The sequence below is a fragment of the Myotis yumanensis genome, unplaced genomic scaffold (assembly GCF_028538775.1).
Source record: "Myotis yumanensis isolate MYYU_CA2020_CCGP unplaced genomic scaffold, mMyoYum1.0.hap1 SCAF_1, whole genome shotgun sequence".
In the NCBI taxonomy this organism is placed as follows: domain Eukaryota; kingdom Metazoa; phylum Chordata; class Mammalia; order Chiroptera; family Vespertilionidae; genus Myotis; species Myotis yumanensis.
Window position 1 is genome coordinate 116,212,921 of NW_027223752.1, and position 576,716 is coordinate 116,789,636.

A 576,716-nucleotide genomic window follows, 5' to 3' on the forward strand; every position below is an offset into this window, starting at 1 on the left:
TAAAATAATAATAATTTTAAAGTAATAATAATAATGAATAAAATAAAATATAGAATAGGGAAAGAAAAACAAAAAGGAAAGAGAAAATAATTAAAATAAAATTAAAATATAAAAGAAAAGAGAGAGAGAAAAAATAGAATAAAAAGAGAGTAATAAGAGATATGAAAAAAAGAGAAGAAAAAGAAAAAAGCAAAAACCTTTGAATCTATTTGTGGAGCTTGCTGGATTTTGCTCCAATGTTGTTGAATCTGACCCCTTAGTGTGTTGGTCCTGGGCCTCCTGGGAGGTTATCTGGTGTGAGCCAACATGCATCACTGTTCCTGCCTGGTCCTAGGTAACTTGACTGAAGTCAGCAGGGTGGAGCCCTAAATAGTCTGGCAGGCAGGGCCTCCATAGCCCAAAGGCTGGGTCTGCCTTGTGTCTCACACATTGAATGTCTCTGTTCTGAGCTGCTCTCCCTTCCCTTATGGAACTGGGCTCTGTGGGGGTATCCAGGTCCTGGCCAGGATGATTTAAACAGACTCAGACCCATAGCTTGAAGTGGGGGACAGGGGCACTTCCTCTCATTCCATCATCCCATACACCAAAAGGTGGCAGGTTTGATTCCCAGTCAGGGCACATACCCAGGTTGTGAGTTTGATCCCTGGTCGGGCACATTTGGGAGACAAAAAGTCGATGTTTCTCTCTCACACATCAATGTTTCTCTCTCTCCCTTCCTCTCTCTAAAATCATTTAAGAAAAAAATTTTTGAAGTTAACATTTACTGAGACTTACTATGTGGCAGGAACTGTTTTAAGTGCTTCACAAATATAAACTAATCTAGTCCTTTAAAGAAGCCCCATGAATTACTATTAGCCCCATTTTATCAATAAGGAAAGCCAAATACAGAGTGGTGAAACAATGTGCCCAATTTTGTACAGCTAGTAGGTGGCAAGGATTGGAATGCAGGCAGATTGGTTCTAAAGTCCTTGAACTTAGCCATCAAGCCCCGTTGATTCTGTACAGTTGAAAGATGTTGCTGGAGAATAGGCAGGGGACAGATAATGAAAGTCCTGGTAAACCTGGCCTAGGAGTCCCCATAGGTCCACAGAGCAATTTTCATTCCTCTGCTTTACATACTGCATTCTGTTTGAACATTTCCGTTAGGTCCAGGGTCTGCTCCTAAGACGGCTATAGGCAATGGCAATTACAGGGTTCTAAGTTAGAGGTGATGTGGTCTGCTTTATCTTTTACAAAGATTGTGTTGATAATGGTGTTCAGAATGAATTGGTGGGATCTGGGACTAGAGGCAGGGCCGCTGCCATGGTCTGGGAAAGATGAAGAGGTATGATGGGAAGCCAGTAGTGGGATGCATGTTAGATATACTTAGGAGGGGCACTTGTCTGGATGTGGAGGAAGAAAAGAGGGGGCCCAGGTGACTGGGACCTGTGCACACTTAATTCAAGTGCACACATGTTTGCATGCACACACTACGATTAGAGGAACATTATGAACATGCAACTCAGATTCACAAATGTATTTCCCCACCTGGTGAGAACATCACAGCCATGTCTGCAAGACTCCCTTTCCCCTCTTACCCTTGGTGAGAATCCCATTCTCAAATAGGATATTGTTTGACCTATCTATTATAGATAGACTTATAATAGATATAGCAATCTAAGTGGCTCTCAGCCTACAGTATCCCACCCCTCCACAGGAGAGGCTTAAAAATGTGCAATTTCATTTGTTTCATGACCTGGACCTACCACTGACTTTTAATGCCCAAGGACAAGTTGCTAAACATCAAGCAATAAAAAATATCTTGCGCCAAATACCAACAGCACTACCTCTGAGAAATAAGGGAAGAACTTTGTTGTCAAAGAGACCTAGGTTTGAAACTCAGCTCCTCCCCTTGCCAGATGGGGCAAGTTTTTGAGCTTCAGTTTCTTCATCTGTAAGATGGGAATCCATTACCTGCTTCTTAGGGTTCTTTGGAGGATTCTGCAAGGCAGCACAGTGCCTACCATATAGGGAGTTCTGGATAAAAATAGTTCCCTTTTCTCGTTTAGCATCACAGTCCTTTTCTCAGCTTCCTTTTACGAGTCATGAACTAGTGTGCTAATTTCCAAGAAGCAACTTTTGCCTCTGCTCTTCTCAGGATCCTGAGTGTAGAGCAGGCCTGGGCAGTCCACTGTATCCGTAAGTGACTGACAGTAAAATGTCCCTTGAAATAACTCATGAATAGCTTGTGGAATTTGAGTTGTTAGAACTTCCAGCTCAGAAAGAGCTGTTTCCATCACTAATGGCTGTCAGCCCATTATATTTATAGAGACAGGGGCAGCATAGATGAATGGACAGTTCAAGCCCACAAATCGGGGTGAAATTATGGAAAGGCCAGTGGCTGAGTTTCCTTGCTTCAGAAATCAGAAAGCTAATCTTCCTACAAGGACATTGGTAAGCCCCGGGGTTGTCTGAGGTTTTTAACCAGTCTCCTGAGATGGTAATGAGATAGTTATTGATTATCTCCCTATTGTGTGCCAAGCACTGAGTTGGACGCTTAATTTTAACTACCACTAAATATTCATAAACAATTTTCAATGCAATTCTTGTATGACTTATTTATAGACCAGAGGCCTGGTAGCACCAGTGGGGTCCCTCGGCCTGGCCTGTGGGATTGGGCTGAAACCGGCTCTCTGACATCCCCTGAGGGTCCTGGATTGTGAGAGGGCACAGGCCAGGCCAAGGGACCTCACCAGTGCATAATTGGGGCCGGGCAGGGACACGAAGGTTGGCCAGCCAGGGAGGGACCATGGGAGGGCTCCAGGGCATGTCCGGCCCATCTTACTCAGTCCCAATCGGACGAACCCCAGAAGCAAGCTAACCTACCAGTTGGAGTGTCTGCTCCCTGGTGGTTAGTGCATATCATAGCTAGTGGTTGAGTGGCCTTAGCATATCATTAGCATACTAGAGGCCCGGTGCACAGGTCCCTCAGCCCGGCCTGTGCCCTCTCGCAGTCTGGGACCCCTCGGGGTATGACCACCTGCTGGCTTAGGCCTGCTCCCCAGGGGATTGGGCCTAAACTGGCAATCAGACATCCCTCTGGCAGCCTGGCAGCCATTGGGGGATGTCCACTTGCTAGCGGGGAGCAGACCTAAGCTGCAGTCGGACATCCTTAGCGCTGCGGAGGAGGCAGGAGAGGCTCCCACCACCACTGCTGTACTGGCAGCCATCAGCCTGACTTGTGGCTGAGCAGAGCTCCTCCATGTGGGAGCTCACTGACTACCAGAGGGAAGCTCCTGCATTGAGCGTCTACCCCCTGGTGGTCAGTGAGTGTCATAGTGACCAGTCATTCCCAGTCTTTCTGCTGTTAGGGTCAGTTTGCATATTACCCTTTTACTATATAGGATAGAGGCCTGGTGCATGGGTGGGGGCCGGCTGGTTTGCCCTGAAGGGTGTCCCGGATCAGGGTGGGGGTCACGCTTGGGTGCCTGGCCAGCCTGGGTGAGGGGCTGATGGGTGTTTGCAGGCTGGTCACACCCCCTTTAGGGTGGGGGTCCCCACTGGGGTGCCTGGCCAGTCTGGGTGAGGGGCTGAGGGCTGTTTTCAGGCTGGCCGGCAACTGAAGCTCCCAGCCTCTTCTTTTTTTATTTATTTTTTTATTCTGGGATTTATTTACCTTCTATAATTGAAACTTTGTTGCCGTCACTGGAGCTGAGAGCCGAGAGGCTCCTGCTCGCTCCAGCTCTGTGGCCATGGCCTGCAGAAAGCAGGTATCTGGGGTTTGTTTAGCTTCTATAATTGAAACTTTGTTGCTTTCGGAGCTCAGAGCCGGGCCACGGTAGGTGGAGAACCTTGGCTTCCTCCATCACTGGAGCAAGCAAGCCTCCTGCTTGCTTCAGCTGTGTGGCTGCCAGCCGCCATCTTGGTTGGGTTAATTTGCATATCGTGCTGATTAGCCAATGGGAGGTGTAGCAAAGGTATGGTCAATTACCATGCTTGTCTATTATTAGATAGGATTACACTTCGATTGGTTGAATGAACGACCAGACACTTAGCATATTAGGCTTTTATTATATAGGATGTGAATGTCCAAGTGTGGCGAGGCGAAGTAGCTTGCCCAAAATGACACAGCTATAAATGATCCAGCTCATCTTGACATTGGTTTGTCTGGACTCTAATGCCATCTCTCTTCACTAAATACAACGGAGGATCAGGGAGACTTCTGCTAAGTTTTCTTTGTTCCCCTTAGTCCATATTGCACTTGGTGTTTGACAATGACAGTTCTGACTTCCCTTGAAGCTGTGTGTCTAGTGGTGGGGATCCCTCTCTCCTGGTACAGTGATAAGCTAGGTGCAAATGAGGTTTCCTGGCTGCGAGGTGCCCAGCACTGGTGGCTGAAGGTAGACCTGACAGTTATATGTGAGACTATGAGTGATGGTGACTCCTAAGTAATAACTGCAATTGTGGTTGAGGTCACTGATGCAGCGCAATGTCCACTGACTCCCTGATTAGTTGGGTGACCACTCAGATTTATTGATAATTGTTCCATTCTGCTCATTAAATATTTTAAATACCATCCCTAGTTGTATTATCAGGTTAAGACTGATTTTAGAAGCCTGGCCTCATCCTATGTATTACTATGGAAAAGGCTAGTGAAAGAGGTTTGTTACTTTTTCCTGCATATGTAATGTTATTATTATGAGTACAAAAGAGCTCACAATAACATATTTATGTTATATATATATATATATATATATATATATATATATATATATATTAGAGGCTCGGTGCACAAAAATTTGTGCACTGGGGGGGGGGGGGGGGTCCCCTAGCCCAGCCTGTGCCCTCTCGCAGTCTGGGACCCTTCGGGAGATAACGACCTGCTGGCTTAGGCCTGCTCCCGGGTGGCAGAGGGCACTCCCAATCCCTAAGTGCAGCCCCTGGTCGGGCTCAGAGCAGGGCCGATTGGGGAGTTGGGGCGCCGCCCCCTGTCATGCACAGAGCAGGGTGGATTGGGAGGTTGCGATGCCACCCTCTGTCACGCTCAGGGTAGGGCTGATTAGGGGGTTGGGGCACCGCCCCCTGTCACACTCAAGGCAGGGTCGATGGGGAAGTTGCAGCGCCACCTCCTGTCACTCACAGAGCAGGGCCAATCAGGGGGTTGGGGCACTGCCCCCTGTCATGCACAGAGCAGGGCCCATCAGGGGGTTGGGGAGCTCCTCCCTGTCACGCACAGAGCAGGGCCCATCAGGGGGTTGAGGAGCTCCCCCCTGTCACTCACAGAGTAGGGCCAATAGGGGAGTTGGGGCACCGCCCCCTGTCACACACAGAGCAGGGCGGATCAAGGGGTTAAGACGCTGCACCCTGTCACACTCAGGGCAGGGCCAATGGGGAGGTTATGGCTCTACCCTGTCACACACAGAGCAAGGACCGTGGAGGGGGGTTGGGGCGCCGCCCTCTATCACCCACAGAGCAGGGCCGATCAGGGGGTTGGGGCACCGTCACTGTCACACTCAGGACAGGGCCAATGGGGAGGTTATGGCTCTATCCTGTCACACACAGAGCAGGGCCCTTGCTGGAGGGGGGGAGGGTTGGGGCGCCGCACCCTGTCACACACAGAGCAGGGCCCATCAGGGGGTTGGTGCGCCGCAACCTGTCAAACACAGAGCAGCAGGGTGATCAGGGGATTGGGGAGCTTCCCCCTATCAGGCACAGAGCAGGGCTGATCAGGGGGTTGGGGCGCCTTCCCCTGTCACACACAGAGCCGCAGGGCGATCAAGGGGTTTGGGCGCTGCTCCCTGTCACACTGATCCCGGTGCTGGGAGCCTCGCTGCTCCGCTGATCCCAGTGCCAGAAGGCATATTACCCTTTTACTATATAGGATAGAGGCGTGGTGCACAGGTGGGGGCCAGCTGGTTTGCCCTGAAGGGTGTCCTGGATCAGGGTGGGGGTCCCCACTGGGGTGCCTGGCCAGTCTGGCTAAGGGGCTGAGGGCCGTTTTCAGGCTGGCGGGTGACTGAAGCTCCCAACTGCCCCTTTCTCTCTCTTTTTTTTTTTTTTTCTATTCTGGGCCAGCTTTAGCTCTGAGGCCTTGCTGCTGAAAGCAGCTTTCTGGCCTTTACCTTCTGTATTTGATACAATGTTGCAGTTCGGCTGGCTGAAGCCCGGCTGACTGAAAGCCGGTTTCTGGGGTTTTGTTTAGCTTCTATATTTGTTACAATGTTTCTTAGAGTTGCAGCTGAGAGGCTGGCAAGTCAGGTGGGGAACGTTGGAGTCTGCAGTCACTGGAGCAAGCAAGCCTCCCTGTTCGCTTCAGTGCATGGCTGCCGACCGCCATCTTGGCTGGCAGTTAATTTGCATAAGGATATGCTGATTAGCCAATGGGAAGGGTAGCGGTCGTAGGCTAATTACCGTGTTTCTCTTTTATTAGTATATATATATATATATATATATATATATATATATATATAAAAGGCTAAGTGACCATCCGACCATCTGACCAGCTGGTACCTATGATGCACACTGACCACCAGGGCAGGTGCTCAACACAGGAGCTGCTGAGCTGCAGTGACTTGGCAGCGGCAGTTCTCTAGTGACACACCCCAGAACCAGAGAGGAGGGAGCCCGATTCCTTGCAGGGCCACGCGATTGTACCTTCGGCAGTGGGTTATGTTGTTCCTGGGGCACTGTCAGCTCTGAATCTGCTTTACTGCACATTTCTGTTTGCGTTCCACACCCTGTATGACAGCAACTTTGCAGAGTGCCCTCTTGCACTCTGGGACCCCTCGGGATATGTCAGAGAGCCAGTTTTGGCCCGATCCCCGCAGGCCAGGCTGAGGGACCCCACCTGCTGGAGGGACCCTGTTCACTCTGCAGACGCCCTTCAAGCCACCATGCCACCCCAGGGGCGACCAGCAGTGGAGGGACAATGGGAGGTTGGCTCCAGGGTGTGTCTGGCCCATCTCGCCCAGTCCCGTCCCACAGGCCACCACCTGGGACCACCTGCATTAGTACCTGCACCAGAGCCAGCGCTGCAAGCCAGAAGACCCGAACGAGCAGAGCATGAGTTTTCTTTCTTTTTCTTTTCTTTTCCCCACTCACTCCACAGACGGCCTTTGAGACACAGCGCTGCCCCAGGAATTCTAATTAATTTCCTTTCAATGTGCACAAATCTGTGCACTGGGCCACTAGTATATAAATAAATGTATTTTACATGTATACAATAGTGTATAATACATTCATTTATACATTTACGTTTATGGTTTCTAAACTTCCCAAGGAAACACAAATTCATCATAAAAATTAGGAATATATTTAAATACATTATTTGTTAGCTGCCTAGCCAGCATTATAGCAATACCCAGGCATTTTTTCAGGCATCTACCTTCCCCACTGTAGCCCATGGTGGGCCCTGCTTATTCCAAGATAATCAGAATAGTGATTCTGAGATGGAGAAGTGACACAATATGCCCAAGGAGACTCAAGTGTCAGTTGTCTAAGACATGATATGAGAAAGAAATTGCCTCTTATTCTGAATGAGTGATCAGGAGAGCACTCTTCTTTCAGGTTCAGCATGATGAGTAGACACAAAGCCTGGATCTTCTGTAGCCATTTTAGCACCATGAAGGAAGCCAGGCTTGAGGTAAAACTGGAGTCTTGGAAAGCAGAGCAGAGAGAGAAAAGGACATGATCCCTCTGAACCAAAATCAGCCTTCACACCACCTATGACTTTTTCACTTATGTGAGCCAATAAATCCCCTTTATTTTTCAAGACAGTTTAAATTGGGTGTTCTGTTTCTTGCAACTGAAAGCAAAGTTGGTTGGCTACTGTTAACTGCCATAGAAACCTAAAAGGGAAAAATAGCAAGCTCATGTCAGCCTACTATTAAATCAAGATACATTGAGAAGACTATAGGGCCAGCATTGCAATGTTTAACATGACCCTTCAGCTAAAAGACAGATTGTGCTGAAAATTAGGCCAAGATTTATTGCAAATGAAGATGAATTCACAGCCCTAACAAGTCTGTGCTAAAATCAGTGCCCTGGTAAGGTGAGATCAGGACCCTGATACATGCAGAGATATCTGAGTAGATGCCTTTGAGAACCAGAAATCCTCTGAGCCAGCAAGGGTGCTCCCCCCCACACACTACCAATACTTGCTAGGAGTACAGCCTCCCATTACCTCCCCTAGGCTAATAACTGGGGTCAGGCCTCAGCATAGCTTCAGTGAGAAAGTATTATTATTATTATTATTTTAACATATTTTATTGATTTTTTACAGAGAGGAAGGGAGAGGGATAGAGAGTTAGAAACATCTATGAGAGAGAAACATCAATCAGCTGCCTCCTGCATACTCCCCACTGGGTATGTGCCTGCAACCAAGGTACATGCCCTTGACCGGAATCAAACCTGGGACCCTTCAGTCCGCAGGCAGATGCTCTATCCACTGAGCCAAATCAGTCAGGGCAAGAAAGTATTATTATTACTAGAGGCCCATTGCATGAAGAGATTCGTGCAATATGCCTTCCTTCCCCTGGCTGCCGGCACCCGGGACCCAGGACTTTGGTCCGGCCGCAGTGGAGAAGCCAAGCCTCTTCAGTCTTCAGTCTTCAGTCTTCAGTCTTCAGTTTTCAGTCTTCACTCTGCGCCTACGTATGCAAATTAACCACCATCTTTGTTGGGTTAATTTGCATAGTCGCTCTGATTGGCTGGTGGGTGTAGTGAAGTGATACCAATTTGCATGTTTCTCTTTTATTAGTGTAGATTGCTATGGAATAAAAGGAATTATCCCCCAAAGGATGTGTAGGACATGGCAAATATATGGAGGGAAAAACATATGTGGGAATGGATCTCAAGATATCTGGACAAAAGAGTCTGTAATGGAAGATTTAATGATATAGAAATAATTCCATGACTTCAAATTTAATATCCTGGCAAGAATGCCTAGAGCTGGTCCTAATATGCTGTGGCTCCTTGAAGCTTGGAACCAATGATGGTTTATAGCAGTGGTTCTCAACATTCTGGCCCTTTAAATACAGTTCTTCATGTTGTGACGCAACCATAAAATTATTTTCGTTGCTACTTCATAACTGTAATGTTGCTACTGTTATGAATCATAATGTAAATATCTGATATGCAGGATGGTCTTAGAAGACCCCTGTGAAAGGGTCATTTGACCGCCAAAGGGGTCGCAACCCACAGGTTGAGAACTGCTGGTTTATAGGAAATAAGGTGAAGATACCTTAGTAGACTATTTTTTTTAATATTTTTATTGATTTTTTACAGAGAGGAAGGGAGAGAGAGATAGAGAGTTAGAAACGTCGATGAGAGAGAAACATCGACCAGCTGCCTCCTGCACATCTCCCACTGGGGTCGTGCCCGCAACCCAGGTACATGCCCTTGACCGGAATCGAACCTGGGACCCTTCAGTCCGCAGGCCGACGCTCTATCCACTGAGCCAAACCAGTTTCGGCACCTTAGTAGACTATTAAGGAGAAAGTAAAAAACCTCAGAGAAAAAAGCACCTTAGAATGGATTCATTATGTAATACCAGAGAGCTCTCCAGCTGACTATGCTCCCTGGAAAGGCCCAGCAAACACTTCCTTCATTAAAGTAATGAGGAATATGCTAGTGAGAGGGGTTGGTGATATATGTCTTCTGTAGGTCAGGGTTGATGGATGGTAAGAGATACTGCTGATGAACTGGGGTTCCTAGTATCAATAAAATGATAGAATTATGGAATAGAGAGGCCAGGAGACAGTACTTAACTTTTAGAGGCAATGTGGGTATAATTACCACAATCAACAGCAAGGCCAGATGGAAATCAAGGGCCTTGATCCATGGGAATCAGGGCAATGTCTAAGACAACAATGTTTCTATGGCGAGATAATGGACAACCAAAGAAGATGTTGCTCAACTACCATGATTAAAATAGGTACAGAAAATGTAAGCAGAAGGTTGATTGCAAAGGGAAAATATCATAATTTCTCACCTGTTTTCCAAACCTGGGCCATTTTTTAGAGCACTTGCTTGAAGGGGGTAGATCCCCATTGAGGAACCCTGCAATGTCACATCAAGTGTATGTAGCAGATATTCTCCCAATCCTTCCTCCAAAGGGATCTACAGACATTTATCACAGTAATTGTACACTGAATGCAAAGGAATATCCAGATCTTTGAAGGCTATTAGATATAAGATCTGAGCATATGAACCCAAATATGCCATCATGGTCCCCATGCTTAGGGATGGCTTAGATGGAGGTCAGGTGTTCAATGGAGCCCTGGTCCAATTCCATTTTCTTGGTTTCTGAATACATAATTGAGATGGATTTTACACTTAGCCGCCGGATCCCTAGCTTGTGGGGTAAGAGTTATTATGGTATGAAAGATCAAAGAGAAGCCCCTTAACTACTGCTCCCCAACCAAGAGACTAAGTTAGAAGTAATACTCCGTCCTGGGTGGACTAGCAGAAATTAGTGCCACTCTAAAGGACCTCAAAATCAAATGGGCCAAAGCAAGTGATGGTGAGTTACCATAAACTTAAACAAGTGGTGGGCTCAGTCTTGGCTATTGTGCCAGATACAATATCTTTACTGAAAGACCACACAGCCTATGGCAGTTGGCATGCATCTATTGAGCTGGTGAATGTGTTATTTTTCATCTCCATCAGGAAAGGGTATCAACAGAGGTTTGTATTTATCTAAGACAGAGATCAGTATACTCTCATGGTCTTGGCACAAAACTAGATTAGCTCTCCTACTCTCTTTCACAGAATATTCCAGAGGGACCTTGATTATCTTGGCATTACACAAAACTTCATGCTGGTCCACTATGTTGCTGAAACCACATTAATCAGAGCTGGTAAGTGGGAGTGATAAGAAGCTCTTGTAAGACACCTGAGTGTCAGAGGTTGGGAGATAAATCCTACAAAAATCTATATATATATATAAAAGCCTAAGCGACCATTCAACCGTTCGACCATTTGACTGGTAGCTATGATGTGCAATGATCACCAGGGGGCAAACGCTCTGACCGGTAGGTTAGGTTGCTGCTGGGGCCCTGTTGGCCCCTAATCTTGTTCACTAGCACCAGATTCCCTTTTAAGGTGCACGAATCCATGCACCGGGCCACTAGTTTAAGGATAACACATCTATGAAGTCCAATAGTCTAAGGAATGTTGAAATGTCCTCCCAAAGTAAAGGAGAAACTCTTGCCTCTCGTACCTCCTGATATTAAAAAAAGAGAACACAGTGCTTGGAAGGCCTTTTTGAATTTTTCAGAGACAGCTCATGACATGTGTGGGAGTATTGTTCCATCCCATTTATCAGGAGGCTGCTGGTTTTGAGTGGGGCCTAGAGCAGTGATGGCGAACCTATGACACGCATGTCAGAGGTGACACGTGAACTCATTTTTTTGGTTGATTTTTCTTTGTTAAATGGCACTTAAATATATAAAATAAATATCAAAAATATAAATCTTTGTTTTACTATGGTTGCAAATATCAAAAAAATTCTATATGTGACACGGCACCAGAGTTAAGTTAGGGTTTTTCAAAATGCTGACACACGGAGCTCAAAAGGTTCACCATCACTGGCCTAGAGTAAGACAGTGCTCTTTAGCAGGTCCAGGCTACAGCAAAAGCTCCTGGGATTATGTAACTCAGCAGAGTCAATTGGGGCTAGAGGTATCTGGGGTAGATAAGGGTACTATGTTGGTTGGTGTCTGGCAATTTCTGTTAGAAGAGTAGCAGCACAAACCCTTAAGGTTTTGGAGAAAGGCAATGCTATCTGCAGCAGAGAGATAGCCATCATTCAAACAACAGCTCCTAGCAGGTCATTGATCCCTGGCAGGGACTGAATGTATGACCAGGAAGCATCAGGTGACTGTGTAACTGGATCTAACGTTCATAAATCAGATCTTGTCATATCCAAATTATAAACTTGAGAGGCACAGCAACAATCAATCGTATGGTGGAATTGAGCTCAAATAGAGGGTTCAATAATTTACATTATTAGGTGTTCCAAATCTCCATGCCACCTCCCTCTGTTGTACTAATACCTCTCCCTCAGCTCAGACCTAACACCTCATGCAGAGTTTTGTAAGATCAGCTAATGTAGGCAGGAAAAAACTGGATCTGGTTCATGAAAGAAATGTCTCAATTTGTTGCTGTGAGCCTAGATGGACTGCTGACCCATACTCAAGTCCATAAAACCTCCTAAAAGACAGAGCTCTATGCAATACACCTGGTTATCAATTTTTATGAAAGGAAAAGTGACCTAAGTGTATTAATATTCCATTGCATGACTATACCACCTTTTGTTCATCCATTCATGAGTTGATGAACATTTAGTTTGTTTATATATTTTTTGGTGATTATAAACAATGCTTTTATGAACACTTGTGTACAAATTTTTGTTTGAACATGTGTTTTTCAATTCTCTTAGGTGCAATTGCTGGGTCATAATAATTCTATGTTTAACTTTTTGGGGAACTGCCAAACTTTTCAACAGTAGCTACACCATTTTACATTCTTACCACTCAGTTTCTCCACATCCTCACCAACACTTGTATTTTCTGTTTGTTGTTTTATTATACTTATCCTAGTGGGAGTAGAGTAGCATGTCATTGTGGTTTTGATTTTAATGCCCCTAATATCTAATAAAAGATTTTCTTTTCTTTCTTATAAGCTTGACCATAAATTTTAAAAATAATATTTTTTGCTAGAGGCCCAGTGCACGAAATTCATGCACTTGGGGTGGGAGTCCCTCAGCCTGGCCTGCGCCCTCTCGCAGTCCGGGAGCTCTGGAGGGCTGTCCGACTGATGGCTTAGGCCCATTAAGCCATCAGTCAGATGTCCTTAGCATTGCCACAGAGGAGGGAGAGGCTCCCACCACTGCCGCTGTGCTCGCCAGCCATGAGCCCGGCTTCTGGCTGCGCAGTGCTCCCCCTGTGGGAGCACACTGACCACCAAGGTGCAGCTCCTGCGTTGAGTGTCTGCCCCCTGGTAGTCAGTGCGCATCATAGTGACTGGTCATTCCACCATTCGGTCATTTGCATATTAGCCTTTTATTATATAGGATATTTTATATCTCAGTGTTTGTAGTAGATATGCCCTTTTCCTGCCACAACACAGAGCCTTTCTCTGCAGTCAAGAATTATTATTAGAGTTAAAAAAAAAAAAAGATTAGAGTTAAGCAAAGAGATTTGCATAGCTGGAGGGGGGCAGTATATTTTAGATGAGCTAGAATTGTATTAGGAGAGGATTTCATGTAAAAAGTTTTGATATATGGAATAACTGGTGTAGAAATGAGATGGCTATTGGGAAGGCAAGAATTTGTTGAGATATGGCCTTTCCAGTAACAACAGAAGGATCATCATGAGAGCATTAGAGGCCTAGTGCATAAAATTTGTGCACTGGAGTGTGGGAGGTCCCTCAGCCTGGCCTGTGCCCTCTCACAGTCTGGGAGCCCCACTATCGCTGTCCCAAAGAGTAGACCCTGGCCACCCAGCCAGGGCTTCGTGATGGATTGCCCCTGCAGAGGGAGGCCCTGCCCACCTGCCGCAGTACCACGTGGGGTAGCCTGGGCCTCCCTCTTTGGGGCAATCATGGAGTCCCCTGATTGATTGATTGCCCTGCCGGCTGGTGGCCTGGGCCTTACTCTGCAAGGTGACCATGGGGCGATGGCTAGGCCCTCGACAAATCGCATCGCACCCGCCTTGGCTGGCCTGGTGCCAGTGGGTGTCATAGCGTGGTCATCCGGAAGGTTGTCCGGACCTAGACAGTCATTCTGCTGTTTGGTCATTTGGTTGACTTGCATATTATGCTTTTATTATTATAGATATGTTTGGAGACATATGGAAGCTACTCAAGCCTGGCTTCTCCTATGTCCAGAACCTTCTCATGTTTCAAAATATGGGATTAATACTATATCCAAGTGACTATGCCATTGGGTTGTCAGTATGACAACATAGCTGACAACTTCATTCATTCATTAATTTGTTTGTTCAAGAACTAGTTATTGAGAGTCCCAGCAATGATGATGACAACAACAACAACAACAACAAAAATCACAGACATTCCAGAAAACTGGGATCTTAAGCCAGCCAAAGGAATGACATTTCAATTTTTCATTTTTATTTTTTAATTATTATTTTGTTAGCTTTTTTTGTTGTTTTTTTTTTTGCTTTTTCCTTTGTTCTCCTTTTTTTTGTTTGTTCCTTTATTTCCTACTTCTTTTCACATTATTTTTTCAACCACGTGAGCAGCAGACATGTGAGCGGTACGCTCTTGTCCAGGGAGAATCAGCTCCGTGAGCAGCCTGCCTCAAGCCTAAGAGCAGCAGCCTCATGTGGCCTGCCACTGTCCAAGAAGCAGCAGCTGTGTGAGCGGCCCTCTTCCCCGTCTGAGGAGGAGCAACCACGCAAGCAGTCCGACCTGTCCGAGGAGCAGCAGCCGCACGAGCAGTCTTCCTACGTCCGAGGAGCGGCTGCCCTGTGGAGCCTGCCCCCATTCGAGGAGCAGCAGCTGCGCACACCCTGCACTAGTCCGAGGAGCAGCAGCTGCACAAGCATCTTGCCCTCATCCAAGCAGCAGCAGCCGCACGAGCAGCCTGCCGAATCCGAAGAGCAGCAGTTCTGCTAGCGGCCCGGCCCCATTCGAGGAGCAGCAGCAGCCCACCCTGGTCCAAGGAGCAGCAGCCACACAAGCAAACTGCCCAGGTCCGAGGACCGGCAGCCCTGCGCAGCATGCACCGGTCAGAGGAGCAGAGCCACAACAGCATGCACCTGTCCGACGAGCAGCAGCCGGGTGAGTGGTATGTCCCCGTCCAAGGAGGAGCAGCCACGCGTCCAAAAGAGCAGCAGCCTCGCAAGCAGCCCACCCCTGTCCAAGGAGCAACAGACTTGCAATCAACCTGTCCAAGTCCTAGGAGCAGTAGCCCCACAAGCAGCCTACCACATCAGAGGAACAACAGCAGCGTGCAGCCAGCGCCCATCCAAGGATCAGCAGCCTCGTGATCAGCACACCCTCTGTCTGAGGAACAGCAGCTGTGTGTGAAGCCTCCCCCCACCAGCCAGAGGAGCCACCACAGCTGTGAACAGCACCCACCAGAGGAGCTGCTACCAACTGAGGAGCAGCTGCTACCACAACTGCCTGAGGAGCAACCACAGCCCGAGGAGCCACTGCCACCCAAGGAGCAGCCCCTGAACGACTCAACATCTAGATATGTCGGTGAGATCAAACATGGGTAGACAAAGAAACCCCCAAAGGAAAGAAAAGGAGGACTCGCCAGAAAAGCAGCTAAGTGAAACAGAGGCATTCAGCATGACAGAAAAAGAATTCAGATTAAGGGTCCTAGAATGCATAAAACTGATGGAGGAAAAAATCAACAACTTATGTAAGAATCAAAAAGAAACAGATGAAAAAATCAACAAATTATGTAAGAACCAAGAAGAAATGAAGAGTGATATGGCTGCAATAAAAAACACCATTGAAAGTTTCAACAGTAGACTAGGAGAAGCAGAGGACCGAATTAGCGAATTAGAAGACAGGGAAGCAAAACACACCCAAACTGAACTGCAAATGGAGAAAAAAATTAAAAGACAGGAGGAGAGCCTAAGGGAGCTTTGGGACAACATGAAACGAAACAACATAAGAATAATAGGGGTGCCAGAACAACAGAAAGAGGAACAAGGGTTAGAAAACCTATTTGAAGAAATAATATCAGAAAACTTCCCAGAGGTGGGGAAGAAAAAAATCACACAAGCACAGAGAGTCCCAAACAAGGTGAACCCGAAAAGACCCACACCAAGACACATCATAATTACCATGGCAAATGTTCAGGACAAAGAGAGAATCTTAAAGGCTGCAAAGAGAGACGGAAAATTACATACAAGGGATCTCCCATTAGATTGTCAAATGATTTCTCAACAGAAACACAACAGGCCAGAAAAGAATGGACAGAAATTTACAAAGTGATGCAAAGCAAAGGAATGAATCCAAGAATACTCTATCCAGCAAGGTTATCCTTCAAAATTGAAGGGGAAATAAGAAGCTTCACAGACAAAAAAAGGCTAAGGGAGTTTATCACCATCAAGCCAGCAATGCAAGAAATGCTAAAGGGACTGGTGTAAAAAGAAGAAATAAAAAGCTCAGAAAGAAAGCCACAAAACACAGAAATGGCTACAAACAAGTACCTTTCAATAATAACTTTAAACGTAAATGGACTAAATGCTCCAATCAAAAGACATCGAGTGGCTGAATGGATAAAAAACCATGACCCATATATTTGCTGTCTACAAGTGACCCACCTCATTAGAAGGGACTCACACAGACTGAAAGTGAAGGGATGGAAAAATATCTTTCAGGCAAATGGAAATGAAAAAAAAGGCTGGGGTAGCAATACTTATATCGGACAAAATAGACCTCAAAGTGAAGGCCATAACAAGAGATAAGGAAGGCCACTTCATAATACTAAAGGGATCAATACAACAAGAGGATATAACCCTGATAAACATATATGCACCCAATGCAGGAGCACCCAAATACATAAAAAAACTCCTGGAAGATATCAAGGGAGAGATCGACAACAATACAATCGTAGTAGGGGACTTTAATACAGCACTGACATCACTGGATAAATCCTCTAGACAAAAAATTGGCAAAGAAACAGCAATCCTAAATGACTCACTAGATCAGATAGACTTAATTGACATCTTCAGAACATTTCACCCCAAAGCCATGGGATATATGTTCTTCTCAAGTGCTCATGGGACATTTTCAAAAATACACCACATACTGGGTCACAAACAAAGTCTCCCCAAATTCAAGAAGATTGAAATCATACCAAGCATCTTCTCAGACCACAATGGCAGAATATTAGAAATAAACTACAATAAAAACAACTCAAAATACTCAAACACTTGGAAGCTGAATAGCATGTTATTAAATATTGATTGGATTACCAATGAGATCAAAGAAGAAATTAAAAACATCCTGGAAACTAATGACAATGAAAACGCAACAATCCAAAACCTATGGGACACAATGAAAGCAGTCCTGAGAGGGAAGTTTATAACTCTACAGGCCTATCTCAAAAAACAAGAAGAAATTGTAAATCATCTAACTCTACATCTCAAAGAATTAGAAAGAGAGCAACAAGAAAAGCCCAGAGTGAGCAGAAGGAAGGAGATAATAAAGATCAGAGCAGAAATAAATGACATAGAGACCAAAAAAACAATACATAAAATCAATGAAACCAAGAGCTGGTTCTTTGAAAGGATAAACAAGATTGATGAACCTCTAGTAAGGCTCACCAAGAAGCAAAGAGAGAGGACCCAAATAAACAAAATCAGAAATGATAGAGGCAAAATAACAACAGACCCCACAGAAATACAAATGATTGTTAAACAATACTATGGACAACTCTACTCCAACAAATTAGACAACCTGGAGGAAATGGACATATTCCTAGAAAAATACAACATTCCAAAACTCAATCAGGAAGAATCTAAAAATCTCAACAGGTCAATAACTATGGAAGAAATTGAAGCAGTCATCAAAAAACTTCCAGCAAACAAAAGCCCAGGACCAGACGGCTTCACAGGGGAGTTTTACCAAACATTCAAGGAAAAATTAAAACCTATCCTCCTCAGACTACTACAAAAAATCCAAGAGGAAGGAACACTTCCAAGCTCATTCTATGAAGCCAGCATCACCCTAATACCAAAACCAGGTAAAGACAACACAATGAAAGAGAATTACAGGCCAATATCCCTCATGAACATAGATGCCAAAATCCTCAACAAAATCTTAGCAAATTGGATCCAGCAGTACATCAGAAAGATCATACACCATGACCAAGTAGGATTTATCCCGAGGATGCAAGGATGGTACACTATCCGAAAATCAATAAACGTGATACATCACATAAACAAATTGAAAGAAAAAAACCACATAGTCATATCAATTGATGCAGAAAAAAACATTTGACAAAATCCAACACCCATTTTTGATAAAAACTCTCAGCAAGGTGGAATAGAAGGATCATACCTCAACATAATAAAAGCCATATATGACAGGCCCACAGCCAACATCATACTCAATAGACAAAAACTAACACCATTTCCCCTAAGAACAGGAACAAGACAGGGATGCCCACTCTCACCACTCCTGTTCGACATAGTACTGAAAGTATTAGCCATTGCAATTAGACAAGAAGAAGCAATAAAAGGCATCAAATTGGAAAAGGAGAAGTAAAACTGTCCTTATTTGCAGATGACATGATATTATACATAAAAAACCCTAAAGACTCCATCAAAAAACTATTAGACTTAATAAATGAATTCGGGCCCTACCCAGTTTGGCTCACTGGATAGAGCATCAGCCTGCGGACTCAAGGGTCCCAGGTTTGATTCTGGTCAAGGGCATGTACCTTGGTTGTGGGCACATCCCCAGTGGGGTGTGTGCAGGAGGCAGCTGATCGATGTTTCTCTCTCATTGATGTTTCTAACTCTCTATCCCTCTCCCTTCCTCTCTGTAAAAAATCAATAAAATATATTTTTAAATAAATAAATAAATGAATGAATGAATTCGGCAATGTAGCAGGATACAAAATTAACGCCAAGATATCTATGGCATTTCTATACACCAATAGTGAACTTACAGAAAGAGAGATTAAAAAAACAATCCCATTCACCATTGCACCAAAAAAATTAAGCTACCTAGGAATAAACTTAACTAAGGAGGTAAAAGACCTCTACTTAGAAAAGTACAGGACTTTGAAAAAAGAGATAGAGGAAGAAATAAACAGATGGAAGAACATACCATGTTCTTGGATTGGTAGAATCAACATCATCAAAATGTCCATGCTACCCAAAGCAATCTATAAATTCAACGCACTTCCCATTAAAATACCAACGGCATATTTCACAGACCTAGAATGAACTCTCCAAAAAGTCATCTGGAATAAAAAGACCCCGAATAGCTGCAGCCATCCTGAGAAAGAAGAACAAAGTAGGTGGGATCTCAATACCAGATATCAAGCTGTATTACAAAGCCACTGTTCTCAAAACTGCCTGCTACTGGCACAAGAACAGACATATAGATCAATGGAATAGAATAAAGAGTCCAGAAATCGACCCGAACCAATATGCTGAATTAATATTTGACAAAGGAGGCAAGAACATACAATGGAGTCAAGACAGTCTCTTCAATAAATGGTGTTGGGAAAATTGGACAGATACAGGCAGAAAAATGAAACTAGACCACCAACTTACACCATACACAAAAATAAACTCAAAATGGATAAAGGACTTAAATGTAAGATGGGAAACCATAAAAATACTAGAGGAATCCAAAGGCAACAAAATCTCAGACATATGCCGAAGCAATTTCTTCACCGATACAGCTCCTAGGGCATTGGAAACTAAAGAGAAAATAAATGGGACTACATCAAAATAGAAAGCTTCTGCACAGGAAAAGAAACCATCAACAAAACAACAAGAAAGCCCACTGCATGGGAGAACATATTTGCCAATGTTATCTCTGATAAGGGTTTAATCTCCAACATTTATAGGGAACTCATACAACTTAACAAAAGGAAGATAAACAATCCAATAAAAAAAAATGGGCAAAGGACCTAAATAGACACTTTTCAAAAGAGGACATTCAGAAAGCCAAGAGACATATGAAAACATGCTCAAAGTCACTAATCATCTGAGAAATGCAAATCAAAACAACAATGAGGTACCATCTCATACCTGTCAGAATGGCTGTCATCAACAAATCAACAAAGGACAAGTGCTGGAGAGAATGTGGAGAAAAAGGAACACTCGTGCACTGCTGGTGGGAATGCAGACTGGTGCAGCCACTATGGAAGACAGTATGGAGTTTCCTCAAAAAACTAAAAATGGAACTCCCATTTGACCCCATGATCCCACTTCTAGGAGTATATCCCAAGAAAACAGAAACACCAATCAGAAAGGTTATATGCACCCATATGTTCATAGCAGCACAATTCACCATAGCTAAGATCTGGAAACAGCCTAAGTGCCCATCAGTAGATGAATGGATTAGAAAACTGTGGTACATCTACACGATGGAATACTATGCTGCTGTAAAAAAGAAGGAATTCTTACCATTTGCAACAGCATGGATGGAACTGGAGAGCATTATGCTAAGTGAAATAAGCCAGTCAATGAAGGAAAAATACCACATGATCTCACTCACTCATGGATAATAAAGACCATTATAAACTTATGAACAAAAATAGATACAGAGGCAGAGCAGCCTCGAACAGACTGTCAAACTACAGCGGAAGGCCGGGGAGGGTTGGGGGGCAGGAGGGGAGGGTAAGAGATCAACCGAAGGACTTGTATGCATGCATATAAGCATAACCAATGGACATAAGACACTGGTGGTTAGGGGAGGCCAGGGGATTGTCAAGGGTGGGGGAAAAAAGGAGACATTTGTAATACTTTAAGCAAAAAAACAATTAAAAAAAACAACTAGTTATTGAGAATCAAGGGCCAGCACTGTGAACAGTGACAGCCATTGTTCTAGGCACAGGATATATAGTGGTCAATAAGACAGAGCAGTTCCCTGAGTCTTATGTTCTGGCAATACACAGAGCCAGATAGCCTCTGAGTGTTCCTGGACCTGCTTCTCTCCCTCTTGCATAAAGTTTCTACCCCTCATAGAGGGCAGCCACTTCTTCAAAGTAGCCCTCATGGCACCCCGAAAATGCAATTAGAATGATCCAGATAGAGACTATCAAGTGTGCACAAAGACACTATCTGGACTTAATTAGAGGTTGGATGCTATTGACCCATTATTATTTTTTTTTAATAATTTTTATTTCTTAAAGTATTACAAAGAGTATTACATATGTCTCCTTTTTTCCCCCCCTTGACATTCCCCCGGCCCCTACCCCCCGCCCCCCCCGGCCCCGTGTCTTGTGTCCATTGGTTAATCTTATATGCATGCATATAAGTCCTTCAGTTGGTCTCTTAATCCCCCCCCCCCTCAACCCTCCCCAGGCTTCCCACTGTAGTTTAACATTCTGTTCAATGTTGCTCTGCTTCTGTATCTACCCCTGTTCATCAGTCCATACTGGTCCCCTTTATTTGTCCCAACCTCACTGGAGTAGTCTCAACCTCACCAGGGCCGTCTGAGCCTCACCAGGGCCGTTTCAACCTCACCGGGGCCGTCCCTACCTCACGGGGGCCGTTTCAACCTCACCGGGGTCGTCCCTACCACACCGGGGCCGTTTCAACCTGACCGGGGTTGTCCCTACCACACCGGGGCCGTTTCGACCTGACCAGGGTCGTCCCTACCTCACGGGGGCCGTTTCAACCTCACCGGGGTCGTCCCTACCTCACGGGGGCAGTTTCAACCTCACCGGGGTCGTCCCTACCACACCGGGGCCGTTTCGACCTGACTGGGGTCGTCCCTACCTCACGGGGGCTGTTTCAACCTCACCGGGGTCGTCCCTACCACACCGGGGCCGTTTCGACCTGACCAGGGTCGTCCCTACCACACCGGGGCCGTTTCAACCTCACCGGGGTCGTCCCTACCTCACGGGGGCCGTTTCAACCTGACCGGGGTTGTCCCTACCACACCGGGGCCGTTTCGACCTGACCAGGGTCGTCCCTACCTCACGGGGGCCGTTTCAACCTCACCGGGGTCGTCCCTACCTCACGGGGGCAGTTTCAACCTCACCGGGGTCGTCCCTACCACACCGGGGCCGTTTCGACCTGACTGGGGTCGTCCCTACCTCACGGGGGCTGTTTCAACCTCACCGGGGTCGTCCCTACCACACCGGGGCCGTTTCGACCTGACCAGGGTCGTCCCTACCACACCGGGGCCGTTTCAACCTCACCGGGGTCGTCCCTACCTCACGGGGGCCGTTTCAACCTGACCGGGGTTGTCCCTACCACACCGGGGCCGTTTCGACCTGACCAGGGTCGTCCCTACCTCACGGGGGCCGTTTCAACCTCACCGGTTTTGACCCATTATTCAATCAACTGAAAGGCCCTCTAACCTGAAAATTTGGAAATGTAAATAAAGGCAGACACAGTTGGAGAGATTTTTAATATCTAAGTGTCCAAAGGCCAGACTACAGCTCACTCCACAGTTCATACTCTCCAAGCCTTTCGTCAGTAATTACTATAAAAAGCTTTCAGATACCTTGAGCATAATCACAGTTCCAGGAAAACAAATTAGATAGCACATTAATTACATTGGTTGCTGAAATATGGGAGACCAGGGAGACAAAATGCAGAAGGGTTGGGACCTATGGGACAGCCAGGATGGAACAGTGTACTTCAACTTGTCAAAAAAATGAAACCAGGATGTCTTGGAGAATAGTCATCTGGAACTCAGATGGTCATGGAGAGGAACACTGCTGACAGAGAGCCTGATGATCAGAGGGGCATTCAGCAAAGCCATTAAGTCAGCGGTTCTCAACCTGTGGGTCGCGACCCCTTTTGGGGGGTCGAACAAGCCTTTCACAGGGGTCGCCTAAGACCATTGGAAAACACATATTGAATATATAATTACATATTGTTTTTGTGATTAATCACTATGCTTTAATTATGTTCAATTTGTAACAATGAAAATACATCCTGCATATCAGATATTTACATTATGATTCATAACAGTAGCAAAATTACAGTTATGAAGTAGCAACGAAAATAATTTTATGGTTAGGGGTCACCACAACATGAGGAACTGTATTAAAGGGTCGCGGCACTAGGAAGGTTGAGAACCACTGCATTAAGTGCAGTGCTCTGGGCTGGGCCCCATGGAGGAGGTGTGACGTTGCCTTGCAGGAGCCTCTGCTGTGATGAGGGAGAGCAGTGGTCAAAACCCATATCAGAAAGGCCAGAGAGACACACTGACGGATTTTCTAAGGTCAAAATGATCACTGTTCCCCAGAGTAGGTCAGAGTTTCCCCACATCACTGCCATTGCCCATGCTGTAATATCTCCATTTTTTCTACTTATCAATTCCTGTTTATTGTTCAAGACTTAGTTAAAATGTGATTTTTTTATTTTTTTAAGCCCAGCAGGAGTAGCTCAGTTGGTTGAGTATTTTCCTGTGCACTGAAATATCGTTGATTTGATCCCCGGTCAGGGCACGTGAGGAGGGCAACTGATCGATGTTTCTCTCTCTCTCTCTCTCTCTCTCTCTCTCTCTCTCTCTCTCTCCCTTACTCTCAGATGAGGATTTTTTTTAATGTAATTTTTTAGACCAGATAGCCCATTGATCTCTCCCTTCCCAAGCATTGGTGACTTGGGTGAAGAATGGGACCTTTATTCAGCTCCACTCATCCCATCTAACTCTCAGATCTATCTCCCTCAATAGCCCTTCTAGCTGGTCATTCAATACATGACCACTCAAGCTTCATTCAACAAATGACCAGTCAGTATTGCTTGAGCTCTTTCTTTGAGTCAGGCCCTGTGCCAGTCACTGGGAATATACTGCCTAGTGGACAAGTTTGATATGGGTCCTGCCCTCTAAGAGCTTATACTCTGTATCTTTTAGTAGTTCTCTTCTTGACTGAGAGGTAATAAAACATAAAAATCACAAGAACTGGTCACACCAGCCAGGGCTTTTAGGTCCAGAAGGGCCATCTAGTGAATGTGGAGTAGAGCAGGGAAATAAGAGGAACTCAGTCCTAAAGAGCAACTCTTCAGTCCCAGCTCCTAGCACTGCCTAGTGATGGCGAACCTTTTGAGCTCGGCGTGTCAGCATTTTGAAAAACCCTAACTTAACTCTGGTGCCGTGTCACATATGAAATTTTTTGATAATTGCAACCATAGTAAAACAAAGACTTATATTTTTGATATTTATTTTATATATTTAAATGCCATTTAACAAAGAAAAATCAACCAAAAACAATGAGTTTGCTTGTCACCTCTGACACGCGTGTCATAGGTTGGCCATCACTGGCCTAGACCATCAGCATGGAGCTGGAACCCTGGGGATGGAATGAGACTTTTTCACCTGCCCTAGTGATGACGCAGTCCACTAGAAATTCTCTTTTCTCAGCTGTGTTGCTTAACCCTTTCTGAACTGAACTACTGATATCTGGGCTGAGAGAAATGTAAAATAGATTGATTAGAGCAGGGGTCCTCAAACTTTTTAAACAGGGGGCCAGTTCACTGTCCCTCAGACCGTTGGAGGGCCGGACTATAGTTAAAAGAAAAACTATGAACAAATTCCTATGCATACTGCACATATCTTATTTTGAAGGAAAAAAAAACAAAATGGGAACAAATACAATATTTGTATTTGCATGTGGCCCACGGACCATAGTTTGAGGACCCCTGGATTAGAGTCTCTACCTGGGAAGCAGGAGGTGTAGGTTCTATTTCTGGTTCTGATGATTACCAATGAATGGCCTTGGGTGAGTCATTTAAAGTTCTCAGATTCAGTGGTCTCATCAGAAAATGTGGATGAAAAACATCTGATCTACTTGATGGAGAGGGTCTCTTGGAGTCCTTCCAAAGCATATATATATATATATATATATATATATATATATATGTAATTCACCTTTTAATTCTGAAATATAATACCCAGGAAAGCACATAAAACATGAATGTAGAATTTAATTATTATGTACTGACCACCCAGGTAATCAACACAGGTAAAAAAAAACAAAACTGTTTCTAGCACCAGTGAAACACCTCTAATGTTACCTTTCTAATTGCAACCCTTTCTCCCCAAGAGGTATACACTTAGAATAATCCAGATACTTACAGTAATCACATTCTACCTAACTATGCAAGACTAGGTGAGGTAGTTTAGTTTTGCTAGTTTTTAAATGTCATATGCATGGAATCATGTAGTGTTTATTCCTTTGTATCTGGATTCCTTTGACCAAAATTGTATTTGTGAGATTCAACTATGTGGTTGAATATACCTGGGTTTATTTTGTTGCTATGTAATATTCCATTATATAAATATTCTACAGTTTATCCATTCTACTGTTGATGGACATTTGGATTGTTTCCAGTTTGAGGCTTTTGTAGGAAATACTGCTAGGAACATTCTTGTCCGTGTACATTCTTGTACAGGAATTTTTGAGTCATAGGATACTCATATCTTTAACTTATTAAAAAATGCCAGTTTTCCAAAAGGGAGTGTCAATTTATACTCTCATCAACATTGTAAGAGAGTTCCTTGCACTGTACCCAAGCCAATGCTCAGTACAGTCTCTAAAAAATATTTTTACCCATCTGATGGATATATAATAGAATCTCATTGTGGCTTTAATTTGCATTTCCTTGATTACTAATAAGATTAAGTCCATTTTCTTAAGTATAGTCACTATTTAGGATTCCTTTATTGTGATGTGCCCTTTTGAGTACTTTACCATTTTTCAGGCTTTGTTGTCTTTTTAAAAATTGATTTTATGTGTTCTTTATTGTCTCTTATGTGTGTGGAAAATATCTCCCCTCATTCTGTGGCTTGCTTTTTCATGTTCTTAATAATGTGTTTGATTAACAAAGGTCTTTAATATAGAACAAGATTCTCTTTTATGGCTAGTACTTTCTGTGTGTCTTATGAAATTTTTTCCTATCTAAGGTCATGAAGGTATTCGCCTATATTATTTTTTAAAGGCTTTATTTTTTTTAGAAATTAAATCTATGTCGAATTTTCCAATTCATCCAAAATTTATTTTTGAGGTAGGTAATTGAGTCTCTTTCTCTTGCTGCTTTTAAGATTCTCTCTTTGGACTACTGGAACCAAGATGGCGGCATAGGTAAACACCGGAGACTGCTGCCGCAAACAACCACTTCAAAAATACAACTAAAAGATGGAACAGACATAACCCAGAACCCCAGGAAGGCTGGCCGAGGAGAGACTCTTCAACTAGAAGGAAAGAGAACAGCAAACCGAGGCTCAGAGGAGGCGCAGTGTGGAAAATACAAAGGTACCGAGGTGCGCGCGCAAAGCGGGCTGGTGGCTGAGGGCGCAGTTGTCATTTTCGGTCGGGAGTGAGTTTCAGACTTTGGGCTCCAGATCCAGACGAGTCTCTAGGGACTCAGACTCAGACGGGAGAAGCGGGATTGTCTGGCATCAGTTGGAACCTGAGGGCAGCTTTCTCTCCGAGGTTTGCAGCGGCTGCCGGGGTTCTGAGAAGCAGAGCCTCTGGGAAGGGACTGAGAGCAGCCATAACTGCTCCCTCCGCCCGCCCTGTTGAGCCCGCCCCGCCCAAGCCCTGCGCAGAGCCATTTGCCGGATCGCCTCAGGCAAAGGCTAGATTGGCACCTCCCCAGAGGACAGAAGTTTTCCACACAGCTGATTCTCACAGCCAGTCAGCCTGGTGGTCAAATCCCTCAGTATTAACTAAAAAAATCAAGGCTTAACTAGAACAAGACTGCGCACAAAGACCACAAGGGGGTACACCAAGAAAGCAGAAAAAATGCGGAGACAAAAAAACATGACAGAAATGGAGGATATGGAGCTAAAAAACGCAATTTTGAGGGCTTGCAATAAACTTGTGGAGAGCCTCACAAAAACTAATGAGACCCTCGATGCTACGATAAAGAAACTAGAAATTAAGCATACACGGACTGAAATAAAGAATATTATACCCAATAGCAGACCAGAGGAGCGCAAGAATCAAGCCAAAGATTTGAAATTCGAAGAAGCAAAAAACACCCAACCGGAAAAGCAAAATGAAAAAAGAATACGAAAATACGAAGATAGTGTAAGGAGCCTCTGGGACAGCTTCAAGCGCACTAATGTCAGAATTATTGGGGTGCCAGAAGATGAGAGAGAGCAAGATATTGAAAACCTATTTGAAGAAATAATGGCAGAAAACTTCCCCCACCTGGTGAAAGAAATGGACTTACAGGTCCAAGAAGCGCAGAGAACCCCAAACAAAAGGAATCCAAAGAGGACCACACCAAGACACATCATCATTAAAATGCCAAGAGCAAAAGACACAGAGAGAATCTTAAAAGCAGCAAGAGAAAGAGACTCAATTACCTACAAGGGAATACCCATACGACTGTCAGCTGATTTCTCAACAGAAACTTTGCAGGCCAGAAGGGAATGGCAAGAAATATTCAAAGTGCTGAATACCAAGAACCTACAACCAAGAGTACTTTATCCAGCAAAGCTATCATTCAGAATTGAAGGTCAGATAAAGAGCTTCACAGATAAGGAAAAGCTAAAGGAGTTCATCACCACTAAACCAGTATTATATGAAATGCTGAAAGGTATCCTTTAAGAAGAGGAAGAAGAAAAAGGTAAAGATACAAATTGTGAACAACAAACATGCATCTATCAACAAGTGAATCTAAGAATCAAGTGAATAAATAATCTGATGTACAGAATGAACTGGTGATTATAATGAATCAGGGACATAGAAAGGGAATGGACAGACTATTCTTGGGGGGGAAAGGGGAATGGGAGATGCGGGAAGAGACTGGACAAAAATCGTGCACCTATGGATGAGGACAGTGGGTGAGGAGTGAGGGCGGAGGGTGGGGCGGGAACTGGGAGGAGGGGAGTTATGGGGGGGAGGGAAGAGGAACAAATGTAATCTGAACAATAAAGATTTAATAAAAAAAAAAAAACAACAAAATTTATTTTTGAGAATGATGTGGGGATAGGGGTCAAATTCCCCCCCTCCCACATGGGTACCTGCTTGTATGATAACCTCTTATAGGAAGGACTATTTTTCTCCGGTGCTCTGCAATGTTATTTTTGTCATATATCAAGTATCTATGCATGTACAATCTATTTCTGAGTTATCTATTGGTTCATTTTTTAATCTTCACACCAATACTACATTGTCTTAATTGCTGTAACTTCATAGTAAATTTTTATAGATGCTATAAGTTCTCCTATCTTGTCCTTTTATAAGAATGTCTTGGATAATCTTTACATTTTATATTTTCATATAAATTTTAGAATCAGCTCATCATGTTTCATGAAAGAATCTTGTGAATTTAATTGAGATTGCACTGAATCTACTTATCACTTTAGGGAGAATTTATGTTTATGTTATGTTTCCAATCCACGAACATTTATTTAGGCCTTTCTTAAATCTCTCAAAATTTTATAGTTATCTTCATTGAGGTCTTACAGTAAATCATCCACAACAGCTACTGGCCTCAAAACTATCTGAGTGTTCCTCTCTGGTGCCACTATTCCCCCAAGATCTCCCTGTCCACAGCTTCACTCTCCCCTCAAGCCTAAGCCAATCCAACAGGGACAAAAACTCTTCCTTCAACTTTACCTTCCCAAGAAATTTACCTATTCACCATTTCTCTTTTAAACTATTGCAAATGCTGTAGCTCACCTCTACACTGACTCAACAATGAGTACAATTTTCTGATGCTCCCTGGTGGTGACACACAGTTGCTGGCAGGTGGCCTTGATGTGGTGGTAGTATTAGCTATGGAAACTTCCCTTGAGTCCTCTCTTTCTTATCACAGTGGCTTGTACATCCCTATAGTGATGCTCCAGCATCAGAAACATCAGTTTCTCAGTCTTTACATATAGTGACCTCAAAAATTCTACAAGTATACACTTCCTGTCCAAGGTCTGTGGATGCCTTCAGAAGACATTGAGGCCAAGGAGGCTGGGTTATACACTGATGAAAGGCACCCCTTTACTTCTCTCAGTGCAATGTGCATATGGATGATCTGCAATGACAGGCTGACATATTGTCTGTGACTTCTTTCAGTCTTAGATTCTGCATCTGTAACATTGGGATTACCTAACCTGGCAGATACTGTAGCTTAGCTGACTCACTACCCATTTCAAGCATTTTATTTTCTGCTTTACTCTACTACAGAGACTGGCAAGTGAAATACTTATATTCCAGTCTCTTTTTCAGATGAAGGTAGCCATGATTAGCTCTAGTAATGAGATATAGACAGAAAACTCCAGGGAGGCTTTCCCTTCAGAATAAATGGCAGTGCCTGACAAGAAGGAGGCTATGCTTTTTACCATTTTCTTTTTGCCTCCTCCTGTTCCCCTCCTTTCTGCACAAAACTTGAATGGGATCCTGGAGGTGCAGCGTCTACTCTACTTCTAGGACAAAAACACTAATGGTGGTGGGACAGTAAACAGAAGAAACCTAGTTTTTCATAATGGCCTTGACCAGCCATATAGTCCTGAATTTTCTAACCCAAACACCTACCTTTGTGGGGAAAAATAAGCCCCTTCCCTAAGTGGTAGAATTTTCCAATGCGCATGGCAAAAAGCCTTCCACATTTGTGTCACAGGGTTGTGATAAAGGGAGTGTATGTAAAGCCCATAGTACCTTGTACTTGGTGGTTTCTCAACAAATAGAAGCTATTATTATAGACTGCTGGGTGTGAGTCTGTGTCTGTTCTAGACAGAATAGGACAGTGATGGCGAACCTATGACATGCGTGTCAGAGGTGACAAGCAAACTCATTTTTTTTGGTTGATTTTTCTTTGTTAAATGGCATTTAAATATATAAAATAAATATCAAAAATATAAGTCTTTGTTTTACTATGGTTGCAAATGTCAAAAAATTTCTATATGTGACACGGCACCAGAGTTAAGTTAGGGTTTTTCAAAATGCTGACATGCCGAGCTCAAAAGGTTCGCCATCACTGGACTAGGAACTTCCTAAAGACAAGGCCCAATAAAATGGACTGGGTCTACAGTGGTCAGTACAGATTGAGTTTAACTGAACTGAAATGTTAGGGGATCTTGCAGAGGATAGATGCATCAATTAGTTCAGTACAATAAATGGAAATGTAAGTGTGCTATGCAGAAAGAGATTTAATTCAACAAATTGGATATGTTTTGGGAAGAGATTTGTGACATGGAAGTCAGGGTTCTACCACAGGGCTATTGAATAAATGAACACCCACTGGAATTATCAGGAACCCGCTGCTGCTGCCACCTCTACAGACACCACAATTGGACATTTATACTGCGATTGAATGTTTACACAACAATTGGACTTTTCGGGGGCGGGGGGATAACTTTACTTTTATTGTTGACACTATTACAGATTTCCCAATCACCACCACCACCACCCCCGGCTCGCTTTGCCCACCTCCACTCAGCCCTGCTCCCTCTTCCCTCTGGCCGTCACCACACTGTTGTCTGTGTCTATGGATTATGTATATATGTTGTTAGGCCCCTTCACCTTCTTTCATCCAGTCCTCCTTTCCCCCTTCCCCTCCCCTCTGACTGCTGTCAGTCTGTCCCATGTATCCATGCCTCTGTTTCTATTGTTCATTTTGTTCAATAGATTCCACATATAAGTGAGATCATATGTTATTTGTCTTTCACTTAGCATAATAATATCCAGGTCCCTCCGTGTTGTCACAAAAAGTAAGATTTCCTTTTTTTTTTTTTTTTTTTTGCAGTGGCATAGTATTCCATTGTGTAAATGTACTACAGCTTTTTAGCCACTTATCTCTGATGGGCACTTGGGCTGTTTCCAGATCTACGCTATTGTACATAATGCTGCTATGAACATAGGGGTGCATATATTCTTTCTGATGGGTATTTTGAGATTCTTAAGACATATTCCCAGAAATGGGATCACTGGGTCAAAGGGCACTTCCATTTTTAATATTTTGAGGAAACTCCATACTGTTTTCTACAGTGGCTGCACCAGTCTGCATTCCCACCCAATGGTGCACAAGGGTTCCCTTTTCTTTATACCCTTGCCAAAGCTTGTTGTTTGTTAATTTATTGATGGCATTCATTATTCATTATGGCAGGTGTGAGGTGATACCTCATTGTGGTTTTAATTTGTAAGTCATTTGTCCATATTTTAATTAGATTGTGTCTTCCTTTTGTTGAGTTTTATAAGTTCTTTATATATTTTGGGGATTGACTCCTTATCAGATCTATCATTGGTGAATATAATCACCCACGTAGTGGATTGCCTTTTCACTTTGTTGATGGCTTCTTTTGCTATACTTAAGCTATTTGGTTTGATGAAGATCCATTTGTTTATTTTTTCTTTATTTCCCTTGCCCTAGGAGACATGTTGGCAATAATATTGCTATGAGAAATGTCTGAGATTTTATTGTTGCCTATGTTTTCTTCTGATATTTGTATGTTTTCATGACTTACATTTAAATCTTTTAACCATTTTAAGTTTATTATTGTGTATGGTGTAAGTTGGTGGTCTAGTTTCTTTTTTTTTTTTTTTTTTTGCATGTACCTGTCCAATTTTCCCAGCACCATTTATTGAAGAAAATGTCTTTGCTCCACTGTAAGTTCTTGCCTTCTTTGTGAAATATTAATTGACCATATAGGTGTGAGTTGATTTCTGGGCTCTCTGTTCTGTCCCATTGATCTATATGCCTATTCTTATGCCGGGACCAGGCCTTTTTTAATCCTCACCCAATGATATGTTTTTATCAATTTTTTTTTGAGAGGGAGGGAGAGAGAGAGAGAGGAGGGAGAAACATTGATCAGTTGCCTCCAATATGGGAGCAAACCAGGCATTGAACCTGCAACTAGGTATGTGCCCTGACTGGGAATTGAACCGCACCTTTTAGTGTACTGGATGATGTTCCAACCAGCTGAGCCACCCAGCCAAGGAATACCAAGCTGTTTTGATTATAATGGCCTTGTAGTATAGTTTTATATAAAACTATAGGTTTTATGATACCGCCAACTTTGTTCTTCTTTCTCAAGATTGTTGAGGCTATTTGACGTCTTTTTTGGTTCCATATAAATTTTGGAATATTTGTTCTAGATCTGTGAAATATGTCAATGGTATTTTATTAGGAATTATATATTGAATCTATAGATTGCTTTGGGTGGTATGGACATTTTAATGATGTTGATTCTTCTAATCCATAAATATGGTACATGCTTCCACTCATTTATCTCTTCCTCATTTCCTTTTTTCAATGTTCTACAGTTTTCCAAGTACAGGTTTTTTGAATCCTTGGTTAAATTGATTCCTAGGTACCTTATTTTTTGTTGTTGTTGCAATAGCATGTGGGATTTTTTTTTTTAGTTTCTCTTTCTGATAGCTCATTTTGGTGTAGAGAAATTCCACCAAATTCATTAATATTAATTTTGTATCCTGCAACTTTTCTGAATTTGTTTATTAGATCTCATACCTTTTTGGTGGAGTCTTTAGGGTTTTCTGTGTTCAATATCATGTCATCTGCACATGACAGTTTTACCTTCCCAATTTGGATGCCTTTTATTTCTTCTTTTTGTCTGATTGCTATAGTTAGAACTTTCAATACTATGCTGAATAAGAGTGGTGAAAGCAGACATCCCTGTCTTGTTCCTGATTTTAAGGGAAATAATTTTTTAGTTTTTGCCCATTGAGTATGATGTTGGCTGTGGGTTTGTCATAAAGTATGTTCCCTCTATCCCCACTTTGCAGAGAGGTTTTATTATAAATAGGTGCTGAATTTTATCAAGTGCTTTTGCTGCATTTGTTGATATGATTATGTGGTTTTATACTTAATTTTGTTTATGTGGTGCATTACGTTTATTGATTTGCAGATATTGTACCAACCTTGCATCGCCGGAATAAATCCCACTTTATCATGGTGTATGATCTTTTTAATGTATTGCTCCATCTTATTTGCTAATATTTTGTTGAGGATTTTAGCATCTATCTTCAATAGGGATATTGGCCTGTAATTTTCTTTCTTTGTAGTGTCTTTATCTGGTTTTGAAATTAGGATAATGCTGGCCTCATACTTGAGAGTTTTCCTTCCTCTTGAATTTATTGGACTAGTTTGTGAAGGATAGGTGTTAATTCTTTTTGGAAAGTTTGGTAAAATTCACTTGTGAAGCCATCCAGTCCACGGCTTTTGTTTATTGAGAATTTTTTTTTATTACTGCTTCAATTTCACTAGTTGTAATCTGTCTAGCTAGATTCGCTGATTCTTCCTGATTCAGTTTTGTAAGATTGTATGCTTCTAGGAATGTTTCCAATTCTTCCAGATTGTCCAATTTGTTGGCATATAGTTGCCCATAATATTTTCTTACAATCATTTGCATTTCTTTGGTGTCAGTTGTTATTTCTCCACTTTCTATTCTGATTTTATTTATTTGGTTCCCCTCACTTTTTTTCTGGACGAGAGGTGAAAGGTTTGTCAATCCTGTTTATCTTTTGAAAGAATAAGCTCTTGGTTTTATTGGTCTTTTATATTTTTAATTATTTATTTATTATTTTAATAAATCTTTATTGTTGAAAGTATTACATATGACCCCATCTCCCCCCCATTGACCCCTCCAGCCCACTCACCCCCATCCCAGGCCCTCACCACCCCACTGTCTGTGTCCATGGGACATGCATATATGCATACAAGGTTCTTGGTAGATTACCTGTCACCCACACACCCATCCCCCGTCTTCCCTCCAAGATTCCGCACTCTGTTCCATGCTACCTTGTCTCTGAATCCACTCCATTCATGAGTTTACTTTGTTACTTGGATTCTACACATGAGTGAGATCATGTGATACTTGTCTTTCTCTGACTGACTTATTTCACTTAGCATAATACTCTCCAGGTCCCTCCATGCTGTCTCAAAGGGTAAAAGATTCTTATTTTTTACTGCTGCATATGTCGCCATTAACCTCTAAATACTCTCAGCCTTGCTTAATACGGCAGCAATAAGATAGCCTCCCCCTCACTTCTTATTTTCAAATACAATTTGAATGCATTTATTGGTGAAAGTTACTTTGAATCCAGGAGCTTAGCCACAAACAAGTCTGAGAAACAGTGTTTGGCTTTTCCACCTCTTTAGCTAGAAGACGGTAGAATGGAAGTTGAGAGGCCAATCTTCTGCAGCAGGGACATGGACAAGAGAGGGAATGGCTAATAGATGAGGACAGAGGAAAATATGTGATCCAGGCTTTTCTTGCAATTTAGTTGGAGGCAGGTAGCAAGGAAAGGAGACCAACCACAATATTTTCTGATCACTGGTGGTTTTGCAAGAATAAATTCTGGCAGGCAAGCCGATAACTCCTGAGGAAAGAATAAAGCAGACTATAAGTTCACATGCATCTCATTCTCATAGTGAAATAGAAGCAAATATGAATGAGCTGGAGGAAGAGCACCTTTGTGAATTGACATGCTCCTGTCACTTTTCTTTTGTCTGGCTCCAGCACACTTTAGAGAGTATGCATAAGAGAAATCAGAGAAGGGGTTGGAGGCTGGAGCTGCCGTGCCCTGGTCTCTCATCCAAGGCTTGGTCAGGAAACACCATCTGTTTGGGCCTTGGCTGAAAAGTCTGTGAGGTCCTCTACTCACCGCATATCTCTCCCACCAGCACCCAGAGTCCCATTACAGCTTCTGCATCTTTGTGTGCCAGGTGCTGTGCAATTGTTTTGCATATGGGTTTTATTCAACAGTTAGCAAACACTCATTTAACAAATATTGAAAAGGTAGAATGTCATTTGTGTAGTAGGTTCTGGTCTAGATGAACAAAGGAAACAAAAAGATCTGCCTTAATAGTATATATAAATGAGAGCCATGACCCTCAAATGCAGGAACTTTCACATTAATTTATTTTGTAGGTTGGTCAGTCCCTGACCACCCCAACCCTTTAACATATAAAGAAGCACCCACCACGTCTACCCCAGTGCTTTGGCGTCCTTTCCCACTATTGGGCCATGCTTGGATCCCAAGGGCTACCTGGGTCCTGGTCCTTAGCCCCATATGGTAAACATGGTTTTTCTTGCATTTTCCCCTTCGTTGCTATTCTTGATGGATACTGACTTGCCCATCATCATGATCTATCTACCGACGAGTCCAACCTTCCAAGGTCAGATAGATATTCTTTTATACTTTCCTCTAAAGGTTTTTAAGTTTTGCCTTTCATAATGAAGTCTTTAATCCATCTGGAATTTAATTTTGTTTGGTATGAGCTACTGTTCTAATATTTTACATGTGGTTAACCAATGTATTCCTCACCAGTTACTTCTGATTCAAAAATGCCACCTCTATCATATATCGAATATCTATGTAGATATAGACATATTGGTGGGCTCTCTGTTATGTAAGATTTTCAATTTGTCAGTATTTATTCCAATAACACACTCTCTTAGCTAAAATAGTTTTATATTAAATCTTATTATCAGAATAGCTTGGCTGTTTTTGATTCTTCACAATTCCATATTGTCAGAAACAGCAAGAGCTCTAGGTGTGCTCTGGCTGTCTCTGATACTTGGTGTAGTCGGCAGGAAGGATTCAGAAGATGTGCAGGTTCCAGCAGGAGCGAGTGCTCCCAGCGCCGGGTATCACGGCAGGACTTCGGGGTTAAGTGCCCTCTCGGAGATCATGTTGACTCCCCACGCCCTGAGGACTTGGAACCAGATTCCCAGAGAAAGCTTAGGAGAGGCTGAGTTTCCGACAGCCAGGCGAAGGAAAGGCGGAGCTGAGCCCGCAGCAGATGGAATGATTTAGAGCAGCCACAGCTGCAACCGCTTGCCAGGAGCAGGAGGGGAGGGAGCCGGACGAAGGCTCTGCGCAGCTCCCGAGAGGTCACTCAGCAGGGCGTGACAGCCGGCGGCTGAGGCCTGACGCCCCAGCCACCACCTAGCGACCCAGAGATCGCACAGTCAAGCGGGACTTTCGCCCTGAGTACGAGAACGCTGGAGAGGCCGGCGGAAGTAAGAGGCGGGGACACCCAGGTGGCGGGAACCGGCGGGAGGGGCTGGAGGCCCCAGCCACAGCTGTGAGTAAGAGGAGGGGCCAGACGCCCAGCGCTGCGGGAGCCCGAGGGAGGGGTCGAGGTCCCTGCGGGGAAAGAGGACAGGCGGGACTGCAGGGGCCTGACACCGGAGCTGCAACCGGAGCACTTTGCAGTGAGCAAACTTGTTTCTCCCTGGAGCTCCGGCTGTATTCGGCTGGCTGCTTAGAGCCCAGCGGCAGTGAGAGCCCGGACGGTGAGCCCTGTAACCAGCAGTTGCAGGGGTGGAGCAACGGACTGAGATGCCAGTTGGGGGCTCAGGAGGACCTGAGGCCTCATGTTGAACTTGCTGATGCCGATTGCAGTTTGCTCTGTTATAGCCGGACAGAGGTGCGAGCCCAGTTGTATAGGGGTTAAGCTGCCCTGTGGGGCAGGTGACTGGACAGTGTTGTGGCTAGAGGAGCCGGGAATCATCTGGCCACGCAGCCCTGCAGATCTCCCGTGTGACCAGTGAAGAAGAGGCCAACGGCACCTAGCAGATGCCTGTGGCTTGCAGAGAACTGCATGATGGACTTGGCTGATGCCTTCCTCTTCATGGATATGACTCCAGAGAGTTTGGCTTTTGTATGGGAAGGTCGACAGTGGACTTTAGTCGCCCTCCGTCAGAGATGTTTGTATAGCTCTACCATGTGTCATGGTTTGTTGGCATGAGATTTGGCTGCCTGGGGCGGCCATGGTGCCAATGTCATTGTGTTAATAATGTTGTATTAACCTCTCATTCTCTTGCAGATTTGAACGCAGCTGCCTGTAGTTTGTGACAGACCTATGTTGGTCTTTTGGGGGTATCAGTGAGTGTCCATTCCCCACTTCCTAGTGCTGTTGTTACAGCCAGTGTGTCTGCTGTCCTGGAAGGGGGCGACATGGGAATGAACCCCAAAAGTAGAGGGTACCTAGTTGCCAAAAAGGGCAGTCACCCGAGGGAGTGGAGGAGGGTACCCATCAGGTTTGGGTCCCAGTTATGGAAGGAAACTGGGAGCCAATACTCTCTTGTTGAGAGACAGTTGGCAGCCGTGTGTGCTGCCTTGCAGGCCTGTGTGACCACGTTAGGGTGGCACAAACCCGCTTTGGTAAAGTAAGTAGAGGGGAGCCTATTTAGAACAGAGGGAAGCAGTGAGTACCAGCCCTCTGCCACAGGAGTTAGAGACCCTGTGAGGTCCTATGACATGTGAGACTCTGTGAGGGGATAAAGCTCTGGTGAAAGAGCTACTCCCTAGTCCGTTCTGGGAGGGCATGATACCCCTCCTGGAGACCATGTGTAGTTTAAGGATGGGTCAAGTAGGGGGAACCCTACTACAGGGACAGCTGTGACTGTCCATTTAAGTACAGACGAACTGTGGCTCTGTTCAGCAATTGGGCAGAGTAGCCCTTTGGCCATTAGAAGGACAGCTGGGCTATCTTTGCAGAATTAACCATGTGATTACCACAATGGCATAGGCAATAGGCCATCACTCATGTGAGGACAGGAAATGTAAGCTCTACCAAGAGGTGGACCCAACCAGCCTAAAGGATTAGGCTAGACAAGTATATACAGAAGTATCCTCAGAGGTTGCACATGCGGGTAAAAGCAACAAAGGAACTCTTGTGACCAAGGCCTTCCCTAAGGCAGAGGGGGGAGGAACAGGCAGTATAGACTTAGCCATGGTCAGTTACTAGGGAAGGACCCTGAATAACCCTTCCATTCCCTTGGAGAAGCAGGTACGACTATAAGTTATAGTTGTACCTTTGAGCCAGCCCTGGCAATGTAACAATACCCTACAAGAGAAAGGGAAGTACAAACCAGGTGGTGTGGAACCCATGAGTTTGCTATTAGGGCTGGAGTACTGGTCACAGCATGTTACAGTTTGTGTTGAACTCTGTGTTCAGGGAGGTGGCAAGTGGTCAGAGTGCCCCTAGAAAACCATCGACATAAGGGGTGGAGTGTGGGAACCACACCAGAGTTGCCAGACAGCCAAGGCCACTCAGAGTGTAAAAGGCCTTGTTGTTAATATGCTGAAACGGCCAAGGCCACTCTGAACATAGCTGCAAGACCACAGCGATCTCATGGTACAAGGTGCCCTTCTATAACCCAAATGATTGATGTCACTGTTGGCAACTAGCCTCTTTTGTTTAAGTAGAATTAAAGTATATTGCTAAGGCTAGAGAGCTCAGACGGAGCTGAGAGCTGATACTGCTACAATGTAAGGTAGATCTAGCTACCATGTTAACCAGCCAGTGTGCTGGGCAGAGGAGTGTGCTAGAGAGGCGGTAGGCACAGAGGATGTAGCTACTGGAGACAGGGGAAGCTGCCGCGCCTCGCCGCAGGAAAGGCTGAAGAAGCTGCTGAGGCAGAAAGCTCAGGTGCTGCTATTATGTGAGATGGTGAGTCTAGGGGGCAGTGTGCGGCTGCTCAGATAATAGCTGTGGATACAGAGACTGCTACTACTGTGTGGGAAAGATATGTATTTACCAGCTGGTGTGCGGCTGTCTATATGGGATAGGTGTGAAGGACTGTTTTGTCTGATGGCTATATGGCCACTGGCTCCTACAATAAAGACTCATTCTTATATGCCCACAACTTCTCATCATTTTCCATCTAAGACCCAGTGTCCAAGAAGGTCTAGCCCTGGCAGATGGGCCGGGACCCAACAATTAGTACCATGGGCAGGGTTTGAGAAGGAACCTGCCCTGGTACTTGGCGTAGTTGAGGAAAATTTAGAAAAATATATGGACTCAGAGCAACTCAGAGCAGCAGAGCATGTGCAGAGCTCTAGCTGTCTCTGACACATATAAATGCTAAGGTCCGATTGGTCAGTTTCACAAAAAACCCTATTGAGATTTTGTCTGAAACTGTATTGATTATACATATTAATTTGGGTATAACTGACTCCTTCCCAATTTTGGGTTTTCCCAAATATAAGTATGATATATCTATCTACTTATCTACATTTATTGAGGTCTGTGTTAAAATCTTTCCATAGTGTTTTATAATTTTCTCCATTAAAGGCCTTGAATCTTTTGGTGAGACCAGGGGTGGGCAAACTTTTTGACTCGGGGGCCACAATGGGTTCTTAAACTGGACCGGAGGGCCGGAACAAAAGCATGGATGGAGTGTTTGTGTGAACTAATATAAATTCAAAGTAAACATCATTACATAAAAGGGTACGGTCTTTTTTTTTTTTTAGTTTTATTCATTTCAAACGGGCCGGATCCAGCCCACGGGCCGTAGTTTGCCCACGGCTGGGTTAGACTTATTCTTAGTTAAATTATTAGTTTTGCTTTGTTTTCTTGTTTTGTTCGTATTTTTAAATTATATTTATAAGTATTTAATGTTGCTGTATATGAATGAAATTGCTATTTGACTGTTTTCACCTTCCCTACTCTTAATTCTAATAATTTTACTACAGAGTCTCTTGAAATTTTCTATGCAAATAATATTCTGCAAATAATGATGGTTTTCCTTCTTTATTTTCAATACATTTTTAACAGCTCTGTACTAATTGACTGTGCTTTATTATAGAAATGTTTTCTTTTTCTCTCCAACACCTTTTATTTTTCTTCTGTGCTGGCTAGGACCTTTATTACATTATAGAAAATAAGTAATATCAGTGGGTATTCTTGTCTTATTCCTGACTTTATTTTTTGTTGTTGTTAATCCTCACCCAAGGATATTTCTTCCATTGTTTTTCAGAGAGAGTGGTAGAAAGGAAGGGAGGGAGGGAGGGAGGAGAGTGAAGAGAGAGAGAGAGATCATTGGTTGCTTCCCTTCCACATGCACCCCAAACTGGGGCAAGGAGCGAACCTGCAATCCAGGTATGTGGACTTGACCAGGAATAGAACCTGTGACCCTTCAGTGCATGGGCTGACACTCTAACCACTGAGCAACACCAGCCAGGGCTTACTCCTGATTTTAAAGGAAATGGTTCTGACTCATTTGCTTTAGGTTTTTTATTAAAATCCTTTAACAGATTGAGGAAACTTTCTCCTATTATTGTGCTAAGAGGTGTTTTGTTTTGTTTAACTACCATAAAGGGTCAGAAGAGCTCTCAGGAATTCTTCTGCTACTCCAGGCACATTTGGTCTTCTCCTCATCTCCAGTCTTCCTGGTGAAACCTGAGCCTAAAAAGACCCTCTTTGTGGAAGGGAGGGTTGAAACAGTCCATACCATCAGCTGGTTACATGCTGGAATCCTGGAAAGTTTTAATTAGTCTGGAGCTGTTTGGTACTAAAGGTTCTTGTATTTGGACAGCCTTTATGGGTGTCTTTGCTGCCTTTCTCCTTCACTCTTGAGGAGAAACACATGGCCCCCCTCCCAGGAGACAGGAAACATCTCTGCACCTTCTCCTCTACCCCACTATCCTTTTTCACTTCATTTTATTATTGTTAAACTTTGTATTATAAAAAAATTCAAATATATAACAAGTAGAGAAAATGGAAAAATTAACCTTCATATCATCATCCAGTTTCAATTATTAATACTTTGATAATCTTTTTTATCTATCTCCATGATACTTTGTACAGCAGCATTATAAAGCAAATCCTAGACATCATTTCATTTCATCCATAAATACTTCAGTGTAACCAGGTGACTTTTACAAATTACTATACCTTTATCACACCTAACAAAATTAATAATAATCTCCCAATATCTTCTAATAAAATAATACAGTATTACTTTCAGACCTAAGCATAACCCTGCTCTTTAGAGGTTCCCATGTGTTTCAAATACAAAGAAAATAAATTTATTACAGAATGCATGGGCACCTCTTTAACTCTGGATTCCACACTGAGGCCTGGCAATCGGCCCACAGATCGAACATCACTCTCATGATCAAGACGATTCCCTCAGGGAGTTGTTTCTCCACCCTCTGGTCCTAGGGACACTAGGTACAAGTGTCTGCATTCACGTGCTCAGGAGGCATTTGAGCTCTGCTGCTCCTAAGGTTGGACATGGGTCCACTGCCTAGAGTCCACAGGATTCTAGCAGCAGAAGCACTTATAATAGAGAAAAGACAAATTAATTAACTTGTCAAATCCTTCCTCTTAGAGAGCATGACTACAGTAGGACCTTGCATAATGAAGTGTCTGTCCCAGTAGTGACAAGATACCATTTTTTGCTTCTCTTCCTATTCCAGTTCATGGTTTTGGAGGCACTCATGAATTAGCACAATATTTGCAATAGTTGTTGTATATGGCGACTGAAGAATACTTTGCAAAATTAGACAATTCATGTTATTTGTAAATTTTCATATGCTAGATCTAGAATCTCTGAGGTATAATGCTGATTCTTAACTTCAGCAACTAGAAAGACAATGAATGCTAAAATTATGAATATGTTAAATAAAGATATTTAGAATAGCCCTGCCTGGGTGGCTCAGTTGGTTAGAGCACCAAAAGGTTGTAGTTTGATTCCTAGTCAGAGCACATACGTAAGTTGCAGGTTCAATCCCTGGTCGGGGTGCTTACTAGAGGCAACTGATGGATGTTTCTCTCTCTCTCTCTCTCTCTCTCAAATAAATTACAAAAAACAAACATATCCTTGGGTGAGGATTTTAAAAAATACTTAGAATGAAACTAACTTTTAAAAAATAATAATTTCAGCTTTAGTTAAATAATTTGGATTTAAAATTTTGATATTCACTAATTATTATATGTATTTTGCCGTTTAAGTCAATAGATAATTTGAGAATTGTCTCAACCAAGGGTTGCAAACTCTTTTGTAAATATCCATATTTTAAATGTTTGATATTTTATAAGCTATATATAACATAGTCTCTGTCCCATCGTATTCTTCTGGTTTTGTTGTTGTTGTTTGCTTGCTTTTACAATGCTTTGAAAATGTAAAAGTCAACTATAATGAGATACCACTTCAAAGCTACTAAGATGGCTAAAATAAGAAAGACAGACAATGATAAGTATTGACAAAAATGTGGAGAAACCATCACTCATTGCTGGTGGGAATGTAAAAGGTACAACCTCTTGGGAAAACAATTTGGCAGTTCCTCAAAAATGACCCAGCATTTCTAATCTTGGCTGGATACATAAGAGAATTGAAAACATGTCCACATGAAAACTTGTACACTAATATTCATAGCTATCTATACTAATAAAAGCCTAGATGGTCCTCACGCCCTTGCGCGATGCCCCCACATCGTTACAAGATGGCCACTACAAGATGGCCGGCAGGGGAGGGAAGTTGGGGGCAACTGGGCCAGCAGGAGAGGGCAGTTGGGGGCAATCGGGCCAGCAGGAGAGGGCAGTTGGGGGCAATCGGGCCAGCAGGGGAGCAGTTAGGCGTCAATCAGGCCAGCAGGGGAGCGGTTAGGGAGCAATCAGGCTGGCAGGCAGAAGTGATTAGGGGCAATCAGGCAGGCAGGCAGGCGAGTGGTTAGGAGCCAGCAGTTCAGATTGTGAGATCGGGCCCAAACTGGCAGTTGGACATCCCTCAAGGGGTCCCAGATTAGAGAAGATGCAGGCTGGGCTGCGGGACACCCCCTCCATGCACGAATTTCGTGCACCTGGCCTCTAGTTCTATATAATAAAAGGCTAATATGCAAAGTGTCCCCTCGGGAGTTCAACCAACTGGGAGTTAGACCACTCGCTATGATGTGCACTGACCACCAGGGGGCGGTGCAGAACAAAGGAAGGCCCTGGCAGGCAGCTGGCAGCCCCGAAGGAAGGCCCTGATCGGCCCTGATTGTTGGCCAGGACTAGGGACCCTACCTGTGCACAGGCCTCTAGTAGTATTCATATAGCCAAATAGTGGAAATAATTCAAATGTCTATCAGCTGATGAATGGATAAACAAAATACAGTATATTGTGGCATAATAAAAAATACATTTGGTCTTAGTTCCCAGTTCCTGGCATAGAGCTCCTAAACTCTTGGAATGTCCTGGGTGATAAGAATGTCTTTTGTGGTTCATGAGAGCCCCTTTAGACCACACCTGGGTTTAGGCTAATGAGGTGGCTTCTGGATGGGAGCTGGTCACCATAAAGACCAAACATGTGATTAGAGGGTGGAAATATTCAAGGAGGAGAGAGGAACTGGAGACTGAGTTATAAATACTCTTGAACAAGAAGGTTCAGAGAGCTTCTGGGTTGGTGAATACAGACACATCTCATTTTATTGAGCTTTGCTTTATTGCACTTCAGAGATACTATGTTTTTAAATTGAAGGTAATGCCCTCCACCAGTAAAGAATTACAATTCACTTTATTGCAATACTCACTTTATTGCAGTGGTCTGGAACCGAGTCCACAATGTATCCGAGGTATGCCTGTGCTGGGAATATGGTGTAGCTAGAGAAGACATGAAGGCTCCATGCATCACGCTATATCTTGCCCTGTGCATCTTTTTCATTTAGCTATTCATTTATATTTTTTATAATAAACCAGTAACTCTAAGTAAAGCATTTCCCTGAGTTCTTTGAATTTTTCTAGTGAATTGTCAAACCTGAGGGGGGTGTTGAAGCTCCTGAATTTTTAGTCAGATAGGCAGAAGTGTTAGTAGCCTGGCACCCCATATGTGGCTGGCATTCAAAGAGGGGGCAGTCTTGTGGTACTGAGACTTTAACCTGTGGAGTCTGTATAACTCCAGGTAGTTAGTGTCACAATTGAATTGAGTTGTTGTACACCTAGTTGGTGTCTGAGAATTGGTTGTCGGTGTGGAAAAATTACCTGTATTTTGTATCAGACACAATTTGGTATCAGAGTGATAGCAGAAAACACCACACATATATTGATACAATGGTATATTATTCATATATGCTACATATATGATACATGATTCAACATGGATGAACCTTGAAAATATCATGCTAAGTAATAGAATTCAGATAGGACAGGACACACATTGTATGATTTCATATACATGACATGTTCAGAACAGGCAAATTCAGAGACAGAAAGTAGATTACTGGTTGCCAGGCACGGGGGCGGTGGGTGGATGGGGAGTGACTACTAATGTTACAGATTTCTATAGGGGGAATTAAATAGTGGTGATGGTTGGCTCAGCTGGTGTTCTCAGTGGTTGAGCATCGACCCATGAACAGAGATCACTGGTGAGATTCCCAGTCAAGGCACATGCCTGAGTTGCAGGCTCAATCCCCAGTGGGGGGTGTGAAGCAGCTAATCAATAATGTTTCTCTCTCATAAATGTTTCTATCTCTCTCTCCCTCTCCCTTCCTCTCTAAAATTAATAAAAACATATTTAAAAAAGTAGTGGTGATGATTGTACTATTCTGTGAATATACTGAGAACCACTGAATTGTACACTCTAAAAAGGTAAAGTTTATGACATGTGAATTATATCTCAACAAAGCTGTTATTTTTTATATAATTTTTTCTTTATTGATTAAGGTATTACATATGTGTCCTTATCCCCCCTTTGCCCCCCACACCCCCCACTCATGCCCTCACCCCCCTGTTGTCCATGTCCATTTGTATGCATACAAATCCTTTGGTTGATCTCTCCCCCTTACCCCCACCCTCCCCTACCTTTCCTCTGAGGTTTGACAGTCTGATCGATGCTTCTCTGTCTCTGGATCTGTTTTTGTTCATCACTTTATGTTGTTCATTATATTCCATAAATGAGTGAGATCATGTGATATTTATCTTTTTTTTTTTTTTTTTTTTTTTTTTAAATATATTTTATTGATTTTTTACAGAGAGGAAGGGAGAGAGACAGAGAGTCAGAAACATCGATGAGAGAGAAACATCGATCAGCTGCCTCCTGCACATCTCCCACCGGGGATGTGCCCACAACCAAGGTACATGCCCTTGACCGGAATCGAACCTGGAACCCTTCAGTTCGCAGGCCGACGCTCTATCCACTGAGCCAAACCGGTTTCGGCGATATTTATCTTTCTCTGGCTTATTTCGCTTAGCATAATGCTCTCCAGTTCCATTCATGCTGTTGCAAATGGTAAGACTCCTTCTTTTTTACCGCAGCATAGTATTCCAGTTTTTTAATCCACTCATCTGCTAATGGGAACTTAGGCTGTTTCCACATTTTAAAGCTGTTATTTTAAAATGTAAAAACCATTTTTAGCTCAAAGGTCATACAAAAACTAGCCAAGGGCTGGATTTGCCTACAGATTGAAGTTGACAGACTCTTATTTTAAATTATAAAACTTTTTTTGAAACATATGGGAAAATAATTTAAAATAAAAAAATGGGTTCTGATCTAATATCTAGTTTATTTTCAAATTTTCTTGATTTTTCTCAGAATGTCTTTAACACATTCATGTCCTCTCTTGTGTCTCCCTCTAGCGCTGGTAGTGGGTCCTTCTCTACTGTTTCATCTGGTTCCATAGCAATGGGAAGAGAGGTCCTGGATCAAATATGTGAAACACGAGCAGGCCATTCACATTGTGAAGATTCAGGAGCTTACATCCTGCAAGTTTTATGTAATGATATAATTAAGGTGACAATGGTGAACTGTGAAATGGTGGTCCTGAGTGGCAATGGAGGGCAGGATGTGTTAAGAGAGATGTTTGAGAAGAGCCCCCTTTTTGCTAACAGCTTGCTATTTTCTTTCTTCAATTAGCTTGGAAAATGAGGCTCCACCAGGGTCTGAGCAAGTAGGAGTCCCCAGTAATATTTAAAGTTCTAGTTTGTGATTTTATGGAACTGCTAAAAAGGTCAAGAACATTTTTTTAAATGTCAATGGCCTGAGGGTCCAATCACCTAGGGGAGGATATTCTTGGAAAAGCAGCTTGTAAGTCTGACAGAATGGTGTGGAAGGAGCTCAGTGAGTAGGGTGCAGAGGGGCAGCCCCGGGCTTCTCAGAGAGCGGGTCCTGGGCAGAGCAGCAGGGGGAGGATGAGCTCCTGCAGAAGTTGTTGCCCACTCACTGCCCCCTCCACCCTCTATAGTGCCTACTGGAGCCTGAGGAGCCTGGTGCAAGCTGCAAAGTGAGGGTGCACCTTCCTCCTAAACTCCAGAATGTGAAGTCTCCAGGGCCTTCTCTGCAGATTCCTGAGACTGACCTAAGGAAGGCCATGTGTTCAAACCCCTGAGAAAGTGTTTTCACAGTCTCCTGGAGAATATATTAAAATGCAGATTCCTGAGCCACATATAAATTCAAAGATTTTACAGTGAATGGTATTACTATTTTATAATAGGGAAGGAAGCTGTTTTCATGGGAATTAGGCAGCTTGTTAAAATGCATATTCCTAGGCTCCCAGGTCCATTGAATCAATACCTAGAGGAAGGTGGTGTATGGAGGAGGGATGAGACAAGAATGTGCACTTTCAATGACATCACCAGGTAATTTTGAGGCTGTTCCTCTCAGGGCCTGTAAGAATCAGGGTGTTTTCCTGGAGAATAGTTCCTGAACTTTGAATCTCTCCTTTTTAAAACTGTGTCTGTTGTAGTACCCAGGTGGACAGCAGGGTGCTCGGGCTTTGAAATAAGACAGATGTGGAATTGAATGATGGCTCTGTCACATTCTGAATGACCTTGGGCAAGTTACTTAACCCTGGGACTTCCATTCCCTCATCTTGACAACAGGGATACTAATGCCCACTCCCGGGAGTCGTGGAAAGGATTCAATGAAATACTGAACACAGAGAGGTTAGCCCAGTGCTGATACATGGTAAGTGCTCTGTAAATGCAGGCTCAGTTACTATTATTAGGCATCTGGGAGGCTTCAGGTAGGGCTTCTGGTCCTACCCAAGTGTGTGGGTACATGTGTGTTTGAGAGTGTGCTTGCACATGTGTGCCCATGTCTTTGCTCCTCCTTGTTGCACCCCACTCTCATCACTATGACACCTACCAGCCAGGAACTCAGGGATGCTGGCCCAAAAGGGGGTGAATTTGGGCTGTGTTTGTCAATATTCCATACCTGATCGTAGCTAGCTCCTCAGAAGGGACAGCCTGTGCTGATACACAAGGCTGATTTAAGCACAGATGCAGACCATGGCCCCATGTTCAGGCTTTTCCCCTGTGGCCTAAAACATTTAGAAGCTAGAGCTTCCTCAGGACAGATGTGGCCAGGGTCCCATGCAAGGTCTCCCTCCCCTGCTCCACTTTGTTCTCAGGACAAGCTCTGAGGAATCAGTCACTTTTCCTGAGGCCAATGGCAGGCCTGAGATCTTTCACCAGAGTGTTGGCATTCTCCCAGGAAACAGAGGATTTCCCAGGGTTGGCCTGAAGAGATGGATGTAGGCTTAGCTGGGGATGGGGCCTGAGGTTCTCTCCTTCAGCCTGCACCCAGAGCCTGGGGTGGGAAGAGAATCGCCACCACCTTCTCCCACCTGCCACAAATAGGTCCTGCTCAGATAGAGTGATCTTGCTGTTTGAAAAGGGAGCTGAGGAGACTCTATACCTTGGTGTGGCTTTTTACAGGCTGTCACTTACTGAGTGCCTACTATGTGCCAATAACTTAATTCATCATTTATTTTAACCTGTACCATAATTCTGTTGGTTAGGTACTATTATCTTCTCCATTTTTTAAAGAGATGTTGTTTAAGACCCAACAGGTAGTTAATGGTGGCATTTAGTCCAAACTTAGGTATATCTAACTTCAAATCCTGGCTCCTATCTTTGAGCTCTATTCTAACAGCTGAGTAAAAGTGACCAGGATGAGAGGATGCTGGGACAAGACGGCAGGTGTGGGCTACAAGGGCCATTATCTGGGGTGACAGGTTAGAGGAGTCCATGAGTGAGGATAACACGTCAGGAGCTATGGATAAGGGAAGAAAGTACATCCAGCTGTCCATGGTCCTAGCAAACCAGAGTGGGTGAAAGTAATATTCACTAAGCTGCTGTAACAGGATCTGCAAAAATTCTACAGTCCTTATAGTGAGACAGTAGATAAAGTAGATACCTACTGATTTGTCTCTCCGTCCCTCCTCTCAATTTCTGAGGAGAGATTTCCTTCTAGTAAATTGCTCCTTCCACCTTTCCACCCATAGGGTTCCCATGGGAGAAGCCATATTGTTACTCTAGCCTCAGGCCTTGGCTAAGTGTTCTAGGGGCAGACCTCAACCCAAGGTGAGCCAATCAGACTTCCCTGGGATTTTTTGAACTGGTGCTGATATAAAAGCCTATTTCTCTCCAGGAGCTGAGGTTGGGAGGGGTGAAGCTTGGGAGGTGTAGAAAGGTATATCTAAAGAGATACTTCAGCCTGAGTTGGGGGAGGGTAGCTGAAGGCTCTATGCCTTTTCTCAGCCCATGTCTACCCCAACTCACATCCCCATGACCTTGTCATTCAATCCACTTCTCAAAGTTTTGTGAGCTGCAGAGTAAGACAGGTAGCATTTCTTCCTTCCTGGATCCAACAGTTAAAGACCCACAAAGTGAGATCTAGACCTGTGTGGTCCAATAAGGTAGCCATATGTGGCCATTCAAATAAAAATGAATTAAAGTTAAAGGAAATTTAAAACTTAGTGTCTCAGTCAGTCATACTTGTCACATTTCACATGCTCAATAGCCATGTGTGGCTAGTAGCTACTGCCTTAGGCAGTACAAATATAGAATGTTCCTACCACTGCAGAAAGTTATATTGGAGAGACAGAGTCAGAACAAAGACATAGGTAACCATAGCCTGGAGTCTGGCTGCCTTGGTTCAAATCTATACTCTACCATTCACTAGCTGAGGGTTAGCGTAAGTTCCTTAACTTCTCGGAGCTTCAGATTCTTTCTCTCTAAAATGGGGATGATAATAATGTCTGCCTCCTAGAGTTGTCATGGTCATTACTTCAGCACGGTACTCTGCACACATGGTCAGATGAGCTGGATATCTTCAGTTTGGCCCTGTAGATCCATTGTCCACACTTCTCCACCCTACTCTGTGCCTAGAATCTGATCTTTATGGACTGCATCAATGGGTTTCCTTGCCCTCTGGCCTCTGGTTGGATTTGGCCATTGAGGACACCACAGAGACTAGGGGCAGGAAGAAAGAGGTCATGGTATTTGTTCTGTGATATTCTGCCTGCCAGGCCACTGAAGGTGGGCTCTGCTCCTCTATGAAGGGCCACAGCTTTTATTAGGTGGCCCTCTCTGGAGCGCTCCTTACTTCAGTTCCAGAGGTAGAAGCTGCTTCCCACTATTTCTCTATGGGGGCTGCACTTTCTCTTGTTGGTGTCCCTGTGTAGATACTCTTTATTAAGCTTCCTCCATGGCCTAGTGTGAATATGCCTTCCCTGTCGTGAGGGACCTCTGAGTGATACAGAAGCCCCTGTCTAGGTTGGCCTCCTGTTAGTCCTAGGGAGAGGAGAAAGAGGAAGAGAGGGGAGGATGATCATCAGTAGTCCTCTATCTCCATCTCTGTCTCTGCCTCTGAACCTCTCCAGAAGAGTTTGACTTTCAGGAACTTTCCAAATGAAGAAGGATGGAAGAAATGGCTCAGGGTGAACTGATGAGAGAGGTGGAAACACAGCGCAGAGAGACAAGGAAGCTTTGGCCTCAAAACAAGACAGATTTTAGGTTGAAAGCAGAATCTAGTTTCCTTGCCTGGCAGTGCAAGGGCCTGCTGGGAGGGATCCTGGAGCTCAGGCCTGTACCATGGGTTGCACACCATCTCTCCACATTCCCTCAAACAGAATAGCAGGACCTTTCCTTCTTAGGGCCTCCCGCTGGAGCCTGACACTGCTGACTGAGGCCCCCTCTGTCTGAGCAGCCTGCAGTGCTTATCTATCCCCTTAGCCTCCAAGGTGTGACTCTTATCAGGTGCCTGGGTCCCTGGAGCTGAGTGCTTACAGGCAGGCAGGAGATAGAGTGGTGTGAGAATGCTGGGGGTTGCCCCTGGAAAGGCTCTAAGTGGAGTGTGTGGAGTGTCTGCTCCCCATTGCAAGCTCCCCGACCAGACCCTGGGTTCTCAAAGCTGGGTGCTCTTTCTTTATTGTAATTGCCTGTTTCCTGTCTTGCCAAGACAGTGTTCACCATTATGGTACGAGTACCTCGCAACTTGCTTGGCATGTAGTAGGTATGCAGCATCTAGTAGGTGCCCAACTAATATTTATTTATAAGAGAAACTTCCCCACCCCCCAGGTCTCCAGCCACACTGGCATGCAGGACTGGGAGTCAAGATAGCCGATCCTGTTTTAATTCCACCATCCTAGTGGAATTTGTACACTCCTTTCTCTTTCTGGGCCTCAGTTTTCTTATGTGAAACTTGGGCTTTGTTGGACTTGATAATCTGTGGTTTCAGTGCCAAGGACCAAGTTTTTATTTATTTTTAAATATTTTTTATTGATTTAAGAGAGGAAGGGAGAGGCTAGAGAGAGATAGAAACATCAATGATTAGAGAATCATTGATCGGCTGCCTCCTGCACACCCCACACTGGGGATCGAGCCCACAACCAGGGCATGTTCCCTGACCGGGAATCCAAACGTGACCTCCTGGTTCATAGGTTGACACTCAACCACTGAGCCACCCGGCTGAGCACAAGTTTTTAACATATCATGATTAGCCCTGGCTGGTGTGGTTCAGTTGGCTGGAGCATCATCCCGTACACCAAAAGGTAGCAGGCCTAATTCCCGATCAGTGCAAACATCCAGGTTGAGGGTTTGATCATAGGTCAGAGTGCATATGGAAGGCAACTCTCACATCGATGTTTCTCTCTCTCTCCCTCAAATCAATAAAAACATATCCTTGGTTGGAGATTAAAAATAAATAAATAAAAAGTAAAGCATCATGATTAATACATAAAAATAATTAATACTTAGCATTTTTGTATTACAGTCAAACCTTGGCATTTTAGCCTTTCTTTTTTCTATTGACCAAGCACCAAAGATATTTTTATCTACATGTCTCTAGTCTACAAAGGGTCTATCTCTTCATCTACCCATGTAAGGCCTCTATGTCCACAAATTAGGTCATTGATTGATTCACTCCCTCAGTCATTTGTTCATTCAACAAATATTTATAGAACACTTATCAGATATAAGTCAGAGATGAATCCTGTGCTTCTTTCACTATCTTTGGTGGAAGCTCAGAGAGAGCTAGTAGGTACAAGAGATGGCATGGAATCTTCAAAAGGGCATGGAGGTAGGGCAGGGGAGGCCCTGTCCCTCATCACTTGCCCCACTTTACTCCTGCTGCTGTTCAGCAAAGGTGCCTCTCCTGGGAGGGATGGCCCTGCTGTGCTGAGTAAGGAAGTCTGGCTGCCTAATGAGCTTCCCATGGAGCAGGTGCTGACATCTTATTCAGGGATCAAAAGCTCACAGGTAAATGTTAGGTCTGATCAAATAATTGAATTGATACCCCTCCCCTGGGAACTGACCTTTAGGCCACTTCACAATGGACATTCCCTTTCACTTAGACCACATTCCACTTGCTAAGACCATTATCTCTCCCCTGCGGACCTTCCTAGGATCTAGACATGCACAGAGAATTCTCCACCCAGAAAAAGCCCTCCTAGAGTCCTTTAAAACCTCTGACTCCCCATCCCTGGGTGCTGGTACCATTTTGGGGCTCAACCCATCTGATATCCAGATGACCTAATAAACTTATAATCCCTTACCACTTTGGCCTTGTACATTCCTCCTTTGGTGACCCTAACAGTAAATACCTGTACTCGCCACCTCCCACAACCACATCAAAATTACAACTAAAATACAGAACAACCATCATTCAGAAGCACCTGAAAGCTGACTGAATGGAAGACCTACAACCAGAGAAGTAAAGAAGAAAGCACATTGAAACTGGTAGAAGGGGTGTAGGCACAGAACGAGCTGAACCATCACCTACATGTGCCATTTTATTAATCAGGAGGGAGATCGTCTCTGCAGAGGTTGCTGTGAGGAGCAAGGGATCTCAGCCCCACACCAGACCCCCAGCCCAGGGTTCCAGAGCTGGGAAGAGAAGTCCCCATAACTACAGACTGTAAAAAACCAGCAGGGATGGGGACTGAGTGACACAGAGGCCACTGGAGACCCAGGAGTTCCTTTTAGAGGACTGGTGCATGAACTGAACTTACAAGGTTCAGCTTCCTCTGAGCCCCAGTGCCAGGGCGAGGCTTTGGAGGACCCACACATATACGAGGAGGAACCTCGATTGTCTGGCATTGAGACAGGAACTCAGGGAAGCTTTCTCCCAGACAGAGGTGTTCACAGTGGTCATTGTTCCTGTGCTGGCAGCTGTATCTGTTTGCTCTGCTTGGTGATTCCTGAAGACCCTGCTCCATCTAATTTCAGCCCCACTCAACCTGTTTGCAGCAGCTTTTGCATATAAATAGCCTATCCTTGCTCAGGTTTCAGACTCTGCTAAACTCTCTCAAACAATCTTCAGCTGGAGCACTGTGCCCAAAACCTATCACTAAAAGGCCCAAGACACTACACTAGCACAAGCCTGCCTTGCTTCACAGCTGGGCTTTGCCTGGGCACCTCCAAGCCCAATACAAATAGTGCCTGCTGAGTAGCTCCAGGCAGTGGCTGACTTTGCACTTCCCTGGAGGCCCTAGAGCCAGTGCACCCTCTGAACAGCTTCAGACCATAGCAGATTATAACTCTACACATCCACAAGCAACACACTCAAGGGGCAGACTCAGTGAGCATCAAAGCCCCACTGAAGCAAATACTGTTCAATAGGGGTGTTTCTTGAACAGCAGCTCTCCCACTGTAGTTGCAGCTGGTCCTCAAAGCCAGTTGGCCTGTAGGTCAACTTCTCCCAGTGACACCAACAGCAATCAAGGTTCAACTACAAAACTGTGTACACAGCCCACACAGAGACACACCTAGAGTGCCCAGCTCAGGCGACTGGGGAGGCTGAGCCCCTGGGTGCTACAGAATACCTACTACACAAGGCCACTATACCAACTCCAGGAGACATAGAAGCTCTACCTAATACATAGAAACAAACACAAGGAAGCAGCCAAAATTCAGAGACAAAGAAACATGTCACAAATGAAAAAAAAAAAAAAGGAAGCAAGCAAACTACTGGATACAGAGTTCAAAACCATGATTATAAGGTTATTCAAGGACCTTCATGAGACTTTAAAGGATCTTAGTGAGAAATTCAAAGACATGAAAAAGGACCAGTCAGAAATTAAGCATACACTAACTGAAATAAAGAATAATTTACAGGGATTCAACAGTAGAGTAGAGGAGTCCAAGAATCAAATAAACAATGTGGAATATGAGGAAGCAAAAAACACCCAATTAGAAGAGCAAAAAGAATCCAAAAATATAAAGATAGTGTAAGGAGCTTCTAGGACAACTTCAAGCATACCAACATTCGCATTATTGGGGAGCCAGAAGAAGAGAGAGAGTAAGATATTGAAAATCTATTTGAAGAAATAATGACAGGAAACTTCCCCTACCTGGTGAAAGAAATAGACTTATATGTCCAGGAAGTGCAGAGAGTCCAAAGAAGAGGAACCCAAAGAGGCCCACATCAAGACAGATCATAATTAAAATGCCAACGGCTAAAGACAAAGAGAGAATCTTAAAAGCATCAAGAGAAAAGCAGTTAGTTACCTACAAGGGAGTGCCCATCCGACTGTCTGCTAATTTCTCAACAGAAACTTTGCAGACCATGGCAAGAAATACTCAAAGTGATGAATAGCAAGGACCTACAACTAAGATTACTCTACCCAGCAAAGCTCTCATTTGGAATTAAAGGTCAGATAAAGAGCTTCACAAACAAGGAAAAGCTAAAGGAATTAATCACCACCAAACCAGTATTACATGAAATGTTGAAGGGTATTTTTTAAGAAGAGGAAGAAGAAGAAGAATTTAGCAATGCACCTTGCCTAGTGCTACTCTGAGGTCACCCATGGGACATATCCAGGCAGAGCTTACATTCCCAATCTGGGCTCCACAGACAGCCCACCATCCTTGAGCTGGAACCTTCAATCCAGGTGACATAAATGGAACTTCCCCTTCTCTTGTCCCTGCAGACAACTATCTGGAGCCCGTATGGATCCAAAACCAAAGGGAGAGGCAAGGCTTTAGGAAGACTAAAATATCCAAGGGATTCTTGGAAGGAATGGACTGCTGTCTGCAGGGACAAGAGAAGGGGAAGTTCCATTTATGTCACCTGGATTGAAGGTTCCAGCTCAGGGATGGTGGGCTGTCTGTGGAGCCCCAGATAGGGAATGTAAGCTCTGCCTGGATGTGGCCCATGGGTGACCTCAGAGCAGCACTAGGCAAGTGCATTGCTAAATTTGGCCAGGTCGCTTTCCCTTTGGAAAGAGAAACTATTGTGTGCAGCTGGAGAGAGCATATCCAGCCTCATGCAGTGGCCTCAGCTGGGGTCCCATGGCTACTTGGCAAGTCTTTAAAAAATAACTTATTAAAAAATGCAATGAAGCACCTCATAGAAAATAAAGGTAAGTAAAAAGAAAAATCAACTTTATTTCAACATTCCACCACCCAGAAACAGTCACTGTTAGCTAATATCTGGCTATTCTTATATCTGGCTATCCAGAGACATATTACATATTCTTTTTAAAAATCAGATTGGCATGTTTATACTAGTTTTTAATTAATACGTCCTGAATATTTTTTCATGTCATCAAATTTATTTATTCTGTTTTCCAATATTATTTTGAATGGTTACATACTATTTTATGAAATAAACTTGCTTTATTAAGTTGGGGTATAAATAAGATAAATTCCATATTAACCACTCAAGCCAATCCAAATGAACAAAAAATATACTATTTCTGTCTTGGGTTCTTCTTCCACCCTGAATTGTCCAAGAACATCAAGGAGTTTCTCAAAAGGGCTGGTTCATCCAAAGCCAGGAGACAAGAGCACTGGAGCTTCCGATTAGCTGTGGCTACTGTAGCCACCCAAGGTGTCCCTGTAGATAGAACCTGGTTCTACACAGTCTTAGCATCTTTGTTCATCAACACAGTGATGTCTTCACTGGTCCAGATGTCTAAGCAATTTCTATGGTAGTTCTCCAGTGGAAGAAGACCCCAACGTGCCAAAGTGCCTAGGATGGGGGAGGCTTCCAGCCCCAGATACACACCAGCCAGAATCCTGCCAGCTTAGGGCTTGGCACTGAATTTGGACAATCTGTCTGGGTACCTCCCACCAGTGGACCTCATTCAGAACCATCTCAATCCATCAGAGAGAATGTAACCATGACCCCCCCCAAAAGAGGGGGGTCAAGTGTTTCCAATCCTTTCCTTTTGGAGGCTCTTTGTCCCATACAGATTTGCCCACCTCCCTCTCAGCAACCATTCTTGAGAAGTTAAATTAGTTCCCTCAGACTCCTTCCCCATAAACTCAGCTTTTTGCGAGTTTATCATGAGTTCTTTTATTTGTCTTTCATATCAAGAACTGTCCTTCCTTCTCTTCCAGGCTAACACTGTCTTCCATGACTTGTTTTTTTTTTTATTTTTTTATTAAATCTTTATTGTTCAGATTATTACATTAGTTACTCTTTTTTCCCACCATAACTCCCCTCCACCCAGTTCCAACCCCACCCTCTGCCCTCACTCCCCACCCACTGTCCTCATCCACAGGTGCACGATTGTTGTCTAATCTCTTCACTCACCCCCACACCCCTTTCTCCCCCCCCCCCCCAAGAATAGTCAGTCCATTCCCTTTCTATGTCCCTGATTCTATTACAATCACCAGTTCATCAGATTATTTATTCATTTGATTTTTAGATTCACTTGTTGATAGATGTGTATTTGTTGTTCATAATTTGTATCTTTACCTTTTTCTTCTTCTTCCTCTTCTTACAGGATACCTTTCAGCATTTCATATAATACTGGTTTGGTGGTGATGAACTCCTTTAGCTTTTTCTTATCTGTGAAGCTCTTTATCTGGCCTTCACTTCTGAATGATAGCTTTGCTGGATAAAGTAGTCTTGGTTGTAGGTTCTTGGTATTCATCACTTTGAATATTTCTTGCCATTCCCTTCTGGCCTGCAAAGTTTCTGTTGAGAAATCAGCTGACAGTCGTATGGGTACTCCCTTGTAGGTAACTGATTTTCTTTCTCTTGCTGCTTTTAGGATTCTCTCTTTGTCTTTTGCTCTTGGCATTTTAATTATGATGTGTCTTGGTGTGGTCCTCTTTGGATTCCTTTTGTTTGGGGTTCTCTGCGCTTCCTGGACTTGGAAGTCTATTCCTTTCACCAGGTAGGGGAAGTTTTCTGTCATTATTTCTTCAAGTAGGTTTTCAATATCTTGCTCTCTCTCATCTTCTGGCACCCCTATAATTCGGATGTTGGTACGCTTGAAGCTGTCCCAGAGGCTCCTTACACTATCTTCATATTTTCGGATTCTTTTTTCATTTTGCTTTTCCGGTTGGGTGTTTTTTGCTTCGTCGTATTTCAAATCTTTGACTTGATCCTTGCGACCCTCTGGTCTGCTGTTGGGAGTCTGTATAATATTCTTTATTTCAGTCAGTGTATGCTTAATTTCTAGTTGGTCCTTTATCACAACATCGAGGGTCTCATTAGATTTCTTGAGGATCTCACTACATTTATCGGCAGTCTTACCAGTCTTTTCGAGGGCTTCTAAACAGTTCTTTAAAGACCTTAAAAGTGTGGTTTTGAACTCTATATCCAACAGTTTGCTTTCCTCCAATTCTGTCGTTTGTGTCCTGTTTCTTTGTCTTGGCATTTTTTTATGCTTCGCTGTGTCGATAGAGTGCCTTTCTGTGCTAAGTGTCCCAATTACCTAAGGTAGACGCTCTTGGTGCACCCCCTTGTGGGCTTTGTGCACAGTCTTGTTGTGGTTAAGCCTTGATTGTTGTAGTTATCACTGTGAGGAATTGACCTCCAGGTCAATTGGCTGTGAGAATCAGCTGTGTCTGCGGTGGGAGAACTTCTGTGCTGGAGACACCCCTCTGGGGCTAGACTTGCTTCGATGGGGCTTTGGTGCTCACTGAGTCTGCCTCCTGAGTGTGTCTTTTATGTTTCCACGGAGCTTAAAGCTGGATGGTCCCACTCTGACCTCTGGGCTTCCTGGCTCCTGGATCTCTAGGGAGGTGCTAATCTAGCCTTTGCCTGAGGCTATCCAGCAAAAGCCTCCCTGCAGGGCTTGGGCGGGGCGGGTCCCACGGGATCAACAGGGCGGGGTTAGCAATTATGGCTGCTCTCAGTCTTGCCCTCAGAGGCTCTGCTTCTCAGTGTCCCAGTAGTCGCTGCAAGCCCCACGGAGAGAAAGCTGCCCTAGGGTTCTGAGCGATGCCAGACAGTCCCGCCTCTCCCGCACGAGCCCGGGTCCCCAGAGACCCACCCGGAACTGGAGCCCAGAGCCCGAGACTCCCTCCCGACCGAAAACAACCGCGCCCTCAGCCTCCAGCCCGCTCCACATGCACTCCGAACCCTAGCATTTCACTTCAGCACTGCGCCTCCTCTGAGCCTCGGTATGCTTTTCTCTTTCCTCCTAGTTGTAGAACATCCACTCAGCCAGCTTTCCTGTGGTTCTGGATGATGTCCGTTCCGTCTTTTAGTTGTATTTTTGAAGTGGTTGTTCGAGGCAGCAAACTCCCGTGTTTACCTATGCCGCCATCTTGGTTTCTCTCCTTCCATGACTTGTTGATATTTCTTCCTTCCCCTCTTATATCTTCTCACTTTAGTAATAATCCCCTCTATATCCTGCATCTTCAATCCCTCTATTTTTGTTAAGTGCTTTTCCTCCCGCAACAGACAAATCTCTCAAGTCTAGAAAACAAACATGCAAATAAACCTCCTTCAATCTTAATTTCCCTCCAGCTATGACCCAACTCTCTTCTTACCTTCTGGCTAAACTTATAAAAAGAACATTCTATTCTCACTGTCTTGACTCCTCACTCCACACAACATGAATACCTTGGCCATCACCCACTGAGACCACTATCTCAGAGATCACCAATTGGAGTCACCACGTGTCCCAGTTTGCCAAGAATAATTATAGTTTATCCCTCTTGTCCCAGAGTCTTCTTCAAGGGTCCCAGTTTAAACATTACTACTAACCTGTCACAACCAACACAGTCCATAGCTCTATCACAGTCATCCTCCACAAACCCCCAGCAATACTGTTCTCCCTGGATGGCCATTGCTGAGCTTTCTTCTTCTGACTTACTTGACACCTCTCTGCTGGTTTTACCTATCTCTTCTGTATACTCTCTCATCCACATCCACTACATCCACTTTTTCATTAAGGATTTTGCAAGGTTCTGTTTCTCTCATTTAGCATTTACTCTCCTCCAGAATTTCACCCACACCCCTGGATTTAGCTCACCACCCCATCTTCACCCTCAATTCAGTGAAAATCTGAAGACTTTTGGAAATCATGGTGCCTTAAATGTAGGTTTACAAAATACCCTCCCAAAACTTGACAGAAAAGAAAAGAAAAGAAACAAACAAAAATGAGAGAAAAGGCACCAGGGCTGAAACCATGGCAGGATTCTCCTCAGATGCAACAGATTTAAATATAGGCAGACCATCTTCTTGGAGGGGAAGGCACCATGATATAAAAGTATCTATCTCTCCTAAATTAATTTATAAATTCAACATGATCCTAAACAAAACACCAACATGATTTTTAACACAATAAAATGATTTTGTAGTTAATCTGGGGAGAAATAACTAGGATAATTCTGAAAGAGATAAGCAGTAAGAAAGAGAGTTTCTTTTGTCTTTTTAAAAACAGGTTATAGTACATTTGCAGTAATTTGGGGGAGAGAAGTAGATTACGAACAGGAATGGGGAAGCAAATCAAACAGATATAGAATGGAGATATATTTGCATATATATATATATAAATGTGGTGTATGTGAAAAGAGGCATTTCTAATTAATAGGGGAAAGATGTAATATATATCTGTATATGCAAATATATTTATAGACATGGAAACGTAAGTAAATATTTCTTGGGGTGAGAAAGAGCTCTTTAAGTGTGATATCTAGGTTAGAAATCATAAAAGTAAAGGTTGATGTACTTCACTGCATAAAAACGAAAATTTCTGCATGGCAAATACTCCACAACAAAATCGCAGTAACAAACAGGGGGAGTAAGGGATGAGTATGTGTAGCAATAAATGATAGAAAAAGGAATACTCTCTCTAATATAAAAAGTGCTCCTTCAACTCCATTAAGAAAAAGATAAAAACTGAATAAAAATGGGGGAAAGGGATGAAAAGGGTTTGGAAATCATTATTTGCTTAACCAACCAACTTGTGTAAGACAGGAAGGGAGTAGTCAGCTAGAAGAGCAACCTAACACAAATGTTATCAGAACCTTCGAGCCTGGGACTATAAATAAAATTCCATTAACATCCATTTTCCCAAGTTCCTGCTGTTTCTCTTCTTGCACCTCTAAGACCTCTGCCCTCTTCCTCCTCTGCCACAGTATTTCGGGAGTTCCAGAAATGGAGCCCACATATGCTGAAGCCTCACCCCACTGCAATCTCCATATGGCAATTCTTCCTCTCCTGTCCTACTGCTGTCTCTACTGCCAGCAAAGCCACTTCGACAGTGGCCGGTGTGTGACTACTGCTCCCAAATGGTGCCTCTTCCAGTGTTCCCCAAGCCACCATTCCCTGGAACCAGAGGTCACTGGGCCCCAAGTATTGGTGAGGAGGTGATCCTATGTACTGCCCAGTGTCCGACCTCCCTGCTGTGAGAAATGGCTCACCTGTCCAAATTTCAAATGACGAACTAGGAAACAGAAGCATGGCGAAAATGAGACTTTTACTAACACTCTTGAGAGAGGGCACCCATTTTACAGGATCACATGGAGAGCAAGGAGCATAGCCTATTTATTTAGACCCTCCTCCAGTTCCTCATTGGCTGAGTACTATTTGATCACTTATTTCCTAATAGGTCACCTAGGTCTTGCTGTCTCCCATTGGGTCATTTAAAAAAAATGGGTGGGGGCCTTCTCTAGATACCTCCACCTCCCTTTGTCTAGGTCTAGGAGAATCTTCCTAGGACATGTGCTATCAGCCACATGTACAGCTCTCATCCCCCCTCCTCCCGCCCCTGCTCCCACATCCTGTTTTCTCTGGGGAAATTCAGCAGCAGCTGCCTGGCCACATGCTGTTTCTTTTCTATGAAGATAAATCAGAGGCATGTTTCTTACACTACTAACACTTGGGATTAACCCAACTCAAGAGGAAGACAGAAGAAGAACACAAGGGACTGTATTAGTTTCCTATTGCTGCTGTAACAAATTACCACAAAACTGTTGGCTTAACACAATACATATTTATTCTCATACAGTTCTGAGGACAGAAGTCTGAAATCAGTCTCACTGGACTGAAATCAAGGTGTTGGCAGACTGTGCTCCTTCCCGAGACTCTAGGGAAGAATCGGTTTCCTTGCCTTTTCCAGCCAATAGTGCTGCGTTCTTCGTGTTTCTTGGCTCATGGCCTCTTCACCCATCCTCAAAGCCAGCAGCATGGCCTCAAGCTTCGTTGGTCACACTGCCTTCCTGTCCTGGGTCAAATCTCCTTCTGCCTCCCTCTTATAAGGACACTAATGATTCCCTTTAAGGCCTACTCTAATATTCCACATTTATCTCCCCATTTCTAAGATCCTTAATCACATCTGCAAATATCTTTTGTCATGTGAAATAAACATTCACAGGTTCCAGGGATTACGATTTCTTTTTGCAGATAATGACTCAGACTGCCCCAGGGGCTGATGCCTTTTCATTATCTTCCAGACTGCTCTCTCTCTCCTTTCTTCCTAGCCTCCAACCACCTTCCCAGTTTAGGCAAATAGCTTCCATTCATATTTATAGATGCAAGTAAATGCTGATATTGGTGAGGGCTATTATCCATACCAGTAGTGTCAGAGCCCCAGCCTGACAAACCAAGTGTTGCAAAATGGGGGTTAGGCCACCAATCCTGGGGGCACAGGAATAGTCGGTGGCAGGTTGGTGCTACCTAACTAAGCCTCTGAGCGGGTCAAAGCAGCCCCACCAGCTGATCACTGAGACAGTCACCAACTGACTGGAGCTCCTCTTCTACTGTCTCAGGGCTAACTTTGTCTGTCTTCCTACCAAGTGCTGATAGCAGCAGCATCTTCACATTCATTACCCTGTCCCTCTTCTATCATCACCACTGCTGCTCCTTTACCAATATGCTGGGCTCAGTCAAGGCTGGAGAGAGATGAACACTGGCCATAGGTTCAGGCTGATATCCAAGAGTCAACCTGGGAAGATAGCCACAAGTAGAAAGCCTATCCAAGTGCATGAGAATAGAGTGCCAGAGCAAGGGGTCACTGGTGAGAGGGAAGACTGAGGAAGTAATGGTGGCCAGCCTATAAAGCAGCTTATTTGCCAGGTTAGGGGGTTTGGGCTTTATCCTAAGATCAATGGAAGTCACTGAAAAGTCTTAAGCAGATATGGCCCGATTTACATTTTGGAAAACCACGCTGGCAGCACGATGGATAATGGATTCTAGGAAGGTAAAGCTGGAGGCAGAAGGGCCAGTTAGGAGGCTGTTGCCATAGCCTAGGCGAGAAATAATCTGGAGTTGTGTCAGTAGACATGGCCTAAAGTAGACATATTTGAGAGATATTTTTGAAGGAGAAATAGCAAAACTTTTGAAATGATTGGATGTGAGAGGTGGGGTGGGAGAAGGAGTCAGGAGTGATGCCCATATTTCTGGCTTCAGCCACTGGAAGGATGTTGGTGTCATTCATCAAGTGGGAAAAACAGGGGGGTTTTGGAGAAGAGCATGTGGTGTGTGAGGTGTTTGTAAGAGGCCACTGAATAACCAGGCCTGGAGCCCAGGGGAGAGGTCTGACTGAGGCATGGATGGGAAACGAAGCCAAGGGCCTGGGTGAGAGTGGCCAGGGAGAAAGATCACATGAGAGAAAATAGGCATACAACAGAATTAGGAATAATGCCAGTAGGTGAGGAGGCCCTCTTCCTCACACCAAGGAAACTGAGGACTGGCCAGAGATATAGAATGAAAATTAGAAGAGTGTGTGTCCCTAAAATCAAGGGAAGAGGGTGTTTCAAGAAGAGGGAAGAGGTCAGCAGTATCACATTGTGCTGTGCCAGCATAGGCAAGGGTTCAGTGAGCCTGAAGCAGGGAGAGGGGGCGGCAAAGGATTAAAGAAAAGACAAAGAGAATATAGCTGGGGCTCGGTGGATCTCCTGTGCCTGGATGAGGTCACAGAGAAGGATCCAGCCAGCAAGCTGAGGCTTTATTTTATAGTCAGAGAAAAACAAGGTAGTGGTCAAATAGTTACAATGTTCTTGTGAGTTTCACTTGTTTTGGCAGCACTTCCTGCACCTCCCACAGCCCATTAGCTACCCAGGAAGGATCTAGGGGGGGCCATAAAGTCAAGCTTAATTATGCTAAGAGGGCTCTGCCCTCTAAACTGGGACTTGTGGCTCTGCCACAGGTCAATCCGAGGCTTAACTCTAGAGCCGCTCCCTACATCACATGATTCTCAGAGGCCAAGGAAGGAAAGGAATGAAAGGTGGATTTGGTCTTGCTAAAGACATGATGGGAGTGAAGCCTGATAACTGGGCTAAGGAATGAGTGGGGAAAGGAAGGCAAGTGCCAGACTTTCAAAAAGATTAGATGTGATAGGAAACACAGAAAGGAGGGGGTTCAAGGAGGAACCCAAGCAGTGGGCTCAAGGAAGAATTTTTTTGGATAAGAGCTTGTTCTCCCCTGGAAGAGCAGGGGTAAAGGGAAGGTGGGGTGGGGAGAGTGGCAGCTGGAGTCAGACTAAGCCCAAATACGAGCTTGTAGAGATGGAGCAGTGCTAAGTGGTGGCCATGGGAGTGGGTGGCTGAAGTTAAGAAGGTTTCTGAAACCAGTCAGGGCCGAGGTTCATATAAAGCCCTCTCTAGGACTCACATGGAGAGGAAGCCAGGTGGGTACAATCTGTGTGACAGCCATGAGATGATGACTGTGGGAGTCTCAGAGGAGTATGGGGGGGAGGAGTTTTATGGGTGGTAGAGAGGCAATGGTCTGAGAGAAGCTATAGGGTGTAGCCACCTCACTTCCTAACTATGGGGGAGTCTGGAAGAATGAGGAGCCATCCCTCAAGAACAGCAGAAGAGGGGACCTTCTGTGAAGATCCTGGCAGAGAATCTCCCTTCTAAATGTGACTCAAGAAGGGTGATAAGGCCGAAACCGGTTTGGCTCAGTGGATAGAGCGTCGGCCTGCGGACTGAGGGGTCCCGGGTTCGATTCCGGTCAGGGGCATGTACCTGGGTTGCGGGCACATCCCCAGTGGGGGATGTGCAGGAGGCGGCTGATCGATGTTTCTCTCTCATCGATGTTTCTGACTCTCTATCTCTCCCTTCCTCTCTGTAAAAAATCAATAAAATATATTTAAAAAAAAAAAAAAAAAGAAGGGTGATAAGACAAGGCAGTGAGGCCATCAGAATAGGCTCAGGGCAAGCACAGTGAGAGAGGAAGACAGGATTGCTTGGCCAGAACTGTTTATAATCCATGTTGGTCAGTGAGAGTCTGACCAAAAGGTGCAATGACAACCATGGCTATTGAAATTGTTATAGCTATTCTGTGCTCTCCTTGGGCAGAAAATCATGCCCTGCTCATCCCAATTCCCAGTACCCAGCCTGGTGCCCTGGGTAGGGGACAGAGAGAAGATGAGTTCCAAAAATTCCAGTGGGCTGAAGGAATGCTTCCCAGTAGGTGCCAGCCATTCCAGTATAAGGACCTTTTTTTAATGAAAAAATTTCTGAGACTTCAAAATATATCTGACTTGATAGTTGCTGTGATTGAAAAAGCTGCTGATAGTGCGTAAAGGTCAGAGACTGCGTCAGATGTAACTGCCTACGAACTGTGGGAGCTTGGGCAAGTTAGTCAACCTCTTTAGCCTCAATTTAGTAATTTGTAAAATGGGGATAATACCACTTACCTGCCAGGTAAGCTAATGTGAGCTAATCCGTGCTAGGCATTTGGCATGGCGCTGGTACAGAGATAGCTTTCCACAAATGTTAACTATCATGACTATGAATTCAGTTATACTTCAAAACAAATTGGTGTTTTATTCAGCTCACTAGCACCCACACATGAGGGAAATGGTTGTTTGTGTATATGGAAGGGGTGTTCCTTAGTCAGTCAGCAGGCTGTGCTTGGGGAGACTGGAGATTCAGGGACCTTTGCAATACCTAGGAGTCTCACAGGGACTGTTGGTCAGTCCGTGTTTGCATTTCCCTCCTCTGCCACCTGAACTCTCCTCAATGCAGGTATTTTCGAGGAAACGGAGGCTCAGGAACTCTCCATGGACAGACAGAAACTCATGGCAGAGCGGGTGGGAAACAGCCTCACTGACCTTGCTCTCGCTCTCTTCCTGTGGCAGCTTCAGCCTGCTGGCGGTTCCACAGATGCCTGGGCCTGGCTGGGCCTGTGTTTGCTGTGTTGCTGCTGTCACCGCCAACTGCGCTGTGGACTGTGGGAGTGCGGGCCTGGCCTCAGGAGCTGTTGTCCCAACTCTGATTGTGGTTCCAGACTTAGTCACATTTCTGTCCCAATCTCTGTCACAACCTCTGTGACAACCCCTGTACAGCCCCTTCATTTTCCCTATCATAGCCCCTATCACAACATCTGTCACAGTTCTATCAGTCTCTATTCCAGCCTCTATCACAGTCCCTGTCACAGACCCTGTCACAGTCTCTATCACAGCCTCTATCACAGACCCTGTCACAGCCTCCTTTTGTACACTCTGTCACAGCGTCTGTCACAGCCTCTCCCTGCCTCTGCCTCTGCAGAGTGGCCTGTGGGACACAGCTCTCATTACACAGCGGAACTGTCTCTCTCTGGAAGGCATCCAGCAGAAGGCTCATGTAATAGCAGGTTATCCTGATGTGCAGGGCTTGTGAGAGGGAGGCTGTGCCATGGGACTTTACAAACGAAACCAGACAATGGATCCTGGCTGTGCTCACTCCATGTGCACCCTAAGGTCAGTGGTCCAGACCCTCACCTCTGGCAGGATGACTGGATGGTTTTGTGGCATTTCTTTGATCTCCTTGACCCCACTGTGAGCTTCCAAGAGCAGGAACTGTGTCTTGTTTTGTTGCTCACTTACTGCAGAGCTGAGCACAGGGCTGGGCTCCCAGAGTACAACCTGATGGTTGTCCCCAAAGTCCTGACTTGTCTTAAATCAGTTCCAGTCACTCCCCTTTGCCTCCAGAACCATCCCACCAGGGCTGCAGTCTCCTAGCCAGCTCACCCACCCCAGTGCACGCACTCCCCTCTGCCTGTCTTTGGCTACACTGTGCCCACTGCCTGGCGTGCCCTACCTCTCTTTCTCCACTTTTCCAAATCACACTTGCCTTCTTCAAAGGCCAATTCAAACATGATCATCTCCCCTGCTTCTCTCTTCTATGCTCTTCCTGCCCCTTCCTTTGCTCTCCAGCCACTTGCCCATATCACATGACACTTGTCCCTGGCTTTTTTTACGTGAGTTTCTGTTTCTTATTCTTGCTGCAGCCTGAGGTGCCTGGAGATTAGAGGCTGGATCTTATGCCATCATCTAGTAGGTACTACACAAATTGACTAAATAAATAAAGGGGTGAATGACTGAATAAATAGAGGAATGATGTGAAATTGGGGGAAGAAGAAAATGTAGAGAAGGGGGAAAGAGGATGAGGGCACAGCAGGGAGAATAGCACGCATGAGCCAGGCTCAGAAGAGGGCCCACAGTGTGTGTGGGGGGGAGGCTGTGAGCCAAATCCACTCCTGGGCCACTTCCTGGGAAAGCCCATCTGCCCTGCTCTCCTCACTAGCCTCCCTCCACCCCTGCCCTTGCCCATTTGCCAAGCCTCTTCACCTCTCCCAGGCCATCCTATCTCTCCCTTCCCCTCACTAACACCTCCAGCCTAGGCTGTAGAAACCACCCTTGGGGCCCCTGTCTAAACTCACTTCAGCCCTGATATATGGTAAATTCCAAACTGGGCAGAGGAGTCTCTGGTACTTACTCCTTGGCAGCTCTGCTCAGCCAGCACCTCGGGGGCCTCCCTCTACCCTAAGTGCCTCACTCGCTAGCCTGACTCCAAGTCCAGGTGGCTCAGACGTCCTGGAGCCCCAGCAGGACACAGAGACATAGTCCAGACCGTGCTGAGCTGTCAGCACATCTTTCTTCTGCCTCCCCGGGAGGAGAGGGGCATGATGTCCCAGTCAGTGCCTTGGCAGAGTCCTGGGGGAACAGCCGAGTGCAGGATGGGGAGTGTGGAGAGATCAAGGGCAATGGAGCCAGGGCTGGCCTGGAGATGAAAGGGCTTTGGTCTCTGCTGGGCTCCCAGCACTCACAGGTGGGGTCCTGCAAAGAGGCAGGTGGTAGAGAAAGGATAATACAGGAGCTCACACTCCCAGATCCCAAAGAAACCAGGCAGAATTGAGAAAAAAGCAGGTGGCAAGCCCAACTAGAAACTGGGATTTCTTTCACTGGTGCCCTAATGCCATTGGGGGTGGGCATGTGGTTCCCAGTGGTTTTTGCAGCCAGTCTGGGAATAAGGGTGTTGGGAGAAGGGGATCAGAAGGACTCAATACCCTCCTTTCATGGAGACAGCAGACTTTATTCGAGGGCCAGCTTAGGGCAACAGCTTAGTGGGTCCCTAAGGTGGATCCTTACCCTAGCCCTATCTCTGGCAATATCTTATTTACCCCACTGAGAGAATGCAGCAGGCCTCACTCCTGCCAGGTTGCTCCACTCACTGTTTTCCCCATAAAACACACACACACACACACACACACACACACACTACTGCTTAGAAAACCTACTTCACTTTACACTTCTTCCAGGAAGCCTACCTTGATCATACTCAGGCACACCATTGCTCTGAGCTTCTAAAGCTTACTTTGGCTCTTGATTACAACTCTCTGGAATGGTCTTGTGCTGTTTTAATCAGACTGGGAAGTCCCCAAACAAGGGCATCTCTCTGCCTCCATCCACGTGTGGCTGTGTTCAAGGAAGAACATTCAAGGGCTTTGGTCAAGACTGGGTAGTTGATTTGTTCTCTCCATATATCCACACCCAATAGGGTTTGCTCCTGTGCGCCACTTCCTTCCTCCTCTAGTTTCTCCACCAGGAAACCTTGGGACAAAAAACCTGAGGGACTGTAGCAGCTGACAGTGTTCCTTCTCAGGGGCCCATCACCAGGTCAGGACTCCACAGAGCAAACCTGCCTCTGAGTAGAGCAGAAGGTGCCCTAGGAGACCATATCTACACTAAACAGAAGGACAAAGTTGTACCTGTGTATTGTGGGGGTCTAAACACAGGGTAAAGAGTGTGACCTCTGAGTCAGCTCCCTCTGATCCCATCTAGGCAAGTGCCCATCCCAGAGAGAAGAAAGTCTGCCACCTGGAGACCTGGCCAGGGTGGAGAATTCACAGAAAGCAATTCTGTATAGCAAGACAGCCCTTTTGTCCCAATATCAATTTTTAAGATGAACATATGACTTAAGTCAGGCTTGAAATATCTTCCCCTCCACTGGCCAATGCAGGTTTCACTCAATCTTCTATCATCCAGTGTTTGTTGAGAACTTACTGCAAGTGAGATGCCCAGCTTGGTGCATTCATTTTCTCATGTTCTCATTCTTCACAATAAATTATGAAGTACACATCATCGAACCAAGTTTATACCTGAGGAAGACTGAGGCATACACAGACAGTACATAAGAGAGAAATATTTAATTGTAGAGCTTCTGTTTGCCTGTCTCATGTTCTATTGTTTACAACAGGGGCTCCCAAACTTTTGGAATTCACAGACCAATAACATCTCAAAAATGGTTTTTGGGATACACCTGAAAATCCACGGTCAGGACACATACAAGAAACAACCAATGAATGCATAAATAAGTGGGACAACATATCAATGCCTCTCTCTCTCTCTCAAGTAAATAAGTAAGTCATTTTGGGGAACAAATACAGAACCCTACGCAAACTTCTTATTTAGCCAAGGGTCTAAAGAATGCCATCTCCTAGCATTATGACTTCAGGAAAAGGTGCTTTAACACAGAAAATGCAGCAAGGTTATAATGCTAAAATAAAGACAGCCTTCTAAGAAAGGACAGTTAACAATCTTACCCTAAAATATCCTACATTGTTCTTCTCCCTTGTTAAATTTCAAGGAGAACTAGTCCAAACCTTGGCATTACATGGTGTGGGAGCCACTGCCCTATACCACAGAGCTGCATCTTTAAGCAAGAACAATGCCCTTGGCCCACAGCAAAAATATTTCTAGAATTTCAGGTCTTCTGAATCTCGCTTCCAGAGAAGAAAGTCCATCCTCCCCAGCACTTCTCTCTTAGATCCAGATCTTTTCTGGGTTTGCATTCCAAGAATATGCAGACCCTTTGCAGCTCTGCAGGAAGCACCTCTGTCTCCTGGAGGTACTCAGTTCCCCACCAAAGCTGAGAGCCTCAGGTCTTCACCCTATCTCAGTCCAGAGGCAGGGCCTTCCCTTTGCTGGGGTCCCCATGTCCTGTCTATTGTGTTACCGGACACCAGGCTTTTCAGCAGCACTAGAAAGGAGAGGACATGAGACCTGCGTGGAGCAATGGGGAAAACACAGAATAGGATGGCTCCATTCTCTACCTTCTTTCTGCTTTCGCCATGCCAGACTCTGAACCACCTCTCCCTCCCTCACCAGTGCCTACTCCCATCCCACCTGGGTGAGTCAGCCTGGCCTGAAGAGTCTTTGGATGAAGTTCCAGCTCCATCATTTTCTTGCTGTGGGACATTTGGCAAGTTACTTAATCTCTCCATGCTTTGGTGCTCTTGCTTGCAAATGGGAGTAAGAATGTTAGGTTGACAGAAAGGAAAGTGGAGAAGTTACCGATGACATCACAGAAATACAAAGGATTATAAGAAAATACTATGAACAACTACATGCCACCAAGCTGGACAATGTGAATGAAATGGACAAATTCCTAGAAAAATACAATTTCCCAAAACTGAATCAGGAGGAATCAGAAAACCTGAATAGGCCAATAACAACTGATGAAATAGAAGCAGTAATCAAAAATTTCCCAGCAAACAAAAGCCCAGTCCGGACGGCTTCACAGGAGAGTTTTATCAAACACTCAAAGAAGAACTAACACCTATACTCCTCAAACTATTTCAGAAAATCCAAGAGAAAGAAACACTTCCAAACTCTTTTTATGAGGCCAGCATTATCCTAATTCCAAAAATCTGATAAAGACACTACAAAGAAAGAGAATTACAGGCCAATATCCCTGTGCATAGGTTCTAAAATCCTCAACAAAATATTAGTAAATCGCATCCAGCAATATATTAAAAAGATCATACACCATGACCAAGTGGGATTTATTCCAGGGATGAAAGGCTGGTATAATATTCACAAATCAATAAATGTGGTACATCACATAAACAAATTGAAAGACAAAAATCACATGATGATATCAATAGATGCAGAAAAAGCATTTGACAAAATCCAACACCCATTTTTGATAAAAACTCTCAGCAAAGTCGGAATAGAGGGAGCATATCTCAACCTGATATTGGCCATAGATGACCAACCTATAGCCAACATCATACTCAATGGGCAAAAACTAAAACCATTTCCCCTAAGAACAGGAACAAGACAGGGATGTCTGCTTTCAGCACTCTTATTCAACATAGTACTGGAAGTCCTAGCCACAGTGATCAGACAAGAAGAAAAAATAAAAGGCATCCAAATTGGAAAAGAGGAAGTACACCTCTTATTATTCACAGATGACCTGATATTGTACATAGAAAACCCTAAAGACTCCACCAAAAAACTACTAGATTTAATAAATGAATTTAGCAATGTAGCAAGATACAAAATCAACACCCAAAAATTGATGGCTTTTTTATACACCAATAATGAATTCTCAGAAGAAGAAACTAAACGAACAATCCCATTTACCATTGCAACAGAAAAGTAAGATAATTAGGAATAAACTTAACCAAGGAGGCAAAAGACCTATACACAGAAACAGGACATTGAAAAAAGAAATAGAAGATATAAACAAGTGGAAGAATATATTGTATTCATGGATTGGTAGAATCAACATCATTAAAATGTCCATATTACCCAAGGCAATCTACAGATTCAATGCAATCCCTATTAAAAATACAAACGGCATATTTCACAGAGCTAGAACAAATACTCCAAAAATTTATATTGGAATAAAAGAAGACCCCAAATAGCTGCAGCAATCTTGAGAAAGAAAAACAAAGTTGGAGGAATCACAATACTAGATTTCAAGTTATACTACAAAGTCACCATAACCAAAACAGCCTGGTACTGGTACAAGCATATAGATCAATGGGACAGAACAGAGACCCCAGAAATTGACCCAAGCCATTATGCTCAATTAATATTTGACAAAGGAGGCAAGAGCATATAATGGAGTCAAGACAGCCTCTTCAATAAATGGTGTTGGGAAAACTGGACAGATACATGCAAAAAACCAACTCACACCATACACAAAAACAGACTCAAAATGGATAAAAGACTTAAATGTAAGTCTTGAAACCATAAAAATCTTAGAAGAAATCATAGGCAGCAAAATCTCAGACATATCTTGTAGCAATATGTTTATAGATACATCTTCTATGGCAAAGGAAACTAAGAAGAAAATAAACAAATGGGATTACATCAAAATAAAAAGCTTCTGCACAGCAAAAGAAGCCTGCAACACCCTGACTGGTTTGGCTCAGTGGATAGAGTGTCGGCCCGTGGACTGAGGGGTCCTAGGTTCGGTTCCAGTTGGGGGCATGTGCCTTGGTTGTGGGCACATCCCCAGTAGGGGGTGTGCAGGAGGCAGCTGATCGATGTTTCTGGCTCTCTGTCCCTCTCCCTTCCTCTCTGTAAAAAATCAATAATATATATATATATAAAAGAAAAACCATCAACAAAATGAAATGAGAGCCCACTGTGTGGGAGAACATATTTGGCAATGATACATCTGATAAAGGGTTAATCTCCAAAATATATAAGGAACTCATACAACTTAACAAAAGGAAGACAAACAATCCAATTAAAAAATGGGTAAAAGGACCTAAACAGACACTTCTCCAAAGAGGACATACAGAAGGACAAAAGACATATGAAAAAATGCTCAAAGTCACTAATCATCTGAGAGATGCAAATCAAAATGACAATGAGGTACCATTGTCAGAATGGCTACTATCAACAAATCAACAAAAGACAAGTGCAGGTGAGGATGTGGAGAAAGGGAAGCCTGGTACACTGCTGGTGGGAATGCAGACTGGTGCAGCCATTATGGAAAACAGTATGCAGTTTCCTCAAAAAATTAAATATGGAACTGCCATTTGACCCAGTGATCCCACTTCTAGGAATATATCCTAAGAAAGCCAAAGCACCAATCAGAAAGAATGTATGCACCCTATCTTCGTTGCAGCACAATTTACAATAGCTAAGACCTGGAAATAGCCCAAGTGCCCATCAGTAGATGAGTGGATTAAAAAACGGTGGTACATATATAGCATGAAATACTATGCAGCAGTAAAAAAGAAAGAATCTCTTACCCTTTGAGATAGCATGGAGGGACCTAGAGAGTATCATGCTAAGTGAAATAATTCAGTCAGAGAAACAAATATCACATGATCACACTCATTTGTGTAATCTATGTAACAAAATAAACTGATGAACAGAGTGGATCCAGAGACATGGAAGCATGGAACAGAGTGTAGAATCTCAGAGGGAAGGCGGGGAATGGTGGGTGGGTGGGGGTTAATCAGCCAAAACCTTGTATGTATATAAGCATAACCCGTGGACACAGACAATAGGGTGCTGAAGGCCTGGGGCGGGGGATGGGTGGGTAGTGGAGGCAGGCTGGAGGGGGTCAATGGAGGGAAAAAGGGGACATATGTAACACTTTCAACAGTAAGGAATTTTTTTTTTTTTTTAAAAGAATGTTAGGTAGAGCCATGAAAAATTATAAAAATGTGGCTATATTTGGCCCACACAATTTCATGTAGTTTAACAAATGAAGTGCTGGATACACGTCTCTCTCCAAATTCGTCTCTCTCTTCTTCTAGGAAGCCTCCCTAGGTACCTCAAATTCAGCAAGGTCCCCCTTCTCAAATCTCTCATAGGGTGAGGCATGCTTTAGTACCCACTTCTTTCCTGTCTTGAGTTTTCTCCTCTTTCCTGAATGTAGATAAGTCTAGATTCCCCACAACTTAAAGCCCATCAGGGTAAGACCTCCTTCCCTGTTCCCAGACTGCTGGCATGCCACTGCTGTCCTCAATTAGGGTTTTCACACCGAGGCAAGGAGAGGCCAGGTTTCATCAGGGGTTACTGCGTCCCTATTCTATCTAGTGGTCATTTCTGTACCCAAGGGTGGTCCTGAATGGGTGGTGCTGACCAAACTGAGGGTAGGTGAGGTGCTAGAGGAGGAGGAGTTAAAGGGCCCTGACCCTTGGTCAACCTGTGGCAGCAGAACCTTGATCATATCCTCTGTCTCCTTCGAGGATCCCCTTCAATGGCATTAGCTAACTTCCAGGGTCCCTCTACTCATGCATAGAGTTGACATTTATTGATCTGCTCTCTGTCCACCCTTGTGTTAGTGCTGAGGTCCCTGAGATGAGTCGGAACCTTTCTATCCTCGTGGAGCTCAGTCCTGAAGGGGACACAGAGTGCACGGTATAATAAATGCTCAGGTTGACAGGAGCTCATGGGCCATGGGGGCCCAAAGTGAGGACATGACCAAGACTTCGGTGTCCAGAAGAGGGTTCTTCAAGAAGGGAATGCCCCTACCATGGGTCACTGGGAAGCCTGTTTGGGATGACTTTCTAAAGTTAGGGTAGGGCAGACTAGCTCCCTCCTGGACACAGAAGCCCACAGAAGTGAGTTAAATGGAAGTATCTTCATGTGCCTGGCATACCAGGGCAGGCAGGGCTCACAGCTGGTTAAGAACACTCCTTCTCAAGGAGACCCAAGGACGTGTAGGGATTAGGCCTCCCAGCATCTGTGCAGGGAACTGTCAGCTCAGAGCTGCTCAAAAGTTGAAATGCCAGATAGTGGTGATATCATCACCCTAGTCACTCCCTCCCTCTATGGGAGGTCCTGTAATCCAGTGGGTAGAGCAGAAAAGCTCCTGTCAGGCTACCCACTCCCCTCCATCTTGCTTCCAAATTTTCTTCTCTGAATGGGGTGGAAAGATGGTCACAAATGGGCTATGGATGAGAATTAAAAAATCCTTTGAAGAAAAACTTCATGTTATTCTTCAGAGAGATGGCAGAGCTAGGGGATCTTACTGCTTACCTCCTATCTTGCTGAGGGTCCACTTCAGCATTAACCCAATTCCAATCTTCCCTGGCCAACTCCTTCCTTCTAATGCCCCATCTCCATTTCTGAGCTAATTCTGGGATGTTTCCCTGAGAGGAGCTGAGAAACCCCTGGGCCATGTTGGTGGCCCCCAGGTCAGGGAAAGGGGGTCTGGCAGCCCAACTTGTGTGGACGGGAGGGGGTCAGGCTCCGTCAGGGTGTTGGAGAGTAGAGCTGTATTATTTCTCTGGCTGAGCTGGTGGGATTGGTCCATCAGCCTGGAGACTGTACAAGGACAGAGAGGGCTGCCCGCTGGCCTGAGGCTTGGGGAGGAGAGCAGACTCAAAGGGAGTGGGGGTCTGTGTTCTGCTGCTTGTGGGTAGGAGGAGGAACACCCCTAGCTTTGGTTCACAGAGGGGTGTCACAGTCTGGATGAGAACCCAGGGAGAAGGAGGTGCAAAGCTAGTTCCAGAGCACTAGCAGCCTCTGGCCCCGGAAACCCGCATCGGAACCACTCTGGGAGAGGTGCGTGCGGGTATCCAACTCTGAGGCCGTGGTTACTTGCAGGCGCATTTCCTCGAAGTCTTACCTCGAAGAGCTGGGTCTCACCCGCGCGCCTTGTGGGTGGGTCCCGGAGTTTCCCCCACGCGCTCCTTGCCGGGCTGCTGCACGGCTCCGCAGGGGAAAGACCAGCGGAGGTACCACCAGCCCCCCCCCACCCCCCCCGCCTCCTCCCCCTCCCCCCCTCCCCCCCCTCCCCCCTCCCCCCCCGCCTCTCACAAGAATAACCTGGGAACAGCCTCCACGCAGCGCATTTCCCAGAAACCCCTCTCCAGGCGCTTTCCGGGAAGGCCCTGGACTCCGAATTCCGACCACAGGCCTGCTTCCCCCGAGGAGGGTCTCAGACAGCACTGAGAAGCAAAGCCGCCCAGGAAAGGTGAACCCAAAGCTCAGAGGAGAGACGGGGGAAACCCCGCCCCTCAATCCTGGGGTAGGGGGATTGGCAACTACTTCCACAACCATAGACTTGGGGTGCGCTCCCAGCCCTTGGCCGAGGAACATATTAAGGGTTTTGAATTAAGGACGTCTCTCACCCCAGGCCCTAAGGTAGGGCGAGGGTGCACCTAGCGCCCCCAGCCAGACCCGCCCCTGGTCCCCGCCCACCTCCCAGCCTCCTGCCTCAGTCGCTGCCCCTTTAAGGAGCCCAGGTAGGCCGGCCCGGCCGCAGGAGCCGCTCCTATGGCAACCCGCGAGCTGCGGCGGCTTCATGAATATTCTGGGGCGCGGGAGCGGAGCGTTGCTGGAGGGCGCTCAGGGGGAGGCGGCCGCTGATGTAAGCTGGGTGCACAGCTGGGCTCCGCTTGGTTGCGGCGGGAGCCCTGGGATGGGCTGGCCGGGCTCGACCAGAGGAGGCGAGGCAAGCTCGCGCATGGCTGGCCATAAAACCCGGGCGGCGGGGCCGACGAATAGCCCGCCCGCCCGCGGGACACACGCCCCGGAGGCGCGCAGGTCGTGCGCTCTGCGCTCCTGAGCGGTTTTCCAGACGCCGCGGCCAGGCACCGCTTCTCCCCGCGCCCATTGTTCCCCGCGGGGCGGGGCGCCTGGAGCCGAGCCGCGCGCCGCGCCCCAGAACGCAGGAGGGAGGAAGGGAGGGAGTTCGGGGTTCCCGCGCCCGGCCCGTGAGGAGGCGCGGCGCGGCGCGCGAGCCCAGGGACCAGAAGCCGGACTGGGAGCCTCCCCGCGGCACGCAGCCTGCTCGAGCATGGGCGCCTGAGGCAGCCCGGCGCCGGCGGCGAAGGACGCGTCCCCGCGGGCGGACTGACCGGCAGGCGGACCTGGACTGTCCACCGCGCCGGTGCCCCCAGCCGGGCCCCCGGCCCTGGCGCCATGGACAAGCTACCGCCGTCCATGCGCAAGCGACTCTACAGCCTTCCGCAGCAGGTGGGGGCCAAGGCGTGGATTATGGACGAGGAAGAGGACGCCGAGGAGGAGAGTGCTGGGGACCTCCAGGATCCCAGCCGCAGGAGCATCCGGCTGCGGCCGCTGCCCTCGCCCTCGGTGGCCTCAGGCGGCACGGAGTCCCGAGGCGCGGTCCTCGGGGCGGCGGACGGCGAGGGGCCCGCCCGTGGTACGGGCAAGTCCAGTACGAACGGTGACTGTAGGCGCATCTGCGGGAGCCTGGCCTCGCTGGGCAGCAGGGGCGGCGGCGGAGCGGGTGGAGGCAGCAGTCACGGGCACCTGCATGACTCCGCGGAGGAGAGGCGGCTCATTGCTGAGGGCGACGCGTCCCCCGGCGAGGACAGGACGCCTTCGGGCCTGGCGGGCGAGCCTGAGCGCCCCTGCTCCTCGGCGAAGCCCTCAGCCTCTTCGCCGCCACTCCAGCAGTCGCCGCAGTCAGCCTCCACCTCCTGCGAGCAGCCCTCGGTGGACACAGCTATCAAAGTGGAGGGAGGCGCGGCCGCTGGCGACCAGATCCTCCCCGAGGCTGAGGTGCGCCTGGGCCAGGCCGGCTTCATGCAGCGCCAGTTCGGGGCCATGCTCCAGCCCGGGGTCAACAAATTCTCCCTGAGGATGTTTGGCAGCCAGAAAGCTGTGGAGCGGGAGCAGGAGAGAGTTAAGTCAGCCGGGTTTTGGATTATCCACCCCTACAGCGACTTCAGGTAAGGGGGCCCATGGTGCTCCAGGCTGTCGCAGGCATGCTCCTTCTCTCGGCCCTACCTCTCAGCCAGAGTTAACTTACTTTCCTTTCTCACACTGGAAGCTCCAAGAGAAGTGAGGCACCTCTAGGCTCCCAGACATCCCCAGACCTCCTTCCTGCACAGTGCAGGGAACTTTCCTCTGTGTTCTGGGCTGCAGACCTTGGCCGCATTAGAGGCTGGCTGAAAAGGTGTTCCGAGCCTGGCCTAGCCCTGCCACCTTAAGCTATACATTTCTTCTGGGCCACGGAGTCAGTGACCATCCTAGAGACAGTCTATTCAGCCTGAAGAACAGGGCCATGAAGGGAGACAGACCTCTTGGCAGCTGGGCCAGCTCCTTGGGTGCTGACCCCCAAGCTGTTAATATCTGCCTCTGTTGCCCTGGGGAGCTATAGCTGGAAAGGGAGAGCTGGACCTCTGGAGGACAGAGGTCACTGGGGCCTCGTGCCCAGGATGAAAGTTCTCTGCATCCACCTTAACTCTGGGCCCAGTCCCTCATGCCAAGTGGTAGGCCAGCAGTAGATACCCAGGGTAGCTGGTATCCAGACTGGCAGGACAGGATGACCTTGCTCACAGTGGTCAGTGAAGATGCCCTATACCCTGACTGATGAGCAGCTGTCATGTGACCCCAAGTTTATCCAGTGTAACGTCCTCCTTCCAGTGGCCCAAGTTCCAGCAACTGCTAGGTCTTTCATGGGTCAGCTGTGAGTCCCCAAACAAACGGTGTGACTGCCAGTCAAGGAGAGGGACCCTGCCTCCTCCGCCATTACCTGCGTCAGATACCCCTGCACAGCAGGTACCACTCCGGGCCTGTGCAAAAAGAGAGATTGGTGATTGTCTCTGAGGTTGAGATCAGGGGTTCCCCTACCTCAATCAAGGTCTTGGGTCCCCCAGTGCTCCCCTGGGCTTTCTTGATACACAGGATTAAAGTGAGGGTCTGAAAAAACAGCCACCCTTTTGAGCTGGGTTTAATTCATTCTCTCTCTGAGCCCTGTCCTGTATTGAGCTCTCTTACCTGCCTATCCTGCTTGTCTCCACTATAAATGAGCATTTTGTCAACTCAGAGCCCTCTTTGCAAACTCTAGGGAACTAGGTTTGTTATGAGAACAAAGCCATTTCCATCCAATGCGAGAGATTTTTCATGCTGGGAATGACCAGTCAGGTAACACTTAAAATAGGTGATGACCAGAGGGCCTCTCCCCTTTTTTTTCTTTTCTAAAATTTTTATTTATTTATTTGTTTTTTGAAGGACTACTCTTCCTAACCTAATGTCCAAAGTTCCCATCCCAGAAGATCTTCACATTGTGTGAACAAATGTGGGCCCTCCCATCAGGAACTGTGGCTGATTCCCAGTGCCAGCTTCCTAGAGTGTGGCCTCCCCTCTGGTCAGCACTGGGACTTGAGGACTCCAGCCTGAGCCAGGGAGGAGTAGGCAATCCTCTGGGTGTCCTGGGTTTCTCCTCTTCCCTCTGAACTCCCTGGTGGTGGTGGGAGGTAAGCTGGGCCAGTATCAACCAGTTGAGATTGTTGAGGGGCCCTCCTTTCCCTTGCTCAGCTCCCCACCCTCTTTGTTGTCTGAAAGCCTCTGTTCAGGGTTCTCATCACCATCCTAGGGTTGGGGACTGTGAGGGACCAACCCCAGGCACACCTGACCTTCATCAGCAATAGGCATTGATTGAACATTTGGGCATTGGGCTGTGCCTTCCCAATCTCTCCTTACCCTGCATGGTGTAGAACTAGGACTGGGTTGACTGCATCAATGGGAACCTCCCCGCCTTCCTGATCTTCCTCTATCCATCTTAGCATGTCTATCTGCAGTCCCTGCTGCAGAATCTTCCACTATCTGCAGGCCACCTGGGACATGGTGGAGGGGGAGGTAGATGGGGTTAGAGAGGGGTGGATGCAGCAAGATTGAAAAATGGGCAACGTAAAAAGTCAGACTGGGCTTTGAATTTGGATTTGTCCAATAAGCAACAGGGACCAGTAGCTGGAAGCACACATCCTCTGTGTGCAGCCTAGTAGTTGTCTGCTGCTGGGTGGGGTGTGAGGAAAGAAATCCAAGAAAGACCGTCTGTGTGAGCTTCTGGAGGAGAGTGGTCAGGCCTCTCCTGTCTCCAGGCCAGAGCAGCTGATGTCGTTTCAGCAGGTCCAAGAGGCAAAGACCTAGCTAAGTCTTTAAGCTTAGAAACTGCAACACTCAACCCAACCTCACCCACTGCCCCTAACCCAGCGCCCAAGCCTCAGTCCCTCAAGTTGCAGCCACTAATGGCGCTAATCCCATTGCCTAGCTCAGGCTTTATAGGAGCTTCTGCAAGCATTGCCCGGGCCAGTTGAGGATTTATTCATCATTTTGATGGGCAGAATGCATTGATCCAGCAGCATTGGTTTAATAAAGAATCGCTAGCAAACCATGATAGATTGAGTTTGTGGTTTGGAGTTCAGAGCTTACTGTCATGGATTGCTTCCGACATCTCCTATTCCTGGGAGAAGAAGGTTGGTACCTTTTCTAAGGGCTGGAGAATGGGCTGTGCTCTGAGGGACCCACATATTTATTGGCCATGTTCAATGATAGGCTTTTGTTGTCTACCTCTGCTTCTCCTCACCCCCCGCCCCCACCTCCACACACCATGCCCTGGCTACTCCCATGGCACCTCCAGGCTCCTAAGGCTTGTCTAGCCTCCCCTTCCCTCCTCTTCTACTACTCACTTGCCTTTTGAAACTTATATTTAAAGTTTGGTAAGGGAAGAGGCCAGGACACACAGCCCCTCAGGGCATTGTCCCCAGGCTCCCACACAAGGTAGGTTGGGCTCTTGGGTCCTGGACAGGTCCTTCCTTCTACATGAGCCATGTCCTGGAAGTTGGGCTTGGCAGTGGGAACCTAGAATAAATAAAACATAGCATCTATATAATCTTGCTTTTTCCAAGAGGAGAGAAAAGGATTGGGAACCCCATGTGAAGATGTACCTGGTTTTATTCCCAGAAGTTGATCAGGCTTTCAAGGGTCAGGCTTTGAGGGGATGGAGGGAGGGGTGGGGGATTGTAGGCCTGGGGGTGTGTACTGATGTCTGAGCAGGAGTCTGGGAATGTGTGGGTGGACATGGGGCTGGCAGGGAAGTCCTATGTGGGATGACAGTTCTGGGGCTACTTCTGTGCTCCAAGCTCTATCTTGGCCTTGAAAATGGAGGCAGGCAAGCTTGGCCCTTCTCATCCCTCTGCCCCTTCCCTCTGCTAGCCTGAGCCTTCTGAAGCTGTGAGGAAGGGAAGGGGAAGGGAAGAGAAGAGAGGGTCCTAGAGGGTCCTTTTCTTGAGGCAGAAACAACTGGGCCCCAAAATCATGGAAGCTGGGCCAATGGCCTCCTGTGCTGATAACTGGCCCTAGGCACTGCCATTGCCCACCTCACATCAGCTCCTCATCCCTGTCTGCTATGGGGCCCTGCTCAGGTTATGAGCCTTGTCTGAGCCTCAGTTTTCACCTAGGAAAATGGGAATCCCATTGCCTATTATCATGTCAGACACAAATTGTACAACTGTGGTCACCCGTAGAGGTGAGAGCTCCAGCGCGCTGTCAGAGAGCAGTGATGCTGTGGTGAACCGCACAGCCCCTATCCACACTGCTTCCTTTCCTTACTCCTGCGCAGACTAGACGGGCCTCTCTCCTTGGCTCAAGCGAGTTGTTCTGAACCCAAATCAGAGGCCTAACAGAATCTGTTGGGAATCACAGTCTCTATCCAGAAAGATAAATGTACTCCAGACACACAATATCACACTCAATTTCTGGACCCCTAAGTTGAAGACCATCTAGGTTGTGAACCTCACTCTATCTAGGCCATCCCAGAAGAGAGTCCTGGCCTGGTAGGAGCAGGTGCTAGCTTCCTAAAGCTGGCTTTCCCGGTGCCCTCTGTAATCTGAGGCTTGGGCCTCCCATTGGCAGCAATGCCTGAAGAAGAAAAGGTGCTCCGCTTGGGGACTAGTTTCTGTTCTGTTTCCTCAGCCCCACACCTATACCTCTCCCTTTCAACCATGGGAAGGACTGTTCAGGTAGGAGTTAGTGAGGCAGAAGGCAGCAGCTTTGGCTCTGGGGCTGGGGGGTTCTGCGGCCCCTCCTGGAGTAGACCTTCCTGGGGCCATTGCCCAGAAATGCAGCTTCTGCTATCAGTGTAGAAAGCCAGGCTGAAAGTGCTGCAAGCCGTGGTGCTAGTGGAAGGGAAGGGCACCTTGGGACAGAGTGGAATTCCAAGGTGAGCTGCCTGGGTGGTGCTGTTGGCTGGCACAGTGGGCATCGGGATTCTCTCGTGATGAGGATATGCTCCACCTGATGAGACTGGGGCTAGTGGAGGGTATGCTCAGGCTGAAGTCTCCCTGGATGCTGATAATGCACAGAAACCCCATGGGGCAGGACCCTTACATTGCTGGGTGGGAGGCCTGGACTCCAGGTTCTCCCTGTTGCAAGGCTTCAGGCCCTGGTTTGGTTTCTACGTAATTAGGCAGGGGCCTCGCCCCTGTCTAGCCATGCCCCATTTGCTCCCTTAGCTGTTGCGAGCCACTGCAGGTGGCCTGCCCCCCCCCGCCCCAAACAATTTTAGGCTGTCTGCCTGTCCATCTTCTCTCCTCTCCCATGCTTTAGGACCCCAGGTCTTCTGGGATGCCCTCTCAGGTCACTGCATCCACCATCATTCCTCTCCCTCCATGGCATTTGAATGGAGCTTGTGTTTATTATAATGCCGTGCTTCTCACACTGTCATGTCATCCAACTCACCTGGGGATCTGGTTAAAATACAGATTCTGACTCCTTAGGTCTGGGGCGGGGGCTGAGATTCTGCATTTCTGATAAACACCCAGGTGATGGGATGCTGCTGGTGCTCAGAACGTGCTTGTAGTACTGAAGTTCAGACCCTGTGCTTGTTCTGTGCTTAGCCTGGGCTCCCTGACTGAGTTCCCTGAGGGCACTGTCTTCTCCCTTTGACCTCCAGTGCCCAGTACAGCAGGGTGAATTCTGTGAACTGGCTGAGCAGACCTCAGCCACAGAGGTAGGCTGCCAACCTGGGGTGTTGGATTCACAGCCTTCCTCCATTCCTGCATGGCTGCTTGGACCCTGCTGGCCTTGGATGCTAGCTGTCGGGATGGAGTGAACAAGGGGAGGCAAGTGGTCAGAGGGCCCTCATTCATCCATCCTGTCTCATTTGGCAGCTTCTTTCCCATTCTAAGGGCCAGAAGGGTGGGCCTGGCTGGAGGAGGAGGGGCAGGGAGTGCAGTGACTACTGTGCTGCAGTGAGATTCCCCGAAAGGAATAGATGTTGTCAGTGAGAGTCGAGAGGTTCTGGGAGAGGAGAGCCAGTGTTAGGTGGCTCCGACTGGATGGCTGGGAGGACAGAAGCATCCTCTAAGAGCAGTTGCCTTGGCTCCTTAAGGTGTGGTGGGGGATTGTCTGAATCTTAATGCCATCCTCCCCTGCCCCAGACATGCCTAGCAGATTCCCCTGTGGGCTGGGCTCATCTGTTACTTCTCTCTGCCCTCTCCTATCCTAGAAGAAGGTCTACCCAGTCTACATACAGATGATGGGGCTGACAAGTGTCATAACAACCTGAGTGGCCTGTGCAATTGCCACTCTCTGCAGCAGAAAATTCATCCCCAGTCCCTGGGGGGTTTGCCATAAAACTGAGGAAGCAGCCAGCTCCAGCACACACACCCCTTGGCTCAAGGGCTCTTACAAAGCTGCTACTGCCAGTTGCTAATTAATAGAAGGGCTACTGAGGCTGGCCAGGCCATCTTGCTTGAGCCCAGGGGATGTTGAAGAATCCACATTTCCCAGCCAGAGCAGGCCATGGGGAGGGCAGGAGCATTGCTTTGGCTTTGGAGAGGATGTTCTCTGCCAGCCAGGCTTTACTGAGAAAGCATTGTCAGGGACCTGGAAATCTGTGATTCCAAAGCCAAGGAGGCCACTCAGAAACACTCTCTATCAGCTCCTGTCCAGAATGGGGGAGGGAGGCAGCACAGAGAGGTGGTGAGCTCCCCATCACTGTGGGTGCTCAAGATGAGACAGAAGTACTGAGGCCAGAGGTTGTTAAGCAGCATTTATCCCATGGACCAACCACAGTGCCCAGATGTGTTCTGTTTGGTCATAACAAATCTGAGACAATGTTTTAAAATGGAAAGATGTAACATAAAAATTTTGCTTTGGGGTTTCTCTTGAAAAATTGGAAACCCTGGCAGCTTTGGGCCCACATTCTCACCCCATAGTAGGGAGCTGGAGCAGACTAGAGGCTGCCCTCTTTAAATTGACTTCTGCTCTCCAACTGCCCACAGCCTACCTGTCCCACACCCAACAGTGTCACTCATACACATTTAGCTGCCTGATCCCTGTAGGCATCTGAGTTTACAATCCTAGACTCAAACCAATAGAGACTAAGGGCAGGTGGGTTCACAGATCAGTAACCACCATTTATGAACCATCTACCATTTGCCAGACTGTGCTAATAGTTTTATTCCTCATATTTCATTTACTTTCCATAGCATCCAGCAAAATAGGTCCTATTGTCCCCAATTTACAGGTAAGAAAACAGGCTTTGGCCGAAACCGGTTTGGCTCAGTGGATAGAGCGTCGGCTTGCGGACTGAAAGGTCCCAGGTTCGATTCCGGTCAAGGGCATGTACCTGGGTTGCGGGCACATCCCCAGTGGGAGATGTGCAGGAGGCAGCTGATCGATGTTTCTCTCTCATCGATGTTTCTAACTCTCTATCTCTCTCCCTTCCTCTCTGTAAAAAATCAATAAAATATTTAAAAAAAAAAAAAAAAAAGAAAACAGGCTTTGATTGGGGGAAAAAAATATTTGCCCCAAATCATGTAGCTAGAAAGAACCAGAACTGGCATTTGATCCTGGCCTCTAGGACTCTAAACTCATATTTATGCCTCCTTTCTCTTCCTTTTTTTTTTTGTTAGCTTTAAAAAGTTAAATTACTAAGGTAGTTCAATAAAACATTCTCCTGAGAATAAAAACAATGCAGATAATGTTTGACCACACACATCATCTGTGTGGAGGGGCTGTGAGGAGCTGGGGTTCAGCTGGAACAGGAAATGTAACAGGTCTCAGAATACCAGCTACCGGCCTTCTATAATAGAAGTGTCAACCAAATTTACGATCAACAATGACAGATGGAAACACACATGTGTCATTGGCATCAGCAAGAGCTTTATATGTATTGCGCGTGCATGAGTCAACTTAGCCTTTTATAATATAGAATAAACTTGCTTAATTAGACCTGCTTTCTGATTTAGCTAAACTTTTTTTCCAGCCCAGTGAAGCACCCCAACTTCTCTTTAAGGTAATTGTCAGCAACACAGCAGTAAATATCAACATGAAGCAGACTATTATCATAGATCACGCAGGGAGAACAAAGGGTAAAATATTTAACTGCAGCAGTGTTTGACTATATTCTGCACAGTGAGAAAACCTGAAGTCATTTTCAAGGTCCGCCATTTCTTCTTTTCAGTTGGGTCAAGTTTCTAAGCTTTCTAAATCTCCGTTTTCCGGCTAATGAAAAGAAAATAGGATTCCATCAAGTCTCCTATCTGCCTACTCCAGGACTTCTGTGAGGATCAAATGAGATGAGGCACAGGAAAATGCTTCACAGACATTTGGTTACAGTGTGAAATGTTTCCACCTGGCTATAAAGCAAGTTGTGTTCCTGGGCTGAAGAAACTGCAAGGAGGCTAGTCAATAGGGAGAGGAAGCCAGGCGTTGCTACGTGACATCATTACCCAGCACTCACAGCCACCATTTCTGGGCTGGGCTGTGGGCCGCATTTTGCGCCATGGCAGCGTTGGCTGCAGTTTGGTGGGCTGATGCTCCAGGGTGGTGGCGGGGCCTGTGTCCCACTTAGGGGAAAGCCGAGTGTGCTTTGTGGGCACCAGGTCCACGGTGCTGTTTCTCTGTACATGGCCAGTGTGCATCATGGCAGCACCTGTGTTGAGCGTCTTCCCCCTGGTGGTCAGTGTGTATCATAGTGACCGGTTGGCTGGGCAGAGGGACACTTAGCATATTAGCCTTTTAGATAGATAGATAGATAGATAGATAGATAGGGAGCACAGAACTAGAGAGGGCAAGCAACCAGCCTGAGGTCACTGATAAGACTATGTCAGAGATGAAACCAGAACCCAAGTGAGTTATATAACATCTGGCTGCAAGGGTCTTACAGCCCCACAGTCTCTTCTGAGGGTGTCCCCAGCCAGGGAAAGCTTTTACTTAATGCTCTTGTCATTGGAGCTTTAAAAAAAAAAAAAAATCTCCCTAGCCCCATGCCTAAAGTTTGGGGTGAGAGGTATTTTCAGGGTCTCTTCTTAATTTAAGCTCATCCAATGAGAAGGGAGTCTTTCTTTATCTGAAGATGCAGCATCTGGAGGCTGAGACATGCCTGTCCTAACCCCTCACTCTGGGGCTGTGGTTCCCAGGGATGCTGGGGTAAGATGCTTGCACATTCACTGGATGTGGCCAAAATCTCAAAGGTCTCCACTCCTGTCAGAACCTGCCAGGGGAGGAGCGAGATTTTGGAACCAAACCCAGTGACATTGATGCACCTATTCCATGGTAGGAATGATTGGGGTTCAAATGGGAAGGGGTCAAATAGATAATGGTATATATCTATGTTCTCTCCACCAGAGAAATAGGTGTTCACATGGTCTATTTATTACATCCTTCAGAGAAATGAGGAAGTGGAGTCAGTCTGGTTTAGAGCTCAATTTCTGTACACAGTTGGGGCTCAGTGTGTGAATAGGGTCAGGGCTCAGTGTGTGAATAGGTTCTGGGGTCTGCATGTGAGCAGGGTCGGGGCTCAGCATGTGAGCATGTTGGGGACCAGTGTGTGAGCAAATCGGGGTTCAGTTTGTAAGCAGGGTTAAGGCTCAATATGAGGCCACAGTTTGGGCTCAGACTGATCAGGATTAGAGCTCAGTCTATGTTCAGGATCAGAGTTCAGACTGGGACCAAGATAAGGCCTTGGTCTGAGGTCAGGAACTGGAATCCTTGAACAAAGCCTCTGAGCCAACCCAGTTCGTCCCTGAGACACCAGGTCTTGGGGCAATGTGGGCATGTTGCCAACCCCTCCCTTGTGCTCTCACCTTTAGGAAGCCCTCCCTTCCTTTAAGCTCCCTGAGCTCCTACACCTCTTAGTATCTGAGCCAGCTAATTGGCCAAATAGCTAATTGCTCCTTTCTGGGAGGTAAAGTATCTAATCTAATAAAAGACAAACATGCAAATTGACCGTACCTTCACTATGCCTTAAGCCATGCCCACCAGCCAATCAGAGCGACTATATGCAAATTAACCCAACCAAGATGGCAGCCGGCAGCCACGGAGCTGAAGCGAGCAGGAGGCTTGATTTCTCCAGTGATGGAGGAAGCCAAGCTTTCTGGCCGGCTCTGAGCTCCACTGAAGGCAACAAAGTTTCAATTATAGAAGGTAAATAAACCCCAGATACCTGCTTTCAGCCGGCCGTGACCACAGAGCTGGAGCGAGCAGGAGCCAGCTCTGAGCTCCACTCAAAGCTACAAAGTTTCAATTATAGAAGGTAAATAAATCCCAGAATTAAAAAAAAAAGAAAAAAAGGAGAAACTGGGAGCTTCTGTCGCCAGGAGGCTTGGCCAGCCTGAAAACGGCCCTCAGCCCCTCACCCAGACTGGCTAGGCACTCCAGTGGGGACCCCCAACCCTAAAGGGGGTGTGGCCAGCCTGAAAACAGCCATCAGCCCCTCACCCAGGCTGGCCAAACCTCCATGGGGTGAGGGTCCCCACTGGCGGGGGGGCTTGACCAGCCTGCAAACAGCCATCAGCCCCTCACCCAGGCTGGCCAGGCACCCCAGTGGGGACCCCCACACTGAAAGGGGTGTGACCAGCCTGCAAACACCCATCAGCCCCTCATCCAGGCTGGCCAGGCACCCAAGCGGGACCCCCACCCTGATCCGGGACACCCTTCAGGGCAAACCAGCCAGCCCCAACCCATGCACCAGGCCTCTATCCTATATAATAAAAGGGTAATATGCAAACTGACCCTAACAGCAGAAAGACTGGGAATGACTGGTCACTATGACACACACTGACCACCAGGGGGCAGACGCTCAATGCATGAGCTGCCCCCTGGTGGTCAGTGCACTCCCACAGGGGGAGCTCTGCTCAGCCACAAGCCAGGCTGACAGCTGCCAGTACAGCGGTGGTGGTAGGAGCCTCTCCCGCCTCCTCAGCAGTGTTAAGGATGTCCGACTGCAGGTTAGACCTGCTCCCCACTGGCAAGTGGACATCCCCCGAGGGCTGCTGGGCTGCCAGAGGGATGTCTGACTGCCAGCTTAGGCCCAATTCCCCAGGGAGCGGGCCTAAACCAGCAGGTGGTCATCCCCTGAGGGGTCCCAGACTTCGAGAGGGCACAGGCCAGGCTGAGGGACCCCCCTGAGAGCACAAATTTTTGTGCACTGGGCCTCTAGTAAATTATAAATAAAGAACAGTACCACTTCTGCTGGACACCAGAACCACCAAATCTCACATGTGACCACTCCTACCCTGCTTTGCTCTCTAATTGTTGGGGGGCTAGTGTCTGTCTTTTCAGCCAGGCAGCCAGCTCGTGGCTCCTGCAGAGCAGTGCTCAGGGTTGGGAAGACAGATGTGCTGGCTTGATAAAGAGACACCCTGCACCTCACTACACCCCCGGCTTTGGGCTCCCACAAATTGCAGAGTAAGCAGCAGGACCTCCAGGTCTGCTCCGAGCAGCTGTGGGGTCTGATAATTGGCTGCTGCTGATTTTGTGTCTGTCTAAGCATTTACCTGTGTGGGTGGACATGTTATGTCTGCATGAACAAGGCTTTCAGAAGTTAATACATAACACGGGGTTGGCTAATACATTGTCTTCTGGGCTTGAGGAGGGGCAAGCCAAGGTGGGGGGTGTGCCCTCAGAGACCATATATTCCATTCTAAGACTGTTTTCACCCATTATGGAGGATGAGGGTTACTATCCACCTAGCTAAGAGGACATAAGATTCAGCTCCTCTTAGGGTCCCTGGGTCTGGTTTAGGGGAGGACAGAGAAAATGTAAACTGGTATGGATTGATGGTCAGGGAAGACTTCCTGGAGGAAGCAGATTGGAGCTGGATCTGAAGAGAGGCATTCTGCACAATTTCTTGGCAGCTGGTATCTAAAGCTTGAGGTAAGGGGTTGCCTGGCTGGAATGGGTGTTGGCAGGCACTGAGAGCAGGCTACTTAGAATCTGCCTCTTTGGACCTGTGAGGACTTTGACCCCACTACCCCAGATAGTGCTCTGATGCTGTCTCTGCGTGTGTGTGTTTGCATGTATGTTCGAGTGCCCTTGCAGCCCAAGGGAGCTCCTCAGGGCCCTAGCCCCAGCTGCACAACTGGAGGAGATCCCCTTCCTCTGATGTATTAGGGCCCGGAAGGCAGGGCTTGCTGCTGTAATAACATTACTGAGCATGTGGCCTGGAACCCAGAAGTAATTACCCTGCAGTTCCCCATCACAGGCTGGAATAGCCCCTGTCAATAATTAATATGAGTTCCCAACCTCTCACCACCAAAGCTAGTTCCCGGCTCTCCCACTTACAATTTGTCAGAGGGTATGGTTACTGTTCCCTTCCCCAGGGACAGGAAAGACCCTCAGGCCCACAGGTCTTGTCCATGCCATTGGCACCTTTTAGAAGAAACTTGATCCAGCAGGAGAGACTGTGCAGCTTGGGCCTGTCTTGGTACAGCACCAGGGCTGGTCCATCCTGGAGCCCTGGGTCCTCTTGTTCTGAGCTTTCCCTGCATGTGACTGTCCACACCTTCCACGCTGAGTTTACCCTCCAGACCCTGATCCTGTTCTGCTGTGTGACCTCAGCAAAGTCCTTTCCTCTCTGTATTCAGGGTCAGTCTGCGGCTGAGAAGAGAGCAAAGCTAATTGGCCAAATAGGTGTTGAACCCGTAATCCTGACCCCATTAGTAAAAATTGAGCCAGTGGGGCAGAGGCAGCTGCCCACAAGCAGAACTGATGAGAAATGCAGCCAGGCCAGCCAGATGTGCTCCCAGGGTAGGTGGGGATTCCTTACCTATGGAATTCCTCAGCCTCTTTCTGCTGAGACTCTGCCCTTGTCCTGGGGGATGGAGCCAGGGTCTCCCTGGCATGTTGTGTGGTATTGGTGTGCTCTGATGAGTCCCCCCCTTACCCCCTTAGTTCAGGGCCCCTGTGGGAGTAGAGATCAGGTTTTCTTTTATTTGTTCCCTGGGCAAAGGCCCCAAACCATCTCTTCCTAGCCACCTCTCCTCAGGGGCAGCGTATCTTCCTGAAAGCTCAGACCTGGCCTCAAAGAGTTCAAATCACACTGGACAAACTATGATTGAGGAGTCCCAAGGGGCAGGCCAGCAGAACCATCAACTTTGGAATTGGCAGGGGAAGGAACTTGACAAGCCTTTCATCCTGTTCCACAGGCTCTGGGCAGTCATCATCCAGCTGCGTTGCTCTGCACCTTCTGGAGACAGAGCCGAAGGGTGTGAATAGAGGCCAGGTGAAAACTTGGCCTGTCCAGTTTTGTGGACTGAGCTGATGCCTCACCTCCCAGGGCCTTGATTTTCTCATCCAAAATGGGACCAGAGACAGTTGGGTTTTAGTTTTAGCAAGACCCTCAAAGCTTCAGTGGGCAACCACAAAGTTACCAGGGAGCTTTATGCAATTACAGATACCTGAGCCTCCTTGGGTGAGGCCCGGGGACGTATGATTTTGGAGCACCCAGGTGATTCTTCCTCTGTTACCCACGAAGCCTCTTCCACATGTATGGTCTGCAATTCCCTGATGGCACCATGTTTGCTGTAGCCCTGCAGTGTTCCCGGGAGTCTGCGGGTGATACTGGCACCCAAGCCCATTCATGTTGGGCCTGTCTCTAGGAAGTCGATCCCCTGCCTCCTTGCAGGTTGTTAGGGATCAGAATCATGAGACTCTGGGGCTGGTGGGACCCCAGGAAACATGCTCTCATCAGACTATGTTTCCTGGAAGGAAGGCAGCGGAGTCCTGACCGGCTCACATTCTCAGAGCCCAGGCACCCCAAGAGACTTCCATCCCAGCAAGAAGGGGGCCATGTACATCCTCCCAGTGTCAATATTTAGCTGCCTTCTATGGGGCAGCTCCCCACCCCCAACAAAATGATGTCCCCACCCCCCAGTGCTACTTGGTTTTAGAAAGTTCTGCCCCTATTCCGCCGCCTTTCCTCCTTCACACTGGCACGTCTGTCTGCAGCAGCAGGTGAGCTCTCCTACCTAGTTTCCCCTGAGATTGCTCTCACATGCTCCTCCAGAGCAGTATTCTATTTTTATTCTATTCTCCTGAGTGGGGAGAGCCATGTTGAGTCTTCTTTGTTTCCTATAAGCTGGGATGGGAAGTTCTCCAGTTGCTAGTCCCCTTCCCTGTTGTCCCTAGAGCAGTGGTTCTCAACCTTCTGGCCTTTAAATATAGTTCCTCATGTTGTGACCCAACCATAAAATTATTTTCATTGCTACTTCATAACTGTAATGTTGCTACTGTTATGAATCATAATGTAAATATCTGATATGCAGAATGGTCTTAGGCGACCCCTGTGAAAGGGTCGTTAAACCGCCAAAGGGGTTGCGACCCACAGGTTGAGAACCGCTGCCCTAGAGGGTCATGTCAGCTGAGTAAAGCTCAGAAAGGTTAGGTTGCTAGCCTGAGGGAACACTGCATCTGGGCAGCTTGGGGTGCTGTAGAACAGAACCCTGCTGTACCGATTGGTGTGTCTGGCACAGATTTAGGGTCTCCAGAGGGGGTCTTGGCATTCCTTTGCCCAGCCTTGCATTCAGCTGTGCCATGGAGAAGGTGCAGTGACAACTCCTTCCCCAAAGAACTCTTCCTCTGCAACCTTCATGGTTTCTCATGTTCCCAGAAGAGTCCTGACTACTCAGTCTGGCATTCAAGATGCCCCCGTCTTCTCTTCACACCTGTGTTAGGTTGGGGCAGGGGTGTCACAGTTCTCCAGGATGTACACTCCTCTCTCGGCAGGCTTTCATCTGGCCAGCTACCTTTGGCTCGTCTCTTCAGCCTCCACACTGCAGATGGTCATGGGGAAACTGAACATTGTTGAACCAATGGGGAAACTGAGGAAGATTTTGTGAGAGGCAGGGACTTGTTTGAGAGCACACAGCAAATTAGAGATGGGGATGGGGTAGAATCCAAGATTCTCAGACCCCTCCCTCGCCTGGATTCCTTCTGCTTTGTAGCATAGACCTCTTCCTGTAAACACAACGCTGACTTCCCTGCTCATTGGACACACTCAGACCCCTCCTCTTTGGGGCTTGAGTATCCAGCAGGCCATGCTGCCACCTGCTCCTCTCTGTCCACATTCTCAAGCCTAGCTTAATTTCTCCTCTGCTCTCTCCAGCCTATAGAGCTCCAGAGCCTGACAAATCCTCACTCCCCTCCCCTGAGATGGTTTATGGCCCCATCTGCCCACAGAGTTGGCCTGGATCTTCAGATCCCCTGTGGAGTGAGTGGGTCTGTCCATCCTCCAGACCAAGGACTCCTGTAGGTAGAACCAGTCCACACACTTCAGGATCCCCATAGCCCTCAGGCCAGGTCACAAGAACAATGATGATGATGACAGCCAGCATGCACTGAGTATTTACACTGTGTAGCATATTTTAAGCATTATCTAATTGAATCCTAAGAGGTGGGATTAATGTTTTTATTTTGCATGAGAAAACAGGCTCAGGAGGTTAAGTAATTTGTCCCAGGCCACCCAGCCAGGTATTCAAACACCAGAATGCCTAACGACCATACCATTTGTTGTAGCCTGGCTACTCAGTGTGGTCTCTGGAACACAGCATCAGCGTCACCTGGGAGCCTATTAGCAGTCACCCCACACCTAGTGAACTGAGTATGCATCTCAGGAAGAGCCCAGGTGATTTGTGGGCTATGTCATTGTGGGAGGGGGAGGTTCAGTCCCTTATAGCCCTCACACAATTCACCTGTCTTCAGGGAGTTGCCAAGACTAGCCCTCACACTATGATGAGGCGCTGCGACCTCAGCTCAGGGTGGAGAGGGACATGAAGAGGCAGAAGTAAAGGGACATCTTCGTTTGGGTTTACAAAAACAAATTTGTGTTCCTTCCATAATTGATAGTCCTAGAATAATTAGAAAATAAAGATACCAAAACCAAACAGCCCACCAATAAACCAAGCACTAGATGCCCTTGACTCTGAATCTGTTTTGGAGGCAGCGCCAGGCCCAGGGAGCAACTATCTGGGAGCCCTGTGATTCTGAGTCAGAGATTTTGAGGTGGGTTAAAAATAGAGCCCTAGTGGCCAGGAGAGGGTGGGAGGAAGAGAGCAATTCATCTACTGTAGTGGGGGAGACCCCAGGGTTAGGGAGAAGCAGTGGGCGAAGTTGGGCTAGAGCTGGGGGGAGGGGAGCCAAGGGGTAGAGGGTATATTCTTCTCAGAGGCCAGAGCTGAGGGTCCAGCCTGGCAAGGTTGTGAGAGGCAGGTTTCTAGTCAGGTTGGGGAGAAGGCTAAAATGCCAGCCCCAGGGGCCCAGGCAAGGAGAACTCCCGAATACCCCACTTCCCCCACCCCCAAGCAGCCAGCAGCTCCTTTATGGAGGGAGGTGGGCAGCAGCTCTGCCTCAGAGAGCAATAAACAAGAGACTGGACAGGTAGGGGGCTGGGAGGGGTTGGTCCATGCTTTTTGTTTTTAATCCTCACCTGAGGATATTTTTTTCCATTGCTTTTTAGAGAGAGTAGGAGGGAGGAAGGGAAGGGAGAGAGGGAAACATCCATTTGAAAGAGACACATCGACTGGTTGCCTCCTGCACATGTCCAAGACCAGGGGTGGGGAATGAACCAACAACTGAGGTACCTTTCCTTGACCAAGAATCAAACCCAAGACCCTTTAGTGCCGATGCTCTAACCACTTACCAACACCAGCCAGGGCAGTCCATGCTTTTAAACAATTTTTATGTTTTGAGGGAGGGAAGGTGAGGAAAGTGCCCACGTGTGTGCGTCCTCACATGGTCTCCTTTGCCTGTCACATCTGCCCTTCAAGTGGCCTCCTCTCTCTTCCATCACTGGCCTCCCCTGAAAGCTCAGCTCTCCTGATCTTCCTGTCACCTGCACCTTCTCACGTCTGCACGGCCATTAGGGGACACTTCACAGAATGGGACACTGGTCATTGCTTAAATATGGATTTATTTTTCTAACTATAAAGATAATATTTGCCCATATTTTAGAAAAATATAGAATTTAAAGATTATAGAAAGGTATGATGGAAAAAACTCAAATCACCCATAATCCCACCACTTAGCAATAATCAGTGTTAACATTTTAGCATATTCTTTTTTATTTTTACTTTTGGCAGTCTCCTTTCCCCACTGGCAACAGCCTTTAATCCACCCATCCATTTAATAAATTTACTGGACCCCACCCCTGGACCCCAGCTATGTATTCACATATCAGACAAGGAAGGGAAATTACTTCTGCTTTTGGGGAGCACACACACATCCTGGGTCTGCAAGGTAGGGAAGAGAGAAGGAATCCAGGAGAAAGGTTGAACTGCTTCCTTCCTTGCCCTTCACCTCTCCCCACTGCCCCCACTTCCTGGTCTCTGTGCTAGGCCTCTTTGGAAGAAGGGACACAGGCCCTGGAGCCTGCAGCAGTCTAGAAGATCCAAAGCCAGATCTCAGGCTGTGCAGAGGCTCACTTGGTGAAAGTTTGGAGAGTCTTAGAAGAGGTAGCTCTTCTGCTGACAAAAGACATTTTCTCCCAGCTGACAGGATTCCCAGTGGATATCATTTGTGTCAAAATGAATGCAAGTGGATGTGCAAGAAAATATGCATGTGTGACAATGGATGCGTGTATGAGGGCAAAAATTCACAGGAGTGCATATGAACAAAAATGTAATCCTGGGTGTGTTTGTGCATGTGCATATAGGTTGGGGCACAAGTAGGTTTACAGTGGTTTGCCTGGAAAATAAGAATAATTAATACAATTAAGTAAAACTAATAAATAATAATATAAAAATAAACTCTGTATAAACCTACTTGTCTGCCACCCTATATGTATATGTGTGCAGCTATGTAGACATGTGTATATGCATGCATGTGTGCGTGTGAGCATATGTGCTCAAAGGCAAGCATGGGCATGTGGGGACAAGAGGAGGCTGACAGAGTTCATCCTGTTCTGGGACCTCCACTTCTAATCCCATCCAGGGAAACCTCCAGGAAGGAGAGGGTCTTTGGTCCTCTTATCTTCTCTTCCCTCAGCTGCCTTGAGGCCATGCCCTTCCTCTGAGACCAAACCATGAAATGCTCCAGGTGTCAGTGTAGAAAGCTATCTGGCTTTTTGTGGTCCTTCCTTCCTTCTGCACATGGGACCTGTTCCTCCAAAGCTGGCCTATAGGCCACGTCCTCCTGCTGAGAGGCCAGCTGCTTGCCTGGGTGGACCTGTTGGCCCAGGTAGGAAGTAAGGTACAGGATTGAGGGAAGATGGGCCTGGGGCCCTGGGACTAAACCTGGGGCAGGGCCTCTTTCTGACCAAGACTTCCTACCAGCTTAGAGAACACTACAATAGGAGAGGGTCATCTGGCTTTGGAGGGATCAAGGCCTCTAATTCAGACGTGTGCCAACTCCAACATGTTTGAGGGTGGTTGTCCACTGCTTCTCTGCCAGAGTCCAACACCCACCACCATGGATGCATTCCCTGGAGTGTGGGATTTATTCATGAATGGTTTTAGGGGCAGTGTGGTGCTAGGGGAGTATGGGCATCTGGCTCGAGGCTTTGAAAATATTATCATTCATCCTTTGTGGACCTTAGTTTTCCTTTCTACAGGACCTTAGTTTTCCCTTCTACAGGACCTTAGTTTTCTCTTCTCTTAGTTTTGCGGAGGATGCCAGTGAGGAAGCTCTTGCCAAACTTCCGCTGGCTAGACCAGCACAGTGGGGCTGGCAGGCGGGCCGGGAGCTGTCCGTGGTTCTGAATATCATTTTTGCTCTGGCTAGGGCGGCTCTGTTTTCAGACTGCAACTGGGCCTTACTGATTGCTAATGACAGATTCTTGAAAGGTGTGCTACTTGCCCTAGCCAGTTTGGCTCAGTGGATAGAGTGTCAGCCTTCAGACTGAAGGGTCCCAGGTTCGATTCCCGTCAAGGGCACTTACCTTGGTTGCAGGCTGGGCACATGCAGGAGGCAACCAATTGATGTGTCTCTCTCACATCAAAGTTTCTCTCTGTCTCTCCCCTCCCTTCCACTCTCTCTAAAAATCAATGGAAAATTTCTTCAGGTGAGAATTAACAAAAAGTAAAAAAGAAAGGTGTGCTACCTTGCCCACCCTGGGAAGTATCTCATAAGGCTCCAGCATCAGGAGGATGGATCCTCTTGCAACTTCTTTGCAACTCTCTCTTCTCCATTGTCTCTAGAGCAGGGACAGCAGGGGCAGGGACAGCAGGGTGGCCACCTCTCCAGTATGATGCCAAGGTGTGAGAAAGGCTTGTCTGCCTTCCTGAATCCCACTGAGGTTGCTAAAATCCCAAGAGGTCAGACTCTGGAGTCCCACAGACCTCTCTGCTCCTCATTAGTTGTGTTGTCTGGGAAGATGACTACTTCTCTCTGAACTTCAGTGTCATCATCTGTAAAATACAGATAAAGCAGCCACCTTCGTGCTGTTGTGAGGTTTCAGTGAAGTAATGCATGGAAAGCCCAAAGAAAGCACTCAATAAGTGTGAAGTGTTTGGGGATCTTCAGGAATATAGGCTTTCCAGTCACCAAGGAGTCCCTACTGGAAATCCCCAGGGACACTAAGGCATCACTTAAGATGCCTCTGGTCACTAGGATTGGAGAAGAAGAGGTGCCAGGAAGCGGAGGATGCCAGTGGGGAAGCTGTTGCCTAACTTCCCCTGGCTAGACCAGCACAGTGGGGCTGGCAGACGGGCTGGAAGCTGTCTGTGGTTCTGAATATCATTTTTGCTCTGGCTAGGCTCTGCTTTCAGAAATCTGTGCCACCATCCAACAAAGAGTAAGGAAGGTTCGTCTGTGAGGCCAAAGGCAGCTCCCAAAGTCCCACTTCACACCTTCTCCAGAAGCACTTTCTGGCCTCACCCTTCTTGGGCACCAGGAGCCCACCTTTTCAGATGCCTGGGCTGCTGCTGGGATGGTTTCTTACATCATGGTTTTCTATCTAAGCCTTGTCCTCTGACTGGACCATGAGCTCCCTGAGATCAGGGCATCTGTCTACCGAGGTGAATAAGTGCTGTCGTCTTATTGTTAAGGGAATATTATAATCATTGGCATCCACTGCTGACTCTTATAGGACCTTTGAGTCACCCTCCACCCCTACCCCCAGGAGATGCTTTGCTGTGGCTTTCCCCTAGAAGACTAAATCTTCCTCCTCCCTCACCTCTTTTCTCTGATTTTTTTTTACTTTTGAATTACTTATTTACTCATTTAATAATATATTTATGCACAGGTCAGAGCATATTACAAACATTAATTTTTATAATGATTCTGCCAGTAAGGTACTGTTATACCCATTCAGCAGATGAGGAAACTAAGGCATTGAGAGATTAAGTGACTTGCTAGTAAATGATGGAACCAGAAATCAAACCCAAGTTAGCTGGCTCTGAGAGCCTGTGCTTCTTTTCCCCACCACATTACACTGCCTTTTGCGTAGCCCTGAGATGCTCCAGCACAGTGGTTTGTGGGGAGAAGTGCTCCAGTATTCCACCCCAGCCCAGATCAGGCACCAGAAATATCCCTTAGCATCTGGAAACTCACGATTGAGATAATTAGTCAGAATGCAAGGAAATGGGTGTTTTGTGTCATTTAATTTAATTTTATGAAGACCACTAAATGCAAACATTTTTTGTTGATTACTGCCTCAAATTTGGTCTGTAATTGAGAGAACTAGAGCTGGGAGAGTGTAGAAACCCACTGGAATGGCAGGCCTGACCGAGTCAGCATTTGCAGCCGCTTGTGCCTGCTCTGTTAATTTTAGAAACTCTTCCAGCCTGGGTGTATTATTAGCTTTATGTACAGAGGACCACAGGAACCTCAGTGCTTCTCTGTGCCACAGTATTTTTTGTTTGTTTTGCTGTGTTTTTCCCAAGAGATTAAATGAAAAGGGGTGATGGCCATGTGTATGCAGGAGTGTTTACACACTGTGTAAATGGGGATACATGTGTGTAGCATTTAATAAGTGTCTGCAGCTGTCTTTGGATGATGTGCATGAGGCTGGGTAGAGAGTGTATACAGCTAAGAACACCACTTAGACACTGAAACCATTCTCCTAGGGCCCCTGAGTCATTAGCAGGGTGTGCTGTGTTCTGTGTCCTGGTGTGATGGCTGGGGTAGGCTCTCAGGTCTTAGGTTGGGTTCTCCCAGATGGCATAGGCAGGTCAGGCTAGAAAAAGGCTGGTGGGTTTGGGGCAGAGAAGGAGCTGAAGTTGACCTCTTGCCATTAGTCTTAGAATGAGAAGCACTAGCCAAGTGAGTCTCTGACTAGAGGTCCTATCTTGAGACCCTGAAGGGCTTGGCTTTCAAAGGAGCTGTCAGAGGCGGTCTCTCCGGAAGCTGCCCTTCCCTGAGCTGTGAGATGTAGGACAGCTGTCTGCCCACCTTCTGTGAAGCAGGCCTTGCCCTCTCCTTGACTCATAGCACCGTTTTGAGTCTGGTAAAGGAAACAGTTTGCTGTGAAGTAATTTTTTTTCAAACCTAGAACTCTTCATGCAGGGTTGTGGTGGAATCCTCTGAAGACTTGGGGAAAGCTTGCATGCTTGTCTCTCACATCCTCCTGGCTTCCTTGCAGTAGAAGATTAAATTTTTTAAAATATATTTTCATTGATTCCAGAAAGGAAGGGAGAGGGAAAGATAGAAAGATCAATGATGAGAGAGAATCATTGATCAGCTGCCTCCTGCACACCCCCCTACTGGGGATTGAGTCTGCAACCCGGGCATGTACCCTTGATGGGAATTGAACCTGGGACCCTTCAGTCCACAGGCTGACACTCTATCCACTGAGCCAAATCAGCTAGCCACCCCCCGCTCCCAGGTCTTCACTACCCTATCCTATTGCCTGTGTCCATGGGCTATGCATATAAGTTCTTTGGTACCTCTTCTCGTTCCCCCCACCCCACATTGAGGTATGTGCTCTTATTTCTTTATTAATTAATTAATAAAGATTAATATCTTTATCTGTTATTGTGTAACTGCCTAAATTAGTAACAGAAGAAAACAGCCCTGCAGTGCAAGTGCTTTGTCTTAAGGCCAGTCCTGGGTGGCTGGTACTTGGGCCGGGTCCCAGGATGATTGGTCATACCTTCTAGACCAACGGTCACCAGCCGGTGGTCCACGGATCACTGGTGGTCCGTGAGGTCTGAAAGGTTGGCGACCGCTGCCCAGTCAGTGCCTGTCTGTGCTGTCTGCACACTCCAGAGGGGCCCCTGCCGGGCCAGGTGGGAGGCCTGAGAGTGGCTCTTACCTCCTCACATTGCTTAACCTCTCAGAGGCTTTGCCTCCCTCTCTCAGGAAGCAGTTAGAGTTGCTTTGAGGGCTTATCAGAAATGATGCCAGTAAGCCCCGTCTGGTCTCACTCCACTGCATTGAGTGGTAACTCATTGGTATCTGAAATTGCCCCATTAACACTTCCTGTTTTTGAAGATATAACTATCCTCCCCAATCCCATGTTAGAATGAAAACATCTGATGGCCTGGCATTTTCTGATGCTACGATATAGGTTAAAGGGTGCTCCCAGAAGCCAGATCAGAATTTTAGGACTGAGTGTTGAGGCTCTACCCCTCACTGCACATTGGGGAAACTGAGGCCCAGAACAGGGAGGGCATGTGCCTGATGTCACACAGCATCGGTGACAAAGCTGGGACTGGAGCCTGGGCCTTCCCTGCTCTTTGGTCACGGTCTGGGGCATGTTTGTCTGCTAGCCTGTCTCAGCATCAGCTGCCCCTCAGGGAGGATGGAGCAGCCTGGCCTGAGCCCAGGGTAGTTCTGGGTGAATTGTTCCTACCACTAAAACAGCCCTGCACTTCGCTCTGATACTGTTGTTTGCTTTGCTTTTCAGCCTCTTACTGGGGAAAGGGGATGCAGGTAGGAGGCCTGTCGTCAGGGAGCTCCTGGAGGGGCCGGCAGAAGGTATCTTTAGTGAAAGAAGAGCCTCTTTCCCTGCCAGTGTCCACGTCTTGCCCTGGCTCCCATAGTCTACCTCCCGCAGTGCCGTGGAACCTCCCAAGACTTCTCTCCTGTACTTGATCTCCCTCAGAATTTCTCTCTCAGTCTGTGACTCATTCTCTTCCTCCTTCTGGCAACTGACCCCTTTGTCTCTGGGCAGATTCTACTGGGACCTGACCATGTTGCTGCTGATGGTGGGGAACCTGATCATCATCCCTGTGGGCATCACCTTCTTCAAGGATGAGAACACCACACCCTGGATTGTCTTCAATGTGGTGTCAGACACATTCTTCCTCATCGACTTGGTCCTCAACTTCCGCACAGGTATTGTGGTGGAAGACAACACAGAGATCATCCTGGACCCACAGCGGATTAAGATGAAGTACCTCAAAAGCTGGTTTGTGGTGGATTTCATTTCCTCCATCCCTGTGGACTACATCTTCCTCATTGTGGAGACACGCATCGACTCAGAGGTCTACAAGACAGCCCGGGCCCTGCGCATCGTCCGCTTTACCAAGATCCTCAGCCTCCTGCGCCTCCTGCGTCTCTCCCGCCTCATTAGATACATTCACCAGTGGGAAGAGGTGAGTGCTCAGACTCAGATCTCTTGAGGGAAGGGTGTTTTCCCCTAGGGGGACTGAGGGGCCAGAAGGTAATCTCAAGATAGTTGGATGTGGGCTGTCAGATTATAGCAGACACACCTGCTGCAGGGGGACAAATACTAGTAATTTCTTGAATATCGTGTGCTAGATACTGGGCAAATCACTTTATAGGCAGTATCCCATTTAAGTCTTTAACATCCATAGAGGGTACCATATAGGTACACGCAGGTACCATGTTTTAATGAGGAAACTGAGAGACAGAAATACTAAGGGATTTATTAAGGTTAAAGAATCAGTAACTAGTGAACCTAGACTCCAGAGCATGCACTGGTAACCACTGCACTATATTGTAAAGGTTTCAAACTCATAATCCTATAGGGGCCAGACAGGGAATGTAAATGGTGAAACGGGCGAGTTGGAAGGCATTAGGGAATGTAGTACACTGGGGAAAACTGGAGAATGTCTTCTGTCTAGCTCTAGCCACTTGTTGCCAAGTGGGAATGGCCTTGGGTTGCTAGATCTACAGATTTATCATGAGAAGCAGGAATCTGGATTTTTGTGCAGATTTTGTTGGCAACTATTTTAGGTTGGGTCCTTCTGGAGCAGACCCAGAGATAAGGATTTGCATGAAAGTGATTTTTTAGGGGGAAGTGTTTCCAGGAAGATATAGTAAGGGATTAGGGAAGAGAGAAAGGGAAAGGAAGGAAGGAAGCTAAGCAAGGGTACATACCATGGAGGGTTACTTGGACCCCAACCCATGGGGACCTTTTAGGATAGTGTATACCATGCCTCAGATGTGTTAGAATTTTGTTGTTGTTATTAATCCTCACCCAAGAATATTTGTTTCATTGGTTTTGTTATTGTTAATCTTCACCCAAGGATATTTTTCCATTGACTTTTAGAGAGAGTGGAAGGGAGGGGGAGAGAGAGAAACATCAATGTGAGAGAGACACATTGATTGGTTGCCTCCTGCATGTGCCCCCAACCAGGGCTGGGGATCGAGCCTGCAATCAAGGTACATGCCCTTGACGAGAATTGAACCTGGGACCCTTCAGTCTGTGGGCTGACACTCTACCCATTGAGCAAAACCAGCTGGGGCTCCATTGATTTTTTTTTTTTTTAGAGAAAGTGGAAGGGGGAGGGAGGGAGGGTGGAAGGGAGGGAGAGAGAAAGAGAGCAAGAGAGAGGTGAGAGGCATATCTATCAACTGCCTCCCTGTATGTGCCCTGACCAGGAATGTCAGGGGCTGGGGATCGAACCTGCAACCCAAGCACGTGCCTTTGATTGGGAATCAAACCCACAACCCTTCAGTGTGCAGGCCAATGCTCTAGCCATGGAGAAACACCAGCCAGGGCAGAGGTGTTAGAATTTTTATATCCCCTTACCTGCCAACCATTGGTTCAGAGGCCTTCCCACCCTCAGTGCTAGCAGCAAGCAAAGTAGTTTCCAGCAGCCTGTCTCTAAAGCAGGAGCGGGGACCGTCCGGCCCATGGGCTGTATAAAGACCGCAAAATCAATTGATCTGACCCTGCCAAGGCATTAGTGGTGAGTTAATTAAATGTTTGACTAATTAAATATAGCAGGCTACTTTTTTTAAGCAGGCTAATTTTTAAGTTGATAATTTTGTATGGCCTGGGAATGATGTTATAAATATCCAAATGGTCCTTGGCAGAAAAAATGGTTCCCCATCCCTGCTCTAGAGAATGAAAGCACCAGGAGTCTAGAGTTGTGTATGCACAAAAAATGTGTAAAGGATCCTTAGGCCTCAGGGCGGAGCACAGACTACAGAAACTAAATAATAAATTGTAAGAAAAAACGGGTAAGCCAACACCATTCTGAACAAAATTGACTACTCTATGAGCTGAATGCAGTTGTCTGGGATGGAGGAAAGAGAGGGGACTACCAGCTGGGGTTTGAAATAACAATGACCTTGCCAGGTGCTTCGTTCTGTGTCTGCCACCACCCAAGTTGCATCTCTTGGCAGCAGTGGCAGGCAGGCCAGCCTGGAGGTACTGGGGTTGGGGAGAAGTGCTTTTTGGGACATCCCACTTTGGGGTCCTGAAGCTTCTGCAGACATGTGTTTCCTGCCTCAGCTCTCTGCTGCTGTTGCTCTCCTGTTCTCCAGGACTCTGCTCGACTAGGATATTTCCCAGGTACAGGATATGAAGTTCCCAGGCACAGGACAGGAAGCAATTACCCCAGCCAGGAGCACCCATGCTGATGGTTGGGCACTGGCAGATTGAAGTCAGAGGTGTCATGAGCACCTGTGCCACAGAAGTGCCTACACCAGTCTATCGGAATCACTCCATGCAAAAATTCTCTTTTGCTTCAAAAATTTGCATTCTTTCTACTGACAGAGAAGCGGCAATGACTTGCCCACGGTCATGCAGCAGATGCCTGGCAGAGCTAGATGAGAACCCACTTAGTGTTTTTGGTTCCCAGCAATATGCAGTCCCTGCCTGGTGCAGTGCAATGCTTGAGGGCTTTGGAACTAGAATGACACAGTGGAGACTTGAGTTAAAATGCTGGCTCCACACTGCCTACCTGTGTGACCTTGGTGCCATCTTGCCTCTTTGATCCTCAGTCTCTTATCTGCAAAGTGGGTATAAGTAGTACCTTCCTCTTTGGCTTATTGTGAGGATTAAATGAAATGATGTTTGTAAAACCCTTTATGTGAAGCCTGGTGCCAAGAATCATTTAATAAAGGCTCTCGCCCTGGCTGGTTAGGTCATTTGGTTAGAGCATCGTCCCATACACCAAAAAGGTTGTGGGTCTGATTCCTGATCAGGGCACATACTAGGTGGTAGGTTTAATCTTCGGTCCAGATGCCTGTGGCAGGCAGCCGATTGATGTTTCTCTCTCTCAAATCAATAAAAACATATCCTCACCTGAGGATTAACATAATAATAATAATAAAATAAAGGCTCTCCCCTACCAGTTATCTTAGTACTTCTCCAAGGCATTTCTTTTTCTCAAATACTTTTTATCCATTATTTCAGCTGGTTAGTCAAACAGGGCAGTGTTTATTACCCTGATTTGTCAAGTGAGGAAATTGAGGATCAGAGGGTCAGCTGCCCCACTAGCAGGGTTGTTGACCTAGACCTCCTGACCAGGTTCATGTGGCTCCTGTTTTCTCAGGTGACCTGAAAGGAGCTTGACTTTGATTCTATTGTTCCCTTTGTTAGGGACAGCTTTCCACTGGGATTAGGAAAGTAGGCAGCAGAGCAAGTTGAAGGGTGTGGGTGGAGGATTTCCATGTGACAGGTTGGGTCTGAAATAGCTGGGGGACATCTAGGTGCAGAGGGAGGTTGGCATGTGGGTCTGAGCTCAGGACTGAGAAGGGCCAGTGGCTATGGTGATGGTGTTGGGTGGTAGGGCCACTCTGAGAGGCTGCAGAGGAAGGTTGGAGGTGTAGTTACTGGAACACCCTGAGAGGCTTGTCTCGGTTTCTGTCCCAAGTAGAAACGCAGGACCATATTGGCTCACTCAGTCCCTGAGAAACCCCAACCTCTGTTTATCTTGGACTCACTGCTAGACCTTCATCGAATGCAGAGAAGTGGCTGCTCTTTCCTTCTCTGGCATCAGCTCATGACTCCAGGCCCCAGCCCCTGGTGGCTAGCCTTGTTCCCCCTAGGCCCAGGCCATGGGGTTGTGGTATTTGGGGGAGTAGGCAGAGCTGCCTGTGGCTGGGCAGGGTGGGCCCTGAGACAGGAGATAAGTGCGTCTTCCACACTGTACATCCTAGGAGCTCAGGGCAGGGCTTCTGTCCCCATTGCCCCTTGAGCCTGACTGCCCTCTGGGTGATCCAGAACTAGTCCAGCAGGCTCTGGCCCTGGAGTTTCCCTAGGGTAGTCAGAGGTCCTAAAAGACCTCAGATTCGGGCTCTAAACTGGACATCACTACCCAGTCTCGTGGGCAGGAAAGGAGATCCCTGGAGACCAGATGGATGGCTCCCGACCCCTCCACACAGCACCCTTATTTTGCCTACCAGCTGGGGAGTAAATTGCTTTGCGTGGTTTCTGCCAGGCACACTGCCCAGCCAAGAACTACCACTAGACCCCTGGGATTGGATTGGGGTTTCCAAGCTAGTCCCAGGAACCCTATATCCGATCCTTAATGGCCTGCTCCAGCCCCTGGGTTTCTCTTAGTCTCAGCTTGGCTGGAAGCAGTAGTAGGGTAACCTTTGAGGCCCCCACTTTGCATGAGACCTGGGGAGGGAGGTATTTAATAGGGAAAACCCTGCCCTATCTCTTCCAACTCCCTATGTGAATCTCTTTTCTTCTTTGGACCTCAGTTTCCCAACTGTCAGTTATATTCTGATGTTCTCAAAGGCTGGGGCTTAGTCCCTACGCCAGCCTCCCTTGGTGAGATCACCTTAGCTGATCCTGAGGACATTGTTATGACTTCAGGGGGGACCGGGGAATGAGCCTCCCATGGTGAGGGAAAAGCTTGCCTGAGGCCCCCTGGTGAAGCTCTGGAGATGTTAGACTCCTGACCCCCAGCTTTAGTTGCCTCCCCTAGCCCAGCCCAGCCCCCCAGTCAGAGAGTTCCTGAGCATTAGTGACAGGTGTTGGGAGTCAGGGTACGTGGAAGGTCTTGGCAGGTGTAGGCTGCCATCTCGGAAGATGACACCTCCTGCTTCCATCCCAGGCGATCTAGGTCAGCATCCTCCCTCCCAGCCAAGCCTCTTCCTCTCTCTGAGGTGTGAGCTTGTTATAGGCACCGAGGCTATTGTTAGAAACCCTGGTCTCTGCCCCTTTGAATGTTAGTCTAAAGGGCCCAGGACCCCAGTAACCCACCCCAGAAGCCTCTTCCTTCCTTTGGCAACTTAGAGCAGTGGGAGAAGGGCTGGAGGCAGGAGGCCAGGCTCTGGTAGCTGTGTGACCCCCTAATGAGCCTCCTCCCCGTGTGGGCCTTGATTTCTCCATCTCTCTCAGAATCGAGGGTTTGGGATGACACAGAGGGGTAGCCCTGGCCCTCTCTATGGGCCCCGGGAGGGACTCAGCATGACACCGCTGTGCCTGGGATATACTTGGAGTAGCCACTCCCTCAGACCTGGATTGCTGTCCTCCATGTGGCTGCTTGTTCCTGAGACACCAGGAGAAGTTTGTTCTTTCCTGCAGAGAAAACAAGCCCCAGGGAGGGAACTCACCCAGGCCCTCAGAGGAGGCATGGTGGAAACTGCAGTTTTCAGTCTCTCCCCTAGACTGAGAAATCAACTCTTTGTTTTGAGGGCTGGGAAAGAGAGGGGAGGAAAGGAAACATGTGCTGAGTACCTCCTGTGTGCCAGCTGTGGGCATTATCTCCCCTGACCCCAAGACAGCCCAGGAGCTGGCAGTTATCGACACAGATGAGGAAACTGAGGCTCAGAGCAGAGAAGGCATTTGCCCCAAGTGGAGTCGTCACTCTGCCTTTGTACTGTGGTCGAGACACTGCAGAGGGAGTGGGAGTGGAGCTTCCCCCAAGTGCCATCTGGGGCATAGACAGTGGGCTTCCCAGGCTGCTCACCCAGCAAGGTTTGCGGGGACCTAGAAATGAAGGTACTCAACCCCCATAGTCAGAACCAATATCATAAAAGACTGTAATAAGGTATAAAGAGCAAGACAAATATTTGCACAGTGCAGCAGTCTTGCAGGTGGCCTGTGGCCCCAGCCCACAGTGTTTGGCAACCTCTCCCAGCAACAACCAGCCTTGCTCTCAGCAACCACACCTGGGGTCTCACTATCTGGGGTACTCTCCTAGCCTGAATGGATGCCCCCCACCAACTCTTTGCAGGAACCTCAGACTTTTCCATGTTGGTGTCTTTGGCTGTGTAGTGTCTGATAGCTATCCACAGTACACCTCCCTGCCACCCAAACGCCCATCATCTCCCCTCCTAACCTTCCACCTCCCAGCATCTACATCCTCCTTGAGCCCAATACCAGGCGCCACTCCAACATGCCCTCTGTTGGGTAAACTAGTCTGTGACTTCCGGCAGAAAAGGGCACCTTCTTTCTTCCAGCAAAGGCAAAGACAGATTCCCTGTGAGCTGTACCTGCACAGAGCGGGGCCTTTTTAAATGTCACTGTCTACACTGTGACGGCCCTGATCCCCATCATCCCTTCATCACCTTCACACTGAGCACTTCTCAGTTCCCGAGACCCTACCACGTGCTTTACCATATTCATTACTGAGATCACAATAGAGGCAAAATTAGACAAGGACCTGATCTTGGAAGTTAATTAGTTACAAAGAAAAGAAAAACATAGGTAATACAAAAAGAAAAGAAGACAGTGCATAAAAACCTGCCAACCTTGAGACACAGAGTATTAAGAGTGGTTCACAAAAAAAAAAAAAACAAAAAAAAAACAAAAAAAAACAAAAACAAAACAAAAAAAACCCACACAGTTACTGTGGGCAGTAGCCATCTGAGACACTTACTAAAAGTGATCCAAGACTTCCTTTAGCTTCTTTAGCTCCTATCCAATTCAGACTCTTCTAGAAAAATATCACAGAGTGGGGGTCTTAAACAACCAAATATCACAGTGTGGGGGGTCTTTCTCACAGTTCTGGAAGCTGGAAGGATGAGATCAGGGTGCCAGCATGGTTGGGTTCTGGTGAGAGCCTGCTTTTGGTTTGTAGATCATCTCTGTCATGTATCCTCCTTGAGAGCACTAATCCCATTCATGGGGGCTCCAACCTCATGGTCAAATCACCTCTCAAAGGCCCCTCAGATTGGGGATTAGGGCTTCATCATAAAAATTTTGGGGTGACAAACATTCAGTCCAGCTCAGAAATGAAGAAAATCTAATCTAATAAAAAAGAAACATGCAAATTGACCGTACCTTTGCTATGCCCCAAGCCACTCCCACCAGCCAATCAGAGCGACTATATGCAAGTTAACCCAACCAAGAAGGCGGCCGGCAGCCACGGAGCTGGAGCAAGCAGGAGGCTTGGTTGCCCCGGCAATAGAGGAAGCCAAGCTTCCCGCCTGCCCTGTCCAGCTATGGCCTCTGCTAAAGGCAACAAAGTTTCAATTATAGAAGCTAAAAAAATCCCAGATACCTGCTTCCAGCCAGCCTCCACTGGGAGCTTGGGTGGCTGGGGGCCGTGGCCAGACTGCAAACAGCCATCAGCCCCTCACCCAGGCTGGCCACACCCTCAAGGGGTGAGGGTCCCTGCTGGGGGACTTGACCAGCCTGCAAACAGCCCTCAGCCCCTCACCCAGGCTGGCCAGGCACCCCAGCAGGGACCCCCACCCTGAAGGGGCTGTGGCCAGCCAGCAAACAGCCATCAGCCACTCACCCAGGCTGGTCAGGCACCCCAGTAGGACACCCCCTCCCTGAAGGGGGTGTGGCCAACCTGAAAAGGGCCCTCAGCCCCTCACCCAGGCTGGCCAGACACTCCAGCAGGGACTCCCCACCCTGAAGGGGGTGTGGCCAGTCTGAAAACGGCCTCAGCCCCTTACCCAGGGTGGCCAGGCACCCCAGCGGGACCCCCACCCTGATCCGGGACACCCTTCAGGGCAAACCAGCCAGCCCCCACCCATGCACCAGGCATATAATAAAAGGGTAATATGCAAACTGACCCTAACAGCAGAAAGACTGGGAATGATTGGTCACTATGACACACACTGACCACCAGGGGGCAGACGCTCAATGCAGGAGCTGCCCCCTAGTGGTCAGTGCGCTCCCACAGGGGGAGCTCTGCTCAACCACAAGCCAGGCTGATGGCTGCCAGCACAGCAGTGATGGTGGGAGCCTCTCCTGCCTCCTCAGCAGCGCTAAGGATGTCCAACTGCAGCTTAGGTCTGCTCCCCGCTGGCAAGTGGACATCCCCTGAGGGCTCCTGGGCTGCCAGAGGGATGTCTGACTGCCAGCTTAGGCCCAATTCCCCCGGGGAGCGGGCCTAAGCCAGCAGGTGGACATCCCCCGAGGTGTCCCAGACTGTGAGAGGGCACAGGCCGGGCTGAGGGACCCCCCCCCGAGTGCACAAATTTTTGTGCACCAGGCCTCTAGTCAATAAAAATGATCCTACCTATGTATGTGTCCAGGGTACAGAGCACTTTCTTAGCCACATCAATTTCTCCAGCAACCCTGAGAAGTGGTGGGCAGATAGCTAGCTTCTCTTAGTTGAGGGGAGGCTGAAGTGTGGTAGGAAGTGAGGGCAGGTGCTGGTCATCTCTGAGGCTGGATGATCCCATGTCACTGGCCCTCGTCATGGTTGGTCCCATGTCACTTGGGGGAGCTGGTGACATTCTGGTCAACCAAGAATTTGAAAGGCTAACAACTTGCCCAAGGTGATAGAACTATTGTGTTCATCTGAGTGCTAAAGAGGCGGAAGTGGAGATTTCCCACAGAGCCAGAGCTCGGTGCTAGTACTCAGGAACTGCTGTGAGATTGAGATGAGAGGCAGAGGGAGCCTCTGGGGTTTAGGATCCAAGCCTGGGGCATGGCCAGCAGCAGAGGGTTGGCCAGAGACACCAATGTCTTACTTGGGTATATTCTGCATCCCAGACACAGGCAGGCCCCAGTCCCTACTGAGCCCTGGTTGCCATCCAAAACTGTCCTGCCTGGTCTCTAGTGTTCACCACTCCTTACACTGAGATGTGTCATCTTAGCCAGGACCTGGCCCACTGACAATGTTGGGGCTAGTTCCTGTGCCCCGGTGGGGCTAGGCTGCAGGGCACAGAGCACTGGGTTGATTGGGGCCAGACGCCGAGGAGTCCCACCTGGCCCTGGATCCAGCTTGCTGTAAATCTGGCCACATATCCCAGTCACTTTGGGTTTAAATTGTTTTATCTGCAAAATAACCACCTTTTTTGTCACTAGGCCAATCTGACAATCTGCAGGCAGCCCTAGTTCAGATCTGCCTCTACTGCCACTGCCACTATAACCGTGAGCAAGTCCTTTGCTTCTCTGAGCCTTGATGTAAAATGTAGTAAATTAACAATATGTTCAGCAAAGTTTGTTGTGAGTTTAAGTGAGATGATGTCTGTGATGCTATTGTCCCTTTGTCCCTGGGCCATGGAGGGTGATGGGACAAGTTGGGAGGTTCCATTCTCCATGAGCCTTTCCAAGGTCCATTTCATCCTGAAGACTTCACAGCATATCTGCGTCCAGAGTCCTGCTACTAATGGGGCCACAGAAGGGTGTGCCCTTTGGTTGTTCAAAACCTAGACCCCAGGTTAAACCCACATTTCAGAAGGAGAAACTGAGGTCACTAGTAAAAGAATATCCTGCCACCAGCTACAAGGCTGCAGTTAGAAGATCACTAGACAGGGGTAGAAATATCTAGGGTTTGTTTCTTTGAGCCTCAGCTTCCCTATCTTGAAATGGGCTTAAACTAGTTCTTAAATTTATAGGCATTTGAAAAGTCAGTAATTTTGTCTCAAAGTCCCTCTCTAGGAAGGTTGCTCTGCCTGAGAATAGTATGGAGGGACCAGAACTAAGAGTGAGGTCATACTCCAAAGTCTGTAAGGCTAGAGGCAAGGCAGAACTTCTAGAGAACTCCCTCTAGACTTCCTGTCCATCTCTCCATCTCCTCACTGGTACTTCCTGCTGAAACTGGACCAAGAGGCAGCACTGAGAGGAGGGAGGTGGGGTGTGGATACTGGGATGTGCCCACCTGTGACCCTGCCCAGCCATAGTTCAACCTCTCCTTTGTAGTCACAGGGGTAGAGATGGACAGGTGGCAGGGGGCTGGGGTTGAGAGTGCTGTACTTTATTAACCTGTATAGGAGAGCGTTACTACTAATAACTATTAACTAATCACAAAGATTAATTATTAATAACGGTTCTCAATTTATTGAACACTTCTACACCTAATACTAAGCATTTTATATGTATAATTTAATTCTTTAGACAACCCACACAGTTAAGAATTTTTATCGCCATTTTCTAGATGAGGAAACATGATCAAAAAGGTTCAGAGATTTTCTGAGGGTTGCACAGCAGGAAATTGGATAGGAAGAGGGCCTGGGATCAAAGTCTGTGTGAACTTGGAGCCTGTGTATCCCAGCTGTTTCCTTGCAGTTCCATGGCTGCCTGAGGCAGAACCCACTGGCCCTGGGGGAGTCCTAAGAGTCTGGTGACTGATTTAGGGAAATACCATGGCCCTGTCCTGACTACAGGCTGTGGTCCCCTGAGGAGCGTCAGGCTGGCTGGCTCTTCTCCCTGTTGTTTCATGGCCTAGACAAGCTGATAAAGTGATTTCTCTACCCACTTCAGGGCTATATGGGGCTCCAGGTGCCCCACTTCTCTCCAGGTCTGGGAACCCCAGACACCCTTTCTTCTCCTCCCAGGCTGTTTGGTTTGACCCATAGGCAAATCCCCAGGGTAGGAGAAGCCGCTTTGAAAGGTGAGAGACACTGGATGGCTGGACTTCCCATGGGAGCCCCGCCCCCCGCCCCCCACCACACACACACACACACACACACACACACACCTGCACAGATCCCTCTGGGGCCCTGCAGTCTGCAATCTGCTTCTTTCAGGGCCTGGCCTTTCCACTCTAGCCATAGCCTGACCTGAACTGAACTGGGCACCCTACCATGTGTGTGCAGAGCAGTGCCACTCGAAGCAGCAGGATCTAACTGGGTGGGGTGTTCCTCTCTTCTGGTCACTCACCTGGTCACTTACCTCTGCGGACAGATCTTCCACATGACCTACGACCTGGCCAGTGCCGTGGTGCGCATCGTGAACCTCATCGGCATGATGCTTCTGCTGTGCCACTGGGATGGCTGCCTGCAGTTCCTGGTCCCCATGCTGCAGGACTTCCCTGACGACTGCTGGGTGTCCATCAACAACATGGTGGTGAGCGCCCAGCTGGGCCCTGGTGAGGACAGAGGGGGCTGATGAGGCACTGACGGGCAGAGCAGGTTCACAACTTGAAACTCCTGAGTTCCAACATGTAAGACCCTGAGGTGCCAGCCTAGCACCCACGGCACATGGCTTTACCCAGTACAGGTCTGTCACAGAGCTCCTGGACGCACGCTGCTACCTTTGCCTTCTCACAGCCTCATTGCAGCTGGGAGCCTGGCTATTTGGAGCTGATTTCACCCAGGGAGACTAAGACCTGGGCTCCTCAGGTTCTGTCAGGTGTGGCAGAGCTGGGCTGGTGGCTCCTGCCCTCCTGCCTTTTTGCCAGAGGCAGACTGTTACCAATTGGGGTTACCGACTGGGACCTCAGTTCTTTTCGTCGACGCAAAAAAGATTTTAAGGTCAACGAAAATGAAAGTAAAGCAAAATGGGGTTTATTGAAGATACATTCTAAACTAGGAGTGGGCCACTGAGAGAGAGAGAGAGAGAGAGAGAGAGAGAGAGAGAGAGAGAGAGAGAAGGGAGATGGATAAAATGGCTGGGCTGCACTGGGAAGTCAGAGAATAGGGGGCCTTGGAGACAGGTTTAGGGGTTAGCCCGGGATGAGCTGCAGCTGCCCATTCCTCCCCTGGTTGCAAGTCTCGTGGGGTCCTTTAGAGGTTGGGAGGCATGTGCCTGTGGGGGAAGGGAAGGAGAAAGGGAATGGCATGGGCCTGCTCCTTGAAGGTAGAGCACAAGCGCAAGAGATAATGGCCCCCAACTCCTGGGTTTAAAAGAAGGATTTTCTGGGTGGAGACTTTCATTTGCATTCAGGCATGATTGACAGAAACTACCTTTTTTCTGGGCATGCCCTTACCCATAATACATACAGAAAAACCCATGGGGGCAAGGTCAAAATTGAAATACAAATTTTATTATAATTAATCCAGGACCCTGGTGAGGTTGTATTGTCTTGTCGTTTTCTCTGAGCATGTGCCAAGAACCAGCTGGCTCCAAATCTGCCTGGGTGGTCTGCTGGCTTCTGGGCCACCCATAGAGAGGCTGTCTGAAGGCAATGCTGGTCCGGCTCCTGATCAGGACCCCAGGGCAGGCCCCACCCCAGCCACTCAAATCTAACTTCCTACTTCACAGATCCACCTTTAAAAGCCACGTCCAAGCAAAGAGAACCCTGTGAGGGACACTGTTGGTAGCAGGCATAGACTCCCAGATCACACACAGTGGCTATTTTCTGCTCCAGCTTCAGAACTGGACTGTCCCCCTATTCCTGACATTCCCTCATCCCCACCCCACGTACACACATACATCCTGATCATAGGTGGTGTCCTGAGTGGGGAGGACAGACCAGATTGAGCCTGATCCCTTCCAAACCTGTGGGTGGTTGAGAGAAGTTGAAATTGAGGCTAGGGAAGCCATGGGGCAGAGTCCCCATCCCCCCATGGACAGGGTGGGCTCCAGGAGGGATGGAGGGCCCCCTGGACCTGTGAGCCTCTTTCTGTGTCCGGGAACCCCATGCTTACAGGTCCAGGGGGACCTGTCGGTTTGGTTTGGTCTGTAGGCAGATCGCCAGGCCCCCTGAGTAGGAGAAGCTGGCTTTGAAAGAGGTGAAAGAGACCCAGAGCATCTTTCAGTATCAAATAGGCCTTTAGAAAACAGCCTTTTGATGAGCTAAGTGTAAATAAATCAGCTATATGGATTGAATTTCTGAGTTCCTAGGGGCTGAACAATAAGGCTGGAATTTCTGACTGAAGGCAGATGGGGGTCCCTCCTGTTCCCCCAGTGCCCAGGCCCCCCTCCACCCCTGGAGATCAGCACCCCCCCCCCCCCCCCCCCGCCAGCCAGACCTCCCACCCAGGTTTGGACTGAGCACCATACCAGCTCAGCTCTGTCCAGTATGGTCTCAGTGACCTTGAACATGGCGTGCAGCTCCTGTGCCTGCCTTCAGGTGCTGAGAACAGCCTGGTGACCCCAGAAGTGCTTGAGGCTCCGGCCAGGGGTTCTGTGGGTCATGCAGTAGGGTGGGTTCCACATCATTGCCAACATATTCATTGTGTGAGCAGAGAGGCATTGGGGAGGTGGCCGGCACTGGGGTTCATCTGGGGCCCCCTCATCTGGGACAGTTTCCTCCATGTGAGGGTGACAAGTCCACACGTGCACGAAGTTCAGGAGATGCCTCTTCTGAGCCCAGTGTTCCCACACTGAGGCTTCCTTGAGACACCAACTAACTTTGGAGACAAAAATAGCCAATTGCCTCCCTCCTTCTCTCCCTCCTCCCACCCCAAGCATTGTCTGTTCCAGGTAACCCACCTTTTGTGGGGGGAGGATAACTGGTGGCCACAGTCCTGGACAGATGCAGGCAGGGTTCATGCAGGAAGGAGTCCGCTCAGCAGCACTTTAGATTTTGCTCACCCAAAATGAGGACAGTGTTTTGGGCTCAATTGAGAGTCTGTCCCCCTAGGGGAAGCATATCTGCTTTTATAATTGAGGTCAGTGGGGAAATGGGCTTTACTTGGGAGTAGTTTGGGGTAAGGGGATGGAGCTATTTTAGTAAGCAGAGGACAGCAGGGTGGCTCAGCCTGAAGTCTTTTGCTGCCCAAGAGGCCCAGGCTGCTCTGTGGGGGCTGAGAGGTCCGATGGGGGCTACACCGCTCCTGTCCATTTGCTGGGCTTCCCATCTAATCCTGGTCCCCCACTGCAGGAGAAAGGCCTGAGTGAGGAGTTCACTCGGTCACTTAGGTTACCATTGTGGGCCTCCCTGCCCTTCTCCAAGGCTTTCAGCCACTGGCAAGGTGGGAGCCCTGGGCTCAGCAGCTGGAAAAGAGTTGAGGGATGGGAGGTGGTGGGGACTTTTCTAGGTCCTGGTGAGGCCTGCTCTCTCAGTGGTGTGAGCCTTCACTACCACTCCACCCTGTGTCTGTGCACCTATCTACAGAACAGCTCCTGGGGAAAGCAGTATTCCTATGCCCTGTTCAAGGCCATGAGCCACATGCTGTGCATCGGATATGGACGGCAGGCGCCTGTGGGCATGTCAGACGTGTGGCTCACCATGCTCAGCATGATTGTGGGCGCCACCTGCTACGCCATGTTCATCGGCCACGCCACTGCCCTCATCCAGTCCCTGGACTCCTCCCGACGCCAGTACCAGGAGAAGGTAGGGCAGAAAACTGTGTCCAGTTTGGGCTATCTCAGGGCAGCCAGCTGGTCCCTAGGGAGCACTGGCTCCAGCCAGTGGGTCCCCACCAGATCCTCAGTGGGTGCCCAGCCTGCCACCATCATCTGGCTTCAGCTGCTGTCTTTTCTGTTGCAGTCTCTTTTTCTTTCTTTTTTATATTTTTCTAAAATATACAGAAATTCCGCATTGTTTACAAGCACTGAATCCGTATCTCAGACCAGTGACTGTGAGTGTGCAGTGCCCTCTGTGTGGGTCCACATCTTGTGCAGAGCCCTGGGCATTCATTCCATGTGACAGTTATCACTGCTCCTGGGTTTACACTTGTTTACCGTGACCGCACACTCTCGGTTTTCCTCCTCCTCACAGGCCAGTCCTCCTTGTTCTCCTTGGCTTCTTGTCTTTTCAGTCTTTATACATTGTGTCCCTGGTGGTTTGGGCTCAATTCTCTGCTTTTCTGTCTCTCCTGTCTTCGTGGGTGCTACTGGTTTACCACCCCACCCGCATGCTCCATGTCCGTCTCTATGCAGCAGGCTCCAAATGATGTAATCAGTCCCCACCTCTTTCCTCACCCTGCACTGTCTACTTGATGCCTCCCCGGACACCTCCACCTCATCGCATCTAAAATGAGAACAGTTTCCCTTGCCTTCTCTGCTCCAAACCTCTATTCTTGCCCATCCTGTTAATGGACACAGTAGCACAGATGCCCAGGCCAGAAATTAGGAGCCATCCTTGGTGTCTCTTAGTCATTAATGCCTCCCTTCATTCCCATCACCCAGCTGGCGTCCGCCTGGGTCACGCAGCACTTCCTAAGCAAGTGGCTGTGCTGGAGTAAAAGGCTGCCTGGGTTCTAAGCCCAGCTTCCCCATTGACAAGCTCTCCACTGAACATGTGCATGTAGCATCACATCTCTAGGTCCCATTTGCTTGTCTGTAAAATGGGGACAATACCAAGGGTTATGTCATGGCGTTTGTGAGGAGTGACCCTACAGAGTAAGCCATTCAGTATTTATTAGCCAAGTGGGCTCCCCCTACCCCTTCTACTTTATTCTCCAGATGGCAGATGGCATTGGCATTTAAAACATAAATCTGCTCATATCACTGCTTAGAGCTTTCTGTTACTCCAAGATGCAGAGTAAGTGTGTTTTCTCAGCCTGGCATGCAAGCGCTCCCCGCCTTCTCATGCTCAGAACACGCCATGGGCTCCATAGCCCTCTACGTGCCAGCCTTGCCAGCCTCCCTGCATGTGCCTCCCTGCCTCGGGGCCTGGCACAGACTCAAGCTGGAACTCTCCTCTCTCTTTTCACCTGACCCTTTCTCCACATCTCAGCCTAAATGTCACCTGCTTGGTGAAGCCTTCCATGCCCCAATCAGCCTCCACCCATCATGTGACCCAGTGACACCCTCAAATTCTCCTTCATCACACTTCGCACTTCTGTCGTTATTTAATTAATTATATGTAGCCAATTGTTTAATATCCATCTTCCCTATCCAGGCCATGGCTCCATGAGGGTAGGCCAGTCCCCATGGATCCCCAGTGTCCAGCACATAGTAGGGCTCAGTATATATTTATGAACTGCCTGCTTGTCTGCCTCAGGTGCTGTCCCCTGTTGGGGTGACTGAGAGATGGCAGCCCAGGTCCCATGACACTTAGAGGAAAGCCCGAGAGAGCCTGAAGAGCCCGAGCAGGGTGGGAAGGTCATTTTGGGAAGGCAGAGGAAGGAGGAAGTAGAAGAGAATGCTAGGCCAGTGATCATGATGAACATGAGCAAAGGTGTGTAGATGGGTGGTAAAGAAATCAACCTGATTAGAACAAAAGGTTCTGGGTTAGGAGTGAGGGGGCAAGAGAGGGGGAGGAGAGTGGAGTCAGGTTATCAAGGCTAGTGCTTCAAGGGCCAGGTGAGAGGTCAGTGTAGCCCAGCATCAGGTCCCAGCCTGTGAGCAAGGTCAGGGCCCAGCCTATGAGCAGGGTCGGGGCCCAGCGTGTGAGCAGGGTTGAGGCTCAGTGTGTGAGCAGAATGAAGGCTCAGTCTGGGACCACCATTAGGGATAGTTTAAAAAAAGCACCAGGGTCTACTGTCCAGCAGAGTCAAGCTGCTTGTGGCTTTTCATTTGAGAGTTGCCTTCATTTCATCCTTTAGCTAATAGCTCTTTAATGTATAATTCACCCATAAATCTCTCTTAAACATATTACCTCCCCCTCTGTCCTCACTACTCTCTCTCACCTGGACCACTTTAACAACCTTCTAACTTTTGTCCTGCCTCCAGACCCTGCCTCCCACCCCAATTGCTTCTCTATGTAAGGGGAATTCTAAAAAAATACAGCTCTTTTCTGGCTGCCCCTATCCCCACAGCCAGCCAGAAAGTCACTGTTTCCTATAGCTGGCACACCTTAGAGCAGACAGAGGCCAGGTTGGCTGGAAGAATGTTAAGAAAGGTCATCTCCCAGCCCCCAGGTGCCCGTCAGCATCTCTGCAGCAGCACTATGTCCCGACCTCTTTGGAGAACTGATATACGAGAGCAGGCTGCCTATTATGACTATTCCTTGGGAACAGGGACTTCTCTTGCATTCCATTGTGGGAAAAATCTGTTCTTGCCCAATCAGTGCCTCTGGTCCCTAGCCATGCTTCTGAGGATCCCCACTTCCCACCCACAATCCAGGTGGGTTGGAGCAGCCCCACAGGATGGGTAGGTTCAACAATCTCTATTCCAAACACGTTTAAGGTCCCTGCTGTACCAGGCCCCTCCCCTGGGCTGTAGTTGCTCTTCAACAAAGTGACTTAGTCTCAGTCCCAGCCATGTTGGGATACATGACGTGCCACATGTGGGCTGGCTTCAGTCTTCAGCCCTTGTAACCCATTGCAGCCCAGTCCTGCTGATGTTACCACTGGTGGGAAAGAGCTCCTTCCCAAATCAGTGAGGCCTCTCTGGTCCACAGTGTAACACAGAGGGACCAATATTTCGAGGAAACTTCATTGACTTCCAGGTCAGTTGGCCTCTTGTAACTGGGCTTTGGACAGTCCTTGTCCCTGGCCATCTCCATAGTGTTGAACACGTTGAAGACCGGTCACTGGGATGGAGCTCCTCCTCCACCCCAGCTGCTGGCGGTCAGGGCCATTGTTTGGGGCACAGTGTGACCACACCCACACTGAGGACCTCAAGCTTAAGGAGCCAAGGTCATCCAACTGCGCCCACAGCATCAGTGCAACTCTGGCCAGCAGCAGGGCTGAGGTCAGGTGGTGCCAGCCAAGGCAGTGGGGCTGGCCGGCCAAGAGGTGACAGCCTCTCTCTCTGTCCCTGGACTTAGTACAAGCAGGTGGAGCAGTACATGTCCTTCCACAAGCTCCCGCCCGACACTCGGCAGCGCATCCATGACTACTACGAGCACCGCTACCAGGGCAAGATGTTCGACGAGGAGAGCATCCTGGGCGAGCTCAGCGAGCCGCTGCGGGAGGTGAGCTGGGTGGCGGCAAGGCAGAAAGGGATCTATGCCTTTCTGCCTGGTGACTCTGCTCATCTCCTCCCTCTTTTCCAATCCATTCTTTCTGGGGAGCAGGAGATCATCAACTTTAACTGCCGGAAGCTGGTGGCCTCCATGCCACTGTTCGCCAACGCAGACCCCAACTTCGTGACATCCATGCTGACTAAGCTGCGCTTCGAGGTCTTCCAGCCGGGCGACTACATCATCCGAGAAGGCACCATCGGCAAGAAGATGTACTTTATCCAGCACGGCGTGGTCAGCGTGCTCACCAAGGGCAACAAGGAGACCAAGCTGGCAGATGGCTCCTACTTTGGAGGTGAGTGGCCAGGAGACCCTGGGGACACAGGGGAATGGGCTGGAGAGACCGAGAAAAGCATTTCAGGCCCTTCATGGCCACTGCCTGGAGGTAGGTGTCTGTGAGCCCAGCATAGGGGGATAATCCCAGAGATGGAAAAGGTGGCCTGGAGTGGGGGACTGATGAATGTATCTGTCAAGCATCTGTACTAGGTAGTGGGGACCCAGGTCAGGGTTGGGTGGAGGCCCTTAGGAGGCCACCCTGACTCCTGCTGTCCCAGCAGAGATCTGCCTGCTGACACGGGGCAGGCGCACAGCCAGCGTGCGGGCCGACACCTACTGCCGCCTGTACTCGCTGAGTGTGGACAACTTCAATGAGGTGCTGGAGGAGTACCCCATGATGCGGCGGGCCTTCGAGACCGTGGCGCTGGACCGCCTGGACCGCATTGGTGAGGGGACTGGGCGAGAGGGCGGAAGGGAGGTGGACCGGGCTCCCCCTCTCCTCTGCCCTGAGCCCCTGCTCTCCTTCTGTGGCCCAGGCAAGAAGAACTCCATCCTCCTCCACAAAGTCCAGCATGACCTCAACTCAGGAGTCTTCAACTACCAGGAGAATGAGATCATCCAGCAGATTGTGCAGCACGACCGCGAGATGGCTCACTGTGCGCATCGCGTTCAGGCTGCCACCTCCGCCACCCCGACGGCCACGCCTGTCATCTGGACCCCGCTGATCCAGGCACCACTGCAAGCTGCTGCCGCCACCACTTCTGTGGCCATAGCCCTCACCCACCACCCACGGCTGCCCGCTGCCATCTTCCGCCCTCCCCCAGGCCCCAAGCTCAGCAGCCTTGGGCCCGGGCAGACACCCAGGCATCTGAAGCGGCTGCAGTCTCTCATCCCTTCTGCACTGGGCTCTGCCTCACCCACCAGCAGCCCATCCCAGTTGGATACACCATCTTCCTCCTCCTTCCACATCCAACAGTTGGCTGGATTCTCCGCCCCTGCCGGACTGAGTCCTCTCCTGTCTTCGTCCAGCTCTTCGCCACTTCCCGGGGTCTGTGGCTCTTCTCCTGCTCCCACACTATCCGCCAACACAGCTTCCACCACCATAGCCGGATTTGGCCTCTTCCACAAAGCACTGGGCGGCTCCCTGTCCTCATCTGACTCACCCCTGCTCACCCCACTACAGCCAGGCACCCACTCCCCACAGGCTAACCAGCCACTACCTTCACTACCAGGGGCCCAGGGCAGCCTGGGACTCCTGGAACATTTCCTGCCACCCCCACCTTCATCCAGGTCCCCATCCTCTAGTCCAGGGCAGCTTGGCCAGCCTCCTGGGGAGTTGTCCCCAGGTCTGGCTGCTGGCCCACCAAGTACGCCAGAGACACCTCCACGGCAGCCTGAGCAGCCATCGATGGCAGGGGCCTCTGGGGAGGCTTCTCCTATAGCCTTTACCCCCCGAAGAGGTCTCAGCCCCCCTGGCCACAGCCCAGGCCCCGCAAGAACTTTTCCAAATGCTCCACCCCGGGCCTCTGGCTCCCATGGTTCCTTGCTCCTGCCACCTGTATCCAGCCCCCCACCACTCCAGGTTCCCCAGCGCTGGGGCACACCACCTCTCACCCCAGGCCGCCTCACCCAGGACCTCAAGCTCATCTCAGCCTCTCAGCCGGCCCTACCCCAGGATGGGGCACAGACCCTCCACAGAGCCTCCCCACACTCTTCTGGGGAGTCTGTGGCTGCCTTCCCGCTCTTCTCCAGAGCTGGGGGTTGCAGTGGGGGCCTTGGTCCCCCTGGGAGGCCCTATGGTGCCGCCTCAGGCCAGCATGTCACTCTGCCTCAGAAGACATCCTCAGGTTCTTTGCCACCCCCTCTTTGTTTGTTTGGGGCAAGAGCCGCCTCTTCTGGGGGCCCCCCTCTGACTGCTGCTTCCCAGAGGGAACCTGGGGCCAGGGCTGAGCCAGTGCGATCCAAACTGCCATCCAATCTATGAGCTGGGGCCCCTTCCTCTCTTTTCTCTCTTCTTTCTTCCTTCAGGTTTAACTGTGATTTAGGAGATATACCAATAACAGTAATAATTATCATTTTAAAAAACTCACACCAGAAAAACAAGACAGCAGAAAATAACCAGGTATTCTTAGAGCTATAGATTTTTGGTCACTTGCTTTTATAGACTATTTTAATACTCAGCAGTAGTGGGAGGGTTAGGCAAGGCTCAAATGCAAAAGCCAGAGCAAGGTTGGGGGGTGGGGGCTACCCATGTTTGGGGTTCCTAGAGCAGACCTGTCATTGTATTTGTTTTAAGGCACCAGCCACCACCAGCCCCTCAGCAGTGAACTTGGTGCCTCACTCTGCGGGGAGTCTTCTAGGGGCTGCCCTTGGTGGTTTTCCTGGGGAGCCTCAGTCTCCTGAGTCCTTGGAACAAAGTGGGGCCAGGGTCCTGAGAATTTTGCATTTTTTTACTGCAAACCTAGCAAGATCTGTATGTGTCTGTAATATGTGTATATGTATAAGCTATGTAGCGCTCTGTAGAGCCATGTAGATAGCCACTCACATGTGTGCAATCTAGTTTAACCCAATGTTGCCGGGACACCCAGGTCACCTTACATCCAGCAGCCCACTGTAGTCCATAGGCTGGGAATCAGAAGGTCTGGGGGGAGTATTCTTTCCAGTCCTCAGGGAAGAGGACCCCAAGACCTCTCAGCAGGCCCCCTGTCTCCCCATCTCTGGTTTCCTATCCAATCCGAGCCTGACCTCTCACCACATGGAAGCAGAGGACTCTGAACTGTGCCTCCTGTAGGTCCTCAAGCACATCCTGTCCTCTCTGTGGCCCTCAGTTCCCTGTCGGGACAGTGGGAGGTGAGGGTACTTCTGGTTGAGTCTGCTCTGTGCCAAGCACTGGTTCAGCACTTTACACACATTAACTCCTTCCATTTCACAAAGACCATGAGGTAGGTACTTTGATTCTCCCTATTTCACAGATGAGAAAACTGAATTTGGGGTACTTTTTCAAGAATCATGTAGCTAAGAGTGACAGACCTGGGACTGATTTGAGATTCTAATTCATGCCTGCTTGAGGCCAAAGCCTAGGTTCCTTCCATTAAAAACTGTTGAGAGAGGCTAAGTTAGTCTTCAAACGTGGTGCAGTGGGAGAAACCAGATTATAGAGTCAACCAGACCTGGTTTGAATTCCAGCCCTGCCTTAGCTGTGTGATCTTGGGCAAATTATCTGACCTTCCTGAGTCTGTTACCTCAAATGTAAAACGGGAATAATTATGGTGCCATCTTACAAGTACATATGAGGACAGGATGAGAAAAGCACTATATGTGAAATGCCCAGCCCGTACCTGGCACATGCCATAGGTGCTCAGTAAGTCATGTTTCTTCTGCCTCCCCTCATCCAGCCCATTGCTCCAGCAAGCTGTGGTGAGAGCCCAGGGAGCTTTGGCTGAGGGCTCCAGGACTTAAGATCTCAGGGTATAGGAGGCGGCGGAGCTTCCCGAAGGGCCAGTGGCAGGCTTGAGCCAGGCCTTGAGATGTGGGAAGAGTTAGGAAGTGAGAAAGGGAGGGGAGGGGAAGGGAGGGCAGTGAGGAAGTAGAAAGGCAGGTGGGATGGAGTGCTCAGTGGGGATATGATGAAGGTAGATGTACAGTGTGGAGCTGGGGGCTTTGGGAGGAGATCCTGAAGCCAAGTGGTCAGAGGGAAGACCATGGATGCCAGGCTAAGGGGATTGGCCCTGATTCTGCAGGCAACTAGGAGCCAGAAGCAGGTTCAGAGTGAGAGTCATTGTGAACTAGGAGCTCAGATTATAGAAGCTCCTTAGGCACAATCCTCCCTTTCAACAAGATTCTACCAGAGCTAAGCTCAGTGGTCTGCCTCCTTCCTATAGGGTAGGAGCAGGTTTGCTACCAAGACCTGAATAGTAAGGAGGACTGATCCATGCTCCAAGAGCTCTCCTCCATGCTCCCAGCTAAATGCTGACAAGATCAGGCTTTGTCCTGGGCTGTGGGACAGGCCAGTATCTCCAGTGATGGGCCACAGGCAGTGGGAGGCTGTTTTCCAGGACAGGAGGAGGTGAGGATTCTGGGTCTTAGGGAGAGACAAGGAGCCGCCTGGCCTTGGTCATTACTGGGCAGGAGAAGTCCCCTCAGACCCAGGGAGTTCTCAGAGCTGGAAAAATTTAAACAGGCCTCAATCCGAGTTCTGCACACACCCACGTCCCCTGAGGAAGGCTTACTTAATCTAAACCCACAGTAGTCCTGGAGGTAGTGGCCAGGGTGGGGGGTAGGAAAGGGACAGGAGTGAGGGTGGAGGGTTCAGTGGCATGCGGAGTGAGGACACGCCCTTGTTATCAGAGCAGGCCTCACCGCCCTACACACGCACACACATTTTATAAAAGCTGACCCCGTGCAGCCACTCTAGAGGCTGGGGAAGCCAAGTCCAATCAGTTGGCCCTTCTATCCCCACAAGCAATTTTCAAATCTTCCACTTTTAAAACAGAAAACGGTAAATGTGCCGTGTTGTATATTTTATTTAAATAAAAAAATCCAATAGATGCTGCCTTCTTTTAGGGGCCAGGGATTGAGGGGGAATGAAGTTATTGGGGAATGAATACTGGGGGCTCAGGAGCAAGGCTGTGGAGGGCAGTGGACAGGTCCCCTAGAGCAGTGGTCACAAGCTGGTGGTCCATGAGGTTCAAAAGATTGGCGACCGCTGCCCTAGAGCACTTGTGGACGCTGGAGGCAGCTGTGCTCTGTGTGTGGGCTGGTGAGAGTAAGGAGGAGGATGAGAGAGTGTGTGTGCATCATTTGTCAGTGGAGGGGGAGACCCTGACTGAGATCCTTCCCACCCCAGCTGCCAGAGTCCCTGGGACGCCCTGATGCCCCCTGAAGGAGGAAGGGGGCAGTAATGTGCACATGAGCTCCAGCTGGTTCCAAACAGGGATATACCATCTTAGCCTGGTCAGCTGGACCCTCAGAAGCTGAGGGCGGTTGGGGACAAAAGGTGACCGAGCTGGGGGTTTCATGACCAGGACAGAGGGTTGCCTTTCAGAGTGGCCAAGAATGAGCCACAGCCTTTGGGCTCTGTGTGGGTCAGGGAACCTGAGGGCATCCTCTGGATTCAGGCCTTGTTAGGAAGTGCTGCCCACTCCCCACTGCCCTGGGGAGGATGCTAGGCCTGGCCCCCAGACCCTTGTAAAACCCTTAGATGACAGCCTCTACCACCCCTGGCTGCAGAAGGTCCCTGTAAGCCCTGGGACCTTGCCCAGTAGGGGAGAAGCAGTGATCTGCCATCGGAAAAGCCAAGTCCCTGGGGGCTCCTGGCTGCTCAGGGAGTGCCGTGGTGCCCCATCCGCATGGCAGAAAGGAAAGTCCTCAGAAAGGGCAGGGAACCCGCTTCCCATTACTGATGGCTGAGTGGATGCTGTTTCCATGGTAACTGACCTGAAAGTCCTGTTGCTAAGGAAGCAGCTCAGCAGGCCCAGCATCCCCATGACAACTGCCCCCTGTGGCCCAGGCAGTGGTGCTTCCTGAGGACTGTGGGGAGGGCAAGGGCTGGGCATAGGCCCGGCCTTTGGGGATCTGGGGAGGCCCTTGCACACAGACAGCGACTGTGCTAAGCACAGGGTGAGAGGAATTGCAGCGGGTCCAGCCCAACCTGAGGAGTGGACGCTCACCCCTCAGATTGGGCTGGACCCGCCGCAAGGACACTCACCCCCACCCACCACCCGTCTACCCTGCTTGGATCCACCCCAGGCATCTGCACAGGGCCAAGCTTCTGGGGCCCGGAGGCAGGGCAACACTAGCCACGTCTTCTCTGTTTCCTTCCCGAAAGGACACTTAGTAAGTAGTTACCATGTGCTCTGCTCTTTGAGCTATCCCATTATCTCCCTCCCTCCTCACAATAACACTGACAGGTAAGAATTAGCCTCAAGTTCAGTGAGCCAAAGGGCACTGAGGCTCAAAGAAGGTGAGGAGCTTGTCTAGACCAGTCCGCTAGAATGTGAAGGAGCCAAGATGCACACCCAGGTCCTGGGGACCAACCCTGTCCCTCCCCACTGGTGGCACAGGGGTCAGGTGGTAGGAGCTGTCCGTCTGATGCAGGCAGGCCAGAAAGGGTGTATTCGCCATAGAGAACTTAAAAACTAGAATAAAAGCGACTAAATGTCAGTTTGCTTTCTCTTTCCCCATTACATCTAGCAGCAGCTCTGAACAAGTCAGCAGACAGCATCCTGCCTCCCCGCTCCCCATGCCACTGCAGCCATGCTTCAGGCCCAGTGACCACCTGAGGGGCTCAGCTGCCAGCATGGGGGGCGGGGGGGACGGGAAGGTCTGAGGCCCTTCTTTCTTCCTTGGTGGGGCTAAACCAGATTGGGAACTTTAAAAGAGCATTTTAAAAGTTTAATGAAATGCCTCCCTGGACTTCGTGTGTTTTTCCAGCTGCTGCTCCTCGTCATCACAGCCAAACTTCTGAGGGTTGCCTCCACTGCTGACCTTATTTCCCTCCGGAGTCACTGCTCCGCCACCGCAGTCTGGCTCCCGCCTTATCTCCATGGAAGGGCTCCAGACAGGTCATCAGTGGCTCCTTGTAGTGGTGCCCTCCCAGCAGTGTGTGACCCTGCTGCCAGGCCCTCCGTAGTTCTCGAGATGCCCTGGCTCCTTGCTGCCACCTTTCTGTTCAGCCTCAGCTTGAAGGGCTCTTCTTTCTCCCAAAGGACAGTGCTCCTGGGCCTCTGACCTCGGCCCCCATCTTCTCACTGCACACGCACTTTCTGGAAACTGCACCGGTGCCTATGGCTTCCCTGGCCTGGAGGAGAGGGCCTCCCACCTTTCCCCTCAATTCAGGCCCCACATCCCCTACGCTGCAGCCCAGGTGCCTGCTGCTGCAGCCACATGATTTCTCATCCTTTTCTGACCCACTGTAGCCCTTTTATTCTTTCTTGAGTTTGAAGCTTCCAATGCACTGTGTCGTCTCCAGCTCCCACCCTATGCTGGCTCCACCCCAGGCACGTGCACGGGGCTGGACAACACCAGTCAACCCCTTATGATTTTGCTTCTTCAATTTTCTTTTTCTTAAGGGTGGAATATTTTGTATATACAGGAGAAAATATAAATAAACATAATAAATATGTACTGCTCCTTAACTTACAATGGGGTTATAGTCTGATAAATCCATCGTAAATTGAAAATATTGTAAATGGAAAATGTATTTAATCCACCTAACCTACATCGTAGCTTAGCCTCGCCTACCTTAAAAGGCTCAGAACACTTACATTATATTGGTGCTGTGGGGCCAAGCATCAAGGACAATATCATGCTGCATATCACTAGCTAAGAAAAAGATCAAAATTCAACATTTGAAGTAGGGTTTCTACTGAATGTGTATCACTTTCGCACCATCATCAAATTGAAAAATCATTAGTCAAACCATTGTAGGTAGTGGATTGTACATAAATAAGATATTAAAATATGATAAACATCCATGTGTCAATCCCTCAGCTTAAGAAATTGAACACAGGAAATACTTTTAAACATTTGTGCCAGTCCTCTAACGTATCACTCTCCCTCTCTCCAAGAAAAACCACTCATCTGAACTTTATTTTTAAAGTTGACATCCAATATTATTTTATTTTAGTTTCAGGTGTACAGCATAGTGGTTAGACATTTATATAATTTATGAAGTGATCCCCCCAATAATTCTAGTATCCACCTAACACCATACATAGTTATTATAATAGAATTGACTATATTCCCTATGCTGTACTTTACATCTTTGTAACTATTCTATAACTACCAATTTGTATTTCTTAATCCCTTCACTTTTTTTCGCTCAGCCCCTTTCCATTTGGCAACCATTAGTTTGTTCTCTGTATCTGTAAGTCTGTTTCTGTTTTGTTTGTTAGTTTATTTTGTTCTTTAGATTCCACATTAAGTGAAATCATATGGAATTTGTTTTTCTCTGTCTGACTTATTTCACTAAGCATAATACCCTCTAGGTGCACCCATGTTGTCACAAGTGGTTAAGACTTTATTCTTTCTACGGCAGAGTAATATTCCATTGTATATATGTACCACAACTTTATCCAATTGTCTATTGATGGGCACTTGGGTTGCTTCCATATCTTGGATATTGTAAATAATGCTTCAATGAACATATATCTTTTCAAATTAGTGTTTGGGATTTCTTCGGATAAATACCCAGAAGTGGAATTGCTGCATCATAAAAGTTTCACTTTTAATCTTTTGAGGACCCTCCATATTGTTTTCCATAGTGGGCATCCATTTGAGTCCAACCAAGAGTACACTAGGGTTCCCTTTCTCCACATTCTTGCCAACACCTGTTGTTTGTTGATGTATTAATGACTAGAGGCCTGGTGCACAAAATTCATGCAGAGGTGGGGTCCCTAGGCCTGGCTGACAATCAGGGCCAATTAGGTTCCCTGCCTCCCCACCTTTCCGCCTCCCTACCTCCTCCTCCCCTCGTCACCCATGCACCACCACCGTGAGGTTTCCTGCCTCCCTGCCTCCCCACTCTTCTTTTCCTCACTACCCGCGTCCACCACCACCCACCCCCAGTTCCCTGTCCCAGCCCAAGGCCTGGCTGAGGGGAGGGACCAGGAGGGTGGCCAGCAGGCCCCATTGGCAATCAGGGCCTGCTAGCTGGGGGCAGCTCCTGCATTGAGCGTCTGGCCCCTTGTGGTCAGTGTGCATCATAGCAACCAGTCATTCTGGTTGTTCTGGTCGTTCTGTCCTAACAGTCACTTAGGCTTTTATATATATAGACTAGAGGCCCGGTGCACAAAAATTCGTGCACTCGGCGGGGGGAGGGGGGGTCCCTCAGCCCAGCCTGTGTCCTCTCACAGTCTGGGACCCCTCGGGGGATGACCATCTGCTGGCTGAGGCCTGCTCCCCAGGGGATTGGGCCTAAGCTGGCAATCAGACATCCCTCTGGCAGCCCAGCAGCCCTCGGGGGATGTCCACTTGCCAGCGGGGAGCAGACCTAAGCTGCAGTCAGACATCCTTAGCACTGCTGAGGAGGCAGGAGAGGCTCCCACTACCACCGCTGTACTGGCAGCCATCAGCCTGGCTTGTGGCTGAGCAGAGCTCCTCCATGTGGGAGCTCACTGACCACCAGAGGGCAGCTTCTGCATTGAGCGTCTGCCCCCTGGTGGTCAGTGTGTGTCATAGTGACCAGTCATTCCCAGTCTTTCTGTTGTTAGGGTCAGTTTGCATACTACCCTTTTACTATATAGGATAGAGGCCTGGTGCACGGGGAGGGGCCAGCTGGTTTGCCCTGAAGGGTGTCCCGGATCAGGGTGGGGGTCCCGCTTGGGTGCCTAGCCAGCCTGGATGATGGGCTGATGGCTGTTTTCAGGCTGCCTGCACCCCCTTTAGGGTGGGGGTCCCCACTGGGGTGCCTGGCCAGCCTGGATGAGGGGCTGATGGCTGTTTTCAGTCTGGCCACACCCCCTTCAGGGTGGGGGTCTCCACTGGGGTGCCTGGCCAGTCTGGGTGAGGGGCTGAGGGCCGTTTTCAGGCTGGCCGACGACTGAAGCTCCCAGCCTCTCCTTTTTTTCTTTTTTTTTTTAATTCTGGGATTTATTTACCTTCTATAATTGAAACTTTGTTGCTGTCACTGGAGCTGAGGCCACGGCCTGCTGAAAGCAGGTATCTGGGGTTTGTTTAGCTTCTATAATTGAAACTTTGTTGCTTTCGGAGCTCAGAGCCGGGACGCGGCAGGCAGGGAACCTTGGCTTCCTCCATCACTGGAGCAAGCAAGCCTCCTGCTCGCTTCAGCTGCGTGGCTGCCAGCCGCCATCTTTGTTGGTGGTTAATTTGCATATCGCCCTGATTAGCCAATGGGAAGCATAGCAAAGGTACTGTCAATTACCCTTTTTGTCTTTTATTAGATAGGATACTTTGCAAAGATTTTCTCTTGATTTATGTCTTGTTTGTTCATTTACTTAACCGGGTCTTTAAATGGACAAACATTTCTGATTTTAATGATGTTCAACTTATCAAATTTTTCTTTTATGATTCATGCCTTTTAACAAGAGAGTGAAAATGATATGCTGGAAAATATTTACTTAACACAAAAGAAGGTAGTAACAGAAAAACAGAGGGACAAAAATAAAGGCATATCTATATCTATATCTATATCTATCTATATATCTATATCTATCTATCTATCTCTATCTCTATATCTATATCTATCTATCTATCTATATATATATAAAAAATAGAGGAATATGCAAATTATCCGGGACACTGTCACATCATGACCGTTCACAAGGTGGGCAGGACTCCGGGTCTCACGTGATTTCATCCCACCCAGGCAGACTCCCCCATGGTCCTGCAGCCAAATCCCAATGCCAACCCGGGGTTTACTAAATTTTACTAGAGCTGCTCCCCACATCCCCAACCCCTGCCCCAGGACCATTGCTGCCTGCAGCAGGGTGCCCGGGCAGCCTCCTGACAGGTGGGTGGCCAGGGAGAGCCGAGTGGGGCGGTGGCTGCAGGGAGCCACAGAAGGGCAGGGTAGCTGGATCCAAGTTCCCAGGGGTCTGAGGAAAGCTCCTGACAGGAGCCCAGACTGCAAAGAAAGAAGAGAAAGTGACCACAGGGAGCTCTTCCAATCTCCCTGCATGGACACCCTACCCCAGCCCCCACACCCTTGCGGGGACAGATGGACACCCTACCCCAGCCCCCGCACCCCTAGGAGGATTGGGAGGCTGACCTGATGGAGAGAAGACCAAGCCTCAGGGGTAGCCACAGCCCGCACCTCTGACTCCCTATCTCTTCCCCCACCACCCCCGCCAGGGGTGCCCACACCAATAGCATGTTAGCGATGACCCGTCAGCACACCCGAGGCACCCGGGGCCCACGGCCTGCTGCTGCCGGGGCCCCTCTGCTGGGGCCCCTCTGCTGGGGCCAGGCATGCCTCTCCTCCCCACAACTCCAGACCCAGGTGGAGGCAGGCCTGAGCGGCCTCCCAGGGTCAGACCCATCCCCACTGACAGCAGTGGTGCTGTCTCCGCAGCAGAAGGGCACTGAACCTCACCAGGGGTGTGGATAAACCCACCCTCCTAGCCCACCTGGCCCCACCCCGGCACGGCCCCCACCCTGCTCCAGGAGATTGGAGCCCTGAGCACATACAGCTGTGAAATGGCTACGTACAATTTAAAGACTGGCGCCAAGTGGGGAGGTTTGACAGTTACTCTGCCTTCGGCTTCACCACCCCCCTAGCACCCCTCTACTGCCCCCCCCGCCCCCGCCAGCGCCTCCAGGGATGACCACTGCTATTGGGCTGCTGGCCAGAGCCCACCCCTCTGAGGCCTGCGGAACACTCTGCAAAGCTTCGATAGCTACAGTCCCAGGAAACAATCATGCCCTCTTCCCCTAATCAGCACCTACTACCTGCGAGGGTACCCATGGGCTTAAAAATAACAATCCCTTCCCATTTAGACATCACTTACTTGATGAAACATTTCTAGGTTTATTAGCTCAGAATCTCTTCATGACAACCCAGTGAGGTAGGCAGAGAAAAGATTACAGTTCCCATGGTATATGTGTATGTAGTCAGAAATGAAGCTCAGAGAGGAAAAGTTTCAAGTCCAGTGGTTCCCACACGCCCCACAGGGGGGCAATTTGATTTTAATTGGGGGTAATTCGAGAATGAGTTAACAGTGAATTTTTTGCATTTCTTATGGTTCTAGGGGGCCTCATCTACAGTGTATCCTATCTAATAATAGACAAACATGGTAACTGATCATACCTTCACTACACCTCCCATTGGCTAATCAGCACGATATGCAAATTAACTGCCAACAAAGATGGCGGCTAATTTGTATACTGCGGGCAGGGCGGGACAGTGCAGCCGCCAGCGGGAGCCGCTATCCTGGGCCACAGGCCGGCCCCAGAAACCCCAGAAGCTGCCCAGAAGCCGGTGATTGGGGGGAGATGGGGGTCCCCTGCCCAGGCCTGACGCCTCTGGCAGAGGCCTCAGGCCTGGGCAAGGGGCCGATCTGGCGATCAGAGGGTGATGGGGGTCGATTCCTCTGGCCGAGTCGTCAGGCCTGGGCGAGGGTGGAGCCGGTGATCGGGGGGGGAGATGGGGGTCCCCTGCCCAGGCCTGAAGCCTGGGCCAGAGGTGTCAGGCTTGGGTGGGGGGCGGAACCAGTGATGGGAGGGAGATGGGGGGGAGGTGGGGGGCGGAACCAGTGATGGGAGGGAGATGGGGGGGAGGTGGGGTTCCCCTGCCCAGGCCTGAAGCCTGGGCCAGAGGCATCAGGCCTGGGAGAGGGGCAGAGCCGGCAATCGGAGGGATCTGGGGGTCCCCTGCCCAGGCCTGACACCTCTGGCCGAGGCATCAGGCCTGGGCAAGGGGCCGATCCGGTGATCGAAGGGTGATGGGGATGGACGCCTCTGGCCAAGGCGTCAGGCCTGGGCGAGGGTGGAGCCGGTGATTGGGGGGAGATGGGGGTTCCCTGCCCAGGCCTGACGCCTGGGCCAGAGGAGTCAGGCCTTGGGGGGGCAGGGTGGCAAGCCGGCGATTGGTGTGAATTACAGAGGAAACACCTTTTCTGACCGCTCATTGGCTAAGCTCCCTGTATGCCACTGGTAATATTCTTAGTAACTTGGGTAATAAGAATCCAAAAAGGTGATCTAGGGTTTTTCACCACACTCCTGGCGAAAAAAACAAAAGTCCACTGCTGGAGGGCTAAGAAATGTCATATCCTGCCCTAGCTGGTTTGGCTCAGTGGATAATGCCTTGGCCTGCCGATGGCAGGGTCTGAGTTCAATTCTGACCAAGGGCATGTACCTAGGTTGCAGGCTCCTCCCTGGCCGGGGCCCAGGTCAGGGCTCATGCAGGAGACAACCAATCAAAGTGTTCCTCTCACTTTGATGTTTCTCTCTGTCTTTCCCTTTCTCTTCCACATTCTCTAAAAATCAATGGAAACATATCCTCAGGTGAGGATAAAAAATAATAAAAAAATTATTATTATATGAAAGACACATCTTGAAAATGCCTAAAGAAAGTTGTCATTTTTTCATGGTGAAGAGACTGGAGTCCGTGTTGATGAAAACACCTTGGTGGCTGCGGTGACTGGCAGTGGCTGCAGCAGCGGGGTGATGGGGCCGGTGCCTTTCCCTGATCAGCCCGGCCACCTCCCACCAAGGGAGGCCAGACTGCGGCTTAGGCCCTATCCCCAAGGGGATCAGGGAGTGGGCCTAAGCCATCACTAGGACATCCCCTGAGGGCTCCCAGTATGTGAGAGGGGGCAGGCTGGGCTGAGGGACACTCCCCCAAGTGCACGAATTTCGTGCACCGGGCCCCTAGTCCTATATAATAAAAGGCTAATATGCAAATGACCGAATGGTGGAATGACCAGTCACCATGATGCACACTGACCACCAGGGGGCAGACACTCAACCCCAGGAGCTGCCCCCTGGTGGTCAGTGTGCTCCCACAGGGGGAGCACCGCTCAGCCAGAAGCCTGACTCATGGCTGTCAAGCACAGCGGCAGTGGAGGGAGCCTCTCTCGCCTCCGTGGCAATGCTAAGGATGTCCGACTGATGGCTTAGGCCCACTAAGCCATCATCCCCCCAGGGCTCCCAGACTGCGATAGGGCATAGGCCAGGCTGAGGGACCCCCCCCCCCCCCCCACCGAAGTGCACAAATTTCATGCACTGGGCCTCTAGTAGAAAATAAATAGCAAAATGCCACATGTAAATCTTACCTTATCAGTAATTAAAATGCAAATAGATTAAACAGTTCAATTAATTGACAGAAGTTGATAGAATGAACTATATAAATAAAATAAATATAAAATATAAATAGTATAAAACTATACATAAAAATTATAAAGTTCTAATATATAAATATATAATATATAGTGAAATATATTAGAAATACATTATGTATTAATGTAATAATATATAAAATAATATAATATTTGTTGATATACAATATATTAAATATATTTTATATATAATATATATTATAATATAATAATACTAGAGCCCGGTGCATAAAATTTGTGCACTGGGGGAGGGTGTCCCTCAGCCCAACCTGCACCCTCTCCAATCTGGGACCCTTCTGACCGATTGGGCCTAAACCAGCAGTCGGACATCCCTCTCACAATCCAGGACTGTTGGCTCCCAATCTCTCACCTGCCTGCCAGCCTGATCACCCCCTAACCACTCCCCTGCCAGCCTGATCGACACCTAACTGCTCCCCTGCTGACCCGATTTCCCCCAACTGCCCTCCCCTGCAGGCCTGGTCACCCCCAACTGCCCTCCCCTGCCAGCCCAGTCACCCCTAACTGCCTTCCCCTGCTGGCCTGGTCGCCCCTAACTGCCCTCCCTTGCAGGCCTGGTCACCCCCAACTGCCATCCCCTGCTGGCCTGGTGCCCCCAACTGCCCTCCCCTGCAGGCAATCTTGTGGTGGCCATCTTGTGGTCACAAGGGGGTGGCCATCTTGTGCAAGGGTGTGATAGTCAATTTGCATATTACCTCTTAATTATATAGGATAATAAAAGGTCAATCCATCAAGAAGATTTAACAATTATAAACATATATACCTCTAACAACAGAGCCCCCAAGTTAATAAAGCCAACCTGGCATAAGGGAAGGGAGAAATGAACAATTCAACAATAATAGTTGTAGACTTTAGTGCTCCACTTTTAATAATGGATAGAACAACTTGATAGAGAATCAGCAATGGATAGAAAATTCGAACAACCATACAATCTAACGAGCATCTAACTGGCATCTAGAACACTCCACCTAATAACAGCAAAATACATATTCTTCTCAAGTCCACATGTAACATGAGACCATGTGTTAGGCCACAAAACAAGTCTCAATAAATTTAAAAAGATTGAAATCCTACAAAGTACGATCTCTGACCACCATCTAATAAAATTAATAATCAATAACAAAAGAAAATGTAGAAAATGTACAAATATGTGGACATTAACAACTTTAAAAAAACAAATGGGTCAAAGAAGAAATCACAAGGACTATTAGAAAGTAAATTGAGATGAATGGAAACAAAAACACAAGATACTATAATGAATTTATGGGGTGCAGTAAAAGTGTTCAGAGGGAAATACATAGCAATATATTCCTATATTTATGAAAAGATCTTAAATCAGTAACCTATACATTCTCCTTAAAAAACTAGGAAAACAAAAGCAAACTAAGAAAGGCTAGCAGAAAGAAGAAAATAATAAAGATTAGAGCAGAGATAAATGGAATAGAGAATAAAAAACAATTATGATAATCAGAAAAGATCAACAAAATTGACAAATTTTGATAATTTACAATTGACCCTTTTGGAGACCATAGGTGATTTGAGTTCATTTCCAAAAGCGATGTAATAAGAATGCGTGCTCTCTCTTCAAATAATGTGGATGTATACAGAATTAGAGTGCTGTGAAAGTTAGCCCAGAGAGCATTTTCCCTTTTGGTAATTATGATTCTGGAATAGATTTATTATTCTGAAACTTCCTAAGTTACAAAATTTTTTATTTCTGTGAGTAAACTTGAAATTGCAGTTTCTTTGATATGGCAACCTTTAACAAAGATCTGAATAAAGTTTTTATTGGCAAATGTTGCAATTTTTCCTCATTTGGGAAATCTAATTAGCTTTCATTCTATATAAAAGAAAATAGACTTATAACTTGCACTTCCCAAAAATCTCAACTACACTACTAAAAATGAAGGAGACACACACACACACACACACACACACACACAATGAGAGAAAGAGAAGCTCAAAATACTAACCTCAGGAATGAAAGAGGGATATTCCTACCAACCTTAAAGAAATAAAAAGGAATGTAAGGGAACACTATGAACAGTAGCATGCCAACAAGTTAGACAACCTAGATAAAATGAACACATTCTTAGGAACACACAAACTACCAAACTTGAATCAAGAAGAAATAGAAGAAAAACCAAGATGGCAGCATAGGTAAACACCAGAGATTGCTGCCTCGCACAACCACTTCAAAAATACAACTAAAAGACGGAACGGACATCATCCAGAACCACAGGAAGGCTGGCTGAGTGGAAATTCTACAACTAGAAGGAAAGAGAAAAGCATACCAAGACTCAGAGGAGGTGCGGTGCGGAAGTAAAATACAGAGGTACAGAGGCGCATGCCGAGAGGGCTGGCGGCTGAGGACATGGTTGTCTTTTTCAATCGGGAGGGAGTCTCAAGCTCTGAGCTCCAGTTCTGGGTGAATCTCTGAGGACCCAGACTCATACGGGAGAAACTGGACTGTCTGGCATTGGTCAAAACTTGAGGGCAGCTTTCTCTCGGGGGTGCTTGCAGTGATTGCTGGGACACTGAGAAGCAGGGCCTCTGAGGGCAGGACTGAGAGCAGCCATAACTGCTCCCTCCGCCCTGTTGATCCCCTGGGACCCCGCCCCCGCCCAAGCTGTGCACGGAGGCTTTTGCATATGAAAAGCCTGGCCCTTTGCAAACTGGTAATTACCTAACAAACTGCAGCTGGCCCAAGGCCCCAGGGCAACTTGCATTGCTTCACAGCTGGCTCCTGCTGGATAGCCTCAGGCAGAGGCTAGATTAGCACCTCCTTAGAGATCCAGGAGTCAGTGTGCCCGGTGGTCAGAGTGGGACCATCCAGATTGCAGCTCCTCGGATCCATAAAGGACACACTCAGGGGGCAGACTCAGTGAGCACCAAAGCCCCATTGAAGCAATTCTTGCCCCGGAGGGGTGTCTCCAGAACAGAAGTTCTCCCACTGCAGACACAGCTGATTCTCACAGCCAATTGGCCTGGAGGTCAATCCCTCTCAGTGATACCTACAACAATCAAGGCTTAACTACAACAAGACTGTGCACAAAGCCCACAAAGGGGTGCACCAAGAGCGTCTACCTCAGGTAATTGGGGAGGCTGAGCCACTGGGCCCTATAGGACACCTAGCACAGAAAGCCACTCTATCGACACAGCGAAGCATAAAAAAAATGCGGAGACAAAGAAACAGGACACAAATGACAGAAATGGAGGGAAGCAAACTACTGGATATAGAGTTCAAAACCACACTTTTAAGGTTTTTCAGGAATTTTCTAGAAACCGCTGATAAACTTTATGAGACCCTCAAGAAATCTAGTGAGACCCTCGAGGTTGTGATAAAGGACCAACTAGAAAGTAAGCATACACTGACTGAAATAAAGAATATTATACAGACTCCCAACAGCAGACTAGAGGATCACAAGAAGCAAGTCAAAGATTTGAAATACGAAGAAGCAAAAAACACCACACCGGAAAAGCAAAATGAAAAAAGAATCCAAAAATACGAAGATAGTGTAAGGAGCCTCTGGGACAGTTTCAAGCACACCAACATCAGAATTATAGGGGTGCCAGAAGAAGAGAGAGAGCAAGATATTGAAAACCTATTTGAAGAAATAATGACAGAAAACTTCCCCTACCTGGTGAAAGAAATAGACTTACAAATCCAGGAAGCAAAGAGAACCCCAAACAAAAGGAATCCAAAGAGGACCACATCAAGACACATCATAATTAAAATGCCAAGAGCAAAAGACAAAGAGAGAATCTTAAAATCAGTAAGAGAAAGACAGTCAGTTACCTACAAGGGAGTACCCATACGACTGTCAGCTGATTTCTCAACAGAAACTATGCAGGCCAGAAGGGAGTGGCAAGAAATATTCAAAGTGATGAATACCAAGAACCTACAACCAAGATTACTTTACCCAGCAAGGCTATCATTCAGAATTGAAGGTCAGAGAAAGAGCTTCACAGATAAGAAAAAGCTAAAGGAGTTCATCACCACTAAACCAGTATTATATGAAATGCTGAAAGGTATCCTTTAAGAAGAGGAAGAAGAAGAAAAAGGTAAAGATACAAACTATGAACAACAAATACACATCTATCAACAAGTAAATCTAAAAATCAAGTAAATAAATAATCTGATGAACAGAACAAACTGGTGATTATAATAGAACCAGGGGCATAGAAAGGGAGTGGACTGACTACTCTTGGGGGGCAAAGGGGTGTGGGGGATGCGGGAAGAAACTGAACAAAAATCGTGCACCTATGGATGAGGACAGTGGCGGGGGGGGGGGGAGGGGTAAGGGCGGAGGGTGGGGTGGGAAACGGGTGGAGGGGAGCTATGGGGGGAAAAGGAGGAACAACTGTAATAATCTGAACAATAAAGATTTAATTTAAAAAAAGAAGAAATAGAAAATCTGAATAGGCATATAACAAGCAGAGATATTAAATTAGTAATAAAACTCCCCATAAAGAAAAGCCCAGGACGACCTCACTGGTGAATTCTATCCCACATTTAAAAAACAACACCAATCTTTCACAAACTCCGAAGAGGAGGGAACACTTTTCTTATTCTATGAGGCCAGTATTACACTAATACAGAAACCAGAGCTATAATAAAAAATAAAAAAAAGAAAACTACAGACCAATATTCCTTATGATTATAGACACAACAATCTTCAACAAATTCTGAAAGGAGCTGAGGATTTTTTCCTTAATTTTCTAGCAGAGAAGTGCCTGTCAGGCTGCCCTTCGGTGTCCTTCCCTGACAGGTTGATTTCCCCTGGGCCACCCTCTCACAAGTTTGCCTTGCAGCACAGGGTGGCTCCTCTCCCCGCGTTCAGGTTTCTGGTATTAGGCTTTTCCCAAGGAAAGTGCCCGCCTCCCTTTTGGTTTACCACTTGGATTCAGCTTTCTGGTCCTCTGTTGGGGAATTCCCTTGCTACCTTTTGATCAAATACTTTAAAAGCATTTCTGTTGTAATTTGACCAGTATCTGAATTGCCCCTGTTTTTCAGAGGGACTGCAAACAATGCTAAAAGAAACCCCATTTCCTTTCTCTGGTGTACTCCCGCCATTCTCAAGGTCATTACTCTGCGACCCCCAGACTCTGCAGTCAGTGTTGGAAGTCCCTTCCTTGCTTTGACCAATCACTGTGTCAGGTGTCTTTGCATTTCCTGCTGGGTGGTAATTTCTGTCAAGTGTCTGAATGTATCAGCAGGGGCTGTTACTCATTGTGCACCCTCAGTGCCTGGCACACAGTAGGCCCTTAGAAATATTTATGAAACCATGAATGACTCCCAGCTTCTTGGGTGAGGAAGACCTTTTCTGTCCAGCCCCAAATATTCCTTCTCACACTCCACCTGCCCACACCAAGATTTCTTTGGTTTCAGTTCCAACAAGTTTTTCCCTTCTGTGTGTGAGTCTCTAGAATGTTCACCAGCTGGTTCTCCTGTCATTTCTGAGGCAGCTTTGCTTATGGGAGCCTGATCCATCATTTTGTCTTCAGGAATGGATCCCAGCTCCTTCTTTCAGAAAGCTCCCTAGAATTCAGTGAGACCTGGGTTTTGAGTTTATGAAAGGAAGCCACCTTATTTTTAACTCTCTAAGCCTGAACCCCACGTGTGGTACCTGGCCAATCAAATCCAGCTTCGCTGGGCACAGAATTGCCCTTGTAGTGACCCAGGGCTTTGGGGAGGATAGTGCCAGCTCAATGCATCCTCCAGATCCTCCGCAGTGGCCTCCTGAGGCCCGGGGGCTTCATCCAATCACAGGAAGCTGAGCACAGTTTCAGAGGCCCTAGGCTCAGTGTGATGTAGGATGGTTCTCTTGAAGGTGCTGTGTTGATGGTCACATGAAGTGGGCAGCTTCTCGGCTTTGCAGTGGCTTCTTCTCTCTCCTGATAGATAGCTTCATATAAATTCCTAGACTCAGCTCAGTCTTATCACCTCTGCAAAACCTTCCTGAGTATATGCTCTCAGAAATAATTCAGACTTTGTTAAATTCCCCTAGCACTGGGCCATCTTCCTCACCAGGCAAGGTCATTAGTGAACACCTACAGTGACAGGCACTGGGTGGAGAATCCCAAAACAAGCGGGATTGTTTTCCTTCAGGAGTTACATGTATTGGAAGAGACAGAAATATGAACAAGAACAATCAGGAGACTGGATGGATAGGCTATATCTTTAAACATGAGTAGAAATTTATCAGGCAAACAAAGCCAGTAGTGAGGGCAGGAGGAAGAGAGCGCTGAGGCAAAGGGAATAGTAAGAGCTTAAATATCATGACTTATTCTGTCAGTGTAAATTGCTCTGTATTGTTAGGGCCAAGTTTGGGTGAAAGGATTAAGTGGAAAATAGAAGCAAAGAGGCACACAGGGCCACATGGGACTCCATTCTGCGGGGCAGGTGACAGGGTGAGGGTGGGCCGGGGCTGGGGTTAGGGAACTATCGCACAATATTGAGCAGGGTAGAGAGAGTTCAGATTGGAGTTAGAAAAATCTCTTCCACAGTTGTGTGAGGCTAAGGCTGGTCAGGGGCAGGGTTCAATGAGGAATTGGCCCAATGACAAAGAGAAGCCACTTTGGGAGACACTTGAAAGAGCTGCAGGATTTGCTGAGCCATGTGCTGCGGTATTGAGGAAAGAGTTTAGAATGGCTCTCAAATTGCCCTTTTGGGGGACTAGTCCACAGAAGGTAGAACTATTAACAAACTAGCATGCGTACCTACACAGGACACTGAGATGCTGGGTGCGGACATGTGAAATGATTGCAGCCCAGACACCAGCTGAGGTCTGACTCTTAAAATCCAGATAAGATTTTAAGAATTCCAATCTGATTGGAATTCACATTTTTTTTGACCTGTGAAAAGTCTCACCCTCTTCCCTCTGTCCCCTGGATTTTCTGTGAATTTTCAGGTTTAGATTCTTTTGGTCACTTCTGGCTCTGAGTAAACCGGCTCCATTCATGGTCACCCTCATCATGCCAGATCCTGCTCCATCCAGATGCCCCTCTCTTTGTTGGGGGAAACCAGTCTCACTCAAGACTTCCTACACGTGGCAGACATCAGAGAATTGCAAAGAGCAAACAGTGTTGACATTACCTCTCATCTTCTCATTTTGAAAAGCCCTTTGGGGCACCTCAAGGACAGCCATTTCACATCAGGGGACATTCCCACCTAGCATCTCATGCTCTCACCATCTTGTTGATTATACCTGCTGCCAGTGTTCAGTTCAAATTCCTTATTCTCTAGTGCAGCAAGAGCTCCTTCCAACCCTGTCTGAGCTCAGTTCTAAGCCATCTTTTCATTTCTGGACTCATCAAATTCCTAGTTGACTAAAAGAGCATTTTGAGATGAACATCATTCATTCTGCTTAGCGAGTAATCAGATTTTTAAATATCATTTTTTCAACATTAGATACTTTTAAAGATTATTATTATTATATTATCTTCCTTCAATTACTGTCTTCCACCTCTGACCTTAGCCCTCCTGGTAGCTGGAGACTCAAAGTGAAGAGCTGGGCAACTGCTGTCTGGGCCTTTGTCTGTGTGGGTAGGGCTGGCCCTTCATGGCTCCTGCTTTTCCACAACCTGCCCCTACCTTTTCCCCATCAATCTAAGGGTTGTTCTCCAGTCTCTCTGCTCATGAGACCACACCCCTGGCAGGAAGGTGGCTGAAACTGGGAGGGGCTTTTGGCTGGAAAAAGAGGGCATTTCTTCTCATAGAGAGCCTTGTTCATAATGTTCATCCTAGCCCAGTGGTTGGCAAACCGCGGCTCATGAGCCACATGCGGCTCTTTGGCCCCTTGAGTGTGGACCTTCCACAAAACACCACGTGCGGGTGCGCACATACAGTGTGATTGAAACTTCGGGGCCCATGCACAGAAGTCGTTTTTCAGCCTGGGCGAAACAAGTATACAAGACGAGTGGATGGGAGAGCTGGAAGGGGTTGACCTCAGTGAACGTACCTCAATCAGATTGAGGACGTTTTTAGCAAAGGCCAGCTTAGGAGTACCCTAATTAAGTTAATAACAATGTACCTACCTATAGAGTTTAAGTTTAAAAAATCTGGCTCTCAAAAGAAATTTCAATCGTTGTACTGTTGGTATTTGGCTCTGCTGACTAATGAGTCTGCCGACTGCTGGCCTAGACCAATCTGGAGGACATTCTTGCCTTGGTTCCCAACACCCAGTTGGTCATTGTTACACCACGATCACTTCTTACCCTCTGACAGGCAGACTGGTCTTTGTATCGTCCAAGTTCATCCCAGGATACCAAACGGCCATGGCTGCTGGAATGGGAGGATCCTGACAACAGTGTCACTAGGGACCTACTGGGATGCCTCCAAGAGGAGCTGGGGTGCATCCAATATGCTCCCCAATATGTGTGGGGAGCTTTCCAATATGCTCCAGGCCAGGTCTTCCTGTCTGTCCATCCAGGAGACAATATTTGCTGTTGTCAAAAATTGGTGCTGGCATCAGGCATTGCGAGGGGAGTGAGAAATGTGTCCCCACTACTTTCACAGTCCAGTGTAAAAAGACTGACAGATGTATCAGTGTATAGTAAAATGCACCAAGAGTTCCACCTATGGATGTGGAGGAGGCAGCACTGGGGTCTCTAGTTAAAAAAGTAGCAGCAGTGGAGCGAATTCCAGGAAAAGTTTCCCAAGCAGCTTTCCATGATTGGGGTGTTGGGTGCACAGCACGTGAGTCTGGGCCTGCGGCTGCGGCAGGCTAGCACAGCTTTAGCACTGGGGGCTGCCACTCTACCCCGAAGCCAGCGGGGCACCGCTAATGGGAATGATGGGATGCGGGTTTCATAAAGTACACTGGGCAGCAGAGCAGATGAACTTCCGAGGGCCGTGGGAACAGTTAGTAACAGGACACTGGGCTCCATGTCCAGCCCTCACTGTACTGCAGTTCATGGAGGGCAGGCCTATGGCTGTGTGTTCATCACCATTCTGAGCCCAGACCTTCGTGCTCCATGATATCTTAGTGCTATGGACTGAATGCTTGTATCTCAAATTTATGTTAAATCGTAATCCCCAATGTGATGGTGTATGATGGTGGGGCTTTATGGAGGTGATGAGGTCATGAGAGTGAAGCTTCATGAAATGGGATTAGTGCCCTTATAACAGACTCCAGAGAGCTCTTCCTTCCACCACCTGAGGACACAGTGAGAAGACATTTATGACTCTGTGAACCAGGAAGCAGACACCTGCAAAATTCTGGTACCGAGCTTCCCCGACTCCAGGACTGTGAGAAATAGATGTTTGCTGCTTAAGACCTCGTCAATGTATTTTTGTTATAGCAGCCCAAGCTAAGGCATGGAGCAAATGCAGTCAGGTGAGGCAGCCTGGGAAGGCAGGGACTCCTTGTAGATACCTGCTCTAGGCATCACACACCCAAGAGAGGAGGGTTGGGAGTGGGAAGGCCCAGGCCTAGCGTGGGTGCTCTGTCCTGTGCCAACAGCATCAGCTATTGCCCAGGGCACTGCCACAGCAGGGATTAGGCCCACATATCCTTCAGCAGTGGCTGCACTTTTCTGCTGGGCTGACAGGAGTCACCTGTGGTTCCTCAGGCTGCTCAGTCCCTGCAGGGCAGCAGTGAGGAGTTGGGATAGGACTCATCTTCGGGGCTAATGGGCAACCTCTGCCTGCAGCCTCCTGGCTCTCTGGCCACACCTCCATGGTGCCCTGAGAACTCCTGCCTTTATAGTTGTGAGGGAAATGGTGAAGTCAACTTGAGGCTGGGAAACAGGGGACCCTGAGTTCTGTTTTCTTAAGGAAAAAGGAAAATAACGCGTTGACCAGAGTTTGAATGGTTTAAAAAAGTGTATTGGAATTCCAATACTAAATAAAAACATGAAATTGTTTTTTTAAAAAGCCAGAGTTTACAGCATCAACTACAGAAAAGGCCAAACAAGTGTGTACAGCAAGTAGTCCCAGCAGCCCTTGAGAGCCCCCGCAGGCAACAAGGCGCAGACACATCTGTTCCAGATGCTCCTGAAGGAAGCTGCTGAGCAGCTGCTCACCTAGGACATTATAACACATACAATGGCTTCGTTTAAAAAACCACAGAAAATGTAAGAAAATGTATTAAATTGTGAAAAGGTGCAATTCAGAATAGCTTTCCTTTTTCTTAATTCTAAAAAATCCCCAACTTTGAGCAGTTACTTTATTTAAAAATAGTCCCCCCCACCCCCGCCCCTCCCCGCCCCAGCTCTGTGGCAGTGTCCAGGTACCAAGGTCCTGAGGTAACAGGTCTTAAGATTCATGGGAGGAAATGCCCTGAACACCGAGCATATGTATCTTTGGGCGAAGGTGAGACAGTTCCTGGGGAACCAGCCGCCTGGTGCCGGAGTGCTCTTTTCAGGGTCAGTTAAGTGCACTGGCTTCGCAGAACCCTGCCTGGTAGCACCGTCTGTGAGCAGGGGCGCGGCAGCAGGAGTTCCAGCACTACACTTTTCATTGCCCCAAAATAATAAATACAAAGAGTTCATCGTCTAGAGCAGCGGTCGCCAACCTTTCGGACCTCACGGACCACCGGTTGGTGACCGCTGTTCTATACTGCCTTCCACATTCTCTTCTGGGGATTTGCTGGGGAATAGGGGAAAATGCCTGAAGGGCTGTCCTGTATTTTTTCATAAGATATTCTTAATATTAAAAACATCTCAGCTCCTTACCCTTTTAAGAAAAAGAAAATAAGAATTATTTGCAAAGGCAAAGGCTTCTGTGTGTGGCCAGGCCATGCAGTGAACCTCAGAAACCTCCTGCCGCCCATTCTAACTAGGGGCTTAGCTGAGCTGCTAGATGGAGGAGGGGCAGCTGCCTCCTGTGCCCCTCACCACTGTCCCTGTCTGCTGCTACTTGAAGAACCACGTTCAGAAAGAAGTGGGAGCCTCAGGGGTAAAGCAGCCCCTGCAACATGGAAGGGAGAGCTGGGCTGGCTAAGGACAGGAACTGGAGAGAAGCAAGGAGTCTTAAGTGGAAACAAAGTTCCTTCCTTAACCCTCAACTTTCCCAGTGGGAACAGATGACAAAAGCAGGAAAAAGGCTCACCCTGTTCTCTGACCACCCAGGAGCGGGGCTGCCCTGTCTACAACACCCCTGGCAAGTGGGAGTACAGTACCTGACTGCTCGGCATGGCACTCTCATCAGGATCTGACCAAGACACAGGGCAGCTAAATCCTCGAACCTACCTATTGCACAGAAGAATTTTTTAACTAGGTCCACATGAAACTCCAGTTGCAATTTAGTGACAATAGAGATGGACACGCCAGGAAAGGACAATAATATAGATGCTTCCATTCTCCGCAGGCTTCTTGAAGAAAGTACAATAGAAACACTCACAGGAACTCAGCAGCCCCTCCACTTCCTATTCCGCCCCCCCACCCCCGTCACCCCAATACTGAAACTGCACAGAAGCAACAAACAAGTTCTTTCAATGTTACATATCATTCAAATAGATCTGTAATCTCACAGTGATGAGAGGAGAAAGTCAGGCCTTTAATAATTATAATTAAAAAAATAATAAAAAAGCTTACAAACAGCAATGCAACATTTCCTCCCCCCTCAAAGTGATGGGTTAACAGCTGGTAGAGGATGCAATGACTCATAATTAAAAAATAAAAAACAAAAAAACAAGTCAACCCCTGGAACAACCCACGCTGCTGATGACTTTCCATACATAATTCAGACAAGTTAAATGTCAACCACTTGTGGAGAACACCACGACTTCCTTGGTTTGATAGTGTTTTTCTTCTGAAGGTAAAATAGGACGCAAATAAAACTGTACATAAATGCCAATGTCTACACTCTGTAAAGGCGATGCAGTCATAGCACGAAGACACAGCCTGACCACAAAGTGAAAGGGCGGCTGTGTTTCTTGCCTCTTCCCTAGATATAAAACTCTGGCCCATGGTGCCCGGTCCTGCAGTGTGCCAGCAGGTAAAGGGAAGCTGCCTCGACATGGGCTTCTTCCGGGCCGACCAGAAGCAGCCCCACGAGGCACAGGCTTGTCTGTGTGTTCATGCTGTGTTCTCAAGTGCTGTCTCTCATCCTCTGTATAATTCCTTGTTTCTAAGCTGAGTCCCAAGACTTCTAGACTCAGTTCTGGAGTCATACCCTGGTGAAGGACGTCATGCTGTCGTGATGGCGTTAAGGTCCTTCATTAGTCCTTCCAGGTGGGCCATCTCTTTGGTCAGCTCATCTGGTTCATAGCTCTACGGAAAAGAGAACACTGTTACTGGGTGTGACCCGAGCCCAGAGAGAGCCTTAGAGTCTGCAAAGTGTCCTGAGAGACTAGATGATGGAAACCCCGCTGGCCCAGAGGGGCCAGACTGAAGGAGGTGCCAAGGCCACTGAGCCCCCAAGCCAGCAACCACTCATTTCTTCACAATGCAAAATGCCTCTCCTCCGACATACTCTGTCCAGGGTCACAAGATGCTCAAGTCTGTCTAGGTCTCTGTCACAATCAGTATGCCCCATAATCTCTGGGCTCCAAGCTTTCCTCTTTAAAGAGTCCTGTACTTGGAAATGTGGAGTCAGACGTACTTATTAGAACGTAAGAGGGAAAAATCAAGGAGAGGTCCTGTTGATTTTTAAAAAATATATATTTTCATTGATTTCAGAGAGGAAGGGGGAGAGAGACAGAAACATCAATGATGAGAATCATTGATCGGCTGCCTCCTGCACGCCCCCTACTGGGGATGAGCCCACAACCTGGGCATGTGCCCTTGACTGGAATCGAACCTGGGAACCTTCAGTCCACAGGCCGATGCTCTATTCACTGAGCCAAACCAGCTGGGGCGGCCCTGTTGATTTTTGGTGTGAAAGCATCCACTTAGGCACCTTCCCCTCCAGCATCCTGCTCATAAAAGGTCAGGAAGTGTGGGACTGAAGGATGAAAGAAGCTGTGGGTGACTCAAACCAAGAAAAGAGGATGAGAGAGAGGGAGAGAGAGAAGACGAAAAGGAGGGTGGCAGTGGGTGGGGGAGAAAAAAAATCACTAGCTGGGCTGGTGTGATAAGCTAATCCAAGATACATCAGAGTAAGTATAAGAGAAAGCAGATCGAAGCTTCCACACAGTTCCTGGCTCATAGAGATGCTCCGTCAAGCGTGTCTATGGAGTGAATGAGTGAACTGGCTTCATTCTCTGGGCCAGCACAGCATCAGCAGGACCTGCACACTCAGGTCCTGGGACATGCTCCTGGATATCTGGCTGGGCTGATGGCCCCATGAACTTACACTTTCGGGGTCTTCCAGCATCCTTGTGGTCTCCTGCACTTCGGGGGCACTGGGAACCACCACGGGCATAGGAGGCCTGCTCCTTCCTAAGGTCCCAATGGAGGCCGTCTTCATCGAGTGAATGTGATGGTTCAGAGCTGAGGGGAAAGGGCACTGTCAGGTGTGTAGTTAAGCTTGCTCCACCCAGACCTCGTGAAGGGATATACCCAGTGAGGGATACACCCAAACCCAGTGCAGCAATCCAGCACTGAGAAGGACCTGGAACAAGATGGAAGGAGGGAGAAAGCAGGGTATCCAAGAGGCCAGAACAAATATTCCATTTGGCTTTAGAAAACTAACCTCCTAGTCTAGTGGGCCTCAAATATAGTGATCCACGGACCCCTTGCAGAATATATGGTAGATTAAACTCTTTTGATAATAATACTATGGTATTTTTTGCCCTTACACTGATGGTACAAAAGCAACAGGGTGTAAAACTGCTAGAGCCCAAGCACAGGTGAAGGCAGTGGCCCCAAACTGTAAAGTCACTCACTGATACACACTTGAAGTTTAAAAAGCAGTTTAACATCATTCTTTATGAAACAGTAAAAATTATTTTATTAAATATGGACCTTGATTACACAGCTTTTAAATATTCTATATGACAAAGTGGACAGTATGCACACAGGGTTGCTGCTGTACACCGAGGTGGGAGGGCTGTTCCCACCAGACACCCTGGGCAGCCGGGGTTGCGAGCTGTACTATCACTTGTATCATGGACTTGAGCATTTGGCAGACATTTTCTAGAAAGTGAATGAAGTAAGCCAGTCACTTCAAGAAAAACAATCGACAGTATTTAAATTTCAGGTAAAATTAGAGTATTTAAAACCCTGCATCTAGAAATAAGAGTTTGGATCCAAGATGGCGGCCGACGGGACGACAGGCAGCAAGATAGTGTGAGTGAGAGAGCGAAAGGAGAGTGTGTGGACGTGCGGGGCGTGTCTGTATTTGTGAGCGAGGGACAGCTCTGTTCCACAGGACTGTTGGGGACTGGTGGACCAGGCTCCCCTGGCCAGGCAGCCTCTACTATTGCGGAAATCTCGCCCGGAGCAGCCGGCTCTGCCGCAGTGACCACACCATGTTGAAGTGGAGAGCAGCTGTGATTGGAAGCCCAGCCTTACCTTCAACTGGGGAGACCTCGGATACCTCCCGTCACCCTACAGCCACAACACCCAGGGACCAGCTGCCTCAGCTGCGAAGCCACAAACACCGAGACTCTAGCCTCGCCGGCTGCGGGCGCCTAAAAAGTTTATCCAGGGGGAGACAAAGTGGCATCGAATACACGAATGGGCCCTGTACCTTCTCACAGAGCAGACAGAAGGAACAGCAGAATCGAATAACACCCACTTAGAATTGGCAAATTAAACACAGCTGGTGAGGCAATCTGGGGATGGAAAGATCAGAGATCGCCTAGAGCAGTGGTTCTCAACCTTGGCTGCACATTAGAATCACCTGGGAATCTTTTTAAAATCCTGATTTCTGGGCCTCCTCCAGAAATTCTGTTTTATTACTAATGTTGTGACCCCACCCCAAAACAAAGAAACAGAATTTCCAGAGGATGAGGCCAAGAAATTAGGATTTTAAAAAGATTCCCAGGTGATTCTAATGTGCAGCTAAGGTTGAGAACCACTGGCCTAGAGAGCGGTGTGATCTGGGGGATCCAGGCTGGAGGGAGAAACGTGCACAGGGGGGCACTAGAGTCTCAGAGGGAGACTGCCCCCCACCAAATTCGCGGCCCTTGGGGTCAGTGTAGCCCTCGAATGTGGAAGGGGGTCCACAGGGCTGCTGGCAGAGGGGGACTCTAGATATAAGCCCACAGCCGAGGGAAACTGTGCCCAGAAAGGCAGCCTGAAGTTCTATATTGGCCACACAGTGACAGGTGAAAAAGACAGGAGTTGGCACAGTTCCTTTGCCTTTTTTTTTTTTTTTTTTTAACCTCCTTGCTTTTGCATGCTAAGCCCAGTACACAGGGTCTTCCAATAAAAAACACTCACTGAGACTGCAGGGGAAAGTTGTTTCTGTGGAAACTGGGGATCAGAATAAGGAGAGACGAGCAGGAAACCGGCTCTGGGTCAATTGTCCCTCCAACCCAGTATTAAGTGCGTCAGGGAAAGAAGAGTGTAAACACTGGGTAGAGGAGCCATTTAGTCCTGGAAACTAATACAGAAACACCACCACCCAGGGGTTGTGTCAGAAACTGACTCTTGTGTAAATACAACTGAAGGCAGGCTGAGAAACGAAGTGAGCAGAGAGATCCCACCTGCTTGAAAACAAGGTTGTGGCTTATGACACAGAGGAGCTGTGGATCACAGGGAACTTCAACACTGTGCTGACTACCTGTCAGGAAACAGACGTGCCAGGCAGAACAGTAGAGGAAGTGAATGACCTTCACTACTTCACTTTTTTATTTTTTATATTTTACTTAAGAAACTAAAATTTTTTTCTCATTTTATTTTTATTATATTTTTATTTTTAATTATTATTACTACTACTATTACTTTACCTTTTTAAAAAAGTTTTATTTTTTCTTTATTTTATTTTGGGATTAGTGTTCTACATTCTATTATTCTTTTTCTTTTAGCATTATTTTACTCCATCTCAATTATTCCTTTATGCCAACACTCTTCCTTATGGTTCCCCTTTTACGCCCTATTTCTCTTACCCTGTTCCTGGTTTAGTTTTTCTCTATACTTTCTTTTTATTCCCTGTTAAAAATTGATCTTACTCATATATCTAATTTCCTCTCCCCTGCTCCAAGTCCATGCACACTTCTCTTTTCTCTTTCTTCACTAGCCAAATATTTTTCCTTTTTCTTTCTTTCTGTCTTGTTGCTGGCTTGATTGTTAGGTGGTTTTTTTTTCAATTTTTTTCTTTTTCTTTTGCTTTCTGTTTTTCCTCTCCTTGCTTGTTCTCTTCTTCTACTAATAGCTTAATTAATTCCAATCTCAACTCAGGCTTCTCTACTCTCTATTCTCTTTTTCCAATAATAGATGAATACATAGACAGATTAAAGGAGAAGAATTTTATATATATATGTGTATATATATATATATGTGTGTGTGTATATATATATATATATATATCCTATCTAATAAAAGAGTAATATGCAAATAATCCATCACTTCAACACACAAGATGGCCGCCCCCATGTGGACACAAGATGGCCGCCATAAGATGGCTGGTAGGGGAGGGCAGTTGTGGGCGATCAGGCCAGCAGGGGAGGGCAGTTAGGGGTGATTGGGCTGGCAGAGGAGGGAAGTTAGGGGCGACCAGGCCTGCAGGGGAGGACAGTTAGGGGCAACTGGGCCAGCAGGAGAGGGCAGTTGGGGGTGACCAGGCCAGCAGGGGAGGGCAGTTGGGGGAGACCAGACCAGCAGGGGAGTGGTTAGGGGGTGATCAGGCTGGCAGGCAGAAGCAGTTAGGGGCAATCAGGCAGGCAAGTGGTTGGGAGCCAGCAGTCCTGGATTGTGAGAGGGATCCCAGACTGGAGAGGGTGCAGGCTGGGCTGAGGGACACCCCCTCCCCATGCATGAATTTCATGCACCGGGCCTCTAGTATATATATAAATTTTCTTTTACATATATATTTTTAATGTATATATATATATTTCTTTTCTCTTTTTTTTGTACTAGTATTTTGTTTTTTACTTTTCTTCTTATACACTCATTCTCTTTCTACCTCCTCTATACTGAATTGTGGCCATTTTCCCATTCATTCAATTCCTTGACCTAACCTTTTAGAAATAAGCTCTGCCTCCTCAGATTCAGCTGGATATTTGTTGATTTGGTGTTTGTTGTTTGCATTTTTGGATTAGTTGTTGTTTGCATTCATCTCAGGGTGTTTGTTGTTTGCATTTTTTGGATTTACTACTGTTGTTGTTTTTTGAGTTTTCTCCCCAAATACATATATTTTTCCCCCTTCTTTTTTTTCTCTTTCTTTTATCTCTTACATTTTTTCCTTTCCTCAGTATCATTTTTGCACTTTTTTCTCTCTCCTAATTCTCTTTTCTCTCTCCTAATTCTCTTTTCTCTGGTGGTCACCTTTGTTTGGGGTTATTGGTATCGTGAATACATTTGTGTTTGGTGCCCTGTGCATTGTGTCTTGTTGTTTTGTATTTTGTGCCTTTAAGTCAATGCAGGAGAGAGAGAACTACATAACCAGACCCCCTGAGAAGAGTGAACATGGGGCAACAAAGGACCAGCCCCCATACAAAAGAAAAGGAGGAATCACTGGAGAAGGAAGTAAAAGAAATGGAGGCAAGCAATATGTTAGAGAAAGAATTCAGAGCAGTGGTCATAAGGACGCTGAAAAGGATGGAAGACAAACTCAACAATACGTGTAAGAACCAAGAGGAAATCAAGAAGAACCAAAAAGAAATGAAAAATGACATTGCTGCAATAAGAACACAATAGAAAGCATCAAGAGTAGACCAGAAGAAGCAGAGGACCACATCAGTGAGCTAGAAGACAAGGTGGGAAAAAATACCCAAGCAGAGCCGCAACTGGAAAAAATAACTAAAAAACAGGAGGAGAGCCTAAGGGAACTTTGGGACAACATGAAATGAAACAACATCCGCATAACAGGGGTTCCAGAAGAAGAGGAACCTGAGCAAGGAATAGAAATCCTGTTTGAAGAAATAATGACAGAAAACTTCCCTGATATTGGGAAGAAAAAACTCACACAAGCCCAAGAAGCTCACAGAGTCCCAAACAAGATGAACCCAAAAAGACGGACATCAAGACACATTAAAATTAAGTTGGCAAAAACCAACGACAAAGTAAGAATCTTAAAGGCTGCCAGAGACAAACAGAAAGTTACCTACAAGGGATATCCCATCAGGCTATTGACTGATTTCTCAACAGAAACACATCAGGCCAGAAGGGAATGGAATGAAATATACAAAGTCATACAAAGCAAGGGTCTGAATCCAAGAATACTGTACCCAGCAAGGCTATCAATCAAAATTGACGGTGAAATCAGAAGCTTCACAGACAAAAAGGACTTAGGGGGTTTATTACCACCAAACCAGCAATGCAAGAAATGCTGAAGGGTCTGCCGTAAAAAGAAGAAATAGGAAGGGAAGAGGGAACACAGGCGTAAAGAATAAAAATGGCGACAAACAACTACCTATCAATAACTTTAAATGTAAATGGATTAAATGCCTGAATCAAAAGACATAGGGTGGCTGAGTGGATAAGAAAACATGGCCCATATATCTGCTTTCTACAGGAGACCCACCTCAGAACAAAGAACTCATACGGACTTATGGTTAAGGGATGGAAAAAGGTTTTTCAGGCAAATGGAAATGAAAAAAAAAGCTGGGGTAGCAATACTTATATCTGACAAATGAGACCTCAAAGTGAAGGCCATAATAAGAGATAAGGAAGGCCACTTCATAATACTAAAGGGAACAATTGAACAAGAAGATATAACTCTGGTAAACATATATGCACCCAATACAGGAGCATCCAAATACATAAAAAAAAACTTCTGGAGGATATCAAGGGAGTGATTGACAGCAATATAGTCATAGTAAGGGACTTTAGTACCCCACTAACAACACTGGATAAATCCTCTAAACAAAAAATCAGCAAAGAAACATCAATCCTAAATGACTCACTAGATCAGATGGAATTGACATCTTCAGAACATTTCATCCCAAAGCCACAGAATATACATTCTTCTCAAGTGCACAAGGCATTTTCAAAGAAAAACCACATATTGGGACACAGGCAAAGTCTCTTCAAATTCAAGAAGATAGAAATCATATCAAGCATCTTCTCAGATCACAATGACATAAAAATAGAAATCAACTACAATAAAAACAATGAAAAAAAAAATCAAACACCTGGAGGCTAAATGATTGGGTTACCAAAGAGATCAAAGAAGAAATAAAAAAACATCATGGCAACAAATGACAATGAAAACACAACAATCCAAAATCTATGGGACACAGTGAAAGCAGTCTTGAGAGGGAAGTTCATAGCTCTACAGGCCTACCTCAAAAAACAAGAAAAAATGGTAATAAATTATCTAACCCTACAACTCAAAGAGTTAGAAAGAGAGCAACAAGAAAAGCCCAGCATAAGCAGAAGGAAGGAAATAATAAAGATCAGAGTAGAAATAAATGACATAGAGACCAAAAAAACAATACAAAAGATTAACAAAACCAAGAGCTGGTTCTTTGAAAGGATAAACAAGATTGATGAACCTCTAGCTAGGCTCTCCAAGAAGCAAAGAGAGAGGACCCAAATAAACAAAATCAGAAATTAAAGAGGTAAAGTAACAACCGATCCCAGAAATAAAACCTTGCATCTATCTGCCACCGTGAGTTTTTGATTTTTTTGTTAATGCTCGCCAAAGGATATTTTTTCCCTTGATTTTTAGAGAGAGTGGAAGGGGGGGGGGAGAGAGAGAGAGAGAGAGAGAGAGAAACGTCAATGTGCGAGACACATTGGTTGGTTGCCTCCCACACGTGCCCCAACCAGGGCCTGGGATCGAACCTGCAACCCTTTGGGTGTGTGAGCTGACACTCTAATCACCGACCAGATCTGCCACCATGAATTTGAGAGCTTCCCAATATTTACAGACTTTGGTGATATTAATGAATGTATTTTTAGATATTATATAATAAGATACATCAAGATTTGGAAGCTCTGTATAAGTTAGTAAACCAACATTTTCCAAATGACTAATGTGTGTGGTATGTTCAATATCATGCATTCAAAGTACAAGACAGATGGATTTTAATGGAGCAGAGATGATTTCTGATTCCACATTACACATAAAACTGTAAGAAACTACAACTTGCTGAGTTTTGCTGTAATATCAAAAAAGAATATCTGCAGTTATATGAAAAAAAAAGTTATAAAAATATTCTTCCCTTTTCTGACCATATATTTGTGAGGCCAGATTTTCTTCTTATACTTCAAACAAAACAACATATTGCAACAGACTGAATGCAGAAGCAGGTAGGAGAATGAAACTGTCTTCTATTATGTCAGACATTAAAGAGATTTGCAAAAATATAACACAATGTCACTCCTAACTATATTTTTCTTTTCAAAAGTTATTTTTCATTAACATATGCTATTTCTCTTAATATGATAGATGTATTGCTATTTTTATTGTTTTTCAATCCTCATCCAAGGATGTTTTATTGATTCTGGAGAGAGGAAGGGAGAAGGATATATGTGTGTGGCTTGAGAGAGAGAGTGAGAGAAACATTGATTGGTTGTGTCCCCTATGTCCATATGTGCCCTGACCAGCAACTGAGCCACAGGGCCAGGGCAGATGTATTGCTATTTTAAAATTAATAAAATAGTTTTAAAATTTCTGTTTTAAGAGTGCGACATCTCAGAGGGAAGGCGGGGGAGGGTGGGTGGGTGGCAATCAACCAAAGAACTTGTATGCATATATGCATAACCCATGGACACACACAGGTGCTGAAGGCCTGGGGCGGGGGTGGGGGGGTGGGCTGGAGGGGGTTAATGGGGGCAAAAGGGGGACATGTGTAATACTTTCAACAATAAAGAATTATTTTAAAAAATTCTGTTTTAATTTATAATACAGTAAATGTTGAGGAAAAGCTCTTTTGTGGCTTTGGCAGCCTTTAAGAGTATAAAGGGGTCCTAAGACTAAAAAGCTTGGAAACCACTGACTTATTCTGAAACAAACCCTTGTAATTGATAATAATATGGAAGAGGAGGGGAAAAGCATGCCTTTGAGGTCAGAGGACTTTGAGTTGGCTATGTGAACTCAGGGAATTCATTTCCTAAGGTTCTTACTTGTTTCCAATCCTTGGCCTCCCGCCCCTCCTCTGGCTTGTAGGGACTCTGTGGAGGGAGGCAATTCTGGGAGGCTGAGCAGATAATTATCTGCTGCGCACAGTCATGCCATTGGGTATGACCACCAAGGATCCTGCACCCAAAACAACCTATAAAAAGTCAGCCTTCACTCCCCGGCCAGTTAGTCTCTGGTTCTGTGATGAATTGAATGTCAGTAAAAAAATTTTAACAAGGATGGGGTCAAGGATAGGTAACCAGGCATAACTCCAAGTCTCCCACTCCCAGACATCGGCGTGTCAAGGTCCTGATTAGACCCTTGTAACTGTAAATCAAGGACGTTTGTGGTTTCTGGGGATAAAAGCTTGCGGAGCACAAAGCTCGGGGCTGTTACAGGAGAAAGCCTGTGGCAGTCACTGGCCAGTTCAATAAATCCTCGCTTGCTGTTTAAGACCTAATTGGAGTCGGTGGTCTTATTCTCGTGAATGTTGTCCACAGCATTTGGAGGCTGCAGCGAGATACCCGGCAGGGGTGAGAGGGACCCCCTATTTAGGGCAGGAGGCTCTCACCCGGTGGCAGGGGTGAGAGGGACCCCCTATCTAGGGCAGGAGGCTCTCCCCCATCCATCACCGGGCAAGCGGCGAGGACTTATTGAAAAATCCTGCAGGAGGTAAGGAAGGACAGGAGGCGCCTGGGGTGAGATCTCACAGGGAAGTCAAGGGGAGGGCTGGATGCAGCACTACCTCCTGACTCCAGCCGGTGGCCACGACGGTGGCCACGGCATCTGGCAAGTGTGACTTTCGGTTGCACAGGACTTGTCTGTCTGGTGTTTGTTGTCTAAATGGGACAGTTGTCGTCTGCTTCTGTGTGCTCCCCGCTGCAATGTTTTCTTAAGAATTTTCAGGACTTCAAGAAGAGAGCCGGAGACTACGGATATGATGTTAATGCTTTTGATTTACAGCGATTCTGTGAACGGGAGTGGCCCACTTTCCAGGTGGGGTGGCCAGATGCAGGGTCTTTTGATCTGACCACTGCCTACTGGGTGCATCATGTCATATACAGCCGCCCAGGGCATCCTGATCAAATTTCTTATATTCAGGTTTGGGTTGACGTATTGTCCGAGAAACCCCGATGGATGAGGGCATGCCTCCTGAGGGGAAAATCGGGACAGAGACAGACAATTCTTTTGGCCGGGCCCCAGAAGGGAAAGGCTCCCCTGGTCCTTCAGGGAGAGCAGGAAGAACCCATTAGCCGGCCGCCCCCCTATGCTCCCCCGGCGCCGGATCCTGGTGAGCCCCGGCCTCAGGCCCAGGCCACACCACCAGCTCTTGACCCGGAGCCCCTGCCTCCCCTGATGCCAACTGTCTTCCCTCCGGACCCACCGACGGGAGGGGCTTTGTCATCCTCCAACCCCTTCAGTCCATCGCATACTAGACAGGGAATGGAATATGGAGCTTCCGGGGGTGTTGGGCCGGCGGCCCCAGCGCCTCTCCTGCCCTTGAGGCAGGCTGGGCCACTGGACCTGGGCCCAGACGGGAAGCCTTTCATGATTTATGTCCCTTTCTCAACTAGTGATTTGTATAATTGAAAGAATCAAAATTCCTCTTTTTCTCAGAACCCTCAGGGTCTGATCTCTCTGCTGGAGTCAGTCTTTTTTTACCCACGTGGGATGGCTGCCAGCAGTTACTGCAGACCCTCTTCACCTCAGAGGAGAGAGAGGGTGAAGGCGCAGGGAGGGAGGATTACTATAGCAGTGGTCTGCTTTTCTCCGAAACTCCCACTGTTTAAAGGGAGACAAACAACTGGACTGGGAGACAGGGGGATTGGTCGGAAAGATCAAAAGAGGAAAAATCTGTGGGGGAAAGCAACGGGCCCTGGGCTGAAAGATAGGGGCGGGGTGTCGGCAGTTATTTTACTGGCTACAGACCGCTCTGCAGGCATAGGGGTTTCGTCTGTAGCTTACCAGCAGATGCCTTATCAACTGACTTCAAGGTTGCAAGTTTTCTATAAGCACAATTAATCTTTCTCTGCCCTAGTTTATTACATTAAAAACAACTAAACTCCCAGGAGCAAAGCGGAAGAGAAACGGAGCTGAAGTCTGCAGCCGCCCTGGTGATTTAGAACTGGTTGCTAGGCAGACTCAGCCCCTGAGAGCCAGGACAAAGAAGGGGGGCTGGATGCCCAAGCTGCCTGCAGTGGCCCTGAAAAAAGCAGCAGCAGCAGCAGCAGCAGCAGCGAGAAAGTGGGGGACAGCAGAAATTTACCTGACACTAGAGCTGCCCCGCTGCTGCCCAGTGAGTAATGAGTGTTTTACAACAAGCAATACAAGACTTGGGCCTTTGGCTTGCAGGCTACAGCAGTTAAGCCAGAAGCAGTGACTGGTACTAGCTTTCCTACAGCCCCAGGAATAGAGCAGCAAGCCTGGGATCTATGAAAGCTGCAGATAGAGCTAGCGGAAGCTCCCTGTTTGCAAATGTACTGAAAGGGTTCAGTACCTGTTGCTGCTGGAAGAGAAGGGGCTGATATCCCCTTCCAGTGCACTCCCTTGGAAGAGGCCTGGTCGCTGCTCTGCCATAAAGGGGACTGGTGGGAAGACAAGGAAAGCAGGGCCCTGTAACTAATAAACAGGGTTAACAAAAGGGCAAAGAAAAGGGCACTCTCCCTGGACCTGGGAGCCATCAGGAGACTTTGAAATTCTCCAAGAGAGGAGGAGTCTGACTCAGAGACTGGCCGAAACCTCGTTGGGTGAAGAGGACTAGAGGTTGCATATTGAACTTGTAAACTGCAGTTTGCTAGGCAGAGGTCCAAGCCCAGTTGTATAGGGGTTAAGCTGTCTGTGTACAGCAAAACAACTTTCTCCTGTGCCAGAATAGATTTTAAGGGAATTGGACAGACTGTGTTTGTGGCTAGAAAGAAGAACTGGCCGCAATGCACAGCCCTGACAGTAGCCCGCAGAAAACTGTATAATATACTTAGATAATGCCTGCATCTTCACGGACATGGCTCCAGAGAGACAAGGACAATTTTGCCTTATATAGGAAGGTCAAGAGTAGACTTTAGTCATCTCCCTAAGATGTTTGTATAGCCCTACCATATGTCATGTTTAGTAGCAGAAGATTTAGCTGCCTGAGGCGGCCATGGTGCCAATATTATGTTTCATTGTATTAATATGTTGTATTAACCTTTGATTCTCTTACAGGTTTGAATGTAGCTGTAGCTGCCAGCAGTTGCTGTAGACCAGTGATGGTCTACAGTCCTTGGTAGTCTTTGGGAGTAACTGGCAAGTGTCCAGTTTCCCACACTGAGGGCCATTGTTATGGCTATGTGTTAGCTGTCCTAAAAGGAGGCTATGTGGGGTGAACCCCAAAAGTAGAGGGTGCCTAGCTGCCGGGAAGGCAGGTGCCCAACTGGGCAAAGAAGAATACCCATTAGGTTTTGGTATCTATTCAGAGACAGTTAGCAACCTGTATACTGTCTTGCAGGCCTGTGTGACCATGCCTATGTCTGGGGTGGCACAAAACCTCAACTATAGGAAACTGGGGAAGGCCTGTTTGGAACAGAAGGAAGTAGTAAAGTGGTGAGTACTAGCCCTCTGTTACAGGAATTACAGACCCTGTGAGGTCCTGTGACATGTAAGACCCTGTAAAGAAATAAAACTCCTTTAGTACGTTCTGAGAGAACAAGTCAAGTAAGGGGAACCCTACTACAGGGACAGCTGTGACTGTCTATTTGAATATAGACACATTGTAAATTTCTTCTTGCCATTTAAAGACAGTTATACTACTCTGAAAAGTCCATAAAAAGGGACTGGCAAGGAAAATTAGAAAATCTTGGAGCAGGTCAGTATGCTTTTCTCCTTATATAATTCCTCCGAAATTTGGCAATGCTTAATAAATCATGGCAATACATTTCTTTGCATAGATTCAATAAGACTGGTTCCTAATAGTGGTTTTATTAACCGAAAACTTTGACTGGAGTATCATGTTTTAAAGAGACTGTCTAGACTCTAAAGACTCGAAGCCAATAAGAGTGCCACAGGAAAAGCCTGGTATCCTGCTTGGGAGCCCTGAAGATGGCTGGTGCTGGAGCATCAGGCCCATGCCCTACCATCACTGGCGGTTGGTCAGAGTAGAAGGGGAGCAATAAGGACGCCTCTGCATCTCTGTGGAACCCCCACGCACTCTGGGCCGCGATGAGTAGGATGGCTACTGAGATGGGCCTTAAAGCCTAGGGCGTGGGCCCAGGTGGAGTTGCTACAGGTGAGGGATTCACCTAACTTAGCAGATACTGCAGGCAGGCCTGATGGCAGCTGGATGGCTTGGCTTCCTGGCCCTACGGGGCACATTAAGATTCAATCATGAAATTTCAGCAAAGGTAATCAGTTATCATTCTTGTTGTGTTTATGCAAACATCAGGCCAAATTGAATACAGTAGATAAATTAATATTAATTTGGCTTTTTGATAGCCATAGAGGAATTTTAAGAAGAAAAATCCTATTTCAATAGAGGTTGTTAAAACTAAAATGGTTTCTTTCCCTTCCACCGTTTGACCTGTGTAGCCTCTTCGGGGAGAATTGGAACCTGCCCCAGGACAGACCCAGGCTCATGAATTTGGACCCAGCTGGGTTGCAGCTAGGGATCCCCGGGGGAATGGCTACACACAGGGCCACAACCACCTATGGCTGCGGGACCCGAGGGACTGAGCAACTATGGCATACTCCCCTATGTGTCTGCCCGCGCCAGCCCCGGATTCCCTTTCTGAAGTGTGGGGACCATGAGGATTATTATTGTGGACAGTGGGGCTGTGAAACCTATGCCAAATGGCCCCCAAAGCTTCCGGACAGGGACATATGGTTCACCCGGCAGGTGCGGCCAGGGGCCCCGGAAAGGAACTGTACTGTTGGAAACTGCAACCCCACTGTCATCAAACCAGTGGCATATTGGGCCAGAGACTGGACCGGGGGAAAGACATGGGGATTGAGGCTATATGTCTCTGGGCCAGACCCTGGGATACTATTTACTATCCAGCGACGGGAAATACCCCGCCCAACCCAATCGGCCCCCTGGCCCCTCAGTGACCTGAGGTCAGGAGACCAAGCCCGGCCCCATGCGTGACGAGCCCGCCACCACCATCATCAAAGACTGAGGCAAGTCATCGGGATACAGTAACCTGGCCTCCACCTCGGGGAGCTCTGCTGAGACCAGACATTTTTGTGCTGCTGGAAGCCTCGTTCCAACTTCTGAACAAAAGTGCGCCCGACCTTACTGCAGACTGCTGGTTGTGCCTCAACCCCAAGCCCCCCTATTACGTAGGGATCGGAGCTTCAGCTCCATTTGGGGCAAGTGCGGCCCACGTCCGCAACATGTCCACGGATGCAGAAACCCCGGGACTATGTGCATGGGGAAAGGGAGGAGGGGATTAACTTTAGGAGATATTACTGGAGCTGGGCTGTGTGTCACATCCGCCAATTACTCCTTCCCCGATTCCCCCTATGCAGAAAATTGTAACCAGACACTCCGACTTCCGGAGAGACCAGGGTCCAGGACCCCCTGGTACCTGGTGGCCCCAAATGGTACCTGGTGGGCATGCATTACCGGAATCACCCCCTGCATACTCTCCCTAAACCTCCAGACTGGGCCCAAGCCAGGGCTCTGTGTCCTAACTCATATCCTGCCGCAAGTGTATTATTACTCAGGGGAAGGAGGAAGGGAGCACTTCCTCATAGAGCCTCGGCGGATTAAGAGAGCCCCGGTGTTGGTTCCCCTACTCGTAGGACTCGGAATTGCAGGATCCACAGTGGCAGGGACAGCCACCCTAGTGACAGGACATCAAAATTACAAAGAACTGGGTAATCAAATTGACCAAGACCTGAGTACCCTAGAAAAATCCATAGGACAGTTGGAGGAATCAGTAGAGTCCTTAGCTGAAGTAGTCTTACAGAACAGGAGGGGACTCGACCTACTTTTCCTGAAACAAGGGGGACTGTGCCTAGCATTAGGGGAGGCATGCTGCTTCTACACTAACCACTCCGGGGTAATCAGAGAAAGTTTAAGTTGGTTAAGGAAACAGCTGATGGAGAGAGAAGAGGCCCGTAAGGCAGAGGGGAACTGGTATGAGAATATGTTCTCCTGGTCCCCCTGGCTCACAACCCTCCTATCCGCTGTGGCAGGGCCCCTCCTCCTCCTAATAGGTCTCATTTTCGGACCCTGCCTGCTCAGGTGTCTCCTCAATTGTATCCAAGACCGAATCCAAGCTGTCAAACTCATGGTCCTGCATACCCAGTACTCTCAGCTAGTGGATACTAGCAACGAATCCAGGGTCTGAATTCGTCTCTTAAGACCAGTAGGGAGTGTGATGAATTGAATGTCAGTAAAAAAATTTTAACAAGGATGGGGTCAAGGATAGGTAACCAGGCATACCTCCAAGTCTCCCACTCCCAGACATCGGCGCGTCAAGGTCCTGATTAGACCCTTGTAACTGTAAATCAAGGACGTTTGTGGTTTCTGGGGATAGAAGCTCGAGGAGCACAAAGTTCGGGGCTGTTACAGGAGAAAGCCTGTGGCAGTCACTGGCCAGTTCAATAAATCCTCGCTTGCTGTTTAAGACCTAATTGGAGTCGGTGGTCTTATTCTCGCAAATGTTGTCCACAACAGTTCCCACAGGGGAAAGCCCACACCCTCCCTGAGAGGGGAGAAGCTTGAAGGGTACTTGCTTTATTATTCTTTAAAGAAGAGGCGGTTTTTGCCATAAGCCAGAGCTAAAGGGTCCCTCCAGTGCTGTTGTCTTCACTCACCTTGTTGGGACAGTAATGGTGTGCTTGGCAGCGCGGGATCATAGGTGGGTGGACCCGGGGGTGGGATGGCTGGCACAGCAAAGCTCTTCAATGGGTGGGAAGGGCGAACGTGGGCGGTAGGAAGACTTTGGCCTGAATCTTCCTCTTGGGAGCTGGCCAAGTAAGAGGAGCTTGTAGCACCTTCAGGATCCTGGTGATCAGTACAGCATGTCTGAGACGAGGAGGCTGGCATGGTGTCAGTGCTGGGGGTATTTCGAATGGATTCTATAGCAGGAAAGTCTAGATGTTAGCATTTTTAAAACCCATTAAACATATGTACATCCCCGAGTTCTGGCTGTTCCTAAGGGCCCCTGAAAGCAGCTCAGTAAGCACTGAGGTCCCTGGATGAGCACCTCTGCCAAGGCTAAAGAAGAATGGACTAATCTAAGAGTTCCAAACAATTCTGTCAACCAGTTACTGGAATTTTTTCAGCTAAACAGGTAAGTGGTCATAATTTTACATATTTAAAGTTCTGTTTGGTACTTACTATGGAGCACATAAAAAGGTTTGTGAGCCCTGCAGGTATGGCTCAATGACTGAGTGTTGACCCATGAACCAGGAGGTCATGGTTCAATTCCCGGGTTATGGACTTGATCCCCAGTAGGGGGTGTGCAGGAGGCAGCTGATCGAAGTCTCTCTCTTTCATCATTGATGTTTCTATCCCTCTCTCCTTCTCCCTTCCTCTCTCTGAAACCAAAACATATTTTAAAAAAAGGTTCATGAGAGTACTAGCTATTAAGACATAATTATAAAAGAAAATTTAAAGTTTCATTGATTGATAGTTTCAATGACTTTCATAGATAACATGTTTAGTCACTAAGGCTGGCTGGTTACTGGACTAGTACCAGCTCTGCCTGCAAGGCCGGGTGGTTACCATAGGAGAGGCATTGCCACAGGCCCTGCCTGCCCTTAGGGGACTAGGCACAGCCTCACCAGAGCAACAGTCCCACAGCTCAAATGAGACCTGGACAACCAACTAGTCCAGAGGTCTACACGTAGCTTTAGGATTGTGCATATGAAGGGCGATGGGGCGAGAGAAAGAAATAGGGTCAGGTCAGCCTGGAGAAGGGGAAGACTTGGGAAGAACATGGTAACAATCTCAAAATATGTAAAAAAGGGTCATTGTTCTGGAAGGCAGTGTGGTGGGGTGGAAAAAGCACTGGCTTTGGATCAGATAGACCTGGACTCTAATCTTGGCATACTAGCTGGGTGAACTTGGCAGTCACCGAATCTGAGTCTGAGTTTCTTCACCTATAAAACAGGAAGAATAACATAAGATTCACTGGAGATTAATTGAGAAGCCTTATGAAAAGTGCTAAACAGAAGGCTTGAACAAGGTTCTTTTCTTTGTAAATTGCTGAGTGATTACTCTGAGCCAGGGACTATGAGAAGTGCTTTGCATTTGTTAGCTCATTCAATCCTCAGAGTAACTCAGAAGGCACTGGGAGGTTAGGCCTCGCCCTAGGACAGAGTGAGAACAGGTAAAGCAGGAATCTGAATCCCTGGCTGGACTCACAAGCCCACCTTCTGATCCACCACACACTACTGCCCTTCCATGTCCAATGCCACCCTCCCCTGACCCTGCAGGAGTGGCAGCAGCACCAAGGCCCAGAGAGACCATATGAGGAGAACAATGGGAGCTGGTGCAAACTACCATTTGTACTCAAGGGAGGGGCCTGGAGGACACCAGCGCTGGATGCGGCTGCTTCAGGCAGCCTGAAGGAGGTCCTCCCCTGACTCTTAGAGTTCTCACCCTTAAAAAAGAAAATAACCCTTTTAAGCAGCAATGCATGAGCAACCTGCAGAATCCAACCTATTTCCCTGCCGTTGTTGCTGAGGGAGCAATGATTTTGTTCCCTTGGGCTCTCAGGAGACAGGCCATGCCAGTCATGAGTGCTACCCCTTAGCTTAAAGGTCTTGGTCCCAGGGATGAGGGACTCAACACCCTCCTCAAGTGCTGAAAGCCTGGTCATGACAACCTTACCAGGCTGAGGATTTTACCTTTTGTGCTTGCTTAAGCCAGCCACCCCCACAGCTGGGAGCTGCTGGTCTGCTTGCTAGGTGTGACCTGGGCCTGGAGGGAGCTGGTGAGGGTCAGGCACTAGGAGAGAGAGCAGGCTTCAGCTGGGACCATGTCAGCCTGCACTGGCAGATATTTTAGGTCACTCTGGGCACACACACCTGCCTTGGCCACCTCAACTGCCTTAATTTGATAAGCTTCTGAAGGCCAGAGAGGTGGTGGGAAATGTGAAAAGGTAACAGAGGGTTGCCTACACGAGTCTGTGCTGTTCTTCACTGTACAGCTCCAGAGGGCACCAGGCACCCTGTATTCTCTGAGAATACAGTGGGCGCACCCTGAGATTGTGCATATAAAATAAGGAAAACTATGCTGTAACACAAGTTCCTGCTGGCGAGGGGCCGACTCCAGAGTTGTTTAAGACACACAAAGTTCACACTGCCCATCGACTGGGACAAGTGCAAAGTGCTCTTCCCATGTCAAGTAGTGGTGACATAATAAATGTTCCAGGACAAGACACAGCAAGTGCTCACTAGCGGGAGGACTGCCCTGGCCAGGGTCTAGTCATGCCGAGCCCACACACACAGGGCTGGCGGCGGCGCAGTACTGAGTTCCAGAGCTCAGGAAAGCATAGCAGTAAGAGAACTTGATCACTTCTAGATTACTTGCTCTACACCAAGCATGTCAAACTCAAAGGCTAACACGGGCCATATAAACAAGGTTTAAGTTTATGTGGGCCGCAAAAAAACAAAAGTTTCAATTTTCATAGAAACGTAGGTTTATTTCGATAGAGACATGCTGAATACAAAGGGTGGAAATAAATGAATATTCGTTAACATGAAATAATAGAACATTTTAATAAAAATTAATATTTTTTCTTGAACATTAACTTACCAGACTCTGAATAACTGCACAAATTAATAAGCATAATGCAAATAAATCTATTTTTCTTGTTCTACGAAAGCAAAATATTTCCTGTTGCGCACACCAAACAAGTCAGTACAAGACTAATGGCATGGCAATTGGCTACTAAAATATTTGCTGCTAGTATTAGTGGAGGGAAATGAATGCAACACGATTACAGTAATCGGTCATTAGCGAACGTTGTAGTTCATTATAAATAATTATGTATAGCAGAATATTGTAAAAATTAAGTATGAAATTTTTTCTTACATACCGTTATATTAGCTGGGCCACAAAAATATTCATTGTGGGCCAAGTGCGGCCCGTGGGCTGCGAGTTTGACATGCTTGCTCTACATCTTCAGTGACTCTACCACTGGTTTCACCTTTATTTATCCCCCCTGGCCACTGAAAAATAACCCTTTCATAATGCAAATCATTACTTTTCCGCTCTTCACTGCTGCCTAAGTCCATAAGAATGGAACTTCCACCAACTGAACCACCACTAGGATGAGGGCTGGGTGGGAGTTGCCAGGCTTCTTGCCAATCCCCAACCCCCAACCCCACCACACACAGCCTAGTGTGTGAGATTCATCTGCCTTAACAGGGTCAGGATACAAAATGGCTTTCCAAGAGCAGGTTTAGAGGGTGGCTTTCTGGTTGCTGTTGTATCAGAGACCACATCTGTGAGGCAGATTTCGGTTCTCCATACAGCCTCCAGTGCACTTTCCCTAAAGGCAGAATCCCAAACTCAGATTTGGGGGACATAGTAGGAAGGCCAATTTTAGACATGAGTTCCAGCAGCACTCTCCAAGCCAAGAGAAGGTTTGGGAGGAGATAACTTTGGGAGTTACTGGACATCCCTTAATAAAGCCTTGATCTTCATTTGATGTTTTGGGTATGATTATAATTGATCAAAATATAAAGGAGAGGGGATGCTACTGGCAAGCCTAACTTCTAGCATGAAGTTTTGAGGTTCTCTTAAAATGGAATTCACTTGAAATTCTCTTTTTTTTCCAGAACCACCAACATTTAGTTCTACTAATAACATCATAACTATTAACAAATAAGTTTCAAATGATATAAAGAGTATGCTTCATATATGAGCCATTACTAGATTTGTACCTTAAAACTGAGAGGGTGAAAATTAATTTTCAATTAATGATGAATAATCATATCTATTCCATTTACCGTCCCCTCACTTTCACTATTTCCTCCATAAAACTGTTTTGATGATGCTTCTTAAGGTTTCCAAACTGGGAAATGTTTTTCTGGCAATGTGTTTCTTTAAACACACTGCAGACTGTTAGGCTAATTTCCTATCAGTGCAGGCCTTTCTCATTTCAGTAACCCGCTAGGCCACCTGATGGTTATGATATGCACCAGCCCCATGTGGCTGCAGCCTCAGCACCCTCAGATGCTGTTCTTACTCTGCTCCCTGGCAGAAGCATGTAACCTCCTGTGAGTAACACCTACGGCTGCCCTACGAACCCTCCCAACATTAAGGCGACTGAGAGGCAACGTCGACCTCCAATGTCTGAAAATCATACAGAATGAACCTTCTTTCAAATTGGAGGGTTAAAAAAAATTAACTGAAAATAGAACTCAATTAAAATACAAGTTGTTGGAAGAAGACATGATTACATAATTAGAGTTATTGTGTTTTTACTAAAATGACTCACACTGAGCACTTAAAACATTGGGAAAAAGTTGGGTCAATTTTACAGAAACAAATTTGAGTCAGGAACAGCAATGTTATGATAAATATATAACACTGAGAAAACCTCTAAATCCTTCTAAGCGGGCAAGTCCTTCCCCACTGCAGCTTGCCAACTCATGGAAAGATTTCACCTGGGACGCAGTCCTCGTCTCTCACCTGTGGAACTGGCCCTGTCTGAAAGGGACATGGATGTGCCAATGGGCCATGGGCTGCTTGGGTGGTAGAGATGACTGCGAGCTGGAGAAGCGAGGCTGCTGGAGTGGAAATGATGGTGAGGGTTATCGAGGGAATGGATGGGATGGGCACTAATCATAGCTGTGAATGAACACAAGACAGAGAAATGCTTAACATGCTTGCACAGACACACACAAATCACAGTTCAAGAGCAAAGTCATCCCTTCTCCCTCCCATACAGTGCAACCATTCCCTTGGTTTTTTGGTGGCAGCAGGCTAAATATGGACAATCAGCCATGGATTTTACACTTGTTTTAAAAAAATTCAACACACCCATGTACATACGTTTGTCTGCCTGTCTATCTATCTACACGCAGAAAAAGAAGTCTGAGGAATATATACTAAAATGTTAATGGTGAGCTCTGGCCTGTGTTGCTTAGTGGTTAGAGTGTCAGCCTGTGCACCCAAGGGTTGTGGGTTTGACTCCCATTCAAGGGCATGTACTTGGGTTGTGGGTTCGCTCCTCACACCCGGCTGGGACAAGTGGGGGAGGCAATCAATTGATGTGTTTCTCTCACATCGATGTTGCACTCTCACTCTCTTTCTTCTTCCCCCCTTCCACTCTCTCTGAAAAAGCAATGGAAAAAATATCCTCAGGTGAGGACTAACAATGACAACAAAATAATAATAAAATGTTAATGGTGATTATCTTGTGGGGAAGAGTGATCAGGATTAAAAAATTTTTCTATTGCTTTATATTTCTAATTCTTCAATAAACATAGATTATATGAGGTATTAAAAATACCTATTTGAATATGTCACGTAATGTAAATCCATAAGCAAAGAAATGATGGTTTAGGTTTCTATGCTTTTTTCTCATGCTAGAAAGATGTAAGTCCTTATCTTTTGCATATATTCCTAATTCATTGCCTTTTCTTACTTGTTGAATGAAGCATGCAATAGGTACTTAGGCTGCATGAATGAGTAGCTGTTTAGTCAGTTTTCATATCTTAAAAGGAATGCGAATGGAACTGATTCTTATGGTCCACTCCAGTACTCAGCCTAGGACACTCTCTTACAACTTCCAGCCTGGAAGCTCAGCCACATCTGTTCACATTTTAAAATATACATGATCTTTCCTAATTGCCTTTTTTCTTCCCATACTGGCTAAGGAATTCAATTTGCTGCATTTAGCTAACAAATCCAAAGTTCCACACAGATATTTCATATACAACATTCTATGAAGACAAAGTTCTTACTTAATGAGGCTACATTATCAGTCCTAGAGGTGGAAATAAACAAAACCAGAAGTCCAGTTTGCAACTAACTTTCCTTAGGTACTCCATAGAGTAGTTGTAGAAACAATGTTTAAGATCAAGATAACCAGCTCAAAAGCCCCAAATAGGCAAATAGGTAGGGGTGACTAGAAACACAGGAGATCTTTTGTTTCCTAAGCAAGGGCTTCATGAACTTTGTGATAAAACTCAATTACAGCCTTTGGAGTCTATGAAAATGTCTGTCACCAAGGATCTGTCTGGATCTTTGTGGGGCCACTCAACATTACCCTGGAAGGAAATCCCAGTCAATAAAACAGATGCCTTTCTCCTCCAGCTATCTCCTGTCCTGGCCACTTGCAAACAAGCAGGTGGCACAACTGACCAGCGACCCTGGATTCTTACTGCCCCCTCAAGGCCTGGGGAACCAGAGGCTCAGGTGGTCCTTTGGAATAAAACACAACTTGGAAAAGCGGACAGTTTGAGAGTCAGCATCTCCTCTAAGGGAGGGAAGACCAATTCACAAGCGGGAGCTTCAGAATCAGTGTTTTCCCGATCAAGGCTAGGAAGAGGTGAATAAGCCTCCTGATTTTTAGCTATCTGAAAATATTCTGGATAGAGAGGACTCTCACAACAGAAAAACAAAACTGACCTTCTCTTTCTAAAGGCATTTCCAGTCTTTCCAAATGAAGTAAGTAACAAATAAAGTAACTGAAAGTGCCTGCCTACAAGAGGTAGCCATCATTATCTGTTGGCTGAATAAGGACCCAATGCTGCTGGGCAAGGCCTTCCTAGAAGTGCTCAGTCATTTAAAGCCAGAGCAGGTGGCTGGTGGGTGAAGACTCCAGGGCTGTGGCTGTGTAGGGAAAAGGGGATCTCAAAACCTGAAGATCAAAGTATTCTAGGTACCTGGCATCAGATTCTAAAAGATTCCACTCACCCACTCAACTATTTGAGGCACAAATTAAATATTTTATGCCTACTTTTCCACTACGAAAAGAAAAAAAGGAGAAAAAGGAATGATGTCAACTGGGACAGCATATCTTTTCTCCTTAATGTATTTAAAAGTATCAAATCTACGAATAAGAATAGTAAAACTTCACAAGTTTTAAAAATAAGCCAGTCAGGTAAGACCTAAAGTCTTATACAAAACAAACACATAAGCAGTAAAGCTACCATCTTCTTATAATCAAAAGCAACTGGAATAGATTAATTTATTCTGTTGGGACATTTGCATTTTTAAACCTGGGGCCCTGCTGTAAGAGGGAAACCATGGTTTTCCCCTGCACACTTCTAAGTGCAGGTCCTTCTTTCATCATGGACCGTAAGCAAAAAGTATATTGCGCAGAAATGACCTATTCGTGAACTGGCCTTTACTTTCTCAAAGCTGGTTTTTAGCACCTAGTGCCTAGTGTTTGTGCATAGTGAGTGAGTGAGAGAGAGTGTGCGCGCATACAGACATTCACATGTTCTACCAGTTCTCAAGTACAGGGTGCCATGGTGCACCTGTGTGCATGTATGGTATTTGGGATTATTTAAATCTCTGACACCACTGACAAAGAGATGGATGAGAGTTCTAAAATGAGACATCTTTTAAGAAATAAATTAAAAATCAAAAGCTCATTTGGGTCAAAACTGAAAAGTGATCTTTCAGGATTTGACACTTTCAGTATTTGAATTTAGGTATCTGACAGTGTTGAGGTTTACTAGCCTACTGTCCAGGTTAGAGCAAATACTTCCATATATCAAGTAGTTTGTAAAATTGATATTGATAGGCAGGTAGCTTTTATTCTAGGATGGAACAGGGGGCTCCACTGGAAGCACCACTGTGCCAGCTAGTCTTAAAAAGCTTAGTTTGAAAAACATTGGTTTATCCCATTGCTTTTTGGCTTTTAATCATGATATTTAACTTATTTTGAATTTCAAATATTATTATAGGAGGTTGAGGAACTTTTAAGCTTATCAAAGTGAGGCATAGGTCAAGTAAGGTTGAAAATATTGCTTTACAAACTCCATACTGTTTTCTGGCCAGAGTGACTCAGTTGGTTGAGCGTTGTCCTGTGCACTGGTCAAGGTACAAGCCTAAGTTGTGGGTTTGATTCCAAGTTGGGCATGTGTGGAAGACAACTGATTGATGTTTCTCTCTCTCTATGTATGTCCTGGGTGAGGATTTAAAACAAACAAAACAAACATCACCTCCATACAGTTAACCTCAAACTTCCTCTAAAGTACCGGTCTAATAATTTAAAAAATTCCATAGGTGCCTATTAACCCTGAATGTGTGCCAGAAGCCTAAAAAGCCTGGACAGATGCTTCCCCATTTCTCCTGTAGAAATGCTCTGCACTTTTTAAAATATATGTTTTTATTGACTTCAGAGAATGGAAGGGAGAGGGAGAGAGAGATGGAAACATCAATGATGAGAAAGAATCATTGATGGGCTGCCTTCCTACACACCCCCTACTGGAGATCGAGCCCACAACCAGGGCATATGCCCTGACCAGGAATCAAACTGTGACCTTCTGGTTCATGGGTCGATGTTCAACCACTGAGCCACACCAGCCAGGTAAGCTCTGCACTTTTAGGGAGATTAGTTACTTCCCTATTCCTGGGAGACTGGGAAATTGGCTTTGTAGAGTCTTTTCCCTATAATTAAAGGAGCTAGTCTCAATAATATTAATTGTAAAATATGGCAACTCTTTGATGCTTCTTCTCTCAAGTTGCCAAAGCGGTTTTGTGTCAGGATCGAGTGAAGTCAAAGAGATCATTCAAAATTGGTCCCCAACATGACTGACTAGACTGACAATACTAGAGAAAGACACACTTTTAACTTACGCTGGGGTGGCTGGGAGTCAAAGGGCATCATCATTTTTGGTCTCATTCCTCGCCTTCCAGCCAGTGTAGACATGCTGTCCTCAGATTCATGCCCTAGGCATCAAATATGAAGGGTGGTTATAAGCATGTGCCCTAGGCCACTTTCAGAAGTAAAACATATCTAGTGGGGAATACACAAACAAGAAAATGGGGACAAGGTGTTTCTGCAGGAAGTGAAATAAAGAGGAAAGTGATCATTAGTGCATTACAGGAGTCCCTTTTGAGAGTCAATACAGTTGACACAATGCTGCCTACCATGCTTCACTGTGGTGTCTGTAAGAGCACACAGACCAAGAGCATTCTGAATACCACAATGACAGCTGGACTCCGACTGAAGGACAGAATGAAATGCATAGACATGGGCTAGGTTGTCTCAAATGCTTGAGTATCAAGCTGGTGAAGCCCAATGAGAAACCTAAAAGATCTAAAAGGTATAGAACCTGTCCCTCACAACAAGCTAGGTATCCTTCATCAGATGTTGACCAAATCCATAATACACACTTCTTTAAATCTCAGCTGTATAGAAACCACCAAGTTTTAAGGCAACTTGATAAAATGGGAAATGATTTAAATGAAAATAGTCCCTTAACATTTTGGGAAAACCTGCACCTCTGTACGAATTCCGCCTTTGATGGATGTTGCTGTCCATGGAATTGTCAACTGGTGTGATATCTTGAGAGTTACGAGGAATTGGAGTATCGGTCATGATGGGGTTCGGGTCTGGAGACTTATCAATTGGTTTCAGCTCCAGTCTCTCATGATGGATCCAGAGGTCTGGGGGTTTGACATCTTTGGCGTTCCCTTTGTACTTGTGGGAGCCGTTCACTGACTTACAAGCAGCTCGTTTTCTAGGCACAAAATTAAAAGAATTTTTTTTCAAGTAACTCTTTTAAGCATATTTGTCAAATGGTTTAAATGATTAAAACGGCATTTCTGTGAGACGCTTCAAGGAAAGGCAGAACTAAAAACACACAAAAAGAAAACCAGAGGCAAGAAGTTTCCTTCTGGGAGCAGTAAATGGATCTCCCCTTTGTCTACGTGTATTTGGATATATGTACAAGGCATATTTGCATATTGCCTTGTAAATTTTTTTTTTTTTAAGTATCAAGAGATTGGACAGCATTTTAAAATCAAATAATCTCTAAAGAAGAAGGTTCCTCCAGTCAACAGAGAAAGGACAAGATTCACCAAAAATATAACAATGAAGTAAAAATAGTATCTATAGCTTATAAAGGAGGAACAACATTTTACTTTATTTTATATTTTCACTTATTTTCCAAATTAAGTTTATTGGGGTAACATTGGTTAATAACATTATATAAGTTCCAGGTGTACATCTTTGTAATATGACATCTGTATACTCTATTGTGCACTCACCACCCAAAGTCCAGTGTTTCCATCACCATATATTTGATCCCTTTTATCCTTTTCTTCCTCCCCCACCACACTCCCCCTCTGGTAACCATCATTATGTTGTCTCTATGAGTTTGCTTGTTTTCTTTGAACAACATTTTAGTTAACCCAAAGTAGGACTAACAACTGGGTAAAGTCAAGAGTGTAGGTGACAGTGTCTACTTCTTTGTGCCTTAGTTTTTCTTCCATTACGCCACTCACTCACACATTCAGTAAGCATTTATTAGGAACCCACTGTATGTCAGACTCTGTGCCGGACTGCTGTGCTCTCAGAACTTGTGGTCAAGTGAGGAAGGCAGACACTGGACGATTATGTTAAAATGCTCTGAGTTTAATGAAATGCCAAGCATTACAGTAACCTCTTAATAGTTGAACATAAGGTGGACAGGAAAAACCAGGAAAGAGAAGTAAAATTTAAGCTAAGACCCAAAGGGGGCAAGACAGATGGTGCATTCCAGTGGGTGAAATCAGCATATGTCCAAGCCCTGAAGCGGAGAACAACAGCCTCGTATAACCGGAGAAGGACTGCACCAAGTCCCAAGTGGTGGAGGCAGTGACCCACGGGGATGCTGGGAAGGCAGTCAGGGGTCAGAGCATGCCAAGAATAATGAGAAACCACTAAATAGTTTTAAGCAGGAGAGTAAGCATATCAATTTTGAGTTAAAAATTTACACCCACTGTGGTGTGAAGAGGGATTTAAGGAGTAGGAGACAGAATAGGAGACCAGCTAGGATGTGCTGCAATAACCTCAGCCACAACTGATAGTGGCTGGGGACAGTAGGAATGGAGTCAGAAATGACAAGACTTGGTGAATAAACGGATGTGAGGTGGGGCAGCAGAACAGAAGCAAGAGGAATAAAGGATGATGCCAAAGTTTCTGGCTTAAACCATTTACTAACACTGAGAATAATGGGGGAGAAACAAGTTTGACAGAAAAGATTATAAATTCTGTTTTGGATCTTCCAGTGCCTGAGACATTCAAGAGGAAATGCAGAAGAGGCAACTTTGGTTAAGCTGCAGGGGCAGAATTCAGATTGGAAAGAATTAAAGCATGACTAGGCAGTGAAAGAACAAATGAGTATAGATAAGTATTCAAGAAGTTTTGTGGTGGAGGAAAAAACAGGGATTTGTAAGCAGCCAGTGGTAAGCACCACGTGTAGAGGAAGGGTTATAATTGTAATTATTTCTTAACATGGTAGAAGTGGGAGCACACTTAAATGCTGAAGAGACAGAGCCAATAGAGTTAGAGGTTAGCTGTGCTGGAGAGAGGGCAATAGCAAGTACAAGGTCTTAAAAGATAGAAGACACTAAGACCCACAGGATAAATGGAGAACTGGGTTCAGACAGGAGGAAGGACACTTAGGAAGGGGGAGAAAATAATTATTCCCAACAGAAAGGTTCTAGATGTGATGGTGGTATGCCAAGGTACTTCTCTGTTGAGACTGAGGGGCCATAGAGGAATGTGCTGAGAAACAATGAGGGCTACACTCTCCATGCTCTTCAGCTTAGATGTTCTACCAGTGATTCTATAAACAGCTACAATTGAAAGGGAGGCACTTCAGGTATTAAAGAGGAACAAAGCAGTAAGAAAAGCTCACGTAGTTTTCAATGGTCAATGGAACTCTCCAACACAGCTAACCTCTAACTCTATTGGCTCTGTCCCTTCAGCACTGGGAAGCAGGCCATTGGGGAAGGAGGGGAAATGTCCTGTGAAGACTTGGTACAATTCTTTTTTAATTCTTTATTGTTTAAAGTATTACATATGTCTCCTTCCCCCCGCCCCACTGACCTATCCCTGGCCATTCCCACCCCCCAGCACATGCCCTCACCCCCCTAGTATCTGTGGGAACCCAAATCTGAAGGACTTACAGATTCAAATACAAGATTACAGAGCATATCACCAACCCATTTTCCTACCTCTCAATCTGAAGACGAAGTACTTTATTTTTTATTTACTTTAAATTTTAAGTTCTTCAAAGCACTAAGGGATTGTCATTTTGTTTTTTAGATTCTTTTAAATAAAGATCTCAAGATCTCTAAAACTAGCTATAAAATTCAGTTCATAAAGATAGAGAAATGTGAGATAGATAAATGATAGATGAATGAAGAAACTTGCAGAAAAGTTCTAGAATAGAAAAAAATGTAACCTTTGAGGCTTTTTTTTAATATCAAAGTTTTATTTTTTCGTATAGATGCATATTTATTTTATTTTAATGATTATTTTTTAAATCCTTTGAGGCTTTTAAGAGAAAGTTTTCTATAATCAAAAGTAGATAGGGAGAGCTGAAAGAATCAATGATCAGGAAGCTTATACATGAATCTCCATTCTCTTGGGAAAGTGATGCAATGCAAGCTACAGAAAGCTATTTTATTGGGGCAAAAGCAACATTAAAAACATCAGACAGCCTACAGAAGATGACCTACAACATGACCAGCAGCAGTTACAAGGTAGCTGTACTTGTCCTGTGTGGTGACAACAGATGCATCATTATTAAATACATGCATCCTGGCCTTGGGCAGACCAAGTCTGATGAATAATCCCACAGACATGAATGTGTGTGTGTGTGTGTGTGTGTGTGTGTGTGTATGTATGTTCAGGAGCAATACCTTAATCTTATAATCTTTTAGGACACTGCAACTAAAGTCATTTATTTTATTACTCACACTGTTTTTGCTATTGGGGTAACTCAGGAGTCTATGTTTTTATGCTGTCTCACTGCCAGATAGGAGTTGAATGTGATTTAGGGTCAAGGACTCTCTCAAGTTCAGGAGTGCAGGCTGTTATTAAGCACTACATTACTGAATAACCATGTTATTTGCTCTACACAAGCCTCAAAATCCCAGCGGAGTGCAGAGCTAGCAGCCACCTGTCCTCTCTGGGAATGTGATATGGTGATTATAAACGATCCTTTCTTATCCATTAAGGCAGCCCCCCACCTTGGTACCAACCTCAACTTCTACATGTAGGTTGAACTTAGATTTAGAATAAGAGGCCTGTGGTTTTCTTCCATCTCAGTTGGTATTTCTGCTATAAAATAGCCCATAAGAATGTGCAGAGACTCCTGTGCGTCTGGCTCACTGAATGCGTATTAGACATACTTCAGCAGGGCTCCCAGCAAGGCTGGACTGTCCACTTTCCTCTCCTGATCTCTCTACTTGGCTCTGTGACTCAAGAGGTTGAGTGGCATGAACTATATCTACTTGGCAATCCTGCCCCTGGTGTCCAGTTGGGTTTGTCCAGTAGAAGGCACAGGCAAGACACAGGCAAGGGTCAGAGGTGTTTTTTTCCCCTGCCCCCTCCCTGTTGGGCTAGAGATTGTCAGTGTCTCCATTTCCACCAGCACACACAGCTCCTGTCGAAAGCCTTCTCCCACAACTTCAGGTTTCTGAAAACAGCTTGCTCTACCTCAAAAAGAACTCTTACCCTTTCACGCCTGAGATAGTCATTGTCACCACCTAAGGTGGTAGCCTCTCACTGCTGCTGGCCCTTGAACCTTGCTGGTGGTTAGCACTTACAAAGTCCTAACCCCACCTAGGACTATGTAAATGACCCCTTCATTATACTCTTCTTCACCCCTTTTGAGTGCATCACCTATTTCCTGCCAAGACCCTGACAATACACATTTATGAGAGGAGCCAGTCTGTGTTTTAAGAATATTTACAATATCACTTTCCAAGTATTTTATGTTTATACTCTCTGTGCAATTCCAAATACAGAAGTCACATAAAGCAAAAGAATAGAACCAATCTGTGGGCTACATTTGGGGCTCCTTACTTTTTCTGGTGAGAGGTGGTGCGCCTGGTGCAAAAGATAGCAATGATCACAACCACCACGATGGTAATGACCCCAACAGAGATGATGACGACCAGGAGCATATTACTGTCCAGAGGAGAGGTGGGGCTTCCATGGGGGCTGTTACTGCCTGGAGAGAGAAAAACGGCACATTAGTATTAGAGGATTCTAGAAATGTATACAATCAGGCTGTAGAACCTTCATGTGAGTAGAGATACTTTATGTGAACTTCTTTCTAATGCTCACCACTGCACCTTGTGTAAAAGTGTCCCATGAACATGGCTAGCTTCTCTAGATTATGAAATCCAGAAAGCTGAGTTTTTGCCCTATGAAATTTCTCAGCACAGTGCCTTGCACAAAGCTGTTCAAGAAAAGCTTCTGAAATTATACTGAACATTATACTTGGACAAATAAAGGGTCTGCCCCCCTGTGTCTTATGTTACACATAAATTCATCTAATAAAGCACCATTTATAAATCATTTAGTTTTCTGACTTTCAAAACTACTTTAAAAATGTACATTCATAGAAAGCAAAAGTTTTTTTCTAAAATATGTCTAAGATCACAAAAAATTGCTTGAAAATTAAAGTCTCTCTTTTTATAAATACAGTTTATGCAGAGTTAATCTCTTACTCCATTTCAGGAAAACGTAGGTCTGCATGTATGCACTAATTTGACAAATATTTAATGAGTGCTTGCTATGCGCCAGGCATTGTTCTAAGTACTAAGGATGAGGATGCAATGGTGAGCAACAAAAATGTGAATGTTGGGGTGGAGCCAAACAGTAAGTCACAAATTATGAATAGTGAGTGCTATGAAAAAAATCAAATGGGGGATATAACACAGTGACTGGGTGGCTATTTTATATTGAGTGGTTGGAAAAAGCTTCTCTGAGAAGATGGCATTTGAGCTGAGATTTGAATAAAATGTAAGATCCCACCATATAAAGACCTGGATGAAGAACACTCATAGAGAGGGAACAGCCTAGTGGAAGGATCCTAAGGCAGGAATGAGCTTGGCATGGTAAAGGAAGAGAAACGTCTCTTTCCTTAAGCAAAGAGAGATTTGTAATGTTAGAGGAAAGGAAGTGAGAAAAAACAAAAAGAATGAGGCTGGAGAGGTGTACAGAGACCTATGTAGAACCTTGAGGAATTTAGATTTTCTTCCTCTTCATTATATAATAATTGTTGCTTTGCTTACAGGATGAGTTCTAAGCTTTTTTCGAGGTCTTCTGTAACCCAGCTTTTTTCTAAATTATTTTCCATTTTCTGAAACATTTCTTCGCTTCCCACCTCATTATAAAAGTTATGCATGCTCATATTATAAAACATGGGTAATCCATACAGATCTAACCACCATGGATATTTGATGTCTTTCCTTCTAGTTTCTCTCTCTCTTATCTTTCTAACCATCAGAGCTGTACAAGAATGGGATGAGCTGCTTTGCCAAGTGATGAGTGTTCAGTCAATAGAAGTACTTAAAGTCATTCTACCAGGCTGGTATGTTGTGGGATAAATTCCTACCATGAAGGTATGGCCTGGGAAGCTGTTTTTAGAAAAAGCTCTCAAAGTGATTTTCATATACAACCTGGTTTATAAACTTATGAGCTAATCCAAACTATACTTATTGTGGGAATTCCTTCCATAGCGTTAGGTTAACTGACTTTCCAAGTTTTGATTCTATGATGTTATAGGCTACATCTAAGCATAATGCAAAATCTGGGCTGATTTAGGAGAGCTTAAGAGCTTATTCTTCTACATGTAGTTCAATCATTTTTATCCTTCATTTCTGAGAAAAAGGTTAGCAGACAGACAACTCAAATTGTATACACTGACCTTTAATAAAATAACATTTTTATATTTGGGGAAGACTACACAACTAGGTAGGGGCCCATAAATTAGACCATATTTGGGTTTACATGAAACTTTTATTAACAGCAGTGCAGAGCTACTGGGTGGGGTATGCAGGCAGGCTCTGAAAGGAGAGGCTGGGGAGCTCTGAGGGGTTCGGAGGAAAGCAGAGGCAGGGGTAGTTCTCTGTATTCAACAGAGATGGATTCTCATTTATGACTTCATTTGACCTCTAACTTTGAGCTGGCCAAAATCTCCCTTCTAAGATAGAGTAAGAGTGAGCTCCCAAAGGGAGCATCAACCTTTCTACCAGGGATGTTATGACAGGCCATTTTTTAAGCTTCACCTAAATCAGTGGTCGGCAAACTGTGGCTCGCGAGCCACATGCGGCTCTTTGGCCCCTTGAGTGTGGCTCTTCCACAAAATACTAACTTCTGCACATGGGCCACGAAGTTTCAATTGCACTATACATGTGCGCCTGCATGTGGTACTTTGTGGAAGAGCCACACTCAAGGGGCCAAAAAGCCGCATGTGGCTCGCGAGCCGCAGTTTGCCGACCACTGACCTAAATTATTGCAACAGCTTTCTAACCACCTTTTCTGACTTTATGCTCTTACCCTCAACTAATTCTTTACTGTCTACTAATAGAAGATACTCAATACTGGTAAATGGAAGTCATAGTTTACCAGTATCAGACATCTTACATATGTTATTTATAGGACGAAACTCACATTTCTCAGCACTGGCATTTAAGCTTTTGACAGGCTGGCTCTAACTAACCTTCTCTAACCTGAGAATCTTATTTTGCCTCTGCGAAGTGTGATCCCAGGGTAGAGCAGGTTGTTTTATATTGCCAGGTCTTCACAGAACATGCTGCTTTTGATTCCTGGAATGGTTAACACCCTCCTTGACCATTTAACAATCTCCTATGCATCCTTTAAAATCTGGGTCAGATATCACCTTTTCTACAAAGCTTCCCCTTTCTCTATTAGGTAGTTTGTTACTCACTCCTTTTGCTCCCATAGCCTATTATATAGAACCTGAACCTTTAAAAAAATATGTGAATGAACAAATGCATAAATGAAAGAAAAGACAAAGAAATAATTACTTTTTTCACAACCTTGAATAATATATTGTGGAGAGCACATAAATGTAACATATACATCCCAAGAGAAAAAAGTCACAAAGTCCTAGAACCCAGAGACTAAGAATTTCTTGAAGCATGCAAGTTTGTTTGGTTCTCCTAATCAGGCTCATTTCACTGAAACCTGGGCAGTACCATTTTTTAAAAAATCCCCACCCAAGGATATGTCTACTGATTTTAGAGAGAGAGAGAAAGGGGGAGGGATAGACAGGGAAGGAGGGAGGAAGGGGGGAGAGAGAGGAAGGGAGGGAGGGAGGGAGAGAGGGGGGAGAGAGAGAGAGAGAGAGAGAGAAACAAACATCGATATGAGAAACACTGATTAGTTGCTACCATATGCATCCTAATGGGGATCAAACCCACAACCTAGCTATGTGCCTTGACTGGGAATTGAACCTGCAACCTTTTGGTGTATGGGATGATGCTCCAAATAACTGAGCCACCGGGCCAGGGCAGGGCAGTACCACATTTTATTTAAATAGATAGCTAGAGATTAAGAGATCATTTTATTTCCACAGTCAGAGTAGGAGTTTCCAGGGGACAGGCCTTTGTCTTCCCTGTGTCTCTGGCAGGGTTGAGGAGACAGCAAGGCTTACTTCTAGCAGCTGCATGTATGGATTTTCACCAATAGCAGATTCCCACATCTGGAATAGAACCTGTGCTTTATAGGCTGCATGTGGTAGCTGAAAGGGCACAATGAGATGTCAGAAGACCTGGGTTGTGGTTCTCGGACTTCCATAATTAGTGGGTGGATCCAGGCAGATTGTTTCTCTATTCTGTCTCTTAATGTTTAAAATGGGAATGATACCTCCTTGTCCCGCTTGAAAATGATTTCATGTCTGAAAGTAACTTACAAAAAGCATCCAAAAATATGAAGATAGTGTAAGGAACTGTATAGAGCCTCTGGGACAACTTCAAGTGTACCAACATCCGAATTATAGGGGTGCCAGAAGAAGAGAGAGAGCAAGATATTAAAAACCTATTTGAAGAAATAATGACAGAAAACTTCCCCTACCTGGTCAAAGAAATAGATTTACAAGTCCAGGAAGCAAAGAGAACCCCAAACAAAAGGAATCCAAAGAGGACCACACCAAGACACATCATAATTAAAATGCCAAGAGCAAAAGACAAAGAGAGAATCTTAAAAGCAGCAAGAGAAAAACAGTTAGTTACCTACAAGGGAGTACCCATACAACTGTCAGCTGATTTCTCAATAGAAACTATGTTGGCCAGAAGGGAGTGGCAAGAAATATTCAAAGTGATGAATACCAAGAACCTACAACCAAGATTACTTTACCCAGCAAGGCTATCATTCAGAATTGAAGGTCAGATAAAGAGCTTCACAGATAAGAAAAAGCTAAAGGAGTTCATCACCACCAAACCAGTATTATATGAAATGCTGAAAGGTATCCTTTAAGAAGAGGAAGAAAAAGAAAAAGATAAAGATAAAAATTATGAACAACAAATACGTATCTATCAACAAGTGAATCTAAAAATCCAGTGAATAAATAATCTGATGAACAGAATAAACTGGTGAATATAATAGAACCAGGGGCATAGAAAGGGAGTGGACTGACAATTCTCAGGGGGAAAGGGGTGTGGGGGGTACGGGAAGAGACTGAAAAAAAATCGTACACCTGTGGATGAGGACAGTGGGGGGGGGGGGGGAATAAGGGCAGAGGGTGGGGTGGGAACTGGGTGGAGGGGAGCTATGGGGGGAAAAAAGAGGAACAACTGTAATAATCTGAACAATAAAGATCTAATTAAAAAAATAATGTATGAAAGTAACTTACAAATGGTGAAGTTCTGTAGAAGAGTAGGTGCCATCATTAAGTAATTAGAAGGCACCAGCTCTTAGGATGGCTAGGAGAGTAGGAAAACTTTTTTAGAATTCCCAAACTAAAAACACTATAGTAAGTAGTTTGGGGAGAAATGAATGATTCAGAGGCATTCCTTTGGCTTGGGTGATGGCTAATTCCACTAGAGTTTATTTTTGAAAACAAAATTCTAATTTTTCTCTAGAGGCAGTAGGCAAAAGGAAGTTTTGTTTGTTCAGAATTAGCCTCATTTTAAGTTGAATATGTGGAGAAACAATTTTATTTATAGACCCTATAATGAGTGGGTTGCAGTAATTCAGCAAATATTTGCCAGATAAGTGCCTAAAGCTAACTCTATTAAATAAAAGAAAATAGGCAACATGCTACAATCACCACACACACGCTACATAGGCCATTTCAAGATATCAAGCAGAACTGCGCCCACAGTAGGCAACAGGGCCACAGGAGGGGCTTTACCGCTCATGGGAGTTTTGTAGTCAGATCCTAGGTCTGGCAGCCGGCTTCCTTTTCCTGCAGACCCTGAGGCTGAAGGAGAGAAAAAAAAATCATGTCAGTAGTGACCCAACCCACAGGTGTTACAAGTCCACTTCACAGCTAATGAGCATTTTCTATATAAAAACTATTTTCAGTCTACTTTGTTCATGAGAAAATGAAGTAGCACATGAACACCTGGGGAAATATAGTCTATTTGTGCAAAGCAAACTAAGGTCTAACTTTCTATGCAATGAGGCATCTGAAAGGCTGACACCCTTTCCTCGGCTATATCTAGTGTGTAATTACACTGCCATTCGCTGTTCACAAGTTGGGAACATACCCCACTTCTCCAGTCCAGGAAACCGTTTCTGAAAGATGACTTAGAGCACTGATGCTAAAGGAGCTTCTCTTGGAAAAGGAACCAAGAAGACCAGTTTGATTAGCTTCTGCAATAAAGAACTAGACTCTTCCAAGGGCCTGCCTATGCTGATCTGGCCTACCAGGGATTAGATTCTTTTCTCAAATTATAAAGTTGCCTCTCTCTAAGCAGGAGCAGGAGGGCAAGTGGAAGTTCAAATTGAGGTCTCAGTGAACTAAATATACAAAGATGGAAAAACAAAGTCTTCGCTCTGGTTGTTCACAAAGGACAGTGTCTCCTAACCCAGCATCAGGGAACACAGTGAGGCTGAGAAAACACAAATATCAGTGCTGCCTGACATGTAGTAAATATTCAATAAATATTAACTACTATTATTACAAGCATAATAAATCTTTAGGGAAGAATATAATCTTACTCTTCACAGAGGCAGAAAGCATGAAGCTTCAGAAAAAACTTATTTAAAAAAAAGAAAAAACTTATAAAGGAGTAATTTGTATAAATTAAGATTGGCAAGAAATTAATAAACTAGATGTGTTTCTGTAAAACATTAGAGCTAAAGTCAAGTACTTCTACAAATTATCAGGCTTGGAGGAAATGAAAGAAATTAAAATGTGACGGTTTCTGTGCATAGTTCATTTAACAGAGTACATCTAGAGGCAAAAAAACAATGTTTTCTATGTTTCTTAAAGTTCAAAACCCCAAAAGGTAACAGAAATTCTTGGGTATCCAAAAGGGCATATTCTAGAAGTTAACTCACTGTCTCTTTTCATTTGCTCATACTTATCATTCTATCCCGTTACTTCTGTTGCCATCATTCCTCCCAAATGGTACATACCACACATCAAGATTTCAGCCGTTCTTTTCACTATGATTAAGTCGAGTTGGTGGAATGACCTAGCACTTGTAAGGCTCTTCAGGTTTAAGTGTCCTTATTTGTCGGGTAAGCCCACATTTAAGCTAAACCATCCAAAGTATCATATTATGTAACTAACTGCCAAAGAACACACTTTGCCAATAAGCTGGTTGGTTTAATTTCTATATATCCCAATATTTTTTTTCTTTTAAATTTAACCTATGAACAAGAAATTCCAAGGATTAACCAAAAAACCAAAGTAAACATGGGCAAAGAATTTTAAATACCAGAGGTGTGGTGCAGCTCAGAACTGTATTCTGGCTTATGGAGTGAAGCCAGGAAAGAAGAAGCACATTTATATTCTGTGCATATACAGTATGGTTATTTTTCTTTTCTCACACTTAAGTCAAAGTTTCTACCATTATTAGGGTGCCTCCCCACCCCCACCTCCAGAAAAAAGCATGTTTGCAGTTTCTACAAAGTACAACAAAAGACTCATAGAATGCAAACATATTTCCAAAGCCCTAAAACTGGAAATCTCAAGTTCTGACTCTTCCTTGCCATTAACCAAGATCCAAAGACTGTATTTCTAACAACTAATCTTTTTTTAATAATAACTATTCTTAAACTATGAAAGCAATCATAAAATTTACTTTTATTGCTCTTTCTTAGTATAGAAAACAGACACCAACTTTAGCTGAATTCGCAGAGACGAAATCACAAAGCACAGTTATCCTCCACCACAGCAACTATGGTGAAAAGGCCCTGCTGACATAATTTCAAGAATGGTGACAATGTGGCTCATGCTTCCTAAGTTTCCATTTAAAATTGTTTATATCCTCTTTTAAAGTAAGCAGATATATTTAAGGGAAGAAATGGAAAAGGAGCTCTTAATCAAGCTTATGATAAGAGAATAAATAGCACAAATTTTGCCATGGATAATCATAGTTTAGTAGGGTAAACTTACAGATAGTTTGTGGGAGGAGGAAAATAGGGTATTGCTGAATTTGATTACAACTTTTCATTTAGAGATACAAATAAAATAATAAATGTTACAAATTGGTATGCTTGCTGTTATCCTGGCCGAATTTAAATATCTTTGTGCTAATTGGACCCACACTTAAGGCCAATCTCCTACAGCTGCAGAACTCAGTTTTTTGAGTCAGGATTTTTCCCCTACCAGTCTATTTTAGCTCCCAGCTTTTCAGATACCCCAAGTGCCTCAAACATGGACTCAACTCCACTTTGGCCAATAAATACATGGTTTTTTTAAACACATGGTACTGATTTTCAAGAAAAAAAAACAAAAACAACAAAAAGCTAATAATAGGTCACAAAAGAGAGGAAAGGAAAGAGAGGCCGTCTACTCATTTACCTTGGTCATTAGGCATTTTATCAGAGGAGTCCGCTAACAGGCCAAGCACAGGGGAAGAAAAAACAAGAGCAAGAATCACAAGCTTTGAAGATGGGACAGGCAGAATTTTTAAAGGAAAAAAAAAAATCCCACAAACTTCCAAACAAATTGAGTCTTTTTTTTAAGTACCAGCAGAAGAGAAACCAATATATAGTTTCCATATTTCCAGAGACTCAGTCCCCGACTACATTTTATTCCTAAACTCACTTGGTTCAATACTTCATCTTCACTGTCTTATCTAGAATTTCTTTAAAGGGTCCCCTTTCTCCCTACAAAGGTCTACATTGAGCCTTTCAGATTGGGAGCCTGCATGTATTGAAAGAGAATCATCCATCACAATAACACGGTATTGCTCTGTACAGGAAAAGAGAATCACACCTGATCTGACTGTAAACAGCTCTACATCACTGCCTCGAATAGACTGGAGTCAGAGGTCCCTTCTGTGTGATCTGGCCAGGCAAGTGATCTAGGAAGCACCCCTCTGGTGGTCAGTGGTGAGTGAGGGATCAGTCTGAGATAAATACACACACTGTGGCTCATCATAAGGACTGCTTATATCATCCATAGTCTGTACATGCTTAAGTGACATGTGCAAGCACAGTCCCACTAAAGAGACACATTATAAAACACTCTGTGGGGAGCCTTACCTTTAGGTGTTCTGAACTGGACAGCATCAGACATGGGCCCCATGCCCTTTGAGTTCCGAGCCTGGATTTTGAAGTAGTATGGCGTGTCAAGTGTTAGCTCTTGTATTTGGTGAGTCAACCTGTTGCCCACAACAGGCTCAATAACCCAATCGTGTATCTCTGCATTCACATCTGTGCTGTAATATATGATGTAACCTGTCCAAAGTAGTTAATGGGAAAAGAAATCTTATTTCTGCTTCTTCTTTTGCAATCAGTAAGTCAATAAAGATATATGTTAGAGCACAAACAAGTAGAGAACAAGTTACTGATTAAACAGCAATGGTAAAATGCATTAAAAATGCTACACTAAACATAATGTACAGAAAACCACAATTTACACAGTGCCAAGTTGTGAGTTATTATCTATATCAGCAGCTGAAGTAATAAAATGAATAAAAGATAGAAAATACACGGTTAAATACCCTCAGAAACTAAGAAATCATATAAGGAAAATAATCCAATCTCTTCAACATGTTAATTTTTAAATAATGTACCTAGGTCTACAATTAAAATAATGTGGTTTTGAAAAGCAATAGTGGCCTAAAATGCTGTTTTAGTTCTCACCGATGTGATTTCCTAGGAGAAAAACTCCTGGGAGATGGGCAGCAACCTTTGTTAATTTCTCCCAGATTTGCGGGGGAAGTCACCCCAAACGTCACCTGACAACTTCCACCAGAGGGCACTCAATCTCCATGGCTGAGGCAGAGAGACCCACAACCACAAACCTACCACCCATCCAGTGCATTATTCCTGGGCTTTAAAGGCAAAGTACAATGCAATCAATGCAAGTCAAGTCATGCTTGATTCTTTTATGAAAGAAGCAAATTCAAAAACCTAAAAAAGTGACAAAAAAAGCCCAGGAATTTATGGAAAGGAGTTTCTATAGAAACCTGAAGCAGAACAATGCTTTCAGTTTTCTTAGGCCGCCCTATTCATACCAAAGAACTTCAGAAGGCAAACTTCTGTTCCTCACACCATATATCCTTGGGCAGAGGTCCCAAGGGGAATATTTAACAGCTAAATCCCTTTCCTCCTTGACAAGGCTGAAAAGGGCACAATGTTTATTGTGGAAGGGTCTCCTCCTCTGGAAGCCCAAGGAAATATTCCAGATCCCTCCAAAGGCCTAGGCCAATTCAAACTAACTCTAGTTGTAAAAGCACAGGAACTAAAGTAAAGTAGCAGGTCTGGAGGGGGGAAAAGGAATTAAAAGTCTAATGGGCTTTAGGGTAAAAGAGATGAATCCCTGTTTATTGGGAATAACCCTATAGAATTAGGCAGGGTTTTTAAAGCAGGTCATGTAGTCAGAGACAGAGAAGAACAGCTTTTCTGAAGAAAATAAGTATGTCCTAAGGTATCACTACATCCAAAGACTGTCTGTCTAGCATAACCCATGCCCATCAGACTTTCAAAGTGAGTTAGAACAATTAGCTGGTGACTTATTTTTATGTTCCTGTGGACAAATAGCAGCATCCCCTTGCTCCACTTTTTGTGACCATCATGACTCATAGCACCTTGTAAATGACCAAGCCAGCCTTCAGACTCCCACTTCTCCCAACACAGAACTCCCCTGGAGTGTTCTGCCCAGCAGTAACAGGGACAGATACACATTCAAAGCATCTTACCTGTAATTTTGCCATTGGCTTCAGAGGGAGGTTGCCAATTTACAATTATGGTCCTAGGTTTTCCCTCTTTACTTACAACTGTCACATCCTTGGGTGGAGAAGTAGGAACTACAAAATAACAATACTTTTAATAATTCCTGTCCATTTCAATTTTATTCACCATTTCCTCAACCCTTTCCATTTATAAGTCACAATCAAGGGTATAAAGCAAAAAAGATAAAGCCTCCTGACTTCAAAGAACTTATAGTCTATCTATAAATAGCTCCAATAAAAAGAATATGGAAAATATCAGAGAGAATACCACATTATAACGATAAGAATTGGCATCTTGGCTGGGGCCAGGGCTATATGTCGTAAGTAGATAGGGAAATAAAAAAGGCAAGTACCTAATATATGCCAGGCATTTTAAAAGTGATTTTTCACTTCATGTTTATGGCAACTTGAAAGGTAGTTACCATTATCCCATCAAAATAATGTCTTAGCACATCAAGACACTGAAAATGAGAAAAATTATGTAATTTTCCCAAGATGATGTTCTTCTCTAATCTGGATTATTTTGTTAGGATATTTTTAAATGTAAAATAATTTTCTCTCTCACCTATAGTTGCCTCTCCAAACCAAATGTTTGAAAACCCAAAATTCCTTCAAAGAACACATGATTTATAAACTGATGTTTATTATTTGAAGTTTGCAAATATTTGAGCTTATTGCTCTGAAATATAAAGCTCTTTATGTAACAGAAAAAAACAATAAAATAAAAATGACTGCATTTCTTGTTTCTATGTTATGGCTGAAAACTTAATGTACTAGTAGGGAAATAAGCAAATTAAGAACATCCTTAAATTTTCTCTTCCTAGTATAAAAATGAAAGAAAGCCTGGTGAAATGCAAACATCCTAAGGAAATACATAATGTCATTTATTATCTAATGGGTTGGAATTAAAGCAAAAAGATATTCTTTTAAAACTGGCCAAGAAAGCAAACTCAAGTCCATGTAAGCTTTTGTGCACTGTATTTCTAGCTCTCCAAATGTACAACCCACTCACTGTTCAGAAGACAAAAACATTAGGGATAAGCCTTCTGGGGAGATACTACACCTCCATTTTTTCATTATTTATATACAGGAGAGTAAAAAAATAGGAGGCTGGAATAGATAGAGACTACCAATAGTTACACATGACTTTATGCTGGGAAAGTATAAGGAGCAGAAGTGTAGGCCTACAGGTAAGCAAAAAGCAAACAGAATCTCAAACCTGGAGGGCTTGCTTTCCCCTTAATTTGCTTTTTTGTCTTTTCTCTTTCATGTTTACTTACAGACAAAAACCCTAAGGATATTCCAGAGAGAGATTTTACAAAGACACTAATTGGTTTGCAAGAGAGCTACTGGTAAGTGCTAGACTCCACAAGCAGCACTGCAGCTGCTTGGTGACGGGCAGGCTGCTTCATCTTTTCTTTCTCAAGTTTACCTGGAAAGCAGGACTAATGACAAGAACTCCTCCCATTCGCACAGTGCTTTATAACAGCCTGTGCTTTCCCATCTGCTCCTTGTTCACCCTAACAAGAACCCTGTAAAGTAGGAAAGGCAGAGGTTCTATCACCCCTCTTTTATAGGTGGAAGAAACAGATTTAGAGAGGCTGAATGACTCGCTTATGATCACACTCAGTAGATGGCTGACCTGGGATTGAACTCAAGTCTCTTGATTCCTAAAATTTAATATGCTTTGTATTATATTATCCTGTTACTGTTCTTGTACAATGATTAAAAAACCATAATTCATTAGCTGAAAAATCAAACATTGAACTCCAGCTGTAGTTGCTCACTGAATTCGGTAAATACATTCACATACTCAATTCTTTCCTCGGTTAATAAAAGGAGGTGATAAGTCTCATGATTTGAAATGTGGCACAACATTAGCAGGAACTTCCACTGACTTTCGTATCTTGCAGAGAAGAAATGCCATATGACCTAAGGTTCTGACAACACATACCTAATTCAAACGTAGTCCCATGGGCTGTCATACTCCATGTGCTTGATCTTCGACCTTTGGTCACCATCACAGAGAATTCATAGAGTGTATTTGCTTTTAAACCAGTCACCAAGTAACTCAAAGTTGTTGCATTTGCATTCTGGAAATATATGATTCAAGAACTTTAGATTGAGGAAATATCCATAGTTAGCTTTTCTTACCCAGACCATATGTGCTAGTACCTTATACTTGGTGTTTGCTGGGATGTTGGTTTTCCATCGGACTGTGTAGTACCGAGAGTCTGTAATCTTCTGGTGTTTGGGCAGTGAATTGTCCGCCCACGTAATCCTTATGGTATCATGACTCAGAATGGAAGCCTGGACTCCCACTGGTGGCATCATGGGAGTGGGATCTGGCACTGGAGTGTATGGAGCATTAATAACAAATAAATCAACCTCAGAAGTGTCTGGGCAAAAAGTAATTAAAAAGGGAAGTGGCATTTAACAGAAACAAAAATAAAAGGGAAATGCAGGGTAATATAATGGAATGAAAGGTGAGAAATGAAGAAAGAGAAAGATAATCCAGAGTTAATAAATAACCACCATTCATTTAAAAGAATATTTCCACTTGTGTTCTTTCAGGAAAATGTCTAGAAAAATACTAATTAATCATACATTCTCTACTGTATTCTGTAGGTGTATTAAAATTAGATAACCCAGTGATTGTATCAACATATTCATACTTGGATTTTCTTTAAATTACTTGAAAATTCTACTTTTGTCCAAACAAAATCATAAAAAGATAAAAATTGCTTTTAAAATTAAGGGTATAATTTCTAAGCAAGTAACACAAAGTTCATACTCTGATTTGATATTCTAGTGACTGGCTGAGTTTTTGGGATATGGCTTATCAATGCATATCACCAGACATGTAAAGGTGCTACTCTCAAAACCTGAGTCCTGAATGTCAGCCTGGCTGTGGTAATCAGGGTATCTGATAACCACACAGGGTTCAGTTTAGATCTGCTGATGTCCTGCTACACTTTTTCCAGTAGAGTCAGAGAACAATTGAATGATGAATCCCAATAAGTTATGGAAAATGCCATTGTTATGGATCCAACTGACACTGTCTTTATAACTTTAGAAACCAGAGTACTTATCTGACAGAAAGGAAAGTCTACTATTCTCACGTGCTCAACAAAACAGAGGCCAGAGAGTGACGTCAGAGGAATGGCAGCATAAGAGCACGTCTTTTCCTCTCTCCCTGACATTCCAACAAGTTAACCATCTATAATTCAACAAAAAAGTCCCTGATCAACATAGATGCACACTTGAGAGACCCGCACATTGAAACACCTAAAGGTGGGCATTCGGGGATAAATGGGGAGATGAGAAGGGAGGAAAGTACAGACATAGACTACAGAGGCAGCCCTTCAGCTCAGGGGGGCAGCCCAGCAGGGCAATCTGCAAGCTGCAACTGGCGAGGAGGGAGCTACCAGTGGCCAGAGCTAATAGGGTCCGAGTTGTGCGTGCATTTCTGCAAGCCGCCAGGAGACAGAACAGTGACTGAGTTAGCAGACACGGGCCCAACAGAGCACGGACTAATAAGAACCCCTCCCATCTGCACAGTGCTTTGTAACAGCCTGTGCTTTCCCATCTGCTCCTTGTTTCACCTTAACAATAACCCTGTAAAGTAGGAGCATGTCTACTGCCCTCTGCTTCTTATACTTTCCCAGCATGAGGGTTGCATGGGCCAGACAAACAGAGGTCAGGGGTCACCATTACAGTGAGGGCAAAACAAACCCCATCCCCAAGCAGCACAGCTGTACTGTCCCCAAGCTGCAGAGCTCAAATCTGGGAGATCACAGAGGTAAAATCTTTCGATTCAGCGCCATCTATTGGAAGATAGTAGGAAGACCTTCTAGGAGACAAATGCACAAACAAAGGAGGGCAGCAAATACCATGAAGAACCACTGAACAACGATGACCAGAAAGAAAATGAAAAATCCCCAGAAAGTAGGCTGTAACACATGGAATTATGTGACATAAATCAGCAGTTGCCAACTTCACGGGCCACCAGTGGTCTGTGGACCACCGGTTGGTGACTGCTGATATAAATGACAGAGATTTCAAGATTGCAGCTTTAAAAATACTCAACCAAATGCAAGAAAATACTGACAGGCAATTCAGTGCACTCAGAAAACAAACGAGTGAACAAAATGAGTATTTCTCCAAAGAAATTGAAACTTTCTATCAGAAATCAAATCTATCAGAATTTCTGGAAATGAAGCAGGCAATTAAGGAGATTGAGTAAACTATTGAGCACAGAAAACAGAGCCAACCAATTAGAGAAAAGAACTAGTAATATTCAAGACAGGAATCAAGAAATGCTGTAGAAGGAAGAAGAGAGAGATCTGAGAATAAAGAAAAACGAAAAAGCTCTACAAGACCTCTTGGATTCCATTGGAAAAAGTAACATCAGAATCATAGGCATGTGGAGGAGGAAGAAAGGGAGCAGGGAATGGAGAATCTATTAAAACAAATAGTGGACGAGAACCTCCCAAATCTATGGAAAGAACTAGATCCTTGAATCCAAGAAGCAAAAAGAACACCTAGTTACCTCAATCCAAAGAGGCCCTCTCCAAGGTACTTGGTAGTGAAGCTGTCAAAAACTAACGACAAAGAAAAAATTCTCAAAGCAGCCAAGGAAAAGAAGGAAGTGACCTACAAAGGAAAACCCATTAGAATCTCATCTGACTTCTCAGCAGAAACTCTGTAAGACAGAATAGAGTAGAACCAAATATTCAAAAGTCTGAAAGAGAGAAATTACCTGCCACAAATAATATATCCAGCAAAATTATCCTTTAAATATGAAAGAGAAATAAGGATGTTCCAAGACATACAGAAGCTGAGGAATTTTATCACCAGAAAACCTCCATTGCAAGAAATACTCAAGTGAGTTATTCTATCTGAAACAAAGAACATAAGGTCACAACACTACAAGTAAGATAATAAAAAAACTTACAGCATAAATAGGGATAATTTGTGACAACAAAAACATACAAGAGGAAGGGAGAAAGGTCTGAACTGGCAAAGGAAGATAAAGATCAGATGCTCTCAAAAGGGAAAAAACTATGGTATATAAGCAACTTCATTTTTTATAAACCTAATGTCAACCACACACAAAAATCCCCCAAACAGGACATAAACTTAAAAAAGAGAAAACAAGAGAAAAGATGAATGAAATACCACCAAACAAAAACAAAAAGATAGAAGCATAAATTAAAAGAACCAATGGAGGCACAGAACTACCAGAAAACAAAAGATAAAATAGCTATAAGAAATCTTCAAACAACAATAATTACCCTAAATGTTAATGGTCTGAATTTACCAGTAAAGAGGCACAGAGTAACAGAGTGGATCAAAACCCAAAACCCAACCATATGCTGCCCTCAAGAGACACATCTAAGCAGCATAGACAAAGGTAGATTCAAAGTAAAGGGTGGAAAATGATTCTCCAAGCAAATAACATCTACAAAAAAGCAGGTGTAGCCATACTTATATCTGACAAAACAGATTTCAAGATAATAAGAGAAAAAGATGGACACTTTATAATGATAAAGGGAACACTACATCAAGAAAACATAACACTTCTTAATATGTATGCACCCAACCAGGAAGCACCGAGATATATAAACAGCTACTCACAGACTATTCCACTGTAAACTTTAGATAGATCAACCAATCAAAAAATCAATAAAGAAATATTGGCCTTAAATGAAACACTAGACCAAATGGACATAATTGACTTTTATAGGACATTTCATCACAGAACACCAGATATACATTCTTAGCATAATACTCTCCAGGTCCATCCATGCTGTTGCAAATAATGAGTTCTTTCTTTTTTACAGCTGTGTAGTATTTGATGTTAAGTGACATAAGCCAGTCAGAGAAATATAAGTATCACATGATCTCACTCATATGTGGAATCTAATGAACAAAATAAATGATGAACAAAATAGATCCAGAGACATAGAAACATGGAACAGACTGTCGAAGCTCAGAAGAAAGGCGGGGGCAGGTCGGTGGGTGGGAAGAGATCAACTAAAGAATAAGTATGCATTTATGCCTAACCCATGGACATAGACAATAGGGTGTGAAGGCCTCAGGTGGGGAGTGGGAGCAGGCTGGAAGAAGTCAATGAGGGAAAAAAGGGGACATATATAATACTGTCAACAATAAAGATTTAAAAAAAAGATTACACATTCTTCTCCAGGGCACATGGAACATTCTCAACGATAGGTCATATGTTGGGTCACAGAACTAGCATCAACAAATTAAAAAAGGTCGAAATTATACCAAGCATATTTTCTGACTATGATGCCTTGCAATTAGAAATCAACTGCAAAAAGAAGTAAAGAAACCCACAAATACATGGAGATTAAACAACTTACTACTAAAAAACGACTGGGTTAAAGAAGTAAAAGATGAGATCAAAAGATATACAGATACAAATGAGAATGGTAAGACAACATATCAAAACCTCTGGGATGCAGTGAAAGCAGTAATAAGAGGGAAGTTTATATCGAGAAATCCCAAGTAAACAACCCAACATCACATCTTAAAGTACTAGAAAAAAAAAAAAAGAACAAAAGCAACCCAAAGATAGCAGAAAAAAGGAAATAATAAAAATTAGAGCAGAATTAAATGGAGAAAAGACTATACAAAAAAACAAGAAAACAAAGAGCTGATTCTTTGAAAAAGTTAAAATTGAAAACCCCCCAGCTAGACTCACTAAGGAAAAAAAGGGAAAAGACCTATATAAACAAAATCAGAAATCAGAGAGAAGTCATCACAGATCAATGGAACAGAATAGAGAGGGAGAGCCCAGCTATGAAACTACACGTATATGGGCAGATAATTTTCAACAAAGCAGCCAGAAATGCACACTGAGTAAAGATTGTCTCTTCAATAAATGGTCTAGGAAAACTGGAAAGCCACATGCAAACGAGTGAAACTGGATTACAGTGTGTCCCCATGTACAAAAATTAATTCAAACAAAATGGATCAAAGACCTAAACGTAAGACCCGAAACAATAAGTTACATAGAAGAAAACAGAGGTACCAAACTTATGGACCTGGGTCGTAGAGAATATTTTAAGAACTCGACCTCAAAGACAAGGGAAGTAAAGTAAAAAACAAATGAATGGGACTATATAAAACTAGAAAGCTTATGCACAGCAAAAGAAATGGACAACAAAACCAAGAGGCAGCCAACCAGACAGGAGATGATATTTGCAAACAGTAGCGCCAACGAAAGTTTAATTTCCAAAATATATAAAGAACTCATAAAACTCAACACCAAACAATCCAATCAAAAAGTGGGCGGAGGACCTGAAAATACACCTCTTCCAAGAAGACATACAAACAGCCAATAGATATATGAAAAGATGTTCAACCTCACTGGCAATTAGGAAAATGCAAATCAAAACTACAATGAGATATCACCTTACACCTGTTAGAAGAGCCATTATCAACAAGACAAACAATAACAAGTGTTGGAGAGGTTGTGGAAAAAAGGGAACCCTCATCCACTGCTGGTGGGAATGTAGACTAGTACAACCACTTTGGAAAGCAGTCTGGCGATTCCTCAAAAAGTTAAGAATAGAGCTACCATATGACCCAGCAATCCCTCTCCTGGGCATATACCCAAAAAACTCTAAATCAGGTATTCGCAAAGATATATGCACCCCTATGTTGATTGCAGCATTATTCATGGTGGCCAAGACATGGAAACAACCAAAGTGTCTTGCAATAGAGGATTGGATAAAGAAGATATGGTAAATATACACCATGGAATACTACTCAGCCATAAAAAATAATGAAATAGCCCCATTTGCAACAACATGGATGGACCTTGAGAACATAATGCTAAGTGAAATAAGTCAGTCAGAAAAAGCTAAGAACCATAGTGATTTCACTCATACATAAGATATAAAACTGAAATTTATGAACACAAACAGCAGTGTGGTGGTTGTCAGAGAGAAGGCAGTGAGGGGGAAAGAGGGTCCTAATACATGGTGACAGGAGAAGATCTGACTTTGGGTGATGGGCACATGGTGCAATATACAGATCTTATAACATAGAAATCCACACATGAAACCTATCCAATATAATAAAAGCCTAGGTGGTGTCGTGTGACGTCGTCACAAGATGTCCGCCGTGACGTTGTCACAAGATGGTCACCACAAGATGGCCAGCAGGGGAGGGCAGTTGGTGGCGAGATCAGGCCTGCAGGGGAGGGCAGTTGGAGGCGACCAGACTGGCAGGGGAGGGCAGACTGGCAGGGGAGGGCAGTTGAGGGCGATCAGGCCGGCAGGGGAATGGTTAGGGGGAAATCAGGCTGGCATGCAGAAGCAGTTAGGGACAATCAGGTAGGTAGGCAGGCGAGTGGTAAGGAGCCAGCAGTCCTGGATTATGAGAGGGATGTCCGACTGCCGGTTTAGGCCTGATCCCTAAACCGGCAGTCGGACATCCCCCAAGTGGCCCCAGATCAGAGAGCGCGTGCAGGCTGGGCTGAGGGACACCCGCCTCCGTGCAGGAATTTCATGCACCAGGCCTCTAGTATGTTCATGTTGGCCAATGTCACCCCAATCAATTTAATAAATAAATACATACATACATACATTCAGAGGCCAGAACAAGCACAAAGGCACCGAGTTACACAAGCCCAGGTCAATATAGCAGGATCTGTTTGGGCTTTCCCAACTCTTCGGTCAGTTTTTCTAAGTATACACACACTGATTTATTTAAGTTAAGGTTTTAAAATGGGCTTCCCACATGGTTATCGTGATTAGCCCTTCCTATTAACTCAAAATTTGAAAAGGCCTGGGCCTTGTTTATAAATAATTGCCAAGCTAAAGTAATAGTCTCCATCTGTGCATTTCCTACACAATGAGGACTAAAAATAACAGAAGAACAGCATGCATCATAAACAAGGGCTTTGTTCAAAGATTAGAGCACATACCACCAGTTACAGAAAATGTACTGGATGTGCAAATATCATTAAGACTTCTTCGAGAAAATTTTTTATTTGTAATAACTCTTGCAAAAAATAGCTAGGTTATCTGTGTTAGGAACATTTCCCTGTGTATTTCTAAACAGAAGTAATATATTTTTAAGTCATAAGGAAATAATTTCAAATTTCCTTTTTTTCTATTGTAGGCTTAGTTAAGAAAGTAGTAAATAACTTATTTAATATATTTTTTAATCTTGCTTTTTACCCTTTATGAAAAGTTATTTTTAAAGAAGTTATAAATTATAAGTGCACAGGACAGAAGACAGGACAGACGACCACCCATGTAGTCATGATGTTGGTCTTTTTAAGTAAAAGCACAAAAAAAAGGGAGACAGAAATGGGCTTTTTAAAAAGAATAATGCCACATTTGTAATATTATGCAAATTATCCAGAAGACATAGCAGGCAAAACAGATTCACAATTCTGGGAAACAAATGAAAAAGAGTACTTCTGTAAGTGACAAATTCTTTGATTTTTCAGTACCCATTAGAAAAATTTACAACTCTAATGTATTACTTTGATAAAACTTTCTCATTCAGATCTAAATTAGATGTTTTATATAACTATAGAAACTTTACATTATATGGATAATCCTTTAAAGATATTTTAATTAAATTACAAAAATAAATATTTGGTCTCTTTAGTAATAAATATATAGTTGATCAAATGGATAGTGCATTTGACTTTATACTCTTTATATAAAGCTTATGAAAAGCACATACAAAAATACTTCCCCAACCAACTCGGGTGTCTAAAAAAGAAAATGTTGAAAATGTATCAATCATATACATTTACTGCTACCATCAGTAGCCTATATCATTCCTCCAGAGATATGGCGATATTTTTGTTTTTTTACTCATTTCAGTTATAAGTCACATAACCTGAAGATGAAAAATCACTTTTAATTCTCTCACAATTATGCTTTTGAGATCCCAACACATCAAAAACATGTTTTACATATCTACATAGAATTATTTACATGACAGGATTGTTAATAGTGTCTAAAAAGTAAAACAGGAATTAACAGAATATTCCATATCGAAAGCCCATATTCCTTTTTGAAGCCTGTACCCTAAATTGCCATATTCTTTTCCTTCCACTGATACCGAGGGGTAGGCTTCATGCCAAGATTCTACTTAAGCTGATGGAAAAAAAAGCCAAAGACCAGGGATGGACAGGATACCTTACCTGTATGAGGTCTGGTCACAGCACTCTCATATAGAGGGATGCCTTCACCCACATTGTTAAATGCTTTCAAGGTAATCACATAATGAGAGCTGGGATCTGAAGGAAAGAAACGTCAAAACACTTAAAATTCTCACTACAGAGTTTTAAAAGTTCATGGGTGACTGTACATGATTTTAACACATTTCGTACCGCTCAGGAGTTTTCTCGTGTTTCACGCCCATAGAAAAAGGAGCGAATCTAGATACTTATGTAAATTTTGTTTGGTCCCTCTTCATAGAGGAAAATGTTTTACGCAGTACCATACGTTAAAAAAGTACTAGGGCTAAAACCGGTTTGGCTCAGTGGATAGAGCGTCGGCCTGCGGATTGAAAGGTCCCAGGTTCGATTCCGGTTAAGGGCATGTACCTGAGTTGCAGGCACTTCCCCAGTGGGAGTGTGCAGGAGGCAGCTGATCGATGTTTTTCTCTCATCGATGTTTCTAACTCTCTATCTCTCTCCCTTCCTCTCTGTAAAAAAATCAATAAAATATATTTTAAAAAAAAAGTACTAGGAACTTTAATTGTTTAATTGATTTTGCAAATAAAAATTTTATAATTATTGAAAAACAACACCTAAAGTGCATTATGATGATTTAAATAACGTGCAGTTTGCCCAAAAATGTGCGGTCCCTGGCGTATGTCTTAAGAGATTTCTATGCGGTACGCAATGTGTTAACTGCAGAGGAAATCAGGAGGGAAGATTTAAGAAATTTTTATGCGAGATTATTTTGAGGTGTGGGGAGATGTAAGATGGCTGTATACACAGTACAGCAGTCCCCAGAGGAGACATGTTCCAAGACCCCCAGTGTATGTCTGAAACCAAGTATAGTATCAAACCCTATATATACTATGTTTTTTCCTATGCATACATACTTATGATAAAATTTAATTTATAAATTAGGCACAGTAAGAGATTAACAACAATAACAATAAAATAGAATAATTGTAACAATGTACTGTAATAAATGTTATGTAAATGTGGTTCCTCTCTCTGTCTCTGATAACCAATCTGATGACTGAGACTGAGACGGCTAAGTGACTAACAAGCAGGTGGCATACTCAGCATGGTTATGTCCGGGAGGGAGACAGAGCGGGATGGCTTGAGATTTCATCACACTAGTAAAAATGATGTGCAATTTAAAACTGATTATAAATTGTTTACTTCTGGAATTCTTCATTTAGTATTTTTAGGCCTTGGTTGTCCGTGGATAATCAAAACCACAGAAACTGAAAGAGTGGATAAGGGGAAACTTATCCATTGTTGCAGGGTAGAAAAACTGTCTGGAGTTATTACCAGAAGTGAGGTTGGCTGTGCTTAAATTCTCTCTTGAGTTAGTACCAGGAGTGAGTGTAGCTGTGCCTGAATTATCTCTTGCCCTCAACTAATGGATGGTTTAGTGATGTTATTATATAGTGTGGGGCTTGGATTAGGATGAGTATATAGGACTTCCATGTGTTGAAAGCCCATAGATAAAGTTTGAAATTAAACAAACCCCTTTCCTTCTCAGAAAGGGGACAGCAACTACAATAGCCAAGGTAGAGAAGTAGGAGAAAAACTGTTAACTCAGAAACTGCTGAATGTCTTTAACTCTTGGGAGCGGGGACTCCAAATCTGGGAACTGCCTAACCTCATCTAGCCCTCATGTAGACTTCTTGGCAGAATAAGATATGGCCCAGGACGATGACTGGCTTGGAGATGATGCTGCAGAAAATGTGACTGAAAGAAACACTTCCAGGTGACCATGTAAAATGCTGCTAATTAGACTCTATGAAAAGAGTGGGTATTAAATAGTTAGAATATCATTCATTTTCCTATTTGCTGAGGTAAATTAGGATGACTCTACTTCATAACATTCCTGATCCAGGCAAAATTTAGGATGGGTAACTTCAAAAGTCCAGTCAGAAATGAAAATTTGAGCCTTGGCCTGTGTAACTCAGTGGTTAGGGCATCAGCCTGCGTACCAAAGGGCAAGTATTTGGGTTTAAAGGCACTTGGTATCCCAATGGCAGAAAGAATTGACAACAAATGGAATCAACAAGACTCAGTACTTGATTGGTGAGAAAAGATGACATGGTAGATGATAAAGTCCTTCACAGAGATTGGGGACAGAGACAGAGCAACCATGGTATAAATTTTCAAGCCCACATTCTATTCCCACTCTTCACTCTCTCCCTATGTGCTTTCACTCATTTCCTTAGCTTGGGTTAGCATGTATGTGCCATCAAATGAAAAATCATATTTCTAGGCCAGACCTTTCTTCTGATCACCAAACCTTTAGGTTAAACTTTCTGGCATCTCCACTTGGATGTCTCAAATCTCTCTCCCCCCCCACTTCAGATCTATCCCTGTGTTTCTACTTCATAAATAGCACTTCTATGCTCCCTGCTGCTCAAGTCAGAAACCTGGGAGTTATTAAGACATCTCTCTCCTGCCTCCCCTGCTATGCAAATAATCAAGTCTTGATTATACCCACTTGCCTCTCCACCACTGCCTTAATCTGCATGCTCCATCTCTCAGTTCACTGAACACTTTGTGCCTAACATTGGGCCTTAACATGTGCAGCTGTTCTCTATGCTAGGGACACAGGCCCCCTTTCTTCTTTACTTAGACAATGCCTACTCATTTTAAAGGACTCATCCCTTTAAAACTGGATTAGCCTCTCTAGTTACACCCCATTTCTCTTCCTCGGCAATTTAAACAATTTCCATTATTTAAAAATTATATTATTTCTAATAATTGGGATCATGTTTGGTTGATTCTCTGCTCAATCTTTAACACAGTGTCTGGGATACTGTAGGTATTCATTAAATATTTGCTGATTAATCCAAAGATTTGTGGGAAAAGACACTAACTTTAATTTTGATTGTTATGATAGAATATGGGCTATATCCCAGTGCAGATACCCAGTAAGGAGATGTTTATATGAACCTGAAACTCAGGTGAGAGTTCTAGTTTGCTTAATAAATGAATTCCTAAATGTACTTTATTCTTTCTTCTTTTGATCAACATTATATGCATCTTAGATCTATCAGTGTTGAGTTATACAGCTCAAGCTCATTTTACTTTATGCCAAATTAAATCCTGAAATCAGGTAGTATGGGTCTTCTAAACTTAATTCTTCATTTTATTGTTTAAATAATGTTTGTATTTATTTCAGAGAGAGAAGAAGGGAGAGGGAGAGAGAAATATTGATCAGTTGCTTCCTGCATGCTCCCTACTGGGGATCAGGCCTGCAACCAGTGCCATGTGCCCTGATTGGGAATCGAACTAGTGACCTCGGGGTACACAGGACAACGTTCAAGCAACTGAGCCACACCAGCAAGGGCTTATTCTTCAGTTTCAAAACATGTTTGACTATTCCAGTAATTTTGATCTTTCATATAAATTTTAGAATAAGTTTACCAATTTCTACAAAAAAGTGTATTGGGATTTTATGTAGGATTGCATTAGGGAGAATGCAATTTTAATGCAAATTTCCAACTGTTTACTGTTAGAGTATGGAAATACGACTATTTTTGTACCTTGTGACCTTGCTAAACTTACTTATAGTTTTAGTAGCCAAGATTTTCTATGAGTCAGTAGAGTGCTCAAATATTGATTTCTAAATACCATTTTCCATAAAAGAAACTAGGGTTCCTTGGAGAAATGGCTGATTCAAGGGCTAAGGCTAGGAAATACCAGGGTCTGAAACATCTTGTCAGATGGACAGAGGAACCAGTTATAGGAGATTCCCACTGGCCATTCTTTCACTGTGAAAGAGGAGGAAAGCTTTTCCTTACTAAAGAATGCTAATACATGTAGAAGAAATAATGGCATTAGGAAATCACCACTTGTGAAACAACATAGTGATAACTATTACTAAAGATACTAAAACTAGTAAGTGAAAGTTTGATGAGAAATAAAATATTTACAAAGACTCATGGTATCTCTCCCCTACAAGGTACTTAGTAATTATGAAGAGAAAAATAAAAACTTTATAGTAGAGAAATGAGGCAGGTACCATTTAAACCAAGTGATTAAAGTGATGTTAAAGTGATAGGCTCTTCTGTGCCTCCTAAGATGAAGCACTGACAAGATCACACTGTGTCTGTGCTCTGCCTCCCAGAAGAACGTCAGTTGAATGTATGAGGAAATATTAGACAAGTCTAAACTGAGGGACATTCGACAAAATATAATGGTCTATACTTTTCAAAAATGTCATAGTCATTAAAGTAAAAAAATACTGAGGAACTGTTCTATATCAAAGAAAACTAACGAGACACAATAACGAAATGCAACATGTGATCCTGGACAACATGTGATGCCTTCTTTTATTATAAAGGACATTAATGAGACAACTGGTAAAATATCAATAAAGTCTATAGATATTGTGTCAGTGTTAATTTGCTGATTTTGATCATTGTACTGTGGTTATGTTAGCAAATGTCCTCATTTTTACGAAATGCACATTAAAGTATTAGTTGGTAGAGAGGCATCATGTCTCAACTTACTCTCAAATGATTCAGAGGGAAAACAAGTATATATAGGAAGATACAGACTGATAAAGCATATGTGGAAAAATGTTAACCTTTGGGGAGCTGAGTGAAGGATTAACAGGAATTCTTTGTACTATTTTTCTAAGTTTTCTATAAAAATAAAATTATTACACAATAAAAAGGTAAAAAGAAAGCATTCACAAGTACAATTACTTCCTTTACTGAGCATACACACCCAGATTTTCGATGGTGTAATAGCGCTGTTTATAGTCCACTTTGATGGTCTGGGCGTGCGGGCTGCCAATGCCATAACCAATGGCATAACCTCTGACCACAATGTTCTGGTTCTCTGGAGGAGTCCAGCTTACTACGATGCTAGTGACAAGTGGGCGGACATGAAGAGAACTAGGTACTTCAGGAACACGAGTTTCTGGGAAGGAAATTAGAAAGGCAAGATGAGGTTTATCTTCCGTTAGGATATTTCATCACCTTTGGGGAATGGTGTTCAATCTCCTGCTAAATTATTTGGGGCTAAGTTTTTCCATTATGCCCAAGAATTCAAAGAGAATATGTATATACAGTAAAGTATGTCCAATGGATTCTAAGAAGAAAACAAAATCCAAACAGCAGCTTGAAATACTAGACACTGTAATATTAATTTGGAAGGGAAGACAAAGTAATCCAAGAACCTCTGTCCAATAGAGAAAAACAAATAAATTGACTTTCAATAGTTAACCATTCCTCTTGGTCTCACATCTGATTCCCAAACTTACCAGGCAGAAACACCAACTAATTAGAAGCCTGGTGCCAACGGGTAGTTAAGTATCACATTATAGCAACAGTATTAATTATTTACTCCCCTAAGTAATATGGTAAGTCAGAAAATATGAATAGAACCACAAATTGACTTAAATGGTGGGAGACCAAGAGGCCTAAGAGGTGGCAATTTACAGTATTTTTCAAGGCATAAATTGCTATCTTAATTTAAAAAATAGTAAAACAAGAGTTAGAATAGGACCCTTTTGTCTTCCAAGTACAGCACCTGTTTTTGATAAAGGTACATACACACACCCATATGGACTTACTCATTGAATAAACAGGTGAGAAAAAGGGCAAGGTGTCTAGAATGAAGGGAAAAGGGAGACTAATGAAACATAAACATGATTCATGTGGCTCAGCCTTCCATTTTAGATCATCCACATACTTAATGGCCTTGGTGAAAAACAGACTTAAGGCACCTGTTCCTTTTTATTGGTTTTGGTTCTACTTAAAGACAGTTATCTAAAAGCCACAAGGGAGGGCGGAAATCCATGAAACTTGCTTTATTACAGGAATGACAGTAGTATATATTAAAATTCACAGATTAAAGCACTATATACTCCAAATCTGTGGCTTTCCAGTTAGGCTCAATTGACTATAATTAGTACCTTGCCTGTGCCATTGTTCTTACCATCTAAGTCACTTTCAAAAGTTTCAGCAGACAGCCAGTCAGTAGCCGGGCCTGTGCCATTTACTGTTAGAGCTGCCACTCGAAAATTATATTCAGTCCCCCGATCCAGACCTGAGACCCAAATGACAAAAAAAGACAAGTTGAAACAACAGATTTGGAAAAACAAAATACCAACAATCTCATTAAAGCAAGTATCTCATCCACCAACTCAATATGCAGCTACTACCTTGATAAAATTTTAGTTAAAGTTAATACAAAACAAGAAATACATAAGTATAGAACAGAGGAGCTCCCACCTCTAAGGTAGAGGCTGAAGTCCACACAATCCAAGGAGGAAAGAGAAATCAGTAAAGCTCTCAGGAGGTAATAGGGGTTTTTTGTTTGTTTGTTTTTTAAAAGAGCTTGAAGGCATTTTAGAAATCATTTAATGCAATCCCTTCATTTTACTAAGGAAGCTAAGGCCAAAAAAGAGGCCAAGGATAATGAGTTATAACAAGGAACAAAGTCCATTGGTCTCAGAAGACACCGGAGACCAGAAAAGAATGCAAGATGTAACTCCTACCATGTTACCTCTGTTCTCTGAGCCATGCCATAATCACAGAGAAAAACTTTAAATGTTAACACAGCCTAGAAAGCTTTTTCTCAACAGCCTACCAACACATAAGTATACATAATAAATAAAAATGAAATTATGCCTTTCTATTATGCAACCTTCTATATTTAATATAACCTAATAAAGTACATCAATTATCAATGAATCAAAGATCCACATGTAAAAGTCTACCCTACAAAGTAGAGCAAGAGTCAATAATATGGTCAGATATTCATGAATTCATTTTTTTCTTTTTTATTGTGTTAAAATACACATAAAATTTACCATTTTAGCCATTTTCAAGTATACAGTTCACATGCATACATTTGTAGAGCACTTAAATAGTAGATGTTGTGATAGGTCTTACTAGGGTTATGAAAAATTATCCTACCTCTCCATATCCAAATATTGGGATCTTTGGCCAGCAACACAGTACAGAAATTGAGAGAGAACTTGGCCAGGATAAGCCCTGGCTCAGTTAATCATTCCTGTCACAGGGTGTGAGAGGAGAGATGGGAGGTTCTGTTCTCTGCAGATCATCTTATTTGCCCACAAGAAAGCAAGAAGCAAAACAGAATGAGAAGCAAAATGGCTGGGCCCAAGTCACTTTACCTCCCTGCCTACATGAACCAGAAAGAGCCAGAGTGACTATACATGTACTTACAACTATTTTTAAAAATATATATTTTATTGATTTTTTACAGAGAGGAAGGGAGAGGGAGAGGGATAGAGAGCTAGAAACATCAACGAGAGAGAAACATCGATCAGCTGCCTCCTGCACACTCCCTACTGGGTATGTGCCCGCAACCAAAGTACATGCCCTTGACCAGAATCGAACCTGGGACCCTTGAGTCTGCAGGCCGACGCTCTATCCACTGAGCCAAACCGGTCAGGGCAACTTACAACTATTAACAGACAACAATCTGGTCTCCTAGCAAACATGGCTCAACTGAGGTTCTGAAAGAATTCAACCGATCAGATTACTATGCCTTTGGGGAGAGTCAGAATGTAAGAGAGTGACTTAGCCAGTGAGTGAGAGTGCATAAAAGCATGTGCAAGGGAGACCCACATGTAAATTGGTTAAGAGTTCCTCTCCCCCAAAGTAACCAACAGAGTTCACAGACTAAAACTAAGGTACACAAATCATATTATGGCTGACTACGTTAAGTGCTATACGTGGTACAAAAAGAAGAAACAACAATTACTTCTGGCTAAAACTTAATCATGTTGGTTATTGTTCAATACATGATCCTGGTGATCCATATTATTCTCTAATATTTATCAAGCTTCAAGGTAATGTTTCAAGAGAGCAAAGATCTCCATTTTTGTTCACCATTATATGCCCAGTGCTAGCCCACACTAATAAAAACTCAATAAGGTCTGTTAAACAGATGAACCAATCTAAATATGATTTTAAAATGCAAGAATTTTCTTGATGAAGAAAAACCTAGCCCTAGCCGGTTTGGCTCAGAACATCAGCCGGCAGACTGAAAGGTCCCGTGTTCGATTCCGGTCAAGGGCACGTACCTTGGTTGTAGGTTCAATCCCTGGCCTTGGTCGGGGCATGTGCAGGAGGCAAGCAATTGATGTGTCTTTCTCACATCGATGTTTCTCTCCCCTCCCTTCCACTCTCTCTAAAAAATCAATGGAAAAATATCCTCAAGTGAGGATTAACAAAAAACAACAAAAAAAAGAAAAATCGATTTTTACCATGAAAATGGTATTTTCCTTATACATCAAATGTTGAATTGAAAAAAAATGAATAGTCCCCTCATGGGCAAGGACTGTACTCTATTTTTATGTTATTGGCAACAAGAACAATGCCTGGTATACAGTAAATATCTGCTATTAAATATTCAAAGTAAAACCCTACAGATGGAAACTGTTACTTAACTGTATCTGGAGTAAAATCAGAAACTGACTTTTAAGAACATCTGTGAGGAATTTTACAGTAATGTTCCTTTAGTGAGATTTCTCAGCAGCACTCACGGCAGCCATGTTTACTTTCTGCAGAAAGGAGAAGACTGACTCCATGGAGACAAACATTTACCTTCTATTTTGAAAGGAGTCAGTCTCATCTATGAGATGAGGGGTAAGGAGAAAAGCTTGCTGGATTACTAGAGTACACTTTCACTTTCTGTACACTCTGCTAACAACTAGACTGTGCAGACTCTTTGTTTACATAGCTTTGTTTTAACTTTTTTTCAGATTATAAAAAAACTACATATATCATAAAGCATACAGAAAAACACAAGGAAATAAAACTAAAATATAATCTCATTCAGAAATGGCAGAATGTGTAAGAGTGTTTTCAATTAATTTTTATCAAATATTTACAAATCCTTTTGAACCATTTTAACTTTGTACAAGACAACAGCTCCAAGCAGTAATCAGAGAAGCTCAGTGTCTAAGGCAGATATATCTCCCGACTTTTGCCTATGTGCAGAGGAACTCACCTTCAATCAGCTGAGACAGCTGGGTCCCAGGCACCAACGTCTCAGTGACATCACTCTTTCGGGAGGCCTTTCTGTAGCGAATCTTGTAGCCAGTAATCTGGCCATTTTGTGTGGCTAGAGGAGGTGGCTGCCAGTGAATCATAATACTCTAGAAAGGATAAGTTTATGGGGAAAAGACCAAATATGTCAAAATCTTGGTCCTAACTATTTTATGCATTATCCCAAATTCTGTGCAAAGAGAAGGAACATAAAGCCAGTAGGGTGATTAGAGTTTTACTAAGTTACTTAATAATCACTCAAAAATACTTATTAATTTAACTCCCCTCCCCCCCATGACCAAAGTGGGGTATTATATTTGTTGGCATATACTCTGGGCCTTTGATCTCCTGGGTGTTTTGCCAGATTGAAGACGAAAGTCTCAAAAAAGTTTTCAGAAGAAAACATAAGGTCAGAGACTCATGAATTAGGCAGTAAACTATTGTTAGGTGTAAGGTTCTCTTCCCATCTCAATTGTGGAACAGCTGAACTTAGATAATTTCTGTCTAAAACTCTTGCAAAAGGGGATAATTAATTAGCAGCTAGTTGTTTTTTAAGGAAAAGGAGTCCAATAGTACTTTTTGAAAGGACTGAACATGTCAGAAGTCTATGTAGCCCAGGGCTCTGGGCCTTCCGAGAGGTGTACATGCCATAAGTGTACAGTGAATGTGACTCAGAGAGATGGTTTCAGCATCTGCAACCATCAGAAATATTCACACTGGGCTCATCTCACAGGACTAAGGAACTATGGTATCATAAACGACTTCCTTCCTTCTACCTAATCACCAAGGTTCTGGGCTGTTAAGATCTAGATTGTAATAATTTACATGATAGCAATATATTTGCAGAAAGGCTGAAATAATTTTGGTATCAAAGAAAGGCAGTAAAGTTAAACAGAATAAACTGAAGTTGGTTTCTAAACCCAGCTTTACTGGCAAGTATAATATCTAGGTCACCTTATTTCCTGATAATGATTGTTTTGATATAGGATCTCCCTCTCTATAAGCCCTTCTGAGTTTTAATAATATACCAGTAAAAATGAACAACGACAATAAAAAGTTTTACCTTTGAATTTCTTACTTCTAAGGACAGATTCTGAGGAGCAGCACTGGGAACTGGACAGGCAAAAAAAAAAAAAAAGTTTTGTTTTTTTTTATCACCCATCATTTGACTCTTCTTGGCTGGGCTTTACACAAATGCACATCTCAAACACTGACTATGCAACCTGAAGGTCAAAATGCAGCTGTCAGTGCCCTTGTGTTGATAGTAGTATGTGGATAAGGTGTGGTCATGTTTGATTCATTTAAAAAAATGAAACGCCTTCATATACATACACCCATACCCAAGTCAGATTGTGCTTTTGGGAAGTCAGGTAATTATTTCGAGAATGTGACTGACTAAACTTTTCTAGACCTCAGATACATTCTGAACCTTCAACATATTCTTTTGATCATTCTTGGTGATAGCATAGCTTTATTTTGGGGAAGAACCACAAATCTTCTGGAAACAAGTCTAACGAATATGGAAAGTAAATGAAGTGGGTAATGTCATTATGAGTCCAAAATGGGACAGACATAAATCAGTGAGCTTGGCTTTCTAGTGAAGTTCCAAAACTGGTTTTGAAGGCCGTTCTTAAGTAAAACAGAGATATTTAGGAAATGACAGCTTCAGTAAGGTGACCACCTGGCTTCCCAAGATAACTGTATAGCAGAAACACTCATTTAGATGTGAAAAGTTTGACTGTTGCTTAAACAAATTGCTGCACAACTTTAGTTCCTCACATATTAGAACATAAGACAGGGGTATCTCAAAGTTTATGGTCCACACACCCTCCGGCATTCCCCTTTGTAGTAACTAAAACAAGCAAAGAGAATTCAAGTAATCCTATTGGATTTCCTCTCTGCACACAAAATGATGACTTTAGATCTTCTCTCCTAATCCATCTATGGAATCTTCTCTCGCCCTTTCTCTGACATTTGGTGACCAGGTATATAACTCAGTGCCCATTGTGCTATAGGCTTCTGGAGGACAGAGACTATTCTTGCTCAATATTGTATCTTGTACAAAGTGCATCAGGCCTCAACCCTCAAAGGGTCTCGTGTAGGACTTGGGCACCTGTGCTTGGAAAGAAGGCCATGAATGCTTCCAACCTCTCCCTGTTAAGAACTTCTGACTTAGCTACAGAGGTCCCCAAAGTAGTTGCTGTTGCAGTGTCATCTTCTTTTCTTTTTTCTTTTCTTTTCTTTTCTTCTTTTCTTCTCTTCTTTCTCTTCTCTTCTCTTCTCTTCTTCTCTTCTCTTTCCTCCCTCCCTCCCTCCCTTCCTTCCTTTCCTTTCTTTCTTTCTTTTCTTTTCTTTCTTTTCTTTCTTTCTTTCCTTCCTTCCTTCCTTCCTTCCTTCCTTCCTCCCTCCCTCCCTCCCTCCCTCCCTTCCTTCCTTCCTTCCTTCCTTCCTTCCTTCCTTCCTTCCTTCCTCCCTCCCTCCCTCCCTTCCTACCTCCCTCCCTCCCTTCCTTCCTTTCTTCTTTCTTTCTTCCTTTCTCTCTCTCTCTCTCTTTTCTTTCTTCTTCTCCTCCTCCATCATCATCATCATCATCATCATCATCATCATCATCATCACAGCTAAGATTTGCTGTGTGCTCTTACATGGCAGACTTAATCCTTACAACAATCCCACATAGGAGTTTCCATTATTATTCCCACTTTATAGATGAGGTTCAAATCTCTTGTCCACAGTATTTATTTCAGCTAATATTGGAACCAAAATTTGTCTTACTCCCAAGTGCTGCCCTTAAGCACCATGCTCAGACACATTAAGTTCCCTGACAGGCACTATAGTCGGCATGCCAACCCACTTAGTGCAGTTAAAATTGGCTCATGTGTAGATTTCAAAGCCCCCTCAACTTTTCCCCGTCTGGCTTATGTGGTTGGCTAACCAAACTATAGTTTGTATTTATTTTTACCAATTTACCTTGAAAAATATTAAGCACACTGAACACAATGGTAAGGATATGCCATACATATGAATGCCATATGTAGGATGTCCCCAAAAAATATATACATACTTTTAACCCATTATTAATTGCAGTGGGTTCAATCTGAAAAGAAAGGAACATCAGCTGAACTATCAGCTGTTAAAGTGTGTATACATTTTTTAGGACATTCTATATTCTTTTCCTGAATTCACCAATTGTTAATGTTCTGTCACATCTGCTCTAGTTTTCACTATATTTACACAAACATATTTATCTATCTACAGACTGTTGCTGAGTTATCTGAGAGATAGCTGCAGTCACATGAGACTTCACTCCTAAATACTACGGTATGTGCTCCTAAATTCAGACATTCTCCAACAAAACTATAATATAATGAGTACTTTTAGAAAATTTAATCTTAACACAAAATATTATCTAATATATCTAATAACATATCTAATACTTAATATTGCCTAATACTATACCTATTTAACATTAAGTAAATGTATCAAGAGTGCCCTTTATTGATTTATTTTTACTCCTAGATCCAGGAACTAGCAACAGATGATAACTATTTTATATAATTTCATGTGTCTTCTTTAATCTAGGTTCATGAATGAGTCCATAACCATTTTTTATCTTTCATGAAATTAATATTTTTTAAGAATCCAGGCAATTTTTTTTTCAGAATTTCCCCCAGTTTATGATCAGACTCAAGTGAGACATTTTTCACAGGGATACAGCATAGGGGAGACAGTCGTTGTGTCTTTCTCAATGTCTCCTATCAGGACACACATAATGTCAGTTGGCTCCATTATTGCTGATGTTATGTTTGACCATTTGCTTAAAGGAATAAAATTATAGCTTTTAAAACTTGCAAGTTTATATATAAGGGGTATATGCATATACATGCATTTTTTAGAAAAAGATATTTTTGCAACACATTGGATTTAGATGAGTTTCAGGAAACAATATATACACTTACTAAGTACAATAAACTGTTATTTTCTGTTCTATTCTAAAATATATATTTTTAAATACTGGTTCTTGACCTACTCAATCTCTTTAGCAAGCTGTAATTTGAAAAATACTGCTCTACATAATGGATATATATATAACTTAGCTTGGAAGTTCAGTGACAGGTGAGAAATGACATTATCCTAAAACACTGTGGGATTAAAAAGACCTATTTGGATTGCTAAATAGACCAAGGCTAGCCTTTTCACAGCCCTTAAATAGTCTGTGTTATGAATAAGCAATAATAGTTACTTATACAAAAGCCCCTACTAAAAATAAAAACACTGAGAAGTTATTTGGTTCTAGGCACTACCATGTTCTATGTCTCTCAATAAATCTTTCAGCAACCCAATGAAGTTGGTATTCTTTATATTTCACGTTAAAGAAACATATTCAGACATGTTGAGTGACTGGACCAAAGACACTATGAAAAACGGATACTGGGATTTGAACAGGATTTTCTTGACATCAAAGCCCATGATCTTACTACTATGTCACCAGGGCCCCCAAGCACAGTATTCTGTTCCAAAGGAAGAAAGACTCACCATCTGACAATGTTTGAACAGCAACATCTTGTGTGGAGACTCCAGGACCATGTTTATTGTAGGCCACCACTCGGAAACTATACTCTGTATATTTTTTCAACCCATTAATGGTATGGGAGTGACTTGAAACATCAACATCCTTGAATAAAATGAAAACAATTTACATATATACAACTCACACAAAAAGACATGTTACAAAAAAGAATGAACTATACTGATTTTTATCCTTTGTACAGAATATTATTTAACAGTCAAAGCAGATTAACCATAAAACCATAAACACTGGCAATTTACTGAGGAATATTGCTTGGTCTTGAGTAATCCTTGCTGGTAAAATCTACAGAATAAATCTTTGCACAAAGAAACAGAAACTGTCAACTTTCATTTCCTATCCTTTTTATTTTTTTCAAGTCTCAGATTTCTAGACTAGCAAGCATTAAGTTTTGGAAGTATAGTTCAACTCTACTATTGCAATCAATGGATTGAAAACTGGCTTCATATAATCACCCTGTATGGTATCAGATGGGTACTAGAACTTATCAGGGTTAACACTTCATCCTATAAAATAAAAGCCTAATATGCTAAGTGTCCGACCAGTCACTATGACGCACACTGACACCAGGGGGCAGACGCTCCAACCAGTAGGTTAGCTTGCTGCTGGGGTCCAGCTGTTCAGAACTGGGCAAGACGGGCCGGACACGCCCTGGAGCCCTCCTGCAACCCTTCCCCACCCGTGACCCTTCCCCAACCCCAATCACGTACCAGTGGGGTCCCTCGGCCTGGCCTGCGACCTCTCGCAATCTTATTTATATGAGATATATAAATGCCTAATCACTATATTGTACATCTGAAAATGTTTGTCAACTGTAATTTAAAAATAAATTTAAAAAATGGCTTTATCTTATACCTGTTCTTTGTCAGTCCCTTTTTCCATGTAGTACAATTTGTAATTCTGAATTTCCCCATTGCCAGACAATGGTGTTTCCCAGGTGACAGTGATGGAAGTAGGGGAAGTTGCATATGCTCGGATATTAGGTGCTGGGCCAGGGAGTTGAACTAGAAAGAAAATTTCAAGACAGCAAGATATAAATGAAATTTACTGCACCCCTCAATAACCATTTTCAGCAATCATAACTAGAGGCCCGATGCACGAAATTCGTGCAAAGGGTTTGGACCCTGCCTGTTGCGGCGGCTGCCTGTGCCTCACGGCTGCGGGCCTCTGCCTCAGCCCCTGCCTGCTGCAGCTTCTGCAGCTTCGTCCGGAAGGAAGGAAGCCCATTAGGACATCCGGTCTAATGAGCACATTATGTTTTTATTATTATAGATGGCCATGTTTTAAAAATAATAATAAAAAACACTAAGAAAACAACTGATTTTATTGGTTTCAGGATAATACATAATTAAACAAATTTACCTTTTTATGAATTAAATTAAAACCACATTTTATCTGTGAAAAATCTCAAATTTATTAAAAGGGAAAAAAGAACACTGCAGAATTCTTCCTTTGGATTACAAACTCCTAGTTTGGCAGTGGGATAGCAGCACATATAAAGCCACCATCACAAAACAAGAACCTCCCTTTACCAGTGGTGGGGATGCAGGGAGGGACAGAGTCTCTGCCCCAAAGAACTCCCAGTCTAGAGGGAAGTCAGATTTATAAACAGTTACCAATAATGTCATAGTACAATTAAGTAGCAAATGTAACAAAGAGAGCACACAACTCTGCTTTGGGTGGGTGTGGGTAAGAAAGGGAAAGACTGGTGACAACTTCTGGGGAGCAAGAAAAATGAGTAGTTTTATCAGGTACCAAGGGGAAAACTATTCCAGTAAATGGGGAATAACATGTGAGAAGGCAGTGTTAGGTGGTCAGGCTGCAACAGAGAGTAGATGTGGGAGAGAGAATGGAGAAAAGGATGACAAGAACCGGATTATGAAGGACCTTTAATGCCCTGCCATGGACTTTGGATTATCTCTTGTAGGTGTTAGATAATTACTGAAAAATTATGAGCAGAAACATGACATTACTGGATCAGATATATGTTTAGAAAGGACATGTAAGCACGCACATGGGAGAAAAACGGTTAAGGGAACAAGACTAGAGATAAAAGAGTAACTTTACAAATAGCTACCTTTTATTGAATGCTTGCAGTCAGTTTAGCACTGAGTGCTTTACATGTATTTAAATTACATCTATTTAATCTTTGGGCAACTCAAATGAGATGGATATGATTATCATCTGTATTCATAGACGAGGTTGAGAAGTTAAGAATGGTTCCAAGTGTTGGGAAGTTAGTGCGTGTTAGAACCAGGAATTGAGCACTTTCTGATTCTAAAACGGGCTCAAGAAGACCAGTTAGGAGATTAGTACAACCCTCTCCTTAGGACATATGTAACTCAGAGACACAATGAGTAGTCAGTTTCCTGACTGTCCAGCTCTAACTCCTACAACGTCTCACATACCTTTTTAAGACATTCTTTTTGTCTGACTGACAGGTCCCAGCCTCAGTTTATACACAAATCCTGGATGGCTGCCTATGCCTATACTTTGCTGGACACTATATTCGAAAACAAATTCTCTGGTGCTAGTGTTTCTGTAACAGACACCCATGAGATTTAAGGAAAGGGGGAAAAGGAACAAACTGGCTTTCTTAAATAATAGCACCACAGCTTAAGATTAGTTTTGCTACCCAAGTAGAGAAACCTGAATATGGTTATTCTGACAGTTATTTACTTTTTTAGTCATAAGTCTTGCTTTTCACTTCATGTTAAGAGCATATTTTGTGCAGCCTGACAAGTGGGATTTGTCACACTTCTGCTGATATGGAAAACTTTCCTCTAACTTATTTAAGGAGAAGGAAAAAAACAGTCCCCAAATTCCCATGAAATAATTTTCAATATATTCATTGGCTAACCTAAACATAGGCAAATATGATCCTAAAAAGTGTGCTACTAAATTCTTTCATTTCAGCTATACAATGGCATAATAAATGGAAAAAATTTAAGTTGGTTTGTGAAGCTAAATATGTAAAATATTTCCCAAGGGCTGACTCCACACAGCCCTTATACCTCCCACACAGGCTGATTACCTCCAGATGAAGTGCAAACTGCTCTCCACTAAAGCTTTCTCTTTTGTGAAAGCATGTAATAGTCACTCTCCATCTCTAAAACACCTTCACCAAAATCTGTTGCCCCTCCCATCTGTAGTCTTTTTTAACTACTTTCTTTTAACCAAACTCCTTGAACAAATGACTGTGATGCAAGCATATCACACTACTGTCCGATTACTTGTCTGTCTCTGGAACCAGACTGTAAGCTTCTTGTGGATTGAAGTCCAGCCTTTCTCAACTTCATATCTTGACTCATCTTTACATCAGTGACTGGCACATGATAGGCACTTAATAATCTACTGTCCCATACATCTTTTCTTTCATCTCTAAATTAACAATGACCCTTCAGGTCCAGTGGATCTCAACAGTTTCATCATTAGTTCTTAAATGACAATGAAAGCCACAGGTTCTTTCCCAAGGAAAATGTGACTTTGTACAGATACACAAATATTTTCATAAGGTTCACAGCCCCAGGGAACTCTTGCACTCAATTAAATCCAGTGACATTTTCCTTTATTTTCATCATGACGCACCTTACATGTGTAGTTTGATCCTACCTGGGGAATTTGGGTCATGCAGTTTTTCCCCCCAAGAATGCTTGCTCTAAGTCAAATGCTTCAAGGCCAACACTCATCTTTTCCTGGGAACCTGCCTTGATATACCTAACTTTACAGTAATTGTTCCTTGTTTTATATCCCCGTATCTCTCATAAATGACACCTGTACTTGAACGTTAGTGGAGGAAAACTGAGCTTGTAATAGACTATTCCAGCTCTTATCTGAACACAATAACTGTAAAATTCAACATCCTTTCCCTGTAATGAGAACACATTCTTTCCTTAAATCAACCTGCTGACTCTCTGAATGCCCTCTTGTTCTTGCCTGGGTTTGACTCCTGGTCTTCAAGCCCTATCACTGAAGTGATCAGTGGCCTCCCATCTTGACTGCTCGTTTTTAAGAGGAGACTTCCTATCCTGTGCCTCCTGCATCTCTACTACCTGTGTAGGACCTGGAATGGGGGTGCTCAATAAACACTGGATGAGGAAATGATCTGCTCCAGCATTAGGAAGTGACATTCCATAGCTTCTGGACTTGGCTTATTTCATCCATCAAACCAGGTAAAGTCTTTGAATTATTTCCATAGTTTCACTGCCAAATTCATTAAATCTGTTTAGTTTCCTGGTCTGTGGCTTCCACAAATGTTTTGCAACTAAGTTACTCATAGATGAAGTAAAATCTTTGTTACTGGAAGTTTGTTCACTTGAAAAACTAGTGCAGTTAAACAGTTAAAGAAAACTGGAGAAGGTTATGATGGAAAACAGTGGCTTGTGCTAAAAGAAGAAAACATGTGGAAGAAAGCCTCAGGGGAAAAGCATCCATTATGGTTTGATTGCTTCTTATAATTTCAGGGCTAGAGTTTACAATAAAAATTTAAGACATACAAGACATTTATAAAATAAATCAACCTGACTCTCATTTAAGTTGCAGAAAATCTTGAGAAATGTAATCGGAAGTAACAGTATCTAAAACAAAGACCACAGATCCAAAGTAAAGCCTTAAAAAGATTCCAAAGAGTGTAATATACAAAAGATCAGGACAATACAAGTGATAACAAATATTAAATACCTACTTCAGACACTGGGAAATATAAAGTTGACAAAGACTCTGTCTTTGCCATAAAATAAACGAGATATGGCCCTGGCCATTGTGACTCATTTGTTTGGATGTTGTCCTGTGCACTGAAAGGTTGCCAGCTCGATTTCCAGTCAGGGCACATGCCTGGGTTGTGGGCTCGATCCCCTATAGGGATTGTTCAGGAGGCAGCCAATTAATGTTTCTCTCTGGCATCAATGACTCTTTCTCTCTCCCTTTCCCTTCCTCTCTCTCTAAAAGTCAATAAAAAAATCTTAAAAAAAGAAAGATATATTCATAATCACAATTCAAGGAAGAAAGTAATACTGTATCTTAGAATTGTAAAGATACAATATCAGGATCAGAGGAAAGATTATAGTAGGCATTTGAGGTAGGTCTTAAAGAATCAGTAAAATTTGAGACTGTATCAGAATTACATTGTCTTACACTATTAGCTACTGTTTGATGTGAACTAATTTTATTTCTCCTAGCTAATTCATAAAATCCTTAAAGGCAAGGGACTGTTATCTTTTACACTCCTATGGTGTTCAAGGCTACACATAAGGTAGGTCTATTTGAAGGTCAGACCTACAAGTGGGGCTGACAGACAGGTGGGAGACTTACCCTCAGGCTGTGTTTCTACTCGAAGAGGAGCTGAACTCTCTCCAAAGCCATGCTTATTATGAGCCATCACTCTAAAGATGTACACAGTCGCTGGCATTAGATTTTGAATGGTTACCTGCATTTCTCCTGGGTGACTGGTATTCTCAACACGTTCCCTTTGGACAAAACAATTCGGAAAGAAACATTGATTAGAAATATTTCTAAAATGTGCAGTTTTATTTCTACTGCAATGCCTATAGATAGATACCATACCACATCAAAATATCATAAATTTAAGTCAAATTAACTCTCAAAGGAGGAAACTTTTTGGGATGGAACAGTGCACAGCAGAACAGGGAAACTTGCAAAGAGCAATATCATACATGTTTGATAACTAATTGATGTTCTTGTTTAAATATTGCTGATATTGCTGGTTATAATCACAACTTCTTTGCAGAGAAGACACAGACAAGGCCTTTTCAATGCCATTTCAAATAGGGCAGCTGTTCATCAATTTTGTAGGCTTCAGAAATTATTGAATTTTAAGGGGTGATTCTCAGGGAGATAAACAGAAGGTGATTATAGGTATGACCCAATTTCCACAGAAAATATCAAGGGATGTTATAAGTATTTTTGATAACAGATTCTCAATAAAAGGAAAACTAGAGATTATCACTTTTAAAATTGGGAAGAAAACATTAAAAATTTAATAAAACCTAAAATTAACCTAACCTATAAAATAAGCTAATCATGACACTGGCTTTTATAATTTATTTTTTAAAAAAGAATACTCTTTTTAAACGCTTTTTTCAAAAACGATTTGAAATGTTTAACATTCATTTGTACAAATGAATGTACAAATGAATCCAGCAGTCTGGTGTCATGAGATGAAAATATAAAAGTAATTTTCTAGGTTCTTTAAAAGAGGTAGTGTCTGGGCTCAATCTTGGGGGTCTTTGTGTCCACACAAGGGTCTATAATTATGCTCAGTCTACTGTATTTACTATTAAAAAAAGCCATATCAAATTACAAAAAGTTCTCAACAAATAATTTAAAGAAATTTACGTTCTTGTTTTAGACAAAGAACTAGCCTTTAATATTTGCCAATCATGTGAAGAAAGATCTGTATCTATCTTGGGAGAGTAATAAAAGGCCCAAAACTACTCTGTGGAAGAAATTATTTGAAATTACCTAGTATATTGAATTATAATTCTTACTTTAAAATATTGGTAAGTTTCCCTGAAATTATTGATTAAAATTTGTTTAGTTCTATATCACCATATCTCAATTTGTCTGACTGTATATGAACATTTGGTCATTTAAGTGTTTTTCAATAGTTTTTTATAGTTCTTTAAGCTACCTTCACATTTATAGATGTTGCTTTTCTATAATAAGGAGCATTGAAAAAGAGTACTATGATAACAAAATGTATTGCTCAGAGGTATTTGAGATATTTAAAGACTAGAGGCCCAGTGCACAAAATTTGTGTGTGTGTGGGGGGGGTGTCCCTCAGCCCGGCCTGCATCCTCTCGAAATCTGGGACCCATTGGGGGATGTCCCACAGGGATTGGGCCTAAACTGGCAGTGGTACATCCCTCTCACAATCCGGGACCACTGGCCCCTAATTGCTCACCTGCCTGCCTACCTGATTGCCCTTAACCACTCGTCTGCCTGCCTGCCTGATCATCCCTAACCACTCGCCTGCCTGCTTGATCACCCCTAACCCCTCTGCTTGCCTGATCATCCCTAACCATTTGCCTGCCTGCCTGATCACCCCTAATTGCTCAACTGATCACCCTTAACCACTCTGCCTGCCTGCCTGATCACCCCTAACCACTCTGCCTGCCTGATCATCCCTAACCACTTGCCTGCCTGCCTGATCGCTCCTAACCACTCTGCCTGCCTGCCTGATCACCCCTAACTGCTCATCTGCCTGCCTGATCGCCCGTAACTGCCTCTGCCTCGGCCCCCGCTGCACCCTCTCGCAATTCGGGACCCGTCGGTGGATGTCCCACAGGGATCGGGCCTAAACCAGCAGTCGGACATCCCTCTCACAATCCGGGACCGTTGGCTCCTAACTGCTCACCTGCCTGCCTGCCTGATTGCCCCTAACCACTTCCAGCTTCGTCCGGAATGACGTCGGGAAGGTCATTCGGCTGTCCGGTCTAATTAGCAGATTACGCCTTTATTGTTATAGATATTTTCTCTTCAGCTAAACCTCTAATTCACAAGATTTAGGAGGAGGATGGCAACTGATTTCTTACATTTGAAGTTTCTGACACTTGGTTTGGTCACAAATGATTGCTGTCTATAAGAAAGATATATTTTACATCTCACTAACCAGTGATTTTCAACCTTTTTCATCTCATGGCACACATAAACTAATTACTAAAATTCTGTGGCACACCAAAAAATATATTTTTTGCCAATCTGACAAAAAAGTGGGTATAATTTTGATTCATTCACACTGGATGTCTATTGTGTTGGCTGCTGTCATTTTTTAATTTGACAATCTAAGGGAAAAGAGGTCAGTGCCCCTGACTATGTAATCAGGTGTCGCATGTTTTAAAAATCCTTGTGGCACACCGGTTGAAAATTGCTGCACTAAATTAAAAGTTCCAAGTGAGAGCACAGATTAGTCTGTTTTGCTCACTCTGCACTTAAAAGTTTGAACAGTTTCCTCTGAGAAAGATGGGAGTGCTATTTAACTTCAAATTGAAGTGAAAGGTTGTCTCATGTGTGTTCACATTCCACAGAAGCACTCAGCAGAATGCTCATACACAGAAGCAGCATCACAAAGGTGTGTTGAATGAATGGAGATTTGCCTTCTGATATGCAAATACTGTATAGTAATGGTATTATGTATATCTTTGTTTGATGTGAAAGGGAAAAAATGGGAGAAATGAGTGAAGGGCACTATAAACCTAGAAAAGTTTCAAAAGAAGAACTATAATAAAACAAAGTGAGTAATAGGTACAGTCTCTAAGATGAAATACCCAGCACCTGAAAAGGCTTCTAAACACTAGATGGGTCTGAGGTTCCAGAACCAAGTGTCTGTCAAGAAAAATGCTTCAGGACAAGACCCAGGGTGAGTCATAAATGTGTGATAATACAGTGGGACTTAGATTAGAATGTGCTAGCTAAGAGTCAAACAGAAAGAATAAGGTACACTTTTATTAAGATGGTACTAGGCTACAAGTTAGGAGCTCCAGCTCTAGTTCTGGCAACACCACTAGCTTGCTAGGGGACCACAGCCAAGTCACTAATTCTTTCTAGGCCTCAGTTTACTCATGTATTAAATGAAAAAAAGGAGATCAGGGTGGCAAATTTTTTCTTAAAGGGCCAAATATTTCTTAAATATATATAGGCCAAGAGGGAAAATGGAGAATATTATGTAGTTATATAACCTATTACAATGAAACCATTTGAAAAGGTAAAAACTATTTTTAGTTTTTGGGACATTAAAATAACAAGTCTAATTTGGCCCAGGGTCCATAGTTTGCCAACTCCTGGACTAGACTAACAGATACCTAAGGCTTTGAAGAGAAAGAATGCCAAAGTGCTATTCATTTCTGGAATAACTTACTCTGTATTCTCCATTTAGTAGCTAGTATCAGAAAAGTGCTGCTGTTTACATTAAAGGCAATGGGGGGAGGGAGGGAAACATTTCCCAGCTGAAAAGGCAGAGCAAGAATTCTTTAAAACTCGGAAACCCAACAGAATTTAGCTAATGACCAAGGCACATAGTGCCACCTGGTGGTAGATTTTTTCCAATGCAGGAAGTAGGTTTGTAAGTCTGTGAAGTTATTCTCTTGACCCATCTGCAACTTGTTGTTATACATGATAGAAGACAGAGATGGAACTTTTATTCTTTCCAGCAAATAGAGTTAATTATTTCAACATAACTTCTTGGATAATTATTATTTCTCCACTGAGATTAATTTATTTAGTGCTACTATATGCCAGGCTCTGTTCTAGGTGCTGGCCAGACACAATAAATACATAAATAAAAAAGAAAATTTCAGAGTGTTACATGTTTTAAAACAAAAGCAAAGAAATAAAACAGGTTGATGTGATAGCAGTGGTGTTCTGGAGTAAATGTTTAACAGTCAGCTCTGGTTTGTAGCACTTGTCACTGTAAATACTTCTGCCTTGTCCAATTTCAAGCTACCAATCCATGTCATCAGGTTTGCAAAGTTTCCTGAAAAATGTAATAATTGGCTTGGGAACAAGGTGGCTCCAGTAGAGCATAGTGGGAGAGTGACTGAGAGGCTAAGCTAGGTGGGTTCACTGAAGCCTGAGCAGGTGTCACCTGAGGGTGACAGACGAGAGCCAGAAAATGCACTTTCCTCACAAATAACAAGGTCCTGCAGTGTAAGCAAGCTTGCTGTTCTGAGGAGCTAATGCTTTCTTCCTCCTGTGAAATCCTATGAAATTTGTAATGAGATTTGAAAGCCGATTGAAGACTTTTTAACATACATGCTGTTTGGTAGTAATGTCTTGCCTTTTTGTGTCAAGGACTATGTTTCCTTATCTTTGTAATTCCCAAAACATCCAGTGCAGTGTTCAGATAAACATTACCCTATGAACGGCTCCATCTATCTGGCTAAATTATGTCACATGTACTGCTCAAGAGTATTAAATCACTTGATTAAGGATCCTGTACTTGCTGAATTTGCCTGTCTGGTATTAAAGACAATATATATCAAATGTCAGCACCCTAGTAGCAATACAAGCTTTATTTCATATGTTAAGGCCCTAATCAAAACAAACATTTTAGCTTTCATATTCTGGGGCGAAGTAACAGTGCAATGGAGGAATCTACTCAGCAATGTTAGGAACACGTATTTAGCATATGGCATGGTTCCTCCCGAAATTTATAATCAGACTGGGAAAACAACACTAATGCACATAAAATAACAGAAGAGTAACTTATGGCAGCACAAGATCATGTGTTATCATAAGTGCCAGTAGGAGTGGTACAAACACATATGTAAGATAAATGCTCTGTGTGCTGACAAGGGTAGAGGAAGCTTTATGAGGGATCATGGGGCTTAACCTAGGCCTAGAAGGATGAACTTAACTTAGCTTTAGCTAAGAAGGAGGGAAGAAGGGGATATGTGAATGAAGAGATTAGATTGGGGAAAAAGGCTACACAGTGATGAGAACTAGACTAGTGCCACTAGAAAATGAGTTCAACGGGGGAGGGAAGGAAAATAGGCATGGACAGCTAGACTACAGCTAGACTGGAGTAAAGTAGCCTGGGGATTCCGGATAATCTATAAGCAATGGAGGGGCATTGTGAGGTCCTGAAAGGGGTGGAGATGGAGAGGAATTTAATGAAAATGCTGTTTTTAGGAAAATTAATCTCTAATTACTCTTGTGTCATCAAGGAGACCCCCTGAAGTTCAGTAGCCCACATACACATAACGGTGCAGGCAAATGTTCCTTCAGATTACTTTAATAAGTCTACCTTAATTTCTAAAATCTGAAAGTTCTAAATAAGCCCTATCTTATTAGGCTGTGCTGACTGAATCTTAAGAGCAAAGGGTAGCCCTGGTTACATTTTAATACTTCAACCTCAATAAATCTATTTACCCTCTCCACAAGTCATGCATAAAGGCAGGAAAGACTTCAGTTTGTTTGGGAATTTATTTCTAATGACCTAAAATTAGGAAAGATGCATCACAGTGATCATATTTTCTAGACTGAAAATTGGTACGGATCCTGCACAACAAAGAGCCAGGGTGAGCACTACTGGGCTGAAGGGACCAAGATGTATCCAACGGGCTTCAAACATATGGGCACTTACCTAGTAATCCCCTCCTTGGTATAGAAGACAGAGTAGGTAAGATTGTCTCCATGAGGATCTGATGCAGGTGTCCGCCATGTCAATTTGATGAAGCGGGTAGAGACCAGAGAGGCCACGACATCCCGAGGTGCTGAAGGCAGTGGTCCCGATGTAGCTGGTGCTAGATGGTCAGTAGTGGCACTGGTCAGTGAAGTGGGAGGCAATGTTGGGATGGCAACATCTTGTCATGTGCAAACATTGGGGAATATGAAGGGCAAACCACGACGGTTTTAAAAAAGAGAACAGAAAAAACAAAAAACAAAAAAGAAATAAACAAAACCACGATGGGAAATAAAATAAAATGAATAAACATAAAAAAGGCCATTAAACTGAAGTCTGACATGCAGGCCAGGGGGAATTACTGAAAACTAATGGGCGCTACTTAAGACACATCACTGTTGAGCAGGCAGACGTTTTGGTCACTATAATGGTTGTGGGCAAGGGAGGGTGAAAGTTGAGAATAAACATCTCACAGAAGGACACAGCAGTGCCCAAGTAATTTTATTTAACCTGAAAGCAGCAGGCAGCATCTGTCCAACTTTGCATGTAAAAGCCTCATATATGATAAAACCTCAATATTTTCTACTTTATCAGAATGTGGACTAATGTGTGCAGTATGCATGAGCCTAGTTATACTCAACATAGGCTCCAGGCTACTGTGACCTCACTACAGAGCTGAGTGTGTCTCAGCTCTGCAGAGATTCAAGAGCCACAATTTCAACTTTATTCTAATATTAAACTTGGCATACACAGGGAAGTTTGACAATTTTCATCAGTTCGCTCAATTATAGTTCATTTGCTATGTTACTGATTCATTTAACTATGACGGTATAAAATCATGAACCAAAAATTCCAAAGCCACAAAAATGCAATATGTAGGAAGCTAATCTCTTTCTTACAGTCCTCACTGCAGTGTATATTACAATGGATGGCCTAGATGGAGCAGTGGAAAGTCAAAGTTCTGCCAGTCAAAAGCTCTGTTTGTATACCTATAGTCGTGGGTAACTTTATTACCTCCTGAGGCAGTCTCGTGGACACTTCTGATTTTACAAGTTTATTCCTAATATTGAACCTAAAACGTCCTTTAACTTGGGGTCAGAAAGCATAAGTTTAATCTCACAATCTTTAACTAAAGGAGTTCATTAGAATTGTGTCAGAACCTTAATGAGGAAATTAAGAAGCAGAGAGGAAAACATGAAAATTCTTAACCCAGTCTTATTTCAATGAAATGGTATATGTAGCAACAACCCCTTGGAAAAGTCTGTGAACTTCAAGAAATTCTAAAGTGAGGCAGTCTAAATAAATATGCCAGAGAGAATAAATTCTCAAAGGGAAAAGGCAGAGGGAGAGCAACCTCAAGTCTCTAGATAGGTGAAGAGGGGGGAAGAGTAATCCAGTAGCTATCATTTACTGAACACTTTCTACACAGCACTCTAGATCTTTATATGACTCATCCAATTCTGACAACAACTCTAGAAATAGGTGCTATCATATATACTTCTACCTTATATGCAGAGACTGACATTTAAACGAGCTCACTTGTTCATCAGAGGTCACACAGACTAAGTGCTAAAACCAATCCTGGTTTTTAATTTAAGAGGTTGTGATTTAGCCATTAGGAGTTCTAGTCCTGGCTGTGCCACTTACTAATTATGTCACCTATGGTAAATCAATTATTTTCTCTCACTGGTTCCTTTTCCTCTCCTTCTGAGGAATTTTAAGAGTGTGGAGTGCTATCAACACGTAAGACTATGAAGTCATCGTTCAGATACAAGTCCACACTTCACTGGTATAAGTCAGGTCTGAATGGCCTCATCCTTATCCCTTTTATTTCAACAGATGTGCTGCCTCAAAGGACATAAATACCTCTCACTCACAGCTGTCAGAGTTCTTTTTCATACACTTTATTAGTTTATTCCCACAAACAATCCTATCAGGCGAAATGGCAATGACAGGATTAGAAGTTGGGTGACAGTTTAAAAAAAGCCAGCATGAGCACGACTGGGGTGAGGGGACCAAGATGAACTCCTTTAGTTAAAAAGGACCCCTCGGTTTCCAGTGTAGGAGAATGGGTGTTTAGGTGTCATTAACAGAGAAAGAGACAACAAATTGAGGGAGAGATGGTCAATTTGGTTTTGAACATGTGTCTAAAGGAATGATCCAACCTCTACAAGAGAAATGTATAAAAAGCAATTGGAAATGTGAATCTCTGATTTTTGTAAACTTTTTATTTTTAGTTTTTAATTTTTTTTCATTTTAAAATATATTTTATTATTGATAGTATTACAGATTCCTCCCATTTCCCCCACCCCCCAGGTCTTCACTGCCCTATTGCCTGTGTCCATGGGCTATGCATGTAAGTTCTTTCGTTTATCTCTTCTCATCCCTCCAACCCAGGGGTGGGCAAACTTTTTGATTCGAGGGCCACAATGGGTTCTTAAACTGGACCGGAGGGCCGGAACAAAAGCATGGATGGAGTGTTTGTGTGAACTAATATAAATTCAAAGTAAACATCATTACATAAAAGGGTACGGTCTTTTTTTTTTTTAGTTTTATTCATTTCAAAATTCAAAGTAAACATCATTACATAAAAGGGTACGGTCTTTTTTTTTTTTAGTTTTATTCATTTCAAACGGGCCGGATCCGGCCCGCGGGCCGTAGTTTGCCCACGGCTGCTCCAACCCCATGTCGAGGTATGTCAGTCTGTTCCATGCCCCCCTGCTTTGGGTCTTATTTTGTTGGTCAAGTCATTTTGTTCATTAGATTCCACAAATAAGTGAGATTATATGATATTTGTCTTCCTCAGTGCATAATATTTTCCAGGTCCATCCATGCTCTCTCAAATGGTAGGAGATCCCTTTTTTACAGCTGCATAGTATTCCATAGTGTAAATGTCCTACAGCTGTTTGTAAAATTTAAAGTCACTAAACCGTTAAGAATGGCTCAAAGAGTGGCTTGAACACAGTCCTGCTTTGCTGCCTCATTTCTGTGCCTGTCCAGAAACACACAAAGCTGCCTCCAAGTCTGACCCAACTCACCAAGCTAAATTTTCCCAACTATCTGCTGGCTGAAGAAGAGAGGAAGTTTGTAATGAGAGGCAATAGGTCAGCTGTTGCCAACCTTTCGGACCTCACGGACCATCAGTGGTCCGAGGACCACTGGCTGGCAACCGCTGCAATAGATCATATTAGACTAAGATTTTGAGTACAAAGACCTTATGTTCAAAAGTTGACTCTGCCACTCCCTAATAATATAAACTGGGCCAGCTACTTAGCCTCCCTACCCACATCCCAGGCTGATATGAACGAGATGATTATAAGTAAGAAAAGTACATATGGAAGCACACATCACTACCACAACAAATCTAAACGGCAACAAACACTAGAATATTAGGTATAAATGTAACTAGGAAGGGAATATAAGTAGGGAGGACTAGGTGTTGGAAGTACATAATGGGTGATAATAGAAATAATGACTCAGGGATTAGCTTCCTGAACTTGTATAGCACACATGTGTAATTCTTTAATGGCATCCTGCATTTCCCACTTATATTTTTTCATGTTCACATTGTATCACTTGCACTAACCTGTAAGTTCCTTGAAGATAGAATCTGTATCTGTTTCATGCCTCTGTATATTTTAAATAATAAATGTATATTTATTGAATAAATGGAAGAAAATTCAGGGAGGATGTTAGTGCAGTGGTGACCCCTGTTTCTAGAATCTCATTACATAAAGCAATATTCTAATCTTTTTAGCTGGTACAAAGTATATACAAATAATATTTTTATAAAGATGTTATAATTTATCAGTTATACAGGAAAGTATAAATAATACTGGATCACCATAAATGATTCCTAATTAGCCAGGGGGGGAAAAAATCCATGTTTACTGCAGTGCTCATGTTCAATACCCACTTATCCCCAGATTAGGTCAACTGTTGATATTCCATGTCTGGCTGAGCATGTAAAGGAAACAGTCTTATGTAACCCCAGAGAATCAAATGGGCAGCTAAGTTATACCAGGTTCAATGGCACGATTATGTAGATTGGCTTGAGGAAGTCAACAAATCCTTTTTTTAAATTGATTTCAGAGAGAGGGAGGAATAAGATAGAAACATCAATGATGAAAGAGAATCATCGATTGGCTGCACCCAACCTGGGCATGTTCCCTGACCAAAATGGAACTGTGACCTCCTATAGGTCAATGTTCAACCACTGAGCCACACCAGTTGGGCCCCCTCTTCCCTTTTTGGCAACTATAAAACTGGACAAAACACTGTCAAAAACTAGGACCTGTCTTCAACCAGAATAAGGCAGGTCTTAGAAACCAGTGGCTTTGCTGATACTGCCAGAGGGGACTCATATGATATAGAGCATTATTAGTTCAAGTGGCAAGTAAATAGGACTGGTTGGCTCTGCTAGCCTGGGGTTGTAATTTGCAGGGGGTGGTGGTGGTTGGGGGGCAATGGATGATAGACTAGTTGGAGATTTAATAGGGAGTTTGGTGAGGTGAAAAAGTGGTAAGAAGGCTTAATAAGCTCTTCATATAATCCAGGTAATTGAAAGCCATGTGTCTGTGCAGCAGAGACAGGAGCAGGCCCAAGCCACCCACACATCTTTGGCCGGTAGAACCTATGTATATGTTTGGAGGGAGTGAGAGAACCTGGCAGAAAGCAAAAGCCTAGGAAGCCTAAACAGTGACCTGAGTTTTTAATGTATTCCCCAAACCACACACAGATCCATTAGCTGAATGGAAGGCATACTGTCTTGAGCTACTTGAACACAATTTCTGACTGACATTTGGCTACACACGAATGTATACAAACACAGGGGTTACCCCTAGAAAACTAGGCAAGCTAAGCAGAAACATCAGTGGTTGCACATTGTGGGGGAAGATGTCACAGACTTAGCCCAGGCCAGCTACTACACAAACAAAAAAGAACAACTGCCCAGGTGCTATGATATATTATATAAAAGTATCCAATATCCAACAAAAAAATTAAGAGACATGCAAAAAAAACAAACAAAAAAAAGTGTGGCCCATACTCAGGGAGTAAAAAAAGGCAGTCAGTAAAAATGTCTTGGAGAGTCCTCAGATATTAAATTTAACAAAGACTTCAGAGCAGCTATTAAAATGTGTTTAAAAAAGAAAAGGAAATAATCAGGAACTATGCAGGGTCTGAGATTTTACTTTATGTGTTAACATGACAGTTATTACTATGGGTACTGGCAAAGGCACAAGTCTTCAGCAGAGACAAAGAACTTTATTACTCAGGGCAATGGCAGCAGCCAGTGCCTCTTGTTTGTTTTGTGAGTTCTCCATGCCCCCAAGTCTCATGAAGGCCATGCAAAGGCCCAGGATGGATGCTTACACATGCAGTAGGTTGTTACAGGAGAAGGACTCTGGACTTGAGCGATTTACCACTTTTATAGCAAGGGAAAGCAACCCCCTCTTACCCCCAAAGAAGGGGCCTGCTGTGGATATCTCAGTTAATTCTGCTGTGGTCAGAAACATACTTTGTATAGTTTCAGTCTTTTTAAGTTTATTGAGACTTGTTTTGTGTCCCATCTTATGGCCTATCCTGGAGATGGTTCCATACAATATGTGCCTGAAAAGAATCTATAACCTGTAGCTGTGGGTGGAGATTCTATAATGTCAGTTAGGTCAAGCTGGTTGACAAGAGTTGTTCAAGTCATCGATACTCTTAACTTTTTCTAAGTGTTTTAGCAGTTTTTAAGAGTGAGATATTAATATCTCCAACTATTATCACTGAATTGTATATTTCTTCTTTGAATGTAACAATTATACATGCATATGCATTTAACAACAGAAATCTGGGAAAATCCCAAATATTTGGAAATCAAACAATCCACACCTGAATAATCCAAGGTCAAAGAAGAAATCACAAGAAAAAACTTTAAAATATTTTAATTGAATGAAAATACAACATATTAAAAATTATGAGATGTACCTAAATCTGTGCTTAGAGGGAAATTTAAATATCTTTATCAGAAGAGAAGTCTCACATATATTACCTAAGCTCATACTTTATCAAAGAGTATTTCTTAAGTGTTCTCATACACACAGAAAAAGGTAATTGTGAAGTAAAGGGCTGTGAATTAACTTGATTGTATGACTCCTTTCACAATGTATATATACATCAAATCATCATGTGTCTAATTTAAATATATTGCCATTTATGTGTCAATTATGCCTCAATAAAGCTGGAGAAAAATTTAAATTTTGCTTCATTGGTGAATGGCTTTCAAATATTTTTAAAAAGCAATAATACTAATCCTTCACAACTCTTCCAGAAAATAGAGGAAAAACACTTCCAACTCATTCTGTGAGGCCAGTATTACTCTGTAATAAAAGCCAGACAGATATTGCAAGAAAAGAAAACTAAAAATCAATATCCATCATCAACACAGACACAAAATCCTTAACATAATATTAGCAAACCATATTTGGTAACATGTTAAAAGGCTTATACACCACAATCAAGTAGATCTTACCATAGGAATTCAAGACTAGTTGAACATCCAAAAATCAATGTAAAACTATACATTAAGAGAAAAAAAAAGCAACTACTGATCATCTCAATAGATGCAAAAAAAGCATCTGACAAAAACCAAACACCTATTTATGATTAAAAACTTAATAAACTAGGAATAGAAGTAAAAAAACATCTACAGTGAACATTATACCTAATGCTTTTCCCCTAAGGTTAGAAACAAGACAAGGAAATTAGCTCTCGTTTCTTATATTAAGCATTGTACTGGGAGTCCTAGCCAGTGCAAGAAGGCAGGAAAAAGAGAGTGATAAAGATTAAAAAAGAGAGAAGCAGCACTGTTTTTATTTGTAGATGACACAGTTATCTGTGTAGAAAATCCTAGTGAATGTACAGGGGGAGAAAAAAACATCTAAAACTAATAAATAAGTTTAGCAAGGCCATATGGTATAAGGTCAATATACAAAAACCAACTGTATTTCTATATATTAGGAATAAAAAATCCAAAAATGAGATTATAATAGCATCAAAAAAGAATAAAATACTTACAAATAAATCTAACAAAAGAAGTGTAAGATTTGTACTCTGAAAACTACAACACATCGCTGAGAGAAAATTAAAGAACATCTACATAAAAATCTAAATAAATAAATGTTCCCGGATTAGAAGACAATGACTACTAAGATGACAAGCTTCTCTTAAATATAATAGGAAAACAAAAGACCTAAATAGCCAAAACAATTCTGAAAAAGAAGAAAAGAGTTACATTACCCAATTTTAAAGCTTACTATAAAGCTCCAGTAATCAAGACAGTCTAAGATTGGCATATGATAGGCATACAGATCAATGGAAGATAAAAGGCTAGAAATAAATTCCTACGTTTATGGTTAACTGGTTTTTGGCCAAAGTGTCAAGAAATTTCAATGTGTGAAGAACAGTTTTTTTAACAACTGGTGCTGGTACAACTATGTATCCATATGCAAAGTAATGAACTTAGGTCCTCACTTAACACCATGCACAAAAATTAACTCAAAATGGCACACAAACTTAATGGAAGGAAGTACAGGAGAAAGTCTTTGTGCCTTGGGTTAGAACAGTATTCTTACACATGACAACAAATGCAAAAGATGTAAAAGAAAAAAATTGATACACTGAATTATATTCAAAATAAAACTTATGCATTTAACTTACATGCATATATGCATAACTCATGGACACAGACAATAGTGCTGTGAAGACCTGGGGAGGGGGCAGGAGTGTGGTGGAGGGGGTCATAGGGGTGCATAGGGGTGGGGGGGAAAGGGACATCTGTAATACGTTCAACAATAAAGACATATTAAAGAATAAATAACAGCAAATTTAAAAAAATAACAAAAACCAAAAAGACTTACACATTTTAAGAAAAACGCAACTAATTGATAAGTCAAACCACAGACTAGTAGAAAATATTTCCGAATTATCCTAAATAATAAAGAGGTAATAAGCAAATTGGTCATCACTCCAACACACAAGATGGCCACCCCCATGTGGACACAAGATGGCCACCACAAAATGACCAGTAGAGGAGGGCAGTTGGGGGTGACCAGGCCGGCAGATGAGGACAGTTAGGGGGACCAGGCCTGCAAGGGAGGGCAGTTAGGGGCAACCAGGCCGGCAGGGGAGGGCAGTTGGGGGCGATCGGCCAGCAGAGGAGGGCAGTTGGGGGCAATCAGGCCGGCAGGGGAGCAGTTAGGCGCCAATCAGGCTGGCAGGGGAGCGGTTAGGGGCAATCAGGCAGGCAGGCAGGTGAGCGGTTGGGAGCCAGCAGTCCCAGATTGTGAAAGGGATGTCCCAGATTGGAGAGGGTGCAGGCTGGGCTGAGGGACACCCCCCACCCCCGTGCACGAATTTTGTGCACCGCACCTCTAGTATATCTGATAAATGACTTGAATATATAATTTAGACTATATATTCAAAACCAGAATACATAATTAACTTTTATAAATCAATAAAGCAAATAATTTAAAAATGGGCAAGACTTAAACAGTCACTCATTTCACCAAAGAAAACATACAAATGGCTAATAAACACATGAAAATGTACTCAACATCAATAGTCATTAGGGAAATGTGAATTAAAACTATAGGGAGCCTGGCCAGTGTGGCTCAGTGGCTGAGCATTGACCTATGAACCAGTAGGTCATGGTTTGATTCCTGTCAGGGCACATGCCCAGGTTGCAGCTTGATCTCCAGTGTGAGGTGTGCAGGAGGCAGTCAATCAATGATTCTCTCTCTCCTTTCCTCTCTGAAATCAATAAAAACAAACAAATAAATAAACTACAGAGATACCACTACATACCCTCTAGAATGGTTATAGTCAAATAGGATACACAATATTAAGTGTTAGTAAGGATGTGGAAAAACTGAAATATTGGTGGGAATGTATTAAGTCTTTCAACTGATGAACATGAATTGTCTCCATTTATTAGTCAAATCTTTAATATCTTTAAAAATGTTTTAGTTTTCTGTGCATGAGTTTTGCACTCCTTTTGTTAACTTTATTCCTAAGTATTTTATGCTTTTTGATGCTATTATAAATGAAATTTTCTTAATATCAGTCTCAGATTATTCACTACAAGTATACAGAAGTATAAATGATTTTCATATACTAACATTGATTCTTGCTGAACTCATTTATTTATTTGCCAGAGGAAAACAGCATTTATTCTACACTGATAAAGGGAAAACTCTTTACAGTAGAATGACAACTAATTAATACACAAAAAATGATGTAGTTAGAAAGCTACAATTTTGTAAACATCACAGTAAAAATGTTTTTCAGATAAGAATCATCAAAGAGTGCTAATCTAGGTGGGGCAGGTTTGATGAGAAATAGAATATCAACATGGTCTCAAAAATTTCTCCTCACAAATTAACCACTAACTGCAAAGGAAAAACAATAATTACACAGTGACTGGCCACATCTGTCCTAAGTGATCAGAGTGAACATTACCAATAAGGCACAAAAGGATGTTCTGTGAGTCTGGATGCGACATCACTCATAGTATTTCAACCCACACTACATAACTTGAATTTAAACATAAAGAAATATTGGGAAAGGCCAAAGTAAAGGATGTTCTATGCTTTAACTGTCCTATATTCTTCAAATACATTAATACTAGAAAAGACAAAGAGAGGCTAAAGAGTCATGATAAAGTAACACATGATCCTGAACTAGAAACTGTAATAAACAAACAAACAAACAATTGAACAACAAATGAAACTGGAAAGGGACTGTAGACGAGAGTACTGTTATCAATGCTAAGTTCCTGAATTTGATAACTGTACCTAGTATGCTTGTTCTTATGAAGTACAGATATAGTATTGAAGGGTAAAGTGTATGATGTCTGCAGTATATTCTCAAATGGGTCAAGGAAAAAATACATAAAAAGAGATAGAGAGAAAATGATAAAGCAAATATGAGAAACATTTTAAAAAGTCAAAGTGCAGAACAAGGTATATATTTCTTCTATTTAATAATCCTTAAAACAAAAACACACGTGTATATGTAGATATATATTTCTAGGATACTAAAATTACCTGTACTCCCCAGCTAAGGAAACTTGGAGCTAAAAATATTAGGTGGTTGGCATGAGACTATAAAAGAGTTAAGTCTCTCTTTTCTCAACCTTCAGTTCTACTCCACAGGGTGTGTGTGTGTGTGTGTGTGTGTGTGTGTGTGTGTTGGGGGGGGGGGGGCATTATTAATAGCTTTTAGATGTTTTCTATGTATATACCCAAACTTCTGCATATATAGTATATAGGATTCTTATATCATTTTGATGGCTACATATTCTAATAATGTACTGAATAAGTGTTCTATTGATATTTAAGTTGTTTCTAATATATATTTGAATATAGTCTGAGATTTTAAAAAATACCTTATTTCATCACTTTAACATTTACTTTAAAACTATGTTTGCCCTTAATTCTATCATCTTATTTAATGTTATAGTTTCTGTTTATTATGCCTTCTTTTAAAAAATATTTTATGTTCATGTTTTGTTTTGGGATTTTCCTTTTCATCTAATAGTCTATTGAATATATGGCAGTCATATTATTACCTCAATAATATGAAGATTTATAATACCTGTATCCTGACCTCAGGTTTAATACTAATGAAGGAGGCCACTCAAGGCATAAATATGAAATATGAGTTGTGCAAGTCCAGATCTTGGTTAGTACCTGAGAAATGTACTTTTCCCAAAGTTGGATGACCCAACTTTTGTTTGTTAATCCTCACCTGAGGATATATTTTTTCCCATTGATTTTTAGAGAGAGTGGGAGGGGGAGAGACGGAAACATCGATGTGAGAAAGACACATCAATTGGTTGCCTCCCACACAAGCCCCAACAGAGCCAGGGCTGGGACCAAGCTGGAATCAAGCCTGCAACTGAGATAGTGCCCTTGATTGGAATTGGCCCTTCAATCTGCAGGGCTGGTGCTCTATCTACTTAGGCAAACTGGCTAGGGTGGCCAACACAACTTTTAATGTATCTGGGCCACTCTCTAACTGGGTTCCTTTTGTTGATTTTAACTAAAAGTCCCAAATTGATTAAAGTATGAGAAGATACTTCCTGCCTTCACAGCTATTGCTATTTATTATATTTTACATTATCCTTGTGATTTTTCTAGATATTAATAACTACATATCTGTTGTTCAAAATACCCGAGCTTAAAAAAATAGATCAACCTATCTGAAGTCTTCACAAAATTAAACTGTCCAGGAATTACTTACAAATGCAATTAGTCATCAAAGGACCCAAGGCATAAGTGAATTATACAGCTCTCTAGGCCAAATGTAGTAAAAGTCTTTGTTTCTTAAAAAAAAAAAGAAAAAAAAAAGATTTTAATTATATTAGTTATGCTGGTTTCTTTCCCTTCTGACACTTGAGTTCACTCCTCAAAAGAAAAGATTTGATCATATCATTCCCTAAAACTACCTACAGAATAAAGTCTAAACCCCTCTGCACAGTGTTGAAGATCCTCCACAGACTGGTACCATCTAACTTTCCAGTCTTATTTCTAGGACATGCTGTGCCCTAGGTTTGCCTGGTTACTGAACAAAAATGGACCTTTTGGATTCTGTACCAGTGTTCACACTGCTAGTATGTTTAGAGCAATAAAGACCAAGTAAATCTTACCCAAGTCAAAGGCAACTCAGAAGTCAGAAAAGGTATAACACTTTCAAAGTCTTAACATCAAAAACACTGTTAGCTTTGACCTGCTGCTCAAACACTTGGCAGGGCTTCACACTGGCGCTTTCACGGAAACCTCAAGACCTCAACAGGCTCTGAGTGGGACTAACTGAAGTCATTCATGTGAGATCCTGAAGAGGGATTGCTTCTCCTTTATGTTACTTGAGCAAATCATCAGTGGTATTCTTCATTTTTCTAAGAAATCATTTTCAAAATTCAGCTACACTGTGGCTGATGGCTCCAGTTTTAATGATACATTAGACTAGTGACTGATAAAATGTCACCTTTAGTATTTCATAATCATGTGTTTAACCTTTTCTAGGTAGAGATTATTAATTTCTGTGCTGCGGATCCAATTATCTCAATTTGACACCCACTTAGTAGGCACATTTAAGCTTTCTTTTGAAATACTAATTGTATTCCCTTTTCATAATCTTTCTTTGAAAATCAGTTTTAAAATTTCTTTCAAAATCTTCTGAATTCTTTCAAAGGGTAAGAAAATGTGTTGGGGAAATGTCTATCCTTCCATGCTTTATGTGAGGGAATTTACTAAACTGGTACTTCCCAGGAACTCTCACAGCAGCTCTCAACATAAAAGCCATGTGAAAGGACAATTCCAAAAAGCACTTCTTTTGGGAGATGTTAACAGATGAGAGAGAGAGAGAGAGAGCGCGCGCGCGAGAGCGCCAGCCCCTGCACCAACTGGCCACCGACTCCAGCTTTTCTGTGGACCAGCCTGGTGGCATATTGGACCTGACCCCCTGATCCACACCCACCTCCAGGAGAAGTTGTCACCCCCCTACATCTCCCCTCAAGAGTTAACCCAGAATGTAGGCCAAATGTTCAAATAGTTCAACAAGCTGACGGAGGACAAGGCAGATGTGCAATCAATCATTGGCCTGCAGTGTTTCTTTGAGACTCAAATGAGGCCTTTAGTGACACCAAGTTCTCTGCTGAGTTGGTGGAGCCCCCACCACTGAGCCTGCCTGGTGCTGGCCTGAGCTCCCAGGAACTGTCCAGTGGCCCTGGCGATGGCCCCTGAAGCTGGGCCCCAGAGTCAGCTCAGCCTGGATGTGTCCTATCACCCCCCTGTTCTTCCCCTCTGGTGGTCTGCCTCCCACATCATTTCCCAGCCCCTCACAATACGGTTTTTACTTCTGTGGATTTAATAAAAACTTCACAAGTTCAAAAAAAAAAAAAGAAGAAAAGAAAAAGAGAGAGAGAGAGAGAGAGAGAGAAATCCTATTTGGCAGATTGTGGAGATCTGCCATGCTTATTAGCATGTTAAAGACTCTGGACAATTCTACAGGAGAAAAACCTGTTGAGTTTGTTAACCTGGCATTTCTCATTCTTAATTAATCATGCAATCTCTTTATCCCCAAACTGTAATCCAGTTTGGGCAATCCCGCACTAAATGATACCTGAGATAGTGTCTAGCAGAGAGCTCCTTTAAAGAACCTCTGCCTGAAAACCTCCAGTCACTGCTCAACTACTTCTGTAAGCAGTCTATTTTATATTTGATTTTAAAATCCAAATGTAATAAGCTTGTTATAAAAGTAAGTTATACAATACAGAAGTATATAAAGGAAAAGGACTAAAGTTCCACTTTTCATCATTTCCAAAATACCACTGTTAAGTTTGGTGTACATTCTTCCAAATATTTTCCTTTTCAATGATGCACTTATATATACACATAGATATAAGAATGGAGTGATACCAAACATGTTGCTCTGAAAACTGTTGGATTATGTATTAATGTCTTTAAGAGTTTCCTTGTCAGTGTGTATAAACAAACCTCATTATTCCCAATTGCTGCATACTACTCCATTATGCAACTATATCACAATTTATTTAATCATTCCCTTATTATTACTTACATTTAGACTGTTTTCATCATTTATTTATTTTGGCTACTACAGGCATTGGTTCTGGAAACTTCCTTATACACGTGCCTTTGTGCATGCACATGTGTAAATATTTCTGTAAGATGTAGTCCTAAAAGTGAAAATGCTGAGCCAAAGGATTGTGTATCTGAAAACTTGAGAGATGATGCAAAATAATCTAAAAGGCTACTTTGGCCTCAATTTCAGGACACAGGGCCAATACATTCTGTGTTCACCATTTTATAAATACTAGCAAACAATAGCAGGACAAGAAATAGGAATTTAGACAAAGCTAAGAGATATCTGTAATTCTAACCCAAAATATATGAAAAATGTGGACAGAAGAAAAGCAAATTAATTAATGGAGCAGAGACAATCTAAATGCCTCAAAAGGGACAGAAAGATGAGACTCAAACCAACTGACCATGAGAAACTGGCAGCACTTCAGGAGACAGGGATGATATGGTCAAGGTGGTGTTTTCCAGATCTCTCCATTGTAAAATTACGGTAGTGGAAATAGGAGCTATTAACCTCCACCTCACCACAGGAGACGGGAGGTTTACACTCAGGAGAAACTAAGTCAGGCAGGTTCTGGGCTCAGAGGTGACCAACAGGGAGGGATTAAAACCACATACTAAAATATAAAACTCCTGCCCTGGCCAGGTGGTTCCGTTGGTTGAAAAGTCATCCAATACTCCTGTGGGTTCAATCCCTGGTCAGGATGCATATGCGAGGCAACCAATTAATGTTTCTTTCTCACATCAATGTTTCTCTCTCTATTTCTATTTCTCTCTCTCTCTCTCTCTCTCTCTCTCTCTCTTTTTGTATATACACTGTAACAGCTGATAGCTCAATTTTGAAAATCAAGTGTATTTTAAATAAGCACTACCTTTATAATGATTGAAAGTGTATGTATACATATTTTGGGACACCCTATATATGAAACTCCTGATCTCCCTCCTCAAAGAGTTCCAGAAGACTGGCAACCAAGGCTTTCTATTTCTATCACTAGGCAGAAAATTGAAGCATCCCTGTCTGGATAAACTAAACAGAAGCAGAGAAGACTTATAAATATTGCTATCTAGTTAGGTCCTAGCAATAATAATAAAAAAGATTAACTACCTAAATTGTTCTATAATAAAAACTGAGTAGTTAAAAAGCTTCACCTGCAAAATTTAAGAAAGACAAGATATCTGCACATCTTCAAGGTGTATCTCCTAAAATACTAATTACAAAGAGAAAAATCCTAACTTTACAATAAAGAAATCTGAAAGATACCACCATAATCATGTGATCAAGTTGACATTACCAAATAATAATACATTAATATCACCCCTGATATAGATGTGTTGAAAATGGCGTATGGGCTTGGCCAGCATGGTTCAGTGGTTGAGTGTGTCAACCTATGAACCAGAGGTCACGGTTCTATTCTGGGTCAGAGCACATGCCCGGGTTGCAGCTCGATCCCTGGTAGGAGGTGTGCAGGAAGCAGCTAATCAATGATTCTCTCTCATAATTGATATTTCTCTCTCTCCCTTCCTCTCTAAAATGAATAAAAATATTTTTTTACAATAAATGAATGAACAAATGAATGAATGAATGCAATGTGGGAACCAAAACCAGATCCTAGGCAAACAAAAGGACGTTAGTGGAAAAACTGGTGAAATCAGAATAAAGTTAGGAGTTTATAGTTAATTGACATCAATTACTTAGTTTTGCTTACTGTATCACAGTTATATAAGATGTTAACATTACAATGAAGTTGGGTGAAGAGTATTCTACAGGAATTCTATGCACTATTTTTGTAACACTCCATTAATTCTAAAATTATTTCAAAATAAAGTTTTTTCAAAGGCCCATCCTATAAACAGAGCTTTCAATACTTTTTAAATAGCACATTCTTAATTGCCAGACTACTTTCAAGTATTTGAGTGCAGTTCTCTTCTTTTGATAAAATTTTCCACTTCTTTCTTCTGTTTCCTTTATACTATAGTTTCAAACCTTTCTATAAACTCTTAAAACGAAGTGGCTAAAACATACATAACGATGCTTTAAAAAAAAAAATCCTCACCCAAGGATATGTTTCCATTGACCTTAGAGAGAGAGAGAGAAACATCTATGTGAGAGAGAAACATTGATCGGTGGCTTCCCACACGTGCCCAAATCGGGGATTGAACCAGCAACCTGGGTATGTGCCCTGACTGGGAATTGAAACCGTGACCCTTTGATGCACAGGATGACGCTCCAACTGAGCCACACTGGCCAGGCTCATAAAAATGCTATTAATATTAGTCATTATAATCAAAGATTAAAATAGTTAATGGCATCTCTATCACATTAAAGAGACATACTGAGCTAGAAATAATCCATAGGTTATCCAATTTCTCACATATAACACTGTTGGAAATTAATTATATCCAGTTTGTAAAGAGTTATCTAATAAGAATGTTCTACTTGTGTAGAGCTGTGATAACAGTGATTATATTAGCATTAATTAATGTGAACCGAGGCAAACCAAGATGGCAGCGTAAGTAAACTTTGGTACTCACCACCTCCCACAACCATATCAAAATTACAACTAAAATAGAGAACAACCATCATTCAGAATCACTGAAACCTCGCTGAATGGAAGTCATACAACGAGAGAAGTAAAGAATAAACCACATTGAGACAGGTAGGAGGGGCGGAGGCATGGAATGGGCTGGTCCAATAGCTATGTGTGGTGGTTTTTTTTCATTGGGAGGGATATCGCCACTGCAGAGGCCTTCAGTGAGTAGCAAGGGGTCCTAACCCCACACCAGACCTCCAACCCAGGGTTCCAGAGCTAGGAAGAGAAGCCCCCATAACTTCAGGCTATAAAAACCAGTGGTGATTGTGGCTGAGCGACACGGAGGCTGCTGGACTCCCAGGCAGTTCTTCTTAAAGGACTGGCACACAGATATACACGGACTTGCTCCCTCTGACCTCTAGCTCTGGGGCTGTGGGTTGAGGGGACCCAGGGACATACAGAGAGGAAGCAGACTGTCACTGGCATCAGGGCTGGAACTCAGGGATGGCTTTTTCCCATACAGGGGTGCTCGCAGGGGTCATTGTTCCTATGCTGATACCTCCCCACTGCAGAGATGATTGGCAGCCATATCTGTTTCCATCAGCCTGGCTCATACTATTCCCTCTGCCCTGGTTATTCCCTGAGACCCCGCAACATTGAACTTGCAGCCCCACCCAAGCTGTTTGCAGGGGCTTTTTCATATGAAAGGCCTGTCCTGGCTTAGGCCTTAGAGTTAGACTTTCTTAAAATTTCTCAAAGCAGCAGCAGCTGAACTCAGTGTGACCCATACCTATCAATAAGAGGCCCAACACCAACACCTGTAACAGCCTGTTTCACAGCTTGGCCTCATCTGGGCACTTCTAAGCCAAACACAAGTAGCACCTTCTGCAGATCTCTCTGTAGCTCCTGCTAGTTGGCCCCAGGCAGTGGCTGACTTTGCACCTCCTGGAAAGCCCGAATCAGTGCACCTAGTGGACAGCTTCAAACCATACCAGATTACAACTCCACACATCCACAAGCGATACACTCAAGGGGAAGACTCAGTGAGCATCAAAGTGGCACTGAAGCAAGTCCTGCTCCACAGGGATGTCTCTGGCATAGCAGCTTTTCCACTATAGTCACAGCTGGTCCTCACAGTTTACTGGCCTGGAGGCCAATTCCTCTCAGTGACACCAACAAGAATCAAAGCTCAACTACAACAAAACTGTGCACAGAGCCCACACAGGGGCACACCTAGAGTGCTCGGCTTGGGTGACTGGAGAGTCTGAGCCACTGGGCCCTATAGGACACCTACTGCACAAAGCCACTCTACCAATTCCAGGAGACATAGCAGCTCTACAATTTCCTCAAGAAAATAGAACAGTTTCTATGTCATTTTATAAAGAAAGCATTATCCTACTATCAAAACCAGACAGACATTACCAGCAAACCAAAATATCTCATGAACACAGATGTAAAGATCCTTAAGAAAACGTTAGCAAATGACTGAATAAATGAATAAATGAATAAATGAGGGCGAACATATAAATCTCCATGCAGAAGAATCCTAAAGTTTGTGTAGATACCCTGTCTATAAAGAGGTGGATTCTAACTTCCAGCTCTTTAAGTGTGGGTGTGTGCAGTGACTGCCAAAGCATACAGTATGGAAAAGGAAAAAAAGGATGCTACTGCAGAGATGCCTGAGAAGCACGACCTCAGCGAGGTAACCAGGGTCAACATCCACAGTGATTAGTCATGTTGATAAATATATACTCTTAGTATGATGCAATGAGAATGGAAATCCTCCTCCAAAAGAATCCATATTCCCAGTACAATCATGAGAAAAATATCAGACAAATCTTAAATGGAGGACATTCTAAAAAATACATAACCAGTGTCAAGGTCATCCAAAAAAAGGAGTCTGAGAAACTGTCACAGCCAAGAGGAGCCTAATGAGCTGTAATAACTAAATGTAATGTGGTATTCTGGATAGTATCCTGGAACAGAAAAAGGACATTGAATTAAAAACTAAGGAAATCTGGCCCTGGCTGGCATGGCTCAGTGGTTAGAGCACTGGCCCACACACTGAAGGGTCATAGGTTCAATTACTGGTCAAGGGTACATACCTGGTTTGTAGGTTCAATCCCCAGCCCTGATCAGGGCGGGAGCGAGAGGCAACTAATCAATGTGTTTCTCTCACATCGATGTTTCTCTCTCTCTCTCTCTCCCTCCCTCCCTCCCTCTCTGCCTCCTTCTCCCCTCCTCCCACTCTCTCTAAAAATAAATGGAAAAAATATCCTCTAGTGAGGATTAACAAAAAAGTAAAAGTAATAAAATAAATAAAAACTAAAGAAATCTGAATACAGTATGGACTTTAGTTAATAAAAAAATTAATGTTATTTAATTAACTGTTACAAATGTGACATACTAATAGGTGTTAACAATATTAACAATAATCCCCTCTGTAGCTATCTTCATAACTTTTCCATAAGTCTAAAACTTCTAAAACCAAATGCTTACTTAAAATATGGCCATAAAAGCAAACTGGACCCAAATAAAGGTAAAATTAGTGGACTAGAAAGGTATTTTGCCAGAACAAAACACTCAAAGACAAGAAGTAGCATGTAAAGGAAAAGTCAAATCTATACTAATAAAAGCCTAGGCCCTAGGTAGTCCTCCCACCCTTGTGTGACACCGCCACAAGATGGCTGCATGCACAGTGGAGGTGGGGCCCGGTGGCCGCTCTGCGTGGTGAGGCCTGGGGGTCCCACAGCTCCGTGTAGCGTGGAGGAGGCCGGTCCTGGCACCTCCGCTGCCTCGCACGGAGGAAGCAGGCTGCGGCAGGGGAGGGCAGTTGTGGGCGATCGGGCCAGCAGGGGAGCAGTTAGGCATGAATCAGGCTGGCAGGGGAGCAGTTAGGGAGCTATCAGGCTGGCAGGCAGGCGAGCAGTTAGGAGCCAGCAGTCCCGAATTGTGAGAGGGATCCCAGAGTGGAGAGGTTGCCGGCCAGGTTGAGGGACATCCCCCACCCCCTGCACGAATTTTGTGCACCGGGCCTCTAATAAGAGATAACAGAACAAGGAGCAAGAGCAGTACATAACATCATAAAATTTGGCTGGACCTAAACAGATGTACATCTCTTTTTTAAGGGACTATTCCATAAACAAACAAACAAACTAATCCATGCTGGACAATATGAATTGGGATGGAGAAAGAAAGAAACCCATACCATAAAACAGCAAAATTTAAAGATAAAAGTTCCAAAAGCTTACAGAGAATAAAATAGGCATTATCTATAATAACAGTTCATTATCTGTAAATGAACAAGCAAAACATTTCTAAAAGTATGCTAAAAGATAATAAAACTTTCTATGAGAGCAAATAAAATATTTTCAGATATGCAGTCTTGAAAATTTACTTCTCATACAATCTTTCTCAGAAATTTACTATAAGGCATACTCTAGCAAAATAAATTAAAAACAACAAGTCCAAGAAAATAGAAATTATAGTCCAAAGAATATACTTGAGGGAAGGCACAGTATACAAGAAGTATACTAATGTGATAACATTTTAAAATTCTTTGGTGAGGGGAAAGAGATCATGATTAACCTTAAGTGCTACTGGGAAAAAAAATGGCTAAGTACAAGTGAAAATTTTAAGGGTAACCTCATGATAAAAATTAAGATGGGTTAGCAGGACTCATAAGGACATAAAGACAGTAAGTGTAAAGCTGTCCATAGTTGATGACCCTAAAACAAAAGGACATCAAAAGCTTGAAAATAAAAGAGCACAAAATATTTATCAGGCAATGCTATTAAAAAGAAAGCAGATATAGTAATGCCAATATTAGACAAAATATAATTGAGGACAACAAGATTTAATCAGGGCAAAACAATGTTTCTTGCTAAGATAAATACCAAGTTTTATTCTAAGGGACACTTTTTCACATTTTTATGTCTCTGAAATCAGGATGCATTTTATAATCGAAGGCATCTTAGATTTGATGAAACCTAGCAATCCACCAGGAAAATAAATGATTCCTAATGCATTAACAACATAGCTTCTGAAAATAGAAAGCAATAACAGAAACATAAGAATTGAACAAATCTATACTCATACCTTTCTTAAAAATATTTTTTTCTTAGAAATTGGCAGATTAAGTAAACAAAAATTAGGTAAGGCTCGAAAGGATTTTATGAACACAATGAACAAGTTTGATCTAATAGATATTTATAAGCAATTAATATCCAGAAAACATAATACCCATAGAACTGACGCCAAAATACGGGCCATGAATTATATTACAAAAAGAATTTCAAATTCCAATGAATTTAGAAATGTGGTTATCTGCTTACAGTAAGGGAATAGTAGGATTGACAAGCATGAAGTTTTAAAATAATTAACATGGAGGGAAGGGAGAGGGAGTAGATTAGAAAAACCTAATAGGATTTTCCAGCAGTCTGAGGACCAACTGAAGTTGGAGCTTACAAATTTAGTATGGGTGTTCCTGGTTGTGAGAGAATAATATACTCCAAAATGAAATAACTTAAAGCTATACAAATACTTGAAATGTCCATCAGCACAGTTGCTGAACAGCTAGGAGACTGGTTAGGGGCACAATGCAATGTGAACATAAACTCACAAAAGCAGTTTGCCAAGGCTATGTGTTCTGAGTATTCAAACAACTTCAGAACAAGGGAGTAAGAGTTCCATGTCAATGGTCCCACAGACTTTATAGAGTTCCTCCTCCTAGAATTAAGTCCCAAAGATAGAGAAGAACTAATCTGATAATAGAGGAATGCACTCTATTGGAGAGTTTTAGTGGGTATGTATTCTGATAAGCAGTGAACTGCTGGTTTAAACTAATGACTTACATAAACAATTGAAGGAAGTTATAAAATAAAATGAACACAAAATACTCCTCCCATTCTGGCGGGCAGGAGAGATGTTTCGCTTTTAAGGAAGTCATCTGAAATTTTCCTGATATCAAAAGCACGAATTTAAAAAGGTGTGCCAGATGCTAATGACGCACCTACCACAACAGTGAGCCCAGAAAAAAAGATAGCCTTCTCTCCTTTGATCCTAAATCAAAATGATGTCTCCTCAGTAAGATTCCAACCACCCAAGGGAAAGGAAAGACAAAATGTGTAAAGGTATATCTGCTCATTACCCATTTAGACCAATAAAAAGGGAAAACTTTGTTCCAATGTGCTTAATGACTTACACTAACTCTAATAATAACCAATTTTCAATGACATAAAGTCAAGAGATAAACAGCATTAACATTTTTTTAAGATTCAGATTCAGAAGTCCAAATTCTAGCAACTTTTATTTCCTCAAATCGTGTAAAAAGTAACAGGATTCAAATAGTACCTAACCCAGAACTTTAACAAAATTATTTTACAAGAAACCACAATTACTCAAATTTGTGAAGGAGTGTAAAATGAAGAGGAACTCTAAAAATCAGAAGAACATCGTCACAACTGGAATCCAGCTAAAAAGGCTCTCATATCTTTTTATCATTTTTGGTCTACAATGTTCAGGTAACACTGTACAAGAGCAAACTCAAGAGAGAAATTCTGGTAGTAAACAAAGGTTGCTTTTTAAAATATCCAGACCACTAAAATATTAGAACATACATAGTAGCTATGAGGCAGTAGCAGCATTTAAATGCTTATACTTTAGAAAAACATTTCTCAAATTGTGTCTCACATTTTACTACACTTCTTATTTTGGTGATCTCTTAAGTGGGCATTAATTGGAAGATATTCTCAATGCCAACAGCATAACCTAAAATGAAAATCACACTGATCAAGAATTGAAACTATATAAAATCAAGTTATAAACAGCCAGATTGTCAGTGATGTCTTTCAGACCCAAATGATATTCTGCCAACTATGACATTATTGCATAATTTAGCATCTTTTAAAGATAGCCACCAATTAAAAGATGTTGAGACATACTATCTTCCTTCTGGTGTTTTAGCACTGCATAATGGATTCTTTCTTTATAACAAAATAATGGCATCAAATTCAAATTCAAGCTTGCTCTCTGATAATCTCTAAATCAATCTTTGTGTCCAGGAAAGTCATTTGCAGAATTTCTATTTAACTGCTAAACATAAAAAATGACAATTGAGGCACTAAGTTATTACCTGGATCTCACATGTCTTGGTCTTATGATTCATGACTTTTGGCAAAGACGAAATATTAAAGAAACTAATCATACTTTAATTATATTTCTACCTCTCCAGAGCTATTTAAAATCAGAGCAGTCATTATAGCACAACTCAACAGTAATGGAGACAAAGTTTCTTAACCTAAGTAGACTAAGATCATAACCTTAGACTTACACAGAGAATCCTTCTATTTCTATTTGGTGTAAAATTTCAAACTTTTCCTTTCCCTTAAGTGCCCCAAAACTCACAAATCTTCTACCTTCCTTTGTAGGAACATCTACCTGACATTTAATAAATACTTACCATGTATGAGCCACTGAGGGGTAAAATATTATCTTTTCACTGTCACCACCTAGTTAAGTGTCTTAAACATCACATCTGATTTGTAAGAAGTTCTCCTAATGAGTATCACAGATTCCATATTTTCTTCTCTGAACCCACTAAACACAGCTCCTCTTAAAGTGCTACTTACTTCTTCCTGTACTTAAAAATTAATAATTATGCTGAGACAACAGACATAAACTAGGATTGTCTCAGGCACACTAGATGCATGGTCATCCTTATAAAGCAAGCATGTCAAACTCGCGGCCAGCAGGCCACATGCAAAAGGCATATGGTCTGCCGGCCGCAGAGTTTGACATGCTTGTTATAAAGAGATACATCTGGCCAACCTTGTTAATAAGTATAACCACAATAGACTTAAAAAGACTGAACTTTAAGTTAAAAGAGTATAAATTATCTTTGTCTTCAAAACATTTAACTTGCTAAAATGGTAAAGTGAATTTTAACACTGAAAACCCAGGTTATTAGTCCTGACTTTGATGCTAACTAGTGATATAGGGCAAGTGACTGAACTGAGTGAGTCTCCAGTTCAGCTAGACTAGATGCTCAGATCTCTAAAGTCCATTCTAACTCGACTCTCTTTGATTTTACATTCTCTTTCCCAATGGCCTACATAGTAGGGTCTCTGATAGGTGAATCTTGATTTACCTGTTGGTTTAACAAAAGCAATTTGCTTTTAATATCTGAATAAACTACACCTGTATTAGCATTTATATCACACTAGAGGCATGGTGTACAAATTCATGCATGGGTGGGGGTCCCTCGGCCTAGCTGGTGATCAGGTCTGGCTCAGTCCTGATAGAGGCCGACTGGGATGGCTGCCTGGGGGAGGGACCATGGGAGGTTGGCCGTGGGAGTGCACTGACCACCAGGGGGCAGCTCCTGCATTGAGTGTCTGCCCCCTGGTGGTCAGTGCGCATCACAGTGACCAGTCGACCGGTCACTTAGGCTTTTATATATATAGATGATTCATCTTCCAGGAAAAAAAATGCTATAATAGCTGGCATTTGGAGATAGTTGCCAAATACTCTTTAACAACCTATTTTTTCTTCCATAGCATTTTGTTTCAAAAAAAAAAAAAATTCAAAAAGTTTTAAACCACACTGAACAAAGTAAAAATCACTATGTTTAGACCTGGTTGTTATATTTCTAACAGATAATTTTTATTTGGCTTTTCAAAAATTTTGTAATACATTGTCTTTTCCCCATCTTCAGACTTTTCAATCCACTCTTCAGACATAAACACAATTAACAAATTATTGTGCAGTTTTATAAAGTTCTCTTTCATATATAAGCATATCTACATTTATAGCCTTCTTTCTCACCTTTTCCACAATAAAATCAGACTACACATACTTTCTACAACTTGCTTAATTAATAAGTTAGATATTTTTCCATATCTACCATATTCACCTTACACAGATCTACCTTATTTTTTTATAGCTAAGTAGTCTTCCATGTATTTAATCACCCTGCTTATTAGTTGTACTGATTGCACTGTTTCCAGATTTAAGCCAGTCTAACATACATAAACCTCTCACTACAGACATATCTACAAAATATTGTTTAGAAAATTCACAGAAAAATATAATTTCACTTCTGCAAAAAAAACGTGTATATATAAATAAGTGTATATGTATTTGTAAGCATAAAATACACACAGAGGCTTCTTCTAATGTTCTGGCCTCAACTAATACATCCCATCAGAAAGGCCCTCTTTTTGTATACTATTTAAAGTAACTTTCAATATACCCTCAATAATTCTTTACCAGAACATTCTTTTTATTTCCTTTAAGTAGACACAGAGCTATAATTATGTTGCTTATTTATTTACTTGCTTAATGTCTATCTCGGCTAACAGAACATAAGCACTGTGAGGGGCAGAGAATCATTGTCTGCTTGTTGGCTATTTCATCCAACCACTTAACACAATGAATATAGAATTTTATATAGCATACAGAATTTTGCTCAACAAATATTTACTAAATGAATAATTACATAGGCAATGTCTATTAACAAAGGTTACCTCTAGAAATTAAGATTAGGGAAAGGGTTAAAAGGTACATTTACTTTTATTTGTCAACTAGAGGCCTGGTGCACAAAATTTGTGCACTTGAGGATACCCCTCAGCCCGGCCTGCGCCCTCTTGCAGTCTGGGAGCCCACGGGGAGTGGGCCTAAGCTGTCAGTCAGACATCCTTAGTGTGCTGCAGAGGCGGGGGAGGCTCCCACCACCACTGCTGTGCTCACCAACCGTGAGCCCAGCTTTTGGCTGAGCGGCGCTCCCCCTGTGGGAGCGCCCTGACCACCAGGAAGCATCTCCTGTATTAAACGTCTGCCCCCTGGTGGTCAGTGCACATCATAGCAACCAGTCGTTCTGCCGTTTGGTCAATTTGCATATTAGCCTTTTATATAATAAAAGTGTAATATCAAATCAACTGAACTAAACAGCAGAATGACCATCCAGATAACCTTTCAGATGACCTTCTGGACGACCACACTATGACACGCACTGGCACCAGGCCAGCTAAGGTGAGTGCGATGCAACTGGTCGGGGGTTAGGAGACTCTGCCATGGCCCACAATCACCCCATAGAGGGAGGCCCAGGCTACCCTCTGCCTGGTGATCTATCTCAGAGCCCAGGCTGGGTGGGCAGGGCCTCCCTCTGCATGGCAATCAATCACGGAGCATCAGCCAGGTGAGCAGAGCCGTGATCAATTGCCTCAATGAGGGAGGCCCAGGCTACCCAACCAGCTATGCTGTGGTGGGTGGGCAGGGCCTCCCTCTGCTGGACAATCGATCTGGGGGCCCTGTGATTGATCGCCCCACAGAGGGAGGCCCAGGCCACTGGCCAGTGATGTTGTGGTAGGTGGGCAGGGCCGGCCTGCAATCGCGCCATAGAGGGAGGCCCAGGCCAGCCAACCGATCGCACCCCATGCCTGTCACCCTCAGAGGGAGGCAACTGGTGGCGGGGGTGGGAGGCAGCACCGCACAGATGGAAAGCAGTGGCAGCAGCGGAGTGGGGCCAGCAGCTGGCAGCCGGGGGAAGGAAAACCCCAATAGGCCCTGATCCCCGGCCAGGCCTAGGGACCCTACCCAAGGGGTCCCAGATTGCAAGAGGGCGCAGGCCGGGCTGAGGGACATTGCCCCCCCCACATGAATTTTGTGCACAGGACCTCTAGTATTATAATAAATGCTATTAAAATTGAGGTATTTAAACATTCAAGATAAATTTATTTAAAATAAGGTTTTTAAAAAATACAAAAGAAAGCATGCACACAAAGTTATTGAATCACTAATTCAAACATTGTAGTTTTGATTAGAATTTGCAGTATTTTACTGTATTATAAAACATTATACATTCTTATTTGTGACAATGAAAATGTGTTACATTTATTTAAAACCATTTTAGTGCAAGTTTAGTTTTAACCAGACCACCATTTCAGATGCTTTGCAATCTGGTCATATAAGATTTTTTCTTGTTTTGCAAATTTAAATGATGTAACTAAATATTAAATGGGTTTTTGTTGGCTACTGAAAAAAAATCCTTAAACATTGTTTCATGAAGTTAAACTTTTATCTTCATTTTAATGTAGTTTAATGCTGACTACTGAATTCCCACTAAGTAGCTTTGCCTTTGTACATTTTTTCAAATTACTATTACCTTAAAGTTACAGAGTACTTAAAATTTACAAAATGCTTAATATATATTATTCTATTTGCCCCTCAGAGGTATGCTGTGCAGAGACTATTGTTTATACCTAACAGATAAAGAAATGGATGCTCAAAGAGACTGGTTTGGGACATGAAGCCAATACTTCAGATTTTTTATTTTATTTTTTTGCTGTTGTTGTTAATCCTCACCCAAGGATATTTTTTCCATTGATTTTTTTAGAGAGAGTGGAAGGAAGGGGGCGAGAAGGGGGATGAGAGAGAGAGAGAGAGAGAGAGAGAGAGAGACAGACAGACACTGATGTGAGGGAAACACATCAATTGGCTGCCTCCCATACCCGCCCCAACCGGGGACCGGGGATCAAGCCTGCAACCTGGTACATGCCCTTGACTGGAATCAAGCTCATGACCTTTCAGTCCACGGGCCAATGCTCTAACCACTGAGAAATCTGGCTAGGGTCAATACTTCAGATTTTTAACACAAGGTTTGTTTCAGTATATACACTGTGGCAGGTAACAAAATTATTAAAGGCAACATTGCAATCTTTCAGCAAATAAAATATCTACTTATTTCAATACCTAGACAGAAAAGGTGTTCTGAAATGTTTCTTATATTTAATGCATATATTTCTAAAACAACTTCATTTAATAGAGTACTTGCATGATAAGAAACCTAAGAGATCATTTAATTCCTTCGTTTTATATAAAATAAAAATCACAGAATTTCTAATCACTCAGCAAGACAATGGCAGTCAAGAACTAACTACAACACTGGCATTGACATTAGATGCACTTTTAATATTAGAAAGTTCCAGGACATGGAATTCATCATTAAGAAGTCAAATTTCATCACAGTTGTCTAATGCTAAACTTTTCTTAACGTTGTTATTACTGCTATAAAAAAGCAAAATAAATTATTGGAATTTATCCTTTGATTAAAATCAACACCAACTATCACATATCTGGTGCTTCAGATTTAAAATATTCCATTAGTGACTAATACTTTCCTGCTATCTAGCCAACTTTTAATCATGCCAGACCACTAGTCACTTATTCCAGGACTTCTATTATCCAATATTTATCTCAGATACTATATGGAATTTTTTACTAATGTTTCTGTAAAAAAAAAAAAAGTGAAACTCATATGTATCCTTATCTACCACAGCCATAATATCCTAGAAGTCATTTAATGAGTTGGTAAAGTATGAATTTCCTTTAATAAAAACAAGTTCATATTACTCCATTTTCACCAACATGTCTTCCCTTACTGGAAATAAAAAAATGCAAATTATCACACTTCATATGAACAGATGTACAAAGAAAAATCATACTGCTGTGTTTTTACATTTCAATATTACTTGATAATTTTAGAAACTATTTTAAAACTCAAACTGATCGGAAGAAAGACTAATAAAAAATTAATAAACAAAGATACATTTTACCTTAATTCTTACTACTCTAAACATACCTGTAATAATTATATGCCGATACTTTTTTTAAAAATCATTCAATAGATGATTCTAAGATATAAAGTATTTTAACTAAAATGACAGGTAATATCAATTTAAACTGGAAGTGAATAAAAAAATGTTATATTCAGTTAAATATTTTAAAAGCCACAAGATCTTCTAAAATTAAGATTCTTCCTAATTTTAAAATTAAAATTCCTCTTCTAAAATTAAGAGTCTTCCTAAAAATGCATGAAAGTAAAGTTAAATATTAAAAATTATATTTTAAATGTTTTGATTAAAGAAAGTATGTTTAGGAAGGTCCCCCTTGAGGAGCGACGGGTCCCTGCCCCACACCAGGCCCCCCAGCCCAGGTTTCCAGTGCCAGGAATAAAAGTCCCCATAACTTCAGGCTGTAAAAACCAGTGGGGATTGTGGCTGAGTGACAATGAGGCTGTGAGAGTCCCAGGCAGTTCCTCTTAAAAGGCCCATGCACAGACTTACTCCCTCTAGAGCTCCAGTGCTGGGCCAGCAGCTTGAAAGGCACCAAGGAGGAATAGCTTTCTTCCAGGCAGCAGTGGTGGCAAATGACATTGTTCCTTTTCTGAATCCATCCGCTGCAGAGCCCGAAGGCAAGTGGCATATCTGCGTCTCCATCAACCTGGCTCACACTGTTAGCCCCACCCTGGTGATTCCCTGAGACTGTTACACCCAACTTGCAGGCCTACCCAAGTTGTTCCCAGTGGCTTTTCCATAAGAATGACCTGTCTTGGCTCATGCTTCAGACTTTCCTAAATCTCTCAAACAAGCAGAATCTGGCCTTGGTGTGCTCTGTACCTCTTGCTAAGTGGTCCATGCCTGGCACTAACAGCTTTGGATCACAGCTTGGCCTCTCCCTGGCACCTTCCAGCCCAGCACAAGTAGCAGCTGCTTTGTAGCTCATGCCAAGTGGTCTCAGGCAAAACATAGGCAGCGGCTGACTTTGGCTGCACCTTCTGGAAGGCCCCAGAGCCAGAGTACCTGGTGGACAACTTCAGGCCTCGTTGAAGCACCACTCAACCACCTCCACAAGCGACACACTCAAGGGGCAGATTCAGCAGGCACCAGAGGCCCATTGAAGTAAGTTCTGCTCTGTTGGGTTGGCCCTTACACAGCTGATCCTCCATGGTGGTCGCAGACAGTCTTTGCAACCAATCGTCCTGGGCTAAATCCCTCCCACTGATGTGCCAATAGCAATCAAGGCTCAACTACAACAGGAGGGTGTACAGAGGCCCACATGGATGGCACATCTGGAATGCCCAGCTTGGGTGAAGGGAAGCTGTGCCACTGGACTCTATAGGACACCTACTACATTAGGGCACTCTACCAAGCCCCGGAGATACAGAAGCTCTACCTAATACATAAAAACAAACACAGGGAGACTGCTAAAATGAAGAGACAAAGAAACATGTCCAATGAAAGAACAGAATAAAACTCCAGAAAAAGAACTAAACAAAATGGAGACAAGCAATCTATTATATGCAGAGTTCAAAACACTGGTTATAAGGATACTAAATAAACTTCAGGGAAGAGTAGATGAACTTAAAGAGAACTTCAACAGCATAAAAAAGGACATGGAAACCATAAAAATGAACCAATCAGAAATGAAGGATACACTAACTGAAATGAAGAATAATTTACAGGGAATCAAGAGTAGAGTAGATGAAGCCAAGAATCAAAATAGCAATTTGGACAGCAAAAAATACCCAATCAGAACAGCAAAAAGGAAGAAAAAAATTTAAAAATGAGGATAGTGTAAGGAACCTCTGGCACAACTTTAAGTAAGTGTACCAACATTTGCATCAGGGGAGTACAGGAAGGAGAAAGAGCAAGAAACTGTAAACCTATTTGAAAAAATGACAGAAAACATCCTTAACCTGTTGAAGGAAATGGACATACAAGTCTAGAAAACACAGAGATTCCCAAACAAGATGAACTCAAAGAGGCCCACACCAAGAAAATTATAATTAAAATGCAAAAGTTAAAGACATAGCCCTGACTGGGTAACTCAGTTGTTAAGAGTGTCATCCTGATATGCCAACTTGTAGGTTTGATCCCAGGTCAGGGCACATACAAGAAACAACCAACTCATGCATAAATAAAGTAGAACAACAAGTTGATGTTTCTCTCTCTCCCTTCTTCTCTCTCTCTAAAGAAAAAAAAATCAATAAAAAAAAGAAAAGGTTAAAGACATAGAGAGTATCTTAAAAGTAGCAAAAGAAAAGCAGTTAGTTACTTACAAGGGAACTCCCATAATACTATCAGCTAGTTTCTCAACAGAAACTTTGCTGGCCAGAAGGGAATGGCAAGAAATATTGAAAGTGATGAAAAGTGAGGACCTATAACCATGAATACTTGACCCAGCAATTGAAGGACAGATAAAGAGCTTCCAAGATAAGAAAAAGCTAAAAAAGTTTATCATCACCAAACCAGCATTACATGAAATGTTAAAGGGTATTGTTTAAAAAGAAGAAGAAAAAAAGACAAAAAATATAAAAAATAAAGTGGCAATGAATACATATCTAGAAGGGGTGGAGGAGGGTATAGGGGGATAAATGGTGATGGAAGGAGGCTTGACTTTGGGTGATGAACACACAATACAGTATACAGATGATGTGTTGTGGAATTGAGCACTGGAACCTGTATAATTTTAACCAGTCTCATTCCAATAAATTCATTAAAAAGGGAAAGAAAAACACAATGGAATCTAAAAAACAAAATAAACAAATGAACAGAACAGAAACAGACTCAGAGAATCAGAGAATATTTTAATGGTTACCAGATGGGAGGGCATTGGAGAAACGGGTGAAAAGGTAAAGGGAATAAGAAGTACATTGGTAGTTTCAGAACAGTCATTGGGATGTAAAGTACAGCAAAAGGAATATAATCAATAATATTCTAATAACTATGTATAGTGTCATATGGCTATGAGATTTATCGTGATCACTTATTAAGTTATATAATGTCTAATCGCTGGGGTGTACACCTGAAACTAATATAATATTGTATGTCAATTGTAATTGAAATATAAAAAATGATTTAAAAGAACCAACTGAAAATATTTAATAAAGTTATTATTTTTGTCTTATCTATAAAAAGTACGTATACATAGTTTGGGAGGAAATTATGCTTTAGAAGAGGAATTAGAATGATGCAGGAAGAAAATAAGTAAGAGGAAATGTTAAATGACTTTGAGAAGTTAAAACTGCTAATGAATGGAGATTAATTTGGTTTGCTGAACACAAAGGTCCAGGGGAAGGATTAGAATTAAAGAACTAAGGTAGTAGGAGACAGAACAAGTTCTAGGACAGGGGATGGTAGCCATTAAAGACACAAATAGGTGTGTTTTGTGTGTGTGTGTGTGTGTGTGTGTTTTTAAGGTATGTTTGACACAGAACTCACAGAAACAGCAGATAGTGGTTGCCAGGAGCTGAGAGGTAGGGGAAATGAAGAGATGATGGTCAAAGGATACAAACTTCCAGGTCTAAGATGAATGAGTTCTGGGGATCTAATATACAGCAAGGTGACTATAGTTAACACTTGTACACTTGAAAGTCACTATAAGAGTAGAACTTTAGCCAAAACCGGTTTGGCTCAGTGGATAGAGCGTCGGCCTGCGGACTGAAAGGTCCCGGGTTCGATTCCGGTCAAGGGCATGTACCTGGGTTGCGGGCACATCCCCCGTGGGAGATGTGCAGGAGGCGGCTGGTCGATGTTTCTCTCCCATCGATGTTTCTAACTATCTATCTCTCTCCCTTCCTCTCTGTAAAAAATCAATAAAAATATATTAAAAAAAAAAAAAAAAAAAAAAAAAAAAAAGAGTAGAACTTTAACGTTCTTACCAAAATAACCAAAATAATAGTTATGTGCAGTAAAGGATGTATTAACTAACTTTACTGTGGTAAACATTTCACAATATATATGTGTGTATCAAATCATCATGTTACCTTAAATTTATGCAATGTTAAATGTCAATTATATCTCAATAGAATTGGGGGCGGGGGGAGAATGTTTTAATCATAGTCATTCTCACATTCCACTTCCCAATTTGATTGATTTTAGAAAAGCTGTTTTATAGTGTTGCACAAATGTTTTATATATTTTAACTATAATTATGAAATTTCACTTAATGTTAAAAAGTGATAATTAACATAAAAACCATATTGTCCAGTCATATCACAGGCCCATTGTGGATGCACCAAAGTACCTTCTTGCAGCCAAGAGAGGGCTAATGGCCAGTACACACAGCCACGTACTTCTGGTATAAGAAAATTCCCCTTATAAAAATTGTGTGGAAGATGCTCAAATACTTTCCACATTAATTTTAAATAAGGTACATGAAGATAAGTACCATGACAACAGATCTTTCCACTTTCAGTAATATACAGCATGGTGTTTCTTGTGCTTAAGTGTCTCTCAAATGTTAGCCGTAGAGACGCACTAGCAGACTCTTTGTCATTCTACCGCTAAGAGTTTCTTCTTGAAGTCATTCACCAATGCACATCTCCTTACACACCAAGTATGACTTTCTTCCCTTATCCTTACACTAGAGGCCTGGTGCACGAAATTCATGCCCTGGAGGTTGGTGGGGGGGGTCCCTCAGCCTGGCCTGTGCCCTCTCACTGGCAGGCGGACATCCCCCTTGCGGTCCGGGATCCCTTTCACAGTCCGGGACCCCTCGCTCCTTACCGCCTGCCTGCTCGCTGCCTTTTAGCACTCCTGCCAAGGCAAGAGAGGCTCCCGCCACTGCCACTGCGCTTGCCAGCCATGAACCCAGTTTCTGGCTGAGAGGCGCTCCCCGTGTGGGAGCACACAGGGGCAGCGCCTGTGTTGAGCATTTGTCCCCAGTGGTCAGTGCTCATCATAGCGACCAGTGTCTGCTGTTTGACTGATTTGCATATTAGGGTTTTATTATATAGGATTATTCACCCTCCTATTCCTCTTCTTCCTTTTCCACCTACCCTATTTTAAGTGAAACAGACATCTAATGACCAGAAATAATTTAGAATCATAAACTATCAGGACTGAAAGATATGCATCATATAGTCAAGTGTTCGGCAAGCTTTTACTGTAAAGAGACAAAATAAATATTTTGGTCATTGCTGCAAATACTCACCTTGCCATTACAGTGTGAAAAGAACTACAGACTGACACAGACAATCTGTAAACAAATTTGCACTGCTATGTTCCGATAAAACTTTACAAAAACAGACGGTTGGTTGGATTTGGACTGTGGACCACCATTTGACAACCTCAATCTTGTCTATCTTCTTTTTTTTTTTTGTTAATCCTCACCCAAGGATATTTTTTCCCATTGATTTTTTTAGAAAGAGTGGAAGGGAGGGAAGGAAGGGGAGAGAGAGAGAAAGAGAAAAATATCAATGTGAGAGAGACACATTGATCAGTTGACTCCCACACCCTCCAACTGATACTGGGCTTTGAACCTGCAACCCAGGCATGTGCCCTTGACTGGGAATCGAACCCGTGACCTTTCAGTGAGCAAGCTGACACTCTAACCACAGTGCCACACCAGCCAGGCTGTCTACCTTTTTTGAATATCCCTACATCAGTTGTTTCCCAAACTGCACCCTTTAAGATATTACTGAGTCTGAGGCCCTGGCCAGGCAGTGCAGGTGGTTAGAGCATCGCCCTGATATGCCAAGGTTGCAGGTCCGATCCCCAGTCACAGCACTACAAGAATCAACCAATGAATGCATAAATAAGTGGAACAACAAACTGATGTTTCTCTCTCTCCTTCTCTCAAATCAATAAATAAATTTCACAAAAGATATTACTGAGTCAACTAAGAAACCTCCATAGTCAAACAGATTTGGGAAACACTATATATACACATTCTATTTTACTCTTGGAGATTCACAAGGCTAATGAATGCTAAGGAAAAGAGGCTCAAAGTGGGCCAGTTTTCATCCTTCCTTCTTCAGGCTGCGCAAGCTTTGGCCTTGTAGTACCCAATCAAGAGATTTCAGAATTTGAGGTCTACCAGAATTTGCTGTTTACTCTCTGCAACACAAACTACTTAACATCTATCTATATCTTTTGGCAGAAGGTCCTCACAATTGTGTTTAGTCTCTTTTCTAAATTACAGCACTGATTTAAATGTGGCTTTAGGTATTAAGTTAAAAAATATATATATTAATATTTTGTTGGAGCTGTTGTTTGCAAATATCTTTTCCCACTTGGTTGGTTACCTTTTTGTTTTGTTGGTGGTTTCTTTTTATTCATGGTGGCCAAGACATGGAGACAACCCAAGTGTCCTTCAACTGATGACTGAATAAAGAAGATGTGGTACAGATATACAACGGAATACTACTCAGCCAAATGAAATACTGCCATTTGCAAAAACATGGATGGACCTTGAGAATATCATGCTACGTGAAATAAATCAGTCAGAAAAAGCTGAGGACCATATGATTTCACTCGTATGTGAGATATAAAACTGAAACTCATAGACACAGACAACAGTATGGTGGTTACCAGAAGGAAGGGGTGATGGGAGGGTGGTAAAGGGTAAAAGAGGGCCAAACATATGATGACAGAAGATGATTTTACTTTGAGGAATGGGCACACAGTGCAATATACAGATCATGTATCATAGAAATGTACACTTGAAACCTATATAATCTTATTAACCAATGTCACCTCCATAAATTTAATTTTAAAAAAAGGGAAAACCTTTGAGGATTATAAAAATAATATATGATTATTTTAGAAAATTAAGAAAATATTTCTTTAGTTACCCAAAGATAACCACTGTTAACATTTTGGTGTGGGAATGCCTAGATGTATATGTACAATTTTTAAAACTAATTTCAGATTATTTAGTATAAACTTTGTATTTTACTTTTCTTCTTGACATATCCTGACACTTTCCCGGCATCGTTAAAGTGTTCAAATACATGATTTTAAATAGTCAAATAACTTTTCCATCATAAAATTGTATTATAATTATTATAACTACTTCCTCTATTTTGGGACATGTAAGTCGTTTCCTATTCTTTCTCTCCTTATCCCTATCTTTTTTTTTAAAATTACTAATGCTAATATTAATAGTCTTTGCTCAAATCTAAAAGAAGAATGGGTTGAGTCAGTAATTTTCAAGATATGTCAGAATGAGTTTAGTAAATAATGTAACAACTTACATTTTCACCAAGAGTGAAAGACACAAACCTTATCATATCCTAACCAGGCATTATAAAATAATATCTATTAAAAGATACAAAATCTCTATTATTAGGTAAAAATGACATCTCACTAATTTGATTTTATATCTTTGTGAGGTAGAACATCTGTCATGCTTAGAAACTATCTTTACCTTTGCTCTATTGTGAATTATATGTTTATGTAAGTTCTTTTATCATATCCATCTGTGTGTTCTTGTTATATTCAGAATATTAAATTTCTGTAATTTTTGAGCTATTCTTCCCTAGCTTGCCTCCTCTTTAATTTAGTTAAGGCATTTCTTATATTTTGTATGTAGAAGATTTAAATTTTTATACCCCATAATATCAACTTTCATCTGTATTCTCTTTTATATCTTTTAAGTGTAAAAACAAATGGGGAAACTCTTTCAAAAGTATGTAATTTAATTCTTTCCAAATCACCACCTAATTCTTCATGGGCCATGTACTGAATGATCCTTTCAATCCATACCAATTTGTGATTTCACTTTTTCATATATTCAAAAATTGTGAAGCGCTATTTTTGCTATATAAGCTTCTTTTCCCAACTTCTTTAAGGCTATCATATTTTTTAAAATTATGTACACAAGACTGAGATTAAAGAGATGATTTTTAAAAATCAGCAGGATAGAACAGGTTCTATTAGAAATATAAATTAGAGAAAAACAGTAAGGAAATACATTCTATTTCTAAGTAGATAAAACAAGATGTTACGGTGTAAGTCCACAGAAAATAGTGGTGGTGTAAGGCAGAAAGAATTTCCTGACCATTAAGAAAAACACATTGCAAAAAAAATTATCAAAAGATTATAATAATCTATAAGATATCTTCTAGAGGACATTCAGGGATGAACTTTAAATGAATAAGGCATTCCTCTAAAGGGAGAGAAAATGGCACAATATTCTCTAAGTCTATACATGTTGTTGAAGATGGTAAGACTTCATTTTTTTTCACGCTTAAGTCATATTCCATTGTACATATACATCATTTCTTTGTCCATTCATATATGGCTTCCATTTCTTGGCTATTATAATGTTGCAATGAACATATGGATGATAAATATTTATTGGTATTTTATTATTCATAAATTTGTTCTTATTCCCTTTTCTTCTTAAAGAAGATCCTTTAACATTTCTTCTAATACTTGTTGGCAGAAATGAACTCCTTTCACTTTATCTTGGATAGGAAGCTCTTTATCTATCCTTCGAGTATAAATGACTAGAGGCCCAGTGCACGAAATTCGTGCGGGGGGGGGGGGGGGGTGTCCCTCAGCCCAGCCTGCACCCTCTCTAATCTGGGACCCCTCGGGGGATGTCCGACTGCCAGTTTAGGCCCGATCCCTGTGGCAGTTGGACATTCCTCTCACAATTCGGGACTGCTGGCTCCCAACCGCTTGACTGCCTGCCTGCCTGATTGCCCCTAACCACTTCTGCCTGCCAGCCTGATCACCCTCTAACCACTCCCCTGCCAGCCCGATTGCCCCCAACTGGCCTCCCCTGCCAGCCCCATCGCCACCCAACTACCCGCCCCTGCCAGCCCCGTCGCCCCCCAACTACCCGCCCCTGCCAGCCTGGTCACCCCCTACTGCCCTCCCCTGCCGGCCCGGTCGCCTCTAACTGCCCTCCCCTAACTGCCCTCCCCTGCCAGCCCAGTCACCCCTAACTGCCCTCCCTTGCCAGCCTGGTCCCCCCCAACTGCTGTCCCCTGCCGGCCTAGTCACCCCTAACTACCTTCCCCTGCCAGCCAGGTCACCCCTAACTGCCCTCCCCTGCAGGCCTGGCCCCCCACCCCCCCAACTGCCCTCCCCTGCTGGCCATCTTGTGGCTGTGGGCGCCTCCATCTTTTAGGGCGTGGCAGTCAATTAGCATATTCCCTTCTTATTGGCTGTGGGTGCCACCATCTTTGCAACAGCATGAGGGTCAATTAGCATATTCCCTCTTTATTAGATAGGATAGCTTTGCTGAGTAATCTTGGTTGCAGGTCCTTGCTTTTCATCACTTTAAATATTTTGTGTCAATGCCTTCTGGCCTGCAAAGTTTCTGTTGAGAAATCAGCTAACAGTTTTATGGGAGTGTGTTCCTTATGGGAGTTAGTTACCTTGTAGGTAACTAACCACTTTTCTCTTGCTGATTTTAACCCTTTGCAGTCCAATTTTATTTTTGGAATTCAAACAGTCTGGTCCAAATTAATTGACAGGATTGAATGTTGAACCGGTTTATGGTGTCGACCTCAGCCTCGATGTTGGACCTGCTCCTAGCGCCTGGTCTGTCGAGTCAGCCTCCATGTTGGACCGAAAAGGGTTAAGATTCTCTTAGTCTTTAACTTTTGGCATTTATGTTTTGGTGTGGGCCCCTTGGGTTCATCTTGTTAGGGACCTTCTCTGCTTCCTGAACTTGTATGTCTATTTCCTTCACAGGTTAGGGAAGTTTTCAGTCATTTTTTCCAAATAGGTTTTCAATTCCTTGTTCTCTCTCTTCTCCTTCCAGCGTCCTCATGATAAGAATGTTAGTACACTTGAAGTTGTCCCAGAGGGTCCTTAAACTATCCTCATTTTTTAAAAATTCTTTTTTTCTTTTTGCTGTTCTGACTGGGTATTTTCAGCTTCCTTATCTTCCAAATTGCTGGCTTCTCTGTAATGTATTCTTCACTTTAATTATTGTATTCTTCATTTCTGACTGATTCTTTTTTAAGTTTTCTATCTCCACTTTTACATTTCCTATCTCTTTGTTTAAATTCTCATTGAGATAACTGAGCATCTTTATAAACAGTGTTTTGAACTCTGCATCTAGTAGATTGCTTTTCTCCCATTTTGCTTAGTTCTGGAGTTTTGTTCTGTTCTTTCATTTAGGACATGTTTCTTTGTCTCCTCAATTTGACTGTCACCCTGTGTTTGTTTCTATGAATTAGGTAGAACTGCTTTAACTCCTGGTTTTGGTAGGGGGGTCTTCTGTAGTAAATGTCCTGTAATGCCCAGTGGTGTAGCCTCCCTGGTAACCCAGGCTGGGCACTCCAGGTGCACCCTCCAAGGTGGACTGTGTGCACCCTTCTGTTGTAGTTAAGCCTTGACTATTGTCCATGGAAGGAATTTTCCTCCAACGTATTGACTGTGAGGACTGGCAGTGACCACAGCAGAAAATCTACTGTGCAGGGGCTGACTCTATGGAGCAGGGCTCACTTCAATGGGGCTCTGATGTCCACTGAATCTGCCCCTTGGCTGTGTCCATCGTGGAGGTGGTTAGGTGGTGCTTTGATGCAGTATGAGGCTGTCCACTGAGTACACCAGCTCTGGGGCCCCTAGAAGATGCACTCCAAGGTCAGTTGCTGCTGTGCCCTGTCTGGGGTCACCAGGCACAAGCTATAAAGTGATCTTCAGATGGCTGCTACTTGTGTTGGGCTTGGAGGTATCTGGGAGAAGCCAAGCTGCAAACCAAGGCCAAATGCTGCTATTGTCAGGCCTGGGGCTACTAAGCAAGAGGTAAGAGGTATGCAGAGGCCAGATAGATACTGCTTATTTGAGAGATTTTAGAAAAGTTGGCAGCATGAGCCAAGACAGCCCATTTGTAAGGAAAAGGCACTGAAAAGGGCTTGGGTGGGCCTGCAAGTTCGGTTAGGTGGGATCTCAAGGAAAACACCAGAGTGGGGCTTACAGTGTTAGCCAAGTTGATGGAGAATCAGATATGGGTCCCTGTGGGCTCTGTCAGGGGGGAGTCTCAGAAAAAAAAAAATGGCCTTTGTCAGCACATCTGCCTAGGAGAAAACTGCACCCTCCAGCCTTGCCCTGAAGCCAGATGATTCAGTTCTTCCCCGTATGTCCCCGGCATTTTGCACACTGTTGCTCCAGCGCTGGAGCTCAGAGCAAGTGTTCCGAGTATGTGTGTGGGCCCTTTGCGAGGGACTCCAAGAGCTCTCTGTCTCATTCAGCCACAATCTCCACTGGTTTTCACAGCCACAGGCTTTAGGCATTAGAACCCTGGGCTGAAAGTTCTGATGTGGGGCTGGGACCCCTGGTTCCTTCGGGTGGGACCTCCTCAGTGGTTCCATGTCTCTGCCTCTTCTATCAGTCTCCATGTGACTCATGGTGGTTGTGCTGTAGCTAAGCTGTAATTTTGAGGTGGCTGTAGGAAGGTTCCGAGTAGCATTTACCTATGCTGCCATCTTGAACCGAAAGCTCCAAACTTAACGCATCTTAAACTGATACTTTACCTCGCTAAACAAACCAGCTCCATTATCTTCCTTTTCAAATTTATTGGCATAAAGTTGTTCTTAATATTCCCTTATATCCTCTTAAAGTATGCAAGATTTGTAATGATGTCCTCCCTTTCAATCCTGATACTGTTAATTTGTGCATTTCTGTTTTTCTTTATCAGTATGGTTAAACACATTCTAATTGATCTTTTCCAAGAACCAGATCTTGCTTTCATTTACTTTGTGTTTAATTTGACTTGTTTCTGCTCTTTATTATTTCCTTCTTCTGAATGCTTTAGATTTAATTTGTTCTTTTTAATTTAGTTTTTAAAAGGTTCCCTCAAAATATTATTTTATCTACATTATTTAAATTTTGAATTGTGTTTTCATTTTCATTCAGTTAAAAATAACTTCTAATATCCTGTGTGAATTTTTTTTTGACACATGGGTTATTTAGAAAGGTGTTTAATTACCAAGTATTTGAGGATTTTCTGGATTTCTGATATTGATTTCTAGTTTAATGGCATCAATGTCAAAGAATATGCTTTGAGTGACTTTTAAATAATTTTAAATGCAGAGATTATTCTATAGACCTGAATCATTTACATTTAATGCAGTTATTGATATAGATTTAAACCTACCATCTTGCTAGTTGTTTATTTGTCTCATTTATTCTTTGTTTTTTACTTCTCTTTCCTTCTTTTAGATTTAGTAGTTTTGAGGATCCCACTGTATTTCCACTATTCATGTTATAACATTAGTTATATGTATTCTTCTATTTTTTAGTGGTTTCCCTAAGGTTTATAATATGCATCTTTAATTTAGCATGGTCTACTTCAAATAATATTATGTGACTTGACATGTAATATAAGAATCTTACAACGATTTATTTTACTCTGCTCTGTCTTTATACATTTAAATATTATATGTACTTTTTCCTTTAGACCAGAGATCAGCAAACTAGGACCTGCCACCTGTTTTTATAAATAAAGTTTTATAGAATAGCCATTGTTGTTTGGTTTAAATGACTGATTTTATGCTACATACAAGGGCAAAAGTAAGTAGATGTGACAGAGACTGTTTGGTCCACAAGTTTAAAATATTTAGTATTTAACCCTTTACAGAAAAAGACTGGACAGTCAATTATCTCTTAGAGTTAGTAAAATAAGAAAAAAAGAATTTTATATTTACTTTTTTGTTCTGAAAACACTTTGGCCTCCTTTGTTTCTTTATGACCACCCCCCCCACCCCACCCCTCACCGCCCCCCCCCCCCCCCCCCCCCGTTTTTGTTAGCTATCACACTATTTCTGTCTAAAGAACTTCCTTTTAACATTTCTTGTAGCACAGTTGACAATGAATTTTTTTCAGCTTTTGTTCTGAAAGGTCTTTATTTCACTTTCCTTTATTTGGTTAAACCTCACCTAAGGATATATTTTCCTTTTTTTTAGAGAGAGAGAGTAGAAGGGAGAGAGGGTGAAGGAGAGTGAGGGGTAGAAAGAAACATTGATGTGAGAGAGACACATTTATTGGTAGCCTCCCATATGTGCCCCAACCAGGGATGGGGATTGAACCTGCAACCCAGGTACATGCCACTTGACCAGGAGTTGAACCCATGACAATTCAGTGCTTAGGCTGACGCTTTAACCACTAAGCACGGCCAGGGCTCACTTTCATTTTTAAAAGGTATTTTTACTGAATATACCATTTGGGTTGACTTTTTTTCCTTTTTGGACTTTTAAATGTTGCTCCATTGCCTTCTTGCTTGTACCATTTCTGGCAAAAAGTTTGTTGTAATTTTTTATATTTGTTTCTCTGTCTGTTTAAAAGTTCTGGCTGCCTGCAAGATTTTCTCAATATGTTTGGTTTCTGGTAATTTAACAATGATGTGCACAGGTGTTTCATTCTTTTAGTACCAATACTACTACTACTACTACTACTACTACTATTATTGCTATTGTTTTTAGCCTACTTGGAGTTATCTGAGTTTCTTTTTGAACCTGCGATATGATCTCGTTCATTTTTTTATTTAAAATTTTGGCCATTATTTACTTAAATATTTGTTTTGTTCTTATTCTCTTTTTATTGTGAGATTCCAATGTACTTATGTTAACACCATTTGATATGGTTCCATATTAGATGCTCTGTTTGTCCCTCCCTCTTTTTCTTTTATTTCAGTTTAAATACTTTATAATGAATTATCTTCAAATTGATAGACTATTTCTTCAGCTGTGTTGAGTCTACTGAACAACCTGAAAAAATGCTTCATCTCCGGTATCATGTTTTTTGTTTTTATAGTTTTTTTTCCCATTGGTTGTGGAGCTCTTTCACCCACACTATGAACAAATGCAAGAATGTTCCAACTCGTCATGGTTTCCATCTTTCTACTAAATTTCTCAACTTATCTACCTTATTTATTAAATCCTTTACATATTACTATTATTAATAACTAGAGGCCCGGTGCACAAAAATTTGTGCACTCGGGAGGGTCCCTGAGCCCAACCTGTGCCCTCTCGCAGTCTGGGACCCCTTGGGGAATGACCACCTGCTGGCTTAGGCCCGCTCCCCGGGGGGATTGGGCCTAAGCTGGCAGTCAGACATCCCTCTGGCAGCCCGGGAGGCCTCGGGGAATGTCCACTTGCCAGCGGGGAGCAGGCCTAGCTGCAGTCTGACATCCTTAACTCTGCTGAGGAGGCGGGAGAGGCTCCCACCACCACCGCTATACTGGCAGCTGTCAGCCTGGCTTGTGGCTGAGCAGAGCTCCACCTGTGGGAGCACACTGACCACCAGGGGGCAGCTCCTGCATTGAGTGTCTGCCCCCTGGTGGTCAGTGTGTGTCATAGTGACCAGTGATTCCCAGTTGCTCTGCTGTTAGAGTCAATTTGCATATTACCCTTTTATTATATAGGATAGAGCAGTGATGGTGAACCTATGACACGTGTGTCAGAGGTGACACGCGAACTCATTTTTTTGGTTGATTTTTCTTTGTTAAATGGCATTTAAATATATAAAATAAATATAAAAAATATAAGTCTTTGTTTTACTATGGTTGCAAATATCAAAAAATTTCTATATGTGACACAGCACCAGAGTTAAGTTAGGGTTTTTCAAAATGCTGACACGCCGAGCTCAAAAGGTTCGCCATCACTGGGATAGAGGCCTGGTGCAAGGGTGGGGGCCGGCTGGTTTGCCCAGAAGTGTGTCCTGGATCAGGGTGGGGGTCCCACTGGGGTGCCTGGCCAGCCTGGGTGAGGGACTGAGGGCCGTTTTCAGACTGGCCACATTCCCTTCAGGGTAGGGGGTCCTGCTGGGGTGCCTGGCCAGTCTGGGTAAGGGGCTGATGGCTGTTTGCAGGCTGGCCACAACCCCTTAGGTGTGTGGGGGTCCCCCCTGGGGTGCCTGGTCAGCCCGGATGAGGAGCTAATGGCTATTTGCAGGCTGGCCACAGCCCCTTCAGGGTGGGGGTCCCTGCAGGGGTGCCTGGCCAGCCTGGGTGAGGGACTGATGGCTGTTTGCAGGCTGGCCACAGCCCCCAGCCACCCAACCTCCCAGTGGAGGCTGGCTGGAAGCAGGTATCTGGGATTTATTTAGCTTCTATAATTGAAACTTTGTTGCCTTTTGTGGAGGCCACAGCTGGCCAGGGCTGGCAGGAAGTTTGGCTTCCTCCGTTGTCGTGGCAACCAAGCCTCCTGCTTGCTCTAGCTCCGTGGCTGCCAGCCACCATCTTGGTTGGGTTAATTTGCATACAGTCTCTCTGATTGGCTGGTGGGTGTGGCTTGGGGGTAGCGAAGGTATGGTCAATTAGCATCTTTGTCTTTTATTAGTGTAGATTAAAGTCCTGTCCTAACTGGTTTGGCTCCGTGGATAGAGCATGGGTCTGAGAATTGAAGGGACCCAGGTTCGATTCATCAAGGGCACATGCCCAGGTTGCGGGCTTGATCCCCAGTGTGGCGTGTGCACGAGGCAGTCAATCAATGACTCTCTTTCAACATTGATGTTTCTTTCTCTATCTTTCTCTCCCTTCCTCTCTGAAATCAATAAAAATATTTTTAAAAAATTAAAATCCTTGTATGATAGTTCCAATATCTGGATCTCCTGAATTAGTTCTATTGATTGCTTTATCTCACAATGGGCCAGTTTTCCCTTGCTGTTTCTGTCTAATAATTTTTATTTTTATTTATTTATTTATTTATTTTAGAGAGGAAGGGAAAGGGAGAGGCAAAGGTAGTGGGAGAGGGAGAGAAGCATCTATGATCACTGTGAGAGAGAAACATCGATCAGTTGCCTCCTGGGATTGTACCCCAAACCTGGGTATGTGCCCTAACCTGGAATTAAACTGGCAACCTTTCGGTGCATGAGATGACACCCAACCAACTGAGCCACACTGGCCAGGGCTTCAATAATTTTTTATTGACTGCTAAATATGGAGTTCAGAACAGCAACAACTGAGATTATTTACACTTGGAAATGAGCATGCCTACTCTTCTGTCAAGTGTGGAGGGGTTTAGTCAATTTAAATAGGAATTGAGCCTGACATAGATTTTATAGTTGTCATAGTTACTTTCAGCACACCACGGGGGTCCAATTCTTCTACTGATAGACACCACTGTCAGGTGCTTAAGGTAAGAGATGAGTTGGAGAGTTTTTCTTAATTTTCCTCTCAGCTTTCACCCATTCCTGTATCCTTATATCACAGAGGATCTCTCTCCCTGTTCTTGACCAATACCACCAGCAGTAGAAAGCTTGTCTGTCACCTGGTGGTGGCACATGGAAGCAGCAGGTGGGATTTTCAGTTGTCCTGGTCTAGTGTCAGTATTGGGTAGACCATGCAGCTCTCCTTCCTATGGCAGCCAAAATCTGCTTTGTATTTGTGTTGGTTTTCAGTGCTACCCTCCCTACTCTTCCGCCACTAGTAAAACACCTCTCCCTAGGTATTGGTGTAGGATACAGTGGCCCAAAATAGTTTTCTGCATCTTATTCAGAGTAAAGGGTCTTCTTTTCTATAGCAGCAATGCATCTTTGGCCGTGTCCTGGAGATCAGAGGGTTCCTCCCCACTGAAGAAGGATTTTTGCTTCTAATCTCCCTCCAGAAATGTATCAAAAAAGGTTTTCTGCCCATCCCCCATTTTTTGAGGCTTAAAGGAGTCTGAGTAAATAGGAGGGACTTTGTGCTTCTATCCAGCAGCCACAGATCACCTCCTTAATCTCTACATGACTGAGTCCCTGAGTCTCCACCTTGTACCCAATCTCAATAGTAAGTATCCTGTTGAGCCCCAAGGAAATGTATTTGAAAGCAAGTGTGAATTCCTCTTTTATCAGAAGCCCCAAGACATTCCAAACTAGTCCATACTTAGTCTTTAAAAATCAGTTAAAATTTCAGCTGATTTCTTCTTATCTACTTTTATTGTAGTCATCTCTTTTTCTCCTGCCCTGCCAAAGATGAAACAAATCATGGCCCATTCTTTGGGGGAGAGGGTTGCCAACTCTTTGGAATTTAGATTAATGTACTTGGTTGCTTTGCAAGCTCAGCTCTCTGATGAACTCAGAGAAATTATGACTTTGTAAATCACCCACCTTTTTTATTGTAGGTGAGGGTGAGAGGTTCTGTGCATACTTTTTACATCCTGAGTACAAGTAGAAGTCCCCTTCCACTTTGACTCACTTCCCTTTTCTATCTTTGTAAAGGCATCATCCAGATAAAAGTTTAGAAGTATCTCTGACTTTTCTTCAATGATGTTTAATGTCCAATCACAGTTGATAAAGTCTGAATTAGATAAATCACTAACATCTTTATTAGGATACTTTTTCTCTATTTCTCTAGTATAAATACTTATCATCTTTCAATGGTCTCTTACATAAAACAATATTCCTTCAACCAGCCTCCTAAACTCTGTTTTCTACTTCAACCTGACTTTATCATCAGACTGCCTTACTACAGTATTTCTTTGATGTTATTTTTTATTTATTTATTTATTTCCAGAGAGGAAGGGAGAGGGGGAGAGGGGGAGAGAGAGAGAAAGCAATGACGAGAGAGAATCATTGATCAGCTGCCTCCTGCACACCCCACACTGGGGATCAAGCCCACAACCCAGGCATGTTCCCTGACCAGGAATTGAACCATGACCTCCTGGTTTATAGGTCAACACTCAATCATTGAGCCACGCCGGCCAGGTGCTTTGATGTTTAAAATGAAGGCCATGAGCAATCTGATCCTATTCTGCCTTTAGAGGCCACCTTCCTACAGGAACAGGTACTCTATTCCATACTGATCCAGGTCCTCCTTTTAGCATCTGGAAATGTTATCATTCAAGGGCCGCTTTCCATGAAAAAACTTCCCTGATCATACAAACAAAATTCAATTGTACACTGCTTTATTTATACTAGAAAAATAACACTTTTTATCATACATATCTCTTACACCTCTCTCCAGAAAGGCAGAGATCAGATCTTGTATCTTCTCTTTTAGCTTTCCTACATATATATTTATTTTGTAAATTAAAATAGCAAAATTAATAAAATGACACTTTCCTTCCCATAACCTATGTATCCTTAATGCATCCCTGACAAGGGCACTAAAAATTTCACCAGCCCACAAAACACTGTTTTTTGAAACGTCTCAAGGAAAAAACACATGCTACAACTATAGTTATTATGACATCCGAGCATTTTCAGAGGATTAGTTTGGGGACTCTTAGCATAGAAGCCATTTATACTTAGAGTTAAATCTATGATGGTAATCCCAAACAAAAATATGCTGAGGTCCCTTTATTTAGCTCCACGTAAATAACCCCAAGAGAGTCACAAAGTTTACTAAGGAAAATCACTGACACTTAAAAAGAAATAAGGACATCTACCTTACTAATTTTGTTAGTGCCTTAACTGGTAATCATATTCAGGCATTTTGCCAAGATGTGAAGGCAACATGCTTTTAGTAAATCATTTTCAATGGGAGACAAGTGAAGAAAAAGAGTAATATATTTAATGCCTTTTTATAATAGTACTATCAAATACATTTTCAAGAAATAGCATATATAAATCCTATATGTTATTTTAGTGAAAACCAGAGCAGGTACCATTTTTGCCAATTAGCTTTCCTGGCGAGGCTATGTGGCTGGGACCACAGTGGAATCTGAACTCACTTGACTCAGACACCAGAGCAGATGTCTAATATGACATCTTTTTCATGCATTCTTAAGAAATGCAAAAAATGAAAAATGCTTTTCTTGCTAAAAGAAATAAATAATACACCCAATGGGTATCTTTATCAATTTAACACAGAACTGCTACCCAATAACTCAACTTTTAGTAATTCAATATGAGAAAGTCATATAAAGAAATTCAGGCCCTAACCAGTTTGGCTCAGTGGATAGAACATCAGCCTGCGGACTGAACGGTCCCAGGTTCGATTCCAGTCAAGGGCATGTACCTTGGTTGCGGGCACATCTCCAGTAGGGGGTGTGCAGGAGGCAGCTGATCGATGTTTCTCTCATCGATGTTTCTAACTCTCTATCCCTCTCCCCTCCTCTCTGTAAAAAATCAGTAAAATATATTTTTTAAAAAAAGAAATTCAGCAAGCACTGTTCATGATGGTTAAAAATAGGAAAAACAGTTTAAATGCTAACCAACAGGGAATCTTTTACATAAAATGTACATACACTATTCAGCAATGACAAATGTTGGTGCAGATCTCTATTTACATGGAAAGATGCCACAGCATGCTGCTGCAAAAAAACAGGTTATAATTCACTAGAGGCCTGGTACACGAATTCGTGCAAGGGTAGGGTATGTCTGGCCCGCCCCGATTGGGGCCTATTGGGGGCGGAGCCGGTGGGGGGTAGGGGATGTGGGCGGTTGGCCGGCCAGCCCGCCCCCTGGTTGAACTCCTGGTCGAGGGGACAATTTGCATATTAGCCTTTTATTATATAGGATAATCACCTGTGTTCACCTGCAGTACTCCTAAGTGACAGGATTTGGAGCATGTGCCAGTTAGTTTATTGCCTCTCAGCTTCAAATTCATACCACATTGCCTGCTCTGCAAAAATAAACCTGCCCCTTTAAATGTTTTTCCTTTGCCAGCTGACACAAGAGTTACACTTTATCAGTACAGGTGCTGGAGGCTACTTCCACCAACACCCCAACCTTCAGGTGGTTTTGTAGCAGAATGACTTCAGTGAGACACCGCCTCTGCACAGTAGACACCCCAGCACACTAGTCAACGGGTTTTGAGCAAGTTTCCACTGCAAGCAAGACAGCACAGCCACTTCTCTGTCATCCAGGGAACCATGGCCACACCCTCTCCAACATGGTCTAAATCTCAGCCCCAAGGGATAATCTTCCTGAACTCTTTCTCAGACCTAGAGGTTGTAGCTGCTCCTTCTATCTGCCATTCTTATATTTGTTAAAGTTCTCTTCACTTCTTTCTAGCTAACCCCTTGTTACTCCAATTTCCTGCTAGAGTTTTTTAGGTTTTGAAATTACTGTGTTGTTTCCTCAGAATTGACCCTGACTGAAATAGGGTGAGGTCCTCCACCCCTTTTTATTTTTCACTAGAGGCTTGGCGCATGAAATCTGTGCGTGGGTACGGTCCCTAGGCCTGGCCTGCAATCAGGACCATCTTCCCCAGCTGCCCACAGCTGGCCCCACCCCCCACCATCACCCACCCCTGGTTCCCTGTTCACCATCGGGTGATCGGTGCCTGACTGCCCGGGGAAGGGACTGAGAGGTTGGCTGTTCCTGCCCGCTCGTCAGCCCCACCCCCACAGTGGGTGCCATCAGGCGATTGGAGCCTGCTGGCCCAGGAAAGGGACCAAGAGGTGGTCAGTGTGCCTCACAGTGACTGGTCCAGCGGTTGTTCTAGTTGTTCTGCCATTAGGGTGAATTTGCATATTACCCTTTTATTATATAGGATGTTGTCTGAATTTATAAAAAGTATTTTTTGTGAAAATCATAAAAGGCAAATTTTATTTTGGAAAAATTCAATGCAAAATTAATATTGCTTTTAGTATTCTACTTTAATAGAGTAGGAATATATTTGTGAGATTAAAATGATTGAATTTTGAAGAACATTCATTTTTGTAAGACCGTAATTGTTCAGTTTTCCTTTTTTAACTCCAATTTTTTCTCATTAGCTAAAATTGTTTTTTTGTGTCATCTTAAACAAAAATTATTTAGACAGCTATTTTTTCTCTTGGTTATGCCATATGTTGCCCCTTACAACTAGGACATTAATTATTAGATATCCTGAAGTGATAGGTACTAGTTCTCAAATATATAGTCTTCCTCTTCCCTCTTATTATTTCAGTCCCTCTTACCATGTTCAAGGATTATCAGTTGGGCTCCAGCTTGTGCATTTCCAACATCATTCTCAGCAATGCATTGATAGAACCCTTCGTCTGACTTCACCAGACCCAAAACTTGAAGATTATGTTCCTTCTGAAGAAGAAAAACATATGTACAATTTTATGATTCAATTGATAAACAGTCCAAAATCCCAATTATATGCCTTTTCTGGGAAGAAAAAACAAGTAAAATTGTCTGATTCAGGTACTGAATAATATCCACCTATGCACATGTTAACTCAATTTTATTGACAAGGTATTGACTCACATTAAGTGCCCAGCCTGTTTTGTCTTCCGGACAGAACGTATAGTGTCAGTCACCGGTGACTGACTGGGCACTTAATGTGTTAAAACAGGAAACACTGTCATTAACAATTAAGAATTTAATATTCATGGAAAAGTCGTATCCACAATGTTTGCAAACTTACACCTTTGCTTGGAAAAATATCTGGCATGCAATATCATGTGACCGTAGTGAAAGTCAAAATTTGTGAATTCAAGGCATTTTTTAAATATTATTTTTAATATCAATATCTCTGATAGATTAGTCTATACTAAGTTAAATCAGGTTGCATATACACGAAGCTTTCCTTAAATTATAAAGAAAACTATCCACACTTATATGGATGTCAACTATTGTTACTGTTATTGATATAGTACAATATGGTTTTAAGCTTTTTAAAAATACTAAGAGTAAAAAATGCTACTTTAACCATAAACATTGCTTTTTAGTTATATTTAAATATTATGAATTACTTTTTGTAACTTATGAGTACACATTTTGAAAACAGAAAATATACCCCTACATATATGAGAAATTTATGACAGTAAGTCTTTAACAACCATAATTATTTCTGATTATTTCTATGAATCTCATGTATCTAAAGATACATCATTAATCCTTGTTACTAAAACCTAGATAATTTGATTACTAAGATGTTAGATAATGATAATAATAGACAATCTTTATTAAAAATGTACTTAATATAAAGTAAAAAGTAGTAATGGCTGAATATTCTTAAATATATTTAACACTCATTATTTAATTTTTGCATTTATTTTCTAAAAAAATCTTCACATATGTTGCCACAATAACTGTCCAACACTGGGTAATACTTATTTTGAAGGGCCTGAACATCAGTATATGAAGGACAGATTTCTGCTCCTTGAGAGACATAAAGACAATTGATGCATGTGCATGCACACACGCGCATGCACACACATAATCATCATTACCCAGAAAATGGTGGCAGCTGTGTTTAACAGTGCTAGAATGTTTAGCAGGAATACTAGACCTAGTACTATTTGCTATGTGATCTTATATAAGCTACCAAAATATTTCTGGGCTCAGGCTTTCCCATCATCCAATGAAGAGATTATATTCTGTGTTAATTTTTCTATCTTTGTCGGCAGTATATAAACTGGTATATATATAAGATACCAAGTCTCTTGATAATTACATTCAAAGACATTTAAAGGTTTCAGAGATAAGTGTCCTTCTTTTAAAAAGTACTTACTACAATCTTAAAGTAATCACTTGGGATAACCATATCCCCATTCTTGACCCACTTCACAGTTGGAGTTGGTTTCCCAGTCACTTCACATTCAAATACAATATCCATAGATTCATGAGCATATATATTAGTAGGCTGCTTCAGGAATTCAGGTTGGGCTTTAAAAGAGAAAGGAAATGAAGATATTAATGAAAATAAAGATAGGTAGTTATTCATATTTCAAGCAATTTTTTTTAAATCACAGAATTCATAGGTGTTTTACTTATTTGAGGTTTTCACATATTTTTATAAACACCTAAATATATATTTAAAATATATGTCAGGAACATAATTTCTTTAAAAATTGACATTCTGGTATAATTAGAAGAATAACTTTAATTTTTAAGATAATTTCTGAATTTTCTTGTTGAGAAATATATAGTAAATTGATTATATTGAAGAAATTGATAATATGAATGTTCTAAGCTAAAATGAATATTAAAGGCTATTTCCCTATGATTTATACCATTTTGGAAGGAACATAATTAAAATTCAAAAAAGAGTTAAGAAAACTGACATTATCTTTCTTTTCAGTCAACTTAATGTATATCCCCCCCCAAAAAAGTAATATAAATGTGATAGTCAGAGACCTTAAAACAGTTCATTTACACAACATACTCCCAATTAGTAACATCCCTCATTACAAGAAATGGTTCTTAAGGATGGGAGGAAAAGTGATAGGATCTTTGGGGAAAGTTAAGTGTATTAGAAAAAGCCTGAATATTGTAGTAACTCCCTAACTCCATTTCACCTTGCCCCAAAGTTGTAATCACACACTTATGAATAACATCCATTAATATTGTGAACCAGAAGGATAAAGTAGATCATCTAATTCAATTTCTCATCTACTGCTGTATTTTCCCACACAACATCTTTGAGAAGAGGTATTTTACTAATCTCTGAAATTTTCAAATGATAAGGAACTCCCCATATCACAAAGCAGCAAGCTCCACTGTAGGCAGTTTCTATTTAAAAAAAAAAAAAAAAAAAGCAGTTGTTTTTTTTTAACATTTGAGATAAAATGTACTTAGTCTGCTGGAATTTTGATTGGGATTGTGTTGAATTTGTGGCAACTTGACACTGTAAAATTATGGAGTCTTTTTCCATGAGTATTGTTTATCTCTCCATTTATTTAGATCTTTGGCTTTTTTTCTCTCATCAATGTTTTATAGATTTCAATATATAAATCTTGTTCATACTTTTTTAGGTATATGCCTAAATATTTTAAATTTTTGGTGCTACTGTAAATGGGACTTTAAAATTTTTTTAGTTCCCAATTGATCACTGCTAGTATGTAGAGGTGAAAGTGATTTATGTATACCAACCTTTCATCCTATGGTCATACTAAACTCACTCATTAGTTCTAGTAACTTTCTATAGACAATTTTAGGATTATCTACATACATACAAAATGTATTTACAGATAACTATATGTTGTCTGTAAAAAGAGGCAGTTCTATTTCCTCATTTTCAATCTGCTTTCCTCCTTTTTCATTATACTAGCTAGAGTGGGGCAGATCCTCAGAAAAAGTCCAGATTGGCTTTCTAATTTGTGTCAATGAAAAGTAAGAGTATAGAGAGCAGGTAGAAGCCCAGGTAAGCAGTTCAAGCCAAGAAGGGAAAGAACATTTGATCTTAAGAAGCAATAGAGAAGAGAAAGAAAAAATGGTAGCTGAATAGGCAGACCTTTCTTATTACATCTCCTCCCAGGGCCAGACTGGAAATAAAACTAAAGTGGGAAACATACACCTGGAATTACCAACTGCGAAGGAAACTTATATGAAGGAAGGACAGAAAACACCTGGAGACCAGTTGGAAGGGCAAGGTCGCAAGAGGAGCTGACCCAGCTCCCAGGGGTGGCTGCCCTAGTGTGAGGAGGGAGCGCCCGACTACAGGAAGGTCTGAGGCCCGAACCCAGGCTGGGCTCCATAGCCCAGAGCACCAGAGCCGAGACCAATGGCCTACGTAACAACCAACTGTGAAAGGTGGCAGGGCTGCTGGTCATGGCAGAGTCTGGAGCCGGTAGAGGTAGACCACAGCCAGTCAGAGAGAATGCTGCAGTTTCGTTTTTTTGTTTTTTTGCATGTTTTTCTAAATGCAGAGCACAAGAGTCTTCATTTGTAGCTATTGAAGGCTTCGATGCAGGGATGGAGGAATGGACTTAAGGTGCCTAAGGAGAGGCCTGAGTGGGAAGCATTAGGGGAAGACGTGGAAAAGCAGCAGCCAGGAGTCCTGGCATTTGGTCATATGCCCCTGAACTGAAATGGCCATTTTTCCTGAATAACAGCAGGAGAGAAACAAAAGAGAAACCCCGCCTGAGGTGATACAGCCCACCCCACCCTCTGGAGCCCTGCTAGCCACACCCTGCATTTTGACCTTTGCAGAAGTTAAGTCCATGAGTTTGAACAGTCTCAGGAAGCAGCAGTGACTGGATTGGGGGGGGGAGGGGGCATCCACCCCACCATCCTGGGAACTTGACTGGTAATTTCTCCACACAGGAGAGCTGATAGAAACTCTAAGTTTCTAGTCGATTCCACTGGACTCCATACAAGGATCTCTGCCCAGCCTAGGACAGGGAAATATTTTGGGTCACTCCCAGAGTAGCTCTGGGACAGGGAAACACACCCACCACATTCCCTGAAAGCTAAATAGCACCTCCCCTGCCTAAAGCACTTTCAGAAACTGACTTTTGAGTGATTAAGATTGACAGCTGACTAGCAGGCAGAAGTGGCTAGCAGGCAAATAGAAGGGGCACAGGGAAACGGGAAGTTTGCTGACCCAACCCTGGGCCCATGCTGCTAACACACCTATTTTAGAGGGCCCTCCTGCTTGCAGCCAAGTCCAGTGGAGACATACATAAATGGTGGATCACTTGGAACTTCAAGCAGATTGCTGAAAGCCAAAGGAGGGCAATTTCTGACAGTGGTTAGCACTAAAGTACCTCACAGGAAGCCCAGAATTGGTAGACAGACAAGTTAGCCAGCATAAGACTAGGATTCAAAGGGGTCCCCACGGGGAACTAAACTACTGAAATGAGTGCCGTTTCACTTTCTTTTTCTTTTTCCTTCTCTTTGATCATCTTTTTCTTTTCTTTTTTATTTTTATCTTTCCTTTCTTTTATTTCCTTTCTTAATTTACCTTCATCTATCTGCTTAACTGATTTTTTATTATTCTAGTCTCTATTATTTCAATCATATATCTAATTTTCCTCTTCCCTTTTCCTATTCCATTTGTTATTCTTTTTTCTTTTTTTCACTACTCAATTTTTTTTCCCTTTCTTCCTCTCTCTGCTTTTTTTCATGCTTTTTCATCTTTATTTTTCTTTTCTTATTATAGGTCTATCTGCCTTCTCCTTTATTTTCCAATTCAAAAATTTTTTTCATTTTTCTTCCTCCATTATTTTATTTTATTTATTTATTTTTTAAATATATTTTATTGATTTTTTACAGAGAGGAAGGGAGAGGGATAGAGAGTTAGAAACATCGATGAGAGAGAAGCATCAATCGGCTGCCTCCTGCACATCCCCAGTAGGGGGATGTACGCAACCAACGTACATGCCCTTGACTGGAATCAAACCTGGGACTCTTCAGTCCGCAGTCCGACGCTCTATCCAGTGAGCCAAACCAACTAGGGCTCTTCCTCCATTATTTTAAACCATTTTTCTTCCCCCTATTCCTCTAATTCTTTATTCTTATTTTCTTTATTTCAGCTTAGCATTTACATATTCCTTCCGCCCTTTTACTTGTTTTGGTTTGTGCTTTTTTGTGTGTGTTTGTTTTCAGCTCATATTTTTTTCTTTTTTTCTATCTTTCTTGTTCTGTCTTCTCTTTCCTAATTCTCTCTTCCCTTGTGGTTGCTTTTGTTGGTGTGGCAGGGGTCTTGTGTATGTTTTTGTTTTGTTTCTTATTTTGGTTTGTTTGGTCAGTACCTCCACAAGAGCTCGAAGAATGTGGTAAGGGGTGAGCCTCACAGTCAGCCAGGCTCAGAGAAGATTCCATCTTAAAAAACGGGATAATATTCATGACCCAATTACAACCTAAGAACCCAAATAACTCAAACAAGGGTCATCCTAGAGCCCCCAGCTCAGGTAATCTAAGAGACTGTACCACTGGGTCCCACAAAAACCTACTACATAAGACCAACCCACAAAGTCTGGGAGGCAAAGTAGTTTGATCTAATACATAGAAACAAAAACAAAGGAACATAAAAAATGTGGAGATGAAGAAACAACCCTAAATGAAAGAAAAGGAGGAATCACCAGAAAAGGAACTAAATGAAATGGAGGCAAGCAATTTGTCAGATAAAGAATTCAAAGTAATGGTAATAGGTGTTCTCAAGCAATTCAGTGAGAACTACAAGCAATTAAATGAGAATTATAAGGGACTTAATGAGAGCTACACCAATATGAAAAGACAGGTTGGAATAATAAATAAGAATAAATTGGAAATGAGGAATGACATTGCTGAAATAAAGAACACCCTAGAACAGTGATGGCGAACCTTTTGAGCTCGGTGTGTCAGCATTTTGAAAAACCCTAACTTAACTCTGGTGTCGTGTCACATATAGAAATTTTTTGATATTTGCAACCATAGTAAAACAAAGATTTATATTTTTGATATTTATTTTATATACTTAAATGCCATTTAACAAAGAAAAATCAACCAAAAAAATGAGTTCGCGTGTCACCTCTGACACGCGTGTCATAGGTTCGCCATCACTGCCCTAGAAGGATTCAATAGTAGACTAGAACAAGCTGAGGATTGAATCAAGGAATTAGAAAACAAGGTAGGAAAAATCACCCATTCAGAAAAGCAAATGAAAAATAAAAATAAAAAGCAAGAGTATAAGGGAGCTTTGGGACAACTGAAACATAACAACATTTGCATCATAGGGATACCAGAAGTAGTAGATTCTAGAAAGTAATAGAAAACCTGATGAAGAAATAATGGCAGAAAATTTCCCTAACCTGGTGAAGGAAAAAGTCATTCAAGTTCAGGAAACAAAGAGAGACCCAATCAAGATGACCCCCAAAAGATCCAAACCTGGACACATCATAATTAAAATGGCAAACATTAAAGACAAAATAAAAATCTTGAAGGCTGCAAGAGAGAGACAGAAAGTTACCTACAAGCGAGCTCCCATTTAGCTATCAGCTGATTTCGCAATAGAAACACTTCAGGCCAGAAGGGAAAGGCATTAAAAATACAAAGCAATGAAAGGGGATTGAACTCAAGACTACTCTATCCAGCAAGGCTATAATTCAAAATTGAAGGTGAAATGAAGAGCTTTATAGACAAAACAGGCTAAAAGATTTTTTTACCAACAAACTAGCACTACATGAAATGCAAAAGGGACTGATGTAAGAATAGAGAGAAAAAGAACACAGGCATTAAGAAAAAGAATGGCAACAAATAATTACCTATCAATAGTACCCTTAAATGTAAATGGCTTAAATGCTCCAATCAAAGGCATATAGGGTAGTTGAATAGATAAGAAAACATGACTCATATATATGCTGTCTCCAAGAGTCTCACCTCAAAACAAAACACACAGAATGAAAGTGAAGGGATGGAAAAAAATTTCTCAAGCAAATGGAAATTTTAAAAAGCTGGGGTAGCAATACACATATCTGACAAAACAGACTTCAAAGTGAAGATCATAACAAGAGATAATAAAGGCCACTCCATGATACAAAAGGGATCAATACAACAAGAGGATATAACTCTGGTAAACATATGTGCACCCAATACAGGAGCACCCAAATATATGAAAAAACTCCTTGAGGATTTTAAGGGAGATAGAGAGCAATAAAATCATAGTAGGGAACTTTAACACCCCACTGACGTCATTGGACAGTTCTTCTAGACACAAAATCAACAAGGAAATAGTGATCCTAAACAACACACTAGACCAGATGGAATTGACGTTTTTAGAACATTTCACCTGAAGCCATAGAATATACATTCTTCTCAAGTGCACACAGGTCATTCTCAAAGAATGACCACATGTTAGGACACAAACTAAGTCTCTATAAGTTCAAGAAGATTGAAAACATATTAACCATCTTTTTGGATCACAATGAAATTAAAAATCAACTACAATAAAAACACTCAAACACATGGAGGCTAAATAGCACAATAAACAAGGAATAGGTTATCAAAGAGGTCAAAGATGAAATAAAAAACCTTCCGGAAACAAATGAAAATGAACACACAACTACCCAAAATCTATGGGACACAGTGAACTCAGTCCTGAGAGGGAAATTCATAGCATTATAGGTCTATCTAAAAAAACCCAAGAAAAATTAATAATAAACTATTTAACCCTACAACTTAAAGAACTAGAAAGAGAACAAAAAGAAAAGCCTGGAATAATAAGAAAGAAGGAAATAATAAAGATGAGAGCAGAAATCAATGACATAGAGACTAAAAAGAAATACAAAAGATCATTAAAACCAAGAGCAGGTTCTTTGAAAAGATAAACAAGATTGATGAACCTTTAGCCAAACTCATCAAGAAAAAAAGAGGACCCAAATAAATACAATCAGAAATAAAACAGGTGAAATAATAACTGATACCACAGAAATACAAAAGATGGTAGAAAAATACTATGAACAAGTATATTTCAACAAGCTGGACAACTGGGACAAAATGGACATATTCCTAGAAAAATACAATCTTTCAAAACCCAATCACAAAACCTGAATAGGCTGATAACTACTGATGAAATAGAAGTAGTAATAATAATAATAAACTCCCAGCAAACAAAAGCCCAGGGGAGGCGTTCCTATGGCTTCACAGGGGAGTTTTAACAAATATTCAAAGAAGGACTAATAACTATCCTCACACTATTCCAAAAAAAAATGCAAGAGGAAGGGACACTTCCAAGCTCTTTTAATGAAGCCAGCATTATCCTTATTCCAAAATCAGATAAAAACACTACAAAGAAAGAGAATTATAGGCCAATATCCCTGATGAACACAGATGCTAAAATCCTCAACAAAATATTAGCAATTTGGATTCCGCAATACAATAAAAAGTTCATATACCATGGCCAAGTGGGATTTATTCCGGGGATACAAAGCTGGTACAATATTCACAAATCAATAAACGTGATACATCACATAAACAAATTGGAAGACAAAAATCACATGATCATATCCATTGATACAGAAAAAGCATTTGACAAAATCCAACACACTTTTTTGATAAAAACTCTCAGCAAAGTGGCAATAGAGGGATCAGATCTCAACATAATAAAGGCCATATATGACAAACCTACAGCCAACATCATACTCAATGAGCAAAAACTAAAACCATTTCCCCTAAGAACAGGAACAAGATAGGAATGTCCACTTTCACCACTGTTACTCAACACAAAACTGGAAGTCCCTGCCACAGAGATCACAAAAGAAGAAAAATAAAAGGCATCCAAATTGGGAAGGAGGAAGTAAAAATGTCATTATTTGCAGATGACATGCTAATAAAAGACAAAGATGCTAATTGACCATACCTTCTCTATGCCCTAAGCCACGCCCACCAGCCAATCAGAGCGACTATATGCAAATTAACCCAACCAAGATGGCGGCCGACAGCCACAAAGCTGGAGCAAGCAGGAGACTTGGTTGCCTGGGTGATAGAGGAAGCCAAGCTTCCCGCCAGCCCTGAGCCAGCTGAGGCCTCCACTCATGGCAACAAAGTTTCAATTATAGAAGATAAACAAATCCCAGATACCTGCTTTCAGCCAGCCTCGACTGGGAGCTTAGGTGGCTTGGGGCTGTGGCCAACCTGCAAACAGCCATCAGCCCCTCACCCAGGCTGGCCAGGCACCCCAGCGGGGACCTCTACCCTGAAGGGGCTGTGGCCAGCCTGCAAACAGCCATCAGCCACTCACCCATGCTGGCCACACCCTCATGGGGTGAGGGTCCCTGCTGGGGGGCTTGGCCAGCCTGCAAACTGCCATCAGCCCCTCACCCAGACTGGCCAGGCACCCCAGCAGGACCCCCCACCCTGAAGGGGGTGTGGCCAGTCCTAAAACAGCCCTCAGCCCCTCACCCAGGCTGGCCAGGCACTCCTATATAATAAAAGGGTAATATGCAAATTGACCCTAACAGCAGAATGACTGGGAATGACTGGTCACTATGACACACACTGACCACCAGGGGGCAGATGCTCAATGCAGGAGCTGCCCCCTGGTGGTCAGTGTGCTCCCACAGGGGGAGCTCTGCTCAGCCACAAGCCAGGCTGACGGCTGCCAGTACAGCGGTGGTGGTGGGAGCCTCTCCCGCCTCCTCAGCAGCACTAAGGATGTCAGACTGCAGCTTAGGCCTGCTCCCTGCTGGCAAGTGGAAATCCCCCAAGGGCTCCCGGGCTGCCAGAGGGATGTCTGACTGCCAGCATAGGCCCGATCCCCCAGGGAGCAGTCCAAAGCCAGCAGGTGGTCATTCCCAGAGGGGTCCCATACTGTGAGAAGGCACAGGCTGGGCTGAGGGACCCCCCCAAGAGCACAAATTTTTGTGCACCGGGCCTCTAGTGCAGCTATAAAAAAGAAGGACCTCTTACCCTTTGAAACAGCACAGAGGGACCTGGAGAGTATTATGCTAAGTGAAACAAGCCAATCAGAGAAAGATTAGTATCACATGACCTCACTTAAATGTGAAATCTAATAAACAAAATAAACTGATGAACAAAATAGATCCAGAGACAGAGCATGAAACAGACTGCTGAATCTCCGAGGGAAGGCGCGGGTGGCGGGGGTGGGGGTGGGAATGGGTGGGGAGAGATTAACTGGGGACCTTATATGCATAACCCATGGACACAGACAACTGTGTGGTGAAGGCCTGGGAGGGCTGGGTGAGGGGTGGAGGGTCAATGGGGAAAAAAGGGAAGAAATCTGTCATACTTTCGACAATAAAGATAAATTTAAAAATAATAAAAGCAGCAATAATTTGTTGAGTACAGCAAAAATATACTTAGGAAAGATGAAACAAGGAAGGGCATAGAAGAAGCCACAGGGTAGCCTAGCTGGGCTGTCTCAGCTCACTGGGAAGTCAGAGAATAGGGGGCCTTGGAGACAGGTTCAGGGGGTTAGCCCAGGACAAGCTGTTGCTGACCATTCCTGCCCTGGTTGCAAGTGTCTGGGTTCCTTTAGAGGTTAGGGAATTCATGCCTGTGGGGGAAGAAGTGGAGGAAGGGAATGACACAGACATGCTCCCTGTAGGGAGAGTGCACTGGGACTCAGCTGCTGCTGCCCATTGCTCCCCTAGTTGCAAGTCTCATAGGGACCCTTAGAGGTTAGGAATATGTGCAGGCAGGGGTGGGGTAGGCACGGGGGTAGAGGGAGAAGGGAATGGCATGGGCATGCTCCTGAAAGTTAATAAAGATGATAAAGGACTGTTTATAAATATGTGTGCATATAAAGGTGGCAATTATTACCTCAATTATATAAGTTAGGGTAATGGTTCATCTTTTTCCAGAATAACCTTTTAGAAGATATTTTTTTAACCAAATTTCTTTTATACTAGAAGTCAACGAAAAATAAGGTGCCAAGGAAAAGATGAGTAACAAAATAGCCAGAAACATCAAATCATTCTGGTTGTCACATTCACAATTTCAATGCACAGTCTCACTTAACAATTATTTGCTGATAATCTATTATGATAAAAATTCATTAAGACCAGTCCATGTTGATAAGAACCCAGTTTAGTAGTATTGGGAATAAGCACATAAACAAATCAGTGAGAGACACTGCTGGCAAAAAGATAGCTATTTTAGGAGACATAAAAATTACCTGGGGTTATCAGGATGGTTACAGAAAGCTTCACAGAGGGGTAATGTTAACTAATTTTAAAGGATTATGAGGAAATTTTAGCTGGGGGTGAGAGGATACAGGGGAACAGAGCTATCAAATAGCACAGTATATTCAGGAAATTATATGCAGTTTGGTAAAGATAACTCTATTTCTATCCCAGGTTCAGGTGGAACAGTGCCAAAGTTTATTTAATTAATCATTATAAGAAGTCATTTAACTGATTAAAAAAACTAAGACACAGGTAAGTTAAATAATTTAGTCAAATTCACATAGTTAAGTAAGGAACAGAAACGAGACGAGAACCCAGGCATGCCTGGTCCAGAGATGGCTCTTAACTAACTTCCCTGTGGTGCCTCTCAGTTAACAACGAAAAAGTTGACTTCATATGAGGGTGTGGTTGTGTTTTGTACACATGCTATAAGGAGTTTGCTTTTATCCTAAATAAGCCAAGAGAATTGAGAGTTCTAATGAGGAGAGTACAATATTATAACTAATCAGGAAGTAAAGGAAAGTGAAATTATGAAGATGACTGGCAAAAAAGGGGAGATCAATGTGTTAATGTAGACAGAGATCAGACACAGTAGAACAGATGAGTAAAAGTAGAATGTTAGGTTGTGACCAGAAAAAGATGGGAGAATTTAAAACTTCGGTTGTAAATTTGTTGAGTATTAACAAACTCAAGGAGGTGGCCAATTTGGAATTTATCAACTTGTGCACAAAAATACAAATGGAAAATTTTCTTTTTGGGGGGGGAGGGGAGATATGTATCACAGACTATTACGAATGTTTTAAGAGAAAAAGAAAAATTCCTGTTTCTTTAAAAAAACAACTCATAATCCATTTTAAGCTGAGATGACAGGAAATACACAATGGGCTAATTCACGTCACAGTATGTGTAGAAATTCCAGGAGTTAATGATAAAACAATAAATTTGAAATATTTAACAGATGAAGAATGAACTTACAACCTTTTCTGCATTAACACTCACTATGGAATTTCCTGTAGCTATAATTTCTTAAAAAAATAACAAGTCAGGTATGACTATATATATAAATAACTATGAAAATAAATATTTTATATTACATCTTATATAGATGTAGATATATACAATTTCCAACCATTTCTCATAAACTGCTTCCCCCATCAGGAAAAACAAAATACTTTCAGTTATGGGACAAGTTTCAAAATAAAAGTTTCCAAAATTTTGTACGTAATGACTTATCTGTAAACAAAAAAGAGAAGACCTCATGTGACACACAATAACAGTACAGCTGGAATTATTGTAACTACCACCACTCAGATTAAGAAATAGAACATTAACACACCAGAAACCCCACTGTGTAATATTCAGTCACTCCCCTGCCCTTGTTCTGATTATTCTGAATTCTAAAACCATAGATTAGTTTTGCCTACTTTTGAACTTTATAAAAATGGAATCATACAGTATGTTTTTATATGTGTGCCTGGATTCTTTTTTTCAATGGTGCTTGTGAGATGTATTCATGTTGTTGGAATGTAGAAATGGTCTGTCAATTTTCATTGCTGATGAAATGCCACTGTATTATTAGAACACTATCCATTCTACTGTTGATAAATTGTTTCCAGTTTTAATTTAGTGTGAATAAAGCTGGTGAGACCATCACTGTGCACATTTCTAATAAGTATACACCTAGAAACACAACCATTGTCATAAGATATGAAGCATGCAGTTTCAGTAGATTCTGCCAAATAGTATCTAAAGTGATTATATCCATACTAGAGGCCTGATGCACAAAATTCGTGCAAGAGTAGGCCTTCCGTCCCCCAGCTGCTGGCACCGGCTTCCCTCTAGCACCTGGGACCTGGGCTTCCCTCACAGCCTCAGCTTCATCCGGAAGGTAGTCCGGAAGGACGTCTGGTCTAATTAGCATATTATGCTTTTATTATTATAGAAGATAGAGTGCTAATAGCAGTATATTAGAGTCCCCAGTGTTCCTCATCCTAACCAACCCTGTATTGTCAGTCTCTTTAATTTTAGTCACTCTGATAGAGTATAGTGTTACCTATTGTGGCTTTTATTTGCATTTCTCTAAAAACTAAAAATAATAACCACTTTTTTCAAGTGTTTAGTAGCCCCTGGAGATCTGTAAGGCAGGTATTCAAGCCTTGTGAATTTTCTAATGATTTATCTATCTTTGTTTACATTATTGATCTATAATAGTTCTTTCTAGAGTAAATATCAGGGATTGAAACTTTTTCTGAAAAGAATCAGACAATAAATATATTAGGCTTTGTGGGTCATGTCCAAGCATGTCAAGCTTGTGGCCAACAGGCTGCATGCCTCATTTAAATAAACTCGAGGCTGTGACATGCTTGATTAGTCTCTGTGACAACTATTCAACTCCTCTTTTACAACATGAAGGCAGCCATAGTTAATGCATAAATGAATGAGTGGGATTGTATGCCAATGAGATTTTATGGACAATAAAATCTAAATATCATAAAATTTTCAAATATAACTAACCATTATTATTCTGATTTCTTTCAACCATTTAAAACTATAAATTATTTTTAGCTCACAGGCTGCACAAAAACAAGCAGTTGAGCAGATTTGATCTGCAAGCTATAGTTTGCTGACTCTGATCTAAATAAAACTTAGTCAAGTGATATATGTAACTCTTGTCAGAGGTTTATCGTTATTGTTATTTTTTACAAAGAACCAACTTTTGGCCCTGGCTGGTGTGGCTCAGTTGGTTGGAGCATTGTCCTATATACCAAAAGGTTGTGGGTTTAATTCTTGGTCAGGGCACATACCCCAGGTTGTGGGTTTGATCCCATTGTGTACAGAAGGCAACCAATCAATGTTCTCTCTCACATGGATCTCTCTTCTCTCTCTTCCCTCCCCTCTCTCTAAAATCAGTAGGCATATCCTGGGGTGAGGATTAAAAAAACAATTTTTTTTTAACTATTTTATTAATTTTTGTTCTTTCTTCAATTTTCTTTGGGTTAAATTTGCTACTTTTTTTTTTTTTTTTTAGTTTTTTTGAGATGAATATTTAAATCACTGGTTTTTCAGCCTTCTCTTCTGATATATATACTTAAGGCTATAAATTTTCTCTAAGCATCCCATCAGTTTTGATAGGTCATATCTCTATTAGTTCAAACTACTTTTTAACTTTCATCATCGTTTCTTTTCTGACTCATGGATCATTTCAAAGTGATCCTCCTAATATTCTTCAAAGTTATAGATCCTCCTATTATTCTTTCAAGACTTCCCAGAGATTATAGAACACATCCCTGCCTTATATTAACCTCACATTTTAGGAACCTTAGATGACTAACTCCTCCTGACTTATACATCTTTGGTGTATTTTCATTATATTTTAAATCCCACATAACATCCCACACTGAATTTCCAAACAGTAGGTTTGTAAGTTTCCTTTTCTTTAAAGATACTCTTTTTAAAAAAATTTAATTCCAACCTTAATTCCACAGTGACCAAACCTAAAGAATTTTAATTCTCTGAAATTTGTTAAGATTTGTTTCATGGTCAGTATATGATATATTTTTAGTAACTTTCCTAAGTATTTATAAAAAAGATAAACTCTCTCATTTGTTTGATGCAGCAACCTATAGTTGTCAATTAGGTCAAGTTTATTAATTTGCATTGTTCAGTTCTTACTGTATTGTAACTGTGGTTTTATTGTTTGTTTTGGTCTACATATCCTATTTGTCAGTGAAGTGTGTTAAATCTATCACTATGATTGTAGGTTTGTCTTGTCTACCTCTCCTATAGTTCTATCAGTTTTTTATTTTCATATTTTGAGATTACATTATGAGGTACATACATATTTAAAATGGTTTTACTTTCCCGGTAGACAATCTCTCATTAACATGAAATGCCCTGCTTTATCTCATCTGGCCTTTGCCGGATAACTACACTAGATTTTTTCCAGTTTGCTTTGACATGGTTTATCATATTCCATCCATCCTTTTAATTTCCAAATTTCCTGTATCCTTATATTTAAGGTGACTCTCATACAAGCAATACATACTTGGGTTTCAATTTCTTTTCAATCTGACAATCATTGTCTTTAATCAGTGTAGTTAGTACATTTATAATTACTGATATATTTGGGTTTAAATCTACCATCTCAATATTTTCTTTCCTTTCTTTTTAAGCATTTTTTACTTTATTTTCTTCCTCCATTATCTTGTTAGTTATAGATCCTCCTATTATTCTTTCAAGACTTCCCAGAGATTATAGAACACATCCCTGCCTTATATTAACCTCACATTTTAGGAACCTTAGATGACTAACTCCTCCTGACTTATACATCTATGGTGTATTTTCATTATATTTTAAATCCCACATAACATTATTATTTTACAGTCAATATTCACTTAGATTTACCCAAACATTTAACCTTTCCCTTGCTCCTCATTTTCCCTGCATCACTGAGCCTCCATGAAAATACCCTCTACTTGACATGATCAGAGCCATCAGTGTTTCACCTCATGATTTCTATATCTAAATTTTTGTTTAACATAATCTTTTCCTGCCCCTAAGGGATAAAGTTATTCTCTTACATTTTCTTCTATTAACTTGACAGTTTTACCCTTCAGATCTCAGTCACTACTGAACTAAATGTAGGTAATTTGTATGGTTATTATTACACAGAAATGCTATTTTCTCTTTCCATTATAGGAAACCACATTCCCCCAAACTGTTTACTAAACAATTAGCCTGTTCCTCATTCCTTCCATTAGTCTATTTCTCAGTTCTTGTTAACAAGGCTTTCTTTTTATTTTAAAACAATCATGGTGAATTTTTAATATGTTTGAATATCTGATAGAGTAAGCCCCCCACTCTTTTTATTTTCTATAGCTAACTCAGCTGTTTATGGACCTTTATTCTTCCATATGCACTTTAGGGAGAAATTTTCAAGTTCCTCAAAGAATCTATTTAAAATCTTGATTCATATATGCCAAATTTATACATTAATTTGTGGGTGACATTTTAAATATCATATCAACCCATCCAAGAGTATGGAATATTTATCTTACCATTTATTCAAATTATCTTCTATATCCATATCCTCTACTAGAGTTTCATAATCTCCCCACAGTTTCTTAGTAAGTTATATTTCTAGATATTTTATAGTGTGTTTTTTTCCTATTGTGAATTTATCTATTTTTAAAATTATTTTCTATTGATAATTATTGGTGTAGAGAAATACTTCTGATTTTGATAAGTTTATCCTGTATGGAAAGCTGTTTTTTATTATACACTAGTTTGGTGATCAGGTAGACAATCAAATTATCTGTTGATAGAACAATTTTATTTCTTCTTCCCATTTCTTTTTTATTTATTTATTTTTCCCTTTTCATTGAAGTTATTGGGGTGACACTGGTTAACAAAATTATACAGGTTTCTGGTGCACAATTCCATAACACATCATCTGTATATTGTATTGTACGTTCACCACCCAAGTCAGTCTCCTTCCATTACCATTTAGCCCACCCTCTCGTTTCCCAATTTCAAAACTACTATTTCTTTTTATTTTCTTACTAGAGGCCCGGTACACAAAAATTTGTGCACTGGAGGGGGGGGGGGGGGAATCCCTCAGCCCAGCTTGCCCCCTATCACATACTGGGAGCCCTCAGGGGATGTCCTACTCCCTGCTCCCCTTGGGGAGCGGGCCCAAGCCACAGTCTGGCCTCCCTTTGTCGGAGGCAACCGGGCTGATTAGGGGAAGGCACCAGCCCCATCACCCCGCTAATGAAGCCACTGCCAGTCACCGCAGCCACCAAGGTGTTTTCATCAACACAGACTCCAGGCCCTTCACCATGAAAAAATGACAACTTTCTTTAGGCATTTTCAAGATGTGTCTTTCATAGGATATGACATTTCTTTCTTTCTTTTTTTATCTTCACCTGAGGATATGTTTCCATTGATTTTTAGAGAATGTGGAAGAGAAAGGGAAAGACAGAGAGAAACATCAAAGTGAGAGGAACACTTTGATTGGTTGCCTCCTGCATGAGCCCTAGTTCACACCAATTGCTGGCCTGGCCTCTGCCCAGGCCTAACGCCTCTGGGCAGGAAACCTCCAGCTCCCTCAATCATTGGCTCAGCCCCTGCTGCCCATGATCACCAGCTCCCTCCCTGCTCCCCGCAATCGCTGGCTCCGCCCCTGCACAGGCCTAACGCCTCTGGCCAAGGCCTTAGGCCTGGGGAGGAGACCCCCAGCTCCCACCATCGCCGGCTCCGCCGCTGCTACCCCTGATTGTTGGAACTGCCCCTGCCCAGACCTAACGCCTTTGGCCAGGGCATTAGGCCTGGGCAGGGGACCCCCAGCTCTCCACGATCTCCCGCTCTGCCCCTGCCCAGGCCTAATGCCATGGGCAGGGGACCCCCTGCTCCCTGCAATCGAGGCTCCTCCCCTGCCCAGGCCTAATGCCTCTGGCAAAGGCATTAGGTCTGGGCAGGGGACCCCCAGCTCCCCGTCATTGCCGGCTGCGCCCCTGCCCAGACCTAACACCTCTGGCCAAGGCATTAGGCCTGGGCAGGGGACACCCAGCTCCCTAGGATCGCTGACTCCGCCCCTGCTCCCTGCGATGGCTGGTTCCGCCCCTGCCCAGGCTTAACGCCTCTGACCAAGGCATTAGGCCTGGGCAGGGGACCCCCAGCTCACCGCGGTTGCCGGCTCCGCCCCTGCCCAGGCCTAATGTGAACTGGCCTGCTTCCCGCGATCACTGGCCGGGGGGCGGGCAAAGGCGGCCCGGCTCTTGGCTGCCGCCTTGGTTTCCGATCACCGTCAGTGGCAGGGGGCTTCTTCCGTCCTTCCCCTTTTGCCTCCCAGCACTGCGCGTGCGTATGCAAATTAACCGCCAACTTTGTTGGCGGTTAATTTGCATATCGCCCTGATTAGCCCATGGGAAGCGTAGCGAAGGTACGGTCAATTACCATGTTTGTCTTTTATTCGTGTAGATAATACTGGAAGAATTATGTTAAACTGTAGAGATAATTGTGATAAACCTAAATGTTTCTGTCTCTTCATTCTATCATTTCCTGAGAGGAGTGTGGTAAAATTTCTAACAATTGTTGATTTGTTTGTTTCTCTCAGCAGTTATTTAGCTTTTGTTTGATACACTTTAGACTGCATTGTTAGGAACATATCTATCCATGTTGACTATATGTTATATGTTATACTTTCTTAATTATAATTCCTCTTATGAGTAGGTATGTTCCTTCGGCTACTTGTGCCTTTTAGATAGATACTTCAACTTTCTTTTGTTTTGCCTAGTGTATCTTTCCCATCCTTTTATTTTAAATCTGTCTCATTCAGTTTTATGTATATCTTTGCAAACAACACATTGGGAGCATTTTCGTAATTCAATCTGCTGTATTCCTTTTGATGAAATTAACCCATTTATATTATTTTAATTACCATTATATTGGGAGTGTTTCTTCATCTTATTCATACTTAGTTTTACACATACAATAATTTTTTCCTTCTTTTGTGCTTTCAGTTGAATAAAACTTTCTTGTACTGTTTAAAAGTTATATGTATGTTCTACTTTGTTCTGGGGTGATTGCCCTTAAGTTCCAAACTCATATTTTATATCGTAATGTTTATATCAATAGGTATATAGATATTAGTATCTCTATTCCACTAACAACACACATATTCCCGTCTATCCCCACTACTTGGTACTGTCAAAAATTTTAGTTCTGGGTTATCATTGATTTTTTGTCTTTAGTTCTAGCATTTTGTTTGAAACAATAATAATGAACTTTCCCAAGTTACTACTTCTACACAACAAACAACCGCAAAACTCAGTGGCATAAAACCACCACCACTTTGTTATGTTCACAGATCCAGTGGATCAGGAATTAGGACATGGTACAGCAGGATGGCTCATCTCTGACCCACAACATCTAAGACAGTGATGGCGAACCTTTTGAGCTCGGCGTGCCAGCATTTTGAAAAACCCTAACTTAACTCTGGTGCCGTGTCACATATAGAAATTTTGATATTTGCAACCATAGTAAAATGAAGATGTATATTTTTGATATTTATTTTACATATTTAAATGCCATTTAACAAAGAAAAATCAACCAAAAAAATGAGTTCGCGTGTCACATCTGACACGCATGTCATAGGTTCGCCATCACTGATCTAAGACTTGAAAGTCTGAGGGTGACTCAGAAAGATGGGGGCTGAAATCAATTGGAGACTTCCTCATTCACATGCCTGGCCCCTTGGTTAGATAACCTGATAGTTGGATTCAGCTGGAGCTGTCTACCAGAGTACCTACAATGCAGCCTTTTCTTGTGGCTGGGGCTTCCCACAGGATAGCAGTTGAGTTCTGAGAGGGAGATCCCAAGAGGAAGTGTCTATCTGGAGAGCAGTAATTCCAAGAAAACCAGGAGGAATCTGCGAGCTACAGAAGTCACATGACTCTTTATTTATTCAAATAGTTCCAAATCCACTCAGATTCAAGGGCAAGGAATGCAAGCCTCACCACTAAGGAGGAGGACTGTCAAAGATTTGGGGACTTTGTTTTAAAAATCTCAAATCTCTTGCAGCATTTCCTGAATGTGTCTCTTCTTACTTGAATATTAATTCCAAAAGGGTTTTCAGTGTGCATCTTTGTGTAGGAAACCTTCTGATGTCTTATATGATGAGAATTTGTATTCTGCCTCACAATTTGGTTACATATAAATTCTATGTGGATTCAATGTCCTTTACGTTGAACACTTTAAAAACATTACTCAGTTGTCCCCTTGAAGTCAGATTTGTCAAAATAAGCCCTAGCTGCAATCTAATTCTTATTCATTTTTAAGTGATCTGCTCTTTGTCACTGGAACCTTTTAGAAATGTTTTGTCTTTGATATTATGTCACATGAATGGGTCTAATGGTGGGTGTCTCTTTCCCATATTTAACAGTCTTCAAGCACTTTCAGTCTAAGGTCTTTCACTAGGTTTTAATTTTGAGAAGTTTATCTTAATTATTTCTTCAAACATTTCCTTCTCCCTTTTTTATTCCTTCCTCTAGGATTCCTATTTATATGGAGAGAAGCCCTTCTGCATCTAACCTTCATAACCTTGGTTTTTAATCTGTGTGTTCTCTCTATATATCATTTAATGCTGCATTCTCAGAGTCATTTTCCAAACTCATTAATTTGCTCATCATGTATACCTTTGACTATCATGCATTTATTTTTACTACATTTACTGTATTTATTTTTACTACATTTTTCATACCTAATATTTCTACCTGGTTCTATGTTTTTATGTTTTCCTGTTCTTGTATTATATTGCTAACATCTTTCTTATCACCTTAAATATACTTACTATGCTTATTCTTAATCTTTTCCAATAATTCTCCATCACATGGTATATGTTATTAATTTAGTTGTCTTTCCTTGAAAGTAATTGTACTCTTCAGGCGACTAATTTGTCTATAAACTAATATTCTTCTGGGGTACCAGCCACTCTGTCTGGTAATATATATGGTCACCAGGCTCTAACTGTATCTAACCTGGTTAATTTAAGAACAAAAGAGGATGAGCCTCAGAGCAAAGAGCACCAGGGATCTCAGAACTACTATTGTGTACTCCAATTTGCTGGGCCTTCTACAGGCAATGCCTCTGGTCAATATTTCACATTTAAACTCTAAGGGAGAAACAGCACTGGGCACAGAGAGTCTTCCAGGAGTTTAGAGGGAATGGGGAGAAGAGGTAGAAAAGTGATCCCGTAAGGGTAGTTAGGCCAGGCCAGTTCACGTTAATCAGGCCACCAAAGCCACCAGAGTTAAGTTAGGGTTTTAATCAGGCCATCAGAGCCCCAGCAGATCTTTGAAATGAACATGCAGGCCTGGGCCACTGTTGGTCATTTCTGTGGTGATGGGGCAGGAAAAGAAAGTCTCAGGCAACACCAGTGAGAAATAAGAATAGAACTTAGCCTTCTTCCATCTATGTTGTCACTGCTATCTCTGGCAGTCCTAGTCCCAGGCTACAGTCACCACCCCCACACATCATACCCCACTCACCCATAAACACACAGAAGTTCAGGAGAGCCTCAGTCTGGCTGCATTTCCCTCTTACTCCTCTCATTTTCTGGAGTTAATTTGAGATGAGGAAGTAAACAACTGGGACTAGTTTGATAGGAACTGGAAACCAGCCTGGAAACTACTTTCATCAAAGGTGTAACACTTTTGCTCAATTTCAACCACTCCCAATCCAGTTCAGAAATTTGAGGTAACCAAATGAATTAAAAGTTAATATTTAATAGAATATCTTATCATCAAAAAAACTTACTCTGGAACATCCAGTTTAGAGAGGGTAATGATAAGTACTTCCTAATTCTTTCATGGCTAATCTAAATATCTTTAGCTTCACACTTTTGAAAAAACAATTTATTTTTTCTAACTTTTCATCAACCTTGGACTTACAAAGCACTCTGTGTAAACATTTGGGTGGAATTTTAAAAAATCCCCTATCGTTTTTGCTCACCAAGATTTTTTACCTCTAAGTGTCTTTAAGCACCACAATTCCCCTGTCCTCTATTAAGGATAAAAGACTATGATGGCACTTTCAAAACACACATGTACAACCTTTAGCCTCAAGCAGATCTAAAACTGTGTTAGCAAAGATAAGTTAGCAACTAGAATGCTATTTCAATAGCAGGCAAGAAATGAAGGAGCCTAACCACCTACCTTAGATATCCTCCACAAGTGAGGTTGGGGAGGAAGAGAGAGAACTGATGGACTTTGGTTGCTCCCAAAACAAGGATGTCAAAAAAAACAACGAATTCAACCTTAAATTTCACTAAGGAATACAATATCTAGAACCAAGGAGATAATGCTTTTGCAGTTATGTGTTACAAATATTTTCAACCAGTCTATCATTTGCATTTTATCTATACTTACAAGATTATTTCTATATAACTTAAAAAGAAATAAAATATGTATGTTGCCCTTTGCTGGTGTTCCTCAGTGGTTGGAGTGTTGGCCTGCGCACAAAAGGGTTACAGGTTCAATTCCTGGTCAAGGGCACATTCCTGGGTTGTGGGTTCGCTCACCACCCCTGGTTGAGGTGCGTTTAGGAAGCAACCAGTCAATGTGTCTCTTGCATCGATGTTTCTTTCTCTCTCTCTCTCTCTCTCTCTCCCCTCTCACACTCTCCTCCCTACCCCTTTTCCACTCTCTCTGAAAAAGCAATGGGGAAAATATCCTCTCATGAGGATTAACAAAACAATAACAACAAAAATATGTATTTTGTCGAAATTTGTTAGTTTTTGCTTGACATGCTATTTTCTGTTTTTCCTAAGATAGTCTTTCCCATCAAAGGTAATAACACCATCTCACGTTTTTATTCTTCACTTTGCACATTTAGAACCTTGGTTTGAAGTAGAGATCCAACATTATTTTCTTCCACTTGAAAGTATATTGTACACCAATACCTTTTAATAAACAAAACACTTTCCCCCTATGAACTCTACTGTCATTTTGATAATATTTGAAAGTTCCATAATTACCTGTAACAGCTGTATTTTATTCTTTTTTAGTGTCTATACTTGGCCAGCAACATGCTGTTTTGATTAGGAAAGGTTTATTTTAATTTTTAATATCTCAGCTTCCTCGTTCTTATTCTTTTCTCAGTTTTCTATAATATGTCCACTTAAGGGCACTTTCTCTAGGTACAGATAATAAGATGAAACTGGATACAAACTGTAAGATGTATGTGTTATCTTATAACTAAAAAAAAGCAGTTAATTCAGTTAATAGGCAGAGTTTCAATTAAATTCCACAGAATATATAAAAATAAAACAGTAGCCCAACTGGTTTGGTTCAGTGAATAGAGCGTCGGCCTGCAGACTGAAAGGTCCTGAGTTTGATTCTGGTCAAGGGTACATGCCTGGGTTGTGAGCTCGATCCCCAATAGGGGGCATGCAAGAGGCAGCCGATCAATGATTCTCTCTCTCCCTCTCCCTTCCTCTCTGAAGTCAATAAAAATATATATATAAAAAAATAAATAAAGCAGTAGAGGAGAAACCAAGATGGCGGCATAGGTAAACACCTTAAATTGCTGCTGCACACAACCACTTCAAAACTAGAACTCAAAGACAAAATGGACATCATCCAGAACCACAGGAAGGCTGGCTGAGTGGAAATTCTACAACAAGAAGGAAAGAGAAAAGCACACTGAGACTCAGAGAAGGTGCGGAAGTAAAGTGCAGAGGTATGGAGGCGCGCAAGGAAAGGGCTGGCAACTGAGGACGCAGTTGTCTTTTTCAAATGGGAGGGAGACACAAGCTCCCGACTACTCTGAACTCCAGTTCCGGGGGAGTCTCTGGGGACCCAGACTCATACGGGGAAAAACTGGACTGTCTGGCATCGGGCGGAAGTTGAGGGCAGCTTTCTCTCAGAGGTGCTTGCAGCGATTACCGTGGGACACTGAGACCTGGGGCCTCTTAGGGCAGGGCTGAGGATCAGCCATAGCTGTTTGCTCTGCCCTGTTGATTATGAGACCCTGCCCCAGCCAAGCTGTGCGCAGAAGCTTTCCCATATGAATGGCCTGGCCCTTTGCAATCTAAAATTACCGAACAAACTGCAGCTGGGTCAGAGAGATCCAGAACATCCAAAAGAAGGCCCAAGGCGCCACAGCAGCTTGCATTGCTTCACAGCTGGGCCTCATCCAGGCACCTCCAAACCCCAAACAAAGAAGAGGAATCTGCAGATCTCTCTGTAACTCCTGCTGGGTAGCCTCAGGCAGAAGCTAAATTAGCACCTCCTTAGAGATCCAAGAGCCAGTGTACCCAGTGGTCAGAGTGGGACCATCCAGATTACAACTCCTCAGATCCATAAGGGACACACTCAGGGGGCAGAATCAGTGAGCACCAAAGCCCCACTGAAGCAAGTCTTGCCCCAGAAGGGTGTCTCCAGCATAGAAGTTCTCCCACCACAGGCATAGCTGATTCTCACAGCCAATTGGCCTGGAGGTCAATTCCTCCCAGTGATACCAACAACAATCAAAGCTTAACTACAACAAGACTGTGCACACAGCCCACAAAGGGGTGCACCAAGAGTGTCCACCTCAGGTAATTGGGGAGGCTGAGCCCCTGGGCCCTATAGTACACCTAGCACAGAAAGCCACTCTATCAACACAGGGAAGCAGCCAAAATGCAGAGACAAAGAAACAGGTCACAAATGACAGAAATGGAGGAAAGCAAACTACTGGGTATAGAGTTCAAAACCATGGTTATAAGGTTTTTCAAGAACTTTCTAGAAACCGCTGATAAATTTAGTGAGACCCTCAATAAATCTAGTGAGACCCCCGAGGGTATGAAAAAGGACCAACTAGAAATTAAGCATACACTGACTGAAATAAAAAATAATATACAGAGATCCAATAGCAGAGTAGAGGATCGCAAGAATCAAGTCAAAGATTTGAAATACAAAGAAGCAAAAAACACCCAACCGGAAAAACAAAAAGAAAAAAGAAGACAAAAATATGAAGATAGTGTCAGGAGCCTCTGGGGCAACTTCAAGCGTACCAACATCCGAATTATGGGGGTGCCAGAAGAAGAGAGAGAGCAAGATATTGAAAACCTATTTGAAGAAATAATGACAGAAAATTTCCCCTACCTGGTGAAAGAAATAGACTTACAAGTCCAGGAAGCGCAGAGAACCCCAAACAAAAGGAATCAAAAGAGGACCACACCAAGACACATCATAATTAAAATGTCAGGAGCAAAAGACAAAGAGAGAATCTTAAAAGCAGCAAGAGAAAAACAGTTAGTTACCTACAAGGGAGTACCCATATGACTGTCAGCTGATTTCTCAACAGAAACTATGCAGGCCAGAAGGGAGTGGCAAGAAATATTCAAAGTGATGAATAGCAAGAACCTACAACCAAGATTACTTTACCCAGCAAGGCTATCATTCAGAATTGAAGGTCAGATAAAGAGCTTCACAGATAAGAAAAAGCTAAAAGAGTTCATTACCACCAAACCAGTATTATATGAAATGCTGAAGGTATTCTTTAAGAAGAGGAAGAAGAAAAAAGTAAAGGTAAAAATTATGAACAAATACATATCTATCAACAAGTGAATCTAAAAATCCAGTGAATAAATAATCAAGTGAATCTAAAAATCCAGTGAATAAATAATCTGATGAACAGAATAAACTGGTGAATATAATAGAATCAGGGGCATAGAAAGGGAATGGACTGACAAATCTCGGGAGGAAAGGGGTGTAGGGGGTGCGGGAAGAGACTGGACAAAAATCGTACACCTATGGATGAGGACAGTGGGGGGCGGGGGGGTTAAGGGAAGAGGGTGGTGTGGGAACCGGGTGGAGGGGAGCTATGGGGGGGAAAAAGAGGAACAACTGTAATAATCTGAACAATAAAGATTTATTTTTTAAAAAAAAAGTAGAAAATAATCACATGGACAAATGCAATTAATGTATAGGGCAGACACCATGCCTCTCATTTGAGGCCAATAACAAGGTACTTTACATTGAAGGAAACTGAGGCATGGGTAGAAAAATGGAAGACAGTGTTAGGCCAAGAATCTCATTATTGGAAAAAACAAAAAGAGTAAACATCCACTAATGGAGGTAACAAAGGCCAAATAAGATAGAGTTCACTAATATTTTATATGTCCAACCCCATCCACATAAGGTAAAGAAATAAACTAGCCATTTTACAGCTGGTTATAGCCAACCTTTCATCTAGTTAAGAGTAATGGTGAGCTCACTGAGGTAATTAATAGGTATGTAAACTCCAAGGCCTGCTCTTTCAATTTTCAGAGATTATGAATCCACCCACAAATAGCAACAGAGAATATAAACATGCTATTGCCTTCCCCAGCACAGAACCCCAAAAAGTCTGCTCTCTAATTCTTACCAAAAACATATTTGAGACCTCTGGTAACAAATACAGTAGAAATGGGGCTACACTAAAACCCTCAGATGTACCAAAAGAAACATTTCTATATAAAATATGAAACAACTCCAAAACATAGATCAGGAAGTGGTCTATCAAATACAATACAATTTGGGACAAGTTGAAGATGAGTATCATGAGCCAATATATACTTCTACATATCCAAGCGCTGTTGGATTTCCCTGAAAGAAATGTAGAAGGTCTTAAAGATTTTTATTTAGAACAAAGACAAATGAGGGTACAGACAAATCATAGTCATAGGAGAGATAGCAAGCATTCTTCTGAGGGTACATTTCCATATGGAGGAAGGACAAGGGAAATGGGATAAAGAAGAGATTATGTGTACATGCCAGGTTCAATTTATCTGACTTCTAAATCAGAGAACCTATAAAGGGAGATAATGTGAGGCTCAACGTTGGTTGAGCAGAAAGAAAGAAATCATCAAACAGATGACCATGTTACTGAGAGCCACATGCACTATCTGTCCTAGGTGATCTATTCATCTGAAAGGAGGGAATACCAGTGCTTAGGAAAGAAGTTATTTTGTGAGAAAGCATTGTGAGACAAGAAAAGTAAACTAAACTATCCAGATAGCCACACTACTACCATGCATAATAACTTCAAGCTCTCACCATATTCTAGACACTATTCTTTTTTTTTTTTTTATCTTTTTTTTTTTTTCATTTCATGTTACTTTTTTTTTTTTTTTTTTTTTATTGCTTAAAGCATTACAAAGGGTATTACATATGAAGACACTATTCTTGAAGTTTTACAAACACTAAGTCTTTCAATCCTCAAAAGAACCTCAATGAGGTAAGTACTCTTATTATCTCCATTTTACAGATGAGGAAAATGAGGCTCACAGAGGTTGAGTTAATTTCCTATAGTTATACAACTAGGGTATATAACACCCAGAATTTGAACTCAAGCAGTCTGGTTTAAAGTTCAGACTTTTAACTATTTTGTTGTGTTGCCTTTCCCACATTAATGTTAAAAAATTGGCAAATCCATAAGGTACAAAGGCTTTTTATTTATACAGGAAATAATGACATACCTTGTACTGTAAGCTCTGCTTGAGCTTCAATTGTTTCATTTCCATTATCAGCTACACAAAAATAAGTCCCAGCATCGTCCTCAGTGATATCACTGATCTCCAGGCTACCACCTGCCAGCAATACCAATCTTTCAGAGCTGCATAAAAAAATTTGATACATTTTAAAACTAGGAATATGAGAAATTCTTCACATAAAACAGAGAAAACACTTAAGCAGTATTATTATTTATATGGCTTTAGATATAACCTTTTTTCTACCAAGATTCATCTGGATATTTATAACATCATTCAAGGGCCATACAAAATTATCAACTTAAAAATTAGCAGCTAAATTTGGTCGAACATTCAATTAACTCACCTCTAATGTCTTGGCAGGGCCAGACCAAATGATTTTGTAGGCCTTATACGGCCTACGGCCGGACGTTCCCCATCCCTGCTTTAGATGGACAGAGACTACATAAAATTATCAGAATTTAATTTAGTACAATTTGCTTTCCTCATTTTTTTCATGCATAAATATCACGAATGCAAATCAGAATGTGATAATAAATTATCACTGACACTTCTAATTATTCCCAAAGGGATACCACTTTTGTGACCGATTCCACTACCCACAGTATATCCTTGCCTCCCTATTCTGCCCAGCTTTTGGTTTTTATTATTTTGCAAATTATGTAATTTTTGTTGTTGTTAATCCTCACCCGATGATATTTTTCTATTAATTTTGAGAGAGTGGAAGGGAGGGGGGAGACAGAGAGAGAGAGAAACATCAATATGAGAGAGACACATCAATTGGTTGCCTCCAACCCAAGCCCCAACCAGGGTGGGGATTGAGCCTACATGCCGGAAGCCAGTTCATCCTTGCTGCTTGACACAGTCGCTGCAGGAAAGAAACATCTGCACAGCATATGTTTCAAGGGACCTCGCATATATAGCATATTGTTCTTAATATGTTTGCTCTCCTTAGCGCCATGTGTTTTAACCAAGGTCACCTCTCTGAGAAAGGTTGTTTCCCCAGGTGGGGATTTTTCCCTGAGGTTAGGGAGGGGATACAAGCCCTTAATTAAGTGCCAGGCAGGTAGTTAAGCTACATAATCTTTACTCCCTGGAATGGAGATAAGAAACGCCCTAACCTTTGTAATAGAAATTGACAGGATTAAAATCGGCTGGTATAAATACGGATGTAACAAGACAATAAACATCAGATCCTCATCAGTTCCTAAGCAGAGCTCCGACCAGAACTTTGGCTGGAGATCCTGGCTAGAGGTCCTGACTAGGCTGCTGATCAACTGAAGGCTGTCTTCGTGTCATTCCTTCTTCGCCGACTCCATCCACACCTTTGGGGTCCCCTGGACCCGCTGGGATTGGACCCCAGCAACTGGCGCCCAACGTGGGGCATCTAGGTAAGTCCCCCCGTACTTGGGACGTACTTGGGATGGATAGGACTGCACCGTAGGGTGCTGCAGACCCCTCATATAGAGGATAAGTAGGGTAAGCGGGTAGTTAGTACAAAACTTAGATTGACAAGATGGGTCATACTGAGTCTAAAGAAAAAAGACTCTGTATTAATCTTTTAATGCATCTGCTTGCTAGCAGAGGAGTTAAGGTTACTCCCAGTCAGATAGAAAGTTTTATAGTATATGCATGTCAATGGGTTCCTGAGGATGGAACTGTTAATTTAACAACTTGGACTAAAATAGGAGAGCAATTTATGAATTACCACACCTTCCATCCGCAGGACCAGAAGGTCCCGGAAAATACCTTTTCCCTCTGGAATTCAATTCGTGGCATCTTGGCACCAGAGGCAGAAACTATTGAACTTTCTCAAACTTTAAATAGTCCCTCGGATCCACCTAGAGAGGACACATCATTATTGTCTCCAGCTCAATCTAAGAGCAATTTAGCTATGCCTACTGATCGGAAGGAGAATAAATATCATAAACATGATCATTGTTCCTTTCCAGTCAGTAGAGAGGAGAGAGGCCCTCCCATTCAAAACAGGCTCCCTAAATTAGAAAGGAAGCCTAAACCAGGTCCTGCGGCTCCTAGGAGCTCCATGTCTAAATTTCAAAGGGCGATAAGAGAAGCTGAAGCTAATGGAGATCTTGAATTCTCACTCTGCTTCCAGTTGCATATGAGAATGAGTTTGGTGAGGACGAAAACCCCACCTGGGAGGCTATACCTTACAAAATACTTAAAGAATTAAAATTGGCCTGCTCTGAATATGGACCTCTAGCTCCTTACACACTAACGTTGGTAGAAACCCTAGCCAATAAATGGATGACTCCTTATGATTGGTCACAGGTTTGTAAATCCTGTCTCTCAGGAGGCAATTACTTATTATGGAAAACTGAATATGATGATCTTGCTAAGAAAGCTGTAGCCACTAGCAAAAATTCCAGAGGAGGAATAACCCTAGACATGATATTAGGAGAAGGTGATTTTAACACGGCTCAGGAGCAAATGTATATGCCCAAAGAGGCACTTATTAAAGTAACCAGTTGTGCAGTAAATGCCTGGAAATCCCTACCTTATACAGCAGGAAAAACAACCTCCCTTACAGAGATTAAACAGAAGGTCGAGGAACCATATCAGGATTTCCTTTCTCACCTCATACAGGCAGTCAAGAAGAGAGTAATCAATAATGAAGAGGCTGCCGATATCCTAATCAAACAACTGGCTTTTGAAAATGCTAATAATACCTGTCAGGCTTTATTAAGGCCGATTCGCAGAACGGGAACTATAAATGATTTTATAAAACAGTGTGCTGATGTAAGTCCAGCATTTATACAGGGTGTAGCTATAGCTGCAGCTCTCAAAGGGGAGACATACCCTCAATATGTACAGGGCATAGGACAAGCCAGCAATAATACAGGTAATAAGAGAAATATGAACTGCTACTCTTGTGGCTTATCTGGGCACTTTAGCAGAGAATGCCCAAATAGAAATAATAATACTCAAGCCAGATGGCAAGCTCCTCGACAGCCTGGAAATACATCAGGGAATAATATTAATCCTCCAAAAACCGTTTGTCCCCGATGTCAGAAAGGATTCCATTGGGCAAAGGAATGTAGATCGAAATACCATAAAAATGGTCGGCCTTTAAATTCTACAAATCGCTCCCAAGGAGGTTATATCCCATCACCTCAATTGGGAAACTTGAGAAGGGGCTGGCCCCAGGCCCCTGCAATAATAGGGGCATCGACCCTCAACCCCTCTGCTGCAAATTTCAATCAGTCAGTGACCTCTTCAAAGCAACCCTAGGCAGTGCAGGATTGGACCTCCATTCAACCACCCATGCAATACTAACACCAGACTCGCCAGTAGCAGCCATTCCTACAGGAGTGTCTGGGCCGCTGCCTGAGGGAACTGTAGGATTAATATTAGGGCGGAGCTCCACCTCGTTACAGGGGATCTTAGTCATCCCAGGAGTTGTTGATGCAGACTACACAGGAGAAATACAGATTTTACTTTCCCCACCTACCACAACGATACAGATTCAGCCCAACCAGAGAATTGCCCAATTACTCCTGTTACCAATACATAAAATAGGGACAGCTGTTACCCAAGAAGCTAGAGGGGCCGGAGCCTTTGGATCTAGTGATGCAGCATTTTGGATACAAGAAATCCATGCTGCTAGACCTACAAAAATTTTACAAATTCAGGGACAACCAATTGAAGGTATATTGGATACAGGAGCAGATGTTTCCTGCATAGCAGGGAAGAATTGGCCCTCTTCGTGGCCCACACACACCACCTCCACTTCCCTAGTAGGACTAGGCAAGGCATCTAATGTAAAAAAGAGTTCTCAGATTTTAACTTGGGCTGATGAAGATCAACATTCAGGAACATTCTGTCCCTATGTAATTACGACTATCCCCTTTACATTATGGGGAAGAGATATCTTGTCTCAAATGGGAGTTCTATTATATAGCCCCAGTGATAGAGTAACATCACAGATGCTAGACATGGGATTTAATCCAGAAAAGGAATTAGGAAAAGAAAGTAATATCTCACACTCCTCGACAGGATTTATAATTGGGGCCATTGCCCATAGGACTGCTGATCCCATAGTCTGGAAATCATCACAATCAGTATGGGTCGAGCAATGGCCCTTAACATCTGAGAAAATATCAGCAGCCCGACAATTAATTCATCAGCAATTAGCAGAGGGACATATAGAGCCATCAAATAGTCCCTGGAAAACACCCATATTTGTAATAAAAAAGAAATCAGGCAAGTGGAGACTTTTGCAAGATCTAAGGGCCATAAATGACACCATGGAAGATATGGGCTCCTTACAACCTGGATTGCCCTCCCCTGTGGCAATTCCACAGGAGTATTGTGTTGTTGTTATTGACTTACAGGATTGTTTTTTCACTATACCTCTTCACCCAGCTGATTGTCAAAGATTTGCATTCAGCATACCATCAGAAAACTTTAAACAGCCTTATCAGAGATATCAATGGAAGGTTCTCCCACAAGGGATGAAAAATAGTCCTACATTACGTCAAAAGTTTGTAGATCAGGCATTGCAAGTTATTAGAAAGAAATTTTCAGATCTATATCTTATTCATTATATGGATGATATTTTACTAGCTCATAAAGATCGGGCTACTTTACAGGAAATTCTTACTCAGACCATCCTTGCTTTAGAAGAACATGGTCTAAAAATAGCCCCAGAAAAGATTCAGACTGAACCTTCTTTTTCCTACTTAGGCAGAATATTACATACCTCTACTATCACCCATCAGCCTTTACAATTAAGAAAAGATCATTTAAACACATTAAATGATTATCAGAAACTATTAGGTGATATCAACTGGGTCAGGTCATATCTAAAAATAACCACTCTTGACTTAAAACCTCTATTTGACATTTTAAAGGGAGATTCTAACCCTAAGTCTCCCCGACAATTAACTATAGAAGGAGAAAAGGCTATAGCAAAAATAGAACAGGCCATCAATAGACAGCAACTACAGTATCTAGATTATTCCAAATCTTGGGCCTTAATTATTCTAGCCACTAACTATACTCCTACAGGATGTTTATGGCAGGAAGGACCATTAGAATGGATACATCTGCCTGTCACTCCTAGGAAGATTGTACCATCCTATCCTTCCCTAGTGGCCACTCTCATTATCAAAGGTAGACGACGCAGTATCGAACTCTTTGGAAGAGACGTTACTGAGATAATAATACCTTATAAAAGAGAACAATTAGACACACTATTACAATTTGAAGAAGAGTGGCAAATAGCTATAGGTAACTTCCCAGGACAAATTTTACATCATTTGCCAAGATCACCTATATTGCAATTTCTCTCCCTACATCCGTTTATATTTCCTATTAAATGTTCAAAAGAGCCATTATCACCTCCTGCCTCCTTAGTATTCACAGATGGCTCCTCTAATGGTAGGGCAGTAACAATCATTGACTCAATAACCCATGTTCAACAAACCCTAGAGACGTCAGCCCAGAGAACAGAGCTTTTGGCAGTCATTTATGCCTTTGAACAATTGCAACAGGTTCCCTTTAACTTGTACACTGACTCTCAATATATAGTTAAATTATTTCCTCATATTGAGATCACCTCTCTCCCACAAGGAAAAACAGCCATTCATCATCAAAATGCTTCTGCTCTCCGTCTATATTATCGCATATCTAGAGAAGCTGCTCGAAGTATTGTGCGTGACTGCGGCCATTGTCCTACTCATTTTCCTAGCCCTGCTACTGGAGTTAATCCATGAGGACTTAGACCCTGTGACTTATGGCAGATGGATATTACTCATGTCCTATCTTTTGGCAAACTTTGCTATGTGCATGTTTGTATTGATACCTTTTCTCATGTTATCCTTGCTTCTGCACGTAGAGGAGAAGCCTTTAAAGATGTAAGTCAACATTTATTCCAATGTTTTTCCTACCTAGGAATACCAAGGGCACTTAAAACAGACAATGGGCCTGCCTATACCTCTAGAGCTTTTAAAAACTTATGCTCTACATTTGGCATCGCACATACTACAGGAATACCCTACAATCCTCAAGGCCAAGCAATAGTAGAAAGGGCTCACCAAACTTTAAAAACACAAATTAAAAAATTACAAGAAAATGAGTTTAAATATTCCTCTCCTCATCATGTTCTACAACATACTCTATTTGTAATTAATATACTAAATGTAGATTCTGAGGGAAATTCCCCGATGTACAGGCATTGGAACCCTGATCTAACTAAACCTAAAGTCCTCGTCAAATGGAGAGACTTGCTTACAGGAAACTGGAAGGGACCTGATGTACTTTTAACCCAGGGGAGAGGATACGCTTGTATATTTCCACAGGACACAGACTCACCTGTGTGGATACCAGACCGTCTAGTCCGACCTTATGTCTCACCGCCCTCCATCTCCACCTCACCCTAGCACACCTGACCAGTGCCCGTCTGCAGCAGATGTACAGCCCTGAGCTGGAACAATCTGTCCATTAGGAGGATCACATGTGCCTCCATATGTCCCAGCTTTGCCCCACATCTTCTTTCCTTTTTCCTTTTTCTTAAAAATCTAACTACTTGTTTGCTGGTTCTTTGGCCTTTCTCCTTCTCTCCTGAACACAGCCTTTTCTAGAATCTCCCTACCCTACTGTTCCAGGAAGGGCACCTCCCGTTTCTGCCATGACTAGGGGGTGTCTGGTATATGTCCCATACATAGAGTTGTCTTGTGCCAAGAGCCTGACATCCTGGGCTGAGAAAGCCCTGTCCCAGGACTCTCCTTTGTCCTGTATTGGCCCCTCTTACCCTTGTGTCAAGAGGGACCCTCTTCTTACAATCCAATTGACTATAGCTATTGCCTGAGCTCTCTGTTCATGCTGAGGTTGAAGCCTCATGGTGGCTGGTACCATGGACCTGTCTCTCACCCAATGGCATGAGCTGGGCCCTCCCTGGAGAAGAAACCTCGGTTCCCCAAGATATGCGATCAATGCCTGGGCCCCGCCAGTAGGCAAGGGGATCCCAAGGCAGTTGCTGGGCGTGGAGGCCACGGGGGCGTAGGCTACCAAGGAGACAGAACTGAACCTCACATCACCCTGCTTGGCCCCAGAGGATGGCTGGTTAGTCAAAGACGGGTAAGATTCCTCAGGGAGGAACAACCTAAGACAGGCAGTCGCAGAGGGGCCATCAGGAGAGAACTTGGGGGTCGCACAGATCCTCACCCCCCCAACTATGCAGGGGCTTGAACACTCGCCCCTTCTGAGGGAGGTCTCCTGCCCCCATGGCTGCTTCCCGCTTCCCACGCCTAGCTCAGATCGGGACCCAGATAACAGAAAGAGACTTGGCCCAGCTCAGATCAGGACCCAGGTAAAGACAGAGACTGGCTGACAGCAGCTGCCCTCTCACTGCAACAGGACTTGTTTCCCATTTCTACCTTGGACCACAGGGAAAGGGGCAGCTGAAGGAAACGGCTGTGTCAGGATGCTGCCTTCTTCCCTTTCTTCTTCTTTTTTCTAAACACTTCCATGCCTTGTAGTTCTTTTGCTCTCTTTTCTTTTTCTCTCTACTACCCTCTATCCTCCATAACAGCTGACCCAGAGACACAGCTTACTCCTCCTTGGACACCGACACCACCATCAAGTACGGCCCCGATGGACCCTGTGATGCAGCCCTTCAACTCGCTGACGCTTTGGGAATCCCGTCGCCAATGACACCGCCCGCTAGACAGATCAACAAGGACAACCAAACCACCGACTTGAGGACAGCTGAAATCCCTTGACTGAAGAGGCCAGCAACCTTCTAAGGAACGGGGCTCCTTGTGCGCTTCATCCACTATGTTTATAGCTATGCTTATTATCATTGCTTGCCAATCTTCTTCCAAGTCTTAAACAGCCCAATCTGAGAGGTGGCCGCTGATTTGCATGCGCTATCATTTAAAAAATAAAAAAGGGGGAATTTGCCGAAAGCCGGTCCATCCTTGCTGCTTGACACAGTCGCTGCAGGAAAGAAACATCTGCACAGCATATGTTTCAAGGTGCCTGGCATATATAGCATATTGTTCTTAATATGTTTGCTCTCCTTAGCGCCATGTGTTTTAACCAAGGTCACCTCTCTGAGAAAGGTTGTTTCCCCAGGTGGGGATTTTTCCCTGAGTTTAGGGAGGGGATACAACCCCTTAATTAAGTACCAGGCGGGTAGTTAAGCTACATAATCTTTACTCCCTGGAATGGAGATAAGAAACGCCCTAACCTTTGTAATAGAAATTGACAGGATTAAAATCGGCTGGTATAAATATGGATATAACAAGACAATAAACACCAGATCCTCATCAGATCCTCATCAGTTCCTAAGCAGAGCTCCAACCAGAACTTTGGCTGGAGATCCTGGCTAGAGGTCCTGACTAGGCTGCTGATCAACTGAAGGCTGTCTTCGTGTCATTCCTTCTTCGCCGACTCCGTCCACACCCTTGGGGACCCCTGGACCCGCTGGGATTGGACCCCAGCACCTACAACTGAGGTATGTGCCCTTGACAGGAATTGAATCTGCAACCCTTTAGTTAGCGGGCCAACCTCTATCCACTGAGCCAAACTGGCTAGAGCACAAATTATGTAATTTTGAAGTCTGGAATCAACCTGAGAGTTACTCCACCCCAGCTATGGCCATTGAGATAACTAATAGAAAAGGCAAAATGTCAGGTCAGAAACAGTAAGTCAGGGGGTCTCAGTGCCTACTGAAAGTTTCCTATGGTAGCTTTGATAGGAAAGGAAGGAAAGAGGAAGAGAAGGGAAAGGAAGGGAAGGGAGAGAGAAGGGCAGATGCCAGAGAGCAGCTTCCTGGGTGTGGTGCCTGGGCATGAATCAGCCACCATTATGCCATTATCCACAAGAATGCTGATCATTACCAAACGAACTCTACCATGTGATTTAAGTCTATTTAAAGAGAATGAGGAGGAAGTAAAACAATCCTATAACATCAAGAAAGAAATCACAAATCAATATCAAATTTTAATAAAGTGAACTAGTTTTGTTCATTTGAAGACTTTGGAGGTTACAATTTTATTTTTATTTTGAGGTTCTACATCTAAACTGGTTTTCATAGACAAATTTTTCTCTCAAATCTTAATATAGTTACATTTTTTTGTCTGTATCTATGCTCAGACATGTTCTGATCATTTGGCTTTTCATATAGAATTCCTGATGGGAAAAAGAAATCAGAGGGAATGACTATTCAGTCTGTGCCACATTTATAATTCTCATCCTAAGTGAAGTGTGATTCTGGCTTAAATTTCAGTACCCTGTGAGTTTGGGTAATTGGTCTTCCTGAATCTGATAAACAAGATTAAGTTTCTGGACAAAGAAAGAGGAAAACCAGAATCAGGTTTCATAACTTCTCTAAGAAATACCCTGCAAGGTCATTATTAAACCTTATTAAGGTGGCCTTCCTATTAGAAATACCTTAATTATGCCCTCAAATCCCAACTTTATGTGATGGGACAGAGAAGCAAGACAATTTAAAATGAAATAGAGCAAGAATTACTGGGGCAAAATAGGTGAGAAAAAATTACAAACATTAAAATATTGTACTTTATCCTTGGACAAAATCACTGCTAAGCTTCAGAAACAGAAATAACGTACAGAAATGGGAAATCAGCAATACATACATATAACACTCAGCTGAGAGGAACATAATCTGAAACCCTAAGTTGGTATGGTTCCTTTGAAATCAAGACAGTATTGATCTCTAACAATTACCCTAAAAATATTCCTAATACTTGTTATCCCTCACATTTGCCATAACTGAGTGCCAGTACAGCAGAAGTCAATCTTTCTTAATGGAGTTGATTTTACTCCCCTTGAAAGAAGTCTGAGAGGAAGAACATCTTTAACTTGTTCACAAAATTGTATGATGGCTAAGAGTAAAATGGCAATCAAGCCTTTACAACTCCAATTTTCAAAAATGCAGCAAAAGAAAAAATATGTGAAAAAGTATGCCTTGTCAGTGGACCCAATTTCAGTGTGGCTGAACATAAGGGGGTGGGGATGGGGAGGGAGGGAGGGAGGGGGAGAGGGAGAGAGGGAGAGAGAGAGAGAGAGACAGACAGACAGACAGGCAGGCAGACTGAGTAGCCAGGGTCAGTTTAGGAGAGCTTGGTGTCCTAAGGAGACCTACTTTTTGGCCAAGTAGGAAGGCCTTTAGAAGATGACTAATATGATCAGATTTAGTGAAGAAACAAGAGGAGTGGGGAAAAAACTAGAAGCAGGAAGTTTATTGTAAAGTTATTTTAATGGTTCAGAATTAAAAAGAGATAAACTATGGCAGTAATGACAGGGGTAAAGAGAAGGCAAAAAGTAAGGACTTCTTTAATAACATTAGATGCTGAAAGTAAGGAGAGGGACTTATTCATTAAGTTAACACATTTATTGGTGTGCCTGTGTGTGTCAAGTAGCAGCTAGGGATGCAGCAGTAAGCAAACACACAATCAATGCTATCATGCAACTCAGTGGGAAAGACAGAAATAAAAGATGATAATTCTACATGGTGCTGTATCAAAAGAACCTGCCAAGAAATTAGAATAGAGAGGTTTCCCTGACCACAGTAACCCTTGAGCTGAGATCTGAAAAATGAGTAGGAGCTAACAATCAGGGGGAGCAAAGATTTCAGAAAGAAGACTAGCCCCTGCAAAGGAACTGGGGCAGAAAGGATCACAATGCATTTGGGGATCTGAAAATAAACAATGTGGCAGGTGTATTAAGAGAAAAAAGAGAGAGAGAGAGAGAGAAAGATGAGAATGAAGCAGACCACACAAGGCTTTGAAAGCCATTTTAAGAATCTGAGTCCTGTCCCTGCAAAGTGGCTCAATTGGTTGGAGCATTATCTCGTATACCAAAAAGTTTGTGGGTTTGATTTCTGGTCAGAGCACATACCTAGGTTGTGGATTCAATCCCCGATTGGGGAGCATATGAGGGGCAACTGATCAATGTTTCTCTCTCACATGGATGTTTCTCTTTCTCTCTCTTCCTCTCTCTAAAAAACAAAACAAAACATAAAAACAGCACATATCCTTGTGTGAGGATTTAAAAAAACAAATTGAGTCCTTAACCTAGAAACGGTGTAAATCCATGGAACATTTTAAAAAGTGGCTGGGGAGTTGCCAGTGATGTGGTGAGTTTAAGCACTGAAAAGACTGGTTTGGCAGGAAGATGCATCTGGAATGAGGCCAGAGTACATGCTGGGAGGAAAAGTTACAAGGTGACTGCAGTAATTGAAGGGACACTTAACAGTAGCTTGGAAGGAGGTAAAATGACAGAACTTGTAGATAAATGAACTGGAAAGAGAAGCTGAGGAAGAAACATGTGCCAAAGGAGACTCTTAAGGCCGGGGCAGTAAGTGTGGAGGGAAAACCGCTTGTTTATAACTTAGGGTTTTTTTTTGTGTGTGTGTGTTGTTATTTGAATGAGAGAGGTAAGCCTTTTAGAGGCAAAAGAGAAGGAGCCAATGGAGAGGAAAATTTTGGGGGGAAATTCATAAAAGTGCTACAAAGGATGGACACTGATAAGATTTAGAGCACAAAAGGACTTCTTAGATACTCTGAAACCGCAGGACAGGAAGAGTATGTAAGTCATATATATACTCTGGCACAAAATTTATTGTCATTTTTTTTCTTTAAACCTTTTACTTTGAGGTAACTATAGATTCAGATGCAGTTCTAAGAAATAATTCAGGGAGATACCATGTGCCCTTTACCCAGTTTCCCCCAGTGATAACATCTTATAAATCTATAGTAGTGATGTCAACCAAATACTGACACTTCCATCACCACTGCCTCATATTGCTCTTTTATACCATCATCCATTTTCTTCCCACTCTCACCTCCTCCTTAACTCCTGGCAACCACTAATCTGTTCTCCATTTTAGTAGAATGTTATTTAAATATAGGGTGTCCCAACCAGTGTATACATACACTTTGAATAATTATAAAGGCAGTGTTTATTAAAAAAACATTTCATTTTCAAAACTGAGCTGTCAGCTGTTAAGAGTATATACATTTTTGGGGGACACCCTGTAGAATCACACAGTATGTAACCTTTGGGGACTGGCTTTTTTAACTCAGCATAATTCTCTAAAAATTCATCCAGGTTGTGGTACAGATCAATGTTTCATTCCTTTTATTGCTTAGCAGTAATTCCACAGTATGGAGATACCATAATTTATTTAACCATTCATTCAATGAAGGACATCTGGGTGGTTTTGAGTTAGTTATGAATAAAATCACTAAAAATATACATGGACAGATTTCCATGTGAATGTAAATTCATTTCTATGGGATAAAAACCCAAGAGTGTCAATATCAGGTCATATGGCAGTTGCACATATAAAGTGTTACTTTTTTAATATGAGAAAACAACCAAGTTTATTGCATATGTACATACAGGGTTCTATAAGAATATGGGAACCAGAGACAATTTAGACAATTTGGGGTTTGAACTAAGGATAAAGAACAGGGGAGGTTCAGGTTTGGAACTCCAAAGGGGAGGAAGGCAATTTATATGGAGATGAAAAGCAAATATTTGGTAAACAAATGTTTGCTGGGCTATCTTTAACAAGGGCCAGAGGACTTTCATCAAAGTCCTTTGGAGGGGCCTTGCTGGGTTCCCCCCTGTCCATCACACTGAAGTCATATCAAACTATAGTTGTTTATGATGACAGCTCCCTTCTTTTTTTTAAAATTTATTTTTATTGTTGAAAGTATTACAGATGTCTCCCTTTTTCCTCCCATTGACCCCCTCAATCCCGCACCCACCCCCTCTCAGGCCTTCATATATTAAGTGTTTTAAGAAACTGCCCAACAGTTTTTCAGAGTGGCTGTACCATTTCAAATTCCCATCAGCAAAGTCACAGTGATCCTGCTTCTCCACAGCATGTGTTGTTATCACTTTTTAAAAATTTTTAGCTATTCTGTGGTTATCTTGTAGTGATATCTTGTGGTTTTAATTTGCATTTCCCTGATGGCTAATAATGTCACACAATTTTCCTTGTGTTTATTTACCACTATATATCTTTTTCGATAAAAAATCTATTCATGCCTTTGCCCAGGGTGTAATTAGATGATATGCTTTTTTTTTAATGTTGAATTTTGAGAGATCTTTTATATATTTTAGATTCTAGTTCTTTTTTGGAGATGAGTTTTGCAAATATTTTCTCTCACTCAGTAGTTTATCTTTTCTTCATCTTAACAGGGTCTTTCATGAAACAAAAGTTTTTAATTTTGATGAAATCTAATTTTCAATTTTTCCTTTATCGATTGTACTTTTGGTTCAAATCTAAGAACTCTGCCTAGCCCTAGATCCTGATTTTGTTTCCTTTCTAAAATTTCATTTTGCATTTTACATTTGGTTCTATGATCCATTTTGAGTTAATCTTTTATGAGATGTGAGACTTAGGTTGAGTACTATATTATTATTATTATTTTATTTTATTTTCCTATGGATGAGTGTCCAACAGCGGCAGTACCATTTGTTGAAAAGGCAATCTTTCCTCCACTGAACTGCTTTTGCATCTCTGTCAAAATTTAACTGGGCATTTTTATGTGGGTCTACATTTGGATTCCCTATTCTGTTTCACTGATATATGCATCTATCTAGTCATCAATACTGTACCATCTTGATTATTGTAGTTATACAATAAGTTTTGAAATCAGGTAGACTGAGTCTTCTCATTTAAAAAAATATTTAAGATATTCCAGTTCCTTTACTTTTTCATATAAGTTTTAGAATAATCTTGCCCTCACCAGAGTGGCTCAGCGGTTAGAGCATTGGCCTGAGCACAGAAGGGTCACAGGTTCAATTCCCAAGCAATGGCATGTACCTGGTTGCAGTTTTGCTCTCCACCCTGGTCAGGTGAGTGTGGGAGGCAACCAGTTGATGTATCTATCTCACTTCAATGTTTCTCTCTCTTTCTCCCCTCCATTCTTCCCTTCCTTCCACTCTCTCTGAAAAGCAATGGAAAAAATATCCTCAGATAAGGATTAACAAAAGGAAATAATAATAATACTAATCTTGTCTACATATACAGAAAATCTTGCTGGAATTGAGTTAATCTGTATATCAATTTGGAGAGAATTGACATCTTGACTGTTGAATTTTCCAATCCATGGACACAGTATGTCTCTCCATTTATTTAGATCTTTGATTTCTCTCATTACCATTTTATAGTTTTTAGCATACAAACCTAACAGGTTTTGTTAGATTTAACCCTAATTATTTCAGTTTTTTGTGAGTGAATGTAAATAATATTGTATTTGTAATGTCAGTGTTCACATATGTTCAATGCTAGTACATAGAATACAAATAATTTTTATATTTATCTTCTTTATATATATAAATATTTATCATATATATCTTCTATCTTGCAACCTTGTTGAACTATGTCTTAGTTCTAAGAGGTGGGTTTTTTGTGTGGATTTCTTGGGATTTTCTATGTAGACAAATATTCCACCTGAAAATAGGAACTGGCTAAAACTTTGAGCACTATGATAGTGACCTCCTTTAACTGGTCCTAAGGGGGAAATACTACCTTTCATCACCATTAAGCATAATGTTAGCTGCAGATTCTTTTTTTAGATGTTCTTATTTTTCTGAGGGTTTTTTTTTATATATATATTTCATTGATTTTCTACAGAGAAGAAGGGAGAGGGATAGAGAGTTAGAAACATCGATGAGAGAGAAACATCGATCAGCTGCCTCCTGCACGCCCCCCAGTGGGGATGTGCCCGCAACCAAGGTACATGCCCTTGCCCGGAATCGAACCTGGGGCCCTTGAGTCCGCAGGCCAACGCTCTATCCACTGAGCCAAACCGGTTCGGCTGAGGGTTTTAAAAATAACACGAGTGCAGAATTTTGTCAAATGCTTTTTCTCCATTGATTAATTTGATTATATAGGTTTTTTCTTTAGTTTGTTAATGTGGTAAATTACATTGATTTTGGAATACTAAGCCAGTCTTGCATCCCTGAAATAAACCCCACTTCGTCACTATATACATGACTTTTTACATATTGCTGAGTTCTATTTGCTAATATTTTAAGAATTTTTATTTTTATATTCATATATTGTATAGTTTTCCTTTTCTGTACTATCTTTGTTTAAAAGTTTTGATATTTGAGTAATACTAGTTTTAATTCCTCCTCTTCTATTTTCTGGAGAGATTGTGTGGAATTGCTGTTAAATATTAGTAAATGATAGAATTCTGTTTAGTTTTGATATTTGAGTAATACTAATTTTAATTCCTCCTCTTCTATTTTCTGGAGAGATTGTGTGGAATTGCTGTTAAATATTACTAAAATGGTAGAATTCTCTGGTAAAACTACCTGGGCCTGGAGACTTCTTTTTGGGGGAGTTTTAAAATTACAAATTCATTCTCCTTAACAGTTTAGAGGACTATTCATATTATTTATTTCATAGTAGAGGCCCAGTGCACAAATTCATGCACATCGAAAGGAAATTAGAAAAAATATTTTAATATCACTATTTGCCCTTTCCCTATAAAAGTGTCAACTAAATTCACTATAGACAATGACAGATGAAAACACATGCATGTGATTGGTGCCAGTGAGAGCTTTTTATGTGTGTGTGTGTGTGTGTGTGTGTGTGTATGAGATATAGATATGAAAAGTCATGCACTGGAGGGGGGGGTCTCTCAGCCCAGTCTGCCCCCTCTCACAGTCCAGGAGCCCTCAGGGGTGGGAGGAGATCAGGAGAAGGCGACACCCCCATCACACCTCTGCTGCTGCCACTGCTGGCAGCACAAGACTCGGCTGGCCCTGGTTACTTGAGCCTTGGGCCGGCCCTGGGTGGCTGGGGGGTGAGGGGATTGGGGGACTACGAAGGCAGGCGTGTGGGGCGGGCCCGGCCTTGCCACACACCTGCCGCCCCAGCAGAGATGAGAGGACTGGACGCTGCCATCTTGTGGCTGTCGGCGCCGCCATCTTTGAGGGCAGAGCAGTCAATTAGCATATTCCCTCCTTATTGGCTGTGGGTGCTGCCATCTTTGAGGGCAGGGCAGTCAATTAGCATATTTACTCCTTATTGGCTGTGGGCACTGCCATCTTTGAGGGCGGGGCAGTCAATTAGCATATTCCCTCCTTATTGGCTGGGGTTGCCGCCATCTTTGAGGGTGGGGCAGTCAATTAGAATATTCCCTCCTTATTGGCTATGGGGACCACCATCTTTGTGACAGCATGAGGTTCAATTAGCATATTCCCTCTTTATTACAGTGGTTCTCAACCTTCCTAATGCCGCGACCCTCTAATACAGTTCCTCATGTTGTGGTGACTCCCAACCATAAAATTATTTTCGTTGCTACTTCATAACTGTAACTTTGCTACTGTTATGAATCATAATGTAAATATCTGATATGCAGGATGTATTTTCATTGTTACAAATTGAACATAATTAAAGCATAGTGATTAATCACAAAAACAATATGTAATTATATATGTGTTTTCCGATGGTCTTAGGCAACCCCTGTGAAAGGGTCGTTCGACCCCCAAAGGGGTCGTGACCCACAGATTGAGAACCGCTGCTTTATTAGATAGGATAAACTTGCTTAATTAGACCTGCTTTCTGATGTAGCTAAACTTTTTCCAGCCCAATGAAGCACCCCACTTCTCTTTCAGGTAACTGTCAGCAACACAGCAGTAAATATCAACATGAAGCAGATTATTATTGTAGATCATGCAGGGAGAACAAGGGTGAGAAAACCTGAAGTCATTTTCAAGGTCCACCATTTCTTACTTCTTTTCAGTCGGGTCAAGTTTCTAAGCTTTCTAAATCTCTGTTTTCCACTATTGAAAAGAAAATAGGATTCCATCGAGTCTCCTATCTACCTACTCCAGGACTTCTGTGAGGATCAAATGAGATGAGGCACAGGAAAACGCTTCACAGACATTTGGTTAAAGTGTAAAATGTTTGCACCTGGCTATAAAGCAGGTTGTACTCCTGGGCTGAAGAAACTCCAAGGAGGCTAGTTGCTACTGAGAGGAAGCCAGGCGTTGCTACGTGATGTCATTACCTGGCACCCACAGCGACCGTTTCTGGGCTGGGCTGTGGGCTGCATTTTGCACCATGGGTTCTCAACAGCATCGGCTGTGATTTGGTGGGGTGTCGCTCTGGGATGATAGCGGGACCTGTGTTCTACTTGAGGGAAGCCAAGTGTTGCTTTGTGGGCGCCAGGTCTGCAGTGCTGTTTCTCTGTAAATGGCCAGTGTGCATCATGGCGACTGGTCAGACACTTAGCATATTATACATATAGATGGGTCAGATATGGTAACTTGTATTTTTGAGGAAATTGTTTATTTTGTTCAAGTTGTCAAATTTACATGTGTATAGTTATTTATAGTATTCCCTAATTATTCTTTTGATGTTTTCAGGGTCTGTAATGGCATCACATATTTTAGTCCTAATACTGATCAACTGTGTCTTCTCTCTTTTTCTAGGGCACTTACTCTTTCCTCTGTCCTATGCAGTCTGCTGCTAAGCCCATCCACTGAGGTTTTTTATTTTTATTTTGGTTATTCTCTAGGTTCAAATTTAGCCACATGGTTTTTCTTTAAATCTTCCATTCCTTTGAGGAGACTTGCTATTTCTTCATTGAGATATTATAATCTGTTTTCATTTGTTTGAAGTGTGTTCATAATTGCTCACTGAAGCATTTTCATGATTGCTTTAAAATCTTTGTCAGATAATTCTAAAACCTATCAACTCTATGTTGGCATCTATTGATTGTCTTTTCTCATTTGAGATTTCCTGATTCTTTGTCTGATGAGTGATTTTCTATTGAAATCTGTATATTTGGGGTCTCAAGTCTTTGGTTTTAGCTGGCTTCTTCTGATACCACTCTGGCAGAAAAAGGGAGAGATGCCACCTCATCACTATCAGGTGGTGGCAGAAGTCCAGGTTCCCCACTGTATTAATTCCTGAGAGGGGTGGCGGGCTCTCCTCATTACTCCTCAGCAGGGTTGGGGGTCCTAGCTCCCCACTATGTTTCCACTGATACTACCCACTTAGCTGGGTACAGCAAAAGTGCGTCCTTACTATTCCCCATATGGCATCCAGACACCACGAGGATGGGGGCATGGAGCTCCATACTACATGGCAGTGAAAAGTTCAGACTCTCCACTAGGCCTCCTCTGATACTACCCAAGTGGGGAAGGGAGGTGTTTCTTACTGTGGATCGGACAAAAGTCCTGGCTCTCCCATATGGTTGGCACTGATATTGCCTGTTGGAATGAAAGTCTTGGCTCCCTACTTAGCCTCTCTTATCATACAGGAGGGAGGGTGAGGGACCTCATTACAACCTGGCAAAGGTGGAAATCGAGTCTTCCCCCTTGGCCCTTGCTGGCATGACTGAAGGTAGGTCCAGTTTCTTCTATGGTGTTGGGTTGGAGTAGGAGTGATTATAGTCTAACAATTTTGGTCTTGCTAGGCAGCCCCTTTCCTGGTCCTCTAGCTATAGAGAGCAAACTCTGTTAGAGCTTTTTTTTTTTTTTTTTTTTTTTTTGTATGTGCCTGTTGGTGTTTCCAGGTTGTCAGCTTCTTTAGCTCAAGTTGCTATATATGAGGGGGGAAAAACAAAACAACCAAACCTCAGGGAACTCACCATTAAGTTGTTCCATGGGTGCCAAAGTCCCTAACCAATCAATCTTCCTCTCCCCACCTTTCAGAGTCTTATTATGTTTGCTGTACATATAATTGCCATAGTTTTTAGTTGTACTTTTCTGGAAGAATAGGGAAAAATACACTACTCCATCTACCTAAAAAAGGAGTCCTCAACTTGATTTTTAAACAAGTTGTTTTAATAACATTAAGCATTTTTATAACTATAACCTGTTACTTTGTGGCTGGGTTCTGATCTATTATTCCAATAAAACATAATTTTATTTGATTACTAAATTATATTTTGCTATCTGTCACCTTGCACTTTATCATTTGTATTTTCTGGATTCTTTCCCTTTAAAATAAAACTGCTCAATCAATGAATGGGATTCATTTCCACCATCATCGCCACTCTTCAATAGCTACGTTTGGTTTGAATCTGAACAAATTTAAGCAAAAGATTAAGTAAATATTACTAATTTTTAAGACATTTATAAAAGCAGTGGTTAATGGTGGGGAAGCACAGTACTTGGTTGGAAAGTCTGTAAGGAGGAATCTCCGAAAGGTCAGAGGCCTCTAGGAGGACCCTGCAGAAGGCGGCTGCCCCTGCCTTGCCTTTTCCAAACTAGTCCGAACCCCCAGGTGTTTTGCTAAAATCTCTGTTTAGTCTTTTAGACCCGACCTTGTAGAAGCATGTGCTTTTTCTAGGATACTTACCCTACTGATTGTATCCAGAGGTTAATTTTAGTTCAAGCTGTTATGACAATAAAAGCCTAAGGAGGCAGGCAAACAGGGCTTTTTGCTCCTAAAGGAAAACAGCCCCTTAGCCTCTCTTTCACAAAAACGTGTGTCAGAGTAATCATTCATCTGTTGCTCAGGGTCTGCCGGTCAGCCCTGGCAGGCAATGTTTTAAAATACTCATTTTCAAAGATGTTTAATAATTTAAGATCTTATAACGTTCTAGCTCAAACAAAGACATTTTGAGTAATTACTTATGTGTAACTTGACGCAATTTTGTATTCCATTCACCTATTGATATTTTTTTATATTACATTCAAGCATTCAACCAAAATATATTGGTCACCACTCTCCCTACCCTGTTATATGCCAAGCACTGTGCTACCAACACAGTGGAAATACCAACATGAACACCATCAGGTGTCCTACTCTTACATTCTTCTGAAACTTTCTGAGAAAGTGATATATCAAAGCAATGCTTTCTCAGACTTTTCTACCACATAACCCAAGTATGAAGAAGCCCAGAGAAATCAAAGTAGAACAGTCTACTCAATCTTAAAAGTTTCCTGATTTATCCTTAAAACTCAGAGGAATATTACTAGCAATGATATATCCACATTTGATTTAATTTAAAAACATTTTTTCTCAGAAATATCTTTGATTAAAATCCAAAGTAACAATTTGATAGAACATAAAAGGAAGATATGTAACATTCTTACCATGATTTCTATACCCCTGACCCACCTAGACCTCAGTCTGAGTGTCATTCTACTAGAGAACAATTCACTAATACACTGTATAAAATAGTAATCCCACATGTATCTCTCTTGGCATCTATGACATGCTTTGTCATAATATTCTTCATAATACTTACTATAAAATGAAAATTTATGCTTATATGATTATCTATTCTTCCCTGCTAGAACATGAGTTCCTTAAGAGCAAAAACTCTGTATTTGGTTTACTGCTGTATTCCCAGTACCTAGAACAGTGCCAAACATATTCAGCATTCAATAAATATTTGTTGAATATTTACTTAATAAACAAATGAGAATCATATGAGTCCTCACTTTTATTTTTTATATAAGAAAGCAAATTCCTATATTTTACATATTTTAGAATGTCCATCTATGATATAATGTTAAAGTTTTAAAATCATCTATTTCAGCTTTCCTACTCCTGATAAACATTTTATTCTAACATGTAGCCAATAAAAATTTATTCTTTAAGAGCTTGAAATTTTTATCCCCTATTTTAATGTTCTCTATGTTTGTTTGCATAAGTTTAAAAAATTCCCTGGAATTCTTATAAATTCTTTGCATAATATTTAGCTGGGAAATGAGAAGAAAGATGTAAAATATAGGCAGAAGAAGCTGTGACTGGATGGGTATTAAGAAACAAATCAGGTGATATTGAAGATAACCCCACCAGCTTTGCTAATGGAACATGTGAGAAATATATGATTGTAATTCTATCTTCTCCACTGATTGCTGAAGGCTGAATACCAAGCTGCCTAGACGTATCTTCCTTTACATGTCTTGGTTACTAAACTACACAAGTTAAGAATGTCTGCTTACTTTGGATTACCAAATTGACAAACTCTAGACCTGCTCTATCCAATTCAATAGCACTAGCCACATGTGGCTACTGACACTTGAAAATGTGGCTAGAATGACTGAATAACTACATTTTTAAATTTTATTTAATTTCCATTTAAATGTAGAAGCAGCACTGAACACAAACTTTATTGTTTTAGGAGAACTACACTGCACTTTAACTGATACACTGCATAACTTATTATTGTATTTAGTAGTGCACATGTAGTTCTTACTCTTTTAATGCAGCTACCAGAAAATTTTAAGCTAGATAATGTGGCCTGCATCATATTTCTATTGGACAGCATTGCTCTAGAACAGTGGTCCACAACTGGGGACAATTTTGTCTCCCAAGAGACATCTGGCAATATCTAGAAACAATTTGGGTTGTCACAACTTAGGAGTGCTATTGGCATCGAGTGGGTAGAGGTGAGCGATGTTACTAAACATCCTACAACGCATGAGATAACTTGTTTTGGAAACAAAACATACTAACCACCACCAGCACCAGCACCACCTCAGTTCTCTTATCAGAATACAACTGAGGAAAGTATCCAGACCATAGGAAGTAATGAGGGAGATGAGATGGATGACCCGGTGGTTCAGGGGTCCTCAAACTTTTTAAACAGGGGCCAGTTCACTGTCCCTCAGACCGTTGGAGGGCCGGACTATAGTTTAAAAAAAAAAACTATGAACAAATTCCTATGCACACTGCACATATCTTAAAAAAACAAAACGGGAACAAATACAGTATTTGTATTTGCATGTGGCCCGCGGGCCGTAGTTTGAGGACCCCTGCCGGGTGGTTGATGTTAACACAAAAGGCTTTTGTAGAAAATGAAGAATTTGTTATCATAGAAGGCTGGTAATATTTTAAAAGGCAAAAACAAAAGGATGAGAAATACATTTCTTTTCTTTTATTTATTGCCTAAAGTTTTACATATGTGTCCTTTTTTCCCGCGTGACTCCCCCCAGCTCCACAACCATTCCCACACCGGGCAAGCCCCCACAGCCCTGGTGTCTGTGTCCATTGGTTAAGCTAATATGCATGCATACAAGTCCTTTGGTTGCTCTCTACCCTCCCTCCTTCCCCTGCCATTTGTCTCTGGATCTATCCTTGTTCATCAAATTTTGTTGATCATTATATCCCACAAATGAGTGAGATCATGTGATATTTATCTTTCTCTGACTGGCTTATTTCGCTTAGCATAATGCTCTCCAGTTCCATCCATGCTGTTGCAAATGGTAAATGTTCCTTCCTTTTTACAGCAGCATAGTATTCCATTGTGTAGATGTACCACAGTTTTCTAATCCACTCATCTGCTGATGGGCACTTAGGCTGTTTCCAAATCTTAGCTATGGTAAATTGTGCTGCTATGAACATAGGGGGGCATATATCCTTTCTGATTGGTGTTTCTGGTTTCTTGGGATATAGTCCTAGAAGGGGGATTACTGGGTCAAATGGGAGATCCATTTTTAACTTTTTGAGGAAACTCCATACTGTCTTCCACAGTGGCTGCATCAGTCTGCATATAGACCAATGGAACAGAACAGAGAACCCAGAAATTGACCTAAGCCATTATGCTCAATTAATATTTGACAAAGGAGGCAAGAGCATACAATGGAGAAATACATTTTCTTTTACTGTTTGTGTAAAGGAAAAAACTACTATCAACAAAATGCATATGAGAGTGATAAGTCTCAGGCTAGTGAAGACTGGAAATCTATATAATAAAAGCCTAAGCAACCGTTAACAGCAGAACGACCAGTCGCTATGATGCGCACTGACCACCAGAGGTCAGACGCTCAATGCAGGAGCTGCCCCCTGGTGGTCAGTGCGCTCCCACAGAGGGAGTGCCACTCAGCCAGAAGCTGGGCTCATGGCTGGCGAGCGCAGCTGCCACAGCGGGAGCCTATCCCAACTCCACGGCAGCACTACTGAGCGACAGCAGTAGGCACAGCGGGCCAGGATGAGCACGAGCGGCGTGGCGCCCAGCCCCGTTTTGAGCTCCTCCCTGGCTGCCTGCCATTTGGCACACTGCTACATCCCCTGAGGGGTCCCAGACTGCGAGAGGGATGTCGGACTGCTGACTTAGGCCCGATCCTGGTGCCATTCTCTGTAGAAGGCAGACAGTCTGAACAACTCAGTGACTCAGGGAAGCATAGGGAATTCAGGGTGAGCCTGCCTCCACGCTTCACTCACCTACTCGATAGTGTTCGCAGGAAAGACCGTGGTGGCCCAGCCCGTGCCCACTGCAGCAGCTGCTGAAGCTCAAGAAGAAGGCCATGCAGCAGCAGAAGGCCATCCAGCCACAAGCTGGCAGGTGGACATCCCCCAAGGGGTCCCAGACTGCGAGAGAGCGAAGGCCGGGCTAAGGGACCCGCCCTCCCCCAGTGCACAAATTTCATGCACCAAGCCTCTAGTAATGTAATAATTTAGAGAAGAAGGTCCTGAGGCTTTAAGCTAAGGATACTGCAGCTCAGAAAGAACAAATGGAATAATTATCCCTTAATATTTTGAAAGCATTTTTTTCTTTAAACATCCTAATTATATACAGCATATAAACATATGTCAAGGATGATAAGGATTATGATGTATTTAAATTTTTTAAAGTAGATAATCATTTTCTTATTAATCAATAGTGCCACATAAGAACAAGTCTCAAGCTAAGGTTGAAAAAGGATTTTAGGTATACATTACCTTTCTGTGTCAAGTGCCTCCTCATTTTTCATCCATCTAATAGTTGGAAGAGGAAGTCCCGAAGCAACACATGGCAATACTGCACTCTCACCAATGACTCTGACTAGGGAAGAAGGTTGTTTCAAAAATACCAAGTTTGATGTGACCTTGGAACCTTAAAAAAAAATTTTTTTTTTTTTAAAAAGATAATGATTAAGAATGCACTTTACAACTTCAATGATGAAAATGACAAATTCCTATTCAGTCTGTGTGGTTTTATATAGTAAAATATTTTAAGCAAAGTGACACCAGAAAATTCCATTTAGATGAGCAAACATTTCTTAAATAACTTTTATGTGCAAAACACTGTGCCAGGTTCTCTGGGCCTTAAAGGTGTATAAGTTATAGCTCCTGTCCTCAATGTACTTACTAGTTAACTGAGGGAGGTGTGACATAAATCCCCTTTACTTTAAAACATAGTAACAAACAATTGCCTCATGACTGCAACAAACAGAGAAAAGACTGAGCAAGCTCAGGACCCTTAGCAGCATCCTCCCCACTCCAGTGATATCATAAAAGGTTTCCTTTCCATCGCCGTGTCAGTGTGTTACTTCTAAAAATCTTTCTGAGTTTCATCTTTAACTTGGTTCACTTAGTCTGTCAACCCTTTGATTTTATAACTGTGCAACTATCAGGTTACTATATATACCATATACACATATACACATATATACATATATATACCATATAAACACACACACATATATGTATATACATATATATATATACATACACACATAATTTGTGTGTGTGTATGTGTGTGTGTGTGTGTGTGTGTGTATATATATATATATATATATATATATATATATATACCACTATATGTGTGTTCACTTTATATAGTTGCTCTTATGGACATATGAAAGGCCACATTCTTATGGATAAAAGATACGTTCTCTAAGTTTTGATGGTGTAATATTTCTAACGGTAAGTTGTGAGAAGAAAAAAATCCTTAGGCAAAGAGATGTGACTCCTGTCCCCATAATCTTTGGAAAAAATGTTTTATAGCCATAGTAACAACTATCATATCTGGCTTAAAACTTGTGAACCAAATGATGATGGTTCTGTAGTCATGGTAACAAGTAAAAATTGTCTAACAGATCAGGCACAACTGCCTTCAGTGAACATGCTTTTGAGAGCCAACCAATCAGTGACAGCCTCAGGCTTTAAACATCAGTCATTCAGCAACAGAATCACTTGCTTCTAAGACTGACATTAACCTGCTCTCACTATCTAATCAACCATAAAAGATGCTTCTCTGACTGGCATTGACCCACCCCTGTGCGTTATAACCAACACACCAAGAACAACATCTTCCCAAAAATTCTATAAGAGATTGGAAGTTGCATTATTCAAGGAGACTGTGCCTCTGAATTAAAAAAAAAAAAAAAAAATTGAAGAAAAAACAAATAAATGGAATCATATACTATGCTCAAGGATAACAAAAATTAACATCATTAAAATGTCCATATTACCCAAAGTAATCTACAGATTCAATGCAATCAATCCCTACCAAAATACCAATGGAGTATTTCACAGAACTAAAACAAATAAAAATATTTATATGGAACCACAAAAGACCCCAAATAGCTACAGCAATCTTGAGAAAAAGCAAAGTTGGAGGAATCATACTACCTGATATCAAATTATACTACCAGACCATAGTAATCAAAACAGCATGGAACTAGCATAAAAACAGACATATAGACCAATGAACCAGAATATAGAGCCCAGAAATATACCCCTTCCATTATGGTCAATCAATCTATGAGAGAGAAGGCAAGAACATTCAATGAGCTAAAGACAGTCTATTCAAAAAATGGTGTTGGGAAAACTGGACAGATATGCACACACAAAAATGAAACTAGACTACCTTCTTATACCATATACAAAAATAAACTCCAAATAGATTAAAGACTTAAATGTAAGACTCAAAATCATAAAATTCCTAGAAAAAGATAACAAACATTTCTCTTAGCAGTGTTTTTTCTGATATATCTTCTCAGGCAAGAGAAACAAAAGAAAAAATAAACAAATAGGACTACATCAAACTAAAAAAATTTGCACAGCAGAAGAAACTATCAACAAAACGAAAAGACAACCTACTGAATGAGGGAACATATTCACCAATGATACATCCAGTCAGGGGTTAATATCTAAAATTTATAAAACACTTGTACATCAAAAAAACAAACAATCCAATAAAAAAAATGGGCAGAGGACCTGCATAGATGTTTCTCCAAAGAGGATATGCAGATGGCCATTAGACACATGAAAAGATGCTCACTAATCATCAGCAGATAAATGCAAATTACAACCACAATGAGATATCACCTCACACCTGTCAGAATGGCTATAAATCAACAAACAAGTGTTGGTAAGGACGTGGAGAAAAGGGAACCCTTGTGCACTGTTGGTGGGAATGCAGATTAGTGCAGCCACTGTGGAATACAGTATGGAGGGCCCTCAAAAAATTAAAAATGGAACTGCCTATGACCCAGCAATTCCACTTCTGGTTATATCTTCTATATATGTAAAAGCCTAATATGCAAAGTGTCCTCTTGGGAGTTCGACCAACCGGGAGTTCGCTCGCTCGCTATGATGTGTGCTAACTACTAGGGGACAGTGCAGAATGAAGGAAGGCCCCGGCCGGCATCTGGGGAATGGAGGCCCTGGCCGGCAGCTGGCAGCCGCTAGGGACCCTACCTGTGCATGCATTTTGTGCACTGAGCCTCTAGTCATATATAAAAACTACCCACACAACATAGGGATGGTCCAATTATATTCATAAACTCACATTCAAAATAAGAAATGTGGAAAGAATCAGGCACCTAGCTGTGGGTGTAGAAGCTGAAAGGTCATGAAACACCAAGAGGCTAAAGGGACTACAATGAGCTACAGGTGAGAGAAAGTTATGGGTAAAAAGTTGTTACACAGTTGAGTAAAGATAGCACAAAACAGCTATGAGGAAAGCCAAGAGGAGCAGAGAGAGTGAGAACCCACAAAGAGAAGGAAAGATGGGAAGAGGAGCTGGTTTTACATTAAAATGAGGGAGTATTATAAAGATCCAAGAACTCTTGCTTGCCAGTGTCTTGAGAGCTGCTATAGTAACAGCTACCACTCTGCCCATCTGTTGTATGAACTAGCCTGAGTGAGACTCTAATTCTTACAAGTAAAAAGATTTAACTATAAAAAAAAAAAATCTATTATAGGGAAGTAACCAAACTCAAAGGAGTGGAGAGACCTGACAAAAGACACAGAGTTAATGTTTCTTTGGTCAAGAAGAATGCAATAGACATTGAATATACTTTACTGCTTGATAAATATTTACTGACTAATGTATTCATTAAAGTATAGATCTTTCTTGTATGTTTTCTTCTTTTTCTCCCTTGTAAGACGCTTTATGCTGATGTTAATATTTCGCAGCACATTTTTAACAGTGTTTATAAAAAAAATTCTAAGAGAACAAATTTTACCCATCAATAAACATAACACCATCAGTCCTGATAGTAAATGAATACCTGGAAGAACTTTTAATTCAGCTTCATCACTGTACTTTGGTGGCCCACCACTTTCAACTATGCAGCGATAAAGTCCCCCATCTCCTTCAGTTGTGTTGCTGATAACCAGTGTCCCACTTGGAAGTTTGAGGACTCTATCATCCAGAAGAAGAGGCTGCCTGTTCTGTTCCCATCTCACAAATGGGACCAAATCTGCATTAACTTCACAATTCAGAATTGCACTGTCCCCAGCATAAACTGAAGAATGTTCTGGTTGACTGGCAAATCTTGGAAGACCTGAAAATTAAAGAGAAAGAAGAAATAAAATGTAGCTAAACATTACTTTTAAATGAAGTGATGGGAACCAGCAGCAAGTCAATCCATGTGGCCACATGTATGGTGGAACCAGGGTCAAGAAGGAGGTTCATGAATCAGGAAATTGGCTACATACAGAATTACAAATCAAACAAGTAAATGTACTAGGGATACTTGTCATATTCCTCACAGTCAGAGAAGTACAGTAAAAATATGGAAAAGCAGAAGGGCTGAATAAATCCCATGATATTAGACTAGAATAGAGGTAACAGTGTAAACTTATGGTTTTATATAATTACTAGAGACCTGGTGCACAAAAATTCATGCACTGAAGGGGGTGTCCCTAAGCCCGGCCTGCTACTTCTCACAGTCCTGGAGCCCTCAGAGGATGTCCTACTGACAGCTTAGGCCAGCTCCCCACAGCTGATCAGGGGAAGGCACCTCCCCATCACCCCCTTGCTGCTGCTGCCTCTGGCCTCCCTCTGCGGGAGGCGACCCGGCAATCAGGGGAAGGCGACGCCCCCATCACACCTCTGCTGCTGCCACTGCCAGCCACACGGCTGCCTGAGCCTCGGCCCTCGCAGCCACTGTGGTTTGCCTAGCCTTGACCCGGCCCTCGCTGCCTGAGCCTAGGGCCCTGGACAGCGGCAGCCACCATCCACAGCTTGCCTGAGCCTTATGCCGGCCCTGGGCAGCGGCAGTCGCCACCTGCAGCTTGCCTGAGCATTCGTGCTGCCTTGGGCAGCGGCAGCCGCCATCGGCGACTTGCCTGAGCCTCAGGCAGCCACTGCGGCTTTGTCCAGAAGGAGGCAGCATCAAGTCCCCACCCACCCACGCGTGCCTCGCCAAGCACGCAGCCCTGGCCACCTGCGCACGCAGCCTCCTGGTGATTGGATGTTATGGCATGATGGCATGATGACCATTAGCATGTTAGCTCTCTATTATATAGGATATACAACTATAGAGAGATGTATATAGAGATGCAAATGTGTATATATGAAATATGTATATTTCATATACAATCATCTGTCCAGAGAGTCCAGATCAATGTCACTCCAGAGGCAATGAGTATATAGAGTATATATGGTGACTTAATCTTGATTTCTAAATACCATCCTCCATTACAAGGAACCAGTGCTCCTTGGAGAAACAGCTGATTCTAGGCCTGGTATAGGGAAGTACAAGATGAACCTGGAATGTCTTGTGACAGCAAAGAAGCAAGTACCCAAAGAATAATGTGGATAAATCAAAAGGACACAAAAGTCAGACTGTAGAGAGTTTCCTCTGGATTTTTAGAATCACTTGTTGATAGATGTGTATTTGTTGTTCATAATTTGTATCTTTACCTTTTTCTTCTTCTTCCTCTTCTTAAAGGATACCTTTCAGCATTTCAAATAATGCTGGTTTGGTTGTGATGAACTCCTTTAGCTTTTCCTTATCTGTGAAGCTCTTTTTCTGACCTTCAATTCTGAATGATAGCTTTGCTGGATAAAGTAATCTTGATTGTAGGTTCTTGGCATTATCACTTTGAATATTTCTTGCCACTCCCTTCTGTCCTGCAAAGTTTCTGTTGAGAAATCAGCTGACAGTCGTATGGGTATTCCCTTGTAGGTAACTGAGTTTCTTTCTCTTGCTGCTTTTAAGATTCCCTCTTTGTCTTTTGCTCTTGGCATTTTAATTATGATGTGTCTTGGTGTGGTCCTCTTTGGATTCCTTTTGTTTGGGGTTCTCTGCACTTTCTGGACTTGTAAGTCTATTTCTTTCACCAGGTAGGGGAAGTTTTCTGTCATTATTTCTTCAAATAGGTTTTCAATATCTTGCTTTCTCTCTTCTTCTGGCACCCCCATAATTCGGATGTTGGTACGCTTGAAGCTGTCCCAGAGGCTCCTTACACTATCTTCGTATTTTTGGATTCTTTTTTCTTTTTGCTTTTCCAGTTGGGTGTTTTTTGCTTCTTCGTATTTCAAATCTTTGACTTGATTCTTGCAATCCTCTAGTCTGCTGTTGGAACTCTGCATAATATCCTTTATTTCAGTCAGTGTATGCTTAATTTCTAGTTGGTCCTTTTTCATATCCTCGAGGGTCTCACTAGATTTCTTGAGGGTCTCACTACATTTATTGGCGGTCTCACCAGACTTTTTGAGGGTCTTACTAAATTTATCAGTGGTTTCTAGAAAGTTCTTGAAAAACCTTAAAAGTGTGGTTTTGAACTCTATATCCAGTAGTTTGCTTTCCTCCATTTCTGTCATTTGTGTCCTGTTTTTTTGTCTCCGCATTTTTTTTATGCTTCGCTGTGTCAATAGAGTGGCTTTCTGTGCTAGGTGTCCTATAGGGCCCAGTGGCTCAACCTCCCCAATTACCTGAGGTGGACCCTCTTGTCGCACCCCTTTGTGGGCTGTGTGCACAGTCTTGTTGTAGTTAAGCCTTGATTGTTGTAGGTATCACTGGGAGGAGTTGACCTCCAGGGCAATTGGCTGTGAGAATCAGCTGTGTCTGCAGTGGGAGAACTTCTGTGCTGGAGACACCCCTCCGGGGCAAGACTTGCTTTAGTGGGGCTTTGGTGCTCACTGAGTCTGCCCCCTGAGTGTGTCCTTTATGGATCCAAGGAGCTGCAATCTGGATGGTCCCGATCTGACCACCAGGAACACTGGCTCCTGGATCTCTAAGGAGGTGCTAATCTAGCCTCTGCTTGAGGCTACCCAGCAGGAGCCAGCTGTGAAGCAATGCGAGTTGCCGTGGGACCTTGGGCCAGCTGCAGTTTGTTAGGTAGTTTTCAGATTGCAAAGGGCCAGGCCTTTCATATGCAAAAGCCTCCCTGCACGGCTTGGGCGGGGCGGGGTCCCAGGGGGTCAACAGGGCGGAGCAAGCAGCTATGGCTGCCCTCACAGGCCCCGCTTCTCAGTGTCCCAGCAATCGCTGCAAGAACCTCTGAGAGAAAGCTGCCCTTGAGTTCCGACCGATGCCAGATAGTCCAGTTTCTCCCGTATGAGTCTGGGTCCCCAGAGACTCGCCCGGAACTGGAGCTCAGAGCTTGAGACTCCCTACCGATTGAAAAAGACAACCGTGTCCTCAGTCGCCAGCCCTCTCCGCGTGTGCCTCCGTACCTCTGTACTTTACTTCTGCACCGCACCTCCTCCGAGTCTCGTATGCTTTTCTCTTTCCTTCTAGTTGTAGAATTTCCACTCAGCCAGCCTTCCTGTGGTTCTGGATGATGTCCGTTCCATCTTTTAGTTGTATTCTTGAAGTGGTTGTGCTAAGCAGCAATCTCCGGTGTTTACCTATGCCGCCATCTTGGTTTTTTCCTGGAATTTACTCTTAATAGTTCAGAAAAACATTCAGAAAAAAAATGTACTTCGGTATGTGCATATTAGGGGTGATGTGATAAGGCAGATGTGGTAAAATGTTAATAATGGTGAAGATTAAAATTGGATTTCTTGTTTCATTCTTGCAATGATTCCGTAGGTTTGAAATTACTTCGAAATCAAATATTAACCAAAAAAAAATGCAGTCATAAATACTCTATATAGCAGCGGTCGCCAACCGGTGGTCCATGGACCACTGGTGGTCTGTGAGGTCCGAAAGGTTGGTGACCGCTGCTATATTGGCCACAGAACAAAATGGTTGAGAGGATGAGTACTGGAGTCACAATCTGCACTGAATCCCAACTGCACAACCTCATTTGTAACTGTGTGATGTTGGCAAGTTACCTAACCACTAAGCCTCAGTTTCTTCATTAGTAAAATCAGAACAGTAACAGCCCTCATAATGTTATAAAGGTTAAACACTTAACTAATTAAATACTTAAATAATTCATATAGTGAATACTGCCTAGCACATAAATACTCAATAAATATAGGTACTATTACTAACAATAATATCTAAAAAGTGATATTATTGAATATGCTCGCAATACAATAAAATGAGTTGATATATATGAAACAAACAATACAATAAATGTTTGTATATATGAACTCTAACCAATATGCTCAAAATACAATATTGAATACAATATTATTGTACATGCTCGGAATACAATAAAATGCTTCTTTAAGGACTAACAAATTATGAGAAACAACTACAAATCTTCTAGTTTTATGATGGTTAATCAGTCCTTATGTAAATGACACACATATGCAGGTTGTCCAGCTGTGTCACAAATTTTTATTTTTTGTTTCAAGGGGATTTTGAAGAAAAGAAATAAAGGTAAAATTAACAAAATATCCACTTCTCAGAAATCAGAAAATTAGAAGGAAATAAAAGTAAACACAGAAACTAACAAAAGGGGGAAAAGTAATTTAGAATGAAACCAAGAGCTAGTTCTATTTTTTCTAAAGTCAAAATATTCTTCCTCTTTAGGTCTCATGAAAATGAATAAGTTTTAAAAACATAAAACTACAACTACATATGGGGAGTCCACAGACAAATTTCTAAAAGTTTCTGAATAAAGAAAGCAGATGGAGTAACTAGTAACTGACACTGAAGCAGAAAATGCTGCAGCTTCTCATGCGCACAAGCAGGAGGCCACTTTGTCCTGCTGCTTTGGAAAAATTGCAGAAGAAAAGAGAGAGAGTGGGAATGGAGCTGCCAAGAAGGAATTAACAATGTCTGTATTTAGAACACACAGTTCCCCACCTTTGAGCTCAAAATACTCATAGCCATGGTACTGCCCAAGCAGTAAAACAAGAAATTTTCTGCTGTGGAGAAATGAGACAGCCCAGAGAAAAAGACCATTCATATTTAATTCTATGAGCTGTCTACTTAGTATTCTTTCAAAAATTCCTCATCTTGATTGACTGGCCACAATCAGTTCCTATTGCTTGCAACCAAAGACCTCTAACCAGTAGTCTTTTAGAATGGCAATTTGGCAATATCTTTTTTTATAAGTTTTACCGAGATACAATTTATATAGCATAAAGTTTACCATTTAAAATACACAATACAATGGTTTTAGTATATACACAGAGTTCTGCAACCATCACTATAATTTTAGAACATTTTATCATCCCCCCAAAAAACCTTGTACTCACTTGCATCATTCCCCATACCCACCTATATCCTTATCCCCTCATCCTCAGCCCTAGAAAACCAACAATCTTTTGGCTCTCTATATATTTACCTATTCTGGGTTTCATATATATCAAGTCATACAATATGTGGTCTTTTGTAACTGGCTTCTTTAAGTCAGTATAATGTTTTTAAGACATCCACATTGCAGTATATATCAGAACTTCATTCTTCTTATCCTATACTAGAGGCCCAACGCACAAAATTTGTGCAGGAGTAAGCCTTCCTTCCCCCAGCTGCTGGCACCAGCTTCCCTCTGGCACCTTGGACCTGGGCTTCGCTCCGGCTGCCAGCAGGCACCTGGGACCCAGGCTTCTCTCCGGCCCCAGCTTCATCCAGAAGGACGTCCGGAGTGACATCTGGTCTAATTAGCATATTACCCTTTTATTATAATAAAAGGGTAATATGCTAATTAGATTGGGAGACCTTCCGGTCATCCTTCTGGACAAAGCCATGGTGGTGGGGCCGAGGCAGAGGCGGTTAGGGGTGATCAGGCCAGCAGGGGAGGGCAGTTGGGAGCAAGCAGGCCGGTGGGTGGGGGGGGGAACAGTTGGGGGCGAGCAGGCCGGCTGGGGGAGCAGTTGGGGACGAGCATGCCGGCGGGGTGGGGGCAGTTGGGGGGGAGCAGGCTGGCGCAGGGGGACAGTTGGGGGCGATCAGGCCGGCGAGGGGGGCAGTTGGAGGCAATCAGTCCAGCATGGGCGGGCAGTTAGGGGTGATCAGGCTGGAAGGGGGGGCAGCTGGGGTTGATCAAGCCGGCAGCAGTGTGGTTAGGGTCGATCAGGCAGGCAGGCAGGAAGGTGAGTGGTTAGGAGCCAGCAGTCCCAGATTATGAGAGGGATGTCCGACTGCCAGTTTAGGCCCAATCCCCGAGGGGTCCCAGATTGGAGAGGGTGCAGGACGGGCTGAGGGACACCCCCTCCCGTGCATGAATTTCATGCACTGGGACACTAGTAGATAATAAAAGCCTAATATGCTAAGTGTCCAGTTGTCCGTTCAACCAAAGTGTAATATGCTAATGATATGCTAAGGCCACTCAACCGCTCGCTATGACGTGCACTGACCACCAGGGGGAAGACAGTCGACTGGCAGACCAGTTGGTATGATTTGCACTGACCACCGGGGGGCAGTCAACTGGTAGGTTAGCTTGCTGCTGGGGTCTGGCTGATCGGGACTGAGCGAGACGGGATGGACATGCCCTGGAGCCCTCTCACGGTCCCTCCCCGGCTGGCCAACCTCCCGCGTCCCTGATCATGCACCAGTGGGGTCCCTCAGCCTGGCCTGCACCCTCTCACACTCCGGGACCCCTCAGGGGATATCAGAGAGCCAGTTTCAGCCCAATCCTGCAGGCTTGGCTGAGGGACCCCGCTGGTGCACGAATTCATGCACCGGGCCTCTAGTTGCCAAATAATATTCCACATATGAATATACCACATTTGTTTATCCATCCTTCACTTGATATTCATGTACACTGTTTCATTTTTTGGCTATTATGAACAATGCTGCTATAAACATTCATGTACAAATTGTTGTGTGAACATATCTTTTTCTTTTCTCTTGGTTATTAGATACCTAACGAAATTTCTCAGTCATATGGTTGGTTAACATTTTGAGTAACTGTTAGACAATCCAGTGCTAATTTTTAAAATCACACACACACATGAAGTATACCCTGTGATCCAGCAATTAGTAAAATTACTAAGCCTAGTAATCTTTTCTATAGAAATAAAGATTTACAAAGTTGTTCATTATAGTACTGCCTATAACATCATAAGACAAACAATGAAACAAGGAAAAAGAATAATAGTTTGAAACTGAAATAGTCTAAAAAGACAATTACTAAGTAAAACGTGAAATCCTGGACCAGAAAGGAAAGAAAGGACCAGAAAAGTATAAGTTTCTGCCTTTTTTTTTTTTTTTTTTTCTGGTAAGATCAATTGAGATAACCATTGATATCCATATGACCGTTCATCAAAAAGGGGATCTTTGGATAATTCACAATATATCTATAAGTGAATATGATGTAACTATTAAAAAAGAACTTCTATTCATTTCTTAGTTTAGACATTATTTCCTTCTGATACTCAGGCCAAGAGCAGGTTAAACAACTCTCCTATAGAATCTTGCAGCCAACATTTTTATCATCTTGTATTAACACTGCCTGCTACTTAAATATTAGGTTAAAAAAACACATTTCCTGTAAGATATGAAAGATAAGAGGAAAAATGAACAAAACTAGCAGAGAAGAGAGGAAAAGGTGGAGGACAGGATTAATAGGCAATGGGGAAGCCATGAGCAAAAGTCAGAGGCAGAGAAGGAAAGGGAACTGAAAACATTCAGTACTGCCACAGCTTAAAATGTAGTGATGGTGGTGCTGGAGGCAGGGAGCAGGATGAAGTGGTAAGAAATGAAACTGACCCTGGCTGGTTTGGCTCACTGGATAGAGCGTTAGCTTGTGGACTGCAGGGTCAAGGGCACATGCCCGGGTTGTGGGCTCAATCCCCAGTGTGGGGCATGCAGGAAGCAGCCAATCAATGATTCTCTCTCATCATTGATGTTTCTCTCCTCCCTTTCTCTCTGAAATCAATAAAAATATTTTTTTAAAAAGAAATCAAGCTAAAGAAGTAGAAGTCAGCTCATGAAAGGACTCAAGAAGTCTAGACATTAACCTCATGTTACTGGAGAGTCACTAAGGTATGAGAAACAGTGTGGAGATGGATTGGAGGAAGAGAAGGATAAGTTGGCAGACAGTTACAAGGCTGTGGTGAGTAGTCTTAGAAAGGAGAATGTGAATCAAGTAGAGAAATTAGGAAGCAGAAGTCACTGGATTTGGTGATGGGATGTGAGGTACAGCTGAGAGAAAGTAGTCATGACTAAAACCCACTTTAAAAACATAAATGATAAACAAGAGGTGACCTAAGTGACATTGTAGGGGCAGTCATGATGCTAACTTATTTATCAACATGTTGGAGAATGGCTGGCAAAGAGATTTTAAAAATAAGAAAAGGCAGATTGTCAAGAGGGCTGACTTTATTTTTCCATACTCAATCCATAATTATGGAGTAACTACAATAGCCTTCTATGGCACCCAATACAACTTTGAGTATTGGGCTCCAAAGAGGAAAAGAGTCATCATACTCTGAATAAATGAGCAAATACAACCTGGAGTGAGCACAAACAGGGAGCCATGACCTGCAATGGGAACGATATGGGAAACTACAGTCTCAGTCATATTCTTTTTTCACATGTTAGCATTTCACCAAGTGGGTATAAATATTAAGTCTTAATCATAATACAACTTTTGAAAAATGTGAAACTTAACCAAAACTAACTACTTCACCTGGTATTCAAGTGAAGAAATCTAGATCTGAGGAATGCCAGTCTCTAATAAAAGACAGATATGACTTATGTAGGAACCACATCTTACTCTCCTAGATCCTTAATTTTTTTTAAACTTTCCATCATTCTTCAAAAAAGATGGTCTATCATAGACCAGACTGTCGAATTGCAGAGGGAAGGCGGGGTGGATGCGTGGGTGGGAAGAGATCAACCAAAGAACTTGTATGCATGTAAGTATAACCCATGGAAACAGACAATAGGGTAGTGAAGGCCTGAAGTAGGGGGCGGGGGCAGGCTAGAAGGGGGGGTCATTGTGGGGGGAAGGGATAGGGGGACATATGTAATACTTTCAACAATAAAGATTAAAAAAAAAGTATGTGCAACAAGAAAGTGAGTATTTCTCTCCTTAAAACTTTCTGCTCTTCACCTTAATATATATATAGCCTACAGCTTTTAAAATGAATTTTCCAATTAAATGTTGTTTTCTTGGTTAAGGCACAAAGGAACCAAGAATCTGGCTATACTTCAAGTTTTCCAAAGCCATACTAAATGGTAATGCAGGGTAGGATAAAAGTTAGCAACTAAAGTGACTCAATTTTTCTATACAACTTCCTCTGTCATTTCTAAGTTAAAAAGAAAGAAAACAAAAAGAACTGGCTCAGTACTTCTGATAGCAACCTTAAGCCATGTAAATCATCAGAAAGTGGGAAGTGCTGAAGTTTATTCCCCACAGCACTGAGCAAGTCCTAGATAATGAGTAATCAATTGATACTTGTTAAATACTTAAAGAGTGAATCTGCTGTTACCAGTTAAATTAAAAGTCTAGGATAATAATGCTTTTATCAAGATTTACCCTTTATAAAACTCTGAAAATACCAATGAATCATTTAACAAAACTTACCTGCTACTGTGAGCTTGGCTGTTCTGCTGACAATAGTTCCAAGACTCTCAACAGTGGCCACACACTGATAATAACCTTCATCAGGTTTATTGTGTTTGGAATGCACCACATTGCTGATAAATAAAGACCCATCTGGGAGAAGCTGGCGTCGATCATCTGATACTAAATTTAAAAATGTTCCATCTTTTTTCCATTCAATTTTTGGAGAAGGCTGAGAATATGCTGAACAATTTAATACAACAGAAGAGCCTCTAGTTGAGAGTGTATCCGTTGGCTCCACCAGAAAATAAAATGGAGTGAATGTTCGAATGCTGGATCCTACAAAAATAATAAAAAAAAGGAACAAAGTTATGAAAAACTTTCTTCTACTATTTCAGTAAGAAAATATATTGTGTCCAAAAATTATTTACAAATAGTTAAGTTCTGAGGGTATGATACATAAATAAAGTCATTTTACTATGAGTATCTAATAAATAAATATTATCTTTTACTAGGAAATCAAAATTTGACCCATTTAGAAGAATGATCCAAGATAGTCATGGTGGAGGTGGACAGTGTACTCATCTCTTCCCATACCCAAACTGTAATTACAACTAAACTTAAGAACAATCACCCTGAATAACCATCTGAAGACTAGCTGAAAAGAAGTCTTATTACCAAGGATTTACAGAAGAAGCCACACTGAGACTGGTAGGAAGGGCAGAGATGCAAAAAGGGCTGGCCATCTCAGCTGCAAAGGTGCCCATGACGAGCATGTGGTCTTAACCTCATGCCAGGCTTCCCAGCCCAGAGCACCAGAGCTGGGAAGAGGAGGCCACATAACATCTGGCTGTAAAAATCATCAGGGATTCTGTCTACCAAGGAGAAACAAGAATCTGCTAGAAACCCAACCATCCTCTTAAAGGGCCGAGGCACAAAATCTTATTTGCGGCCACTCACCCTAGGCTCCAGCAGAGGGAGGGTGAATCGGAGCAGAGTAGAGTCCTGTAAAGGAGAGACTGGGTTGTGTGGCTTGAGAGAGAGAGAGAGCTGAAGGGACAGCCGCCAGGGTCCGTGTAATGAGTCCCTCCCTATATCACCCATAGATGCCATATTTCAGGGTGACCACTCCCCTCCATACCACATCAGCCTGAAGAAATGCACTAGTCCCATCCTCCCAACTCGCAGTCATCCTGCACTGCCAGGCTCATGCCCTGCAGAAAAGTCAGCTGGATGTGTGGCCTGTGGTGAAGACTTTCTTGAAAGACTCCTGAAGAAGTCCAGGTAGACTGGAGGAGAGACTGAGTTGTGTGGCTTTAAAGTGGGGGCCATTTTTCCCTCGCACTTTTGATGGACGCCACCTTTCCTATGCAAAGCCCTCCCTGCACATGGCCAAATCTTGGTGGTTTTCACCTGATGAACTCTGCTGCCCTCCACAAAGGGTGGCAAGCTGGCCTTGTATCCTGAGACTTTTACTGAGTGGCCTCAAAACCAGCACCAGTGTTGAGGTTGAATCTGTATCAATCTGGCGAACACCACTCACTCCTACCTGGTGATGCACTGAAAAACTACCTCATGCAACTGGTGTACCACCCAGACGCTCTTTAAGTGACAGAGCCTAATAGGCAGCGAGCAGGTGGATGCAGATCTCAGGGTGCCTTGGGTCTTTTGCAGACCAACCCCTGGGCTCTGCACTGATGGAAAAAAACTTTGATGTACAGCTTGGCCCCTCCCGTGCATCCTGACGGCCAACAGAAGCAGCCATAAACTATAGATTGCTTTATAGCTCCAAACAGGTGGCCCAGGGCCAGTCACAGGCAGTGCTTGGCACTGACCTGCCCCAGAGTCCCTCCCAAGAGGCCCCAGAACAACACACCTGGTGCTGGACTTCATACCACATCAGAGCATGGAACAATTAGCTCCACAAGCGGCACACCAAAGATCTCAGCACATACCAGGCACTGCTGGGGACAAATCCACTTCGTGGGATCAGCCCTCGCTCAGAAGCTGGTCAGGGTCAATCCCCAGAGTCAGTCAGTCTGAGGGCCCACCCCATTGACAGATGGGCCAACAGCAATCAAGACTAAATTACAATGGGAGATTTCAACACGGAACATTCCTGTAGCACCTTGCTTGATTGCACCACTAAGCCCCACAGGACACCTACTACAAAAGGCCACCATACTAACACTGGGAGGCAGAGTAGATCTACCTAATGTACAAAACAAATCGAGAGAGGCAGCTAAAACAGAGAGACAAAAAGCACGTTCCAAATGAAAAATAAAAAAATAAGAGAAATCCCCAGAAAAAGAACTAAATGAAATAGGCAAGCAATCTACCAGATAGAGTTCAAAACAATGGTTATAAGGATGCTCAAATGAACATAGGCGAAGAATATATTAACTCAGTGAGAACTTAAAAATATATTTAAAATAAAAAAGGAATAGAAGCCATAAAAATTAACAAGTCCTAAATAAATACTACAATATCTTAATGAAGAATACGTGAGAAAAAAATCAAGAGGAGGTGGGATGACACAGAGTAGTGAATTGGAAATTTGAAAGAAAAAGTAGAAAACAACCATGCAGAACAGCAAAAAGAAAAATGAAATTTAAATAAGGTAGGTATTAAGGGTACCAGAAGAGAGAGAGCAAGGAATTGAGCACCTATTTGAAGAAATAATGACTAAAAACTTTCCTAAACTTGTGAAGGAAAAAAGACAAGTCCAGGAAGCGCGGCAAGTTACAAACAAAATGAACCCCAAAAGGCCCACACCAAGACACATCATAATTAAAATGGCAAAGGTTAAAGATAAAGAGAGAATCTTAAAAGGAGCAAGAGAAAGACAGTTAATTATGGGAGCTACAAAAAGAGCTCCCATATGACTGTCAGCTGAATTCTCAACAAAAACATTTCAAGACAGAAGGGACCAACTGGCATCAAATATTCAAAGTGATGCAAAGCAAGAACCTACAACTAAGACTACTCTACCCAGCAAGGATATCACTTAAAATTGGAAGAGAAATAAAGACCTTCCCAGACAAGAAAAAGCTAAAGGAGTTCATCACCAACAAACAAGTATTATAAGAAATGTTAAAGACACTTTGTTAAGAAGGGGGGAAAAAAGAGGAACATAGTTATATAAACAATGGCAATAAATACATACCTATCAATAATCACTTTAAATGCAAATGAATTAAATGCTCCAATCAAAAGACACAGGGTTGCTAAATAGATTAAAAATTAAGATGCATATATATGCTGTCTACAAGAAACACCTCAGAATGAAAAGATACACACAGTCTGAAAGGGGTGGAAAAATATATTTCAGGCAAATGGAAATGAAAAAAAAAAAACTGGGGTAGCAACACTTATAACAGATTAGATTTTAATACAAAGGCTATAATAAGAAAGTAATTAAATAATGATAAAGGGATCAATCCAACAAGAGAATATAACCCTTGTAAACATTTATGCACCCAACCTAGGAGCACTTAAATATGTAAAGCAAATACTGATGGACATAAAGAGAGAGACTGACAGTAATACAGTCATAGTAGGGGACTTTAACATCCCACTGACATCAATGATAGATCTTCCAGACAGAAAATCAACTAGGAAACAGTGGCCTGAAAGAACACAATAGACCGATGGATTTAATTGATATCTTCAGAGCATTTCACCCCAAAGCAGCAGAATATACATTCTTTTCAAGTACACATGGAACATTTTCTAAAATAGACCACATGTTAGGACACAAAGCAAGTTTAATAAATTTAAGAAGACTGAAATCATATCAAGCATCTTCTCTGACCATAATGGTTTGAACCTAGAAATCAATTACAAGAAAAAAACTGAAAAACACACAAAAACATGAAGACTAAATAAGATGTTACCTAACAATGAATAATTAACAAGATAAAGGAAGAAATCAAAAGATACCTTGAGACAAATGAAAATACAGTCTAAAAAATACAGTAAGTAAATAAATCAATGAAACCAACAGCTGTTTTTTTGAAAAGATAAACAAGATCAATAAACCTTTAACCAGACTTATCAAGATAAGAGAGTGTACCCAAATAAATAAAATTAGAAATACAAAAAAATTATATGAAAATATCACAAACAACTATATGCCAACAGATGGGACAATCTAAAAGGAGTGGGTAAATTCCTAGAAATATACAATCTTCCAACACTGAATCAAGAGTAACAGAAAAATCTGAATGGAGTGATTAAAACTAATTAAAATTGAAGCATTGATCAAAAATTACTAAGAAACAAAAGTCCAGGACCAAATAGTTTCATAGATGAGTTTACCAAACATTCAAAGAAGGACTAACCCCTATCCTTCTCAAATTATTACAAAAAAATACAAGAGGAGGAAAGATTCCCAAACTCATTTTACAAGGCCAGCATTATCCTGATTCCAAAACCAGATAAAAACACTACAAAAGAAGAAAATTATAGGCCAATATCTCTGATGAACACAGATTCAAAATCCTCAACAAAATACTAGCAAACCAAATTCAGCAATACATGAAAAAGATCATATACCATGATCAAGGGGGACTTATTTCTGGGATGCCAGGATGGTTCGACATCTGTAAATTCAACAAGGTGAAAGATAAAAAACCATATCATAATATCAATAGATGCAGAAAAAGCATTTGACAAAATCCAGCACCCATTTATTATTTTTTTATCTTTATTGTTGAAAGTATTACAGATGTCCCCTTTTCCCCCCCATTGCCCTCTACCCTCCCTCCCTCCCTCCCCACCCCTGGCCTTCACCACCCCATTCACTCTGTCTATGGGTTATACATATATGCATATGAGTTGACTGGTTGATCTCTTCCCCCCTCCAACACCCCCGCCCCCCGCCTGCCACCCTCCCCTGCCTTCCCTCTGGGATTTTGATGTTTCTATGTTACTGGGTCTATTTTTGTTCATCAGTTTATGTGTTCATTAGATTCCACATATGTGTGAGATCATATATGATAAAAACTCTCAGCAAAGTGGAAATAGAACATATCTCAACATAATAAAGGCCATATATGACAAATCCACAGCCAACATCATACTCAATGGGGAAAAGCTAAAAAGCATTTCCCTTGCGATCAGGAATAAGACAGGGATAGCCACTCTCACCCCTCTCGACACAGTAATGGAAGACCTAGTCATAGCAATCAGACAAAAAGAAGAAATAAAAGGCATTCAAATTAGAAAGGGAAGAGATAAAACTGTCATTATTTGCAGATGACATGATACTGTATATAGAGAAACCTAAAGATTCCACACAAAAAACTACTAGAACTGATAAAATGAATTCCATAAAGTAGCAGGATTCAAAATAAATATTCAGAAATAAGTTGCATTTTTATACACCAATTAGAGGCCCAGTGCACGAAATTTGTGCATGGGGGGGTGGATGTCCCTCAGCCAGGCCTACACCCTCTCACAATCGGGGACCTTTCGGGGGATGTCCGACTGCCAGTTTAGGCCCAATCCGCAGGGATCCGGGACCAATGGCTCCTAACCACTCGCCTACCTGCCTGATCACCCCTAACCACTCTGCCTGCGTGCCTCCCTGATCACCCCTAACCACTTGCCTGCCTGTCTCATCGCCCCTATTTGCCTGTCTGCCTATCTCATCACCCTGAACCGCCTCTGTCTGCCTGCCTGATCATCCCTAACCACCTCTACCTGCCTGCGTCATCATCCCTAACCACTCGCGTGCCTACCTCATCGCCCTGTCTCTGGTCGTTCCACTGTTTATTTCACTGGCCTTTTATTGTCTACTAGTGGCCTGGTGCACGAAATTTGTGCACGGGGGGGGGGGGGAGGTTCCCTCAGCCCAGCCTGCACCCTCTCCAATCGGGGACACCTTGGGGGATGTCCAACTGCCAGTTGGACATCCCTCTCACAATTTGGGACCCCTGGCTCTTAACCGCTCACCTGCCTGCTTGCCTAATCGCCCCTAACTGCCTCTGCCTGCCTGCCTGATCGCCCCTAACTGCCCTCCCCTGAAGGCCTGATCTCACCCCCAACTGCCCTCCCCTGCCGGCCTGATCTTGCCCCCAACTGCCAGCCTGATTGCCCCTAACCCCCTGCTGGCCTGATCTCACCCCCACAGCCCTCCCCTGCTGGCCTGATCACCCCTAACTGCCACTGCCTCTGCCTTGGCCCCCACTACCATGACTTCGTCCGGACGGAAGTTGGACATCCGGAAGATGGCCGATCAACCTGGTCTAATTAGCATATTACCCTTTTATTAATATAGATAATAATAAAAATGTAATATGCAAATCGAACGGCCAAACAGTGGAACGACTGTCTGGATGACCTTCTGGACAAAGCCGGGGCTGCAAGGGCCAAAGCAGCGAGCTGGCTGCGAGGGCCAAGGAGGCTGGGGCTAGCTGCAAGGGCTGAGGCAGCTGGGGCTGCGAAGGCCTACTCTTGCACGATTTTCATGCATCGGGCCTCTAGTATAGGATAATGAATTATCAGAAAGTGAAACTAAAAAAAACAACCCCTCCTTGGCCAGTGGCTCAGTTGGTTGGAGCATTGTCTGTACACCAAAAGGTTGCCAGTCCAAAAGTAAGGAATCTCTTACCCTTTGCAACAGCATGGATGAACCTGGAGACCATTCTGCTAAGTAAAATAAGCCAGTCAGAGAAAATACAAATATCACATGATCTCACTCATATGTGAAATCTAATGAACAAAATAAACTGACAAACAAAATAGACCCAGAGACATGGAAACATGAAACAGACTGAGGAATCTAAGAAAGAAGAGGGGCAGGGTGGGAAGAGATTAACCAAAGAACTTACAAGCATATATGCAAGACCCACTGACACAGATAATAGCGTGGTGAAAGCCATGTGTGTGTGGGAAGGGGGTGGGGGTGCTGGGTGGAGAGGGTCAATTGGGGGGAGGGGGTTTATGTAATACTTTCAACAATAAAGATAAATTTTTTAAAAAGATACCCGGGAAGGGAGGGAGGGAGGGAGGGAGGGAGGGAGGAAACAGTATGGAATTTACTCAAAAAATTAAAAATCGAACTACCATTTTACCCACTGATCCCACTTCTAGGAGTGAAGGCCTTGGGTGGGGCAGGCTAGGAGGAGGGAGGTAAAGGGGGGGAAGATTTGGGGACATCTGTAATACCATCAGCAATAAAAAAAAAATTAAATATACATATAAAATGTTTTAAAAATTATTTGTCCAAAGTGAAATTTTCTATGAAACATAAAAGAGACAGATAACTAAAATGGTTTTCTGCTAAAGAGGTATCTTTTCTATGCTTACTAGCTGCATTTCTTTCATAAATTCACTACACAAACACTATGTCCATTCATCCTATTAATTTAAAAGCAACCTTTGGACATAGCTATCATGTTTTGCAAATATTCTTTTTTCTATTTTGACTTTATGATTTTATACTGAGGAGACAGAGGGAAGCTAGATAGATATAGATAGGGACTGGGATCATGGGGGGGTGGGGGAGGAGGGAGTAGAACCGGGACCCTAAATAGGCAAAGTTACTAAGGCATCCCATCTGGGTGGGGAAGGAAGCACGCGTGCGAGAGGCATGAACTTTAAAATATATGAATACTACTAAGGCAGGCAGCTTGCAGATAACCAATCACAAGGCAGTAAGGTGTATAAAACCAATCCCAAAGATGTTGCTAAGGCAAAATTCTTTGAAAGAACCAATCAGGAACTAACAAGCTATACACAAAAAAGTACACTACTACCACTACCACCACTACCATCACCCTCTCTAGATTCTTGAGTTGATGGCAGGAGACATGCTCCCCTGTGCCCACGTGGCTTATGGCCATATGGGATTCTAAACATGGACTAATAGGCTTTAACACCCGACTGTGACATGGAAAGGAAGCTCTGGACACTGGCCTGCTCCTGGAACCCCAGCTGCACCTTTTCCAGGAATGACTTCTCCCAATAAACTTTGGTTCCTCAAACTAGTTTTGTCTGTGACTTCATTCTTCAATTTCATAAGACAAGGAACTCAGACTCATACCCTACATTTTAGTTTCAGTACTAAGAAAATAAATTTTAACTCCATAAAATAAATCTGTTATACTTTAAAAGGCCTTCTTTATCACAAGATTATAAAAACTTAATTTTGTGCTAGTACTTTTGTGGTTTCATTTTTAGATACATATTTAATCTTCATCTAGAGTTCATTCTAATGTAAAGAGCACAGGAAGAATCCGTTCAATCTTTTAAGTCCTTGGCCAGTTCTTTGAACATGGGAAGAACATAATTATTTTCAACTGAAGCAATGAAGCATAGTATCATTCATCTCGGGTAAAAACTGCTGTTGAAATTTTAACCCTGCTATTCTGGCTTCTGTACATTATGAATCTAAGGATGGCACTAATTATTTGATTACATGATGAAAGAATAGTTCAAAATAAATGCAAAACAGTTAAAGAGAAAAGAAAATAATACACACTTATTTTAATGTTTTCCCAACACTTAAAATGACAAGGAAATTCCAAACTAATCACCCTTTCGCAAACACCATGAGGGGGTCTCTTCACACCCATTTGATGAGTATGAAATTGATTCTTTAAGTCTTAAAATTCTTTTTTTTGTTGTTGTTAATCTTCACCCAAAGATATTTTTTCCATTGATTTTGAGAGAGAGTAGAAGGGTGGAGGAGAAAAATAGAGAAACATAGATGTCAGACACACTGATTGACTGGTTGCCTCCCAAAGCACCCAAACTGGGGCTGAGGATCAAAACTGTAACCCAGGTACATGTCCTTAAACAGGAATCAAAACCGAGACACTTTGGTACACCAGCTGACGCTCTAACCACTGAACATACAAGACGGAGCTCCTTAAGTAGGTTTTTTTTTTTTTATTAAATCTTTATTGTTTAGATTATTACAGTTGTTCCTCTTTATTCCCCCCATAGCTTCCCTACACTCGGTTCCCACCACCCCTCTCTGCCCTTACCCCCCAAACCCCCGCACTGTCCTCATCCATAGGTGTACGATTTTTGTCCAGTCTCTTCCCACACCCCCACACCTCCACACCCCTTCCCCCCCCACCCAAGAATAGTCAGTCCACTCCCTTTCTATGCCCCTGATTCTATTATATTCACCAGTTTATTCTGTTCATTAGATTATTTATTCACTTGATTTTTAGATTCACTTGTTGATAGATGTGTATTTGTTGTTCATAATTTGTATCTTTACCTTTTTCTTCTTCTTCCTCTTCTTAAAGGATACCTTTCAGCATTTCATATATTACTGGTTTGGTGGTGATGAACTCCTTTAGCTTTTCCTTATCTGTGAAGCTCTTTCTCTGACCTTCAATTCTGAATGATAGCTTTGCTGGGTAAAGTAATCTTGGTTGTAGGTTCTTGCTATTCATCACTTTGAATATTTCTTGCCACTCCCTTCTGGCCTGCATAGTTTCTGTTGAGAAATCAGCTGACAGTCATATGGGTACTCCCTTGTAGGTAACTGACTGTTTTTCTCTGGGTACTTTTAAGATTCTCTCTTTGTCTTTTGCTCTTGGCATTTTAATTATGATGTGTCTTGGTGTGGTCCTCTTTGGATTCCTTTTGTTTGGGGTTCCCTGCGCTTCCTGGACTTGTAAGTCTATTTCTTTCACCAGGTAGGGGAAGTATTCTGTCATTATTTCTTCAAATAGGTTTTCAATATCTTGCTCTTTCTCTTCTTCTGGAACCCCTATAATTCAGATGTTGGTACACTTGAATTTGTCCCAGAGGCTCCTTACACTATCTTCATATTTTTGGATTCTTTTTCTTTTTGTTTTTCCGGTTGGGTGTTTTTTGCTTCTTCATATTTCAAATCTTTGACTTGATTCTTGCGATCCTCTACTCTGCTATTGGATCTCTGTATAATATTCTTTATTTCAGTCAGTGTATGCTTAATTTCTAGTTGGTCCTTTTTCATATCCTCGAGGGTCTCACTAGATTTCTTGAGGGTCTCACTACATTTATCAGCGGTTTCTAAAAAATTCTTGAAAAACCTTATAACCATGGTTTTGAACTCTATACCCAGTAGTTTGCTTTCCTCCATTTCTGTCATTTGTGACCTGTTTCTTTGTCTCCGCATTTTGGCTGCTTCCCTGTGTTGATAGAGTGGCTTTCTGTGCTAGGTGTACTATAAGGCCCAGGGGCTCAGCCTCCCCAATTAACTGAGGTGGACACTCTTGGTGCACCCCTTTGTGGGCTGTGTGCACAGTCTTGTTGTAGTTAAGCCTTGATTGTTGTTGGTATCACTGGGACGAACTGACCTCCAGGCCAATTGGCTGTGAGAATCAGCTGTGTCTGCAGTGGGAGAACTTCTGTGCTGGAGACACCCTAATGGGGCAAGACTTGCTTCAGTGGGGCTTTGGTGCTCTCTGAGTCTGCCCCCTGAGTGTGTCCATTATGAATCTGAAGAGTTGTAATCCGGATGGTCCCACTCTGACCACTGGGTACACTGGCTCTTGGATCTCTAAGGAGGTGCTAATTTAGCCTCTGTCTGAGGCTACCCAGCAGGAGCTATGGAGAGATCTGCAGATTCCTCTTCTTTGTTTGGAATTTGGAGGTGCCCAGATGAGGTCCAGCTGTTAAGTAATGCAAGCTGCTGTGGGGCCTTGGCCTTCTTTTGGATGTTCTGGGTCTCTCTGACCCAGCTGCAGTTTGTTAGGAAATTTTAGATTGCAAAGGGCCAGGCCATTCATATGCAAAAGCCTCTTCGCACAGCTTGGGTGGGGCGGGGTCTCAGGGAATCGACAGGGAGGAGCAAACAAACAGCTATGGCTGCTACTCAGCCCTGCCCTAAGAGGCCGCTGGTTCTCAAGTGTCCCATGGTAATCGCTGCAAGCACCTCTGAAAGAAAGCCGCCCTTGTGTTCTGCCCGATGCCAGACAGTCCAGTTTCTCCCCGTATGAGTCTGGGTTCCCAGAGACTTGCCCGGAACTGGAGTTCAGAGCAGTTGGGAGCTTGTGTCTCCTTCCCGATTGCAAAAGACACCGGCGTCCTCCATTGCCAGCCCCTTTCCACGAGCGCTGGAGCCTCCGTACCTCTGCACTTTACTTCCGCACCTTCTCTGAGTCTCAGTGTGCTTTTCTCTTTCCTTCTAGTTGTAGAATTACCACTCAGACAGCCTTCCTGTGGTTCTGGATGATGTCCGTTTTGTCTTTTAGTTGTATTTTTGAAGTGGTTGTGCAAGGCAGCAATTTCCGGTGTTTACCTATGCCGCCATCTTGGTTTCTCCCCAGGTTCTCCAGTAGGTTTCATGTCACTGTGACCTGGCCTGTGCCTTACTTTCCATCCCCTACCCCTCTAATGCACTGCTGTCAGTCCCCACATCTCTTGCCCTCTTCACACAAGCTATTCCCACCACCACCACCCTTCTCCAAGTAACTCCTAGTCTTCTTTAACATGTTAACACTTGGAGTGCGGGTGAATTTCCCGCCAAAATATAAGATGGCTCTGTCTTTTGGTTTTGTTCCATCCACCAAAAGGGTGGATTACAAACAAATATTTGGTAATACACAGTTACAATCGGCCCGAGTTTACACGTTTCCCGCACTCCACCGCAAATCTATATGAACCGAGTTAAAGACGGCTCCCGCGGAGTACGCGCAATTCACGCGAGCCGACTTAACTCGTTTCCCGCACTCCAAGTGTTAAGTGCCAAGCCTGTTTTGTCTGTCTTTCCGTTTAGCCTGCGATACCTGACATAGCCTATATGCTGGCACCACCAGTGACTGACCGGTCCAGACGGAAAGTATAGTGTCAGTCACCGGTGACTGACATGGCGCTTAATGTGTTAAGCTCAGCGTAAATATCACTTTCTCAAAAATGCTATCTATCCCTGATGCCCAGACAAGATTAGATCACCCTATTAGAAGCAGACATGATATACAGTATTCTACCTCTGTTTCACTTCCAATGTTCTTAATCTTTAAATACAGGTATATATATATAAAGCCAGTGTCCATGACGACTGTAACAACCAAATGACCAGTCACCATGAGGTGCATTGAGCACTTCTCAGGCCCTCCCCGCCGGCCCACAAGTGGGGCGGGACTGGGGACTGGTGAGCGGGCTGAACGGTTGACCTCTTGGTCCCTGCCCCTGGCCCACAGGCTCCGATGGATCAACAATGGTGAACAGGGGAATCAGGGTGGGTGGCGGGAAGACTGGGCTGGCTGTCTGGCCGTTGGGATCACCAGCTCATTCCCAGCTGCTCAGGGGCTCAGGCCTGCAAGAAAGCAGGCGCCAGCGACTTCACCTCCATACACATGCGCTGGGCCAGCAGCTGATAGAACATGCTGCCCACTCAGGGCCGCTCACGCCCAGGCGGTAGGTCACGGGTGTGCCTAACAGCTTCTGTCAGAGTCTCACGTCCCAGCAGCAGTGGCAGTGGTGCCCACGTGAGCAGCCCCGAGCAGGCAGTGCGTTCCATCAGTGACCAGCCCAGCACACACACGGAGGTCAAGTCGCCGGTGCCTGCTTTCCCGCAGACCTGAACACCCAAGTAGCCGGGGATGAGCTGGTGATTCCAACAGCCTGACAGGCCAGTGGCAGAGGCGGCGTTCAGCCTGGGGACTGGTGAATGGGCAGAAGATGGCCTGATCACAGGAGGCTAGGCAATAGGGACCCTACCCGCACGATTTCTTGCGCTGAGGCTCTAGTCTATAATAATAAAAGGGTAATATGCTAATTAGACCGGATGTCTTCTGGATGTCATTCCAGTCTTCCTTCCTGACAAAGCCGGGGCCAGAGGGAAGCCAAACCGGGTCCCAGGTGCCTGCGCGTGGCCAGAGGGAAGCCAGCCCGGGTCCTGGGTGCCTGCAGGCGGCCCGAGGGAAGCAGCCTGGGTCCTGGGTGCCACAGGGAAGCCAGTGCCAGCAGCCAGGGGAAGGAAGGCCTACTCTTAAATGAATTTTCGTGCATCAGGCCTCTAGTTTATAATAATTTGTTTAAGGCAGAGAGTTCCTCAACTTTCTCAGCTCCTGGTGCCCTTATTTTCTCAGTAATTTTTTTCAAAAATTCTCTACACTAAAGAAAATACCTAACAGTTCTATTGGATTCACACAAATGATAAGTATTTATATCCTAACAAGGTAGTACCCTTTTGAAAAATAATACTCGTAAATTGAAAAATATCTTAATTTCATTTTTAAATAACCACAATTAGTTACTATAGGATAATAGCGGCCCAGTGCATGAATTTGTACATGGGTGGGGTCCAGCCGGCCAGCCCTGATGGGAGCTAACTGGGGGCCAGCCGGGCCTGTTGGCTGGCCGCAGTGTGCATCATAGTGACCGGTTGTTCTGGTTGTTCTGGCTGCGTGGCTTTTATATATATACTAGAGGTCCGGTGAACGAAATTCGTGCATGGGGGTGGGGGTCCCTCAGCCCGGCCTACACCCTCTCGAAATCCAGGACCCCTCGGGAGATGTCCAACTGCCGGTTTAGGCCCGATCTGCTGCGGATCAGGCCTAAACCGGCAGTTGGACATCCCTCTCGCAATCTGGGATGTAGCCCCTAACTGCTCACTTGCCTGTCTGATTGCCCCTAAGCACTCGCCTGCCTGCCTGATCGCCCATAAGCACTCACCTGCCTGCCTGATCGCCCCTAATCGCCTCTGCCTGCCTGCCTCATTTCCCCTAACCGTCTCTACCTGCCTGATTGCCCCTAACCACTCTGCCTGCCTCCCTGATTGCCCCTAACTGCTCGCCTGCCTGCTTGATCGCCTCTAACTGCTCGCTGGGGGGCTGCCAGCCAGGGTGAGGGGCGTGGTCATTCTGGTTGTTCCGCCATTTCGGTCACTGGGCTTTTATTATATAGGATATGTGCACCTATTGGGCTGTACAACTTCTCAAAGCTTGAAATCAAATTGGATACTACTATCCTCATTTCTTGTTCCACATGACTTTTGCATGGTATTTACTTTTTAATCACAGCAACCACCAAAAATCCCCACTGTACAAAGATATCATAGCATCAAAGAAAAACACAAAAAATCTACCTGAGAACAAACACCTTAAAGTGCTTCTCTTTTTATATCTAGTACAAAACTTGGCATACATAATGAACTAGATTAAAAAGCCTATTAATAACATTATATTTAAAGCCAGATTTCATAAATTACCTTAATTTTTTTTAAAAAATGAAGGAGGCATAATCAAATGTTGAAACTCTGAACTACCTTGACCTAGAGGTTTGCACAGTGTCCAATATTTGAAATATATGTAAGAGTTCTCTGAGGTGCCCTGGGGTATTTCAGGGTTCAGTTTTGGAACTGAGGGCTAATAATATATCCTACAGTGTTTTCACTGACCATATTCCCAGTGCCCACCCAGCACAGTGGATGGTATCAATTTTTAGATTTTATAACCAGACAACTTCTAAGAAATTCCACAGTGCAAAGTATTACTGAGACCACAAACAGGCTCCATACCAAAACTAGCTAATTAGTATCTCTTCCATGATACAACTTACTAGCAAACAACGTTTTAATAATTTTTTTTTTTGAGAGAGAGAGAGAGAAACATTGATCCACTGCCTCCTAAATGCCCCTACTGGAAATCGAGCCCGAAACCCATGCATGTGCCCTAACCAGGAATTGAACCACGCACCTCTTGGTTCAACTGAACCACACCGGCCAGGCCAAACAGGATTCTTGGACATTTTGATGAGCTTTAAAAAAATTATATAGAAGAGCAAAGAAAGCTAGGAAGAACCAAAATAATTTAGAACAGGGGTCCTCAAACTTTTTAAACAGGGGGCCAGTTCACTGTCCCTCAGAACGTTGGAGGGCCGGACTATAGTTTAAAAAAAAACTATGAACAAATTCCTATGCACACTGCACATATCTTATTTTGAAGTAAAAAAAACAAAACAGGAACAAATACAATATTTGTATTTGCATGTGGCCTGCAGACTGTAGTTTCAGGACCCCTGATTTAGAACAAAATAAAGGGACTGCACTCAGTATTTATAAAGAAACAGTAGCTCTGGGGCAGAAATATGCAGAGCCACATAACAGACTAGACTAGCCCTCCAAATAGGTGTGTGTGTGTGTGTGTGTGTGTGTATTTGAAAAACTTATACAATAGAGATGGAATTTTAAATCAATTGGGTAAAGGATGAACTACTCAATAAATGTTACTGGACAACTGGTTATCCATATGGGAGAAAAATGAGACGCCCACCCAAAACATATAAAAATAGTAAATATTTACATATTTTTATGTATCAAACACTGTTCTAAACATTCTCTACATACCAACCACTCATTTAATCTTTACTACTATCATAAGACATAGGTATTATTTACATTCCCAGTTAAAAGAAGAAAACTGTAACTTGTCCAAGGTCAAATGGGTAATAAATAAGAGAATCAGAGTATGTGATCTTAACTACACTAAACTGTAATGCCACTTTGTGTGTGTGTGTGTGTATGTGTGTGTGGGAGTGTGTGTGTGTACACACTCCCACACACACAAACACACACACACTCCCACACACACTAGGGGCCCGGTGCACGAAGATTCGTGCACGGAGGCTAGGGAGGTGCGGGGGTCCCCTCAGCCTGACCTGCATCCTCTCCAAACTGGGGAGCCCTCAGGGGAGCCCTCTCCAATCCGGGAGTTTCTGTCTTTGCAATCATATGAGTGAATTGTCTTAGACCCCCAACCCAGTTTGGTTTGTTGCTCACAGAATAATAGAGGCTATTTTTTTCTTTGCTTCATTGGTGGAGATTTCCTGGAAGTTTCAGGATATCTTCCCTTTAATTTTTCCTAGACACTCTGATTTTACTTATGTTTCTCACCTTTGCTTTCCCTCCATTCCCCACCGCAACAGTAACTTGCTCCAGGCTAACTTTGCTCTAGTGTCTAGGACAGTGGTTCTCAACCTTCCTAATGCCGCAACCCTTTAATACAGTTCATGTTGTAGTGACCCCCATCCATAAAATTATTTTCGTTGCTACTTCATAACTGTAATTTTGCTACTGTTATGAATCATAATGTAAATATCTGATATGCAGGATGTATTTTCATTGTTACAAATTGAACATAATTAAAGCATAGTGATTAATCACAAAAACAATATGTAATTATATATGTGTTTTCCGATGGTCTTAGGTGACCCCTGTGAAAGGGTCGTTTGAACCCCAAAGGGGTCGCCACCCACAAGTTGGCAACCCACAGGTTGAGAACTGCTGGTTTATGAGATCTGTCTACCACCAGAACTGTAATTCCCAGCATTCCTGGTGCTCTCCGCACTCTGGGCTTCTGCTACCAGTCCTGGGGCTGCCATCAGAAATACTATTCCCAGAATTCCTGGTACTCCCCGCACTGGGAGTGACCGAGGGAGCCACAGCCCCCCAAGCCTCCGGCTCTCCTGCTCTGCTCTCCACCCGGTGACTGAGGGAGCCATGACCCCCCAAGCTGCCAGCTCTCCCGCCTCTGCTCTCCGTCCATATGAAAATTAACCCGCCATCTTTGTTGGGTTAATTTATATATTCACTACTGTTTGGCTGGTGAGTATAGTGAAGGGACAGTCATTTACATGTTTCTCTTTTATTATATAAGATATCGCACACCTATAAAAATATTAAGTAATAAAAATTTTAGGAAAACATAAGGAAGACCCTGAAGTTAGGCAATCTTTCAAATCAAAATAGCGAACCTCAAAGCTAGAAGAGAGAGATATGCTTCACCTCACTGCATTTATGTTTAAAAATAACTTCTATGGCAAAATGTAACAAATCAAGATAGAGACAAAATTGGGAGAAAATAGATCACATATAACAGACAAAGAATTTAAAAGGTCACATCACGCAATAGAAAAATAGAGTCTGTGTTCCAATAAAACTTTATTTCTAAAATAAAAAAGGCAAGATAGATATGATCCATTGACTGTAGTCTACTGCTTCTTGCCTTCGAATATTTAGTCAGCAAAAAATGAGTGATCTATGTTTCAGTTTATCTGGAATGTGTTCTGTGAAAAATGAACAATGCACACAAGTGTAAATTATATAACTTCACAGGCATATGATTGTATGAGCATTGAGAAAGGTAGGAAAGTGTATACCAGGTTGTTATGACTGATTACTGGGAGGGTAAGGATGGTAGAAAATGGGGGAGGAGGGGAGGAATGAGGAAGGGAGATAAAAATCCCCAAGCACATTTAAAATAATTTTGTAATAAAAATCACCTTGTGTGTATAGGACATTTATAAATATTATCCATATGCAGGTGGTAGGTGTGGGTATATGTTTACACTAGTGTGAATAACTAAAGAGATATATTTTAAAAACTAGTCACCAAAATGGGAATTACCTCAGGGATTTCAGTTGATTTTTTTTCACCTTTGTAATTATCTGAATATTTTATGTAAAAACATTATTGTCTGTTTAAACAGAAACAAAGCTATATTCATTTTATATACAGTCTACATAAGAGGGGACAATATGAAAAGTCTGGGGAATATTTGCATACTGAGATTGAAAGATTGTAAAAACTACATATAACATTATATAAAATCTTGTGCACTGGGCCACTAATCCTATCTAATAATAGAGAAACACGGTAATTAACCATAACTTCGCTACCCTTCCCATTGGCTAATCAGCAAGATATGCAAATTAACTTCCAGCCAAGATGGCAGCCAGCAGCCAGGCAACTAAAGTGAACATGAGGCTTGCATGCTCCAGTGACGGAGGAAGCCAACGTTCCCTGCCTGCTGCAGCCCAGCTCTGAGCTTGCTCTCTAAGAAACAATGTTGCAAATATAGAAGCTAAAAAAAAACCAGAAACCTGCTTTCAGCCGGCTGGGATCTCAGAGCTGGAGTTGCAACAAAGTTTCAAATACAGAAGGTAAACAAAGCCCAGAAACCTGCTTTCGGCAGCCGAGGTCTCAGAGCTGGAGCCGAGCCTTAGAGCTAAAGCCGGCTCTAAGCTCCAGTGACAGCCATAGAAGGTAAATAAATCCCAGAATAAAAAAAAAAAAAAGAACAAAAGGAGAGGTTGGGAGCTTCAGTCACCCGCCAGCCTGAAAACGGCCCTCAGCCCCTCACCCAGACTGGCCAGGCATCCCAGTGGGGACTGCCACCCTGAAGGGGGTGTGACCAGCTGCAAACAGCCATCATCCCCTCATCAAGGCTGGCCAGGCACCCAAGCGAGACCGCCCACCCTGATCCAGGACACCCTTCAGGGCAAACCAGCCGGCCCCCAGGCCTCTATCCTATATAGTAAAAGGGTAATATGCCTCCCAGCACCGGGATCAGCGGAGCCTCGAGGCATCCCAAACCTGGGATCAGCGGAGCCGTGAGGCCTCCCAGCACTGGGATCAGCAGAGCAGCGAGGCCTCCCAGCACCGGGATCAGCGGAGCCGCGAGGCCTCCTGGCCTTTGGAGCAGCGTGACAGGGGGCAGAGCCAAAACCCCCTGATCGCCCTGCAGCTCTGTGTGTGACAGGGGGCAGGGCCACAACCTCCCTATCCACCCTGCTCTGTTCGTGACAGGGGAAGGCACCTTAACCCCCTGATCGGCCCTGCTCTGTGCCTGATAGGGGGGAGTTCCCCAACCCCCCGATCGGCCCTGCTCCGTGTGTAACAGGGTGCAGTGCCCCAACCCCCCCCATGGGCCCTGCTCTGTGTGTGATGGGGTGGAGCCACTACCTCCCCATTGGCCCTGCCCTGAGTGTGACGGGGGGAGTGCCCCAACCCCCAATCGGCCCTACCCTGAGCGTGACTGAGGGTGGCATCGCAACCTCCCGATCCGCCCTGCTCTGTGCATGACAGCGGGTGGTGCCCCAACTCCCCAATCGGCCCTGCTCTGAGCCTGACCAGGGGCTGCACCTAGGGATTGGGCGTGCCCTCTGCCACCTGGGAGCAGGCCTAAGCCAGCAGGTCGTTATCTCCCAAGGGGTCCCAGACTGTGAGAGGGCACAGGCCGGGCTGGGGGACCCCCTACCCCCCTCCGCAGTGCACAAATTTTTGTGCACCGGGCCTCTAGTCCTATATAATAAAAGGCTAATATGCAATCCCCTCAAACAGGAGTTCGACTGGGAGTTAGACCAGGAGTTTAACCAGGAGTTTGACCAGGGGCGGGGACAGTTGGCCAACCGCCTGCGGCCCCTCTCCCCATCCGCCCAGCCCAATCAGCCCCAATCGGGGCACTCCAGCAAGAACCCACCCATGCACGACTTCATGCACTGGGCCTCTAGTGTTGAATTAGAGTGGTGAGAGTGGACATCCTTGTCTTGTTCCTGAATTTAGATTAAAAGCTTTGTTTTTTGAGTATGATATTGACTGAAGGTTTGTCACATATGGCCTTTGGATTCCTCTTTTATTTTGCAAGTCTTAGCAAAATGGTTTTCACAAATAAGCATGGCTTAAGTTCATTTTTTGAGTCTAGGATTCTATCTATACATTAGAGGCCCAGTGCATAGATTCGTGCACCAGTGGGGTCCCTCGGCCTGGCCTGCACCCTCTCACAATCCAGGACTCCTCGGGGTATGTCAGCTAGCGGGTTTTGGCCAAATCCCCACAGGCCTGATCTAGACAGGAGGGAGCCCAATCCTGTGCATTCAGCGTCTGTCTCCCAGTGGTCAGTGCACATCATAGCTACCAATCGACTGGTCGTTCGGTCGCTTAGGCTTTTATATACATAGATACTGGGACTGGTTTGGAAATAAAATCTCTGCTTTCTGCACCCCCTCACAGACCTAAAAACATGGTCTACAGTGGGAGGAAGTAGTAACTGTCTTGTTACTTGTTAAAGGTAATTGAATGGGACTGAACATACATTGAATTTTAAAATGTTGGTTCATAAATACAAACCCAGATTTTTTCCCAAACTGCCACTAGAAAATCATGGCTGACAAAGAATTAAAAATGTCGAAACATACTATTTTTCTTGAGCACACATAATTGACTATTTTCTATAATTTCACTAATTTGAAAGTTCTGTTACTGGTTAAATATGGTTCAAGGCTTTTGACAAGTTTATATTTTGGAAAGTCCAATTTATCATAAATACAGGTAACGATATAACTTATTATCCAAACCAGACATTCTGAGAGTGAACACTAAAAATAATTATACCAAGAGAAGCAGGTATAAACTGTCCCAAGCAAACCAGAACTTAGAGTAATTAACACATATGTGGCCTTGCTAAAATATACCTTAAAGCAGATTCCTGGCTACTTTTATTTTGGGAGTCTTGAACACAATTTACCAAAGAAATCTGTCCCACTAACCTTGTAAATCAAAATCTCTATTTAATATAAGTGAAATAAATATTTCCTATAAAAAATTTAAAGCACATATTTTCAAGTTATACTGTGCAAATTGTACTGGATGATAAACTCAATCAACAGAAAGTAAAATTAAGGAGATTATGAGTCACAGGTCACATCACTATCACAACCAGAATAACTTCTTACTGGCATTTTTACACACTGATATTTAAAAGCTTTAATTTCTACATCAAAACTATCTCCATAAGTATGTACACTTCTAAGTTATATCCACATTCATTTGGCAAACTAACCTTTTAAGAATGGTATACTCCACTCCTTAAACTATACACATACACTATATACAGAGAGATACATATTAAATATTTATATGTGATGTACATATATACACACAAACATTTTTTTAAAGTATCCATTAAAGAGTACAAATTTATACATCCTTTCTAGAAAGCAGTTTGGCATTGTGTATAAAGAGCCTTAAATATATTGAACCCTTTCTAATTCCAGAAATAAACCTTAAATAAATTATCACACTTAAATGTTCAACATTAGAATAATCTTTATAAAATTACTAGAGGCCTGCTGCACGAAATCATGCATGGGTGGGGGTCCGCCTGGCCCGCCCTGATCAGGCCGATCAGGGCCAGGCCACCAGGGAAGAGGGGACACATGAGGTTGGCCGGCCAGCCCCACCCCCAATTGGTGTGGGGGGGCCGATCAGGGGCAGGGCCAGCCAGGAGGAGGGGCCATGGGCGGTTGGGGGGGGGGGCCGTGGGCCAGTTGGGGGGGGCCATGGACCGGTTGGCCGTCATAGTGCGTGTCATAGCGACTGATCATTCCAGTCGTTCCGTCGTTCCAGTCATTTTGTAGTTCCTGATCGCTTGGCTTTTATATATATACTAGAGGCCCGGTGCACAAAAATTTGTGCACTCGGGGGGGGCGGGGGAGAGGGGGGTCCCTCAGCCTGGCCTGTGCCCTCTCGCAGTCTGGGACCCCTCGGGAGATAACGACCTGCTGGCTTAGGCCTGCTCCCGGGTGGCAGAGGGCAGGCCCAATCCCTAGGTGCAGCGCCTGGTCGGGCTCAGAGCAGGGCCGATTGGGGAGTTGGGGCGCCGTCCCCTGTCATGCACAGAGCAGGGCGGATCGGGAGGTTGCGATGCCAGCCCTAGTCACGTTCAGGGTAGGGCCGATTGGGGGGTTAGGGCACTGCCCTGTCACACTCAAGGCAGGGTCGATGGGGAGGTTGTGGCACCACACCCTGCCACGCAAAGAGCAGGGCCGATCAGGGGGTTGGGGCGCTGCCCCCTGTCACTCACAGAGCAGGGCCCATCAGGGGGGTTGGGGCTCCGTACCCTGTCACACACAGAGCAGGGCCCATCAGGGGTTTGGGGAGCTCCCCCCTGTCACGCACAGAGCAGGGCCGATCAGGGGGTTGAGGGGCTCCCCCCTATCACTCACAGAGCAGGGCCAATAGGGGAGTTGGGGCACCGCCCCCTGTCACAGAGCATGGCCGATCAGGAGGTTGGGGCACCGCCACTGTCACACTCAGGGCAGGGCCAATGGGGAGGTATGGCTCTACCCCGTCTCACATAGAGCAGGGCCCGTGGCGGGGGGGTTGGGGCGCTGCCCCCTGTCACACACAGAGCCGCAGGGCAATCAGGGGGTTGGGGCGTTGCCCCCTGTCACGCTGATCCCGGTGCCGGGAGGCCTCGCGGCTCCGCTGATCCCGCCCGGCAGGGTCACAGATCTGGGTCCCAGACCACAGACAGCCTTGCCTGCTGCCGCCTGCCTTCAGTATGCAAATTAGCCGCCATCTTGTTGCTTCAGGGTGGGGGTCCCCACTGGGGTGCCTGGCCAGTCTGGGTGAGGGCTGAGGGCCGTTTTCAGGCTGGCGGGCAACTGAAGCTCCAAACCTCTCCTTTTTTTCTATTCTGGCATTTATTTACCTTCTATGGCTGTCACTGGAGCTGAGAGCTGGCTTTCTCTCTGAGGCTCCGCTGAAAGCAGGTTTCTGGCCTTTGTTTTCTGTATTCGAAACAATGTTGCGACTCCAGCTCTGAGATCCCGGCTGACTGACAGGAGCTTTCTGGGCTTTTGTTTATCTTCTATAAATGTTACTATGTTTCCAACTGAAGCTCAGAGTCCTCTGCACTGAAGGAAGCGAGCCTCCCTGTTTGCATCAGCTGCCTGGCTGCCGGCCGCCATCTTGGCTGACAGTTAATTTGCATAAGGATATGCTGATTAGCCAATGGGAAGGGTAGCAGTCGTACGCCAATTACCATGTTTCTCTTTTATTAGTGTAGATAGACTAGAGGCCTGTGCATGACATTCGTGCACTTGGAGGGGGGTCCCTCAGCCCAGCCTGCACCTTCTTGCAGTCCAGGACCCCTTGGAGGATAAGCCGGCAGACCCGGCAGACGGACATCCCCTGAGGGGTCCTTAGTGCTGCCTCTCCCACCTCCACTGCTGCACTCGTCAGCCTGGCTTCTGGCTGAGCGGCCCTCCCCCTGTGGGAGCACACTGGCCACCAGGGGGAAGCTCCTGCATTGAGCATCTTCCCCCTAGTGGTCAGTGTGTGTCATAGCGACTGGTTGGTCCATCATATAGTTTATCTGCATATTAGGATTTTATTATATAGGATGCCATACAATGAAATTAGATAGCCATACTGAGTCCAGGTATAAAATGATACTTGTAATATCCCAAGTTTTGTTTTAAATACACACACACATGCAAATGCACGTACACTTACAATATACAGTTTAAAAAATAAACTATATTTTTAATAGCAAAAAAACTAGAATAAAAATGTTAACCATAATCATCTGATTGTGAGATAAGTGAGTTCGACCTTTGATTTTGATTTTCTTTATTCATTTGTATAGTTTCTAAGTTTTATACAATATTTTCTGTTTTCTACAATAAATATATTACTATTCTGATTATGGAAGTTTTATAATTTAAAAGACCTATCTGGCTTCAGTATTAAATTCTAACAAATATTTAAAGAAAAAAATAACATTCTGCAAATCCCTTCCAGAAAACGGAAAAGAAAGGAATATGTCACATCTAATTATTTTTTTAATCCTCACTCCAGGATATGTTTATCAGTTTTAGAGAGAATGGAAGGGAGAGAAAGAGAGAGAAACATCAACTGGTTGCCCCCTGTACGCGTGACAAACGGGGATCGAACCTTCAACCTAGGCATGTGCCCTGACCAGGAATCAAACCCGCAATCTTTCTTTCTTTCTTTTTTTTTTTTTTTTTAGCATATGGGATGACGCTTCAACCAACTGAGACACTCGGCCAAGCACGTCTAATTTTATGAAGCCAGCATTATTATCCTGATACTGAAACCAGACAAAAACAGTACAAGAAAACTACAAACCAAAATTCCTTATGAAAGGTGGAATAATCTTCAACAAAATATTAGCAAATCAAATCTAGCAATATATAAAAAGAATACCAAGTCACAATCAAGTGGGGGTTTATCCCCAAGAATGTAAGACTGATCCAATATTCAGAAATCGATCTATATAATCCACCAGAATGACAGACTAAAAAGAAAAACTGTGATTGTATCAACAGATGCAGAAAAGGCCTTGACAAAATTCAACTCTCATTCATGATAAAAACTCTCAGCAAACTAGGAATAGAAAGAAACTTCTTAACTTGATAAAGGACATTTATAAAAAACCTAAAGCAAACATCTTACTTAATGATGAAAGACTGACTTGCTTTCCTCCTAAGATCAAGAACAGGTCAAGGATGTCCACCCTCATCATTATTCCTCAGCAATGTAACAACACACAGAAAATTAATGAAAGGCATAAGATCAGAAAGAAAGAAATAGCACCTCCACTATTTGCAGATAACATGACTGTCTACTTATAAAATCAGAAGGAATCTACCAAAAAATGCTTCTACAACTATTGAATTAAGCAAAATTGTAGGGCACAGGTCAACATATAATAATCAATCATATTTTTATATACTGGCAATCAACAATTGGAAATCAAAATTAGAAAACAAAACCATTTAAAATAGCTTAGGTATCTGAGAACTATAAAATGCTGATGAAAGAAATCAAAGATGATGTAAATAACTGAAAAGACAGAAGTTGTGTTCATGGACTGAAAGACTCACATAGCTAAAATGTCAATTCCTCCCAAACTGTCCTATGGATTTAATTCAATTTATATCATAATCCCAACCAGAATTTTTGCAAAGAGAGATGACTAAAATTTATATGGAAAGGCAAATGAAGTAGAATAAAGAATTTTTTTTAAAAAAAGAGGATCAAAGTTGGAAGATTAAAACTATTTCAAGACTAAGGTACAGTAATTAGGACAATGTGAAATTGGCAAAAACAAAGACACATAGATCACTGGAACCAAACAGAGCATTCAGAGATAGACCCACACACTGATTTTTGACATAGGTGCATATACAATTCAGTAGATAAAGAACAGTCTTTTCAACAAATAAGGTTGAAACAACTGGACATCCATTTGCCAGTGGGCAGGAAAACACCTCAACTTTATATTAAAATTAACTCAAAATGGATCATAAACCTACATATCAAATGTAAAGTATAAAATTCTTAAAAGAAATCAGAGTAGAAAAATTTCTGTAAGCCTGAATTAGACAAAAAATTCTTAGACATGACACTAAAAGCATAATTCATAAAGGAAAAACACTGATAAATTGAACCTCACCAAAATTTAAAACTTTTGTTCTGCAAAAGACAAAAGAGAATGCAAAGGCAAACAACATACTGGGAGGAATTATTTGCAAGCCATTAACAAAGGAAACTGTATACAGAATATATAAAGAACTAAAAGCTCAACCATCAGAAAAAAACCCAATATTTTTTAATGGGCAAAAGATTAAAGGAACATCTCACCAATAATGGCAAGTAAGCACAGAAAAAAGATGTTCAACAACAGCTGTCATTAGAGAAATGCAAATTAACACAAGACACCACTACATACCCATTAGAATGACAAAACACACACACAAACAAAACTGACACTACCAAGTACTGGTGAGGATGCCAAGCAACTAGAAGTCTCATAGACTGCTGGAGGGAATACAAACTGGTACAGCCACTCTGAGGAACAGTGTGGCAGTTTCTTATAAAGTTAAATAATTACATGGCCCAGCAATCTCACACTGGACTATTTATTGACACAAAAAAGAACTGTTTATAACAGTTTATTTACAAACCCCCAAAACTGAAGATAACACAGTTGTCTTTCACCAGGTGAATGGATAAACTGTGGTACCTCCATAAAATGGACTACTACTCAGCAATAAAAAGGAACAAACTATTGATATACACAACAATATGGATGAATCTCAAAGGCACGCTTATTGAAAGAAGAAACCAGTCTCAAAAGATTATACACTATGTATTTCCACTTATATGACACTAGAGGCCCGGTGCACGACATTCATGCACTAGGGGAGTGGGGGGTGGGGGGTGGGGGCCTCAACCTGGCCTGCGCCCTCTCACAGTCCGGACCCCTCAGGGGATGTCCGACTACCAGCTTAGGCCCACTCCCCATGGCAGTTGAACATCCCCCAAGGAGTCTTTAGTGCTGCCGCAGAGGCGGGAGCCGCTGCTGTGCTCGTCAGCTGTGAGCCCGCCTCTGGCTGAGTGGTGCGACCCCTGTGGGAGCGCCCTGACCACCAGGGGGCAGCTCCTGTGTTGAGCATCTGCCCCCTGGTGGTCAGTGCACGTCATAGCGACCAATTGTTCTGCCGTTCAGTCAATTTGCATATTAGCCTTTTATTATATAGGACTCGAGGCCCAGTGCACAAAATTCATGCACGGGTAGGGCCCCTAGGCCTGGCCAGCAATCAGGGCTGATCGAGGCTTTCCAGCTGCTGGCCAGGGCCTCCCTTTGTTCTGCACCACCCCCTGGTGGACAGCACATGTCATCACGAGCAATCAAACTCCTGGTCTCTTGGTCGAACTCCTGTGAGGACAATTTGCATATTAGGCATGCATACACACACACATACACACACACACACACACACACACACACGAGGCCCGGTGCACAACATTCGTGCACTTTGGGGTGTGGGGGTCCCTCAGCCCAACCTGCACCCTCTCCAATCTGGGAGCCCTCAAGGGAGCCCTCTCCAATCCGGGAGTTTCTGTCTGTCTTTGCAATCATATGAGCAAATTGTCTGAGACCTCAACTCAGTTTGGTTTGTTGCTCACAGAATAATAGAGGCATTTTTTTTCTTTGCTTCATTGGTGGAGATTCCCTGGAAGTTTTAGGATATCTTCCCTTTAATTTTTCCTAGACACTCTGATTTTACTTATGTCTCTCACCTTTGCTTTCCCTCCATCCCCCACCGCAACAGTAACTTGCTCCAGGCTCACTTTGCTCTAGTGCAGTGGTTCACAACCTGTGGGTCGCGACCCCTTTGGGGGTCGAACAACCCTTTTACAGGGGTCGCCTAAGACCATCGGAAAACACATATATAATTCCATATTGTTTTTGTGATTAATCACTATGCTTTAATTATGTTCAATTTGTAACAATGAAATTGGGGGTCACCACAACATGAGGAACTGTATTAAATGGTCACGGCATTAGGAAGGTTGAGAACCACTGCTCTAGTGTCTAGGACAGGGGTGGGCAAACTTTTTGACTCGAGGGCCACAATGGGTTCTTAAACTGGACCGGAGGGCTGGAACAAAAGCATGGATGGAGTGTTTGCGTGAACTAATATAAATTCAAAGTAAACATCATTACGTAAAAGGGTACGGTCTTTTTTTTTTTTTTAGTTTTATTCATTTCAAATGGGCCGGATCGGGCCCGCGGGCCGTAGTTTGCCAACAGCTGGTCTAGGAGATCCATCTGCCACCAGAACTACGATTCCCAGCATTCCTGATGCTCCCCGCACTCTGGGCTTCCGCTTCTGGTCCTGGGGCTGCCTCCAAAACTACTATTCCCAGAACTCCTGGTGCTCCCCACGATCTTGGTTTTCCCTTCCTGCTCTGTCTCCATCTCATGGCCTCCCACTCTGCCAAGTCCTCCAAGCCACCAGCTCTCCCTCTCTGCTCTCCGTCTGGCAGCTTGGGGAGCCAAGTTCCCCAAGCTGCTCCACTCTCCACTGGCTCTCCCACTCTGCTCTCCACCCAGCGCCTGTGTATGCAAATTAACCCGCCATCTTTGTTGGGTTAATTTGCATACTCACTCCTGATTGGCTAGTGAGCGTAGCGGAGGGAAAGTCAATTTACATGTTTCTCTTTTATTATATAGGATAGATTATGAAAAAGGCAAAACTATAGAGATGGAGAAGAGATCAGTGATTGCTGGGCATTAGGAGTGGAGGGGGGCTTAACTACAATGGGCCAGGATGAGGGAATTTTTGGAAACTGTTATATATATTATTTATGGTGGGGGTTAAAGAAATCCACCATACATGTGATAATACTCATAAAACTGTGTGTACACAGAGTTAATTTTATATGTTAATTTAAATTTTTACCTGAACTAATGATCTTTACCCCACCCAACCCCCACTCCTATTCCAAACTTCCTTATCATCCAATTTCCTAAATCAGTAAATAATACCACCAGTTGCTCTGTTGCTCTTTCATAAGCTTCATGGGTCAGCTAAGCACTCTGTCTATCTGGTTCACAGTTCTATTTCCAATGCCTAGGATTTAGCAGGTATTCAGTACACATTTGTTATCTAAATATAAAACTATTAAGGAAGAATAAAATGTAGAAGAACTATAGTCACTAACACAAAAAAAAGCAAAAGAGTAAAGTAAAAATTTTTTCATCAATGAGTTTAACATTAAAATTAAGGATTTCTGTTCAAAGGACACCACAGGCAAAGTAAACAAACAGATGGGAGAGAAATGATTTGAAACATCTAGAACCAACATATATAAAAAGAACTGCAAATCAACAAGAAAGACTAGAAACCTGAAACTGACACAAAAATTAATACAGAATGTAAACAGGAAAGTTACAGAAGCTGACCAAACAGCTCCAATCACTCCAAGACTCATGAGTAACCAGAAAAATGCAAATGCACCCAAAACTGAAACAACTCTTTATACCAGTGATGGCGAACCTTTTGAGCTCGACATGTCAGCATTTTGAAAAACCCTAACTTAACTCTGGTGCCATGTCACATATAGAAATTTTTTGATATTTGCAACCATAGTAAAACAAAGACTTATATGTTTGATATTTATTTTATATATTTAAATGCCATTTAACAAAGAAAAATCAACCAAAAAAATGAGTTCAGGTGACACGCGTGTCATAGGTTCGCCATCACTGCTTTATACCAATGTAAAAATGCCAAAGTTTAGAACAGGGGTGGGGAACCTTTTTTCTGCCAAGGGCCATTTGGATGTTTATAACATCAGTCATGGGCCATACAAAATTATCAACTTAAAAATTAGCCTGATAGCCCTAGCCGGTTTGGCTCAATAGAGAGAGTGTTGGCCCTCGGACTGAAGGGCCCTGGGTTCAATTCCAGTCAAGGGCATGTACCTCGGGTGCAGATTCAATTTGGTCAGGAGGCAACCAATCAGTGTCTTTCCCACATCGATGTTTCTTTCTGTCTTTCACCCTCCCTTCAACTCTCTAAAAACCCTTGGGTGAGGATTAACAACAACAACAACAAAATTAGCCTGCTATATTTGTTCAAACATTTAATTAACTCACCCTTAATGCCTTGGCAGGGAGAGACCAAATGATTTCTTGGGCCTTATATGGCCCTCTGACCAGACATTCCCCACCTCTGGTTTAGAAAAATAAGTCCTACACATGCTGGCAAAGCAGGAGGAGAGGGTCACTCACATGTGTTGCTGGTGGAATTATAAACTAGTACAAACATGCTACAAAATGACGAGGCCATGCTTAGTGAAATCACAGTAGATGTGTATCATAACAATCCCATTCCTGGGTTTATAGCTCGGAGAAATTTATATGAAGGTCAGTAAGGATGCATTTAAAAGGACTTTCATCATGGCTATTCCCACACTACAGGAACTAGGAGAGTAAATGTCATGGATGCATAGTATGAAATCCATTCAGCAAGCAAAGGCTACTAGCGGCACATACAATACAAGATATACCCTTAAAGCACCATGTTGAATAGAAGGAAAATAGTAAAAAATATAGAATATATTACAAAAATTAAGTCTTTTAACCTCCCAACAACCTTATAATCTAAGTAATATTTTCCTCATTCTACAGATAAAGAAACAGATTCAAAAATCGTTATGTAACTTGCCTACGGTCACACAGTTAATAATCAGTGGAATAAAAAACAGAGTAAGATGTATAGCATAGTATCACAAGTTAAAAACACATAAATATCATTCGATATTTTATAAATTTAGATGCATAATAAAAAATATATATTAAACATATTGGAGTAGGAGCGTAAGGAGAGACTAGAAATGGGAACTGGCACAGCAGATAAAGGGGGAGAAAAAACACAAAATAAGAAACCCTGCACTGTCCAATAATGATAATGTACTATGAACTAAACACTGCAGTTATTCAACTTTCTACCCTTAAGGACCAAACTAGACAATGTATTTTTATATATTTATTGAATGACTGAATGTCAGAAACCTGAACTCATCCTTGATATCTCCTTCCACCTTTTTCCCCTTCTACCATATCCAATCAATCACCAAGTCTTGTCTAGTCCATTTCAAAGACATTCCAAATATGTCAGCCTCTCACCATGTCCACTAATACTCTCTGGTCCAATCCAGAACTACCTTAATAGCTTTTTAAACAATTGCCCTCCCTCAGTCTTGCAATTTATTCATCATGAATCTTATTCTGACACTACTTGCCTACACACTCCAACAGCTTCTCATTAGTCTTATGATGAAGTCCAAAGTTCTTAACACATACAACAAGGCCCTGACGTATTTATTCTTATCCTACCCTGTTTTTTGTTTTCCTTTTTTTAAAGATTTTGTTGTTGATTTTGAGAGACAGAGAAAAAGCAAGGGAGAGAAAGAGAAACATTGATCGGCTGCCTCCTACAGGCCCCAACTAGGGATGGAGCCCACAACCCAAGCAAGTAACCTGGGAATCGAACCAGCAACTTTTCATTGCACAGGACAACAACCAACCAACTGAGTCACACTGGCCAGGGCTATCTTTCCTGTTTTCTTTCACAGCACAATCCCCCTCTCTTCCTACACTCCAGCCACTCTGATCATCTTTCATTCCTCATACTCCTTCCCAATTCCAATCTCCTTCCTACTTAGGAGGGATGCAGACCCACTTTTGCATCTGTCAGATCTCAACTAAAATTTCGCTTCCTTAAGGAAGCTTTCCCTGATATACTTAGCTTAGGATAGGTCTGGTTTAGTTCTCTCTGTTATGTACTTGTTCTTTATAGCATTTATCAACTCTGTAATCAATTATTTCTATAAGTATCTGCTTATTATCTGCTTCCCTAACTAGATTATAAACTCCATAAGGACAAAAAGTAAATGTGGGTGTTACTGCTTTGTCCTCTATAACTAACACAATTCCCAGTGTATAATAGTTTTGGTATTAATAATCCAATTAAAGGCCATAAAATGCTGTTAAACTCTCTATTTGCTAAAAAAAAAGGGGGGGGGGGCTTTAAAATTCCTGTTGCTGTTTTCTCAAGTAAATAAACATAATGCATTATTTTTCTCCAAAAATTTTCCTTTGTCTTGTGGTCTTTGTTCTTTGTTCTGTGACTCAATGATTATATTAAAAGTTTTAGAATAATTAACAACAATCTTCTCAAAATATCCTATCTCATTCAAATTTAAGGGTAACAGTAGCCTTAAATTCTCAAAGTGATCAGAGTGGATTTCAACTCAGTAATATACAAATTCATAAACGAGGAAGAATCCTCTACAATGCAGTAGACAGAAATACATTAATCAAAATATCCCTAGCCTATCACATTTAAGTAACATTTTTTCAATCAAAAAAGAAAATACTTTGGGGAGGAAAATATCATATATCTAAAGAGCCTACTAGGTAGACTCTAAATCTACATATGACACCTACAAGGGCAAGAATGCACTAGTAAATTCTTATCAAATATTTAGTACTTGCTGTTTAAAGTTTACCACCAGGTGGCAGATCCATACAACTTTCTAGAAATAGTCTTAGCAACTCTGAGATGTTAGTCCAATTAGAAGGAATTTGAGGAAAACTTAAATAATTTTAAGCATATTTGAAACTGAGCCAGTTTACCACACGCTCAATAAAATTGCTTCTCAGAATATTACACCTCTATTTAACTGTAAATTTGTCTTTGGTCCAGACAGAGCACACAAATATCTTTATAGAAAGCAGAACACTAAAATACAATTTTAAATGTGGTTATCCACAATCCAGTCATTCAAAATTCTCAGAACTATAAGAGAGAACTTTGAATCCAAAAGTAAAGAGATGAAAAGAAAGTGTGGGGAAAAACATGACAAGAAAAGAAGGAAAAAAAAGAAATGCGTACCAAGGAAGAAACTATCCAATCCCATGTTACAGCAACCCAAAAGAATCAGCAATATTTCTGTGTTTTCAGCAAAATATTCTAGTCGAAAAAGACTTCAATCTCAAGTCAATCAGCTAATTAAGAAAGTTACTTTTCAAAATTTTCAATAATTCTAAAATTCTAAAAATGTATTAAATATCAAAATGAAATATATAATCTCAGAATAACTGTTCACTTATTTTATTTTTAATTATTGTTTAAAGTATTACATATGTCTCCTTTTCCCCCCATTAACCTCTCCCCAGCCACCCCACCCCCAACACATTCCCTCACCCCCCCTAGTGTCTATGTCCATTGATTATGATAATATGCATGCACACAAGTCCTTTGGTTGAACTATTACCCGCCCCCTCCAACCTCCCCTGCCTACCCTCTGAAGTTTGACAGTCTGTTCCATGATTCTCTCTTTCTGTATCTATTTTTGTTCATCAGTTTATATTGTTTATTACATTCTACTAATGAGATCATGTGATACTTCTCTTTCTCTGTCTGGCTTATTTCGTGTAGCATAATGCTCCCCATATCCATCCATGTTGTTGCGAATGGTTAAGTGTTCTTTTTTACAGCAGCATAGTATTCCATTATGTGGATGTACCACAGTTTTCTAATTCATTCCTCTGCTGATGAGCACTTAGGCTGTTTCCAAATCTTAGCTACTGTAAATTGTGCTGCTATGAACATAGGGGGGCATATATTCTTTCTGATTGGTGTTTCTGATTTCTTGAGATATAGTCCTAGAAGTGGGATTACTGGGTCAAATGGGAGTTCCATTTTTAATTTTTTTAAGAAACACCATACTGTTTTCCACAATGGCTGCACCGGTCTGCATTCCCACCAGCAGTGCACAAGGGTTCCTTTTTCTCCACATCCTCACAAGCATTTGTCGCTTGTTGATTTGTTGATGATAGCCATTCTGACAGGTATGACAAGTTATCTCACTCGTTATGATTTGCATCTCTTGGATGATTAGTGACTGTGAGCATGTTTTCATATGTCTCTTGGCCTTCTGTATGTCCACTTTCGAAAAGTGTCTCTTTAGGTCCTTTGCCCATGTTTTGACTGGAATATTTATCTTCCTTTTGTTAAGTTGTATGAGTTCCCTATAAATTTTGGAGATTAAACCCTTATCTGAGATAGCATTGGTAAATATGTTCTCCCATGCAGTGAGCTTTCATGTTTTGTTGATGGTTTCTTTTGCTATGCAGAAGCTTTTTATTTTGATGTAGTCACATTTGTTCATTTTGTCCTTAGTTTCCATTGCCCTAGGACAGGGGTGGGCAACCCCTGGCATGCGTGCCAAACATGGCAAGCCAGTAACTTTTGCTGGCACACAAAACCCTCTCTTATAATCTTCCATTTACAATTTTTTTCTTAATATCGACTTTTTTGTTTTTCAGATAAATTCAGTGTAGGTGCATCTTAAATAAATTATTTTACATAACAAGTTATCTTAAAGACCACAGACATGCATTGACGAGAGAGGGGAAGAGCAATTTCTATGCCTCTGCCTTAACTCTCCCTGCCTTCCTAGATCCGACCAGTGTTTTGGTTTCATCCACATACGCTTGTGAATCTTTGTTCTCAGTGATGAATTTTGTTAAGTCTCATAATAGGAGTAGCCTGACAGATGAAAGTAGTAGCTCGTGCATATCTCTGAAGGTGACAAAATATAAACCTGATGTAAAATCTCTGTCATCAGTGATGCAGCAGCAAAAGTCCCACTGATAGTATCAAATGGAGTCATAAAGTTTTCTGTCGGACTATCAGTGTACATGTATACATTAAAAAATAAATGTATTTTTCATCATCATATACTGTGTTTTTGTCGCTCGAATGAATTTTATTATTTCTTCAAGGTTCTTCACATATGTACACCTTAAGAGATATCAAGTAGGCGTAACATGTTCTCAAAAAATTAGGGTTGGCATGCAGAATTTTGAGTCAGAGATTTTGCTGGTTTTGGCACGCACTCACAAAAAGGTTGCCCACCCCTGCCCTAGGAGCTGTATTGGTAAAGATATTGCTATGACATATGTCATATTTTGCTCCCTATGGATTCTTATAAGATTTCTATGGTTTCCTGTCTTACATTTCAGTCCTTTATCCATTTTGAGTTTATTTTTGTGTATGGTGTAAGTTGGTGGTCCAGTTTCATTTTTTTACATGTATCTGTCCAATTTTCCCAACACCATTTATTGAAGAGAAGGTCTTGAGTACATTGTATGCTCTTGCCTCCTTTGTCAAATATTAATTGAGCATAATGGCTTGGGTCGATCTCTGGGTTCTCTGTTCTGTTCGATTGGTCTATAAGTCTGTTGTGTCACTACCAGGCAGTTTTGAAAACAAGGCTTTGTAATATAGCTTGATATCTGGTATTGTGATCCCTCCAACTTTGTTCTTCTTCCTCAGGATGTGACTATTTGGGGTCTTTTTTTTTTTTATTCCAGATGAATTTTTGGAGAGTTTGAAATATGCTGTTGGTATTTTAATGGGGATTGAATTAAATCTAAAGTTGCTTTGGGTAGTATGGACATTTTAATGATGTTTATTCTACCAATCCATGAACACAGTATATTCTTCCATTTGTTTATATCTTCCTCTATCTCTTTTTTCAATGTCCTATAGTTTTCCGAGTACAGGTCTTAAATCTCCTTAGTTAAGTTTATTCCTAGGTATCTTAAAGTTTTTGGTGTGATGTTAAATGGTACTGACTTTTGTTTCTCTAGCTGAGAATTCATTAGTGGTGTATAAAAATGCCATTGATTTCTGGGTGTTAATTTTGTCTCCTGCTACACTGCCGAATTCATTTATTAAATCTAGTAATTTTTTTATGGAGTCTTTATGGTTTTCTAAGTACAATATCATATCATCTGTAGAAAATGACAGTTTTGCTTCTTTTCCAATTTGGATGCCTTTTATTTCTTCTTCTTGTCTGATGGCTATGGCCAGCACTTCCAGTATTATGTCAAATAGGAGTGGCGAGAATGGGCATCCCTGTCTTGTTCCTGTTCTTAGGGGAAATGGTTTTAATTTTTGCCCATTGAGTATGATGTTGGCTGTGGGTTTGTCATATAAGGCATTTATTATGTTGAGGCATGATCCCTCTATTCCCACTTTGCTGAGAGTTTTTATCAAGAAAAGATGTTGGATTTTGTCAAATGCTTTTTCTGCATCAATTGATATGATTAGGTGATTTTTATCTCTCAATTTGTTTATATTATGTATCTCGTTTATTGATTTGCAGATATTGTACCATCTTTGCATCCACAGAATAAATCCCATTTGGTCATGGTGTAAGATCTTTCTAATGTAATGCTAGGATTCGATTTGCTAAAATTTTGTTGGAGATTTTAGCATCTATGTTCATTAAAGATATTGGCCTATAATTCTCTTCCTTTTTACTGTCTTTATCTCAGCGGTTCTCAACCTGTGTGTCGCAACCCCTTTGGGGGTCGAAAGACCCTTTCACAGGGCTCGCCTAAGACCATCGGAAAACACATATATAATTACATATTGTTTTGTGATTAATCACTATGCTTTAATTATGTTCAATTTGTAACAAAGAAAATACATCCTGCATATCAGATATTTACATTACGATTCATAACAGTAGCAAAATTACAGTTATGAAGCAGCAACGAAAATAATTTTATGGTTGGGGGTCACCACAACATGAGGAACTGTATTAAAGGGTCACAGCATTAGGAAGGTTGAGAACCACTGCTTTATCTGGTTTTGGGATTAGGCTAATGCTCGCTTCATAGAAAGAGCTTGGAAGTGCTCCTTCCTCTTGAATTTTTTTGAATAGTCTGAGGAGGATAGGTTTTATTTCTTCTTTGAATGGTTGCTAAAATTCCCCTGTGAAGCTGTGTGGTCCAGGGCTTTTGTTTGCTAGAAGTTTTTTTTCTTACTGCTTCAATTTCCTCCATAGTTATTGGCTTATTCAGATTTTTTTATTCTTCCTGATTCAGTTTTGGGAGGTTGTATTTTTCAAGGAATATGTCCATTTCTTCAAGGTTGACCAGTTTGTTGGAATAGAGTTGCTCATAGTATTGTTTTACAGTCCTTTTTATTTCTGTGGGATCTGTTGTTATTTCACCTCTTTCATTTATGATTTTTTTTATCTTAGTCCTCTCTCTTTGCTTCTTGGTGAGCATGGCTATAGGTTCATCAAATGTTTATCCTTACAAATAACCAGCTCTTGATTTTATTGATCTTTTGTATTGATTTTTTTGGGGGGTCTCTATGTCATTTATTTCCACTCTGATCTTTATTATTTCCTTCCTTCTAGAAACTCTGTGCTTTTCTTGTTGTTCTCTTTCTAATTCTTTAAGTTGTAGAGTTAGATAATTTATTACCAGCTTTTTTTGTTTTCTGAGGTAGGCCTGTAATGCTATGAACTTCACTCTCAGAACTGCTTTCACTGTGTCCCATAGATTTGGATTGTTGTGTTTTCATTGTCATTTGCTTCCAGGATGTTTTTTATTTCTTCTTTGATCTCTTGGTAACCCAATCATTGTTTAATTACATGCTATTTAGCCTCCAAGTGTTTGGATTTTTTAAATTGTTTTTATTGTAGTTTATTTCTAATACTAGAGGCCGGGTGCATGGATTTGTGCACACTGAAAGGAAATTAATTAGATGAAATATTTTAGACACTGGGGAGGGGCTGCGGGAGATTGATCAGCTGGGGAGGGACTGTGGGAGGGCGTGTCAGGCCTGTCTCGCCCAATCCCAATTAGCCAGACACCAGCAGCAAACTAGCTACTGGTCAAGCGCATTATAGCGACTGGTTGAACAGTCAAACAGCCAGACACTTATCATACTAGGCTTTTATATATATAGATTATGCCACTGTGATCTGAGAAGATGCTTGATATGATTTCAATCTTCTTGAATTTGGAGAGACTTTGCCTGTGTCCCAATATGTGGTCTATCTTTGAAAATGTACTATGTGCACTTGAGAAGAATGTATATTCTGCAGCCTTGGGGTGAAATATCCTGAAGATGTTAAGTCCATCTGATCTAGTGAGTCATTTAGGATTGCTGTTTCTTTGATGATTTTTTGTCTAGAGAATTTATCCAGTGATGTCAATGGGGTATTATAGTCCCCTACTATGACTGTATTATTGTCGATCTCTCCCTTGATATCTCCCAGAATTTTCTTTATGTATTTGGGTGCTATTGTATTGGGTGAATATATGTTTACCATAGTTATATCCTCTAGTTGAACTGCTCCCTATAGTATTATGAAGTGGCCTTCCTTATCTCTTATTATGGCCTTCACTTTGTGGTCTATTTCGTCAGATATAAATATTGCTAACCCAGCTGTTTTTTCATTTCCATTTGCCTGAAAAATATTGTTCTATCCCTTCACTTTCAGTCTGTGTGAGTCCCTTATTCTGCGGTGGGTCTCTTGGAGGCAGCATATACATGGGTCATGTTTTCTTGTCCATTCAGCCACTCGATGTCTTTTGATTGGAGTATTTAGGCCATTTATGCTTAAGGTTATTATTGATATGTACTTGTTTGTCACTATTTTTATTCTTTAAGCCTGTGTTTCTTCTTCCCTTTCTATTTCTTCTTATTACAACACCCCCTTTAGCATTTATTGCATTGCTGGCTTGGTAGTGATAAACTCCCTTAGCCATTTTGTGTGTGTGTGCGAAGCTCCTGATTTCCCCTTCAATTTCGAATGATACCCTTGCTGTATAGAGTATTCTTGGATTCAGTCCCTTGCTTTGCATCACTTTGTATACTTCATTCAATTCCCTTCTGGCCCTTCTGTTTCTGATGAAAAATCATATAATAATCTAATGAGATATCCTTTGTCGGTAACTCTCTGTCTCTTGCAGCTTTTAAGATTCTCTCTTTGTCATTAACATTTGCCATTTTCATTACACTGAGTCCTGGTGTGGGTCTTTTGGGGTTCATCTTGTTTGGGACTCTATGCTTGTGATTTTTTTTATCCTCCCCAAATCTGGGAAGTTTTCTGTAATTATTTCTTGAAATAGGTTTTCTTTTTTTTATTATTATTAAATCTTTATTGTTCAGATTATTACAGTTGTTCCTCTTTTTTCCCCCCATACCTCCCCTCCACCCAGTTCCCACCCCACCCTCTGCCCTTACCCCCCCCCCCCCACTGTCCTCATCCATAGGTGTACGATTTTCGTCCGGTCTCTTCCTACACCCCCACACCCCTTTCCCCCCCGATAATAGTCAGTCCACTCCCTTTCTCTGCCCCTGATTCTATTATATTCACCAGTTTATTCTGTCCATCAGATTATTTATTCACTTGATTTTTAGAATCACTTGTTGATAGATGTGTATTTGTTGCTCATAATTTGTATCTTTATATTTTTCTTCTTCTTCCTCTTCTGAAAGGATACCTTCAGCATTTCATATAATACTGGTTTGGTGGTGATGAACTCCTTTAGCTTTTTCTTATCTGTGAAGCTCTTTCTCTGACCTTCAATTCTGAATGATAGCTTTGCTGGGTAAAGTAATCTTGGTTGTAGGTTCTTGCTATTCATCACTTTGCATATTTCTTGCCACTCCCTTCTGGCCTGCATAGTTTCTGTTGAGAAATCAGCTGACAGTCGTATGGGTACTCCCTTGTAGGGTAACTGTTTTTCTCTTGCTGCTTTTAAGATTCTCTCTTTGTCTTTTGCTCTTGGCATTTTAATTATGATGTTTCTTGGTATGGTCCTCTTTGGATTCCTTTTGTTTGGGGTTTTCTGCGCTTCCTGGACTCGTAAGTCTATTTCTTTCACCAGGTAGGGGAAGTTTTCTGTCATTATTTCTTCAAATAGGTTTTCAATATCTTGCTCTGTCTCTCTTCTTCTGGCACCCCTGTAATTCGGATGTTGGTATGCTTGAAGTTGTCCCAGAGGCTCCTTACACTATCTTCATATTTTTGGATTTATTTTTTCTTTTTGTTTTTCCAGTGGGGTGTTTTTTGCTTCTTCATATTTCAAATCTTTGACTTGATTCTTGCGATCCTCTAGTCTGCTATTGGAATTCTATATAATATTCTTTATTTCAGTCAGTGTATGCTTAATTTCTAGTTGGTCCTTTTTCATATCCTTGAGGGTCTCACGAGATTTCTTGAGGTTCTCACTAAATTTATCGGCGGTCTCACTAGACTTATTGAGTGTCTTACTAAATTTATCGGCAGTTTCTAGAAAATTCTTGAAAAACCTTAAAAGTATAGTTTTGAACTCTATGTCCAGTAGTTTGCTTTCCTCCATTTCTTTCATTTGTGACCTATTTCTTTGTCTCCGCATTTTTTATGCTTCCCTGTGTTGGTAGAGTGGCTTTCTGTGCTGGTTATCCTATAGGGCCCAGTGGCTCACCCTCCCCAATTACCGGAGGTGGACACTCTTGGTGCACCCCTTTGTGGCCTTTGTGCACAGTCTTGTTGTAGTTAAGCCTTGATTGTTGTAGGTATTACTGGGAGGAATTGACCTCCAGGGCAATTGGCTGTGAGAATCAGCTGTGTCTGCAGTGGGAGAACTTCTGTGCTGGAGACACCCTTCTGGGGCAAGACTTGCTTCAGTGGGGCTTTGGTGCTCACTGAGTCTGCCCCTTGAGTGTGTCCCTTATGGATCTGAGGAGTTGTAATCTGGATGGTCCAACTCTGACCACTGGGTACACTGGCTCTTGGATTTCTAAGGAGGTGCTAATTTAGCCTCTGCCTGAGGCTACCCAGCAGGAGCCCAGCTGTGAAGCAATGCAAGCTGCTGTGGGGCTTTGGGCCTTCTTTTGGATGTTCTGGGTTTCTCTGATCCAGCTGCAGTTTGTCCGGTAATGTTGAGATTGCAGCCGAACCGGTTTGGCTCAGTGGATGGAGCGTCGGCCTGCAGACTCAAGGGTCCCGGGTTCGATTCCGGTCGGGGGCATGTACCTGGGTTGTGGGCACTTCCCTATTGGGGGCTGTGCAGGAGGCAGCTGATCGATCTCTCTCGTCGATGTTTCTAACTCTCTATCCCTCTCCCTTCTTCTCTGTAAAAATTCAATGAAATATATTTAAAAAAAAAAAAAAGAGATTGCAAAGGGCCGGGCCTTTCATATGCAAAAGCCTCTGCGCACAGCTTGCGTGGGGCGGGGTCTCAAGGGATCAACAGGCCGAAGCAAACAGCTATGGCTGCTCCTCAGTCCTGCCCTAAGAGGCCCAGCTTCTCAGTGTCCCGGTACTCGCTGCAAGCACCTGAGAAAGCTGCCCTCAAGTTCTGACCGATGCCAGACAGTCCAGTTTCTCCCCATATGAGTCTGGATCCCCAGAGACTCGCCCGGAACTGGAGTTCCGAGTAGTCGGGAGCTTGAGACTCCCTCCCGATTGAAAAAGAGAACCGTGTCCTCAGCTGCCAGCCCTTTCCACGTGTGCCGCGTCCTCAGCTGCCAGCCCTTTGCACGTACACCACGACCTCAGCTGCCAGCCCTCTCCGCGTGCGCCGCATCCTCAGCTGCCAGCCCTTTCCATGTGCGCCTCCGTACCTCTGCACTTTACTTCCGCACCTCCTCTGAGTCTCAGTGTGCTTTTCTCTTTCCTTCACTCAGCCAGCCTTCCTGTGGTTCTGGATGATGTCCGTTTTGTCTTTTAGTTGTATTTTTGAAGTGGTTGTGCGAGGCAGCAATTTCCGGTGTTTACCTATGCCGCCATCTTGGTTTCTCTTGAAATAGGTTTTCTAATCCTTGCTCCGCTTCTTGTCCTTCTGGTACCCCTATTATATCTACATTACTTCATTTCATGTTGTCCCAAAGCTCCCTTAAGCTCTCTTCCTGCTTTCTATTTTTTTCCTCCAACTGTTGTTAAGATTGGACCTGTTTCTCTACCCCATCTTCTAACTCAGCAGTTCTCAACCTATGGGTCGCAACCCCTTTGGGGGTCGAAAGACCCTTTCACAGGGGTCGCCTAAGACCATCGGAAAACACATATATAATTACATATTGTTTTTGTGATTAATCACTATGCTTTAATTATGTTCAATTTGTAACAATGAAAATACATCTGCATATTAGATATTTACATTACGATTCATAACAGTAGCAAAATTACAGTTATGAAGTAGCAACGAAAATAATTTTATGGTTGGGGGTCACCACAACATGAGGAACTGTATTAAAGGGTCGCGGCATTAGGAAGGTTGAGAACCACTGTTCTAACTAATTCGGTCCTCCACCTCTTCTAGTCTACTCTTGAAACCTTCCATCTTTTTTTTTTATTGTAGCTTTATCATTCTTGACTTCCTCTTGATTCTTACATAAGTTGTTGATTTTCTCATCCATCCAGTTTATCAACTATATGATCATTACTCTGAAGTCTTTTTCTGTCATATTGCATGCCACCTTTTCATTTACTGTCTTTTCTGGCAATTTCTCCTGTTTCCTTTGGGGTTGTTCCTTTGTCTCCCCATTTTGCTATCACCGAAGGGTCCAGGTGCTGAGTTGCTTGGGGCCTGTGGCTGAAGTGGAAGGCTTGGTGGGAGGGTCACATACCCCGAAAATCACGGGAGAGTCCAGGCACCAGGATGCATGGGGCCTGTACCGCGGCAGTGGGTCAGCAGGAGTGTCGCACGCCCTTAGAGTCACAGGAGAGCCCAGCTGCTGGGACATGTTGGGGAGGGGAGCGCACTCCGGAACTCACAGGAGCCCTATGCCAGAGAGGCTGTAGTCCCAGTGCCCATGGGTCTGCAGCTGCAGTGGCATGTCTTTGGCCAGATGACTATAGGGTCCCAGGTGGTGCTTGAGGCTAGTCTGGTTGGTGGTGAGGCTGGGCTTCTAGTCACAGCAGTTCTCCCCTTCAAGATAGTGTGGGTTCTGTGCCAGCACTGTCCACCCAGCAGTGCTTGCAGCTGTAGGAGGGGTCCCCACCTAAGAGATCCCGGTCCACCAGCCCCTGAAAGTCCTGCCTGATCTAACCGTCCCTCACTCACACTCATACGCACACACACACCACATGTCCATGCTACCTCACTCACACTCTCACCCTCACTGCCATCCTGCCAGCCGCCATCTTCCTTCCCCCTGTTCAGTTATTTTAAAATGCTATCAAAAATATTGGCAAATGCATCCTTTCTAATGAGAACGTCCTTGTCAGGTCTCACCACCCTGGCTATGGCACATCCTCTCCTCCACCACTCCTCCCTCAGCCCTCCTCCAGTTCCTCCTGCCTTCTTCTGGCCCACACTTGCAGGAGCCACAGAGACCCATGGCCACCACAAACACCAGGCAATAAATAGAGCAGCTTTCTCACTGATGCTTTCTTTCTGGTATCCTTCAATATCTACCTTAGCCACATTTAGAAAGCAATACCCAACCTGGATCATGAACTACGGCTGATTTGAGTTTTGTGGGGGTTGAAGAATAATTAATTTGGGGGCCCCTTTTATGAAAAATAGGGAGGAATCTCAATTTTGCAGATTTTACAGAAACATATAAGTACTGAACACTTTGCTAGAGCTCTCCCAGGACCTTGAACGTTCCCTGCGAGTAAGGGGATCCAACTTAAAGGTAAATTGTCCCTGCCATGAACACACACTAAAGGAAAAAAACAAGTGTCTAAACCCAGTTTGTTAAATAAAATTACTGGTATATCAATTCCAGTCAGTAAAAGTTAAATTAGTGCCTAAGAGTTACATTGTTCATAGTTACTTTGGAACTAAATGGCTAAAATTAAGGATAGCACTGGCCAGGTAGCACAGTTGGTTAGAACGTTGTCCCAATACACCAAGTTTGTGGGTTCCATCCCAGATCAGGACACATGCAAAATACCAACCAATGATTGTATAAATAAGTAGAACAACAAATTGATGTTTCTCGCTCTTCCTTCCTTCCTCTCTCTCTCTCAAAAATTCAATTAAAAAAAAACAAAGCTCTTTTTAAAAAAGAAAATAAAGGACAGAGCTAAACTGTAATGATGGCATGAGAACAAAGCATAAAGCAGAAAAAATTTAAGCAGAACCAAGCGGGGTGGGGGGGGGTGGGGGGAGAAATATATGCATCCATTCCTAAAGCACCCTGCCACAGGTTTCCCTCAGGAACAGTTTTCTCCATTGTGTTCTCATTTACACAATCCAGCTTCAGAAAGTGCTCACTTTTCTTCCCTGACATAAACACTCAAATAGAGAAAAAACAATTCTCTAATGACTCTGCCCTGGGAAATTTGTCTTTCAATTATACATCATAAGTCCAAGGTCCCTTACACCATTAGAAGAAAGTTGCCAAATCTCTCATTCCTTCCTCTATACAAATTGTTTGGATATACACAAAGGTCTTAGCAGCTTTATCTGCGTGCACAAGGACACGAGTTCTCATTTCCTAATAACTTCCTGAATATTTTATTATCGTTTCCTCCCAGGAAATTTATTCACTCTATGTAGCTCCAACACTAACAGTCCATTTTTAAAGGGAAACGCCTCAAGTTTCCCTTTAAAAGATTACCTCCACTACTAGGTTACTGTTTTCCAACATATCTGAGTAAAAAATATATGAGTTGAAAATACATATGAATTTTATAACAAATATACAGAAAACAAAGTAAAGGGAGGTAATTATTTAAAATCAGAATATATCTTCACATACCAATTGAGAAAATACAAATAAATAAAACACTATATTCACTAACATTGATTGAACAGTACACTTAAGATCTACATCTACATTTCAATATATATACAGTTCAATTATAACTCAGGAAAAATTAAAATTTAAAAAAAGTCCAAGAGTAAGACTGGGTAAGTCTACCCATTAATAAGAAAAATTATTGGTACTTTTTCCTAACTCTTGTTTCAGGGGGGAAAACTTATAGAAATTATCTTATATGTTTTAACTCCAGGATATTTTTAATACATCATTTGTGTTTTTAGAATCACAATTCTGGGCCTATTTTATGTCATAAAAGTATACAATACATGCTAAACTTTTTACAGTAAAACACACTTCTGCTCTTTAGAGCAAAGGACTTGAGGCAGTAACTAGTAACAATAAGGCTCAAAAGCAAAATCTATTTGGGCATTCTCTTGGCCATATACACTTCTGAACAATTTAAAAAGAGCTTCTTTCCTTTCTCTTTGGAACAGAAGAATTAGGTCTGACTATACAAAGGGGATGGGGGTACGTGCATATTAGAAAGGGAAAGAGCCAGCATTCCAGGAGGGAAAACCCACACTGTTTAATATATCGGATTAGAGTCGGCTGGTTAATAACCTGGCCTAGACTTAAATTTCTACTTGTCATTTGCTAGGTATAGAACCACAGATTAAATGACTTATTACATGTAACACGTTTTAAAAGTCTCTGGTACATAGTGCTTTCCACAAGAAAAAACCAAGGCACAGATAGGTTAACCAACTTGCCTAAGGTCCCCCAAATCCTGGAAACCTCTAGAAGGGCTAATGGGTAGTCATGAGGTAGAGATTTGCAGAAAGATACAGGAAAATACCAACTGTATCTTAACACCATAGAAACATAGGACATCTGCTATATCTGGACAACCAACAGCTGTCTAAGCCACACTAGGCCTACAACACCGTGTCCCTAAAACCTTTTAAGAACTTTTTACTGTGGATGAACTTCTTATTTAGCAGGAAAGTAGGAGCACTGCCATTACCTAAATTAAACAGAACCCTCCACTGTGGAGTGAGAAGAGGGGGTGAGACCAGCCCAATCACCTACACTGCTGCTCTTCGATCATTTCTGAAGACATCGAGATGAAAAACTGTAACAAATTTCAACTGGAACACTATTTTTAATATAACAACATAAATGAATGAAATCATCCTAAAAGATCGGTATTATTCTCCCTCTCCTGCAGAGATTCCCTAAATTATTTGAGTAAAGAACACTTTTTTTTAAATGATAAAACTGTTAACTCCTAGATTAGAAAAACAATGGTTCACAAACCCCAATTTTTTATAAACAGCCTAGATTCAACCCATTCCTCCAATTTATACCATCCCTTATTGTCAGATCAAGCACCATACTTTCCCATTCCTAATTTGGACCACTTCACATTAATACTCTAAACCTCAGAGTAAATTACTTTCTGTTACCCATATCACCAATGTTTTCCTACTCCTGATGTTTTCTCACTACATTTCCTTTCCCCCTGCCCATCTCCACAGGTCCACATCCCCTTCTCAGTCAACAATCCTACACAACAGCCCATGCTGCCAATGCAGGGACCAGGTACTCCGCCTTCATCACCCAGCCCAAATTCTAACATCCCCATAAAGTTCCCCGTAAGTTGCCGTGTCTGCAAGTAATTGCTCCATTTTTAGAACTCCCATAGCACCCTGCCCAACAGACATCACTTTCTACACAGCATTATGGTTATTTTTATACATGATATGCCCTTTATTAAATTGATAACTCTTATGTATCTTCCAATACCTAGCACAATGCTTTGCACATGATACCTACTCAATGAATGCTTACTAAATGAATACATGAGTCTGGGAGTCTGTTTCCCATTGGAGAATCATAACTAGCTTTCACTAAACACAGTTAAATAGACTGGACTTCTCCCTCAGAGAACACAAACTATTTGAAGTTGCCAATAACTACATCTTAAATCAGAGAAAGTCGCTGAGCTATACAGCAAAACTTCATTCACACAAGCTCCCTTGTGCTTACTTGTTTACATGTTCTTCTCTGTGAAACTGGCCTTTATACTGCCAAAATTGAGGAGGGTGGAGAACATAGCTAGCTTGTGTTTAAAAAATGCAGCCAATTAAAATGTAGTTATGACAGCCTGAACTGTGGCTCAAAATTGGTGTTATTATATCACCTATCCTAGAGAAGTTTCCTCTTAATAATCATAGAGGAAGTTTCTGAACATTTTCTGATAGATAACTCAGGTCTTTTCTAGATACTACCTCAATTCATCTTCAAGGGAAGAGGGAACTAGGAGGAACTAAGAAAATATAGTCCCCTTAAAAACCAAAACATGATCCTTCTAAATCCTCAGAGATAAGCAGCAATTACTTGGGGAGAAAAGAAAGGGAGAGTTAAGGCCAAAGTAGTGGCAAAATAAAAATAAAAGAAGTCAGGCTTGCTTCTAAAGAAAAAAAAAAATCACATCAAAAAGGAAGGGACTGCTGCAGGATTTGAGGTGAATTAGGACCTCAAAGAGCTGCGTACAAGAAGTAAAGGTTAAGTTCAAAACATTTCAGTTCATAGGGTCTTAAGCCTAATTTTAAATCATCTCAATCCCTGAATGTATTAAAGCAATCTGAGATTGTTAGTGCCTCTAGAATAACCACATGCAGAAGAGAAGCAAAGATAAATCTTTTCTGGAAGAAGATAGTTATAATTTCAGATTATCTCCATAATTTTTCATACACAACACCTGGCATTCAATCAAAAATAAATAAGCACATAAAAAGACAACCTCCAAATCAGGAGAAATAGGCTTTTAAAAGCAAACCCTCATGGGAATACATATTATAGGATGGGTTGAAAGAATAAAGACACAAAATGGAGAATTTCAGCAGAGGCCTAGAAACTATAAAAGAAAGCAGAATAAAAATTCTACAACTGAAAGCTACAATAAATGAAATTAAGAAATCAGTAAATGGAGTGCTGCCTCTGTTTTACAGCGGTTCTCAACATGTGGGTCGCGACCCCTTTGGAGGTCGAACGACCCTTTCACAGGGGTCGCCTAAGACCATCCTGCATATCAGATATTTACATTATGATTCATAACAGTAGCAACATTACAGTTATGAAGTAGCAACGAAAATAATTTTATGGTTGGGTCACAACATGAGGAACTGTATTTAAAGGGCCAGAAGGTTGAGAACCACTGGGTAGAAAATCACAAGAGGCTTGCTCTTACCCTAACAACCAAAAAGGACAGATAAGCTATAAACACCATAGTTTTTCTGAACCCATCAGAGTGATGAGGATCAAAGAAACCTAAGTGAACTAAACTCCAAAGAGATATCGACCAAGCCCTGGCTTGTGTTGCCCAGCGGTTACAGCATCATCACATGTACCGAAGGGTCATGGGTTCAATTCCCAGTCAGGGTACATACCCAGGTTGCAAGCTCGATACCTGATCAGGCGCATATAGGAGGCAATCCATCAATGTTTCTCTTTCTTTCTCTCCCTTCCTCCCTCTCTAGAATCAATGAAAAAATATGTCCTCAGGCCAGGATTAAAAAAACTGAGATAATGGCCAAGAACTTTACAAATTTGATGAAAGTAATCATCCAACAAATACAAGAAGCTCAAGAAGCAGGATAAGTAAAAGGAAAATCACAACTAGGCACATCACAGCTAGATTTCTGAAAGAGATAAAGAGCAAATCTGAGGGAATAACCAAGATGGCGGCATAGGTAAACACCGGAGACTGCTGCCGCAAACAACCACTTCAAAAATACAACTAAAAGACGGAACAGACATCACCCAGAACCACAGGAAGGCTGGCTGAGGAGAGACTCTTCAACTAGAAGGAAAGAGAACAGCATACCGAGGCTCAGAGGAGGTGCAGTGTGGAAAATATAAAGGTACCGAGGTGCGCGCGCAAAGCGGGCTGGTGGCTAAGGGCTCGGTTGTCGTTTTCAATCAGGAGGGAGTCTCAGACTCTGGGCTCCAGATCCGGGCGACTCTCTAGGGACTCAGACTCAGACGGGAGAAGCAGGATTGTCCAGCATCAGTTGGAATCTGAGGGCAGCCTTCTCTCCGAGGTTTGCAGTGGCGGCCGGGGTTCTGAGAAGCAGAGCCTCTAGGACCGGGACTGAGAGCAGCCAGAACTGCTCCCTCCACCCGCCCTGTTGATCCCGCCCCGCCCAAGCCCTGCGCAGAGCCATTTGCTGGATCGCCTCAGGCAAAGGCTAGATTAGCACCTCGCCAGAGGACAGAAATTTTCCACACAGCTGATTCTCACAGCCGGTCAGCCTGGTGGTCAAATCCCTCTAGTATTAACTACAACAATCAGGGCTTAACTACAACAAGACTGCGCACAAAGACCACTAGGGGGTGTACCAAGAAAGCGTAAAAAATGCGGAGACAAAGAAACAGGACAAAACTATCAAGGGAGGATACTGAGTTCAGAACCACACTTTTGAGGTCTCTCAAGAGGCTTCTAGAGTCTGTCGATAAACTTGATGAGATGTACAGGAAATCTAATGAGACCCTCGATGGTGTGATAAAGGACCATCTAGAAAGTAAGCATACACTGACTGAAATAAAGAATATTATACAGACTCCCAACAGCAGACCAGAGGAGGGCAAGAATCAAGTCAAAGATTTGAAATGCGAAGAAGCGAGAAACACCCAACCAGAAAAGCAAAATGAAAAAAGAACCCAAAAATACGAAGATAGCGTAAGGAGCCTCTGGGTCAGCTTCAAACGTACCAACATCAGAATTATAGGGGTACCAGAAGATGAGAGAGAGCAAGATATTGAAAACCTATTTGAAGAAATAATGACAGAAAACTTCCCCCACCTGGTGAAAGAAATAGACTTATAGGTCCAGGAAGCGCAGAGAACCCCAAACAAAAGGAATCCAAAGAGGACCACACCAAGACACATCATAATTAAAATGCTAAGAGCAAAAGACAAAGAGAGAATCTTAAAAGCAGCAAGAGAAAGAGACTCAGTTACCTACAAGGGAATACCCATACGACTGTCAGCTGATTTCTCAACAGAAACTTTGCAGGCCAGAAGGGAGTGGCAAGAAATATTCAAAGTGATGAATAGCAAGAACCTACAACCAAGATTACTTTACCCAGCAAAGCTATCATTCAGAATTGAAGGTCAGAGAAAGAGCTTCACAGATAAGAAAAAGCTAAAGGAGTTCATCACCACTAAACCAGTATTATAGGAAATGCTGAAAGGTATCCTTTAAGAAGAGGAAGAAGAAAAAGGTAAAGATACAAATAGTGAACAACAAACATGCATCTATCAACAAGTGTATCTAAGAATCAAGTGAATAAATAATCTGATGTACAGAATGAACTGGTGATTATAATGAATCAGGGACATAGAAAGGGAATGGACAGACTATTCTTGTGGGGGGAAAGGGGAATGGGAGATGCGGGAAGAGACTGGACAAAAATCGTGCACCTATGGATGAGGACAGTGGGTGGGGAGTGAGGGCGGAGGGTGGGGTGGGAACTGGGAGGAGGGGAGTTATGGGGGGGAAAAAAAGAGGAACAAATGTAATCTGAACAATAAAGATTTAAAAAAAAAAAAAGAGCAAATCTGAAAAGTAGACAATAGGGAAAGGAGGAAGAGAAGTACATTACCCACAAAAATGGAAAATAACATTTACTAGGTGTATCCGTTAATAATGTGGATTTTGTAATCAAAGAAAACGATAATTTCAAGAGAAACATCAAAAGTGCTTTATTCAAAGTAATGTCCATCGCTAGCTACACATTTCCCCCATCTTTTAGGTAATTTGTGGATACCGTCCCAATAGAACTTTTCTTGTTTTGAGGCAAACCATTCAGAGACCAAATTTTCCACATCTTCGTACGTTTTGAAGTGCTGCTCAGAAAGTGCGTGTGCCATTGATCGGAACAAGTGGTAATCTGAAGGAGCAAGGTCTGGTGAATATAGCGGGTGGGTTAATACTTCCCAGGCAAGATCTTTTAACATGTCTTTAACTGGTTTTGAAGTGTGTGATGGTGCGTTATCATGAAGCAAAATTACTTTGCCATGTCTTCTGACACATTCTGGTCGTTTCACGATCAAGCGTGGTTCAAACTGATTATTTGTTGTCGGTAGCGATCAGTATTAACGGTTTCACCTGGTTTTAGAAGCTCATAATACACCACACCTTCCTGATCCCACCAAATGCAGAGCATTATCTTCTTTCCAAAGCGATTTGGCCTTGCAGTCGATGTTGATGGTTGACTTGGATCAACCCATGACTTTGTGCACTTGGGACTCTCAAAATAAATCCAATTCTATGCAAAAAAAGACTTTCTTTCGTGCCACTGAAGTAACATTTTACTGATAACTTTTAGGTTTTCCATTTGTCTTTCGTTCAGTTGAGGTGGCACCCATTTTCCTTCCTTTAAAATCTTTCCCATTGCTTGTAAATGATCGGAAATTGTCTGCCGAGCAACGTTTAAACTTTCTGCAAGTTGTTTTTGAGTTTGACACGCATCTGCATCCAATAATGCTTGTAATTGTTGGTCTTCACACTTTTTTGGTTGACCTAGATCAGTGGTTCTCAACCTTCCTAATGCCGCTACCCTTTAATACAGTTCCTCATGTTGTGGTGACCCCCAATTTCATTGTTACAAATTGAACATAATTAAAGCATAGTGATTAATCACAAAAATATGGAACTATATAGGTGTTTTCCGATGGTCTTAGGCGACCCCTGTGAAAGGGTTGGTTGACCCCCAAAGTGGTCGCGACCCACAGGTTGAGAACCACTGACCTAGATGTTCTTTGTCTTTCACATAGAAATCATCATGTTTAAAGCATTTAAACCAGTGTTCACAAGTATCCTGAGATGGAGCATGTTCACCATAAGCTTCCCAAAGTATTCATCAGTACTTTTCTTCAAAATAAAGTAATGAATTAAAACTTCCTGCAAATGCTCTTTTTTTGGCACGAAATTCGACATTTTTAAATGTAAAAATATCTATGATGTTAACATCTTCAGCAAATTTGACATATGAAGTTTTGAAGCTTATTGTCAATACAACAAAATAGCATATATATATCAACATATGTGTAACTCCATCTATTGAAAAAAAATCCACATTATTAACCGGTACACCTCGTACAGCTGATTTCTCATCAGAAATGATGGCATTCAGCAGACAATGAAATATTTAAAGGGCTGAAAGAAAAAACTGTTTATCCAGAATTCTATACTCAGCCAAAATTTATCTAAATTAAAGGTAAAGTAAAGATGTTTTCAGCCCTAGCCAGTACTGCTCAGTAGATAGAGCATCAGCCCCCAGACTGAAGGGTCCCAGGTTCAATTCCGGTTAAGGGCACATACCTCAGTTGCAGGCTCAATCCCCAGCTCTGGTCAGGGCATGTGTGGGAGGCAACCAATCAATGTGTCTCTCTCTGTCTCTCCCCCTCCCTTACACTCTTTCTAAAATAATCAATGGAAAAATATCCTTGGGTGAGGATTAACAACAACAAAAAAAGATGTTTTCCGACAGACAAAAGCTGAGTGAATTCATCTCCAGCAGATCCAACTAAATTCTAAAGGATATTCTCCAGACAGAAGAAAATGAGATCAAACAGAGACTCAGAGATACAGATGGAAAGAAGAGAAAAAATCAAAATGAAAAATGACTTATAAAATAATGTCTTGTGGATCTCAAATATAAAGAGAACTAAAATATATAGCTATCACAAAAATTGAAAGAACAAATGGATAGTTCAAGAATATATAGCTGAATAACTGAAAATAATCAAAAGAAAAGAGAATACAGAACAAAGCAGTAGTAAATAATAAAATGGAGAATTTAAAGCCATATTTTTGCTATTACATTGAATGTAAATAGACTAAAATTCTCTAAGGAAAAAAAATTTTTCAAACTAAATTAAAAGAAAACCTAACAATATGCTACATACTGAAAATGCTTAAATACTAATCAAAAGACAGCTGATATAGCTACATTAATATCAGAAAAAGTAGACTTTAAGGTGAATAACATTACTAGCAATAACAATGAGTCCTTTTACCAGTAAATCTGTATGGATACAATAAACAGTCTCAAAACTGATAAAGCAAAAATTGACGTGCACACAAAAAAGGAGAAATCAAGTGTCATGGAATAAAGAGACAAGAGACAAAATATGTCTATTTCTGAAATTCCAGAAAGAGATAAACAGAGTATCCTATCTAATAATAGAGAAACATGGTAATTAGCCATAGCTCCACTATCCTTCCCATTGGCTAATCAGGGCGATATGCAAATTAACCAAGATGGTGGCCGGCAGCCAGGTAGCTTGAAACGAACATGAGGCTTGCTTGCTTCAGTGACAGAGGAAGCCAATGTTCCCCGCCTGCTGCTGCCAGCCTCTGAGCTGCAACTCTAAGAAACATTGTTACAAATATAGAAGGTAAACAAAACCCCAGAAACCTGCTTTCAGCCAGCCGGCTTCAGCCAGCAGGATCGCAATAGTGTTACAATTATAGAACAAACCCAGATCCCTGCTTTCAGCAGCGGAGGTCTCATAGCTGGAGCCGAGCCTCAGAGCTAAAGCTGGCCCAGAATAAAAAAAAAACAGAAAAAAAGGACAGGTTGGGAGCTTCAGTCACCCGCCAGCCTGAAAACGGCCCTCAGCCCCTCACCCAGACTGGCCAGGCACCCCAGTGGGGACCCCCACCCTGAAGGGGGTGTGACCAGCTACAAACAGCCATCATCCCCTCATCCAGGCTGGCCAGGCACCCCAGTGGGGATCCCCACCCTGAACCAGGACACCCTTCAGGGCAAACCAGCCAGGCCCCACCCGTGCGCCAGGCCTCTATCCTATATAGTAAAAGGGTAATATGCCTCCCAGCACCGGGATCAGCGGAGCCGTGACGCCTCCCGGCAATGGGATCAGCGTGACGGGGCAGCGACCAAACCCCCTGATCGCCCTGCGGCTCTGTGTGTGACAGGGGGCGGGGCCACAACCTCCCTATCTGCCCTGCTCTGTTTGTGACAGGGGAAGGCGCCCCAACCCCCTGATCAGCCCTGCTCTGTGGCTGATAGGGGGGAGCCCCCCAACCCCCTGATCACCCTGTGGCTCTGTGTGTGACAGGGTGCGGCGCCCCAACCCCTCACCCCTCACGGACCCTGCTCTGCGTGTGTCGGGGTAGAGCCATAACCTCCCCATCAGCCCTGCCCTGAGTGTGACAGTGGCGGCGCCCCAACTCCCTGATCGGCCCTGCTCTGTGCGTGACAGGGGGGAGCTCCCCAACCCCCTGATGGGCCCTGCTCTGTGCATGATAGGGGACAGCGCCCCAACCCCCTGATCGGCCCTGCTCTGTGCATGACAGGCGGTGGCGCCGCAACCTCCCCATCGACCCTGCCTTGAGTGTGACAGGGGGCGGTGCCCCAACCCCCCAATCGGCCCTACCCTGAGCGTGACTAGGGGTGGCATTGCAACCTCCCGATCCGCCCTGCTCTGTGCATGACAGGGGGCGGCGCCCCAACTCCCCAATTGGCCCTGCTCTGAGCCCGACCAGGGGCTGCACCTAGGGATTGGGCCTGCCCTCTGCCAACCGGGAGCGGGCCTAAGCCAGCAGGTCATTATCTCCCGAGGGGTCCCAGACTGCGAGAGGGCACAGGCCGGGCTGAGGGACCCCACCCCTCCCCTCCGAGTGCACAAATTTTTGTGCACCGGGCCTCCAGTATATATATAAAAAAAGAAAAAGGTTAAAGACAAATACAGAATCTTAAAGACAGCAAGAGAAAAGTGCTTAATTACCTACAAGGGAACTCCCCAAAGACTGACAGCTGACTTCTCAATCTCAAGAGAACATTTCAGGCAAGAAGGGATTGGTATAAAATATTCAAAGTGATAAAAATCAAGAACCTACAACCAAGACTACTTTACCCAGCAAGACTATTTCCAGGATATCATCTAAAACCAAAGGACAACCCTGGTGAGTGTGTCTCAGTTAGTTGGAGTGTCATCCTGTGCACCAAGGGTCATAGGTTTGATTCCCAGTCAGGACACATACCCAACTGTAGGTTTGATCCCTGGTCGGGCACATGCAGGAAGCAAGCAATCGATGTTTCTCTTTATCTTTCTTTCCCCCCTCTTTCTCTCCATCCCTCTCTACCTCCCTCCTCCCCCCCTCCCCTTCCTCTGTCTCTAAAATCAATAAAAACATATCCTCTGGAGAGAATTAAAAAGGAAGAATAAAATTAAAGGAAAAATAAAGAGATTCCCAGACAAGAAAATCTAAAGAAGTATAACAAAAAATGTAAAAGGAACGAGGAATAACAAGCGGAAGAGAGGGAGGACCCAAGGAAGAATGAGGGGGACCACAAGGAATTGGCGGGGGGGGAGGAAGAGGAGGAAAAAAAGGAGAAAGAGGAGAGGAGGGAGAGGAGGAGTAGGACTGGGAAGAAGAAAGGAGGAAGAAGAAGGCACAGGAGGAAGAGGAGAAAAAAACAGAGAAACATAGCTAAAAGAATAAAATGACAATAAGTACCTATCAATAACCACTTTAAATGTAAATGGCTTAGATGCTACAATCAAAAGACATAGGGTAGCTGAATGGATAAGTAAACAAGACCCATATATATGCTGTCTATAAGAGATCCACTTCAGAACAAAAGATACAGACAGACTAAAAGTAAAGAAATGAAAAAAGGTATTTCATGAAAATGGAAATTTTAAAAAACTGGAGTAGCAATACTTATATCTGACAATATAGATTTTCGGGCACTACATGGTGATAAAGGCAACAATCCAATAAGAAGATACAAACTTTATAAACATTTATGCACCCAACATAGGAGCACCTAAGTATGTAAAGCAAATCTTGATGGACATAAAAGAAGAGACTGACAGTAATGCAGTCACAGTAAGGGATTTTTACCACCACATTAATGTCAATGGATACATCTTCCACACAGAAAATCAACAAGGAAACAACAGCCTTAATGACACGCTAGATGAGATGGATTTAATTGATATCTTCAGAGCATTTTACCCCAAAGCAGCAGAATATAAATTCTTCTCAAGTACACATGGAATATTTTCTAGTATAGACTACATGTTAGGACACAAAATAAGTCTCAGTGAATTTAAGAAGACTGAAATCATATCAAGCATCTTCTCTAACCACAATATGAAACTAGAAATCAATTATAAGAAAAAAACTGAAAACACACAAACACACAGAGGCTAAAAAACATATTACTAAACAATGAATGGTTTAACAATGACATCAAGGAAGAAATCAAAAGATACCTTCAAACAAAAGAAAATGAGGCACATCAACCCAAAATCTATGGGACACAGCAAAAGCAGTTCTAAGAGGGAAATTCATAGCATTACAGGCCTATCTCAAGAACCAAGAAAGTGTCAAATAAACAATCTAACTTTATACTTAAAGGAAATTGAAAAAGAACAACAAAGGTCAAAGTGAGAAGAAAGAAAATAACGATCAGAGCAGAAATAAACAAAATAAAGTCTAAAAAAATATTACAAAAAATCATTGATACCAAGAGTTGGTTCTTTAAAAAGATTAAACAAGACTGACAAACCTTTCAGCAGATTCATCAATAAAAAAAGAGAGAGGACCCAAATAAGTAAAATGGGAAATGAAAGAGAAGTAACAACTGACACCAAAGAAATACAAAGGATTGTAAGAAAATATTATGAACTACATTTATGTGAACAAATTGGACAATTCCTAGAAACAGCCCTGATTGGCATGGCTTATTGGCTAGAGCAGTGGTTCTCAACCTTCCTAATGCTGCGACCCTTTAATACAGTTCCTCATGTTGTGGTGACCCCCAATTTCATTGATACAAATTGAACATAATTAAAGCATAGTGATTAATCACAAAAACAATATGTAATTATGTATGTGTTTTCCAATGGTCTTAGGCGACCCCTGTGAAAGGGTCGTTCGACCCCCAGGTTGAGAACCGCTGGGCTAGAGTGTCGTACAGCCCACTGAAGGGTCAGGGGTTCAATTCCTGGTCAAGGGCACATACCTGGGTTGCAGATTTGGGGCATGCAGGGGAAGCAACTGATCAATGTTTCTCTCTCACATTGATGTTTCTCCTCTCTCTCGCTCTCTCTCTCCCAATCCCCTTTCCTTCCTCCCTCCCTCCTCTCTCTTTCCTTCCTTTCCACTCTCTCTAAAAAAATCAATGGAAAAAATATCCTCGGGCAAGGGAGGATTAACAACAACAAGAAAAATTCCTAGAAACATACAATCTTACAAAACTGAATCAGGAAGAATCAGAAAATCTAAATAAATAGATTACAACTAAAGAAATTAAAGTAGTAATAAAAAAAATCCCAACAAACAAAAGTCCTGGACTACATGGTTCCATAGGTGAATTTTACCAAACTTTCAAAAAAGAATGAACATCTAACCTTCTCAAACTATTCCAAAATATTCAAGAGGAGGAAAGACTACCAAGCTCATTTTACAAGCCCAGCATTATCATAATTTCAAAACAAGATAAAGATATTACAAAGAAAGAAAATTAAAGGCCAATATCCCTGATGAACATAGATGCTAAAATAAAATCCACAACAAAGGAGTACCAAACCAAATTCAGCAATACCTTAAAAAGATCATACACCTTTCCTTGTCGACCTTGAAGCAAGGCGAACGCATGGGGACTCCGCACTCGGACCCGCCACTGGCCTGCCCTACCCTGGGCACTGTGCCGTACCGCATGAGGGCCATCCTAAAGCCAGAATTGAAACTATAAGATGTCTGATCAGGACCCTGGGGGCATCAGCCCCCTCCAACAAATGGTGGCCTCAGGTGCTGGAGCTGTGGTCACTTCCCTCTTCATGACTCCCCTGGACGTGGTGAAGGCCCACCTGCAGTCTCAATGCCCCTCAATGACCAGCAAGTTGATGCCTCCCTCCAGACTCTGGAGCCTCTCTTATGCCAAACTGCCCTCCTCTCTCTGACCCACAGGGAAGTGCCTCCTGTACTGCAAAGGTGTCCTGGAGCCCCTGTACCTGTGCCCAAATGGTGCCCGCTGTGCGATCTGGTTTCAGGACCCAGAACTCGCATCACTGGCACTATGGATGCCTTTGTGAAGATTGTGAGACATGAGGGTACCAGGACCCTATGGAGTGGCCTCCCAGCCACCCTGGTGATGACCGCCATCTACTTCATGGCTTATGACCAACTCAAGGGCTTCCTGTGCGGTCGAGCCCTGACCTCTGACTTCTATGCACCCATGGTGGCTGGTACACTGGCCCAGTTGGGCACCGTGACTATGATAAGCCCCTTAGAGCTGGTACGGACAAAGTTGCAGGCTCAGCATGTGTCATACAGGGAGTTGGGTGCCTGTGTCCAAATCTCCATAGCTCAGGGCAGCTGGCACTCACTGTGGCTGGGCTGGAGCCCCACTGCTCTTCGGAATGTGCCCTTTTCAGTCCTGTACTGATTCAACTATGAGCTGGTGAAGAGCTAGCTCAAGCCAAAGGACCAGACATCAGGGCATCAGTTTTGTGGCTGGTGACACCTCAGAGACAGTGTCTGTCATCCTGACTCCACCCTCCGATGTGGTGAAAAATCAACCCCAGGTTGCACTGAGAGCAGCTGAGGCTATGAGAGTGTCACTCCTACACACCGACTCCACCTGGCTGCTGCTGCGGAGGATCCGGGCTGAGTCTGGCACCAGGGGACTCTTCATAGGCTTCCTCCCAAAGATCATCAAGGCCGCACCTTCCTGTGCCATCATGGTAAGCACATATGAGTTGGCAAATGCTTCTTTCAGAGGCTCAACCTGGAACAGCCTCTGAGCCAGTGAGAGGAGCAAGGGGATGAGGGCCCCATCTCTCCCATGGATGGTGTGGGGACAGGAGGAGACTGAGACAAGTGCCTAGTCCTCAGGGGAGGAGGCCTCATTTTTCTTCCCAATCAGCACAGCCCCAGGGGTACCAGCCCTCCCCTTTGAGGATCCACAGCTTTCTTCCTGCTGGTCCTGACCCCAAGCCCTAAGGATCATCACTTTTCCACCCAACATCCCAAGTTTAAGATCAAATCTGTTAACTCTCTCCTCCCCCTGCCCTCTCACCCATTTTCCTGTGTTTGTTGTAGCTGGGCCTGCCCCCAAGGCCCACAGAACCCTGGACATGGCCAGTCTGAACCCACTGCTATTAATTCATTGAGTGTAAAGATGATGAATTTAGAAAAAAAAAAGGGGGAGGGGGGATCATACACCATGATCAAGTAGGATTTATTCCAGAGGTGCAAGGTTACTATAACATCCACAAAACAATAAGTGAGATACACCACATAAACAAAATTAAAGATAAAAACCACATGATCAATATGCATCATGTGCAGCTCCCTCTACATCAATAGATGTAGAAAAAACATTTTACAAAATCCAACACCCATTTATGGTAAAAATTCTCAGTACGGTGGGAATAGAGGAAATATACCTCAACATAATAAAGACCATATATGACAAGCCCACAGCCAACATCATACTCAATGAGCAAAAACTATAAGCATTTCTCTAAAGATTGGGAAAAAGACAGAGATGCCCACTTTCATCACTCTTATTCAACATAGTACTGGAAGTACCCACAGCAATCAAACAAAAAGAAGAAAAAATAAAAGGCATCCAAATTGAAAAGGAAGAAAACTGTCATTATTTTCAGATGACATGAAAAACCTAAAGATTCCACCAAAAACTACTAGAACTGATAAGTGAATTCCGTAAGGTAGCAGGATACAAAATAAATATCCAGAAATCAGTTGCGTGTTTATAGACCAATAAAGAACTATCAAAAAGAAAAACTAAGAAAACAATCTCATTCAAAATTGCTTCAAAGAAATACCTAGGAATAAATTTAACCAAGGATGTAAAAGACCTGTACTCGAAAACTTCTAAGATACAGAAACAACAAAGTGAAGAAAATACAAATATATGGAAGCATATACCAGGTTCATGGATAAGAATAATTAACAGTATTAAAATGTCCATACTACCTAAAGCAATCTATAGAGGCAATGCAATTCCTATAAAGATACCAATGGCATATTTCAAAAACTAGAACAAATAATACAACAATTTATATGGTACCACAAAAGACCTCAAATAGCCACAGCAATCTTGAGAAAGAACAAAGTTGGAGGAATCATATTATCTGACATCAAACTACACTACAAAGCTGTAGTAATCAAAACAGGTTGGTGCTGGCATAAAAAGACACACAGATCAATGGAACAGAATAGAGAATCCAGAAATAAACCCGCACCGCAATGGTCAATTAATATTTGACAAAGGAGGCATTCTATACAATGGGGTAAAGATAGTCTATTCCAGTGGTTGCCAACCTTTCGGATCTCACAGATTACCAGTGGTCCACGGACCACCAGTTGGCGACCGCTGATCTATTCGATAAATGATGTTGGAAAATAAGACAAATACGGGCAAAAAGAAACTAACCCACCTTCTTACACCATTCACAAGAATAAACTCAAAATGCAGTAAGCCCTGGCCCGTGTTTCTCAGTGGTTACAGTGTCGGCCCATGCACCAAAGAGTCACATGTTCAATTCTCAGTCAAGGGCACGTGCCTGAGTTGCAGATTCAATCCCCAGCCCTGGTCAGGGAGCATGCAGGAGGCAACCAATCAAATTGTCTCTCTCATATCAATGTTTCTCTCTCCTCTCTCTCCCCTGTCTATCCCTCTTCTTCTCTCTCTAATAATCAATGGAAAAAATGTCCTCCGGTGAGGATTAACCAAAAAAAAAAAAAAAAGGGTCAAAGACTTAAATGTTAGACTCGAAACCATAAAAATTCTATAAGAAAACATAGGCAGTAATATCATGGACATTTTTTGTAGCAATTTTTTTTTCTGATGTATCACTTCGGGTGAGAGAAACAAAAGAAAAAAACAAATGAAACTACATCAAACTAAAAAGTTTTTGCACAGCAAAGGAAACCATCAACAAAATGAAAAGACAACCCACTGAAGGTGAGAACTTATTCGCCAATGATACATCTGCTAAGGTATTAATATCCAAAATTTATAAAGAATTCATACAACTCAACACCAAAAAAAAAAAAAAAAGTCAATCCAATTTAAAAATGGGCAAAAGACCTGAATAGACACCTCTCTAAAGAAGACATACTGAAGGCCAATAGACATATGAAAAGATGCTCAACATCACAGGTCAAGGTTGGGGGTTTGATCTCTGGTCAGGGCACATACAAGAATCAACCAATGGTATAAGTAAGTGAAACAACAAATCAATGTTTCTCTCTCTCTCTCTCTCTCTCTTTCTCTCTCTCTCAAATCAATAAAAAAAAATTTAATTTTTAAATAAAAAATAAATAAAATTTATGCAATGGTTGATTTTTCTATTTCACTCTGCTGTTGTTTTGGTGTTCTGAGAAACATTTTATGTTCTATTGTATATTTCAAACAAAAATACTGGACCTCATTTGGAAAAATAAAAATGAAAATAAAAAGCCTACTCATGCCTTCAAATCCAGTTCAAATTCTATCTCTCTAAGAAATTTAACTAAATACTCCAAACTAAATAAATCCTTATCTTTCTCAACATAAGCTCACTCATTTACAATCTAATTATACACAGCCATCAGATATAAATTATATAAGCATTATCTAATTTTCATGTATTTTTATCTAGCTTCTCCTCATTTATAATAGTATTAAAAACAACAACGTTTCACATTTAAAGAGTGATTAGGACAAACCAGGCTCTGTTCTAAGCATGAGTACACCTTACCTCATTCATTGTTTACCTCAACCCAGTAGGGTGGTTAAGTTATTACATACATTTAAAGTAAAAATTATACAGAGATGTCTTTGTAAGCCCCCCCACCCCCCGCCCCTCTGCCTAGCACTGTAACTCACCGCATGCATGGAGAGGTAAGGGAAAAGAACTAACAGTACTTTAGCACTATCCCACTTATTCAGATGTTTCTGAATAAGATATCACAGGGAAAATGAACTTTATCTTGTATAGCACTGATTCTAAGTACGTATCTTTCTTCTTCGGCAGACAGAGTAGTATTTCCTTTCTTTGGACACCCAACTATGGGTACATGTTCAAGTCTTTGTCCTAGGTTTTCTTTTTCCTTCTTCAGTGACATGATCTAGTCAATGGCTTAAACTATCAGCTCCATCAGTTAATTCCTGAACCTACATTTCTAGCCAAAAGTCTGGACAGATTTCTTATCGGAGCCCTAATTCTGTAATACTTTTGCAGAGTTGTTCTGCTGGCATCTCTGGCTCAAGGTATCCAAAATAAAAATCATATCCTGCCCCTTAAACTTATCTTTCCTGTTGCATTCTTAATCCACTTTCCACTTTAAACCACCTCTGTACCTTAAGCCAAACTAGTATTCAAGTATTTGATTAACTGATCTTACTCTAAACCAAAATTGCTTATCCTGTCTTGAAAGAATAGCATCTGTTTCAATTCCTATTTTTCAATCAAATAATTTAATAAAATATTTAACTTTTTTCTTTCAAAACAGAACAGTTTGAAAGTTTACGAATTTATATCCAATGAACATAAGCAGTGGTTAGCAGTCAGATAAGCAAATTGACTTGATTACTCACTTCACTTCTCATTAAGTTAAAAATCATAAGCAGCCATGAAAGTTCGGACAATTATAAAGTTTTAATTGTTCCTATTCTTACTTATGTATTGTTAAATTAATGAACCATTTATTTAAAAAAGGATATAGCAATATTAAGAAAAGACAATTAAATAATTATCAGAAACAATATAAACCATCAATAAAAATCTAAAAAGATACTGAGCTCCATTTTAAAAATTAAAATTAGCCCAGCCAGTGTGGCTTAGTGGTTGAGCATTGACCCATGAATCAGGAGGTCATGGTTCAATTCCCAGTCATGGCACATGCCTGGGTTTGGGGCTCAATCCCAATAGTGGATGTGCAGGAGGCAGCCAATCGATGATTCTCTCTCATCATTGATGTTTCTATCTCTCTCTCCCTCTCCCTTTCTCTGAAGTCAATAAAGACATATTTAAAAAATAAATAAAATAAAATTTAAAGAGATACACATTTTCACCTATCATACTGGCAAAGACTAAGAAGCCTAAAATAACTAATATGTTGGCAAGGGTGTGAGGAAACAGACACTCTCACTTTGATAGGAGAGTAAATCAGCTTTTGGAGAATAATTCAAAAATGTCAAAAATTTTAATACAATTCCACATTTATAAACTTACTCTATAGTTTATTTTAATGTGTGCACAAAGATACTACGTAAAAGTGGGTTCACTGAACATATTTGCAATTAAATATTTGGGAGCATCAAAAGGGAATTGCTTAAATAAGTTATGATCTGTATATATAAAAGGCTAATATGCAAAGTGTCCCCTTGGGAGTTCAACCAGGAGACCAGGAGTTCGATCGCTCACTATGACGTGCGTTGACCACCAGGAGGTGGCGCTGAACAAAGGAAGACCCTGGCTGGCAGCCAGAAGGAAGGTCCCAATTGGCCCTGATCGCCAGCCAGGTCTAGGGACCCTACCCGTGCACGAATTTTGTGCACCAGGCCTCTAGTACATCTATACAATACCTTATGGTCAGCAAAACAGCTGTAACAAATTTATATGTATTCACATGGAAAAATATCTGAAAACAAATTGGAAAACAGTACGCACAGCAAAACCCAACATGTAAGTTTTATTATGTATATTATATAAATATTTCATTGTATATACAAAACAAAGCCCACAGCTATTTACAGTGGTTATCTCTGGGGAGAGGGGTGGATCTCACTTTTTATTTTACATATTCTTTGAAATTTTATGTTTTTAATTTTTTAAGAAGTCAAACCAACAATTACCCAAAAATGAAAAATTTATATACACGTTGGGGTTAAAGATGCTGTTAATAAAGATAAATTCCATGGCTAGAGGAGTAGGGACCAGCAGAGAAGGAACCCTGCCAGGCCACTTCCCTTCCTATTCATATTTCCTCTTCTCCCACCTCAGGTGTCAATCTGGACCCAATATAATTTGAAGTGAGGTGAGACTTCTCAGATTTCTGGGCAAAGATCCCAGAGAGCAACTCTGTTATAGTATGAGGGGGAAAAGAAAGGGCAGGCAATATCCATTAACAGGGATAGAAAGGGAAATCCTCAGCTTGGCTGAGACAATTATTTCTGTTTAAGGGAAGAACTTTGTGTTCTTATGTTTATTTTAAATCTCCTTCCTTTACTGTTGTCAGAAGGTGGTCCCAAGTTACTTTTCTACCCACTTCTGATCAGCACTGGGCTTAGAAATCAGTAAGAACACAGTTTGTTAGAACTGCTTATGAATTAAATGTACTCAAACAAGCACCTTTGGGACTCTGAGAAATTTATTTATTTTGATGCACAGACTTCAAAAATTATGTCTTAATATCCTAGTCTTCAGTTATAATCTGGAGGTGAAGGTGCATAATGGTTGAGTTCTATGTATGCAAGGTGTTATTAACACAGTGGTTATCGCAGTAAGAAGTGTTCACACAATACCTTGGATATGTAATTATGTACATTTAAAACAAGAAATAACCCCACTTCAAGCTTCAAAAGCTTCAAGAATTAACCAAAAAGATCTCAAATTTTAGTTGTTACATCAAAATTTATGCTGTGAATAAAAAGTAATAAATAAAACTTATAATTTGGTATTCTATCCCAGAATATTTAAATTACAATACTATAATCCTAATTATACTTTATGTGTAAAGATGTATCTCAGTGCTTTTTTTACTCTACAGCTAAAAAATATTCTGTATTCAGTTTCCATGCAGTATCATTTTAAAAATGCACTGTGCTCAGGACTTCTCAGTAAGCTTTACTGGCTATTACTGACCAATAATAAATCCTGAAAACCATTACAATCAATCTCCGGATTTCCCAAAGACATGGAAGTAGCTGCACCCCTAGATGGCTTCATTATTAGTATTCTCATATATTCAAACATTGCAGTAATCGTTTACTTAGAGGAAATAAAAAATAACTCCCTCTGTGAATTCTGGTCTACTAACTTGGTAAAGCTAAGTAAGGATCACTCTAAAGATACACAACTAAAATTATTTCTTTTTTTTTTAACTTACTAGAGGCCCAGTGCACAAAATTCGTGCACGGGAGGGGGGGCCCTCAGCCCAGCCTGCACCCTCTCCAATCTGGGACCCCCTGATGGATGTCCGACTGCCAGTTTAGGCCTGATCCCGGGGATCGAGCTTAAACCGGCAATCGGACAGCCCTCTCACAATCCTGGACCGCTGGCTCCTAATCGCTTACCTGCCTGCCTGCATAGTCGCCCCTAACTGCTCCCCCCCCCCCCCCCCCCGCCAGCCTGATCGCTCCTCACTGCCTCTGCATGCCAGCCTGGTAGCCCCTAACTGCCTCCCCTGCCAGCCAGGTCACCCCTAACTGCCCCCTCCCTGCCAGCCTGGTCGCTCCTAACTGCCCCCCTGCTGGCCTGGCCACCCCCAACTACCCCCCCCCCCACCTGCCTAGTCACCCCTCACCGCCCCCCCTGCCAGCCTAATCACCCCCAAACTGCCCCCCTGCTGGCCTGGTCATCCTAACTGCCCCCCCACTGGCCTGGTTGCCTCTTACTGTCCCCCCTGCCAGCCTGGTCGCCCCCAACTGCCCCCCCTGCTAGCCTGGTTGCCCCCAACTGCCCCCCCCCCCGCAGCCTGGTCGCCCCACGCAGCCTGCTGTTCAGTCGTTTGGTCATCCCTCACTAACCCCCCTGCCTGCCTGGTCGCCCCACGCAGCCTGCTGTTCAGTCATTTGGTTGTCCCTCACTAACCCCCCTGCCGGCCTGGTCCTAGGCAGCCATCTTGTGAGGGTGTGAGGGTTAATTTGCATATTACCTCTTTATTATATAGGATCTTAGAAAGAGGAAAGGGGAGGGGAGGGGGGAGACAGAGTGGGGAAGGAGGGAAGGAAGGAAGGAAGGAAGGAAGGAAGGAAGGAAGGAAGGAAGGGAAGAAAGAAAGAGAGAGACATCGATGCCCTGCAGGTGCCCCGACCAGGTATCGAGCCCACAAGCTAGGTATGTGCTCTGACCAGGAATCGAAACCACCACCTTTTTGTGTACAGGTCGATGCACCAACCGACTGAGCTACCCTGGCCAGGGCAGCACTATTTCTTGATTAATAGTAACATAATGGTTCCAGAATTTGTCTTTTCACTTACAGCAATAATGACACTTTTTCCCTCTAAATCAAGTTATCTATTATCTCTGGGTATGTCTTATCTCTGCTATTAAACCAATGATTCCTAAGGATAGAAAACATATCCAATTCATCTTAGTATCTCCCCAGTACACAGCTTTGTACATAATTAGCCCTCAGACATAACATGTTTGCAACTAGCCAAAATTACCTAAATTTTGACTACAGAAGAACTGTCCAACTGACTAGAAAATTAAATCTTAAAATTCTCACTATAAAACAACTTTAAAGAAGGTTCTTTCTCATGGTTCTTTTTAAGAGAAAAAGCAGATACAATCTGAATTTCAAACTGCCCAACTGTTAACTTCTTAACAAGAAGAATACAAGTACTGATTTCAGTAAAATAAAACCTATGTAACCACTACCTCTTTCTCTCCTTTCTTTACATAAGGAGGTCAAAGGGGAATCAAACCCTACTCATTTCAGCCAGATCTGCAACCTGGTCAGTTTACTTTACATTCCTTACAAGCCTAAGGATAAGCAACTAATATTTCAAATAATACTGCAACTTAAAATATTTCACAATTGCTTAACACTTTATCTTTATTTCTTGAAATCACCCAAAAGCTACTTTCACACATATAAAATAAAATCATACACAATCATTTACAAGCAACTTAAAAGATTTTCCCAATCATATCCAACTTTACATCAGAAAAAAAAAAGAAAAAAGATGTACAGTAACTTGAACGTCAGAGAATGACAAAAGGTAATTCTTGCATCCAAGAATAGAAAAAAATCAGTGTTCAAACACAAGAACTGAGTAGGGGTCATTTAATTGAGGTAAATCCACCACTCAATTTTATAGATGTCAGAGGTATAGAATCTCAGAAGAAGAAGGGACCTTTGAGATTACCTTGGGTAATTAATTAACCTCCTCAGGTAACAGATGAAACAGAAAGGCTTTCGGACCTGCATTTAAAATAATGGCCTTAAGTATTCAAAGTCCACAATTAAAGGTGAAAATAACTTGAAAAAGTTATAAAAGTACTAGTCAATGGTATTATTCTTAATACCATTACAATAAGTGGACCCCCCACATATACACAAAATTATCTTTTCACTAATAATCCCATGTGTGAGAATCTAAAATATACATGGGAAAGGCCATCATGACAGCATTCTTTAGTACAGCAAAACACTGAAAACAACTTCAATATCTATAATAGGAGAATAAATCATTAGAGGCAGTGTGCAGTATAATAATAAGCATAGGCTTTGGACCTGGATAAACCTGGACTAGAATACCAACTTTTCACTTGAGAGTTGTGAGACCTACTATGCAAATCACTTAATATTTGAGACTCAGCTAATTACCTCATCTGTAGAATGGGGGAATATTATCTTCTTCACGGGGTTGTATGAGGGATTAAATGCATATAAAAGAGCTTAGCACAGTACCTGGAACTCAGTGAGTGTTCAATAAATGCTACTGTTATTGGCAACTATTAATATTCATTCACTGGAATATTATACAAACATTTTAAATAATGGTTATAGGAAAATCTATATATACAAATCTATATTGTTAAAAAACAATAGTATGATCCTGCTTATATGTAAAAAGTAAAAACATGCACACATATATAAATGCAGAGGAAAAGTATGAAAAGTACTTATTTATGGGTAAAAAGCAAAATTTGCTGGCAGAATTGATAAACTTTTTACTTTATGTACTTCTATATTGTTTTACTTCGAACATGTATTTAAGTATTTTAAATAAATTTTTAAAAATAAGATTGCAAAAAAGAAAAATGGCATAATGTACATAATATACATAACATATAAAGTTGTACATACACTATGATTAGAATGTAAAATTGATGTGCCATTTTGATAGTGACTAGAAAGAAATATACCAAAATTATACCAGTAGGTCTAAGTGAATTTTTTTATGTTTCCAAAATTTTTGGTCAAAAAACTATTTTTACTCTAAATGAATCCAAAATCGGGGTTATATTTTAATATCTTTCAATGACCTGTGTTCCATGTCAAAGTCCATTTTTAAAAAATCATAAACACAAGACTTTTCCTCACCTCATTTAGTTCTCTGGTCAATATGAACTTAATCTATAGTCATTTCCCTTGACTGTTCCCCTACTGTTGATGCAATTTTACCTAGAAGCCAAAACACCTACCAATGGCAAGATAAATATCTCCCAATCACAAAGAAGTCAGTAATAAAGTGTTTGAAAATAAAAAACTATTAAAATAAATAGAACCTCCACAAAATGAGATTAATGTTACCCTAATATTTTAAATATATTTTATTGATTTTTTTACAGAGAGAAAGAGAGAGGGACAGAGAGTTAGAAATATCGATGAGAAAAATCGATCAGCTGCCTCCTGCACACCTCCTACTGGGGATGTGCCCGCAACCAAGGTACATGCCCTTGACCGGAATCGAACCTGGGACCCTTCAGTCCGCAGGCCGACGCTCTATCCACTGAGCCAAACCAGTCAGGGCAACCCTAATATTTTTATTAGCATAGAGAAAACTCATAAAGAAACCAGCAATGATCATTTAAGCCAGTGATGGCGAACCTTTTGAGCTCGGCGTGTCAGCATTTTGAAAAACCCTAACTTAACTCTGGTGCCGCGTCACATACAGAATTTTTTTTATATTTGCAACCATAGTAAAACAAAGACTTATATTTTTGATATTTATTTTATATATTTAAATGCCATTTAACAAAGAAAAATCAACCAAAAAATGAGTTCGCGTGTCACCTCTGACACGCGTGTCACAGGTTCGCCATCACTGATTTAAGCCAATAGAAAATATATATACTCTTAGAAAAATAATAGTATATTTTTAAGTTCACAAAGAAATGTTAAAACCATTCTACATAGATACTGCACTTTACAGTTTAAAAGCAATCTTACATGTCATTCTTCTGACAACCCTGGGGAACTATAAGTTATAACCCAAATCCACTGCCTCCATATCATGTCTTTTTTCACTATCTCACATCACATTATTAATTTTCATATGGTTTACTAAGAGCAATCACATTTCTTATATCCTTTGGACATTTATCCTGGAAATCTATTAACTCTCTTATACCTCATCCTATTAGGCAGGCAGAGCAGGGCATAAGCCAATATATATAGATGACTTAGCAAGATCATTGATCTTTCCAAAGATGACAAAACTAATAAACACTAAAATTGCAGCATATCTCAAGTAGGATAACCAAACTCACAATGAATGGGGGTCAGAAAACTAAGTAATGTGAAAAGAGGCTGAAGGAATCAAGGTTGATTAATTCAGAAAAGGAGAGGAGAGTGACACATGCACATATAAATTTTGTCATCAGATACATGAAGGGCCATCATATAAAGAAATCAGATATGCTGTATGGCTCAAGCAGTTAAAAAAACAAAGGCAATTCAACATTCATTCAATAGATATTAACTGGCTATGGACTCTGTGCCAAATGTTTGTGCTCTACTAGGCATACAAAGGTGAATAAGAGTTCAAATCCTTAAGAAGTTCAAATTAGTAGAGAAGACAAGAAAAGTATTAACACAAGATGAAAAGTACCCAGAAAGCTATGGGAACACTGAGAATGATGACTAATTCTTTGAGGGAGCAAGCTAGTAGAGAAAAATTCAATGAATAGATGAGTAGGAGTTTCAGAAGTGGACAAGGTGGGGAGTGGCATTAACAGGAAGAAAGAGCAGCATGGAGACATGAAGCGCTGCAATTAATCCAGAGTGGTGGAACACCAGGTACACATTAGAGGTACTTAGCCGTGAGGCTTTCAATTGGGAGTGGGGAAGGCCAATGGGAAAGAACACAAAGGGCCTCACAATCTCCATGCCAAGAAGTTTAGGCTCTAACACTCAAGCTATAATAAGAGACTGTAAGTAGGAGTGGCATGCTCAGAAAAATATATAAGAAAGCTCATTCCAGAAGGAGGTCAGACTTCTAAATGATAACAGAGAAGATAAAAAGGTTAATTAGGAAACCAATATTATTAGTATAGGTGAAAATAATGATGAAAAGATATAGATTCAGATTCAAGAAATATCTAGGAGGTAAAAATCAAACAGAACTATTGGCTATGGGAATGAAGGAAAGGAGAAGGCCCAGGATAACTGCTTGGTTGACTGGTGAACAGTGATGTCCAACGCAGGTAACACAGGAAGACAAATCCATGCAATCATTCAAACAATGTAAGCACCCTGACCAGGAATTGGTTTGTCATAGTCTGGAAAAAGGTGATGAAGGAAGCAGAAAGGAAGAGGAGCAAAGATCAATTTACCTTTGGTCTTGTGTAATGTAAGGTGCCTATTCAATTAGCTACTGAGTGGCATGTAAAAAAGAGGGGACTAGGGGAGTCATTAGCTCAAAGGGAGCAACTGAAGACAAGTGGAGTGTATAATGAGATCAACTTTAGATACCAATATTTAAGAGGGGTAAAAGAAAAACCTTAAAAACAAGTGAAGAACTGATCAGAGAAGAAATGAATCAGGAGATAGGGTGATGCCAAATAGGCAAAAGAAAAAATTCAAGAAGGGTGGGGCGGATGAAAATAAAAGTTAAATGTACTGCATAAAGCAAAGTTTACCAACAGAAGTTATTCAAAACAGAAATAGACTACATTGTGAGGTAATGAATCACATCATCACGTAAATGATGAAGGCAGATAGAGTTATCTAGGCTGGCTCTTGACATGAGAATTCTTACCTCAAATGAGAAGTATATAGCTATATGACCTATGCAGTACACCTCTGTAGTCCAGGTCATGGCTAGCCTCAACACCATTATGACATTTCCTCAAATATTCTTTTGCAATCTAACCAATGAATGAGGTATTTGGTTACTTTAATAAAAGTTTTTAAAATTTTTTTACATACTTCATTTGACTCATAAGCAACCAATACTGGATTAAAACTTTTCACTAATTCTGCTCTTGGAGTACAAAATATTGCTGCAGAAAGTGTGAAAATAGCTGATCTAATCTACTTAAAATTCAAACTGATTTCAAATGAACTCTTAACATTATCTTCCTAACCTTCTCCATTCCTGCTTCCCAAGTCCACCTCATTACCTCTTCTTAACCCCTTCACTCTCTAATATTAGACAAGATCTCATGACACATGCTGCTCTGTCCTGTCATCTTTCCCTAGGTCCCACATATCTTTTCAGTAATCTGCTCCTCTACAAAAAAATAAATGAGTAAGACCACCGACAAATGACATCTGTTTTACTGACAGCTTGTTGCATAGGTGGCTTACTCAATTCTCAATTTCCTTGATTTCTCCGCAACTTACCAGAGAGCTGACCAAGCCCCTCCTTATTGCAGTTACTCCTTTAAGCTTTTGTAACTAGGCAAAAGAATCTGAAGATCTGGGTTCCAGATCCAACTATACTATTAATTAGCTGTGAGCCTCCCTATCTCCACTCCTAATCACCCCACAGACCTCTCTTCCCAGACACACAGACACCCAGACTAGATTAGGTTCCTGCCGTATAAACTTGCTCAAAACCTATTCTTCTCCTTTGCAGTGCTTATCACACTACTTAATTATACAATTAGCAGTTGAATGGCTATCTTTCCTACCCACACACCAGACTGTAAGTTCCATAAAGGCAGAGTGCACATAATTGAATCAATGGTGAAATAGATGTTATGACCACTTCCTAAGAGACTGCTTATTATTTTTATTAATCTAAGTAACAAAATCACCAGTACTTTACTTATTTCAAAATTACTGAAAAAATTTTTAACAGAAATTCCAATACCTAAAACATACATAATATGAATTACACATAATATTTTACATATAAAATTAAGAGTAGAGAGAACTTGTCTTGCCATCCACAGAATTGGAAGGGTTGGATCAGTTACCTACATTTCAGGGCCAAAATGTATATTCTCATGTTTAGGCCGAATGTGCAAGTGCAAGTTTAATGCTAAAACAACTGTTGTTTACATAGCTGTTTAGATAAATACCCATTGGTGCTTCAGGGTTTAAAGCTTTTAACATTGGCAAAAAGCCACAAGCTATATTATATTCTGCAAGAAAATCAAAAGAAAGTTTGTCAGCCAACTTTATTGTAGTGTGATTTTAAATATTTCACATAAATGGAGGTAGGAGGAAGTAATGGTTTAGTGACTAGAAGTTGTCACTGTGCCTGATAACATGACTTTCAAATGCAAAATTTTAGATCAAGCAAGTAGGTGAAAGTTTTGTCGTTTAATGATACACCACCTTGGTCAAACAATTTAAACAGATTACATACTAATTTGCCCTTCAACTGCTGTGTGTCCTGTTCCTCAATTACACTGTTAAGGTTTTTACAGGCAGGTTTGGCGTTTTGTTAATTGCCCCCCCCAATTAAACTGGAATGCAGGTGATTTCAATAGTATGTGATATGTTAAAACCTTGAAGATGGTTTTTGACGCTAAATGTATTTATATGTTGCCACTTGAAAACAACGTACAAGTACTTAAAATCCGAAGCTTGGACAATTCCCTAGGTTAAAAGCAATTAGGCCATAAATATAGTTGTAATCCCCAGGAAAGAAGCATTTCATAACGGAAACACTAACAGATATGTAATCACTTCAAACCCTTCTCCACGGTGCCCTCATCGCTAAGTCTCACCACTGGTTCTGAGGGAGTAATTGTGCCCCTCTGACACTTTCTTCCGCAGCCTTGGGGCTGCAACGCCCCCCCCCCCCCCCCCCCCCCCGCCCCCAAGGAATCCCCTAGAGATCAGCCAGCGCTTCCCTAGGACTTCAGCCGGGAAATCCCAGGCCAGGGGAGGCGGAGTTCAAGCCCTCCCCCCTTCCTTTCATGAACATTAATGAATTGGCCATAGGATTGTTTATTAAATGAGGTGTGTAGTGGCCTCTACTGGTGCTTGTGTGAGCACAAGAATGTCCCACTCTTACAAGTGGGATGAGCCTGGGGGAGGGGAGGGCGGGGAGGGAGGCGAGGGGTGAACCTGCCTCCAGGTACAAAGCGCAGAACTAGACCCGGGAACCCCGGACGCATCCCGCGCCCGCCCCGCCCCCGGTGGCGCCCCCGCCTGCCTACTTCACTCCCCACCCCGTGCGACCCGCTTTCTCTGCGGCAAGCCGAGACCAGGCAGAGAAGTTCCTGCACGTTTCCTCCAGGAGCCTAAACAAAAACACCGCAACCGCAACCGCAACCGCAACCGCAACCGCGGCCGGTGCGGCGCCCCCGCCCCCACCCGCCGCTTACCTGGGGACTGCGGCGGGGAGCCGCTCCTGGCGGCCGCGGCGCCCGGCGCCCGGCGCCCGAGCAGCAGCAGGCAACAGAGCCAAAAGGAGGAGGTGCTGAGGAGTCGCCGAGCTCCCGGTCCCGCCGCCATCTCTGGCCCGCGAGCGGCGGCGGCGGCGGCGCCGCGGAGCCCTCGCCTCCTTCTCTCCCGCGCGTCTCAGCCGGTCCCTCGCTGCAGGCTCGGCTCCCGCGGCCGCCGCCGCTGCTCCAGCCCGGCCCGCGCGGCCCCTCTCGCGGGAGGGGAGACTCCGGGGCGCCTCCCTCCTGCAGCCGGGGAGAGAGGGAGGAGAGCGGGGGGGCAGTCAGGACATTCCGGGCCGGGGGGTGGGGGGCTGTCGGTCTCCAGGTTCCAGGCGCCGCCACCCGCTGCCGACTCCGGATCCACACACCAGCGCGAGGGGGGCGGAGACCGCGGAGCAGAGGGGTGGGGGCTGGAGGCTGGGGCCCGGGGCGCACACCCCCGCGCACGCGCAGCGCGCCTACCTCGCCCGCACCCCTCGCCGCCGCGCGGCCCGCCCCCGCTCCAATCCCAGCGGCCGCCCGGCTGGCCCGCTCCCTCCCCCTTCTCCCCGGAGCTGCGGACGGGCGCCGGGCGCGCTGGCGCTGCTGCTGGCGTCAGGGAAACCCCGGAGAAGGGGGTCCTCCTCCTCCTCGCGTGTGCTCGCTCCGCGCAGCCCCTCGGCCCCGGGAAGAAATTCCTCCCGCTCACCTTCCGGACGCCGCCGGGTGTGGAGACCCGAGGGCGAGAAGCGCCGCGAGCCCGGGCTTGTCCGCGAGGCCGCAGCAGACGCGCACCTCTCCGCAGCCCCGGCCCGGGGCCTCTATATAGGGCCTCAGAGGAAACCGATTGGCCTCCGGGAGGAAACCTGGATGCGCGGAGGTCGGAGCGGGGGTTTATGAGCTCGCCAAAAACAATAGCGAGCCGCTGGACGCCGGCGGGGACCTGGCGCGGCTCCCGTGGGAGGGGGCGCCGCCCGCCCGCTTCCCGGCAGGGCCGCCCTCGCCGCGCGCCACCCCGGTGCAGTGCCGGGCCGCCCGTGTCACTCGGCCCCGGGCCAAGGAGGCCCGGCACAAACAAAGGTGCCCGGTGTCCGCTCCTGCCGCTCGTGCGGGGCCCGGCCGAGCCCCCTGACTCCCGGGGCTGATCCCCTGACTGTAAATGAAACCTTTTACCTCTGTCTTTGCCTGGCAGTTCTCATGGTCGTACCTGGAAATTACGTCTTTCGCCGGAAAACCGGGAGCAAGAGAGATGTGATTTTAAACCACTTGGTAATCTTGAGGCAGCGCCTAGACTACCCAAAGTTAGGAGAACGCAGCTTCTAGTGGGTAACACTGCAGATGAGAAAAATTTATGAACTGCACACATGGAAAGTATTTTAAGACCATTTCTTTGTATGGTTATGCACTTAGAGAATCATGTTTTGATTGCTGAGTTGGATTTTGATTTACTGTCTGTATAGTTAATAACCAAAGTGTGTAGCTTCCCACAAGAAAAGGGCTGTTTCTCTGACTTCCACATATCTGTGCCTTTTTCAGAATACTTTCTTCAGATGTTTTCTTTTATTCTGAAGTGCCAAAATAAGCAGTAATATAAGGCTCGCGTTAACATTGGGAGGGAAGAGCTCGGAATTCTCAACAAACCTCTTCAATCATCAAAATGGTGGCATTAGGGACCCTCATCCCAATTCTTTGAAACAATTGTCTCATAAAAGATCAACGCATTCTTATTGTTTTCCACTAGGGAAACAATTTAAATATATTTTTGTTTTAGTTAGAGTTGTTAATCAGCAAAAATATTTCCTAAATACCCCTGATTGACCTGTTAAATTAGAAATAGATTACCTTCCAATTACTTAACAAGTATCTGCTTAATTAGCCTTTAATAATCACATCATTATTAATTTCTCTGAGATGATTAATGAGGAAGTTCTTTGGAAATTAAATTGCCTTGCAAACATTAATATTTGGATATATTTCCTAAGTCTGGAAATTTTGCATTATATTAAAACATAATATGGCTTCTGAAATGAAGTTTATCTTTTTATTTTTATATATATTTTTGTTGATGTCAGAGAGGAGGGAGAGATAGAAACATCAAAGATGAGAGAATCATTGATCAGCTGCCTCCTGCATGTCCCCTACTGGGGATCAAGCCCACAACCCAGGCATGTGCCCTTGACCAGAATCGAACCAGGGTCCCTTCAGTACGAAGGCTGATGCCCTATCCACTGAGCCAAACCAGCTAGGGCTGAAGCTTATCTTTATCTCAAGTTTAAAAAATATGAGTTGTGGCTAATAAAATAATCAGAATGACTTTCATGTATGACTTATATGAACTTTCTCATTAATTTATCAGCCCACTGTGTATATCAGGGTGAAATTAAAAAAATTTTAAAGCACTTTCTGTAAAATAGGGTGACTAAATCATATATTTCTGACTTGTGATTACATCACAATTTTAATCAAACCCATTATAATAAACCACTAATAATTGGTGGAGCCCCAGATTCAAAGTTACAAATTATATCAGTTCAAGAGTAAGATAGTAAAGTAACCTAGGCACACACTTGAATTCAGATCCTTCCACTTTTTTCAATGTAATTGACATTGTGAACATTCCCTTTAAAATTTGGAGTCATTAAATTTCTCCTTTCCTTGGTAAGGTATCTCTGAGAGAAGATTTTTGTAGCCATCTTATTTATAATTTTCACTCTCCCAACAAGATTTTTAAACTAATACCCCAGTCCACATATTGCTAATTAACATATTTAAGTAGTCAATGAAGACATATTAAACCATTCATGAAATTAACACCTTTTTCATCTAAGTAAAGTTAGAACATGAAGCTCATGTTCAAGGAATAGTGCACAAAGAAACTTTTAGAGCAAAGAAAACAGGCTGGCCATTGTATGTTAGTATACATCAGGGGTGAGGAACCTTTTTCTGCCAAGGGCCATTTGGATATTTATAACATCATTCATGAGCCATAAAAAATTATCAACTTAAAAATTAGCCTGATATAGTTGGTCAAATAGTTAATTAACTCATCCCTAATGCCTCGGCAGGACCAGACCAAAAGATTTCTCAGGTCTTAAATGGCCCAGGGGCCAGACATACCTCACCCCTGGTATACATTATCATAGTGCAGGCCAAAAATAACTAGAAATTTCATCTAAGTGATGATATGAAAAGTAAATGAAAAATTAATAAATTCTATAAATATATAACTTGGCAAGAATCTTATTTTCTGTAGTGAAAAGATTATTTCCAACTTCAGAGAGGCATTATAGTTTAGTGCTTAATTGTTGGCAATAATTAGATTCAGCAGCTGATTCCTGACTGAATCCCAGTATTCAAGGTAGAGAAGAAGAAAGCTAGTAGATTCCAGTCTGGAATACTTCTAGTCACAGCAAATTTTAACTAGGATTTACCCATGTCCTAAAAACCTGATTTTCTTCTGCACAAATGTTGACATTTTTACATTTGCCACTTAATTCCACTTGGTAAGAAATTTTATTCCTTTCTCTTCCAAAAGCCACCTGTTCTAGGCAGCCATCTCTGCTTAAGTCTAATTAAGAAAGATATACACTCTTTAAAGATAAAGCCTACACAATATTAATTTTGCTTGTTACACGTTGCTTCATCACATATCCTTAGTTCAACAACAATCTATTCATAAAACAAATATTATCGAGGACCTGTTATTTGCCAGATATTGTTTGGGGTGTGGGGATAACAAAATTATTGGTTAATTCATTTAATATTTATAAAGCACTTACTATTTCTCAGGTCCTACCCTGTGTTAGGGGGAAGCAATGGTGAGTAAGATAGACAAGGTTCCCAGTCTAGCAGGAAATATAAACAATTATAATAAAAGAAGTGTGAAAAGTGTTATAGTAAGGAAAGATAAGGAGTGTGGGGAAACATTTTAAGAGCATCTAACCTGACTAAGTTGGGAGGCGGGGAGGGAGGATGGTTGGGGAATTAGAGAAGCAGCTATGGTCTCTAAACAGACTAATTTGCATTCTAGAAGTAACACTAGGGCTGCTTCCTGGAGTGTAGGTTGAAAGGAGAAAAGGACAAGAAACCCAGTTCAGATTCTGTTAAGGGTTGTTTGGAGAGAAGATGTTGGTGGCCTAAAGCAGTGATTTTCAACTGGTGTACTGCAAAAAATTTTAAAGCATGCAATACCTGACTATTTAGTCAGGGCACTGACCTCTTTTCCCTTAGATTGTCAAATTAAAAAAATACAACAGCCAACACAATAGTAGTTCAGTGTGAATGAATGAAAATTATACCTATTTTTTTTGTCAGATAGGCAAAAATATATTTTTTGGTTTGCCCCAGAATTTTAGTAAGTAGTTTATCTGTGGCAGGAGATGAAAAAGATCGAAAATTGCTGGCTTAGAGTAAAGCAGGAAGGATTAAGAGAAGTGAATAGATAAGAGATTTAGGAGATACATAGAAACAACAGTGGTATGTGGAAGAGAAGAGACATGGGTGACTCAGATTTCAGTTTAGGCCGCTGACATTCACTGGGAAGAGAACAAGGAAGAGGAGAAGATGGGAGGAAATGTGAGTTTAACTATGGACAAGTGTAAAATGCCTATGGGACATTTGAGTAGAAATATCAATAATCTCTTCATTATTTGGATCTGGAGTTTAGCAGGAAAAACTGGGCTAGAGAAATGTGCCATCAGCTTGTGCCATATATGTTCGAATATAAGGTACCTCTGAATATATGGTGAACCCCCATTTTCCCAAGTAAATCTGTCCCTGTAATAAAACTTTGTGGCCAGCCCTGGCCAGTTTGGCTCAGTGGATAGAGCGTTGGCCTGTGGACTGAAGGGTCCTGGGTTTGATTCCAGTCAAGGGCACATGCCCGGGTTGCAGGCTTGGTCCCCAGTGGGAGACATGCAGGAGGCAGCCAATCAATGATTCTCATCATTGATGTTTTTATCTCTCCTTTATCCTTCCTCTCTGAAATAAATAAAAATATATTTTTTTAAAAAATGGGCAAGAACCTAAATAGACACTTCTCCAAAGTGGACATATAGATGGACAAGAGATATATGAAAAAAAAACACAACTTTGTGGCCAACTTGAATATACAAACTTTTAGAGATATAGATGAAATAATCAAGGATCTACTTATGCTTAATGTAATAATTTATACTTACATACTTTAAATTACATATAATATAAAACTTAATTTTAAAATATAATTTTATTGAAACTCTTCACAGTCTTTTTATCATCACCAAGGTCAGATTTTGAGTCTCTGACATAATTTCCAAGAATATATCATCTTCACTTCCCCCCAAATTTTGACTATATATGACAGGGGTCCTCAAACTATGGCCCGCGGGCCACATGCGGCCCGCCGAAAACATTTATCCGGCCCACCGGGTGTTTTTGCCGCCGCTGTGTGCATAGGAATTTGTTCATAGTTTTTTTTTAAACTATAGTCCGGCCCTCCAACGGTCTGAGGGACAGTGAACTGGCCCCCTGTTTAAAAAGTTTGAGGACCCCTGATATATGATGTTGTCACTGGGAATTTTTTTCCAGGCCATAGTATCTAACCATACTACATCATTCATCCTGTAATCATATTCACTTATCATATTGCTTTTTATAGTGACTTTTAAAGGTTTGTTTACAAGGACATCCAACACTTGCAAATGTGAAGGTATTTCCCTAGAAGTAATTTCTAAATCTGTGTTAAATTTGTTTCCTTTCTTAACCAATTCTGTCAGGTGGCTTCTATGTGAACACTGAATAAGATCATTCTTGCTAAATGTATATTCCCTCAAAGAGCATTTTGTTGCTCAAAATAATTGTGGGGGTTGGAGAATTGGTCTTATATTTGGGTATACATGACAATGCCAAGAAAGTGGTTGATATGGCCCCAGGAAAATTTAGGACTGAAGAGGAAGATTGAGGACTTGGACCAAACACCAACATGTTTAAGGTATAGAACACAAAGAGGGACTTGCAAAGAAATAAGCAGACATGTAAAAAGAAAAACAGAAGCGTGGTATCACAGAAGGCAAGGAAAGAAAATGTTTCAAGAATGCAGGAGTGGTCAATAGTGTCATGTGCTCCTGAAGTCAAGTAAGGTAAAAACCTGAAAAACATCCCTCGGATTTAGTGATAAGGTGGTCATTGATAACCTTAGTAAGTGCAGTTGCAGCTGTGAGTAAGGCTTCTACCTGATTGCTATGGTTTGTCACTGAGTATAAAGGACTTCTGAGTTTACCTGTAACAGAAAGAGTGGGGAAGTATAGAATGGATTTTGCTAAGAGGGGATTGGACTTGAGGACTGATATAAGGAGCCAATAGGAAGGGAAATATTGAAGATTCCAGAGGGAAAGAAGGTAATTGATAGCTTTAGAAATACTGTGATAGACAATTTGGCAGCTGTGATTCAGCAAGGCCCATGATTATCTGACCTCAGTAGTCTCAGGTAACTGGCAATAGGCAAAAAGGACCTTATAGAACAGAGTTCCACCCTGGCCCTGTAGTTTCTAGGCAGCTTTGAGCTGTATTTGAGCATGTTCCATTCTTGTAACACCTTAATGAAGGCTGGAAATAAGAAACAACATCCTGACATTTGCTACCCAGTCCTCTATCCTCAAAGGACACATGGCTGGGTCCCAACCGACAGCCATCACAAAACAAGGCAGTCCAGCTTTCCAAAAGAATGACAGGATCTTGCTTTTTCACAGAAATCCAATATAAAATACTATCTTAAGCAGAAAATACTTTTATAAGAAGGACCCTGATACCTCAAGACCAAGATGCAGCCAGACCATGGGAATATAACTGGAGACTGGAGCATCTTAAAGAATCCCGAAATGTCCTCTTTTGGAGAGTCTCTTGTTTGCACATCTTTCTGAATCTGCCTTTGTGGGAAACTGATATAGGGTTAAGCCTCGGACTGACCTGTTGGCAAAGTCACAGACAAGTCCCAGCTTAGAGGGCACAGTCCTCTTAACGTAATTAGGCTTGACCTTATAACACTCCCTAGATCTTATCTGGGAAGCTAATGGGCTGAGGAAGTGCAGGAAGTGTAACCATGGTCAAAACAAGTGAAGCTCACAAGAACTGTGTAACTATGGTAACCACTACCTTGTTTACCTCTCACTATAAAAAGCTTGGTGAGGCCTGAGCACAGTGGAAGTCCTTTTCCTTGAGTTAGACTTGCCTGCCTGGTCCCCCACTATTCCCAAATTATGTCATGTCTTTTCTCTTTCATTTGTGTGCGGCTCCTCTTCCAGACCCGAACCCTGAACCACGCAGGACGTGGAGGAAAACACTTACATCTGGCGCCCGAACGGGGACTCTGGAAGTGAAGGTTTCGCTAGAGCGGAAAAACGAAGTTTCACCGGCAAGGTGGGGACAAAATTCACCGTAAAGGTAGAAAAATTATTTCACTGTAAAGGTGGGGTCACCGTAAAGGTGAGGGGTTATTTCACCACACACAAACGGCCACAATCACCTACAGTAGTCTGGAGATGTAGGCGGTGTGGGAACGTTTTCTCAACCAGGCTAACGGGGCAAGATTCGGCTTAAAAAAGTAGATTTGGCTTTTAAAAAAGTAGGAAACTTTATTATAGACTTTTGAGTTGCATGTTTAAGGAGTTAAAATTTTAGAAGGTAATCTCTTATAGTTTGTTTGTTTGTGTGTGTGTGTGTGTGTGTGTGTGTGTGTGTTATTATAGAAAATAACCCTTGGTTTCTTGAAAAAGTATATTAGATCTTAAAACTTTGCCAAAAAGTTAGTCAGAACTTGAAAAAAAAGGTCAGCAGCAGGGAAAAACTTGCCTCCAAACTGTTTTCCCTTGTGGAACATGGTATTTCATTTGCTAGAGCCTTTAAGAGATGCCAAGAAGGATAAATCTCCTCCCCTTGCACCCTCCGCTTCTAAAGAGGAGCAGAAAGAAAAGAAAAAATGAGAGGAATGGCCTTCATGGCTCCCTCCACCTCCATGTCCAAATCCTGAAATGTTTAATTCTCCGTGAATAGAATCACTTGTGCTAAAAGGCCAAATTATAAAGAAATTGGAATATTAAAAGGTACTCCTTTAAATCAGACTGAAAAAAGAGTGCAATGGTCACCTCAATGTGGTTTCTTGTTCAAATTAAAATCTTAATTTGTATTTGGAATCTAAAATCTGTAATAAGAAATGAAACCCTGCTGCCGAGTCTGCCTCTGGTGTGGAGAGATTCAAAGGTGGCAGGAGACGGCAGAGCTACAAGCTCTCCCGCAATGAGATTACTTAATGTTTTGTTTAAAAATTACTGGAGAACATCTTATGACAACCAAACTTTGGCTAAGATAAGCTTGGGTGCTAGCCATGACTTTAGAAAGCGAAATAGGAAAAAATTTAAAATGTTTTTTTTTTAATTAAGCATGACTTTGGGAACAAATACGCCATCTGAGTCATTTGCTGAAACTTCCCCCAAAGCAGGATGTGGGGGAAGGGAAGAAGGGAGCACATGGCGATCCAATATGGACGCCCCCTCCCCAAGTATTCTGATTTAAAATCTCCTTCTCGTAATTGAAAAGTTTTACAAAAATTTAAAAATGCGTCTGGGATTGCTGTGCACGTGTAAAGAGAAAAACTGGCTTGGAACTAATGTGCGCATCATCCAATTTTGGACATTTAGATAGAGTTTTGAGCTGAAATCTCTTTACAAATGTACAGAATAAAACCCAAGACTGATTATTTTCTAAGAAAAATGGCGAATTTGACCCAGGGAAGAAATGCAGGCTGGTTCTAGCAACAAGATTGGTATTTTTCCATAATAAAGTGATTTTTGAAATGTTAATAAAGCCTGTTCCAAAGTTAATCTTAAAAGCCTCAAAGAAATTCAGTAAAATTGTCTGTACAGAAAATTTGCCAAAGTAACTGCCTTAAAATAATAATTGGATTTGAATCTCAAGACTTATACCTAGGTATTTTGAAGTGAAATAATGCTGAAATATTGATCTGAGTGTGCCTCGTACTAAATTTAGAGGACAGAATTGAATATAATCTTTAAATCATATATACACACATATATATTTGAGGTCTTTCAAGTTGGATTTCAAAACTATAACCAAGGAATGACTTTGGGACATTTCATGGGTCCTGAAATGTTTTCAAAAGTTTATTCTCTCTTCTTAAAGGATTTTTTAATAAAGCCAATTTAATATACTTGAAATCACATGGAAAGCTTTATCAAATATAAATTAATAAATATATTTTAAGTTTTTGCCTCTAAGAAAGGTCAAAAAAAGTTATTTTGTTTGATATTTCTTAAAATACAGCAGTAGAATTTTAAGATGTAATTTAAAATAACAAAAGCTCCTCAACGCTGCATTTTAAATTAGGCTGGAGGTGGGGCAGCGTTTGCACCTCGTGAATCAGACATAAAACTTTACTAAATTTACTAACTTTATTAATAAAAGTACCTACTATAAGAAGCCAGTATCTTTGTAAGCAATTGAATCCTAGTAAAATAAAATTCTTCTAAAAAAGTTACTGAAGGCTTCCCATGATCCCTCTTATATGCAAATAAGCCGAAAGGGAATGCTGTTTAAAAATATTATCTTAAATTTAATAAAAAGGAGAAATTTTAAAATTTTGAAATATCTTCCACTAATATTTATAGGATAATCTAATGATTTGCTGTTAAAATACCAAATCTGAAAGTACAGTCACCATAAATGTTTATTGACTTTGACTTAAAATACATGGCCTTGCGGCACTATCAGTCAACATCCAGGAAGTAACCCTGTAGGTTACTTAGTGTAAAAGAAAAAGATTTCTTTTTAAATTGAAGTTCTCCAAGTCTAACCCAGCAGGAGGAGGATGAGCCAGACAACAAACAGCCTGGAGACCACCTGGGGCATGGTAAAGAAGACTGTACAGAGAACGTCTTTCTTGCCATGCTAGCAGTAATCATCTGTATGGTAATATTACCTAGGGCAAATGTGGAAGTATTTCAGACTTATACTCCTGACCCTTCATGGGTAAGAACCCTTATGTGGGCCGATCCTTCCAGGAGGACCACAGGTGGGGCAAGGAAGCATATGGGCAAGGTATTATTACACAGCTGTTGCCTGAGCTCTGTTCATGCTGAGGTTGAAGCCTCGTGGTGGCTGGTACCATGGATCTGTCTCTTGCCCAATGGCATGATCTGGGCCCTCCCTGGAGAAGAAACCTGGGTTCCCCAAGATATGTGATTAATGCCAGGGCCCCACCAGCAGGCGAGGGGATCCCAAGGCAGTTGCTGGGCATGAAGGCCACAGGGGCATAGGCTACCAAGGAGACAGAACTGAACCTCACATCACCCTGCTTGGCCCCGGAGGATGGCTGGTTAGTCAATGACGGGTAAGATTCCTCAGGGAGGAACGACCTAAGACAGGCACAGTCACAGAGGGGCCATCAGGAGAGAACTTGGGGGTCAACAGAGGTGGGGCACAGATCCTCACCCCCCCCCCCAACTATGCAGGGGCTTGAACACTTGCCCCTTCTGAGGGAGATCTCCTGCCCCCATGGCTGCTTCTTGCTTCCCATGTCCAGCCCAGATCGGGACCCAGGTAACAGAAAGAGACTTGGCCCAGCTGAGATTGGTACCCAGAAAACAGAGACTTGGCTGACAACAGCTACCCTATATCTAAATCCAGCCTAACACCAGGAGTGCTCAGGGCCTTCTCAAGGATGCAAAATAATCCTTTCCATTAATATTTACAGTGTAAACTAAGATTGTTGTTAGAGTATTAAATTTGACAGTAACGAGTTTAATTGAAATAAGTAGTATTAACCAAAATTTTCATTTCATGGAAAAATTGCTTAACATGCAATGAACTTAAAACAGTCATATTTTTGTGCAAAAAATTAAAATTTAAAGTTATCTAGACTGCATTATAAATTTTCCAAAAAGTCTCCGAATAACTAAATAAAAAAAGGGGGGATAGTGGAAGAATACCATGTAAGGGAAAATATCCTGTAACTAAATTACATCTAGAAAAATTTTTTCATTTATATTGCTAACAGCGAGACACCCAGGAAAACACACATGGTGTCAAAATAAGCCAGAGGAAAATCATTTGGGCAAATATAAAAAGGACCCCAAGTAAAAATTTCTTTATTAATCTTTGGTCGAGAATATGTTTGTATATTTTCAGAAAACAACTTCAAGACCATGTGGATTCCTGCAACAGAGAGGAATTCTCAGGAATGCTCCAGCCATGAAGACAAGAGGAAAAACAATCCAGAAATGGAGGACGCTAAAGACGCTTTGCCATGCTAGCAGTCAGCAGCTGTGAGTCACTGCAGGTTGCCCAGGATCAAACCAGAGAGGGTCGGACCTGCATTGCCACCATTTGTCCACCATCCAGAACTGAAATATCATTGCTGACATGTACACATAAGGAACTGTTGGACATTGAAATTGGGACTTAAAACATTTTTTGTTCTTGAAATGATATGCTTAAGTTTTAAAATGTTTTGGGTTACGGATTGGCATTGTTATTGTTTTAATAGCCAGAGTTTTGTTCTTGATGCTTAAGTTTTATTTTCATTATAGTAGCTAATAATAAAAAAAAGGGTGAGATGTGGGAAACTGATATAGGGGTAAGCCTCGGACTGACCTGTTGGCAAAGTCACAGACAAGTCCCAGCTTAGAGGGCACAGTCCTCTTAACGTAATTAGGCTTGACCTTATAACACTCCCTAGATCTTATCTGGGAAGCTAATGGGCTGAGGAAGTGCAGGAAGTGTAACCATGGTCAAAACAAGTGAAGCTCACAAGAACTGTGTAACTATGGTAACCACTACCTTGTTTACCTCTCACTATAAAAAGCTTGGTGAGGCCTGAGCACAGTGGAAGTCCTTCTCCTTGAGTTGGACTTGCCTGCCTGGTCCCCCACTATTCCCAAATTATCTCATGTCTTTTCTCTTTCATTTGTGTGCGGCTCCTCTTCCAGACCCGAACCCTGAACCACGCAGGACGTGGAGGGAAACACTTATGACATGCCTTAACTGCAGAAAATGGCCACTACCAACAGCTTTCAAGTTAGCTTGTTACAGTCTGATTCTGACTGTCAGTCCAAATTTTAAATTTCCCAGTGAAAAGATTAATTGCCAATCTTGGTTTAGGTGCTCATTCCATACCTTTCATACCATTGCAGGTCCCCCTGTAACCAAGAAAATAAAAAAGGAATGTGCAATTCATGGAAAAGAAATATCAATCAAACAATTCCATAGGCATTTATTGTAGCTGGGTTCCATTGGTCACTATATCCCAACTGCCTAGCCTGGTATCTGGTGCTTATAAACTTTTGTCTACGGCCTAAATATTTGGTATTTATATAAAGATATTTTTTAATTACACAAAGTTATTTAGATATAGGTCAAGGTATTTACTTGGATGGGAAGAGCCAGAAAAGAAGAAGGCAAAGATTGGTATGCACAATAGATTTGTAGGTAAGAGAATACAAAATTCATCTTTCAAAGTCTTAAATATTCTCCATGAAGTAGTGGCAAGGTTATTGCTGCAAGAAGAGAAGGGGTGTGGTAGGGTGTTTAAGAAGAGTAGTAAATATAATTCACAGGAAGGATTAAGAGAGGGAATTAGAAATTATACATTTGTGATTATTTTCCATCTAGTACTTATAAGGTAATGCATGGTAAAAGGAGAGATGGTGGGTGGTTGAATTGACCAGACTGTAGGAGTGGGTGAAGAATTGGATGCTGATAAGTGAATTATTGAAGTGGTAAATCATGTGGTTTAATTTGGATAAGGTAGGAAATAAATCCAGAATGAGCAGAATGACTAGGATAAAATGAGAATGTCAAGGAATTGGAGCATTAAGGAAGATCAAAGAGTAAATATACTAGGTATAAGTAAGGAAGTAGGAGCATAAAGATAGAAGATTGTGTATTTGAGACTACAAGTATACTGTTTCAGAAGAGTGAAGGAATCCAAGAAACTTTTAGGCAATAGTGTTTGGTGCATTACTCGTATGTTTTGGAAATGTTGGGAGTTTCCTTCTCATTGCTCTGGACTCAGCTCTATCCAGTTGTCTGCCATTAAGCTTGCATATCTCTCTCTCTCTCTCTCTCTCTCTCTCTCTCTCTCTCTCTCTCTCTCTCACACACACACACACACACACACACACGACTGCTTTCCATAAAGGATTTAAAATGGCCAAAAAAATAGATTACCAGAGAACAGCCAGGCTTCTTATTCCACATTACAACTCCTTCCAGACTCATACATACAATCTGCTCTCCAATACTAGGTAGCTGAATTAGACAACATAAAAACCTCTTTTAGTTTATGTCCTATATAAGAGCTACCTGTGATTTTGTTTCTTTCTCTTTAGCTGTGCTGGTTGGTCCTGAGCTGAGGAACTCCTGAGCAGAAGCCACTTCCAACCTCACCATTAACTGGAAAGCTAAATAGAGAGTTGCCTCTCTTCGGGGTCTGATGCAGAAGGAATCAATGGGAATGCTATTCTCTATTGGCCTTTTTCTGCCCTAAACGTTACCATACAATCTCCTCCCAGGTGTTGACGTTAGTGAGGAGGGAAAAGGAGGACAGCAGAAGCAGTGCAGCTAAGAGATGGATCATCTACAAGGCCAATGAAATCACCCAGGATGGCAGATATGGAGTGGTTCAAGTGGAGAGAAAATAACCCACTTTACTCTTAAGATATCTGAGAAGTTACTCAGAAGTTGATCATTAGATGACAAAAAATAGACACTAAGGTGGATGCCATGATTCTCAAAAAGATAATTTTTGTTTTGCTTGGGATTTTTTTTTCTTTAAAATGTAAGAGAAATGGTAAGAAATGGCAGGTGAATATTAACACCACATAATGGTTACTTGATATCTAAACAAATGAGGTCTGCAGGAGAAGTGGCCTCAGGAGAGAGTCAGATTTCAAATAAAGCAGGAGATACAGGGAGTGCTTGTGCGGAGACTGGAGAAATGGAGGTGTTTGGTTACAACCCAACGGGACTTCCATGGGAACAGAGGAAATTGTTGGGAAGGAGGTTCAACACTGAGCTTGCATCAATGGGGAGGAAGCACAGAACATTTTAAAATGAGCCTACAGGACAATGACCGCTAGGATGAGGCGTTCGGAATCAGTGGTGACACTAAACCAATGTATCATGTTGAGGACTGTGGACCGTGAGGACCAACCTGACACAGCCTCTGGCACTTAGGTCAATAGGTGAAGGCCCAAGGGCCAGAGGAGGGCCAGTCTGTTAGCTCCGGACATAAAGGTTCTAGATTTTGCACACACACCCTCAGTTTTTGGTCAACAGCCAAGAACTATAACAGCTGGGACAACAGTGGAGGAATAGTAGTGACCCAAGGGCAGATATGACAGGTTCCTCCACCCCAGAAGTTCAAAGCAGAAAGCTTCCCTACCATTTAGCCCAGGAATTCCCAAACATAGAATCACCCAGGGACTATGTTTAAAACACAGAGATTCCTAGGCCTCACCCCAATCTTTTTGAATAAGAAACTCTTAGGGATAGGTCCCAGGAATCAGTATTTTTAGAGCATTTGAAGACTTCAAAATCCTATCTAATAATAGAGAAACATGGTAATTAGCCATACCTCCGCTACCCTTCCCATTGGCTAATCAGGGCTATATGCAAATTAACTGCCAACCAAGATGGCGGCCAGCAGCCAGGCAGCTTGAAGCAAACATGAGGCTTGCTTGCTTCAGTGACGGAGGAAGCCAACGTTCCCCGCCTGCCACTGCCGGCCTCTGAGCTTGCAGTTTAAGAAACATTGTTACAAATAAAGAAGCTAAACAAAACCCCAGAAACCTGCTTTCAGCCAGCTGGGCCTCAGAGCTGGAGTTGAAACAGTGTTTCGATTATAGAACCCAAACAAACCAGATACCTGCTTTCAGCAGCCAAGGTCTCAGAGCTGGAGCTGAGCCTCAGAGAGAAAGCCGGCTCTCAGTTCCAGTGACAGCCATAGAAGGTAAATAAATCCAAGAATAAAAAAAAAAAGGAAAAAAGGTGAGGTTTAGAGCTTCAGTTGCCCGCCAGCCTGAAAACTGCCCTTAGCCCCTCACCCAAACTGGCCAGGCACCCCAGTGGGGACCCCCACCCTGAAGGGGGTGTGACCAGCTGCAAACAGCCATCATCCCCTCACCCAGGCTGGCCAGTCACCCCAGTGGGGACCCCCACCCTGAAGGGGGTGTGATCAGCTGGAAACAGCCATCATCCCCTCACCCAAGCTGGCCAGTCACCCCAGTGGGGACCCCCACCCTGAAGGGGGTGTGACCAGCTGCAAACAGCCATCATCCCCTCATCCAGGCTGGCCAGGCTGGCCAGGCACCCAAGTGGGACCCCCACCCTGATCCAGGACACCCTTCAGGGCAAACCAGCCGGCCCCCACCCATGCACCAGGCCTCTATCCTATATAGTAAAAGGGTAATATGCCTCCCAGCACTGAAATCAGCGGAGCCGTGGGGCCTCCCAGCACTGGGATCAGCGGAGCCTCAAGGCCTCCTGGCCCCTGGAGCAGCGTGACAGGGGGCAGAGCCCAAACCCCCTGATCACCCTGCAGCTCTGTGTGTGACGGAGGTGGGGCCACAACCTCCCTATCCTCCCTGCTCTGTTCATGACAGGGGAAGGCGCTCCAACCCCCTGATCGGCCCTGCTCTGTGCCTGATGGGGGGAGCTCCCCAACCCCCTGATCGGCCCTGCTCTGTGTGTGACAAGGTGCGGTGCCCCAACCCCCTGATTGGCCCTGCTCTGTGTGTGACAGGTGGTGGTGCGGCAACCTACCCATCTACCTGCCTTAAGTGTGACAGGGGGCGGTGCCCCAACCCCCCAATTGGCCCTGCTCTGAGCCCGACCAGGGGCTGCACCTAGGGATTGGGCCTGCCCTCTGCCACCCGGGGGTGGGCCTAAGCCAGCACGTCGTTATCTCCTGAGGGGTCCCAGACTGTGAGAGGGCACAAGTGAGGCTGAGGGACACCCCCCCGCCAGTGCACAAATTTTTGTGCACCGGGCCTCTAGTTTCTATATAAGAGGAACTTAAGGGTGGTGAAGTAATTGGAAAACAGAAGCAGTGATTCAGAGGATAGCAAGCTTTATAGGTTTTCATATTCTTAAGCCCACACTTATCTAATTATACTAAAATAAACCAAAACATTAATTTGCAATTCCCTATTTTAGGACTTTGCAGTTTCTTCTCTCTTTTTCCTATTTGTCGTTATTTTAATTTGACATCATTGAACTGAAATCATTAGTTATTTTAAAAATTATCTCTTTTGATGTTGCACTTATCAAATTTTCCAGTATTAAAGAAATACATGTTATGGAATGCCCAAAAGAAAATACAAGAGGAAATTCACTGGTATTCTCTCTCTCCACACCATTTTTAACATTTAACTGTATCTCCTTCAATTTTTATTTCTCTCCACAAAGTTTATTTTTTAATATTTATAATCATAATATATAGAAAAAGAAACTCTGTAATCTTTTCTATATGTAGTTTCTCACACTAGTTTCTAACTTTGTAAGAAACTAGTATAAGAAAATTTGTAATCATATAGGTAAAATATATTCTGCTTTCTTAAACTTATTATTTCATCATAAATATTTCCCCATGTTATAAATTGTTATTCTTAAAAATATATGTAATAGCTTTGCAATATTATATTGAATCTATAATAATAATAAAAGCATAATACTGTATACTAATTAGACCAGACAGCTGAACGACCTTCAGGACGTCCTTCTGGATGAAGCCATGGTGGCGGAGGCTGAGGCAGAGGTGGTTAGGGGCAATCAGGCAGGCAGGCAGGCAGGCAAGCGGTTAGTAGCCAGCGGTCCCAGATTGTGAGAGGGATGTCCTGGATTGTGAGAGGGTGCAGGCTAGGCTGAGGGACCCCCTCCAGCCCGCCCATGCATGAATTTCATGCACCAGGCCTCTAGCAGATAAATAATTGTCTAAACCATTTCTTATTGTTAGATGTTTAGAGTTGTTCATTCATTCTACAAATATTTATCAGCTTTCTATCATGGGCTGGGCAGGGTTCTGGGGCCTGGGAATACAGAACTGAAGAAAGTAGGCAAATTATCATGGGGCTTACATTCTAGTGGAGGAAGATGCAATAAACAAATGTCAGGTGATGATAAGTGCCATAATAAAACAAAAACATGGACAGGAGATAGAAGATGACAGGCAGAATGGTTAACAAAAAATTCTGTAATGAGTAGATTTGTTCATAGTACTTTTTAAAAAAATATATTTTTATTGATTTCAGAGAGGAAGGGAGAGGGAGAGAGAGATAGAAACATCAGTGATGAGAGAGAATCATTGATTGGCTGCCTCCTGCATGCCCCTCATTGGGGATCGAGCCCACAACCCGGGCATGTGCTCTTGACTGGAATCAAACCTTGGACCCTTCAGTCTGCAAGCTGACACTCTATCCCAGCGGTTCTCAACCTGTGGGTTGCAACCCCCTTGGGGGTCGAACGACCCTTTCACAGGGGTCGCCTAAGACCATTGGAAAACACATATATAATTACATATTGTTTTTGTGATTAATCACTATGCTTTAATTATGTTTAATTTGTAACAATGAAATTGGGGGTCACCACAACATGAGGAACTGTATTAAAGGCTAGCGGCATTAGGAAGGTTGAGAACCACTGCTCTATCCACTGAACCAAACCAGCTAGGGCCATAGTACTTTTAATTTGCTCAAATTATTTTGTCAAGATAGTTTACCAAAGAAAGAATTACTGAGTCAAAAAGTGTGAATATTTTTCATATTCTTATCAAGAAATTCTGTATTCTTAATTACATTTCAAAGGGTTTTACCCATTTGTATTCCAACCTTTGAGGTGGAAATAACAGAGCATTTATACTATTTTGTAATCTTTGCTTATTTGTATTACTTATTTATTTGAATGAGCCTTTAAAGAGTAGAGAAATTAACTTTTATCATACTTGCTGCAAATACCTTTTCCAGATTCTTGATCAACTCTTAATTTTGTTGGCATGCTGCTTTCTCTTTACATAACCACCAGTTGTCTTAACACTCTTTGCTGAATAATTATTCCTCACAAATTCATTTGTGCAGTTATGTTTTTCATATATTAGCATATCAGGATCTGTTTCAAGGTTATTTATCTTGTTAATTTATCTATTTTGCATTAATAACACATGTTTTAATTATTCAAGTATGAGACATTCTGATATCAGGCAGGGCTAATTATCCTTTAGCATTTATTCTTTTGTTATCCTTAATGGTTTATTCTTCTAAATAAATTGTATACTAATTTGATCAAATATTCATCTGAGATTGCTCCCCAACATTTTGTATTTTTTATGCTATTAGGAATGGGGTTTCCTTTTTTATTTTTTTACACTTTTTATTCTTTTAATTTATTGGTTGATTTTAATCCTCACCAGAAGATATTTTTCCATTGATTTTTAGGGAGAGTGGAAGAGAGAGGGAAAGAGAGAAACATCAATGTGAGAGAAACACATTGATTGGTTGCCTCCTGCATGACCAGGGCCCGGGCCGGGGAGGAGTCTGCAACCTAGGTATGTGCCCTTGACCGGAATTGAACCTGGGACCCTTTGGTCCGCAGGCCAATGCTCTATCCACTAAGCCAAACCAGCTAGGGTTATTTATTGACTGATTTTAGAGAGGAAAAAAGAGAGAGAGAGAGAGAGAGAGAGAGAGAGAGAGAGAGAGAGAGAGAAAGAGAGAGAGAAACATCGATTTATTGTTCCACTTATATATGCATTCACTGGCTGTTCTTGTATGTGCCCTGACCAGGGATGCAACATTCAGTGTTGACATATTGGGATGATGCTCTAACCAACTGAGCTACCTGGCCAGGGCCAAGAATTTTAATTCTTTTTCTTCTTCTTCTTCTTCTTTTTTTTTTTTTTTGCTGCAAAAAGCTTTATTGTTTCCATTTGATCCAATGCATGGGAGAGGGCTTCAAGGGTGGTTAAAAGAATGGCTAGTAGTTTGGGGGAGATGCCCAGGCAAAAGTCACACAGGGGAATGCAGAGGGGCCCCTCAAAGACCTCTGGGTTCCAAAGCCTCCTAACTGTGCTTAAGGATGGGCCTTTCAAAGAGATACTTACCCAGCCCAGCCTGAGGCCGGCCAGCCTGCAGAGGTTAGTCAGCTGGTCACCCATCTTCTTCATGAATTTCACCTCCTCATCTAGGAAGTGTTTCTCCAGGAAGTCACAGAGATGAGAGTCTGCATGGGTAGAACCCAGGACATGCAGTCCCAAAAGGGACTGGTTCAGGTTCTTCTCCAAGGCCAGGGCAACTTCCATGGCATCCTGAGTTTCACCCCACTCATCTTGGGAAGGTTTCAACACATCCTGGAGGATAATGAAGCTACCGCACTGGTTTTGCATCTTAAAAAGAAGCTCAGCGCCCTTGCGCTTCTTCTCCTCCAACTCTCAGAAGAAGTGGCCCATGCCCTGGAGAGCCACATCATCAAGGTCGAAATAGAAGCCCAGAGACAGGTAAGTGTAGGAGGCCCGCAGATGCAGGTTGGCCAGGTGGTTGACCTCAGCCTGCACCTCAGTGGAATAATTCTGACGAATCTGGGAGCTCATAGTTGTTCAGCAATAGGAGTTAAGGTTTTTTTTTTTTTTTTAATTTTTCGCTAAAAGTATTACAAAGGGTATTACATAAGTGTCCCCCCCCCCCCCCCCCCCCCAGGAGTTAAGGTTAAAAAAAAAAAAAAAAAAGGTGTTGGCTGGTCTCAAAGGCTGAGGATGGCTGAGGTGTTGCCGAAGGTGGTGACTAGATGCACAGGCTTAGGCCTTGCTTTCCCCTGGGTTATCCAGCGACTCCCGCCATGCTCTCCTCACTGGCTCTTCCACCACCCCTGAGCGGCTGCTTAAGAGTGGTTGGCAGGATTTTCTTTTTTAACTCACATCTTAAATAAATTATTGCTGTTACACAGGCTAGCTATTGATTTTTGTATATTTAATCTTATGATTTTACTAGAGGCCCCATGCACACAATTCATGCAAGAGTAGGCCTTCCTTCCCCTGGCTTCTGGCACCGGCACTGGCACTGGCTTCCCTCTGGCACCCAGGACCCGGGCTTCCCTCGAAACCCTGGCTTTGTCTGGAAGGTCATCCAGAAGGACGTCTGGTCTAATTAGCATATTATGCTTTTATTATTATAGATTGAGCTCTTTTTTTATCAATTTAAATAGCTTTTTAATGGAATTTCTTTAGTTTTACAGATACACAATTTATTTCGCCTTATATTTCTAATATGTTTTTGATAATAAGTTACCTGATGTTTTATGATTGTTTTTATTTTGAAATACTACCTATTATCAAAATAAAATTACTCTCTTTGCTGAATGACTTTGGCCTTGAGTTTTACTTTCTTTATATCTTTGCTTTGTTTTTATTTTTAACGTTTTTCTTTTTGTTTTAGTGGATACCTGTGGGAGTGCCTGTCAGTTACCCCTTCTCTTCCAAGCACTTGGTTACTGTTGGAGCTACCATGTGACTCTGTCTTCTGGCCACAATTGATTGAGTTTGGTATGGACATCTGACCTGAGATTGGCCAATCTTGGTATCCTAATAGACTGGGTACAATCAATTGGTTCGTGTATGAGTGCCTAACCTAAATTGAACCCATAAGAGACTCTTTGACTTGCAGTACTACTCAGAGACCAGGAACTGTGTTTTTCAGCACACGGAGAAAACTAACTTCTAAACTAGCTTCTAGCACAGAAGAATGAAGCTGACAAACAAAATCATGGCATATTAATGAGACAAATTTAAATGTCGTCGTTCCTGGTGTTCCTGAGGTGCAGCTCCATCTCTGTACCTACGGTTGTTCAGCTATACTTTATGTTTTGTGAAATGCCCCAATCTTGGTCTAATAAATCTTTTTGCTTAGGCTAATTTGAATTGGTTGTCTGTCACTTGCCACCAAAAGATTCCTAGCTAGTATAATAAATGTCTTTATAATCTGCTGAGATTTTACTCTAGAGGCAGGAATGCAAGTGAGATAGCTTTACAATTTCTAGAAATAATACTTATTTTTGATGTTATGTTGATCAGCTGAGTTGAGCAGGGAATTAAGAGAGGAAGAATACAATACTTTAGTTTAGGTTATCTTGGTTCCATTCTCCTCCTCTCTTATTTACATAATCCAAGCCACCATTTCCCCCAGTGGGGTGAAGTCTTAAGACATCTCAGTCACAGTGTGACCACTTTTTCAAAGCACATATCTGAGCAGAAGATTTATTTCATGTCCTCTGAAAGAAGTGAGGGGACAGATTGATAGCCTTTGAGAAGAACATGCTCCCTTTCTGTAACATGCCCTGAAGTGCTATCTTCAAGGCTGTCGGTTTGAACCTTTGCCAGCTAAAGGCAGTTGAGAAGAAAAGAATCACTTTGGGGAATTGACTTTCCAAAGGGAACATTCGTTCTGTCACCTCCCAGCATTCTGAAGGAAATGATAGTCAAAGTCAGATTCTCTAACCAGATGACACTGAGGGGCACTGATCCTAGATGAAGACTGCATCAGAGACCACCGCATTTCCCTGACAGCTATGCCGCCAAGAAGGTTAAGATCTGAACATTTGCTTTCAGGACATGGTGTTACCGTTTCAGATGGTTTTTAATCCCTTACTAGTGACTTAGAAATCAAATTACTCCACTGAGTGACAGAGGCCCTCGCTCACTGACTAAACCACTAAATCAGACCAATTGAAGTAACAGATATGCCTGAATAGCGCTTTCTTGAGAAAATGCAACCCTTAGAAGACATGGCACTTACTTCTGACTTGGCTGGAAGTATTGACAAGGAGTCATTTCTGAGACTGCTTTTGATTTGTATTGATTAAAAGAAGTATGGAAAGAAGTCAGGAGTCCCAAGTTACCTTTGTCCTGATTCAAACACAAACAGAAACACCAAATGGAAATTTGTAAGTAGAACACAAATCTAGCCCAAGTCATAATCATTGAGAGCTTTTATTGTATGACAGCAACTTTCGGAGCAGTATGAAATTATTTGAGGGATTTGCTGCAGTTCATAATGAGCCAAGTATCAATGTCACAAATGGCTTCCAGAAATTAGTACAGTTGTTTGGCTACTGTGTTGTCAGTCTCAGCAGGACAACTAAGAAGTATAATGTTACCAACAGCATGCATTCCTTTCTTAGTCCTAGATGTGGTACTTTGAATACAAAAATAAGGTGAGGATGAATAACTTCTACTATTTCTGCCAACTTGACAGATACATTCAGAAGATTCAGTTTAGCTCTTTTAATCACAATGAAACAAACATTAAGGAAAAAATCAGATGATTCCTTTAATAATTGCGTTGTAAAGTTAATGGCAAGAAGAAAATCTTGTAATGTAATACAATGTGATATAATACAAAAGGAATCCACCAGAAGTGTGTAACTGCACAGAAAGGGAAGACATTTTCCTGAAGATTGCCATGTACCGTACTGCTATGTTAAACAGTCTGATATTTCAATCAATGGTTTGGACCCCAAAATAAGCATAAAAGATATTGAGATTTTTTTTTTTTAAATATATTTTATTGATTTTTTACAGAGAGGAAGGGAGAGGGACAGAGAGTTAGAAACATCGATGAGGGAGAAACATCGACCAGCTGCCTCCTGCACATCTCCCACTGGGGATGTGCCCGCAACCCAGGTACATGCCCTTGACCGGAATCGAACCTGGGACCTTTCAGTCCGCAAGCCGACGCTCTATCCACTGAGCCAAACCGGTTTTGGCAAGATATTGAGATTTTAAATGAATTATTCATATACCAAATAGCAAATTAAAAATAACATTTATTGCATGATCCTTTTTTGCCAACACAAAAACTCTAATGAGAAGGAAAGGGTATATATGGCTTACCTTTGCAAGTAGGGTACTTTAGCTATAAATCAAAAGAGACTGACTTTTTATTTTTTGCTTCTAGCTTTACTACTCACTCACTAGTTTACTTTCATAGATTATTTAAAATCTCTGTGTCTACATATGCCAGATTCCAGAGATATTTCATCAACTACGAACAATAATGTGGACCAATTCAACTTAGAACATAATCTATATACCACACTGTTCATTTTTCGTCTTCTGACTTTGATACCAAAAAGATACAGAGTGGGGCAAAACTAAGTTTACAGTTGTTAATACGAAAAGTAATACAATAAATAATAATACAAGAACAAACTCTGTTTCACGTACTCACAACTGTAAAGCAACTTTTGCCCTACCCTGTATTTGTGAGTGAACATGATTATCTCCAATTCTGAATATCTCCAGCTTCCTTGATTGGCCATTATGGACTACTTACCCATTTTTCTATACCCTGAGACAGAAATTCTCCTAAAGCACAGCTCCAAGAGGCAGCATGGTTGAATTAGGGGAAAAGGACAGTGTAACCAGAGTCAGGAAACCAAAGCTTGGCTTCCTGCTCTTCTCTAGTTGAGCTTGTTTATTATAACTTCATCTGATCCCAGCACTGAGGCACAAGGGTTTATAGATGAAACTGAGTTACTGATTTCCCTCAGCCCTTGGATTGGCTGAGTGGCCACAAGCAGACTCAATTGTATGCTCAACTCCAGTATGCACTAAAAATATTAAAGATCCATGATACTTAAAACACTGGGTTGACTAACATTGGCATTTTTAGTTTAGAAATACAACTGCTGAAAAGGATCAAAGCTTTAAAAAGGCAACATAGTGGGAACACAATGATGATTTGCCCTCTTCTTGGGTTTCCTGTCCTGTTCTTATGCTCCTCCTATCCGTTTTCCTTATAGCCATCACAGAGATGTTTCTAAACATATTCTCATGAAATCTTGCTAGTGATGCCTATTGTCTACAGAGAATGTCTAAACATGGCCTGTAAAATCTATCTTCCTCTAACCTGTGCCTACTTTTCCAGGCTCCTCTCTAATATTGCCACACAAGACCCGGCAGCAATATCACACAACCTCTAGCTCTTTAGCTATCCTATGCTTTTTCATGCCTCTGCTCAAGCTGTGCCCTCTGATTAGAATGCACATGCCTGGTAAATTTTAACTCCTCTTTCATATATCAACTCCTCTAGAAAGCTTTCCTTGCCCAGGATCCCATACCCCTCCATAACTAACCGCATAGAGCCAACTGCTTCCTCCTTTTTGGTTACTTGTTCACCTTAAACACAATTCTGTGATTGCATGATTTGCAGGCCTGCCTCTCCCACTAGGGCAGGGACCACGCCTTATTTGTCTTTGTAATTCTGAGGGCTGGCCCTGTAGGCACTGGGGTAATGTTTGTTGGGCAGGTGGACACACCAACCATTGGCTGAATGAATGAATGAATGAATGAATTCAAGTTAAAATGTCTTGTTTACCAAATCTCAAAATTCTGGTGTAACAGCTTTATGAATAAAAAGAGGTATACTTGTTTGGTACTTAGCATGTCACAATTTACCCTTTTATATCACTCTCCTGTTTCTTCCAGGAGATCATAAATGACCAATACACATACCAGTGAGGCATGCTGTATGTGGCATGAAATTCGATTTTTTTAAAGACTATATATTGCAAGGGTCTGGTCCCTAAGACAAGTCTAGCTACTTATTGTTCCAGGGGGCCTCGGGAGCAACATTATTTAAAGGGTGGCTCGTTAGAACTGTGTGGAGCTTAAGATTTGCTGCCAAAGCCAAATGCCTGCCATCCTTCTAGCCTCTGGAGGCATTCATATGAATTAGTAAGAACCCTTTCTTATCTTTACTTCTGAACCCAGAGCTTGGCGGAGTAAAGTAAATAGGGTTAGAATCAAATGACTGAGTTTCCTCTCTGATTCAAAGCATCATCTCTGAATAGAATAATGGAGCTTAATTAGGGATTTGGATTTTTTAAGTGATTGCTAGAGCAAAGAAAAATATAGAAATAAAATAAGACTCAAATTGAATGTGACTTATATTTCTATTTCATTGTCTTTTTCTCAGCCTTGGATGCAAGAGCTCTGGTGATTATGATGGTCTTTTTCTACTGATATTTTCCTCATTTAAAGCAGCAGCCACAAATCATGAAAATGCAAGTGAAACAGGACTTTCTGCCACTTAGGTAAAGCTCCATGTGACACCCTTGTAAGAAAGCCCTTGGCTTTTTAGCCCTCATCAGCTCAGCCCTTGTAATGTCATGTTTTGAGAAAAAATGGACTCTTCTAATCTTATAGAGTTCCTGTTTTCAGGAGGCTTTTTTTTTTTTTTTCCTGCATAACTAGAAGAGTGTCTTTTTGAGTTTGGACTTCCTAATCTTGAGAAGGAGTTGATGTGCTTTGTCACTGAGTGTGAAATGAGCAGATGGTGTTGTTTCACTCCAATTTGTTTTGCATGGACTGGAGAGAAGGCTGTGGGGGAAGGGATAAATGTGTTTTATCCTTGATTGCTAAACACAACTTATTGGCACACACACACAGAAAAAAAAAAAAGCCATTTGACTATCATTGGAACATCTACTTAAAAAGGACTGTTGCTTTACTTACTTCACTTCAGTCTGGAAGTTATTATCACCATGTTTTCCTCTTTATCTAGAGAGAATTATATTCTCATTAGAGCAAAACAAACACACAAACAAACAAAACCCCAAGAACAAACAACAAAAAACAAAACCACCGTATTTAAATGGCCCAAACTGATAACTGAAGGAGCCCACTGTGAGCCCTTGAGGTAATGAAAGTTACCTAATACTTTTAAAACACCAGTTGCTTCTCTCCGGCATGTTCACCTCATTTCCAACTCCATATTCAGCTCACTGACACCCAAAGATGTCCCAGTAAATCAAGACAAGGAGCCTGGCCCTGGCCGATGTGGCTCAGTTGGTTGAAGCATCATCCCATATACCAGAAGGTGGCAGGTTCGATTCCCAGCCAGGTTTCAGGTTCAACCTCCAGTTGGGGGCGCATGGGGGAGGTAGCTGGTCGATGTTTCTCTCACATGGTCTCTCCCCTCACCCCCTGCCCCTAAAATCAATAAAGCTTGAAGTCTAAGAAAAAAAAAAAAAAAGGAGCTTGAATACTTTCATGGAAAGGTTGCTAAATTTCCTAGCTCTGTAGGAGGAATACCGAAAAGTGGTTGTGAGACCTCATCTTTCTTATGCTAGAGAACATTCGTATCTACCAGGAAAGCAGGTGGAAACCCTAGTTCAATCTCATCCCAGGAACAGGGCTCAAAGGGCTAAGAGGGAGCGATCTGCTCTGTCAAGCTGTTCCCACGTGTGTGCTGTTTTCACCAGACACAGGACCTTTTTACACCCTCCCTCATCTGCTAGCACGAAAACATCAGTAATTAATACAGACTTTGCTGAAGATCTCACTAAGTAGAGGGAAAGAAGGGAGGAGAGAGTTAATATCCATACCACACAGAAATACCCTCAGACACCATCACCTACATAAGCACGTGTTCTCTTATTAGCAGTTCTCTATTATCCTTCATCCATGCCACTCTGAATTCAGTTCTGCCCCCAAATTTGCAAAGTCCCCTCAGTAAAAACTTTAGAAGGAGTAGCCATCTGTTACTATGTAAGCTCACCTTCTTGGGGTTCTCACCCCCACCCCAGGAGACTGGACAACATCCAATATTCTCCCTGAAGGTTAGTCTTGTTATAGTCCTCTTTACCTCTTTGTACCAGCTCTGGCACAGTCTCCAGAATTCACTTAAGCTACTTCCTGCTGTGCTAATTTAACCTGCTAATCCCTATTCCTGTTTCCTGGTTCTTTGACTTCCTTTGTTGCCTGTCCCTTGGAAACCAAGGCTCACCTTAGTCCTCCCTTGCTTTGGTGACCTGTTTGGACACCCTTCGTCAACCAAACCCAGCCATCTCCCTAAGGCAAGGATCCATGCATAGCTGCCTCTTTTTTTTTTTTTTTAATATGATTTTTTACAGAGAGAAAGGGAGAGGGATAGAGAGTTTGAAACATCGATGAGAGAGAAACATCGATCAGCTTCCTCTTGCACACCCCCTACTGGGGATGTGCCCGCAACCCAGGTACATGCCCTTGACCGGAATCGAACCTGGGACCTTTCAGTCTGCAGGCCGACGCTTTATCCACTGAGCCAAACCAGTTAGGGCCATAGCTGCCTCTTTAGAAGAGAGATCTAGCTGCTCCCCTCCTGCCCTGGACTTGCTGAGAGTGGTGGTCTGGTGATCCAACACTGTCCTTAAATGGATCCTAAAATAGCACAAAAGGAAAATTTACAAATGTGCTCATCTTCCACCAATACTTTTAACTCTGAGGGATGGGCCACTAGATGCCTCAGAGACTAACCATAAGCTGGAGATGGCTGATCACAGCTCAGCTCAAATTCTTCCTGGTTTGTGATCCGTCTGTTCCTTATTGAGTTTAACACTTGTGACCGCCTTGCCGGTTAGACAGCTGTCCACTTGGACCTGATGCTGTCTTTGGAATGTGGACCCTCAGAATTAGGACATAGCCTCTGCCCTTGCTGTCAGGTTTGCCACTGCTTTGGGGCTGCCCTCTTTTGGCTATGATAGCCTTGCCTTACCACAGCTGTGGGAAGGCCCCTGCTTGGGACTTGCTTGGTCGGCAATTCCCACCTTCCCACCCCCGCAGTCATTACAGTGGCACAAAACAATTCAAAGTTTTTAGAGTAAGAGCTACTAGTATATGAACTGACAAAGTTATAATAGGTTTTCCAGGCATCTGGTATTGAACCAGACAATCTGGTATTTTAACATCCTGTCTAATTTTTTAAATGTTTTTTAAGGAGGCACATATATCTAAATAGTTATGAGATATAGAACTATGTATAAAATATTGTATATATATAATGCTACACAAATGAGATACAAAACATTTGAAATAGGCAGATAAATTATTTAAACCAATTTTTATATTACCCCCTCTTCTTCCTGAGCCCCACCTCAAATGCAGATTTGGTACTTTTATAGAACTCCATCCCCCCCCCCCCCGCTAAAAACCCAAATTATTGTTGAATACTAAAGCTACTCCATTTCTAATTTTAAAATATAAAGTAACTTGCTCTGTTATTTTTCAAGACAAAATATGTATGTTAGGGAGATATATAGATAGTAGGACTATGTATTCAACCAACTAGAAATATTTTCAGATGTTTGGTTTTCAGCAGAATGCAAAATGTAGTCTTCCTATACTTTGTATACTAATCTAATAAGTACAGATGGGTTCCAGAGGACATTTAATCATGATTTTCATTCCTTTTCACTTAATAAGGTAGTTTTAAAATGCTATTTGATATCTAAGAGAACCTATGATTTCTTTTAATAATTTCCTGTTTTGAACTAAGAAACATTTTTGCCAAAAGAGTTGGAACTTACAAAGCATTGGGACTATATTAAACTGTGCTGTTTTATCATTTTTTTGGAAGCTTGCCAAAAAATTATCTTCTCCAGTTTATAATTTTTTCCTTCACCTATTAATTGAATAAAAGTTACCCATAAAGGGCAGAGGTTTCCAAGGAATTATTCGTTGTTTATTAGCAAAAAGGCAAGAGTTGTAATAGAAGGCTGTCACACACATGAGTCTTAGCAATAGCATTTCATCCCTAATCTTAGAAAATAAAGAAATTGTGCTACATCAACTATATATCTAAGAATTTGTTAATCAGCTCTGCTAAAATGCACCTCTAGCCCTAGCTGGTTTAGCTCAGCGGTTGAAGAGTTGGCCCTGGGACTGAAGACTTGGTCCTGGGTTCAATTCTAGTCAAAGGCATGTACTTCAGTTCCAGGCTTGATCCCTGGCCCTGGGCGGAGGCAACCAATTGATGTAATTCTTTCACATGGATGTGGCTCTGTCTGCACACCCCCCCACCCCCCCACACACACATTTTCTCTAAAAATCAATGGAGGTGAGAACCAAGATGGCAGCGTAGATAAATACCTGTAATTGCCGCCTCCACAACCACATCAAAATTACAACTAAAATAAGAACAAACTTCATCCAGAACTGCCTGAATGGAGGTCCTATAACCAGAGAAGTAAAGAAGAAAGCACATTGAGACTGGTGGGGCGGGGGGCGGGAGGGGGAGAGGCATGGAATGGGCTGGTCCAGCACCAATGTGTACACCTTTTGTAAACTGGGAGGGAGACTGTCTCTGTGGAGGTTGCCTGTGAGGATCAAGGGGTCTCAGCCCCACACCAAATCCCCAGCTTAGGGTTCCAGAGCTGGGAAGAGAAGTCCCCATAACTACAGGCTGTAAAAACCAGCAGGGATTAGGGCTCAGTGACACTGAGGTTGCTGGAGACCCAGGTATCCCTCTTAAAGTGCCGGCACACAAATTGAACTTACAAGGCCCTGCTTCCTCCAAGCTCCAGTGTCAGGGCGAGGCTCTGGGGGACCCAGACACATATGAGGAGGAACTGGATTGTCTGGCATCAGGGCAGGAACTCAGGGGTGGCTTTCTCCCAGATGGGGTTGCTGGCAGGGGTCATTGTTCCGGTGCTGAGACCTCCCTGGTCACAGGGCTGACTGGCAGCCATATCTGTTTGCTCTGCCCTGGTGATTCCCTGAGACCCTGTCCCATCCAATTGGCAACCCCACCCAACCTGTTTGCAGTGGATTTTGCATATGAATGGCCTGTCCTTCCTCAGGCTTCAGACTTTGCACCTCCCTGGAGGCCCTAGAGCCAGTGCACTTGGTGGACAGCTTCAGACCATGGTAGATTACAATTCTACCCATCCACAAGCAACACACTCAAGGGGAAGACTCAGTGAGCACCAAAGCCCCACTGAAGCAAGTCCTGCTCCACAGGGGTGTCTCTTGCACAGCAGCTCTCCCATTGTAGTCGCAGCTGGTCCTCACAGTCAATTGGCCTGGAGGTCAGTTCCTCCCAGTGACACCAACAGCAATCATGGCTCATCTACAAGACTGTGTACACAACCCACACAGGGGTCCACCTAGAGTGCCCAGCTCAGGTGACTCGGGAGGCTGAGCCACTGGGCCCTACAAGACACCTACTACACAAGGCCACTCTACCAATTCCAAGAGACATAGCAGCTCTACCTAATATATAGAAACAAACACAGGGAGGCAGTCAAAATGGGGAGACAAAGAACTCTGTCACAAATGAAATAAATAGAAACAAGCAAACTTTTGGATACAGAGTTCAAAACCATAGTTATAAAGTTACTCAAGGATCTTCATGAGACTTTCAAGGATCTTAGTGAAAAAGTCAAAGACATGAAAAGGGGCCAGTCAGAAATTAAGCATACACTAACTGAAATAGAGAATAATTTATAGGGAAACTACAGTAGAGTAGAGAATGCCAAAAATAAAATCAGCTATTTTGAATATGAGGAAGCAATAAGTACCCAATATGAAGAGCAAAAAGATAAAAGAATCCAAAAATATGAAGATAGTCTAAGGAGCCTCTGGGACAACTCCAAGTGAATCAACATTTGCATTATGGGGATGCCAGAATGAGGTGAGAGAGAGCAAGATATTGAAAACTTATTTGAAGAAATAATGACAGAAAACTTCCCCTACTTGGTGAAAGAAATAGACTTACATGTCCAGGAAGTGGAGAGAGTCCCAATCAAGAGGAACCCTGTGAATGCCGCATCCATTTTCGGCTAGGGTTCAAGGTCTAGAGAAGGTGCTGATACACAAATGAATACACTAGACAAGAAATATAAATTTAGAAGGCATGGGGGAAGCCAGGTGGAGACCTTAATCTAGCGGAGAGGCTCTCTGAAACCCTGGACCCATCAGCTTTTATTTACTTGAATACACATTTGCCCTTTAGGAATGCAAACAGGCACATCAATGGTAAAGTTTGGTAAACAATAAAAAGATTATCAGGTTAGGGCCGTGACTTTTCCACAAAATACCACGTACGGGCGCGCAAGTACAGTGTGACTGAAACTGTGGCCCATGCGGAGAAGTCGGTATTTTGTGAAAGAGCCACACTCAAGGGGCCAAAGAGCCACATGTGGCTCTTGAACTGCGGTTTGCCAAGCCGCAGTTTGCCGACCACTGGGTTAGGGGATTGCCTTCAGCCATTTGGCCTACAGCAGGGCGATATTATGCTTATTTTCAGCCCTGCTGAATATCAAAGTCCATTAGCCTTCCAGCGGACTTTTTGCATAATTATGCTAACTACTGTTGGTCTTTGCCTCCAGCAGAACCCAAAGAGGCCCACATCAAGACACATTATAATTAAAATGCCAAGAGCAAAAGACAAAGAGAGAATCTTAAAAGCAGCAAGAGAAAAGCCGTTAGTTACCCACAAGGGAGCACCCATATGACTATCAGCTGATTTCTCAACAGAAACTTTGCAGACCAGAAGGGAGTGGTAAGAAATATTCAAAGTGATGAAAAGCAAGGACCTATAACCAAGATTACTCTACCCAGCAAAGCTCTCATTTAGAATTGAGGGTCAGATAAAGAGTTTCACAGATAAGAAAAAGCTAAAGAAGTTTATCACCACCAAACCAGTATTACATGAAATGTTGAAGGGTGTTCTTTAAAAAGAAGAGATTAAAAAACGTGAACAATAAAATGGCAACAAATTTATATCTATCAACAATTGAATCTAAATATCAAAGTAAACAAACAAAAATCTAATGAAAAGCATCTGGTGAATAAAATAGAATCAGAGGCATGGGAGCATGGAATAGACTGATGAGTCCCAGAGGGAAGGAGGGAAGGGGGTGGAAAGAGATTAACCAAAGATCTTACCTATGGACACAGACAGTAGGGGAATGAAGGCCTGGGGTGGGTTCGGAACCGGGTGGAGGGGGAAATTGGGGGCAGGGGGAGAGGACATCTGTAATACTCCCAGCAATAAATATTTTTAAAAAATCAATGGAGAAATATCCTCAGGTGAGGATTAACCAAAAATTAATTAGTTAAATAAATAAGATTCACTCTATTGTGCATCTGGAGAATTGCTTCTTATCAGTATAACCTTTACAATACATTTGTTTCACAAATGTTTTATATTCTGGCCCCCTTTTAGTCACCGGATACATAGCAGTAAACAAAACAGAGAAAAACTCCTGCACTTTACAAATGTGAGGAGAAAGTCTCAGGTTCCTTGGCAGTACCAGCTTATTAAAAGTAAATACATTGCATTTATTGGCAATGTCACTTCAATGAATTCAATTTTTAAAAAAGTAAACACAGTACATAAAAGATTACTAAAATCCAAAGAAATTCAGGCTTCCACAGTCAGACTGTTCATTTCTTTCTGGATGGTACCTTCTCAGAAGGAAGGACTGACAGGCATTCATCTCCAGACTTCTTCTTTGCCCAGACTGGTGTGTGTTAAACCCGTCAATAACTTGTTGTAGCCATGGGTTGTCCAATTCTGGACAAAGAATGTCCGGATCTTTAGAATGTTTTCTTTATATAAATGATAAACAATTTTTTGGGTTTACCTGATTGTCCACATGAAACAATCATTTATTAAACTTCTCTAGAATGAGAAAAACTAGCTTTAGTAATTGCAATTTAATCAAGTCAAGTAAGGAAATATTCTTACATTGTCAAACCTACAGTGGTCTTACAAGTACAATGCTATAGAAGGGCACGTGTTATGGAGTAAACTGGGAGAAGCTCAGGGAAGTCCCATCTATCCATATTCTGCTCTCCCTACCCCCAATTTATCTCGTCTACCCAGATGTCTTGCTGTAGGAAAGTAATCTACCATTGAACTAGTTCTTACTTTGTACTGAATTGCTTTCTCTAGGTATTATTTTTAAAGTATGCAGACATTTCTTGGAAGAGTATCATACTCTGCTAGCAGTCACTGCATCCAGAGATTGAAGGGAACCAACACTTAAAGGGTTCTAACTGCTTGCTAGGCACTTCACATGTCACATTGTTTCATTCCTACAATGATCTCTAAAAGTAGGTTTTCCCATCTTATTGACGAGAAATCTAGGATCCAGAGAGTTTAAATGACAACCTCCCAGATCACACAGCCCTCAATGCTAGAGCCAATAGTAAAATGTGACCTTTCTCTCTCTTAGTCTGCATTCATTTATCAAATCCCTTTTCTCTGTGGTACACACAACCTAAGCATAGACTTGAGAGTGATGACTGCCTGACAAGAGGATTAAAAGTGAGAGGGAAGAGCAGAGAAATGAAATGAGAGACAAAAAGGAAACATTTTGCTGACTTCCACTTTTCTCTGAGGTCAGATTCATCACAGGGCTACATTCTTACTGCTTTGATAACATTCCTGATTCTCAGAAATATTGACTTGGCAGGACCTTAGAGGTCATCTAGCCCAACCCACCATTAAAAACTTTTTCAGTCATGAACACACTCTATTACTGTTGGTAACCTCGGAAGGTGTGTCATTGACTTGGCAAGTGAGAACATTTATCTGAACCATGATTTTCCACTGTCTCATCATGGCTTGTCTAAAGAGATTTGACTTAAAAAATATATGAATTATTTACATCTATTTAGCTTTTCTCAGTTGTCACTAGGCCTTCACATACACTATGTCTTTTGAACTCTCATTTCTGTGATGTAGGGAGTGGGATTGTTAATATCATGGCAAGAGTCCAGACCTGGGCCAGGTAGATCTGGATTCATCTACCCACTTAGCAACATACTAGCCATGTTGAACCGTGGGAGAACATTTACTAGTAATCTCTTTAAACTTCCTCTGAAAAGTTGCCTTTTTCTTTCAACCTCCAAGTCCTCATTTGTAAAACGGGGACAATAATATCTCCTCCATGAGGCTGAACTTGAGTGAAGCCACTTATGTAAAGTGTTTGCTCATAGGGGTGCTCAGGGTTGGTTGCTTTTCTTGTCCCACCTCTTCTTTTTACTGGAAAGGAACTGCTGGTGAGAAGAGGTAAAGTAACTTTTCAAGATAAAACAGCCAGCAACTGGTGAACGGTGGCCAAGCCCTTTGAGTGAAATTCTAGGCTCTTTGTACTATAGCATCCTGCTGGAATAACTTCTCTTTCTCCTTTGACCTTTTGATTTGTACACACCTCACCTTTTTACCTAACTCCGGATTTTTTTTGTAGTGCAAATTCTTCCTCCTTTTCTCCATGCCAGGCCTCCTGTTCTGCTATCCTCTTGCTAGTTTCTGTACATACTGCCTCTTGCTAGTTTCCTGTGTGTGTTTATATGCTCTTTGGAATTTAGGACAAATGATCAGTGTATTTTCAGCCATGTTCCTCAAATGTGAAATCTGGTCCTTGTAGAGGAGGCAGAGCAGCCATGGTGGCATTCTGGCAGGTGGTCTCTGAGTCCCCTGGCTTCTGGTGCCTGAGTGTGACATGCTACCAGCTACCTTCTGGATTTTGATTACTGCTCCCACAGCACGGAAGCTTCCCAGTACTCATCTAACAAACTGTGATTTAACCCTACACTCAGCCTTTCACATACCTTTGTAACACATGGAACCAGGGCAGTCTAGTGGGAACCCTCAAATAAATCACTGCTAAAGGAGCCAGGGCTTTTAAAGAGGTCATTCTTCCATGGCTACACAGAAATACATGCAAGTCTTGAAAATGTTATTTAGGTCATTTGAAATGCACGGTCACATTGTTGCACTGTAGTGAAAAATAAATGTGTAGGCAAACAGATTTATAAGACAGCATGCATACATAAAATGCATATTTATGTAGAACACATGATACAAAGATACTCGTCACTCATTTCCTTGATCATAAATTCAAGTAGTACAATTGGAACATTACCCAACCCAAAGAAATATAGTAGCATAGATCTGCAAGAATTCTAGAGAGATCATCTGTCAACCTACCTACCTCTTTGCAAGCAGAAGAAATGTCTAAACTAACTAATCAGACTTGAGAGTTACTGTTCCCTTATTGAAAATCTTGATTCTACTCTGGATCTTGTTTATATAACTAAAAGTGTTTTCTTAGCACCAACAGGCAACCCTTTGAGAATCCCCACAAATAAGAAGGATCATATTTGTTTTTTCAGGGAAGGCTTTAGGAATATGATTTTAGGGAACTTGTCAAGGGACTCAGTGTCAGCCCCTCAAGTCCATGGCAGACTATTTCTGGGAAGCTTCCCCTTTCCCTGTCCTGGATGGTCCTCCAGGGCTTGCCTACTGAGGCCTAACTTGTGCTAGGCTGATTGCCTGCTGGATGCCTCTTGTCCGTAGGTCCATTGGCAATTTCTGGAGATCTTAGTTTCTGGGAAGGCAGAACAAAAATAAATTTAGCTTTTAGTAAGAGTTCTATGCTCTTCTGGATCCCCACTAGAACTCAGGCTCACATGGTCAATTGCAAGCCAGCTTCACTCTTATACTTTATCTGTTCTCCACAAAGCACTGGCTGATCCCTGAGGAAATGAGAGAAGAGCAGGGGAAGGACAAACTGTGCAGGGAGTGACAGGCTGGTCCTCTTGATACCATGCTCAGCCCAGCATGCCCCTCCACGTGCCCTTGCATTTCCTCACGCTGGACCCTCCTCACATTGATCAGACAAGAAAATCAAATCAAGTCAGAGGAGAGCAGCCTACGTATGGAGCATGGAGGACACAAGGAGCCTTTTCTGGACTCTACCTGGTGGTCCACCATGTTTGGTGCACTCTTAACTTCCCTACACAGTTGCCAGAATTCATGTGAAAGGGCAACTGGAGTTTATCCCCCTTTTCCTGGTTCTCATCTCTCCAGAAAAAAAAATTTTTTTGCAAAGTAACATAATGTCAACATTCCCCAAAGCAGTTTTAAAATGTGCTTATAAACAACACTGTAGGAAAGAGAGAAAAACACATATGTACAAATAGGTGGCTTCCCTGTTTTGTGACTGATTATAAAAAAAGAAATCTAATTTTATTTTCTTTGTGAAAAGAGAGGGGAAGGGAATAGGTAGATACTCAGCCTTAAGAATTGGAATCAACAACCCCACCAGGGCAAGCCCTGTCTTCACCAGGAGCTGCTCACCTCTATCCAGTAGAGAAATTCCACCCCAGGGACTTCGCAGGTCCCAGTGGCAGAGACTCTGACATTCACTCTCTGTGGACCCAGCCGCTGGGCTCAGTGCTGATTTTTGGACACAAGTGCTTGCTCCTAGTCTGTAAGTCTAGTTAGAGCCCCATTAACATCTTAGTGTTTTTATAAACATGAATGCACATTTTCAGTCTTTCATCTTCCCTTATTTCTATGCATAGACTGTCTCATTTTCCTGGACAGGGTCTGGGGTTTTGTCAGCTTCTGCCTGGTCCAGCCCAGCCCTGCCTAGGAGCTCACACTAAGCCCATTATCAGTATTCTTGGCCTTGCCCCTCAGGAGCTTCCTGTTATTAACCTGGCTCCATAAGCTTTGAACCAGTTTCTACATGGCTGTTTCACCTGGTTTGACTACCAGAAACACACATACACATGCCCTGGCAAAATGGCAGCTCACTCTAGTTTCTTTGTTACTCTAGACCAGTGATGGTGAACCTTTTGAGCTTGGCGTGTCAGCATTTTGAAAAACCCTAACTTAACTCTGGTGCCACGTCACATACAGAATTTTTTTTATATTTGCAACCATAGTAAAACAAAGACTTATATTTTTGATATTTATTTTATATATTTAAATGCCATTTAACAAAGAAAAATCAAACAAAAAAATGAGTTTACGTGTCACCTCTGACACGCGTGTCATAGGTTCGCCATCACTGCTCTAGACTCATCTTCAGTTGATGCTTCTTCAGAAATCATTTATTTCTCATTGTTTCTCACTTCAGTTCAACTCCCTTATTATTGCTTTCAAGCAAGAGACTAGCACACCTGGTCTTTGATGATGACTGATTGCCAGCAGAGTTAAGAATGAGGGTCATAACAACAGTATTCTCAGCTGGATTCTCTGTCTAGATTCCAGTAGTTCTAAATGGACTATGAGTGATCCAAATAGTGTACTTAATTTCCCCCAAAGGGAAAACTGAATTGGGTGCATATCAGAATGCTGAGTCTGCCATAACAAAATACCATAGGATGGGTGGCTTAAACAACAGGAATTTGTTTCCTCATTGTTCTGGAGGCTAGAAGTCCAAGATCAAGGTGTCAGTAGGTTTGGTTTCCCCTGAAGCTCCCTCTTTCCTTGACTTGCAGATGCCACCTCTCACTGTGTCCTCACATGGCCTTTCCTTTGTGTGGGCCCACATGGTGTGTCTCTGTGTATATCTAAATTTCTTCTTGCAAGAACACCAGTCCAATTGGATAAGGACCGACTCTAACTGCCTTGATTTAACTTGATCACCTCTTTAAAGGGACTATCTCCAAATACAGTCACATTCTGAGACACTAGGGTTTAAGGCTTCAACATATAAATTGGGGGGGGGGGGGGAGGTGAGGAAGAGCACAATTCAGCCTACAGCAGGCGGACTTTCTATAGGAAGTGACCTCACGGGCAGATTTTATGCCACGCTACCTCAGAGGCAGTTGTGGTGTCTGGCTCATGGGTGGCTGCCTTTGATGGGCATCAGTGCCTGGTGAAGCCAATTATGATGAGGGCACTGAGCTGGTTTCACTCAAAACATGGCATAAGTAATAGCAACTGACACAGGAAAGAACCGGTTTGGGCCACTTTCCTTAAAAGGTAACTTCAGTTGGGGCAGGTGTGTTCTTGGGCTTTTGTAGCACAGGCTGAGAATTCATGTGGCTGCCAGCTGCTGGCAGCATATCAGATGCTCCCTTCCTCCCCATCTGCCCAGGTCTCAGCCACTGGGATCTAAAACCAGGATTGTGTCCTCCCTGCCCAACCTCCCTTGGGCCCTCTCCAGCTTGGAACCAGTTTCTACATGGCTGTCTCATCTGGTTTGACTACTAAAAACACACACACATGCCCTGGCAAAATGTCAGCTCTCTCTAGTTTCTTTATTACTCTAGATTCATCTTCCATTAATGCTTCTTCATAAATGATTTAGTTCTCTTTGTTTATGATTTCAGTTCAACTCCCTCATTACTGCTTTCAAATGTTTTCCTCTTGGCTCGAGAATCTCATGACTTGTTTTCCAGGTCACACTTGACCTGGCCCCCAGTACCTCTCCTCCCATCTGCTTCCCTGAAGTAATACCCTTCCTGATCAGTCTATGACATGAACACAAGTCTGCACACAGTACCCTGAGCATGAGTGTGTGACAAACTTGGTTAGCACAAAAAGGAGGTTTTAGCTTTTGGGGAATGAAGTAGTGTAGCTTATAACAGAGCTGGAAGGCTTACAACCCTACATATAATTTTCAGGGTAACTGAGAGAATGGCTGTATTAGTCAGAGTTCACCAGACAATCAGATCTATGTATCTATCTATCTATCTAGCTAGCTATCATCTATCTATCATCTACCTACATGGACAGATATACAGTTGACTCTTCAACAACACAGGTTTGAACTGTGCAGTTCTACTTATATGCAGATTTTTTTCCCAGTAGATAGCCCCTGGTTTCACATCTGCCCTGGATGGAAAACAGTATTTTTTGGAAGGCCACTAAAGTTATATGTGGAATATATATATATATATAGTGATTGATTGATTTCAGAGAAGAAGGGAGAGGGAGAGATAGAAACATCAGTGATGAGAGAGAATCATTGATTGGCTGCCTCCTGCACGCCCCTTTCTAAGGATTGAGCCTGCAACCCAGGCATATGCCCTTGACCAGAATTGAACCTGGGACCCTTCAGTACCCAGGCCAAAACTCTATCCACCGAGCCAAACCAGCTAGGGCATATGTGGATTTTTGACTGTGTCAGCACCTCCCATGTTGCTCAAGAGTCAACTGTGTGTGTGTGTGTGTGTGTATTTATTATATATGCAAAATGAGAAATTGGCTTGTGTGATTATGGAGGCTGAGAAGTCCCGTGATCTGCTGTCTGTGAGCTAGAGACTCAGAAAAGCCAGTGGTGTAGTTCAGAGCAAATCTAAGACTTGAGAACCAGGAGAGCCATGGTGTAAATCCCAGTCCATGGACAGGAGAAGATGAAATGAGTTGTCCCAGCTCAAGCAGTGAGGCAGGATAAAAGGGGAAAATTCCTTCTTCTTCTACCTTTTGTTCTATCCAGGCCCTCAATGCCTGGGTGATGCTCAGTCACGCTGGGGAAGGCCATCTGCTTTACTGAGTCCCTTTATTTCAAAGCTAATCTTTACCAGAAACACCTTCACAGACACACCCAGAAGTAATGTTTAATCTGGGCACACCATGACCAGTCAAGTTGACTCATAAAATTAGCCATCATGGTGGCCTTTCTGGGTTTCCACCTGTCTGAGAAAGATAAGACTGTGTCATCCTCATGTGCATCTGGATAATGCCTATATTATCTCTGTAGACATAGATAATTTATTTGACAATCTGCTCCCTTAGGCATAACAAGAGTTAGTCAGACCCATGCTAGGGATGGGGAGAGAGATGGACAAATGAGACTCTTTTCAGAAGCACCTTCAGCCACTGATCATGTGGCTAGTTATGAATAGGTAGAGAAGTTTGAGCCCAAAAGACCTGGACTTCTGCCATAGTAACCTGAACCTGGGCAGACAGCTGCCTTCTCTCCAGGGGGACCTCTTAGCCTGCTCCCCTCCTGGTGTTCAGATGACCCAGGAGTACACATTCTGCCCCCACAGAGCAGAAAGCCAAGGAGTTGCCCCCTCCCTTGGCTTTCAATTACAGCCTCCTGCCAGGCTTGGCTCCAGGGCACCTTTTAGCCTAAACTTAGTTGCTTCTGATAGGTCCTGGTGCTGTTTGAAAGGAAAAAACAAGTGAGCTGAGATCCCACCTGCTAACCAGGCCTGAATGTAGCACTTGGTGAGAGCTGATACCTGTTCTTATTTATCCATTTGTCCAAGAGACCCAGCATTCTCAAAGCTGAGCCTTTGAAGGGAGTAGCCAGGCCTACAGAGTCATGTTCATTCATTGAGGAAGGGTAGACAGCATCTCCCAGAAAAACTTGGCTCTGTGGGCTCCACTGTCCAGTAGAGGACATTTGCCCTGTCCTTCAGGACCCAGAGATAGTATAGGTATTTAGGTATTTAGGCTGGCTCTGAAAAAAACTGAAGGACCATCTGATGACACATCCCTGGGTCTCCTTAGTCTGTCAGTGTAACCCAAATCCTATAGTGATGTTTCTTTGAAGTTGCAAAGCCACCACCACTTTATCATAAATTTTCGAAGGAGTACAGTTACAGCTGGTCTTCAACCTAAGTTGTCAAAAAATGCCTTTCAAGTTGTTTTGATCATGTTTTTGTCTGACAATCATCTTTCCCTCTGGAGAATGCCCATCCCTCACACTATGTGGTTCTGAGGAAAGTTACAAATCACAGGGCCCTGCCCCCTCAGTCAGTCACAGTCCCCAATCAGACCATCTCTCCCAGGTATTTGAATTTGGAGTGAACACAGAGTCATTGAGCTTTCCCAAAAAACTGTCACACCAGAGGAAGGCAGCACCACCCTTGTGTTATAGAGGAGGAAACCGAGGCTCGGAAGACTAAATATCTTGCTTGAGTTCCCTCATTAGTAAACAGAGAAACAGGATCTGAACCCAGGTCTGTGCAACCCCAAAGCCCATAATCATTCTGCTGATTAAAATAGTCTCCATATACAAAATATAGATTTCCACTTTATACAATGGAAAAATTAGGGAAAGTGATTCTAGTGCTTACCCACTTCATTCCCTGAGTTAGAGGCAGAAACACATATGAGATTCAGTTGTTTCTCATTTATATGCATGATATATGATATCATGATTTTTATCTCCCTATCTGGCTGTGCAATTGCGAGAATCAGCTTATCACTGTGTCCCTCATACATCCTATTAGCCAATGAAGGGTTTTCAGTCTTTTTTCCATGCATGCTTTTCTCAGATCTCAGGTCTGCTTCATCTTCACCTCCATTCAACAGGCACTGTCCTACGCATGTTTCTTTTCTCCCAAATCATTCTTTTCTCAACCAATTATAGTGCCCACTGGATTCTCCCCCGCCACCCTCACCCCTCAAACTGCTTATAAAAGCAGGCTGGAAGCCAGAGTATCCCTGTAAATACTGAAACTCTTTTGTCATTAGACGTCATGCTCTAACCAAATAAAGCATGCCTGCTGAGGGTACTGAAACCTCTTCAGAGATGGTTTATTCTCACGTGACCTGCAAGCATCTTTCTTCATGATGAATCAGCACAGCCGCTTTGCCCTCAGTGTTTCAGCTATAACAAGGCACAGACTGTCAAGCTTCAGCCCATAAATGACTCTAAATGCACCAATTATTCTACTACTTTTTCGGCTGATGTCTCCTGATTTCAATGTTCTGTTCTAGGCAGTTATACACATCAATAAATGTTGCTGAAAGCTCATAGAATTTAAAAATCATTAGATTTCTTGTGTGCGCTGCATACTTGAGGAAACCCAACCAAACCAAACAAACAATTCTTAATGTGAAAATCACATTATTTTCATAATCCTCAAAGGGAAAACTTAAATACAGTGTCAACCTCATTCAATTAGCTCAGAAACGCATGTCAGGCTGTTTCTGTGAAGATAAACTCCAGAGGAAAAGATCTGCTTGACTCACCTCTCTTAGATTTGAAAAACACTTTCACTGCTGTGTAGCCACCTGACTTAATGTACTTAGAAACAATAGAAGGTGTGTTATAATAAATTCAGCACAATTATTTTCTCTTTGGAGCCTAGGGGTCATGATCACATAAGCTTGGGTTAATTCTTGCGATCACTTCTCTGTTTCTGCTATGGACTCTATCAACTCCTCCACCCGCCTTTTTGTTTTAAGTGCCTGCCTTTCTAGGCACTGTTGGAGGGAGAAACAAGAAATAGCCAAGGGCCTCTCAATACCAGTAATGTAAGCAGATTGTATCACTGGTGGCTGGAGCCTGAAGAGAATTTCAATTCTAGCAGAAGCAGACGGAAATAGGCTTTTAAAATCCTTTCTAACCTGCTTGGGAGCTGGCTGCCCACTTTTGCTGGTCTCCTAGCAACCGAGCCCCTTCCTCCCAGGCACTGCTGCTGTCCATTGGGCCAGGCTTGGGAGAGTCAGCCTCTCGCTGCTCCCCCCAGCCCAGAAAAAGGATGTCACCCAGGGAACAGGGGTGAGCGCTTGGAGAAATTGCTAAATGGTCTGTAAATTCACGGTGAGGGTGACAATCTAAATGGGGCCACCTCACACATTTTTCAGGGGATCTTGGGATTTAAATTCATCCTTCTGCTTCCTTTCAATAATAGCTTGCACACATGGAATGCTTTGTAATTTCACAAAACAGTTTTGCACCCATTACCTCATGCAGTTCCCCACAAGAGCCTCGAGAGACCTCTATCTATAGTGGGGGGGGGAAACATGGGGAAATTGTATAAGTTCACTTTTAGTTTATTTTAAAGGACCCAAGAAGAAACTCCAGGTCATTCAATTAGTAAGTTTTAACAACAGTGGACTATCAGAAACACACATGTAATTCAGTGCCCCAACTGAGGCCTGGCTGGTGTGGCTCAGTTGGTTAGAGTGTCTTCCTGTGCACCAAAGAGTCACAGGTTAGAATCCCGATAGGGGTGTGTGTGGGAGGCAACCAATCTCTCTCTCTCTCTCTTTCTCTCTCTCTCTCTCTCTCTCTCTCTCTCTCTTCAATCATTATAATAAACTAGTAGCCCGGTGCACGAAATTCATGCACTGGGGTAGGGGGGAAAGGGGCCCCTCAGTCTGGCCTGCACCCTCTCCAATCTGAGACCCCTCAGGGAATGTCCAACTCCCTGTTTGTGCTCACACTTTTAACAGATAACAGCTCCATTGTTGTTTCTTTCTTATGCTTAAAACCATTGGAATTAGTAGGTATTCAAAGTGTGTATACATTTTGGTGGGACACACTGTATATCTCTAGTCAGCGGTGAAAGAAACCAACAGCAGATTTGGAACCCTCAGACAGGGAACCTCGCTCACTCCCCACATGTCTCCCCACTTCACTTTCCACCTTCGTGGGCAGCAGGAGAATCAACGTTTTCTCTCATTAATTCGGAAAAGCACGTCCTGTCACCCGTTGCCCGGCAGGAGTGCGCTAGGCCCCAAGCAAGCGAGGCTCAGTCAGGGCAGCCTTCGCTCATGGGTGCTGGCACCCAAAGTGCACATTCCTCCTCTACAGTCGCCCCGACTATCCTACTGTTTCACTGAAAGGACGGAATTCCTCTCCGCCTCTGGGTTCTTGATCTTGAACGCTGAGCGAAGGCACCTCAGCGAGAGCCGCCCGCGCCCACCAGGTGTGTCTATCTGCATCTGCTCCTGCCTCAGGACCTGCATTAACCCCCCAGAGGTGATCTCGTAGCTGCACTGGCCTCCATGGGAACAGGGCATCACCACTCCGCCCTCTCACTGTCATCTCACAGGCGCCCACTCTCAGCACCCAGAACACCCAGACACTCTCCAAAGGACATGAGCACATCAGAGGGGATGTGTGCACATCCTGTGGGGGTGTTAGGCATGCTGGGTTGATGGAAGTGCAGGGGGAACTTGTGCACGCCTTGGTTTGAACTGTTGCAGGCATGGGAGGGTGACAGTGTGCTGGGGGATGTTCACACGCCAGAGGGGGATGTGCACACCGGAGGCCTCTGGCTTTGCAGATCCGCAAACCCCTGTGGTGCGGCCAGGAGGACGTCAGTCTGGCCCGCCACGGTGGCTGTCCTTGTGATCCTGCACCTTCTGGGCCAGGAGGTGGATCCTGAGCAGCCACTCCTGGGCACTGATGGCCTGCAGGCGCTACTTCAGCTCAGCCTGCAGGCTCCGCTTGGCGCACTCACAGCTGTCACCACCGCCATGTGGGGAGCACAGGCAGCCCTTTGCAGGCCTGCCTCCCCTGTCCAGAGGCTCTCTGTGCTGCTCACCTGCCCAGAGTAACTGGGGCTGGGCGCAAGCCAGGCGTCCTGCCCTGCCCAACCCCTGCCTATCCGCTCCTGTGCAAGCTGCTGCCCCGCCTGGCAGGGTCACAGATCCAGGTCCCAGACTGTGGACAGCCTTGCCTGCTGCCGCCCGCCTTCAGTATGCAAATTAGCCGCCATCTTGTTGCTTCAGGGTGGGGGTCCCCACTGGAGTGCCTGGCCAGCCTGGATGAGGATGGCTGTGTGCAGCTGGTCACACCCCCTTCAGGGTGGGGGTCCCCACTGGGGTGCCTGGCCAGTCTGGGTGAGGGGCTGAGGGCCGTTTTCAGGCTGGTGGGCGACTGAAGCTCCCAACCTCTCCTTTTTTCTTTCTTTTTTTTTATTCTGGGGTTTATTTACCTTCTATGGCTGTCACTGGAGCTGAGAGCCGGCTTTAATTCTGAGGCCCCGCTGCAGCTCTGAGACTTATGCTTCTGAAAGCAAGGATCTGGGTTTGTTCTATAATTGAAACAATGTTGCGGTCCTGCTGGCTGAAGCCCTGCTGACTGAAAGCAGGTTTCTGGAGTTTGTTTAGATTCTATACTTGTAACAATGTTTCTTAAACTGCAAGCTCAGAGGCCGGCAGCAGCAGGCAGGGAACGTTGGCTTCCTCTGTCACTGAAGCAAGCAAGCCTCCTGTTCGCTTCAGTGCCTGGCTGTCGGCTGCCATCTTGGTTGGCAGTTAATTTGCATATCGCCCTGATTAGCCAATGGGAAGGGTAGTGGAGGTTCAGTTAATTACCATGTTTGTCTATTATTAGATAGGACTAGAGGCCCAGTGCACGAAAATTTGTGCACTCGGGGGAGAGGGAGGGTCCCTCAGCCCTGCCTGTGCCCTCTCGCAGTCTGGGATCCCTCGGGAGATAACGACCTGCTGGCTTAGGCCTGCTCCCGGGTGGCAGAGGGCAGACCCAATCCCTAGGTGCAGACCCTGGTTGGGCTCAGAGCAGGGCTGATTGGGGAGTTGGGGTGCCACCCCCTGTCATGCACAGAACAGGGCTGATTGGGAGGTTGCAATGCCACCCTCAGTCACGCTCAGAGTAGGGCCAATTGGGGGGTTGGGGCACCGCCCTCTGTCACACTCAAGGCAGGGTCGATGGGGAGGTGGCAGCACCACCCCCTGTCACGCACAGAGCAGGGCCCATCAGGGGGGTTGGGGCTCCGTACACTGTCATGCACAGAGCAGGGTCTATCAGGGGGTTGGGGAGCTCCCCCCTGTCACGCACAGAGCAGGGCTGATCAGGGGGTTGAGGAGCACCCCCCTGTCACTCACAGAGTAGGGCCGATAGGGGAGTTGGGGCACCGCCTCCTGTCACACACAGAGTAGGGCGGATCAGGGGGTTGGGGCACCGCACCCTGTCACACTCAGGGCAGGGCCGATGGGGAGGTTATGGCTCTACCCCGTCACACACAGAGCAGGGCCCATGGAAGGGGGGTTGGGGCCCTGCACCCTGTCACACACAGAGCTTCAGGGTGGTCAGGGGTTTGGGGAGCTCCCTCCTATCAGGCACAGAGCAGGGCTGATCAGGAGGTTGGGGCGCCTTCCCCTGTCATGAACAGAGCAGGGAGGATAGGGAGGTTGTGGCCCCGCCCCCTGTCACACACAGAGCTGCAGGGCGATCAGGGGGTTTGGGCACTGCCCCCTGTCACGCTGATCCCGGTGCCGGGAGGCCTCGTGGCTCCACTGATCCTGGTGCTGGGAGGCATATTACCCTTTTACTATATAGGATAGAGGCCTGGTGCACAGGTGGGGGCTGGCTGGTTTTCCCTGAAGGGTGTCCTGGATCAGGGTGGGGGTCCCACTTGGGTGCCTGGCCAGCCTGGGTGAGGGGATGATGGCTGTTTGCAGCTGGTCACACCCCCTTCAGGGTGGGGGTGCCTGGCCAGTCTGGGTGAGGGGCTGAGGGCTGTTTTCAGGCTGGCAGGTGACTGAAGCTCCCAACCGCTCCTTTTTTTCTTTTTTCTTTTTATTCTGGGCCAGCTTTATTTTTATTTTTATTTTTTTTAAATATATTTTATTGAATTTTTACAGAGAAGAAGGGAGAGGGATAGAGAGTTAGAAACATTGATGAGAGAGATCGATCAGCTGCCTCCTGCACACCCCCCACTGGGGATGTGCCCGCAACCAAGGTACATGCCCTTGACCGGAATCGAACCTGGGACCCTTGAGTCCGCAGGCCGACGCTCTACCCACTGAGCCAAACCAGTTAGGCATTTTTTTAAAAATATATTTTATTGATTTTTTTACAGAGTGGAAGGAAGAGGGATAGAGAATTAGAAACATCAAAGAGAGAGAAACCTCAATCAGCTACCTCCTGCACACCCCCTACTGGGGATGTGCCCACAACCAAGGTACATGCCCTTGATCGGAATCGAACCCAGGACCCTTCAGTCCGCAGGCCGATGCTCTATCCACTGAGCAAAACCAATTAGGGCTATTCTGGGCCAGCTTTAGCTCTGAGGCTTGGCTCCAGCTCTGAGGCCTTGGCTGCTGAAAGCAGGTATCTGGTTGGTTTGGGTTCTATAATCAAAACACTGTTTCAACTCCAGCTCTGAGATCCCAGCTGGCTGAAAGCAGGTTTCTTGGGTTTTGTTTAGCTTCTATATTTGTAACAATGTTTCAAACTGCAAGCTCAGAGGCCGGCAGCAGCAGGCGGGGAACATTGGCTTCCTCTGTCACTGAGGCAAGCAACCTCATGTTCGCTTCAAGCTGCCTGGCTGTCGGCCGCCATCTTGGCTGGTAGTTAATTTGCATATCACCCTGATTAGTCAATGGGAAGGGTAGCAGAGGTACGGCTAATTACCATGTTTCTTTTTTATTATATAGGATAAGGGTTAAGTTTCTATGACATCTCATCAACATTATAAAGAAATTATGTTAAACAAAACACTGTTTTTGAGGACCTGCTGTACTCATTATTAGAAAGGATATTGAACCACAAGATGTTCACTGGATCCGGCTTTGCTAAGGACTGGGCATTGCTACTGAATTGAAGCCATAGAGGAAAACTTTCAGGGAAAAAAATGATATAGTCCCTTGTGAAATGTCAATGCTAATTCTCAGGGTTAAAAAATAAAAGAAATGGAAGATTACAAGCTCTTTCACAAACCAGGGTGCTGCAGGCCAGAGGTAACTCCTCTTCTGTCTAGAAATGCAGAAAAAATTGTAACATTTCATACCATAGGTGGCCAGGAGGCTTTCTTGAAGAAAAAGTGCTTCTATGTAAAAACTTTTCAGTTTGAGGTAGTCCCATTTGTTTATTTTTTTTTCTTTTATTTCCTTTGCCGGAGGAGATATATCAGAAAAAAATATTGCCAAGAGAAATGTGAGATATTTTATTGCCTTTGTTTTCTTCTAGAATTTTATGGTTTTGAGTCTTACATTTAAATCTTCAACCCATTTTGAGCTTATTCTTGTATATAGTGTAAGGAGGTGGTCTGCTTTCATTTTTATGCACGTATCTATTCAATTTTCCCATCACCATTTATTAAATGGACTGCCTTTACCCCATTGTATGTTCTTGCCTCCTTTGTCAAATATTAATTGACCATATAGATGCGGGTTTATTTCTGGGCTCTCATTTTGTTCCATTGATCTATATGTCTGTTTTTATGCCAGTACCATACTATTTGATTACTATGACCTTATAGTATAGTTTGATATTAGGTACTTTGGTACCCCCAACTTTATTCTTCTTTCTCAATATTCCTGAGGCTATTTGTTGTTGTTTTTTTGTGGTTTCAAATAAATTTTTGGATTGCTTGTTCTAGTTCTGTGAAATATACATTGATATCTTGACTAGGATTGTGTTAAATCTATAGATTGCTTTGGGTAGTATGGACATTTTAATTACATTAATTCTTCCTACCCATGAACACAATATATACTTCCATTTATTTGTATATTCTTTGTCTTCTTTCTTCAGTGCCTTACAGTTTTTTGAGTACAGGTCTTTTACCTCGTTGGTTAAACTTATTTCTAGGGTGTTTTTTTGTGTGTGTAATTGTAAGAAAATCATAAAAGAAAAGAAAAGAATAAAACCTAATAATGACAGAACATATTTGCTAATGATACATCTAATATACTCAACACCAAAAAAACCCAAACAATTTAATTAAAAAATGTGCAGAGGATCTGAATAGACACTTCTCCAAAGAGGACACATACAGAAGGCCAATGACCTATGAAAAGATGCTCAAAACCACTAATTGTCACAGAAATGCAAATTAAAACCACAAGGAGATATCACCTCACACCTGTCAGAATGGTTATCACCAATAAATTTACAAATGAGTATTGGCAAGAATGTGGAGAAAAGGGAACCCTCATACACTGTTGGTGGGAATGCAGACTAGCACAGCCATTATAAAAAAAAACAGTATGGAGGCTCCTAAAAAATGAAAAATGGAACTGCCTTATGACCCAGAGATTTCACTTCTGGGTATACAGCCAAAGAAACCCAAAACACTAATTCAAAAGAATATATGCACTGCTAAGTTCATTGCAGCATTATTTACAAGAGCCAAGCAATGGAAGCAACCCAAATTCCCACTAATAGATGAGTGGATAAAAAAGTGGTGGTGCACATATACAATGGAATATTACTTAGCCATAAAAAAGAATAAAATATTACCATTTGCAACAGCATAGATGGACTTAGAGAGTATTAAGCTCAGTGAAATAAGTCAGTCAGAGAAAGACAAATACCATATAATTCCACTTATATGTGGAATCTAAAGGACAAAATAAGTGAACAAACAAAATTGAAACAGCTTCATAGTACAGAGAGAGAACTGGTGATTGCCAGAGGGAAAGGGAAGTTGGGGCACTGAATGAAAGAAGTGAAGGGACTAAGAAGCACAAATTAGTAGTTACAAAATAGTCATGGTAAAGAAAGTAAAGCATAAGAAATATAGTAAATAATATTGTGATAACTATGTATGGTGCCAGTTGGGGAACTAGAAAATGTAAAGTATATGATTGTCTAACCACTAAACTGTACATCCTAAACCAACACATAATTTTAAAAAATGTTTTGGTATTTTTCTAACTTTGTTCATTTTAAGCTTAATTTAAACATTTTTAACAATGATTCTTATTTATTAATAAATTAATGATGAAATAAATGTTTTCACTAACAGGGAACCTGAAGCTTCCCAGGATAGAGCAGAATCAGTGCAGAGACCTAAACCAAGGCAAAACTCACAATCACCAAACCAATCAAAACTCAGAAAAACATTTGTAAACATGTTTACTTTGAAATTTTAAAGTATAGCAAAAATAAAGAAAGTATTTTCATACAATGAATAGAAAATGTCTTTTTCTAAAACTCTGGGCTCATTCTTGGAAGAAACCTGTATTAATGGCTTCTTATGTTTTCAGAGATGTCCACTGCAGGATTATCTACACTAATAAAAGACAAAGATGCTAATTGACTGTATGTTTGCTATGCCCAAGCCACGCCCACCAGCCAATCAGAGTGACTATATGCAAATTAACCCAACCAAGATGGCGGCCAGCAGCCATGGAGCTGGAGCAAGCAGGAGGCTTGGTTGCTCTGATGATGGATGAAGCAAGCTTCCCACCTACTCTGGCCGGCTGTGCCTCCACAAAAGGCAACAAAGTTTCAATTATAGAAGATAAATAAATCCCAGATACCTGCTTCCAGCCAGCCTCCACTGGGAGCTTGGGTGGCTGGGGGCCGTGGCCAGCCTGCAAACAGCCATCAGCCCCTCACCCAGGCTGGCCACACACTCATGGGGTGAGGGTCCCTGCTGGGGGGCTTGGCCAGCCTGCAAACAGCCCTCAGCCCCTCACCCAGGCTGGCCAGGCACCCCAGCGGGACCACCACCCTGATCTGGGACACCCTTCAGGGCAAACCAGCCAGCCCCCACCCATGCACCAGGCCTCTATCCTATATAATAAAAGGGTAATATGCAAATTGACCCTAACAGCAGAGCAACTGGGAATCACTGGTCACTATGACACACACTGACCACCAGGGGGCAGTCCCTCAATGCAGGAGCTGCCCCCTGGTAGTCAGTGCGCTCCCACAGGGGAAGCTCTGCTCAGCCACAAGCCAGGCTGATGGCTGCCAGTACAGCGGTGGTGGTGTGAGCCTCTCCCACCTCCTCAGCAGCACTAAGGATGTCCGACTACAGCTAGGCCTGCTCCCCGCTGGCAAGTGGACATCCCCTGAGGGCTCCCGGGCTGCCAGAGGGATGTCTGACTGCCAGCTTAGGCCCAATCCCCCAGGGAGCAGGCCTAAGCCAGCAGGTGGTCATTCCCCAAAGGGTCCCAGACTGTGAGAGGGCACAGGCCGGGCTGAGGGACCCTCCCAAGTGCACAAATTTTTGTGCACCGGGTCTCTAGTTTGTAATAATAAAAAGGCTAGAAGTCAGCAAGGAGTTAATTGATAGTGAGCTAGTAAAATAAATTATGGTTCATCCATACAATGGGATGTTATGTAGATATTATAAAGAATGAATTCATTACAAGTACTTGTGTGGGAAGGTCTGAAAAATATATTATTGAGTGAAAAAAGCAAGGTAAGTAGAGCAGTATTTGTCTTTCTGATTTAGGTCACATGAGTTTCATTCAAAAGTAAATTGCCCAGCATTTCCACAATGGTTAGTCTTATCAGAAATTTGTGGAGATAAGATGGTGCTTGCCAAAATACTGTTACTACTGCATTGTCTTGAATCCTAAATGTCACTAGAAATTTTGCCCTTGACATTAACATGGCACTATAATTTATAACTGTCATAACTTGTTACGAATAGTACACTTTATTGGTTCTAAAATACCCATTTTTTTGGTCATATTTTAACAACTCTCAAATCAGGAGGTGTCTTAAAACCTTTCTGCCAGATAGCAGTTGGTAAGAGGTACATGCATTACAAAATTTGTCAGGGACTTGGAAGAAAGCCTAGGAAATATTAGTGGAGAATTCTTTCTTTAAAAATGTTTCATCAGCAAGAATGTTATTGTGTATGTGTGTGTGTGTGTGTGTGTGTAAGGAGGTGAAAAGAGCAGTCTTTAATAACTAATCAACAGTGATTTAGAAGAGGCAAAATTTGAATATGGAGTACTGTATGATAAAAATCTATGTTTAAACAAGTTTAAAGAGTTCTTTCAACAAGTATAAAAAATTCTAAGTGACAAAACAGCAGAATATCAAAGTTTAATTAGCAGCCGTTATTATTTCTTAGTAGACCATGAAACAATGGTGTGTCTTACAAATAATGATGTTTTAAATTCAATGAAATACCAGGCATGTTTCTTATTTAGGAACTAGTGGCCTGGTGCACGAAATTTGTGCACACTAAAAGGGAATTAATTAGAGGAAATATTTTAATATTGCTATTTGTCCTTTCTCTATAATAGAAGTGTCAGAGATGAAAGAAAATTAGTAAAATGTATATGAAAATCTTCTTCCTGTCAGAGTCTGGGGCATGCCACAGAACCCAGAGTCAAGTCCCTGCCCACCTGCATGCACCTCAAAATCACGAGAGACCCAGACCCAGCTGGCCCCATCCCCAATGGGTGAGATCCAGACCCAGCCATCCCCACCCCCATCAAGCCCCGCCAGGCAGGGGCCTAGCCTCAGGTCCCCTGGCCTAGCGCTGGGCAGGGGGTGCAGCCTCAGGGCCCCTGTCAAGCCCTGCTAGGTGGGGAGCACAGCCTCAGTTCCCCCGGTGCACCCTCAAGTCCCCCGGCCCAGTGCAGGGGCGGGGGGCACGGCCTGAGGTCCCCCGTCAAGTCCCACTGGGCAGGGGGCGCAGCCTCAGGTCTCCTGCCCTGGCCTGGTGCCACACAGCCTCAGGTCCCTGCTGATCACTTGTTACAATTTGTTACGGGAACCCCACCTCCACTGTGGGCGCAGCCATCTTGTGATGGTGTGATGGAGTGAGGGTCAATTTGCATATTACCTCTTTATTATATAGGATATGAACAACATGATGAGTGTTTCAGAATAAACAGCTCCAATCTCTGGTGGACCCTACTCTTAAATAAATTAGCTGATTTTCAGACACATTTTACTCCTACAAAAGGAAAGTCTTGGATCTGAATAACTCTTGTTTGGGAAAGGATAAAAGAAAGGTGTTTCGTGAAAGTGTTCTTTACCTACAAATTGCCTTTTTCATTTTAACAAGAGTGGGTTAACAATCATTTGCTTGTTAATTCATTTCTTTGTAGCATAGGTTTCCTGATGTCATTCCAGCTTGTGGTTCTATAAGAGGTCACTTTAATTATGATGATGATAATTTGTCTTCCTTTTTGGCTTACACTGTTGCCACATTTTCAGTCCTCATTAATGGCTAGGAATGAGCAATTGACCTAAACTGAGCTAATCAAGGCCCTGGAATTTTTGAACATGGAGAACTATGGTCACTAGAGCAGTAAATGTAATGTGAATTTGGGAGTTGCTGGCAGCTACATTTCTGGAACTGGTTTGAGACAAGAAAGCCAGCAATAGAGAGAAGCAGAGACCTGTATTTCAGGCTCAGCTTTGCCTATGCCCTTCCTATGTTTTGCTCACATGAGTCAAATTTACTTCAGCTAATTTTATTTGGATTCTTGTCATTTGTAAACCAAAGTCTACTCACCATACCCTGAGACTTCTCTTTCAGTACTTACACTCATCCTTCTTCCTACCTGAGTTCATGGTGGGCTGTGATGGGAGATAAATCCAAGTGTTAGACACTACACTGAGCCACACCATCTCCACTGGGCCAGCTGTGGTCTTGGGCTAAGCTGCTCTTGGTTTTTTTCTAGGATAAGTTCTCTACCTGAGCATTCATGCCTGTACAACTGAGTAGCTCCTCTTCCTTTCTTAAACTCTACTTTTTCCTTCCTTTCCAAATCCCTCGTTTGTTCCTCCGAAGTTCCCATTCTTAATTACCAAATTGCTCTGTATCTTCAACATTTTCATTGAACATTTCCTTCATCTTCAGTCTTAACTAGTAACAAGCTTCCTCCAAGGGACAACATTTCTGCTGCTGCCCTCTTAAATGGAGGCTGCTCATTTTTGTATGTTTCATGTATGCTCCTTACTCTGTTGTGAAACTAAAAAGCCTGTTTTTTAGTCCTACTGGCCTCTCCTCACTTCAATGCTGCCTTTTACTGCCATCCGAATATCTCCCCTTCATCCACTGGTGGCATTTGCTCCTTATTCACTGGTTCCCTCTACATCCCAACTCAGTCCATCAGCCTGGGGAACTTGAAGGTCCACATGAACAATCATCCAAAAGCTCAGTCTCCCGGGCACTGACTTGCTCATTGCCAACTGCCTTCCCTCCCACACCACCCAGCCATCTCTTCCCACTGTCTCAACTTGGATCTTGTCATTTTTCAGAAACTGTACTAATGACCATGCCACTCATTTCAACACCCTGATAGCCTACCACAACTTCTATCTTGCTCATCAAATGATTCCCACTGGATCTGCCCTTCAATAACATTAGGGCCTCATTGGAGTGACTCCTTTGGCCATTTTGCTTTCTCCCTGTCTGTCAGCTCCTTTAGCAGAAACAGCATTTTGTTTCCAGACACATTATTGTCAGAAGTGGAAGTGGTATCTGGTGCTGGAAGTGGCATGGTAACATGTCCAGCAGAGATTAATTTTAAGATAACTACTCTAGCAGTTTTTTCTGTATGGTTCCTGCTTTGGTGGCAAGCTTCAAAAAAGACTTCCCATTTGTTCTCCAGGTATCTTTATGGTTCAAATTTTGTTTTTATAATCCTCACCAGAAGACATTTTTTCTATTGATTTTTAGGGAGACTGGAAGGGTGGGGAGAGGGGAAGGGAGAGAGAAATATCAATGTGAGAGAACATATTGATTGGTTGTCTCCCACACATGATGGACCAGGTCCAGATATCGAACTTGTAACCAAGGTATGTGCCTGGAATGGAATCCAGACCTTTTGATTCACAGGCTGACACTCTAACCACTGAGCTACACCACTCAGGGCAAGATTTTACATTCTTAATTTGTAATCTCCCATGAATTAACTTTTTTATTGTTTAAAGTATTACTTATGTCTCCTTTTCCCCCAATTGATCCCCCCGTCCCTTCTCACCCCCCAGGACAAGCCCCCATCCCCAAGGTCTGAGTCCACTGGTTATGCTAATATGCATGCATACAAGTCCTTTGGTTGATCTCTAACCACCCCCGCCCTCCTGCCATGTCTCTGAGGTTGGACTGTCCGTTCAGAGTTACCTTGTACCTGGATCTATTTTTGTTCATCAGTTTATGTTGATCATTATATCACACATATGAGTGAGTCATGTGATATTTATCTTTCTCCAACTGGCTTATTTCTCCTAGCATAATGGTCTCCAGTTCCATCTATGCAGCTGCAAATGGTAAGAATTCATTCTTTTTTTATTTTTTTTATTTTTTTTATTTTTCGCTTAAAGTATTACAAAGGGTATTACATAAGTGTCCTTTTTTCCCCCCCACCCTTGACAAACCCCTACCCTCCCTTACCCCCCAGTGTCTTATGTCCATTAGTTATGCTTATATGCATGCATACAAGTCCTTCGGTTGATCTCTTACTCCCCTCCCTCCTGCCCCCCAACTCTCTCTGGCCTTCCCACTGCAGTTTGACAATCAGTTTGAGGCAGCTCTGCCTCTGTATCTATTATTGTTCAAAAGTTTGTAATGGTCTTTATTATCCATGAATGAGTGAGATCATGTGGTATTTTTCCTTCATTGACTGGCTTGTTTCACTTAGCATAATGCTCTCCAGTTCCATCCATGATGTTGCAAATGGTAGGAGTTCCTTCTTTTTAACAGCAGCATAGTATTCCATCGTGTAGATGTACCACAGTTTTCGAATCCATTCATCTACTGATGGGCACTTAGGCTGTTTCCAGATCTTAGCTATGGTGAATTGTGCTGCTATGAACATCTGGGTGCATATATCCTTTCTGATTGGTGTTTCTGTTTTCTTGGGATATATTCCTAGAAGTGGGATCACAGGGTCAAATGGGAGTTCCATTTCCAATTTTTTGAGGAACCTCCATACTGCCTTCCATAGTGGCTGCACCAGTCTGCATTCCCACCAGCAGTGCACAAGTGTTCCTTTTTCTCCACATCCTCTCCAGCACTTGTCGTTTGTTGATTTGTTGATGCTGGCCATTCTGACAGGTGTGAGATGGTACCTCATTGTTGTTTTGATTTGCATCTCTCGGATGATTAGTGACTTTGAGCATGTTTTCATATGTCTCTTGGCTTTCTGAATGTCCTCTTTTGAAAGGTGTCTATTTAGATCCTTTGCCCATTTTTTGATTGGATTGTTTATCTTCTTTTTGTTAAGTTGTATGAGTTCCCTATAAATTTTGGAGATTAAGCCCTTATCAGATATGACGTTGGCAAATATGTTTTCCCACGAGGTGGGTTTTCTTGTTGTTTTGTTGATGGTTTCTTTTGCTGTGCAGAAGCTTTTTATTTTGATGTAGTCCCATTTGTTCATTTTCTCTTTAGTTTCAACTGCCCTAGGAGCTGTATCAGTGAAGAAATTGTTTTGGCATATGTCTGAGATTTTGTTGCCTTTGTATTCTTCTAGAATTTTTATGGTTTCCTGTCGTACATTTAAGTCCTTTATCCATTTTGAGTTTATTCTTGTGTATGGTGTAAGTTGGTGCTCTAGTTTCATTTTCTTGCATATGTCTGTCCAATTTTCCCAACACCATTTATTGAAGAGACTATCTTGGCTCCATTGTATGTTCATGCCTCCTTTGTCAAAAATTAATTGAGCATATTGGTTCTGGCTAATTTCTGGACTCTCTATTCTATTCCACTGATCTATATGTCTGTTCTTGTGCCAGTACCAGGCAGTTTTGAGAACAGTGGCTTTGTAATACAGCTTGATATCTGGCATTGAGATCCCACCTACTTTGTTCTTTCTCAGGATCGTTGCAGCTATTCGGGGTCTTTTTTTATTCCAGATGAATTTTTGGAGAGTTCGTTCTAGATCTTTGAAGAAGGCCATTGGTATTTTAATGGGAAGTGCGTTGAATGTATAGATTGCTTTGGGTAGTATGGACATTTTAAAGATGTTGATTCTACCAATCCAAGAACATGGTATGTTCTTCCATCTGTTTATGTCTTCCTCTATCTCTTTTTTCAACGTCCTGTAGTTTTCTGAGTAGAGGTCTTTAACCTCTTTAGTTAAGTTTATTCCTAGGTATCTTAATTTTTTTGGTGCGATGGTAAATGGGATTGTTTTTCTGATCTCCCTTTCTGAAAGTTCACTATTGGTGTATAGAAATGCCTCAGATTTCTTGGGGTTAATTTTGTATCCTGCTACATTGCCAAATTCATGTATTAAGTCTAGTAGCTTTTTGATGGAGTCTCTAGGGTTTTGTATGTATAATATCATGTCATCTGCAAATAAGGACAGTTTTACTTCCTCTTTTCCAATTTGGATGCCTTTTATTTCTTCTTCTTGCCTAATTGCAATGGCTAATACTTCCAGTACTATGTTGAACAGGAGTGGTGAGAGTGGGCATCCCTGTCTTGTTCCTGTTCTTAGGGGAAATGGTGTTAGTTTTTGTCCATTGAGTATGATGTTGGCTGTGGGCCTGTCATATATGGCTTTTATTATGTTGAGGTATGATCCTTCTATTCCCACCTTGCTGAGAGTGTTTATCAAAAATGGGTGTTGGATTTTGTCGAATGCTTTTTCTGCATCAATTGATATGACCATGTGGTTTTTTTCTTTCAATTTGTTTATGTGATGTATCACATTTATTGATTTACGGATGTTGTACCATCCTTGCATCTCTGGGATAAATCCTACTTGGTCATGGTGTATGATCCTTCTGATGTAATGCTGGATCCGATTTGCTAAGATTTTGTTGAGGATTTTGGCATCTATGTTCATGAGGGATATTGGCCTGTAATTCTCTTTCATTGTGATGTCTTTACCTGGTTTTGGTATTAGGGTGATGCTGGCTTCATAGAATGAGCTTGGAAGCGTTCCTTCCTCTTGAATTTTTTGTAGTAGTCTGAGGAGGGTAGGTTTTAGTTCTTCCTTGAATGTTTGGTAGAACTCCCCTGTGAAGCCGTCTGGCCCTGGGCTTTTGTTTGCTGGAAGCTTTCTGATGACTGCTTCAATTTCTTCCATAGTTATTGGCCTATTGAGGTTTTTAGATTCTTCCTGATTGAGTTTTGGAATGTTGTATTTTTCTAGGAATTTGTCCATTTCCTCCAGGTTGTCTAGTTTGTTGGAGTAGAGTTGCCCGTGGTATTGTTTAACAATCATTTGTATTTCTGTGGGGTCTGTTGTTATTTCGCCTCTATCATTTCTGATTTGGTTTATTTGGGACCTCTCTCTTTGCTTATTGGTGAGCCTGGCTAGGGGTTTGTCAATCTTGTTTATCCTTTCAAAGAACCAGCTCTTGGTTTCATTGATTTTCTGTATTGTTTTTTTGGTCTCTATTTCATTGATTTCTGCTCTAATCTTTATTATCTCCTTCCTTCTGCTCACTCTGGGGTTTTCTTGTTGCTCTCTTTCTAATTCTTTGAGTTGTAGAGTTAGATGATTGACTACCATTTTTTCTTGTTTTTTGAGATAGGCCTGTAGAGCTATAAACTTTCCTCTCAGGACTGCTTTCATTGTGTCCCAGAGGTTTTGGATTGTTGTGTTTTCATTGTCATTAGTGTCCAGGATGTTTTTAATTTCTTCTTTGATGTCATCGGTAACCCAATCAATATTTAATAACATGCTATTCAGCTTCCAAGTGTTTGAGTATTTTGGGTTGTTTTTATTGTAGTTTATTTCTAACATTATGCCATCATGGTCTGCCAAGAAGCTTTTTATGATTTCAATCTTCTTGAATTTGTGGAGACTTTGCTTGTGACCCAATATGTGGTCTATTTTTGAATATGTCCCATGAGCACCTGAGAGGAATGTATATTCCGCAGCTGTGGGGTGAAGTGTTCTGAAGATGTCAATTAAGTCCATCTGATCTAGTGAGTCATTTAGGGTTGCTGTTTCTTTGCTGAGTTTTTGTCTAGCGGATTTATCCAGTGATGTCAGTGGTGTATTAAAGTCCCCTACTATGATTGTATTGTTGTCGATCTCTCCCCTGATATCTTCCAGAAGTTTTCTTATGTATGTGGGTGCTCCTGCATTGGGTGCATATATGTTTACCAGGGTTATATCTTCTTGTTGTATTGATCCCTTTAGTATTATGAAGTGGCCTTCCTTATCTCTGGTTATGGCCTTCACTTTGAGATGTATTTTGTCAGATATAAGTATTGCTACCCCAGCTTTCTTTTCCTTTCCATTTGCGTGAAAGATATTTTTCCATCCCTTCACTTTCAGTCTGTGTGAGTCCCTTCTAATGAGGTGGGTCTCTTGTAGACAGCAGATGTATGGGTCATGTTTTTTTATCCATTCAGCCACTCGATGTCTTTTGGTTGGAGCATTTAGTCCGTTTACATTTAAAGTTATTATTGAAAGGTACTTGTTTGTAGCCATTTCTTTTTGTGTGTGTGTGTGTGGCTGTTTTCTTTCTGAGCTTGATATTTCTTCTTTTTACACCAGTCCCTTTAGCATTTCTTGCATGGCTGGCTTGGTGGTGATAAACTCCCTTAGCCCTTTTTTGTCTGTGAAGCTTCTTATTTCCCCTTCAATTTTGAATGATAGCCTTGCTGGATAGAGTATTCTTGGATTCAGTCCTTTGCTTTGCATCACTTTGTAGATTTCCGTCCATTCTTTTCTGGCCTGATGTGTTTCTGTTGAGAAATCATTTGATAATCTAATGGGAGATCCCTTGTATGTTACTTTCCGTCTCTCTCTTGCAGCCTGTAAGATTCTCTCTTTATCCTGAACATTTGCCATGGTAATTATGATGTGTCTTGGTGTGGGTCTTTTCGGGTTCACCTTGTTTGGGACTCTCTGGGCTTGTGTGACTTTTTTCTTCCCCACCTCAGGGAAGTTTTCTGATATTATTTCTTCGAATAGGTTTTCTAATCCATGTTCATCTTTCTGTTGTTCTGGCACCCCTATTATTCGTATGTTGTTTCGTTTCATGTTGTCCCAAAGCTCCCTTAGGCTCTCCTCCTGTCTTTTAATTTTTTTCTCCATTTGCCGTACAGTTTGAGTGTGTTTTGCTTCCTTGTCTTCTAATTCACTAATTCGGTCCTCCGCTTCTCCCAGTCTACTGTTGATACTTTCAATGGAGTTTTTTATTGAAGCTATGTCACTCTTCATTTCTTCTTGGGACTTACTTAAGTTGTTGATTTTTTCATCTGTTTCTTCTAGCTTCTTGCATAAGTAGTTGAGTTTTTCATCTGTTTCTTCTTGCTTCTTGAACATCTGGTGCATGTACTCTAGGAACCTTATTCTGAATTCTTTTTCCGTCATGTTGCATATCTCTGTCTCACTTAGCTGCTTTTCTGGCGAGTCCTCCTTTTCTTTCCTTTGGGGGTTTCTTTGCCTACCCATGTTTGATCTCGCTGACATATGTAGATGTTGAGATGTTCAGTGGCTGCTCCCTGGGTGGCAGGGGCTCCTTGGGTTGTGGTTGCTGCTCAGACGGTTGCGGTAGCAGCTGCTTTCCAGTTGGCAGCAGCTCCTCTGGTGGGTGTTGTTCACAGCTGTGTTGGCTCTTCTGGCTGGTGCGGGGAGGCTTCACGTACAGCTGCTGTTCCACAGACAGAGGGTGTGGTGATCAGGAGGCTGTGGTGATCAGGAGGCAGCACTGCATGGTCTGGGAAATGCTCCTCTCTTATGGGCACTGCATGGTCTGATCAGTTCCTCAGGATGCCCCCTTTAGTCTCAGTTCTCCGCAATCACAAAATCCAAATCTCAAATCTCCTGGCGCCAGCAAACCCGCGGAACTCCTTACCCCGGTCAGGGTCTGTGTTCCGTTTGCTCCGGGACAAGACCTGGGACGCGTCTGCCTATATCGCCGCCATCTTGCTTCCTCAGGGTGTATTCCTTCTTTTTTATAGCAGTACTAGAGGCCCGGTGCACAAAAATTTGTGCACTCGGGGGGGAGGGTTCCTCAGCCCGTCCTGTGCCCTCTCGCAGTCTGGGACCCCTCGGGAGATAACGACCTGCTGGCTTAGGCCTGCTCCCGGGTGGCAGAGGGCAGGCCCAATCCCTAGGTGCAGCCCCTGGTCGGGCTCAGAGCAGGGCTGATGGGGGAGTTGGGGCGCTGCCCCATGTCATGCACAGAGCAGGGTGGATCGGGAGGTTGCAATGCCACCCATAGTCACGCTCAGGTTAGAGCCAATTGGGGGGTTGGGGCACCACCCCCTGTCACACTCAAGGCCAGGTCAATGGGGAGGTTGCAGCGCCACCCCCTGTCATGCACAGAGTGGGGCCGATTAGGGGGGTTGGGGCTCCGTACCCTGTCACACACAGAGCAGGGCTGATCAGAGGGTTGAGGAGCTCCCCCTGTCACACACAGAGCAGGGCCTATCAGGGGGTTAAGGAGCTCCCCCCTGTCATGCACAGAGCAGGGCCGATCAGGGGGTTGAGGAGCTCCCCCCTGTTACTCACAGAGTAGGGCCAATAGGGGAGTTGGGGCACCACACCCTGTAACACACAGAGGAGGGCGGATCAGGGGGTTGGGGCGCTGCCCCCTGTAATGCACAGAGCAGGGCTGATAGGGAAGTTGGGGCATCGCCCCCTGTCACACACAGAGCAGGGCGGATCAGGGGGTTGGGGCGCCACCCTCTATCACCCACAGAGCAGGGCCAATCAGGGGGTTGGGGCACCGCCACTGTCACACTCAGGGCAGGGCCAATGGGGAGGTTATGGCTCTACCCCGTCACACACAGAGCAGAGCCAGTGGGGGGGGGGGGGGGGGGGTTGGGGCGCCGCCCTCTATCACCCACAGAGCAGGGCCGATCAGGGGGTTGGGGCGCTGCACCATGTCACACACAGAGCCACAGGGCGTTCAGGGGGTTGGGGAGTTCCCCCCTATCAGCCACAGAGCAGGGCTGATCAGGGGGTTGGGGCAACTTCCCCTGACATGAACAGAGCAGGGCGGATAGGGAAGTTGTGGCCCCGCCCCCTGTCACACACAGAGCTGCAGGGCGATCAGGGGGTTTGGGCACTGCCCCCTGTCACGCTGATCCCGGTGCTGGGAGGCATATTACCCCTTTACTATATAGAATAGAGGCCTGGTGCACGGGTGGGGGCTGGCTGGTTTGCCCTGAAGGGTGTCCTGGATCAGGGTGGGGGTCCCCAGTGGGGTGCCTGGCCAGTCTGGGTGAGGGGCTGAGGGCTGTTTTCAGGCTGGCGGGTGATTGAAGCTCCCAACTGCTCCTTTTTTTTTTCTTTTTTTATTCTGGGCCAGCTTTAGCTCTGAGGCCTCGGCTGCTGAAAGCAGGTTTCTGGCCTTTGTTTATCTTCTGTATTTGATACAATGTTGCGGTCAGTCTGGCTGAAGCCCGGCTGACTAAAGCAGGTTTCTGGGGTTTTGTTTAGCTTCTATATTTGCAACATAGTTGCTTAGAGTTGCAGCTGAGAGGCTGGCAAGTCAGGTGGGGTACGTTGGAGTCCGCCGTCACTGGAGCAAGCAAGCCTCCCTGTTTGCTTCAGTGCATGGCTGCCGGCCTCCATCGTGGTTGGCAGTTAATTTGTATGTCGCCCTGATTAGCCAATGGGAAGGGTAGAGAATGTACTGCTAATTGCCATGTTTCTCTTTTATTAGATAGGATAGTATTCCATTGTGTAGATGTACCATAGTTTTCTAATCCACTCATCTGCTGATGGGCACTTAGGCTGTTTCCAAATCTTAGCTTTTGTAAATTGTGCTGCTATGAATATAGAGGTGCATATATCCTTTCTGATTGGTGTTTCTGGTTTCTTGGGATATATTCCTAGAAATGAGATTACTGGGTCAAATGGGAGTTCTATTTTTAACTTTTTGAGGAAACTCCATACTGTTTTCCACAGTGGCTGCACCAGTCTGCATTGCCACCAGCAGTGCACGAGGGTGCCTTTTTCTCCACATCCTCGCCAGCACTTGCTGTTTGTTGATTTGTTGATAATAGCCATTTTGTCAGGTGTGAGATGGTACCTCATTGATTTGCATCTCTCAGATGAGTAGTGACTTTGAGCATGTTTTCATATGTCTCTTGGCCTTCTGTATGTCTTCTTTCGAAAAGTGTCTATTTAGGTCCTTTGCCCATTTTTTGATTGGATTGTTTATCTTCCTTTTGTTAAGTTGTATGAGTTCCCTAAAAATGTTGGAGATTAAACCCTTATGGGTGATAACATTGGCAAATATGTTCTCCCATGCAGTGGGCTTTCTTGTTGTTTTGTTGATGGCTTCTCTTGCTGTGCAGAAGCTTTTTATTTTGATATAGTCCCATTTGCTTATTTTCTCCTTAGTCTCCATTGCCCTAGGTCCGGAGCTGTATCAGTAAAGATATTGCTATGACATATGTCTGATATTTTGCTGCCTATGGAGTCTTCTAAGATTTTTTTATGATTTCCCATCCTATATTTAAGTCCTTTAACTATTTTGAGTTTACTTTTGTGTATGGTGTAAGTTGGTGATCTAGGTTCATTTTTTTGCATGTATCTGTCCAATTTTCTCAGCACCATTTATTGAAGAGATTGTCTTGACTCAACTGTATGCTTTTGCCTCCTTTCTCAAATATTAATTGAGCGTAATGGCTTGTGTCAATTTCTGGGTTCTCTGTTCATTTCTAATGGTATATAATTCTGTTCTTGTGCCAGTACCAGTTTTGAGAACTATGGCTTTGCAATATAGTTTGATATCTGGTATTGTGATCTCTCTAACTTTGTTCTTCCTTCTCAGGATTGTTGTGGCTATATGGGGTCTTTTTTTTTTTCCAGATGAATTTTTGGAGAGTTTGTTTTAGGTCTGTTAAATATGCCTTTGGTATTTTAGTGGGGATTGCATTGAATGTATAAATTGCTTTGGGTAGGATGGACATTTTAATGATATTTATTCTACCAATCCATGAACACGGTATGTTCTTACATTGTTTGTCTTCCTCTATCTCATTTTTCAATGTCCTGTATTTTCTGAGTACAGGTCTTTTACCTCCTTAGTTAAGTTAATTCCTAGGTTCCTTTTTAGTTAAGTTAATTTTTTTGGTGCAATAGTATATGGAATTTTTTTAAGTCTCTCTTTCTGTGCATTCATTATTGGTGTATAAAAAAGCCATAGATTTCTAAGTATTAATTTTGTATCCTGCTACATTGCCATATTCATTTATTAAGTCTAGTAGTTTTTTGTTGTTTTTTAAAAATCAAATCTTTATTGTTCAGAGTCTTACAGTTGTTCCTCTTTTTCTCCCCATAGCTCCACTCAACCTGGTTCCCACCCCACCATCAGCCCTGCCCCCCCCCCCCCCGTCCTCATCCATAGATGCACGATTTTTGCCCAGTCTCTTCCAGCATCCCCCACACCCATTTCCCCCCCGAGAATTGTCAGTCCACTCCCTTTCTATTATATTCACCAGTTTATTCTGTTTATCAGATTTTTTATTCACTTGATTTTTAGATTCACTTGTTGATAGATATGTATTTGTTGTTCATAATTTTTATCTTAACCTTTTTCTTCTTCTTCCTATTCTGAAAGAATACCTTTCAGCATTTCATATAATACTGGTTTGGTGGTGATGAACTCCTTTAGCTTTTTCTTATCTGTGAAGCTCTTTATTTGACCTTCAATTCTGAATGATAGCTTTGCTGGGTAAAGTAATCTTGGTTGTAGGTTCTTGCTATTCATCACTTTGAATATTTCTTGCCACTCCCTTCTGGCCTGCAAAGTTTCTGTTGAGAAATCAGCTGACAATCATATGGGTACTCCTTTGTAGGTAACTGTTTTTCTCTTGCTGCTTTTAAGATTCTCTCTTTGTCTTTTGCTCTTGGCATTTTAATTATGATGTGTCTTGGTGTGGTCCTCTTTTGATTCCTTTTGTTTGGGATTCTCTGTGCTTCTTGGACTTGGAAGTCTATTTCTTTCACCAGGTAGGGGAAGTTTTCTGTCATTATTTCTTCCAATAGGTTTTCAATATCTTGCTCTCTCTCTTCTTCTGGCACCCCCATAATTCGGATGTTGGTATGCTTGAAGTTGTCCCAAAGGCCTCTTAAACTGTCTTCATATTTTTGGATTCTTTTTTCTTTTTGCTTTTCCGGTTGGGTGTTTTTTGCTTCTTTGTATTTCAAATCTTTGACTTGATTCTTGCAATCCTCTAGTCTGCTGTTGGATCTCTGTATAATATTCTTTATTTCAGTCAGTGTATGCTTTATTTCTACTTGGTCCTTTTTCATATCCTCGAGGGTCTCACTAGATTTATTGAGGGTTTCACTAAATTTATCGGCGGTTTCTAGAAAGTTCTTGAAAAACCTTATAACCGTGGTTTTGAACTCTATATCCAGTAGTTTGCTTTCCTCCATTTCTGTCATTTGTGTCCTGTTTCTTTGTCTCCGCTTTTTGGCTGCTTCCCTGTGTTGACAGAGTGACTTTCTGTGCTAGGTGTCCTATAGGGCCCTGTGGCTCAGCCTCCCCAATTACCTGAGGTAGACACTCTTGGTGCACTCCTTTGTGGGCTGTGTGCACAGTCTTGTTGTAGTTAAGCCTTGATTGTTGTTGGTATCAGTGGGAGGAATTGACCTCCAGGCCAGTGGACTGTGAGATTCAGCTGTGTCTATGGTGGGAGAACCTCAGTGCTGAAGACACCCTTCTGGGGCAAGACTTGCTTCAGTGGGGCTTTGGTGCTCTCTGAGTCTGCCCCCTGAGTGTGTCCCTTATGGATCTGAGCAGTTGTAATCTGGATGGTCCCATTCTGACCACTGAGTACACTGGCTCTTGGATCGCTAAGGAGGTGCTAATTTAGCCTCTGCCTGAGGCTATCCAGCAGGAGCTACGGAGAGATCTGCAGATTCCTCTTCTTTGTTTGGGGTTTGGAAGTGCCTGGATGAGGCCAGCTGTGAAGCAATGCAAGCTGCTGTGGGGCCTTGGGCCTTCTTTTGGATGTTCTGTATCTCTCTGACTCAGCTGCAGTTTGTTAGGTAATTTTAGATTGCAAAGGGTCAGGTCATTCATATGCAAAAGCCTCTGCACACAGCTTGGGTGGGGCGGGGTCTCAGGGAATCAACAGGGCGGAGAAAACAGCTATGGCTGATCCTCAGCCCTGCCCTAAGAGGCCCTGGGTCGCAGTGTCCCAAGGTAATCACTGCAAGCACGTTTGGGAGAAAGCCGCTCTCGAGTTCTGCCTGATGCCAGACAGTCCAGTTTCTCCCAGTATGAGTCTGGGTCCCCAGAGACTCACCCGGAACTGAAATTCAGAGCAGTCGGGAGCTTGTTTCTCCCTCCCGAGCATCCTCAGTTGCGAGCACTTTCCGCGTGCGCCTCTGTACCTCTGCACTTTACTTTCGCACCTCCTCTGAGTCTCAGTGTGCTTCTCTTTCCTTCTACTTGTAGAATTTCCACTCAGCCAGCCTTCCACTCAGCCATCATTCCTCTGGATGATGTCTGTTTTGTCTTTTAGTTGTATTTTTGAAGTGGTTGTGCGAGGCAGCAATTTCAGTAGTTTACTTATGCCGCCATCTTGGTTTCTCCAATTCTAGTAGTTTTTGGGGTTTTCTACATACAATATCATGTCATCTGCGAATAATTACAGTTTTACTTCTTTTTTTCCTATTTGGATGCCTTTTATTTTTCTTGTCTGATTGCTATGGCTAGCACTTCCAGTACTATATCGAACAGGAGTGATGACAGTGGGCATCCCTGTCTTGTTCCTGTTCTTAGGGTAAATGGTTTTAGTTTTTGCCCATTGAGTATGATGTTGGCTGTAGGTTTGTCATATAAGACTTTTATTGTGTAGAGGTAGGATCCGTTTATTCTCACTTTGCTGAGAGTTTTTATCAAGAAAGATGTTGGATTTTATCAAATGCTTTTTCTGCATCAATTGATATGACTCTGTGATTTTTATCTCTCAATTTGTTTATGTGATGTATCACATTTATTGATTTGTGGATATTGTACCACCTTGCATCCCTGGAATAAATCCCACTTGGTCATGGTATATGATCTTTCTAATGTAATGCTGGATCTGATTTCCTTGAATTTTGTTGAGGATTTTAGCATCTATGTTCATCAAGGATATTGGCCTGTAATTCTCTTTCTTTGTAGTGTCTTTATCTAGTTTTGGGATTAAGGTAATGCTGGCTTCATAGAAAGACCTTTGAAGTTTACCTTCCTCTTGAATTTTTTGGAACAGTCTGAGGAGGATAGGTTTTAGTTCTTTGAATGTTTGCTAGAACTCCCCTGTAAATCCATCCAGACCAGGGCTTTTGTTTGCTGGAAGCTTTTTGATTACTGCTTCAATTTCTTCAGTAGTTATCAGCCTGTTCAGGTTTTTTGATTCTTCCTGATTGGTTTTTGGAAGCTTGTATTTTTCTAAGAATATTTCCATTTTGTCTAGGTTGTCTAGTTTCTTGGAATAGAGTTGTTCATAATATTTTTTCAAAGTCCTTTGTATTTCTATGGGATCGGTTGTTTCTTCAACTCTTTCATTTCTGATTTTGTTTATTTGGGTGCTCTCTCTTTGCTTCTTGGTGAGCCTGACTATAGGTTCATCAATCTTGCTTATCCTTTCAAAGAACCAGCTTTTGGTTTTATTGATCTCTTGAATTGTTGTTTTTTTGGTCTCTTTCATTTATTTCCACTCTGATCTTATTATTTCCTTCCTTCTGCTTACTCTGGGCTTTTCTTGTTGCTCTCTTTCTAATTCTTTGAGTTGTACGGGTAGGTAATTTATTACCATTTCTTCTTGTTTTTTGAGGTAGGTCTGTAGAGCTATGAACTTCTCGCTCAGGAATGCTTTCACTGTGTCCCATAGATTTTGTAATGTTGTGTTTTCATTGTCCTTTGTCACCAGGATGTTTTGAATTTCTTCTTTGATCTCCTTGGTAACCCAGCCATTGTTTAATAGAAAGCTATTTAGCCTCTAAGTGTTTGATTTTTTTTCATTGTTTTTATTGTAGTTGATTTCTAATTTTATGCCATTGTGATCTGAGAAGATGCTTGGTATGATTTCTATCTTTTTGAATTTGAAGAGACTTTGCCTGTGTCCCAATATGTGGTCTATCTTTGAAAATGTCTCATGTGCACTTGAGAAAAATGTATATTCTGTAGGTTTGGGGTGAAATGTTCTGAAGATGTCAATTAATTCCATCTGATCTAGTGAGACATTGATGTTTCTTTGCTGATTTTTTGTTCAGAGGATTTATCCAGTGGTGTCAATGGGTATTAAAGTCTCCTAATATGACTGTATTGCTGTAGATCTCTCCCTTGATGTCTTCCAGAATTTTTTTTTAATGTATTTGGGTGCTCCTGTATTGGGAATATATATGTTTACCAGAGTTATATCCTCTTGTTGAATTGTTCCCATTAGCATTATGAAGTGGCCTTCCTCATCTCTTGTTATGTCCTTCACTTTGAGGTCTAATTTATCAGATATAAGTATTGCTACCCTGGCTTTCATTTTCATTACCATTCGCCTGAAAATTTTTTTTCTATCCCTTCACTATCAGTCTTTGTGAGTCCCTTGTTCTGAGATGGGTCTCTTGTAGACAGCAGATTTATGGGTCATGTTTTCTTATCCATTCAGCTAACTTGTGTCTTTTGATTGGAGCATTTAATCCATTTACATTTAAGGTTATTATTATTAATATATTTTTTTACTGATTTTAGAGAGGAAGGGAGAGGGATAGAGAGATAGAAACATCAATGATGAGAATCATTGATTGGCTGCCTCCTGCATTCCCCCTACTGGGGATCGAGCCCGCAACCCAGGCATGTGCCCTTGGCCGGAATCAAACCTGGGACCATTCAGTCTGCAGGCTGACGCTCTATCCACTGAGCCAAACTGGCTAGTGCAAGGTTGTTATTGATAGGTACTTGTTTGTTTCCATTTTTATTCTTTATGCCTGTATTCCTTCCTATTTCTCCTTTTTATAGAAGTCCATTTAGCCTTTCTTGCAATGCTGGCTTGGTGGTAATAAACTCCCTTAGCCTTTTTTTGTTTGTGAAGCTCCTGATTTCCCCTTCAATTTTGAATGATAGCCTTGCTGGGTATAGTATTCTTGGATTTAGTCCCTTGCTTTGCATCACTTTTGTATATTTCATTTTATTCTCTTCTGGTCTGATATGTTTCTGCTGAAAAATCAGTTAATAGTCTAATGGGAGATCTTTTATAGGTAACTTTCTGTCTCTCTCTCTCTGGCAGCCTTTAGATTCTTACTTTGTCATTGATGTTTGCCAATTTAATTCTGATGCGTCTTGGTGTCAGTCTTTTTTGGTTCATCTTGTTTGTGACTCTGTGAGTTTTTTGGACTTGTGTGAGTTTTTTCTTCCCAATATCAGGGATGTTTTCTGTCATTATTTCTTCAAACAGATTTTTTAGTCCTTGCTCAGTTTCCTCTCCTTCTGACACCCTTATTACACAGATTTTGTTTCATTTCATGATTCCTAAAGCTTCCTTAGGCTCTCCACCTGTTTTTTTAAGTTTTTTTTTCCCAGTAGTTGCACTGCTTGGGTGTTCTTTCCTACCTTGTATTGTAGCTCACTGATATAATACTCAATGTCTTCCAACCTACTGTTGATGCTTTCTATTGTGTTCTTTATTGCAGCTATGCCATTCTTCATTTCCTCTTGGTTCTTCTTCATTTAGTCTTGATTCTTACACATGTTGAATTTTTCTTTCATCCTTTTCAGGGTCCTTATGACCATTGCTCTGTATCCTTTCTCTGACATATTGCTTCCATTTTGTTTACTTCTTTTTCTGGTGATTCCTCCTTTTCTTTCATATGGGGGCTGTTTCTTTGTCTCCCCATTTTTGCTCTTCTCAGGATGTCTGGTTATGTGGCTTACTTTCTACCACATTGACCAAAAGGCACAAAATACAACTTGACAAGACATGACACAGAGGGAACAAAACACGACTGTATTCACAACACTGATAACCCCAAATAAAGGTGGGCACCAGAGAAAAGAGAATTAGAGGAGAGAAAAGAATGCAAAAATGATATTGAGAAAAGGAAAAATGGTAAGAGAGAAAAGAAAAAGAAGAAAAAAGAAGGGTAAAAAATATACGTATATGGGGAGAAAACTCCACAAAACCAACAAATAAACCAAAAAATGCAAACAAGAAACACCCAGAAAAAAAGGAGGGGGACTGAATGTGAAGAGGCAGAGCTTATCTCCAGAATTAAAGGTAAAGAAATTGAATGAATGGGGGAATGGCCACGATTCAGTTCAGAGGAGGTAGAAAGAGAATGAATGTATAAGAAGATAAGTAAAAAACAAAATACTCAATAAAATAAAAAAGTAAAAAGAATTAAGGATAATAATAATTTTAAAATATACATAAATTACATATTTTTAAAATTTCCCCTTTCTTTAATCTATCTATCTATATATTTATCTATTTTTGGAAAAGGAGAATAGAGTAGAGAGCAGATAGGCCTGAGTTTGGTGAGTGAAACTAATTAAGCGATTAGTAGAAGAAGAGAGCAAGCAAGGAGAGGAAAAACAAAACCATAAAATAAAAACAAAAACAAACAAACAATCAAACAAACAACAACAAGAAAAAAATTGGCCAGCGAAGCAAGAGAAAAGAGAAGGGTGCACTGGAGCAGAGGGGAGGAAATTAGATATATGAGTAAGCCAACAGAGACTATTATAATAGTAATGTGTCAATAAAGCAGATAAAGAAGATCAATTTTTAACAAGGATTGAAAAGAAAGGAGAGAGGAAAACTAAAGCAGGAACATGAGAAGAGAAACAGGATGAAAAAGGGAGAAGTTAGGAAGAAAAGGTCAGCAAAAAGGAAAAAAATGAGATAAAGTAAAATAATGATAAAAAACTAAAAATAAAAATAGAATGTAGAACACTAATCCAAAAAATAAAAGGTTAATAATAATAATAAAAATAACACCTTAAATTAAATAAAGAAAAAGGAAAAAAAATTAATTTCTTTAGTAAAAGATAAAAAATAAAAAAGTGAAGTGTTGTTCGCTTCAGTTGAGTTTTAATGTCCCATGGGGGCTGGTTTAAGACCCCTCTCTACTGTTCTATCTGCCAACCTCAGTTTCCTGTTAGGCAGTCAGCACCGTGTTGAAGTTCCCAGCGATCCACTGCTCCCCTGTGTCAGATTCCACAGCCTTGGTTTCAAGCAGGCAGAATCAGCCTGCCAGCTTTGTTTGTCTGCCTGCTTTCAGTGTATTTACAGATGCATCTATTTCTGACACAAGCTCTGGGTGGCGGTGTTGCTGTATTAGTCTCTGGGACTAAATGGCCCCTCTACCCAGTCCCCAAGGGCTCCTGGGGGTATCAAAATCCTTGTTTCCCTGCCAAGTTCAAGGCTGGGTGTGGCTGCGCCGCCAGGAGGAGGCTAGTCCTCAGGAGAAAAATGGCTGTTCAGGGTTGGAGGGACCGGACTGTCGCAGATCTGGCTTCCTGGTCACCTCTCCCTATCTTGCTCCCCAGCTTCCACAAAACCACCTTTCCTAAACTGTAGCCTCAGTAAGTGTTTGTAATTGAAAGTTCCTATATACTGGGTTCAGTGAGCAATAGCAAGGAAAATGTATAGACAGAGCAACCGTGCTGCTGTGCGTCTCTCTCCCTCCGGCACTGTGCGGCCAGTGCAGAATTTCAGGCTGCCCCTCTGGGTGCAGCCTCCCACGGCTGTGGATCTAGAGTCCCCGGCTGCCAGCAGTTCTGTGGACCCCCTTCCACACTTGAGTGTTATGCGTCACGGGATGGGACTTGGTGCAGCGCAGTTTCCTTCCGACCCTCTTGACCAGCGGTCGCTAACCTTTTGGACCTCACGGACCATCAGTCTAGCCTCTGTTGCATGTGTCTCTCTCTCCAGCCCATATCCCAGCTCCTCTCATTCTCCAGGCATCCCCTGTCCTTTCTGGCCATGGATTGCCTCACCAGTTGTGTTTAATTCGACAATTCCAGGTTGATGTTACTTGATTCAGCTGTTTCTTCTATCTGCTACGTGAGATAGAAGATAGAGACACCATTTTGTCTCCCTCTGAAAAAACTTTTTCGGAGCCTGCGGCCGAGGAGGCTGGGGTCTCAGTGTTCATGGGGTCACAGCCGAAGCAGCAGGTCCCTGGCCGGTGTGGCTGTAGGGTCCTGGGTGGAGTCCGAGGTCTCCCCGGGTGGAGGTGAGGCTGGGCTCCCAGTCACAGCCGCTCTCCCCTTCAAGATGGTGTGGCCTCTGCGGCAGAGCCAGCCGCCCCGGGAGAGATTTCAGTGGTAGCAGAGGCAGCCCTGCTAGGGGAGCCTGGTCCGCCAGCCCCCAGCTGTCCTGCGGAATAACTGTCCCTCACTCACTCATACACACATGCCCTATACGTCCACGCGCTCCCCTTTGGCTCACTCACTCACTCAGTCACTCACACTCTCTTCCTCACTGCTGTTCTGTCGGCTGCCATCTTCCATTCCTCCTCCCATGAATTAACTTTGATATAAAAAGGTATAGTATGGATCCAGCCTTTTTTTTTCTACCCAAATGGCCAGCAAAATGTCTCAATATTATTTATTGAATGTCATCTGATTTCCACTAATTTGAATCCAGTCTGTCTTTCCTTCTGCCAACCAGCCTGCTTTAATATCTGTAGCTTTATAAGATGTTTTCATATTTTCTAGAGTTTCTCTCATCAGAATAGCATGATTTTCCATTAGGCATGTCTTTTCCCATTACCCCTAAGTAAAGTTTTTGTTGTTTTCTTTATAGAAATTAAATATTTAAATTTATTTATGTCTTTTGTCAAAAGCATTGTTTTTAATCAATTTGTTTTCTGCTTTTTGTGTTTTCTAGGTGTTTCTTTCATTTTCTATATTTATTCTATATTCTATGTTGTATTAAAAATACTAGTAGAAATGTTTTATTTGCTTGAATTCTCTATATTAATTTAGAATTCAGAAATTCTATTTTTAATTAGTCAACGAATGTCTTTAGGCTTAGGAATGTAATCCTTAAGTTTTTATTAGCATTGGCAAAAATATAAGCCTTATCATAAACCTCCTGTTATTTTTCCCTGTTTAGTCATTGATAAATGAAGTAGACAGATTCAGACTCAAGTTTTGCCAACAGATAAGATCTCTGGGGTTTGCTTGGCCATTTCAGCTCAAATTCAATAGATTGGGCTGATAAAAGACATTAGTTGGTGTATTTCTGCTGAACCCAGAGATATATTCCAACCTGCAATCCATTCCAACCTGTAAATTTTTTGTGCAAGGAATAAAATACAGTTGGTGGCTTTCCTTTAAACGGTACCAGATATGCCACACACCTCCAACAGTCTACCTATTTCCATCTGTGCTGACAATGTAGAGGTGACTGTCCAGAACATGGTGCTTCTTAGCTTGCTTCCTGATATTTCCTGTTCTTCTGAATAATGGAAGATGTCGTCTCCCGTGGACAGTGATGCTGATGGAATCCAGCTCATTCAGTACATGATCCCAGCACAATTAGGAATTGGCAATTTGTTTTTCTAGATTGTCTGCTCTGAATGATCCTATATAATAAGAGAGGAATATGCTAATTAGCCATTACACCCTGAGGCATAACAACCAAGCACGTCTCAACCAGATCACGGATCAGCAGGAGGGTGGGCCAGTGAGGTACAAGCGGGCGGGCACGGAGAGCTACAGGAGGGGGCAGGGCAGCACGCTGTGAAGGAGGGGAGGGAGGAGGAGGACAGGGAGAGGGGGAGCTCCAGGAGGGTGGGGCAGCGGGTGGAGAGCTCCAGGAGGATGGGGCAGTGAGCTAAGAGCAGCGGAGAGCTACCTGTGGTGGTTGTCAGGTGACCTGCTGAGGCAAGAGACAGCAAGCTACTCGCACACAGATTCGTGGGCAGGGCTACTAGTGTATAGATAATGAAAGAAGACACTCAATAGTTAATTCCTTCTCCAGAGCCATTCACAAGCATGCAAGAGACAAATCAAATAGTATGTTTGTAATCATTCTTCTGATCTGCCCCCCGCAGGCCTACAACACTTGTTTTCAATGCTGTCGCTAGTTCTGTATTTTGGTCATGGCGTTTTAATGTGAAGACAGAAGAACTGTATGAGGAATAGCATTCTGCTACCATTGTGAACCCTGAAGTCATCATTTTAAAGTAAATGATGCAACTTAAAACTTACTTTATTCAGGAAATGCAAATTTTGCAGTTCTTGTGAGAGTATTATATCACTGTCTTTGCATTCACTTGAGGTATTTCCCTTAAGAGGCAGAGTAATAACCTAAGATACTTCCTACTTTACATGTATTAATGCAATAGTCATAGGTTAATATTTCATTATAATTGAATTAAGTATTTATAGATGTGCATACTAAGGTTTGGGGTGGGAGGTTGGCAAACCCATCAATTTCAAGATGATTCATACTAACCATAATGGTGTCTCAGAATAAGGAAGTACAGTATCATATTGGTAGGTTTCTCCTAATCAGACATTGGGAACTTTACTTACTTTAAGAAGTCCTGAATAGTGCCTACAAATGTGAAAGAGATTTTTGATGAGAGGAAAAGATACTGAGACAACAAAGAGAAAAATTTGAGAAAATTAAATTATAATTTATTCTGAGTCTCTCTCTCTCCTCTCCTTCCCAAATTGATGGTTCTTTGCTCTGAGGGCTTTACTATTTCAGCATTTGTTTTTATACCTCTGCCTCTACGAACTGTTCAAACGTGAGCAAGCCCTGCACCTGAGTTCCACAGCTGTAGACTGTGGCAGGGAGGCATACATGTGGGAAAGGATATAAGTTGAATGCCAGCAGATGTAGCTAAGGGCCCAAACTGGGAGTTTCAGTGAACCATTGAGTCCTGAGGGTAGAGAGTGGGAAGCAAACATTAATCTCTGTTAATAGACTCTGGCATAAGAAACCTGTGATCCAGATTCTGCTGAGCCTGGTGCTTGGGGACCACAACTGAGGCATTGTGCTCAGAACCAGGTACCTCGTTTTAAGAAAGCCTGCAAAATATGCCTGGGAAAGAGTATCAGGTGGCGGAAATTAAAAGGAAGAAAGCACACCCACAGTATGAATTGAAGAAGAAAAGATTGAGGAAGAGGCAGACTATTTTAGAATTTGAATATTTGAAGTGGCACTGTGGAGATTGTTACAATTTGCCTTTGTAGCTCCAGTGGGCGGGACCAGGAAAAATGCCTGCAAGTCTCAGAGGCAAATTTGACTCAATGTGAGCCAGCATTTTCTCACAATGGGGGTTGCTAGCTAAGAAGAGAGGCTGCCTGCTGAGTAGTTGCACTTCTTAGTATTTAGAGTTTATATGTTAGGTCACAGGCCCAGATTCCTATTTGGAAGGAGCAAATAATTAGGTGATCTCTAATGCTCCTTCTAACTCCAGGATTTCTATCCCACTTTCCTATTATAGTATGGGATCTATAACTGATACATTATTATTTTTTTTATTAAATCTTTATTGTTCAGATTATTACATTTGTTCCTCTTTTTTCCCCCCATAACTCCCCTCCACCCAGTTCCCACCCCACCCTCCTCCCTCACTCCCCACCCACTGTCCTCATCCATAGGTGCACGATTTTTGTCCTGTCTCTTCCCGAATCTCCCACACCCCTTCCCCCCTCAAGAATAGTCAGTCCACTCCCTTTCTATGCCCCTGATTCTATTATAATCACCAGTTCATTCTGTTCATCAGATTATTCCCTTGATTTTCAGATTTACTTGTTGATAGATGTGTATTTGTTGTCCAAAATTTGTATTTTTACCTTTTTCTTCTTCTTCCTCTTCTTAAAGGATACCTTTCAGCATTTCATATAATACTGGTTTGGTGGTGATGAACTCCTTTAGCTTTTTTTTTATCTGTGAAGCTCTTTATCTGACCTTCAATTCTGAATGATAGCTTTGCTGGATAAAGTAATGTTGGTTGTAGGTTCTTGCTATTCATCACTTTGAATATTTCTTGCCACTCCCTTCTGGCCTGCATAGTTTCTGTTGAGAAATCAGCTGACATTCGTATGGGTACTCCCTTGTAGGTGACTGACTTTCTTTCTCTTGCTGCTTTTAAGATTCTCTCTTTGTCTTTTGCTCTTGGCATTTTAATGATGATGTGTCTTGGTGTGGTCCTCTTTGGATTCCTCTTGTTTGGGGTTCTCTGCACTTCCTGGACTTGTAAGTCTATTTCCTTCACCAGGCAGGGTAAGTTTTCTGTCATTATTTCTTCAAATAGGTTTTCAATATCTTGCTCTCTCTCTTCTTCTGGCACCCCTATAATTTGGATGTTGGTATGCTTGAAGCTGTCCCAGAGGCTCCTTACACTATCTTCGTATTTTTGGATTCTTTTTTCATTTTGCTTTTCTGGTTGGGTATTTTTTGCTTCTTCGTATTTCAAATCTTTGACTTGATTCTTGCAATCCTCTAGTCTGCTGTTGGAAGTCTGTATAATATTATTTATTTCAGTCAGTGAATGCTTAATTTCTAGTTGGTCCTTTATCACAACATCGAGGGTCTCATTAGATTTCTTGTAGATCTCATTAAGTTTATCGGCAGTTTCTAGAAAATTATTGAAAGACCTTAAATGTGTGGTTTTGAACTCTATATCCAGTAGTTTGCTTTCCTCCATTTCTGTCATTTGTGTCCTTTTTCTTTGTCTCCCCATTTTTTATGCTTCCCTGTGTTGATACAGTGGTTTTCTGTGCTAAGTGTCCTCTAGGGCCCAGTGGTTAGCCTCCCCAATTACCTGAGGAGGACACTCTTGGTGCACCCCCTTGTGGGCTTTGTGCACAGTCTTGTTATAGTTAAGCCTTGATTGTTGTAGGTATCACTGGGAGGAATTGGCCTCCAGGCCAATTGGCTGTGAGAATCAGCTGTGTCTGCAGTGGGAGAATTTCTGTGCTGGAGACACCCCTCTGGGGCAAGACTTGCTTCAATGGGGCTTTGGTGCTCACTGAGTCTGCCCCCTGAGTGTGTCCTTTATGTTTCCACGGAGCTGCAAACTGGATGGTCCCACTCTGACCTCTGGGCTTCCTGGCTCCTGGATCTCTAGGGAGGTGCTAATCTAGCCTTTGCCTGAGGCTATCCAGCAAAAGCCTCCCTGCAGGGCTTGGGCGGGGCTGGTCCCACGGGATCAACAGGGCAGGGCTAGCAGTTATGGCTGCTCTCAGTCCTGCCGTCAGAGGCTTTGCTTCTCAATGTCCTGGTAATCACTGCAAGCCCCTTGGAGAGAAAGCTGCCCTCGAGTTCCGACCAATGCCAGACAGTCCAGCTTCTCCTGTATTAGTCTGGGTCCCTAGAGACTCGCTCAGAACTGGAGCTCAGAGCCTGAGACTCCCTCCCGATTGAAAACGACAACCGTGCCCTCAGCCGCCAGCCCGCTCCGCATGCACCTCCGCACCTTAGTATTTTACTTCCGCACTGCACCTCCTCTGAGTCTCGGTATGCTTTTCTCTTTCCTTCTAGTAGTAGAATTTCCATTCAGCCAGCCTTCCTGTGGTTCTGGGTGATGTCCGTTCCGTCTTTTGGTTGTATTTTTGAAGTGGTTGTGCGAGGCAGCAATCTCCGGTGTTTACCTATGCCGCCATCTTGGTTTCTCCAGACTATAACTGATACATTATAATATTAAAATTCATGCAATTCTTTTATATACAATCAGACTGTACTACAGTAGCAATGTGTATCACAGAGTGATCTGAATTACAAGAAAATTTCAGAAGCTTTTTTTTTTGTTCCAGAATTTCAGAGCTAAATTTTTGTGACAGAATCTTTGAGCAGTTAAAAAAAAGTCCTAGTTCTTTTTCGATGTACAATAGTATTTTCAAAAGGTTAACTTGTTAAGCTTCCCCCTTTCCTGCCCTCCTCATTTGGTGTTAAGACTTAGGCTGAGTAAAGGAGGAAGAAACATACTAAGGAAGAGAGTGCCCCCCTCTCCTGGCCCAGGTTACTGAGCCAGAATCTGGGGGAAACAGGCAGGGAAAGTCAAACAATCCTCCTCCTCTGACCTGGAAGACTGGAAGGAAGAAGGGAGAGAAAAGCAGAACACCAAGTGCTCCCAGACTTCTTTCTTTTTTAAAAAAAAATTTTTGTGTGTGTGTGTGTGTTTTAATTCTTTATTATTGAAAATATTACATATGTCCCCTTTTCTGCCAGCCTGCCCCCACCTCCCAGCATGCCCCTGCCCCCGTCTGTGTCCATTGGTTATGCTTACTATAGTTACTATAGTATATGCATACAAGTTCTTTGGTTGATCTCTTACCCCCTCAGACTTCTTGATGAAGACCTCAACTCTGAATGGGGAGGAATGTTAAATGGGCTACGGGAATACTAGGGGGAGCAGATGCTTGTTTTGCTTCATGTTTGGCACTCTGCAAGGAGCAAGGAGCTCATCTCAAAGACTGTGCTGTCCCAGCCTGAGGAGACCATGTCAGAGTACGCTTGATGGAGCAGCAGAATTTGCAGAGGGGGAAGAGGAGTTTGATTTCCCTGAATAGTTGCTGGTTTTGGTGTGGCATAGGTAGGATCTGGAAGTTCCCACATGCCCCTGAGTGGGTACATGTTCAGGATATGGCTGAGGACAAAGTGTTAGAACTGCCCAGGGGTTGGGTAGAAGGCAAGGCAGACAAAGCCTCAGTAGGGTCTGTGGATCCCACAACAGCGGAGGAGCCAGTCAGCCAGGGAGAGCCACTGTGCTTGATAGGGCTGAGAGACCAAACTGTAGGCAACGGCAGAGGAGGCTCACGGAGTTAATGGAGATGAGTCAGAAAGAGGCACCATTGCCACTACGGTCAGCAAGGATTCAGAAAGTCACATGGGAGCACAGGTCTGAATCTAAGACCCTTCCTCTGCCAAGGATTCTGAGCTGTACCTCTTCTTCTCACTCCTAGGTGCCATCTTGTCAAGGAGCAGGGCAGATGGCTGGATCCCTGAGAGGCAGAGCATTTTTACCTAAAATGATTGAGAGTTTTCTTAAGGACATTGTTTAAACGATTACATCACCACACCAGGTTATAAGACTGGAATAAATTTAGGAGTTTTTTTCTGGCTTCTCTGTAAGTGGATCTCATGAAAAAGATCTGTTAAGGACAACCTAAAGAAGCAACATTCTTTTTGCATGTCTGAGTTGGGGTATAAACACATTTTTGACTATTACAAATTTTAATAGCCTAAAAATTGTAACATTGACCTTATGAACAGACATTTGTATTTCCAGTGCCATGGGTGGTGCCTAGAACATAGAATATGCCAAATACTTTTTTGCTAAGTTAATAAATTAATTAATAGCCAATTTTCAGTAATAGGGTGAAATAACATTTTTACAAATTCAGATATATTATTGTAGAAATATCAGTCAATTCTTTGGTTTGAGGCAAGCTCTCTGGGGAATCTATATAATTTAGTATCCATCTGAAACAGGACCAGCAGGATAAGGTATCTCACCAGGGAGAAATAAAAAAGATGAAATGGAGTAGGTGGGACTAGCATCAAAAAGGTCACTGAGAGAAGATGGGAAAAAAAATCAATGAAGAGCCACAAAACACACAAAAAATTGTAGTAGCTGAAATTAATTTAAGGCAATGACAAATGGAGTTGGGCTTGGTTTATGTATATGAGGCCCACCTTGTATAATCCATTTTATTTTTATGTGATGTCTTTAATACTCATGTCATAAAACACTTAATACTCCGGTGTGGGGTGAATTTCCCGCCAAAATATAAGATGGCGCGGGCAATTATTTAGGTTTCCCGCGCAAAATCAGGGATTTTTATGATACCTATTACCCCAATGGGTATGAAACGGTTCGCATACGCAGGTAGGTATCTTTGTGAACGGCAAACAAACAAATATTTGGTAATACGCAGTTACAATCGGCCCGAGTTTACACGTTTCCCGCACTCCACCGCAAATCTATATGAACCGAGTTAAGACGGCTCCCGCGGAGTACGCGCAATTCACGCGAGCCGACTTAACTCGTTTCCCCCACTCCAAGTGTTAACATAAGACACTCAATAAGAGAATCAATTACAGACTGGAAAAGACATAAAAATAATTATAATTTTTTTCACATTGCAATTTCATACCAACTAATTTCAAAATGAGTTGCTGATTCATTGATTTGCATATTTGCTACTGAACACAAGTCTCAGTGTAGCCCAATGCATTCATGCCATAGAATCAAAACCCTTGGAGATAATGCTTTCATTGTATACTTTATGACAGAATATCTGCAAGACTAAAGACATTCTTCTCATTCTAAATACCTTTTTCCCCTTATCCACCACTTCCATGTCTTTTTTATTTTACCAACACAATGTATGTCAAATCTGTTCCAGCTCAGACTCTCAATACCTCTTGTCTAAATGAGGGTTAGAAGATACATTTATCTCCTGTGCCAATTTCAATGGACTGGGGTGCTGTTTTCAAAAGGATTCTGAGGCATCATCCAGGTACTCAGGAAAAGAATATCAAGATCATTTAATGATGTTCATCTACTGTGGTTATGGGAGGAGAGCAAGTATGTCAAATCCCTGGACGAGATATTTTAACCACTTCCCCACTGTCTCCTCACCTTTAGTCTCTTGTCTATATATTATCTTCCCAAAAATCTAAATATTCACTTTCTCCTCATACACCTTTATGTGGCTCATTTCTTACTTTAGGAAGTCAAGTCTCCTTAGTATGGTGTTAATGGTCCTCATACTCTGGTTTTGCCTTTCAACATTGTGTTCTGCTAGAGCCTTATTTCTTTACTGATCACCTCACTTTCCATCACCCTGTACTATTCAAATAGATTCAAGGAATGTGCCTACGTTTATGTTTTCCCCTTACTTTTAAATACACTTCACTTTCCCATATGTATATTCTATACCGCTTTCATGCTTCATTTCAAATGCTCGCTCTCCTTTGGAAATCTTTTCATATTCCTCCCAGCCAGTTAGATTTAATTGGTGATTCCTGTAATGTATTGTGTACCCAGATGAAAATGAGCTCCACTAAGCATTCTGAACAAGAAGCTGGTTACCAACCCTAGCCTGTTTGACTCAGTGGTTGGGATGTTGACCCGTGGACTGAAGGGTCACAGGTTGGATTCTGGTCAAGGGCACGTACCTTGGGTTTATGCTCAATCTCTGACCCTAGTCAGGGCGCATGAGAGGCAACCATCTAATGTGTGTCTCTCACATTGATGTTTTTCTCTCTCAGTCTCTCCCCCTTCCCTTCATTATCTCTAAAAATCAATGGAGAAAATATCCTCAGATGAGGATTACCAACAACAACAAAAAGCTGCTTACCAGATTTTGCCAACTCTGGGTCCTAGGACCTTTATGTGATAATCAGGTAATAAATTTGTATGTATTCAGAAATGTATGTATGCATTGTATTATATGAAAGGACTTTATAAAAGAAACAAAGGGGTTAATTGAGAATCAATGAACCAATATTCTGGAATATGACTATATACTATCATAATTATCTTTTTAAATCCTCACCCGAGGATATGTTTTTATTGATCTTAGAGAGAGGAAAGGAGAGGGAGAAAGAGAAACATTGATATGAGAGATAAACATTGATTGGTTGCCTCGACCTAGGCTATAGGTATACACCTGGGGTCAAACCCATAATCTAGGTATGTGCCCATAATCTAGGTATGCTCCAACCAACTGAGCCACCTGGCCAGGGCTAGCTATACTATTATTTTTTAAGCCTAAATATATTTGGTAGATTTTGAAATTACTTGTTTCTTATCACAAATGAACTAATAGAAGTCTTACCCAGACTGTTCTGATTCAACAGCAATGAATGTAAATGAGATAAAATTGCCTATTAAAGGTAAAAGACTCACAGGCTGGACTTTTATTTTTTAATTATTATATAGATTATCTATTTGAGATACTTTTACAATATAATGACTCTGGAAAGTGGAAAATACAAAAACGGGAAAAGTTGTACTAGGAATGTGAACAAACAAAAAAGAACAGAGATTGAGATATTATTATCAGATAAAGTTAAATTTAAAGCAAAAAATGCTAAACAGAAAATATCTGTACATAATAAAATAGAACAGTAATGAATCATTTTGTACCAATTCACATAGCAGCAAAATTTATCTATGGGCTAAGCTAGTGAGAATGAGTGAAAATAGGTGTCTTTCTGCGAAGGCTATACACACGAGGACCCAGGTAACTTTGTGAGACCCAGACTTCAACTCAATGCCAAGAAAACTACTAAACATCTTCATTGAATATATAATGGGCATCTTAAACTTAGATGTTCAAAACCAAATTTCTCATTTATTCTCAACACTGTTTTTCTGGTAATCTTCAATCTCAGTAATTCTTCCAATTATCAATTCTTCTAATTGCTCAAGCCAAAAACCTTAAAGCTTTTCTTGACTTCTGATATTCTTCCACACTTCACATCCATTCTTTGAATTATGCTTTATCTTCAAAATGATACTTTGTGTCACCTCTTCAGTTGATACCTGGTTTAAGCTATCATCACCTTTCATTTAAATTATTTCAATAGCCTTACAACTCGTCTTTCTTGCCCTCTCTAGAACAGCCAAAGTGGTATCTTTAAAACCCCAAATTGTGTCACCCCTCTGCTCAAAGCCCTTTAATGGCCTTCAATCTACTCACAACAAAAGCCAGAGTTCTTACTGTGGCCTTCAATGCCCTATAATCTGGCCCTCACCTACTTCACTTTATCTCCTTTCACTTTCTCACTTTGTTGCAGACACAGTGGCCTACATGTGGCTCATAAAATAAGCTAGGTGTGTCCCTGCCCTTGGGCCTCTGCCCCAGCTGTTCCCTCTGACTAGAACACTCTTGGGGAGCAGCATGATTCACTTCCTCCTCTCCTTCAGGTTTCTGCACAGGAGTTACCTATCAAAGGAGGAATCACCCTCATTGAAATAGTAATTCCCTCATTTTCCTTCTTCCCCACTCACTTCCCATCTCCTTAGCTGTTCTATTTTTCTGTATAGTCCTTATCACCATCTGAACTATGGTATGTGCTTTTTATTATTATTGTGTGTCTTATTTCTGCAGCTCCTTCTTCCCTTCTAGAATATAATTTCCATGTGGCCCATGCAGAGTTTTTATTGGGGGGGGCGGGGGGGGGGGGAGGAGTTGTTGCTGTAACCACAGACAACATCTGGCCTGTGGTAGAAGTTTAATATGTATTTGTTAAATAGATTAAATGATTGTGCCAGTTACTCAGTCACCCTTAAGTATCCCTTGGAACGCAGGAATCCCAGGGAGAGGTAAAGGTGGTTGGCCGAGCTGGCCTAGAATGACCCCTCTGGGAAGAGGGACTTCAGCACTTGGCAGCCCACCTCAGTTAAAGGAGAAGACATGACCTCTATTGTGTCTCTCTCAGCCTTTCTTGCCCTCACTTTCCTCTCTCTCCTCTCACTAGCATTACCATCTCTATGGTCAAAGAGCCTTTATGAAGGCTTTAGGAAGCACTTTCTCCTTCTAGGGCACCTGCCATGAGCAGCTGTGGGGCTCCAGGGTGTGGGCTGCCTGATATTTTTAGGCAAAGAGAGTGTTTAGAAATGAGCTCACTCACATGAACTGGAAGAGAACAGGGTCGAACCACCTGCCCCTGTTACTGCTGTGTAATTGATGCCTCCAGGTGCTGTTAACAGACTTGATTCAATTAGACCTTGTAACTGAAGGCCAAATGTAATTAGTTAATTAATGCAGAGGTTAACAGTATGGACTTTGACAGAACTGAATTCAAGGTCTGCCACTTAATAGCTCTGAGAACTTGGGGAAGTCATCTAAACCAGTGGTCGGCAAACTGCGGCTCGCAAACCACATGCGGCTCTTTGGCCCCTTGAGTATGGCTCTTCTTAAGCCTTAGGAGTACCCTAATTAAGTTAATAACAATGTACCTACCTATGTAGTTTAAGTTTAAAAAATTTGGCTCTCAAAAGAAATTTCAGTCGTTGTACTGTTGATATTTGGCTCTGTTGACTAATGAGTTTGCTGACCACTTATTAAACCATCTTGTCCTCAGTTTCTTCATTCATGAAGTAGAAATAATAATATCACTCACTTCAAAGAACTGCTGGTAGGGTTAAATGAAAACTGAAGTAAAACATTTAGCACATTAGCACAATGCTTAGTCATGACAAGACTCAACTAGTGTTGACACTGCTATTTCAGTGGTTGGTATTTCTACCCAAACTATATAATTAAGGCTCATGTACCATGAGAGATTCCTGACAAGAGGAAAATAACTTTCACTCTCCCCCCAAATGCATAATATGGGCCATTTGGACTCTGAATTTTTAGTGACTGTGTAGTATCTGAGTGGCTAAAATTGGGGAGAGTTCTTTTTTTAAAAAATATATTTTATTGATTTTTTTACAGAGAGGAAGGGAGAGGGATAGAGAGTTAGAAACATCAATCTGCTGCCTCCTGCACACCCCCTACTGGGGATGTGCCCGCAACCAAGGTACATGCCCTTGACTGGAATCAAACCTGGGACCCTCGAGTCCGCAGGCCGACGCTCCATCCACTGAGCCAAACCGGTTAGAGCTGGGGAGAGTTCTTGAGAAAGAGCCTGAGGGATTAAGAAACAAGTAAATGTTTACCTTCATTTAATGTGCTTGGTATGTTAAATAACTCTATTTTCATTGACTTGGCCCAAATTGATCAGTGATTCACAGAAGACCTTAACTATATTCTTCTATATATAAAGTTGATTTTTAAAAAAATATATTTTATTGATTTTTTACAGAGAGGAAGGGAGAGAGATAGAGAGTTAGAAACATCGATGAGAGAGAAACATCAATCAGCTGCCTCCTGCACATCTCCTACTGGGGATGTGCCCGAAACCCAGGTACATGCCCTTGACCGGAATCGAACCTGGGACCTTTCAGTCCGCAAGCCGACGCTCTATCCACTGAGCCAAACCAGTTTCGGCTGATTTGTTTTTTAACTGGTTGGGTAATTTTGGACTTTGAGTATACTTTACCATTATTATCAACTGAAAAGTAATGTGCCCTGCTCATGTATGGATTTGCAATCATATGGCCACTACTGAAGGAAATGTGGCCAGACCTGTGTTTGTGTGTATCATGGGCTCGCTGCTATAGAGCACTTGTTTCTCTTTCACTTGATGTATGACTTTGTAGTTTTTGTACACATGCTAAGCTGGAAACCTCTGATATCAAAACAACAGCTGGAATTTCACTTTCTTTTGCTCTCCTTCACAAAATCTAGATGTGGTCTGTGCAATGAGAGCAGGGAATAGGGGTGGACATTTGAACACCTGAAGAGTAGGTTCCTGACTAACATCTATGTTTTGTTAACTCAGCGCTGTCTGGAATCACACATGACCTCTCTCTTTAATTCCTCAGGATTCAATTCTTCACATTCTTAGACCCGCAGATCTCTGGTTAATAAGCATTTGTGTGTAAATGTGTATGAGAGAGAGACCTGGCCTGGGTCTGAGATGGGATTCAAATCTATCCAGGAATGTCTGATGAACGAAGGACAGATCCATGAGGAGGAGTTGACTTATATGAAGGTTTAGTATGAAAGACAAGGCATTTGTTAAAGCCTCTGAAGAGAGAGCCTGGTGTCAGCCTGGAAACTTGTTCTACAGCTTCTCTTCCAAGAATAGGCCTGAAGTATGTGGAAAGAGGGAATAGAAGAGTGGACCATTTCCACTGGGGCTTGGAATATTACCCAGAGATCATTGGGTGGCTCGAATACAGTAAGCAACTCTGCTGGTATGGGCCTACTTTGTTGAATTCAGGAACACAAGGAGAAAGGACTTATGGTACAAACAGCAGCATTCTGACAAAGGACCAGCCCAGGGGACACGAATGAGGCACCTACTCCAGTAGTTTCTTAGATAATACACATTACCCACTGTAATGGATGGGAAAACACCAACATCATTATCCTCATTGTTGACATTGAGCATGCCATGTGTCAGGGACAATGCAAAATACATCTAATCACATTCTACAAAATGAAGTAATAAATTGTTCTCAGTCACACACACAGCATATGATGTATTTGATTTTAATCTAGATAGTTTGATTTCAACCCTCTTCCTCTTAATTACCCCTTACCACATCTTTCCAATTTTATGAAACAAAATAGAAAGTCCAGATATAGACCTAATATATGTGAGTGTTTTATATGTGATAAAGAGTATAGTTTTAGCCCTGACCAGTGTAGTTCAATTGGTTGGAGCATCATCCCATACACCAAAGTTCAAAAGGTTACAGGTTCAATTCCCAGTTGGGATTTGTGCGGGAGGCAATGGATCGATGTTCCTCTCTCACGTTGATGTTTTTCTCTTTCTCTCTCCCTTCCTCTCTCTAAAAGCAATTATTAAAAATAGTATAGCTTTTAAAAGTACAGGTAAAAATGGATTTCTAAATAAATACTATTGGGACAAATGTGTAGCTATCTAGAGAAAGGTAACATTGGATCCCTACTTCATACTGTACACTAGGACAAACTCCATATGGATTAAACATATGTTTTAATATAAACATAAAACCATACATATACTTGATGAAAACTATGGATAAATTCCTTTATAACATGAGTTCTAACAATGAACTTATATCAGAAAAAGGAATAATCTTCGATTATAGAGAGTCCTAACAATTGATCAAATAAAGTTCAATTACTCAATAGAAAATTACAAAAAAGAACATAGACTGTTAACAGAGAAAAATGTAAATGATTATTAAGGACAAAGAAAGATTCTCATCCTAACTCATAATAAGAGAAAGGCAATGAGATGCTATTTGAAGTGATGTTGAGATACCATTTTTCAAATATCTAATTGACAAAAATCCAAACACTTGACAATATACTCTATTGGTGAGGCTGTGGGAAATAGGCTCCCTCTGGCCCCTGCTCCACTGTTGGCAGGAGTGGACAATACTACAATCCAGTGGAGTCCATTTGACAATATATCTTAAAATACCTTCTAAGCCAGCGGTTCTCAACCTGTGGGTCGCGACCCCTTTGGCGGTCGAATGACCCTTTCACAGGGGTCGCCTAAGACCATCCTGCATATCAGATATTTACATTACGATTCATAACAGTAGCAACATTACAGTTATGAGGTAGCAACGAAAATAATTTTATGGTTGGGTCACAACATGAGGAACTGTATTTAAAGGGCCAGAAGGTTGAGAACCACTCTAACCCAACATGTCCATTTCTTGCACTTCATTCTTCAGACCTACCTACACATGTACAAAATGACAGACGCCTACATTAAGTCACTGAGCATTGTTTGTCTTGGCAGATTGGAAATAACCCAAGTGTCCATCATTTAGGATTTGACTAAACTAGGGTAAATACATATAATGGAATATTATGCTTTTGTAAAATGAGAGGAAAAATAGGATTCTCTCACCCTAGCCAGTTTTGCTCAGTGGGTAGAGCATTAGCAACAACAACAAAAGAATAGGGTTCTCTCTATATACATTGATTTGTTGAAATACAAGGGGCATATTGCCAAATGAAAAAAAGCAAGGCACAGAAGAAGGTATATGGTTTGTAACCTCTTGTGTAAGAAAGGGAGAAAAAAATTTGGATTGGCATAAATAATAAAACTGGAGGGAAATGTAAAATAGTAACAGTGATTGTTTCTTGGGGAAGAGGAGTGGAAAATGAGATTAATGGGAGATGGGAGAAAAACCTTTCACTCTAGAGGAGATCCAAGATGCTGGTAGAGTAGAGTGAAACTACACTCATCTCCTCCTAAGACCAAACCGTAATTACAACTAAATTATAGAACAATCATCCTGAAAAACCAACTGAAGACTAGCTGAAAATGAGTCTTATAACCAAGTATTTACAGAAGAAACCACATTGAGACTGGTAGCAAGAGCAGAGACATGAAAAGGGTTGGCCTTACTCTAACAGGGGGCAGCTGAGTTTCTGGAGGAATATCTCAGCTGCAAGAGGTTCACCCTGAGAAGGATGGGGTCTGAACCCCAACCCAAGCTCCCCAGCCCAGAGCATCAGAGCCAGGAAGAGGCACCCACACAACATCTGGGTGCAAAAAGCAGTGGGGTTTCTGTCCACCAGGGAGTGTGGGAGTCCACTAGAGACACAGGCACCTTCTTAAAGGGCCAACACACAAAACTCTGTTTGCAACACACAAAACTCATCCTGGGCTCCTGAAGAGGGAGGACAGAGTGCACTAAAGTCCCATGGGGAGAGTCTGGGGTTTGTGGCCCTTGGGAGGGAACTGAAGGGACAACTACCAGGATCCCTTGCAGAGTCATTCTCCCACACTTCAGACACCATCTTTCATGGGTAAAGCATTCATTTCACTGAAGCATCAGCCAGAGGAAAGCAATAGCCCTACCTTCCTGACCCTCTCTTGTCCATTCTGTGAACCTTACTTACACTGCCGATGAGTACAGCCAGAGATTTTTCAGTGACTGAGCCTATCAGGCAGCCAACAGGTAGAGACAGGAAGAGATGGATCTTATCAGGGTAACTTGGGACTTTTGCTGACCTGACCCTGGGCCTGATGATGGTAAAAGGCATTCTTGATGCACATCTTGGTCATTCCTGCATGCAACCAGGCCCAGCAGAGATAGCCACAAACTATGGATCACTTGTAGCTCCAAATAGGTTACTGAGGGCCAGTTACAGGCAACATATTACATTGGCCTGTACCTCTCAAGAGGCCCAGATCCAACAACACCAGCTGCCAACTTCAGACAACAACAGAGCAGGGTCCAATAAGCTTCACAAGCATCATATCAACAAGGAGATCTCAGCAAGCAGCAAACACTGCTGAGATGAATTCTGCTTCATGTGGTCAGCACCTGCACAGCAGCTTACAAACTCTGGTCATGGTTAAGCATCACAGTCAGCTAACATGAGGGTTGATTCCATACACAGACAGGCCAAGAGAAGTCAAAAATAAATTATAACAGGAGGTCCCACATAACCCACATAAAGGACATTCCTGGCACACCCAGCTCAGGTAATATAGGAAATTGCACCATTCAACTCCACAGGATGCCTACTACATAAGGCCATCACACGAATGCTGAACATCATAACAGATCTATCTAATACATAGAAACAAACACAGGAGATCCAAGATGGCGACCAGCAAGAAGGTAGGGAGGGAGAGTGTGTGAGAGAGTGAGGGAGCAATAGAGGAGTGTGTGGACATGAGTGGTGTGTGTGAGTGAGAGCTAGGGACAGTTAGATCCTGCAGGTCTTCCAAGGGGCTGCCAAAATGGCAGTCTTAGATGGCAAAACCCCGCTGCCACCTCAAAAACACTCCGGGGGTGGCCAGTGCGGGTACAGAGACCACGCCATCTTGAAGAAAAGAACTGCTTGATACTAGGATCCTAGCCTTGCCACTACCCAATCTGGTCTCAGATGCAAATCGGGACCCTACAGCCACTCAGGTAAAAGACCTGTGACCACAGCTGCAGACTCACGGATACCAAGACCCCAGGCACCCTGGCCACAGATTTTTGTGAGTCACAGAGCCAATCCCCTGCCCTGCCTGCCCTGTGGCAGTGGCATAGAAACTGCCAGACCTTCTCCGCTCAAACAGGCCTCCTGCCCACACACAGTACTGGCAGCTCTACATGAATTTGAGCCTGGGTGTGCGAATACGGGAAGCCTGTGGCCAGACCCCGGGCCCACGCAGGGAGGCTGCACTAAATTTGAGCCTGGGTACACGGTCATGGGGAGTTTGTTTCCCACAGTGCACACCCGTGTGACCAGACCCCACGCCCACACAGGATGGCAGAGCCACCTGACCGTGATTCAGGGTAAGTGCACATGGAATGCTGTTTTCTGCAGGGCAGGAGTGGACCTCCTGCCAACACAGTGCGACTGTGCAACCCAGTCCCCCAAGCAGACTGGGGACCCTGATTCTCCATGCAGGAGGCAGCACTGAGAACCAGTGACTTGACTCTGTTTCTCATCGAGTGCACCTGGGATCCCTGATTCCCAGTGCATTCACACTAAGAGCCAGTGACTCCAATTCTTAGCATATGTGCACACAGGGACCTTGATTCTCAGCACGAGACTGCACCAAGCAACAGAGACTCTGATACTCAGTTCTCAGTGTGGGCACAGGGGGTCTCTGACTCCTGACACACACTAGGGGACTCTGATTTTCGGCACACACCAGCAGGGTATCTGTTTCAGTGCTGTGCAGGCGGGGTCCCTGATTCTAGGAGTGTACAGGAGCCCACACTAAGCACCTATGACTCTGATCCTGGACAAGCGTGGTTCCCACCAACCCACGGCAGCCACATGTTTTAGTGTCAGAGCTCTTCAGTGACACTCGGGGGGTGTGAAGCTTTCATTGCACACAGCCCAGGCTTCCGCAACTCAACATTTGAACCTTCTGGTGATAGTTAGAATGGGGCGACAATGAAACAATCCCCAGAGGAAAGAAAATGAGAAATCGCCAAGAAAGAAAACAAGTGAAAAGGAAGCATGCAACATGACAGAAAAAGAATTCAGAGCAATGATCATACAGTTCATACACCGGATGGACTAGAAAATCAACAACCTATGCAAAAACCAGGAAGAAATCAAAAGTGATATAGCTACAATCAAAAACACCATGGAAAGTTTCAACAGTAGACTAGAAGAAGCAGAGGACTAAATTAATTAATTAGAAGATAAAGTATAGAAACAAGCTCAATCTGAACAGCAACTGGAGAAAAAAATTAAAAAGCAGGAGGAGAGCCTAAGGGAGCTTTGGGACAATGCAAAATGAAGTAACATACATATAATAGGGCTGCCAGAAGGACAAGAAGAGCAGCAAGGATTAGAAAATCTAATTGAAGAAATAATGACAGAAAACTTTCTTGATATGGGGAAGAAAAAAGTTACACAAGTACAGAGAGTCCCAAGCAAGATGAATCCCAAAAGACCCTAACCAAGACACGTCATAATTACAATGGCAAATGTTAACGACAAAGAGAGAATCTTAAAGGCTACAAGAGACAAGAAAGGTTTACCTCAAAAAACAAGAAAAACTGATAATAAACCATCTAACTCTGCAACTTGAAGAATTAGAAAGAGAGCAACAAGAAAAGCCCAGAGTGAGCAGAAGGAAGGAAATAATAAAGAACAGAGCAGAAATGAGTGATATAGAGACCAAAAACAAAAACAAAACAAAACAAAACAACAACAACAAAAACAAAAGCAAACAACACAATACAAAAGATCAATGAAACCAAGAGCAAAATCTTTGAAAGTATAAACAAGATTGATGAACCTCTAGCCAGGCTCACCAAGAAGCAAAGAGAAAGGACCCAAATAAACAAAATCAGAAATGAAAGAGGTGAAATAACAACAGAACCCACAGAAATACAAAGAATCATAAAAAAAATACTATGAGTAACTCTACTCCAACAATCTGGTCAACCTAGAAGAAATGGACATATTCCTAAAAAAATACAACCTCCCAAAACTCAGCCAGAAGGAATCAAAAAATCTGAATAGGCCAATAACTATGAAGGAAATTAAAGCAGTAATAAAAAATCTTCCAACAAACAAAAGCCCTGGACCAGATGGCTTCACAGGGAAGTTTTATAAAACATTCAAAGAAGAAATAAAACCTATCTTCCTCAGACTATTCCAAAAAATTCAAGAGGAAGGAGCACTTCCAAGCTCTTTCTACAAAGCCAGCATTACCCTAATTCCAAAACCAGATAAAGACAATACAAAGAAAGAGAACTACAGGCCAATATCCCTCATGAACATAGACACCAAAATCCTCAACAAAATTCTAACAAATCGAATCCAGCAATACATTAGAAAGATCATACACCATGACCAAGTGGGATTTTTCTGGGGATGCAAGGAGGGTACAATATCTGCAAATCAATAAATGTGACATACCATATAAACAAACAGAGATAAAAACCATATCATTATATCCATTGATGAAGAAAAAGCATTTGACAAAATCCAACACCCTTTCTTGATAAAAACCCTCAGCAAGTGGGAATAGAAGGATCATACCTCAACATAATAAGCCATATATGACAAACCCACAGCCAACATCATACTCAATGGGCAAAAACTAAAACCATTAACACTAAGAACAGGAACAAGAGAGGGACGCCAATTCTCACCACTCCTGTTTGACATAGTACTGGAAGAACTAGCCATTGCAATCAGACAAGAAGAAGAAATAAAAGGCATCCAAATTGGAAAAGAAGAAGTAAAACTGTCATTATTTGCAGATGACATGCTATTGTACATAGAAAACCCCAAAGACTCCATTAAAAAACTATTAGACTTAATAAATGAATTCGGCAGTGTAGCAGGATACAAAACTAACACTCAGAAGTCTATGGATTTTCTATACACCAATAATGAACTCATAGAAAGAGAAATTAAAAAAGCAATCCTATTTACCATTGCAACAAAAAAATTAAGATGCCTAGGAATAAACTTAACCAAGGAGATAAAGAACCTGTACTCAGAAAATTTTAAAACGCTGAAAAAAGAGATAGAGGAAGACATGAACAAATGGAAGAATATACCATGTTCTGGATTGGTAGAATCAACATCATTAAAATGTCCATACTACCCAAAGCAATCTATAAATTCAATGCAATCCCCATTAAAATAACAATGGCATACTTCAAAGACCTAGAACAAATCCTCCAAAAATTCATCTGGAATAAATAAAGACCCCAAATAGCTGCAGCCATCTTGAAAAAGAAGAACAATGTTGGAGGGATCACAATACCAGATATCAAGCTATACTGCAAAGCCATTGTTCTCAAAACTGCCTGGTACTGGCACAAGAACAGACATATAGACCAGTGGAACAGAACAGAGAACCCAGAAATCGACACAAGCCATTATGTGCAATTAATATTTGACAAAGGAGGCAAGACCATACAATGGAGTCAAGATAGTGTCTTCAACAAATGGTGTTGGGGAAACTGGACAGATACATGCAAAAAAATGAAACTAGACCACCAAATTACACCTATACAAAAGTAAACTCAAAATGGACAAAGGACTTAAACTTAAGATGGGAAACCATAAAAATCTTAGAAGAAGCCATAGGCAGCAAAATAGCAGACATTTGTCGTAGCACTATATTTAACGATACAGCTCCTAGGGCAATGGAAACTAACGAGAAAATAAACAAATGGGACTACATCAAAATAAAAAGCTTCTGCACAGCAAAAGAAACCATCAACAAAACAACAAGAAAGCCCACTGCATGGGAGAACATATTTGCCAATGTTATCTCTGATAAGGGTTTAATCTCCAACATTTACAGGGGACTCATACAACTTAACAAAAAAAGATAAACAACCCATTCAAAAAATGGGCAAAGGACCTAAATAGACACTTTTCAAAAGAGGACATTCAGAAAGCCAAGAGACATATGAAAACATGCTCAAAGTCACTAATCATCCGAGAGATGAAAATCAAAACAACAATGAGGTACTACCCCACACCTGTCAGAATGGCTATCATCAACAAATCAACAAACGACAAGTGCTGGAGAGGATTCGTAGAAAAAGGAACCCTCCTTCACTGCTGGTGGGAATGCAGACTGGTGCAGCCACTGTGGTAAACAGTATGGCGTTTCCTCAAAAAATTAAAAATGGAACTGCCTTTTGACCCAGTAATCCCACTTCTAGGAATATATCCCAAGAAAACAGAAACACCAATCAGAAAGGATATATGCACCCCTATGTTCATAGCACCACAATTTGCAATAGCTAAGATTTATAAACAGCCTAAATGCCCATCAGCTGATGAGTGGATTAGAAAACGGTGGTACATCCACACAATGGAATACTATGCTGATATAAAAAAGAGGGAATTCGTACCATTTGCGACAGCATGGATGGAACTGGAGAGCATTATGCTAAGTGAAATAAGCCGGTCAGTGAAAGAAAAATACCACATATACCGCATGATCTCACTCATTTATGGATAATAAAGAACATTATAAACTGATGAACAAAAATAGATACAGAGGCAGAGAAGCATCAAACAGACTGTCAAACAACAGTGGGAAGGCTGGGGAGGGTTGGGGGTTGGGGGAAGTAAGAAATCAACAGAATAACTTGTATGCATGCATATAAGCATAAGCAATGGACATAAGACACTGGGAGAGGGGTCAGGGCATGTGCTGGGGGGTAGGGGAGGCTGGGGGAAGGTCAACTGGGAAAAAAAGGAGACATATGTACTACTATTTGTAATACTTTAAACAATAAAAAAAGAAAAAATAAATAAAGAAACAAACACAAAGAGGCAGCCAAAATATGGAGATAAAGAAACAGGCCCAAATGAAAGAATAGGAGAAAGCTCTAGAAAAAAGAGCTGAATGAAATGGAGGCAAGCAATTTACTAGATATGGACTTCAAAATAATGGTTATAAGGATGCTCATCAGTATGAGAAATGTCATAGAAACCATAAAAAAATCAATCAGAAATAAAAACTATATTATCTGAAATGAAGAATACACTGGAAGGAATAAACAGTAGGTTGGAAAAGGCAGAGGATCAAATCAGCAATTTGGAAGACAAAAAATAGAAAAAAATCAAAGCAGCAAAAAATAAAATAAAGTAAAATAAAATACAATAAAATAAGATACAATAAAATAAAATAGGATAGTTTAAGGGACCTTGCAACAACATGAAGTGCAGCAACATTTGCCTTGTAGGGTTACCAGAAAGAGAAAGGAAAGAGCAAGGCATCAAAAACTATTTGAAGAAATAATGACTGAAAACTACCCTAACCTGGTGAAGGAAAAAGACACACAATTCCAGGAAGTGCAGAGCCCCAATCATATGACCAAAGAGGCTCACACAAGACACATTATAATTAAAATGGTAAAGTTTAAAGACAAAGAGAGACTTTTAAAAGCTGCAACAGAAAGATAGTTATGTGCAAGGGAGTTCCCATAAAACTGTCAGCTGATTGATCAATCTAAGGCCAGAAGGAATTTGCATAAAATATGCAAAGTAATGAAAAGGAAGGACCTGCAACCAAGATTACTTTACCCAGCAAGACTATAATTTAAAATTAAAGGAGAAATAAAAAGCTTCCCAGCCTATCTAATAAAAGAGTAATATGTAAATTAACCGTCACTTTGCAACAAAGATGGCAGCGCCCATAGTGTCCGGGGCGGGATGCTGGTAGCATCTCCCCAGCAATGGGAGCCCAGCGTCTGCACCCCAGCCGCACAGAGGGATGGGTGGGGAGGGGCCTCGGGCCAGAAGTGGAAGCCGAGAGCATGGGGAGCACCAGGAATGCTGGGAATCATGGTTCTGGTGGTGGACGTGTTGCGCGATCTCCTAGACACTCGAGTGAAATGAGCCTGGAGCAAGTTACTGTTGTGGGTGGGGGATAGAGGGAAAGCAAAGGTGAGAGACTAAGTCAGAGTGTCGAGGAAAAATGAAAAGGAAGATATCCTGCAACTTCTAGGAAATCTCCACCAATGGAGCAAAGGAAAAAAAAAAAAAGCTCTATTATTCTGTGAGCACCAAACCAGACTGGGCTGGAGTCTCACACAATTTGCTCATATGATTGCAAAGACGGACAGAAACTTCACTCTTTCATGTACCCAGGCAGATACAATGCACAACATGCACGTTTTCACGGAAGAGGACTTAACAGCATCATTTGCTCTATACCCCTTGGTAAGTCACCTTTTTGGTGGCCATCTGTGTTAGTTAATTCCCATAATCAAGAGTAAAAATTAAAACTTTTATATCTCTATGACAAGCAGGTCCTTACAAGGACCTGGAGCAAGGCAACTATCTATAATAATACAAGTATAATATGTGGGGCAATAAGGCAGGCAGGCAGAGGCAGTTAGGGGTGATCACGCTGGCAGGTGAGCAGTTGGGGCGATAAGGCAGGCAGAGTTGTTAGGCAGGCAGGCAGGCAAGTGATTAGGGGCGATGAGGCAGTTAGGGGTGATGAGGCAGGCAGGTGAGCCGTTAGGGGCGATGGGCAGGCAAGCAGAGTGGTTAAGGGCAATCAAGCAGGCCGGCAAGCAAGTGGTTAGGAGACAGTGGTCCCGGATTGTTAGAGGGTGCAAGCAGGCCTGAAAGACAACCCTCCACCCCCCATGCACAAATTTCGTGCACCGGGCCTCTAGTATAAAAATAAAAAACCTAAAGGACTTTGTTACCACCAAACCAGTATTATAAGAACTTTAAAGGGCTTTCTTTAAAAAAGAAGAATGAAAAGAAAAAGAAGGAGGAGGAGAAGAAACAAACAGAGGAACATAGTTAAAAGGATAAAATGGCAATGAATACATGCCTATCTATAATCACTTTAAATGTAAATGGCTTAAATGCTCCAATAAAAAGACATAGGGTAGCTGAATGGATAAGAAAATAAGACCCATATATGTGCTGTCTATAAGAAGTCTACCTCAGAACAAAAGATACACAGACTAAAAGTAAAGAGATGGAAAAAAATATTACATGAAAATGGAAATTTTAAAAAGCTGGGGTAGCAATATTTATATTTGACAGAATAGATTTTAGGGCACTACATGGTGATAAAGACAGCAATCCAATACGAAGATACAAACTTTATAAACATTTATGCACCCAACATAGGATCACCTAAATATGTAAAACAAATCTTGATGGACATAAAGGAAGAGATTAACAGTAATACAGTCATGGTAAGGGATTTTAACGCCACATTAATGTCAATGGATACATCTTCAAGACAGAAAATTAACAAGGAAATGACGGCCTTAATGACATGCTAGATCAGATGGATTTAATTGATATCTTCAGAGCATTTTACCCCAAAGCAGCAGAATATAAATTCTTCTCAAGTACACATGGAACATTTTCTAGTATAGACTGCATGTTAGGACACAAAATAAGTCTCAATGAATTTAAGAAGACTGAAATCATATTAAGCATCTTCTCTGGCCATAATATGAGACTAAAAATCAATTATAAGAAAAAAACTGAAAAACACAAACACATGGAGGCTAAATAACATGTTACTAAACAATAAATGGGTTAACAATGAGATCAAGGAAGAAATCAAAAGACACCTTCAAGCAAATGAAAACAAGGACACAACAACCCCAAATTCATGGCACATAGCTAATATAGTCCTAAGAGGGAAATCCATAGCATTACAGGCCAAGAAAACCTCAAATAAACAATCTAACTTATACTTAAAGGAAAATGAAAAAGAACAACAAAGACCAAGGTAAGTAGAAAAAAGGAAATAATAATGATCAGAGCAGAAATAAACAAAATAAAGTCTAAAAAACAATACAAAAGATCAATGAAACCAAGAGCTGGTTCTTTGAAAAGATAAGCATGATTAGCCCTAGCCAGTTTGTCTCAGTGGATAGAGCATCAGCCTGTAGATTGAAGGTTCCTGGGTTCGATTCTGGTCAAGAGCACATGCCCAGGCTGCGGGCTCAATCCCCAGTAGGGGGCGCACAAGAGGCAGCCAATCAATGATTTTCTTTCATCATTGATGTTTCTATCTCTCTCCCTCTCCCTTTCTCTCTGAAGTCAATAAAAACATATTTAAAAAAAATACAGCATCTCTAGAGACCAAATATACTTAAAAAAAAAAGATAAACATGATTAACAGATAAACCTTTGAGCAGACTCATCAAGAAAAAAAGAGAGAGGACCCATAAATAAAATCAGAAATGAAAGAGGAGAAATAACAACTGACACCAAAGAAATACAAAGGATTGCAAGAAAATATTATGACCAACTATATGCCAACAAATTGAACATTCTGGTAGAAATGGACAAATTCCTAGGAGCATAAAATTTTCCAAAATGAATCAGGAAGAATCACAGAATCTTAATAGACAAATTACAACTACTGAAATTGAAGCAGTAATCAAAACACTCCCAATAAACAGAAGTCCTGGACTGGATGCTTCACGGGAGAATTTTACCAAACATTCAAACACCTATCCTCAAACTATTCCAAATATTCAAGATAAGGGAAGACTTCCACTCTCATTTTATTAGGCCTGAATTACCCAAACTCCAAAAACAGATACACTACAAAGCAAGAAAATTATAGGCCAATATCCCTGAAGAACATAAGTGCTAAAATCCTCAACAAAATATTAGCAAACTGGATCCAGCAATACATTAAAAAGATCATACACCATGATCAAGTGGGATTTATTATGGGGATGGAAGGTTGGTACAATATCCACAAATCAATAAGCATATAAACCTATAAATAATATGAAGAATAAAAACCACACGATCACATCAATAGATGCAGAAAAAACATTTGATAAAATCCAGCACCCATCTACACTAATAAAAGAGAAACATGGTAATTAGCATACGACCGCTACCCTTCCCATTGGCTAATCAGCATATCCTTATTCAAATTAACTGTCAGCCAAGATGGCAGCCGGCAGCCAGGCAGCTGGAAGCAAACAGGGAGGCTTGCTTGCTTCAGTGACTGCAGACTCCAACGTTCCCTGCCTGACTTGCCGGCCTCTGAGCTGGCAGTTTGAAACATTGTAACAAATATAGAAGCTAAACAAAACCCCAGAAACCAGCTTTCAGCCAGCAGGGATCTCAGAGCTGGAGTTATACATTGTTTCGATTATAGAACCGAAACAAACCAGATACCTTCTTTCAGCAGCGGAAGCCTCAGAGCTAGAGCCAGAGCTAAAGCTGGCCCAGAATAAAATAAAAAACAGAGGAAAAAAAGGAGTGGTTGGGAGCTTCAGTCAACAACCACCAGCCTGAAAGCAGCCCTCAGCCCCTCACCCAGGCTGGCCAGGCACCCCAGTGGGGACCCCCACCCTGATCCAGGATACCCTTCAGGGCAAACCAGCCGGCCCCCAGGCCTCTATCCTATATAGTAAAAGGGTAATATGCCTCCCACCACCGGGATCAGCGTGACAGGGGGCAGTGCCCAAACCCCCTGATCACCCTGTGGCTCTGTGTGTGACAGGGTGCGGCACCCAACCCCCCTCCCCCCTGTCCCCCTACGGGCCCTGCTCTGTGTGTGAAGGGGTAGAGCCATAACCTCCCCATCGGCCCTGCCCTGAGTGTGACAGTGGCGGCGCCCCAACCCCCTGATCAGCCCTGCTCTGTGGGTGATAGAGGGCAGCGCCCCAACCCCCTGATCTGCCCTGCTCTGTGTGTGACAGGGGGCGGTGCCCTAACTCCCCTATCAGCCCTACTCTGTGTGTGACAGGGTACGGAGCCCCAACCCCCCTGATGAGCCCTGCTCTGTGCGTGATAGGGGGCAGTGCCCCAATCCCCTGATTGGCCCTGCTCTGTGCGTGACAGGGAGTGGTGCCGCAACCTCCCCATCGACCCTGCCTTGAGTGTGACAGGGGCGGTGCCCCAACCCCCTAATTGGCCCCACCCTGAGCGTGACTGAGGGTGGCATTGCAACCTCCCAATCCGCCCTGCTCTGTGCATGACAGGGGGTGGCGCCCCAACTCCCCAATCAGCCCTGCTCTGAGCCCGACCAGGGTCTGCACCTAGGGATTGGGCCTGTCCTCTCCCACCCGGGAGGAGGCCTAAGCCAGCAGGTTGTTATCTCCTGAGGGGTCCCAGACTGTGAGAGGGCACAGGCCGGGCTGAGAGACCCCCCTCCCCACCCCGAGTGCACAAATTTTTGTGCACCGGGCCTCTAGTCTATAATAAAAGCATAATATGCTAATTAGACTGGATAGCCTAACGACCTTCCAGACATCTTTCTGGATGAAGCCGCCATGGCAGGGGCCGAGGCAGAAGCGGTTAGGGGCTATCAGGCACGCAAGCGAGCAGTTAGGGTCTATTAGTAAACAGGCAGGCGAGCGGTTAGGGGCAATCAGGCAGGCAGGCAGAGGAGATAGGGGTGATTGGGCAGGCAGGCAGATGAGCGGTTAGGAGCCAGTGGTCCCGGATTGTGAGAGGGATGTCCGACTGCAAGAATTGGGCCTAAACTGTCAGTTGGACATCCCCCAAGGGGTCCTGGATTGCAAGCAGGTGCAGGCCGGGCTGAGGCAACCCCCCTCCCATGCACGAATTTCATGAACTGGGCTTCTAGTTTATGATAAAACTCTAAGCAAATTGGGAATAAAGGAAATATGTCTCAACATAATGAAGGCCATATAAAAACAAACTCACAGCCAACATCATACTCAACAGGTAAAAACTACAAGCATTTTCCTTAATATAGGGAATAAGACAGGGTTGACTGCTTTTACCACTCTTATTCAACACTAGTGACCCAGTGCACGGATTTGTGCACATTGAAAGGAAATTAATTAGAAAAAATATTTGAATATCACTATTCACCCTTTCTCTGTAAGAGAAGTGTCAACCAAATTCACGATCGACAATGACAGATCAAAACACACCCGTGCGATTGGTGCCAGCGAGAGCTTCATATGTATTGTGCATGCGCGAGTCAACTTAGCCTTTTATAGATATAGAATAAACTTGCTTAATTAGACCTGTTTTCTGATGTAGCTAAACTTTTTCCAGCCCAGTGAAGCACCACAACTTCTTTTTTGGGTAATTGTCAGCAACACAGCAAAAAATATCAACACGAAGCAGATTATTATTGTAGATCATGCAGGAAGAACAAAAGGTAAAATATTTAACTGCAGCAGGGTTTGACTATATTCTGCACAGTGAGAAAACCTGAAGTCATTGTTAAGGTCTACCATTTCTTACTTCTTTTCAGTTGGGTCAAATTTCTAAACTTTCTAAATCTCCATTTTCTGGCTAATGAAAAGAAAATAGGATTCTACTGAGTCTCCTATCTACCTACTCCAGGACTTCTGTGAGGATCAAATGCGATGAGGCACATGAAACCACTTCACAAACATTTGGTTAAACTGTGAAATGTTTGCACCTGGCTATAAAGCAAGTCGTGTTCCTGGGCTGAAGAGACTGCAAGGAGGCTAGTTGCTAGGGAGAGGAAGCCAGGCATTGCTATGTGACATCATTACCCAGAGCCCACAGCAACTGTTTCTGGGCTGGGCTGGGCTTTGGGCCACATTTTGTGTCATGGGGTCTCAGCAGCGTTGGCTGTGATTTGGTGGGGTGTGGCTCTGGGGTGGTGGTGGGCCTGTGTTCCACTTGGGGGAAGCCAAGTTTTGGTTTGCCGATGCCAGGTCCGTAGTGCCACTTATTTTTAAATGGCCAGTGCACGTCACGGCAGCTCCTGCATTGAGCGTCTTCCCCCTGGTGGTCAGTGTGTGTCATAGCAACCAGTTGGATGGACAGACACTTAGCCTTTTATATATATACTAGAGGCCCGGTGCACAAAAATTTGTGCACTCGGCGGGGAGGGGGGTCCCTCAGCCCAGCCTGTGCCCTCTCACAGTCTGGGACCCCTCGGGAGATAACGACCTGCTGGCTTAGGCCTGCTCCCGGGTGGGAGAGGACAGGCCCAATCCCTAGGTGCAGCCCCTGGTCGGGCTCAGAGCAGGGCTGATTGGGGAGTTGGGGCGCTGCCCCCTGTCATGCACAGAGCAGGGCTGATCGGGAGGTTGCGATGCCACCCCTAGTCACGCTCAGGTTAGAGCCGATTAGGGGGTTGGGGCACCACCCTCTGTCACACTCAAGGCAGGGTCGATGGGGAGGTTGTGGCGCCACCCCCTGTCACGCACAGAGCAGGGCCCATCAGGGGGTTGGGGAGCTCTCCCCTGTCATGCACAGAGCAGGGCTGATCAGGGGGTTGAGGAGCTCCCCCTTGTCACGCACAGAATAGGGCCGATAGGGGAGTTGGGGCACCGCCCCCTGTCACACACAGAGCAGGGCGGATCAGGGGGTTGGGGCGCCGCCACTGTCACACTCAGGGCAGGGCCGATGGGGAGGTTATGGCTCTACCCCGTCACACACAGAGCAGGGCCTGTGTGGGGGGGGAGGGGGTTGGGGCGCCACACCCTGTCACACACAGAGCAGGGCCAATCAGGGGGTTAGGGCGCTGCACCCTGTCACACACAGAGCTGCAGGGTGATCAGGGGGTTGGGGAGCTCCCCCCTATCACGCACAGAGCAGGGCTGATCAGGGGGTTGGGGCACTTTCCCCTGTCACGAACAGAGCAGGGTGGATAGGGAGGTTGTGGCCCCGCCCCCTGTCACATACAGGGCCGCAGGGCGATCAGGGGGTTTGGGCGCTGCCCCCTGTCATGCTGATCCTGGTGCCGGGAGGCATATTACCCTTTTACTATATAGGATAGAGGCCTGGTGCACTGGTGGGGGCCACCTGGTTTGCCCTGAAGGGTGTCCTGGATCAGGATGGGGGTCCTGCTTGGGTGCCTGGCCAGTCTGGGTGAGAGGCTGAGGGCCGTTTTCAGGCTGGCGGGTGACTGAAGCTCCCAACCTGTCCTTTTTTTCTTTTTTTAAAATTTATTCTGGGCCAGCTTCAGCTCTGAGGCTTGGTCCAGCTCTGAGGCCTCGGTTGCTGTAAGCAGGTATCTGGTTTGTTTGGGTTCTATAATCAAAACACTGTTTCAACTCCAGCTCTGAGATTCCAGCTGGCTGAAAGCAGGTTTCTGGGGTTTTGTTTAGCTTCTATATTTGTAACAATGTTTCTTAAACTGCAAGCTCAGAGGCCGGCAGCTGCAGGCGGGGAACGTTGGCTTCCTCTGTCACTGAAGCAAGCAAGCCTCCTGTTAGCTTCAAGCTGCCTGGCTGCCGGCCACCATCTTGGTTCGCAGTTAATTTGCATATCGTCCTGATTATCCAATGGGAAGGGTAGCGGAGGTACGGCTAATTACCATGTTTCTCTATTATTAGATAGGATCCTATATAATAAAACCCTAGTATGCAAATTGACAGAACGGTGGAATTACCAGTCGCTATGATGCACACTGACCACCAGGGGGTAGACGCTCAACACAGGAGCTGCCCCCTGGTGGTCAGTACACTCCCACTGGGGGAGCACCACTCAGCCAGAAGCTGGGCTCACAGCTGGCGAACCCAGTGGTGGTGGCAAGAGCTCCTCCCACCTCCACGGCGGTGCTAAGGACCCCTCAGGGGATGCCCATCTGCCAGCTTAGCCCCGCAGGAGGACATCCCCCTAGGGGTCCTGGACTGCAAGAGGGTGCAAGCTGGGCTGAGGGACCCCATCCCAGTGCATGAATGTCATGCACTGGGCCTCTAACATATATATATATATATCTGGGAGTTGCAGCAATCAGACAAAAAAGAAGAAATAAAAGGCATACAAATTGGAAAGGAAGAAGTGAAACTGTCATTATTTGCAGATGAGATGATACTGTATATAGAAAACCCTAAAGATTCCACCAAATAAAACTACTAGAACTATTAAATGAATTCAGTAAAGTAGCAGGATACAAAATAAATATCCAGAAATCAAACAATACTGAATTATCAGAAAGGGAAACAAAAAAAGCAATCATATTCACAATTGCTTTAAAAAGAATAAAATGCCTAGAAATAAATTTAACCAAGGATGTAAAAGACCTGTACTTGTAAAACTATAAGACACAGAAGGAAAAAAATAAAAAAAGATACAAATAATTGGAAGCATACACTGTGTTCATGGATTGGAAGAATTAACATAATTAAAATGTCCATACTACTCAAAGTAATCTATAGATTCAATGAATACCTATCAGGATACCAACGGTGTAATTCACAGAACTAGAATTTTCCAAAAATGTATATGGAACTACAAAAGACCCCAAATAGCAATCTTGATAAAAAAGAACACAGTTGGAAGAATCATACTACCTGATATCAAACTATTCTACAAAGCCATAGTAATCAAAACAGCATGGTACTGCCATGGCTATTGTGGCTCAGTGCTTAAAGCATCAGCCCACGCCGAAACCGGTTTGGCTCAGTGGATAGAGTGTCGGCCTGCGGACTGAAGGGTCCCAGGTTCCGGTCAAGGGCATGTACATGGGTTTTGGGCACATCCCCAGTAGGAGATGTGCAGGAGGCAGCTGATTGATGTTTCTCTCTCATCGATGTTTCTAACTCTCTATCCCTCTCCCTTCCTCTCTGTAAAAAATCAATAAAATATATTAAAAAAAAAAAAAAAAAAGCATCAGCCCATGCACCTAAGGGTTGTGGATTCTATTCCCGGTCAAGGGCATGTACCTGGGTTGCAGGTTCTATCCCTGGCTCTGCTCAGGGTGCATGCAGGAGGCAACCAATCAATGTGTCTCTCTCACATTGATGTTTTTTTCTCTTCTCCTCCCTCCCTTCCTTCCACTCTCCCCAAAAGATAAATGGAAAAAATAACCTCTGGTGAAGATTAACAAACAATCAAAACAAAAACAGCACGGTACTGACATAAAAGCAGAAATATAGATTAATGGAATAGAATAGAGAACCCAGAAATAAAGTCATGCCTTTATAGTCAGTTAATATTTGACAAAGAAGACAAAAACATACATGGGTTAAAGATAGTCGATTCAATAACTGGTGTTGAAAATATTGAACAGATACATGCAAAAAATGAAACTAGCCTGCCTCCTTATACAATACACAAGAATAAATTAAAAATGGATTAAATACTTAAACTGTTTTAAAAAAACATAAAAACTCTATAAGAAAACATAGGCAGTAAAATATCACATTTTTCAGCAATATTTTTTCTCATATATCACCTTGGACAAGGGAAACAAAAGAAAAAATAGACAAACATGCCTTGGCCAGTGTGGCTCAGATGGTTGGAGCATTGTCTTTGCATCAAGGGTCATGGGTTTGATTTTCTGTCAGGGCACATACCCAGGTTGCAGGTTGGATCCCTGGTTGGTGCAACCGATCAATTTTTTTTTCACATTGATGTCTCTCTCTCTCTCTCTCTCTCTCTCTCTCTCTCCCTCCCTCTCATCCTCTCTCTCTAAAATCAATTAAAGAAACAAATAAACATATCCTGGAGTGAGGATTTTAGACAAACAAACAACAAACAAACAAACAAACAAACAAACGGGACTACATCAAACTAAAATGTTTTTGCATAGCAAAGGAAACCAGCAATTAAATGAAAGACAACCCATGAATGGGAGAACATATTTGCCAATGATGCATCTGATAAGGGGTTAATATCCAATTTTTTAAAAAAACTCAAACAACTCAACATGAAAAATAACAAACAATCCAATTTAAAAATGGTCAAAGAACCTGAATACACACTCTCCAAAGAGGACATACAGATGGCCATAGGCATATGCACAGATGCTCAAGGTCATTAATCATCAGAAAAATGCAAATTAAAACCAGGAGATAATCACCTCACACCTGTCAGAATAGCTATCATCAACAAGCAACAGTGTTGGTGTGGAAGTGGAGAAAAGAGAACCCTTGTGCATTGTTGGTGGGAATGAAGATTGGTGTAGCCATTGTGGAAAGCATCGTTTTAAAAATGGAACTGCCTTATGACTCAGCAATTCCACTTCTGGAAATTTATCCAAAGAAATTCAAAACATTAATTCAAAAGACTATATGTTCATTGTAGTGTTATTTATAATAGCCAAGGTTTGAAAGCAGCCCAAGTGCCCATCAGTAGATGAGTGGATAAAAATGCTGTAGTTGCCCTGACTGGTTTGGCTCAGTGGATAGAGCGTCGGCCTGTGGGGTCCTGAGTTCGATTCCAGTCAAAGGCATGTACCTTGGCTGTGGGCACATCCCCAGTGGGGGGTGTGCAGGGGGCGGCTGATCGATGTTTCTCGCTCATTAATGTTTCTAACTCTCTATCCCTCTCCCTTCCTTTCTGTAAAAAATCAATAAAATATATTTTTTAAAAAATGCTGTAGTACATTTACACAATGGAATACTACTCAGCTGTAAAAAAGGAAATCTTACCCTTTGAGACAACATGGATGGACCTGGAAACATTATGCTAAGTGAAATAAGCCAGTCAGAGAAAGGCAAGTACCATATGATTTCACTCATATGTAGAATCTAATGAAAAAATGAAATAACAAGCAAAATAGTTATAGACTCATAGATAGAGAGCAGGCTGACAACTTGTGGAGAGGGAGAGCTGGAGGGGTTACGGGATTGAGGAAAAAAGAAAAAAAAGAAAGTAAAAATCTCATGGACATGGACAACAGTGTGGTGATTGCTGTGGGGGATGGTGGGTTGGGGGAGGTGGAGGAAGGTATAGGAAAGACAAATGATGGTGGACAGAGATTTGACTTGGGGTGGTAAACATGCAATACAGTGTACAGATTATGTGTTGTAGAATGGTGCTCCTGAAAACTGTATAATTTTGTTAACCAGTGTCACCCACAATAAATTCAGTGAAAAGTAAAAACAAAACCTTTCACTCTGTACTTTTTTATACCTTTGTTTTGACTTTTAACCATGAGAATGTGTTATCTAATACAAATTAAAATACATCCACGAACTTAATTCTCTATACATTTATATTTGTCAGCTGCTTTCCTCAATACCATGTGCTGAATTTAGCCTTTGATAACAGAGCTGATCTAGTTTTGGTCTATCTTCCAAACTGAAGTGATCCCAAGGTAAAAATTAGAACAAGGCCATTATTTGGTCCAAGAGTGCAGGCAGTGGAGCCTGAACAGGACAATTCCTTAATGATTTTGCAAGAACCTTATGACTGAGTATTGAGGCCAAAGAATGACAACACTATAATTTAAAGTTATAAGTGACCTATTTCAGAAGAAATGCACTTTTCCAGACTATTCTAGAATGAAGATTCTGGTCAGAGTCAACATGGGGCTCTACTTGTCTGCTCTGTGGCATTCAGGAGCCCCCTGCATGTTGAATCCATCTGACAACAAGGGGGAAGGGAAGTAAGTCTCAGAACTGGAGTCATGGCCAGGAACAAGGAGGTTGGTGCACACCTTTAGCCTCCATCATTCTTCGAAAGACAATAGAGGGGATTGAAATTGAGGAAAGGCATAATTGAATGGAGAGAGGAAGTGACCTGAATCAAGAAGTTTAAGTGGGGAGAGAAGGAAGGTGAGGGAAACTAATATTTTTTGAGTTCCCACTGTGTGCCAGTGTCTTGTTCAATTCTCCCAGCCCCTTGAGGTAAACTTATCATCCACATTTTAAAGATGAGGTTCAAGTAGTCTAACTAAGCCACATTTAGGAAGGTTGTAAGCTATGAAGTCAGATTTCTTTGATGTCACAGTCCATGCTCTATACTGTAACTTTCAAGTTCATATTTAGCAACAGGCTCTTCTAGTCATTGACACTCTTTTCCAAATAACCCTTATTTCTCCTGGTGGCCCCAGCCCCAGTTCCTACCAATAGAAGAAGCATTGAAGTCTTCCAAGACCTGATTTTTTACTAGAACAGGGTTGGGCAACCCCTGGCACGTGTGCCAAACACGGCACTCCAGTAACTTTTGCTGGCACGCGAAACCCTCTCTTATAATCTTCCATTTACAATTTTTTTCTTAATATCGACTTTTTTATTTTTCAGATAAATTCAGTGTAGGTGCATCTTAGATAAATAAATAATTTTACATAACAAGTTATCTTAAAGACCATAGACATGCATTGATGAGAGAGGGGAAGAGCAATTTCTATGCCTCTGCCTTAACTCTCCCTGCCTTCCTAGATCCGACCAGTGTTTTGGTTTCATCCACATACGCTTGTGAATCTTTGTTCTCAGTGGTGAATTTTGTTAAGTCTCGTAATAGGAGTAGCCTGATGGATGAAAGTAGTAGCTCGTGCATATCTCTGAAGGTCACAAAATATAAACCTGATGTAAAATCTCTGTCATTAGTGATGCAGCAGCCAAAGTCCCACTGATAATATCAAACAGAGTCCTAAAGTTTTCTGTCGGACTATCAGTGTACATGTATACATTAAAAAATAAATGTATTTTTCATCATCATATACTGTGTTTTTGTCGCTCGAATAAATTTTATTATTTCTTCAAGGTTCTTCACATACATACACCTTAAGAGATATCAAGTAGGCGTAACATGTTTTCAAAAAATTAGGGTTGGCACGCAGAAGAATTTTGAGTCAGAGATTTTGCTGGTTTTGGCACGCATTCACAAAAAGGTTGCCCACCCCTGGACTAGAACTTCTGGGTCACACCTTCTCTTTCATTTTTCTTGCTAGTCCTTGGTCTCTCTCTTTTCTGGCCCTGGTCTCCCATGTAGTTACAACTCTTGTAGATACCTCTTGAAAGGATAACCACACATTCCCCGGGTTTTTGTTTGTTTTTAGAGCTTTTTCTCTTGAGAAACTTGCTCTGGGACTGTTGGTTCCCAGTTCAAATTGATAGTGGGGAAGGGCACATAATTAGAATAGAACCATAGTTGTTTAATAATTATTCACCTTACTAAACTATAAATAAGTTTTCTTACAGACCCTGGGAAATTGGAGAATGAAACAAGGCTATAAAAAAGATGCCTCTATGGGTCCATTACTCAGAAAAGAAATACATTTTAAAAACAGACCAAGGACAGGATACCCTTTGATTTGGTTGCTGTGCCTGGATCCTGATTCCCTTGGGGAGTTTGCCTCAGGAATGCTGATCATTCTCTGGTCTCAGGAATGGGCTAAAATCAGCATGTGGTATTGAGGAAAACAGCTGACAAATATAAACGTATAGAGAATTAAGTTATTTGATTTATTTTAATTTGTATTAGATAATACATTCTCATTTATATTCGATAATACATTCTCATAGAAGATTAGCCACCCTGTTATCAGACTTTGAGCTCCTGAAGGCCGGACTGCAGACCCTCCCCTCCCCGTTCCCTGTTACACTTGTAGCTCAAAGCTGCATGTAGTTATCTTCTCCCTCATCAGTACATAATCAGTCAACTGGCAAGGGGGGTCAGAGCAGAATTTCCAGGGTGACTGACTGCTCTCCCATACTGCGGGCGCTATTGAAATAAACAGTCATATATGATTCAACTTGGTCTGCTTAATTTGGCTCAAGTAGTGACAGGCAGCCTTGGATCCATTGTGTCTGTTTTCAAAATTATACCACCTTATTCAAAATTCAAGTTGTCCTTTCATGCTCACATCGCAGGTAGAGTCAGGCATCCTCTTTCTCCTCCTGCTGACTGGTTTCTTGGTTACTGCTTCAGGAAACACTAATGTGTTAGAAGAAGCTGTGCCTTCTCTTTGACTTCAAGGCTTTATCTTGAGGTAGAAGATTTTTCTGACGTCATCTCCTCTTTACTGAATCATGGGTCTTGATAACAACCCTTGAGATGCCAGGTGTTATGACAAGATTTGCCTCTAGACCAGCAGTTCTCAACCTGTGGGTCGCGACCTTTGGGGGTCGAACGACCCTTTCACAGGGGTCACCTAAATACATCCTGCCTATCAGATATTTACATTATGATTCATAACAGTAGCAACATTACAGTTATGAAGTAGCAACGAAAATAATTTTATGGTTGGGGGTCACCACAACATGAGGAACTGTATTAAAGGGTCGCGGCATTTGGAAGGTTGAGAACCACTGCTCTAGACCATTGGAATTTCTATGTCCAGATAAGCTAGCAGCCTCATTTGATGTGTTCCTGGATAGTAGTGGCTAACAAGCATTTCTCTTCAGGTCCCCCACTTCCCAGCCACCCAAAGAGACAGCACATCCTCCTCTTACTTGCAACCCACATACCTCTTCCTGCCTGCCTCCTTTCATATGCTGCCTCTTCTGAAATTAACACAATCTCAAAAAAACACTTAGTCACTTAAATACCAGTCTTGTGGTGCTATTCATCTGACTGAGGTATAAACATACATGTATGTACATGTATACAACACAGCACTTGCTGGTGCTTACCCCAGTTAATATGCTGCTATCCTGAGGCATTTGGCACATTTTTTTTTTCTTACGGAGTCTCTCAGTGACAGCACAGTGATCCTTTGTCTGAAACAAGGCTAAATCTGTGAAATTAACTACCACTGCTGCTCACATTTTGACTTGTTAGCCATAAGAGATATCCGTAAGTCCTGACTCTTTATAGATAAATTTAACACATACATATCATCCCCAGGCGCCTTTGGAAGAACACAGTGTTCATTTCTATTCCACTCATAGCTGGAAGCTTCATTAAGCAGTTACTTTTTTGTTGATGAGCCTAGAGCCCGCAGGCCAGAGAGCTCTGTCTCCTGCGGTCACTCCTCCAGCCAGCCCCCCTCGGGAGCCCATGGAAGCTATTTCCCATCTTGGAATAGCTAAGAGCCCTGTGTAGAAGCATCTAGAAAAGATGCCACTGGCAGTTGCAGTCCCTGCTTGAATTCTGGGAAACAAACCACCCACGTTCCACACTGTTGCAATTTACTACAAGTTTAAGCATGAGCAGTCCTGTTTCAGACTGGCACCCAAATGTCTGGAGTTTGGAAATTTACAATTGGTACTTGAAAGAGCCACCAAAACTTCTTGGGAAAAAAAAGTTGAAAGGCTTTCTTGCAAACATTGGTCCTTACAAATGCCAGGTAATTTATGACGACAATCCTCATGCCTCTTCTGCCTGCGTAAGCGTGAGCACCAGTTTCTCAGACACCTGTGCCTCGCAGCCTATGTCACAGCCGGCTTTTTATGGCTTAGATTCCCTCCTCTCTGGAAATTGCGGAAGAGCAATGGAGATGCAGGTGGGAATGTTCAGCAGGTACAAATGAATCCTGCCAGCCATGGGCTCACATTCCTGTTCACATACAAATATTCCCTAAGATTTAAAAACGTTGACTTGAGAAGTGTAAATCAAATGATCGACCTTCTTCCCGAAGGCTCCGAGCTGGAAACTGACAGAAAAGAGTTCTCAGTTTACGAACATGCTTAACGGTGTGCCCGTGGCTCTAGACTTAAAGATTCGAAGGCTTCCACTTTTAAATAGTTGTTAAATAAACTTATTTTTATATTGTGAAAGTTATAAGGTATCTGTAAATTTTTTGAAAACCCAGAAGTAAAAAGAAGGGGGGAAAATCACAATCATCATCCCACCATTTCAAAATTAAGTGCTGAAACATTTTGTTTAGTATTTTTTTCCAGGCTTTTTAAAGCTTTGGCTTTCAAAATTTTGGTCTTTTTAAAAAAGAAACTGATTCCCTTGCCAATATTTGCCTCACCAAATACAAAGCAAACCTTATAAGAACTCAAAGGGGTATGTCAAAGGAAAATGCACTTTTCTCATTTGCCATGGGCCACGCAGACAGCCCTGGGGCCCTTTCAAAAGATGGGGGTCAACCTTCTCACAGCCTGAGAAGTAGCCTTCTCCATCTCCTTTTGGAACCTATAAATTAAGGTTTTGAGGGAGTGGACACTGGTTCTCTCTATGCAATTCTCTGGTGATTCAGCAAACAGGTTCCACCTTCCCTCCCCCCACCCTACCCCAAGTGTTATTTACACTCAGTCTGTCCTCCAAAATCAATCCTGGGAATGAGCATCTTCCCTCCAAAGGAGACACATGTCCCCTTAACAGCACCCTCAGTGAGCAGGAGAGATGGCAGGGCCTGAACAGCCCACTGCCAGGATATTTCTGGGATCAGTTTTATTTCTGGGGAGCTAAGCTGAAACTTGAAAAGATTAATAGGCATGTTAAAGAAATCTAAACACTGGCTGGAGGAGGGCCACAAAAGTCATTAGCACATGAACACACAAACTTTTCTCTCCCCTCCAATCCTCTCTTTGCCATCAGATTCTGGATGAATTTCCACTTGCTTTTGCTCAAAGTTGGATGAAAATGCCATAAGAAGATGGGTTCTGGGGTATTTGTAGGAACAAGCACACAGTAGTTTGTCGGGCACAGTATAAAACAAAATGCCTGTCCCTTGTCCAAAAATTACTAAGAATGTCGCAGCAGTAACAGTAGTGCATTAAACGAAAAAAGGGTCTGAGTGTGGGGTCCCATGGGACAGCACAGCTGCGCACCCACAGAGGCTACACGTGAGGTTCATCTTGTTATAAGCATGTATCCATGCACCTGTCTGGTTTTAGAGACCTGCTTTGCATGTAGAGAACTCTACTTCATTTCCTTTAAAATAGGAGGGTAGAGATGGTCTATAGTGAAAAACGTCAAATAAGGTACTCATGGGCCTCTGCCTCTGTTAAACTCAGCTATGAATGATTAATTCAGGGTCAGGAATTAAACCATCAAGTGGCTGACAGAGGGAAAATTCTGACAATTGATATGCCGTCAATTAAAAGATAGCAGCTTTATTTCTTCCCATTTCCTCAATTACACTGTTTTCCTAAAAATTATCACACATTTTATACCAAAGACATTTATTCTGGTCAATCCTTGGGGGGCAGGATCCATTTGGTTTCCCCTGTAACTCTTCCAAGGCACTTAGCACAGTGCTTGGCATTCCACTGATGTTGACTGAATCAACTTAGGCATGGCCAGAATGTCAGGTGTCAGAGAACAAAGGGTCAAGTGGAGACCTAACCCCTTTATTTCTTTTAAAAAAAAACTTGAAAATACAAGAAATGTTTCTTCATCGCATTTCTTCAGGGCAGAGCAGAGAGCGACACCATTGAACAGTGTTCCAGCTTTGGTGGAGAAGAGTAAACAAGGGAGAGATTATACATAATTACAGACAATCACGTTTCAGGGGATAAACAGCAATCAAAAGCAAGGAGGTGCCGGAGCCTGGCCCCTTTCCAGAGGCAGCCAGGACCCAGCAGTGGAGAGAAAGCCCTAGAAACACTCCCCAAAGAACTGTTTCATTTAGTTAGGGGATGGCCTGTTGAGCTGCTTTGTGTTGTTTGGATTTTACTTTTTCTGCCCAAGGTGAGGTGGCAGCTACGGAGTTGCTTTGGCTGTTCCTTTGGCACTTTGGAGTTGATTTTTTTTTTTTTTTTTGGCCTAAAGCACTACAAAAAAAACAAAAAAACTTTCCAAAGGAATACTGAAGCCAAAGCTAAATCATTTCAAATGCTTGGTCAGTATAAAGGGGAAAAAAAAAATAATATCTGAACCCAAATCTCTCTATTTGTTTTACACATTATAGCATAGCACATTAAAATGTATTATTTGCAAAACAAAAATTTAAAGATTCAGTTTCTGCAAGAGCCAAAACAAGAGACCACTGAGATTTTGATCACTCAGGCCCCCAAAATATATTTGCAGAGAATAAACCCCTGCATTTCATTTAGCACATTTTGTGGTCAACTTACCCAAATAATTACACCTAGATCTCTGCTGGGTGTTATCTATGAGGACTTGGCTATCTTTTTCTCAGACCTTAGGCAAACTGGCAGCATTGAGGCTTAATTGGATGCTATAAAGACTTACTTGGGAATTGGGAAAGCCCAAATCTTGAGCATTATACCAGCACCACATGGCTATGGCATAAGCGGAGGGAGGAGTGCCTCCCATGCTCTGCTCAAAATCTGCTCTGCCCACCCTGAGGCCCCTGAGCATCATCAGGGTGTTCTTTGCCCCTGTGCTTAAATTAAATGTGTATTTCACACATAATTATAGGGTGCTATGGGACTTCCAAGATGGTATCCACCTGAATTAATCATGCTAAGCCTCTACACAGGTAATTAACCAGGTAGAAATAGCCTGGAGCACTAAAATTAACCAAAACTGCTTGGTGTTGGAACGTTGAAACATCTTCAGAGGCCTAGCAAGGGTGAGCACCGGAGACAGGACAGACATACCTCGGCGATATTGTGGATTCAGTTCCAGATTTCAGCAACAAAGTGAGTATTGCAATAAAGTGAGTCATAATCAGTTTTTATTGCTGGTGGAGGGTCTTGCCTTCAATTTGCAAAGAACACAACACTTGTGAAGCACAATAAAGGGAAGCGCAAAAAACAAGATCTTCCTGTAGTTCATAAGGTTAGCATGCATTGGCATCACCTGGGGACGTGTTGAACCTGCAGAATCCAGTCTACACCCTCTGAGAGTGCAATTGGGTACATTGGCTGGAGTCCACGAATCGGCCTGCTATGAATCCAGGTGATTCTGATGAAGGTGGTCAGAGGCTCAGAAATGCTGTGAGTTTTCAAACTTGAACAAGCATCAGAATAACCAGGAAATAACAGATGCTGGGCCCCAACCCCTGAGTTTATGATTCAGGAGAAAGTCATGGAGAACCTGAATTTGTAATAAGTTCCCAGGTGATAGCTGCTGCTGGTTTGGACATCACACTGTGTGACATACTACTTGAGACTCTTAATAGTCAAAATATGGTTTCTCAAAGCCAGCTGCATTATCATCATATGGAAGCTTGTTAGAAATGAAGAGTCTCAAGGTCTATGCCACACTTTATGAATCAGGCTCTGCTTGTTTCTAAGATTCCCAAGTGATTGCCATCACATTAAAGTTTGAGAAGGGTTGATTTAGATGATAACAGCAGTTTGTTACCTTCAGTACACATTGGAATCACCTGGGAAGGTGCCAGCACCTGGGATCCAGCTCTAGTGTTATCTGGGTTCATTGTTCTGGGTGCAGGCCAGGCTTTGGGGACTTTTAAAAGCTCCCAGGTGATTCCAATATGCAGTCCAGGTGGAGAAACACTGCTGAAGAAGATGCTGGGTAACTATTTGTAAGGTGCTTGTTGATGGAAATTTTCAGCAATGCTGGGAGACATCTTCACTTCAGCTTGAAGCTTCTTCCTGCCAAGTTGTCTGTTTGCATACAAGGTGCCCTGCCACCTCAAATATTTGCAGCTCTGACACCTCCAGCTATGGCAGAAGAAAAGTATCTTAGAATGTGAGTACTCTGGGCACCCCCAGAAACTAGTGCAGATAAAAGAAGAAGAAAAAAATCCACCTCCAAATAATATTCACAGTGATATTTGAGAGGACATTGATGTGTTAAAATAGAGAAAAACAAAAAATACATGATCATGTAAAAGGAACAATCTGAGAACAATGAATGGTTCTTAGATATTAAAAAATATTGTAAAATGAAATGCTCAATAGAGCAGTAAATAGCAGAATGTATATTACAGAAGGAGAAATTCGTGAATTATAAAAATGGTTTCCAAATTCAGCCCAACTAATTGAATTAAAGTCATCAATCACTCAGTGCACTTTAATAAAACAAAGTTCTTGTGCTCTACCCTGCACGTGCAGATTTAGAATCATCAGGTGGGGGCTAGGGACCCAGGTCTCTAACAAGTACCTGGAGGTGATTTTGATGGGCTACTGGATTTTGGAACAACCCAATTAGAAGACAGGCCTATGGGATTTCCTCCAACCCCCTAAGAAAGAGGGAAATTTTGAGGAACAACAAACAATGAGGAGCACAGAAAGGGCCACATGGTGCAAAGTTCCAAGGGGCAGGGGCGGGAATGGGAGGTGGCTTGCTGGTGCATCTATGAGTTGTAGCTTCCAGGTTGTGTACTGGTGTGGCCTTCGATGGAAGATGTATGTTGGATATGCAGTAAGACCTCACCTAATTCAAGGATAGGTTCTGCAACTTTAAGTGAAACAAAGTCTAATGAAATCAATTTTACATAGGCTGATTGGTATAAACAAGAATCAAGTTCCTATGAACTTTTCATCAACATTAAAATGAAAAGATGTTATTTCAGGACCTGCTGTATACTATATGTAACAGAAGTTCCAGAAGTAGATAAATAAGCAAAAGCAGATAAAATTACCAAAAAATTAACAGATCATCTTCAGATGAAAAGGCACACCAAATAAGAAACTAGCTTTATTTTTTAGCAGCTTTATAATTATGTCATACAATTAACTAATTTAAAATGTACAATTCAATGGCTCTTAATATAGTCATGAGTTATGCAACTATCTAATTATAGAACATTTCCATCACTTCAAAAAGAAACCCCATACTTATCCACCTCCTACTGTTCCACTCCCAGACTTAGGCAACCATTGATCTACTGTCTATCTACACTAATAAAAGAGAAACATGGTAATTAGCGTACGACCGCTACCCTTCCCATTGGCTAATCAGCATATCCTTATGCAAATTAACTGTCAGCCAAGATGGCGGCCGGCAGCCATGCACTGAAGCGAACAGGGAGGCTTGCTTGCTCCAGTGATGGCGACCTCCAACGTTCCCCGCCTGCCGCTGCCAGCCGCTCAGCTGCAACTCTAAGCAACTATGTTGCAAATATAGAAGCTAAACAAAACCCTAGAAACCGGCTTTCAGTCAGCCGGGCTTCAGCCAGCCGGACCGCAACATTGTATCAAATACAGAAGGTAAAGGCCAGAAACGTGCTTTCAGCAGTGAGGCCTCAGAGCTAAAGTTGGCCCAGAATAGAAAAGAAAAAAGAAAAAAAGGAGCAGTTGGGAGCTTCAGTCACCCACCAGCCTGAAAACGGCCCTCAGCCCCTCAGCCAGACTGGCCAGACACCCCAGTGGGGACCCCCACCCTGATCCAGGACACCCTTCAGGGCAAACCAGCCGGCCCCCACCCGTGCACCAGGCCTCTATTCTATATAGTAAAAGGGTAATATGCCTCCTGGCACCAGGATCAGCGTGACAAGGGGCAGCACCCAAACCCCCTGATCGCCCTGCGGCTCTGTGTGTGACAGGGGGCGGGGCCACAACCTCCCTATCTGCCCTGCTCTGTTCGTGACAGAGGAAGGTGCCCCAACCCCCTGATCAGCCCTGCTCTGTGCCTGATAGGGGGGAGCTCCCCAATCCTCTGATCGCCCTGCGGCTCTGTGTTTGACAGGGTGCGGCGCTCCAACCCCCTGATCGGCCCTGCTCTGTGAGTGACATGGGGCAGCGCCCCAACCCCCTGATTGGCCCTGCTCTGTGAGTGACAGGGGGCAGCGCCTCAAACCCCTGATCGGCCCTGCTCTGTGCATGACAGGGGGTGGCGCCTCAACCTCCCCATCGACCCTGCCTTGAGTGTGACAGGGGGTGGTGCCCCAACCCCCCAATCGGCCCTACCCTGAGCGTGACTGAGAATGGCATTGCAACCTCCCGATCCACCCTGCTCTGTGCATGACGGGGCAGTGCCCCAACTCCCCAATCGGCCCTGCTCTGAGCCTGACCAGGGGCTGCACCTAGGGATTGGGCGTGCCCTCTGCCACCCGGAAGCAGGCCTAAGCCAGCAGGTCGTTATCTCCTGAGGGGTCCCAGACTGTGAGAGGGCACAGGCCGGGCTGGGGGACCCCCTCCCCCCCTCCCCGAGTGCACAAATTTTTGTGCACCGGGCCTCTAGTCCTATATAATAAAAGGGTAATATGCAAATAGACCAAATGGCAGAACAACTGAACAACCAATCAAAACGTAATATGCTAATGATATGCTAAGTCTGCTCAACCGCTCGCTATGACATGCACTGACCACCAGGGGGCAGATGTTCCGACTGGTAGGTTAGCTTGCTGCTGGGGTCTGGCTGATTGGGACTGAGTGAGATGGACCAGACATGCCCTGGAGCCCTTCCACAGTCCCTCCCCGTGCGGTCCCTTAGCCTGGCCTGCACCCTTTCGCAATCCGGGACCCCTCGGGGGATGTCAGAGAGCCGATTTCAGCCCAATCCCACAGGCCACTACCCTTGGGAGGGTGCCAGATGCAGGGCTCACGGCTGGTGAGTGCTGCTATGGCAGCATGAGCCTCTCCCTATCGGGACTGACTGGATGTGAGCCCACGGCAGGCATAGTGGGGCCAGGATGAGTGGGAGCGACAGGTAGGAGCTGCAGGCAGTGTTGGACTGCAGGTTTTGGCCCATCCCTACAGGCCACCCAGAGGGACCCCACCTGTGCACGAATTTGTGCACCAGGCCTCTAGTCTTTATATATTTGCCTATTCTGGACCTTCCATATAAATGAAATCATACATTATTGGCCTTTTGTGATTGGTTTCTTTCACTTAGCATGTTTTACATGTTGTAGCATGTATCAGCACTTCATTTCTTTTTATGGCTGAGTAATAGTCCATTGTATTGATATACCATATTTTATTAACCCATTCATTACTTGATGGAAATCCAGTTTTCTTTTTAATCCTCACCAGAGGATATGTTTATTGATTTTAGAGAGAGAGGAAAGGAGAGAAGGGAGAGAGAGAGAGAGAGAGAGAGAGAGAGAGAGAGAGAGAGAGGAATATTGATGTGAGAGAGAAACATCATAAATCAGTTGCCTCAATCAGGTATCAAACCAGTAATCAAAACTACAATCTTTTTGGTGTATGGAATGTTGTTCCAACAAACTGAACCACCTGGCCAGGGTTCCACTTTTTGACTATTATGAATAATGCTGCTATGAACATCTGTATACAAGTTTTTGTGTGAACATATGTTTTTATTTCTCTTGGGCATGTACCTGGAAGTGTAATTGCTGGATCATATGGTAACTATATGTTTAGCATTTTGAGGAACTGCCAAACTGTTTTCCAAAGTGGCTGCATCATTTTACAACCCCATGTGCAATACATGAGCATTTCAATTTCTCCACATCCTCTTCAACACTTATTATTGCTTGGCTTCTGATTTTAACCATCTTATTGGGTATAATATTTTTATTTTATTTTTAAAAATATGTTTTTTATTGATTTTAGAGAGGAAAGGAAAGGGAGATAGAGATAGAAACATCAATGATGAGAGAGAGAATCATCAATTGGCTGCTTCCTGCCCCCACCTCCCCACTGGGGATGAAGCCCTCAACTTGGGCATGTGCCCCAACCGATAATCCAACTGTGACCTCCTGATTCCTGGGTCAATGCTCAACCACTGAGCAACACAAGCCAGGCTCATTGTGGTTTTGATGTGCATTTCCTTAATGACTGATGATGTTCAGCATCTTTTATGGATTTATTGGTCATTTATATATACTACTAGAGGCCCAATGCACAAAATCCATGCAAGAGTAGGCCTTCCTTCCCTTAGCTGCTGGCACCGGCTTCCCTCTGGCACCCGGGACCTGGGCTTCCCTCGCAGCCCCGGCTTCGTCTGGAGGGACGTCTGGTCTAATTAGCATATTACGCTTTTATTATTATAGATCTTCTTTGGAGACATTCTATTTGAATTATTTGCCTATTTTTCAAGTTGGGTTGTTTGTCTTTTTATTGTTGACTTGTGAGAGCTTTTTTTAAAATCTGGATACTAGACCCTGCTTAGGTATATGATTTGCAAGTATTTTCTTTCATTATGTGGGTTGTCTTTTAATTTTCTTAATAGTGTTCTTTGAAGCACAACAATTTTAGCTTGCTTAAGTCCAGTTTATCTATTTTTCCTTTTGTCATTTGTGCTTTCAGTATCATACCCAGGAAGGCTTTGTCCAATCCAAGGTCACAAAAATGCTCTCCTCTGTTTTCTTCTGCCATGCCAGCATGGCCAAGGGTGAACCTGAGGAGGGGTGGTGAAGGATTAAAGAAGACAGACAAAAAGAATATAGCTGGGGCTTGGCAGATCTCCCATGCCTGGATGAGGACACCAAAAAGATCCAGCCTGCAAACTGAGCCTCTATTTTATAGTCAGAGATAAACAAGGTAGTTGTCAACATAGTTACAATGTTCTTATGAGTTTCACTTGTTTTGGCAGCACTTGCTGCATCTCCCACAGCCCATTAGCTGCCTAGGAAGGATCTAGGGAGCGCTATAAACTCAAGCTTAATTATGCTAAGAGGGCTCTGCCCTCTAAGCTGGGACTTGTTTGTGGCTCTGCCACAGGTCAATCGGAGGCTTAACCCTATAGCCACTCCCTACATTTTCTTAAATGAGTTTTATAGTTTCAGCTCTTTCATTAAGGCCTATTATCCATTTTGACAATATTTGTGTATATGGTATGAGATAGGAGTACGACTTCATTGTTTTACCTGTAGATATCTAGTTGTCCCAGCACTATTTATTGTAAAGATTTTTTTTTCTTTTTTTCCGTTGTCTTGGTGCCTTTTGTGAAAATCAACTGACTATAAATGTAAAAATTTATTTCTCGATTCTCAGTTCTGTTTCATTGATCTATATGTCTATCCCTATGCCAGTAACATACTGTCTTGATTACTATCGCTCTATAGTAAGTTTTGAAATTGGGAAGAATGAGTCTTCAACTTTGTTCTTCTTTTTAAATATAGTTTTGGCATTCTGGGTCTCTTGCATTTCCACATACATTTTAGGAACAGCTTGTCAATTTCTGCAAAAACAACAAAGCAGCTGGAATTTTGATAGGGATTGCATTGAATCTATAGATTAATTTGAGTATTGCCATCTTAATGAAGACTTATTTAGGTCATCCTTAATTTCCTTCAGAAATGTGTAGCCCTGGCCAGTGTGGCTCAGTTGGTTGGGCGTCTTCCAGCCCACTGAAAGGTTGCCAGTTCAATCTCAGGTAGAGGGTATGCAGAAGGCAGCCACTGATGTTATGCTCTCACATCGATGTTTTTCTCTCTCTAAAAAATCTTTAAAAAAATGTTTTGCAGTCTTCAGAGTACATGTTTTGCACTACTTTTATTAAATTCATTCCTACGTATTTTATTCTTTTGTGATGCTTTTGTAACCAGAATTGTTTTCTTAATTTTAGATTTTTTTTTATTGCTAGTGCATAGAAATACAATTGATTTTTGTATATTGATCCTGTATACTGAAACTTTGCTGAACTTTTCTATTAGTTCTATATGGCATAGGGATAGACATATAGATCAATGAAACAGAACTGAGAATTGAGAAATAAATTCTTACATTTATAGTAGTGTTTAGTGGATTTTTTATGACTGTCTGTAAGAACATGTCATCTGAAAAGATAGTTGTATTTTTTCCTTTACAATCTGAATACCTTTTATTTTTTTAAATATATTTTTATTGATTTTTTACAGAGAGGAAGGGAAAAGGATAGAGAGTTAGAAACATCGATGAGAGAGAAACATTGATCAGCAGCCTCCTGCACACCTCCTACTGAGGATGTGCCCGCAACCAAGGTACATGCCCTTGACCGGAATTGAACCTGGGACCCTTCAGTCTGCAGGCCGATGCCTTATCCAACCAGCCAAACCAGTTAGGGCAATACCTTTTATTTTATTTTATTCTTTTTATTGTATAATTGCCCTGGCTAGAACCTCTGCGTTCAGTACAATGTCTATAAAAGCAGATATCCATGTCTTATTCCTGATCTTAGGAGGAAAACACCCAGCCTTTCACCTTTAAGTATAATGTTAGCTATGGGTTTTTAAAACCAGGTTGAACTAGTTCTCTCCTGTAGTTGGCAGGAAAGCGACTCCCCAAAGATTCCCACAATCCTGGAACTTGTGACTATTAGTTTACATGGCAAAGGGGAATTGAATTAGCAGATGCAGTTAAAATTCCTACTCAGCTGGCAGTATAATAGGGAGAGTATCCTGTATTATCCAGGTGGACCTAATGGCATCACAAAAGTCATTCAATGTGGAAGAGGAGGGCAGAAGAGTAAGAGAGATGTAACTGGTGGAAGCAGGTCAGAAAAATGAAATGTTGCTGGCTTGGAAGATGGAGGAAGGAGGCCACTAGCCAAGGAATGCAGGTATCTCCTGGAAGCTAGAAAATGCAAGGAAACAAATTCTACCTGCAAAAGGAATGCAGCCATGCTGACACCTTGATTTTATCCTAATAGCCCATAAGTGTCAAGACTTCTGACCTCAGGATTATAAGAGAATACATTTGTGTTATAAGCCACTAAGTTTGTGGTAATTTGTTACAGTAGCAATAGAAAATGAATACACCTTATGTTCCAATTTTGTTGAGTATTTTTATCACAAACAATGGGTGGATTTTTTCAAAGCCTCATACCTTATGAATTGCAAGGAAGAGAGCATTCTAAAATCATCCAGTCATGAAACAATGCCTTTCCTACCATGAAAAGTGAACAGGTTTGGTGCTGGACTTTTATGTGATACTAAGGGTTGAGAGATAACCAGGCAATGTAAAAAGATGTCTGAAGGTAGAGGGTTGTACTTGTAAATTCTATGCCAACCCAGTATTTGCTCATGTGTAAGAACTAGAGAAAAAAATGCTCAGATGTACAAAGACTTGGAAATAACACTGCTTATGTATCTTTCTTGAAAAATTTCTCAAAGAAGAATTTTATACAAATAAAAAGCGATTATAATAGCAGCCTCTATTGAAAAATAGAGTGAAATCTAAATGCTGATACTGTGGTTATAAATTACAATGCAAATGTCTTTAAACGTATCTTTAAAGGGAAAGATATGTGATGTTGAAATCAATAGTACTCTGGAATTCTTAAACAAGATCATAAGATAGCAGAGGAGGTAAGAATTGATAGTTGCCAACAGTCTTGTTGAGCAGGGAATTCTTAGGAAAATATGTGTTCAGATATTTTTGTTACAAATTGTAAGGTAAAGGCAACCATAGACAAATCAGAAATAGATTATGTAGCTTTCAAACCCTAATAAAAAACAAGGAAAGAGAAGGAAAAAAAGCCATATGGTGTCAGGATGTCAGGAAAGGAGGAAAGGAAAACACACAATAGCAATACATTAAGTAAAAAGACAATACCATAAAATATATTAGAGGGCTGAATCCCTCTGTTAAAAGATAAAGATTGAAACTGGAATTATTTTTAAAGTTGAAGTGAACTATAAAATATATTCTAGAGCTCTAACTAATACAAAATGACATTAGCCAATTGGAAAATAGAAGGATAGACAAATATATACTAGGTCAAAATAATCAACAAAAATCTGGGTCCCCAAATTAACTTCAGATAAAGAAGAATTTGGGGCTAAAAGAACAAGGCAATCAGAGAGCAGACACTATTGATTCGATAATCTAACATCAACTGTCACCTCTTCATCTTTTCCTCTCAAATGTAGAGGCAAGAAAAGATAAATATTTGCTTCACCTTCCTGACCTCCCTTTTACCTCTGGGTGGACACATGAATACAGTTGCCTGATTTAGCAAAAAAAACACAGGATGCCTAATTAAATTTACATTTTAGATAAATGATAAATAATTTTTTAGTATAAGTATGTCCTAGCCAATATTTAGAATATAATTATGTTTAAAGGTACCCATTGTTTATTTGAAATTCAAATTAAAGTGGGAATCCTGTATTTTATTCAGCAACCCTGCATGTGACCAGCTCTGGCCAATGAGACATAATTGCAGGTGATGGCATCCGTTAAGCTGGTGGTTTTTGTGTTTTATTTGTTTATTATTATTATTGTGGTAAAATATGCATGATATCAAATTCGCCACTTTAACCATTCTTTAAAATATGTATATATTTTATTTTATTTTATTTTTTTTTTTTTATTGCTTAAAGCATTACAAAGGGTATTACATATGTGTCCTTTTTTCCCCCCCGCCCTTGACAAGCCCCTGCCCTCCCTTACCCCCCAGTGTCTTATGTCCATTAGTTATGGTTATATGGATGCATACAAGTCCTTCGGTTGATCTCTTACTCCCCTCCCTCCTGTCCCCCAACCCTCCCTGGCCTTACCACTGAAGTCTGACAATCGGTTTGAGGCAGCTCTGCCACTGTATTTATTATTGTTCAAAAGTTTGTAATGGTCTTAATTATCCATGAAAGAATGAGATCATGTGGTATTTTTCATTCATTGACTGGCTTGTTTCACTTAGCATAATGCTCTCCAGATCCATCCATGCTGTTGCAAATGGTAAGAGTTCCTTCTTTTTAACAGCAGCATAGTATTCCATCGTGTAGATGTACCACAGTTTTCGAATCCATTCATCTACTGATGGGCACTTAGGCTGTTTCCAGATCTTAGCTATGGTGAATTGTGCTGCTATGAACATCTGGGTGCATATATCCTTTCTGATTGGTGTTTCTGTTTTCTTGGGATATATTCCTAGAAGTGGGATCACAGGGTCAAATGGGAGTTCCATTTCCAATTTTTTGAGGAACCTCCATACTGCCTTCCATAGTGGCTGCACCAGTCGGCATTCCCACCAGCAGTGCACAAGTGTTCCTTTTTCTCCACATCCTCTCCAGCACTTGTCGTTTGTTGATTTGTTGATGCTGGCCATTCTGACAGGTGTGAGATGGTACCTCATTGTTGTTTTGATTTGCATCTCTCGGATGATTAGTGACTTTGAGCATGTTTTCATATGTCTCTTGGCTTTCTGAATGTCCTCTTTTGAAAGGTGTCTATTTAGATCCTTTGCCCATTTTTTGATTGGATTGTTTATCTTCTTTTTGTTAAGTTGTATGAGTTCCCTATAAATTTTGGAGATTAAGCCCTTATCAGATATGACGTTGGCAAAGATGTTTTCCCACGAGGTGGGTTTTCTTGTTGTTTTGTTGATGGTTTCTTTTGCTGTGCAGAAGCTTTTTATTTTGATGTAGTCCCGTTTGTTCATTTTCTCTTTAGTTTCAACTGCCCTAGGAGCTGTATCAGTGAAGAAATTGTTTTGGCATATGTCTGAGATTTTGTTGCCTTTGTATTCTTCTAGAATTTTTATGGTTTCCTGTCGTACATTTAAGTCCTTTATCCATTTTGAGTTTATTCTTGTGTATGGTGTAAGTTGGTGCTCTAGTTTCATTTTCTTGCATATGTCTGTCCAATTTTCCCAACACCATTTATTGAAGAGACTATCTTGGCTCCATTGTATGTTCATGCCTCCTTTGTCAAAAATTAATTGAGCATATTGGTTCTGGCTAATTTCTGGACTCTCTATTCTATTCCACTGATCTATATGTCTGTTCTTGTGCCAGTACCAGGCAGTTTTGAGAACAGTGGCTTTGTAATACAGCTTGATATCTGGCATTGAGATCCCACCTACTTTGTTCTTTCTCAGGATCGTTGCAGCTAAATATGTATATATTTTATATATATATATATATATATATATATATATATATATATATATATATATATATTATCAATTTCAGAGAGGAAGGGAGAGGGAGGGAAGGAGAGAGAGAGAGAGACATAAATGATGAGAGAGAAACATTGACCAGCTGCCTTCTGCAGGCCCCACACTGGGAATTGAGCTCACCACATGGGCATATGCCCTGACTGGAAATTAACCGTGACCTCCTGGTTCATAGGTTGATGCTCAACCACTGAGCCATGCTGGCTGGACACTTTACCAGTCTTAAGTGGACAGTTCAGTGGTTCTAAGTGTATTCACATTGGTATGTGACCATCGCCACCATTCACTCCCATAACTCTTTTCATCTTATAAAACTGAAACTCTGTACTCCTTAAACAACACCTCCCAATTTTTCCTCTTCCCTCAGCCCCTCAGTCTATTTATTTATGAGTTTGATTACTCTATGTACTTCATGTAAATGGAATCACACAATATTTGTCCTTTTATGACTGGTTTATTTAACTTAGCATAATGTTCAGAGTGCATCCTTGTCACTGCGTGTGTCAGAATTTCCTTCCTTTATGGGGCTGAAAAAGAACCCATTGTATGTATATGCCACGTTTGTGTATCCGCTCACTCAACAATGGACACTCGTGTTACTTCCACCTTTTGCCTAATGTGAATAATGCTGCTATGAACATGGGTGTACAATATCTGTATGAGTTCCTGCTTCTAATTCTTTTGGAAGAAGTGGAATTGCTGTATCATATGATAATTCTATTTTTAATTTTTTTGAAGAACCATTATACTGTTTTCTATCACAGTTGTGCCATTTTATATCCCCACCAGCAGCACACAAAGGTTCCAACTGAGCTGGTATTTCAAGTTGGCTTTTTCTGATTCTTGGGGGCTACATGCATCCGTAATTAAATACCATTTCTATGGATCTAGGCTAGGGAGACAGGTATGGATCTAAGTCAAGCCATCAGATTTTCCTTGGAGTTTTTATGCCAGAGTTATTTGAACAGACCTACCCTTTCTACTAGGGTTGCACATCAGTTATTGAGTAAGTCAGCAACATATAACAGAAAACTAAAAAATGGAATAAACAAGATAGGTGGCTTACTCCTCATGTAAAAAAGAATGTTTGAGATAGGCAGTCCAGAACAGCATAGCAATTCTACATTATCACCAATTACATACATTCCTCCCGTCCTTATGCTCTACCTTTTCTTAGCATGTAGCTTCCCCCTCAAAGGCACCTGTTGGTCACAGTATGGCTGCTGCAACTCCAGTAATTATATCCACGCACCAGGTAGGAAAAAGGAAAGAAAGGGCAGAAGGGTGCACGCTAACTCTTTAAAAAGTTTTGTCTGTAGCCCATCTTATGACTTTTATTTTTTTGTCAGAACTGCATCCTACCTTCAAGGGAGTCTCAGAAATGCAGTTTTTACTGGGGCACATTGATTCCCAAAATAAAATTGGAGGCTATTAGGTACTGGGTAGATTAGTAGCAGCCTCTACCACAGAATGTTAAGGCTATAAAAAGTGAGTCTAGAGCAGCTGGTAGCCATTGTGCTCAGCATAGGGAGAGAGCCTAACAGGAGCTGGGAAGACAGAAGTCTGACATCATTTGACTCCTTGTTCCAACTGTGCCTTAATCTCCCAGTTACTTCCACCAATACATTGCTTTGTTTCTTACAAGCTACTTTGAGTTGGGTTTTTGTCAGAATGCTGAGCAATGCAAGGGTCATCAGAAAAGGGTTGATTAAATAAATTATGGTACAATCTTAGAATAAAATGCATACATCTATTAAAATTAAATGCGTATAATGATATAGATATATTTATCTATGAATCTTTTAAAGATACATCTAAATATTTATGGTGATATTTCTCTGGGTTATGGGACTTTCAATAATATTTACTTCTTTATATCTTTCTGAATGCTGCATGGTGAACATATATTGCTTTTGGGGTTAGCAGTGGTAATTCTGGGTAGTAGGTCTCCTGGTAGTTTTCATTACATTATTTTATATTTCTGGGTTGTCTAAATATTTTGCATAGACTATCTACTTACAACATGTGATGGTCAGTTTTATGTATCAATTTGGCTAGGTTATAGTCCTCATTTATTCAAACAAATACTTATCTAGGTGTTGCTGTGAAAGCACTTTGTAGATGTGATTAATGTGCATAATCAGTTGACTTTAAGTAAAGATTATCCTAGACCAGTGGTTCTCAACCTTGGCTGCACATTAGAATCACCTGGGAATCTTTTTAAAATCCTGATTTCTGGGCCTCATCCTCCAGAAATTCTGTTTTTTTGTTATGGGGTGAGGCCACAACATTAGTAACAAAGAAACAATTTCTGCAGGATGAGGCCCAGAAATCAGGATTTTAAAAAGATTCCCAGGTGAGTCTAATGTGCAGCCAAGGTTGAGAACCACTGTCCTAGACCCGTGGTCGGCAAACTGCGGCTTGCGAGCCACATGCAGCTCTTTGGCCCCTTGAGTGTGGCTCTTCCTAAGCCTTAGGAGTACCCTAATTAAGTTAATAACAATGTACCTACCTATATAGTTTAAGTTTTAAAAATTTGGCTCTCAAAAGACATTTCAATCATTGTACTGTTGATATTTGGCTCTGTTGACTAATGAGTTTGCCGACCACTGTACCTAGACAGTCTGGGTGGGCCTGATTCAATCAGCTGAAAGGCCTTAATTGCAGAACTGAGCTTTCCCTGAAGGAGAAGAAATTTCAGGTGTGGACTGCAGCTTCACTATGTGCTTGAGAGTCCCAGCCTGCCCTTCCTGACCACCTGACCTATGTGTTTCAGACTTGCCCAGCCAGCCTCCACAATTATATAAGCCTATTCCTTGAACTCTCTCTCTCTTTCTCTTCTCTCTCTCTCTCTCTCTCAACTGGTTCTGTTTCTCTCTCTGATGGCTCCCTGACTGATACAGATTTTGGTACCTGGAAGTAGAATGCTGCTGTAACAAACACCTAAAGTGTAGAAGTGGCTTTGAAATTGGGTAATGGGCGGAGGCTGGTAGAATTTGGGACATGTGATAGGAAAAGCATAGATTTCCTTGAACAGACTGTTGGTAGAAATATGGATGTTAAAAACTCTGCCTGTTAGGGCTCAGGACAAAGTAAGGAGCATGGTAGAGAAAGACTGTATCATCTTCTAGTATGCACATATTATAAATGGAATGTAGAAACATGAATGTTAAAGGCACTGTTGGCAAGAGCTCAGAAGGAAATGAGGAACATATTATTGGAACATGGAAGAAAAGAGAGCCTTCTTACACAGTGGCAGAAAGCCTTGCTGAATTGTGTCCCAGTCGGGTGAAAAGCCGAACTTATAAACAATGGACTTGGATGTTTAGCTGAGGAAATTTCCATGCCAAGTGTTGAAGATGCAGCATCGTTTCTTCTTATTGCTTATGTAAAATGTGAGTGGAAAGACACAAATTAAGGAAAGAATTGTTAAGCAAAAAAGGAACCAGCACTGATGATTTGGGAAATTCTCAGCCTGTTCAGATTGAAAAAAAAAAAATGCTAATAACAGATTCACTTTAGAAAATTGTACTTCAGAGAAAAAGCCAAGAGTGTGGTTGGACAATCTTTTGCTAGCACTGAAGCATGTAAAGGTGTGATTCATTAATCCACTCAGTCATCTCACCAGAAGCCTCGAATAGAAGTGGAATTATCCAAGAATGATCTATGCAGGACCCTCTGGTCTAATCACATGAGTCTCTGTGAAATATATGGGAGACTCACAAAATTTATGAGCATGTTATGTCAGAAACACTGATAGCTTGGACTGAGAGTGACAGGGAGAGCATGAAATAAAGGAAGGCTGTCAGACTCCCAAAATTCTACAGGCAAAAAACCCCTCCTCATCTGCAAACAGGAAAAGACAATTCAGAGGGCAGAGCCTCAGACCTAGGAACTGGAGGGATTAGAGCAGTAGTTCTCAACCTTCCTAATGCCGTGACCATTTAATACAGTTCCTCATGTTGTGGTGACCCCCAATTTCATTGTTACAAATTGAACATAATTAAAGCATAGTGATTAATCACAAAAACAATATGGAATTATATATGAATTTTCCGATGGTCTTAGGCGACCCCTGTGAAAGGGTCGTTCGACCCCCAAAGGGGTCTCGACCCACAGGTTGAGAACTGCTGGATTAGAGGGTATGAGAGCTAGAAGATGTGATTTGAAAGACAGAAGTCAGAGCCTTGGGCCCAGAAGGCAGAATCTTAAACTCCAGAGAGTTGCTCCAGGCCTGGAGACTTAATGGAATATGCCCTGCTGGATTTTGAAATTAATTAGGGGCTGTGACCACTTTATTCCTCCCATTTCCTCCTTTTGGAATGGGAATATCTATAACTATTATATTACACCTGTAACACCACTGTATTTTGGGAACAGATAACTTGTTTTCTAGTTTCACAAGTGAACAAATAGTGAGGAATTTTGCCCCCAATATGGATTATACCCAAACCTAATATAGAGGATGAGATTTTGGACTTGAGTTGATGCTGTAATGGGTTGAAACTTTTGGGATGTTGGGATGAGGTGGCTGTATTTTGCATTTGTGACAGACATGAGTTTTTGACAACCAAGGGGCAGGCTGTGGTAGGCTAAAAAAATGCTGCACACAAAGATATCTGTATCCTAATTTATTAAATATGGTGGGGGAGGAGGGTACTTGCAGATGTGATTAAGTTAAGGATCTTGAGATGGGAAAATTATCCTAGATTATTCTGGTGGGTCCAGTGTAATCACATGTGTTCTTATAAAGGGAAGCAGAGGAAGTTTGTACACAGAGAGAAAAATGCAATGTGGTGATCTCAGCAGAGAGAAACATTTGAATATACTTTGGGTTTTGGAGATGGACAAAGGGGCCATGAGCCAAGAATACAGGCAGAAACTAAAAGCTGAAAAAGGCAAGGAATGCAGCTCTAGAAGTTGAAAAAGGAAAAAAAAAAATGGATTCTGTCCTAGAGTCTCTGGAAGAAGTCCAGTCTTATAGATACCTTGGTTTTGGCCCAATGAAATTCAGACTTCTGGCCTCCAAAACTGTAAGAAAATAAGTTTGTGTGTTTTTAAAGTCACAACGTTTGTGGTAATTTGTTACCGTAGCAAAGGAAACTGAAGCACCATATACTCAGAAAATAATAAAGCAATATTAATTTGATACATATATAAATACTACTGAGGTTGAGTTCTAATATTTTATTTGGAAAGTTTTTATCTGTATTCCTAAGAGGACTGGTCTGTACTTTTCATTTACTTATATTTTGTCATGATGTGCCAGTCTGGTTCTAAAACACCTTAAGTAGTAGTGGAAACAGTAAAACTCTTTGCGTCCAGTGTTCTGATTAGGTATAGCTCTGCTGACTTTCTTAAATTTTTCCATGACCTTTTTAAATTTAATAATCACAGCAGTGCATCAGCATTACATAGATCTCTTTAAATCTTTTAAATCCCCACATTGTATTTTTATGCGTTAGTTTCTTTTGTCTGAGCAATTTTATAGACAGCGAAACTGAGGTTGAGAAAGATAAAGTAACTTGATAAGGTTACATAGCTACCAAAAGACAGAGCTTAGACCTGAAATGAAGAGTATCTGGCTCAAAAAAAAAAAAAAAAAAAAAAAAGTATCTGGCTCCCCCAAAAAGAGTATCTGGCTCCAAATGCCATATTTTTCACCTTTGCTTTAATAATGTCTCCTGGTTTTATACTTCTTGTGTAATTTTAGTAATGTACATTTTCTTAGAAAATCTCTAATTTCATTTAGGTTATCAAATGTATAACACAGTATAGAAAGTATTTTCTTATAATTCTTTAAATTTCACTCACATCTTTGACTGCATCTCCCTTTTTTTTTTTAAATAAGGCCCCCACGGAGGCCTTGCATCTCCTTTCTTGTTCTAAATTTTATGTAGCTATGCTTTCTTTCTAGTTGGTGGGTAATCTATTTTACTGTCCTCTAGTTACTTGTCGATCCATCTGTTTTAATTTTTCTGTTTTCAAACTAGTAATTAAGGTGTTAAAATGTTTCCTGTATCTTATTTTTCTAAATTTGTTCTCTTGTTTTTTTCTAGTTTTTCAATGTTTATTGGTTCCTTAATATGTGCCAGACATATTCAATCATTTACTTAATTCATTGCTAATTTTTATCTTGGTAATTGAAGTGTGTAAGTCTATCCATTTCCTTCCAAGTACATATTTGGCTACATCCTAAAAGTTTCAAAATGTAATACTCACAATATTAATATTTACCAAACATTCTGTAATTTGCAATGTTTATTCCAAGTAGTTAGAAATTTTGGGTTATTCTCCTATTATCTATTTATAGCAGCACTGAATTATAATCAGAGAATATATGTAGTCTACTTGTACATTTTAGAATGTCCCATAGGCTAAGAGATTAAGTTTTATAAGTATTCCATGGACATTAAAAGATTGTGTATTCTCTAGTTACCAGATATGGAAATCAATATTTGTATAATATTAACCAAAATTAAATTATCTTTAGTCTTTCAATTATTAAATTTCATTGGATTTCTCTATTTTTTTTCTGGTTTAACTCTCAGTGCCTGGAAAGAATATGCTAAGCACAGAGGATTTTTTTATTCAACAGGATTTGTTGCATGCATGTCAGTTTAACAGTGATGGTATAGGCTGTCAGCCAGGATATTAAAACAGGGTGTCATGAGGCTGGCAGGCTCCACAGAATGTCTCCCAAATTTGTTTTCCCAGTGGAATCCCTCTAAGTCAGCGGTTCTCCGCTGTGGGTTGCGACCCCTTTGGCGGTCGAATGACCCTTTCACAGGGGTCGCCTAAGACCATCCTGCATATCAAATGTTTACATTATGATTCATAACAGTAGCAACATTATAGTTATGAATTAGCAACGAAAATAATTTTATGGTTGGGTCACAACATGAGGAACTGTATTTAAAGGGCCAGAAGGTTGAGAACCACTGCTCTAAGTTCTTAAAACACAAAATTTATTGAACACATGTATTTGTCAATATATTTTTGCCTGATGTTTATATAGGAAAAATATTGTATTTATATATAAAAACCTCAATCCAACATTTCAACAAAACAACATGCAGAAAAGTCTTAACTTACTTTCTAAATGCAAATGGTAGATTATCAGAATCACGTGCAGAGTATCCAAAAAGGTCAAGACTGGGCTACTGCATATAATGCAACTGGCCTTTATTTTGTTGCTGTTTTTTATTAAGGTTTAGTTTACGTACAGGAAAGTATGTGCTTTAAAAAAGTATACAGTTCTGCAGTTTTGATAAGCATATAACCACCATGACAATCAAGATGTAGCATACTTCTATCATTCCAAAAATTCCCCCTGTGTACCTTTGTAGTCAACTCTTCCCCCCACCTCAGTTCCTGGCAACCTCTGAATTGTTTTCTGTACCTATAGTTTTGCCTTTTCAGAATGACAAATAAATGGAATCATACAGTCAGGAAATTTTTTGGCTGGCTTCTTTTACTTAGCATAATGCATTTGAGATTTATTTATGTTGCTATGTGTATCATAGGTTGTCCTTTGTTTTACTAACTAGATGCCCGATGCACAAAATTCATGCACTGGGGGGGCGGGGGGGGGGTTTGTCCCTCAGCCCAGCCTGCACCCTCTTCAGCCTGGGACCCCTTGGGGGCACAGGGATTGAGCCTAAACGGGCAGTCAGACATCCTTCTCACAATCCGGAGCCACTGGCTCCTAACTGCTCGCCTGCCTGCCTGCCTAATTGCACCTAACCGCTTCTGCCTGCCAACCTGATCACCCCCTAACTGTTCCCCTGCTGGCCTGATTGACACCTAACTGCCCTCCCCTGCTGGTCCAATCACCCTGACTGCCCTCTCCTGTCGGCCTGATCACCCCCAACTGCCCTCCCCTGCCAGCTTGATTGCCCCCAACTGCCCTCCCTTGCTGGCCTGATCACTCCCAACTGCCCTACCCTGCCAGCTTGATCGTCCCCAACTGCCCTCCGCTGCCAGCCTGATCACCCCCAACTGCCCTACCCTGCCAGCCTGGTCGTCCCTAACTGCCCTCCCCTGCTGGCCTAGTCCCACCCAACTGCCCTCCCCTGAAGGCCTGGTTGCCCCCAACTGCCCTCCCCTGCCAGCCTGATCGCCCACAACTGTCCTCCCCTGCTGGCCATCTTGTGGTGACCATCTTGTGGCAACCATCTTGTGGTGGCCATCTTGTGACAACATCTCGGTGGCCATCTTGTGATGATGTCATGCGGCGCCACCTAGGCTTTTATTATATAGGACTAGTGGCCCGGCGCACAAAAATTTGTGCACTCAGGGGGCATCCCTCAGCCCAGCCTGCCCCCTCTAACAGTCTGGGAGCCCTCACAGGATGTCCTACTGATGTCCCTGTGAGGAGTGGGCCTAAGCTGAAGTCTGGCCTCCCTCTGTTGAAGGCAACTGGCCAATCAGGAATATAGATACTTTCTGAAGGCAGCACAGACTCCTTCCTTATTTCTTTCCTCTGTGGTTGGAGAATAGGGGACTAAAAGGTGGACACAGAACTGTGGCCGGGCGTGGGGCTCTTGTAGGCAGCAGAAAGAAGGAGAGGACTGGGGAAAGTCTAGACACGGTTTTCTTCAATTGTCCTCCCTTCCTCTGGGCCCCTTGCTCTGTTCTTTCCTTGTCGTGGTGGACCCTTGGGCCTCGGACTGACAGGAGCCCAGCGATGGTGGAGTTCAGCCCCCTCACTTCTCAGCTGAACATACAACCACCTCACAATCCAAGTGGAGCTGTTTTCAAGTGGCTAAAGTGCTGGCAATTCATCCCTCCTGGCCTTTCCCCTCTTGGGTTTCCTCCTTGGGTCAGTTGCAAACTTCACCGAGACACCGAAGCAACTGTGCCCTGGTAGTTCTGCACCAGCCCCTACCCGGGCCCGGCTGGGCACTCTTCCTTGAGGTCTCTGGGTCCACAGTCTGAGCTCAGGGAGGTCACCCAGAGCCCATTCCCCTGGACAGGTGGGGTAGGGGGGCTAGCTTGAAGAGCTGGAGGAAGATGGCAGAGTAAGAGTTGGTATAAACCAGTGCCTGCTTAGCCAGACTTCCTAAGCTCCCCACTGGGCCCAGGCTGGGCCCCTTCCCCACACCAGGAGGATCCCAGCTGAGGTCCCCTCCCTGCACCCAGCACTCTACTCCCTGTTCTACCACTGGGGGAAGGGAGCAGCTCACCTGCTCTGGACCCTGCCAACCTGGCAGGCTGAGGCACAGGCCAGGCGGTGCAGCCTAGGGTGCTGGTGGCTGCAAGCCTTCTCCCCCTCCCTGAAGCATTGGGCTGGGTTGTAGCAGCTCACAGCCTCCCCTGGGCACCAGGCATTGAGACACTGCTCTCCACTGAGCCACCGTCTGCCCAGGCCCTGTGGGGGTTGGGGTGGCCTCGGGCTCCCACTGGCCCCACTGAAGCCAGACTGGGCTAGGCCGGCCACCTCCGCCACCCAAGAGCTGCGCATGCCCCACGGGCCTCATCGCCTTCATGAATCCCTGTGGTCTGGCCGTTCCATCCCAGGAAGCAGCCATCCCGATCACCATGGCTCACTCCCCAGTGCACCTGGGCCTGCCCAGCAAGCATGTAGGCAGGAGCTGGGCCTCTGACGGGAAGGAGGAGGGATGCAGGCCAGGGCAGAAGTGGGGAACTTGGCGCTGTAAACACAGCCCCCCCCAACCTCATGCCGGCCCCTCGTGCTGCATTCCTGAACCCCTGGTTGCCCCTGCCCAGCACTGTGCTCTAGGGCCTGGGGTGGGGGTGAGGGACCTGGAGCTGCGGCCTGAAGGCAGCCCTCGCTGGCTTGGAATTGGAGTGGTCGATCAGGGAAGGATGTGGGGTGCCAAATTCTCTCTCTCTCTCTCTCTCTCTCTCTCTCTCTCTCTCTCTATATATATATATATATATATATATATATATATATATATATATATCAGAGAGGGCCCCATGTCCCCAGCAGGCAGGCAGGGCTCAGGCCCCACTCACCATTGTATTGCTGCCCACTCTGTTGCTGCTGAGGTGGCAGCAGCAGGGGCTGCTGACCTGGCCCAGGCCCCTGGCCCGCCACCTGAGCCTGAACCCCAAGCATCAGTGGAGCTAGCAGCAGCCAAAGCAGCAGCAGTAGCCAGTGCACCAAGCGCCCAGAGCCAGCTTGGGGGCGGTGGTGGCGGTGGCCAGAGTCCCAGCTCCCCTCTGCCATGGCCATGCCGGGACCGCCCTGGCACAAAGTTCCCAGCTCCCGCCACCAGAGGCCAGGGACTTCTTAGGTGCCTCCTCCTCCCCACCACCCGTGCTTCATAAATGGCAAGTTTCCGCAGAGGCGGCGGCTACAGGACGCAGAGCGGGAGACAGGAGTGGGCCGAGTGCGGCTCCGGCTCGACAGAGGGCACTGGCATGGAGGAGATCTCCTGGGCTGCAGGGGAAGCGGCCACCCGCTGGGGAGATCTCCTCCGCGCCGGTGCCCTCCATCAAGCCCAAGCCCCAGCCGAGCTTGGCCCGCTCCCTGTCTCCTGCTCTGCATCCTGCAGCTGCTGCCTCTGTGGAAACTTGCCATTCATGAAGTGTGGGAGGCAGGGAGAGCCCAGGTGGCTCCAGCGCTCTAGGGTCGTGTCCCGCCTTCCTGACCCTCGGCTGGCTGGCTCCACATGGGTGGGTGGGGCTCAGGCTAAGGCAAGCCATGCTGCTGATCCCACGCCTGCCCCCAGGTCGCACACGGGAGTGGGCCCCCTGTCTCTGGTGGGCCGGCGAGGGCTAGGGCAAAGCAATTGGCACCGCTTGTCTTTGCCCCAGCCCCCGCCCGCCCCCGCCCACCCCCAATGCACAGGGGGGCCTGGATGGCGGCTTGCAGCTGTCCTACCCTGCCTGCAGTATGCAAATTAGCTGCCATCTTTGTTGGCGGTTAACCGCCATCTTTGTTGGCAGTTAATTTGCATATCACCCTGATTAGCCGATGGGAAGCGTGTCGGAGGTACGGTTAATTACCATGTTTGTCTATTATTAGATAGGATATATAGATAGGTAGATAGATAGATATAAATATAGATAACATTCCATTGAATGGATAGGCCACAGTCCCTTTATTCATCCCCCAGTTGAGGATCATTTGAGTTGTTTCCAGACTTTGTTATGAATAAAACCATTACAAATAATCACATAAGGTTTTTATGTGAAAATAAATTTTTATTTCCTTTGGATAAATGAAATCATGTGCAGAGTATCCACAAAGGTCAAGACTGGGCTACTGTTCTGCAGTTTTGATAAGCATATAACCACCATGACAATCAAGATGTAGCATACTTCTATCATTCCAAAAATTCTCTCTTAAGAGAGAGATTGCTAGGTCATGTGATTATTGTATATCAAACTGTCTTCCAAAGTGGCTGTGCCACTTACACCAGCAATGAATGAGAATTCCTCTTGTCCCATATCCTCATCAGCACTTGGTATTGTCAGCTTTCTTTAATGTTAGCTATTTTAATTGTTGTAGAGTGCATTTCCCTAAAGTCTTATGAGTATGAACATCTTTTCATATGCTTATTTGTCATCCATATCTCTTCTTTGATGAAGTCTTTAAGTCTTTTTTTTAAAATATGTTTTTATTGATTTCAGAGAGGAAGGGAAAGTGATAGAGAGATAGAAACATCAATGATGAGAGAGAATCACTGTTTGGCCACCTCCTGCATGCTCCCCACTGCGGGGGATCGAGCCCACAACCCAGGCATGTGCCCTTGGCCGGAATCGAACCTGGGACCCTTTAGTCCTCAGGCCGACGCTCTATCCACCAAGCCAAACCGGCTAGGGCGTCTTTAAGTCTTTTGCCCATATTTTATTGGGTTACTTTTTCCCAATATTCTAAATAGTCTCTGTATATTCCTAGATCAAGCCTTTTATCAGATGTGTAAGTTGAAAATATTTTCTTCCCCTCTGTGGCTAGTCTTTCTCTCTCTCTCTCTCTCTCTCTTTCTCTCTCTCGTTGAGAGTATTACAGATGTTTTTCCTTATATTTCCCTCCTTGTCCCCCTCCACCCGGCTCCTGCCCACCCCAGGCCTTCACCTTAGTCTTTTCATTCTGTTAACAGTGTGTTTAGAAGAGCAGGAGTTTTAATTTTGATGAAACCCAATTCAGCATCTTTTTTCTCTTATAGATTATGTTTTTGGTGTCATATCTGAGAAATCTTTGCCTAATTCAAAGTCACAAATATTTTGTAGGTTTAGATTTTTTTAACTGTTAGATCCATTTTGGTTTAAACTTTGTAATTTTGATGATCAGAGAGTGATGCTTGAAGCATTTTACAAGCAAAGATGATAGTTGTTACATATATAAGCATTTTGCCATGTTTCAATTATATTATAGGAAATTATCTTAGAGTCTTGGGGTTTTATGGAATGATTATCCCCATTTAAAATATTGCTCAGTATTTAGGGGCAGAATTTCTGTTTTCAGGAACAGATTATTAATTTTAAGTGATATATGTTGTTTAATGGCAGTACACACATTAATTCTTTTCATAATTGTTACTTAATAGCAGGGTCAGAATAGATATAAATGAATGAAATTATATTCAAGTCACTAAAATATGAGTTTGCTTCAGTTTGGTCCCATTGAACATCCTTGCTTACAAAATCATGCTACTACTTGTCTTTAAAAAATGAGTAAATTTTTAATAAGCTGAAGGAAGCATGTGCCCAGGGGAGGATGGATGTGTTGCACTGTCAGAAAACCCCTCTGCCAGCACACCACGCAAATAAAACACGCACAGCTGAAGGATGAAAAGAATCAGCCAACTAAGGAGAATCATGTAGATTGCTTGCACCTGACAAAACTGTGAGTGGGCAAAGCATTAAGTTCTTTTTAAAAAAATTCATTTCCTGTTGCGTTTGGATTTTTTACTGAGTAACTCAGCTTGATGTGTTTCTTGCTGGAGATTTACAATAAATCATCAAGAAGTACATACATAATCAGATAATTGTTCATGACATTTTTTTCACTCATTCATTCTTCAATTTACCTAATATTTATTGATGTCTACGACATGCTCGACATATAACAGTGCATACGAAAGATATACTACATTGGTGCAAAGGCCCTTAGTGATTTGAAAGTGATAGGCAGTGGACAGAAGATTCAAACTTGGAGGATCTTGAAGAATATCTACCATAATCACTCCAAGAATTGTGGTCTATGGATAGGTCACATAGTCATAGTACAGTTGCTGGGGGCTCCACATGCTCCATCCAATATATGTTCTTTAGCTCTGGCAATTGGGGCGGGGCGGGGGCGGGGGGGTTGTCTCCTGAGAGTGTTCAAGAGCAGGAGTGGGTTTTCCATTGTGTATTAGTTTCTTATTGTTGCTGTAACAAATTAGTACAAACTTAGTTGCTAAAACCAACACAAATCTACTATCTTACAATTTTGTAGGTCAGAAATCTGATTTTAGCTCACCAAGCTAAAATCAAAGTGTTGGCAGGGCTGTGTTCCTTCTGGAAGCTCTAGGGGAGAATCTGCTTCCTTGCCTTTTCCAGTTTCTAGATGCCACCTGCATTCCTTGGCACAGCATCTTCCTTCTTCGTCTTCCAAGCCAGCAGCATAGCATCTTCAAAGCTCACTCTGACTCCAATGCTCCTGCCTTTCTCTTTCACTTATAAGAATCTTTGTAATTACATTGGGTCCACCCAGATAATCCAGAATCCCTAAATTAATCACATCTGTAGAGTCCCTTTTGTCATGTAAAGTAACACATTCACAGGTCCTGGGGGTAGAATATGGATATCTTTGGGGGCCATTATTCCACCTACTGTACCTTGGGCTTCCTGGCCTATCATCTGGCTCATGCCCTACAGATAGTGCGAAGTGTCATGAGAAATGCAAGGCCTCAGAAGTCCAGGGCACTATTCTGGGTATCTGGAAGAGCCAGGCCAGAAAGTCTATGGATGTGTCACTAAAATGGATAATCACTCCTGGCCAAGAAATTGCTTAGGAGTTTGCATCAGACCCTGGAACTTCAAGAAGGCTATTCAGTCTGAAGCCCACCCAGGACAGCCACTTTGCCCTAAACAAACATGTCTGACCTATGTATCAGTCAGAGTAGTGTAGGTTATGTTGTGGTAACAAATAATTCTAGAACGCTGGTAGCTTATAACAACCAAGTTTTATTGGGTAATACTACACATCCATCATGGGTCAGCAGGGCTCTACTCTGACACCCATGCTGACAGAGCAACCACCATTTTAAACATTGCCAGTTGTCATGGCAGAGGGATGGAGAGAGGTCATGTTGAAGGCAGCAGTATTTTGCTCAGAAATTAAATACTTTGGCTTAGAAGTGACAAATGTCACTTCTGCTGTGAATTCATTGGTCAAGCTAGTCATATGGTCACATTCAAACACAATGAAATAAAAAAAGGCAACCTTGCCATATGTCCAGATGGCAGAGAACAAAGAATATTTGGTGGATAGCATTAATGACTACTACATTTAGTGTTTTCCACTGATTCCTAATGTGAATGTGTCTGAGCTCCCAGCAAGGCTACTTTTGTGGATCCTGGGGATGATCTGAGCTGATTAAAAAGCTGGCATCAAGTAGAAGCAAATGGCAGCTCTATATCATCACCATGTTAATTCGTAACAGGAAGTTCATCCCTCTGCAAAGAAAGCCCAGGGTGTGGCAAGGATCCCATGCGCTTTTGAACTCCTGCAGACCTGGGTATGAGGCTTTGAAAACCAGTCTTTACACTTGGCAAGGTCTGTCCCAGTACAGCTTAGAGGTTTCAGATTTGCTTGATTCCTACCCGGTGAGTATTTGCATGGACTGTTGGTATCAGGACACTAGAGTGAAGCTGGCAGAGCCATAGGATTCATGCCAGCTACATTTATTAGCAGCATACAACATGAGCCTAAAATGAGCAATAATACTAACTTCTCCTGTGTCCTTCCCACTTCAGACTCCACAAGTAAGACTCAAAACATCTTACAGGTGAGAGGTTCCACCCTCACTTCCTGCTATTCTGCCCCTGTTGTGGGTGCTTGGCAGATACAACCACCTGCACAGAGACCAGCTTGCACCAGAGGGTTTATGGACCCTGTTGAACTAGAGTCCAGCTCACAGATTTGGAAGGGATGAATTTTAACCAATATCTCTTTGCATTTTGGTGAAAAGCCAGAACACTCTCTGGCCTAGAGAGAAACTTGAAGTGTTAGCTGAAAGACTCAAGTAGAGATGGTTAATTCCTCTCCCACATTTCTTGCAGTTGGACACAGGGCCCACCCAAGCACCAAACTTACAATGGTGGTCAGCATGGGTGGTACCCAGTTCCCTATTCTTGTTGCATTCTGTCTGTTGGGGGCTAAGAATAGAGAACCTGCTGCACTCCTGCCATTGCTTCTCCTCATATTCCTGGTGGGACAAGCTTTGTCCCAGTGGGGGCTGGACAGCAGATATAGCCAGTAGCCAGCTGATTTTCAAGCCTGTGGCTGCAGTCCAGGCCAGTTCACTACATCTGCCTCCTCAGAGATCCTATTGGATATTGGTTAAAATTCATCCATTCAATTTATGGTTCAACAGGGTCCATAAACCACTGGCTGGCTGGCCTGGCCCTGAGGAAATGCCCTGGGGACCTAAATGTTATCTTCTTGGATGAGTCTCTTGGGAATTTAAGAGTCTTTGAGTAGGCTGCTGACAGCTTGTGTGGGAACACCCACCTCTCAGTTCCGCCACCAGGTGTGGGCAGCAAAGCCTCTGTTGGTGTAATCTGATGGAAAACTACCCAGCTGCAGCCTACAGGTCTCCACTGTTGCCAAGAGCCCTGAGTAGCATCTCTCTCTTTCCAGAGCACATGTGAGCAGGAGGGACTCTGAGACTGGACTCTGAGTCCCATGGTCAGTGGGTGAGGTTGGTGGCATAACGTAAGCAGCGGGACCCTGGCCTCAACTGTTGACGGCCTCTCTACATGAAGGAGTTTATGCTTTCCTGCTCCTCAAAACCAGGACTGAGTACCTTCAAAACTGAGGATAGATCTTCCTTACCATGCAGGCAACATGCAGGATAACCCTGGAAGTGTGGATTCATGGCTTGAACATCATTTATAGTGGGTCACACTAAAGGCCACACTATACCCTGTGTGAGGCCCAGTTCTGAAATCTGGAAGCATAGGCTGGAGTTTGGGAAGACTGAGTTGAGATTTTTTTTCTAAATTATTGAAATTAATCTACATTCCCCCACTGGTCAATGTGGAACATACAGATATTGAAGCAGGGCCAATCTCTTGACTGGCAAATGGATTTTGAAATATCTTTTAAAAAATGGACATAGGTAGCCTAGAAAAAAAATCAACTTCTTTCTATAGAATCTACCCCAAGTTCTGGAGGACATTGGCCACAAAGTACTTTATAATCTGGCTGTGTAACCTAAAATTTCCAAGGCATGAGTGAACTAAGGGTGACGAGTTGGTTGATGAAGGGAATTTCTCTTTATAGCAACATTCTAGCTAATAAATGAAGATTGAATGACAACTAGAATGTCTCCATTCTTCAACCCATAATGAAATAGATGAGATAGTAGATCTGGACAATAGCATTCAATGGCTGTTAATAGCACAAAAAGAAAAATTTTAAAAAGCATTATGTGCTTTCTGATGGAAGAACACAACAGCACCTATAAAGTATATTGTAAAGAAAAAACAAACAAACCTGAAGTTGATGAAGCTCTTCATCTGACTACTAGTTTAAGAAAATACAAGGGACAGAGGAACATGCTAAACAATACCACAGGGATGCAGTCAGCAAAATGTAGGCAGTGAAAAACTCTATAGTTCAAATAGCTCAGTTGAGAGAGAGAGAGAGAGAGAAATAGAATCTATATGAAAAAACCCCCACAATTATAGTATATGGACCTTGTTTAGATTCTGAATTGAACAAATATAAAAATAAATTAAGACATTGGGGAAAATTTAACACTGCATATTTAGAGACAATAGGAATTATTGTTAGATGTAATAACAAAATTATTTTTATCTTCAAAATAGTCTTTATCTTTAGAGATATATGCTAAATTATTTACAGATTAATTGATATTTCATATTTGCTCCAAAATCACCCCAGTAAGATGAGAGGTGAAGAGTGGTGGTGAAAGTGAATGGGCATGGAATTGAAGTAAGATGGACTAAGAGCTGATAATTGTTGAAGCTGTGTAATGGGCTCATAGTCTATGGAGGATCATTTTGCTATTCTATTTTTACATGTGTTTGAAATTTTCCAGGAGGCAGAGGAGAAAAAAAGGGGGGGAAAGGGAGAAAAGAGAACGAATCAGATAGCAATGTAGGAGTTAAGCAGAGGAGACTGGCAGCAGGGAGGGCTAGGGAGCTGTGAATTGACGAGAGGATCATGGAGGTCAGTGTCTGTGGCCTTCCATGCTGGCAGGGTGGTACACAAGGATCCACAAGATTGAAAGCTCTCCCTCTACCTTCTCCTGGATTCTACCCCAATAACAATGTGGCTCTGAGTCTGTGTGAACAGTGAGAGCCTGAATCTACTTCCAATTCAAAATGAGAAATTACCAGCAAGTATCTTTTAGGTAGAGAATGCCTGGTTCTTCCTTTGGCCAAGGGCAGAATTCCCAGCACTGTGTTCTCAGAAGAGCCTATCATGTATCCAGAAAGATTCTCAATAAGACTCAGGGCTGACAAAAACTACTTGAAATGCAGGGATTTGAGAGAAGGAAGATCAAAGCCTGAGACTGAACCAGCAGTTAAACTGGCTTCTGGAATATATTGAAGTGAAATCAGTCCATGAGGGAGTTTTAGTCATGGCTCACTTTCTCCGATAGCCCACCTCTGGGATCCTAGCCCTTCAATCAGAGCTCACCAGCAACATCCATCTTCTAAAATGCTTTATCACATCTTTGCGAAGTCCTAGGACATCCCCCTTCCTTGTGGATTTATTTACATATTGACTGATTCTTCTCTTGAGAGTATACTATTTTATTTACAAAGACATTGGGGTGGAGCAGCCAGACAATGGAGTTAGGGAGAAGGCCATCCTTGGATGTGCTGAGCCACATAGATCAGCCTTGTCAAAAACAAAGTGCAGAAGAGGGTGTGAGGAGGCAGCCTCAGGCTTGATGACTATATTGGTCATTTTGTCACCAAAGGAATGAGTTTATGCTAGAGGGACATTCGGGGGAAGAAGGAAATGGGAATGAAACAGCATGGAAGGTGATAGAAAAAGCAGCAGTTCTGGGAGTTCTGGGTATGAGCTCCACAGGACCCCACCTCACTGAGGAGTGGGGTCTCCCTACTGCACCCTAACAGTCCAGGGTCCCGATCTACAGGGAGACAGCCTCACCTGTTCCCAGGGCCTGCACAGGGCAGGCACCTCTCACTCCCTGCAGATTGCTTCTCAGACAGAGAGGGCTCAGTTAAAAGTGAAAGGAAAGAAGAAAGGAAGAAAGAAAAAAAACACAAAGAAGAAACATATGAGGAAGAGAAATCTGTCCCCTGGCAAAGGCCCGGGGCTGCAAGAAAAAGCCTTCCAGTGCTTTTTATAGATGTCTTTTATTTTTTTTTAATTTAGGTGGTAGTTGCCATGTGATTTTAATTGCCTAGTGCCTTATTGCTTCCAAATGTAAATGAGAGAAGTAAGCATAACAGAAGACCCCAGTATAATTATGAATCTAGCAGATTTACTGAGTGCTTGTGGGTAATTGTTTGTGTTTTTTTTTATTTTTAATAAATCCTTATTGTTCAGATTATTACAGTTGTTCCTCTCCCCCCCCCATAGCTCCCCTCCATCCAGTTCCCACCCCACCCTCTGCCCTTTCCACCCCCCACTGTCCTCATCCATAGGTGTATGATTTTTGTCTAGTCTCTTCCTGCACCCCCCACACTCCTTTCCCCCCCGAGAATAGTCAGTCCACCCTTTCTATGCCCCTGATTCTATTATATTCACCAGTTTACTCTGTTCATCAGATTTTTTATTCACTTGATTTTTAGATGCACTTGTTGATAGATATGTATTTGTTGTTCATAATTTTTATCTTAACCTTTTTCTTCTTCTTCCTAATACTGGTTTGGCGGTGATGAACTCCTTTAGCTTTTTCTTATCTGTGAAGCTCTTTATCTGACCTTCAATTCTAAATGATAGCTTTGCTGGGTAGAGTAATCTTGATTGTAGGTTCTTGCTATTCATCACTTTGAATATTTCTTGCCACTCCCTTCTGGCCAGCATAGTTTCTGTTGAGAAATCAGCTGACAGTTGTATGGGTACTCCTTTGTAGGTAACTGTTTTTCTCTTGCTGCTTTTAAGATTCTCTCTTTGTCTTTTGCTCTTGGCATTTTAATTATGATGTGTCTTGGTGTGGTCCTCTTTGGATTCCTTTTGTTTGGGGTTCTCTGTGCTTCCTGGACTTGTATGTCTATTTCTTTCACCAGGTAGGGGAAGTTTTCTGTCATTATTTCTTCAAATAGGTTTTCAATATCTTGCTCTCTCTCTCTTTCTTCTGGCACCCCTATAATTCGGGTGTTGGTGCGCTTGAAGTTGTCCCAGAGGCTCCTTGCACTATCTTCATATTTTTGGATTCTTTTTTCCTTTTGCTTTTCTGGTTGGGTGTTTTTTGCTTCTTCGTATTTCAAATCTTTGACTTGATTCTTGGGATCATCTGGTCTGCTATTGGATCTCTGTATATTATTTTTTATTTTAGTCAGTGTAGGCTTAATTTCTAGTTGGTCCTTTTTCATATCCTTGAGGGTCTCACTATATTTCTTGGAAGTTTCTAGAAGATTCTTGAGTAACCTTATAACTGTGGTTTTGAACTCTGTATCCAGTAGTTTGCTTTTCTCCATTTCTGTCATTTGTGACCTGTTTCTTTGTCTCTGCGTTTTGGCTTCTTCCCTGTGTTGATAGAGTGGCTTTGTGTGTTAGGTGTCCTATAGGGCCCAGGGCCTCAGCCTCCCCAATTACCTGAGGTGGACACTCTTGGTGCACCCCTTTGTGGGCTGTATGCACAGTCTTGTTGTAGATAAGCCTTGATTGCTGTTGGTATCACTGGGAGGAATTGAGCTCCAGGCCAATTGGCTGTGAGGACCAGTTGTGTCTACAATGGGAGAACTTCTGTGCTGGAGACACCCCTCTGGGGCAAGACTTGCTCCAGTGGGGCTTTGGCACTCACTGAGTCTGCCCAGGTTTTTAAGTGGAGAAAGGCCAGGCCATTCATATGCAAAAGCCTCTGCGCACAGCTTGGGTGGGGTTGTAAATTGGGTGGGGCGGGGTCTCAGGGAATCACCAGGGCGGAGCAAACTGCAATAGCTGCCAGTCTTCTCTGCCTCAGAGAGGTCCTGGGGTCTGTGTCCCACAGCTCCGTGCAGGAACAATGAACGCTGCAAGCACCTCTGCAAGAAAGCCGCCCTCATGTTCCAGCCTGATGCCAGATAGTCCAGTTTTTCTCCGTATGAGTCTGGGTCCCCAAATTCTCACCTGGAACTGGAGTTCAGAGCAGTCGGAAGCTTGTATCTGCCTCCCAGTTGAAAAAGACAACAGCCTACCCAGCTGCCAGCCCCTTTCGCATGCGCCTTCGTACCTCCACACTTCCACACCTCTGCACCTCCTACCGAACTCAATGCCCTTTTCTCTTTCCTTCTAGTTGTAGAATTTCCACTCAGCCAGCCTTCCCGTGGTTCTGGATGATGTCCGCTTTGTCTTTTAGTTGTAGTTTTAATGTGGTTGTGCACGGCGGCAAATTCAGGTGTTTACCTGTGCCGCCATTTTGGTTCTCTCTCTCTCTCTCTCTCTCTCTCTTTCTCTCTCTCTCTCTCTTTTGTTGTTGCTATTGTTAGCCAAGCTAACCGCTTAGCATTCGTATCACTCTGCATTTCCTCTCTCTTCTCTCTGTCTCATGAGCACTTTTATTTTTAAGTGAAGGATTAAATGAGATACAGGGATGACATCTTCCTGGTGATCATAAAGGAATTCTGGCTGGCACTGTATTGGGCAAACCCAGCCTGCCATAGGAGCTGCACTGGAGAAAGTGAGGGTGCCTGAAACTTGGCTTTCAATTTCCTTTTCAGGGTGGAGGCTCTGCTACTTCAATGTTTAAAAGAAGCTGTTTGTGTTTGCGTGGGATGGGTTTGAGGAGGACAGCCTTGTAGGAGAAAGCCAGCTTCAGGCTGGGGCAGATTTCTGGGCAGGACGTGTGTGTTCAAATTGCAGCTTAACTTCCAACTGAGGTTTGGAGTTGGAACCAGAATTTGTCCACTTCTTAAAGGGCCAGTTCTCACACAGCACAAGGGGGACAGACTGATTAACTCAACTGTCTTGGCTGAAGTCTCTGAGATTAAAAGCTTTCCCCAGAAGGTTGCATTCTTGAACCTGCTTCCTCAGAGGTTTGAAGAAAAAGTAACAAAACAAGCTTCGTCCGGGAAAAGTTCAAGCTAATACATCTTGGCAAACATAATGAAAAACACAGACAGTTGCTTTAAGAGAGGAGCTCAGAAAGAGGTCAAGTTCTGCTGAGAGAGGCAGAGCAGCAATTAGATGGGAGCTTATGTTGCAGTGTGGCGACAAAGGGGTCAAAGAAAGGGTAGGACATTCTGCATTTGATTTCAGAAGGGAGCTCTGCAATGCAGCCATGCTAAGCTGGGTTCTGGGGGAGCAAATCTAGAGACACGGGATGGCAGGGTGTTGAGGGGTGCAGGGCTAGAGGAGGACTGAGCAGGGCTGGATTTATGAGGCTGTGTTAAAGAGCTCAGCGCAGTTGGTTTTGCTTGACTAGGCAGAGAGTGGAGGTTTTATGCTAATGATGGGCCCAGTCACAGATACATGATGTAAACAGTGGGGATGGAGGGGAGTTATTTACTTCCATTTGAGGTTTCGGAATTGAGTCCTCATTGGCATGTTTAAAATAAAATTTCAGCCAAAGAGGAAAAATAAGTGACAACAAATCCCATTGGTGGAATATTTTTCTAAGCGACACATTGGAAAAATCACATTATGAGATATTTCCAATTATAGAGGGAAGATTAGCACCAAATACATAGATTGTATAACCAAAACCTGCTAATACACAATAGCTGTGTATTATCTTAGATAAAATATGAGCCAATGGCATGAGAAGGAACCTGAGGAATAGAGGGATGAGATCAGAGGTCTAATTTACACCTAAGCAGTCTGGGCAGCTGCCACACTCCCCATTCCTTCAATCCCTCCCCAGACTAATGCTAAGAATTAGCATCAGGCCAGATGATAGAGAAAAACCCTTCTACTAGCTTTGCTTTGACTCTAGAATTTAAAATAGGTTGCTATTACAAATAACATTTTTTTGCAAATTAATTGTTAAAGGGAAAGAATTATACATACATATCCTGCCTTTCCATTAGGAGCTATAACCAAATAGTGCCATTCGACTAGGGCAGTGGTCGGCAAACTCATTAGTCAACAGAGCCAAAGATCAACAGTACAACGATTGAAATTTCTTTTGAGAGCCAAATTTTTTAAACTTAAACTATATAGGTAGGTACATTGTTATTAACTTAATTAGGGTACTCCTAAGCTGGCCTTTGCTAAAAACGTCCTCAATCTGATTGAGGTACATTCGCTGAGGTCGACCCCTTCCAACTCTCCCATCCACACTCGTCTTGTATACTTGTTTCGTCTGTCTCCTTTCGTTCATCCTCTCTATATGTCCAAACCATCCCAACATACCTTTCTCAATCCTTGACACTACATCTTCTTTCACTCCACAATGTTCCCTAAAATTAACTTAATAAACTTTAAAGTTTTAAGTTTTGGTTAAACTATAAGTACGTTGAATAAAACTTGATATCATACTTAATAACGATATTATTTATTGATAAAATTAAATTCCTTACAATTTACCTTACAATATCCATAAAATTAAATCATGACAATGACTGACAAACACTAAGTGAACAATGGCCTTGCATCTCCTTGGAAAGTTTGGGTAAGTCAGGTTTGTATGTTGTTTTTAATTTTAGGCACGATTCCGGGTTCTCATCAATAAGACGACTTCTCAATTTACTCTTGATAAGGTTCATGCTTGAAAATGATTGTTCGCATAAATATGTAGACCCGAATAAGGAAAGAACAGCAAACGCTAGTTTTTTTCAGTTGATTATATGAGTCAGGAATACTATTCCAGGTGTTAAAAATCAACATATCTTCCTTCTCCAGGTCTTTCAAAGCAGACCACTTGTGCTGTGAACTAAGTTCACATTTGTTTTTCTCCAATATTTCTATATCAGCACAAAGACGTTCAAATTTTGAGCTCTACAGTTCTTTGTTTTTTAAATCCAGCAATTGCATTTCAAAGTCGCCAATGTCAATATTAAAGGGAGAAAAACTTAATTCTGTTACAGTAGCATTGAGAGGTTTTTAAACAAAGGCTAACGTCGCTTTGCTGTTTCTGAATTCCTGAAACCTGTTGAGAAAAGCTTCCCTCAGATTTAAAAGTGTTGTTTTGAAATAGCAAATGTCAATATCAGTATTATTTTCTTGGCAATGTTTCAACAGGCTTGGAAAGTGAATCAAAGTTTCTTTTTCAAAATCTTGAGCAAAAAGAGATAATTTGTTTTCGAATGAAATAACTTCTTCTAACATCAAAAAAACTGTGTTTCCTTTCCCCTGTAGTTTATGATTAAGCTGATTTAGATGAGACGTAACATCTACCATGAAATAAAATTTTTGGATCCACTGATCGTTCGTTAGTTCTGGATAGTGAACACCCTTCTCAAGGAGAAATGCTTTAATTCCTGTTAATAAGGAATGGAAACGTTTCAAAACGTTTCCCCTTGATAACCAATGTACCTTGTTATGCAGCAGAAGATCTGCGTACTCACTCTCCATTTCAACTAAAAATTCTTTAAATTGGCGATGATTAAGAGCTTTAGCTATAATGGAGTTGATAATCTTAATCACCAATTCCATAACTTTGCAAATTTCTTCTGGAAATGTCTGCACACAAAGCGCTTCTTGATGAATGATGCAATGGTAAGTAAGTATCTCATGATTAATTTTTTCTTTCAAAATAGCAACAAACCCTTTTCTTACACTGGTCATACTTTTCGACCCATCTGTTGAAATTGAGACAATTTTATTGAGTGGAATATGATGTTTTTCAATGCACTCAATTACAGCATTTGCTATATCCTCTCCACGTGTTTGACCTTTGAGTGGCAATAATCCTAAAAGTTCTTCTTTAGGACCTGCAGATGAAATAAATCATACAAAAAATGAAAATTGCGCTGTATCATTTATGTCACAAGACTAGTCAACTGCTATTGATAAAGCTGAAACCAATTTAAGATCTTTGACTTGCTGGTTGGTTATATTCAAAGACATTTTAACTGTTCTATCTTTCACTGTTTTAGCAGACAATGGTAACTCTTTAATTTTTTTTTTAGAATATCTGCTTTGTTCTTAAAATCCTGAAATAGCTCTTTGGATGCATTTATAAAACAACTTTTTATGTATTTGCCGTCAGTATATGGTTTTCCTCTCTTAGCAATCTCTTGACTAACCACAAAACTTGCAATATTAACATTGTTGGAAGATTGCATCCAGTAATTAAATACAGAACTTGATTTTTCTTGACTCTTCTGAAGTTCCTCAACTGCTTTCTTCCTTGCATCACTGACAGGATATTTAGTACTAAATGACACGTGTTTAGTTGTAAAGTGTCTCTCCAAATTTGATTTCTTGTTATGCGCCAATTTTTCCTGACAAATAAGACAGGTCGGAAGGCATTTAAGTTTTGAATAAACGCGAAAGTCTCGGTCCATTCAACTTTAAATTCACAGTTTTCATCTTCCGTTTTTCTTTGCTTCTTCTTTGTAGCCATGTCAAACAGGGCACCTAAAAAATGTTTCATTTTATTTTATTTTATTTTTAAATATATTTTATTGATTTTTTACAGAGAGGAAGGGAGAGAGAGATAGAGAGTTAGAAACATAGATGAGAGAGGAACATCGACCAGCTGCCTCCTGCACATCTCCCACTGGGGATGTGCCCGCAACCCAGGTACATGCCCTTGACCGGAATCGAACCTGGGACCTTTCAGTCCGCAGGCCGACGCTCTATCCACTGAGCCAAACCGGTTTCGGCAAAATGTTTCATTTTATAATAATAAAGACACCAACACAAAATAATTACAATTCTTAAAATGATAACAAAAATACCTGTAGGATTTGCAGCTGGTTGGAAAAATACAGGTAACTTTATGCTTCGAGTAGGTACTTTTGTCACCCGCGTGATTTGCGGGTGTGACTAGCACTAACCACTGCACAATGAGACTGCTGACTGACTGGGTCACTCAACTCGTGCATGAATCGCGCGCGCCTCACCCGCAGCCCACCTGCACCGCATCTCCTGTCGCCCAACCTATCGACACCCCCCACTTCTGAACCACTTTTTCAAAATAGACTCGCCCAGGCCGAAAACCGACTTCTGCGCATGGGCCATGAAGTTTCAATCGCACTGGTATTTTGTGGAAGAGCCACACTCAAGGGGGCAAAGAGCTGCATGTGGCTCACGAGCCGCAGTTTGCCGACCACTGGATTAGGGAAAGCTCTGCTTTACAGAGAATGCTGACTAATAAGTGAAGAAGGAATGATAGAATTGGAAAGTTACCATTTTGCACCCACTATTGGGATAATTAATTCAGGTAAGGATCATCAGTGGAGGTTAAAATCAACTGGGCTGAAAGGTTAATAGTAGATTATGTATTTACAAGGAAAATTATCACTCCACAGTTTAGTTGCTGGTTCCAAGGGGGAAACCCTTTACTTTGCAATGAAAGGAGCAAGCTATCACTATTCTAACCCAGTGATCAATCTCAGTATTGGTAACAGTAGACCAACCCAACATTGTATGCCTCCTGGTGTGATGTAGTGCTAAGGACAAAGCATCATCTATGAGGCTTTCTGGATAAAAATATTTAACTGGATCATATCTAGACTTTAGATTTAGCTTCCATCTCAGGAGAAATGCAGAGAGACAGGAACATGTTAGGTGTTACCCTTAATGAAGAAACCAGGCAAATCCAAAACATGGAATATTGTACACTATCTTCAATAAGTCAATATTATAGAAGTGGGGATTCAAACAAAAAGAAGTGGGGATTCTAGGTCAAAAGGGAATTCAAATAGCTAATTATAAAATGTAATTTTGATCCTCTATTTTATCTTGGTATGATAAGAACAGTTGCAAAGAATATTTTGGGGATCAATTGAAGAAATCTGAAGTGGAATAGGTATTATATGATATTTTGGAATTATTGTCAATTTTTTGGTATTAGATAATAGAGGAAATGATTGTTGGTTGTGATAATGATATCATGGTTATGGAGTAAAATGTCCTTATTTTTTAGAGATGCACACTATAATATTTAAGGATTAAGTGTTATGATGTCTATAATTTATAAAACACTTATGAAAGTAAAAGGAATGGAAAGAGCAAAATTTTTTAAAAAATTGCTACCGGAGAGAAACCAAGATGGCGGCATAGGTTAACACCGGAGTTTGCTGCCTCGAACAACCACTTCAAAAATACAACTAAAAGACGGAATGGACATCATCCAGAACCACAGGAAGGCTGGCTGAATGGAAGTTCTACAACTAGGAGGAACTGAGAATCAGAGGAGGTGCAGTGCTGAAGTAAAATACTAAGGTGCGGAGTGCGCGCGGCGCGGGCTGGTGGCTGACGGCGTGGTTGTCTGTTTCAATCCGGAGGGAGCCTCAGACTCAGAGCTCCAGATCCGGGCGAGTCTCTAGGGACCCAGACTCAAACGGGAGAAGCAGAACTGTCTGGCTACGGTCCCTCCGAGGGTTGCAGCTGTTGCTGGGACAGAGAGGCAGAGCCCCTGGGGAAGGACTGAGAGCAGCCATAACTGCTCCCTTCTCCACCCTGTTGATCCCGTGGGACCCGCCCCACCCAAGCCCTGCACAGAGGCATTTGCCGGATAGCCTCAGGCAAAGGCTAGATTAGCACCTCCCTAGAGGACACAAATTCTTCCACTGCAGACACAGCTGATTATCACAGCCAGTCGGCCTGGAGGTCAAATCCCTCTAGTATTAACTATAACAGTCAAGGCTTAACTACAACAAGACTGTGCACAAAGACCACTAGGGGGTGTACCAAGAAAGCGTAAAAAATTCGGAGACAAAGAAACAGGACAAAACTATCAAGGGAGGATATTGAGTTCAGAACCACACTTTTGAGGTCTCTCAAGAGGCTTCTAGAGTCTGTCGATAAACTTGATGAGATGTACAGGAAATCTAATGAGACCCTCGATGGTGTGATAAAGGACCATCTAGAAAGTAAGCATACACTGACTGAAATAAAGAATACTATACAGACTCCCAACAGCAGACCAGAGGATCGCAAGAATCAAGTCAAAGATTTGAAATACGAAGAAGCGAGAAACACCCAACCGGAAAAGCAAAATGAAAAAAGAACCCAAAAATACGAAGATAGTGTAAGGAGCCTCTGGGACAGCTTCAAATGTACCAACATCAGAATTATAGGGGTGCCAGAAGATGAGAGAGAGCAAGATATTGAAAACCTATTTGAAGAAATAATGACAGAAAACTTCCCCCACCTGGTGAAAGAAATAGACTTCCAAGTCCAGGAAGCGCAGAGAACCCCAAACAAAAGGAATCCAAAGAGGACCACACCAAGACACATCATAATTAAAATGCCAAGAGCAAAAGACAAAGAGAGAATCTTAAAAGCAGCAAGAGAAAGAGACTCAGTTACCTACAAGGGAATACCCATACAACTGTCAGCTGATTTCTCAACAGAAACTTTGCAGGCCAGAAGGAAGTGGCAAGAAATATTCCAAATGATGAATGCCAAGAACCTACAACCAAGATTACTTTATCCAGCAAAGCTATCATTCAGAATTGAAGGTCAGATAAAGAGCTTCACAGATAAGGAAAAGCTAAAGGAGTTCATCACCACCAAACCAGTATTATATGAAATGCTGAAAGGTATCCTTTAAGAAGAGGAAGAAGAAGAAAAAGGTAAAGATACAAATTATGAACAACAAATATGCATCTATCAACAAATGAATCTAAGAATCAAGTGAATAAATAACCTGATGTACAGAATGAACTGTTGATTATAATAGAATCAGGGACATAGAAAGGGAATGGACTGACTATTCTTGCGGGGGGAGGGGGGGGAAGGGGTGTGGGAGATGTGGGAAGAGACTGGACAAAAATCGTGCACCTATGGATGAACACAGTGGGTGGAGAGTGAGGGCGGAGGGTGGGGTGGGAGCTGGAAGGAGGGGAGTTATGGGAGGAAAAAAGAGAAACAAATGTAATAATCTGAACAATAAAGATTTAATAAAAACAAAAAAATAATAAAAAAATAAAAATAAATAAAAAATTGCTACCGACCATAGGGAACAATGAAAACAAGTAAATCTTCCCTATAAATATTTGTTAAACCCCTACCACATGCCAGGTTTGCTGCATGCTGGGTATATAATAGTGAACAAGTTGGGCAAATGGGTTCTACCCCCATAAAACTTAGAGTTTAGAAGACAAGGTCATGAAAACCAATTAATGATAACAATAATAACCACTATATTTAGCATTTATTATGGGCCAAAGTAGGAGTGTTTAAATGTATTATCTCAGTTAATCCTCCCAATAACACTATGGGATTGGGTACTCTTATGTTTCAGCAATTGAAGCTCAGGAGGGGATGTCTTCAGTCTCAAGTCACAGAGCTGGCAAGTGGGTGAACCTGATCTTAAATCTTAGATTTGTGTGCTGGTCTTGGCTCCTCCTCAGGTGTTTGGCAAGAAGTCTGTGTGACTCCATAATGTCTTAGTGTGGATTAACACTGCCCTTTTTTCTCTGTCCTTCCCTCCTCTTTTTTCTTGTAATGATTGTAAAATGACCTCTTGACTGTCAACCAAAAGGTAACTATTGTTTCATTTATATAAAAGATACAAAAAATGAAATAAAAACCCAATGTCTCTCCAAACTCCTTGAAATTGCCTAGGTTTTTCTGTAATCTCTGCTGAACCTACCTTTCCTTCTTACTTTTGTATTCTTATTTTTATTTTATTAATTTTATTGGGGTGACAATGGTTAATAAAATTATATAGGTTTCAGGTGTACAATTCTACAATACATCACCTGTATATTGTATTGTGTGTTCACCACCCCAAGTCAAGTCTCCTTCCATCACCATTTATCCTCCAGTTACACTCTTCTATCTTCCTCCACTCACCATACTGTTGTCTGAGCCTATGAGTTTACTTTCTTTGCTTAATCCCTTCATCTTTTTCACCCAGCCCTCTACCCCATTCCCCTCTGACAGCTGTCAGTTGTTCTCTGTATCTGAGTCTGTTTCTATTTTGTTTGTTAGTTTATTTCATTGATTAGATTCCACGTATAAGTGAAATCAAATGGTACTTATTTTTCTCTGACTGGCTTATTTCACTTAGCATAATATTCTCCTGGTCCATTCATGCTGCCAAAAAGGTAAGATTTTCTTTTCTTTTTACAGTTGAGTAGTATTCTATTGTGTAAATGTAACACAGCTTTTTTACCCACTCATCTACTGATGGGCACTTGGACTACTTCTAAACCTAGCTATTGTAACTAATGCTGCAATGAACATAAGAGTACATATATTCTTTTGAATTAGTATTTCAGGTTTCTTTGGATATATTATCAGAAGTGGAATAATTGGGAAGGCCATATGTGAAAAACCCACAGCCAACATCACACTCAGTGGGGAAAATTATAAATATTTCCCTTAAGATTGGGAAAAAGACAGGGATGTCTACTTTCACTACTCTTATTCAACACTAGAGGCCTGGTGAACAAAATTTGTGCACTGGGGTGGGGGGGTGTCCCTCAGCCCAGCCTGCATCTTCTCTAATCTGGGACCCCCTGGGGGATGTCCGACTGCCGGTTTAAACTGGCACTTGGACATCCCTCTCACAATCCAGGACCACTGGCTCCCAACTGCTTGCCTGCCTGCCTGATCACCCCCTAACCACTCCCCTACCAGCCTGATCGATGCCTAACTGCTCCCCTGCCGGCCTGATCGCCCCTAACTTCCCTCCCCTGCTGGCCTAGTTGCCCCTAACTGCCCTCCCCTGCCGGCCTGGTCCCCCCCCAACTGTCCTCCCCTGCTGGCCATCTTGTGGCGGCCATCTTGTGATGACGTGGGGGCAGCCATCTTGTGACCACATGGGGGTGGCCATCTTGTGCGAGGACCTGAGGTCAATTTGCATATTACCTCTTTATTATATAGAATAGTACTGGTATTCCTAACCACAGCAATCAGACAAGAAGAAGAAACAAAAGGCATTCAAATTGGAAAGAAAAAGTAAAACTGTCATTATTTGCAGATGACATGATACTGTTTGTATATAGAGAACCTTAAAGATTCCACCAAAAAAAAAACACAAAACAAAACACAAAACACCTACTAGCATCCTAATATATATAAAGAGCTAGGTGCCGTCACGACCAAAAGGGCGACCAGTCACCATGAAGTGCATGGAGCACCTCTCGGTACCCCCCATCCCCAGGCTCCTGAGCTGCTGGTGGCAGGGTGGGACTGGGGACTGTTGAGCTGTGGTGGCAGGCTTCTTTGGCCATGAGCTTAGCGGAGCAGTTGTGGGGCAGGGGAGTTTCACGAAGCAGTTTCGGGGTGGGGGGAGTTTCGCAGAGCATCCAGCGGCAAGGTTTGTGGGGCAGCAGCAAGCTTCGTAGAGCAGTTGAGGGGCAGGGGGGAGCCTTGTGGAGCAGTCGCGGGGCCGCGAGCATTGCGGAGCGTCCTGGGGCAGGGAGCTTCATGTAGCGTCGCAGGGTGGCAGAGGCCATGTGATGGAGGCCAGGCGAGGCCTAGGGACCCTAACCACACACAATTTCATGCACACTGAGCCTCTAGTTGATAAATAATATAGCAGCATACAAAATAAATATTCACAAATCAGTTGCATTTTTATAAACCAACTAAAGGCCTGGTGCACAAAAATTTGTGCACTTGGGGGGGTCCCTCAGCCCAGCCTGTGCCTTCTGCCTGTCTGGGACCCCTCAGGGGATGACCATCTGCTGGTTTAGGCCTGCTCAGACATCCCTCTGGCAGCCCGGGAGCCCTCAGGGGATGTCCACTTGCCAGCGGGGAGCAGGCCTAAGCTGCAGTCAGACATCCTTAGCACTGCTGAGGAGGTGGGAGAGGCTCCCACCACCACCGCTGTACTGGCAGCCATCAGGCTGGCTTATGGCTGAGCAGAGCTCCCCCTGTGGGAGTGCACTGACCACCAGGGGGCAGCTCCTGCATTGAGGGACTGCCCCCTGGTGGTCAGTGTGTGTCATAGTGACCAGTCATTCCCAGTCATTCTGCTGTTAGGGTCAATTTGCATATTACCCTTTTATTATATAGGATAGAGGCCTGGTGCATGGGTGGGGGCTGGCTGGTTTGCCCAGAAGGGTGTCCCGGATCAGGGTGGGGGTCCCGCTGGGGTGCCTGGCCAGCCTGGATGAGGGGCTGAGGGCCGTTTCAGACTGGCCACACCCCCTTCAGGGTGGGGGTCCCCGCTGGAGTGTCTGGCCAGCCTGGGTGAGGGGCTGAGGGCCGTTTTCAGGCTGGCCACACCCCCTTCAGGGAGGGGGGTCCTGCTGGGGTGCCTGGCCAGTCTGGGTGAGGGGCTGATGGCTGTTTGCAGGCTGGCCAACCCCCCCAATGGGGACCCTCACCCCATGAGGGTGTGGCCATCCTGGGTGAGGGGCTGATTGGTGTTTTGCAGGCTGGCCATGGCCCCCAGCCACCCAAGCTCCCAGTGGAGGCTGGCTGGAAGCAGGTATCTGGGATTTATTTGTCTTCTATAATTGAAACTTTGTTGCCTTGAGCGGAGGCCACAGCCGGCCAGAGCAGGCAGGAAGCTTATCTTCCTCCATCGCTGGGGCAACCAAGCCTCCTGCTTGCTCCAGCTCTGTGGCTGCCGGCTGCCATCTTGGTTGGGTTAATTTTCATATAGTAGCTCTGATTGTCTGGTGGGCATGGCGTGGGGCATAGCGGAGTTGCAGTCAATTTGCATGTTTCTCTTTTACTGGATTAGATAATAAACTATCAGAAAGAGAAACTAAGAAAACAATCTCATTCAAAATTGCTTCAAAAAGAATAAAATACCTACAAATTAATTAAGGATGTAAAAGACCTGAACTCAGAAAATTATAAGACACTGAAGAAAGAAATTGAAGATGATACAAATAACTGGAAGCATATAGAAAAAATTAACATCATTAAAATGTCCGTACTATGCAAAGCAATCTGTAGATTCAACACAATTCCTATAAAAATACCAATTGTATATTTCACAGAACTAGAAAAAATATTCCAAAAATTTATATGGAACCATAAAATATCCCAAATAGCCACAGAATCTTGAGAAAGAAGAACAAAGTTGGAAAAATCATGCTACCTGATATCAAACTACACTACAAGACCATTCACACTTGTCAGAACGGCTATCATCAATAAATAAACCAACAAGTGCTGCCAAGGATGCGGAGAAAAGAGAACCCTCATGTACTATGGTGGGAATGTAGGTTGCTGCAGTCACTGTGGAAAGCAGTACGGAGTTATCTCAAAAAATTAAAAATGGCCCAAGCTGGTTTGGCTCAGTGAATAGAACGTTGGCCTGTGGACCAAAAGGTCCCAGGTTGGATTCTGGTCAAGGGCACATACCTAAGTTGCAAGCTCCTCCCTGGCCCAGGCCCTGGTTGGGGCTCATGCAGGAGGCAACCAATCAATGTGTTTCTCTCACATCAATATTTCCTTCTCTCTTTCCCTCTCTCTTCTACTCTCTCTAAAAATCAATGGAAAAATATCTTTGGGTTAGGATTGACAAAAAAATAATAAATAAAAATGAACCTACATTTTCAACATCTTCTAGTTAAGCCTGCCTTCTTCTCAACACAGTAAGATAAAACATATTTAAGACTATTTATTCATTTATTTGCCACTATGGATGGTCTGTTATTTTAATTGCTTATATTAAAATACTAGAGGCCTGGTGCATGAATTTGTGCACCAGTGGGGTCCCTCAGCCTGGCCTGTGGGATTGGGCCAAAACTGGCTCTCCGACATCCCCTGAGGGGTCCCAGATTGTGAGAGGGTGAAGGTCAGGCCGAGGGACCCCACTGGTGCATGATCAGGGCCAGGAAGGGACATGGGAGATTGGCCAGCTGGGGAGGGACCACGGGAGGGCTCCCGGATGTGTCTGGCCCATCTCACTCAGTCCCGATTGGCCAGACCCCAGCAGCAAGCTCACCTACCGTTTGGAGTGTCTGCCTCCTGGTGGTCAGTGCACGTGATAGTGAACGGTTGAGCGGCCTTAGCATATCATTAACATATTATGCTTTGATTGGTTGAACAGATGACCAGACGACCAGACACTTAGCATATTAGGCTTTTATTATATAGGATAAGCAAAATTGTTACCTATATTGAAAAATATGCAGCTGTTGTCTACATTGGTTCAATATGTTTTTAATAGCTAGAACTGACCATTGACCTTCAATTGGCCATCACTGGTCATCAAATATTTATTGAGTATGTATTATGTACCATGTACTGTGCATAGTCATACCATGGTTTTTCTGGCAGTTCAGGTTCTTCAGGATTGCTTTGCAAACAAGGTTTAGGATTCTGGCTCATTTGCAAGTTGAGAAAGGCCTGAATACTGACCAAATATGCCCTTAGGACTAACATTCAATGTCCACAGGGAAATCCAGTTTTATAAGCCTGTTACCATTGCATGAGGCATTGCCAAGAGCAGACAGCTTGATGGCATTATGCTAACTAGCTCCTGCAGTAGAGGCTCCTCCTCATAGGAGCAGTGGTGGGTCCCAGGCAGCTCCACCTGCCTGTGTAGAAAACTTAGCCATTCCTTTGTTGCCTACTAGAGCAGTGCTGCAATGAGAGGGCTATGACATGGGATCGTAGGAAGACCCCCTACCCCCAAACCAAGAATCTGGAGGCAGATATGAGTGTCCCCTTCCTACTGGCCTGAGCATCTGTCTCAAACCACCGTATTTGTGATTTTTCTTCTTCTCTTCTTTTGCCTTTAGGTACCCTGTTGATGTTTGTGGATTTCCGTTTCTGAGAGGAACTTAAGGAGCTCTAGAGATTAAAGGACTTGTTCCTTGTCATCCAGGAAGTCCAAGGCAGAACCAGAAAGACACAGGTCAGCAATCCTGCCGCCCATTAGAGTCTGTCTTAGTTACAGTCAGAGAACTTCAGGTTCCCATGTGCCATTAAAGGAAATACTCAGGGGCACTGCATAGGCTTTGGCACGTGTGAAATTTCACACCTCAGAGACAGCACTTCTGTGTGTGGCCAGACTGCTTTCTTGCAGTTTGTTAAAAAGTGTGAGTTATTCTATACCAAGATCTTTGTCATAGTTATTTAATTTCTTTTCCACAGAAACATTTCTCCATGTTGTCAATCACCTAACTACATAGAAGCAATTACTGGATCTTTTTGTAAAAAGTATGTTTTTTCCTCTGATTACAAAAGTATTATATGTTTATTGTAAAAAAGAAGGGCAGGAAAGCATACAGAAAGAAATGGAAACTGCCTGTAATTCCATCACTCATATATAGCTACTGTTGACATTTTGTGGAATTTACTTTTAATCTTTTCTCTATATAGCTATAATTTTTAAACAAAATTGGGATCATACTACTTCCTATAAATTTATACAGTTTGAATTCTATTTTATAGAGAAAATATATTCAAATATTCAAAAACATCATTTTTAATAGTTGCATAATGTTTTATTTAGCAAGTGAATTCACCATAATCTATTTAATTAACCTCTGCACATTTAGGTTGTGTCCAGTTTTTACTATCATAAAATATGCTTTGTTGAATATCTTCAATATGAATTTTTCCCCTACCAGGATTATTTCCTTAGAATACATATTGGGGTAGAATTACTACATCTAAGGACATGAACTCCTTTAAAAGTCCTTTATTCTCCAGAAGGCTTGGCCAACTCACCTTTTTGTGAAAATTATGGTCACACAGGCCATTTCACAAATATTTTTTTAAAAGCTTTCCCAATTTAATAGATATAAAATGGTACTTCTTTATTGTTTTAAGACCACTTGATTATTGCTGAAACTTTGCCTTGTCGTACTATAAGTTTCTGGGCAGAAAAAAATCCTTGCAAGCTTTGGTTCTATTTTATTCCAAAGTTTAGCTATTCAGAATTTTCCTTTTATGAAGATGAGGAACTTGTTCAGCAACTATTGCTTATGGAGTCTTAAGTGTGGAGGGTTTCTGGAAGCTGCCAATTATTGTAGATACTAGAGGCCCCGTGCACAAAGATTTGTGCACTCGGGGGTCCCTCAGCCCATCCTGTGCCTTCTCGCAGTCTGGGACCCCTCCGGGGATGTCCACCTGCTGGCTTAGGCCTGCTCACCGGGGGATTGTGCCTAAGCTGGCAGTGATACATCCCTTGGGGGATGTCCACTTGCCAACGGGCCAAAGCTGCAGTTGAACATCCACAGAGCTGCTGAGGAGGCAGGAGTGGCTCCCACCATCGCCAATGTGATGCCTTCAGCCTGGCTTGTGGCTGAGCAGAGCTCCCCCTGTTGGAGTGCACTGACTACCAGGGGGCAGCTCCTGCATTGAGCTTCTGCCCCCTGGTGGTCAGTGTGTGTCATAGTGACCAGTCATTCCCAGTCGTTCTGCTGTTAGGGTCAATTTGCACATTACCACCCTAACGGGTTTGGCTCAGTGGATAGAGCATCGGCCTGCGGACTGAAGGGTCTCAGGTTCGATTCTCGTCAAGGGCATGTACTCTGGTTGCGTACACATCCCCAGTAGGGGGTGTGCAGGAGGCAGCTGATCGAAGTTTCTCTCTCATCGATGTTTCTAACTCTCTATCCCTCTCCCTTCCTCTCTGTAAAAAATCAATAAAATATATTTGGGGAAAAAAATTGCATGTGCACATTACCCTTTTATTATATAGGATAGAAGCCTGGTGCACAGGTGGGAGCCAGCTGGTTTGCCCTGAAGGGTGTCCCAGATCAGGGTGGGCAGGGGACCCCCAGCTCCCTATGATCGCCCACGCCGCCCCTGCTCGCGATCGCTGGCTCTGCCCATGCTCACGCCTAACACCTCTGGCCAAGGCATTAGGCCTGGGCAAGAGACCCCCAGCTCCCCACCATCATCAACTCGGCCCCTGCTCCCTGCAATTGACTGCTCCGCCCTAATGCCTCTCACCCAGGCATTAGGCCTGGGCAGGGGACCCACAGCTCTCCAAGGGACCTCCTGCTCCACCCCTTCCCAGGCCTAACGCCTGTGGCCAAGGCATTAGGCCTGGGCAGGGGACCCCAAGCTCCCACCATCAGCGACTGTGACCCTGCTCCCCATGATCACTGGCACTGCTCCTGCCCAGGCCTAATGCCTCTGGCCAAGGCATTAGGCCTGGGCAGGGGACCCCCGCAGCTGCAGCCTCCCAAGATCATGGGCTCCACCCCTACCCCGGCCTTACGCTTCTGCGTTGGGCCCGGGCAGCGGGGACCCCCAGCTGCAGCTGCCCCTGCCCCGGCCTAACACCTCCTCTGGCTGAGGCGTTAGGCCTGGGCAAGGGACCCCCCCAGTTGCAGCCGCCTGCGATGTGGGCTCCACCCCTGCCTGGGCCTTACTCCTCTGGCTGAGGCGTGAGGCCCCGGCAGTGGGGACCCCCAGCAGCAGCTGCCCCTGCCCAGCCTAACGCCTCACTAACTCCTCTGGCCGAGGCTAGGCTGGGCTGGGGACCCCCCCGCAGCTGCAGCCGCCCCCCCCCACCCCATCGTGGGCTCCGCCCCTGCCTGGGCCTTATGCCTCTGGCTGAGGCGTGAGGCCCGGGCAGTAGGGACCCCCAGCTGCAGCTGCCCCTGCCCAGCCTAACGCCTCACTAACTCCTCTGGCCGAGGCTTTAGGCTGGGCTGGGGACCCCCCGCAGCCGCCCCCCCCCCATCGTGGGCTCCGCCCCTGTCCGGGCCTTACGCCTCTGGCTGAGGCATGAGGCCCGGGCAGTGGGGACCCCCAGCTGCAGCTGCCCCTGCCCAGCCTAACGCCTCTGGCTGAGGCTTTAGGCTGGGCAGGGGACCCCCACAGCTGCAGCCGCCCCTCCCGGGCCTTTTGCCTCTGGCGGAGGCGTTAGGCCGGGGCAGAGGATCCCCCAAGCTGCAGCCGCCCCCTGATGGGCTCCGCCCCTGCCTGTGCCTAATGCCTCTGGCCGAGGCGTTAGGGCAGCGGGGACCCCCAGCTGCAGCCGCCCCCCCACCCAGCTGCAACCGCTCCCTGATCGTGGGCTCCGGGCAGCGGCTGCAGCCACCCGGAGATCCCTGGCTCCACCTCTGCCCAGCTCCCATTGCTGGCTCCACCCCTACTTCCTGCTATCACTGGCCAGAGCGGCAAAGGCCAGGATTCTCCGATCATGGCTGGGGGGCAGGCCCTGGGGGCCGCCTTTGCCCTGCCCCCCGGCTCTTAGCTCCCCCCTGGGTTTCCGATCACTGTCAGTGCCAGGGGGCTTCTTCTGTGCTTTCCATTTTGCCTCCCTGCATTGTGCCTACATATGCAAATTAACCGCCATCTTTGTTGACAGTTAACCGCCATCTTGGCTGGTGATTAATTTGCATATCTCGCTAATTAGCCAATGGGAAGGGTAGCGGTCGTACGCCAATTACCATGTTTCTCTTTTATTAGTGTAGATACTTACTAGTAGCTTTATTCAGTGGCAATTTTCATAGATAAGGAAAATGCCCATGATATTTTTGCAAAGACTATTACAGTTTGGTCTTGAAAACATGCTCCCCAAAGACTCCTTCAGTGCTTATTTGGCTTCAGGTGTTTCAAATTTATGTTTTCCTTAAGGTTTTGCACTCAGTCCTCTCCTCTTGTCTTGAAATTAAATTTAAGTCAGTAAGATATATCTACCTGCTGCTTTGTGTTTCACCAAAACAGAACAAGACATGGGTCTTGGCTTACAAAGTTTTACAATTTAGATGCCTACATAGATTAAAATGCCTATAGTTTCAAGTGTTGTTTTTGGGGTAAAAAGTTTTAGAAGGCCACTGCAGGGTGTGAGATGCCAATCATGAGATCTGGGGAGGCTTCTTATGCTGAGTTTGGAAGGGATGGCAGATTTTTTTCCTGCAGGATGACAGAAAGAAAAAAATTCTGGTCTCACGTGCACTTATAGAACCTTTGCACTTGCCCATAGAGAGGTGGAATCTATATCCCCTCCCCGTGAGACTGAGTGGGCCTTTAAGACTGCTTTGAGGAACAGAATGTGGTGGAAGTAATGTTGCAGGATTTCTGAAGTGAGATCAGACAAGATGACTCGGCTTCCTCCTGGCTCTCTCTCACTTGAGACATGAACCTTTGGAGCCACTATGTGAGAAGTCTGACCACACTGGATATCTGAGCCACCATTCCAGAGAGATCAGAGAGAGAGAAAGAGGAAAAGAGAAACCTAGAGAAGCCCCAGCTTGTTGGATTCTTCCCAACCTAGGCTCGCCAAATGTGAGCGGAAGAGCCTTTAGATCAGTGGTTCTCAACCTTGGCTGCACATTAGAATCACCTGGGAATCTTTTTTAAATCCTGATTTCTGGGCCTCATCCTCCGGAAATTCTGTTTCTTTGTTATGGGGTGAGGCCACAACATTAGTAACAAATGAATAGAATTTCTGGAGGATGAGGCCCAGAAATCAGGATTTTAAAAAGATTCCCAGGTGATTCTAATGTGCAGCCAAGGTTGAGAACTACTGCTTTAGATTATTTCAGCCCTAGTCACAGTCTGATTACAACTACTTGAGACAACCTGAGCAAAAGCCACCAACTAAACCCAGTCAGTCCTCAGAACCATAAGAGTTAACAATAGCATGACTGTTGTTGATTTAAGCCACTACATTTTGAGGTGGTTTGTTACCCAACAATAGATAACTGGAGCCCCAAATGTAGAAGAAAGAGCATTCCAGTCAGAGCATTTTTTCCTTTCAGCTTTCAGTTTTGTTTTCCACTGTCCTTTCTATGCAGATGACGACAGCTCTATATGGGTATCCTACCCAAACTGCAAAATTAGTATTTTTATTAATAGCAACACTACTGTCCCAGTTACCTAGGCTGTCCATCTTAGTGTTTTCATTGATTTTTTTTCTCCGCAAATTTGACATCCAGTTCCTTCCCACATCCTGAAATTTTCCTTCTGTAGTATTTTGTGTCTCTTGTAGCAAAGCCGTCACCATGTTTCCATACTCTCCTTCTATTCAAGTGTAGGTGCCTCACATGGCCTAGCAAACACCCGCTAATTGTCTCCAGGTTCTTCCATTCTCTACTGCCACGATAGTTTTACCACAGAGCAACTCTGATCATGGCATTTTTTTGTTCAAAAGCCTCTAGTAGCTGATTGTACCACCTCCCCCAATTTCTTACCAATGTATGGGTAAAGTGAGAAAACAAACAAACAAATGAACATAAGATTTCCAATTTGAGCAGAAGATGAAATGATACTCAGTGGAGAGTAAGGAAGGTAGATAAAAAAGCACAAGGTCATTTGTATTTTATGTCAGTCTCCACTCACCCCAGTACTCTACCAGTAAGTGTCCTACCTCTTGGGGATTTGTCACCTGCCTAGACCAGTGGTCGGCAAACTGCGGCTCAGCAAACCATGGCTCGCGAGCCACATGTGGCTCTTTGGCCCCTTGAGTGTGGCTCTTCCACAAAATACTGGCTCTTCCACAAAATACCGACTTCTCTGCATGGGCCACGAAGTTTCAATCGCACTGTACGCGCACGCCCACATGTGGTATTTTGTGGAAGAGCCACACTCAAGGGGCCAAAGAGCCGCATGTGGCTCGCGAGCTGTGGTTTGCCAACCATGGGCCTAGACCATATTCCTCCTAGTCACCCGGTCACTCACTTTTCCATCTGCACCACCAGCTCAGGGTAGGACTGGAAAGGGGCTCTGGGGAGAGCATGGAACCAGGGGCTCTAGGGTGGCTGAAAGCTAGAGATTGGGGAATGGTCAGTGATATGCACCCAAGGATCTAGCCCACCTGTTGAAATAAAATCAATTCAGGGAGGCCTAGCAGAGAATAAGGAGCACGATCCATAGAAAATACATCTGTATCTGAGGCCTAGGACAGTGTAGGCAGAGAGTAAAATTATAGGTACAGGGTTGCCTGGGGTGGAACATGGCGTATGGTGGCGGTCAGTATGAAGTCAATGACATTCCATGAAGCAGTGAGGCAGGGTAAGTTTCACTGCTTAGAGCATCAGGCTTGGCTCTCTCCAGGAAATTTTACATGATCTTTCTCCCCTCTTTTTTAAAAGTAGAAGCTACAAAGCACCTGATCCCATCCTTAGTCTTTCTTGAATCACAGGACTGAGTGTTTGGTATCAGCAGAGCAGGGCAAAGAGGGTCAAGCAGGTGGAATGGCAGCAAAATGCCAGGAGAACTAACCAGAAGCCTGGTTACGCACTGCAACTTCTAAAATTAGTCATCAGGCCCACAGTTCTGGTGTCTTCAACAATTTGAAGAAATGGCAAGAAATCTGTTCCCCTTTGGTTAAGTGGAATCTAGGTAGTTCCCATATGGAATTACCACTATAGATTATGACTTGGTCATATTATGTGAATCAGGGAAAGCTTGCAAAAGGCTCTCTGTACAGATCATGACAAAGGTCCCTCTGAAAAATGCCGAGCCTGGGGAGCTTGAGGTTGGCAATGGCTACACAGATGGTGATGATGGGTATTTCAATCATTTAGTACTCATCAACAGCTATTATTAGCTGAGTCCCTGCTGTGTTACATGCTACACTAGGCTAGGGAAATAACATAAAAAAAGCACAGTCCCTGGCCTCAAGGAATATACTTGCTTAGAGGAGATGGACCAACAAAAGGTGATTTCAGCACAGTAGGAAAGTACCAGATAGGACACCTAACTCTGACCTGGATATCAGTGAAAAGTTCCTGGAGAGAATCTTATGCCTTGTTGAACACAGGAAGCCATCTGTGTTCCCAAAACCTAGGCCAGAAAGATCTCAGCACAGAAATCTGGTACAAAAAGTCTGTATGGTCCTTTGAATCTCAGGAATTTAGGGTGTTCTTGACATTTCAGGGAGCAACTCACCCGAGGATTATAGACCTCCTGGCTATACCATTGCAGGTCTCTGGCTGAGTGGCTCTCACTGGTGATGTGTCCATCCACTGGTGGGCATAGTCAGCTAGGACTCACAGTGGCTGAGCATCTAATTTTCAGGGAATTTCAGGGAGCATGTGGGTTAATAAGCACCTGCACCCTCCATCCCCAGAAATCTAGAGGCAGCCACCAGGTTGAATCCAGAAGCAAATTAAGGCAGACTCTAATGAAACACCCTATTGTTCACTCTTCACATACCAGAAAAGCTGTTTCTAACTCCTAGCACTCCCCTTGTCCAAAGGAAGAACAGATGCTAGCTTGACAGGTCAGAGTCCTGGATATTCATTGAGCCATACTTTATTGGTGAGCATGGTTACTGTACTTTAAAGGCACCCACCTCGGGTTCCACATTCTCTCTTTTTCTTCTTACATTGATCCTAGGGAGGTCTTGGTCTTTGGGGCCTACTGTACTATGCTTCCTGCCTATATGTGGTGAGCAGACCCAGGCCATCCTGCCATTTCAGCTGGACCTGGCCATGCCTTTCTCTCCTTGAATATATAGTTAAGCAAATAAATTAAACTGGGCCTGTTCTCTCTTTGGCACATGTACCTGAATTGCTCCCTCTAGATTTAGATTCAAGATAAGGGCAAGTGGGGGGTTCTTGCTTAGACCTCGGCCATCAGATACAATCATCCTTTCATCATCATTTGCACGTCAATCACTAACAAGACTAATAAAAAATGGTATTTCTTGTTCTCATCCTGCTACTCATCCTTATATGGGATCCCAAGAAGCAAGCTGATTGGCATAACAGATTTTAGCTTTTCTGGGTCCCTGGCTTTAATACCATTATAATATTTACAATGACACTGAAACCTTAACCCCAGCCTTTAATGGTCTTCTGTTAAAGGGAAAGCAGAGCCTTCTACTTAGGGGCACTTTGGTCTAAAGCCCAAAGTCCTTGGGATCTTCCCAGGCATATTGGCTCAGCTCCAGGAAACAGCAGTGAGCAAACAGACCAGGAAGCTCAAAGCTGAGGGTGAAAGTACCATGTGCTCAGCCTTTCCTTGAGCATAATACACTGTGGCACGAGTCTGGCAAAGTTTTCAGCTGGAAGGTCTGGATCAACTGGTTCCAAGGAGGTGGGTATGTGTGGAGAGGGGGAATGAAAGGGCAGGAATCATGCAAGTTTTCCTTAGACTGATCTTTGAGGGGACTCTTACCCCTGGATGAATCCTGGCCAAAAAAGGTTGTGTTAGGCCAAATAATGACTCCCCAAAGATGTTTATGCTTCATCCCTGGAACCTGTGAATATGTCAAGTTATATGGCAAAGGGGACTTTGCAGATATAATGAAGGTTATGGATCTTAAATGAGAAGATTATCCTGGATTATCTGGGTGGGCTCAATGTAATCATATAAACCCTTTAAAATAGAACTTTTCCAACTGAAGAGAGAGGGATGAGGCAGAAGAGAAGGCAGGAAAAATAAGGCATGAGAAAGATTTGAACGTCTGTTGCTGGCTTTGAAGCTGAAGGGGCATGAGCCAAGGAATATAGGTGGCTTTTAAACCTAAGAATGTCCCCTGACCAACAGCCATCAAGAAAACACGAAATCTCAGTCCTATAACCACATGCAACTGGATTCTGCCAGCAAGCTGCACGAGCCTGGAAGTGACCCGCCCCCAGAACCTCCAGTGAGGAGCACAGCTCCACTGACACCTTGATTTGGGCCTGTGAGACCCGTGTCAAACTCTAGACCAACAAACTAAGAGATAATAATTGGCTGTTGTTTTAAGGCCCTATACTTGTGATAATTTGTCATGGCAGCAACAGAAAAGCAATACAGGTGGAAGGCTGAAAGGTATTACTAAATTGTATGACCTTAGTCCTGGAGTATACTTGGCCATACTTTCTTAAAGGACTGGTAAGTGGGAATCCTAAAACACAAACTGTGATTCTCATAGGAATGCTCTTATGGTTCTAGTTCTGAATAGAGAACTGTGCTTCTTGCTCAACACTGTTGTCATTGATGGTATCTAGGCCTTCCTGTGGCAGTCCTGATTCTATTCACCTGCTGACAGATAACTTTCTGAGTGAGGAGACCTCATAGTCACCCTGGAGACTTCCAAGAAGAAAAAGTGATCCATGGGCAGGGATTAGGTATGTCTAGTGCAGTGGTCAGCAAACTGTGGCTCGCGAGCCACATGCGGCTCTTTGGCCCCTTGAGTGTGGCTCTTCCTAAGTCTTAGGAGTACCCTAATTAAGTTAATAACAATGTACCTACCTACATAGTTTAAGTTTAAAAAATTTGGCTCTCAAAAGAAATTTCAATCGTTGTACTGTTGATATTTGGCTCTGTTGACTAATAAGTTTGCCAACCACTGGTCTAGTGCATCCAGGGACATCATACTCAGTGCCTTAGAAGGAGAGAGTGATGGCAATCAAGGGTTGCATCTGTCTTAAAGGGTGTGGTTCTAATCCCTGAAGATAGAGACATCAACTGAGAAGTCTTCAAGTCTTCCTGGAGACTAGGTCAGGTGGAATTATGTCAACTCTGAACTGTGGGATTAGCCAAGGACAGGCCTAATCCTTCCTCAGCGGCCCCCGGGGACAGTGCCTGGACCTCAGTGAGCTAGAAGGTGGCCCTTCTCAGATAAGATCCAATTAGTCAGGAGGATGTTGGTGCAGCTGGGTCTCAACCAGTCCACTTTTCTTATTAAAGAGGAGCAGATTCATCTGATGAGCATAGGGTATTACTCACTCAATTCTCACCAAAGTGGCCAGCCTCTCCAACTCAAACTCCCCCAACTTGACCTAGTGATCCAAGTGGCAGGAGTGATGACAATTTAGGAAGAAAATCAGTCTCTATCCCTTCACCAAACCTTTCTGGCAAATGAATAAATTAGGAGAAGAAAATCAGGATTAAAACCTTTCAACTAAAATCCTAAATGAAGATTCAAATGGCAACCAAGCCAACAGGAAATAAGAGCCAAGGAGATTTCACTCATACTATTTTTAAGCAAATGGTAAACCTCAAATATCAGTTAGCAGAAAAAACTCAGTATGGAACCCATGCAAAAAAAGCATCTACAAAAAAGACCACAGTAGAGAAAAGATGAATGAAAATAATTCTGAAATTTTGCTCTAAGAAACAGAAGAATAACAAAACCTAGACTGGTGAGGGCATAGCGCCAAGCCCTTTCATGCTCTGCTGGTGGTGACATAAATTGGCCCAGCAATTCTGGAATATAGGAGGATGGGAGGAAGGAACGTTTTAAATGAGGTTTCCTTTGCCCCAGCAATCCCACTTCTTGTAATTTTCTCCAAAACAATTAATTGCCAAAACATACAGCAGTCTAAAGATAAGGATTTCCATCTGGGCTGTGTTTGTAATAATGAAAAGCTATTAAATATAAATATTGAATACTTATTGAAATAGTCATCAATAGGGTAAAACCACTGGTTAAAGAAATTATAGCACTTCCATACAGATAATATCTAAATGATGATGTACATCTTTACTTGATGACATGGAAATTTACATATGGCACATAGACTTGAGTGCTAAAGAGGGGATAATAGAGCAGCATGATCCATTTGTGTAATATTTTAATAAGTGTATATAGAGCAGGGGTGGGCAAACTTTTTGACTTGAGGGCCACAGTGGGTTCTTAAACTGGACCGGAGGGCCGGAACAAAAGCATGGATGGAGTGTTTGTGTGAACTAATATAAATTCAAAGTAAACATCATTACATAAAAGGGTACGGTCTTTTTTTTTTTTTTTTAGTTTTAGTCATTTCAAACGGGCCGGATCCGGCCTGCGGGCCGCAGTTTGCCCACGGCTGATATAGAGGGATGCCTGGGAGGATATTTACCATAACAGTTGAATTTTACTTTTTTGTATATTTCAATATTTATAATGAGCATGAATTTTTAACAAAATAAAGCTCTTTTCCAAAATAAAAAAACCCCACAAATGTGGTAGAAGCCTACTCTATCTATCAGATATGATGAGATCCTTGGTTAACTAGTTGGAAAATGTAAGTTACTGTGGTAAAACGTTACACAATGGAATACCACGTGGCTGTAAAAAAGAAGGAACTCTTACCTTTTTTGACAATATGGATGGACCTGGAGATTATTATGCTAAGAAAAATAATCCAGTCAGAGAAAGACAAATACCCTATGATCTCACTATTATGTGGGATCTATTGAACAAAATAAACTGGCTAACAAAATAGAACCAGAGGCATGGATACATGGAACCGACTGACAGAGGTCGAGGGTAGGGGGTGAGAGGACTGGATGAAAGAAGATGAAGGGATTAGCCAAAGAACATATATGCATAGCCCATGGACACAGTGTGATGATGGCCGGGGGGGTGGGGGGGGGGGGGACGCTGGGTAGAGGTGGGCAAAGGGAGGAAATGGGGGATATCTGTAATAGTGTCAACAGTAAATTTAAAAAAATAATGTTATGTGTTAAACACTTCGTTTTAATTTAAAGCATATAAGTGAATAGCTGTTCACTAATTTTTTACATAAAGATAAGACATTTTCTTTTTTATAAGCCATTAAACTATAACCTGAGTACAAAATTCTTCTAGATTTTCCCCCATAATATTTTATTTGATACTGATTTTTAACCCACCATTATCAAATCAATACTTATTCCCATTATTCCCCTTCCTTGCTTGCTTCTAGATTAAGAACAAAAGTGTTGTAAGCTTGCTTTTTCACCCTTCTTTTTAGCAGGGATGGCCATGTATCAAAATTCTGGTCCTTGAGGCATTAGCAGTTTACTGAGGGTTTCTGGGCTGCATTTAGTTTTCAGATTTGCACCTAGCGGTCCAGTCAGCTACCAACATTTTATTCCTTTATTCCTGTGCTAATTTCTTTACTCTGATCACTCTACCACTGGACCTGCCACAGCCACTGGGCTGGCTGTGCTAGACCTCACTGGGGATTCTGTGAGACTCCACTCCACTGCATTAGTTGAAAACCGGCGCTGCATCTGCTGGGTACTGCTGCTCCTGAACACACCACCTCTGCCATGGGTTACTGCCACCATCATAAACACCACTGCCAATACTCCAGGCAACATGGTGTCACACCTGTACAGTGGTCTATAGCAAAGTGAGGAGATAGCACTTCCACCCCTCGATGTAACACACTCTGTTAGAGGATCCCCAGGGTGGGCTGCTTATATCCCACAGTCTCTTGTTGTGACTTAAGTCACAAGATAATGGCTGAGTGATAGGCACCCAGCTATATTTGGGATGTCCTCTTCTCCCTGAAAATCAAGGCTCTATTAATGGGCTGACATGGTACACTTACTAGTAACTCCTATACTGAGCGAGGTCTCTCCTAGCCAGCTGTCTCTTTAGCCCTCATACTAGTAAACCCCTCACAAATTCTCTGTAGACAGGTTGAGATTTTGCTGGTATTTGTGCAGATTTTGGGGGTGGAGGTGAGAATGGGGAAAGCAGGTAAAAATTCTTGTATTTTTACTTTTAAACAAATAAACCTTATTTATGACAAAATTAATACATACTCTTTATGGAAAGAAATGTAAAATACATCTTTTCATCATGTGTAACCAGTCTGCTTCAGGGGGTTATTGTGTTCGAAATAAGGCTTAGAAAAAAGACACAGTGAAGAAAATAAAATTTACCTGTAATCATACTACTTTAAAATAATCACAAATAATGTTTTGATGGTTTTTATTTCTCCACTGTTTTATATTATTAAGATCACACTTCTATGTAACTTTATAGGCTGCTTTTTAAATGACACACCATTATATCATAACCATTCTCCCATGATACTAAAAATTATTTGTAAACAAACTATAATGATTATATCATATTCATTGTTTATGAATTAGTTAGAAGTCTTTTGATTGAAAATCATAGAAACCTACTCAAGCAAGCATAAATTTTTTAAAAATGAAAGACATTTGTTGTAGGAATCAGGGATATTTCCTGGAACCTGAAGGCAGAGGTAGCAGGACTAGATTATGAACAGAGACTGGACTAGCATGTCTGGAAGCCAGGAGGTCCCTTCATCCAGCAAACATCTGTTTTCCTCTATGCTTCTCCAGTTTCCTCTGTTTTTGTACATCAGCTTTTGCAGAATGTATAGCCTTGAACTATTCCTGAGTTTACATGCCCAGGAACTCCTGAGAGAAACTGATCTCTCTCAGCTCTAGTGTCAAATATTTTAGGAGAAGCTGTGATTAGTCCAGTTCTGATCAGGTGCTGCTGATCCTGGTCCCATCAACAGTGAGGAGGGGGACCAAGGTCATTGGTAAGAACCTGGCTTCTCCTGCTGAAATATGAACATGAAGCGTGAGTGTAAAGGAGAGGGAGCTCTCTTAGCTCTCTCTATCATAATGCTGGGACAGGTGGAGTCTGTCAGACAACCTGTGTCAATATTCCATAGTTCACCAAGCCACTTCCCTGTCGTGTTGAATAGCACATGCAAGTACAAACTGAGTTGAGGATGAGTATTGATGTGTCATCTTACTCTACTCCCCAAGCTCCCAGATCCTGCTTGGCCAAGTTACCAACTCATACTTATAGACAGGTATTAATGGAACTAACAGAAAGAACTCTTCTAGGTTAGCAATGGTTGCTGCTGGACGTCTCAGACCCAGGCAGGGAGCATTCAGCTCTCCCCTCCTGGAAGAGTGTCAACTTGCCCATAATAAGAGAAGCCTCTCATTCAGCAGAGTTAATGACTGGCAAGTTTTAACAAAGGAAAGGAAATACATCTTTTCATCATGTGTAACCAGTGTGCTGCAGGGGGTTATTGTGTTGGAAATAAGGCTTAGATTTTCGAAGGAGTTGAATGGTTTTATGATCATTAATAATATTCGCCGTCATGCATGTGTGGATTTCATATTTCATGGTAGGGCCTGATTGCCTGGAGGGGTCAGGAAGGCATATTTTCTAGCATTACATGAATTGGTTTCAAAGACTTTTACCTCCTTCTGAGGCATTAATTGTTGGTCACTGATGTGATGGAACAACCAGAAACTGCTTTTCTCGGGTTTGTTCCTGAGGCCTCACAGACTTACCCAGAGCCTTGGGTGACGCTCTGGTTCAGTGGCCCTGGCTCGAGGCTGGGAGGAGGCAGGCACTGGCATTGAGGCCGGTGTCTATTAATACTGTTCTAATTTCCACAGATTGAGAAGTAAGGGAATTTCCACCTCACACGGGAAGGAATCTTTCCCAGACACCCTGCCCCCCATCGGAATTCTTTTCAGACTCCAGTGACAAGTACTGGCTCACGTATCCATTGGTTCCCTTGCTGCATGGAAGGTTGGCAAATGTGGCTCTCGGGCTCCCTCCTGGACACCCTTCTGTATGGGAGGCTGGCTTGGCCAGCAAGAAAGTGTTACTGTTGGGTGGGCAATTGTGAGGGTGCTCCACCCTACTAGGCACAAACCTTGGGGCTAGGCTTTTGGTGAGACACAAAACAAATACAGGGTGTGGTATCCGCACTCAAGGAGCTCCATATCAGTTAAATGCAACCAAAATAATGGTACTGACTCTAAGTTAGAAAAGAAACAAAAGGATGGAGAAACCAGTATGTGCTGGAATAGTCTGAACTGACTTTTGGAAGTAGGGGAACAGAGCAGGAGGCTTGAATGGATGTGGGATTTTTAAAATGGAGGATAACCCTGGCTGGTTTTGCTCAGTGGATAGAGCGTTGGCCTGCAGACTGAAGGGTCCTGGTTTGATTCTGGTCAAGGGCACATGCCCTGGTTGTGGGCTTGATCCCCAGTAGGAGGCATGCAGGAGGCAGCCAATCAATAATTTCCTCTTCTCGTTGATGTTTCTCTCTCTCTCTCTCTCTCTCTCTCTCTCTCTCTCTCTCTCCCCCTTCCTCTCTGAAATCAATAAAAAATATATATATTTCTTAAATGGAGGATAGTCCAAGCTGGGGGAGCACACGCAGGCTAAGACCTGAAGCAAGGAGAATAGAATGTAGAGCACATAGGGCACCATGGGGTGGAGGTAGCCTGGCTGAGTGGAAGAGGCCCCCTGGGCCAGCCCAGAAGGAGGCCATCTCCACAGAGTGGCTCCAGGTCTCAAGGCCCTGAAAGATGGGCATGGAAATTGCTGAGTTCAGAGGTATTTATGACCCATAGAAGGTTCTTGAGCAAAAGGGCCAGCTGGCCAAAGGCAGAGCTATTTTAGGAAGATGAATCTGGTAGCAGTACGGTGTGGAGTGAGAGGAGAGAGAGGCTTCGAGAAACAGGTTAAGAGGCTATTGTAGTGACCCAGGTACACACTAGGCAAGAAAGGTCTGTGCATGTCCTGGAACTGCCAGCTCAGGGCTTTAGGTGAGACACATGGTTTCTGGGTGGAGTGAGGAGTAGGAAATTCAGCAAGAGACTGATGGGCTGTATGGGTATTCAAGAGGACTGAACCTGAGAGAATCAGCCTTTGGGGGAGCCGAGGGAACCCTCAAATGCATGTTTAACCCCGTGACAGTCCTATGGGCCCAGAGAAATCTGTAGTTTAAGAGAGAGCGATCCGGGACGTTGGGGACAGCCTCAAGCTGGCAGCAGGGGAGATCTGCGCACTGCTCTGAATCCAGGCTTCTCGAAGTAGATTAGATGTGATGTCTCCCTGGATCATCCAGGGGGTTCAGCTGAGGGAGTGAATCAGGCCTGGCTGGCTCGCAGACCAGGGCAGTGACCCCGGAGTCTGAGAGAAAAAGGCAGGCCCAGAGGCACGGTGAAACATTCTGGGCAGATACTAGGGCAGAACACGGACATGCAGCCTCTGGGAAGGGAACCACGCATTGGGCCTCAAAGTGGACCCTGGGACAACCTCAATGAAAGGACTTTAGGGGTGAGTGGATCCACTCTTCATTATATAGAAGCAGAAATAGGCTCAGAGAGTAGGGCACTTGCCAAAGGTCAAAGATGACTGAGTCCTACTACCCATCCCAGGTTAGGGGGATTCTGACAGGCAACCGCCCAGAAAACAATGACTTTACCTCCCCCATTTCCAGCTCTTACCTACCAGCGCGGAGGCTGGGAAGCTGAGCTTACATTTGCCGGCTCAGACCCCACTCTGCCAAGACATGCGTTGGTCCCAGTAAGGTAACAACTGGCTTCTCTTTCTCAGGTAAATCCCATGTTGCTCTGAGCAGGATTCTCTCTCCCATGGGACACTATCTGTCTCTCTCTCCCACTTGGCATCCTGCCAGGACTCTAGCCTGAGGCAATTAGCATCAGGCCCCCTGGACAAAGAGAGGGCATAGGTTGCATTAAGAAGGCCATAGCTGTGCTAAGAAAGTAGCAGCCAGTTTCTTGGCCTATGGGCCCTTTGGGGTATTGTTTTCCTCCCTTAGGAGCCAAACCTGGTCTTGGCATTGAGTAGAACTGTGAATGTCCAGAGACTTCCCTGGGGGTTCAGGTGATCTGCTCTTGGCTCAGCATTTGGGAGAGAAGTGGCTCAAATACAACATCACTTGGGTAAATGGCTCACAGCAGCACTCAGACTGCTGGGCTGGAACTTGGCATAATCAATGTATTCACAAATCACAAGTTTTAATAACAAGATCAGGAAATTGGAACACTGGCTCTCAACTCTGGCTGCACATTGTAATCACCTGGTAAGTTTTTCAAATTCTGATGCCTAGACCCTGCACCCAGAGTACCTGCCTTCCCTGGTTTAGGATGTAATCTGAGCATCATGATTTTTAAGACCAACATGCATCCAAGAATGAGAACCCCTGAAGTAGAGAGATTGAGAGAAATCAATTTTATATTGCAGGGAGTAAAAATATGCCCTCCAATCATTCTGCTTTTTATAGGTGCTAAGGTTCATCCATGGTTTTGCTTTAACTTCTGGTAATAGCATAGCAACTTTCCTTTGCGAAAGCATCCTTCCTATTTCTGTCCACTCTCCCAACCCCCTCAGATCCTGGGGTGGGTACACGGCCCAGATGGATTCAGTGAAGCTCCATGAGCTTTCTCTGAAGCTATCGAGAAAGAGAAACTTTCTCCTGGACTGGAAGCTGGTAGCCTGTGGGCCTGGAGTTCCTGGGGCCACCGTGGAGATAGGGTGGGCCTGGAAATGAAGCCAACACAGGGAGAGCAGAGATAACAAAAAGACACACTAGTGA

The 576,716-nt window shown here is 43.0% G+C and overlaps 2 protein-coding genes and 1 pseudogene across 10 annotated transcripts; 2 read left to right on the forward strand and 1 right to left on the reverse strand.

The window, feature by feature from the left end:
• The first annotated feature begins 74,656 nt into the window (after positions 1-74,656).
• On the forward strand, positions 74,657-118,223 carry HCN4 (hyperpolarization activated cyclic nucleotide gated potassium channel 4). Its single transcript, XM_070407588.1, has 8 exons — positions 74,657-75,429; positions 97,821-98,244; positions 108,894-109,055; positions 111,991-112,209; positions 115,534-115,680; positions 115,783-116,023; positions 116,286-116,450; positions 116,541-118,223. Exons 1-8 carry the CDS (start codon positions 74,657-74,659, stop codon positions 117,986-117,988), a joined length of 3,579 nt encoding a protein of 1,192 aa, XP_070263689.1. The 3' UTR covers positions 117,989-118,223.
• Positions 118,224-141,300: 23,077 nt separating this feature from the next.
• On the reverse strand, positions 141,301-402,175 carry NEO1 (neogenin 1). Of its 9 annotated transcripts, none has more exons than XM_070430727.1 (29): positions 401,808-402,173; positions 329,879-330,196; positions 320,281-320,556; positions 316,721-316,874; positions 293,059-293,195; positions 267,221-267,375; positions 265,677-265,797; positions 217,108-217,267; positions 211,317-211,471; positions 206,862-207,010; positions 205,955-206,093; positions 202,485-202,534; positions 201,384-201,531; positions 198,336-198,446; positions 197,121-197,315; positions 192,372-192,467; positions 184,346-184,569; positions 184,125-184,263; positions 182,138-182,245; positions 180,477-180,671; positions 179,791-179,823; positions 177,166-177,234; positions 171,864-172,011; positions 167,285-167,523; positions 166,637-166,729; positions 162,512-162,670; positions 157,678-157,941; positions 143,062-143,198; positions 141,301-142,037 (listed from the first exon to the last, which is right to left on the reverse strand). In XM_070430727.1, exons 1-29 carry the CDS (start codon positions 401,935-401,937, stop codon positions 141,954-141,956), a joined length of 4,386 nt encoding a protein of 1,461 aa, XP_070286828.1. In that variant the 5' UTR covers positions 401,938-402,173; the 3' UTR covers positions 141,301-141,953. The 9 variants fall into 9 exon arrangements, with proteins under 9 accessions (XP_070286828.1, XP_070286801.1, XP_070286820.1 ...); XM_070430700.1 differs by having other exon boundaries at positions 217,108-217,327; XM_070430719.1 differs by having other exon boundaries at positions 184,346-184,521; positions 217,108-217,327; positions 401,808-402,172.
• LOC139005297 (mitochondrial glutathione transporter SLC25A39 pseudogene) lies at positions 386,085-387,142 on the forward strand (annotated as a pseudogene).
• Positions 402,176-576,716: the final 174,541 nt, after the last annotated feature.

Excerpts from the sequence above, each read along its gene's own strand:
- NEO1 (XM_070430700.1), bottom strand. The coding sequence starts at position 401,937 with ATGGCGGCGGGACCGGGAGCTCGGCGACTCCTCAGCACCTCCTCCTTT. Across the intron at positions 207,011-211,316 it reads AGTAGAAACACAGCCTGAGG|TTCAACTCCCTGGCCCAGCA; the intron begins GTAAGTCTCCCA and ends TTTTCTTTCTAG. Across the intron at positions 162,671-166,636 it reads TGACTCCCAGCCACCCCAGC|CTATGATTAGTGCCCATCCC; the intron begins GTAAGTTAAAAG and ends GTTCATTCACAG.
- HCN4 (XM_070407588.1), top strand. The coding sequence starts at position 74,657 with ATGGACAAGCTACCGCCGTCCATGCGCAAGCGACTCTACAGCCTTCCG. Across the intron at positions 112,210-115,533 it reads GACGCCAGTACCAGGAGAAG|TACAAGCAGGTGGAGCAGTA; the intron begins GTAGGGCAGAAA and ends CCCTGGACTTAG. Across the intron at positions 116,451-116,540 it reads GGACCGCCTGGACCGCATTG|GCAAGAAGAACTCCATCCTC; the intron begins GTGAGGGGACTG and ends TCTGTGGCCCAG.